Genomic DNA, 528,438 nt, shown 5'->3' on the forward strand with positions numbered 1-528,438 from the left:
CGTTAGCACAGCTGCCTGAAATGCCTTCTGAAATACATCTTGAAAACAGAAATAGGACAAGCAGAGCCAAAGACAAATTATTTCACATCCACTGAAATCTGAGTAGATTTCAGACTTTGAGTTCTACATAAGGTCCTTGATAACCTAAACAGTTCCAGCACAGAAAACTCCACTGTTACTAGCTGACAATGCAGACATAACTTCTTTTGCTCAGTGTTACAGCACACCTATGAACCATCAACCTTGCCAAACAATGCCTCTACCATTTGATTCTAAGGCACAGTGGAGTAACAAAAGGCTATTTAAATCCTCCCCAAAAAGCTAATTACTTTAATTCTCTTTTTGTTTTTTAAGCAGAAAAGGATTTATGACAGCATTTTGAACCCCAGCTTTAACAAAACAGAGAAAGTAAGCCTAGTTTTTTGCCTGAGATTGTTACTGTTACCAAAATATGGGCTTAGCAGAATAATGGCACCTAGAGCAGCTCCCAGTGGGTATTTCTGCCCAGTGACAGATGCGTGAGCGTGTAATGAAATGCCTAGCAAAGGAAGCCAATGGTGCAATGACTGACAATAAAAAATAATACGCAACATCAAGAGAATCATGCTCCACTAAATTATGTCGGAGGGTTGGTGCTGAAGCCATTTATGGAGCACCAGTGGAGCTGCCTCAGCGATGAGATTTAAGGGCCTGCCTCTCAATTGCTTTGCGGCCCCCAGAGCTGCTATTGCCAGCACAAGGCAAGCATGACACAAAGCTTGCATGGCATCTTTTCAGTTATACGAGATGATTAAAACTCTGACCCAAGAAGCCTGACACCACCTCACTCTTCTGACATGACTGTGCCAAATTAATCATTTATCCTGTCTCTGCTGGTTAACAGCAGAAAGAACAACAGCTTTGCTCTTGAATGCTCTCTGCCCACTTGGCATCAAAAGCTCAAACAAGCACAGAAATGTCAGATGATTATCCAGAGAAATTATGGCAAGGAGAGTGGAGAGTAAAATGTTGCTATTGTTTCTCATCTCAATTGGCAATAGAGAAGGAGAACTGAATAAAGTACTCAAAGAAGGAGGACAACAAGGCTGCCACTTTGAAAAACAGCAGAAAGCTCCAGCTGGTTGTCACTTTCACAGAGCTGCCTCAGCTGTTTGTGACACACAGCCTGCACTAGTGCCAAGCTGTCAGAAACACAGCATGAAATGGTCAGCCAGGATCATAACTGGGGTCCTTGAATGTACAAGGCAGTGACAGCTCTGTGGGTTGGCTGCGTGTGAACCTCACACAGATGTAAGGTTGGCTTCCCTGGTAAGGCCTGAACTGAGACCTTGAGTGGAGTGTCAAATATGAGCTTAACACTTCCTCTCTTGAGACTGCAGTCTAGTATGTCCAAGTACATACATCAAAGGAATTTCAAAAGGACTGGAAAGTTATTTAACCCACAACATAACCTACAGTGGAAAATTGACCTATATTATTCACAGACTACCTATCATCAGCAATTTTTTTGTGCTCTTATTTACATACATTCGCTTCTGTGTGCTCTGACTCTTACAAATTTGATGGTAATAAGATTCAACTATAGTTTTTATGTTTTACATGGATTTTTTTAAAAAAATATTTTACTGCAATTTTCACACTATTTTAAGAGTTGCAAGGGAAAGGAACAGAGGTTATACCAAATACATATTGGCTGAGGGCTTCTGCAAAGAAACTACCTACAAAATGATTAATCAATGACTCATTCCATAATGGAAAGATGTGATTTGCACCATTAAAGGAGTAGTTCATCATGGCCACGTTGGATATGTTCCTGCTCTGAATCAGCCACAGCAGGAGTTTTGTCAGGAATAATTACCCACGGGACTAGCCACAAAAATCAGACTCATTTCATGGAAGTCCCCAAAGGATAATCACCACTCTGAATTTTGTTGACTACTCATGCAGAATGAATCTAAATAAGAATTTCAGTGAGAAAAGGCTCTAAAACTTGGTTCAAAGCTGCGAAATTAACTTGTCTTTCAATCAGCTTCTTCTCATATTCAACAAAAGATGAAAAGAAATAATGAAAAATGTGAACCCTTACCATATGCCTATGGAACTCCTACAAGGAATTTAGGGTCTGTATAAAATCACAATACATTCAGAGAATTAAATATTTTCTTACTTATACAACAGAAAAATTTCTGGATAGGTAGTAGAAACTCAATTAGTAAACCAACATGACAGTGTAAAAAGTCCCTAGAAAGAAAGAAGGAAGTCAGAAGACAGCACATCAACTTTGAGCTTCAAACTGTGCTAAGGAGCAGCCAAGGCTGACACTTCTCCACCTGGCTGATATCTGCCTTCCCAGCAGGAGTTTGCACTGGGTTGTTTGCACAGCAGTGTCTTTATTTCAGCCACTCTGTGTGTTAGCCAAGAAAAAAACACTATGTGTGCTTATAGTTTGGGTGTGATCCTGTTTGCAAACAAGTAAAACTTGCCCAAACATGTACAGTCCATAGACTCCAGGTTCCAGTGACAATGAATATCATGCCTACTACTATTTTTTGCTCTCATGGATCCTACATACTGCAGAGCAGTCTGGCTGCTACCCAATTAAGCACTCACAAGGGTACCAAGCTTAAGCCAACGGCAATCTGCAAGGCGGATATTCGTATACTTACAGAAAATATGTGATTAATTTTTTGGAGGTAATGGTGACCAATGATTCATTTTTGTCTGCAGACTTGAATGCATGAGGCTTTTCATCAGTCTGACAAAACCTTCTAGCTTAGAAGGAAAACAAAATATGAGGAAATAAAATGCAAAGTCTTCCTGAAGAGTCACACACAACATGTACTTTTTCTTAAGTCATCTACCTGAATTCATAAAGTCATCTTTATGGTAATTTTTACTGAGCAACAAAACAAGAAAACCCTTTAGCCACACTCAGTTCTGTTGTCAGCCCTGGCTCATATCTCAGGTACTGTAGCAGTGCTCACTGCAGTACATAGAGAAATTCTAAGAATAACAGCTGACATCTGTCAGACTGTACTGCCTTTGTCACATAAGCCCAAACTGCTAACACTCAGGGAATTCAAAGTGTTCAGCAAATATTTTCTACAGAAAAATTACTGTAGAGTCAGGATTCAGAGTTACATGTCACACTATAAAATGGGCTATCTGCTCCATGTACTAGGAGAAAAACTGGAAGATATACATCAGAGGATGAACCTGCTTCCTCAGGAGATTGCACTGATCACCTGACAGGGTATCTGTTTCCATCAGCCAAGTCTCATTCGCTCATTATATTGATTCATTTGTCTGTCCTGAACCTTGTGCTGACCGAGCACCTACAATTTACCTCAAGTTTAATCCTTGGATTTAAAAAAAAAAAAAAAAAAAAAAAAAAAAGTGCCTATTTACAAATAACAGCTCCTGGATTTCTAATCTAGGAGTTTTAAAAGATTTTCTAAGTTTATGCAGAGCTAGGGCCATGCCATACTGATCTTCACTACTTTTATTAGCAGAGGAATTTATATTTTGTCCAGTCTTGCTTTCTGCAGCACCGGTATGCCTGTTGTGTATGCAGGCACCCATCTGTGCGCATACAGCTGGCAAAATATTTTCAGCTTAGAAACTCAAATTTTAATTCTAAATGTATATAAATTTAATTTTAAATGTATATATATTGCCCATCACAGATTTATAAATACAGTTCGAAAAAATTTTTCTATAGGAAATGAAATTATTTGAAAAAATTAAGAAAAAGGGAAAGAAATAAAGATGAATTATTAAATGGCCTGATTTGTGGAGGACATACTGTCTTCCTCTAAGTAGCATTAACAAATAGTAACAAACAATAAAGATCAGCTAATTGAGAGCCATAGCTTTGTTATTTTTTAGCTGCTAGAAGTCTTGTACTGAATGTAATGTAGTGAAATAAATCTACAGATTAAATGAATCACTAGCAAAGAAAACTTCATAAGAGCTGAAATATGAAAGCATATTTCGAAATTTCAGTGTTCTTCCATATATCTGGCCTTTGCCAATTCTAAACCATTTTCTATAACAGTAGACAGGGTTTCTGGTTCTAGTCTTTCACAAATCAAAACAATTTTTTGCCTTGTTGCTGATGATCTAATTACACAATAGAATAACTCCAGTGGAAACTACAGGTTGAGCTGGAATACTCAACCAGAGAATGGTATCTTAGGAATAACTAGCAATTGTAAACTTGGCAGCTTTTTTTTTTTCCTTTTCTTTTAGGATAGTTACACAGTCACAAGATCTGGCTCAGTTACTTATAACTTCCATGTTCTCACAGAGTTCCACGATATAGAAAGAGAAACACATTATCTCCTCTTCAGGCAGCTGTAAACAGAGCCCGCCAGACAAGTACAAATGGTTTACACTTGCATTCTTCATTAAGATTAATAGATTCAAAAGCCAGAGAAGAACAACCTTATCATGCACTCTGGTCTTCCACCTAACACTTGGACCTACCCTGAATTTATCATGGTGTCAAATTTAATCGCTGTGATTCCATCCTTTTTTTTAATTTCCAGTGACAGAATACAGCAAAAACGTATGTGAGTTGTTACAATGTTAATCGACTTCTCAGCTAAACATATTGTCTGAATTTTTCTTGTTTCTACTTCCATGTGCTGGATTTTACCATAGAGTAGGGTAACTGCTCTACCTCTGGCATTGTTATTTGTCTTTTATACCAGTATAATCACAAAATAAATGTTGTTGTTCATTCTGTTCACAAATCAGAAATAAATCACATTTTTAAAATATCTACAATGCCTTATTGTTTATACAGAGGTAAATTCTTTGAAAGCTGGTTTGATTTTTCAGAGAAAATCCATAAGAGCAGAATTCTATGAACACAATCCTTCCTCAGGGTTAGTTTGTACTTCATACTAGCAGGAGTTTGCAAAACAAACCCAAAAGACCTAATAACTTTCTGCTTGTCATGTAAGAGTTAATCAGAGCCACAGACTCTTTTCTCTATCAAGGTACTATGGGGGGAAGATTTGGTGCTTAAAAATACTCTATGGAATAAGAATTTTTACTATTATTCTTACTCATTTCAGTATTTCTTTGACAAAATAACAACATGCAAGTTAGTACACTAAAATGGTAAAACTGACTAATTTTAGAAAGTGAGCCAAAATGAATCAGCTCTTACATGTTCACTGTGCCTCATGCTTTTACCTCACACAGCTCAAGAAGCTGTTACTGCAGTGCCCAGGCATATCATGGCATCATTTCACACGTTTTCAGCAGAATGGAGCTGTTCTCCTAAGTTGCCATGGAAGCACCATATCTGGAAAAGTATAAACCTTGTTTGGGACTTACTTCATTTTCTATGGCAGTTACAGAACCTCATGGCCGGAGTGAAGTATCTTCTCACAAGTAGGGAGTTCATTCACACCATGAATTTCATGCTGCTCATTATTTGTCTGTAGAGAATTGGTCCAGGGCTCTAAGACAAATGCTTTGTGTTTAGAGCTCTGTGACTAAATTACTATACACTTAATAAAGCAAAACAATTTCCCTATTTGTAATATATTATAATAAATCCATGTTACAACTGTCCTTTGAAATTTAGAGAGAACACTATGTAATCATTGATGTGAGATGGCACAGTTACTTACAAAAATAGTTGGACAGAGTTGTCTAGAAGACATTTTGTCCCTTAAAAACCAATCAGTAAACTGAATAGCCCACTGCTATAACCATGGATTTTTTCACACTATATTCATATGTAGAGGAATAGATGCTCTCACAAATGCAGGATAATGATGGAAGGAGCAGGCGAAAGCAGCAGCTGAGCTGTGAAAGAGAGTTTTATTAAGAGGAACTTGAATGTCTGACTCTGCAATAATACAAACATGATTACTCTGAGGAAATTACTTTCCATAATAATATTTTCTCATTTTAAGATTATTGTACCTTGAAAGTCTCCTTTTCAAGGAGCCAAGCATAGTCAGTTTGGGGCTTTTCTTGCTTTGACTGTTCAGGGTAAAAGAGGAGCTATTAGAAGAACTAGAACCTACAATAATTCATCTTCCTTCATATTGACCTCAGCAACCATGGCAGAACTTCTTCTGATGAAGCTTTCTGGGCTCAGGTGTTTGCTGGGATGGAGGAGATGGGGCAGGGGATGAAGAGTGGAAGATCATGTTCTTCATTAATTTGGTAGAGCATAGATTAACACATCTAAAAGTTTTCAAAACCCTATTATTAATGAACACTTACATTTGCCTTTGGAAGAAATACTTTCTTGAGGGGTTCAGTGAATGAGGTGTGAACAGGACAAGGATTTCTACCTGGCTGTGAGAGGGGCTATTTGTCTGCCAGAGATAGTTAGATAGATCATTAGATAGATAGATAGATAGATAGATAGATAGATAGATAGATAGACAGATAATCTGCTAAGCATGGCTATAATAATTTAAGCATCAGCATATAGCCCCCAAATGACATTTTTCCTCAGTTGTAACTTTTGAATAATAAGGCAGGGAGAAGGCAACTGGAATACCAGACACAGAGCCTAATGAATGGGATCATAACTACACCAGAAGCAATATTTGTCTCCACATATCATATCTATAACTGTGATCTCTGCCGCTTTACCTGAAGTAACAGAATATAAACAAGTCAGCATTGTTCAATCATCAGGGCTGAGCTAGGCTATTAACATCAATGAAAAAATCTAAAACATTTTTAACATAGCCAGCCTTACCAGATTTGAGAATTTCTCTTTGAGGGAGTGAGAAGTCTTGAAGACATTTCAACTAAAGGAGGAAATACTTTTCATGGGGTCTTTTTGGTCTTTGTGGGGTTTTTGGGTTTGGTTTTTGGGAAGGCGGGGGGAGGGCAGGAGGGTTTTTTTCCATTTGTTTGTTTGATTTGGGGTTTGGCCTGCTCTGAATGCAATCTTACTATTACTGGAGGACTCTGCATAATATTTGAATTTTCCTCAATGCATCAGAAAAAATACTTGTCTGTAGCATTTATTACATTTCTCTCTGCAGTTTTTATTGCCTCAGGGTTGTACTCTTTTTTTTCAATGAGGTTCAGAAAACCTAAAAGGCAGGTCTGGGAAAAAAATATTCCAAACTTGAAAGTTGAAAAAGTTTTTTTCAATGCTTCTACTCTTTGTTACATGATTGAATTCTTCAAAATTCTTGTATAAAGTGTAGTCATGCTTTCATAGCAACTTGTGTAAATCAAAGTTGGCATGACAAAACTAATTACAAAGCTGGATTTACACATGTATAGTTCATCATATCAATTATTTACTAAAGGTCCTTATAACTGAAGCGCCTAGATTATAATTTCATAAAAGGTCCTCCTGTATGATACCAGAGGGAGCAAATATTTCAGAAAGATTTTAAGATATCTTGCCAGAAAAGTCAATGAACCTCTGCCCAAAAGAAAAAAATAGTCATTTCAGAGACATAACATGATAGAATTTTCAAATTTAAGGCATTACATTTTTATCTTCAGTGTAAAGATATACATCACATATCATAGAATGGTTTGGATTGGGTGGTATCTTAAAGGTCACTGAGCTCCAACTCTCCTGTATGGTATGTCTTGTCCTCTACTATGAACACACAGGGGTTTTTAATATTGTAAAACACAGATTTAAGGAGTCTGATTTTTACTTTTTCTTGAAATTTCTATGACTTGAAAAGAGACGTGCATCCAAAGCAAGCTACATTTTACACCGAGGACACCGAAACAGTAAATCAAACAGTAAAATTCTCTGAAGTCGCTCACAGAAATTTGCCTCCTCTTCAGAGAGCTCTAGTCTCAGCATCATAGCTGTCCAATAAGAAGAAACATTCACACTGAAAAAGCAGCATTAGCATACATATACAGGCATAGCCACAGAGAAAGCAAGCACATGTTGGGAGTATGTATAAAATGCTGTGTCTTAAGGAGGAAAACTACAAATATCTGAAAACAGAGGAAGTCTTTTTTTAAAACCTTTACAGTGACACATCAGTTTCCATCTAGTGGTATCTCCAGTCTTAATTACTTAATGCATTTGGTCTTCTCTCATGAATAGAAAACAGAACTCAGTCATTAGATTTACAAATACAGAAGGAACTCTTCTATTCACCTCAGCAACATCCACAAGCATGTCTGATATTGTACAGTGGTGCTCTGCAGCAACAAAAATTTTCAGTAGCCATAATTACGGCTAATCTTAATGTGATCCTTACTCCTTCACACTCTGGCTTCTGAAAGAGGTGACAAACTACAGCACTATCAACACACACTTTCGCCAGATTCTTCAGCCGATGACAAAATTATACAGTATTCATCACCTAGTCTATAAGGTACTGCAAGTGTGAGTGGTGTGCCTTCACATTCTGTTAAGATACTACTTAGTTACCAGTAAGCCATTTGTAATGCAAATACAAAGAGATCTGTGCTTTTGGAGAATATAACTCATCCACAGGCAAAAGTGCATCAGGAAAAAGGGAAACCATGTAAAATATATATTCCTCTTGAACTGTTTTGGTTTAGTTAAATTATTTTTATTGACAAAGAGTGCTTATAGCCACACATAAAATAATTTCTTTAGAGGGATTTGAGCTATAAAGGATTATGTTTATATAAGGCTTCCCTTTTTGCATTTAAAATGACCTCTAATTTACATAGTTACAAGCAACTACTCTAAGTCTCATTATTTTATAGGCCCTTCCTTTTACCTACATCACTTCTCATTATCACCTGCACTAGGCCAACCTATTAATAAAATTTCATCTGCAGCTGTGGTTTGCACAGGAGTAATATTTAAGTTAAGCCATTATGCCATTTGTCCTTATCAAGCTTTTAAACTGAAGTGAATACAAGTTCAATCCCTTCATGTTTTTCAAGTTTAGACCCAAGGCCAGATCACAACATTGAAGACAATCTCTTTGATTAAAAACTGTGCTTGCATAGGCTAGATATGAGGACACTAGAAATTTTTGAAGATCAGATTTTGATTTGATTCCAAACAACTTTTCCCCTCTAATTTTTTCATATCCCACTTCTCAAATATACTTAATTTCAAGAATCTGAGTTACAATGGAGGAGCTTCTGACAAATGAAGAATGTTGTAAATCATACAGCCATAATGAAAGGTAAAAGCTACATTAAAATTCACTGTGCTCCTCTGCAGGAATTTGTAGCAAAGATATGAGTAACATAAGTTCACATGTGTCTGCACTAAAGTGGTCTCTGCCATACACTCATCCATCAATCGAGGGAAACAGAGTGGTGATTAAATAATGCATATAAATTCCACAATTGCTCAGGACTGAAAATGGATACCAATGCAAATAAATCAGTTCAAAAATAAAGTCAAGAACTTCACAATTTCAAATCGTAATTTTGTCAGAATAACAGGACTATCTGTTCTGAAGTGAAAAAAAAATTAAATAAAAATTAACTGGACAATGATGAGTCTCCAGTAATGCATCTAAAATCAAAATACCTGACACAAGCAATAGGATTCACTTTAATACCACTTCAAGGTCTCATGAGAATAAATCTACTTTATTATTATAATACATGCAAGTGCCTAAGAGGTCTTTTACCCAGACACTGATTGAGCTTGACTTTGCTTATTTAGGAACGGCTCACTAATTCAGCTTCATGAAAATGAAGGAAAATAGGAGAAGACACATGGGGCAGTCCCAGCAGGAAAGCCATGTTGTACTCTTGATTTTATGAAATTTCAGTAATCCACAATTGTTTCATGTATTTTTCACCTTTTTATTCTGTTTTATTTTTCTTCTGCTCCATTTCATTCTCTTTTGTTTATCTTGCTTGCAGTTATAAAATAAAGGAAACAATTCTGCATGACAGGAACACAAATTGCGCAGGAGTTCGTCACACCCTTGGTGTAAAATCATTCCACAGATTTCAGAAACCTTAAAAGGTGAACATTGTTTACAGGGCAATAGGATCAAAACATGAAGATCAATAAGCAAAGTACAGTTTCAAGTGCAAATAATTCAAAATTTAAAAGCACAGCAGAGAGGTGAAAGTCAGAGACAGTATTGAAAGGTGTATAAAAATGCATGGCAATCAGACTAGTGAGCATGCTAGCTGTGTCCAGCAAGTCCTTCATACTGGGGAAGCCATTGAGCCTTTTTGTGAGTTTATGCCCTGAAGCGTGAACTTTGATTTCCCTGATATGATTTGGAAAAATAGTGCTGGTAATAGAAATTTGGCATTCTCCCAAATCCAATAGAAGTATTACTTTGATGATGGAAACATCTTCCAGATCAATATTATGCATTGTGTAAGTACTACAAAAAGACTGTGCTCTGTGAGATGGTGCATTGCTTACACATATATTCACAACTTTGAAATATACCCCTTGGATACATTTAACTTTTGGGTTGTGTTTTTTTGGGGGGTTTGGGTGGGATTTTTTTGGGGTTTTTGGGGGTTCTGTTTTGGTTTGGTTTTTTTGTTGTTTTTTTGGGGTTTGTTTGGGGGATTTTGGATGGTTTTTTGGGTGTTTTTTGGGTTTTTTGTTAAATCTTTTATCCTCTCACCTCCTGTGCCTTAAGTCAAAGTTTTACAAGACAATTTTTATTTCAAATTCTGGACATCTTTGAAGACTCATCCTTAAAGAATGCTCCTCTGATATATTTTTTCTCTTTTACTCACTGTAAATGCATAAAACCATATATATGTGTAGAGAAAAGGGAAGGTAATACTTCCCTTTGGTGCGTAATGCCTCCCAGATCTTGTCTCAATCCATGACAGCTTGGTTATATTTTCTCTCCCTTGTCCAGCTGCAGAGGTGAGGGACTGAATGGCTTTTGTGGGTTTCTGGCATCCAGCCAGCATCTACCCACCCCCAGTTCAAACACAGCAATTAATACAGCTTCATGCCCACCTTAGCATCTTTTTCACAGATCAAAAAGTGATGCTGCTGCCATCACCATTTAACAACACTGGCTATTATTAAACCAACAAAAAACAGCTAAGAGTAAATGTAGGGTACTTTTTGTCTTCAGTTTGCAGTTGCTAACAAAAATTATATTCAGGCTTTATATAATTTTGCATCCTTTTCCACCCAAAGATTACAGACTTCAGCTGATGTATCTCGAGACATGAAAATACAGGGCATGTATGAAATACAGAGTATACAAGGAATGCAGGGTGACAGTCCTGAAAACAATCACTTTCCCTTCCCAAGGTCATAGATAAACTGAGACTCTTCCCTGGAGTCTGTAAAAGCCTGCTAAAGGGTCCCTATTTGCCTTTGTCAGGCAGAACTGCATTAAGAAAATATGCAGCAGTAATTACCACATTCTGTGATTTCCATGCAAATTATATGTGGGGCTTCAAGTTGTAAGCTGAAAAAGGCTGATATTCTCTCCCATTTGTAACAGGAGTCATCCTCAGTAACCAAGGAGAAACCAGTCTCTCACAGGTTCTGTTTTTTTTGCCCTTTAAAGAGTAGGGCAAACCTTGCTCTTTTTCTCTCTTGCATCCTCCTTATTGTTCATAAAACATCACTTCTAGAAACTAAGAAACTAATTCCAACTGAGTATCAACATTTCTTACACATTTAGAGGAGACAAGTTGTATCTTCAGATCTTTTTATGCAATTCATCTTTCTTTAAGTTGTAAAACTGTGAAATATAGGCTAGTTTTCTAACATCTGAACCATGTAAACAAGACATTATTCCCACTCGCAGCAAAAATAATGTCTCTGTGTGCAAGAGAGGGGTTTTCAATAAAATGGATGATGGTTACGGGCTTGAATAAGTCAGGAGAAATGAACTACTAATGGCTTTATGCTAGATGTAATTTTTAAGCAGACAGCCATATCTTGAGGCAGTCTCTAGCACTTCTATTCCAATCTGTTCAATGTGTGTTCATCATCTGAAGGAATTGTTATAAGACTGTATAAATGTTCTACCCAAATTTACCCCAAAGCAAAGAAGTCCTTAAATTCTGACTGTCTGAGGCATTTAGAGGTAATATTGCTCTCATTCAGCACAACAGAAAGTCATCTCTGTCACCTGAGTGAATGGTACATACAACAAACCCCCATAAAAAATTAATGACAGGAGCTGTTTCTTCTACCATGGTTGGTGCTTTGATAGAGTTTCAGTTCATGTTTCTTTCTGCATTCACAAAGTCAGCTATAGTCCCTGGCTTGCCCTGCAGACAGCAGATGTATTGGACTTGGAATGCCTTTTCATCACCCTGAACACAAGCTGCAAATCCAGCACTTGCTTCTGACAGGCAGAGTGACCCTTCCTCACAAGCACAGTGAGGCTCATGGGTCCAGCTTATCACACAGGCTGAGGAAGTTCAACATATTCGGAAACAGCAACTGACACATTACAAGTGTTGGAGGAAATCTCACTGGAAGGTGTTAGTCTAATAAAATGTTACTGGAAATGTCCTTTGACTCAGAGATTTGCCAAACCTGACAATGAAAACAGTAAATGAAATAAGCAACATCTCCTCAGTTTTGCCCAATTCAAGCTCTCCATAGGGGAGAAGAGCAAATAGGAACCAAGCAAACCATTCCTATAGTATGTGAAAATAGAAACATTCCTGAAAAATTCTTTGTTGGTAATATTTAAGGACACATCACTTCTTACAGTTAGGAATCCTGTAAGCACTTTAATTTAAAAATTTAGAATAAAAACAGCCTCTGCTACATTTGACTGATGTATTCCTTTCATCTCAAAGTGTCTGATTTCAAGTATTTTTCTCTTACTTTAAAGGAAAAAATCTTCAAAACTCTGATTTCTGCCCTTTAGTGCAAAAAGAACCCAAATACTTTTTATTTCTTCCTCAGCTCTCCTCTCAGAGCACATGAATATGTATTAAGCACAATTTGGGCTTTGTGTCACCTGAGCAAAACATTTCTATCATATTTTAGTTTTAAAGCTGATTCACTAAGGCCACAGGTTTTGGAACTGAATGCCTACAGCTTGACATCTGCAGAACACGACCACGACATCTGAATAACTAGCAAGAGGCTCATACTGAATGCAGAGGAGTATAAAACAACTCTTAGAGCCAGCTCAGTTTCAGGTGCTTTGGCTGTCGTTAGATAACCAATCTATACACACTTTCAGAGGTAGTGAGAAATCAGAGAATCTCAGGCTCATGCCCTGCAGTTTTCTGAAATGGAATGAGGCGTCTTAAAGTATAATACATGCCCTCATTAAGGAAACAGTTTCAATATTTAAAGTATAAATAATAGGGACAACTAACTACACTGTGTCATGGTTTAACCCCAGCCTGCAGCCAAGCCCAATGCAGTCACTTGCTCACTCCCCCAGCAGCAGGATCCGGGTGAGAACAGAAGGGTAAAAGACAGAGAACACATGGATTGCACTAAAGACAGTTTAATCGGGAAAGCAAAAACTATGCACAAAAGCTAAGCAAAACAAGGGATTTAGTTCCCTGCTTCCCTTGGCTGGTGGGTGTTCAGCCATCACTCCAAACATCCACTCCTTCCTCCTTTTCCCACCACTTTATCTACTGAGTGTATTGCCATATGGGCTGGAATGTCTCTTTGGTCAGTTTCAGTCACCTGTTCTGGCTGTGTCTCCTCCCAGCCTCCCAAGCAGCCCCAACTTCCTCACCAGCATGGCCTTACAAAAACCAGAAAAGGCCTTGGGTCTGTGTAAGCCCTGCCTAGCAATAACAAAAATATCTCTGTATTATCAACCCTGTGTTCAGCACAAACCAAAAACACAGCCCCATACCAGCCACTGGTAAGAAAACCAGCTCCACTACAGCAGAAACCAGGGCACGCTACCAGTTCTGTATCCTAATTCATAGAAAGCTGCAGGATCATTTCAGAGGTAAATCTGGCGCAGCAGAAAGAGAGGAGGAGTCTTCCTTTATTAGCTGGTGTGCTTGGTTTTCTGCAAGTTTAGCCTTATGTCACCTAAACTGTGTCTGGTCTCACAATAATGCAGCTTCTCCCCAAACACCACGGGTGTCTATCCTATACAAGAACTCAATAATCTCTTTTGTCCCTTGAGCCATGCAAAAAAAATCTTCAGTTTATTCTCAGCTCCCCAGAGCTTTGATAGCAAGAGCATGAAAAGCCAACTCTTAGGAAGCCAAGCCAAAGATAAATCTAATATGATATCTAAACCAACAAATACAATATCCCAGACGGTTTACTTCTTTTACCTTTCTCTGTTTTCTAGACAGCTTCTTGTACCAGGAAGACATACACATCAAAAAGGGCAAAATAAAATATACAGGAAACTTCATACTGTAATATGACTGCCTGGACAGAGATAACCAGAAGAAATAAATGGTCAGGAGAATAGAATTCTACACTTTGAGATAACCTGTCAGGGTCAGGAGGTGGTACATTATCTCTGTTGTTCATACCTTATCTGACCTCTTAAAGAGGTAAGACAAATCAGATATTCATTTTCCCCTAAATGCAGGAGACACAGGAAGCTTCATAAATTTATCATTACAGAGAAAATAAAACATATCACATCTAAAAGATGAAGGTCAATCCTTCAGACCTGCCATTCTTCAGAAAATACCAGACCTTTCTTCATGTCAAAACATGAGCCTTTCGTGAGTCATTATATAGTAACACAGTTTCAGAAAAACCGAGAGGAGGTGGGTATCAGTCAGATGTGCATTGCTAGGAAAGGGAAACCGTGAAGTTTGGTAATTATGTCATGTTCTTATTTTCTGTTCTAGGAGTGAAATGGTGTTTTGAGGAATAAACTGAATTATTAAAAAGAGTATCTTGATTCAGCCTGCCAAAAAGACACTGTAATATTCATTTTTCATTAACAGGTTTCTTAATATACTATGTGATATATCCTAACAAAGGTGTTTATCAAATCAGCACCAATGTGGGGAATTTTAATAAGACAAGCCTTTACTCTCACACAGATTACACCCATTTATTATCTAGTACCTCAGCCAATTTTAGTCTCTTTTCCCAAAACAATCTGCCTCCAGCTACTATCCAAATTTGTTCTTGTAAAATTTTATCATGAATCTTGAAAAACTGTGAAAAATAAATGAAAAAATAGTTTGGTGCCATAAGGATTGATATTATGAGGACAAGAGAAAAAGGCATATTTGTAGCAAACAGAAAGTGTGTCTTTCCATCACAAAGTCTTGTTGTACATATCAGTATCTTTAAATGTATGCACAAGCTCAACAGCTTCGGTAGAACTTTATAAGCTCCTTACAGTTAATAATTGGACAAATATTTTTCAGAACACTGCTGATTTTAATCATATGTCCCAGTGTTTTACCAGAATTAGTTCCATGTTGGTAAAGATTAGACTAAATACTATTGGCTATGACTTTCCATTTTATTCAGTTCAAGCCATGGAAGGCAAAATATAAAAAGAAATTGTCTCTGTCTTTTCACCCATGATACACAGATAGTTCCAACAGCCACACTGAAGTGCAATATTAAGGACTGTGTGTTTTCAGCTATTAATAATTATCCTAGGTTGATGGCTTTATTTATTTATCCCTCATCAAAATCACTTTCTTTGCTATGCAAGATTCTTTCTCTGCCTTTCATGATGAAATGAAAGGCTATAAACAAATACATACATACATACATACATACATACATAAATTGAGTGAATACAATTAAATGGAATGGGATGACACAAGGTGCAGTGAAAAGGACCCAAATGTGCTGAAGTGATACTCACTGAAGTCTAAAAATCAATTAGAGAATTGAAACGAACAGGAGAGTAATTATCAGGAAATGTATTCTAGTGGCAGAATGGGGCTGGAGTTTCAGCTGATGGGTATTTCATGGAGTCTGTGTCTCTGGTTTGGATCAGGAAGGGCCTGGTCCTGGTGTCTCTTGGCAATATTAGGGTCTGCCAGAGTTGAGTGAACTCTATCCAAGATTTTTGGTCAGAGAAAGTGACATCCAAAAGATGACATTGCAGAGATAATCTGCACATACACCCACATATCTCTGTATTTATCTATGTCATTCGTTATCACTCCCCTTTGCAGAATCTTATTTTCTTTTCAAAGATTTTGCACTTGAAGTTAAGCAAATAAGTTCCCTTTTTTCCTTGCCTGATGGAACATCTGAAATAAGTTAATAGAATGATGCCTTTCTTGCACCTATGCATTTTGTGGCCACGAGGAGGGTATCAGAAAGTGAAAACTATTTGTTCTTTCAAGACAGTCCAATGTCCCTAGTAAACAGACAAACAAACAAACAAACAAACACCCACACCATTGTCTCAGAAATTTAAAAAAAAATCCCATGGTGTCAGAAATATGCTGGTGAAAGAATAATTTCCATGGCTGAAGCAAGAATTCAGCCTTCAGTAAATTCCCTGTAGCACCTAGAAAGTCTTTAGCAGTTATGGATATATATATGTATTTAAAAGTAGATTTGAGATCTACTCAGTAAGTTTTTTAATAAAACAACATTTTCATAGGAGTATTATTTAAACTTTTAACATTTCTAAAACAGAGATGAATGCTCTTCCTTAAATACTTACATTCTTAACAAAAAAAAAAATACTAGAAGGTAGGAAACAATCATTTTCTCTCTATATCTAAACATTTCTTTATTGCAGTTAATTACCATTAAGCCATTTACTGCTTTCCAGAAAAGTCTTTAAATCTTTTCCTATTGCAATCCATGCCAAAACCCTCCCTTGCTTGCAAGTGGTCCATGTGCAACTGGGCAGTTAGAAAAATTCAGGGATTTTTTGAGTCTGTGCAAAAACTGCTGATTCCTTTGCACTTAGCTGAGCTCAAACATCATTTTAACAGTCTGGACATAAGCATGAATATTGTGAATGTATGAGTGGAGGAAATAGGTACTTATTTATAAGCAGAATCATCAAAACATTCTTATTAAATAGGAATCAAGACCTTTGTGTTTCACAAACTTCTGAATAGCCAGAGTGGATGCCTAAAACAATATACTTACATAATAGAGTGAAAATTAGTCCTTTAGTGTCCTGACAATTAACAACTTGATATCATCTTAAAGATACAACAATTAACAATTGTTAATTGATAACCCTCTTAGATAAATAAATTATCAAGAATAATCAAAAAAGAAGTTAGATTTAGTTGGGGACAGATGGGATGAGAAAAGTCAGTGGTAGAATGAGAACATTTGAAGTACAAGGATTACACAGGCAGAAATAACAGGCTTCCTGACCTCTGTAAATATTGCAGAGATATTTCTTACACTGAGGAAAAAAAAGGACAAAATTTCATAGCCATTTGTGTCAGCCTACCACAGAAACTAAGGAAGGGAAGAAAAAGCTTTCTGTTTTCACAGCCCACGGTTAATTAGCATTTGATTTTGAACAAGTCTCGATGACCACATCACCTGAATTGCTAACAGATGAGTCAGATGTGATATACAACCACGTCCTTTTATTAATTTTTTATCTATTCTGAATTTCAAAACAAATAGTCACTTACCATTACTCAAAATTTGTCATTTACCCCCATTTGAGTAAAGTTCAAATTGAATTTCATTCTTAGGCTGCAATAAGATAATTACTTGGAACTTATGCTTGGAAAACTAATATTTAAACGACTTTCAGAATTTTTTGGTGACAATCAGTTTGTTGGATCTATGTCCACTGATGAGTTGTAGAGAATACGTCAGAGAGCATCGGTATGAAATTGATATTATGACCTTTATTGAAAAAATATATTCTCCTATCCAAGAGCCTCAGAAAAGCCAGACTGGCAGCATCCTCTCAGGATAATTTACCTCGTTATATTCAGTGACTGATGCATACAGATTCCCTTTTCTTCTTCCTCAGGACATGCATATTAGAGCAATATTAACAACCTAAGTATACTCTTAGTCCTACTGCTGTCAATTAAAATACCTCAATTTCCACAGAATCTCCATTAAAAATATTTTTCAATTCAGTATTTTGAAAAAATATATTTGCTTCTGAAATTAATGTGTGCAATTTCATCTCTAGAGCTTAAATAATGCTATTTTGAGTTGATCTGCTTCTAATGTCTCACAATTTGCATTACTATTAAACAGTCAGAAGCTTGCAATTCCTGTTTATGAGCATTAAAAAAAGATAAAGATTTCGATTGATGTTTTTAAAGTTCAGACTTATAGTAACAACAAAGTATGACTGGATATTTGTTCAACAGCCATGATGCTGAGAAAGATCCCTAACAAAGCAAGAAATTTGTTTGGAACAGAAAATTTCAAGGCAGCTACAGACAAGAAATACAGCATCTGAAAAGGTCACAGCTCTCACCCTGCCGGGAAGCACCAAAGAACTGCATTGAGAATAAAAGATTGAGGATCCCTCTGATGTCTACATTACTGCAGCCACACTTTTTTTCTGTCCCAGCCAGCAAGCACAATCAAAGAGGAAAAATGGCTATAGGCTGAGCACAAACCACCAGTGGCAGAAATTACTCCACATCAAAGACAATATAATTTTAAAATCAACAATAGAAGGCTCCTCTTTATCTACCCCATCAGCAACCAGCTGCCAGCTCCCTCTTTCCCCACACCCTACACAGGAATGCTTCAGGTGACCAGGAGATCTCTCTTTCTGTACTTTGCAACACTACCACATTACTTGAGTCTTTCATTTTAAAGGCAAATTAGCAGCACGTCAATCTGAGCATCTCAGACAAGTCAGAAGAGTCTGGTACAGCAGTCAGGAAAATGGAAGCAGAAATGGACTGACCTCAGGGAATAAGCACCTGTTAAAACGAGATGAGCTCATGGACAGCTTATGAGGGGAGGATGATAGGATTAGTAACCTTGCTCTGAACCTTGCTCTCTCAATAAGAACTATTTCTCTGATTTGACAGCCATCATATTTTGCCACTATATATTCAGCCATCATGTATAAAAGTAACAGCTTTTACTTTATAAATAGGGTTAGTTAGGTCAGGATTTTAAGGAATGTATGCAAATTTTTGCTTTCTTCTTCAACCTTTAGACACAGCAAGATAGTGGAGGCTGCAGCACTAAGGAGTAAAATTTTTCATTTGTAAAATACTGTCATTTGTCTTTGTCTATACACTCACAGTAATGTTTCCCCCAAATCCTATCACTATTTAATCTCTCCTGATGAATATGCTGATGCCATCTAAATTCTGGATGCTAACCTGTCTGTATCTCCATGCCCATTACCCACTAACACAAAAGCTCAAACTGGCTGAAGCTCACCAGTGATGCCCAGTTCTGCTCCGTGAACCTTTTTCCTGACTCCTGCTGACATAAGATAGTTGGCATGGGTAGATGTATGGCCACAGGACCTGGATGATGAAGTCCCCAGAAGCAGGAGGAGAACAGAAGGTGATAGTCCTGTGCATGTCAGGAGAGCTAGGTGCTTTAGATGGGAAGGGAACCTTTAATACACAAATGTGGTTGACCATGCTTTGAGATGTGAGGTAGGTGCCAGAGCTGATGGCAGAGGGACCAGCACAGGAATTAAGCAATGAGGTGTTGTGTGCTTAATTCCTATGTGGAAACACGATTCCTTCCAAATAGTGTAGAAAAGTAGTGTATGTTTCATTTTAGTTTATTTTCTAGTTGTCATATAGTTTGCTCCAGAGCTTGGCTTAAATTTCCAAGCCAATTCTGTCTTAGAATAAAAGAGCACTCCACCTGGGAATACTTTAATGTTTCTTATTGGACAAAACTGCATTTGCAATTAAATTCACATGAAATGCTGAGGAAGAAAGAATTTTAAACCTTGAAATATTGTATTTTTAGACATGTACAAACATGACACAGAAGAAGCAATTTAATTTTCAAAAATCGTATTTTCAGATTTTTTTCCTGTAAAAATATTCCAGCTAGTCTTACTGTTATGCCTGAAGAGTACTGTAGGTTTACTATACAGATTTATCACAGCATAACTAATACCATATTTTCACTTTCGTTTCTCACATGCCAACAGTAATTTTTGCATCCAGAGTTATACTTATCCCACAAAACTGTAGTGGCAGACATAGTGCCATGAGAGTCTACAAAGATTCCAGTTGTGAATTAAATTCAATTTCTTTTATGTTTTCTATAGTGAGTAGTAAACATTTCACTTTGTTTTTAATGAACTTAATTATTCAGAACTTTGTACCTCAAGTCTCAAAAAACCTACATAATATTAAAATCTGGTAGTTGGTAATCAGTCATAAAACTGGAATATATTACATTTTTAAAGTCTTTGATAAAATAACAGTTTATCATAGTTTTGATACTGAATCTTTCAAACTGGCATCCATCACATTGCTTTTTAACCTTCATTTGTATTTTTTCCCTACTGCTGAAGCTAAAACAAACAGACAAAACAGTCTCATCTGACAACAGAATTGCTCAGCCAAATTTATGTACCTGAGGTTAGTATGTAAGAGTATATTTATATTTATGCATACACACTCACAGATGTGTGAGTGCTTATATATGCAAAGGTAACTCCATCAGTAAGGAATGGCAGGGAAGCTATTTATCCATATATTAATTTTCTGTGTTTAAATCAGAACCACATATAAGAAATGAATCATTTACTGACTTAGTTTCATCCCTCTCCCTTGTGTTTCTCTAAATGAAATTTTCACAGGAACCAAATTTCTGAACTAAAGGAGAAAAATAAAAGGGAAGAGATGATGGCATCCATGCTTGTCCTCACAAAAAGGAGCTGAAGACAAGAAAAACTTGGAATTATTATTACCAGAAAAAATTCTGCACTGCCCCCCCTCCCCCATCTTTTACCACTGGACTTAATGAACCCACAGCATGAACTGGTTTAAAGAGGCTAAAACAGGACTCACACTTTTTGTTATTACATCTCTGCTTATAAAAACAATAAAGTAACAGACCAAATGACATTTAGTTCATCCAGAAAACCTTTGAGTCAGGATATATGACCTGTAGCTCTGCAAGCACTCAGAACAATTTCCTCAAAGTGAGACATTTAATCTACCATAATGGAGCTAAATATAAAAAATGGATTTGATGCAACAAATGGTCTACACGTACTTAATTTATCTGATGTATCTAATTTAGTGAGTTTTGTAAGCTAAGATGGGTCTAGGTGCTTGAAGGACTATTGCACAAAGTTTCTTCATCAGCCTGTTCCCTCAAATCATACACTGACACACCTTTATTTCAACTCCTCTGGGACAGGCTTTTTCATTAAAATTACTTTGTTCCAGAAAATTTTCTCTTTTTACACCTCTAGACCATAAACAAAACCATTTTAGAGCTCCCAGGCCAATAGATACAAAATTTCACTGGTATCAAGCCCTACACCTGCATGTCGAAGCTGAAAAGATGTAAAAAGTTGAAGAGCTTAAGCTAACAAGGGACAAAATTTCAGTAAGGGCAGGTGTTTCTGTGGGTTGTGAAAAATGTGTGAAGGTATTTTTTGTTTTTTGTTTTTTTTAATGTATAACTAAGTTGATTAGGCTGTAGTGTCTCAGTGTTGTTTAAAATTTACAGTCAGTTTTTAGTCTGATGTGTGCCTTCTTAGAGTTTTCTTTTTGAAAACATAGGCCATCTGTATATTAGTCACTGCACACTTATAAAAATAATTGCCCTAGAAGGTATTTTCACAAAACAATTTCATTACAAGCAGGAGAGTATGACCAAAATGGTAATTTCTATCACTTCAATGCCGTAAACCAATTTCAGACTCTTTCTGCTTTTCTGTAAACACCACTTCATTGTGTTGACTTTCTTTTGCAGTTTACATGTTGTGAAGAACCAATTGCATTTTTATTTATGCCTCAACATATGTCAGAATTCTGTGTTCTGACATGGGATGAAAAATGGCTACAGGGCTGTGCACGTGCTGGGAGCCTAAGCAGTACTAAATGTTTAGGAAGCATTTGGGAGAAAATCAAGGGAGGCTCTGTCCCTGACAGCCCCTCAGAGGAGAGAAAACCTCCATGGCTGAGCTGTCAATGACTTCCCCCTTGAAGGCAGGCAGACCCCTGGACACCTGGGAAAAATTTCCCAGGGAATTGGGCTGCAGGAGGAGCCTTAGCACTGAAAAGCAATGGATCTCCCACAAGTCCAGACCATACCCTTGTCGAGAAATGGTTCTCTGATACAATATTTGCTGCTCCTGAGCTTTATTTTTGTCCTAGAAATCTATCATGAGGAATCCTCCCCAACTCTCCTTACAGGGGAATGGGACACGTATTCCATCACAGAGGAGTAAAATGAAATTTTACAAATCAATTGCGTGTTTTGGGTTAGAAAACATAACTATCCTTTTGGCATACTGTTGTGGTTTAAAAACAAACCAAGTAAGAGGCTTTAAGTTAGAAATAAAATTTAATGAGAAGAAAAGGAAAATAAAATAGAATAAAATAAAATAAATACAAAAAGAAAAACCAGTGACAGAGTCAGAATACAACCTGATCAGGGTGATGGAAACAGTCCAGACGAGGTGGTCTTCTTGAAACAGAAATCTTGTAGAAAGGTCTGGTAGCTCCGGTCCTCTGGGAATCCAGTGGAAGAGGGCTGCTTCTACTGTTCCAAATCCCAGCTTATATTCAGGTGAGAATGCTTGGCTCTTCCCCATGGGCGGAGCATCTCACAATGGGATGATGAGTCATGGAAGAGAGCCTTAATGGCCCATTAAAGAGAGAGATAACGCCCGGAGGGAGTTATCTCTGAGTCATGCAAAAGGCATTGATGGGCCATTAACTGAAGATGGTGATAGAATACATCCTAAACTACAACCCAGGACAATCCACCCCTTATTCTATTACCATCTACAACATGCCTAAATCAATACATTTTTACAGATGAATGCATATATACATACAGAATGAAACCTTACACACTGCTCTCACTTAAAATTAAGTCTCCCTGTGGTACACAACGGGTTTCTCCATCTTTCTGCATTACCCACCAAGTGTAGTCAGGTCCTTGAGCAAAGACAATTCCATGGACGGGTCTGCCTTTGCCTGAAGTGGGATTAATCCAAACACTCTTTCCTAAAATGCCCTTCATGTGTACCACAGGTACTTTGTCTCCATCCACTGTGTGTAAGGGTTCAGACTGGGCAGGATCACCTCGATTGACAGACCCTCGGGTGTTAACTATCCATGTGGCTTTGGCTAAGTTTAGTTCCCAATTCTTGAAGGTTCCCCCACCAAGTGCCTTCAGGGCAGTCTTTAATAGTTCGTTGCACCGTTCAACTTTCCCGGTAGCTGGTGCATGATAAGGAATGTGGTATATCTATTCAATACCATGTTCTCTAGCCCAGGTGTTTATAAGGTTGTTCTTGAAATGGGTCCCATTGTCCGACTCAATTTTTTCAGGGGTGCCGTGTCTCCACAGGATTTGTTTTTCAAGGCCCAGGATGGTGTTCCGGGCAGTGGCATGAGGCACAGGGTGGGTTTCTAGCCATCCAGTGGTGACTTCCACCATGGTTAGCACGTACCGCTTTCCTTGGCGTGTTTGGGGAAGGGTGATATAGTCAATTTGCCATGCTTCCCCGTACCTGTACTTTAGCCATTGTCCACCATACCACAGAGGCTTCATTCGCTTGGCCTGTTTGATTGCGGCGCAGGTTTCACAGCTGTGGATGACCTGTGAGATGCTGTCCATAGTAAGGTCCACCCCTTGGTCACGGGCCTATCGATATGTTGCATCTCTTCCCTGATGACCAGAGGCATCATGGGCCCAACGAGCTAGGAATAATTCTCTCTTGTGCTGCCAATCTAGATCCACTTGTGATATTTTCACCTTGGCAGCTTTGTCTACCTGCTTGTTGTTGCGATGCTCCTCATTAGCTCGGCTTTTGGGTATATGCGCATCTACATGTCGAACCTTCACGGTCAGTCTCTCTACTCGGGCGGCGATGTCTTGCCAAATGTCAGCGGCCCAGATGGGTTTTCTTCTGCGCTGCCAATTGGCCTTTTTCCAGCGATTCAGCCATCCCCACAGAGCATTAGCTACCATCCATGAGTCAGTGTAGAGATAGAGCCTCGGCCACTTTTCTCGTTCAGCAATTTCCAAAGCTAGCTGGACAGCTTTAAGCTCTGCAACTTGACTCGATCCACCTTGTCTCTCGGTAGCTTGTGCAACTTGTCGTGTGGGGCTCCATGCTGCAGCTTTCCATTTCCGGTTAGCTCTTACAATTCGGCAGGAGCCATCAGTGAACAGAGCATATCGTCTTTCAGTCTCCGGTAGCTCATTATATGGTGGGGCTTCCTCAGCGCGTGTTACTTGCTTTTCTTCTTCTTCTTCTTCAGACGATAATCCAAAAGTTTCACCTTCTGGCCAGTTCGTTATAACTTCCAGAATCCCAGGGCGATTTGGGTTTCCAATGCGGGCGCGCTGTGTAATGAGGGCAATTCATTTGCTCCATGTGGTATCGGTGGCATGATGTGTGGAAGGAACCTTTCCCTTAAACATCCACCCCAGCACTGGCAGTCGGGGTGCCAAAAGCAGCTGTGTTTCAGTGCCAATCACTTCTGAGGCGGCTTGAACTCCTTCATAGGCAGCCAAGATCTTCTTCTCTGTGGGAGTGTAGTTGGCCTCGGAGCCTCTGTAACTTCTGCTCCAGAATCCCAATGGTCGGCTTCGAGTCTCCCCAGGCACTTTCTGCCAAAGGCTCCAAGACAAACCATTGTTTCCAGCTGCGGAGTAAAGCACATTCCTCACATCTGGTCCCGTCTTGACGGGGCCCAGGGCTACTGCATGAGCAATCTCTTGTTTGATCTGAACAAAAGCTTGTTGCTGTTCAGGCCCCCAGTGGAAATCATTCTTCTTGCGGGTCACCAAGTAGAGAGGGCTCACGATCTGACTGTACTCAGGAATGTGCATCCTCCAAAAGCCTATGGCACTTAGGAAAGCTTGTGTTTCCTTTTTGTTGGTAGGTGCGGACATGGCTGTGATCTTGTTGATTATCTCTGTGGGGATTTGGCGACGACCATCTTGCCATTTGACCCCCAAGAACTGGATTTCTTGAGCTGGTTCCTTAACCTTGCTTCTTTTAATGGCAAAACCAGCTTTCAGCAGAATTTGGATAATTTCTTCTCCTTTCTTGAAGACCTCCTCTGGTGTATTCCCCCATATGATGATGTCGTCAATGTACTGCAGATGCTCTGGAGCTTCACCTTTTTCCAGTGCAGCCTGGATCAGTCCATGGCAGATGGTGGGGCTGTGTTTCCACCCCTGTGGCAGTCGGTTCCAGGTGTACTGCACGCCCCTCCAGGTGAAGGCAAACTGAGGTCTGCACTCCGCTGCCAAAGGAATGGAGAAGAAGGCGTTGGCGATATCAATGGTTGCATACCACTTTGCTGCTTTGGACTTCAGCTCGTACTGAAGCTCTAACATGTCTGGCACAGCAGCGCTCAGTGGTGGCGTGACTTCATTCAGACCACGATAATCCACCGTCAGTCTCCATTCTCCACTGGACTTACGCACCGGCCAAATCGGGCTGTTGAAAGGTGAACGGGCTTTACTGACCACCCCTTGGCTTTCCAGTTTGCGGATCATCTCATGTATGGGGATCACAGAGTCTCTGTCTGTGCGGTATTGCCGACGGTGTACTGTTGCTGTGGCAATTGGTACTTCTTGTTCTTCTACTTTCAGCAGTCCCACAGCAGAGGGGTCATCTGAGAGACCAGGCAAGGTATTCAATTGTCTGATGCCTTCTTTCATCACTGCGGCTATCCCAAAAGCCCAACGATATCCTTTTGGATCTTTGAAATATCTATTCCTGAGATAGTCTATGCCGAGGATGCATGGGGCCTCTGGGCCAGTTGCGATGGGGTGTTTCTGCCACTCCTTCCCAGTTAAACTCACTTCGGCCTCTAATACAGTCAGTTCCTGGGACCCTCCTGTTACTCTTGTAATAGAAATGGATTCTGTTCCTACATACCTTGATGGCATCATGGTACATTGGGCCCCAGTGTCAACCAATGCTGTATATCTTTGTGGGTCAGATGTGCCAGGCCATCGGATCCACACAGTCCAGTAGATCCGATTGTCCCTTTCCTCTTCCTGGCTAGAGGCAGGGCCCCCCTATTCTTGGTTATCGCATACGTTGTTCTCCTCCTGTAAATGAGTTGCTGAGGTTCTTTCAAGAGGATCAGTCATATCATCATTCCTGTAATGTCTGGAGTTCTGTGCACGAGAGACCGGAGCAACACTGATTCTAGATGAGCTTTTTGTTGTAGGCATTTTTCTTTTCAGTTCACGTACCCGGGCTGCTAAGGAGGAGGTAGGTTTTCCATCCCACTTCTTCATATCTTCTCTATGCTCCTGAAGAAAAGACCAAAGGTTACCTCGGGGTGTGTATCCTCTCTCCCTGGCTGGGGGACGCCTGCTCCTAATCGCAGAGACTCTCGTCGGCTCTGGTGAAATATCGTAAATTTCTTCCTTAAGTTCTTTTTTCAGTTTCTGATGGCCTTCTTCAATTAAGTTCCTGACTTGCTCAGCCAGTCTTGTTTCCACAGATGAGACATGGGCACGAACTGGGGCGGTGACAGTGTCTTCGTAAATCTTTAGTTTATTAGCCAGGACACCCACCTTGTCCTTACCTTCTCTCCATTGCAGTGTTGCCAGGTAATGTGAGTACATTTCTGGTCCAAGCCGTGCAAATCTCAACCACATCCGTGATGTGCACTGGACATCATCTGGGCTCTTAGGAAATCTCTCATCTTCTGCAAAAATGATCTCCAGCACAGCCAATTCCCTTAGGCATCGGATACCTTGTTCTATTGTGTTCCATTTTCCTTGGTGCACTAGGAGGTCTTCTTTACAAAGGTATCTGTCTTTCACACTTGTTAGCAGTCGCTGCCAGAGGCTGAGAGTTTCTTGGGTTTTTCCAATTCCCTGGTCAATGACCACATCGCGGGACAGTGATCCCAGTTGCCTGGCCTCAGTTCCATCCAGAATGGTGTCATTGGCTGCAGCATCCCAGATGCGGAGCAGCCAGGTGAGGATGGACTCGTTGGTCTGACGGGTGAATTCCCTTCGCAGGTCCCGCAGCTCACCCAGAGATAGAGAGCGGGTGATGATCTCTGTCTCTGTCTCTTCAGCTGAGTGCGAAGGTCCTGCTCCATCCTCGTCAGTCGCTATGCGGACTGATTTGCTCCTTGATTTCTTCTTCTGAGTGGTGGCAACTGCTACTGGTTTAGGCTGTTCCGGTTCAGTGACGGTTTGTGTGGAGATGCTGACAGCACTTTTGGTTCCTTTTTCCTCTGTGAGAGTCTGTGTAGTCGTCGATGTTATTGCTTTGCTTCTTTTTACCTTTTCTACTTCTTTAAGAACATGCTCCAACACACCATGTAGTGTTTTGATTCTAAGCATGGTGCGGGCTGTACAGAGAAAACCAAGCAAGACTAACAAGAACATCATGCTGTCCTTGGCATTCAGAGGGTACTCAATATTTTCAAAAACTGCTGTGTCCTTCCTGAAAAGCTGGAAAAAATCATTCTTTACTCCTCCCCACAGGGGCTGGGTGAGATTGTTGAGGCTCCAGACGTAGCATCCTAGACTAGAACAAGAATACAAAACTGGGTATATATTCTGAATAATGTTCATTGCCTCAGATTTTATTAAGCAATTGACATAATAGACCAGTAAAGCAATTTTAGTACCATATCCTGGTCTATGCAGGAGCATTAATGCCGGCAGATAGTGCCCCACGTTTGGAAAAATATAGAGAGATAGGTATAAGACACATGTAAGCATGTTGGGCATCATAACAGACAGGTGTCCTCAATAAGATTGTAATTTCTGACTTTTCTTATTGCCTCTGCCCCACGTTGGGCGCCAAAAATATGTTGTGGTTTAAAAACAAACCAAGTAAGAGGCTTTAAGTCAGAAATAAAATTTAATGAGAAGAAAAGGAAAATAAAATAGAATAAAATAAAATAAATACAAAAAGAAAAACCAGTGACAGAGTCAGAATACAACCTGATCAGGGTGATGGAAACAGTCCAGACGAGGTGGTCTTCTTGAAACAGAAATCTTGTAGAAAGGTCTGGTAGCTCCGGTCCTCTGGGAATCCAGTGGAAGAGGGCTGCTTCTACTGTCCCAAATCCCAGCTTATATTCAGGTGAGAATGCTTGGCTCTTCCCCATGGGCGGAGCATCTCACAATGGGATGATGAGTCATGGAAGAGAGCCTTAATGGCCCATTAAAGAGAGAGATAACGCCCGGAGGGAGTTATCTCTGAGTCATGCAAAAGGCATTGATGGGCCATTAACTGAAGATGGTGATAGAATACATCCTAAACTACAACCCAGGACACATACAAACTGAGATTTTATAGCCTCAAAATTTATTCTGTTATCTAAAAACTACCTGAAACCAGTAGGCCTTTATTAAATATGACTTATTAAAATTTGTGTTTGATTGATTGATTGATTTAATACCCAAAGATCTGTGTAAGTCTTGCTACTGCTGAGCACAGCAGTATTTCTAAAATAAGTTATTTCTACAGCTAGGTCTGTAAATGGTTTAAGTAAGAGAAGTTACTCTTGGTTCTGTCCTCCTTGCAGGTCATCAGATATCCTTTCCAAAAGACTGGAGAGAGCCTTGAACCTGCCTGCAGAATAAATATCATAACGATTACCTACCTTGATTTTGCATTGCTCTGTCCCTGTTACCGCAGATTTCCATCTTACATCACTATCTGCTGCATTAGAAGAAGAGAGAAGGAATCTGTGACATTTCAGCCTAATGGTGAGATCTACCAGGAGAAATATTGGAGTTGAGATACTCCTGTCAAGTCAGATCTAAGAGAGGTGCTACATCAATGCCATGGATGGTGGAGCTGCCCAGATGCCAAGCAGTGGACCTTAAACATGGTGCTTAAGCCCCAGTGGGCATCAGCATTACATATTCTCTGCCTTTGACCATTGCTTTCCAGCTCTGGTAGACCACTCTCTCACATAATACAGCATTTTCTGTTCACAGCTTTCTTTGTAAAAACATGGCAGTCTGCTTCTTTCAGAACCATTAAACATGAAAGGGCTTTTAAAAGTTAGGTGCTGTGACAGAAGCCTTCTGCAATTAATTCATAGAATTCAAATCCTAAAAACTTTGTTCTTTGTCCTATTTTTGAGCACTACATCCTCAACATAAAGTTTAACAACCAGGATGTTTCAGCAACAGGAGATTACCAACATAATGACGCTTTGAACTAGTATTTGCATTTCTCTCAGAAGACCACAGAGGTGAAACCCTGCTCTCCTGAAAGTCAATAATAGTATTGTCATTTCATTACCTTGGGGACAGAGGCTCAACTGCAGCCTTAAGTGAAGAAAAGAAAACTCCATTAAAATGGTGACTCCAAAGACAAAGGGAAAAGGTTTGGATGGAACGAGAAAAAAGAAGGCATCTCTTGTTTCTAATATTAAACTCATCATTCTACTTACTAACTAGCAGATGTGGACATATAGACAGAATTGGAGCTCTGTGGAGTAAGGAGGGCCTAGGCAGAAACTTACCCATGGCACACATATTGACAAGTTGCTCCTCTGTATCTCAACAAAACTCTTCATAAAGAACATGGACAAAACTGTTTCACTTGTGAATAACAATCTAGGAACGTAAAAGTGGGAGACTACAGTACATATTCTAAGATAGGATTTAATTGCTAGTATGAACTGTAAAGTCTTTCTCCTTCTTAACATAAAAATGCAGAGAAGTTGGAACTAAATGATCTTTAAGGTCCCTTTGAATGCTAACCATTCTGTGATTCTATAATTTTATAACCTGGACTTGAGTTTCCTACTCTTTGAGTGCAAAACACTTCTTGAAGGACTTATGGAGTGCTCTTTCTTCAGTTAATCATTCCTCTTTACATAGCATCTGACCCCTGAAATTACATTGACATACCATTAACAGCACCATTAATATTGGTATCTTAACACAAAAATTAATCTTATGGTGTAGAATTAAAATAAAACTGCACTTCTCAGCATTAAATGTGTGAGCTAATGTAAAATTCAGTCTCATGCTGTGGGACAGCAATCATCATGTCATTAAGACTCAAATTGAGCAGCATTTGAGGCATCCAGGCTGCACTGGATCAAAAGTCTTAAATGTCACTGTTTTGTCAGTGATTTTCAAGACAGATGGTTGTTCACCTATGTATGTTAACGACTTCTACTAAAATCTGCTTTAATTAGATCATGATTAGGATATTTGCTCTGTAGGAAACTTACTAATATGTTTCAAAAACCAGTACATGAATTAACATCCAAAGGGCAGGAATGCTTCATAATTCTAATTCTTTGGTAATATGCATGCAAATTATTACAAGCATTGATTAGTACATAATTTACAATCTAGGAAATATACTGTGGTATTCCTAAAGTCCATCCAAATATCTTTTCTCTGAAAAATATTTAACTCGTAATTTGCAAACCGGGCTACTCAGATGATTTTTCCTATTTAAAAAAAAATAAAAAAAATTTCTTATTTTGAAAAAAATTGTTTTTAATTTCCTGGACTAATCTCTGATTTTAGGCTTCAGAAAAGGTCTGGAAACTCCTGGAAAAATCAATTCCTACCTTGGTTCCTTTCTTTATCCTCCTTTTTTCCCTCAATTCTATTCAATTACTAAATTTTTAAACAACTTCTGAAAATCATTATAGAAAAAAAAATTAAAAATCAGACAATTCCAATAAGCCACATCAATAACAAAAGAGGAAGATAAGTGTTCCACCCATGAAGGGCATTGTACTGTTTGTTCTGCAAAGTAATGGATTTTGGCAAGCTTTTGGACATTATAGAAGAAATAATAAATCTCTTGGGGTTGTTTTGTTGGTTTTTTTTTTTTTTTGGTGGGGTTTTTTGTTTGGTTTTTTTTGTGTGGGTTTTGTTGTTGTTGTTGTTTGGGTTTTTTGGTTTTTTTGGGTTTTTTGTTTTTTTGTTTTTTTGGGTTTTTTGCTACAGCTGCTCAATAAGTGATTCTTTTTTACACATATGATCCAGTTTTTTCTGAGTACATGAAAGCTAAGAACATTCAGAGAAGTCACTTACACAGGTTAATATTTCTGTCTTGTGTATTTCATGTAGTACATTGTGTTGTGACTTCAGTGAACATTTGTTTGTCATTCCTTATGTTTAGATGACAGGGACTGTGTATGTGATTGTGCCCAGCTTATATAAACCTGATTTTTAAAAGACAGAATTAAGGCAAATTCTTAACTTCTTTGGTGACTGTGCAACAATATATTAGTTACACATATTTTGAAGTATTCAGTATCTGAAAGCTGCTCTAGGTAAAATAAAGATCAAAGAAAACACTGACTTGAGGCTGCATTATCTGCTCTATGGAAAGCATGCAATTTTCTGGTGGCAACTAAACCAGTCACTTTTCAGGCATGAAAACACCAAATATAACTATTTTAAAAATAGTTTTTACATTCTTAGAAAACTTGGGAACTTTTCTTCATGAGGCAAATGCAAACACATAGTGATAGAACTGGAAAAGCAGTGTTTCAACACAGTCACATTCAACACATTGGATGTCTGGTTTATTCCTGAAGAATTCAGGTCATTTTAAGAGAGTAAAGACAAATTTGGGGAAAACAGTTCTCTTGGACACATGCAGAAGATTCGGGCAACAGCAAGCATCCTTGGCTTCCTCCCTTGATGACATATGAATTATTATTTTCAATAATTGAAAAAAACCTCTAATATTTTGATGAATAATAAAGAGAACACAAATGAGATTTCTATGCCTGCCTTTCGTTAGGCTGTTGTTTTGGTGGGAAAAGTTTCATTTGTAGAAAGTTTTGCCTTTGCAGTCATCCAAGAGAACTAAAAAGAATTATTCTTTCACTCTGAAATTGATACTGGACCACTGGTCCTTCACTGGTCTCCAAGATTATATTAAACAGATTAGATGAAATTATAAGATTTGTTGAAAAATAATGAAAATCTGCTCCAGGATAGAGATAGAACTAAACAGGCACAAATATTTCCCTGCTGGTGTAGGTAAACATGTATAAAGAGATGCTTGAGCTGACAGAGGTTAACAAAAAATAAGTGCAGAATCTTTATAGACAGGTGTCTCATCCTGGAGGGAAAGTAACAACCGAGTGGAAACATTAAGTACAGAGAAGCAGATTGCTGCTACAGGACACTGGGTCTATTTGTCATATTTACTGTGGGACTATCTGAAGCATGTCTACCTGAAGCCAACAGGCTGTCTTTTCATTCGTCATTCATACAATGATCCTTTGTCATAATGAAGACAAAAATTTCACATCTCTGTAGTATTTTTCAAATAGGGGAATCACAAATCACTTAAATTTCATACTACTTAAACACACTACATTTACAATTTTTTTCCAGCCACTGAAATAGGCTGGAAAAGTTTAGCACCATAAGGCTGCACTGGATCAAAAGTGCTTAAATTTCTTGTTGTGCCAAGAGAAAACTGAAATAGATGGAAAAGCCAGTTTAGTAATCCCTGGGTACAGATCTTTCTGCTTCCTCTCCTCTACAATACAGAAATTGAATTGTGAAATCTCTTAATTTTGCAAATAATTTCTGCAGTTCAGCAGTTCTGCAGTTCAAGCATCATATTTTTCTTGGAAAGTCTATTGTAAATATTCAGCCATGGTGGGGGTGTATGCATGGTAGCAGAAGATACAACATTCTGGCTATACCCATTGTATATATCTGAGACCTGTCTCCTAGAATTACTTAAAACAATATGAAGTAAATTTGTGGTGGTGGTCTTGTGCTTGAGAAGTTAGAATTCAGACCTTGAATCTTACATTTTCAGAATACCTAAAAGTATTACTTTTCTATTTTTTCTTCACATAATTTTAAAACTTGCTTTACATCTTGCACCTTTTTGACAAAATATGTTTGAAGCACAGAATTTTCCCAGTTTTTTTCTGACCTTTATTAATAGGATATATGTTTGCATTTCTTTTTTCAGTGTTGTTATTGTTCAAGTTGCATTTTCAATCTTTAAGTGGTTGGTTTTTTGGTTGTTTTTTGTTTGTTTGTTTGTTTTGATAAGTCAAAACTAATAAGGATTTCATTTTTTTCTTGCCATTATACCTACTTCTGCCCATGCTAAAACAGCAGCTAAAGGCAGGTAGCATCTGTTAACCTCTGCAAACCACCTAATTTCATCCTATTCCTGTATGATAGCTTACTGTTTTACCCTGAACAATAAGGGAAAATTTTCACAAATTACTACAAAATCCCTTTCAAATGGTTACTACCCACTTACAATTGTCATAGATTTTTTTTTTTTTGATTCTTTACCAGTCTTACAGTCATCAAAGGTCACATTGAACCTGGCTTCTGCTTTCACAGCACCTACTACAAAAGGTCACTGCATCTAAGACGAGATACGCATAGCTGCTAAACTGGGTTTTACCTATAGGGATTATAATACTCCAGGAAAAATACAGTCCAGTCTAGTTTTTACACAGTGTCGGAGCAAAATCATATGTTTTGTCTTTGATCAGTGACTACAGCAAGATCTTGATTAACAAAAGCCCAGCAAAAATAATCAGCTTCTAAACTCATCACAGATAAATGATAACAATATTTTGTTAAATTAAAGCAGGAACTTACAGTTCCAAACACACAGGGCCAAAATCACTCCTACATTAACTGTAATAAATTGTACAGAATTAGATTAAGAATGAGACAAATTAATTCAAACAAAAAAGGCAACTATTTCACTTGTTGTTGGATAAATGTATTTCTTACCTTTAACCTCACCTGGTACATCCAAGGGTTGGATTTCAGCATGCATTTTCTTTTTATCTTTGTGTGACAACATAATGTCACAGAAGAACCTTGTTCCCAGTAGTGGTTGCAGATAGTTCACTTTGGGGAATCCAGAAAACAAATTTCATGTCAGAAAAAGTGTTGTTCAAACCTGAGAGTGATTAAACAAACTTATCTTCAAGATCCCTTTTCTTGATGGAATTTTGCAAATAAGGACTTAGCAACATGAAGTCACTGAGAAAAATTAATCCAAGTTATCTAAAGGTGCTCCTTCTTAATGTTTTTTATATACCATACTAAAGATTAATTCAGGATAAAAAGGCCTTAATTGAATTTTAGTATTATTATTTTCAAAGCAAAATTATGTGACTAGCATTGGAACTATTTCTGTTTTGCTTTGGAGCATCTATACAGTCATTCAACGCTGCTTAACTAATCCATGTAGACAACTAATTAGGTTAATTTGCCAGGATTTTCTCATATAAACAGGCTGACAGATATGCACTGAGTAAATCCCTCCTCATATAAAATATCAGAGTTGAAATACAAGAGTGGAAATGCCTACACCATGTTTTCTGACAGGCAAAAAATCAAGTTTTGATGGTTGCAGTTCAGCATTGCTTGAAGGATGAGCAAGAGGTATTTTATAAAAGCCCGTTCTGTTAAACCAGACACCACATTCTCCAGCTCAGACCTGCTTCCTCACACCCTTCTGTCAGAAAAGAAGTGAGACATATTGAATAAGACTTATATTTCTAGCCAATTTCATTGGTAAAGAGGAGTTTGAACGGCTGAAGCCTACCTGGAAAGTAAATAACAGATTCCATGAAGAGACAGAGCAGAGAGAGTAAAGTAGAAAGAAAGCTTACACAGAGGGAGCTTAAAGAGAAAAAGATGACACACTGCTAGCAAAAAAAGGTCTGCAATAAATGGAACAAGGTTAAGAGAAAACATAACTGAGAGGTTAGTATTGAGGCTTAGGGATTAATTTCCTTCATGACAATTTGAAGACAGACTGAAGTAACAGCATGTTGATTTTATTTATGGGAAACAAATAGAGTACATTGCCAAATGTACTGTCTGCACATAACATAAAGAGAAGAGATATAGAAGAGGAATTAGAAGCCCAGCCTTCTATTTACCAGACCTGTCTTGTTGGAAGAATTCTAAGTTTGCATAGCAAAAATATGGGCCAATCTGAGCTGAATTGCTTAGCAAACAGGGACTCATAGCAAAATAAATCTTAAGGCCTAATTATCAAGTTTTGATCACCCCATTTGTGATAGCATGTGAGTAATTCAAATTATAGCTTCCTATTTATTGTACCAATGCTATTATTTAAAGAAGGAATAAACAAAAAAATTTTAGTAAGCTAAAATTTACAGCAAAGTATCTGCAAAAAAAAGGCCCTTAGTGTAATACAACTATTTATTAAAAAAAAAAAAAAAAAGGCAGCTGAATTCCCATACAGAGTGCTTCCCTTTGTGATTTCCTTTTGTCCCAGACTACAAGCAGTAGCTCCAATCATGCCTTTATCTCTACCATCCAAACAGAAATAACACAAGTTTCTAACACTAAGGTGATTAAGATGGCAATCTTATTGCACACATATACTGTCTAGCTAGTGAGGAATTTAAATGCTAGATTTAGGATCACTCTTCAAGCAACAGGCTGAGGGTCTTACAGCATGAGAAATAGGAACACACATTTTTCTCCCATTCAGGTTAATAACAATTATAAATATGAAACAGAAATCTGTATCCCGATTGCATCTATCCACATATCACCTTTTAATTCAGAAGGCCATGGGCCCAGTTGGAAATCAAATATAGTCCATAAGCTGATTAATGTACAACCACCAAGATGTCAATAGCATAATGACTTATAAGAACGATGATGGACCTCTGTGGCTCCGTCCAGTGTTTAAAGCCACTCCCAGGCCAAAATGAGTGCCTGAGTCAATTGCTTCTATGCTGATGTGTCCTTGGGACTGACTTCCTCTGCAAAGGGGCAATTCCAGGCACATTTAGTGCTTAGAGTAACCTCCAGAGCACAACTATTAGTAGTATGAATGGTGTGACACACAAGACAGATTCTAACCCTTGTATCCACCTTCTGGGCGCAATCTTCCTAGGAGGTTAAATGTCATAAATCCTATACATCAGTGCAGGCTTACTATCACAGGCTCCCTACCATGGACATTACTGGCACCAGCAGTTGCATCCTTATCAAGCAGAATGAAAGCATAACACTGCCCTGGGATTATACCACCAGATGATATAATTGCAACATGATAAACTTCTAGGGGTGGTTAAATTAAACCCGGCAAGCCTGAACACACAGTGGACCATTGTAAATCTTTACCAGCTTTCTCCCTTTGTCCAGGGAGGCAACCTGGGAAAATGATGGTCATTCTGCTGCTCAGAAGTCCATGATTTGTATTCTCACTTGCATGGGACTGCTCACAATTTGCTCCAACCCATGCAGTCCAAATGACCATACAGCATGCCATGGCTCTGAGTCCACCTCTGCAAAGGGTTTATTTCCATCATCTCGGTAATAGTCCAAGAGATAGTGAAGAAGCCTCTTTTCCTCATCCCAAAAGTTTGAAAGATGAAGAACTACAAAGGAAGTGAGTCATGAACTCGATAACAAGTGTTTCTCTCTTTCACTGTCCTACATTTTTCTAGGGATTAGATGGGAATGGTGATCAATGCTTTGATGACTGCATTGAAAATAATGTAAAGCGTACCTAGAGCAAAAGGATAGATGTTCTTTCTATGAATAATAAACATGCAATAAGCAAAACATGGTCACTAGAGACTGCAACTTTTTCTTTCTCTCCTAATTGCTGCCTGAAGAGCTAAAGTTTTAAAATTTTATTTCTCGGTCATTTAAATGTCAAGAAAAATTATGGAGAAAATAAAAGCCATAGGCAGTGTAATATCTAGAGAAATTACTGGTGGGTTTTGGAGGTTACAAAAATTCCATTCTGAAAAAATCCCTTCTGGTGAAGAAATTTCCTAAGTCAAATTCAACAGAATGGATCATGGTGAACTCTTATTCCAACAAATTCTCAGAAAATCTCATATTCCCCTAAAGGCAGGGAAAAAAAAAAAAAGGCAAGTCTTTGGAAAAGATCCACATCCCTCCCTCCTTACTCAATCATTGTCTAAAGGACTAGTTAAAACAAAACAGGAAGCATAGGATTGGGTCTGAATTTTTGAGAATAAACAGCCTGAATTAAAGTTGGGAGCACCCAAGAACTGATGTCTGGGTTGATTCTCAGGCAAGGAATTTGTAACAGTGTATCTCTTCTTCCTCCTCTGGGTTATGCTTGAGTTACCTTGGTCAAACTGGAGACTGAACCAATCTTACTGTGTTTTTAACTCCTTGATTAAGTAAAAAAAAAAAAAAAAAAAAAAAAAAAAAAAAAAAAGGTTAAAAATTCAGCCAGAGGCTTTATATGTTTCTGGCAATTGGCAAAAGGTATGTATACACCAAGGTGTATATCAGAAACAACACAAGATGCATCCTAGCTGAAAAGAGATCAAGTACTTTGTAAGTTAAATGAAACAAAACTGGGCATACATGAAGAGTGATTGTTCCTATTTCACTCTTGGTAGAACAACACAGTTGAGAGCTATATCAACACAGATATTTAAGTATCTGAAGTAAGGGGCATGAAGCCTAAGCCTGATGTTTATATGTACAAAACAGCTGTTCTTAATTCACAGCTGCTGAATCCTGGAGTTACTTATGTGCCTGCCAATAAATGACAGCAAAAAACTTAATGCCTACTTCTTCCTCACCAACAAAAGTCACCCCATCATTTTCCCAAGCTCTGTCTCTGGTCTCTGAACATCTCAAGTTAAACATTACTAAGCACAGCCTAAATGTCCTTAATGCATTTAGCTTCTAGAGAGTAACTAATCTGTAGAGGCTTTATGAGCTGCTTATACAGGACCCTGGAATTCATATCCTAAATGGAGGACTTCAAATCCCAGGCTTCAGGAGCCAGAAAACTTGAGCATATCACACAGATTTGGCACTATGTATCACATGAGACTCCTGTACAAACAAGCAAATGACACATCTGAAAAGTGAGGTGGTGAAATATCTGGTTCTCAGTTAGAGTCATGGGCTGGACAGCAGGTACTGGACTTGGCAACTAAAAACTGGTAGGAAATGGAAGCAAGGTTGTCTAGCCACTTTCATTGAAAATGCTGCTCACTTTTGCATGAAATCTCACTCTCCCCACATCACCTTTAAGAACTTTCCTAAATCCCAGTATATTCCACTGAGACATGCAGCCAAGAATACAACAGAAAATAGCAAAGGAGACAAAATAGTGTGAAACCTGCTACCAGATGAGCTTTTAATGCAAGGTGTAATACATTTAAAGCATAGAAAACTAGAGTTCCCAGATTCTTCCTTTTCTACTCTCATCTGTGGACTTTAACAATTAAGATAGGTTTTCCTTGCTCACAGCAAGATCTATGTGTAGCAGGGCTAAAGATTATTAAAATGGAGGATAATATATTTTAAGCTATTAGATCACATGTGCATCTATCATCTAGGTAAGATGAAAGCAAATAAATAAGATGTCAAGCACATAACTTTAAATGTCTGTGGAATCAGAGAAAAGGGAATGTTTAAAAGTAAAATGCAGAAATACAATCTTCAGAGCAGACACACAAACACAAATATGTATTTCATTAAATCTAGCCTTTTGGTATCTTCTAGGGAGAAGTCTTGTCTGGCTGTAACATTTTTCACAGACAGTAAGGGGTGTCTAAGAACAGGCAATGGAACAAATACAGGTTTTAGCTTTGTTTTTTCTAAAAGAAAACGACAATTTATAGGCAATAGCAAGTGGTGAAGGATGTCAGGCTTTGTTACTCTTTTCCATTTTTTTTTCTTAACAAGGTAACTTTGAGGAAAATTTGCAGTAAAATCAGAAGGCCCAACATAAATCACTTAAGGTCTTTAAAATTACATTGACTGGGAAGAATAAGAATGAAAAGGTACTAAAATTGCTTCTTATATTTTATCATCAATATGTACAAGGTTCTCAAGGCTCAATAACAAACCAGATGGTTGTAAAATGAAGCATTTTTCTGCCAGGCATTCCTCTACTCTTTAAGGCTAATTGGCACTATGCACAGAAGAATTATCAAACCTCAAATTAGCCACTTCTGATAGCACATCACATCTGTTTATCTGTCATTCTTGTGTTACACTGGCATTGTTGAATAATTTGTTTACAAATAGGAGAACAATCTGTGCTAAAAGTTTTGCAGATGAATAGGGACATCTGGAGAAGAGCAACATTGCATTGATTGTTTCAGAATAGCCCAGGCAGACTGAAAAACAAAAAACCTTTGCAGACCATTAGTCAACAAGATGGTATGTCTTCATAGCTCTGTTAGCTTGAGGTACAATTTAAACGTTGTTCCCGACTCCAAACAATGCTGCTTGGTTTCATTTACAACTGATAGTGTTTCCTGCACTATCAGTATATTTTTTCCCCTAGTTTCAGTCTCTACTATCAGATTAATTTTTGTGAACTTGCCTGCACAGTTCGCTTGGCTGGACAGAAAGCTAAGGGCCAGTAAGAGATAAGATGTTAGTAAGAAACATCGGACTTGAATGGAGGAAAACAAGCACCACCAGTGGGCCATCACTGCAGAGAGAAAAGAAACATTACTTTGTGGGCAGAGAAAGGAAATGAAGCAGTGATTTCAATGTACTCCATGCTTAATGCCTTTCACTTTAAGAATAATGTATTCTTTTGTCTTTGATAATTTCTTGTGCCATCTTAAACATTACAGCCCATCGCCTAAAGAAAGTGTATAGAATATCTTAGGATTTATCCTTTAGCCAGTATTTCCTTCAAATGGCACAGCTACTCCTTTGTGAAATTAGCAGCAACATAAACCTTTTGTTTTTTTCAATTCTCTGCTGGGCAGCTGGATATCATGGATATATCTTCATACTAATTTCAGCATTCAGTTATATCAGATCTAGAAAAATCTCCTACAATAAAGAGAACTAAGGTTCATTTCTCATTCAAAATCAGCTTGGAATTAAAATCAAGTTTCATAATCCTGTGGATGCATAAAAAAGAAAACATGTTTGCAAAGAGGTCTGGTATTACTTTTAAAAGGGCAAGTCCTCGCAAAAATTCAGCTTGTCTTTTTTTTTTTTAATATCTTCTAGTTACCTTGCAAGAACTAGATAAAATTTGACCAGCAGGTATTAGGTGGAAAGGAAGTATTTGATATTTATAAGATGCACCAGTGATGAAGGACAGTGTGGAAAATGAGCAAAATTATCATAAACCAAATCCCATAACATCTTAGATTATTTCCAAATCCCACTGTTTTAAGATACAAAATTATTACACACTATCATGTCTGAACCCTATTCTACCCAGATACATGCAAGATATGGCTACTGTGATTTTATATAACAGAAAATTTTGAGCTCTAATTCTTCTTGTGCTGACAGGAACAAAACTCCTGAGCATGCTACAATAATGTTGGAAGTCCCAAGACAGAAATTGAAAAGACAATTAAATACTCAGATTTAGTTATTCTGGGGATGTGATGCCACAAACCAGCAGAACAGAGGTGGTTAATGAGCAGGATCAGATACACTAATGAGAGTAAGAAAACAGTATATTAGTGGCCAGGAGTTTCACAAATGGTTCACACAATGAAATAAGTACAATATAAAAAGCTGCGTGTCAAAACAAAGGGAAAAAAAATTAAAATAAGTGAAAATTTCTATGTCTCTTGGACATATCCTTTACAATCAGAGGTACTGCTGACATAGGGGAGCTCTTGTCCATCAAAGATCCATTTGCCCTCCTCCCTCATTTGCAGCTATACCTATATCAAAGCTCATCCAATAGGTGCTAATACTTAGCACTGTGTGACCTAATCAGTATCTTCATTCCAAAGACATCACCTCAAATTGAGATTTATGTGCTAGGCACGTTTTAAACATCCAGAAAATCATTATCCTTGCATTGATGGATGCACAAAATACAGAAAGGGTAAAAAGACATGATGTGAGAAGAGAGGAGAATAGTATATAACTTACACTCATCAATCTGATCCACCAGAAGCAGCACAACTAAAACAGTTATGGAAAAGTACATTTGCCTAGAAAACAGAGGCATCTTGCAAATAAAATACAATAAATTTTCTAGTGGAAGAACATTGGGGTGAAATCCACACAGAGCACTGTAAAGATCAGAAAAAGAACTAAGTGAAAAGGTTAAGTTATGTGTAGGTAGAACATAGATTTATAGTCACAATGCATAGCTGTTAACATACATAAAAAAAGAGGAAAGATAACAATGGCAACAAGCAGAGGAATATGGAAAACTGCTTGTGTTTTCTTTCTGTTCTAGAGTTAGAGTTATTCTAGACTTATTGCTACAGTTACCATGAAGTCCACAAAACAAGCTCAAGAACAGACACCTACCTAAGAGATAGGCTGGACTGCAGGTCTGAAGAGATCTAGCTGAGGGAGTTCTGGAGACAGATCAATTCATCAGCAAGGAGAAAGCTGAACAAAGTCATCTCAAGGGACAAGATGACAAATGGACTGGAGGATGATTTCAGTGGAGGTGGAGACAGACAAGGGTTACCCTTTTAAGGCAGTCAAGCAGTCAGTCTGGTTTCGGTATGTTCTTTCTGGTGTCAGACACAAACACAAGCCGTGGTATCAACACTCACACATCCTTCTCTCCTTGCACAGCTACAGCACAGGTGTTTCTGCTTCACTGTCAGCTTTTGAGCACCACAGCAGCTCCCCTGACACAGACCCCATCTGGCGTAGCTGCGTCCTTGCCATGGACCCACGGCAACAAGTGTAAGCTTGGGGGAATGGGGCCAGTGCTGTCTGCCAGGTTTAAAGAAAGTAGGACCAACCTGAAGTGTGGATTTTTTTTTTTCCTGATTGCAATCTAACACCAAGTTGTTGCTTGTTTGAGACTTAGAAGTAAGGAAGATTCAGAAAATTTTTCCTTTATTCAGAAAAGGACTGCAAAATTACCATTAGTTGTCAAATAAAAACTATTTGACATCAATAGGAACAGAATAAGGTACTTCTTTGTTTGATCAGTACTACATTATACACTAGTAGCATAATTTCTTGTAAATTAAGCAAAGCAGTAAATAACAGCTCAATAAAAAGAATCACATCTGCTGAAAAAATCCTGCCGATAAGTTTATGCTTAATAGGCTGATGCCTTAAGCTTAAACAGTTTTCTTGATGCCTTGGTCAGCCTTTCCAAGGCATCAAGACAACTGTTTTATTTTCAGGAAAGTACGAAAGTACTGCTAATAAAAGGTTGTTATACACAGATAAAATTTTAGAGACATAAACCCCCCCACCGTTTGCTGTGAAACTAATGAGATTCACCTGTAGAGCAAATAATCCTACTGAGTACTCATTCTCCTCTCCAAGAAAATGCATATGACTTGAATTTCACACACAAAGACCTTACATTGTTAAATGAAAAATGTTAAAATACAAACAATGCTAAAATTGCCTATATTTCATATCCAAAATACTTCAACAAGATGGAAAACTCTCTGCTTTGGTAGGACATTATCTTGGTGCTAATTACCCAGAATGAAAATAGCAACACACCTAGTAATTATGAAATTTTCTTTAGCAAGAATGGCACAAAATGTGTCATGTTTGTTTGCAAAGAACAACTTATCAGTGTTTTGCCTTTAAAAAGATATTTTCCAGCTGTTTCAATGCTTTCCTATTTTGCCACATTATGTTGAGTAGACTTCTAAACAGAGAGCATTTCATTAGTTTCAAATAATTCTCAAATTTCTTGTAGTTGTTAAAAATAAAAGTTCGAAGCAAGAAAACTGAGACAACCCTTTCTTAAAACAACGAGTTTCCAGGAGAATTTTTCTTTACTAGACTAAGAAACAATACTTTTGTTGGCATTTCCCACAGGAAGTACATCATTCTAGTTAAATTTCGGTTCATTTTACTCCACAAGCTCTTCTCTTCGCCTTGTCTTTGTGTAAGCACACATTGAGTTCCTTTTTTACTCATGTTTAAATGTTGTTGCAAAACCACTGAAAGCTATGAGTGAAACAGACATCATGTAGTAAAAAGCAAACTAGGTTCCTGAAATGAGGCTACCTAAACCTACGAGGCAGGCTGATTCCAGTTTAATGGATGGGAGACCATGTATCCTTAAGACAGGGTCAAAACTCAGATGTTCAAGAGCTGTTTCAAACGCACCCTAACTTTTCCAAAAACTTCATCACGTCTTCTGCTTAAGGTTTTAAATTAGTATAACAGGTAGCATCAACCCCCTGGTCATCACGTTTTGTGCTTAGGCTTCACTGTGATGAAAGAACAAAGAAGTCCCCCATGACTACTCATTCTGACTTCAGTCTAAACCATGACCCTTTGTCAGACAGACCAAACTCTCAAGAACCAATCTCCAGTTCCACAACAAAAGCCAAGACAAGCATTCAGTATAGAGACTTGTATTATTGGGGCATAGACAGAGCTCCTGGGTTTGACTGACATACTTGGTCATATAATAGGCAGATTTAGATTTTGGCAAATAGAAACAGACACTCATGCAACAGAAAAAAGATGCTGCAGGTGTTTTCTAGAAACAAACCCACCACAGGTTTGGTAGTAAAATACAAAAGGATAATTCTTGCATCTCTTCTGTCACTTTATTGCCTAAAATTAGAAAAAAATCACTCTGCCAACCTGTGCCATAGTTTCTCAGGTACAGGCTGAAGACAATCAGTTTCTTAAATGTAGGAAAAATCTTGGAAGGTTCATATATAAGAATTTTATGAGCAGGAAGTTTGAGTAAAATCTGATCTCGATCCCAAAGAAGTACCACAAAGCTGCATACAAACTGAACCATAACTTCCACAGCCTGCACCTTTCTCATCTAATTGCTGCAAGCCAATGCAGCAGCAATGTCAGCAACTACTGCATATACAACCAAAGAGAGAAATAACATAAATCTCTTTGTTCCATTCAAGCAAAGATTGCTATTTAAAACTCAATGTCCACTCATATCTCCAAATTATATCCTTATCTTCTTGATAGTGGCTATAATCCTCACTGAAATTAAGCCAGGATTTGGGACACTAATAATCAATAATTAAGTAGCAAAGATAATTATAGAGCTAATGGGGAATTTACAGAGAGGAATCGTTACTTTATAAATTGATTTGCATTCTAATAGGAGGTTTTATAATGAGGCTTGTGTGGTTGTCACTAACAGGCACCTGGGACATGATCCATGACTCTCTGCCACCCTTAGATTTTAGACCATTACAAAGCAGAACACTTGTGGAGAAGGAAAAGGCAAATGGTTGTTTTTGCTAACAAGAGCAATTTCCAACCAAATGTCAATTTTAGCACCACCCCAAAAGTGACAGAAGAATGTAATGAAGCCAGTGAAGCAATGCTGCCTGTCTTCTGTTTTGCCAGTGTGAGTCATTCATTCACTATTATCCTGCGCTGCAGCTGCCCTGCCTAATGAGGCTAATGAACTGTCCACTGCATCTCTCTGGCATTACTGACATACAGAATTGAATAACACAGCACCACTTGGAAAAAGTAGATATAAAAATGTGTTGGAGCAAATGAATACGCGTGTCTGAAGGAGCAGAACAGGCGTCACACCCCTTGCTTTTCTCATTTGAACATTCTTTCTTGCATGTTTCAAAAAATTCCACTGGCAGTGTTTTTTAATTTCTCAAATTGCTATTGCAGATATTTTCTTTCTTCTCAAAGTTCCCACAGTACATCCACTACTAAAGTATCCACGTGTCTGTATAAATAAGTAAACATATATTCATCATGGATTTAATAACAGTAGTTATTAAATATTTACTTCAACTCAGCTTCTGCTGTACCGGAAGTTTCAATAGTTTCAGCGAATACTTTCACAGATGTCTAGTTCTGGGCTGGTAACTGCTGGAGGGCACTGTGATTTCCTGGAATGCAGAACAGAATCAAGACTAGTTATCATACTATCTTTCAGATTGATGATCATGTGAAATCAAAGTGACAAAAAGGTTTGGAATTAGTGTTATGGGCAACAGTCTTCTCACTGAGCTACAGTAAACTAGAAGACCATTCCACCAGCAGGGGAGAAGTTCTTGGACAAAACCTTAACTTTGTTAGACAAAACCTTATCTTTTCCACTTTGGCCTGCCTTGAAGTCTGGCACTACTGTCCTCTCCTCTACCCCAGTCACACTGAGAGCAGAAACACCAGCCTCGGCGAGACCTCAGCTCAGTACACAAGCAAGGACTCACAAGATAGCTCACTTTGTCTATCTGATTCCCAGTGAAAAAACACCACAGTAAGGTTAACTTTTGCAACAAATGAATTTTCAACATCAACAGATCAGAAATAAGGACAAATTTCCCCCGGGATCCACTGAAATGAGCACATCTGGTGTATAAAGCCAAGATGACATGCAGCATACACACACACTTCATATATAGAAAGAAGTACTTTGAATATATAACCAGTAAATTTAGCTAGATCTATCTCTGTTTAAGGGCAACAAATTACTCTGACACATGCAGACTAACTCAGCTTCTAGGAATAAAAAAGTGGGATTCATTTTGTCTTTGGTTAGTGCCAACCTTTGATATATTATCTCTGACCACAAAACTAGGTCTTTACTGGTGCATTTATATTTATAAAGTCACTGAAAGAGCATTTCTCTAAAGGGCACTGTGTCAAACTCTCATTTTAAATTATTTGTTGACCCATTTTTTCACAGGAGAAATCTGATACACTTTCATAGAAGAAAGAAAACAAAAACAAGATGGGGGAAACAAGCTCTTGGTTGAACAAAGAGGAGGATAAATAAATCTGACAGATGTTGATTAATATGATCTGACAAACATTCATTTTCTTGAGACTCTGAGTAAGTAACTATTATTATTGCAGGGAATTCAAACCATGCAAGGAGAATTTTATGACAGAGTAACATAACAAAAAATCACAGAAGACAATGAGCATTTTCTGAGCTCCTCTGTTATTGTGCTATTGACTCAAAATATACTATTACTTCACACATACAATAAGGTACCACAAATTATGATACTGTATTTTCTAGTGTGATAGTATGAGCAATTCATGGAGAGCTGTATGGTCTGAAGTGAATGCAAAACCACAATCAGAGAAAAACAGCCTTCTCCAGAGGATGGATCAGACAATCTGATAAAGCTCCATAGATGCAGTCTATGGAGACAACTTGGCTCTTACCACCTCAGCTAAGGACTAAAAGTTAAGCTATCTGTAATGCTACTTTCAACCTCAAATAATACAGAACTTCAGAAAAGAACAGTTCATTCCCAGGGATTGGATTCCTGATTTTTATGTGCAGCAGTATAATCCAATTCCAGAAAAATCTGAAATATCTGAGTTATTGCTCTGTTAGTACATTCTGGTCTTTAGCTTGCCACAGAGGTTGCTTTCGATTACCTCCAACCAAAATCAATGAATACCCAAATGAATGAGAACCCAAAATTTTAGGCACACTTCCATAAAATCAGCATCTTTCACCTGGTTATATCCATCTTTACATACAAAAAACAACTTTTAAATTTTAACTCTTATTTTTGTGATTCCTCATATTAATTTGTTTGCAATAATCACCCATCTTTCAAACCTGATATTCTCACAAAGAAATCTGTACAGAAATAAAAGTTCTTCACATTTCTCAACTCTTCTGACATTGACAGCAAGTATTTTTATTAACATGACATTTCCCCTAGGGGCAATCACCTCTTATGTTTCATGATACAAGTAATTAATGTTTTTATTCAACTTACCTGAGACTATGAATAGTATTTCAAGTGGGTTCCATGCTCATATCTGGTATCAGCCATATGGTAGGCAGGAATAATTACTGTTTATTAAGCCTACATTAAACTTTCAGAGAACAATTTTATGAGATGCCATAAGGTCATATACTTAAAGCAGTCATTAATCTTCTCTGGGCATCTTTAATCAAACAGTTCTGTCAGAATCATGAAAAGATGTTAGACCTACAAAAATGCCTAAATTATTATGAAGGATTTGTCTTTAAGAACCAATGTGCTACTGAATTATTTTCACGTGTGAAATTGCTCTGTTTCAAGCTCTGGAATCAGCTTCCCCTTAAAAATCTTGTAAACGGTTTCTGAATCTGTAGTGAAAACACCACATGAACACGAAGGAGGTTTTAGAATTACTGTGAAGTATTCACATCAAGAGCTCAGGAGCTTCTAACACAAAGAAAAATAAGAGCAATGAAATAAGTAACATCTAAAGTCAGCAGCCAAAGTCCATGGAAGAGATAGGTATAAATTGTCCAGTAAAATAGCCCTGAAACACTGAGTAGAATAATTTTAGGGGCTATTGGCATTGCTGTATGGTACTTGCAAAGAAAGTGGAGAATAGAACACTGCCCTAAAGGGTATTGATGGCACCTCTGTGGTCCTGAACAGAGCTACTGCAGACATGGACATCTGTGTCTTACAACAGAGTCTGGAGGGGGCAAGTGTGGCACTTGGCCACACACTTTATCCCACAGAGAGTACTGCCTTTCCTGAGGAGACTGCTGTGGTTGCCCCACTTCCACAGAATTCATCTGGTGTCACAAAACATCAGCTAAATATCAGTGCAGCTACATACACAAGAATTAATTCAAACGAAAACAAGGATGACAGGCATCCAAAACCAAAAAAGAAATTAGGTAAGTAAAAAACCTGACTTCCAAATGTCAGCTAAAATGTCTTTTCCTCTGGGCCCCCTAAGCACTTTAAGAGGAATTCAGGAGGGGACAATAACAGATGTCAGTGGAAAGATCAGATACTTGGAAGAGAAGTGAAATCAAAAGAGGTGAAGTATGGCTTCTATTCATAATATAATTCTTGAGAATACATTATCAGTCCCTTTGAGGAAATTCAGCTAATGTTAAGCGAAGCACCCTTTCTACACTAACAAAATTTCTAGGGCTCTAACATCTAGAAGTCATTATCAAAATGTCCTCCAAAGGAACCCTACAGAAAACAAGCAGGAGGAAAGGAAGAGAAAGCACCTAGGGGTAGTTGGGCCAGGTAAGGAAGGGAGTTGTTGGATTAGTGATGAATTCTGATATCCAAAGGTTTTTCAGATACCTTTAAAAGACTGACTACTTGCATAAAGAGAGAACATAAGCTAATGCTGTTTAACATAAGTTAATTTTGTTCTTTTATAAACTGAACCTAGAACATTTTCTTGCATCATTTCAGAAGACAGAGAAGTGAAAACTTACATGAGGCATTCTGTTGGAATTAGTGTTGGGAAACCTACAACAGTATTTTAATGGAAACTAGCTTAAATACTGTTACCAAACAGCTCAGCACCTCTTACAAGAGGAAAACAGCACAACAACGAGGACAAGAGTCACAAACCGGTTTGTATTTTGACTGATCATTTTGAATAGTTGGAAGTCACAGGTTCACAAATAACAAATACAATCTCACCTTAATCTAGAAAGAGTGGGGTTTGAAAACACACAAATGTGATACTGTTCAAGCAAGAATAGTCACATTTTCAGCATGATCCTTCTTTCAAAAGGATTTAACCAAACTCAGGCAGCATAAGGAAATCATAAGGCTCCCTTGATTCTCTGTGTATATTCTTACAGTGCATATGATTCTCCTGCTCATGCTTGAAAAAACATTTTTCAAAAAATTGTTGACATCTGAAGAAATCATCTTAGAGAAAGATGTAAAGATGTAAAGAATTCAGTATGCTTAATTTATCAAAACGAAATCGAATGATGACTCAATAGAAAATAAACACCTTTGTGGGCGTGAAAAATAGAGTATGAAATAGTGCTTTAGAAAAAAAAAGTTTAGATAGGTGAAGTACAGAAAAATCCTTTTTTGTTGTACTTGATAAAGTAACTTTATAAAAAAGGTTTTAATTTCTATAATTGAGGCTAATGAAACACTGATATAAATAAGGACAAGTTTGTTTCTGTACAATCTGTTACCTTAATACAAGAAAAGTAGGATATTTGAGAGATAGGTTCTCCTCAAATACAATTTGTTATGTGCAACTGTATGAAACATAAGTCTAATCTATACAGAAACTAGAACAAAATATCAAATTTACACTCTTTCTTACAAAAATTCATGAAAGATAGTTCAACATTTTCAGTCACTGTAATCTTACAAAATTCAGAAGCAACTCTTTCTCACAACCTGTGCTCCTTTAAAGTTGCCACTGGCCTCCTTGGCTGAAAATGGCTACAGAAGGTTCTGTTTGAACCAAAACAAGTAATTGCAAGAGCCAACTCATGTGAATGCATAAAAAAGTAAGAATGTGTAATGGTATCTAGAAATATTTCATAAGGACTGCATATGAAATGCAAAGCCTCAAATCTGAACATTACTATTTTCATGACCCATGATTTTTTTTAGGATTCTTTTAGGATTTTTAAAATTTTTTTCATATCCAGAAGTGGATCTCAGTTCCAAAACCCACCCCACATCAACATATCTGGATTTTTTCCAGGAGTATTAAATTAACAAGTCTTCATTGCTTTGATACAACATAACAATCAATATCTGTTAAACAAAGCATGGAAAGATACTAAGCAAAAAAAGTGAATCTCTGACTCATGTTTTTTTCACTGTTTTTTTTTTTGAGGCATGAAAGGAATCTTATGGAGGGAATTATATTTAATTTGTTCATATTTGAATCTTTAAGTGAAAATGTATTAATAACTACACACAGTTGACATTAACAGGAATACTATAGCCTACTCAAGTGAAAATATATTTTCATTGCAGCTGTAAGTGTGTGATAACTGCTGGAAGTAATAAAACATTTGGAATGGCACTGGATCATTATCTTTTATTGATACACATTACATGTCTGATACACAATACATTCATTTAAATGAATGCATGAGCATTTTATTCTAATTTCTTTGTTGGTAAACTTTGGTATTCAGAAAGAGTTTAGAGATTACTAAATAATATTTTAATATTTTAGAGAAATAATAAAATAGTAATAGAATAATAAATACAGTTTTGAGAAAATAAGCCTCACAAATTTTCAGGTGAAAAAGTTATAATTTTGTTTTTCCAAGAGACAGTTGAACAGCTTTGTGACTGGCAGAATCCTCAGGGGGAAAAGGTTAACCACAACCAAGCAAAAATATATGACACAGAATAAGCATTTGAAACAATGGTAAAAGATTGCAAAAAGAAAGCATTTGAAGCAGATTAACATACATTTGCTATTAAGTTTCAAGAAAAGTTAGGTAGTTCTGTATAGAAATCTTTTTTCATCTTTTGATAATCAAGAAATTATCACAAATTGAAAATCAGTAAACAGGAAAAATACCAGAATCTCTGCACAGCTTGTTGACAATTGGGAATTGGTTTCCAGCCAACAAACTGAGAGAAAGTAAATGTATCTACTTAGACAACAAAGTCATATAGTACAACTGTTTCTTACATATAAGGATCAACAGTTGTTTTTAAAATTATTTTCTTTATGAAACAATGGAGAAAAAAAACTAAAAGCTGTGTAACTGTGCCACATTCTGCTCCAGGGATCTAGGGTGTTCTTCATTTAATTTACCAGACTGATCTCCCTGAGTTGAAAAGCACTTTCACCTCAGAGTCCTCAAGAGGCTCTACCACAGACACCCCACCCTGGGGCACACCAGGGTCTCAGCCTGAACGGCAGCTCATGCTCAGCTGGGAACTCATCCTGGGAATCAGACCTTCCACAACTCAAATGAACCAGGCATAAATGAAGGGGGGAAATGACAACCTGATAACCTCACAATGATTATTTTTTTTTTTTAATACAATATCGTTTCTCTCTATCCTGAAGTAATAATCATATTATTAAAAGGACTGAGGTTACTTACAAATATCCAGCTTCAATTTTTATACACACAAACTATTTATTCTTTTATTGTTCTTATGAATCAGAGAGCTCAGGCTATTTAATACCATTCTATCTTATATTGTAATGTAAATAAGTTTCCAGTCATAACCATTCACCAGATTAACAGATTAATCTTTCAGTATCATTTCCAAAAATGAAGGTGTCTCCTCAAGCTGCTCATAAGGGCTAGAAGCCTATACAAAACTGTATAAGATGTGTGGAAGCCTTCTGTATTTTCAGTGGTTTTTTTCCCAGAACTCTTTTAACAGTGGGGCTGCATGGTTCAATTATTTCATTTTGGTTACAAAGCCTCCAGAGTTCCCAGTGGGTAAGTCCTGGTAATAATTGTGTTCTACCTGTGTCTGGAACAAGGCAGAGAAGCTGAGAAGATAATGTTTTATGTCTCTAATTCCCCACTGGCTGGTCTTTGCTGCATGCCTCGTGATTGCATACAGTCAAGCAGATAAAAGAGGCTTAGCATTTCTCAGCATGCAGGGCAGCTGCAATCCAGCCCATTAATTCCTTCAGCCACAACCAAGAATTCATGCTAGAATATGAACAGTGCTCAAGGATATATGTTCTCTCCACACAAACCTTCTGTTTCTAAAACTACGGCAACACAAACATTTTCTCATTGAATTCTAGACTTGTTTTTCCAAGACCTGTGTTGCAGAGTTTCTTAGAGAGGAGGACATGATTTGTATTTGGATTGAAGATTGAGCAATTCCAGACTGAGCCCTTTGGCCTGCAAGGCCTGTGGGCCCCTGGGGTGCAGTAAAAATTCACGTTAAGGTGTCCCACGGAATAGTGGGTTTCTAAATGTAGTATTGTAACATTGACAATTCAGTCACCTTAAGACTAAGATAAATAAGGCTTGTTTGCATTCTTTTTATGACCTGTCATGGTAAACTATACTGGGAATCTATATAACCCGCTGTCTGATAGAGAATAAACTGGAGAATGTCATGGTAGCCACGCTGGTTTGGAGGTGTCATTGCTCTCTGTTTGACTTCCTGTTATTCACAGTTATTCAGCTACAGACCTGTTTAGCTAGAGGTTGCTCCCTGTTCTGCTTAAAAAAACATTCTAAATCAGTCTAATAGAAACCCTGTATTTTAAATCATTTTCCGCAAGGAAAAACTTAAATTTCAGAAACCTTACTACTTTTTAAGTGAGCTTTCAGTTTTGAATGCCTTTCTATGTTTCTGTAGAGCACATCTAATTTTCTAAGTCATTAAATACATTTTCTAAGTAATTTCCTTTTCCCAGAAAGGGTTTTGATAATAATTAGTGATCATCTTTCTTCCATTGATTATGATTAGTTTGTGGATCTTATTTTACTGAATTCACCTACTTATTTCTGTGACCCAATGAATGCTTAGACATGTTTTCCCATAAAACCTGTTTTGACCAAAGGACTATCTTAAATGCAATTTGAAAAAAAAAAAAAAGAAAAAAAAAGGTACTTCTGTTTTTAAATTCTTTTCCATTCTCATCACCTTTGTGAATCACAGTGAACCTCTGGAGAAAAGAAACAAACAACTCTATATAAACTTTTAGGACAGATATTAAAGTACAAAAGTAGAGTGGTTGTACTATGTCTGTAATCTTGAATATAAAGAGGGCACTATATAATTTCACAATGTAATAACAGTGATAAAGTATCTAACAATATCTGTATGCATCAAAAAGACTTATTTTCCACTAAAAATGTTAATTTTTCTCTAATTAGTTTTTATGCCAGAATTTCCCTTTTCCAGTTGGATATGCCACACATTATTGCACAGCTAAGCATGCTTTCACTGCCCTGTATCCAACTCTGCCACACATGCATATCACAGTCAGAATATCTACCTCATCACATGTATTGGTTCTTCTGTGTTCCTCAGTTATCTCTGGGTACGTGACTGGAATATTATTAGTTTTGTCAAAACAATTTGTTCTGCTTGCTCCTGACTATTTGCTGTGCTGGTTTGTACAAAGTTTGTGAGTTGCTTCATTTATTTTTTCAGGATTGCCACTTCCTGTTTTTATGATTGTTTGAAGCCCTTCAGTGCTCCCATGCAACTGGACAGATTTGTATAATTTCTCTGTGCATGTCTTGTCCGCAGAAAAGCAGACAAGAACAGGTGACCTAGAAATATGGCACCCTAGATCCAGCTGCCTGAGCCAGAAGTCATCTTATCCCAGCATCTCCCTGTTCAGTTAATTCTGGTGCATCACTTTGATCCCCCTGGGTATACTCTTGCGAGTTTCTGGAGCACGTAACAATTTACATGTAGTCAAGAAACTTTACAAATCTCAGGTAATAAAAATAATACAAACCGTGGGAACGCAAATTAAGCCACAGCACGATACAATGAGGATGTAAAGGCAAAAGGAGATACCAGATAATGTGTGTAGGGCTCGGAGACATCTGAGGTTTTCCAGCCTCCAGTGGTAAGACCACAAGCAGAACAAATAAGTTTGTTTACTGTTTCTGGGTCAACTTGGTCAAAACAATGCCAGCCCAGTTGTTTCTACACAAAAATCATGGTTAAACTGCAAGCTGGAAGTTCGGGCTACAGTTTGTCAAGAGCTGCTCATATACTCAAGAAGTTAACTATAAAACAGGCTTGTACAGTAACTTCCTTTCACAGTTACAGATTCTTGCAGTTTACACTGCCCCAATTGACAAATTAAGCAGCAAACAACAAAAGGAATATTTAATGTGAATTGTTTCTCAGCAATTCTCCCAGGCATAACATTTTGAGCAGTATTATCCAGATTGCCCCTCAGAAGCTCATTTTAACCAGTCTTTTGTAACTCTGTTGGATTCCTATGGCAAGAAACTAATAGCCTGCATAAAAATGTCTAGGTGAAATATGCATATTAATTAATTTGATTTTTATTTTTTTAATCAAATAAGTCCAGATAAGAGGCTACTGCAACTCAGAATGCAAAACGATTCCTTATGAAAATATTATAAAATATAATACTATATTATGCTCCATGATGCATATAGAAGCAAAAAGTGTACAGATTATTGATTATATACTTTGGAGATTGCTATTAGCACTCAGTACTGGAAAGTCTTCAATTTACACTTGCATACTTTTTAGATGTTAAGGAACATTCATACAAACAAAGATTTGGAAAATATAAAAATAATTACTTCCAGTCTGCAACACTCCAGAGGGCCTCTAAAACCATTTGCAGAAGCAAAATTTAAACAAGAAATGGATTTCATGCATTGCCAAGGACTATCAGTTTTGCATATAATCACTTCCAAGTACTGCAAAGCATGTGATATTAACCTCCCAATATGGGGCAGAAGTCTGAGCAAAATAGAAAGAAAAATTGTCTCATTACAGTCAAGAATAATGAAAGCTAAATCAGGGAGAGACAAATTCTGAGATTATGGATGCATCTTTACATTCCTGTATTTAAAATATTATTAATTCTACACTTGTCCAAGCATAAAGAACCAGTGAAGAAAATTAATTCAGTGTCAGTATTTCTTGTCCGAAGCTCATTCCATTCTATCAGATTTACTTAAACAGAGTTTAAGTAAGTGGTCTTCCACATGTGCACAGATGTGCACAGAACACTATGAACCACTGCTGTTTTCTAGTGCTTCAGAGAATAGTAATTTTCCTTATCACTTGAATTGGCTTAAGATTGGGTACATAGATGATCAACAAGGATGAAAATATTTTTAAACAAGGAACTACATCGAGTTTTGGTGATTCTTATGAGTCCTTTCCAGCTTGAGATAATACATGATTAATATTCAAAATCAACAAATTGGTTTACTAATATCTTAGGGAAACATTGTAAAGCACTTTAAAACAGGTCAGTAGTTACATCAAAACTATCAAGGCACTTATTCTAATATAGATTGTAGGTACATAAAAAGTTCAGAATATTTTACTTAGTGCCTGAAATTTTATCTTGTTTGGACAGAGCCAAAAATCAATTGCCACTATATGGTCCAGAGGTTTTAATTTTTTTTCTATTTCCTAGTCAGTGAATTTGCCTTCCATTATGATGGGCCACACGATTAAAGGACATGCCTTGTTGTCAGCACGGAGCAGCTGTCTAATCAATTTAACTCCAATTTGTTCTCACAAGGAAGTGTCTGCAAGTGCGTGTGTGCAGCAGCTATCAGCAGATACAGCAGTGCCAGTCTGCTGCCAGAGGGCTGAGCCCATGACACAACCCAGAAAACACAGATGCTCAGCTGTCTCCCTTTCCCTGGCACTGAGGGAGGTGGGAAGGGACCCCTTCAGAACTGGATGCACTGAGCATAGTACGAGCACATTACCACAGGAGGGAACAGCAGCCTTGCTGGATGCCACTGTTTAAGCCAGATGTCATCCATCCTCCTCCCTACCCACTGCTCCGCACGACAGGCACAGCGTGGCTCACAGAAAAATGCTTCGTTGAGCCACACTGTGCCTGTTGTGCAGATAACACTGAGAACAACACTGCTTCAAAATTACTGCAATTTACTAATTTCAGAAGAAATACAACAACAGCGCATGACCCTTTACACTTCTCCCATTTATTCACTTGCAGTTACAGGACTTGAGGACTATCCCTTCTCTGATTCTCCCAGCATGGTTCTATTTCTTTGGTGCAATCAATTCACACAGTTTCATTCTATCCTCCTAGCACCACATAAAGAACAACTAACCAAAACCTTTTGATCTATTTCAGCTCTCAAATTCCATGGTCCAGAATTCTTTAGCCATCCTTTCAGCATTCCAATTCCATTCTTATTTAAAATATATCTAGAGAGAGAGGTATTTAGTCTATGTAACTGCAATTTCTACAAAGAAAGTCAGCAACTGCACCTTGCATGCAAACATGGAGCATTTAAACAATGGACCAACAGCAAGCACCTTCAGTTTTCTTTAATTGTGAGGTTTTCCCCCTTCCATTCCAAAAATTTCAATATGTTCTTTTCTTGAGAACTTTAGCTCAGATGTTCCCATTCAGCAGCAAATGAATAGGTTAGACCTTTGTAACTGCAGACTAGCTCATAGTCATGCTATTACAAAAGCAGGCTACTCCTATCAAGAATTGTCTCAACTCCTGACCTCCACTGACACAGCAGAAGGATGCTGTTTGGCTGATAGAGATCTTCAATAACTTAGAAGAGAAGGGTCTTCTCTACCTATATGAAAGAGTCTCTTCCTTTTGCCTAAAAATCCAGTTCACAATATCCAAACCAAAAAGATGATTGTAAAGTAAAATGGAAGGATAATGCATGGATACATATAAAATGTTATGCAGACAAAAACGGAAACCCTAATCCAGAAAAAACCTCTTAAACCCCCTAAAAAACATAGACACATATCTTTCTGCTTAAATATCTTGCAAATTTCCCATAAGAAATTATTTAAGGACTGTATAGTCTGAAATTCTATTTGTAACCCAGGTTTTATGGTTTGCTGTGACTTTAGAAAAGATGAAGAAAACTGAAAAAGAAGCAAATAATTATACAAATAAAAGGGGTTATGAATTAAAGGAGAGAGATTGCAGGAGGTGTATTTATGAGCATAAACATTAGATAGATTTAATCAAACAACATACCCACCCATGCCCCCTGTGATGATGTCTTATCATTTGACAAAGATTGTGTTGGACACCAGTTTTCTTTGCTTTGGTTAATGAATGAAGAAAACCCTAAAATATTCTAATTTAGAAAATATTATATCCTATTACTACTTCACAGGTGATTATTTAAGTAAACTGAATTATTCAGTGCCTCTGAAGATGGCAAGAATATTATCATAGTTACAGAAATAAACATTAACGCAATTCATATTAGTAAGAGCTCTGCAACAGTAGGAAGATAGTAAAAATTAAAATATTAAACCATTTAAATAGCATATTAGTGCTATTAGGATAAACCTTGTAGTCATACAGGGGCCAAGGAATTACAGAATCACTTTCTGCCTTTCTATTTTCTCGATTGTCTCAGTAAAAAAAAAACAAACACAGATAAGCTTCAAACTTTAAGGAATAGGAACGACATAAGAACAGATTATTGGAAGAAGGTGTAAAAATCATCAATTCTAAAGGGAGCAATAGATAAGGAGGTAACAACTTCCACAAATAAATCACACCTCAACTACTCTTCCATGTTACTTTGTATTTCTGTTGCCTTTCCTTTCTTCATTCCTTTGCTGAAATCAACTTGGTGTGCTGGGATCATCAGTTTTGGAGGTCTTCTCAATTCTTTTGTCATTCAGAGATAAACAGAAAAAAATTCTGTCTTTGCTATTTTTCAATAAGGTGTGGGAGATACTTTATTTCCCCCTGAAAATTACTGTTTTACCAACACAATCAGTAAATTCAACTAACAGTTGAAAAGAAAATCAGCATACACAAATGTATGGGTAAGTATAACCCTATCATAAATATAACATGAATAAACACCAAATTTTTCAATTTCTTGGATCTGAAACTGCAGTTTTCAAGTGACATATTATCACCCACTCCTTTAAATTGTGTTAGCATACAGAACACTTGTGTCAAGTTCGATTTCTTTTGATGCAGCTATTAAAGGTGTGAATTGTCTGTATTGGTTGACTGTTTTATAACACAAATATTCAAAGAAATTGCATTTGTCGCAGGAAGTTCAGCAATTTTCAGGAAAATCTAAGGATTTTTTTCAACTCTGTCTAAAATTAAAACAAATTCAATAATATTTAATTGTATACCACAGTGTGTATTATATAGTATATATTATATAGTGTGTGGACTTCCTGAATAATATTATCCTGTTAAAAGTTCACATTAGAGGGGGTCTTGTTGAATTATCTGTTAAGATAAAGGCTCTCCATGACAAATTTAACGCATCAAACAGGAAATGCTAAGGTTCAGGGACTCACAGAAAGCGTACAGCCACTGCAGAGTGGACTGCATAAACCAGGGTCTGTGAAAGCAAGTCCAAGTCCTTTTTCAGCACTCAACACTAATCTTGTGAACTCTCCTGACCAGTTCCTTGATGTAGGAATTTGCTTCTGTGAAAAGCTATAATTGATTTAATAAATGAAGATTTTTTCATACTTAAACTTTTTGCGTCACCATATAATCAGTAGATCTCATCATAAAAAACCCTCTAGTGTTTACGTGTGGCTTCACAAATATTTGTTAAACCGCATACTGGATTCAACAGGAAGGATGCCCCAGAAATTCATTGACTTGGAACTTGAGGTTAAAGAAAGGTGTCACATTTATTCTGGTATTTACCTACAAAGCCCATTTGAATTTGTTTTGAAGATAAAGGCATCTTCAACTATTCCTCAGAATCGTTAGCTGTATATTGTGCTACCAAATGTGCAAAACTAAATTAGCCTGTGTACCTAAGTGTGTCAAACAACTATTCATGTTGTACACCCAAAAAGAAACATGACCATAACCCCCCATTTCTAAATCTTAGACACAAATCCCAGAAAGGCTCAATAAAGGTGCTTTATCAAGTTGTTCCAAATAGGGAGGAAACAGCTGGATTGAACATTCCACTCTGGGTGGGAGTGGTTTAAAAACAGAATAAAAACTGCAGTTGCTGTACCTGTCCCTTGCACTGTCACCAGCCTGCCCCAACTCTGGCCTCGAATCTTGCGAAGTTTGAGAGAATTTTACCATAACCATGAACAGGATATGAAATTCAGCAAAATTCACAGAACTGAAAGCCTTGCTTCTAAGAATATAGCCTTAGCATTTTTAAGTGATTATTCCCTTAATTGTTCTAGGTTTGGGGTTTTTTTTAGTTATAACTGAAATAGTGCTATAGTAAATTTCTTTTACGACAAAACTGTGACCTGTAAAGAAATGAGGGAGAGCAACAGAACAGCAAGGAGTCCAGGAGAAAGATCAAAATCAGTACCAAAACTTTTCATTAAGAAAACAGTAGCTCAATCCTAGTTTGAAGTGGTTGAAATTAATTCAGGGATTGATAAAAAGGCACTATAACAGACTTCAAATGCTACCAAAATCAGCTTGTTTCCATTCTGAATGTCTCTTTTTATTTGTAAAGACTAGCATTACAATTGAAAAGGACTCAAAATGGAGTAATGTACACATCATTGGTGTTTCATGATGCAACTGATGGAGTCCCTGAATGGATATTGCTTCAGCTTTGCTTTTAAAAAATAATTTAACAAGAAAATCTTCAACTCCACTATCGATCACAGGTGGCAGAAATGAAAGAAAGAAAAAAAAAAGAAACCAAAATTTCTGTAAAATTTATAACATATATTCATATTGTTGGTTGATGACACTTGTTCCAGATGTACAATAAAGCCCACAACACTTTATTACTATGGATATAATTATTGTGAATGCTTTTTCATGTTGATCAACTTGTTTCTGAAGGTTGTTTTTTGATTGTTTTAAACTTGCATAATAAACATGCAATGAAACATTTCTTGTTAAAGTGGTTTTTTTGCAGTTGTCTTGTAGTCATACAAAGATTTCATAAAGTAGCAGTGTTGTATCAGAGCATTACCAAAATAAGAGCAAAAGCTAAAGAGGAAGGTAAATGTGAAATGAACTTGATGAGAATAACCTAATCTTGTCCTGAGACACTCCAGTCTTATTAAAAACAATGTGCACAATCAAATCCTTCCTCCCAAACCCACCAAAACCACAAAATAAATATTAAATTGGAAGGGAAGACACAAAGAAAAAAATATATATGTCATCATGCACTCATCTTCTGCATAGCTCAACCCACATATAGTAAGGCACTATTTCCCCACAACTTAGTGTCCACAACAATCTTTTATGGTGCTCTGTGAACTACATATAGTTCCTTCCAGGATGATGAAATAAACAGATCAAATGAGTGTTGCTACCATGTCACCCCATGTGTGATCTTTTAGACAAGGGTATCATCTGGCAGTTTCAAAAATAAGCTGTCTCAAGTCTCTACTTGTGTGTGCATGTTATGTATAGGGACATCTTTTGTCTGTGCAAGTGGTTGGTTTGGTTCCAAAGTTGCTGTAATTTTTCAATGTTCTTTACTCCAGTGTTCTCAAAGCAAATACATAAGAAAATAAAAGTGCAGTTGGATCATTAAAAACAGAGCTTTGGTGCTCCAAAATGCACACAGCTTTGGGGATTTAAGAAATCTTTTAGACATTCCCAAAAGAGCTGGGAAATACATGGACAGTTTAGTCCAGAAATCCTCATTTTTGCTTAGTTGAGCTGGTCTTCGTATTGTTTTCGGAAGCAATCACCAGCAGGGAAAAACTCCCAGCACCGTTCTTGATACATTTTCCATACATATGATTCCTGAAAGAAACACAGTTTAAATTATTTAACTTGATTTAATGAGAAATCATCAACCATTATATTTTTCTCTTTTATTTATATATCACTTTCACTTTTTTGATTCTGTGCCAGGTTGTTGAACATCAATCTACAAAATCATGTTAATAATTTTTATTAGTTTAGAACAGCTTTTACTTTTTTGTCACCTGGTCAAAAAGCACTATAGAAATGCAGGGAAGAGACCCAGGTAATTTAGTTCTTCTTGTAGGAAGGAAGAGCACTGTAAAGCTCAATTAATGGTGGCCACAAGAAAAATAGCAGGGTTAGCAGAATATTTTCTGTCAGAAATTTGACAGGATTTCTGCATCAGTCTTTTCAAAACACGTCTACAAAAAATACATAAACTAAAGGGACTTTTATAGTCAATATTTTCTGAGTCAGTAGTGTTTGGTATTTCTTCCTTTCTGATTATTTGTTTGGGTAGGGTTCTGTCTCGAGACATTCCAAAGAATAGTAAAGAATATGTCAGTTCATTTCTATTTTAATAACACCATTTAAATGCGGGTTTTATTATGCAAATTTCATGGCAGAAAGGGCAGATGTCACACCAGTTACAGAATCATAGAATTATTTAGGTTGGAAAAGACCTTTTAGATCATTGAATCCAACCATAAACTACTGCCAAGTCACCACTAAATCATGTTCCTAGAAGTTATGAGTATGAAGTACTCTCAGTTTTCAAACTATCATCTAACTGAATCGAAGTATCAAAATGAATAGTTAGTAGAAATTTGTCTTCAGTGAATACAGTAAGATGGACTGCCAAGAAAACAGAAAGTGCAAATAAAAAAGACTTTTAAAAATCTCAGTTAGCATGAAATTTTCAAATGACAAATGGATGCTCAAAAATAGCAAAGCAAACACATAAAATCGTACTGGACAAGGCTGAGTATTTATGCAAAGAAGGCGATTACAGCACACGTCAGAGTTCAGAAAGAGTTAGTTACATATAGCAAATCATCCTTCTGACCCAAGTCTACAGGGCTTTATATGTGATACTATTCAGTTCTTTTGGGTTTTGATCTGTAACACAGGAACATTTGCTAAGTCAGCTGAAAGACTATCACTAGGAAAGAAAAAGACTGTAAAATTGATGCATTTTCTTAGTGACTTTTAATATACTTAAAGGAAGTTGAAGAAGGCAGCATAACTTTGAAAGAACAGAGAAGAACAAAAAAGAAACCTCCAGAGAAGAGTTCCCATATTTTTCCTTTTAAATATATGCACGAATTCTTTCATTTGGACTTATTCAGGAATGTAGACATAGAAGATTATATGTACATATAATAATAATAATAAAAGACAAAGACTATAAAAAATCAAAAGGGAGAAATGAAGAGTGCTGCTTTCACAGAGTACTTCAATGTTCTGGTTTTTTGGTGGTTTTTTTTTGTTTTGGTTTGGGTTTTTTTTGTTTTGTATATAATATGCACTTATATTTTGTGGAAATAATAATTTAAAAATAAAAGGTTCAGACACTAAAAAAGGAAGGAATAGAAAATGCTACAGAATTAATACTCCCTAACATTAAGCAAACATAGTCTTAAGAATTGCATAGATGAATGAGAACTAAGTTCCATACCATACATGGGGCTATCCATTAGAAAAATCCTAGTTTTTCCAAGCCTGAATGATTTTTACTTTAGAATCAGCTGACATTAATAGAGTTGTTCAACCTACCTGTCCTGTATGCTCAGTTTCATCTTTGTTAATAAGATACATCAGAAAAAACCTACAAGCAAAGAAAGTTTTTATGAGTAGAGTGTTTGGAAACATTTGGCAACCCATGAAGAGATTGAAATTCTTCAGCATATACAGTGATAATGCTGTTCATGGACAAGTTCCAGATTTCTCTCTGGAAATGATAATATTCTGGGACAGATTAAACACTTTCCTGACACTGCTGACATTCACTGTTCAATGAGTAGTATACTAAAATGCATTATAATCAGTTTCACTTACTGTAGTTAGCAACTCAGCCCAAATGAAGATTTTCTAAACTTTCTAATCCAAAAATTAAAACAGACATTTTCATGCCCATGAAAACACACTTGGAAGCAGATAGAAAATTATCATTGGAAATTTATTTTTTTCTTCTTCCCACACTGCATAAAAAAAGCTGAAGATATCTAAGAGATTTCTGTTTTTGAAATTACATGTTGGGGATATTTTAGTAGTGTATACAAGATCAGCATGAGCAGAAAAGAACTTGTAATTTTAAAAAAACCAAAACATTAGTCTTGAGGGTTTGAGCTGACATTTCACAGTGTGATAACTTCAATATTTCCCTCATAAGAGACATTCTCTCCAAACATACGTAAAAGCATAAAATATGATGATGCACTAAAAGAAAAAACCCAATTCCTCAGGATGAGGCACTTTAAAGCAAGCACGTTATAGTATGCTATTTGTTCAGTATTTAATAATGGGAAAAAACCCTGTATGATAGTGCTTTCAATGTATTTTTTTTGCACAACCTGTTTTTCAGGTGGAGGGTTCTTATAGGCATGTTTGACTTGGCAGTCTCATTATCTTGTGTATACTCAGTGACAGTTTAAAAACACAAAGACACAGCCCCACTTCATACTGAGAGCACTAATATAAAATATACTCTGGCACTGGATTTTCATACGTGAGAGGAACAGTGGTTGTAGACCTGATACACTGGCTTTATTTAGTTTATTGGTCACTGGTGCTCTATTTGGATTTTCCAAAGTTGGACCTGATGCCCTTGGTTGATCCCTCCCATCTCTAGCTCCTCACTACAGTTCCCTTACTTCCCTTTGTCCTTGGTTCTCTTAGTCAGCCTCAGCATTTCACACAAAATATTTTGCCCAATGTAAGCTTTTTTGTCTTACTCCTGTGTTTGTTCTCTCTTTCCATCAATCTCCAGGCCAAGTCATACTTCTCCTCTGTACCTTACACACCTCATTCAATTTTACAATTTATGTGGTCTCTGCAGCCACATATCAAGTTCATTTCCACCTACAACCTCATACAAACTTCTTGTGCCATAACCAAGCTGGAAAGCAGCATATGAAACTTGTTAATTCCTTGCTGTCTCTGCCCCAGAATTATACATTCAGAAAGTGTAAGTGCACATCAAAGCCTAACAGTACTGACTATTAATTGCACAAGAGAGATAATCAGGTACCTGTGGAGGCTGCAGGACCATGAGTTAGTGAGGAGTGCATTTTTAGTATACTCACAAATAATTGGCCAAGTTGTGCTCCTGTAGTGTGTGTGTTTCAAAGCCATGAGGCACTGTATCAAAGTAGTCATTTCCTATTCCACAGATAAAGCACTTCGTCTAGAAGAGAGAATACAGAACAATTCAACACTACATGTAACACTTGCTCTGCTTTCAGAAAAGGTAAAAAAAGTAACATTTTTCTTGAAAATGGCAATGCATCATATATAGCATTTACTGAACAAAAAAGGCTTTTCTTTTAATGATTCAAACTGGATACCTGAGTAAAAACACTTGAATAGATGCTTAGCTACCATCAGAATAGCTTCTTACTCTTCAAAAAAATAAATCTTTCCCAGCTCTAAGTGAACAGGTATCAGGAGACAGAATAGTATACAATGGTCACAGATGACTTTTTTTAATGTTAAGCAGCACTTCCACATGGCAATATTTACCTCAATGTTTGTCCAGCTGAAACTGAATATGCTCCAAGGTCACATTACAAAGCACAGCTTTGTACACTTCTTACATGTATATTTCAACAACAGAATAGAAAACCACAAAGTACAAGATACTTTCACATATATATTAGCCAAAGAAAATTATATCTGAGATGAAATGTAACATGACAGTGTTAACATCCTGTGTTAGAAACTGCTAGTTTTAAGTTCCAAAAGACTTAAATAGTCAGACATGCAATTATAATTCCAATTGTATGCTATGACACCATGTACAGGACTGTATTTTCCTCTTAGCTTAAAAAACTACCCACTAGCTAAATTGCATTTTGACTGAAAACACGTACTCATGAAATCTGAAAATAGGTATGGTTCAGCAACTGAGTGTTCTTACCTCCATGTCTTCCTTAACTTGCTCTTGCTGATCTCTTAACTCACCAAAAGCATCAATAATTAAACCTAGAGTTTAAGTTAAAATGATAGTTAATGTTCAAGCACAGAATTGTGACAAAGAATATCTGGAAATCCAGGGATAACATAACTCTGATAAAGAATATTAAATGAGAATCTTCTGCAGAAATAATAGAAGCCAATATACATTGCAAAGACTACAAAACCATAAAGAAAAAAGAACAAGCCAAAGAAACACCAGAAACGTGGCTGGTAGTACTATTTTGAATTATAAAATGGCATAAGCAGACTTTATTTTATTCCCAGTGCTCTAATCTTGACTTAGTACATTAAGACGTATGTGGATTTACAGTGATTAAGGCCCTACTATAGAAAAAATAATACTGTACATTTGACAGAGTTGAGATATTTTAGTAGCATATGCAAGATCAACATGAGCAGAATAGAACTTGTAATTTAAAAGTTATTTAAAAGTTCTGTAGATGCAGAGAGGCCCAGAGCTCCATGCATACTCTCTCAAGATGACTGTCATGTAGTACAAGGTTCTGCTATTAGAGTTCCAACAAAGGCAAGGGATCATTTGAGGGAGATACAGAAAGAAGAAGAAAAAGAACCACAGGCCCTACAGCTCACATTATAAACTACTTATAACCTTCCTTTACTTACTCCAGTGTAAATAAAGATTACACACAATGACTATCTTTACTCTTGTACACAATGCTTGACAGTTAAGGACTTTATTCTTCAGCCACTCACAAAACAAAGAAATGAACCACATGAGATACGCCACTTCAGGGTATAAAAAATTCTGCACCCTCCCTAAGGCTCTTAAAAAAAACCCTGTTGCTTGAGTAAGAGTAATAAACAATTTACCACTCAGCTCGAAGTTGCCTTTTGAATTTTCTCGTAGTGAGAAAGCATCCTTACTGTTGTCAGAATTATCCTAAGTTAGCTGTCAGCTGACAGAAAGCAATGAGGTATTTATGACAGCAAGTGAACCCAGAAAAACTATTTATCAGTTTTTCCAAAACTGAGAATATACTTCTGTTAACTTGTGCAAACTTGAATAAAAAATGACCTTTTGGGCATTCTTGATGATATTTTAAAGGTATAGTATGGAAACCAACAGGGGTTTAAGTACTTCAGGCAAAAACAATAAACATAATTCATGTAAACATAATTGCAAAAAAATTCCAAAATATCCAGATTACAACAGCGAGAAATACTACCAGTCAAATAGTTTCACTGAAATTCCAAAGCTAACTAATGACAGCTAACTTTCCACTGGCATTAACCAGACTTTAGTAAAGCTGTTCAAGCACCTTTTTTACTCTTAGACATTGTTCAAATAGGGAGGCATTATACAAACAAGCAATTTTTACATAAAAAAAGATTTAACTTCTTAAAGCTGTTGTCCAATTTTCACACCACTATTACATATCTGAAGATCTGCCAGATAATCAAGAGAACTTAAGATGCTGGCTGGGGGAATACTGATAGTAGTACTGATTTTGTCCATGAAAGCTCATGTAGGATGGGTTACAATGAAAGACAATTTTAAGTTGTGCCACAAGATTTCTATAGGAGGCTTTTAGAAATGGCAGTGACAAGACAGAAACTGCAGTGACACCAGTATTCTTCCAGCAAAACATTTATTTTGTTTCTATTGATCCAGTTAGAGCCTATAGATTTTATAGAGACTCAGAAGAGCAGTGTACAAGAGTCAGTCGGGTGTGATTTTTCTATATAAATCCGTCCTTCATGATCTGCCCTGCTGTTCTGACTGAATCTTGCATTTGTGATTACCACAGCAGTAAGATCTTTGTACTGCTAAATAATATTTTCAGTCCCACTCTGGATTACAAATGCATACCTTGGATAATTGCAAGCAGGATGACAATCACAAAGAAGAAGAAAGTGATGTCAAAGATAATCCGATAGATTTCATATTCATCTCCTGCTGGATCTTCTATTTCATCACCAATGCCTCCTCCTGCACGTACTCCAACATACATATGAAACATGTAGCACTGGAAAAGACAAAAGAAAGGGATATAAGGGCTGTTTGCAGCTAAAAGCAAAAAATACCCAGAGTTACAAATTCAGTAATTGGTAGAACTGGTCTATGGTCTAGGAGCTATGATATGTCAAGCCATCTTTTTCTCTCCTTTGAGTTTATGCATATTTGTGATGGAGGGAAAATGCTGCTATGCAGCTGAAGCTGCAGTCTGTCATTATGTGGCAGCTCAATAAGGTCAAAAGTTCAACAACCTTCGGTGCTCAGCAGCACCCCATGATTCATGTAAAATCATTTCAGCACTGTAAAATCATTTCAGCACCGTAAATAGGAAATATCACCACCATAGCCATCTCCTTTTCCAATTTCCTAGCTCAAAAGTGAAAGATTTTCTCTGTTTTTAGTATTTCAAATTGAAATTTAAAAGTAAACAACCCTCCTCCCTAAGCCAAAATAAAACAAAAAAAACCACAACCAAGCAAAAATTCTGTGTGAATGCTTGTGCAGACAATGGGCTAATGATTGAAAATGTCTGAGAATAAGACTTTGAAACTATGATATGAAAAGTAGTATAATAAGTCTGTCAGTACAGTTGCCTGGGATGCTGAGAATAAAAAATTTCCAATTTTATCATGTTATAATTTAAGAGAAAATTATTGTATCACTCTCTAGAGGTCTAGAGTAGGGAATCTGATTTTTCTTTAAGGAGCTTTGCAAACTACAGGTCAAGAGTTCTCATCCTCTATCAAAAAATAGTGATGACAACAACCAACTCCTAAAACCTAACCATACAAAAAATCCATTCTTCTATTTCTATGCCATGGTCCCCAAAATCCCTTCCATAAGAAATTGATATAGTACCATACAATGCTGAGTGACCCCTGCCTGAGAAATCTAAGTTTCTAGAGATAGTTTATATATACTCCAAGATTGAAAGGTAATAATTAACTTAATGAGTGAATGTAGTGTTACTTATTGAAAAAGTTTGGGCTTTTTATTTCTAAAAAAAATAAATATGTATATTCATTCTCTTTTAAATCCCATTTCAAGTCTTAGTGTTTTAAAAAGAGACAACCCTGATTTCACAGCATATCACATGTTAATCTAACTCATTCCTGTACAATATTATAGCCTTGTGGTATGTGTATTTTCAGAGAATTACAGAGCAGGTCAGGTCAGGGTGACTTCATGAGGTCTCTACTCCAAGCAGGGCCCATTATAACCTCAGAAAAAAATTGGTTTAGGCTTTATCCAAGTCAGTTCATTACAACTTCCTAAGGATGGAAACTACAACAACCTCTCTGAGCAATGTGATCCATTGCTTGGCTTCCCTCAGTCAGAACACATTTTTCTGCTTTATGTCCACAGTCTCCTGCCATGCACTTCCTGTTTAGAGCATGGATTTGTCTTCCCAATACTATTTCTGCAGACACTGGCAGCTGCTCTTACACACCATCCCCCATAAGACTTTCTTTCCTTTAGGCCAAACAACCCCAGTTCCCTCTGCCTTTCTTCCCGCAGCAAGTGCTCCAGCACCTGACAATTCAACAGCCCTTCACTGATCCGTGTTCCAGTTTATCTGATTTTGTTGTGCTCAAACCAGAAAAAAATATAGACATACTACTCTGCTTCAACAGTTGGCTATTTATTTGGCTTTCAAATGTTGTAGAGTCCCTGGAAAAGATGCATATTGCATAGCATACTGAAATACATTTAACTGGTGTACATGATTGGTTTTGAAGAGATATCAAGGGAAACATTCTTTTTGGTTTAAGCTCTGCCTAGCACCCATAACTCCAAAGCCTGGCACTTCTGTAGTTAGTACAAAATAATTTAAGGCAGTTCTGAACACAGTAGTTACTGAATTGCCTATTAACGATAACAATGGCAATTCATGCTAAGGGAAACTGATGGATTTCAAAGCTCAAACAAAAGTTTAAATATTTGCATCACTTATGAAAATGCTTCCCTATAACTGACCCTCCTCCTGAATGACCTGTCAAATTTCAAGATTCAGGAGTGCTGCACTTTATGCAGCTCAGCTTCACAGCTTGTAGTTGTTTTGCATTTTTTGGACAATTATAGCAAAGTATAGTACCACATTTCTTCTATTCCTTTATAGATGAGTTTGTTGAGCATACACAAGATCTATTTGTTGAGGATGTCCATCATATTTATCCCTTTCCTTTCAACTGCAATCTTTCCTGCCTGCTGGCTAATGATATGACTGTACGAATACCAATTAACAAGAAGATCAGGAAAAAAACACCACAGCTTAAAAATAAAAAAAAAAAAAAAAAAAAAAAAAGGCAAATAAGACTCACTGTTAGCATATCATCACATTTCATGTCTGGCATATCACCATCTTCACTCTTGTTGTAGAACTTGCGGAAAAAATTAAATGCCACTACTGTGTACAAGTATACCACTACTGCCAGTAATCCCACTGTGAGGACAAGCTGGAAGACAAAATTACAGAATGGGTGTAACACCACTAAATATTGTAAATAATCTTTTCTTAAAAAAAAAAAAAAAAAGAAAAACAAAAAAGACAACTAACTATAAACTGTACATACTAGCAGCAGGAAAACTTTTAGGGTTTATATATTTTTGTAATACAGAGTAATATATCTGCATAGTCTCATGAAAAGATTATGCGTTTCATTTTATTTTGATCACAGACTATGTACCGGAAACAATTATAAAGACAAATCTTGTGCATAGATACACAGTGAAACAAATCCATTAGAATCATATACAATGCCCATAGTCAGATTAAAAATCTGAAAATTCACTACCTAATAGCAATATTACTATCACCAAGTATATAATTATTTGAAATACAGTTATCTACTAATTTTATAGAAAAGCAACTTTTCTACATGCATGAAATCACATGTTTAAAAAAACCTTGTTCCTAATATTTTAGTATCTTAGAAAAGCAGCAACAAGTACTCAACTGCTCAACTGCAGCATCTTTCAGATTTCACTCTGAGTTTAATGGGAAGCAGCTGAGAGGGAGCTTCAGTATCCTGTAAATTGCTATTTCACCTGTGTAGCTCTCAGCTCTAAAACGTTTCTTGTAAATAATGCCCCCTTAAGTCATAGGGAATTTGCTAAAGCTTCAGGACTGTTTTTAGAAGGGAGAATACTTTTCCTTTGGCTTACAAATCCCATTGTCTAGTTTCCTCATCAATTCAAGTTCTGGAGTTCATAATGAAAGAACATTTCTGTTGGCAAGCTGCAGAACACGTGACTCAAGTAATGAAGTGATCTTTCCTGTGTACTCCTTAAGTAAAAAAAGCTGAGAAGAGAGGACAGTTGATACCTGTTTGCCATTGTGGGTAACTGATGACAGGATAGTTCGTAAGGTCTTGAATCCCATGGCGATGTCCAGGAGATGAGCAGCAAAGAAAAAATTGTTGTAATGGCCAAGGACTGACATGGTCATGTACCATGCCAGATAAAGGAAAGACTAACAGAAAAAACAAAAACATTCAAAATAAAATTATGGCTTTCATCTTTAACTTAATTCAAAACAATAAGGAAAAGTAGAAATTTCTCAAATATGCTTTTCTTTAAATAGAAAACAGTTCTTTTTAAACAGAGAATTTCCTAGATATTGTTGAGAATTTTCTATTCATGCAACAATATGAAATCCTCAAATACAAAGTCAACAAGATACATTAGGCAAAATCAAGAAATTCAGAATTTTTGTATAAAAACTAATTTTGAAATTCTTAAAACCTTTTTTGTAAATGTCTCTACTGGAAAAATGTTTTTTCTAATTTAAATTACTTTTTAATAATTTCTAGATAATTACATTAAGACACTAATGATCAAAGTTAGTAAATGACAACTATAGGACTCTGCAAGCAACGAAATGAATTTAATAATTAATCTGAGCTACAAAAACTCCTATTGAAACATGTAAGTATTATTTAAGCAATCACAAATGTTAATTCCATCTGATCCTCTATCAATTAATTTTTATTTAACTTAAAAACCCGCTTTTATAAGAGAAATTATACTCCATTTCTTAAAAAAATACTAGTCCCAAACAAACACTGTTTAGAGATCATGTTGTCTCTAGACCTGAAGGCTTACTGTTTCCATTTTTCCTGAATACCTTCAGATTACACTTTCATTTTCCATCTGTCCTAGTTCCAAAATAATTTTCCCCAACTGTTTTTCTTACCGTAAATTAAGTAATTATGCAAACCATAATTGTAAGACTGAAAAATCATATGATGACTGACTTTTTAAACTGCATTTTAACATACTTGTTTATCTCTCCTTGTTTTTCTTTTCTTTTTAAGACTCCCTTTTTCAAATTATTGAAATAATTTGTGCCATTCTGTGACACATCTTACTACTGGTTTCAGTGATACAACTTTTGCACTTCCAGATACTTTAACTATATTGATCTGACTGTGCTCCAGGAATATTCAAGTCTTCATAATATTTATGAACAATAGGAAAAATAGTAATTATCGTTCATACAGTCAGTTTTGTAATTCTACAGAAGAGTGCTTTCTTATTGCTTCTAATGAAGCATATCAGAAAGAGAGAAGGAATTGACTGTGGTTCTATTAACTACTACCAATGTTAACTGTGAAAATAGTTTGACAATGTCTCCTTAGCTTTCAAGATTTACTTCTTGTAGTAAAATAAATGTAATCCAGAGTATTTCACACCTCTTGTTGAAGCACTTTGCATTCATACGTTCATATTTCAATTTAGAGCATGAATATATACATATATGTATATACTGAGAAACTTACATTATCAGTGAAAACAACTCCTAATTTCCACATCTGATACTTAACATCAATGGAATTTAGCCTGTAAAATATAAAAAATATATTGCATTTTATAGGAAAACACAAGTGGAAAACATGAAACACAATCTATAGGAAGTATATTGTCACATAACAGGAGACAACAGCTGATCAATTTCTCCAAAAGCTGAAACACATCAGAACCTTGTTCTAATTCACACTTTTACTAATGCTGATTGATTTCTGAAATGTTATCATGCATACAAACTGTCTTTAAGATCCTTGGAGAAAATAATATTTTCTTTTAAATGACTGAAATAGTTGGTCAAAAAAGGTAACCGAATTTGCACCCTAAAAAGCCAATTCTTTACCTTAGTTATTACAGCATACCTTGAGTGACACAACTGGATGACATTAAAGATAGACAAATTTAGATGAGGTGAATCTCAGAGCTTGTTCAGAAAATTGACCCATTTTTCTAAAGATATAAGGAAAATTATAAATGAAAATATGATCATGCCTACCAGTCAAAGAATTTTTATATAGGCACTTAGGAAAACCTTCTACTAATGTAACTGTTTTGTATTATAGAAAGAAACCAATCAGATAAAAACATTCTTTATTAATTGTCAACTAGGTAGGAAATACCCTTTTCATTGCACTGAGTCAAAATTTTGTGCTAAGCACTGAACATCAACAGGTGATACTTCATCGAGGATGGTGCCACGTGACCATTACAAAAAAGAAAGCATTGAACCACAACAAAACAATGAGTTATAGGTGCCTGTAAGCTTTCTGTGTGTCTTGAAGACAGAGCACAGAACAGATTATTATTCTGAGGCATCCTACACAAAAGCTCTGCAAGGATCCCACTAGGCTTAAGATTCCCAAGTAAATAATCAAAGGAAGAGGTACTTTACATCAGCATTGATAAGGGCAAAGGTTTGAAATTGAGATTCCTACATGGGCATCATTCCTTTCAATGGACCAGGCTGAGAATTTGGACATTAACAGTGACTATGCCTGCCTCTCAACCACAACAGCTGAAGCCCATAACCACCTGCAGTTATGCACTTCTACTTAAACAAACAGGCACATCCACACTTTTGTATATCCTGTAGTGCCATCATAGCAAGTATAAATCTTGAGACTTCAGGTGTAAAAACTACTGCAAGTAAAATTCCTTACTTTTTCACTAGCCATTATGGCATGAGATAGACTGTTGCTTGAGGAAAAACTCGACTAGTTTCCCAGGAACAATTTTGTTCTCTGAGATACTACATTTCTAAAAATACGGTTATCCACTCCAGAATCTTTTGAAAACCTAGACTATTGTTTCTCATGGCAAGGAAGAATAAGACTTTTTAAATTCTTCCACATTCTGAGGCCAACTGCATTCGTGGTTTGTACACTTCACATTTAGGATATGGTTTAACTTCTCACCAACCTATAAAAACTTCAGATCTTCCAGGAAAAAAATTATTAACAACTTTTCTATTCTCGAATGTGGAAGAATTCTTCTACCATGTGAGTATTTGACAGAAGCCCTGCTTATTTTCCAAATTAGCCCTATGTCACCACCTGCTGTAGATGCTTGAGCCTTATCAGCCTCTTCTATTGAATCTGATTAAACTAATTATCACAGAAACAAAAGCAGTTAGAAAGGTAAAGGAGCAGGGAAATAATACTAATGATGGCACCTCTGAAAATTAATTTTCATGTTTGTGTCTTCAATATTATTTTCTCAAATATACTACATCCATGATGCATCTAATTTAACACCATCCACCCTAAAGAAGAAACTAATTCAATTGAAAAACAGCACCACTGTCTCAATCTCAATGTGGAAAGTTTAATTGTCTTTACTGTCTAATCAACAGAAGAGCTCCAACTCCATCATGCTTCTAAGCTGGTTATAGTTAAATAATACTGCAACATATTTAAATAATTGTATTACTATTAAAGTATTTATACATTTAAACAAATACACTTTAAAAATATTCCAGGCTGCAACAATGAGCTGGATGGCTCTTCATGAGTCAGTAAAATGCAGATTTTTTTAATGCAGTATATCACTGAAACAGGCAGAAGCTTTTGAAGAAGCATGGCCGCTTGCAAGTAGAGTGCTTTAAACCCCTTTTAAAAAGACAGATGCAAACCAAAGGGTAAGAAAAGGTAGGAGGCTAGGGGTCAAAGAGGCCTGTTCACTTGTATTAAAGATGAAAATGCTACACAGTGCTTCTCTTCTGTGCTGTGAGGCACAAGTGTCTGGTCTGGCCTCAGCCTGCACCACTTCCTCCTGGCACAGGCAGAAGCACCAGAGCTGCAACCTGCACCAGGTCACACCATTCTCTATTTCCTTCCCAAAGTACTGCAGTAAGAGGTCAGTTCCAATGCTTTTCCCACCTCCCTCTTCACTGCATGGTAAATATATGTCAAATTTGGAATCTGGAATATGTGCAAGTTTTAGTAGCTTCATTAGCATTCATTTTTGACACTCTTAAAAAGTGGATAGATGTAACTTCCTGAAGAATATATATTTTTAATGCAACTGGTTCTGCAAATTTTTATAATGTTTTTTATTTTCCTGCAACATATTAATCTGTTATGAGTATGGAATGATTCTTCCAGGGAGAACATGAAAGATGGATGAGGTCATAAATTTAACTGTATATAACATGGAGGAGATATTAGAGATATTAAAAAGGCATCCTACAGACATGACTCTTAAACTAAATTTTTCATCAGGTTTCTCCAACTGCTTCATTCTGGTCTGTTTTTTCAAGTTTATTTGCAGAAACACTATTTAAATATTTTTCCCTCATATGATTATGAGCACACAGGGAAAGGAAAGTAGTTGTATTTTGTTTTAATACCAATAATAAAAGTAGTAGGTTTTTTTCCTAAACTCAAGCACGGGTACTATTATAATCTAGCAAACAGTGTGGAAGAAAGCATTCTGGAAAGTACTTCTGCCACAATATTAAATTTTGTGTAGTACTGAAATGCCACAGAGACCTTGAGCCTTTACACTGCACCTGATTGTTCAGACAGACTCCTGGTTTACTAATATCCATCTTTTATAAAGATGGATAAAAGAGCCATCCTTACAAAATCAGCTCTTGTTTCAATGCAATTCTAATCTGCCAGCAGTCTCACTGCCTACTTCTCATAATCCTTGTGCACCCATAGATAAAATGTTGCTTTTAGAGGGAACTTTAAATAAACCCTTACATCAGAATCTCTGTAGCATTAAAATTCCATCTGTTAAAATATGTTCTATCTAGTTGAATACCTTTTTTATAACACAGAACTAGAAAAAACATTTTTTGCAGGGCTTTATAAAAGCTGAGGATGCCTCTACAAAGGAGAATTTACTACTCTGGGTGTCTAGCAGCTTCTCTTTATTTCTGTCTCCCAAATGATAAATAAATGCATAGTTTAGAGAAAACAAATTATAAAAGGATGTGAAGATTATTCATCCAATTCCCAGATTTTAGCAGGCACTAGCACCTAAATTTATTCCATCATTTATCATCAGAACACACAGTGCCATTTTTGCCCATTCTTTCCAGCTGAGCTGAACTGAGAACTTAAAAAGGAGATTCCAGCCCAGTTGTAATGACACTGTGAAAAGAGTGGGAATGTGATGTACTCAAGCAGCTGTGCACTGAACTAAATCTTCATACTTAAAAAAACAGAGTAAGCCTGCATATACATTGTCTATAATTAAATAAATCTACTATATTATTCAACATAGGAATTTATTTCTAATGCAAATTCACATAAATGAGCAACAGATGTTTTGTCTGAATTACAAACCTTGAATGCTTGATTTTAATTTACAGACACTCCCCCCCCCCCCCAAAAAAGAAACAAATAAAAAACCCCAATCACAAACAAACTGTAGGCAAATGCTTACACAGCAGAAAAGGAGCTATCCTTCTTTGGTTTCTTCTTTTCTCGAGCATCACTAAAATCAAGAGCAGCTTTGTCCATTCCTAGTAATTCACTGATCCTGTCACGGCCATAGAACTCACCATATTTATCCATTACCTAAAGTTAAAAGGAATATTCAAAAATATTATCAGTGGGGTAGATCAGCAGTTATTTGGCTGGATCTGAAGACAAGAGGTTTAACATACAAGGAGCCTGAAAACAGTGCTTCATGACTACAGATAACATTGTGATCTCAGGATCTTGAACACACCAGACTTAGAGCAAAAAATTATTTTCAGTGATGTTAAACTAGCCCCTATCTCTTTCCAACAAAATTTAATATGTTTCATAAGTTATTTTGCCAGAAATAAACATTTAATTGTTTCATTCTGACTGAACACAGCTTCTTCCTAAATATTCTCTCTTCTCATTTTAAAAGGAATAGTCAAAAAATTACAAATTTTTCTATAAAAACATCATAACTCTGTGACTCCCGAAAGCGAAGAGGTATTTTGCCAGCTTTCTAATAGGAAACACTTTAAGTATTTAATAATATTTTTGCAGATTTTTAGAGAAGCTTTTTTTTGTAACAAGCCTGAACACAGTGCTTCATGATACAGATAATTTTGTAGACTGGAGAATAAAATACAAATATATATAAAAGATGACATTCATTGCAAAATAGTATATTTAAAGGCAGTTAAATCATACAGCACAGTTCCTCAGCCAAAGCTAAAGTACCAAATCTTCACACAACTTAAAACCATACTCCTTTCCTTTTGATTTGAGCCTTCATTGACCAACGACATTGATGGAAGCAATGTACTTTCTCAAGCACACTGTGAGAACTACTGCTTCCCCTACTGCTACAGACAGGTAGAAATCTGTGTACAACAACCTAAAACATGAAAAAAAAAAACATTTTCCACAGGGAAAAAAAACCCAAAAAACAAAACAAAACAAAACAAAAAAACCCACCACAATTCAAAGATTTTTTTTTTTTTTTTTTGGTCAGGCTTACCTAAGACTGTTACAAAGCAGAAGAGCTAAGAGTATTAAAAATGAGATTTTTCCAAAAGTATGATACAAGAGTGGCATTAAAGTGCGAAGGAGGGGTAAATCTGATCCAATTACATGCACACCCTCTTTTTCAGCTGTGACTAAATGCAGTAGAAAGATTATTTTTGCTGTAACCTATTGTACAAACATTAGACCTCTTAAGAGCAAGCTGAGAGAACATTTAAAATAGCATTTGTAAGAAATGAGCTTCTGCAATCCCTCCTTAGAAAGGACAATTTTTGAGAGAGAGGTCATTAGCCAATGAAATACAAGCTCACCTGCACACCCACAAAGGAGCCCAGAGACACAAAGCTTGGGGGAGAGTACAAAGAATGCCTTGCCCAGCAGGTCCCAGGGCCATCAGCCCATTGAAGACCCATTTCCTTGAGCCTAGGGGACTACAGTGGCACAGTGGCAGGCAAGACCTCAACTAGGGATTCACAGTGAATGGTTGCTCTGCCTAGTCCCTCCCAGGGTGGTCCCAGGAGAGCGTCAGACCAAATCTGAAACTCATCAAAATGGGTAAAATGAGTCACTGGTAAAAACTCTCCAGATCACCTGTCAGACTAAGAGGATTACTGCCAAGGGATGCATACACTAAGCATCCCATAAATGGGATGTTATCGGATGTTACAGGGAGAAAGCAAAGATGAAGAAAGGGATGGATTTAGTTGACTTGGGGAAGAAAAACCATGGGAAAATAGAGAGGTAAGGGACAAAAAAGGCCAGTGCATGTATATACCTTTCAGATAGTTATAGTTGCCAGATTATGCCCTGTGCCTAAGTATCTCAGTCTGTCCTGTCTTCTTATTAATTACTTTTTAACCTTCTGTTGGGTGAGGGACACCATTCTTTGCATATGGAGGAGAATACATAAATACAGACAATATATTTTACATAATTTGCTTTATATATTCAAGCGCACACAAAATTCTCCATTTAATTTCATGAATGTATTTGAATTCCTGTTTTATACAAAATCTGTATGTAGAAAGAGTTTGAAATATATTAAAAAATAGCTGTAAAAATGCGGTAAGGAATTCTGCATATTTTAAAATTATAGATATGAAAATCTACACTGAATCAAAGTTGTATTTCAAAGAAGTGTAGTCCACATTCCTCCAAAGATGAACAGAAATGTGCATTAGAATTTTATTTTAACCTCATAAATATTTTCAAAAATAATCCTTACCTTTCTTTTCACAAACTTGTCCCAATAGTTATTTGGAAAAGACCTGAAAAACACAGATAAACAAGATTATATTTTAGACAAATGCATGCCAGTTCTGTTTCTAAGAGTCTCCATGTGGTGGCTATCACCAGTTAGTCACTTGTGAACCCTCTGGAGCGAAAGTTGCCAAATGGTGTTCAGCCTACCCTGTAAGTGTGAGAAGCACAGCACAGCCAATGCCTGCAGACAGGGTTCTGGAGCAGCTATATCCCACACACAGTCCCACTAGGCAGAGAAACAGAACTTTAAATATGTGATGCAAAGCACAGATCGCTCTTGAACTGATAGCAATGCACAACCATCATCACTGTCCTTGCCAAAGGAAAAGTTCCCGTTTCTTTTTTCTTTTATGAAGAGAAATAATTTTAAGGCAAAGATTTGGGAATGCGTAAGATTAAGCAGTAATAGTAATAGTGATAGTAAACACTAACCTTGCAGGTGCCTGAAAAATTTGTATATCCTTCCTAGAAATTTATCCCTAATAACTGTTTATTTCAGACAATATGGATGATAAGAATGTAATTGTGGAAATAGAAGAACAATTACTTGCAGGGCTATAATGAAACAAAGTAAAAACTCACTGTGTGTTGATAACAAGTCTATCCCACTGTCCCTTAATATCATCTTCTGATGGCTGCTCAGTTATATACAGCCCATCAAATTCCAATTTCCTTGCCACTTCCTTTTCTCTCTTAAAAATAACCAGTGGAACCTGCAGTTGAGAAAGAAAATACAGGAATTGGGTAAAATGCACTGATATGTCTGCAAACTTTAAGAAAAGCTGGTTGTTTAGAAGAAATAAGTATCAAAACTGAAGAAACTAAAAATAGTACTTCAAAAAATTAAAAGACTTAACAATTCCCCAGAACACAGAAAAGGTATTGATGCACTAGGATCAGGTCATTCAGATAATTAAACTACACTGTACTAAACGGTTGTAAATAGATGGTCAAAACATCTGATGAGGGATCCTTCAATTTGAAACAGTTTTTCAGTGCTCTGAAAGGATTAGATATAGTCAAGTCAAAGAGAGCTAAAATATTTTTTTAATCCATAGAAATTCTAGTTCAAATATATATTTTGGGATGATATTTTTGGATTTAATTTTGATACCCAGAGATGTTAGAGGCTCCTTTTATTTGATAATAATTTTTGAGGCTTCACAGTGGGAAACCAAGTGTTTCACTGCAAGGAGAAAAGACTGTAAGGAACAACAAAAAAAGAATTGTCAGCAGCTGAGACACCTAGACAGGCATTACCTACAATTCTCTTTCATCAGCTGGATGACTTTAAAAGTACATTTCAAGAAGGCAGATGTAAATAGTGGTGAAAGTCGAGAGGATTTTTCTAAGAAACCAGATCTCTTAGAAAGAGATTTCTAAGAAATCTCTTCCCAAAAAGAAGTAAACTCTACTCCTTACTGGAACTATTTCGCAGGTCCCCAAAATGCACCCACCTTGCACTACCCACCTTGACTGTAATAGTAGTCAAGAGTGGACATGAGTATACTGAAATAGTAATAATGAAAATCAAGACTACACAAACAACATGGTGATTACATTAGATACAATAAAAAAGAGTTCCAACATCATTTTCAGATTGCTAAATGAGAAAAAATGTAATGGATTTCATGCTAAACAATATTTAGAAGCAAACTAATCACACACAGGCTTGTAGATCAGAAGATTTTTGACATAAAGATCTCCAAAATAGAGACTGAAATCATATTTGGACTGTATTTTGGTTTCGGAATTGGAAAGAATGCAAATAATTAAAAAAATATTGATAATAATGATTTTTCCTTCTAGTCAGAGAATAAATGTTTAAAAAGTAGCATAAAATTCATATCAGAAACAAACAAATATGAGGTGGGAGAAAAAAACATCTCAAAAACTAGAAACCTAAGCTTTCATGCTGCATGGCAACCAATGTTGTAGAGATACTTACAGTAGAGACGAAAATCAACACTAAAAGTAGTAATATGATTAACATATTAACATTGCACACAAATGCATACTGTGTCTTTTGGAACAGAATAAATTATTAGTCATTAAAAGAGGAAAAGAAAAATATTAAGGACCACATAAGACCTTAATAAAGATAGAAGGACAAATGAGCATCTGGGTCTTATCAAGGGTCCATTTAATTTAGCACTATCATGCACTTTGACTTACAGCTTTTACTTTGAAAGTATGTAAAAATGGGGGAAGTATATGTCAGATATACTTCTCCCAGCTCCAGAGATTTACAACATTTGGGTTTTTTAAACCACAATCAGCATTTTGCCAATGGAAATGGCATATTTAGCTTTCATATCTCTAACAGAGACCTTCTCCAAGATATTCCTTTACAAAATGCTTGGGCTTCTCCAAAACACTACCAGCAGAGCGTGTCTGTATGAACAGCAGGCATTTTATGGAGTCAAATAGGCAGCAGCAGTAGTCCAAAATGTTGCATTCTTTTCAAATGACCTAACTGATGGACCAGTACTGCAGCATCTAAAACTCTCACCCGCCTTGTGTGCATTTACACCTCATCTTCAATAGTCACAAGCAGCTTCTGAAGCAGGTTACTGCTGTCACTGTCTGCCTGACAGCAAATCAGACTCTGGCCTACAGCTTCCTGAACAGACACATCACCCAACCAACACTTTCTGTGTTCATTACACTAGCAAAACAGATTTCTTTACACAGCACCTCAAGCTGCTTAAGCAGGTTGACTTTGTTCTAATTATACTGCTAGACAGATAAAGAAGTTTAGATCTAGAAAAATAGAGGGTTTTTCTTTCTTACTTTCAAACAATAATACCCTATGATGCAGAAGAATGAGATGACTGTGTGTAGGATGGCCAAAATCCTCAGTGTAGGCTCCATGTAGCCACTGCTTTCTTCCAGGACATAATGCACTGCAATGACTCTTTCATCATCGCTTTCCAGGATGTTCAACTTGGTATTTTCACCATCAGATACCACAGGAAGTTCCTTTTCTTCTGTCACAGCAGATGTAGAGACCTGTTTAAAACACTTAATATTGCAGCTGTATTCCTTTGATAGGAGTTTTACAGTACCACAAGCTAAGTAACTGAGATGTAAAAATGATACCAAGAAAAATATAACTATAAAGAAACGTGAAACAAAGAATTTTTTTTGCACAAAAATGTCCACAAAGAATACCTTAGCAAGACCTTTTCGTCTTGTTACACCAGTCTGTGATGTGCTTTTTTTTTTTTTTCTCTCTCTTTTTTTCAGTGTCAATTCATGTTACCAAATTTGGTCCATGATGAATTTTATCACTTCAAATTCAAAAAAGGGCACAACCCTCTTAGAAGAGCTCCCTGAAACTATCATCACGGCTCTCTGCCAGAAAATTATTCAAGTCCAACAACTCTAGAGTTGCATTAATGATACTAAAAGTCTTGACAAAATCAGTAATATTCTAGGCAGCTTAAGATGATGTAACTCCTAGCTGTACATTACCCTTTCAGGAGATCATTATGGCACAAGAAAACATCTCAACTGACATGGATTAGTTTAAGTCACCTATGAAGGCTCAGCTTGGCTGGTTCACTGTAATGGTAAATGGAGCATCTAAGGCAAGGGTGTGTCTCTTAGCCTGTTGCCTTTGTCCCAGCACAGTGCTCTGTTAATAGCTCTTTGTGTACTGGAAATCTATTTTTACTTTATTTCAGCTGTCACCATGTTAGATTTCTGAACTTGTAGGATGAAGCAGGTATTTAACCTGCTAGTCATTACCTTAGCATATTGACTCCAAAATCCAGACATTTTCCAATGTGCCGCTTGAAAAGTAATATTTCGAGAAATTTACCTTATAGAAAAGAAGGATAAAGTTGATGGCAAAAGCAACAAATAACGCCAACATCCTCATGTTGTAAAAGTTCCGTGCAAAGTAATTCTGAAAAGAGAACAGAACATAAATATACTCTGCCTAATAAATATTCAGCCATCATTAGTAAGTTGCTGCTGAAAGGATTTTTTTGTTTTGTTTTTTTTTTTCTTATGGAACTTTTCAATAAAATTATAAATACTAAAAAAACCCAAACCAACAAATATTTTGAGTGATGTACAAGTTCTCTCCTACTCTACATGTGCAATAATGAAGAAAGGTCCTTTCATTTCACTCCATTCACAAAGGATGAAGGATTTCTAATTGCCTCTTACATCTTTTCCATTGTCCTCTCAGTACATTTGGAGACAGAGACATCTCATATAAGAGTAATGTAACAACAATATAGAAGTCCCTATCCTCCCTGTAGTTCAATATTCACACATACAGCAAATCGATACTTTTACCAAAAAATAACAACTCTGCATGTAAGTTTATCTTAAATATTTTCTATTTCAAAATCAACTGCATTTTTATTAGTTCAGCAGAAATTTATGTGTGACCTGAGTACCATGACTAGAAAGCTTTTCTGACATTCTGATGGTAGAACTGCAGAAATGTACCTTTTCCCTTTCTGACTACTCACAAACCTTTACAGCACACATTTTGAATGCTTTAACACTCCAACAGGAATTCTGCCATTTTTCAGCTGCAATCATAGATGACTATTAGTGAAATACAAAATGAGACAATTAGAAAAAAAATAAGCTAAATTCCCATTACTGCAACGTGACTAGCCTAAAAATGTATCTCAGTTCAAAAGCCAAATTTAAACACCTATTTTCTTAATATGATTTTGACTGCAGTTTTGTAGTTTTGCTATGTTCTCATGCTAGAAGTAGGCCATCCCTACACAACTACATACTATATACATAGCAAAGATGTATTTCTTTTTGATTTGTGTTTCACTCTAGCCTCATAGAATAGGAATGGAATATCCTAGCTAATAAAAGCATGTATTTTAAGCAGTTATGGTGCAAATGTTATCTGATATTTTACTGAGAGACTCTCAGATGAAGTTCTACATTTTCACCAAGTCTTATTTTCTACAGATTTTGAAAAGCTTGATAAATACTAACTTGTTATTTCACCAAAAAAAAAAATAAATCTTTGACATCTTTTTTTATCTGCTTCAGGTTAAGCATTGTATCTTAGTTGATTGTTTTTATAAGAGAGCTTGTAATTTCCCAAAGGTGTCTCTCAGGGAAGGATAAATTCTACTGTCTCCCTAAATACTGTAAAAATTCAGGAATTTTGCTCCCCGAAAAATGCATGGATGTTTTCCAGTGATGCACAAGCATCACTGAATGTCTAGGTTTGGGACAATAATTGCCTTTCTAAGAATTAATTTCGTGTATACTAAGTTTTTGTGTGTTTCTTTTCTCTAACATTCCCATTAAACCTTTGCTTCATGTGCTTTTTATGGACAATGGTGGATAGAAAAATGTGGTCCAACAGATTTGTCTTTACTTTACATTGTTAGAATATGAACACGTCTCTGCCAACAGCTAAACATGTGAGCTAGAGAACAGCTTACCAGAAGCTTCTGCTGGTATGCAATGATATTCTTCCAGAAAACTGATTCCTGAACTTCTGGTTCTCCGTATCTGTGTGTATGCATTTGCCTTAATTTCTGTTTCCCTTTGTCTTCTTTGGTTTTCTCTTCTTTTTCTCCATCTTCACCTCTTAGGATACAAATGAAGGTGAAACAATACGTCAAATTAATAAAACTGGTAATTAAAATCACACCCTGAAATAGGCTATTGCATCTCTTAATGAGGCTTAAGTAGCCATGACTCATGCAGTTCATGCACATGGCAAATATCCCTCTTCAGTCCAAAGTGCTGGCAGGGGTGACAGTCTGGTTAAGACTACACATGGACTTACTGGTTCAGCACCCTGAAGTGGGAGTGCCAGCTGGCAGAGACAGGTAATCAAAACTCTGCCAACCTTGCTATCAGAGGTTCTTCATAATCGTGCAGCTGATTCTTGCAGTGACAAAATGTCTGTAAGCTGACAGCTCTATGCCTGCATGAGTACCTATATGTACAAGTGCTCCCCTCCAATCTCATGCACTTAAACAATCTAGTTCCCACAAAGGTTGCAGAAATATTTAGTTCTTCTTGCATTTAAAAGTCAAACCTCAAGTTTTAAATTCTGCATTTCTGCCCACATGATGAAGTCATAAGTACCCACTCCAGGAGGAGATGAAGTGAGATTTGTCAGCATCTGGTGTGTGGGTATCACGGTGCTGTCTATTAGAGAAAGTCAGAGTTCATGGGCTGCCTTCTCCAAACACTAAATCTAAAGAACTGTGAATTGTCTTAGAAGTTAATTTGACCTGTCAGCATGACAGATGAAAAGATCACAGAAGTCCATTTGAAGTCAAACCAGACTGAGAGGCAGCTTCTAAATTACATTATTTATTTCTCTGTTCCTATCTACAAACAGAATGGTTGATGTCCAAGGCCAGCTCATCTTCCTTGAAGACATTTGATAAATTTTCACTTGAAAGTTTGCCACGTTAGGAGAAGCTTCAGGGCAGCTAATAGTGCCAGGCACTGTACTCCTGACAGAGAATATTGGTATTACTGTGACTCATGCAGTCAAGCAGAGCAATCAACAGTGGATGACCTTTAAAAGTCAGGAAGATGCTCCCTCACAAAGTTACAGTGGCCAAATTAGAAATTTGCCGCACTGATTAAGAAAAGTTTTTGTGACGGACAAGTGCTTGTCATCCCAGAAGAGCAGTAATTATTAGTTTCAGACTAAGGGACCTTAGAATTCTGACAGTGATAAATCAGCTACAGAAACTGTACACAAAAACGTACATGCATCAGGAACCATATAATACAGGGATGGAGATCCACAGTTTTTACTGATTAAAACCAAGCACTATATTTTGCTTTCCACTATTTTTATTCTGAGCTAATGGCATTAACATTAGATTTTTACATGTCTTAAAAGGGTTTAAATGATCATTGATCAAATCTCTTCATAAAAATATGAGAGTACTCTGTAATTCATTAAAACTGTACCAGAATGTTAAGGTTTTGCAAAATGCAAATAACTCAAAACATATCACAGCAAATGGGAGAGTGTAAAGCAGATTCAGTCTCTACCACTGATGGATAGCAGGTCTTTGGAACTCGGGTGCTCTTAGAAAGTTTTTGAGAATTTTTTTTCTAGCTTGAAGATTTGCCAAGAAAAAAAAAAAATAATCCATTAAGCACATTCTAAAAGAAATTAAATGGTAATTATAAAGGATGCATCTGGGAAGAGAGAAATGCATAGAATCAGAGTGGTGCCTACTGCATGCCATTTCCTTGCAAAGATGCACAGATGAAGAGGACTGTTAAAAAACACCCCAATCTAATTGGAATGTGAATGGACAGAAAATCAAAGGCAAAGAAGTACAAATGAACCTGAGATTTTTCAGTGAAACAAAACACTTTTTTTTTTTTTTTTTTTTTTTTTCCCCCCCCCTCAGGAGCGGGGTAAAAGCAGTACATACTCAGCTTTTTCAGGTTCTGATTTTGTTTCTTCTTTCTCTTCCTTTTCATCTTCTTTCACCTTCTCCTACAGAAAACCAGGATTAAAAACTGTGTGTAGACATTATTATACAGTGCAGAATTACATAAAAGAATATCCAGAATGCAGACTGTTAAAGGGGTTTTTGGTAAACAATGAAAAACCTGAAGAAAGATGATAATTCACTTTATATTAATGAAGAGAGGCAATTTAATACTGAATTAAAAGCAATCCAAAACACCATCTACTTCAAGAAGCATGTGGAAATTCAAGTTTGTGACATCAGAAAGAGTAAACACCAGTAATTACACATGGTTTTTAAAAAAAAAAAAAGTCAGAAAACCCAGAAAAACAAAGATGCAGGTTTTATTTCAAGAGTACATATAATATATGAAAGAGAGAAATATATATCAGAAGTAGAAGATACAATTACCTGGATTTTTTCCTGTACCTCAGGCATTGGGGCTAAGGAGGGAGTGCTCAGTAAATCGCTCAAACCAGCATTTGGATTGTGAGGGATCAATTTATACTGTCCACCTTCTCGTTTCAAATCCAAACCAAATATATCTGAGAGCAGATCACTCTCTTCTGTTAAAGTCTGCAGATCTGTTAAATCTTCTGCAGGCAAAGCAGCTTCTGTTGGTTTTCTCTCCCCTTCTTCTTCTTCCCCACGAACCTCATCCTGAGTGGGATCTGGCATATTAGCCAACAGTTCAGCCACCTTGATTTTCTTGGCTCCTTCTACTAGGCTTCCTCCAAGCAGCAAACTGCAAATGATGCGAAAAAAGCCCCGGACAACACTACAAGCAAAATGTAGTAAGCCCACCAAAATGCTCCAGTAGGAAGAAAACAAGGCCATGACCATATCCTTCATAGTCATTTTCTTCACTTTTTTCATTTGTTTCTTCAGACTCTTCATGCTGAGCATTTTCATAAGAGTCATTAAATTATACTTGAGAGCCACTAAAGCTGACTTCATGGTCACGAGAGAGAAGAAACCCATTCTAGGATCTTCTTCCTCAGGATTATCCTTCTCATTCTCCTCTTTATTAGCTGACCTTTCATTCAGATCTGACTCAGAGATCTGGGCAGCCAGTTGCATTTCAAAGATGGTATCCTCACAGAAGTTAACAAAAAGCTCCATCTTTTCTTTCTCCCCACCTTCATTGACGACATCAAATATAAACTGTCTCTTTGACTCTTTTACCTGAGGCTTTTCCCACTGAGTCCGACTTGACTCACTTATTTCAAAATAAACTCGTTCAATGCGCTTTGCACTGCCCATGATTTCTATACGTCCGAGGAAAGGCTGAAAGTAATTCAGCACACTCTCTGAGAGCTCAAGGAAAGTCTGCAAGCGCGTGTCATGGGGCATGTGTTCTGACAGGTTAGTCAGGAGAACAGCAACATTGAAACCAATGTCTTTTGCAGGCTCATGAAATCGTTTCACAAACTCCTCGTAGTCCAAAGTCTCATTCTCATCTGTTTCAGCACATGACAGCAGAAACTCAGTTTCAGACTGAGTGTAGTGCTTATGGCTTTCCATTGCCCTGTGAAAATCCCTCTTCGAAATTATCCCTTTGCCATCAGGGTCATATTCTTTGAATGCATCGGAGGAAGTCAAATCTTTCAATTTTAAGAACATATCAAAAAACTTCAGAATCATCTCCACATTATTTGAAGATTCCACAAGCATATCGACCATCTGCTTTCCAATAGTTCCATTTACAACATTACCTAGAGGTGATGACAGGGTATTAATGTCAGCAAATATTTTGCAAAGAAAAGCATATTATAATGAATAGTGAAGCAATCAAAGAGTAAGAATGATAAATTACTGGATAACACACTTACAGGACAAAGCCAGCTATGAAAACAGAAGTCTTTTATATTAACTCTACCCTAAGACTTGGAAAAAATATAAGTGACTATTTGCCATCATAGAATTAACAAGGCCAGTGGGGAGAGATCATACACTTAATACGGTACTAAAAGTGGTGTAGCATATTAAAAATTTCACTATAGCGCAGCTCAGACAGATCTAGTGCCAGTAGTTCACTATTTTCTAGATGAACAGCTGAGTAGGTTCTTTACAGAGCACAGTCTACAGTACTGTGAATTTACTTTTCTTCTCAGCAGCCTTCTATGAGCCTAAAGGAATCAATTTCAGGACCTTGAACATAGTCACTAGATGAATGAAGCCCATTCTTTATGGATAAGTTCACTAGCAAAATAAATGAAATATATTAAACCTGTTAATAAAATGACTATCAAATGTTTTTGTCCCCAGAGCTCAGGATTTCAACGTAAATAGTAAAAACTTTTTCATCTAACCTAAATCTAACCCAAAAGATAAGTCAAGTTCATGGGGGGAACCCCCCCAAAAAAACAAACCACCAACCCCCCCCAACCACCAAAACCAAACAAACAAATAAACAAACAAACAAACAAAAAACTTCTGCTAGCTTTGGATTTTATAAAGTTCTGGCATTCACAATTAATATAACTTATGCCAACTACCCTACCTAAATCTCCCATTCACTTTCAGACCTGAAATGTCTTCTCACAATTGAGACACAAAAATTAAAAGGGTAAAGAAATACAGAGCATTATCTCTCAAATTAAGAAAATTACCAAGGTAAAAACTCTGCTAGAAGAACTGCAAAAGAGATTTCACATTTTTATTACCTTCCAGCATAGACAGCAACATGACAACCATATCTTTCTGAAGATCCATTAATTCCTTCAATAGTTCAATTTGACTGGAATCCTAAATAACCAAGACAGTATATAAATATAAATTATATACTGATTTATCTGACATTTATTTATGTGTATGCATATTTCTCCTTGTAAAAAGCAGACTTAGACATTAAGAAGCTAGAAAAAATGGTAATACAGTGAAAATATATTTAATTGCCTAGCTCTTCACAGCATATTTACACCATTATCTGTTTAGAAAGAGTAATTTATTAAAGACAAAACTGAATGTGGTAAAAGATTTAAAGCAATAACTGGGTACGTCAAGGAGATAGATGATGCTTCTGTAATGTTTCCTGTCAGCTAAAATATTGTCACTTTTGGTGTAATCAAGTTTACAGCTTGGAAAATTGTAAAAACAGCAATAGCAGTAGAGCATAAAGCTCAAAGTATAACATGATTCAAAATGAGTAATCTCATTGTAAGCCATTGAACTTTTTGGAGGGAAAAAGAAAAGCTGAAATAAAATGTTAAAATATTGACTAATTAAAGTTCCATTAGTAAATCCTTAAACATACATTGCATCGATTTTTTAGGCACCTCTTATCTCATTGGGTTCACCGAGTTTACTATGTCATTTGCCTGGAGTCTATCTGGACAGAATTACTCAACTACTTAATTACTTCCTCAGCAAAACAGTGTTGCATCATGCCACTGATAACAAACACTGGAGCAGTGCTGGACTTCAGTGAGTGGTACAACCAACTCAAAGTACTTTATGGCTGTGGCAGGATGCTTTGCCCTGATAAAGCTTATCTGCTTGGCCTGGAACTTGGTCAGGAGACAAAGCAGTGCAGGCCATCTGTGGTGAGCTACTAGTCCCACTGAAGTCAGACTTGACAGATAAGCTGCTAAACTGTCCGAGAGGTCTATGACTGCCAGCCAACTTCTTTCCACTATAAAAATCCCAGGCCACTTTCATACAGTTAGATTGTTCCACAAACTTGAAGTATATTGTATTTCTATCCTGGATTTGGGACACCTCTCCACAGTTACTTCCCAAGGATTGAGAGAAAGAGGAGGAAATATTCCACAAAAAGGAATGTGCTAAGATTGATCAAAATCTACATGATGTTTCTTCTGCTAGCTTGCTTTAACAGAATTGCTTTCATAGAGTGTGCTTTGACATTTAGTGTTATAGTTGACCAGTGGTTTTTAGCTTTTGTACTGTGTAGTAAGTAATTCTGGTTAAGATCTGTCTGATCATTTTTATTAATAAGTAGCTCATCTTTTATAAATTTATCTGATCTTCCATCATTAAAATTTGCAGGACTGTGATTTAATCGCATCTCTGTAATTCCTTAAATTTAAACTGCTAACAAAATCTGAAGCTAAGGGTTTACTTTCATTTAAACCCCTTTCTATGAAGGAGTTTAAATACAAAAAGGAGTTATTTCTGTTCTTCAGATTCAAAGAGACGGCTTTTATAATAAACTTTGTCTAAAGCACCCACTCCTCCCTCAACAATGACAATTTGGATCTTGGATTAAAAACCACATAATTTGGAAATAACAAGATTTTTAATTGATTTGCCCTGTAAGATTTCATTACAAAACTTTTAACAACAAAAGTTATTTACAGCCTGAATGATCTTTGTTCATTTGAATTGAAACTGCACTTTCTTTTTCTGTCTTAGATTCTTAAGAAGTATTATTACCATTATCACATTGTTGCTTCCTGGTACAAGACAGATAATTGAAATGCAAAAAGAAAAACAATGCAAAACCAAAACAAAACAGTGATTTTATTTTGCTACTGTTAAAATCTTGTTTCAAATGTTCTCCAAAAGTGCTCTCGAAACTCATGGTTGATAACAAACCCGAAGTATTTAACTCAAGTATTTAGAGGCAGACCCCTTTTACAGACAAAAGCCATAAGGCAATTCCTTGTAACTCCACTTAGCCACGCCCAACACTTTTGAAAACTGGTATCTCAATAGAATCTGAAAATATTATTGATATATTCTTGTAATAAATATAAACAAACAAAAGAGCCAATATCTATTCTGGTATTTCCTGCTAGACCCCATAAAGAGTTTCCAAAAGCCCAAAGCTTGATCTTCAAGCAAGAGGAAGATGCCATCACTATTTAAAGAAGACTGTGTTTCTGTCATCCCACAGAACACCACAAATAAGTCCACACTCCTGCTGTGCATAACTGCTGGGCTCTATTTGAAGAGGCAGGATGAGATTGTTATTTTCTAGATTCAGTAATCAAAGATGCTGTGAAGCCACTCTGGGCACAGCTGAGACTATAAACTTGGCACTATTGTAAAAGCACATCTTGCCAGTAGCCACATCATATTTCATAATCAACATATATCTACCAAGTGTTTGTAATTACTTAAATACCTCTTTCCAGCTGGCTTTAGTGGAACAGGAAGGAAGCACAATAGCCTTCACTGTGGTCTACCCAAATACTGACTACTTAAAAATTCTTAAAATAACAAAGATGTTTCAAAACCAGAACAGTATCTACCGGCATTTTTAAATGCACTTCAGTAGAAATTCAATGCATTTCTCTTGAAAATCAGGTTTGACTCTGATGCCACTTGTGGGAAGACTTCTATTTAGCCATAAAGAATGAGAAGTGTACCTGCAGCCCAAACTCTACAAGTGTAAGCAAGCAGCCTACTTTCATCCATAAAGTTCCAAGGGCAGGGATAAAAAATATTCTGACCAAGACTACTTTCATTTATGCAAAGAATACTTACACAAAACCTTTGGAGTCAAATAATGAAAACTAAAAAACTCAAGAGGTTTCAGAGCTGTAGTTCTTAACAATAACTAACACTTTCATGAGCATATTATATTTTTCTCTAAAAACATGAAATTATGTAAAAAATTAGAATCAGTGCATTCAATTAAAATGTGTAATTATTTTGAAAATTTAGGAAGTTGAAAAATGCACTGCTTAAGGATAGAATTCCTTGCATCTAATTTTTACACTCTGTGTGTGCCAGTCCCCTTCCCTATTTCTACAGCTTATTAAATGAGTGCTCACATCCAAAAGAAATCCACCCATTATGAGCTCTGACCACTCTCCACTAAGAATGAAAAAGGTTTAGATGCAGACATGTGCTGAACTAGGGTTTAATAATGATGAATAGGGTTCAGTGCAGGAGCCATCAATGAACATGATCAGGTCCTGCATAAAAGGGAACAGCAGAAAACACTGTGAGAGAATTTTGTTACAAAAGACTGGAACTGAGAGTTCTTTCTGAATATCAGTGATATGCTTTGTTTGCAGTTTGATCTAATCTGTTTTTTACCTGTGGCTAGTGATCCAGTTACAGGCCTGCTATTCACACTCGCTCCAGTTTTGCAATTTATTCCCTCAATTTTGTTGTATTCCATCATCTCTGCTTTTATTTTTCCTACCAATTTTTGTTATTAATGACTCAAACATATTAACATTTGTTTCTCTTTTACAAAAATGCTAGTGACTGATGAAGGAAAAAGTAAAACAAAAAGATACCTGAGACAGCTTCATCTGCATGTGGGCAAACACATGAAGGAAACCAACCACAGCATCCCACAGCCTGCTGTGTGCCAGACTTTGCTGATTCCCAGTACATGGCCCCTATTGTTCAGGAAAAAAAAAAAGGAAAAAACCAGAAAAAATCACAACAACAAAGAAAATAAAACTAAAGTTTGTTTGCAAGAAATTCAACAAACACAGGAGGAAATGCACATAAGTGCATAATTTGGGGTTGTCCTTTAGAAATTGCTATGAAATATTAAACATATCTAGAATTATGTATTTAACAAGACCACTGACTGTAAAAAATGCCTACTACTCCTAATAACCACTCTGCCTGTTTTAGCCAAGTCTCAATATACTAATTCAGAACCCCCAAGTGTGTATCTGTTTGCAGCTTTAAACAATAAATGCTGAAGGGGTACAAATCTTCATGCTGTTTCTTCCTTACGTAGTTCTATAAATTAGGAAAAACTTTATGGGAGGTTAATGCAAAATTCACATAAGGGATTAGAGAATCAGTTTCCTGATTTTTTCCCCCCAGCATATTAAACAGTGCACAGAGATAAAAAATACTTAAAGAAAATTCTAACTTCTGAAAAACAGGAACACAAATGCAAATTTTAATACATTGATAACTCTGCAAAAGAGCCGTGAGAGATGCATATACATATATTTGAATATTTTTCTTCATACATATAGAAATGCAGTAAAATAATGGTGAAGAATAAATGTGTCTATACTATATTTCTATGTTATATCTAGCTGCTTTATATCTTCATGCCAAATGTATAATGAATTTTCTTTCAAGTTCCTAAGATTCTAATGAAATTGATTTACCTGGATATACTCTGTGAGAGTATTGAAAACTTGTTTTGCCACCTGGATGGCTTTGGAAAAATTTCGTTGTCCTTGTTCATCAATAACATCCTTCCCAGAATAATACCAATAGAAATCACTGATGGATTCCTAAACAAAAAATAGTTGTGACAAGCACAAAGAGGTTGTGTGGCCAAACTGGCTTTAACTGGATATTCATCAATATAAGAAAAACAGTATTAGACAGTTCTAGTTCTAAAAAATATTTAGTTTATAAAGGCTTTAAATTAACAACCCAGCAATTCTCAAGTACTACTTCAAGAACTGTAGTTTCATCTCAAGGGAATCAATAGAAAAACAAACACAAGGAAGGCAATAACTTAAATACTCCCACAGCAAACCTCAAAATAAAATAAATTAAAAATTTCACAAGTTGGTATCTGATCTTAGAAATACAACCACCTGCATTCTGAAAAGGAGTGCTCAGTAGTACTGCCATGCTGCATGCTGTTCATTAAACAATGTCTCTTTATACTGTGTGCTTGACACCTAGTCAATAGTGGGAACAAATATTGCTTTGTGTGCACGATTCCTCTCTCCATCTTCCCCAAAGGCGAGCTTATTAAATTTTCAACAAAGTAAGCAATGGAATGAAAATCATTGTATTGCCTCTACAACTTCTCCATAGACAGAAAGCAATGCTGATAGCAGCAGTGTAAACAATAAAAGAAAAAGAATTTTCAAAGAATTCCATCTCAGAGCAAATACATTAATAGCTAAAGGGAACTTAACTAGATAAATATTAAAAAAAAGGCAACATAATATATTATGTGCAGGGATTTTAAGAAAGAAGAGAAATATAGGTAAAAATTATGAACATTTATCACAGAATATGTTTATGAATCATTCACATGCTGCAACCTAGAAACAATTTTTTTTCATTGGATTCTACTGTCTTGTGACTATGAATTTTTTTTTTAATTAAAAGAATTTGGAAGATAATTAAAAATAGATGATTGAAAAGGTTTTTAATCTAGCCTACTGCAGTTTTTGGTTTTTTGGTTTGTTTTGTTTTGTTTGTTTTGTTTTTCCCTTTTTTTTTTGTTTTTTTTTTCTTTTTGCATTTTCTTCCCCTCTTTAGAAAGTGCACTCTTCTTATGCTTCATTCCACGCCAGAACATGAACATTCATCCACAGAGCAGCCAGTCCTCAGCCTAAATCAGAATACGGATGAAAAAGCAGCTGGCTGAAGCTGAACTTGAGCAATACAAAATGCTTCTCGCTCACAGGGTAGTTTCACACAGCACCTGGCTACCCGTGCTCCAGGGACACACCGAGCATGTCCCCACCTCCTGCCGCTCCCCTTGGTTAACAGCCTCCACCACACTTCCTGCCTGGGAAGGCTGGAACCACTCTGTCACATGGATGTTACCTCTGACTCTCCCAGTACAAAATAACCCTTCTTAAAGAACTGCAGCCACTACAGAATTTCAGACTTTCTCATCAGCTTGGGCTACAGGGATCAGAATAAGTGTGATGACAAATAAATGCGTTCCTATAATAAAACTTGTATATAAGTCGTATTTTCATCTACTTACTTAGTATATAAATTACTTACCTGAACTCTCAATAAGTAATCCACAGTAGAAATGATAATATTAACAGTTGTGTTGTTACCAGTTTGAGTTCTCAGGTAATTCTGAAAATCTAAAAATTCAAATAGAAGCTTAATATAAATTTATTTAAATTTCAAAACTACTTCTGAAAATTATTTCTGATTTACGATGATCTAGAAAAGTTTAGCTTAGAGGCATGGATTGGATTTTATTCTCTTTTTATTTTTTTTGTCAATAAAGAATTTTAAGAGTTTTAACATTTTATTGCAAAGATCACATCCCAGTGAACTTCTGAAGCCAGAACCTTGTTTATATATTTCACCTGTAAAACTTAACTTGGTCTTAATTTAATCTATTTATGACTAGAACTACATCAATATCAATGCACTTTTATACCTAGAATATATTTTGTTAAGTAAAATTAAATCAGATACTTATACAAATCCTGACGACTAAGTTAAAAATATGTCTAATGCCTAAAAAGGAAAAATTTCCTTTTTTTTCTCTTTTCATTCCCTAAGAATGACAGAGAGAACACAGGGAAATATACTTAATGATAAAAATACACTTAAATTATGCATTTTTAATGTATTTTTTATATTTAAAAGATATGTTGTTTCTTCAAGAAAGTTGTTGTGTACATTGAAATCTCACATACAATTCTAACCCACATTAGCGGGAAATAGTGTGCACCAGAAAGCAGACATGCCAAGGGACAATAAATACAACTTCTTCTTACATATTCCTCTGATCTTTCATGTCTAGAAGTTATAAACCACAAACATTTTGCTATGTAAATTTGACTTTCCTAGTAGGTCAAGATTCAAAACTCATAGTTTTGGAAATGATTATCTTATCTACAAATTTAGGGCTGTTAAAAAATACTGGCAACTTAATTCCACTTAAAGATTTTCCCTTCCTGTACAGTCTAGTAGTTATTCCACCTTTCATAGGATTTTATGAAGGCTGCCAAACCTTCAACAATTAGGAGCTTTTATCATCAGTACCGTCACCTTGATTTTGCTGACTGGCAGCCTGCCCACAAACCTGAATTGTGTCCTTCACAAAGCAACTGAAGGAAGCGGAAGAGGTCACAGGTGAACTCATCATCCTGCATCACCTTTTCTCCTGCAGAAAGGCCAGATGGAAGCAGGTTATCACTCTGCCAAGTAACACCCCACAGCCCCTGAAGAAAATCTCCAGAATTTATATTAATAAAGAGAGAAGGAGAGAGAAAATTTATAACCACCAGTCTATCTGAAGCACCTATGACTTGTGCTTGGCAGATAGTTATTTGGTTATAGAAAAAAACAAAATTACAAAACTTAACTTTTGATTTATAAATATGGCAGCATGAGCTTGGCAACATTTTACAAATAATCCCCAATCTGCATTCTTGTTTCACTTCACTGGGCATGGAGGCTGTGTCACATACAAAGGTTAGGGTTGGACCAACTTGGTCCCCGTTTATCACAAAAGAAGGTACTTAAAATACAGAATGAGATTTAATCAAAAGGCTATGAAAATCACTCCTCAAATAAACCATTTGATTTTAAAATATTCTAAAACAACCCATGAAATTTACAGCTGTGTGGACTCTCAAGCACCATTTAGACTGAAATATTTGAGGATTTAGTACCTGTCTGCTGCTGACACAAAGCAGACATGTCTCCTTTGACAAAAAAAACAATACATTTTTAATTAGTTAAGACCAAATGCCAAAATGCTTTACTGAATTAGGCCCTTCAGTTAATTTTTTTGATAAATAACTAATATCCAAATGAATAAAATTTCAAGCATTATTTTTTCCCACACAGGAAACAATATACTAAAAAGCCCTCAATCAAAACATCATTATTTCAAGTACATCAATACATAAAGTTAACTTTGTACAGGGACATGTGAAGTCGAGAAATAACCATTCACCCAGGAAAACAATCACAACTGAGGAAAATGTAGAACAGCTTATAAAATGACACACGAGGACAAAACTATAGGTGTTAAAGCAGTAAAGGCCACCTATCAAAAGTAAGAAAATTCCCATGTAGAACCTTGGGGAAGTGTTTTGACTACATATGCAAAGATGGAAGTCACAAAAACTTCTACTACTTATGAATATATATAATTTGAATATATAACAAGCAGTATCTGTGAACAAGAAAAGGAGGGAGATGAAAATTTAAGCAAACTGCAAAACAGTTTGAAAGAATTTTTCTTTGAGGGGATATAATTTAGGTTCTACAAAGAGAGAATCCTGAACAGAAGACCAGAAAAAAAATTAGATACCTTAGTTAAATCAATGATTGCTTCCATCCTGTTCTACTGGTATATAACTCAAATTATAATATTCACATTTACAGATTACTATATTATTATTATTAGATTATGACTGTTTGGGCTGAATTTGGCTATGATAAAGCTAACTTTCCTCATACTAGCTAGCTGAAATGTAAACAGTATTTATGTACAATTTGGAGTATAAATAGACATGATCAGAAGTTTAACTTTACATAAAGTCATGAGCAATTATAATTTCAAGATAATGGACTAATGAGTCCACAGACTGTGAATTTTAAGGTGAGGATCTTCAGTACACTAGGAATAGGAATCAAAAGTATTTTGAAAACTAATATGAATATCTTAAAGTACAAAATTTCACGCTTTTCTGTTGCCCTCAAGACAATGTTTAATGTTAAGAGTATATATCACTAAGGCATAGGCCAACATAATTTCTTGAACCATAGGGAATGATAAGATGCTTTTTCTCCTAATTCTAGATATGAACTTCAGCAGTCACAAAAATACCCAATTATTTCTCCAGAAATGAGTTAAATACTTTGAATGACTTTCCATGAAATTTTTCTCCACTGAAAATATAACTACGAGGCACATAGTTTTTCAGTCACAGGAGACTGAAAACCTTTTCAGTTAATTAAACAATGAAAAATAAAACATTGTTTCTGTCAATGCTAATAAAGGTATATATGCAATATATGCCCAAGAAGGCAAAAACAGAATGTGCCTGGGCTCTTAAAAGTATATTATTCAACATTACATGCAAGTTCAGTCCTTCACAAGAGTTTCATATGCTGCTGGTCAAATGCAATAATAGAGAAGATTTCTCAGGATGAGTTACTTTCTTCTTTTCAATCTAATTGAACTCCTGTCATGCTTAAAGTTTCATGTGGGCTCACATGCTCTGTTGAACAAGGTGCGAAAATAAGAATTACAAAAAGCCAAATATTGGATGAAGCCTGTATCACACATATAATGCTTGTAGCTTGACTGCTGAAATAGCAGTGATTTTATAAAATAACTCCTCAGGAAATTTGTTCGGAAAAATCAAGCCCATGAAAGGCCCAATCATCTTTTTCTTGTGTATTAAGGCACCACTGAATCATAGCCATTTGTAGGAATAAGATTACAGAATAAGTCACAGTTTAATATTTTTGACCACTATTCTCCTTGTTCTCTTAGGAATCAAGATTCCAGGACAAGAGGAAAACAAGCCACAAGTTAAGATGTTATACAGATCCTGGCCTTTAGTACAATTTCGGGATTTCAGGAATTTTTAATAAACAGATTTCATTCTTATTATTGGAAGGGCCTGGAGGGTCTTTTAATTAGCTCCACTGTAAATAATTCACAACTTGAACACAAGGTATTGTGTTCAAAAATTCTTCAAAATCTGAAGGTGTTTAGGTGCATCGTTGCATAAAAGCTGAAAGGTCTGTTCCTTTTAGAACTAATTTTACATATTTTACAATTAAGCAAAAAAAAAACCCCAACAAACTTATCTCAAACCATCTGGCCACACTAAGATTTACAATACCCTGGTTTTCAATTTTTACACCTGATCAAAATCAGACTAGAAGCAATGTTAGTATAGACAGGATTTTCCATTTTCAGATTGTACTTACTGACTATAAGTGATGCCTCACTGGCAACTACAGAATTGAAATGGAGACCCATTTCTTTCTATACAATTCAGAAGAGCAACCTTTGCTGCTGTGCACACAAATTCATGCCAGTTCACACAAACATTTGCAAAGAATGCACTTACAAACATACATGCTACATATAGTATGATTTAGGTTGTTATGAAAAAACATTCTTTAATTTCTGTTGGTATTAGATATATTCTAATACATGTTTAGATGTTAAAATGCTGCCATTGCTCATGCTGTATGTAAATGGTATGGCTGTACACACAAAGGCTTTAAGCCTGTAACTTTCGCAAAACTGGCAGTTTGTGATATACAGGAACAGAGGTATCATGTAGGAAACAAAAAATAAAATTCAATGAAAAATAAATGCATGGGGTTGTTTTCATTGAAAGTGCATGTATCAAAGTTCAGTGATTCCCTCTATCTTTCTTGACTTTATTTTTTAAATTTTCAGTGAAAAAGATCTTACTTCTATTGCTACTCAAAAACACAGGTTGGATAGTACACATTACAGAAATATAAAAATACTTTCAGCTTTCAAATGGGAATTTTTATGATGTCTGTGAATAAAGAGCAAGTCGGTCCCATTATAAAGTGAGTTGATTTATTTTTATCACAAGATCCAGACAGTATTGAGTTGGATTGTTAATGCTGCATGTCTTTGACTTCTCAACAGTCTAATTCAAGTAAGAAATGCACTTGGTTCCTCAGTGAGTGAAATTCCCTGAAGTTATTTAAGTTCTCTTTCAAATGAAAATACTGATTCAAGTGTGACTTTAAGTGTGAGTAGGTTGGTGAAGGCCAAAAGCTTATCTATTAATTCGACATTATTAATGGCAGAAAATAGCTCTAATGTAAACCTACAGTACAGCTTATTATCTGCCTACAGCTAGTTATGACCTCTGTCTCTCAGATTGGTAAAAGTCTCATTCTAAATCTGTATTTTATTAAAACAAGGCTTTTATGAACTTACAGAGAAATGAAAGGAAGACATGATAAAATATCAAAGAATTGAACATTAAAATAGAGCTTTCCTGAGCGAGGTAAAAAAGGTAAAATAATCTGAGTGTAAACTTAATATCTTAAGTTTTGTACTTCATATAAGTAAAACAAGTCTCTCCAAAAGAGAAAAACATTGCACTTTCAAGATTTTTGTGACTCACAGTGAAATGGCAAGGAGTATGAGTGTTAAATAAAAAACATTGCAAAATAGTAAGTATTTCTATATATCTTTGATTTTGACCCCCCCTTTTTGGAAAAGGAAACAGAACAATCAAAACAAAATACATACAGAAGAAACAACATTGAGTACGCCACAAAAACAAGTAAGAAACACATCTGCTAAAGAACCATCAATGTTGTTACCAGTGGGGGTTCCAGGGTTTGGAAAGGGAAGGTAGTACCAGTCAGAGGAATATCAGGACAAGGCACTTACGATGTGGACAGCACAAAGAAACAATGGGAATAGAGCAATAAATTTCACATCCATGTTGACTCAATACAGGGCTTTCTATCTATTGCTAAGATTGGCATGGGACCAGAAACAAGATCTGCACATGACAAAAAGCTGACTTTATTCCCATAAGTTTCAACAGTTTTTCTTTGACTTTGGGAATAATAGTTTCAGGCTTGTAGGTTGCAAAGTCAATGACAATTACTCATGAATGTGCTTCTGCAGCCAATTGAGATGAAATGATAAACAGGCCAAAATGCACATTTTACAACCCATCATTTCCTTGGGAATCAATAAAATTATCTCTGATTGAGGAGTAATTAATTACTGATAGACTAAGCAACTTTCTCAAAAAAACAAAACCAAAAACAACCTGGGAGAAAATCTTTCTCATCTTTAATACTTCCTTTGTAGTAATAACAGATGGTTACTCACAGAATTGCAGACATAAAAGGCCAGATATCCTATGAAATCTAGGATACTTTGAAACTGTTCACCACAGGAGCTTCCCCAGAGACACACTGGCTTGGCTTTCTTAATGCTATCAGTTATTAATATCAGTACCTGTACAGCTCTTATGTAAACTACTTTTCAATTAACTGAAAAAGGTGTGCTTCATAATATTAAAAAAATTACTGTTTGAAGGTAGCATATTATCAACAATAATGTAATTTTTAAGGGGCTAATTACAGCCACTTTTGGTTTTCTTTTGTCTTGAATTTTCAGTAGCTGGATATTAATATGTAGGAAAAGATGGTGTTAGCAAATATTATCCCTTTGTGCCAAGAAATCTTTGACACAGTGATTACTGTATCTTGACACTGCTACTGCTCAGAAACAGAGAAAACAAACAAAAAATTACCCTAATCGCTGTGTAGAATTTTGTTAAGCTGCCAAATAAGAAAATTCCCACTGAGAAAACAAATAAAACACCAGATCATCCTCCTCTCCAACATTTGGCTAATGAAAAGACATCTGCTGTGTTGGAGTTCATTGTTTCTGCTGACTGGTATACACATTTTGTATTTTAAATTCTCTTTTCACATGGTGACATGAACATCTCATGGCAGCTGGTCCTACAAAGCTTTTCCTCTACTTGAAGTACAGAAACTTTGAGGTATTGCAACCATAACACACCAAATAGCTTTCAGAATAAGGAAGAATCACCTGTAAACAGTATTGATTCATCTTAATTAGCAATGCACCACCTCTTTCTGGTATCAACTCCTGACCGCATTAGATAAACCCAGCCAGTGGTAAGTCCTCTCCTTACTATCCACCCTCAAATCCTCACTGGATCCACCACTGATTTCCTGGGCTTGCACAAATCAATGCAGCAATAAAGCCACATTCAATACACAACAAAAAGGCTACAGGAGGGCTAAAGCACAAGGCTTTGAATATGTGTATAATTTTGTTTTTCCTTTTAACATTCATCCATTGCAAATATTGGGCTTGCTAAAATGAAAACAAATAAAAAAGAACAGGAAAGGAAAATATAAAAAAGCTTGTTGCTCTTACATCTACTATGTCAGTCACTGTGCAAATCCTGATAAATAGAGGAAGACCAAAATGGGAAGGTTTGATGTGTAAACCAAGAATTTTAGAATGAACAACTATAATATTAACAGAAAAATCACACTAGTTTAGCAGTCTTACAGGAAAAAAAATCTAGTGACATTCAGGAACTGTACAGTGCTGACACAAAGCTAAGAGCAGGGAAAATAAGGAATAGGCAGTTGTTTTTAATAATTACCACGCTCATGGGTGATGACTGAGGAAGGGAGGACAGGACAATTAGTTCAAAGAAAAAGAAACAGGAAAAAAAGAAAAAAGGTGAGAATTTGTTTTAGCAAATACAAAATACAGTTAGTATTGGTTTTGCCAAAATTTGTTTTGTACTAAAAGAGAAACATCAAATGAACAGAAAACAGAAAAAAAAAATTCCTCAAATGAGGAAGGACAAAAATACTCTCAACATCAGTAGAGTCAATTATGCAGCATTTAAAGATTTATTTGTATTTGCATGCAAAATCAGTCATTTCTAGAAACAGAGGCAGAGGTCAAAAGAATAATAAGCCAATATCTTGAGAGTCCATTTCAGAATCCAACATTATGAATAAGTTTAGTCATGTAAGAGTAGAAATATTATCCAAAAGAACAAAGGGCTGTGCAGAATAGTCTTCAGTAAAACATGAGAGTAATGGCTAAAATTTATATGCCAGATAGCTGTACCAGTGCTCAATTGACAATCTTGTATCTGAATTTTATCCACATGGGTTCACTTTTTTTTTTTTACTCATATAAGTCTAGAAAGACTTAATCTACAATTTAAACTCTGAGAGCACTTTTGGAGAAGCAGAAATTTTTACTGGCCTTGAAGTCATTCAGACAAACATAATAGTTGATGAACAATTATTGTTTAAGCAGTTGAATATTAAAGAAATAGGCCGCATAAAAGACCTACGGGCACAAGGGACAATGAGATATGTAGTGCTGCTGGTATGAATTATGACCCCTAAAATGAAATAGGGATTATACAGTCAAGCTTTTTTACCTTGCTTTTAAGATAAAAAACATGTTAAAAGGTTAGGTCACTGTGGGATTTAAATACAAAAATGCACTGTAAAAAATACTGAAGGGAAGAAAATGTGCTTTGGTAGCTCTAATAAGCATGTAAGAACGAACTTAATGTATCCGGACAACCACAGTAAGGGAGTAGTAGAATTCGTTATCAAACAGAAGAAAGAAATTGACAGTGAGCTAACAACACCAGGGGTGGAAAGCCAAATTGGTTCAAAGTCAAAACTAGAGTGAAATTTTTGCAGTATTTTCCCAAAGACAAACAGAAGAAAAATATTTCAAAGAGAAAGCTTTCCCAGACCTTTTTCCACAGAGCAGATAGATTTCCCTCAACCTCTTATATTTAATTTATGGCTTGTAAGTAAGTGGTGTGGTTTTCAGTTTAAGAAATCAGGTGGGAACTTTTAATTTCATTTTATGCTGAAACTGGTTGGGGGCTTCTGAAATGTTTTACATGCATAAACACCACTGTTTGTAAATGGAATATGTTTTCAATTTTACATGTAATGTCTTCACTTCTTCAGAATGATGAGAAAGAATCCTCTGAGATCATTCTGAAACTCAACATGTGCTAATGATTTACTGTTGACAAGGACAGGCTTATGTATGTCAATTAAATACAAATCACTTTTAGGAAATCTGTTTTAGCTTCAGCCTCTAGATATATATTTACATGGTTCATTAAATCATAGACAATCCTGAGTTGGAAGACACCCACAAGTATCTTCAAATTCTAAATCCTGGCCCCATGTGGGACACCCCAAAATCCCATCATGTGCCTGAGAGCATTGTCCAAACACTGCTTGGGCTCTGTGAGGCTGGTGCTGTGACCAATTCCCTGAAGAGCCTGTTCAAGTGACCAGCTACCCTCTGGATGAAGAAACTGTTCCTTATACTTAACCTAAACCTCCCCTGGGTTCTTTCAAATTCAGCTTGCTACTGCAAAACTTAAAAAAGGTCATGGATAAATTTCTGTTGAATCAATAGTACCTGATCCCTCTTCAGTCACCATGCCAAGGCCTTCTGCTTTGTTCTGACGTTCAAAGGCATTTAGGTCAAGAACACTGCGGTGAGAAAAAGTACATTTATCTTGTGACTAATTAAATATATGCAATATTTAATTTCATGGAAGTTAAAAAGGATGCGTGATGTGATTGAAGTTTACAAGCATACTAGTATTAAAAAGATACATCTCAGTGATTTGATATATGTGTCTGTTATTAGATTACAAATCTCAGCTCAACAGCCTTAACCTGCTTTTGCCCTGAAAGTGACCACAGAATTCAGCTCTGTATGACTGACCAAAAAAATAGAATAGGGAAATGTATGCATTTATGATATACATACTAATTTTTAGGTGCTATAAAGAAGCTGAGTTATTGACTACTGTCATATTATAGCCCAGTCCATAGCAAGCAGCAAGGTCCATTAAGAAACTGCCATTACTAGTTCCACTTAGTGTTTCTCTCTCTCCACGTTCTGAAAATCTGAGGCTGCCAAAAGGGAATATGCATGCAACTAACCAGATTTATGGAACATATACCACACGTACTTCATTTGTCAACCTGCAAGGTTCTGCCTTTCAGGGCTCTGCATGTCATCTGGCCAGGGATAACTTTTGTTCATAAGGAAAACAGTTATAAAAGCCAGATGAACATAGAACTATGACAGCACCTCTGTTGGCAAGAAGCCTCAGTGGTTTCAAAATGAGACTTGGCCAGAGACAGCATTAAGAAAAAAGAATACATAACGTGATGCCCATGACATAACAAGACTGAATCACCTGATCCAGAGAGCCCCTTTCAGTCCTGTGTTTATTAATACATCATTTACTGACATGGCTTATTCTTAGAAATTACATATAAAACATTTAAACACATACACTTATATATGAAATCAATACAAATCATAAATAAGCACGAATGGAAAAAAAGTCACAGTATCATCTCAGTTTATTAAAATTTGTTATTTTAATATGAAAATAGATATTCCACTCCTTTTTCTGACTTCTAGGAAGTCCTATGAAAAATTCTAACAAAGCTGGGTTTCCCCAAAATCTTTATGATTGCTTAACATCGATCATTAATCTGAGCTCTGCAGGAGTACTGGACACCTCCAGAGTTAAGGATTCACCTCTGAGAAATATTCCTAACTCTGGAGTTTATTTCTGCCGTATCTCAGGTAGACTCGAATTCCGTAAATATTTTTGAAAAGAGCTTTCTTACAAAGGTAGATCTATATCACGAAGATTTTCATACCATGAGCATCACCCTGTCCTTTAACCCAAATCTAGCACATTACAGTCCCCAAGTACTGTCTGCAAGAACTAGGTACAGGATCATTCCAGAACTATAAAACCCATCAAATAAAATATAAATGCAAAATAATAAATTTTTCAAGTCAATACTTTCTTACCTACAGGACTGCATAAGACCAGCAAGGCTCTGAAAGAACCCCACATCTTTTTTATCCTTGAGGTAGTCAAGCATTTTCTGCAGCAAACACAAATAATTTATGCAGACAATTAATATTAATATTATGTGATAACCTAAGTAACTTAAGACAGTATGGATTCAATGCCATTAGTGATGATGGTGTTTGGAAATATCTGTAATATTTTCAAGAGCCTTGCAGAAAAAAATACAGGTATCAAAACCAAAAAGAACATTTAATACTCATATACTTTATGGAAAAGGTCATACATTTTGGTTACGCCTTCATAAAGCATGGAAAATAAAGATAGCAACTAAATTCAACACAGCCAGAAGAATTTAGTGTTTAATATAAATGCAATCTTGGTACTTCTAGGCTAAAAACCTGTGTTGACACTATAGTTTCAACACTAGACGGGGCTTTTCCTAACCTCAGTTTGGTTTAAATTATTTTAGCTGCAACAGCCTATTTGCAGTAATTTGAGCATATTTTAAAATTTCATTTAGCTTTTTTATAATGTGTAATAGCTATCTGAAAACAGATTACAATACCAAGAATTTATTAAGTGAACTGTGATTCTATAATTCAATGTGTTGTCGATTAAAGATATAGGATGATACTGATGCTCCCAGTTGTGAAGAAAACCCACAGTGCTAAAGGTCAATCTTAGCAGGAAAAGCCATAAGAATTCATGTTGTGAGTGAAGTAAAACTGTTTTTGCAAAAATAATAGGAAAAGTGGATTATAAGTAACCTCCAAAATGGAAAGCACATAAGCAGACAGCATTAGCAAAACATGTCACTGTAAATCCAGGCAGACCCAAGATTATAGAAAAAGAATACCTCAATCAACATTATACCAATCAAAGCAAAGAATTCCAGAGGAGAATGATGATAATGACTTTTCAAAACTACTACTGTTCCCCTCCCCCCACCCATACCATTCTTTCCATGCAAGACTGAAGAGTTGATCTTAGGACCCAAAGGAAAATTGGAAAGTTGAGCCTAACACCAGAAAAAAATGGTAGAAATGAGGCAACTGAAAAAAACAAGAATTCTAACTGTATTAATGATGCTTTTATAAGTATGTAATTTAGACTAGTAGCATTTCTATCAATGTAAAAAATACTGTTTCCTGCATTTTGATTCTTTAAGATTTTAACAGATGAGTTTTAAAAATAGGTTGTAGGATTACAAATTTCATGATTTTCCCAATTTAATATCATGACATCACAAAGAACTGGCAGTGGTTCAAGCAAATAATTTCTTCACTACTGTAGTCTTTCATGTGAATTCCTGGCAATGCCAGGTCATAAAGACAACATTACTTTGGTTGCATTCAGCTGCTTCAATTGGGACCTTAATTGTTCCCAGTTGTCTGTATTCTTTAAACTGTACTAAAATAATTTAGTAATGGCAGGTATAAACCCTTCTCAACACAGGAAACTTCAACTAGTACAGAGCACCAAACACTCCCTGTATCAGTCTCTTCACTTCAACAGGATTATTTTAACATATCAGACTTGTCCTCTGGATGCCAAATTATCTTATGATAGATTAGTTATTCAGGATTTTCTCTGCTTTCATCAGCAAGATTCTCCACTGCATAACCTAAGGACTTCTGAAATTGTGTATCATTCTTTTTGGTGAAGACTGGGGTCAGCAATTTTGCTATACTGGCTATAGGACAAGGGCAATCTTGCAAGAAAGCCCTCCTTCTCAAAGAATTCCTACAGAAGTAAATGCTTTAACATAAATTTCCCCCCTTACACCTGAAGTGTAAACCAAATCTCTATTAGCCTTGTAAACAAATAAGAAATACCCACCAAAAAAGGTATTTTTGTATGTGATTTTATTCTGCAAAAAAGAGTAAGAGGCTAAAGAGTATGTGACAGATAGTCACAGTTCATAATGTGCTACTGCAGTAATAATGACCATGGTATAAAGATCTATACTGGCTAAAATGAGTAGAAACTAGTACCTTACCTGTTGAACAGTAGAATTTCCTCCATTTAGGATGGCAATTCCTAGCTTTAGCGTAGCTGCAACCATTGGCCCCATCTCACCTTAAAAATATTTTAAAATATATTTTTGGATCACATATAAAATTAAGAATGTTTTATTAACTAATTTAACCATTCAATGGATTGCAAAACTGACCTATCTTTCCTTAATTTCTTCATGAGGGCCTACAGACATAGTGTAATGCATACGAAGTATACATTTCTTCAGAAAATGACAGTGACCCAAGCTTACTGTTAACTACAGTAAACAAAATTTGTAATCAGGAATTTTTAGAACATCACTACTGTGAAAACAAATCACAACAGAAAAAAATGAAAGCACAAATCCTTAGAACAAGATGGGTTTTAAGGGAAAAAAGCATAATTTAACCTTTAAAAATGTTTTATCTGAAAAGTGCACTAATAAAGCAGGTATTTGGAGAATGGGAAATAACAAAAGGACTTAAGTCCACACCTACTTCAAAACTGTACAGATTACAGAATTTGAAGGCCATTTTATCATTCAATGCTGCTAAAGTTATAAAGTACTTCACACATCTGCAAAATTAGCACTAGAAAAATTAATTATAACTACAAAAGAAACAATAGTCTCATGAAAATTACTTATACTTTTTTGGATTAGCTGTCAAAAATTTTGAAATTTTGAGTTCATTTTGATGGCAAACCTTAGAGCCAATATCTGCATGTTTTGCCCAATCATAAATAAAATAACTTCAAAGTTCATTAGATATAAGGTGTAAAATTTAATCTACACATCAAAACCCTACCTTTACTTGCACTGATTGTCTGCAGCACCATCTCAGCAGCACCTCGATCATGCAGTCTGGCTTGTTGATACAGAAGTTTTTGCTTTTCCATTTCTTTTTCCTGAATAAAAATTCCAGTCATTTAACATGAGATTTGAGTTACTATCAATCCTCCAAAGGTTCTTAGTTTTCTCAGTATATGGGCTCTATGGCAACATCATGAACCATTTTAATACATACGATGCTATTGAACATATAATTAACAGGTTCAAGTAATAATCTCCACTTGGTATTTTTCTTTAATATGCTTTTAGTAGTTTATCTGGAAAGAGTCATCTCAATTGTGAATCATTAGGTTAGTTCAAAGCCCATGTTCATTATATATATTGCTTGTATCAAACTTGTACTTTTGTGCTGTGTTTTTGTGCAACAGTTCATACTCTTAATATTCTTCTATAGTGTGACCATAACTTCATACTGCTCAGTATGTGGCTCTTGAGTTGCAAGTTGTTGCTGAATACCAGAGTAAAAGAAGCATCTCAGATTTTTTTTCAAAACATATCATATTACAATATAGATTGCCCCCCTACTAACAAAATATTTTATAGAATACACTGTGCTTTTATATTTTGTGTTCTCTAGCGGCAACAAACAATACTGCATGGCGTTGCTTGAGCAATGGTGAAGTTTTTTTTTTTGTAATTTAAACTACTACCGAAAACATAAAGAGCATAAAGAGCAAACATAAAGGCACAGTTAATTCCAGATGAGTTTCAACTTTCATCAGGTTAATTGAAGTTTGCTGGAGAATTGAGGATGACTAAGCAGTATAAGTTGCAAAATGGAAGTTGCATAGAGCCCTATGACAGTGATTCCATCAGATGGCGTGGTAAAAAGCTTACTAAAAAAGGAACATGACACAATCAGTTAGTATCATGTCCAAAAACACAACGCCCAAAACATGTATGACCTAAAAGCAGGAACAGCTGCAGCAGAAGTAGCCAGAATGACAGCTTTGCTGCCATAAACTTTCCATCCAAGTTACAGAAAAAATACATTGGAAGATGGAAGAGGTTTAAAAAATGAAGGCTTGCTAAATTGAGGGTATGAGTATTAAATTAAAAAAGAAGAGGTAAAAAAGAGAAATATGTTCAAATGAATGAAAAATAAACCTTTAACTCAAAAGCAAACCAACACAGACATTTATGCTGTTACCAGAGAGTTCTCGCCGAGGCTGGCAAATTTGTTTCTTAAATCTTTGATAATATCGTGCTGCGGAAACAAAATTCATCAGGGTTTTTTTTTTTCACACTATTAGCTCTCCTGTGGTTAAATTGTATCTTTCTTTTTGCTTTAAATTATGTGACAGATCTAGATGGAGGCACGAAAAGGAAAATAAAAATGGCAGCGTTGCTTTGTATTTAGCCATGCTAGGGTTTGAAAGATTTGCCTTCATGTTTAAACCTCTTCCTGGGAGTTCAACAAAAACAAAACAGAAACATACACGCACACGCACACACACACCACACACACAAACCACCAGAAAACCATGACATCACAGGTTCAGTGTAACTACAATAAAATATTTTCACTTGTTTCAGAAGCCACTGAAACTTGATAAGCCTTTCTTTCCTTAAAAACTATTTCCTATTTCTAGATACTTTTATAGTTCTAGACCCAACACCCTTTCATCTTTCCTTCATCGCAAAATTTACTATTCACAAGCCTAACCCAGCTACACTTCTTTCATTCTACAATATTTTTTTATAAGAATATCAAAGATTTATAAGAATGATCACAGGAGGTATCTGCATAATCTACAGACTAAATTCTTGCAATGGCAGTAAAGAAGAATGGTAGGAAGAGGCATTGCCTGTGGAAATCAAGATATTTAAGATACTAATAACAGGAGACCAAAAAAAGAAAACCAAAGACAAACAAACAAACCAATCCAGAAACAAAAATGCTACAAGCACTTCTTTTAAAAGCAACCATTCTTTGATTTCTTTGATGATAACCCATAAAGATCATGGTTCCTTCTTCAGCTTCACAATGCATCTTCACTGTTGCCTTCTCCATGCCAAGTCAATACATAGACATAAATATATATGTGATGGTAACACTTGCATGCAGTGAGCCATCCATTGCCTACAAAGCAGATTAAGTTAATAAGGTTACCACCATTTCTCTAAGATGTGCTTATTGTTTACAGTTACCTATGCTACCAGTTTCAGCTTTTTGCACTTTATCTGGTTGCTTGCCAGTTGCAAGAAAAGTACCAAAGCAATTAGCCAATGATTGGAGCTTTGTCATTCACCAAACCATCACAATAGCAAAAATACTTCACTAAATGAAACTAAAAAAATTGAACAGAATTTAAAAAAAAAAAAAAAAAAAAAAAAAAAAAAAAAAAAAAAACCAAAACCAAACCAACAAACAAAAAGCCACACACCCCAATTCCAACAAAACCAATCCTCAATGAAGAACAAATTTTATCTTGGATGTCTTCCACTCATATAGGAATAGTTGACCACATAAAAATGTACATACATGTGTTCTCATATTATAGACTTTTCCCAGCAACCTACCAAACCAAGGAAACTTTTGAAAGCAGAGATCAAATATTTTCTACTTCATTCTGGTTTTTGGGTTTTAAATCATTATAGGCAATCATATGCCAAAATAAACTGGGCAAAATCATAAGTTTTAGTTCAAATTTGTAGGAAATAAACTTGCTAAAACTAAAGAGAAGCTTCAACTAAGAAGTGTGTCACTGAAATTCTTAAATTTTCTTGTAATTCATATACAGAGACTGATTCTTGGATTCTCCCTTGGAGCTAGGACGTATAGAGAGCTAGATTTGCTGCCACCACTAAGCTCCAAAATACAGACTGCTGGCATAAGACCCTACTTTTACAGACTGTTCTTTTTTCTTTCTTTTTTCTTAATATAAATCATGAAATTAAGTTAAAGAGAATAAAAAAGATGTAAAGAATAGAAATTGGTTTCAACTCAGCTATTAGAAGATGAATTCTTCTCCTTTGAATTGTCTTCATATTTCATACGTTTCAAGACTTCTGCTTAGTTGAGAGAACAAATCTTATTAAGGGAGGTCTTACACTGGTAAAACACCTGTTCATTTCCATGTCAGGCATGCATTAGTATAAGCTACATAATTAAAATATCAAGTACTCATCCATAATACTTCTGTATCTTTTTATATATACATCTCTACATATAATTAAATCCTTTAAGTTCAATATATGCTGGTTTCTGCTCTATAAATAAAATAGAATTTGCTAAATCACTCCTTTTGGACTTCATAATTGAAGCATCACTGCTTGTTGCAAGGGGTTTGGATTCAAGGACCTCTAAAGGTCCTTTCCAACCCAAACTATTCTATGAATAAATAACACATTCTGTAGTGTAGAGAGAGAAACTATGTATTAGGTTCCGTACAATCTGTTCCATCCATACATGCAGGAAAAACTGAAGTAATGACTGGAATATTTACTTTCTTAGAATTGAAAAAATGAATATGGAGCCTGATCTTAATTCATATAATAAATTGTTGCTTATTGTAAATATGCAGTATACGTCCGTATACTGAAACTTGGTAGTTTATTCAGGATTTGTGACAGTAGGACATAAAGGCAACCATCTTCAAAGGGCTGGAGCCTTAAGAGGTTTCATCATTTTTACATAGAGAAACTTGAAAATTTTTGTCTGAGGTAAGTGACAGCACAACATATTATTTTGTAAAAAAAATTGTGAGTACAGAAGTCTATCAACAAAGTTTCTATCAGTACCAGGAATGGAAAGAATTGACACAGGAAGCTCTATTTCCCCCATTTCATTTCTTCTTGTGAAGAGTCAATTTAGATCAATGTAATACAAATGTGTTTAAAAATATGAGCTAAATTTTGACTCTATCTTGAGTTCCCATCCTACACGTACTTAGCATATGTTAGTATGTAGGAGTGACTCAAATGCAGAAAATTATTTGCATTCCGCTAGTGAAACAGTTTCATTTGAAAGAATTTTCTATTCGAATCAAAGGAGACAGTGACACTGAATTTAGAGAGAGTCAATTGAGCATCTGCTCAATATGACAAAAAGTTAACTTAGAGACACAGGGGAAGGGGCAAAAACAACTGTAATAAAGCAAATACTAGCATATAAATGCTGACAGGAATATACTAACACAGAGAAAACATTATTGTCACGTCCCTATTGTTCACACTATTAACCCAACATGGATTAATTGTACAAAAATGAGACTACACTGCATGAGATATGGGCAAGAAAAACGTCAATAAAATACACTCAGCATTTCCATCATATTCAAAGCTTGCCCAAATGTCTCTATTGCTCTGACTGTGAAAGGATTCAAGACTTCAAACACCACACATTTTTAAACCCTAGAGGAGCAGTAGACTTTTATCCCCACACAAATTGGGCAGTCACTCATTACGCATGCACACAGTAGGATAGAATAAAAGAACTGCCTTCAACATTGAAGTTCGATTGCCAGACAGAAACACACAAATGCACACACAAGCACACACGCAGCTGGCATATACAGTTTCACATCTGCACAACTGTTTAATGCCATGTATAAAGGAAGCAAAGGTTATTTCTTCTTGTGGGTTTTTTTCCCTTTTAAAATACTTCACAGTCAGCAAGAAAAAAATTTTTATGGAGCATACAAGACTTAGTGTATGGTAACCAGGTAAGCAGAGTGATAGATATGTAGTATTTGATTAGTTGAATTGTTGGAACTAAAAAAATATATATATATATATATATATATATACATACATTATTAGATTGCTTATTTCTCTTCTTTGGAGTTTTTTAATATGCACTTTGTGTTTGTAGTAATTACAAGACCTTTTAAATAACTTTTTTTGAGCACATTCATCTTCCAGGATAATGCCTTTATCACATGAAGGTGGAACAGACCTGTGCAAATTTTTGAAGGAGCAAGAGTAAAGTTGATCCTGAAATATATCCTCTCTCCCCACAGATGCATGAGAACCTCTTTCTTTTTTGATCTGAATTTTAATAGAAGGCTAGCAAACAAAATAACAAAATCACTTTGTTTTTTTCCATGGAGAAGGTTACAGTTGTTTCCCTACATTGCCACAGGAAATTAAATTTGAAGTTACTGACTGAAGTCTGACCATTAGCTAAATCTGTGCATTTCCAATCTCAAGCAAGTCATCTTTTCTTACTCTAGCTGTCATTAGCCACAGCATAAATAACTGTATTTAAACACCTTAAGAACCAAAAATTATCTACTCCACACACCATACCTTCTCCCAGACTACATTCTTTCAGCGCTACCACAAAGTGGCCTGAGTCAACAGTGGGAACTGAGATTCCTACCTGCATGAAGCAGGCAAGTAGTCTGCTGCATAGGCATGGGACACCTTTCAGAAACAATGGTGAGGCTTTCATGGTTAGACACAAAAGGCTGTGTAAGAAATTGAGGCAATAAAAATATTAACACTGAAGTTTCAGAGCTATTGCCTCTGTGTTCTTGGAGAAAATATGGAAGAACTAGGACTCATTTAAGGTAAGGGAGTAACCTAAGGAGTTTCTGTCAAATACTATAATGATGAAGGCTAAGGACTCAGCTCCAAAGGACCTGAATCAGACATGAATTATGACTGATACTCTCTCTGATAAATATTGGAAACCAAATTCTACCACTATATCACAATAAATGTGTGTCTGCTAAGATACAGAAGAGAAGTTCAACCAGTTTCCCTTAATAACCAAGTAAGTTGTTTTAATAACTCAAATGAAGTTCTAACTAAAAAGAAGATAACTGATGCACAAAAGGCATGAACAGCAAAACAACATGAACAAGCCAAACAGCACTCTGTTTTCCCCACAATGGTACCACAATTTTACATGGCATATTCTGCATAAATAATTCCTGAAATCCTTAAAGAGCTTGCACACAAAAAGGGTTTGGTAGAGATATCATGCTGCAACTGAAATGTTAAAAATGATATCAAGACCTTTTAGTTGAACTTATCCAAGATGTTGGGCCTGAAAAATCACAAAATTAGACCCAGACAAATACACACATATTTTTTGTTTTACCTTGCTGCGTTGTGATCCTGTCACCTTAAGGAAGGGCAAGGACAAGAAGCGAAATAGTAATAAGAAAAAGAAGTCCAAAATTTTTTTCTGCAGGTGACTGACCAAATACATACATAAAATTGTCTTTTGAACATATAAATACATTATTTAAACATAAGTTTCACAGCTACAGGAAAAACAACAAAGAGAAACAAATGAATAGGATCTTCTCTCAAGACAAAAAAAATTGAATGCTGAACAAAGAACTCATTATAATTTAGGTACGGAGCACTAAAAAATCCCTTATTAATAAATTTTTTCATACACTTCAATGACTTCCTATTAAACAATTTTCTCATCTATAAGCACGAGGCTTTTGATATCTAACAAGCATGTACAGGCTAACTGGTAAGAGCCTATAGGAATGAATATTCTTTGTCAATGGTAAGTCTTATAATGCATTCCCAAAGAAAAAAAAAATCAGAAAAACCCACTGAAATTTGGGTTCATACTGAGATATTTAGCAAGAAACAAAAAATTTATATATTGAGTACATTACTTGTAACTCAACTGGACTCCTGAGTGATTGAAAAGATTTTAGTATTGATATTCTTTCTTTATACAGTCAAATAGGGAATAGGTACTTAAATAATTCAGTGCTATATCACGCAACATCATGTAGAAAACATACAGAACATTCTACGTCTATAAACAATGGAGTAAAAGTAAACATGACCCAAACCACTCCTCAACAATCAGAACAGCGCAGATGGTTTTACAGCAAATTAATCAGTATATTTAGAATATTTTAAAGAAATAATAGAAGTGTTTACTTCTTGTTTCAGTTTTATCATAAGCATATGAAATGTAAGAATTAATTGATTTGAAAGACACACGAGACATCTTTTAATGTCGGAATCATAATATGCCAAAACACATTAAAATATTAAAAATATTAGAGAATTAATTCCTTCAGTGCCCCTCAGAAGAAACAAATTTCTTGCAAACTCCATTTTATTAATGGAAAAAGAGAGACAGATCCCAGAGCAAGCATGTGACAAGAATTCAACTCTTACACTTGTAATCAACTCATGTGTATATTCTTAAACAGTGATGATCATTAAAACCTCAAAATTAAACAGCAATAAATATAAAATTCCTATTTTCAACACAAGCAAAAATCTTAGCAGTACCAATGGACAGAAGTTCACATCTTACTAACAAGAACTAACATATATGTGAACATAAAACTACTGAATGAATTACTGGTACTGAATGTAAATGGCTACTGCAAAAAGTAGTATTACAGTATTTTAAATTCCAAACCAAAGGTAGGGCAGAACAACTTAAAAGATACAGTCTGTTATTATCTGACTTTTAGAATAAGTTACTGTCTGTAATACCTAACTAAAAAGTTAAAGTTAAATGAGACAAATATGTTAGATCCACTAAATTGTTCTCTATTTAATTTTACATTATGTAATACAGTGCACATTTTTGTTTCACTAATAATAATCTGGGGACTCATATCTGCCATATCCAGCTTGTGACATGCAGTTCACTGGCATAATAAGCTGCAGTAAGCCATGAACCAAAAAACATAAATGTCAGCTGGAAGCTATGAAATAATGTCTAACATGACAAGAAAAATAAAACAAGTATAATCTTACTTCAAAACTCTTCACTTCTTCTTCACCATCATCATCTTCTTCGTCATGGCAGCTCTGATAACATGTAGAAAGAAAACATTTGCTGATAACTTGCAATTTACTGATAAAACTTAACAAATTATTTCTGTTGATCTTCTTCACCAACTTAATTAAAACACAAAATAAGCATTAAGTATCAAAAAAGTTACCTTTGCCATAATGTCAGCATAAGCCATATACAGGAAATCTTCTTCCAGTTTGCTGGTTAATAGAGAGAAGAAAGGCAAAATGAGGAAGATTAGAGCCATTACAGTACAATTGAGGTGCCAAAATATTTTTAACATGTTAATTTTTTAAAAATAATTTCTATGCTCATAAATAATCATAAAACATTTTTGGAAAATGAAGACTTTATTAACTTATACAAACAGAAAGTTATCACCAGCTACAAACACAGTACTCAGAAAATTATAAACACCTTCCAGTAAAGTGAATATAGTTAATTTTTAATTATACTTAAAATGTATTTCATAAAATGTAACTGTCAATAGGGAACACGGACAGAAGACAAAGGAGTAGTGAACCCTGAACACAGCACCCATAACTGCAAAAAAGTCATGGTAAAAATCTCTTTACATACCACAAACTAAAGAGGTTTGAGTGTAACTCAAACTCACCATATGTTCATGCGCACGTTTTGGCCTAGCTTATGCAATCTCACTTGAAAAGAGACATATATGACTTCAAATACAGGAGTAATCTGAAAATCTGCATACACTCTGTAGTCTCTCACACCATCCCTACCATTTTTCAGTCAAGGCTGTTCGACTGAATAGAAGAATAAGTTGATGTAAAGGATCAACTCTTTTAAGGCTTTCATCTTCTTCTGGTGGTTCCTCTCCAGGTTTCTTTGGGGAAAAAAGAGATTTTAAAAGTATATTCAATTATCTATACTAATAAATGTTTTACTTTGTGCAATTTACTAAACATTAAATATTAACATACAAAATCTTGATTTGGACAACCAGAAGAAAGCAACCTCCAAGCAAAATATGAAAAGAATTAATTCTGACTGTTTATGCCCATGAAGACTTACAAAGATGATACCACTTGCAAAGCTTTGGATTTCCTCTCCACATAAAAACCCTCTTCCCTAAATTCTGAAAATAACTTAAATCTTTTACTCTGTTATCCAAAACTAGTGGTAAACAGATGCCATCATTATTATACTGTCTGCTGCTATGTTAACCAGCTTCATCAGATAAAAATGAGAATCCTGTTTCAAGTCTATGCTAGGTATAATGTTCACTGAGAAACTCTGAGAGACTTTGAGGGAGAAGAAATCCAAACCCGAAATATACCAACAGTTTTAGACATAAGGAGCTCTATCTACCAACAACAGAAATGTAGGCAGGATGTAGAATTCTAGGAGATGAAAAATCAATAATGTACAAAAAATATTGCAATAATATGCAATAACAAATATAAATGCATAAAGAGGGCTCTTTTTTCATGTGGTTATTTTTGCTTTCAGTAGGCAGCTCTATTTGGCTTTCTGTGAAAGAAGAATATAGTCCTAAATACTATAACGATGAGCAGTGTTTTGAAAAGCATCTATAAAACCTGTCCTCTGACTTCTTACCATTTGCCAAAAGACATTTCAGAAAGTAAGTTTTGCCTATCAGGTTATTAACAAAATTGCTTCATCCAGACACTTTTTTCTATGAAGAATCTGGTAGCTCAAAGAAAATTGGTTGCAGAAAACATGCCCACTCTTCCCCTTTGTTTTCATCTAGCACTATACGCCAAAATACAGATAAAAAGAATTCCATGCATTGATAAGACAGCACGAATAATACATTATTATATTGCCATATGTTTATCTGTTAAGCAATAAGGATGGGTTGGACCCTTCAGAGACACAAGGAAAATGGATTGTTGTCTATTAAGAAAAGATTTTGTATGCCAAACAGATTCCTGAGGGAAATGTTTATAGATGTCTATGAATACTAGTATTGCTATAGACTTGTGAAGTCCACCTTTCCACACAGCTGTGCCAAATATGACTGGTTGCAGCTGAGAATTCTGTTCAGTTCACATCTGTGCACAGTAGTTGTTCCATATGCCATTCTATGATGGCCATACAAGGTTCATTTCACATTTTTCAGTATGTGATAGTATTTACAGTATCAATAACAAGACCAGAACAACTATGGATGTCTTCCCCTGCTCTTTATTTCAATCTCATTTAGAATGCTGACCTTTCTCTTTAATTAACTGGCAGTATTCCGTACTTCATAATGTTATCAATCAGAATACCACCCTAATGCTATAAAAACTGATGAAACAAAAGGGCAGAAGTTGTGTTAATGTATTACTAGTTTACACAGATTTATTGAAATTAAATTGAGGATCAAATTCACCAGTGACTGAGTTAAGTAGAACTCATTATTAAGCACAGCATGAACATTAGAATCAATGAATTTTTGACATTTGTGGAAAATAATTATGCTTTATTTTCAGTCTTGAGACACTTGCCCTATATTTAAGTCTAAAACCAAAAGCTTTACCTGAATGTAACATAAGAGAGTAAAACAAATAGGTTGGGTAAGTTTTAGATGCCATTTATAAATACTGAAGACTTTAAAAATATTATTTTATATAATCTAATTGTATTATTATTATTATATAAAATCTAAATTTCTATTAAACATATTGTTCTTACAAATTACTAACATCTACCAACAAAACAAATTAATAATTATGTCAAATAAGCTTAAGTGTTCATATGACCTATTTATTTAAGCAGAAGCATTTTTACAATTAATAAAAAGTGTTGAATACCTTATGATGCTAACATCAAACATCAAAAATCTAGCTCTCTCAGAGGCTTGATTTGTTGAATCAGAATTAAGAATCAGGACAATTAAGCTCCTCAAAAAGAGTAAAAGTGTATACTTTTCTTCTTTAATTTCACAAGGAGTGGGAACAGGAGTATCACTTTTGTATAATAAACTTAAGGAGAGAAGATTCAAGGAGCAAAACTGCAAGTGTAAGTTCAGTTCTCTGCTTTTATGCGATGGAAATGCTCAATTCCCACATTCCAGAAAAAGCTCTTACCACCAGTCCATAAACGGCTGGGATCTGGTAAAGTCAGGAAGAAAGTAGCTTTGACTGTATTTGTTCCTTTAAATTATTTTTCCTTAGCAGAAATGAATGGTTAAGGTTCTCAGTATTGAGAAAGAACTCACCATGGCATAAAAGGTTGTAGTGTACTAACTACAGGGAGTTAAAGGACAGGAATTTTGCCTATGGTTTCTGGGTTTGATTAATTTTCCTATTTAATATCTGCACAGTCCAGAAACTTCAGACAACCCTTCGAGAATGCATCAGAGAGTCCAAGGCTCCTCCTTTCTCCCCTTCCAGATGAGTTCTGCTACCTTAGCCTAGGCTGTGCTTTCATCTTGACAGTTCAATAAACTTTTAATTCCTTGCTAAACTGGGGTATAGCTTCCCTAAGAGGAACCTTCACCAGCAACACCACCACATCTTTCATTATGCCCACAAAGCATTTTGAGTCAGCTCCACAAAGCTGAAACTCAAACTCTCACCCTTCTGAGAGTGAGTGAGTGCTCTAAGGCAGCACAATGTAATGTAAATTTATTTAAAAGACAGATGGAGTTTTGCGTGTTTTTTTGAATGAAAGGTGCAATACATCTCTCCCCAAGAGAGCAATGGAAACACACCCATATGTGTGAACAGTCTTTTAAAAGAAAGGTTTTTAAAATAAAGGATGATATAAAAGCCAGGCCAGTCTGTTTCTGTCTTCTCTGAGACAGTTTTTCACTCAAGCTACTGGCTGTCAAACTTAGCAAATATAATATATTATATGTAATATGTAATATGTAATATGTAATATATATATTATATAGAATAGGTTCATCATGGAGGTAAGGAGATAATGCTTCACGTCAGTGCAGCTAAATTATCATGATGCTGGGTTATTTCTTTACATGTTCACACACACCTGCACATACATGCACACATGCAAAGATCTATGTTGTTCCACTGCACACTCATGTTCCCAACTGCTAAAATATAATTATTTTTGAGACTGAACGTGCACTATTTAAAATACTTGCATAGTATTGGGATTCAGAAGGATACCAGTTTAAAAGTAAACATTTGTAGAAGTCTCTTGTTTTTTCACAATGCTTGTTCATACAATAAATTAATTCTGCATGCGTGCTGGCAAAAGTGAACTTCCACAGACTGTCTGTTTTGAGCTCATTGTTGCTGATTTCCCTTTCACTATTTTGATCCTAATTCTCAAAATTGTTTACAACTTGGGTAGCTGGCTTTAGGCATAAGCTTTAAGCAGTAAAAGCATATTATTACTTTTTTTCTAATAGAAATTTTACAGTTAGCTTCCCCTCCCTATTGCAGAGAGTAGGCTCTCCTTACAATAAATAGACTGATTTCAGACTATGCTCTGTTGGATATCCCAGGGACGGAATCAGTTTTTAATACTTGTTCTTGCCCAAGCTGTGAAAAACCTACCTTTCAGAGAGACAACTGCAAGGGATGAAGACCTCAGACTTAAGTGAAAATCACTGTAAGTATTTACAAGGCTAAAGACATGGCTCTAACACTTCACCACACGGAGAAATATTCATGTCCCTGATACAGGGATTCTTCTGTGAAGAAGCAGACTGACAGCTTCTAAGGAACTGATTGATCTAGATTCCTCTAGTTTCATATTCTAACCTTTTGACTCGAATGGCTTTAATGTGGATTATGTAGTCCTCAAATACACAAAGGTTAGCTGCAAAACAGAAGGGAATAGGCTGTTCCAGCTCTCCACAGGGCAGAAGATAAGAGACGGGAATGACAGCACATAATTTAGAAAAAAAAGCCTTATAAAAGGTTATTGAAGCCCTGAAGCAGACAGCCTGAGAGGATTTGGAATCTGCATCATGTGTAATTCTTAAAAAGCTGTCAGGGTGACTTGGTTATAGCTCATCTCTTTGGGTAGAGATAGCTTAAGTGATATCTTAGCTACCTCACAGATTTATAATTATTACTATACAAGAAGAATGTTAATCCATAATACATTCCTATGACCCTTTCACCCAGACGTACTGCTAAGTCTTCTATCAGTTTATCTTCAAAGTAGTGTTCTTCAGTTTCAATCCAAGATTTATCATAGCCTTGAAGAAAGAGATTGACGGCTCGGTGTCTAAAAAGGAAGATTGAAAACAAAAGCTGTAAACTTTTAAAAAGAAGATTTGGTCAATATGAATTTCATTTAGCTTGAATAACTGTCCAGTCATTAGAGTAATAATTTAAAAGGGAAGCAACATTTCTATGGTTAAACTTATCAAAGCACCCATTTAAAAAGAAAATTTACATTAAAATCTTTTATTTAAAACTGTGTCCCACTAGCTCGTAAAACTGATACTCAAACATGGTAATAATTATTTAGGAAGCGATAATAAATAAAAATTTAAATAAATTTAAATATAATAAACAAATAAAATAAATTTCCACATTGTTGAATTTTTATATAAAATATTTTTCTATTTTTGATAAAAATATTACAATAACAGCAACAGATAACTTTGGATTGTATTCTCAAATAATTGCATTTTTTTTAATGTTCAGGTTTAAACTTGAAATCAGAAATTGAAAACTATATTTTTTTTTGTTATTCTTGTCAGAAGATAAAAGAAGTAATTAATTCTAATAAAAGAAAGGAATATACAAACTATAGTAACAATCACTGGTTTTCTTTTTTTTTTCCTTTTAAGCTTGCCAAATAGCTCTGTATGAATGTTACTGCATTTGTGAAAGACAGAACAATCTTACCTTGGCAGATTATACAATGGTGCCATTCTAAAGCAGGCCACCACTGCTCTTTTCCTCTGTTTAGACAGCAGCTTATGCCACACTGCTTTTTTGGAACGCTGAGGATGCTCAACCTGTTACACAAAATACACACAGAAAAATAATGTGGCAATGTCTCTAGTGTCTGGAAACAGTAATAGGAGTAAAAATGTTAGTTAACAGATACATCAAGTAGAAAAGCAACAGAAGAAGAATCAATCAGAAAGTGTTCTAGACAGAGCTCAAGCATTCAACCTGATCACAAAATCAGAATTTAGAAAATAAACTTAAAGCAAAAATCTCCCTTTTCTGGTATGATATAGATACTCTTTTCTACTTCATTCTACTTTTTCTATCTTTTAGATAGAATACTATAATCAATAAGGCCATCTCTCAGGAAGCCTTAACTTCTAGTGCAAAGAATTTTCATTCATTCTCTTTTATATGTAACTCTTTACACATGTATAGGTAAATTGTACACCTTCACATTCCCTCAGATAATATTTTTGAAGAAATTTTCATGGATACAAATAATCTTTTATTTTTAATATTTCCCTTGATCAACTAAAATGGAAAAGAATTAACGTTAAAAAAGAGTGACAAGTACAAAGACTTAGGATTGAATCTTTTCTATGAAGGAGCACAGACAGAATGTACATAAAATACTTCAAAACACTTTAGCTACATTTCATAAAACTACAGCTCTGTGTTAAAATATATTCTCTTTCTGCATCTTGGCCCTACAGTAACATGACATGTAATAGGATGTGCTCCATCTTTATCTTTTATGCTTTCAGGGTTCTTTCTTCCAGCTTTTTTTCTTGTTTCCATACAAAGAAAGCTTCCACTGTAGTGCTGAAGAGCACCTGCACACTTCTGCACATAACCTGACTGGTTAACTGGGAACTATGATTGCAGGCTGTGCTACAGATCACTCCTTTCCCACAGCCTGTTTAGAGTTGCTGTGATTTATTTCATACATCTTCCATAAATATCGTATAATTTAACCTGTGAAACTATTGTAGAGTTAAGGGGGGGGCTGAACTTCAGGTAGGCTGTTTGTTCTTTTATAGAGGGTTTGTTTCTTTTACAAACAACTACACTCCTCTGTGTTTCAGCAGCATCAAAGAAGCCAGTGGAAGTTAGCTTTTCTACCCTGAAAGTCTTGGTAATTCTCCCTTGTAACAAAATCAAGCCTTATATGTAAAATATGTAGTGACAATTCTGATATTTATCTAGATTTATTAATCAATCCATGTTTGGTTATCCAGTTTAGTGAAACACAAAAAATATTAATAGTTAAACAATTAACAGACAAAAACACTGCTATTCTGTGAAATATATAATTATACTTCTACGATTAAATGGTAGCAATCTTAAGCAAGTGCCTTCTAAAAGATAAAATACAAAACAAGAATATTTTTATGAGAAAGGACAAAAAAAGCATTCACTGCAAGCATGTTAACAGTCAGGAGGAAAAAAAATAAATAAATAAAAGCAAGCCAGCACTAATAACTTAAAAGTCAGACAAATCCAAATGTGAAAGTTAAGTAATTAGTCATATCTTCACAAACAACAATAATAAATCCCTCTATACTTTCCCAAAAGAAATAGCCTCGGCCTACGCAAGCAGATTTCTGAAAACAGTAAAACAAAGAAGTTAGGTCTGCATGGAAAGAAAATACAAAGAATGAACTGATCATTGACAGTGTAATGCAGAAAGCAGTATGAAGTATGTATGTACAGAAGCAGTATTAAGAGTATGAATATATGAAGAAAAGAGTATTTGTATACAGAGAGTAAAGGATTACTCAAGACTATCATAAAAACAGATGCAGCGCTCATATATTTATTAATTTTTGACACCAGATTTCCCATTTTAGTATCAAAAGCTCCTGAGCACTTATCAACAGAAGATAAGTAAACCTCTGGAGCTAAATTTTTAAACAAACTTTAAAACAAGGTATAAGGTAGCCATAAAAAAAGCAGAAAACTTGTCAACAAGTCACTGTTTAAGTCTGATCAGGAATACTGATCTTAAGTGTTGATCTGGTACTACAATGGGAATCCATCCTATTCTGTAGTACTGCTGGATCACCTCAGTCAACTCTAAAAAAAACAGAGATGAAGAGAAAACCTTTCCATCCCCCTCCCATCATATTTCTAGCTTTTTTCTAGTCTTTCCTCAGAGCAACCCTTTCAAACCAGCACCCATTCTCCTCTCTCTCAAATTATGATTGACAAGGATTTACTTCCATATTCTATCATTTTTGCTTGCTCCACACACATTCAGCAACAGGTAAAAAATTAGTGCTGACTCTTCATTCTCTTCGACCAAACTGTGTGAAGCTGTTGAACTTACAGCAAACCCACATGTGGCAAACTGCATGAAGAAGAGTTGTGTGATGCAACTGACAGGACATAGCTCCTCACATCAACACACCTTCTGCAGAGTGTATATACAAGCACATTTACACATCTCTCTGGTTCCTACTGACTGAACCAGTGACCTCCTGACAGTGAGGAATCTTCCTGACATTGGATCTTAAAACTTTCTGAGTGAAACCAGCTATTCTAATGAGAATGCAAGAGAACCTTGAATTATTATTGAAATTTATATGAAGACGGTTTGTAGCCTATGGTGTGCAACCAGCAGTGTTCATCTCTGTCATTAGGAACACCCTCCAGGTTAATGTCCTGTTTGTTCACTAGATTTTAAAAGCTAAAAAAATAATAAAATTAAAGTGAAAAATAGATAATAATTCAAAAAGAAAAGTCACAAAAATATCTCATCAACCAGTCTTTGTACCCATAGAGGAGATTTTTTTAAACTTCATATTTTAAAGAATATGGGAACGACTCAAAATAAAATACAGAATCACTTAAGTAAAAGTTACTGTAGTTCAGGTCACATAGGAAGCTTATATATTAATGCAAAAATATTAAATAATACAATAGAGCTTTGTGCCACATTCTGAAGCAATTTAAAATTTCTGACAGATCTTTTTCAGAAAAAATTATTCCTCCAACCTGCTTCTGCTGTTTCTTGAACACAGCAAGGAATATATGAGCTTGCCAGATTAGCCAAACAAATTGTTGTTGGAGCTGCTGCAAATACACTGTGACAGTCATATGATACTGGACTACAAAACACAGGATTAGGTGTGTAAACAGTAGCCATCAAAAGAAAGAAAACAGAATATAACATTAAATACAGCAGGTGGAAGTAGAAATGAAAGGATGAATAGTTTTATTCAAATTGAGAGGCAATGAAATTGGTAAACGGTCTCTAACCTGTTCCAGGTGAAACAGCACATTAGCTATATCAAGGACTCTTTCCACAGTCTTCTCTGGATCTGAGGAATCTTCAGTCCTGTTTGGCAAATCTTTGTAAAGTGCCATCTGCCATCTAATGGCGGGATCCTCAAGCTGCGGGAGAAAGATTTCACACGTCAAGACAAGACATTCTCAACAGTTTAACTAGTAGAGAAACTGCTTCAAAGGTAAACTGAAACACTTTATATGGCTAACCTACACTTTTATATGTCTAACCCATACAGCATCTATTACACTGTGAGAACAAGACTAATTTGTGCAATGCTTTGCATTGCAAGAGCTTCTTAATAAGAGCCTCTATAAAACATGAAGTGTTTTGGGTTGGAAGGCACCATTAAGGCCATCTAGTTCCAACCCCTCTGCCATACACAAGGACACCTTCCACCAGACCAAATTTCTCAAAACCATGTCCAACTTGGCCTTGAATACCTCCAGAGATGATGCAGCCACAGTTTCTGTGGGCAGCCTGTCTCACAGAATTAAAAGACTAATAATCACACAAATAGCAAAAATCATTGGTCAACAAATAGCACTGGCATCAGCAATTAACATAATATTTGAGGTAAAGTAATAAATATGAGGTACACAGACATAACTTAGTACACTGTCTTTCCCATTATTAAATGAAACAACATTGAAAGTGTTGCTCCAGCTGGGATTACTTAGTTTTCAGTCCTAGAAATTAGCAGTATTGCTATTTAGGTCTATTTAATTTTTTTTTAATTGTTAGAAAATCCTAACTTTACTGATTATTAGTTAAAAAATTAAAAGTTAATTTGGAAAAATGAAATCAAGATGCATTTGCTTAACAGCCCACAAATTATAAAGAACTGTAAGAAGCGAAATGGTTTTTATCAAGTTTTTCTCTTTACATTTCTTTTTTTTTTTCTAGTTCATTAATCTGTAATTCTTTGTTATACAATTGGTGATTTCTTTCTTGGTTTGTTTTGTCTCCTCAGTCCTTCTGCTAATCAAGACTGATGCAACACATTTTGCAACCATTTACTGTGCCAATGACACTGATGACCTGTTTTCACTGTGGACTGTGATCATTCCTGATTATGCAGTTACTGTTGAAGACACACTGGCCTGGATGGCTAAAGAACTTGAGGGGCTAAACCTTACAGATTTCCATAGGCCTTAAACTCAGCACTTACTTGTCTAAACTTCTTTGTGGATCCAGATTTCAATTTGTGCCTAAGATGAGACAATAATGCTATTTCACTTCTACAAAGCTTATTATGATAGATGGTTTACTCAAGTTCCAGGAATGATTAAAAACTTACACAGTCGTTCATTAATAGCTTATTATAACCTAGAAAGACACATTTTGCAGGCATTTCTTCCACCTTTCGGCTTTTCCATTTCTTAACAACTGTCACATCCACAGTCTTTGTGTGAGCATCTGACTGGATCATCATGAATGGACAGTCCACAAAAGACTTTTTAATCACAGGTGGAGATGTCTTTTGATCTGAGGATTCCTCACATTCTATCAAGGTACAGCTTTTTTGAATAGGTAGTTTTCTAAGGGTATGAGTAGTTGGCATTTCAAGGTGTGAATTAGAATGGCTGGAAGAAGATTTTGGTGACTTGAGCTTCATCCATGTCAAAATGAATGCAAGTTTCGTCATCAATTTCTTGAAATAAAAGGCTTGGTACTGAGTAACAGCATGCAGGCATGCAAGGAAAGGAAAGACAGAAACAGGGTGAAGACAAATGTACAAATGTAGACAAAGGTAGACAAATGCATGAAATAGACGCCACAACATTAATAGCTAAACACTCAGAAGGATGATTCTTTAACTGTGCAATACTCCAAAAAGGAATCTAAATAAATTACATTTTAGCTCTTATGTAAATAACAGAATGTTAGGTGTCTGAGAGAAAAAGTGGTTAACAGACAGCATGATTTGAAGAAAGAATATTGCTATGGTTGTAAGAAAACCAGCCTTTCCAAAAGAAGTTTTCTCCTATACTTTGAAAAGAATATTTTTCCTATATTTTGAAAGCCACTTTACACAAATACCACTATAACTAAGTTACATATTGTTTCAGAGTAGAAAATAATAATTTAAATTTATAAGACCATTTGGCCTACATTCCCATTATATCTGATTCAATCAGACAACAAAAGGGTGGTCTATGCATTATCACATCATTTTTTGTAACAAGAAACATCTTGTTATTGTTCAAACATTATACTTGACGGTATAATGACTGAATCCTAACGACATCACAGAATTACGGAATAAACTGCATTTTAATTTGTACATAAGTACTGAATTTAACTTTAGACAATATACTTTAAGTAATTACTTACACACATTTAGTGTTAACTCTAGAACGTGTCACTGATAAATCATCGTTTTTTCTGCAGTTTACTTGTCACATACAGGTCTAAATCAAAGCTTTTAAAAGCTAATAAGGCAGTATCTAAACAGCTATAAAATAAAGCTAACTACGATAGCAGTTTAGTTTTTTTAATCTGCGTGGCTCTCTTTCAGATTTTCATTTTCCACTGGGAATTCATTTAAAAATAGGAAATTCTAAAGCCACTGATTAATAGTTTACAACTGGAAAATGCAACAATGTGGACTTTGGATTAGCTAAAATGACTTTCATCTTAATCATCAAGACACTGAAATTACATCAATCTAAGAAATTTAAAAGCACTTTTATTCTCATGTAGTATAAGCAGAGAAGACATACGTTACTTAACAACAGAAAACTTTTAATTTAAGCATAAGAAGTTTCTGAAGAGAAAGCACAGACCGAGGTATTAGGATGTATCGTGACTTTCAGGCAACAAAGCAGTAACAGACAGAAATTTCTTAACAGCAGAATGTATCATTGAAGAAACAAAACAGAAACTGAAGTAGTTAAAAAAGGAGGATAAGTGCTAAATAGCAACATGAAATCCCAGGCAAGACTTGTAACTGCATGGCTCACAAAATGACAATGTACACATATTGAAAACATCAAAACAGAAATATCTACCATTATCACTGACGCTATTGTTTATACACAAAATCACCTCAAGTTCAAAGGTTTTGTGTTCATGGCATTCACATTGTTTAAGTACTTGTTGTTCTTAAGATCTTCAGAAATGCTTTCTTCCTAGTACTTTTCCTGTGTGTTTTCTGAGTGTATAGCAGTATTTGCTATATAAGGATAAGTATTTCAAGGTTTTAGCATTTAACCAAATCTTTTGCTTTCAGAGTAAACTTTTCTACGTGCAAACCCTGTAATTTAAAGCTATTGGATTAAACACTTCTGCTGTTAACATGGCAGCGACATATAGAAAACATGATGGGAGAAAATTAATCTTCACCTATTATTCAGAAAAAACATCCCATGACCAGCTCATCAAAAAAAAAAAAAAATTATTGCCATGCACTGACAGCAGCGGAATCTAGACTTCTAAATGATTCTTTAAAAACTGTTCAGAAAAAAAAGCACCCGATTTTCAAGTCATATTTACTTTTTTGTACCTTTTAATAACCACAAAAAACACTAGTTTAGTTTTTTTCTTGATGTGAATAAAACACAAGGCGAGGGAGGAGGTAGAGGAAAATTCTAAGTAAAGCAGCATCCATAGGTCCAATCTCATGTTTCTTCAATAGAGGAGAAATATGTAGAATTTTTATTACACTTCCATATTCTGGCTTCTTTTTCTTTATTTGAAACATTAATAAAAGAGTTTATGCTGGTCATTTCAATACTTTCCCCATAAAGCTATTCACCTAGCACTAACTGGAATTCAGTAACAAAAATCTATACTTTTTCCCAAAATACCCTCTTTTCCCAGGGCTGAAAAGCAGGAACCAAACTGGAAAAACTGGACACTATTCACTTTACAGATTATGCCAAAATGGCGTCTTCCTTTCCATCTACACTTCAAGCTGATACTAAGTACCTTTGAGCATTTTGCAGACTTTATCTCAAATAATAGTAGATGGAGTTTAAACAGTGATAGAACTTCTTTCCGTCTCGAATTTTGTACTAATGGTGTGAATGGAGAGAGATTTGAAGGGCCATATGTTATTGTATATAAAGCATATATACATATATTAAATACCTAATATTTAACAGTTAACTTGAACAAGTTACTTGACAGAAGAGGATAAAGGACTACAAGTTATCCTAATTAACCAATGCAGATTGTCATTATACAGCACCGACAAATGAATTCAAAGGAAGAAAAATCAAATTTAAAAACTGCATATAGATTACCTTGCCCTGAAGGTGAAGATTACTGCGGATGACATCTCGTACTTCATCTTCAGTGTCTTTCTGCCAATAGATTACAAATCATATAAGTTAGGAATAGAAGGTAATTAGAAAATGTTATGATTAATTTAAATATAAACCTTGGGCTTCATGAGATGATGAACGAAACTGACAATGTGAAAGACTGAGAAAAAACTCAGAGACAAATCTTTTCTTACCCAAGCTCACAGGATCAAGTTCTGGATTGCATCATACATATCTGTTCACAGTAACACATAAAATGTAATCCTGAATTCAAATTCCTAATATAAAAAATACTGAAGGTTTGACTAAATAAAACCAATAACACGAACTCAGCCTTCTGTTATTTGAGTTCTGTTTGTTTTGCAGAGCTCTTTTATAGCAACCTTTATACCATTCAGTTTAGGAGTCCAATGGTCATATAACCCCCTAGAGGGTAGAAAGTATTCTAGCTTGAGAAAAGGAGTATATTCCAAACAAAAATCCAATTATTGCACTGTGAGTATATACCCAAAAGAAGCACTTTTAAAACAGACCATCCCTACAGAAATTCTTTCATTCACATGAGCGTGCTCAAGAGTAATTAGCTATATCAGGCAAAGAAGTTAAGAAACATTTAGTTCTTAATTTTATGACAGTCACAGAATCAACTAAATTGGAAAAGACTTTTGAGATCAAGTCCAACCCAATTCAAGCTTCATAAAATATAACAAACACTATTTTGCAATAAAAATTAGGAGAGAGAAAAAACTAGTTCAGCTACTAAATACTAACTTTATTCATTTATTCACTAATCATTCTGAAATAAATCTATACTGATCATCAGTATGTTCAAACTGAAGTGTTTCAAACCATGAGGAAAATATGTAGATATATATCATATTCACCCACTGTGTCCTTATAAAACAAAACTATAATACTGATTCTTTGTGTCATGCTGTAAGAATGAACACAGGGTGAAATGTTCAAAGAATTTAATAAGCAAATATTTCTACCTTTTAGAAGTGTAAAAAGAGAGCCTACCATGCTAAATCGATTTTTGGCCAGTGCAATCAGCTCTTGGTCTCCAGGAGCACAAATGTTTAGGCCTATTGGAAGCAATCTCTTCAGTGCTGCCACAATGAGAGAGGTCTGCATAGAATAGCGGTCACCCTTTCGCTTCATCTTCTTCCTTTCCTGGTCAGAAACTGCTGCCTGCAGAATAAAGTAAAGATTAAAAAGAAACCCAGTCCAATATTAAATTAAAGAATTGCACTAGCAACTTTGCTCTTGTCTCTGGTTTGACAATTTCTTTATTACCTTTACACATGTGACCTCATCCAGTGGAACTGGCATTTTCAGATTGCCTATATATTTGCAATGTGTTTCTCAAATGGCTGTGTTTTGCATCTCAATCCAGTGTTTTCAACAGCTTTCTTTACCAGAAAAAAATCCAAAATCAGAAGCAAACCCCCTCCACCCCCTCCCAAAAAAAAAAAAAAAAAAAAAAATTCTAACAATAAAAGGTGCTTTTCTGGAGTCCTTCTGACTCCTTTCCTTTGCAAAGAAAAAATAGGAAAAACTTTATGCTACCTTAGACATCTTAGATTTGGTGTCACTGATAAGGAAAGACATGTTGTTGATTTCATTTTGTACCACAAAGTTCTGTTCCTCCCTTTTGAAATTCTGGAAATATACAGAAGATCCCAGTTAGAAGCATTTATATGAGTGACCTATCTAAACATACCTTAAAAAAATACAAATTAATCCACAAGTTAAAATAAAGGCAGTAAAAATGAACAGATGATCTACAATGTCCTGGAATTTCAGCTTCATTTACAACGCATAACTCAGGTTGTGTATGCTTAGGGATTTTCCCCACACTAGAGAGAAGGAAAAGTTTCCCTAGCTGTGAAAAACACATGATAAAAATCTCACTGCTCCTCCAATTCAATATAAAAATATTGTCCAGGTTTTCCATTACTAGTAAATTATTCATTTTCTCCCCATTATAAATTTCCACTATATTCAGGTACATAAGAAAATATTTAAATAAAAGACTGAAATTATGAGTACACAGGTGATTTCATTATCCAGTATCTATCTACAGTATAATCACATTATGCAGTGTTGTTTATAGTAAAGCTTAATTAAAAAAAAAAAAAAAAAAAAAAAAAAAAAAAAAAAAAAAAAAAAAAGCTTAATAAAGTCAAATTCAGGCACAAGTACTGAAGTTACAAGACATCTTGCTCCCCAGACTTGAGAGAATTGAAGCTGTAGCAAATAAAGAAATTTAGTATAGATAATAGTCCATACAAAGATCTAATGTCTGAAAGAAATTAGACTTTTTTTGGGGTTTTAGTTCTTTGTGTTCCAGTATTCACTGAATCATGTTTTATTTAGGAATTATCAGTGCTTACTAGGTGCAATTACGAAAAAGCTATAGGGTTAAAATAATTGAAAAAAAAAAAACCAAAAAAAGAGTAAAGATACAGAATGTAATGAGGTTAATATATTAGAAAAATCCCTAAAAACAACAAACAAAGCAAACAAGAAACCAGTAACAGACAAACCAGACTCTGAAATAAAAATATATTTTATCAGTTTATTATGCTACAAAATACCCACCCAATTCCCCTATCTTCTTTGCCATTTCATAAGTGTCAGAAATGTGAGTCATTAATACCTTCCCACCTACAGTTTTGCTTCTATCATTTACAAACATAACCACTAAATAACTGATCTACCTATTAAAACATTTATCAAGAAATTACTTACATGAGATTTTGACCAGTAAATAAAGACCTCAGCCACCATGCGGAACAGCTCTTCTGCTTCAGGATTGGGCTCTTTAAGCCATTTTGCCCTAAAATTTGGTAAAAGGGTAAAAACGGGGATAATCCTCATTTTCTTTATGCTTTGAAATCACTTTTCAACAGTTTACAAGGATGAAAGTCAACAAAACCAATAATGTATGCTTTTAATCCTTTTTGGTAGCAGTGGCTTTTTGATGTCCTATTTCTAATCCCTTAAAATCCTTTAATATTAATCCTAATTATAATCCAATAGATCTGGACTGTAATTTTGGTTTGTTTTCTTCTCAAAAAGACCCCAGCTCCTCCTAAAAGTCAGAAAGCATTAGCTTGAGCAACTGTAAGATTGTCAGACTGAGTAAAAGCCACTTTAATTCAGCACTAGGCACATCAAGGGATAAGAGGTGGTATCAACAGAAAGGAAGGTTTTATGAGTTTCATTGACCTATTCCTCTCCACATACCTGTTATAGTCCACAAATCTAATCAACAAAGGGTAGAAGGCATAGAGGTCCCGTGCCAAAGTGGTGAACTCATCTAGGATGAGCAGTTCAGCCTCCGACATGTCACCTCTGCCTTCTGCTCTTAGATGTTCTTCATCCGATACAACCACTGCTGCCTTTTTCTTTAGTTTATCCATCAGTGGAAGGAAGTGTGTCTTTAAGAGCTGTGGCTTCGCTTTACTTATGATGGGCTGGGAAAACACTATTTAAGGCAATGAATATTATAATATATACCTGGCCACACAATATAACTAAAATCTTTTCCCGCTTTCTTAATATTACTTCTAGGCTACAGAGCCAAATCCTGCCCCCATTGAAATCAGCAGAAGTTTTGCCAAGAATTAAATGTGGTCAGGATTTCACCAATTCACTTTGTCTGAGGGCAGAAATTGCAACTTCACAGACTAAGTCTGCAAGATAACAAAACTTGAAACACCTCCTTACTGGTATTCCATCAGCATGGTATTTGTCTGCATAGTTTTATTGAGCAATGCAAAGTTGTTTGATGGTATGGATGGAAACATACATAGGTACACAGTGCACACACAAGTTTTTTCAGCTACTGGCTTGGGCTTTGAACCTTGTTTGAGTGAAGAGGAACTGGAAAGCATGCTCTGATTATTTGAAAACCCATGGAAACAGCTTGACTGTATTTCTTCAGCACACGAAGTCCTGTATGTAGACAGATGGGAGTGATGCAACTGATTCATTTCAGACTTGTTAGCACAAGTTTTTTGAAAATCTACTCATAAGGATAATTATGTAAATTAGCACTTCAATTGGGTCCATTGGTACCAAACCATTTGTTATACACTGATTAAATTACATAGAATTTTAGGCATTTGTCACCTATTCTTAGAATGCATTACATTACTAGCTCTCAAAACACTAGGAATTCTGAATGCTACCATGAATAAAATTACTACTACAGTAAATACTGAAAAGTGATAAGAAAGTGTAATTTAAAAATTGAATGCACACTACTGAAGGGATGTTTCCTCAGAGATTGTAACACTGAGAACTGAAGTGTTTCTAAATGAATTTCAAGTTGTTCACAAGATGAAGTCAAAGTAACTATAACTAAAATGACATGAGAAATTTGACATTTCATTGTAAAGGATATGTTAGACATACACCTTCAAACCCAGGTTTTAAGGATTCAGCACTCATACAGAATAGCAAGGAACTGCATAATGCCTGCAAATGAAAACTTGCTATATAATGAAAATGGAGCTAATTTACTGCAGTCCTTGAATTTAATATACTTCAAAAGGCATATATGTATATTCTCAGAAAAAATAAATAGTCTAATGTAGTTCTTATATTACTTGTGGAGAGATTAAAATATACTGTTTACACTGCCATTTCTTTAAGCTTAGTATTTCTGGTTCATCAAGATCTGTAGTGTTTAAAATTATAAAAATATGACTGTTCTTCTACTCCAACTTTAACAGGGTAAATACAGCAATTCAGAGTCTCTGTGTGTATATGTACATTCTGATGATACACACATGTTTGCTTGCTTATTAATTTGTTTTCGCATCTTACCTGCCAATCTCTTCATCCAGGCTCCTTCATCAATACCAAGGTTGTTATAGATGATTTTCAATATGTTACCCAACAGAGTGTTCATGTGCTCTGAGGTCAAGGCTGTGCAACACATTTCAGCCTTGTCAGGATTGTTCTCTGGCCCGTGCTCCCACCAGTGTGACATGTAACTGCACAGCATAGGCAGAATGACTTCCATGATATGTGGCATCTGCGTGTAACGAATACCGGATTCTGCCAGTTCCACTATTTCTTCCATTAGCTTCACCAAGGAAGGAATATTTGGGCAAACCTCTTCTACACTAGTTGGCAAATTGAGAACTATTGAAAAAAGAAAAAAAAAAAAAAAAAGAAAAAAGAAAAAATATCAATAAAATAGGTCATAAAAGAAAACATTTTTTTCATTGTATTTCTATTCAGTACAACTTCTATTTTCTGTTTACATTTCCAACCTTACGATCCAAAGGAAACATACAAAACACAAAAATAAAAAATGCATCCTTTCATGCTGGTGAGCAATAAACTGTTTATTTGAACAGATCTGTAATTAAAATTCCTATATTGAAGCTTCCAAATGTAAATATTGTGGAATGAATTCAGAGAAGTCAGATGCACTTTTCTATACACAAAATAAATCTTAAATTTTAATACTCCTTCCAGCTAAATTTTGCAGTTCAGGAAACAAATTGATACAATAAAATATCTCTCAACAACACATCAGCTGAGACCTGGAATTCTAATAGAACAAACAAATTGTCCTAACAAATTGCGCAGATTTGAGAAACTGATACTAGCAATGAACATGTGATAGTAAATGTTTATTTTTTAATTCATTTGAATTTTTAGCTGAATAATGGACACAAACAATGACATACAGAGGTACCTATAGAGCAAAAATCTAGCCTGCAACTTGTGAATATGAATGTCTCTACCAGCATTCCACAACTCCTTGAACTAAGGCCAGTCTTTTTTTGCAAAGCAGCATCTTCTCCTATTTAGAGCAAATATATTTTACACAGACATCACACACTCTCCTTAAAGATCATGCAATTTTGGAAAAGAAATTCAATTTTCTGTTAAAAATCATGACAATACAGTGAATTGTCCTTTATAAGGGGATCATATGCAATTAATACAGCAAAGTTATTTTCCTTCAGTTGCAAGTGTGTATATTTTAGGGATCCATGTATTGCCATGAAATTACAAGAAAATTCTACATTATAAAATGAATGCAAAACCACATGTCTTAAGGCAATCAGCATTTACAGTGAAATCATGGTTTCATAGTCATGATGTCAGTTTCTGGAAATACCTGCTCTATCTCTCGCATTCTTGGTATTGTAGATTGAGTAGATATTATGTTTGTTCAAATGAGTTTCCAAAAAAGCCACTGGAAAGGCCCCTGAGAAAGCAGCCAAGCACTCTCCTAGTGCTGATCGTTGCCTGTGAATTAACAAACACGATTAATGACACACATCTTCAATCACAGAGCCACAGAACAGGTAAGGTTGGAAGGGTCACTAGTGGAGTCACCTGGTAAGTACTGACTGACCACACCTTGGGGTTGTATTCTGAGATGAATGCATTTCAGAGAGAAGCCATGACATTATTTGGATCCTCAACACAAAACACGTAATAGAAATTGAAGTCGAGCAATACTCTGCTAATATGTGAATGATACGTAAAGACATAAAATGTCAAAGGTGGCCTACACACCTTACAGAAAATGAAAAACATGCAGGGAAACCAAAGTAATTGTAAAAATGCCTTCTATTCTATTACTTTCCTCTCAGCTTTACTGACTGTATAATCCCTACTATTAAGAAAAAGGTACTCGATAGAAAAAGAGACCAAAATCAACTGTCATTTTATGTAAGTGATATTCTGTTTTTCTGAGAAATAGTGACAATCCCTTTCATGCTTAGTCTAATAGGAAAGTCAAGCTCTTCAGCGAGTGGAAAATTGCTTCTAATGATCAAGAACTCCGAAATTTTATCATGAAGACATTGCTTTAATATTTTCAAATATATGACATTTATTTGACAATCAAAATTCATTGAGTGTCAAAATGTTTAAAAACCTGTTTCTAGGGAAAAGTAAATGATAGCCTGTCACTTCACTTGAGTTCTTCACAGGACAGTTAAACCTGTGAATTTCTAATTTTCAGTTCAAGTGATTACAGCAGAATTTAGAGAGGTGAGAAATCCCTAGCTGAGACCAAATCGCACATGTGACAGAAATCCAAGAGATTTTTATACCTGGAGAATCATGAACTTTCAGGTTAAAAGGAAAAAAAACAAACTCAAAACTGATCTCATTGTTTAAAAAGATTCATAAGGTTCATCCTCAGTTTATCTCGCTCTTGGAGATCTTATTCCTTCTAGATCGAACTCATTAAACTTGATTTTGTTAAATCTAACTTCATTCCCATTATTATTCATACCGTTTTCTCCTTCCTCCTTTTTTCCACCTTTTCATTAAGTCTTCGTAAGCAAAACATTCATCCATCACACACACCTGTGAAGAGCATCCTATGTGCTTTTTGATTGCAACGATGGTTGAAGACAATCATACACAAAAATTGTCACTCTCACTGATATACTTTGTCTTCAAAACAAATCCCACATCCTTTAATTGCCAAACAGCAAAATAAATTATTTTTATGTCCTTAATAAAATCAGTGAGGCCTCATTTTACACAGATTGGGGGGGGGGGGGGGGGGGGGGGGTGACTTAAATATTGGTCCCAATGATTTTTCATATTGTTGCCTATGATACCACCACCAGATAAGGAAGGGTATGTCATGGGGCCACTTTGGACTTATGCACAGGTTGATCTACTGGAGAATGTCACTTCCTAGACAGTGAACTTCCTAGATTACTGTTGCCAATATCTGAAATGAATTAATTCTGTTTAGCCTTCCTTCAGAACAGTGTTAAGCACTACAGTGCAACTACTCAGTTTTAGGAACTGAATTTTTCTAGGTATCTCTATTTTTTGACCAAACATGGCTCACGCAGACCAAATGTAACTTGGAGGGGGGTTAGCAAATACAGAGATGTATAAAACAGCAATTGCAATGTCTCATTTACCTGAGTAAGTGAGCTAGAAAATAAACAGTGTTGTAGAAGTGACAAAGTAAATTAAATTTAGGGTAATGAGAAAGAAATATGCATCACAATTAAACATTATAGAAGCAAGAATACAACAATTGCTGAAATGAATTACATAATTTTACAATATCTCAGTAAACCCTAAAATCAAGTGTTTTTTATTATAAAGTCAGATAGTTTTATTTGTAATTTTTTTAATTAAGAAAACAATTTTGACAAACATATAATGCAATATTTCAAGCATATTATAGTAAATGCACCTACATTCCTTTAACATCTGAGCACATCTGTATTTTCTCTCAAGATATCTTTCCAATAATATTCTCCTATATTAATTTCTGAACTGCAAATACATAATGCTAAATTGAAATGCAAATATTAAAAAGGAAGAACTATTTTCCTTCTTACCTCTCTACATAGATACTCTTGCTGGTTCCCAGAGCATATAAACTGTCCAGTATTCTGTAACAAGAGACCTGAACATCATCCACTAAAGAGAAGAAGAAAAGGATATTTACAAAGTTATTTTTCTTCGCAATACATTCTCAAAGAATTAAAATAATTTTTTTCAGACAATAATAGAATTTAAAATATTAAGCTAACAAAGGCAATCCACAGAAATCACCCACTGAATACAAAAAGTATTTGGACATCTGAGTGATACACTTTTTACTCAAAACTTCCATTTACTTAAATATCATGTTAATAGCTAAAACAGTAAACCTATTTCACTAGAGCACTAGTTTTATTAAATTAATGATGTACCAACTCTTTACACATGGCACCTTTACAAATAGAACACCAATGTGCAAAATAATGGCAATCCTGTTAAACAGATATTTAAGTATTTTAATCACAGTTTATCTTTTTTTTTAAATTTAGGCACTTACACCAGCTAATAGCATGTACTTAATTTACACTTTAAACTTACAAAGCATTAAAAAAAGATTCTTTAGTCCATATGAATACTTCACCAAAGGATGTTTTAAAATTATCAAGTAATTCAGTCATAAAACTGTGAGAATAATCTTAAAATCTATTTGAAAAATGTTTTTGTAATGCACTCTGCAGCAATAGGGTAACAACAGCATAAGTACCATCAAGAAGGACAACACTCTCATTCTTGCTACAGATATCTTTTATAGTCTCTCCTGCAGTGCTAATATCATCTCTCACCATGTAATGAATGAAATATTGTGAGTAAAACAGGGTAAGACATCATGGGCTGGGAGAGTCTACAAGATATTGCATCAATGACCCAGCCCTTTACTGTACTGTGATTTTAGATCGGGTCATCTTGGAGTTAAGTGTTTTTACATCGTAATAGTAACCTGAGGCAGACTTAGCCCATCTTGGTACAAAATCTACCCACGGAGTATATTTCATAACTAGTACTCTCAGGTACAAGCACCAGGTCAAGATGCTTGTACAAATAAGATAAATACTCTTAACAAAATTTAAAGAGAGGTTGTGTGTATGAAAAATGAGTCTTTCCACTATGCTCTAGACAAAACAGGCTCAATTAAAACAAATTATTATTTCTCAGTTCATGGATTCTAAATTGGGTGTTTTACACCAATGTGAATGTATGTAGAATAGCTGATTAAGAACACCAATTTAAGTGATAAAGAATACAAAGCTAAATATTAAGTTCCAAAACATGGAATACCAGAGACCAAAAATTATACAAGGCATGGACATGCTGATGCCTGAAAAAGTGGTTTAGGATGAACAGATTGCATTTTCTGGATACCATGACAGTCTATGGAATTTTACAGAAATAGTTTAATTTAAAAATATTGGATATTTGCATCTCATAACTTTCAAATCCATCAATACAATTCCAAATTTTTTAAGATTTCTTTTAAGACTACTTTAAATAATACTTTTAACAGATTCTAAAAAGATAAAAAATGTATCTCAGTATTCTTTTCCTCCAGGTTCTTCCTGGAGGAAGAATTTTAGGAATGGATTTTCCTAACTGAGTTATCTCTGCAGGGCAGGGCAGGATTTCCCCCTTTAGTTCCATCTGGACTGTGATATTTCTGTGAATTCCTAAAATATATAAAATTAAAGTTTTGTGTGCAGACTGCAGAGTCTGCAAAATTTTGGCTGCAATATTTTGGGCTTGGGAAAATAAAGGACCACCGAATCCACTACAATCAGAACCTTTATAGAAACCTGATACACAGGCTTTCATACATATTTCCTTCTCTGACGTCTGAATTCTTCAGGAGCTCCTTCACTTTTACCTTTTCCCTTGAATTTTCAGGATTTAATGACCCACTCAGTTTCCCCTCTAACTGAAATTGAGGTGCATGTATAATGGTGTAGCATAATTCTTGTAGTATAAGCTTATTTACAGACAGAGTAAAGACAAAGTAACTTACATAAAGTGAATTCCCACACATGAAGAAAGTCAGTAAATCCAATATAAAGTTATAAATAAAATTGATCCTTTTGATTTTGTAATCATGGAATCATCTGCTTCAATATTTATTTAGAGTCCACTAAAACCTGAAGTCTGTTTTTGGTTGATTGCTGCAAAGGTTTGAGTAAATCAATAAATTTTTTGTCGAAATGACATAGGATTTGTCCTTCTTTTATAGAATGGATGGCCTAGTAATGCTTACTTCATGACACTATGGATATTTTGATTGCATGGACCTTCTACATACATATATGATGATACCTACATATCAAATCTTCCCCAAACTGGTGCTGTCCAATATGCTCAAATAATGAAGATAGCACTGGCAGGAGAGCAACTGTAGTATAATTAATGATTTGTGTAACTCCTTTTGGCTGGTTTCTGCTGTGTGTAAACTGGCCTTGCTTAAGATTTTCCATTGTTTTCTCCAGATCCTCAGCAGCATTGTCCAAAAATGCTCTCAATGCCATCCTAACAGATTCCAGACCAGTTTTCATCACAGTCCTGTTCATAGCATGCAAAAAAAGAAGAAGAATATTCTGTTAGACAAGTGTGGAATAAAGCCTAGTCTAGGATTATATGAAATAGAGATCTGAAGAAAATTCTTTCATCTTTTAACCTTGTAAAATCTCCTCAGAGCAGAATAACTGACTGAAAATAAATTTCATAGGTATTCTGCAGAATAAGGATTACTTTATCTGTTTTCCCACTGAGTAAATAGTCCTTCAAAATTTATAAAGAGTCATTTGCCTTCAGAGAGGGAAAAAACCAAAAAGTACATAAGAAAAATAAGAATTACTACGTCTGTGATTTCTGACTCCAGAAAGAGAACAACTGTCTCAAGCTAGAACTCAGAAAATCTACCTAAATATAAGTCACATTTCTGTCTCCAGATCAACAGCATCAGAAGGGAATGAGTAAAAACAATCACATCAGTTAAAATCGAATCAAATCAATCATTCAATGCATTTATTATGTAACTATGACACCATAATCCATGATGTAAAGATATAATCCAGGAGAATTATTACCTCATATGATTTAACTAGAGCACTTACAAAGATCCTTTGTTTAAGGAAAGTATCCATTTAGGAATGCATGAAATAAATCAAGGTGATGTTCTTCTGTAAACTGGGTATCAGTCCAGTTCTTTTAGTCTGATTTTTTGTTTTAAAGAGTGAATATATACAGTTTCAAGAGCAATACCTTTAAACTTCCATGTTATCTTCATTAATTCCTTAATCTCCCTCTGGAGCTATTTTCACATCTCTACAAAGAGCTGAAATAGTAAGCTTCACTTGTATCTCTATTCTGTCTGTGTGACTGCATGGACTATGGATAATTTAGGACAAAAAAGCAAGACATTGCAAACTGAAGACATGCCATGTGAGAGCTGAGCAATATTAATGGCCATGATCGTGACTCCATCCTCTAGCAAATGGAATATAAAACTTGTCCATAAAAGCAACTGCAAAGATATGGAGAAAAAGAACTTTCTGCACATAATGCAGCCAATTGTTTTGAGACTGAATGCAAAGTGAAAAAAGTTACCTTAAAATTTCCATGGAGGCAGTTTGGGCTACCATATTTTGTTTAAAACTGCAAAGATCTAAAGATCAACTATTGGCAGAGATGGTTGACTTTACAGTAAATGAAAAGCAACACATTACCCTCCAATATATCAAGGTTGTCAAACATAAACCTCACAATAATACCTCAAGCAGCTCAATTTAGCATAAAAGTAACACTAAATTCTAGGCAAAGGGTTTGGTTTTTTTTTTTTCAAATTGGAACCTGAATTAATTTTGCAAAGAAGACACTCTATAGGACAGAGTTACCTGTGCTTTAACTCCTGATTATTTTTATTAAACGGTGTAAGGAAAATAAAAAAATATTTCCAACTTTGTGGTTTTGAGAAAGTCACATGAGGGAAACAACATAAACAGCCAGAAGTTTCTGGACACCACTGATCCATAATGAAGTTTAAAGTGTAACCTACAAATAGTGTCCTGTCAAATCCTAGTAACTGACTTGTTTTGCAACAGGAATTCTTTTCAGCACTGTAACTTTGTGAGTGTTGAAATTCTGTAGCCTTACACACAGTAACTGCACAGTACTTTCCTCAGTGATTTTCCTTTAGAAAATTACTTTAGAAAATATAATCAGTATTACCTTGCATCCAAGGTCTGTCCAAGGATGTGAAGACAGTTGACTATTGATGTTGCATCATTTCCTAGAGAGGGAGGAAAATTATCCACCAATTAAGCTGAGCATAGTGTACAGCTTATCGATATGCTGCTAACTGCACCTCTGGATTTAATGAAAGAATAAATGACACAGCAGAAGAGCAACTGAACTTCTACATAATTTCAAGTTAAAAAACATGCAGTTTTTTGTCTTAGCCTTGTTTACACAAATGCAGTAACTAGAGGCAGGAAAGCATCTCTCATAAAATAGCTGAGGCAGTAAAGATGGAAGCACCTAAATGTGGGGCTTAATTAGAGCTCCAGGGTATTGTCTGGCTTTTATCTGATTTCTCTAAGTTTTGCTTTAATTAATTCAAGTTTATCTGCTTATTTATCTTCCCTCTCTCAGTAACACAAAAGCTGTTAACTTTCCAAAGGTGCTATTGCAGGAAGAGAACACTTGTAAAAAAATGTAATAAAAAAGTTAATTCCCTGGTGTTCCCCATACTCTGCAGTCATTTATAGCTTAATTTGATCTACGTGAATAACAGTCTCTGACATAATATACATATTCTGCAATTATTTTTCCCATTTAGGTATGCAAAAAGAGGACTTACACACAACAAGCCTTCAATATATATGTACATCCCAAAATGCTGCCATGTACAAGCCCCTTACCTCTAAGATCAATTTTTAAGTCCAGAACAGATGTATTTTACACAAATTTCAACCACAACCTATATTTAAATTTACTTTTTTAAATGAAATTCTGCAAAAATAAAACTTTAAATTCTCTTGATTGAAAAAAAAAAAAGTAGAAACAAATTGAATGCTTAAGAAAGATTTCTGAAAATAATTCTATCTGCATACAATGATACAGTGTACTATATTTTCTCACTGGTTGGTGGTTATTTCTTAAAAATACATGCAAACATTCAAGTAAAATTAGTAATCGTTTCAGTGAACTAGAGATCTTAAAGGATAAATTGCAAGCAAGGTGTGGGAGGCCCATTGCACACTGAGAAAGTTGTTCTATGCTACCAAAATTAGGAAATACTGCTGTGGTGCTCATCCACAACAGATTAAACAAATCTGAACCACTGCTTCCATGGCTGCCTCAGCCAGGCAGCCTCGCCTTTTTTTCACCAGCACATGTGATCATGCAATGATACAGCAAGCAGATAAGAAAGCTGAAGTGTCCTAAAAAAATCCTAACAAAATTATTACCCCAAAAGATTAAGGGTTTTGTCAGATCAAACTTTTTTCCTTATTATTTAATGCTCTGGTGATAAGAACGCCTGTGCTGGTGACAACAGCGCAGGACTGTGCTAATGACAGCAGGTATGGAATGAAGTACTCAAAGTACACCAGGCTGTAGATTAGACCATCACAGAATCATGGGACGGCTTGGGTTGGAAGGAATCTTAAAGATCATCTAGGTCCAATCTCCTGTTGTGGGCAGGGGCACCTTCCACTAGACAAGGCTTGCTGAAAGCCCCATCCAACCGAGCCTGAACACTTCCAGGGATGGGGCAGTCACAAATTTTCAGCAACCTGCTCCGGAATATAAGGGCTTACTAGAAATTTCAACAGCATAAAAATTGAATCAAGCCACTTATACAAATTTGGGGTTTAAATTTGAGAAAATATAAATTAATATGCTCAATTCACGAAAATTATTCACTGAAATCTTCCAATTTCTGCCCAGTAATACTAATGAAAAACAATCAATACAGTCTTCCTGATATACAGCCAGAGCACTCAAAACATAAATTATTGTAGTCAAAATCTATTTTCACATTGTAAAGAAACAATGATTCCATGCTGAATTCCACAATCTCAATGAGACTCTCACGTACCAAATGTGACTATTTAAGTTCACTCTGTAAGACATGCATACATTAATTTCCCATTTTGACAAACTCCTTTATACATCTTAAACTACATGACTTGCACTAATGATTTTCATGAATGCAGCTGTATATTCAGAAGTACCATTCAAATTCACAGTAATATAAAATACCTATAAAGCAAAACTATATAGCATTGTGATATTTGTTATAGCAAACTCCACACCATCCATAAAAGTTATTATTGAGCAATGCTTGCTCAGAGAAGATGCCTTCAAAATGCACAAATAAGTTTCTAGGCCCCAGCTGTGCTCAGTTATGAGCATTTTTACCTCTTCCACACAGTCTTTGTCCTCACTGGAATAAGTGCAACTCTCTGAATCAGATTTTCTCACATCATGCAAATCATTTGCAAGTTAAGCCAAACTATAAGGTGACTTGGACTTGAGTTATTAAGCCCACAGAAAATAACCCAATCATGCTCTGTAGTCTCACGATGACCTTGCCACAATTCATGCCAAAACTACTGTGTTGGCATAAAGATTTTGTACTCTGCTAGTTACTGCAGTCTAGGAAAAGAGTTAAAAAGCAAACTGTAGCTATCACAAATAATCAGCTGATCCTATCTGACTTATCTCCTAGCACTTAAATCCAGCCAAACAGGAAATAAGCAAGCTGAGATGTGGAATAGAAAAGATGTTTTCTTTAGTACTGAAGAAAGTTATATTGACTTAGGTTTTTAATTTCAACCACTCATTTTAGAAAAAAAAATCTGAAAACCAAATGAACAAATAACAAAAAAGATTCTCAAAATGTTAATAGTATACCTGAGCTAGCTCATTCTTTGAAGAAACAACCTAGGGTATAAATCACAGCTTATGTGTAGGTTTGTGACATATTCCACTCTTCATAAAAAGCTGCAACAATGCCACACAGCTGCAGAAATAACTCCATTCCTCCTATGATCTTTTGGCTTTATAGGCAAATCTACTCAGCTCTACCCAAAATATTTAAAAGTGATTATGCAAAAAAAAAAAAAACTTTCAATCTTTCTTCTTAGTTTTATGATTTTCATTATGGTCTGTAAAATTTTTAAGCATCACACTGCTGCAGTGAGTTCCTTCCCTTCAAATTGAATGAAATATGCAGGAATTTAGTTAGATGCATGTTATCATAATCAAATTCTAATTCACTAGATAATTACCCAATTAGGTATGTTCATGGATGCTGAAGTTAGCACTGCATCCCTCATACAAGCCATGTATGGATAGGATGTACTATTCCTACACTCCTAGTACCACAGTGCAAGGAAAAATTGCAAAGAAAATGACTGTGCCAGACATGGCATATAATGTATACACTTGATAAGGACTTCAAATTTTCTTCAGTTCGGTGATTTTCACATAGCGTAAGATGAACACCAAGCACCTGCTGAGATCACATAATACCAGAAAGAGAGTACACATGCGTATGTGGAGTCAAGCATGTCTGGGAATATTCAAGAATTCCACAGAAGATAACTAAGCATTTGAGCCCACTTCTAATTTTCCTTCAAGACTTTCCAATAGAAATTTGCAGTTCTGATTGTCAAATGTTTTTCCCAAATGATTTAGAATAACATTACAAATTAGTAATTTTAATTTACTCATCAGAATTCTTTGATACAATAACGAAACACAAATATTAAAACTAAAAATACTCCGACCCACCCCAAACTGAAAACTACAAAAGCTTTTTATTCTGCCTAAAAAAGTCTTTGATCTACCAGTCTAAACAATTGGTGGTCTGTGAAGACCATGCATTTCAGCCATGCAGCATGCAACAAAGCAGCATTTAACACAATGCAAAAATGGCAAAGAAAACCAAGTGATGGCCATGCTAGTATTTGTCAAGGGTCTCCTTACCAAACAGTGAAATCCTATGCCTGACAAGAACTCCAAGTTTGCAGAACAGGCTGAAGACAAAAGAAAAATAAAAGAGAAGAGAAGGGAAAAAGGAATAAAATAAGGGAGGGAGGGGGGAAAAGAAAGAAAAAATAACAGCTGATATATGAGCAGGAAAAGCAACATGATGTCACGCAGAAAGAATCAATTGTCTGAGCAGAATGTGGGACAGAATACTAAAGAAAGAATTTTCAAGTGCATATCCTTAACAAACATGGTTAAATAAGCACATATTATAATTAAAAATAAAACCAAACAAAAAAACTAAAAGCAAAGCTAATTAATATAAAAGCGTTCTGTACAATAACCCACAAGGAAATAACCATCAAAGCTTTAAAAAGTAAAATGTGGTCATTGTGCTACACAAGATACCACTAACAATTTGAAAACGTAAGGTAAGGGAATCAGATTAACTCAGGAATGCGATAGTGTTTAACTAGTTCAATTAGGACCTTGTAAACTGGAACACAGCATGAATTCCTTTTGAAATAAGCTTTCTAAAATATCACCTCTTACATGAACTACTTCCTGTGCTGATGAACAGCACTCCAATGAGGAAAAAAAAAAGAGTGAAATTTCACGTTAATTCATAGAAGCAGGAGCAAACTGCCCTACCCAAATTGACCTCAGCTCCAGACTGAGGAGGAATTAGATCAATCTTCATTATCTGTTTTGGTGTGAGAATTTTCAATATGAACATCCATTTTGTTGTTATTATTTTATGCTGCAAACCCCTTCATCTGCTATAAATGACATGAACAATATCATGTCATTTTATTAAGCTACTTAATTAATAGGCACACTGGCTATTTATTAGCCTCTGATTTAAAAGCAAAATATATAATAAGCATGGCTGCACTGCCTGTGGAGGAGATCTGAACATGCTGTTCCATTGACAGACAAGAGCACGGTGTCAAATGGAAACATTTATGTCCAGAATCACAACAGCCAGGTTAATGTGGTATTGAATCCAGCTAATTAGCCAATGCACAGTGATCCACTCTAGCAACAGGAACTGCTCTGTTTTAGAAATGAGTCTGCTTGGTGTGTGTTCGGGGATCTTTGTTCAGTTTTTATTCCATGATGCAGACATATAATATATATTCTTTTATGAGGATCTTGGATCACTAAGTCCAACAGGAAAAGCTGTAGAGAAGCATGTTAGCATCATATAGAATTTGTGTCCATTCTGGAAAAGACATAAATAGCTCACCACTCTATCTTATGTTCTGACATACAAATGCCATACTCAACTGACTGTACCACTCAGTAGATGCAATGCTTTAACTAAGTGAGACTGAAACTATTATCTACAGTGCCTTTAGCGGAGGTGAAATAAATAACTCCAAATTTCCAATACCTAGATGGATGTTCAGAACCAATTTCCTACAACTAGCTCAAGAACTTGTAATGTGGTCTACTGGATGAGAAATTAAAAAAAAACCAATCCTGAAGAGGTTGGTTAAAAATACAACAGAATATAATGCTACAATTCAGGAAGAAGCCTGACCCATATTTTCAAGCATAATAGATCTAGATTTACTATATTTTCTGAATATGGAATAGGTGGTGCATATGCTAAGACTTTCACTACATTATCAATACCCAAAATATCAAAATATCAAAAAGCTATTCTATAGCTTAATGAATGTAAGTTTGGCTCCATAGGAGAAGGAAAGCAGCCAGGAATTGCCCTTAGCTTGGAACAAATTCTGTGTAGGAAGTGTACTCAATAAGATTAGCTATTATTCATCCAAGATTTCCCTGTATCTATTTTCTTCTCCTTTGCTGAAGCATCTGGATAGCACATAACCCAATCAAGCATGGCAGCTGCTCTATATATTTGGAAATCTCAAACATCTATAGAGAACATGTGCATAAATCCTGAATCTCTATGCAGCAGGTATGCTGATGTATCTGATACATTCCAGAAGTAGGGAGTTTATTGGCATGACTCAACAACTGTAAAAATACTGTTACCCAGGACATTACAGATAGCAAATTAGCAGTTCATAAGACTGGAAAATTATTTATAGGCATGCACTTTGAAAAAGTTTTTAAATCCCTTGAAGAATAGCATTCAGATAAACTGCCAGATCAGATTAGCCCATGAGATGACACAAAGTCAAGACAGCCATTACTGACTTGAGCTTAATAATGTGCTAGAAACTTCACTCAGTATTCACATAATCTTATAAGCCCCGCATACCTTCATGACCACCAACTGGCTGTCAGCCTCAAAGTACAGCAATACAATATTGCATGGTTCATGAACAAGAACAGCCAAGAAGGCAACCATCATACATGTCCACATTACAGGTACTCAAGAGGTCCTGTGTGAAGCTTGTATTACACCTTACTAAATGAGAAATGTGGGTTTCAACTAATCAGAACTCAAATTAGATGAAAGTATCTTAGAGAGATGGTCATAAAGAAAGAGTAACTTCAGGGAAAGAATCAAGGATTTCTGTGATAGCACTACTCATTACTATTTATAAAACTAAAGAGCAGAAAGAATGCACCTCCCTTATTTTTATGATGGACATTAATAATGATATTTATTGAAACTCAGCTACAAATAAGTTTGCCTTCTAAATTTAACATAAAATTTTGCAGGAATAATTATTTCAGTATATACTTATTTCTACCAGTGAAAACTGACACATAATTGCATAGCCTGTGCCACAGACTGTGCAAGTGTTTCGCTGCTGGATATAAGGATAAATTGAAGTTCCCTGCATGCTAAAATTATAACCTTTTAAACAGCATATAATAATAACTCTGTACTCTTCTCCATTTTATACAATGAATTTTCCTAATGGGAAAAGAAAGTTTAATTGTGTTTAAGTGAAAATGTTTAATTTATATGTACATAAAAATATCTCTGTGCCTCCCACTTCTCACTTTCCCACAATCAACAGCTACTTTTTAAAGACCAACACACATATGCATAGACATTAATATTACTTTAAGCTTTACCTTGTCACCATTTCTTTTTCTTTATTAGAAGCATGGCCTCCACTGCTGAGAGGCCTACTTGCTGAAGATAAGAAATACAGGCGATGATTTTTAAAATACTGATCAATCAAAGGGAGCACAACCTGAAATTATATCAGAAAGAGTGGTTATCTCAGGACCTTCTTTACTACGTTCTATTATACATGGTAAGCCACAACTTAAGACAGGAGATTTCAAACAGGTTTTCTGTCTTAATACTTCTATCTGTTTGGATTTTTTTCTTTAATAGCTATTCCTCTGAATTTATTTATTATTCAAGGCACTTAATATGTCATCAAGAAAGGCAGCAGAAAAAAAAATACACTATCTGGTACCTTTTATTACATACTGGGATTAACTGTGGTCTTCTTAGAAGTACAAGGTAAAAAGTATAAATTAATTTTATCTCAAAATTTAAGTTTTTTTCTTATACCACATAACCAAATATAACTATTGCTCCTTGTTCCTTTTATTATAGATTTAAAAAAATTCATCTAAAACTGTCAGCATTCTAACAGCATTTAGTTCTAGATTTTTCACATAAAACTCCCAAAACAACTTCACTTACTAAGGGCCTGTGCCACAGATGGTCTCTTGTTTACTTCCTGCAGCAATTATTACTCAGTGCCCACTACAGGTGTCAGCCAGGAAGAGATCAAAAATAAGCAGCCAAAAAGAAAATATGATATTGTTTCTTTTTTGGACCATGGCTCACAGGAGAGTGGAATGCTAGCTTCTCAGTCAATAAGCCTGGCAAATAATACCACATGGAAGTACTCTAAGGCATTGAAGTAACAACTTACTGCAAAGGATACTAGGATTAGAAAATGCTGCAAACAATTGCCTTGTCTTATTCACTAATGAATTCAAAAGGCATTTTGAACACACAAATATCATACAAGCCTTTTTGTGTGAAAAGCATCAGCAGATTTTCTTGGTTTATGATGTGTAAAATCATGACAGAAAAAGGAGAATTGTGTTGAGAGGAATTTCATGACTGTTAGGAGGAAGGGGAAGTACAAAGTCCTGCACTTGGGAAGGAATAGGTCCAGTTACCAGCGCACACTGAGGGCAAATCAGCTGAAAAGCAGTTTTTCAAAGAAGGACCAGGAGATCCTCAGTGAACAACAAACAGACAATGAGCCAAAATGCAATCCTATTGCAAAGGCAGCCAACAGCATCCTGGATTGAAGTAGACAGAGTGCCTGTCAGCTGGTCCAGGGACGGGGTTCTGGCTCTCTACTCAACTCTGGTGAGACCACATCTGAAGTGCTGTATCTGGTTCAGGGCCAGTACAAGAGAAACACTGACATACTGGAGAGAGGCCAGTGATGGGTCACAAAGATGATGAAGGAACCAGAGGATCTTCCAATGACAAGGGATTGAGGAAGCTGGGACCCTAACCTGGAGAAGAGAAGGCTCAGGAATGATCTCATCAGTGTGTGTAAATACCTGAAGGGAGGAGGTGAAGAAGATGAACCCAAGCTCTTTTCAACTGTGACAAGTCCACAGCCAGCTGGCACAAACTAAACATAATAGGTTCTCTCAGACCATATATAAAATGCAATAAAACACTTTTTTACTGTCCAGGTGACTGAGCACTGGCACAGATTTCCCACAGAGATTGTGGAGTCTCTACCCTTGTTGATACTCAGAAGATGTCTGGACATGGTTCTCTGACAGTGCTAAGCGAAAGGCCCTTCCAACCTCAGCCATTGTGTGACTCCGTGATGGAGACAACAGCATGGTTTTAAAACAAGAGAAACAACTACCATGACACTGACAGATACACAGCCGTGTTTATTCTAATAACTATTGCTCACATTAACCCGGCTGAAGATTGTAAAAGAGAAAAATCTTCAAAATTAGTACAAGCCAGAGAATAGAAAATGTAGGGAGCTTTTGAATAACATCATATGAGTAGCTGTATATCATGGAGCAGGAAATAAAAAGAATAAAAAATATAGTCCTGTAATCTTCCCACATCTATACTGCATCCCACATTGTTTTCAAGCTATTTTTATTACTGCTGTTTTCAATTAATAAATGAACGAATTTAACACAGAAAAACACCATTATAATAATGATGGTCACTAAAAAATATATTCTCACTTCTGTTAATCACTATGTTGACAAAGGAAAAGCAAAAATATACTGTACTTTTGCAAAAAACTTGATTTCTTGTTCATATGGGAATTGCTCTCCTTTGCCTCTGCTGCCACCATCTGCAGAGAAAAGAAAAATAAGTTCCCTGTCATATATCCAAATTAAAATCTACTCTGCATTTTTCTTAGGAAGTGCACACTATAAATAAATAATATTGGTCATCCTTAGAGGTAGATTTAGGGTACCTCAAACAGTATAGGCACTAGCTAATGTGACATTTTATGAATACCTCGTTAGAGGAAGAGTAACAGCAAATAAAATGTATAAAGAATAATTGTCAAAATCTTCACGAAAGTGTAGGCATTTCATAGTCCAAAGAGATATGGATGTTTTTGTGAGAGAAAAATCTGGTGCTATGTTTATCTTTTCTTGTTACAGATGACAATTTGAGTGAACTTAGATTCTAATAAAACACTTTTCTCCAGTTGTTCCGAGGAAAAACAGAATTAATGAATTTTCTTTCCTCATTTGTGAACTTGGTACTAAAGAACAAAATCAATGGTTAGATATACCCAACTAAAACTTCACTCTTCCCTTACTATAAAAAACAAAATCTCTTTCAAAATAAAACCTTGTACAGCTCCCAAACTATTTATCATTTATTTAATGTTTTCTTTCCATTAATCTATTGAGGGACTCAAATGGTATTTGTTCTAGCAACGTTTCTAGTGTTTCAGTATTTAATCATTTTAATTCTTGCAGTAATTCCAAATTTATGTAATTAAGAATAATGAAGCCATGGTAATCAAGAATTAGCATCACAAGTAGCCTGGTGAGTTATCATGACCAGATTTGCTACTGTAAGTAACCATGGCATATGATAACTTGTAAATTTGACAAATTTCCACATTAAAAACAGATTGGGTTTTAGATGAACATTGATTTATTCAATGTCCCTGATGTTCCTGTTACTGTCATTTACAGCATCTATGACTATGAGGCTCAGCAAACGTTATGTGCTACTGCAACTCCCATGGTCACAACAGAAGCAGCATCAGGCCAGATTTTTTGGCTTTTACTGCTCATGTAAGAAGCTGTCTTGTGTCACCAAACTTTTGTATTTTTTTATCTTCACCAAAAGATAAAGCACTGTTGACAAAATATCTGCTGGACATTTGTGAAAGAACATTCCCAATGTGGGAGTTTGCTGAAGAAGTTTCTCTACTCCTTTTTTGAGAGAAAATTTCAGAATGGTACAAACAAATTACTGGCTTCATTTGCTCTCTGAAAAAGGGATTACATGTGAATGGTAACTATTATTGCGCATATGTGAGAGATTATAATTTTGTGCATAAATGCAAGGGGAAAAGGGGAAAGGTAGCTTTCTTTTTCAAAGAATGAAGTCATAAATTTTAGCTAAAAATTTTTGATCTGATGAATGAATATGGGAAATTGGAATGAATGGCAGTTTCATAACTCCAAAACTAATGATCTTCAACAGGAAATTAAATAGAAAACTAGTTCAGAAATGTAGAAATCTTTAAACATTTTTTCTGGTTATTTTTGTAACATCAGACATCTTTGATAATAATTGTTTTAAAAAATGTGCAAGGGGTACTATACCAAACTCCAAAATGTACTGATGGGCTTCATCCACATATCTTATAAGCTGCTGAAGGAAACTGTAGGCAAAGCGTTTCTCAATAGAAGGCGTGTCTAATTCCAGGTCCTTAAGTCCTCTGTAAAAAGAAGCAAGGAAATTGTTACACGTGCAGAAGGAATCAAAGCAGTCTTACCTCTCCATGTAGTCTGACACCATTTTCTCTGGTAATGATCATGTGCTGATTAATATAAGATTTTTTGTGTTTGGTGTAAATTCTCACACTTACTTAGGTTTTGAGCAATTTGCTAGGACACAACTTGATTTCCCAATCAGAATGTTAGAAAAAAGAATTACACTCATCAATCAAAATAATCCACTATTATTGTAATTTCTTTCCATTACTTTTAAGGCATTACTACCTTACATTTCCCTACATGGACTGATTCTTTGGTGAGGAAGTTTGGAAGCTGAAAAAATACTTTGATTTAAACAATCAAACTAGAAGTAAATCTAATATCCATCACTATGACTTTTCCTGAAAAGTCTGCTTGCAATGGAAAAGTTTTCAATAGCTATGTGGTATTTGTGAAAAATCAGAGGAAAATCAAAACAAAGTCATGGAATTGCTTTTCCAGCATGTTCCATCCATCTTAGTTACTACTCTGATATAAAAAATACATCTTCTTTGCACAAGAATGAATCTCCAAAGCATGGATCATGGGATAACATTCTTAGCAAGGAGCTGGCATTGGCATAAGCCTTGTTTATGCAGGATCAGGATTTAATTGATGGCACATGAGAATGCTATTCTTACACAGCAAGGGAATCAGACATACTTCATCTTCCCCTGACTCATGCACCAAGTTATATTGGTACTCAGCTACGCTGCAAGTTTTAAAAGTATACCTACTGCACATACATGGAATAGAACTGCCTGTGTACTGCACATTTGTGCTTTAAATTAAAGCACACACCCAGAGACACAAATCTGGTAGACAAAAGATAAAGGAGACAACACCGGGAAAAAAAGGTCTCAAGTTTAGTAACTAAGGGACCATTAAGAAACTTCAGACACAACTTTGGAGAGGGCCACCTGAACTTTGGAACTCCTAAGAGGAAGGGACATGAGAATTTGGATTATTTGAGGCAGGTCAGTACACAAAGCAATGACAGATTGTACAGAGGGGGAAGAATCAAGGAAGAGCAAAGTGCAGAAGAGATGAAAACAGATTTCAAAATAGCTGGTCACATGTAAACTGTCATCAATTAACTGACTGAGCCCTGTATCTCTTCAGTAGAGTTTGTCCTATATTCTTATTAAACGCTTTTGTACTTGTATCTCTGTGTAATGTCACTCAGTACTTCATGTGCTGTCAGGAGTAGATGGCAGCTACCAGCAATGAGCTGGATACTGGGCCAGCAACTGGAGTCAGGCATGGAGTGTAGGTGGCCCCAGGTCTGTGACAAATGGGGCGAATGAAGGTCTCAAGAATCAGTAGCAGGAGATGCCACAGCTTTGGGGAACATCTCTACAGGCCCTACAGACCTTGATCCCAGAGTGGCAGCTTCAGCAGCGGGCTGGCATAAGTGCATTTGGTAGTAGCCACTGAAGTCACACAGTCAAGGGCATAAAGCAGTTTCTGCAACCCCAGCAACTGGAAGTCCCAGTTGTCTGCCACTGGGGTGGGAATACTGTGATATGCAGATAATGGATCCAGATAATGCAAAGGGGCAGTGCCAGTTAGATGCGTGAGGGCTTCTGCACCAGCAGCTGAAGTGCCACGTTTGGCAAGGGGCAAATGTTTCTATCTCCCTAAAGCCATTTTGCATGGGGGTGCAGAGACTCAAACGGTCACTGTCAAATAAAGACTGCAAAGAAATGTGAGCAAGGCATATATGGCAGAAAGTACAGTGGTGAGCAGACCAAATTAAAACATGAATCAGGCCCTTGTTTGTTTACACAAGGCAGTTGGCAAAGGTGCAGCAAGCACACAGAGTTTAACATCATGGAAAAGGCTGCATTTACCCAGCAGGGGAGGGTGCAGACGCAGCAAGGACTAGTTACTAGACCATGAGTGTGTCCAAGTTAATGGTTATTTTACCATCCTTCTTAGCCTTCCACTCCCTAAAAAACCCCCAAAAGCCACTTGTGTTTAAAAGGAGTAAAAAGGGTTGGTACTCCTGAATACAGCTGATCATTTTGACAGAATAAGGAAAGAAACCTTTGCTGTCTGACATCCTTCTTTGTACATCCTACCGCATTGACAGGAAGTAAACTCAATTATTCCAACTTACCTGAAAGATTTTACTAAAATTATTAGATTAACTGTGGGACTCTAGAAACAGGCTGGAATTCATACATGATAGAAAAGAATAGAAGCAAGCAGATTTTAGGTAGATGTGCAAGGCTAACTAATTCACAATGATTACTTAAGCTGATCTCAGTAACTGTTTCATTCACTTACTAATGTTCAAGTCATGTAAGACTCAGATATGCTTTTAGCCTTTTCTAGTGATTCTGATTTCCTAAGTCATGCTGATGAGGCAGAAAAGGCTCCAAGTCAATTAAAATTTTATCCATGCTACATTTAGGAGGTGAATACATCATATTAAAATGAATTATGCACGTTATTCTGCAGACTATTCACTACTATTACATTTACACTGATGATTGTTTTAAAATTTATTTTAAAACATCATTTTCCACTTTTAAAATATTTTAATACTACTGTAAATGAACTCAATTGAAATAAATGAATTGTAGGTTTTAGAAATAAAACTGTCTTATCTAACCAATTGCCTAGAAATCCCTTTAGAGAGGGACATGTACTTGAAGATGTGCATGAACCTGTAACTAAGACTTAATAATTCCATCACTTATAGAAAACTAGTAAGTTTGCTGACAGTTGGATGCATGGACACACACCAGAAAGAAAAAACTGCAAGATTGAGAGGGAAGGTAGAAGACATGCAGAGATTCTGAAGAACTCTGTTCATGCCTTCCAAAAACCCTGCTACTAATAACTCTACAATCCATTTCTCCTGTACGATGTTTTATATGAAGCAGCTCATCCTTATTCCCAGGTACTGAAACAAAAAAAAAAAAAGATCATAGAGTTCTGGTTTGATGAAAGAAACCTCAAAAAATAAGCAATAACAAAAACAAAACAACCCTGCCACAACCAACCAAAGGAAAAAAAAAAAAAATTCCACTGAGGACTATCAGAAACCTTCTGTGACTTAATACTGAACTGAGAATTACCTGGAGACAACATATCCATTAATCTGTAGAAATTTCAGAATATCCTGTGCTTTTTCTCTGTCCTTGGCTTTTTCTTTGGCTGTGAGTGTATCATAAGGAACAAGAAGGGGATGGTTGCCTCCTCCTACTAAGAAGCATCAAGAGAATTAAAAATTAAAGAGTTATCTGTTGACATACTAAATCCCAGTATGTAAAAATATTATCACAATAATACACAGCGCATTACAGAAAATTCTAGTCTGAAATATACTTGTCTGTTTCTTTACACAGACCTTAAAAAACACAGACAGAAACTTTAGATATGGGTACATCATTCTAATATATTTGCTACAAGTACCAGCTAAATATGCTGAACCTATTGCAAAAAAACTCTTAAGGAAGAAAAAATTGCTGAACTGTTACAAATGTATTACATGTTCAATTACAACTTCATTTAATAAAACTGAAAATATTTCAATAAATAATCCATAATTTCCTAAGGAAACCTACATATATGCAAATATATAAACATAGATGAAGTCTTGCTTTTAAACATTCTAATAAAAGTTTAGCAAGATATAAAAATATCTAAAAATATATTAAAGTGATACAGTTCTACTTTATAGTAATAAAGACATAAAATTATAACACATCACTCAAACATGGTTCACACTACTGTCAAGCAGGATCAAAAGAATGCTGCAAAACCAAAGGTAAACAGAATAGACTTCATTCTATTGCTTACTAAAATCTGATGCACTGATATCTACTGCATGTAGATATTTAATTTGGAAGGAAAATAACACTGCTATTGTAAATATAAATATCTGCAGAAAAAGCAACAGTCTTAGGAGTCCAACTTCTAAAATCACCATCGCATAACACAGCACAATAAATTCCTATGGCAATTGATCTGAAACCCCAGGAAACTGTAAGGACGATTAAAAGATCTGTGTCTGAAGAAAACACTAAAGAAAGTATCTAAATAATAATATTTTTTAAAAGGAACAAATTCACTATAGAAAATACTGGAGACATATCACTGATTTTTTTTATGATTTTATGATTTTTTTTTAAGCTGCATAATCTGAAATTTTCCATTAGTTCTGCCTGAATCCATTTAACTACACACAAAATGATAACCTAGTGGGCAAGTGGTACGGTGCCCACTGGATTTTTTTTGTTTCATCTGGATTTGTCTTAGAAAGCAGTTTTTAACACCTGCATGATTGGATTTTATTCTCTTATCACCAACATGATGCAATTGTACCACATGACAGCTGAAGACAGGCAAAATGCACATAAAGTCCACATTATTCTTTTGTTCTTCACACATGGGTTAAAAAAAAAAAAAAAAGGAGTACCATATGAATATTCTGGAGGAAAACCTTCACAATTTTTTAAGGCCAAGTTTTTCTTAGCTGAAAAATTCATGTACTTTTCACATACAAAAATTCTCCATCAGAAGCCTCTCCTTCAATCACTACATCCACCTCCAGCCTTCCCATACTGCACAGCACAACAAATACTATACAGTATTCTCATTGCAGTGCTTTCCATCGGCAAAATTCTGCTTTCAAAGCTGTAAAATGCAGTTGAAATATTGAAATATCTCAAATTTCTGTAGCCTATGACTTCCCAAACTTGGCTGATCCTGAGGCTACTTATCCTGATGAAGATTTTACAGAAAAGGAATAATATAAAAATTATATTAAGGGGAAATATAATGAAAGGCATGGCAATTTAAAGTGTTTATCAAAGGTACTTCCAGATAGAACTTTTTTTTTTTATAAAACCTTAACTGCTATACATTTTCTGGAATTTGGACCAACTTTGGTGCATAAAATATACAATTAGACACCTTCAGATAAGGTAAAACCCTAGCTTCAATCGTTTGCAACTGAGAACTTGTTTTCTCCATGTGCTAATATAGTGTTACCTGAAAAAAAAATCACCTTTAACATAAATAAGGAAATGCTTTTAACACAGAGGAAAAACAGTAAATTGCACAACAGATGAAGAAAAATCATTTGGGTAAGTAGAGATCATGAAGCACATGTAATTTTTATATGGAATCAAGTATCTGCTCTAGGTTTTTCCACTTGTCAATTCAACACACGATATTGTGCAGTACTTAGTAAACACTCTTTAGATCTACCTGCAATAAAAGAAGCAATACAAATTAAATCATAGTCCATTGGGTAATACTCTGAAAGATTAATGCTAGATGGAAAATGGATTAATGTGTCTTAAATTTATTTACAACCTTTGAGTTTTCTTCCCTTGATATATTTGAATTGCTAAACTACTTACGAACAGTTACACTTCATACTATTACAACTTCCAGGCACTAAAAATCACAGTCAAGGACAGTCAAGAAATAGTCATAGTCAAGAAATTCACTGTTTCTTCTTTGTAAATTTAAATTTGCTGTTCCTTTTTCTTCTTTTTAACATTTTCTGAAATGCATGAGCTAAGGTAGTCACAGATAACTTAAAATATTGTAAATACCTATGGTTAACATTACCTTTTGCTTCAAGCTCCAGCTTCTTTTTCTTTGCCCATATGTTATGGTAGTTTTCAGCCATCATCTCAGCCATAGCCTTAGGAAAATGGAGAGCTTAGTGATGTGGGTTGCAATTAATAACTCTCAGACAAGTTTCTGGTTGATAACAGGTTTTGTTCTCTGGGAAGTTTAATACAGCTACACTGTAATGGTTCACTTGAAATAAGTTTTTACTGAAAAAATACTATATAGAATTTGGGTAGAACCAGCATGGGTGTAAGATTCAGGAACCTGGTGCTGAAGTAAGAACTCATATACAGAAAACAAGAAAACAGAAAGAGAAGACTAGTCTGGAAATACTACTGGGGTTTCAGATGGAGGAGACTTCATTCTGAAAACAAGGCCAAAAAGAAACCTCTGAAGGCACCGTCAAAGAGAAGAGAGAACAGCAAGCCAGAGGACTGAATCAACATTGTTACTGCTGGCTGTGGTGTAATACAGGCGTATTATGTAGTGTGGCAGACTAATTATGAGCCCATGGATATAGCTTCTTCTCTGCAGATACTGTGCTCGTTTCTGTGACCACACTTTTACAGTCATCATTACAGTCATCAACCCCTTTAGAGCATAAATTAGTCTATATATTCTTCCTATAAAACAAACTCCTTCAGAACTAGAAGCTAGACCCTCAAACCAAGCAAAACAGACAAGCCCTCCAGTGTCTACCTAGAAGGAAGTATTTCAACATGAAACAACTTTTTAAACCCATCTCTACTGTTCTCCTGGTTGTACACTCTCTAATTTTATAGAGTCATGGAATTTACTATAGATTTCACTTTACATTTCTTACATGAACCTACAGAAATCTTCACATCTTCAGTAAGGATTTTGAGTAACGAGTATTTCCCAATTCCAATTTCATTATTTGTGAGAATACTCAAGAATTCAAAAACTTTTCAGCCATATCTTATCTGTCCACAGGACAATTTGTTTCATAAACTTTTTTCCAGTGAATAAATTATCATGCATTTCTGTTCTGTATGGTAGATGCATTCCATCATACACACTATGATCCTAGTACTTTGATAATCCCAATTAAGACCTCCAAAGGATGCACAGTAGATGCACCTAGCAAAGCAGAGTGCTACAAAGATGCTTTTAGAGCAAGACCTAGCTGCTCATGGAGCTAGGATATGACTTAAGACCAAGATGAGGATTATTTTGACGACTTACAGTTTAAGACATGGTCATGATTCTTGCTACCTAACCCTGAGCTCCAACTTGAAAGATACAAAATATCTTCTAAAATGTTCCAAATTGCACATAGCAATTTTTAAAACTCAGATCTCATTAATACCCAACGTATTTAGATATTTCCTCAATATTGGTATCAGGACAATTAATAGCTGAAATCGCATTTTAATTAAATTTGTTTAGTTTTTAAATAACAGGATCTGAAGCTGGTTTCAAAGAAGACCTCTCTTCATAGGGCAAATGAATCATAAAGCAAACAAGCTCTACTTAATAGCTAAGGGGTATAAAGGAAATACAAGTAATGACAAGAGAGAGAGGATACAGTATAAAAAATAAGCAAGGGACTAACAGAAGTTCCAGTGCCCTTTCTGTGTGACTTGTGACAGGATGGTTAATTTATCTGGGCCTGGTTTACCCCATCATAATACTGTGATGTGATGTTCATATCGTGAGTTGTTTCCTGAGCATTTAACAAAGTCTCCAAATCTTTCAACTATACTGAGTTTATACAAACATTAAATGTCATAACTGCAAGGAATCTTTGTCATCAATTTAAAATAAGAACATAATGATACAGGCAGTTATTCAATTATCAATTTTATGAACTATTTGGAATGATCAGCAATCTACTGATAGTTAATTGGCAGAAAATTATTTTAAAGCTAGTCAGAAATCTAAAACTGCTAGAATGATGAAAATGGAAACTGAAAGACTGCAAGGAGTGGAAATCCAATGTGAGAATTTGTTTAGAGGTACAGTAGAGTACATACTGCACAGATAGTCAACTAATTTACTACCACTGCTTGTTTGCACTATGGCAAAGCTCAGTATGGTCAAAGTCTGTAATTCAGGACTGGAGCTGTATTGGAGTCAGCTTTGAACACCATGTTGCCATCACTGGACTGGTGCAAACACTCATGCTGACTAATTTGAAGCTACTTATTTTATGCCTACATTACACTGCAATTATACTCACAGGAAATTAGTAGACTGTAAAACCGAGCACCATATTCCAGCAAACACCATGAAAAAATCCTGTCTAATGACAGGAACAGATTATGAACAAACATATTGGTCCAAATAACACCAACCTACAGACACATCTGTCAAACCCCTTCAGTCTCTATTCTCACAGTACTTAATGGTTTCTGATTCTTATTCTCTCCTTTTAGAGAAAAAAAAAGTGTTGAAAAAATGCTTTGGAAAAATGGTGGAGAAATTAATGGTAAACAGAAAAAAATTATGCTGCTCGCTCTTCTAAACAGGATTCTCTTCAAAATGACAAATGTTCATAAAGTGAACTGGGAAAATTAATCCAGGACTAAAGAAATTTTTGAAGGTTTTCAATGTGAACCATGTTTTTTAAGCAACAGAGGATCAGAGATCAATAAGGAAAAAGACGAAAAAGCCCCCACCAAACTCCAAGCATATCAAAATAGGTCATATTTGGTACCAAATGCTTTAAAATAAAGTAGCAAAATAGACTAAATTAAACTGTAAAACAAACCATAAGCATTTTAGGTGTTCCTGACTTACATGTAAGTCTCTGGAGAGGGTGACATTGCTCATGTCAATTGCTCGAGGAGTGTAACCATGGGCTGTATCTACAGAGATCTGAATGACAAATGTGCAAAACAGTGGAGTTACACAAGCATTTAATATGAAGAAGTTAACGCTAGCAAGATACTGAAAGTAATTAAGAAATTTAAAGAAAAAATCACTTGTATATCTCTAGACAGCAAAAGGATCTTTTGTGGCCCAGCTGAAAATATATCAGGGGTGGTAAACTTCACTGAGAGTTAGGCAAAGGACAACAGAGTTTGTTCCCAAAGACAGATGGTCATTAGACACAAATCCCTTTCATTTAAATACAAATTTCACTTGAACTCATTTAACATTTGAACTCATTGTGGATGAGGATGAAGCTATTATTTTATCTCTGCATTATCTAGAGATTCTTTTCTTAGCAGGCAAAATCCCACACCATCTAGTTTAAGGTGAATTCAGGCAAAAATTTAACTTTTAATTTAGCTTTTCTACACTCTATTAAATATTTCTATATTTAAGTCTAGAATCTATAAATAATTATCTTTTACCTTCTGTCCCTCCTCCCCACCCAGAAAATATCACTTTTTTTTATTCTTTCTTTTTACTGTCTAATTTTGTCAGAGGTTGGCTCATTAAAATGACACAAATGGTCAAACGAAGATAAAAAGTGACAGAGGTTGCCTGGATGAAAAACCACTGACACAAGAAGTGTGGCTAGAACGGGCTTTGACAGGCTTTCCTCTATGGATTGTGCAGTAACAGGTACCTCTTGCTTAAAAAAAAATCCCAGTATTCAGGCTTTTCTTCCTACGTGTGATATCATTTTCATATGCAGATATATGAGGATCTAGAGCCCTAAAAGTTCAAAGGCTTCCTTTCAAAAGGCATTTATTATTAATAGAGAATAACACAAAGATTTTAGGTAAGTGGCTCACTTGACTGGTTTGAGATATGCGATGCGTCCGATTATACAGTGCCATTGAATCTCCCTCACGTGTTCTTTCAATTCGCCATCCCCATGCCAGCATGGTTTTTAGTGATTCTTTGATTGGCCATCTGTAAATTTCTTTCTCCTAGAAGGATGTACATGCAATAATTAACTTGTTTATTATGTAGGTGTACAGAGCAAAAAGTAACTACTGGACTTTTTTCTGGTTGTACTGAAATGCAAAGAAATGTGCTGAATTCAACCATTATGGCTCAGGGTTATTAAAACAATGCAAATAAATAATTTAGATATTAAAAAGTTTATTTATCATTTCAGAGGCAGAGAGAAGAATTCTGTCCCTGCAAGAAGCTGATGATCTCAGGGATAACCATGTTAACAGCATTCTCAGACATGAAATCAAGGGTGGAGCAGAAATTATCAGGAGCAACACAGTGTTTTTTCAGCTACATTAAACAAAAAACCATAACCATAGAATCATAAACAAGCCTGTTTTGGAAGAGAACTCTGCACATCTTTTACTTCTACCTTTTGTTGAGGTCAGATAAGGTACCTAATTGGGCTATCAGGATTAGGTTATCTAGGTCTTGCTGCATCATGCCTTCAAGGTGCACATGATTTCACCAGCTCTTTGGGCAAGTTATTCCACTGTTTAAGCTGTCAAGATAAGAGGGATTTTCAGAAAGCATTTCTGCTAAAGAAGCTTATACCCATTGCCTCTTGTCTTGCCACTGTGCACGCCTGTGAAGGGAATACAGTCATCTTCTCTGTAAGTAATGCTTAGGAACCAGGAAACCAAGACTATATCTCCAGCAACTCTCTCTTCTTTAAAGCTGAACAAACCCAGTTCCTTCAGCACTGCTTCATTTATATCAAGTTCTCTAGATCTCTAATCATCTTCCTTCCTGCTGGAGACCAGAAAAAGCCTAAACCTTGGTCTTCACTAAGCAAAAATGTGTTCCTGTGTGACCTTACTGCAAAAATAGAGTGGTAATATTACATTTGGTTTCACCCTAAGTTATGCCATGTAGATTCAGCAATGTGAGAAAAAAGTTTGAGGGGCCTATTTATTATACACTAAAAGCCTTCTATATCTTCGCAGGATTTTGAGGAAGGCAACGACTACACATTAGTCAACATGGTGTAAATATTTTTTTCTTTAAATGATGAAAAGACAAGACAATATTTTCAGTGGTATTTCAGCAACACTGGATCAAGCATGAACAAATCCCTTACCTTTTCAGACAGTAACTTATACTGTTTCATTAATGGTTGCACTTTTGCAGATTCAGAAAATGTCTCACCATAGGTCCATCCATTGGCAAACTGAAAACAGCAATAAGAAGGATAAAATGGAGAAATGCAGAAAAGTATGAAAAATGCTTTTTATTGGTAGAGATTAACTGAATAATGCTTCTGCAGAACTGTTCTCTGAGAGTTTCCTTTCTACTATTTTCTCAACATTTTCTCAAACAACATTTATATTATATACAAAATAGAATATTATGTAGCAAGCATGCCATCTTTAAGCAAAGTAACAATTACCAAAGCAACCATACAATATGCTTTTCTTTCAAAAATTTTATAAAGCAGAATATTGTGCTGTAGTTGAGGAACTATTTTTTAACACTGGACAAACAAAATGCATAAAGAAATAAAAAGGCTGAAAAGCTTATTTGGTTAAAAAAAAAAAAAGGAAAATTCAGATCCATAAAACTGTTAAATAATTAGCAAGTACATTTACTCAAAAGTCAGCAATAAAAATGATGAAATGATTAAACACTATTTTGAAATACTCGTATGTACTTAGAGAGCTTTTCCCCAAATATATTCCAAGGAAATGGTATGTCTATGTATTACCTACATACCAACTTGGAGCATTTTGAAAAATAACAATTCAGAATAAAATACTTTAAATATTTAATTGATTCAAATAAAAATATTATTTTGCTTTAAGAAGAATGTAGATTTTACCTTTTCCATTGACCATTTGTCATGAGCATGTTCTGCATATTTGTTAATGAAATATTCTAATTTTTCAGGGATTGTAATGCTGAAAGTGAAAAGAGAATCAACATTATATCACACAGGCTAAAATTGATTGCTTTTCTTGTAATGAAACTTCAAAATAAATAATAAATAATGCACACACCCTTTCCTGTGCTCTTCTTCTCACAATTTGCTCCAAGGCCAAATTAAATCAAGAAAGATATCTGACTTATTTCATGGGTACTGAATGACAACTAAAGCTTTTGCAGGAATTTAACTTCTTTGAAATGTGTGCAGGGAAGAATCAATAATGAGATCAAACACTAGTGCTTTTGCCCCTTTTTTCTTAGTACTAAAGCCATAACTACAAGCCATAGTTTCAAAAATATGGTAGCAATTTATTGCACATGTCCATTATAAACTAAGTGTGTTAGCAGTCCTTTTTGAAACATCATTTATTTTATATATTTAAAAAAATGAAATATCATTTGTTTACTTCATCAGTGTTGATCACTGATGAAACAGTATCTTCCCTCCTAACACAAGGAATTTCAGTACGAGTAGTGTTAGGGTGCCATCTACTGTGAAATAGAAGTCTGAATTTTCAGTCCTAGGGTGGAAAAAGCAGAAATGCAAAACCAAATCATGTCAGAGTAACAGTTTGCAAGAGCCTCACACACACACAAAAGTCAGAAAACATTCATCCAGCACTGTCACAGGTTGTTTTTAACGTTTGAAAGACTGCATTTTGAGAGGGGATTCTATTAATACTATAATACTTCAAATAATTTCAGAAACACAATAAAATTAAAAGCACACTAACATCCTATTATCTATACCTTCATACAAATAGATCCAGTACTAATAAATAATGCAAAGGTGGATTTGCATGTTTGTTAAAAGAATGTAGGATAATTTGGAGGTTACAATGCTAGCAGCAGTTCTGTCTTTGTCTTGAAACATCACAGAACTGTTGACTCATACAGCAATGAAGTAATATAATTTCATTATTATTACACAACATTTTCTGAGTTTTTAAAATCTATTCCAGCTATATACAGTTTTTTCCTGAAAGGACAACAGATAAATGCCCAGTTAAATTTTAATATTCTTAAGAAATTCTGTTAAACCTTCACATATTTTACTATATCTTAGAAAAATGAATTTAAATGGTCACTGATGTCCTTTCTATGCTCCAGATTGGATTATGACTTTTGCTGCCATATTTAGATGTGCATACATGTATGTATAAGCATGTTGTATGGAAAGTGTCAATCTACAGACAGCAATCTGTGTGCTGAATGCTAATACAGGCAGAAAGCTCCCAGGGGCAAGTGAAGCAAATGTTTTACAATAGGAATTTTTTAGATATAGTGCATAGCCATACTTCTCTAAGACTATTCTAAACAAAGGGAAATGGCACACTTGCTGTAGTCAAAAATCAGGGCAAAATTTTCCATTCAGATACGTGCTTTGTCTGGCTAATATATTTAAAAAAGCAGAGCCTGACTGCCTAGAGAGAATGAAGATTATTCTGCCCAACTGTCATTATTCATAGTAAAAAAGATTATATGAAGGCACAATCAAACAATTTTTGGTAGGTACACTGTCATTCACACAAATTGGAATTAGTGTCTTGACCTATGTTAATAATGACAGGGATGATGTAGACTTGTCTACTGTTTCAGCTCCTAAGAGCATGCTGGTTTGTTTCCAGCAGACATGCAAAGACAATTGGATAGTTCTATTTCCTGGGTAAAAATGCATTAAAAATATTCTAAGTTGACCAAGAAATTAATGATGCAACTTGATTGTCATTGCTTTACTTGATTTAAAATAAATACATAAATAAAAATATTAAGATCTCAATTTTATCTATAAAGTAAGCATTCAGAAGAGAAGCTTTAAGTTCATATCACACCAAACAACAGACACTCCCCTCCTCTTTTACACATTCATGATCAAAAAAAACCCAGGTGCAACAAAGTAATTCCTTACTTTGAGGTATCAACAGGTTGAGGATTAAAGTTCCCATCTGAATCCATTGAAGACTGTTTTTCCATCATATTGACATAATTTGATTCCATATAATCTGGAGGTAAGGCCCCTGCAACTGCACTCAGACAAGGCAAAGCCAGTTTGAACAGTTCTTGTTCATACTTCTGTGGGAGACACCAGGGACAGAAAGTGAGCAGTGAATGGGAAGTTTCAACATCACTGGTGAAACTGATGCAGCTGTACATGAAACCAAGCAGCCAGAGAATGGCTTTCCTACTCAGTGTGAAACTGAATTTTTGTTCTGAAAATAAAGAAAATTGACTGTCCAGCCCAGAAAGCTAGATGCAAGTCTTAATCTTGCTGAAATAAATGGGAAAAATGTTGACTTCACAGGTAGCACTGTTAACAAAAAATTTTTCAGATGCCGGGAAGACAGCACAGCAGAGGAATACATAGAATACATACAGCATTCCTTAACACTTAGATTTGAAATTAAACTGATAAAAATTTAAGTAAGTTTGTTAAAAACAGTCACAGAATGAATAATAAATACATACCAAGACATATTATTAAACTTCTGTTTAACATAGAATTGATTCAAGGGTGCTGAAAGTACATCTACTAAACAGAGAAGTGTACAGATCTGTACAGATACATCTCAAGATTATTGCATTAGTGTTATCATTTTTTTTAATTAGGAGATAAAAATGTTATACCTACATTAAATTAGAAGCTGTAAGAGGAAGATTTAAAGTTGCTAAAGTCTGTGGGTTTTTTTCCTTAAAAGTGGATGATATAAGCTGAGTAAAAATTACAGATTAAAGAAAAAAGATTACACAATAAGGGTTTTACAGTACTAGATGGATACTAAAAGTATTTACCTTTTGAGATAAAGCATCAAAAATACCCCAGAACAATTTTCTAGATAAATGAAGTTCTTCTTCTGAGGCAGCACCGAAGTTACCCCATCCACTTGGCAAACAGTAATACTTCCAGCATCTTTCATAATGATTTGTCAGTAGCTGAAAGAGAAAATATTTTGAAAGCAAATAGAAATGTAACCACTGAAGTTCTTCCATTCTGGAATTCAAATATTACACAAAAGCTACCACAAACATTTCTACACTTTTATCAATAAGCCATGCTGTATATGTATGATTCAAATCACTGGTACATATACACCAGAATAAGCACTTTTTTCATCTTTGTTTCAATACCATTTTGCAAAGCATTTGGAAAATATTGCAAGTCCCTGTGTGTAGAGAGCTGAAACTATTTCCTTTTTTCCAGTCTAAACAAACTTCAAAATGGAAAAATGCTGACATTTGTAACACAAATGTCTATATGCGCATATATATAAAGACAGAAATATAAAAAAAAAAAAAAAAAAAAAAAAAAAAAAAAAAAAAAAAAAAAAAAAAAAGAAACCACGTCTGATATGTAGAAGTGAGGATTTTGATAGCAAAAAATATAATCTTGATACTGCACTGTTCTTTGCCACTTTCAACAGATCAGGAAAAAATTCCAAAACAATACATGGAATGTGTGTGTGTGTGTGTATATATATATATATTCATATTTAAATAATCTGTTAATATACATTCACTATTTGAATTGCTGGACGATTAAAGAAAATGCAGAAAAGAAATTAGATGCATATAAGTTGTAAAAAGACAGAAGTTTTATCATTTTATCTAACCATAGGAATCTCAGAAATATGTACTCTAAGAATCGAATATGTATTTGAAAATATTTTTTAAAACTATATTCAATTATGTGTCTCAATTCAATGGCCAGACAAGTTTGCTTTTGGACTACATGCAAATAGTAATATATGAAACTATGTTTTAAACCTAGTCAAGAGAGTAAAGGTAGGTTTAGTTGTAGAGAAATCCCTGATGAATATTCCCTTAAATATTATTTAAGAGGAAATAAAAACAAGGCAGTCCTATTCAAAAATGTCTGAACTATATGGAATACAGGAACAGCATCACAGATTTAAATTTTCATGCTGCTTAAAACCTGAGGCAATTTTTAACCAGCAAATGTATTCACAATAGATAGCACTGTATTCTGATTTGCCCTCATCAATTTCTCCTCTTTTCCCATTCCAAATTACATTTTCAGATGCCTGATGAACTTACAGCTTCCTCTTTACATTACTGTAACTGGCCTGCCAGCACAAGCCCGTAAGGAATGCACACTACAATATCCCAATACTTTCAAATCAAAACCACAGCAAGTACGTGTAGGAGTCCCTTGTTAAATCACTGGAAATCAGTTTACTGTCAATGAAACCTGTTAATAGTTATAGGTCCATATCCAGATAAAGAGTTCAATTTCCTCAGAAGCTCCTACTAGTCTTTTAGGTGTCAGTGGACAAAATCCTTTGCCCATGCTAACACCATGGTTCTCTTCACAGCTGTATTCTTCCAAAGCCTCACTAGCCAAAAGGATCCAATTATTATTTCCTTACTGTTCAGTTCAGCAAGGGGGGCTCACTGCATTCATGACCCTTGGTATTGTAAAATCTGTTCTTTTAGATGAACAGATGTCAAAGAGCTGGGTTTGTTTCTTCTCCACCCAAAAATAAATAAATAAATTAAAAAAAACCCAAAGCACTACAGCCACACAGGAAGTGCCAAGTACTGTTCAGTTTAACAACACATAAAATGCCAAAATGCATTAGAAGGGGCCCCTCAGGGCAGTATACTAAATTATCAACTGTTTTTCTCACACAGATATGCAAGAATGGCTGCTCCAGAATCTTTAGCTTGATGGAGGATTTCTGGGGGGGCATAACCAAATTATGAAGTCCTTGGCAGGATTTCAGCAGCAGGCCCTGGCTTTGAGATTAATGATCTAAATTCCTCTTCTTACATCAGAATTGTAGACGTGCTGCTGTGCTCTTCATGCATAAAAATATATTAAATAAGAAAATATTATGTATCTAATTCAAAGCTATGGCAGAAAAACATTAAAAAGGACTGCTGAAAAACAGTAGGGAAGGTGTGGAACCAAATGTTTATTAAAACTGATGATGATATGAGGAATCTTTGTGTCAGCTCCAAAAGGAAAAAAACCCCTCATTTTTCTTATGCATTAGGAATCAGAATAAAAAGATGCAGCTAAACTTTTAGGAGCTGAAAACAAAATGCAGCATTACTACTACACTTTATTATTTAACAGATTTCCAGGCACCAACAGCAGCAAAAGAGCCCTTTTTCCTAGAGCAAGGAAAACTAATGCAGAGGCAAAAAAAGCAAGGGTACATATCAACTGTAAATTGTTATGTTTTGTGCACTGGATTCTGCGCCCTGCCCCCAAGGTCTTTTCTATTGTGTTTTTACATGGCCTGAAACAAATAGGAAATAATTAAAGGAGAAGCAAACATTAGACCCAGACTTCAAAATTCCATAAGGATGTATGCAGATTAGACCAAATTTCTCCCAAAGCAACAATTCATCCTTAAAAACTATGGTCTTAGATTGCTGCAGAATAGAAATAACCTAACAAAGATTACAGAGAATCTTCTCCATGCAACTATTTTCTGTTGCATTTTGTTATAAAGAATGCTGTTGAATACTAATATTTACTTTTACCTTGAGAGGCATCTTTGCATGTTCATTTAACAGAGGCACATCGAATACTAATCTCCTCAGCAAATGCTGCATCATGGAAGGCCGCAACTGCCTAAAAGCAGACAAACAATTTCAAAAGGGTGTACCAGCACAGTTTCAGGTAAATAATTGATAAGTACATTAAAGCAACATATCAGGGCAATGCTGTCAAAATTCTTCAAATGCATAAAATAGTAAGATTTTACTTGTGGCGCTAGGGCACTAGGGGTCCAGAAGAAAGCAAACAAGTGTATACCAAAGAAATACGCTGAACAAACTGTAAATCAAATGCTTCAAAAGAAGCCAAGAAAACATCTGATCTACAGACAAAGAAAACCAGGGGAAAAAAACACCGAATTTTGATGTGTATAAGAATCACCATGCCCCTGAGAAAAGCATAAAATTTTTATTTCTTGTAATATATTTCAATGACTCTAAAAATATCTTGGAAACTAATGAAGACATAAGAGCACTCTCTCTTTAGATGTGCTAAACAGGACACAGCAGTGGGTATCAGCTGGAAGGACAGAAGAAATTTTTACAACGTAAATTTTATAATGGCATGGACATTAAATCTTTCCAGATAAATAATAAAATCTGGCCAATTTTATTGGTTCCTATCAAATACATATATATGTATTTGTTATATATACATATATATTATATATATATTACATATTATTATGTATATGTTATATTACATATATATTATGATATATATACATATATATATACATATATATTATATATGTATAATGGTCATATCAAATACCATTTAAATTATATATATTTAATTACACATTTTTTACAGTATTATAATATAAATGTCTGTTGTTTGTGAACACATTTCCACACTATGCAAAAAAAAAAAAAAAAAGTTATTGTGAAATACTAAAAAAAAATACCAAATCAAATCCTCTGGTGAACTGAAAGCCTAAATGTTAACTGTAATTAGAACTTGAATTCATATTTGCCTAGCCAGCTTCTCATAATTGAGCCTGCAGATTTACTGATAATTGGATAATAACTAATTGGTTTTGACCCTGCAGACACACAAATAAAATCTGTCCCAAAGCTGCTCACACATAACAACACTAATCATTGATTAGGATTTCAAATGGGACATACCATAAATCAATCTCTACACAGAATTAGATAAGTTACTGAATATCAACCACAAATCTGCACAGCTAAAATTATTTAAATGGCAATTCAGTGTATGTATAACTCCACAATTCCAGAGCTTTGTCTTTTTACATCCTCTTAGTTAGTCACCAAGGTTTTAATTTAAAAGATTTAGTGATGGCAAAATAATGGAGGGCTGAATGAATGAGAACTGAGGAATGACTGGTGATTAATAAAGCTGCAAATTGAATATAGTATCTTAAAAATTCAATCAATCTGATGGGGAAAAAAAATCTTAACTATGTTACTGGTGGCACAGTTCTGCATTCCTGCATTATGAATATCACAGATTATCACTTAACATTCCTCTACAGCTAGGAGTATTTCCTTACCCACAGATAGACAGCAAACACTCTTCAATAGCATCTCGCTGAGCTTTGGTAAGAGAGCATCCCTTTGAGAGTCTGTACACAGTGTGTAATAAGGAATCGATGAGGGATGCATGGTGCTCCGTGCCAGCAAATAGAGGAGCACATCTGGTCAAGAGAGGCAAGACTGCTGTGCAAAGGTATCGATTCAGAGCCAAAGCCATATCTGTAGCACTTAAAGCAGCCTATAAATTAAATGGGACAGAAATTAGACTTGTCTCATGAGTGTGATTACAAATGAAAAGAAATTGTTGGTTTTGTTCTGCAGTTATAAAGCGGGACATTTTCAAAACTTAGAAATGAGGATATGATACCTACTGGAGCTACATGCCTACCTTCTTCTGCTGCTTCTAAAGTCTCATAGATAGCTTTTGTTTTGTTTTTAATGAATGAAAACAAAAACTGCAAATGTAGCCATTCAAAAACAAAATCATCTTCAAAATTATAGTGAAGAATGTCATAGTTGCTAAACAGAACCCTCCAAAACCAGATGCTACAAGTCAGTATTTTTTTGCTGTAAACAAGGCCAAGTTCCATGTGGTTAAAAATCCTCACCTGATCTTTCTTAAATATCTGGCAGAAAAGGACCTGGGAGTATTTATTGGTCAACAGCTGAACAGGAACTTGTGCCCAAGTGGCCAAGAAGATTGATAACATCCTGGTTTGTATCAGCAATAGTGTGACCAGCAAGAGAGTACTCAGCACTGGTGAGGGGCTGCACCTCCAATCTCCAGTTTCGGGCCCCCCACTGTAAGAAGGACATTGAGGTGCTGGGATGCATCCAGAGAAGGGCAATGGAGCTGATGGGAAGGGGCCTGGAGTACAAGTCCTGTGAGGAGCAGCTGAGAGAGCTGCTGAGGGGGTGTTTAGCCTGGAGAAAAAGAGGTTCAGAGGAGACCTTGTCACTCTCTACAACTGCCTGAAAGGAGGCTGTAGCAACGTGTCAGTCTCTTCTCCCAAGTAATGAGACAGAACAGGAGGAAATGGCCACAAGTTTCACAAGGAGAGGTTTAGATTAAATATCAGGAAAAAATTCTTCAGAAGGGGTTGTCAAGCATTGGAACAGGCTGCCCAGGCAAGTAGTGGAATTATAATTTTGGAAGTGTTAAAAAAAAAAATCTAAATAGTGGATATGGCACTTGAGGATACAGTGGACATGGGGGTGGTGCCAGGTTGACAGATGGACTTCATAATCTTAGAGGTCTTAGAGATCTTAGAGGTCTTCTCTGACCTTAAAAATTGTATGATTCTATGATCATAAACACCTACCAGCATCATTATTTTCAGAAAAAAAGTTATCATAAAAGGTCCAATAGGAAAACCAAATTTAACATGTCAGCCCTCACAATAGCTCTCTAAATCTAACCTTTCTGGACCAAGACAGCTAAAAGAAATTAGATGAAAATAAGACTCACACACTATAAGAAAAAAAACCCCACCAACATTAAGGAGGAACTAAAATAGAAATGTAGTCATTTTCTAAATAACACTATAGGTGCACAGAAAATGCATAGAGATGAACACTTTCTGTCTCTCCCAGTCTCTTCCCAGCTGTTTCATTGGCAGCTTATCTGATTTTGATTCCATAGCACAAGCTCAGAAACCCTCCTGGGGAAGAGCACTGCAACTTTTATAGATAAGGGGATCAATGCAATTTCTTAAAAAGGGAGCATTTCACTGGATGATGCATCTTCAAGTATTATCAAAGCTCAGAAGAAACATGCAGTTTAGGCAGCATTTGAGAAAGGCAGAAGATGTGAAGACATAAAAAATGCTTTTTCAAGGGATGAAAAACGCTGTAGCATTCAATAATGTAAGAAGCAAAATACAAACACAAACAGACTGGAACCATTACCGTATCTAATGAGGCAGCAGCACGAAGGTCTGGCAGAAAGCCAACTTCAAGAAGGTGTAGAAGAAAATCCTGGTCCTCAATTCCATAGACCCTGTCAAGGAACAAAACCATGGCTGCCTTGTGATCTGGGCAAAACCCCGCAGACATGTCAGGTTCCACCACAGTACCATCTAAAAGGAAGAAATAAGACTTCAGTGACAAGGATTCTCCTTCATCAGCAGACTAGGCAGTCATGCTGCTACTTCTCAGAGCTTCTGAGTCTCTGTTAACACCTAGGCACATTTCCCACATTTTTGTTACACAAAGGAAACACATCTGCAGTTTAATGAAAAAGAATGCATAAGACAAATTCTACCCAGAGACCTCAAAGTCTCTGCATGCGTTTCTGTTCATGCTTTGTATATTAAAGGATTCTTGACAGTTGCTACTCTAAATGTTAAGTACCTAAAACATAATAATTAACCCACATAAACACCTAGTTCTCAGCAGAAGCAGATGGAAAGTAAAAATTTCAAGAATCCTGTAAATGCAGCATTGGTGAGAATACCTTCAATGTATGGCAAAGAATTAAGAATGTGCTAACCAGTCCTATCTATCTCAAAAGTTTCGAAATATCTGAAAGGAATTCATTGCAATGTTTTAAAATTTTGGTACTTTCATTTTGGAAAGTGAACAAGCCCTTCTATATCTATGAGCTGTAGTTTGCTACTGAGATCTCACCTATAGGTCTATCCCTATTTGGAACATAAATACATAATAGTAAAATAGACTGATTAATCTTTTTATGTCTTCTCCTGTAACCTATTGGAAAATCTTTTGCTGTGAGTGTCTAAACAATCCAGGCTTCATTTATAATGTTTTCTCTCCAGACACACAAAAAAGTAGAAGTAACCCTTTTCCCTTTTACATAGGTGCTAACATAGTTCCCACAATTGCAGTCAATTTTATATAGGCAGGAAAAACAAAGAAATGCATTTGCCTATGTATGTCACACCTATCTCTTCACCACAGTTGCTGAAGAACAACTCTGGTGTGTTAGTAAGATCTGCTAGAAACAATTGATAGGGTTAGAATAGCAAGAGCTAAGGATTATGTTATTGAGGAACGAGACTGCAGTATTTTAAAATAATTCTAAAACTAGAAAGCATGCACTTTAAAATTTCTTTTTAAAGTTGTAATAAATTTTAATAATTTAATTTAACAGGATTTATAGCAGTAATTTAGGGTATTTAGGATTTATATCAGTCAACAGAATTGTTGACTGCAGCATGCAGAAAGATATTTGAAACATGTATAAGATACATATGTCTTTTAATCCACATAATAAATAGTAGAATTTCTATAATATTTTTAAACACTTGAAGAAATATAAGTGTCAATATGTTAATAAATTACAAAGCATAAGAATAGGATGGGAGAAAAAAATGTAGAAAAATCTTACCTTTTGCTATGGTTGGCATGTGGAAAGCAATACTGATTACTCCCACCAAATCCTCAAGTGGAATCAAAGACCGTAGAATTGATCTGATTCTAATGGCTTCCCCTTTACCAGCATGGATTAGCTAATAAAAAGACAAATAAAAAGTTTAGCAATAACTTCTTTTTATCTTTTATACAAAAGAATAACTACTCCCAAAATTGCATTATAATTAATAATGTAAATTTCATGCAATCTTCATCGATTTGCTATAGTTTGGATGCAAATGTGCAAAGTCTAAAAATCTACATGTTTGCTTATTAAATAAAACTAAGTTCATTTTCAGAAAAGAAATTCAGTAAAGCTGGTGAACAAAGTCATAAAATGTAGCAGCATATGGTGGGCAAGGAGGAAAATAAAAGCAGATTTTCAGACTGAAAATCAGGGGGTTTGCCCTAGTCAAATAAGGTGTTTTCAAGTATCTCCGTTGTTTATTTTTGAAAAAAGGCAGCAAGACAGGGAGAAAACAAGACACTTATTTTTATTCAAATGAAGCAGGTATTCATACACTGACCTTATGAACTACATGTACCTCTCCTCTCTTAAGCTATCAATTCCTGCACAAATCTTATACTGATCTATATAATGTGTATTAATTAGGGCACATTTCAGGATGAAATGAGAAACTCTGTATAACTAAATTTCTGAAGAATCATAATATTTATTGAATCATAAACAACAAATATATTCAAATAGCTTCAATCTCTTACAAAAAAAGAGGCAAAGTTTTTATAGTGTTTCTAATCCTTTGTATCTAATGCCTGAAATAGTGACATCTTTCCTTTGAGAAGGTTTGTCAGTGTAACTAGATTTTGGTATATTGATGTGTATGTCAAAGTATAATGTTTATCCCTACATTTTAAAAGAATGTTCTAACATCCACACTTTCATACATAACTGTAAGAGTCTGTTTAAAACCAGAATATGAAGAATAAAACCTTAGTTTATAAAAAATACATAACTCTACACCATCCCAGCAAAGAGATATTTCAGGAATTTTATTGTTACAATGGACAGTCAAACAAAATAACCAAAGCCAAAACAAACAAAAGCAAGGGAATAATTATTTTTAAAAAAACAGCTTCTGAGTCTCTTTGTTCACTTGCCAATCAGCTGAACAATGCATTATGTCCACTAAATACTACGTATCCATACCACCGCTTTACTACCTGATAACATGATACTGAAAAAAAAATGAACAGCAAACCAAGGATCAGTAAAACAACTATGCCTTTACCTTCCAGTGTATGAAGATGTAAAACTTACATGCATTTCGGGGGCACAACGTCCTAAGAGATCAATCAAGGCAGCATAAAAGGTCATGATTGCATTTCCCATGTGAATAGTGTCATCTTCTTGTTCTTCTATTTCACTGTAATTAGTTAGATGTTAGACCAAATAAAAGATTTTTTTAAAAAAGTTTTTAACAACAGTAATAAATAAAGAAAATCTGCTCCTAAGTATAACAGCTTACAGCGAGTGGCATCTGTTAACAAATGGACTTAGATCAGACTAAGACAGAATGTATTTTGCCCCTAAAGGACTGCAGTAACATCTCCATTGCAACCACTGGTATCATTTATCTGTCTCATCTTGCATCAGTGGACTGGCTCTTAATGGAATGAAGAACAACAACCAGAATTCTAGAGATGCCTTAATGTTTAGAGAGAGAGTTACTTAAATTAATAGTGCAGAGGAAGCACTGTTTAGCAAAAGATAGATCTCCGACACAGAATCCAAGCAAAAATGAACTGATAATTCATGTGTTTAAACAAAGAAGTCATTTCACATCTAAGATTACAAAAAAAAAAAAAAAAAAATTATGTCAATGTAAGTAATTCTACTGCACCTACAGGGTTTTACTAGATCCATTACTTGGGGAAGGTCCATCTCTTGTTCGATCTTCTGATATTTGTATTGCCTCCTCCATGGCAGCAAGCAACCCATTACCTCCTTCTCCTCTTAGAGCAGGACCAAAACATTCAGGTCGGCGAATAAGCAGTCTGACTACAACATTAGCATTCTCCTCCACACTCTCTCCTACCACACAGAACAAATATCAACGTACAAGATTATATCAAAAAGAGTTCTGAAATAAAATCAGAAAGAGTACACAAAAGAGCAGAATGCATAGATACTTTTTACTATACAATAGTTTAAATATCACAACAGAGTTGTATAAACACATATACTCCTGTATTACCACAATGAAAAAAAACCAAAAAAACATGTTTTAATTCAAAATTAATTAAAGCCAAGGAGTTAACTATGTAGTAAAGGATGTTTAAAGCATCACTGAAACTACTGAATTTTAGTAAAGATTCAGTCAGGAGCAAGGGTTTATGATGGGACCAATATAATTGCTTGAGCAGTAAAACTGGACTACATAAATCTTCATAAAAAGATAGGGGTTTGGCTATGTATCTACCATGAATTTATCACAAAAATATTTAGGACTTTGTGCTCTAGTTCCAAAGGAGATGTGTGCACTACAAAAATAAAAGCTGGATCAAAAAAATAGGGCACAGGTTTACAGGACCCTAGATGTCCATTTCACAAGTCATGTAAGTTAATGTGTGTCTTGAATAATTCTAATTTTCTGCAGGTTCTTTTAATTCACAGTCACTTACCAAGTTGGCTTGTATTACTATTTAAAACTGCAAACTTTTTTGGGTATTGGAGGAAGTTATAAAATGTTTAGGCTTCTACTCTACCATTGCAAAAAACAGCAAAACGAAGAAAATCCAAGTATCGTTCTCCTTCAACTGGATTCCATCCAATGTCTGGGTAGCCTTTACAAATCAACAAAGGACAACTCTGCAACCCACATCCAGCCAAGTAGCGAACCACCTAAAAGCAAAATAAGATGAAAAAGACATTAATTCTGAAAAAGAAGAGAAGTGCAGCTTCAAAGGGAAGCACCCTCATACATTGTCAGGATATGGTATCCCCAATCTCTTATTCCTGGCAAAACTATATCATGCTTTGGGCAAATTAGATGAGCACACTCTTTCTTAGTTCACTTTTCCAGTCTTCTCCTACTCCTGCCATGAACTGCAAGACCTACTTATCCAAATTCCATTATTTCTCTCTCTAAAATTATACTTTGCTATCTGTTATTTCTCTTTCAACTCTGAGCACTACAAATTAGTCAATTTTGCAATATTCCCCAACCACACACCATCCATAATCAAAAAAACATATTTACTTTTATAAAGAATAAAAGGTCTACTCTTTTGTTTTGACTGCTCGTATTCAGTTGCCTTTTTTCTTCCTTTTTTTTTTTTGAAAACACAGCATTAATACTCCTTCTAATTCAGGACTACAGGCTCGGTAGTAGTTTTCAGTTGGCCTTTTCCTTTCTGAACTGAACAGCCTTTAGCCAGTTTGGACAGCTTCTTCTGGCTGAGCATTTATAAGAATGGTAAGACTGAAAACGTCCTTTTAAATACACATTTCTATTCCAAGAAAGAAACATCTGCACTTTTATTACTCCTGACAGGTGTTTCCCTATGAAGATTATATCTTCTCCAGAATTTGAGGCCTTCAAAAAGAAATTAGATATTGCAGTTCCTCTGTCTTTTCTAATGAAAGAGTTTTAAATAACTACCGTGAATTATTTAACCTGCTTTTTTTATCCACTACTGACAGAGTAACTATTATTCTATTCCTCCTTGCAGCAGAAATTTACACATACTACACAATTGTCACAGGTTCTCTTGAGTGTTTTATTCTTTAGTGTAATTAATCAAAATTTCTTCAACTTTTCTGAAACAGGTTTAAATTTTAGGGGAAAATATGACAGGTAGAGACAGATCTCTCTATGAAAATTTGTCATGTATTGTAACAAGCTGTCACAAAGCTCCTAGGAATCTCTATTGTCTTATGTCACCCCTGCATGCCACCATTCAAAAGAAAAACAGAGAAAGATTCTAGCAACGAATTTTTGTTGGATATAGACTCCACTACTGCAAAATTAAGTGCGGCCCTTGAAGCAATTCCTTTTGGCTACAACTATGTGTGTAATCACTGCAATCTCAGTTCTACTCCTCAGACCACCAGCAGAAAGAACAACCAACCAGATTCTCAGTCTTCCCCTGAAAAGTACCAGAAACTCCCATATAATCTTAGATTTGCTTACTCCAAGAAACTGGCATCTTCTCCACAGGGGAAAAAATGCTTGATGAAGAAGCTACCAACCTTCTCCAGATCAGGCTCCCTTAAGGCCAGAGCAAGTTCATTGTTATCCATTACAGATGCTGCGGCAACATCTAAAGGAGTTGACCCTCGCATAGAAGGAGAGGCTGTTAAAACAACATTTAGTTTAACACCAGTTTAATAGACCCCAACAAATTCATAGAAAACACATTATTTTTTTTAATAAGATGCAACATTTTGTCATTTGTTAGCACATGATTATAAATACATCATTTATAAGTCTCAGTTCATAATCATCAAGCACTTGCATGAAATTTGACACTGATATGAAATTATAGCACAATATGAATGGTCAAGCTAAGAACAGCTTGTCTTACACATTCCTCTTCTCATCGTATACTTTGTTTAAAGACCTCATTCTCATTTTCCCAACTGACTCAACTCTGTTTTGAGGAAAATGTGGTAATGATTTTATGTCTAATACACAGACATGCAACCAGATCCATCGAAATAGAAAATATCTTTATTTCTTAAAATATAAGATTTTAAGTTGCGTATTTCTCTTAAAAATGGTGGTAAATATAGCATTACAAAAATCTAAAGTTTTCATATTGACACTAAAAAGGTAATTGATTTGGGCTCATCCGCTTCAAAAAGACTTTGAGTTTACACTTCTGTTCTATGCCTTTACATTAATACATTTGTGATCATTTAAAAAATGATTTATGATGATTCCTAAATAATTATATTTTGTAAATTTCAAGTACTAAATTAAATAAGGATAAATGTATTTCCTCTACAATATTTCCAGCGAGAAAAGGAAAGCCAACATGTTAAAAAAGTTTCAAGGTTCATTTTTGGGCATCTAATCATCCATCTAATCAAGCAAATAAGTTCTGTGTTTCTCCCACTGCCACAGGTGTGTACTGACCCATACACAGAACAAAGTGTAGGGGTGCAAGCTTGAGCAGTTAGAGGTAACTTTATGAAACACTGGCAAAAGTCATCAATGATTCTCTTCGTAAAAACAGGAATATATTCTGTTCCTAAAAATTAGCAACTAACCACTGAGTCACTCTGACTGTTGAGGTATATGCAACAAAGTGTACTAAATTAGCTCAACTTAATGCTGCTGTCAGGGGAGTTGTTTAAAGTTAGCAATACTGTTAATGAAGATATTTTGCACCAGAAATAGGAGAAACTTCAATATATAGTGAGTAAACAGAGGGATGCAAAAAAATACAGGTGGTTTCATATAAAAATCATCAGGAAGTTTTAAATTTTATTTTAATACCTACCAAGGCCAACACTGCTGTTTTCCAATAAATAGCTAAGATGATCAAACATAGCTTTTTGATTCTGCCTGCTGATGCGGCAAAAATAACATAGAAAACGACAACAGTTTGCCACCATCTTTGGGAAAGTGATTTCCTAAGAAATAAATCAAAATAGACTTCAATTCAAACTCTAATACAGACATAAAACATGCAAAGGATCATTTATTTAAAGCCTTTTAACATACTATTATGTAGGTGTTGTACTCATTGCCCCTCAGGGAAATTAACTGCTTAGGTTTCTCACTGGAATTAACAGGACTTTCTCAGTTAATTATTAACACCTCAAGCTTCAAAGGTCAATGTATAAGCTTTAAAAACTAAAGCTGGGATCACCCACAGATTCTAGATTCTAACATGAAAGAAGGTGTATGCTCTGTTTCACAGAGTAATGCTGAATTGTTTTTTAATTAGTTAATAAAAAGGATTTCCCCTTTAAAACATAGAAAATGCTACAGTTTTTTCTTTAAAGCATCTAAAATTACAGTGCTAATAATACCTTCCTCTGGAATGGAAGGACAGATTCTTGTAAAAAAATTGTCAACTATTACATTAATGGAGATTAGTAAGAGGTTATGATCCCAGTGCTTCCAATGAAAGCTCAGTGCCTAACAGGAAAAAGCTTTGAACAGCTCTATCCTAAACTCACTGCCTTCTAACAGCAAATTGCTTTACCTTGGATTCTCCTCCACCAAGCACATTCACCATCACCTCCATGACAGTTTCATGCATGCCTAAAGCTCTCATGAGATTTGGATGTTGGTAAAATACTTTATTATTCATGATGTCTCTATAGGAAAACAAAATAAAAAATGTTATGGACCGGTAGTTCACCTGTTATGTTATTTGCAAAGCTGGTTTACTGTGCAATTCTTCACCACCTCCTGAAGTAAAAAATTACCTCAGCGACTTTTCCCATTGAGTTTCAATGTCTCCTGTCTATTTTTCTATGCACATTGTGGATGAACACGACCTTTGTTTTCCTATAATATAGTTAGTGCACTAATTACACCTCAATTATGTTGCAGTAGAAGACTTTAATTTTCATTAGAAATACCATTCAGATCTAAAACTATATTCTGACAAGACTATCATCAAAACTGCCACAGTATTTTAAATTTTAAATTCAATTATGCAATATTTTTTACACAAAATCATTTTTAGATTATTAAAATGCTGAGAATTTGCTATCTGGCATCAAAAGCAATAAAAAAATCCTAGGGGAAAGAGGTATGCAGATAACTTCTAAATGTCAAAACTAGAAGCTGCATAAATATTATTAATGAGTAATTGTTCAGCAGAACTCTTCTCTTCTACAGGTTTCATCAGAACAGATTTTCATATTTAAAATCAGACTTTAAGTTCATAATGTCAATATTTTATTTGACATGGTATATCCAATTAAAATGTCTAGTTTAAAGAGTAATTAAATTTCTAAAAACTATAATTAGTCTTGAAATCAAATACAACCCATAAATAACTGTGAAAGCAATTAGGTCATGGGAGAAAAGGATTAGCAGGTCACTAGAGAAAATACTGCTGGCAACTGTTCAAATTTCACTGTACATTTTAAACAGTCTTTTTTTCTTCTTCCTGACCTAAAATTCCTTCATTCAGTCAAGGAAAATTTACCCCTTTAAAAGATGAGACATGAAGAAGACTTTTTGACACTGAATTTTTGACTCCCAGTAACTTTTTTTCCCAAAACCTAAAACTGAACTTTGTATCAGTGATGATACCTGAAAAAGCTGTTTCATCTCCTTTCTGCACAAATGTTTCAGGCTTGGAAGACCTCAATGGTATCAATCTCCCAAGACATTCTAAACTCCTCTTTATCTGCAGCAGCATTTTTTTTACAGAAAGCAGTACAGAAAGTCAAAATGTCACCTCAAGGACTGGCCAGGAGCATTGCCCTACTTCACAAATTACATCCACTTTCAGGGTTCTGTTTAACTGTGAACTGAATTATAAAATGTCACGCTTATGGAAAAACATCTTAACAGCATTTCTCAGGAAACTGAGTTTTAAAGCAGCAATAAGTAACACTTCCATTTCTCAGCTGAAAGAAAGGGATATCACTCACAGAAGAAAAAAAAAAAGAAAAAAAAAAAAAAAAAAAAAAAAAGGGCATTTCCAAATAGGTGCTGGAGCTCAGGTTAGCCTACAAAATGTACAAATAGCACAGCTGGGTAACTTACAAGCTAAGCAAGACTTCATAAGAGACTACCAATAAAGGTGTTAGGAAGAGGTAGTGAGAACACTGGATTAACTTACACTAGACTTTAATGTATCATCAAAAACACTGTTAACATTAAATAGATTCAGAAAATCTTGGTTCTTAATGCACAGTAGAAAATGTTGAGGAAAAAATGCATAAGAACAAAACACAGAACATGACATGAATACCAAAACTAGTAACCACTCACTCATTTTAGACTTCATAAATTGGAGTGAAATGAAACATTTTCAATTTGTATAAAAAGGTAGATTTAGAAATGCCAGTACTTCGTGTCTCTTGACAGATGCCAGACCTGCCTTTTGCCAAAGCCTTACCATGAGTACGCCAAAGACTTCAACAATCATGAAACATTGAGCAGACCTGCTGGTAACCTAAGTAGGCATTGTTTGTAATGACAATACAAAATTATGTATAGACATTATTTGAATATTTGAGGTTTTCAATAAGCATTAAAAAAAATATTCTGTACAGAGAAAGTTTTTTTTCTGCTTGCATTCCTGATATCCTTTATATGAAGCTGTCTTTGGTTCTCATTGCTCTTGCTGACTGGAGATTTTCAATAGATCACAGCTGATGCTTGCTATCAAAAGACATGTCCTTGAGAAACATGAGAGAATAAAACCAACCAATCTCTTTCCTACTCGAGACGATCATGTTTGCTTTATTATTTCCTCCAATTGACCTCTTTATAACCATATGCTTCACTATTATTAATCATATAACTAAGAAGAATAACAGTGTGTTATTAACAGAATAACAGTGTCCTAGCTCAAACATACCATCTACATTTAGTACAATAAAAAGGATGGCATATGTACAGATATGGAGGCACAACTCCATTGGCTGACTGTTGCAGAAAATCATATGTGTCAAGAGCCAATAGTCAGTGCATTCATGAAAAATGGATAGTATTCTTGACAGGATTCTTCACTGCCATACTATTTAAAATATAGTAATAAGATTGGTTCTGATATCATAAAATATTACATACATATTTTCAACTTTTTTCAGAAGTCTTACAGATGTCAACTGCTTCTGCCATCACATGATACATATAATGCTGCAAAGGCTTTACCCTACTACTGAGGATACTACATAACTAAGAGCAGTGGCTGCATTTACACCCATATTCAGATTCAAACTTCATGTACAGCCCTAGCCATAACCACACAGCAAATAACCAAAAAAAAAAATAAAATCTGTAAATAAAGAGAAGTTACACTCCAGTTATTTACCCCAATCCACGAATCATAAGCTTCTCCTCTTCCTTCCCCATTCTGACACTAAGCAAGGAACGGATTTGGCCAAGGGACGCCAGCAGATTGATGGTGTCTTCCACAGACACGCTATTTATGGTGTAGGTCTTTGGCAGGGCCCGAACAAGGCCACCAATACCATCATATTGGCGATGCAGCAACACAAACATGGCCCTCACTAACTCTGGGTCCTCTATCACTGACTCCTGGGCCCAACGCACCATGGTGTCCGAAATTAACTGCTGGAGAGTAGCTGTGAAGAAAACAAATGAATCACAGAATTACCATTAATTCCTCATCTCCCTGCTGCTAGTCCCTCAGAACCTGCTATGCAACATGAATTAGAATGAATTCAATTCCTAAGAAGTATCTTTTTCTTGGTGTTTCTTCAGCATTCTATCAAAGAAAAATAAAACCAGAAGCAGAAATATCTTAAAAACAAATACCTGTACTAAAAATTAAAATGAAACAAAAAAAATTATGAAGACATACAGGATGCTCCTAAAGTCATCAGATTTATTTCTGTATATTGTTTTTAGTCTTTTTCTATGAATATAGCTCTGAAAGCTCTTTTGGCCTATTAAGAAGTAGGGCTGAAAAATTATACTGGTAGCATAGGTAAATGACATATTATGTATTTACATGTCTAAGGTCTGTATCTACTCAAAGTTTTATAATGTACACAACGAAATTATTTAATTCATTATTTTGCCAAAGGCCTTTCAAAAGAAATAAAGACACTAATATTAAATAAATGGCAAATCATTTGCATATTCCCATTCTGTAATGAAGCAAGAAACCTGTATCTGGTAATGTCACTAATAATCTTTGTAAGTTGGGATATATGTATGTTTGGGAAAGATATGTTGATATAGACAAGCTACGTAATTGCAGTTAAGGTAATTCTAAGTTAACTCAAAGTAACAAACAAAAAGAAAAGCACTAACAGAAAGATACTGAAGAAAAAGGCGTTTACAGAAAATATAATGTTTAACAAAGAAGAGAATTTGTGCTAATATGGGGAAAGGGTAAAAAATAGTCATAGTAATGTATTTCATTGTTACTGTCCAGGCCTTGTACTATAGGTGTTGCTATTGACACAGAGTACAGCATTTTTTAAGAATAAAACCACTTTTAAAATAAGGAAAAAGATGAAACGTGTCTGGGCTGATATTTAAGGATGACTGTAATAATTAATAAGAAGCGACACAATGCTAAGCTTTTTGGATGGGTTGGTTTGTTCTGGTTTGGGTATTTTTAATGAAGAGTCCCAGGAGTAGGCAATCACTTTGCTCCTGTTTGGATAACAGCAGTACTGCATTTCACCTACCTGTGGGCCTGTTTCTTTAATATAATAGTCTTTCTACTAATATGAGAAAGAGAGAATCAGATTTCATAAAGCTTTTATGCTTACTACAAGGAAAAAAAGGAAGAGATAAGATTCATCACCAGATTGTGCATGGGCCTAGCCTCTAATTATCACATAAAAAATAAGGACATTTGAAACCACCGTGTACCACCAAAAAAAGCGGAAAAAAAGATAAAAATAAAAGCAACACTGACAAAAAGATAAATAAAATTTAAATAGTCAGCCGGCACCAACTGCAGAACTAGTGATTCTTATCAAGATGAAAAGACAGAAAGTATCAGAAAAAATGACAAGTCAGCAGTTAGCAAATCTTGAATTTTAGTTGGTTGAGGAGGCTTCTGCTAATTACAGTCTAATTGCAGACTATTTCATATGGTAATCTTCATGCATATACTGATTTGAAGCTGCTGCAGCTGAGGAAGTTCTCATAAAGCAGAACCTGGCTGCAATAGCTACGTCTGCACTAATTCTATTAAAAGCAAGATACAATCCGGAAAATTTATGAACCAACAAAGGATATGGGGCAAAAGTGTCATTAGAAGAAATTTTCTTCTACATCCCACTGGGAAACAAATCTGCCTAATAAATCCATCTGTGCTTGTTCTGAGTTAAGCTGCAAACTTTAAGGTGCACAGATATTTCACTAAAAATACACCTTGTTTTGGCTGAAAATGTGTGAAGGAATTCCTGGTCTGCTTCTTTTCCCTTTTGTAATTAAGTTGCAATAAACTGATTTAATTTTGCTTACAGGATGTCTTATCATCCTCATCAACTGCCTTCTCAGCTTGTTTCTTCTTCAGATATGTAACTTTTTCCATAAGGTATAGGAGGCGACCCCTAATGGTTGAATCACTGTTGCCATCCAAGGTTCCATCTTCATCTAGTTCAATTCCTGAAATTAAAATAAACCACACAAAGTAGTGAAAGAATAAAACTAAGCAAGCTACAGACACCTTGTGTGTACAAATATAATGAAACTGAACTGTTGTTCTGCTCTGAGAGTTTTATATGGGACATGCTAAACCAGCATATGGAACAAATATAAAACAGGCATATGTGCCAAGCAGGAAAGCGCAGATAGACCTTAGCAATTTATCATATCAATTGTGTGATGCTATGCATCAAACATACAATAAATATATTTACCCCAGCATGTGTTTTTCCCCACTAACACTAATGCCTGTGTTTTGGACATACGTAGCTCAAAAGTGTAGATATAGTCCCTAGAGATACAGTGTGGTTGAAGTGATAGTAGTAGAGATTTTTAGGTAAAACATCCAAAAGAAGTACAACTTCGAGTGTTATAACAAATATACTTTGTGATGATCAATCAGAAGAAAGTAGCCACCCTCACAATACAGTGCTCTTTCATGAAATTACTATACGAAGTTATAAAAATGTAACAATTAATGTGAGGATTCACAGAACAGCTGTGTTTGGAATGAGCTTTTAGAGTCCAGCTTCCAGCTCAAAACAAGTACAACTAGGGCAAGTTGCCCAGGACCATGTCCGGTGAGATTTTGAGTATCTCCTAAGGCAAAGAGTCTTCACAACCTCTCTGAGCAACCAATTCTTGATCTCCATCCACCCTACAGTAACAAAGTAGAATTTCCTGATTTTCAATTTGTGTCGCTAGACATCTCTGAGGAAAGTCTGTCTTAGCCTTTTAAACTCCCTCTGCCCAACAGGTAGTTATATACATTGATACCAACCCCTTTGGGCTTCCTCTTCAAGTTAAAGAACCCCAGTCCTCTCATTCTCTCCTTGTACAAAAGATGGTCCAAGAATTCAACTATCTTTGTTAAATTATGTTATGACTCCTCCCTGGCCTCACTCCAGTATGGCCATGTCTCTCTTGTACTGAAGACCTCAGCTTTTGTGCAAAGATATTTTCTAATTTTGTCCCTAACCTGTCCTTGCTGCAGGACTTTTTCCTTCCCAAGTGCGTAACTTTATACTTCCCAACGCTGAACTTCATGGGGTTCCCATCAGCTCATTTCTCTTATTTTTAAAGCTATCAATTTTGATTCATGCATACATTGCAGAGGAATTCAAAATCTTGACCTGTACCTATTACTCACACTAAGTAAAAATGTCATTCAAACATTTTCTAGATTTTTTAGCTTCCAAAATAAGTTCTGAAGTTAAGGGGTTTGTGGAGAGTTCTTTAGCAGTCTTGAATTTTGTAGAATGTTTCTTCATGACATAACATCATTCTTCTCAATTTCTTGCATCTGGTTCCAGTTGTCTGGGTTTTTTGCATTAGATGCAATTCCATTTCTACCAAAAGATTTTTTTGTTATACTTTGTTGTAACAGTGTAATCGATGCTACACTAAGTAATGATCATCAGTAAATTCCTGTTACACACTAAATCATATTACAAAATTATTTGGATGGCGGTCTTCTCAACCAAACTAATTAAGACTAAAGACACTGAAATGTCTTATCACTTGGAACACAGAGATGGTCTGAAATTACTCAAATTAAATATCTCTTTTCCCACAATTACTCTACTCCCTGAGCTCTAGTTGTGCTTTTTTGACTTGAAAACTTTCAACACATTGTTTCTCAACCATTCCACAAAATGTGAACCCCTAAGTGGTGGCTGACTAAGCAAGCAAACATTAGACTTAGGACATGTAACAGTTTTACCTATATTGCAATATATACACTAATTAGTTCTGCTCTATGATAATGCACCCTCTGACCCACAAAATTCATTTCCTACTTGTAGATAATAAAAATTCTTATTTACCTCCACAAGAAAAAGGTAACAAAAAGAACTGTGTTAACTAATTGGAACAGAGAAGAATAATGGAAAAAAACTAAAGAAAAATAGAAAGAATCGAAATATAAAGCTTGCTTTCCTTTCCAATGTTTATCTAAATTCTTTGTTTCATCTGCACTTCCTGCTACCAAACACAAGAAGAACACTGAAAAGCTGGAATGCATCCAACAATAACCCATTGATACCTGGACTGCTTGTCCCATAAGGAGAGAAAGAAGGAACTTAGTTTGTCAGCCTGCAAAATAGATGCTTATGATGCAAAACATACAGCATTCCCTTCTAGTTTAGCCAGATAAGGATAAGAATATTTCTTTGGTTTTGACTACGAGCTAATTATCTTTATTTGATAATATTTATAATTTGTACAGTGTAACTTACAGACTATTCAGTTGACATTTCTTACATACAATTGCTTACAAAATTGCTTCTAAAGCTAATATAATTTAAAAAGTAAAAATGTTCAGTAACAAGACTAACCACAGTGTGTCATTAGGTCTTCATGGAAATCCAAGAGTTGATCCCGAATTTCTTCAGGGCAAGGACAATCATTTTTATCATCTTTAAAGTTCAGCAGCATGTTAATCTTAGAGAATACAAAGAAAAGACAAATTACACTGATCTCCAAAAGGAAAAACTTTCAAATCAAACAGAACTCTGCAACATAAAAAGCAAAGAGAGTGCAACAAGAAAACTGCCCATTGTAAGATGTACCTGCTCTTGAGGAGGGGATCTGAATTCTTTTGTTTTTCTAGCTGTCAGGGCAGCAGACATGTTCAAGGCCTGCATCACTTCATTGTACCGGAAGCGTTGATTCTCCTGAAGCTTAGCCACAAAGTCATCGGAAAATGCTACAATAGCTTCTATTCTGTGCCGTACTTGGCAGTCACACAGGTACTGGAGTAGGTGACACATCTGAGAAAACAGTATTTTAAGACATGAGTTGGCCAGCTAAGAAATATCTTCTGCATATTACACAAGTAAGGATGGATTTCCTACAGCAATAGACACTATCAAATAAAGTGTCTGCATCATTTAATGCTGTTATTAACTACACATAAAGCAATCTTATATCAGGAATATCTGGCATCTGCAAGAGGATTAATGTGCCTCGGCCATAAATAAAGCTACAAGACAATGGATTTACCCCTTTCTTCTAGGGAATTTCTTTTCTGTTTGGATCTATAAAAATGAGGAATCCACCATCAATAGCATTGAGCAAGTAATTCTTTTTAACGAAACCACAGTTGCTTGATCTATGGTAAGCAAGTTTATATCATCAGAAAGATACTAAATCTTCTAGTTTTCTCTAAGGAAATTACCTCTCTATGTAACTAAAAAAATTAATTTCAAAATACTTTATTCCTTGAAAGATAAATTACCACATGAAGAAAGCAAGAACAATCATTATCAAAACAGTATTTTTACCTGTAATTTAACAGGTTCTGGAAGTTTCATCTGAAGAAGTCCTTCCTTTGGCATTTGGTCCCCTCTGGTTTCTTCCTCTCCTTCTGATTTGAGCTCATCTGAACTGAACTCCTTCTCTGAGAAATCAATTTCATCTTCCTGGCTCATTGCTTCCTTGAAAACCCGTGGCTCAATCAACTGCAAGATGTGTTTCAGATCTTCATTGTGGAAGATTCCCATAATTAGGAGGGTATAAAAGAGCTTGATGAGAGGGACAAACAAAAATTCTGTAGAACCTCCAACTGGATCTCTGACATGGAGGCTTCCCTCTTGGACAGCTTCAGTCAGCATCTCTATGGTTTTGGCCTTCAAAATTTCCAGAGGGAATTCAGGACTGAACTGAAAGCACTCAGCACTAATGCTTACAAAACTCGGAGAGGAAAACTGCATTCTTGGCCTTAATGAAGTGCTAAGTCCTATACCGGGAAGGCCGTGTTTTTTGTTTTCATCAGGAAACAAAGTAATACTCTTGGTTTCATCTGTCATTGGAACTATAAATTCATTATTCATCATCAGCCTGGCAGTTGCATAGGTGTTGAGATGGATGTCAATGAGCAAGTCATAATACCCTGCACGCAATAATCCTGGCATGTATTTATTCTCAATAGCATAGAGGAGCTGGGATTCATCCACATGGCTACACAGAGCATGGGCCACTCGGTTATTGCCTAAAGCACAAACAGCTGAATACAATCGGAGGGTGTGGTAGTGAAATTTCAGCAATTCTTCTTGCTCTGTCAGCTCTAAAATATCAATTGTTCTGCAGAGAAGAAAAAAAACAACATAGTAAATCCCACATGCAAATTTTTTTTTTAAAGGATTTGAACTTCTCCCTATGGGTAACATTAGCACAGTATCAGTTCCAGGGATGGGTTTTTTCAGCTTTCATGTCAGAAACACTGTCAATGTAATAATCAAGACTAATAACAAAGTTTAATCTCAAATTTATTCCTGTCACTCCTAAAATCATTACTTAAGTATTTTCAGGGGGTAAAAAATCCAAATTATTTATTTAACACAGAATATTTTTTCATACTACAAAGTACATTTAAAGAGGGTGCAGTGTTGTTTTTGGTGACTTGGTTTTCAGTTTATGCACTGGCAAAATGCTCAGACATTTTGGTAACAAGGAAATCATGGAGTTACATTTCTTCAATTGTTTTAATTAAATTTAGGAAAATTAAAGCAATGGAATAATTAAAGTGGCCACAAATCTTGAAAAATCTCTATAAAACCAGCTTTTTGCTTATTTTACAGATTATTTTTAATAATTTACAAACAGTTTCTTTCATTTTCTTTGCAAATCTGCATACACTATTAACATGTTTGGAGAGAAACTGGGAGAGGCTGGAAACAGTAAAAGAAGCGAGATTTGAAAACCCTGGAAATCTGGATAATTTTTAATAATAGTTAAATCAAATCACACTGTCTATATTTACATGTGTTATAAATACAGAGAAGATCTTGTGTTTCTTATATAGACGCAGTACATGACTAGGTTCATAGTCCCAGCATAACTCTGATACAGTACAAAACAAACATCAACCTGTTTTCCTCAGGAATATGAAGGGCCATGAACTGCAAAGGATTCAGGCACTGTATCATCCAGCCTTGACGTTCACTGATCCGAGACACATCCACCTTCAAGAAGTGGTTTGGCACTCTGCTCCAAAGCACATGAGTCAGAAACTGGACATGGAGGCGTGGAGGACATTGAGAGACTGGGTTTTTGTGTTCACTTTTGAATAATCCAGCAGATAATGGCATTACATTCTAGAAAATTCCAATGGAAGAGACAATCAGTTTCCTCATCTTAACCAAACACAGTATTTCTCTCCCAGAAATATACTCAATATATAGTAAAGTAGAGCAAATGCAGAAAATCAGCATTTTCACTGGTATTTAAAACCAGTTAGGAACTGTTGGAAGACCAGCAGCAAGACAGCATTTTCTATACTTGTTTTTTAACAGCCAAATTTGAAATAAACTTGACTGCCACATGAGGTTACTTCCTTGGACTCCATTTTTCTTTTACCTCTTCTGATTTCTTGGACATCCAAATATCCAAAGTAAGGTAGAAAAAATTAGCTCAGTTTTCTTGTTTTCTATATGAATGTTCTTTAAAAATTATTTTAAAACTCTAACCAAATTCTTCAGATACACCAGTCATCCTTGCTCTGTTTATAAAATTAAGATATTTACTTTACCTACCCAAGTAATTTTGTTTCACCACGAAAGACAAGATTCAGAAAAGTCTGATCAGTTTCAGCTCTTCCTAGTCAATGTACTGTATTTTAAATTCAATAAGTACTTAAAACAGAGTTAAGAATAAAATTTACAACAGTGCAAACGCTTGGAGTCATAAAAATGTCCCAAATGCCAAGAATACATCACAGGAAATAAATAGCAAAAAATAAAATAAAAATAAAATAAAATAAAATAAAATTATTTTACGTGATATGTTAGTCCTACACCTGCACAAAACCAAGTATTATTTACCTTTATTCTTCCCAATTCAAACTGGAAAACATTGGGGCTTGTAGCTTGAGCAAATACAGCAGGAAACAACTTTGTACTTGGTTCAACCTAGATCAAACAAAGGGGAAAATTACTGCCATAACAGTGATGCTAACTTTTTCTTACAGTCTTGTACTGAAGCCTCTAATGATGCAGGCTAAGGATTCAATTTTCCCCCTTCCCACTGCAAGACATCATCAAAAAACACTCACTTGATAGTAGGTGCCTAGTTCCTTGCCATTAGCTGTGAAGGTCAGGAGGCCACTGGCAGCATCAACCAAGCAACCGATCTCCAGACCATTATTGTTACGTCCTTGTCCAGGGCTCAGGCTCTCTCCTGCGCACACCATATAGCAGTTGCTGCGTTTTATACTGAATGCCAAAAGATAAATTTATTTATGAATGGTGTGCAAAATTCCTGCAACAAACTAAGAGCAACCTTGCACGGCTGCAAACATACAGGGCCTTGTGGCCAAAAACAATGGATCACATCCTAACCACTGCCAAATTTCAATGAAACATGAACATCATAACTGAAAAAATATAAAAACTGAAGATAACAATGTATGAAAAATGTTCAAATCATTTGCAAAATACCAAAGATGAAACTGACATTCCAAGCCAGGGTTTTAAATCATTTGATGTTCAACATAACAAAAGCTTCTCATATGCATAATAAACTGAAGTGCTGAGACCAGCTCCTGTACTAATTTTGGCCTCACAAGTCAATATTTACAGGAGCATAATTTCAAACTATATAGAAAGCTGCACTATTTTACTTTTCAGTGCCTATTAATTGGACTAGATTATTAGTCCACTGTTTCTACACGAGCAAGAGCGGGTAACAATTAAATTAACACTTTTTCCTACTACTGCTGTTTTAATTATTTTTTCCACATCAATCCAATTACATTAAATGGACTGGATTTACATCTTATAAATTGCAAGTTGCTTCTATGGGCATAAAATATAGGTCTTTTTAAGCAAATTGTAACCAACCTCTCATGAACCTTCCCTTTTTCGTCTCCCAGTGTAACTGTGACGGTACGCACTCTGTCCAAGTCAAAGCTTGTGTCATACTGGTGAAAGTCTGATGTAATCCAGCCCACCCAGACATTAGCAGGCTCTTGGCCAGGAAATATTCTCACTGAATAATAGTACTGTTAATAAAAAAAATAATGTCAAATGTTATTGTTTGTTCCCCAGTGTAACAGTTTGATTCAAAATTAATTCGTTGCTCTAAATTTGAAAACGTGTAATCTCTTCAAAACTAGCATAGGCTTGTTCAAGTATAATTCACAAGCAAAGCAACAAAGACTATAAACACAAACCAAAATAAATCCAACAAAATATGCATTTTAAAACAAAAAATTGACAAGATTAAATATGCAGTTTATATGCTTGTATTGAAGGCTTCTGCATAATAGCATTGTAAACTATATTTCTACAGCAACTGTAATTTTTATACTACATATGATTCAGCTTCTAGTATCTAATATCTTTTAGAAAGAGAACACATTCAGAAGAGGAGTATTTGTTTTCCTTTGAACGCTGAGGGAGGAGTGCTTATGGAACTGATCTTGTCAGAGAAAGATCTACAAAATCTGCACAAAACTTCCACTGGGAATTACATGAAGTAAATGTTCTGAAGAATTAGTAGAGATGTTTTCAAATGGTCCTGAACACTGACCTACTAGTTTAATGTACCTCTTCCAATTTATTCCATTATTCTAAAACTGCTTAATCTTCCTCTTTTATGTCTGGCGTTTTCAACAGTAGTTTCAAAAATGCATTCAACTAGTTTATAGGTTTTCATTTGGAAACGGTTTTTCATAGTCTGACAATGAAATCAAAATAAAAGGGACAAAACAGTCTCAGCTTAAGCAGAAGTTCAGAACTACCACAGATATTTAAATTGAAAATTAAATTGTTTCTGAAACACTTATAGAAAGAAAAAACATACAAGTGTTTAAAAAAAAAACGGAAACCAGACAACTACAAAACCCCAAACAGCTAAAACATCAATCCTATATTACAATACCGTGGAAGTTTGCATCAAATAATCATAGTCATCCCTATCATCTGCTAGCACATCCTCAGTAAGCCGTGCAGAATGACTCGTACTATAATCTGGCTTTGTCCTCCTGAGCATAAATCTGCAATAAAAAAAAAGTAAAATTAAAATCTCTACTAAAAACTCAAACACAGATGCAAACTATTCAGAAAACAGAAAGAGATAAGCTAATTTATAAAAATACTTACATTAATTCTGACCTTAAACTGTAAATTCAAAAGTTACTTGACTGGTGTATCAGACATGAGTGGCATTTTGCTCTACTTTTAGAAGCAGAAGGGAAAGGAGTGAGAAAAGGTAGCAAGTTACTAACCTTTGTTTAAGACGTGAGGGCTTTTCTTGAACATAATCTTTATGGTTATTCAACTCTGGTTTTGTGGCATCTTTTTCTCTTTCTGTCCGGTCAGGAACTAGATGACCATGAGCAGTTTTCATTAGAACCTCAAAATCAGAATCAGCATCATAATCTTCCAAGTCATTTTTTGGGGCAAAAAGACCAGAGCCTGGTAACCCTCCTGCAGCTGATCTGGAGAACACCTCAGCACATTCAATGGGCATGCTTAATCGAAAAAACATGACGTCTGTTTTACTGTTCTGTGAGCCAAAGGACTTCTGTGTGACCTTGAGACAGGGGCAGCTGTCTATGGTGCCATCAATTCTCATCACCTACGAAACATAAAGATGTTGGTTTTTTTGAAGCTGATGCTTTTTCTGCCACATAAATATTCAATTCTATTTCTACAATAAGCATCCATAACTTGCAAAACTTGCAACAGCATGGTGTCAACACTCATTGCAATCATGTGCTGCCATTTTGAAGGGAAATAAATACTATGAGGAGGTGATGCTTTTGTTGCTCCATTGTTAAATTAAAAAAAAAAAAAAACTGTCACAAAAAATTATGCTTCTCACCACAACTCTTTGCAATGTAATTCCAACTCTGTCTAGAATAACACAGGGCAAGGAATTAAAACGATGCATGTACATATGAAAGAGCATAAAGTGTTTCTTAAATACTACACACCACCTGAAAAAGACTTATTACATAATTTAAGGAGGATTTCATGGCAAACTTACAAGGCATGAATTCAGTTCTATCAAGATGCAAAACTGATTGGGACATAAATGTTGACAAAAATGCTAATAAATATTTATTACAATCAAAACCAATCAGCTGTGGAAAAATCAAAAGGTGTGTGCATGAGAACACCTGGTATGTGTTATTTAAAAATGCCAAGTTTCTGGAAGTTTCTTACATAGCTCTCACTGCACAAGGAGTTTTAATGAGGAAATCTTGTATAATTTGTCTCTCAGAATGTCATGTTAAGACGCATCACAGGTTTTGCAGAAAGAAAAACTACCAATCAAACAATTACATTCTTTGCAACTCTACAGAATATAAGAAATTAGTGACAGGTGTTAAGGTTCATCAAGAAGTAGGTCAACATACCACATTAAAATCTTGTTTGGAACTCAAACATATTCAAGTCCCTAGAAACATTTCTCTATGATCACAAACCTCAATGTGTTCATGGTTTTGTGGCACTGGTAGAAACTGAGGAAGCCTTTTACTCAGCCAAATGGTGATGTCTCTGTTTGTATTAACAGCAAAGGGTTCATACCCTTCCTGTAAGCCACATATAGTGAAATATTTTAGAGTGCTGACATCTTTTCCAAAGTTCATTCTTCCCACTTGAGATGGGCCCAGGCTGCACACAGGTAGAAATCCTTAAAACAAGATGAAAGAACACGTGGGTTGTACATAAAGAACATCAGTGAACTGTTCTCTTCTGTAACTGAATTAAAAACCATTTGTGGAAAAAAAAATCATAAAAGCACAGATTATAAAGGTAAGCAATCATCAACAGCAGATCACATCTTGCCTATCACCAGGTAATGTTATCTTAAACATCATTCTGAAAAAAAAAAAAAGTCTTCTAATATTCATGGATATTTTTAGGCAACACTCAAGCTACTCCACAGAGTCTGATATCCAGCTTTTGGTTAATTTCTCTGTTGAACTGAGTATTGTCGATTTTATTTAAGTCTTACTACTTTTTGGTATTCCTTCTAAAATGTCATTATTCATCGTATTTTGAGAGAATCCTACTTAAAAGTAAGACAGTGTTTCTCTATGCAGCTGTAATAGTGGAAAAACCCCTACAAATATATACAAAGTGCATGTCATAGATTTTTTTTTTTGGTAATAAAATTAATTAATCTTAAAAATTCAGAAAACTCTGGCTCTGGAAAATGAGAACTGATAATATGACACCACAGCTTCATGAAACTTCAGGTATTTTGGTTTGGTATTGTGTTTTCTGTCTTACCTTTTGAATCAGCTTTACATTTGTATGCATCTTACTGTTTCACTAGCACATTGGCGACTTCTTTTAAAAAACTTTTTTTTTTCCTGATTCCCAAGAATGGGCAAGGGCACTTTCCCCATACGGCTGTTGTGTAGGCACATTCTTCTTTTTTTTTTTTTTTTTGTTTGTTTGTTTGTTTGTTTGTTTTGGTTTTTTCCCCTCAATTTTAGCTTTACAGTCTAAAAACCTAAGAAAACCTTCTATTTCTTCTATTTATTTTCATCACACTTTTCAATTTCCACAGCTAAAAACTACTTTGTAGATTGATTTGACCTAGTTATTAACAAAATGTTTTCTTTTTTTATCAACAAGAAACATGAAGCTCTGTTCAGTGATTCTGATTCATGTTAATATATGAGGTATTGAAAAATATAAAGACAAAATACAAAGTAGTTCCTTGCTTTTCTTTAGGCTTCCAGATTATAAAAAAAGAGCAGAATATCTAGCCATGATGTTTCTTCTTCAGAGAAAAAGCAAACTCCAGAGCACCATTTACAGGAATTACTGTTCACTAAATAAATGATCAGCCTTCAGTACACTATTTGAAGATTTTACTACATATACAAATAATACATAGTACAAATGCACATATGATTGTCATGTGCATTTGCATTAGATATGATAAATTTAATGACATAAAACTATTAGCCCTAAATTGAAGTCCAGATTTTTATCTTTACAGCTTGGCTCTTAAATCATAAGGCATCAACTCCTCAGATAACACAACTATAACAGACAACATGATATGTGTCAATTCTGCTAGTGCAAATTCAGTGATGGACAATAATGCAAGTGTTTTCCAGCACTAAACAGAACACAATTGTATTAAACAACATGTAACTAATGTGGTTAGCTATAGTAAGAAAAATCACAATCACATATAGAGAGATGTGCCATGATAAAGCCTAGCAGTTCTAGTAGGGAGAAGTAACTAGGCTCCCTGTTGAGTTAAAGGAGTCCCCAATATGTTGCAAAAGTTGCTAAGCAATGTCAAAATCAAAACTGTTTTCAATAACCTCACAATTCTCATCTCATCATCCAAAAATGATAATTCTTCTACCTATGTATTTTTCCTGTGGTTTCAAAAAAAAAAACCCAAACCTACCAGACAGATTTGATGTGAAGCAAGTATTTTAAATACACACACAAATAAAATGCAATAAAATGTAAAATAAGCATTTGCAAGATTCCCTGAAAGAAAACAAAGAAACACGGGAAAACCTCCTACACAGGTAAAGCTGTCATTGATTTTTTTACTCAATGTAGTGTATCTCGTCAACCTTGCCAATGGAGGCAATGTGAAATCAAGATGACAGTCCCTCTCACCAACACAGTTCTCATTGATAACAGAAGGTACTGTACATGTAGCTGATTCCTGCATGTAATTGTAACAGTACAGTAACTGTGGCTCTGCATAAATGGAATATCAGCACCAATCCCAGTTCCAACCATGAAAACCCTACTTCTGTCTCTGGTGAAATTCTGCATTGATTTACCAATTATTTAGTTGTCATTTAAGTGTTTTAGGGCTCTTCTACACATGGTAAAGACAGAGCATCTCATCATATGGGGGGTGTGCTCTTTCTACAGAATAAAAATGGATTTCAATAGCCATCTTTGTATGGGTATCCAGCCATTTTAGATATTATTATTCACAGATCCCATGTAATCCTTGCAATGCTAGAGGCTACATAAAAAGATTATTTCCCCCTAACGTGGTTCCAAATCTCCATATATATAACTGGGCTATGGAGCAAATTTTATTTTGCTGTATGAAATAGCAAAACAAGTAAAAAGACTTAAACATTACCACATGAAAAGCAACCCCCTAGCACTGTCCGTCATACATAGCAAAAGCACAGGACAGCAACACTCTTCATAATGTTCTCTATTTTCAAGAATACAACATGAACCTCCTGATTTAATCTATCAAACACTACAAACAGTTCCTGCTCACAGAGATCACAACTTGACAAAATAAAATTTTGGAGTGTACAAGTGTACCTGTTCATATCTACAGTTAAATTTATTGGCTACAAATGCATAATATGATGCAATTATGCTCATCAATTTTACTACCGAGATGATATCTCATAAATAAATTCAACTGCAGTAATTCCAAAAAGCTCCTCTTGTTGGTAGTACAACCTAACATGCAGCACAAGCTGTATTACTCAGCTGGCAGAGCACCATATCCCCTTTTTGTTGGTCTTAAGTAAATTAAATCTACAGAACTGATTTACTGTGAGGCTGTGTTAGAAATTCTAACTGCTTTCTAATGCGAAAGGTTCCTTTCTGCAGCAACACAACATGCGCATGATTCACTCCAGAAAGGTCTCAGTGCTGTTAAGCAAGACCAACAAAACCAAAGCCAGCAGAAAAAAAAAAAAAAAAAAAACACCACAGCTCAATTTTTTTTTTGGTTATTTCATGTGTAATAAATATGCATAATAATTTCAAACACAGCTTTTGAGTATTAAATCTGAGATCAATCAGCACATTCCTGTGAAAAAAGACTAGAATGTTATTTCAAAGGCCGAGCTCTTTCCTACAAAAAAAATACCACAGGAACTTAATGTGAATTATAAGGATATTATACAAAATCTGAGAGCTTTGACATAAAGTCTCTGACATGGCTACCAAAGACTTCAGGCTCCATGTCAAGCCAGGAACTCCTTTAGCAGAGAGATCTGGTTCAATTTTAACCTGCAGGTAGAAACAAGCACCACAAAAAGTATACCATTGTGATTTCATCAACTTGGAATAAATCCCGCCTCCCCTCAGAATTTAATGGGATTGGAGTTTCTTTCAGAATCCACTAATTCCTCAATGGGAATATACCAACTAATAACTGGAAAGCCATTAAAATGTAATGGCGCCAAAATGACTTTTTGCATATAACACTAAGTCAGTTCACATATTCCTTGCCCTCATCATGTTACCATTGCATCTAAGGAAATCTAAAGGCAGTAAAGTAAAAGGTACCAGTACAGAAAACTAATGGCAATTGTGTAATTTTAAATAAAATAAAAATATTTCTGATTCCTAATGTATGGCAGAGGAAGGGGAAAAAAGTCTCCCGAAGTACTCCTGAAAGTAAAATACTCTGAAATCCAGATGAAAATCAAGTCATTAAAATTCAGAGAGAACTAAGAAATATGAAATTTGTATTTCCCATGGGAATAAGGTAGGGATGAGTAACCCAACAGTATCATGTGGAGCTCTTATTGTTCAAAAACTTTATCTCTCAGCTACAGCTGTATTGTTTAACAGATGTATAATATTTATAGCAGAATATATATACACCTACAAGAAATGAAAACTTAAAGCTTTTTTTTTTTTTTTAAACATTACCATAGTTCAGAAGTTTTAGGCAGTTAACTTATTTAACATTATTTCTTACCCCTTTTCTGTTTCTATCTGCACATAGGTATATAATTAAATTGATAAACAAAAACACTTCTTTTGAACAGAATCAACCTGCCACCTGACAGACTCTCACAATCTTTGCCATCTCTAGCAATCTCATAATCTCATGTCTTCACAGAAAAGTAGCACCTGCTTGTGGATGCTGAAACCTGTACCAAGAACGCTACAAGCATAAAGATCAATACGCTGGTTCAGAAAGAAGCAGAATATTTTGGAGGATAGTTTTGTATCAGTTGACTGGATAAGGTGTCATTTCTCCTCCCAGTGCTAAAACAAAACCTTAAAGATGGTTTAAACTCGCTACCACAGTTTCTCACTAATTGGGCAGATGCTTGGTATTATTTCAGTACTTCATCTAGACAAAATCTGATGTCCTTGCCCCACATGGCAGGGGGCTGAACTAGGTCCTCTTAAAAGTTCCCTTCCAACTCAAACCATTCTATGATACATTCTATAATTCAATTAAATCATATGGTGATCTACTGCAGTGAGGATGAAATATTGAAATAATGAATCTGCTTCTTCAGACACAACCCTGAAAAATAGTTAAAGGGTCTCACAACAAAAGACAGCCACAAAGATCACTACAGAAAAAAGTCTTTCCTCATTTTCACACCCAGCAAATTTCCATTCCAAAAGGCTAATTCTAATCAAATAGTAAAAAGGACAAGGCAGGGGAGGCAGGTGCAGAGATGAGAACAGGAATATGAAAGACAAAACACATTAAAGTGAAGTCAGAGCAAAAACCGGGCAATAGCAAGTTAATAGCATGATCTAATAGAGTACTTACCATCAGCAACCTCAAAGTCCTTGAATGCAAGTTCTGAGCCTGAGTCATCAAGCAGGATTTCACCATTTAAGGTGAACATCATAGTGTGCTCATTCATGTCAACCATACATCCAACAACATCTCCTGCCAACCAAGAGCGGCCAAAATGCTCATTACCTTGATGCCATCGCTGTGCCTGAAAATAATTATAAGCATTTAAAAGAAAAATATCAACAATGCATGTGTTCTTGTCATCTTTAAGGGTAGAACTAATAATTAATTGCCTCAATTAAGATGGCATTAAAATGAACAACTCTCACAGAATATCATTCCAAAACTGTGTCTGTGAGTAAGTATCTTAAGCTGACTTTGAATACAGAAATCCAAGAGTTAAATTCCTGCAAGCACCCCTCACATGACCATTATAAAACATTGCTAAGAGAGCTGACATGGAAAATTGCTATTTCAACATTTTAGGAAGAATTAAGAGTATATTTTAGTTTTCTGCAGAAGTTCCATGGAAGACTTGTAATCACAATAATACGGTATCAATTACAATGTTTAATAGCTACTTCACAAACCCTTTTTAAACAATCGTTTTTATTTACTTTAGCAGCCCATAAATTCATTACTTGCAAACAATCTCTATTGTTTCTTTAAGTATAATTCTTAAAATATTTTGTGCAAAATAAATTAATCTTTCTCTCATATTAGATTTTGGAAGAATAGAACTGTCTGTGAATGAGACAAGCCCTGGGTTTCCGATAGATTCCAGAGTAGCTGAGGTAATGATTAATGATTCCTCTGACTGACTTCCAAGTCAAAGATTGCAAAGGCTTTCAATAGGGTCTTGGATTGGAGTTCAAAAAAATTAACATCTGTTAAGCATTATGATAACCAAGCACTGAAAAATAAGCATTTATAACTAGTAATAGGATTGGATTCCTATTCACGTATTTCATCAAAAATAGACTTTTATGCACTGTGATCATCCTAGAAGTTATACAAAACTAATGAACCTTTCTCAATACCTTGAAGGTCAATTTTTTTTTTCCAACCAAGGAAAGAACCCATTAAAATCATACACAGCAAAATAGTTTTGTGAATTGAGATCTAAATGTAGAACCCTAAGATTCAGAAGGCAGGTACATAGCTATTTCAATAAAAATTGAGGACTTAAATGAGTTATGTATGACACTTTACAAAGTCTTCTTTCAAGGCATCTTCTCATGCAACACAAGAGAGGGAAACAAATTCCCACAGTGTAAATAAAATACATCTTGAGAAGTTTGACTTGCTTGCTACATCAAGGAATGCTGTTGATTTCTGTTACAGATTTTAAAAGTAATAAGGGACATTAATCCCAATACCAGATACAATAAATAATTTAATAGTGAGTCATCAGCAGCCCTAATAAAAATTAAGGTTGGGATAGCAATTGCACCTGCCCTCATACTGAAATTGAAAATTTCCATGAGTCATTTGATTTATTCTGATGATATTCAATAATAGAAAGGTTTGTTTTCCTATATATTTCTAATACTAGATTTCAATCAGTCATTTTTTTCACTCAGAGTTAAATTTGAGCAAACCTTAGTGGTTCTATCATACTTCATTTAAGCTGTAAGGATTTCCCTGAAAATCTAGCTATACTCTTTGGAACTCTTACATTTCTACAAAAACTTTGTATCAAAGTGTGCCTCAAATGGTGTTAATAATCTTAACCATATTTATTCCCTAATGGCACTTCTTATAGAGAACAACCAATTAAAACTTTAAAGAAATTGCTCATAGCTAATTACAGCTCTGCCAGTATTATGAATTTGATTAAGCCACTTTGATTTTCAATTCTTTTTATATACTGTAGAAATAGGTGAATTTGTGAAAAAAACATTATAGAAATGCCAAAGCTTGCTAATTAATTTTTCAGGTGACACTGATTCTAGTTACTCTCCCTAGGGCCTCAAAGAAAAAGAAATAATTTCATGAAACATCAGTGAAAGCAGGGAAGGCAACTGAGGCAACGATACATGGAACAAGACACACAAAAGTTTTGCAGTCACTCATATTACTACAGATGAACACATACAAACCTTAAAGCCATCAAAAACAAAAGCTTCTTCATCTGAGCCAAGTTCCTGATCTGGCAGACAACCTGGCCTGGTCCAGCCAACCCTCATGTCTCCTGCAGTAACTGCCTCAAACTCAAAGTACCACTTCCCAGCCTTCACTGCATAAGTCTTTTCTGTGCGGAAGATCCTGAACTTTTCCATTATCCCACTGCACATGTCCAGTCTTGTTGCTGTAAGGGTTAAAATAATAAAAATAAGTATAAAAGGGGGAAGAAAAGTCAATGCAGAAAATACTATTTTCAACCACTCTTAAGAAACAGTGAAAGCAAAGGCAAAAAAGGTAAAGGAGTCCCTTTAAGCATAGAAATGAAAAGAAGAATATGCCTGCAGAACAGCTGTGTGGGGAAAGTGTCCTTGCCCATTCTGGGAATCAGTGGCTTAACAAAACAAAACCATAAGAACCACAACAACAACAAGAAAACATCACACACACAAAGAGAAAACTTAGAAATCTGAATGCCACTACAAATAGATGACTCAAGGATCACTCTGACTCTTTTTCTCAGATTAGCAGGGTGAAAGGTCAAGAGCACGGATTTTCCCACAAATTTTTAATGTATCAAATAAAGCCTGTGCAAAATTTGAAAAGTCTGCATTCCAGTCTAATCATCGCACTTCCTCTTCCCCCTGAGTTTGTTATAAGATTAAATTTGTCTGCACCTACAGACAATGTCTGCACCTGTTTGTTAGACAATGCTTAGAAGTTCTGCCGTTCTCTTCTGTTTTCTCACACATATCAAGGTCCACATTTTGAATATCACCTAGGAGAGCCTATAAGTTCACATACTTCAGAATTAACCATCACTTCTCATGCCACCATGCCTGACTTCAGTTAGTTGAGGTTCATTAAGTTTCCTCTAAGCAACACAACTCTCTGCCATGTAGTTCTTTATCAGTAAAATTTTCTCTTTGATAGTCTACACAATTAATGCCTCAAGAACACTTTTGAAGACCCTTAGTACCTCACCTGTAGGGATGAAACACCACAAAGCATGGTAATTGATAAAATATTTCTTTTTAGATTCTATGCAACAAAATGCTGTCTAGAGGCTAAGCAATCTCAAATACACAACTGCTGTGGAGAGACCAGTAAGTATTAATAACAAAACATAAAAACCAATACTAGAAAACTTTTTAAAATTAATGTTTAAATAAAAATTAATGATTGGAGATGCAGAACACCACTAGAGGGCTCTAAATCCCTTATTAACAGTATGAATTTTCGCTGATGAGAGGATCCCTGTGACATCTTTTATGCACCTCCAAAAGACGAGAAACTCACGAACTCCAAAATCTAAATCCCCAAAATGACTATAAAAACCTTTTGTGGAATAAAATTTCAGTCTTTGCTCAAGAAAGATCTATTTGTGGGACACTTTCAGAGTCAAGGATTGTACTTATGTCCTTTACATTTCATTAGTAACTCCATTCACAGAACTAGCTAAACACCCACTGTATTCTAAGGAAAAAGATGTGGTTTTCAACAGTTTGTTCCCCAGAAAAGGCCATGTGGTTCTCAGAACTTCAAATTAAAAAGGGGATTACTATTGTTCAGCAGGATGTGGAACAGACTGTGGAAAAGGAGTCTCTCCCCCTCTTGCCATTAGACAGCCCCTATATCTTGACAAGAGGCAAAGGCCTCTTGTACCAGCCAACCCAGCTTTTCAAAACCAACAAGTCATGCTCAGTCTTTCTTTGCAGCATCTCCTTCCCAACAGTGGGAGGGGAAAAAATTCCAGGATTATGCAGCAGGGTTATACTCTCCAATATTAGTAGATTTAATAGTGAGACCATGGCACTTTGCCACCAACACTCTCCATAACACTAAGGAACACCATTCTACCTATTCAGCAATCCAGCCTTGTTACACATTCTTGGTCTCAGCAATGCCTCATATTTAAGTGTAATTTGATAGCAGTATCTCATAAAGGCTGAGGATCAGAGTATGCATGTGCTTTGGAAAAAAAAAAAAATCAAATAGTAGGTTCCCTGTGTAGACTTTATATATGAGTTATGTCTTCTGCAGAAATACTTTACTGAAGGTCTATGGCCTAAATAGGTCAAAACTTAACAACCATTATCACTATGCAAAGAAAAAAAAATGAGGTTTAGACAAATTTCTCAAAATTTCCAAATTTTTCTGAGATGATAAAGATGCTAGTTTCAATTTTGATTATTCCTTATTTCCTTATCTCTAAGTGAACTTCTAAAATAAAGTTGATAGCGATTAGTTCTTTATATTTTATTTGTACATTATGTCTCCTGATATCATGTGCTATTTTAGTATTATAAATGTTGCAGTTATAGAGCTAAATGTTGTACTTCCTTTTAAAATTCTTTGTTAATAGTTCAGATTTCTTTTTTTTGTGTGTCTAGGATGCGTCAAACTGAAAATACTGCCCACAGTATCAATACAACATTCAACCAGGCAATTATGCAATTTCAAAGAAAACATTGTAAAAAGTGAATTAAAATTTCCTTATAGTCTAATTCTACTTCCAAGACGTGAGAAAGTCCAGGAAACTTAAAGACTCTAACAGACCATCTAATTATAGGCTTGCAGGTTGACAGCCACAGAAATTTGGTTTGCAGTCATTCATTTTAGAAAAGTTCTTCATGTAGCTTTAAGTGTTTAAATACAAGATTGTATATAAACTGTAGAATTTTTCATTATTTAAAGTTAAAATTTAGGGAATATAAAATTCACATCTGCTGAGTTCATGTATTATTTTTTTTTTTGTAAATACTCATTTGAGGTCACAGGACAGAGAAGGGAAACAAAAAGGAAAGGAAACAATAAGGAAAGAAAGGAATTAAGATCTAAGAGAACAGAAAATGGAGAAAAGCACCTACTAGATTTGAAAACACGGTTCAAAATATTTTATTGGACCAACAAATTCAGTAGCAGAGTGGAAAATTCTAACCTTTTTTTTTAAAAAAAAAAAAAAAAGACAAAATCAATTACCATGATCTTGATCAGGAGCTTCCAGGTTGTAACCATAGCCTAGAAGGGTGCGGACTGCTTCCCGAAGACTGTCTTTGTTGGACTTCTTGGTCCGATCATCCAAAAGAGCATATGGTACAAGGCGAGGATTTCGTCGATTTTTCACATCCTGCAAAAGCATGAAAAATCAGTTCAATTTCAGAAACTGTGTTTGTCTTACAGACAAGATTATTCTTCAATAGCAGCATAAAAATTACTGCTTATATCAACTGAAATCATGTAACTTCAAAAAGCACAAGGAATCAAAGAAATTGCAACAGTCTAGAAATTGCAAGACTGAATTCACTAAAACCAAGTGACACACACAAATAAACAAAGCTCTGTGTCTTACATCTGCTGTAAGTTTCTTTCAAATTTACTTAATAAAGTAACAATACAAACCACAGAAACATGGATAGATCCAAAGAGTATGGCAGAAAAGTCAAAAGAATTCTATTTCATACAGTGCTTATGGAGCAGCTACCATAGAAAGAAACTTGTTTCTAACTAAAGCTGAGACATTGCTGTACCACAAATACACTGGTGTTTGTTTAATTATTATAGAACTAAACAAGATAGATTAAATGCCCAAATAATAAATGTGATAAAAACAAAATAACAAAATATGACTAATAAAAAAAAAATAAATGCAGGCAACACTAATTAAAAAATTACAAAACAGATAATAAACCCATGCCTTATTATAACAAGTGCTTAAGATATGTATTTTTCAAAAATATAGGGGTTTGCAAGAATATGACTTATGTGCTCAATGTGTAGAGTTTTTGCAATAGATGATTAAACTAACCTCTCTCCAGATGAAATTAAAGTATAAAGTATTGGTAAGGTTTAATTTTGGCATTTTAGGTTTATTAAAAAACATAAATTAGGTTTTCCTCTACAGCAAAATTATCTTATTTGAAAGCAGTGTTTAAATGGATTATTTAAATAGCTAATCTAATTTTTAGTGACTAACCGAATTATTTTCTTGTCTATATTTTCTTCTCACATTCTGACAGAATTTGTTGGCAATGAGACAAACCATGTAAAGAATTCTCCATGTTTTTCCTAATATCTATATTTATAAAAAAATTACAGACTGGACATACAATATAAAAAATAGTTGTTGTTTGTTCTCTTTGGTACAAAATCAAAGATAATGAGAGGCTTTTATTGTTGGTCAGATTTACTAAGAAGTCCAAAACCAATGCCTATTATTCTAGAAAACAGTGTCTACAGTGAGAGTACCTTACTTCTTTTACAGCATTACAGTTCTAGTTTTAGGAACATATGTGGTTTCAATTCTGTCTTTGCAGGCAGAGAAGTAATGGCACATCAATTCTGAAAAAATACTTGCAGGTATCTTTTATTATTTTTTAAATGCTTAGATGCAAGGCTATCTCCCTCTTGTCTTGTCATAGTGAGCAGATATTGAAAGGTCAGTTATAAACCAGTGCTTGATGAAGTCTGGTCCTACAAGTTACTCCTCTAGGAGAAGAAATATTAAGGGTCAAGCATTACCTAATGCTAAAAGGGCTAACAAAAAGATAAAGGTAATGCATTGTTGGAGACAAAAACTACAAAACCAAATCAGCTGTAATTATATTCTGTGGAAAGGACAGTGGCAGGGCCAACACTAATACCATTTGAGGGATCTACTTTTCATATTTATTCCAAATTCTTAAGCTGACATCCTGCTTTGTCCAATTTTAATTTGGTAGATATGACAAAGGGCTGTGTCCTTCAAGCATATGCTGAAGTAAATGCTATGAGAAATTAATATTTAATATAAGAGTATTCACATTAACATCTAAGGTGATGACACACTATGAGTTTGATTATTTGTTATTGAAAGGATACAAAAAAGGGAAATAATTTCCTCTGAAGCACTCTATGTCCAAAAGTTATTGTGAAATACTGTCTTTAAAATATAGAAATTTGGGAAAATAAATATGTAACTTATTATTCATGATATAATGTTCAACTAATGCATTTGTAGTTGCCATAGGAACCATTAACACAAATTAACATACAGGCAATCAGCTGATAACTATGTATAAAAAGAAATATAGTATAAGTGCTTTTAAAACGGCTAAGCACAAAATCAGAAATGAGAGTAAGGAGAGGAAAAAATGGAATACAGAAATTTAATGTATTAAACCAACTTGATTTTACAGATTTTTTTTCCTTGAATCTAATTTAATTTAATATTGTGACCTTTTTCACCTATTCAAGACAGTGGCTACATCTTTAAATTTGAATGTGAGAAAAGATTTTTCTTTTAACGACCCTGTTCCTTTTTTTTTTTTTTTTTGCCCCTATTACACATCTATTTAAATTTTGAATGTGTTACTTATTTCTGAATTAAGCATTCTTATTGCTACATTCATCATAAGCTTTTGTACTAATGACCTTTTGCACCCCTCTGGTGTAGGTGTGGAGAATGATACTGCACAGTGATTGAGCTTTGTACATTCGCAATCAAGTCAACAAGAAAACTGATTAGCTAAGAGTGGTAATTTTTACTGAGTACATTTCCAAGTAGCACAGAGACCGAATTCCTCCTACTCAATACAGAGAAGTTATTGCAGACTGTTGAAATAAGTTTTAACATTCAGCATGAGTTTTTTAATTATTTTTGCCAGAATTTTCCAGATTTGACAGTCTAATTATTCATCAGAAGGCTGTTTTGTACAGAGTTTGTCTGGCAATACTTCTTAACAGGCAAATGGTTTGAGCTGGGTAGCACACATGATATTTATATAATTCTTTTGTTTTGAATTCAGAACCTATCATATCACAGAATAAAAAGGGGAAAAAACCCTATGTATTTTATTACACTGCTTTTTCTTCATTTCATGTAACAAACATTCATTAATAATTTAGAATTCAATTTACTTTAGTTAGGAAAACATTGCAACCATAAAAAGTTGGGATGCCTGGCAGAATGTGCCCTGGATACAAGTAATAATGTTAAATGTCAGTGATAGAGCACTGGAAAAGTCAGTATTGTTTTTCACAGCGCACATGACAAATGACAGACAAACAACTATTTGAATGGGCACACATACACTTCTTTGTAGGGTATGAAAAGATATTAATTAGGTAATAATTGGCCCAATTTAACTGCCTAATTTTTTTAACTACATATAGCTCTTAAAAGGAAGAGAAAAGAACTACAGAAAAAATACCTAATCACACACACTAAAAAACATCAACAAGCCTTGTAAAACTTCCATGACAGGTAAAGAACACCATTGCAAAGTAACTCAAAAGAAACACATATCAGATGTAAAGTAAAATTATTTTGTTCAATGAGTCCGTGACATCTCAATAACTGATCTCGTGGCACTAGACCTACAACTGGTCTTGGAACTTGCACAGACAGATCTCACGTAAAGAATGAAATGAGAAATGGCCATATCATCTACAGCAGCAGAGAAAACCATAGTCAAATTCTTAAAGCAGCCCTAAAAGAACCTATTAAGAGATGCAGTGTGTGTAATAAGATTGTGTGCTTCAGCAGGAATTCAGTAACAAAAAAACCAAGCACCACGTATCACGTAAACCTCTAAAAGACATCTGAAAATAATAATGTGGTTTTCAGAGCTATAAATGTCGTATTGCAAAGCTGTGCACTCCTGGATCTTCCCAAATCTCTGAGCACAGACCACTACAATAAAGGGAACAAAAGGTCACCAGAAACATATGTAAACAAGTGCTTATCAGAAAGAAAGATAGAAAAAGACTGGAAAGTTATGACACATAGTAGGAAGAGTACACGAAAAATATGGTAATAATTTATTGGGGATACACATTTTGTTATTTAAAGTCTTAGAGCTGTACAAATACATATTCTGTGTAGTACTGAAATGATTTTGTTCTCTTAAGCAAGGCTGTTAAACTACAAGCACAAAACAAATGTATTTCAGCACCCATCCAGTGAGACATATGTGCTGGTTTTTCCTTAGCTCCCTTTGCACCATTAGCAAACCCTCTTTCCACTGCTGAGAATTGATTCTGTCTGCTGTCATATCTCCATCGACACGCAAGATCTGCACCTCTCACTATCACAAAGATTTCTGAGCAATTGCCACAATAAATGCTATGGGGTAAGCCTGCCAGCAGTGCTGCCAGAAAACCAGTGAGCCCCCACGTGTGTGTGCAGCACCGACACTGTGAGCAGGACCGTTTACCTACACCACACCTTTCACGCCTCATGCTATCCTGAGGGCTAGCTTTTCCACACCTATCAGAGTTTAACATCTGCTCATGTTTAAGCAGAAACCATGATAATTAAAAATCCTCTTACAGGGAAAAAGGAAAAATACAGTTCTAAACTGGTTTTTACTAAAAGTATAATTTTCAAAGTCCAGAGCATTAGAACCAGAAAGCACAAAAAAAAGTCCTCACAAAGCTGTATTCTTAGCAACATTAATAATTCAAATGTACCCAACCAAAGAAGAGGTTGTATTCCTCACCTGGAACACTAGCAGCTGAGTTCTAACCTTGAAAGCATGTGTACCCTTAGTAATATGTGTACAGCTTCTGCCATCCTCACTGAGGACCACAGCCATATGGAATGCCTGGCAGAACGTGCCCTGACTATAAATGAAATGAGCTAATATATCCATATAAATCGTGTAAAATGTCAAAGTGAGGTAACATAAGTGGTTTTTACAAGGACAAGATGCTGGTTTTATATATAGTTAATGAAAAAATAAGCAACTTGATTTTTCCCACACATGCATATTTTATCCAGCCTGACTTTACAGAACAATGCCTCTCTTGCATTGCAGCCTTAGGCAGTCTGAGAAGACCAACTCGTGATAGATTAATGATGCCATAAACGTTCTATAAATCCGAAAAAAATAAGATCCTGACTTTAAAAAACCAAAATGTCTTGCATTTTTGGGCCAAAGAGAAGTAAGATTTCATACAATTGCTTGGCAATGCCAACAGACTATTCTAGGATAGAAACTTCAGAGCATCTTTTTTCAGATGCTTTTTAAGAGCAGAAGGAAAATTTTAGGTTTCCAATATTTATAAACAATTTTTAAAGCTGTGAGATTTTAATACTTTTTCTTTTTTCAATATAAATTGGGTTTCTGATTGTTAGCTTTTCTAGTGAGAACACAATGCAACATGAAGAAAAAGCAAGATACCCTTTAACTAAACTGTCTCTATACACGACAATGTATATAAGCTAAATGTGAATGAATCTTTGCCTGTCATCTCCACAATCAGTGGGGAGACCTAGAAGTCATGTATTCAGGAAGAGGGACAAGGCAAGTAAGTACTTTGAATTGTTTTCATTTACTTTCTGATTTCTAAGCTCAACTCTTTTCTCTTTTTTTGTCTTTTCCTCATTTGTATGGATGTTAGGATTCTCCTGTACACATAAAATCACAGTTTTATGAATGCTAAAAAATACCCTAAGTTCATGGGTAAACTTATATGAGTTCTGAATATTTTTCATTAGATTGTGAAGATTTAGTCACAAATACATGCTTTTATACTTCAATGTGATTTTCCCATTATCTTGTTATGAAAAATTCCTAAAAAGGAACCAAACAAAAGTTATGTATTAAAAATCATCTAATTATGACAGGGCTTAAATTCATAGGAGTAAAAAAAAAAAAAAAAAAAAAAAAAAAAAAGCCTTCTGTCATAGCAGAAACATGATTCTTGTAATTCACTTACCACTTACAGCAAGACTATATTGCTTCTTTGCCTGGATCTAACTCCTATATCTGTCCTTCTTCATTTACCATTTCCCCAGTTCCAAAACCACCAACTTTCACATAATCATGTTCTCCCTTAAAGAGACGCTGTCAAGTATTTTCATACTGATTTTTGTGCTTGTTTTTCCACTTACCCTTGCTACTCAATATGTTATTTTAAGCAGAAATACCTATTTTTCCCACCTGTTTTTGCTCCTTCTGCTTTCCCCCTTCATGGAGCAATAAGCAACTGTGAGTCTGTACCACCAAAAAAATTTGTTTGTGATCAGTGTCATCACAGCTGTCAGGACAGTTCTGGGAACAGGATTTATTATCTAACTTGTGCTCCCTCTCCTGGCTGGCTGGCTCTGCAGCAGCATAACAAAAATACTGTATAGAGTCACACATAAAATGCGGCTTGTTATATCTTGTTAAGAAAAAAGCCTGACAAGCAGTGATTGATTTAGAAGAAAGAAAATCTGGAAGTTGGAAGGCATTTTCCACAACAGTTTTTAAAGAAAGAAATAGTTTATACATTAGGCACTTGACAGTATTCCTTTAACTTTTTCATTTTATATAATCTCAAAATGATGAGGCTCTCATACTGAAAAGACCTACTAGATTATTTAATTCATCCTACAGCCACAGCATGATTGCTGTTCATAACATATTTCCCAGTGATTAGTTCATCTACTTTGAAACATCTGTAAGCTTCTTTCCCTTAGGAAACTATTTTACAGCTCTGCAAGATCTGTTTATAGTATTATACAGAACAATATCATGTCACTTTATTCCAATACTGTAACATATCACAGTAATATTACGAGACGGCAATATGCAGCCCATGAAATAAACCCACTGGAGTCAAGCAGATGCACGTAGCAGTGTGGAAAACAGCTAGAGCTAGCAGCTTGCTGTGATATATATGCCAGCTAAATGAGAGGCATCTTTGCATTGCACCTTGCTCTTCTGCTCTCTTCTTAAAGATTTTAATAAATAGCATTTGTTATCCATATATTCTAAGCACTCCTGAAAATCAACCGTTTGTCTTTTCTCCAGAAGAAAAAAAATATTTGAAAAGAGAAAGGATATGGAGTTAAGAGCAAATCAGCATCAATATCCCAAGCACAGCAGCTTCTGCAAGACATGCTATTCTTAAAAATGGGGAAAATCTAACTGTTTAACTATCCATGAGACTGTGGTAACTTTCTGCCAGGAGTAAGGGAGTAAAGCCTACTGTTCATCTTGTAAATCTGCTTCCTGAAGGTCATGAATATTTCTGAGCTCTTGTCCACATTTAACAATCGTACTCTGCTGAAAGCATAACTATGCCACTGTTCACTGCACCACTACACTGCATTCTCAACAACAGTGCACAACTCAGCACACAGAAGTCTTTAGCCAGTAAAAAAAAAATCTTGGATGTTTAAAGCATTGGCACTCAGCGCTGCAAAACCCCAATTAATTTGCCTTCCAACTCCAAATGCGATCAGTTTCATATGCATTTAAGCTCTTTAGTTTTAAATTCTCCAGACCCTTCTCTGCATGCCCCTAAGTGTCTTTCACTTGAGAAGGAAGAACAGTTAAATATTTATCATATATACCTAAGCCCAGTCAAGATTAGTAGCAAAAGCATTTGTCTAAGACTCTTTCAGAGCATAACCCAGTAGTCAAAATCAGAGCTTGATTCACGCCAACTACTTAAAAAATATCTGAAAACTTAACTAGGGGCTACTTTTCCCATAATGTTTCTATATAAAAACTTGTCCTCGGTCATCAGAATGGATGTAGATACCTAAATCCTAATTATGCCTAGTCAGAAATCTTTGAGGCTATGGAGTCAATCTTTTAAAACTCTTGAAAAATGGATAATGTATCACTCAGTAATTACAAGGCTAAGGGGTTTTAAACAAAACCTCTAATTGTCATGAGTTTTCTCACACCAGACTATAAATTTTAATAAGTGAGCAGAGATTTAATTTTCATGTTAAACTTTGTCATCCAGTGAGCAGGACATTTGTTAGGAAGGGAGCCTAGGGAAGGCCAAAGTTCTGAGAGTTTCCCTCATCAAAGTCTTTTAGGAGTCAATAGATAAAATACAGAGAGCTGTTAGGTGAGTAGATCAGAGTCCTCCTTTTTCCCCTCTGCTCTCTCCTGGTGAGGCTCAAAAATGTCTCCTCCAGGGCAACACTATTTTTGGTTCGACAGTTAGTTTAGTCTCTTTCCCTAAGCACAGCACTAAGAACATAAGACAGACTTCATGATACTTCTGAAGAATTTTAGGTTATATCCCACACTAGATTTGTCTGATGGATGTTTTTGGGGGTTTTGAGGTGCTTTTTTAAAACCCAAGTTGTGGCCTTGAGCAACTCCATTGCCTTTTGGGAACTATAATAAAACTAATGATTTATGACTATCACATCACAGCTCTTCAAATGCAAAACCTTCTATATCAACACACACACCAAAACATACATAAGGACTGTGCAAAATAAGAACATGGTAAAAATGTAAAGGAGAAACTTTTTGATTGCTACCCACTCTCATTACATCTTTTACATATCATTCCCAGACCAGTAACACTGGGAATGTCTTTGACATCACCATTTAACTGACTTTCATACTTAATACTTCACTAATTCAGAAAACATGCAAGTTAGCTGCAAATTCACTCTAATAAATATTGCAAAATTATTTGTGGGTTTTCAAGGATGCACTGATACAAAGGTAGATTAAATTGTCTAGATTAAATTGCCTTCAAGATCTAAGAAAATTTATTCGCTGCATGTGAGTCATAAGATTAAATTTTCCCAAAGCTAGTTAGAAATATAATTAGCTAGGAGATGTATTTGATTCCAGAAATTTCTTAACTTTATCTTAACAAATAAATTCTGTTGCAAAACTAAATTTAATTTTGGGCTATATCAAGTTTCTATCAAAGTTATAACTATTTTGCAACTTTCATTCATTCTAAAGCTCCCAATAGGCAAGGTCCTGTATTGAAAATGATTGGCTTCTGGAAAAATAAAAAATATGGGAGACATGGTATAAATTCTTGAGTGCATTCTTTAATATATCAGAAATATTTATTTTGAGAATACAGTTTTTCATTCTAGAAATGAATTGTGCACTGACTCCATAAACACAGGCTTGAAATAGTGAGTTCAGACCTAATTAACCCCCTCACCCTACCTGACAACAAAAAGTCCTCACTTCCAACACTTTTCATGATTCATATTCCATTAGAAACGTCAAAAGTACTTCAAAAGTCTACCTCTTACTTAAAGGTGAAATATAATGGAAAAATTTGATCCTGGGGAAAGCAGAGGAGTTGCATAAACACTGAATTATCTTCAGTGTTTTTCTAGTAAAGAATATCCACATATTCCAATCTGCAAACAGAAGAAGTGGCTCACTGTCTGTCTAGACCCAAATACAGAACACAGAGTTCCTAAATAGCTTACAAAGTAACACAATATGACAACTTCACAGTAAGGTGCTATAATGAACAATACTGAAATGCAGATATACAGCATATATTTTGTCACATCTCATCACCTGTAAGTGATGAGATGAAGTGCTTAACTTAGTATATAAAACCATAGATCATTTTACACAAAAGTTTTGCAAATAGAATGAATTTTGGTCCTGTAGAAGGACGAAATTTGACATATGTGGCACTGAAATGTATAACTCAAATTTTTGTCAAAAACAAAACCACTGTTTGTAGGAAGAAAAGGGTGTGTACCTACAAAACAGCTGTTACTCATTTTTGCAAAAATAACAATATTTTATGCTCAGCACAAAACCATGAAAACTCCTTTTCCCCAAGGGGTAAACTGTCCTAAAGTTTCACTGTGAAATGCTACCACACATTTATTAACACAAGTGAAAAGACCTTTCTGTATATAAAATTCACAACCAATCACAAAAAGAATAGAAAATGTTAAGGGAAAACTGAAAGAGAAGCTGTCTTAAAAAATACTAAATTAGGCTTATGGTATATCCAATTGACTGGTGTGGGGAGTTTTTTTAAAGAAACCAAAGAACCTGAGTTTTTCTTTTAATAATCCACCATTTATTCGTCTCTCCTCCCTTGTAACACATTGGGATAACTACCAAATAATATTCCTATTCACTGGAGCAGAAAACTAAAGGAGGACTGGAACTTTGAGACTGACTTAACTATTCTCAGTTAAACATGGTTTCTGCCAGAAATATAACATATTAGCAAATTTGCTACTAGAAGTTTACATTCTGATTTTCCCAGATAAACAAAGTTATTAAATTCCCAGAAATGTGATTCTGTGATTCCCCAAGTGAAAGTCAATATTTACATTTCCTAAAATACTGGATCGCATTCATTTCCTGCATGCAATTTTCTCACCCTGAGATCTAGATAGCATACAAGAACATACCACCAAGTTTTTTTAATACTGCTTATAAAAGAGTCTCTTACTGCTATTTAGCAGAATTGCTTTGAATTATGTATTTTTTGTTTTCTTTGACTGAGAAACTTGCATTTACTAGCTGTTTCTTCCTGACTGTGTTGTCACCATTATTTCCATTTAGATGTGAAATATCTCAGTGGATGAGTGCTGTTTTGAGTATTTGAAGTTAGCACTTACCTGCTGGATGCCATATGTCCAGCCTTGCCTTATACGGTCCCTCGCCCACACATTGTGAGCATTCTCTGCTAGTTTATCCACCATAGCTTCTTGAGAGGGGGTCAGTTTGATAAAACTCAGATCCATGGGTGCTGGCTTATATCCACTCAACAACTGATAGCTATTGAAAAAACACCAGAACTTGCAGTTACTTTTCAGCAAGAAAAAAATTTAAGAGAAACCACAAAAGTAAGAAATAACATCTGTGCAGTATACCTATATAAATATGATATCTGCTTTTGAACATAAAGAATAATAATGTAAATTTGATTAGTGATTTGGTTTTGATTCTGTTTCAAGCTAATTGCATCTTGATGAGATGAAGTAACTGGCAAAGAAAGCTACCCAAAATAGTCTGAACTAAAAATGTTTTTAAAGTATTTTAGTAATGCCACACATTGAAAATAGTAGGTTAAGACATTGTTTATCTAAATGCTTATATCAACAATATTATTGCTACCTCTGTGCAAATGACAGTACTTATTAAATTCTATCTACTTCCTACTGAAATGAGAAAATATATTCCTCCTGTTACATAAAAAGCTGCTAAGAGACAGAGCAGGTCAAATGGCTGACTCAAGACCAGTTGTGGAATCCACCTTAAAAGGTTGTCTTCATAGTAATTCATGCTTAAACTATCCTTCAAGTCATAGGAGCAAATGTTTAAAATTTAAGCATGACTTCAGAATGGAAAGGCAGTTTCCTCACTTTATTTAGCGTTCCTAGGAATGCTACTTTTATAAAGTCATTCCCTTCCAATTAATTATAGAAATCTACTTTACTTATGAGAAAACCTTCAATAGAGGAAGTAAAACACTAAACATCTTTTCCATCCTAAATGATTCTAGGATTCTATTTTTCCTCCAGCACACAAAGCACAATTTTGGTTGAAACAAAAGGAGTCTGTGAAAAACAAACAACAACATTCTCTCCTTGAAATTATACATGCTGGGGGTGTATAAAGAATGGCTAGTTTAAATAATTGCTCAATTATTTTCTAAACAATTTGGTAATTTTCTAGTATTTTCTTTATTTGTCCTGACAGAGAGAAACCCATAAAAGTAAACAGTATTTATTCCCATTTATATCCTAAAATATGCAAATAGGTTACCAATCTTAATTAATTCTCTTCTGTGACAACCATTTTAAAACATTTAAACAAATTATTTGTTGAAAACAATATTTTAAAACAAGCAGATATTTAAGAGGGATTACCATCTATAAATAAGAGGTTGAATCTTCCTTCATAATTACCACAGTAAAAAGAAAAAGGTTACGTTTGAAAATAGTAATTCAAGAACATCATTCCAAAATCAACCATCCACATAGTTCCCAATCTGCATGTTTCTATTACAGGAAGCCCCCACAGCAGTTCACTTCCCTCACAACTGCCTCTCATCAGGTACCTGTGAAGTCACTTCAGTGAGATGAGTAAAACCAGAATGTAATGGAAACAGTGAAACATATGAAATTAGCACACTTGTCAGGTTGGCAATTACTATGCTTTTTCCTGTCATGCTCCCCTGCACAAGCTTTTCATAATATAGCCACAATGTTTTCCTTTCCTTTCTGCTAGTTTTTTTCAATCCATTATATGTGATGTATCAAAATTCTGATTTTGTATGTATGGTATGACTTCAGGTTTCTAAAGTTATGACAGTTAATGACATTAAAAAAACTCAATATTACTGGTCGTCTTATATTAGAAAGTATAATTTCTTCAGACTTGAGATTTAGCTGCGGTTTTTCAAAAGCAGGAAATTTGATTCACTTGAACAATCTTGCAAATGCACACATATTTCTGCCTAGGAAATTCAGAATGAAAATACAGAAGGCCCTAGATATCTTTTCTTCTTTGAGAGATATACAGTTATTTTGGGATACCAAAACTGCAGAACAGTTTGGGGAGGAACTTAGATTAATACCCTGCTTTTATTCCCATTCATTCTGCCAAAGCCACCACATCAGTTTCACATTCTGAAACTAATATCAGTGGTATGCAAATCTGGGCAGTGTGGCAGATATCAAAGACTTGATGGTCCAGGTTCTTACAGCTACCTTATATTGAAGTATTACCTAGAAGCCTGCAGGAATCTTGCAGGAATGAGGCACAGGCTTTTGGCTCACAGAAGGAAGAAAGAAGACGTGCTTTAGATAAACGTGCTGGAGGTTATTACACTGGCCTCAGGGACTGCATGTAATACAAAGGTACGGGTCAGTTAAGGATTGCTGTGAATAATGGAGATATGTAATACCAGAGGAACAGATATTTCTGCACAGAGCACATTCCTGCAAAGAGCAGTGAGTTGCTACTGGTGGCAGGAACTCAGCAACCAGCACTTACCATTGTTCTGAGTCATAACCAAGAAAACTAAATTACTATCTTAAATTCAGGAATAATAGACAATGCAGAAAATTCCCTCCTAGTAAAACTGTGGCATTTACCTTTCTGACTTTTTACATTTACATAATCCTCCTTCATCCCATGGGCTCAAGTGCATGCTGGGCAGGAGGGCTGTCAGATAGGCACATGAAACTGAAGTCCCCAAATTCTTTATTCCCAAACTCTGTCTGTGCTAAGAAGCCAGGACAACTTGTCTGGGCCATGAGAGCTGGTTTCAGAGCTGTGGTAGTGGAGGCCACTATACCATAGCAGGCTAAGCCCAGTCCTACCAATGCTACTGCCAACAGATCACGTAGAAAAAAGTCAAGTGATTGTATCAGTTCGTGGCCATTTGAGAACTTTCAAAAGGGTCAACTTTAAATATCTGCAGCACAGTAAAATTTAAAAACTGGGAAATTTACTCTAAAAATTCTTTATAAAGTCTCTGTGATACACACAATATATAAAAAGAAACACATAACAATGAATGTCAGACATTACAACACAGCACAAACCAAAAGTCTGTCTACACATCAGGTGACAAGTCTCTTGAAGAAAAACTGTGAAACATGGTATGTGAAAGCTTCTGAAAATTCCTGAGAAATCATGCATGTACGTGCATGCCCAAGAAATAATAAAACCAGCAGTGTAAATATTGAATTTTTAAAATAGAATTAATTTCATTCCCATTGCCTAAGGAAAAAGACACTTTAAATTTCAACTTACTTTTTTGGAAGTTTCATTTTTTTCACTTTTTCTTCAGCACGTTCATCAGCAATTCCAACATGGCAGCCTAATGCCAGCAGGGTTCTAGGACACAGAAATCAGAGATTAATTGTTGACAATGTTTTGATATTTAGAGTTCCTATGGTTTATAGGCACACTATAATGCCTATAAATGGCACTATAATACAAATGAGAACTATAGAATTTATTACAATATCATATGGAAAGATCAACATCAGCCTTTTTGTGTATGTAATAAGCTTTCTGATAGTGTTAAGAAAATGCCACAAGATGTTCCAAAAAATGTAGTAAAAATATGAGTAAGGTACTTCAAAATGGAACTTCCATATAGTATATTTCATCTATGAGGTATCAGTTTGAGGATTGCCCTTGAAACATTATTTTTGCTTAATATACTTAATTATATCACTTGCATTATCACTCCTACTGCTTCATATCTACATCTTTATATGTTTTGTTACCTATATCACACCTATAAAAAAGGCATAAGATATCACTTATCCTTAGAATGTGTCTTCTTTCTGAGGAACCTATTATTCAGAGATTTCAGTCGGATCTGGATTTTTAGGACACACTACTGAAGAGAGAACTGACAGCAGTTAATGCATGATAAGGCCAAAACTGCCATTTTATTCAACCTGGACACTGTCTTGTACCTACCACAAGGCTTATACCACAGAGCCACTGAACCAGCCCATTGTGACCTTGCAAAATGTGGCCATTTCAGAAAACTAACAATATTTTTGTAAACTTAAACCAGGGTCAACATTACTAACTGGGTTTCTAATTACTTCAGACTTCTCTCTTTCCTTATAGCCACACTGTTCAACAGCATAAATTTTAAGTCTCATTTTTCTCCAGGATTTGATCTGTAGATTATTAATTATTTGTTCCTGCATTTATATTCAGTGTTGGCTTATAGTCTTTCTTTAGTCTAGGTGCATGAATGCAATATTGACACAGAAATTAACAGAAATCCTAGACAAAAGTCAGAGACTTAACTTAGGTGTCAGATGAGAACCTGAGGGTAATAACCGTATCTTTGACAGAAACTGATTACAGGAGAAATCACAAGTGTAAATACCTTGGATTCCATCCCAAATTTTCCTGAAGTGGAACAAAACTGTCAAACAAGGTTTTTATTTGTTCTTGCCACTAGCTAAAACTATATTTTCTAGTCTTCCTTTAACTATATTTACTGCTCTTGAATTGACTAGAGGGGAAAAAAAACCCACATAAATACTCTTCTAACATTATTTCTCTTGGCAGATGAATTGTCTACTTCAAGGAGGTTCTTACAGCATATTTTTAGTGCTAGCTACATGAAGTCCTACTGTTATGAACTGTGAACCCTGATTTAAAATTAGGCAGTAAAATCAGAAATGAGGAAACTAATATCCAGTGGCCCCTTTCCTGCAAAACACACTGCTAAGAATACTCCATGCAGCTGAATTTCAGTTGGCATAAATAGTACAAGATTTCTATGCAGCTATCACCAGTGTAAGTAGGAGAACATATCTAATAGTGAAATGCAGTACAGAGGAGCTAACCTCTGCTAACCCTAATTTCCTTGTAATGTAAGCCAGGAATTATCTCTACCCAAACAAAACAAATTCAAATAAGAGTGCCACAGGAGCATAAAATGACAGACTGTACTGGCAGAATCTGAAAGACCATTAAAGCACTTCAAATCTAAGCAAGAAAACTAAAAGTGGCTGAATGTAGCTCTCATCAGCACAACGATAGCTGTAATTATTACACAAGACTGAGTATATACACAAAAATGGGAAAGTCAGTCACAAAAAAATAAGCAAGAACAACCAAAAAATCTGCAAGACCAAACTATAAAACATATATATAAGCATGTGCAGAAACAGTATGAGCAAGCATATTTTAATCCCATGACATTTTCAGAGGCAACTCATTCCTGCATCTTGACATTTCCTACAGTATGTAATTTTTATAGCTCATAAAAGTATTCAGTCGTACTTAAAAATATACAAATGTCCCAGTATATAGAAAAGAAATGTTGTATCAGGTAACATGACTTAGCTCTTCCCTGGTTTCTAACTCTCTCATCTGGCAGCAAAACTGGCAACAAACCACGAAGGAAAATGCAATTAATTACAGTCAGTGTTATTCTCCATGTCCTGAAACTATTTCAAGTATGCAATTTGATGTAAATTGTAAAGAAAATTATTAGAAGTTTTAAAATAATATTTTCTTTCCCTCTTCCTCCTCGTCAAGGCTGACAGCTAGTAGACTAGACACATCAAGTAAAGAACTAGTCAAGATAAGTTACAATTCATCACCTATGGATCACCTAGAACTGAACCGTGCACAATTTTTTCCACATTTTCAAGTATATGCAAACAAACTAATCAAGATGCTCCTAGTCTCTACACAACAGATGTCTACGTGATAAATGCAACTCAATACTACAAAATTAGAACTTCATTTATCAGAAAACAAGGACTAATACAAGGAAGGAAGGAAGACATAGTTCAGTAAGCATACACATTTTGAAACACATAAAAGGACTGAATGCTTTATATTTTGGATATTATCCATTTAATGGAAAGACTCTTTCTTGAGCAAGCAATAAAACTAATAATAAAAAAGAGTAATCCAAAACTTGTATGTTTATAAAATAAAAACTTGTTTGTTTTTTTTTACAGAGTTGGACTAGAAAAGCATTGGATACTGAACCAGTAATCATGTAAGGACTCATTAAATTTGTTCAATACTTAGTGAAATGTTAGCAGCGTGCATTTAATTATGGGAGCACAGTTTTTCTGCTGCCTGACCATATTACATAGATTATTCTAGGAAAAGATCCAACTGTAGCGAAAGTTAATGACATCATCTTTTGTAGTTTCATAAAATAGAAAGGAAGAATGTATGCTGAATCCTTAGTACATTGCTCTGCTGGTGGGAAATGCTCAAAAACTTTCCTTCTAATTCTGATAACTAACCAAAAAAATTGAACCTATTTCCTTGCTTCCAGTTCAATTTCCTTCTGAGGGCTTTACCTCTAAATAATGGCAAAAATATCCCTCCAGAAACTGTTTAATCATAAATATGACCCAGGAACTGAGTTTTTTACTGAGTAATTTATTTACTTTGGCAATGGGAGATCAGTAAATAGCGCAGAGAAGCTGGCCTGAAAAGAAATCTGCAAGAAGTTCTAGAAGGAGTGTTCTACATAGCTTTGTACTATAAGGATGTAAAGTCCTTTTATTATGGAAATAAACACTACATTGCACTATCAGTTTACATGGCAAAGATTTTAATAATATAGAACAAATATTCACAGAAAAGTAATATCATGGGCAGTCATTCAACCATTGTAAACTCTCTACATAGTAAATAGTAACTATATTCTAACAAGAAAAAAAAAAGAAAGAATAGATTTCAAGTATGGGTGTCTGGAGAACCACATCTACCATCGAGCATTTATCAATTTGAGAAATGTTTTTACATGTTGGCTGCATGCAATGCTACATATGGGAGAAATTGCTAACACTAATAGATTTTTCAATTAAGTCACAGCTAAGTAAGAATTCACACCTCCTTGACTGACAAAGCTGAGGTGAGGGATTGTACCTTTGTAAACCAGAAAACTAGATTACTTAAAAAAAACCTGATTTTTTTTAGCATTCCAACTGGAGAGTTTCCATGACATTCTCACATCTAATGACTCATTCACGAAAGGAGGGAATGTCTACTATGTTTGTTCTGTGGCAATGTGCACAGATGACACAGAAACAAGATTATGAAGTAAAGTTCTTAATTTAGTTATGTGCAAAAAATAAGTATCTACTGAGTGTCAAAGTTTGTTTCATCAATAAAGAAAATTTAAAGAAATTAAATTTAATTTAATAAAAGCAAATAGGAAGCAAAAATTGTTTTTCACAGATTGGATCTACTTCTTTCCTCCTGGATGAAAACTGTCTGAATTGTCATTTCACAATCAGAAATACTACAATAATGCTAAAAAGACTATCAGTCATTTTCAGTGCCAAATACATAAATCATTAATGTATCTCACTCCCTCATTTGCATATTATTACCCTCACCTAGACATTAAATTTTAATTCATATGTCAATTTATCATTCTGGAAACTGCATCTCTTCACAAAACTCATTAACTATAAACTTCAGAAGTTCTAGCAACTTACTTCAGTGTTTCAAGTGACATTTGCAAGTTATAATTTCTTTCCTGTTCCGGCAGTTTCGAGAACTCCACTAAGCATGGGTGTTGTCTTTTGTTGTCGTCTCTAACCTGAGAAAACAGAAAAAAAAATAAGCTTAATGTGCCTTAAAAACCAAAATAAATTTAAAGACAGTTCAATCCACAAGGCACTTAAAGCTGATCCTGTTAGAATTACTCAAACTGGACAATACTTCGAAACAGAAAGTGTTCTGTATTCACAGAGCATGATCATGGTGTCCAAGCATTTGCAAATACATTTCAGATTCGCAAGTCTTAAGTGGAATAAATGCTAATTTGTACATGCTATTGTACAGATGTTCACAGGAAATATGCAAAGTTCAAGAACAGTGCTATCTATATTGTTTTAACATACAGCCATAAAGTACCATCTCATCTTCAGCCCCATGTTTCAAAAAGTCTACATCCAGTTTGTATAAATATATTAATACATACAGTACTGAAATCCTTACCTGATGAAAATAACAATGTAAAATAAATCTTCCCCATCTCTTAATTCTGAAAATGTTTGTTTCTAAGTTATTTCCAGTACCATAGAAGCAGAATGTGATGGTTAGGAAGCCACATATGAGTGAAACATGAATTGTACTTTTAGTGTAGTGGTAAGAAAGACATATAGGCTATAATTTACAAAATCCTACATTTTATAAAGTTACAAATTTGATCAAAAACATTTTTAACCTCCTCTCTTTCTACACAGTTTTAGTCTAAACCTGGCCATAACCAAGAAAGGCAACCTCAGAGGCTGTGAGAACCAAGCACTCTATACTCTCAACTTAGCAGCTTGTGCTAAAGTTCAGACAACAACATATCCAAAGGCTTGATAAAACACATTAGTTTGAAAATACTACCTAAAAGACCCCATTGCAACTGTTAACTTCTGCACAGTAACATTTTCGTGTCAATCTTTGATAGACAATAAGTTCACCATTTACATTAACCTTTAGTGCTGCAAAGTAATTAAAGAAGTTTTTTCAAAGAATTTATTGAAAAAAACCCTTGTTTTTTCAAAGAAGTTATTAAAAAATATATTGATTTTTGATATATCAGATAATTCTGCTAGAAAACAGAAAGTTAACAGTTGAAGAAGCCCAACTGTTATGATTTTTCAAAACTGAGATTTACACTACCACTTAATCTAGTTTATTTGATGTCATGAAAAAAGCACATTTCTCTATAACATTTCTGAATAACATAGTTTTTTGTATTTTTATCCAAGCACATAATTCTCAAATTGAAAAACAGTTATTTATGTTTTGGACTGAAAAATCCTTACAGTCTCCGGGAAGTATATGTCTTCATTTGATGGGATTAATGTTCTTTGGACAGACAATACAGGCAATTCAACTGTCAAACTACTTATAAAATTCAATAGAAGATAAAATGAGAAATATCTTTCAGTAGCACTGCAAATGTTTATTTACATATTCCTAAAATCTATGGTAATCTGTATTTTAAAAAATTGAGTATAGTCTCTGAGTTTAGATCTGTGTACAGCTAAGTCTTGATTGTCAGATATTTTCCTCAGAAATCCAAACTGATTTATTTCCTCTGGTGACACTATTTCTCTTTTACACCTACAATGTATAATAATTCTATTACATAGCTAACATATTTTGTGGGTTACCTTCCCATTTCCTGGGCTTTCTCTGAGCACAATATAAAAATCTACTGCCTTGCAAACACATTGTATCAGTGGCAGAATTCACGGCATTCATCAATTCTTAAATTTTGTGGCCGGTTTAAAATGCACAGTGACATTTGACAGAAACAGAGCAGATAGGCAGATGCATCTAATGATTTCAATAGTACACATATTCAATTTAAAATGAAGCAAATTAACAAAGTCCATATTTTTTCTACATTAGCTTGATATTTTACTTTGTTGAATGCATAGAATGCAGAAGTAATATGAAATGCAGTAGTGAGTATGTAATAGTGCAAGAGTTTGGTGATACTACATACAGAAGTGATGATCTAGATACGTAGGAGGAATATAAAGTAGATTTTTTTAAATAATCTGGAGGGTCATTTAAAGATTCTATTTATTAGTCTTTAAACTTTTGGACTTGCTGGAAAAACACCACTAGCTACTACACAGAATGCATCTTGCTCTGAAATAAAAAGACAAAATCAAATATTAGATTACTTGTGTGCTTCTAAACAAGCTAATTTCTGTGCCATGCCTTCCCCCACTACTCAGTAACTGCAGCGCATGAATTCTGATAACTAGAATAGGCAACAGTGGCTTAAATGCAGACGATATGAAACTGAGGGGAGCTGTTGACACCCTGGAGGGCAGGGAGGTCCTGCAGAGAGACCTCCACAGATTATAGGCCTGGGAAATCACCAACCATATGAAGTTCAACAACGGAAAGTACCGGATTCTGCACCTGGGATGGGGCAATCCTGGATGTACAGATAGACTGGGAAATGGGACACTGGAAAGCAGCTCCATGGAATGGGACCTGGGGGTCCTGGTCAGTGGCAAGCTGAAAATGAGCCAGCACTGCCCTGGCCAGGAGGGCCAGCCCTGTTCTGGGGGGCATCAGGCACAGCATCACCAGCCAGGCAAGGGAGGGGATTGTCCCTCTCTGCTCCGCACTGGAGCAGCCTCACCCCGAGTGCTGGGGGCAGTTCTGGGTGCCCAACACTGGGTAACAAAGACATTGAACTGTTAGAGAGTGTCCAAAGGAGGGCAGTGAGGATAGTGAAGGGCCTTGAGGGGAAGCCATGTGAGGAGCAGCTGAGGGCACTTGGTCTGTTCAGCCTGGAGGGTGCTGAGGGGATACCTCACTGCAGTTACGGCTTCCTCATTCAGGGAAGAGGAGGGGCAGGCACTGATCTTTGTGGTGGCCAGTGACAGGACCTGAGGGGATGGCCTGAAGTTGTGTCAGGAGATGTTTAGGTAGGATATTGGAAATAGGTTCATCACTCAGAGGGTGGTCAGGTACTGGAATAGGCTCCTCAGGGAAGTGGTCACAGCACCAAGCCTTACAGAGCTCAAGAAGGGTTTGGACAATACTCTTGGGCACAGGGTATGACTCTTGGGAAGGGTGCTGTGCAGGGTTAGGATTCTTGATGAATCTTTGTGGGTCCCTTCCAACTCAGCTTATTCTGTGAGTCTTTGAAACTTATCATTTGTGAGAAACCAGTATGATTAAGAAATAAACCTCCAGAAAATGATCAGCATATAATTTGTCATGATTCCAAAGTGAATACAATGCATTAAAGCAAGGTAATTTAAAAGATTTCATATCTATTTTCATTTTGAACATAACTAATTTTATCAGTGCTTAACTTAATACTTATCATGTATGGTTTAAATTGTGTTCAACTGTACAATTAGCCTCTCGATACAAAATGGTACACTAAGAGTTCCTGCAGATTGCCTCACAGCTGCTATGATTACACCACAATTAAAATGTTTTGACACATTAATTTAACTGAGGTTTTGCATTTAATTTGGTGGGAAAATTAACTACAACAAAATCTAGATATCTTCTTTGTTAAGCATATATTTTTAGGTACTGTTCTATGCTACACCAAATATGATACCTATGCCCAGTTACCTTAAATCTATAACCTGGACTCCTCAGAGGACCAAAATCTTTTGGTTACAAAAATAGAATATATACATGTTTTAACACTCATATCTAGTACCTACTCCATGTTTCTATATACTCTTCACAGCAATATTTCTTCATAAAACAGCATTTAGCATAAAAATAACAAGCCTGTATAATTTTTTACTGACTCACTTTAAAAAAAAAATTCACACTCCATTAAAAGTAGGAAAGAGAAGAAAAGAGTTGTGTAGAGCACCTAATACAGACATGAGACTGAAAAAGTGGAAAGAAGGAAAGCAAAATCAGATTTAATGGAATTTCCTACAGGCAATACTTATTTGGGACTTACATAATATGTCAGTATATGTAAAGAAAACCAAGAATAACTATTTTCTTTGACTTATTCCACCAGTCAGTTGTACATCTTGCTCCAAGAACAAATAGGAGGTGAAAAACTAACCATGTGCTTTCTGCGCTGACAGTTAGACTGAAAATTTCAGCACGAAATAGCTTTAACACCAGAATTTTTATTCAGAAATGCCCAAGCACTGTTGGTTTCCACATGATTTTGGTAGGAAGGTGTTTAAAACCTTACTAATTTGGGGGGAATGATGAAAAATGCAGTCCCATTAGTACATTGAAACCAATGTGCTGAATCATACTATGCAATTAACAGAGAATTAAGTTGGAAGGTACATACTGGTCCATACTGCCAGCCAAGTTCAATCTTATTCATGACCCAAAGTTCATGGATGTTCTCTGCTAATTTTTCTCTAATCCTTTCCAGGTGGGGGGGCAAAACAATCTAAAGAGAGAAAAGAGAGGAAGAGGCTATTACAAATAAGTTGCTTGACACACTGCCCAAACTTTCGTAACAGATAAACTTCATACAAACCAGATCTCTCAATAAAGCCCATGAGAAAACCAAGTTTGAGAAAAGATGTAAATTCAATCAAAATTCAAAATTCAAATAAAGGAAAATAGGCATGTAATATGTGTGTTTTAAAAAGGAAAATGTAATCTTTCCATTTCCCTACCTGGCTAGTATCTACAGGAACTGGAGTGAAAGCTGCTTGTGACAGAGAGACAGTGGGTCCCAGTAGGTCCCTTGTGTAGCTACGATCTTGTTTGTACTCTCGGCTGTGCTCCACTTTCAGCTTCTCTTTTGGTAGGACAGCTTCAAAGCATGGAGCATACCCAGGTGGAGGAAGGAACTTGAACTCTCCATGGCGACCTCCAAGCAAGAAACGAACCCTGTAAACATCAGAATTACTTTAGATAACAAAGAGACCTCTGGTGGAAAGCATAATCTAAGCCTAAAGAATATTAAATGCTATTTAAAAAAAGGAAAAAAAAAAAAGAGGAGGAGAAAATGTCAATGTTGCCGCTTCTTTTCATTGTTTACAGTTCAACTTTCTCTAACTGCTGATGGAGTTTATGATGTAAGAGGTCAAAAAAACACAGAAAAAGAAAAAAAATTCTTTTTTCTGGTTAATTTTACTGCACTGAAGGCATTTTAAATCACGAGATTAATAATCTCTGAGAGAGAATAATCAGTTTACTCAGCACACCTATAAAGTAAGCAGCAGGCCATTCAGTCTCCAAAGGCAGAGATTAAAAGCCAGAGTAATCAATCAAACACTTTAGAACTCTCTCCATTCAATCTCATTTGAGAAATGAACCTAAAACCCTGTAGTTCTTTCTTTTCTCTCATAAAACACTAAATCCTTAGGACACAAAACAAAAACCCCTGAACTTCCTTCCCTAAAAGTTTTATTTGTCATATTAATAGAAATACAGGGGGAAGGACTCTTTTATTAATGACAAAATGGTAAATACATCATGGCCTTTTATTACCGAAAAATTCAATCAGTGAGGTAATAATAGTGTAGCAATGACATAATACCAACATGATATAGCAATGACACAGCAATGACACAACACTGAAAAATCTTCCTCGAACACTGCCATCCAGAAAAAATAAAAAAAAACCCAAAAAACTAGCCTTAAACCACAATAATTTTGTATCTTTTCTGTTTACTGAGTATCTTAAAAGATTTTTGTTAATGCTGTAGTAGTACACACTTAAAAACTGCCTGTAGCACACAAATATCTGTCAATAGTTTCTCCAATAACAGAAATTAAGCATGCATGTTTGTAGTTTTGCTTTTTGTAGACTGCAGATCTATAATTTTACTACATTTTATCTCCTGTACTATCAAAAGCAAAGTCTAAAGCTCTGTGTGATAGGTCTTAGCTTCTGTGATATTCTTTGAATGATCCCTCAGAGAACATCACTCTGCCTCCAACAGAAATCAGTTTTTAGCCTTCACCTTTGCCAGTCCTGAAAAAGTTGGTCTCCCTGCTAGAACATCATGCAATCTTTTTTAATATGATAGTTTCAAACTGCTCAATACATGGAAGCAGATGTTTGGTGCCTCAAGTGCAACTTGAAATTTTATAGAAAACCAAAATACAGACTGATTTAGTATTAACGCATGCTGCAGAAAAGGAAGTGTATGACCACTGTTTCTAAAGGTAAGTGCAGATAATGTCCCTTTAAATAATAGTTACTACCTCATAACAGGTGAGTTAGGGAAAATATATTTTTAATACCAAAGGCCGATGCAAAATGCTGCCCTGGAGTGAATGTGTAGCAATGTGTCAGCAAAGAAATTATTAAGAAGCTGTTTCTAAGATACGTCTGCAAACCAGCAGAATACACTTGTGTGCTGAAAAACAACAGATGCACTGTGTCTTCAGGACTTCTTTGTAGTTCTCACTATCCAAGAACTGGAACTTTGCCAAAAAAGCAGATGTCAGAAAGCGAAATGAGAGCAGACAACCAGGGAAATATTCAGCATATTCATCTATACAGAAAATAAAAAAGCAGACTTGGGGGGAAAAAATGAAAAAAAAAAAAAAAAGAAAAGAAAAGAAAATAAAAAAACCACACCACCACCAAAAAACCAAAAGAACCCCAAACAAACAAACAACTCAGTGGGATGCTAACTTTATTCCTGCAGAGAAGCTGACAACTGGGAAGAAGAGGCCATCTATGTTGAAGTTTTCAAACATTCCTTGAACTGGCTGACCATTTATTCGGAAAGAGATGCTGGGGGCACTCAGGTCCAAACAGCAGCTAATAACATCATCAGTTCTTAACAGATGTTGGTTGGGAGAATTTACTGTTCGTGCTACACAACCTATAGAAGTAAGAGAGACACATTTAGTGAAACTTATGAAAACCACACTGGCTTTCACAGCAGCCTAAAAAGGAGAAAAACATCACTATAGAGCACAAACACATTAATACACAGATATCTAACCTATAACATCCATGACCTGATTTTAAGCTTACAATAGAGTGAATAGCAGCATACAGTCACACAGAGCTATTTCAATCATAAATAATAAAACTCAATTACATTTAATGTGAGAATAATTACTGATATCCATATAAACAGTCAAAACCAAGAAAACTATGTTTTATTCCCTACATTACAGAAGTGCAAACTGAAAATAGCCCTTAGTACCTAATATGAAACCTAGTATACTTTTCTAAAGAATGTTTCATTATTTAGAGAAAGAAAGCTATCTCACTTCGAATTGTTTGTAGAAAATTAAGTACTCCCTGTTAATGGCCACATCATGGTACTCGTCCAAACTTACATGAGATGATACTATTCAGTTGCAGAATTAAACAGCAAACAAACATTTTTCATTAATATACAAATATAACTGCATTTGGAAGGCATATATATTCAGTAATATATTTTTTTAATCAGTTATGAACTCTAAAGGATTATTCTATCTTACATCAAATTCCATTTATGCAAGCACACCTGCTTCCCAAGAGAAGCAAGCTACAGAATCCAAAAATAGAAAGTGATTTTGTCTGAAATTCACTGCCAGCTACAGTACAAAATTTTTGGAAAACCATGGAAGCTGTTTGAAAACATGTCTACACATGCTTTCCAAAAATAACTTATGCACTGTCTCCAAGAGATACTTCATGATGCATACTAAGAACAGAGTACTAACTTTTTAACTAAGGTGTCCAACTTTTGTAAACATGAAAGACTTAACTAGCACTCCAAGAAGAACCTGATGACATGCAGTTTTAACAGAGGCAAAATTAATAAAATCTCAGTAATTTTTTCTGAACAGTGAATTTTCATTCACATACATCTCCAACCCCTGAGGAAAAATAAAATACCAACACTCCAAAAACTCTATATATGAAAAATGACACTGTGATACTGCCAGATGAAAATATCCCAGCTGAGAGCATGAAATAAATCACAGAAAGGGACAATTACTTAATGGCAGAGATAACTAAACTCTGAAAGAGCTACCAATGAAGAATGGATATTTCATCCACCTAAAGAATACTACTTGAGATCAGATACCTTTTTAGACACTAAAGTTTAGGCAAATATAGGTTATGGAGATCAATGCAGGGCTGACTGCTAACAGAAATATGCATTGGTCATTGATGACAACACAGTGGATCAAATTATCTAAATGCCTTTTCTGGCCCTAGGTTTTAAGGATCTATGAGTTCCACTTCTACACAATAGGTTACTTCAGGACTGAAGAACCAAGTGTAAATTAGATGTGATTCTCATATAGGCTTTGTACAGAACAGAAACTTGGGGGCAGAAATTGCTGTTGCTATTCATTAATACAGTAATTGTTTCATGTTAAGGAGGTGATCCTTAAAATGCCATTGCAGAGACTTATCAAGATGCAGCCTGGGATGGTGGAAGCAAAGGCCATGATTTTCAATATGCAACAACTTAAAGTTCTTCCATGTTTGAGTATGTGTTACACAATAGTATCAGTGAAGAAAGACAAAAATCTTTTCAAATCTACCAGCTGCATCCACAACAGACAGAAAAATTTGCAGATACAAGTGTGGTCTGACTTTTTTTCTTTTTTGGCAGGATTACTGACTTGAGAACCACAAACAGCTGTTCTTTTTTTCTGTTGTTACATTTCTGACTGAAAAGTTTGCAGTGGGTAGAAAAATAATTTTGATTGTCAGTAATCTTTTGTTTCCTCTCTGAAAGTGACCTTAAGTACAAAAGCTATCTTGGTTAGCTCATTATTTTCTGGTTTTTCTGTAATAATACTTTCTTGCCAAACTTAGTCACGACACTTGTAATGATACTATTAATTATGCATCATTGCTCCAAAGTTATTCCCACTATACATGAGAGACTAAGTAGAAGCTTCTTTCCTAAGATGCCACTCCAGTTGATATGCTATTATTTATTAATAAAATTCATTGCTATTTTGATTGGAAAGTTCTTTTGAAATGTAAAACTGTATTCTTTTCCATATATCAAGCCACAATGCCTCAAAACTGCGAAAACTTTGGATGATGCAGCTGACTCACAAAATTATCTCTCTTGTCTGCTAAGGTGCTTTAGAAAACCTGCTCATATCTTTATAGTGGAAAGAACTGCCAATCCAATGAGCCTTTCCCAGTTTCCAGGCAGTTCTCTAGTTCACCACTGCCCAATAACCTCTCCAAAACCAAAAGAAAAACAAATTTTCTCAGCAAGGTGAAATCATAGTAATATATCCTTTCAAGAGGTTCAGGACTGTCCAACCATAGGACTATTCATTCTAAATGATATCTGGGAATCTTTTCACGAAAGTTAAAACTTGTGAAAAAGATTAAGAAAAAGAGAACAAGCTATCATTATTCTGATTTTGCTGAGCTAAGCCAATTTGAAGAGAGAATAAGGCATTTGTGGAATCAAGAGTAAATAAAAACACTTTAAATACTGAGTTCAGCCTTCTCTAACACTAGAATCTTCATGCATAAATTGCTGTTAACAAAGAGATCCAAAGTAAGCCAAGGACATTTTAAACCTGAGCAAATACATTACATGCAAGCTAGGAATGTGATTCTGCAAGTTTTGCAATAACCAGTCTTATTGTATGCAAATAAAACATTACTACGTTAAAATATCTTCTTTTAAATGTTTGGCAAAAACATATTTAAAAATCTTCTTCACCTCTAAAGTATCTCTGAATTTCTAAAGACCCTTAATAAAATACTGGCTTGAAAAATAAAACCAAAAATCAAAACTGAAGAGTCCTGCTACCTAAATCTCTCAGACTGTTCTTACACTACCACATAGGAATTTCAAATCCAGACAGCTTTCATACTTCGATTTTTGCAGCTTTGAAATTTTTAAATAAAATTTTCATAGTTACCATGAACACACAGTCCCCCTACCCATCCAACCCTCAAAATCCCAGGTTGAAATGTAAATTATTAGTCTACCTTTATTACTTCATATAAACCAATTTTTTTCAAAGCACAATGACAGTTTAAATCATATTCTGATATAGAGTACTGTTTCTGTATGTTCCAAGTGTCAGCTTAAATAACTTAATTCACTTTGCTGCTGTTGAAACCAAATTCACTGGGACTGCAAACACAACTATAGTTTTTAAACAAAACACACACACAACAACAACAACAACCACAAAATATCCAGCAGAATACCTGACCACAGATGCAGACCATCAAAGCCATAGGAATATAAGTCATCACCAACACCATTTCCTCCCCATTCTGCTCCTCCCCCTGGGTAGGGCGAGTAGCCTTCTGTTGAAGCCCAGCCCACTCGTAGATGAGTTGATTCTGCAGTCACAAAGGGCTCCAGATGGTCCACCATAAGTTCATAGTACCATTTTCTGTATTGGGCTGAGCCTTCACTAATCCCCAAGAAGATGTTGGGTCTCATGCTTAAACAGAAAGAATAAAAATAGTTATTAAAATCTTATCTCAAGGACAAGATGAACTGCTGCATACTTTTCACTGACTCAAATTTCAAGCTTGTTTTACACAATTAAAGTAACAGAAGTAATTTTACTTCATGGAATCACACAGATTATCAGGTTGGTAAAGACTACAAGAAGGAGGTGCAACCTCCCTTGACAAAGGCTCCGTCAGGACAAGATGGCCCAGCACATTGTCCTGCTGAATCTTTTAAGCATCCAACGTTGGGTAATCCACCATTTACCCAGCAAGATTATTCCAATGACTGATTTTTCTCATTATGAAAAATGTTTGCCTTTTCTCCAATCATAATCCCTCCCAGGAGACACTTGTACCCATTCCCCTTTGGCTTTTCCATGTGACTCCTGGCTGCACCTGTTCCTCTAACCAGAAAAAATGGAAAAATGGGGTAACTTCAGCTCCAATACTTTTCACTTGCACTCCCAAAGCTTTATAGTTATTCTTGACTCTATTCAGGTTTCAGCTTCCTGTGCCATTTATGCCCCCATGAGATGAGTAACAGTGGATAGCAATCTGTACTCTGGACAAGTTGAGGCACCCTCTAGGCAGCATCTCAGACTTCAGCTCCCAGAAGGCAGTATTTTTACTTATTTATTCATTCATTTATTCTGGTGAAAATGGTCTACATATTTTAAGTAAAAAAAATGTTTGCTTCAGTAACTGAAACAGTATCCTCACTCAGACGCCAATAGTAATTGGTTTATGTGTTTGAACAACTAGTAGATGTTAAATACTGCAAAAAAAAAAAATCACAACTATTCACCACTTACCAATGTAAGTGTAGTAAGTACACATTGCAGGTTTAATTTTACATAGCAAACTGCATTCTGTAACACTGATTATCCATTCATTTAAAAAGATACAAAAGTGAGAGTCATTCTATTTCAAAATTCTCTTGTACCTCTTCCTTCTTCGTTTCAAGTCCTGTATAACTCAATAATTTGCAGTAGTTGTAGAAATATCCTTAATATCAATGTGATGCTCCTATTGCTACTGGTTTTACAGTACTTCACAAGACTATTTTAGAGTTGTAGAGTTATATCTAAAGGTCATAACGAGAAAAAAAAGGAAAAAAAAAACCTATGCTTTTCTAACCTGATTTTGTGGATAATATTGAATATAGACTCTCATCCTCAAAAAAATCCGTCTCCAGACAGTCATTTCTCCGTCAACTTTGTACTAAGAAAGACATTCAATCTTGAATTAAAGCCCTAGAGCACAGAAGTATCCAAAATCAATACTAGCTATATTTCTTCAATGGTTGGTTACCCATATTGCAAAAAATCTTTTAAACTTCTAGACTGAGTCTATGTAGGCTTCATATTCCTCTACTAGATTGGATTATTACTTGTATAAATACTTTCTTTCTCCATTCAGGCCAACAAATCAACAAAAATGCAGCTCTAAGCTAGTCCCAGTGTGGTTTCTGGTAAAGGGAATGCAGGGGAAGAAAGAAGGGCTGGTATGGGTAATTAAATACAAGTCAGTGTAAAAGCAGACTTTACTGATCTGGTTGCTTATAAAATAGCAAGTTTTATCAGGTAAGACCAAAAAACTTTCCTTCTAAAAGCACACAGGTTGTCTTTTGCCAAATGTTTAAGTATAAACACTATTCACATTGCTCTAAGTCAAAAATTTAATGTCCTTAAAAACAAAATACGTTTGACAAAAAAATATCTTCCAGAAAATTCATATTATTTGTAAATTATTAGCAAGGTTACCAATTGAATTTCTTCTGCCTGAACACAAGAGCACCTTATTATGCTTTTGTCCAGACTTCACAATTTAATCAACCCAATCAGCCAAATTCTTCTTGTTCAAAAGAGGTTTGTGAATAGAGTTTTCCAGTTCCCTGAAAAAATACATTAAAAAGCAATACCTTAGAAAGTTCCAGTAATACCTTAGAAAGTTTTTTTTTTTCCAAATATTTTTGGATCAAGGTATACATGTGTCAGTTTAATGCTAAATTTCTTCAAGCTTACTGACTTTTGAAAAAAAAAAATCCTTATAACTGCAGGAATAAGAACCTTTTCATTCACAGCTTCCTAATACAAAGCAAAAATATGGAACAACTGTATTGCTCTTTCTGCCACCTTGTTTGGGAAAGACAAGTCTATGTTCCTTGTGTAAGATCCAAAGTCATCCCAGAAGCTCAATCATGAATTGCAGAATCACTGAGGCTGGAAAAGACCTCCATGATCATCAAGTCCAACCCTGTGATCAAATACCTCCATGAAAACTAAACCACAGAAGTGCCATGTCCTATAATTTCTTGAACAATTCCAGACATGATGGCTCCAACCACTTCCCTGGGCAGCCTGTTCCAATGTTTAATCACCCTTTCTTCCTGAAAATTCTTCCTGAAGAAAAAATTCTTCCTGATGTCCAATTCGAACCTCTCCTGATGCAATTTGAGGCTATGTCCTCTTGCCCTGTCACTGGTTGCCTGGCAGAAGAGGCCGACCACCAGCTGGCTACAGCCTCCTTTCAGGGAGGTGTAGAGAATGATAAGATCTCTCCTGAGCCTACTCTTCTCCAGAGTAAACAAACCAATTTCCTCAGATAATCTTCATAAGGCTTTTGCTCCAGACCCTTTATCAGCTCCAGTGCTGTTCCCTGGACATGCTCCAGCGCCTCAAGGTCCTCCTCGTAGTGAAAGGCCCAAAACTGAACACAGTATTCCAGGTGTGGCCTCAACAACGCCAAGTTGAGACAGTAAGTTCTCTCTTACATTAAGGGGGGCTACTTAAAGCTTAATCCTTTAGCTTTAAGTAGCCTCCCTATAATACACAGTGTGGGTCTTTTATGTTTTTCAGTATCTAATAAATCCTACGAACTCTGAATTATAAGTACTATTTCTGTGTTTCAATTTTCATTACCAATCAATGATTCAGACTTATAAAAATAAACAAGTTTGAGACAGAAGAAGATCCCAGAGATCTTCACACAAAACCACATTCTTTGGCCTTAACATCAATTAAAACTCTAGAAAAACATTTACCTAATAATGTTTTTAAATGATACTTTATCAATTTAAGATGATACTAGCTTCATCTTGTTATTAGTGTCTGCTTGAAGGTAGCTTCTAAAATGCTGCCAGAGGAAGGAAGGGTGAAGGCGCTAAATATTCTAGGTACTGGTGAAGGTGTTTGGCACTAAATTCTTAATTTTGACCAAAGGAGATTATGAAATTCTCACAAGATCATAAACATAAAGGCAATCACAGGACATCAAGTTGGCAATCCTTGAATACACAACTAGATCTAGATCATAATCTTTAGAAGAGACTACAGCTCTGCAGACTTAAAACAATTTAGGGAAGCTATAGCTTGTGACAGCTCTCTCTGACCCAAGTTTCAAATTTAATCACTACAGCAAAGGGAATTTAAAATCCTAGTAAGAATAAAATATCATAACAAAAGTTTTGGAAGTAAAAGAGATCTTCTGTAGTGACTATTTCTTTTGAGCACAAGTTGAGGTTTTTTGCATTGTTCATAGATAGAGATTTTTTTCTATTTCTTTATACCTGCTCACATGGTTGACAAGGCGTGTCTGTAAGAGCAGATCTCTTCCTGGCAGGAGATTATCACAGATTAGATGTTGATTAGACCGCACAGCTACTCCATGACAAACACAGAGAGAACACAAAACATCCAAAACCTGAAAAAAAATTATTTTAATCTTAAATAATTTCTCATTATTATGGTTAATTACTTCAGGCAATGTAATACTCTATACCTTGTTACTGGAAAACATGTAATGGTATATAATTCATCCGACACTGTGGTTTTATTTTTAGAACAATTCTGAAATTTTCCTAACATTAAAACATTCTTCCCACTTCCCTTGCAAATTGTTATGCATCAATGTTTTTGCCAAAAGAAGGTAATATTTCTCTTTGCTTCTTCAAACTGCTCATATATATTTCTCATTATCGAAACAGCATTAAAGTCTCTGAAATTAACTTGCACACAGAAGAATGAGCTTGCTTTGTCCATCTAAATATACTACTTTAGTCTTTACCTACCTTATGGTTTCTTCCATGCTTGTCCAAAAGACAGATGATTGATTTAATATGTCCTTCCTTAATAATGTTTAGAGCTTCTGGGCTTTCTACCAACACACAGTGTAAAACCTCTAGAATTCCTGCGGGGGAAAAAAATAATTATTTCACTGAAGTGCACATGAAGTCATAACTGTACATAATAGTTCATAATCTTTTGCTCATGAACATGAAATAGTTTCAAAAATCGTTGCATATGACAAACAAACTCAAGCAGCAGTCACTGCCATGAAGAATGATTAGCCTTAAAATGTTTCTCTTTAATGGGGAAATATAACAATCTCCCATGTGTACTGGACAAAATCAACACCCGCTTTGGGATCTTCTACCTTCAGGAAAGACATATATTGTACATGCAGTTCAGCATTATCAGTTCCTACAGTTGTGGCCACATTGCTACAGTTGTGGCCACAATGAGAAAAATCAAAGGGGCTGAAGGAAAGCTGAGAAGTAGCCTTAAATCTAGAGATGTGCCATTCCTATTAGGAATGTACAGCTCTCATCATGGTCTTCAGCCCTTTATTCAAGCCACATCCCCAAACACTCAGCTTAATCCTTGCAAAGCAAAATCCATAGCCTGAGTCTTCTGCTCTTTGCCACGCCCTCTTTCCATTCAAGGGAACTGCAGCACTGCAAACTCCCCTTGATGTGGGAAAAATAGTGGTTTTGTCGGATGGTTCTGTCTCAGTGAGAGTGCTCTGGCCTTTCTTTGATCCTAGTGAGGAAGAGAACATCAGCCAGTATGGATAACCTACAGCACCATCCCTTTATCCCCATACTATTTAATGTTTTTTTCCAGAGGTCTGAGGGACATAGACTGTCATCACTAATAAAAAGTAGGGATCACTCAAGGACTGAAATGTAGAAAATATGGAAGACATCAGATACAGTGATAACTTGATCCATCCAGTAAACAGGTTTCAAACAAAGTGTGTTGCTTAATATATTTGTAGACAAAATCGCGCATATGTAAACAGAAAATGCAGGTAGTTGGTGAGCTAGAGGTGAACTTCCAAAGTGATTCTCTAGTCCTGAAGGTCTAAGCACAAGAAGCCTTAATTATAAATAACATAGTAAACCTGAATTTGGCAGTGTTACAATAGATGTGCACTTCCATGATTCCACCATTCTGTGAATACTGACAGTAACAATATTGTTAAAAAGGATAGAAACCTAAGAGTCATGAAAGCCTGCTAAAAGAGCAGATGCTCTGTAGCAACACAGCAGTAGCACAGTCCACCCAGCCTGCCCACTAGACAGAGTCAGGGGTCACTGATCATGGTAAAAGCATCTAGGGAGGTTCAAAAAGTCTTACAAAAGGATTCTTAATCCAGAGGGGTCATCTAGAACAAGATCAACAACTTTGTGTGTCACAGGGATCTGGGAATGCACAAAAATCTTTACATTCAAAACATGGTAACTGGAGGTTTGCCATCTCTCATTGTAGCACTGAAACACACTTTATCACTATAAAGAGTAATCCAATACTAAATGACACCACAGAAGTGTGGCAACCATATCCTCGGAATTTCCTCTAGGTAGAGTCATAACCTTTTGTCTTAAAATAGTACACAGGGTTCATTTTTAGTCTTAACATTTTCAATAACAATAATAAAAATACTTTGAAGATGGAAACATTCAATATTAAATGCATTTTATCAATTAGATCCAGCCATCCCAGCACCTTCTTGAATTACTATAGCATCTGAATGCTAATTATCAAATATGTTTTGTCCCCTGTGTATGAGAAAAAAATCCCATATAAGTGTACTATGTCTGCTTGGACTAATTCACTTTTAGATTGTCTACATTAAAGACAACTAGCCTTGTTCCAATTCCATTGGAGTTTCTCAGCACAGTAAAGCAGTAAGCATTTGAATCTAATACAATTTAACAGAATGATGTGCAGAGTTCATGGTAAGGAGAGTGAAAATTTTTTTAATGACTAACAGATGAAAGGAAGCATTTCTTTTCAGGACCATATGTTGACTCCTCTAATGTCATACAGTGGAATATAAGGAAAAAATGCATACACTTTAAAAAAATCCACAAAACCTGGTATTATTTGGTTTCAAAAACCTTTACTTGGAAGATATTCATAATAAAGAAACTTCCCTGTCCAATCGTTCAGAAGCCACTGTATTCTGACACTAGTTGCTCTGGGTAGTGACCCTCCTGACATGCTGCAAGAACTCTGAATGTACTAATACTTGGCAACACTCATTTGTTCTGAGTTTTCTGCTAGGAACTAGGCTGTCAGTCTTGTACCATCTGAGCTTGAACCATGGACCCTTTAGAGCTACAGACCCCACACCTACACAGTCAGACTAGATTTCCTTCCAGTTTGACCCCAAATTTCTCATAGCAGAGTCTCAGATGTCCCAGCCCTTAAAATAATTTCATTGTGGTGCAACAAGTAACAGAATAACAACTCAAACTGGGTGCTACCAAGGACAGATGCCCAACACAGGAATCTGAGATTATCTCAGCTGCTTAGAGCATGGTAGTAATAACACCAAATCTGTGGATTCAATTCCTGTAGAGACCATTTACTTGAGTTGGACTCAGTGAACCTTTTTGGCACCTTTCAACTCAGAACAGTCTGAGAGCACCTGGGCTTTTATACATTTACCACCTAAGCATGTGGAACCTGGGGGTCTTTGACTACTGCCATGTCTCTGAGTGTCACCTCCTGGGCCACAGGTTCCTGGGATCTTTGCTATGCTAAGAGTCAGCATTTCAAGGCTTCTCATCTCACCCAGAGCTCAACCAGCAGCTCAACTGCAGACTGCAAGGAGACACTTCCTGCACTGAATGTATTCCTCAACACTAGAGTACTAACTTGTTGTATTCTATTTTTTTTAAGTATGTTTTAAAGACTTTTAAATTATAGTAGGGCTAGTTAATCCGGTCTGGAATATGTTTCAGAGTGAAAAACTAATCTAATCTTAATTTATGGATTGAAGAGACAGCTGAAGCATTTGCACTGCAGCTCCATGATATCTAATTTGTAATACTGTCTACTCTCAGACATATTTCTACTTGGACAGATAATAATTTTCCTTCTTTTGCTTCAGTGAAGCTTGGGAAATGAATCAATTTCTGATCTAATTTGTACAATCAATTCACAGTTGCTATTTATATATTTAATGCCTTCATTCTGTTTTCATAACACTTTTAGTTCCAGGAGAAGAAAAATGTGAAAACAGGATTTTTATACGTAATAGTTGGTAGCATCAAATCGTTACTGCAATGCATTCAAGAAAACACATGCAGGAGATGTGCTTACTGACACATCTGTAAACTGACAACTTTAACATTGAAGGTGAACTTAATTTTGATGTGAATAACAGAACATGGTATTTCCCATGAACACCAGAACATGTCTTCCCCATAAACACTTTACCTTAGGAAAACAAAACCTATTTCATGTGAATGTATGTATTCAAGTATTCATAGTTTAAAGGTTTGATATAAGCCAGTATTTCTCCCTATGAAGATCTACCACTGTAAATTAAAACAGTGAATATCCTCAGCCCAACAAGCCAAATAAAGCTTAAAATCTGGCAAGCAAGCATCCCACATAAAATCACAAAATTATATTTACATATTAAAAGCTAAACCTACTGTGCCGCTCAAGATAACTGAAGCACAGCCTAATTAGCATCTGTTATAACCAACTCCCTCAAAACCAGGAAAAGTCTTTATTATAAAATGAGTTTTGGAGGCAACATGGAAGTAATGTTACCAATACACATGGAGATGGAGTACGAGTGGCCCAATTCCCAGCAGAAAACTCAGAAAAAATGAGTATTACAAATATTAGTATGTTCAGAGTTCTTGCAGCATGTCAGGAGGTTCACTACCCAGAGCAACTAGTATCAGAATACTCTGCAGTTTACAGAATGCATCTCATACCTTACTATACTGTCATAAACAATTAAGTTTTTAATTTTCAAATCTTTTTGGTTTGAAATTAAAATTTAAAAATATATAAGTAATTTATAGAAACCATGTAACAGCAATTTTTGGAGTTGTCATAAGAAATTTCATCTTAAATCTCCAAAACTTGAGCAAAAGGTTTTGCATTATTTCTCAAAACCCTTACCCTGAGAGTTTCAGATGAAAAATTAGGTCTTTTAGGAAACAGTTTCACCATTAAGATCTTGTGATGTACATTGAAATTAAGCAGGTTGCAATCAAATGCCAGGCAAATGCATAATTGTGATATCATTCTCCTGAAATTAATGCTGTCACACTTAAGGTGGAGCACAGTGGAAAAATAATTTAACTTATGATTTTGAGATTTTTCAAATGCTTCTTTCAGTTTAAATTCAGTTACTCAAATGCTCTTTAGAGCAAGGAGAGTACAGCATCTACAGAGCAGGTTCCCCAAATAGTAATGTAAACCAACACGAGTTACATTCAGTTATGACATCTATTTAATTAGGATCACCAACTCTGGTACACCAGCTGTGCTGACAAGATGATCTGCAAACACCTAAGGAGACACTTGTGCTGTAAGCAGCCAACTGTCTGAGGCACCAGCTGAGAATTAAAGTAGGGACACAGGCAAAGGCTCCTATGTTTCTGTTGCCTCACCTCTTGAGCTGCTCAAGCATTCAGAGCATAAACATATCAGCCTAAAACAGATCAGGTCCATCCCAGGAGTAGGAAGTAATCCTGTAGTAAAACAGGTCCCCTGCCCTAAGGCCGTAGGTCTGCAACTAAAACTAAACAAAACTCTGCAAAAGTACTTCCATAAAACATTGCTGTCTGGAGAGGCTCACATGGGCAAATGCTTCAAAGCCTCTATACCAGTCTCAGCCTCAAGATTTACTGACTTTTAAACTCTCTCCTTGCCCCAAGAGCCGAAAAAGGGAAAAAAAAATCTTCAAGAGAAGCATCAGTGTGCAACTGCTCTTTACAAGCGCAATCAACCACTGCAGATCTTGTCAGTCAGCTACTGAATGCCATGTCAGTTTACCCTCAGCTCTGAGAGGGAGAACACTCCCGCCACTGACTTTTGACAGTATTTTCCCATGTTGCTGGTCTGTGGTGGTGCATGTTTTGGATTTTATTTTGCTTGTTCTGTTATATGAGTTATTTCCAGAAAGTTTAATGTAAAATGATTTGTTCTTTGTACTCCCCTCCTGTTCCTCTCCCTTGGTTCATCCCCAAGTTGTCTGTCAGATATTTGTTAAGTGTCAATCATTAGTTCCATAACCCTCTGCTCCTGTCAGTCACTCTGGGACCTCCCCTGCGTCCAGAAAATTCCAAGAGAGACATCGAGTGATTGGGCAGGATCAAGGGGGTCTCCTCCCATTTGGTTATGACTTGATGTTGCACCTGTATGTTATGTTAAGAGTCACTCCTTACTTTTCTGTTGTTGGTTTGTTACTGTACCCCATCCCTGAGATCTGCCCCCCTTTATAAGTTGCTCCCCTCACATTCTCAGGGTCTCTTCTGACACAGAGCCCTGGGGTGAGGATCCCCTTGATCCAATAAACTCTGTAGCCCTGTCTCCAAAGAGTCCCGCCTTTTATCTCCTGCCTTTGCCCCGTCCCTGCCCTTGGTCAGCCCAGAACCACCAGTGATGTCATGGTGCCAGGGCCGGCTAAGCTGGGACACACACAGGCAGCTGTGAAACTGGTCAGTTCACCTCAGGAACAGGTTTACGGCAAATAAACAAAACAGCCACGAATGTTTAACGGCAAAGCTGAGGGGAACACAAACACCTTGTTTACTATAGGACACATCTGTTCTCACAGCTGCTGCTGATCCATTGAATATAACCGAGGTAAGAAATTTATTAATGTATGCCAAACGGTGACCTGCACTGGAAGGCAATTCCTGGAACTACATGGAATACTCTGCAATTGCTGGGTATTTCTCATTTATTAATGCCTCTGTAAAAGGCTGTGCTATCCCTGTGACTTTTTTTTTTTTTAATGTTTACCACTCTAACATTAAACAAAGAACTTTTGCAATGGGGGACACACTTCCCTCCTGGCTTTAATATTTCAAAGACTCCTAAGCACACCATCAATCTGGCTGGCAGACGTATGATTGAGGAATGGAAAGTATGCGGAATGGAATTTCAGTTCCTGAGGACAACTCCTTAATCAATCATTATGTTCCTTCCAGTTCATGGAATAACACAGGACACTAAACTAAGAAGATGATGGGAATAAGATACAAATATGTAACTGGAGAGGTATGTAACACTGTTACTGTAACTTTATTTCTCACTGGTATGACTACAAATCTTCGTGCCCTTTGAACTTACTGTAGCATTATTACAAAAAAGAAGCCTTGAAAGACTCTCAAGAGGCCATCTTCCAAACAAATTGTAAAAAGTACTATATTTAAAGCAAAACAGTCTCAACTGCTACTGAAAAACATTTCTTGTTAACTTTAAATAGAAATTTACACCTCAGGACCAAAAGAGGTGATTCAAAAAGAAATGTATATGTGTTATATAGGTAAACACTGTTAGGCAGACCAAATTATATCCATTCCATATGACTTTTGTTATATTTAGTTTGATGAAAATCCTGAAAAACACGCAGACTTACAAAGAAAAGGGAAGATACCAAAATTACTTAGAAAACAACTTAATACAGCTTACACTGTTGAACATCTATTTTATCAGATGCTTTGTTTGTCTGAATTGAAAGATAACACTATATCCAATTGGTGTCAAGGAAAAAGCAGGACTACTAGAACTTAAAGTAGAAGTACAACTGAAACCAGTACGTAAAAAATGTTACATATATAAATCCCACTTATTAACATAATTTACTCTCTCATAATAAGAACTTCATCATAATTAAGCTGAAGTATATCACCAACTTTAGAAAACTTAGAACTGGTCAAATAAGGAAGTAAAAATACTAAAAAGCATACCAGAAGAGGCTTCCAGTCTTTCTAATCTGCTGATCAACCAATCAAGAGACCCAGAAAACTGAGCACAGTTTTTACGATTTCCTCGAATCAGAGCCGCTTTTAGAAAGAGAGAGAGAAAAAGAGAAATTAAATCACAGTTGTAAGTGCATTTCAAGTTAATTCCTGTATTCTCTTGTCAGAAAGATCTAGTAAGAGAGAATCTTAAACTTTAGTTATTGATGTTCTAGATTAAAATTTAAATAATATAAGTGATAATTACAATCAGCGTAAGAGACACCTTTGATATCGAATTGATCTTTAGGGAATTAGAATTTCTTTGGCTCTACAATTATCTCAATATTCCCTACAAAATGCTCTGCATGAAGAAGCCCGTACTCACACCACAGAAGTCAGCTGCTACTATAGAAACAAGATTCTGTAAAACAGTATTCTTGTGAAGACAGAAAACATTGCAAAAGCAGAGTGTGAAGCCAACAACATAGGTGGTGAATGCCAATTATTTTCTACTGTTACAATACATTTGTTCAAGAGTAATAAAAAGTAGAACAAGATAGGTATCTAGGAACTTGTTTGCTATACTTTTGACAAGGTTGTAGGCACGAAGTAACTGTTTTGAATCTATTTCACCCTCACGCTTTAAGCTGAAGATTGAAGTAGACTGAATAATCACTTGGTGGGTACAATTGAACTGAAATCTCCCTGAACACTGCAGGCACCCACAATTCTGCCCTGTCCTGGATTATGTGCATCTGCAGGTATGTGCACACACACAAGCTCTCAGAGAAGCATCTGCTCTACTCCAAGGACTCATACCCTAATAGCAAAACAAACAAACAAACCCCTTTTTCTTGCTGTATTATATATAAAAAAAAAAAAAAATGTACCCTGAAATCTTACACCTTTGATTAATCATGACCACAGTTATTTGAAAATATTTGGGAGTCATAAAAGGGGGGACACCTTGTTAAAACACACAGACTAGAACTAAGGAACACCTGTTTCTGATAGTAACTTGTTTTTATTTGTCATAGGCAAGCCACACCATCTCCCAGTGCTTCACGTAGAAACATAAAATGAAGGCAGTAACACTTCAGTGCTTAACACATCACTAAATTTAACTTCATTAGCGGTAATGGTACACATATGGTTTCATAAACGCTACTCTGCACAAGTTGGTGAAAGGTCACTATTCATTGGTTAAAGCTGTGCAATAAATGAGGCACACAGACACTTAGAACTGAAAACAAAAAACAACATCCTACAGTTGCTTTTCTTATTGCCTACTACTCTGAACAACAGTAGCATTCAGTTTTAAAGGAATAAAAACCATGATGTGGTCAGTCAGACATTAACATCACATCACTGCATACACTCCTGCACATTCTTCTGTAATGCAAAAGGATCTAGTACAAGTTCACAGAGAATGTATGTATTTACAAAAGAAAAAGGACAGATGCTTTAGTAGATATATGTTGATTCTTTCAAATTGAATGACAGTAGACTTAGACTGAATATAAGGAAGTATCTTTTTGCAATCAGGGTGGCTGGACTAGATGATCTTTAGAGGTCTCTTATGAGCCAAACCATTCTAAGATTATATGTGATAGTATTCAGTCTCAGCATCTGTAAATGCCTTCATTCTCATCACAGTGAGATACAACACAACATCAATGACATGACAAAGGACATGAATTCTGGCATCACAGTTTACTTTTATTTATGTGCAGACTCAAAAAACAAAGTACTGTTTGCTGAAGCGAGACTGAGCAAGCAATATCCATTTGTCATCCATGTAATTACTGTACAGATCCAGCATTATTCAGAACACAGCAAAATACAAATTCATCATAGCCAGATCAAAGCCAGACTTCCTAAGCATTAGCTGCCAGAGGATAATGCAGTTAGAGAAGTAACATCAGAGGGCAGGAGGGGCACAGAGACTGGGAAGTCAACGAAAGCTTTCATGTTGTTCTCATCAATACAAGTCCATGCAAGCAATACAGAACACACAGACTCTTCTTCAGAAGGATTTTTTTAGCCTTGCCAATTGGAAATCAAGCCACTACTTCCTCCAGTGTGCACTGTGCTTAATGTAACAAGAGATAAACTAAACTGTAACAAAAAAAATTCAACTCTACCCTATATCTATGAATAACTAAACCACAGCATTTTATACTCCATCAACTACCATCTACACCCCAAAAGGTTGTCATTTGATTTCATGGAGATGTTAACTCTCTGGACCTAGTGTGGATACTTCTAAATGTTTATAATTCCTGATATAACTTCTTCAATTGACTGTTAATACATCAAATAACTGCAAATGAAAAAATCTTGCTTAATTTGTATTCTAAGTTTCTACACAGTGGAAATACTTCTGCACTACAACAGTTATGTACTTCTTTATTCTTCACTATTTTGAGGTAAAACTACCCAAGTAATCCATAATATGTCTTACCTAGTAATTCATACAAAGAATTCAGAATAGATTTCCATGCTTCTCCAGCTTCCTTCCCAGCTACATCTGCAAAGTGAGCTGCACTGCTGTACACATTCAAGCGATCAATACATTCAAGTACAAGGTTGATCATACCCTAAAAAAATTAAAAAGCTTGTATTGTCAGAGGGAACAAAAAGTATTTTTAGACACAAACACAAAAGATTTTCAGAAATCAAAGAAAAAAAAAAAAAAACATGGAGGACAGGATATGCAAGACATGAGAATATATGTGTGAAGTAAAACAAGCAATCCCAACAGAAAATTTTCCTTGATGAAGGTAATAAACATCTGCCATTTAGGATGGTCAAATTAAAACAAAAATAAACAATATTAATTAAATTAACAATAAACAGTATTAATGACAATTTTAGGCAAGATTTTATTCTGGAGGACATTTAGGCATCTGATAAAGTATAGGCAACTATTATTATCAGAGAAATAACACATAATATTAAACAAAATGCTTAAAGAATGCTTAGTAAACCAAAATATCCTTCTACATCAAGAGATTATAACAGAAAAAACCGATTCACCCATAAGTAGAAAATTATGGGTAGAGTTCAAAGCACAAGGTCATTAAGGTAAAAAGAAGTAAGGCCATAAATGTATTTCTTCAAATATGCAGGAAAACAGCAGACTTAGAAGGACTATGAATGTAGCAAATACTTAGATTCCTATAGGATAAAAACTACAAGCATAATCCATATCAGACTAAACACTAGAGATATTGTGAAAGAATACTTGCAGACACTGTAGTGGAAAATCAGGAGTAAAATTGAGAGAAGTACCTCTTCTTGGAAGAGGTTCTGGCGATTCTTCAGTGCTCGGAGCCTGTTTTGTTTGTTTTCATGCTCCAAGTGTTCATCAGGGGGGTGAAAGTAGCCAATCAAGTCCTGAAGGCTCAGATTGACTGACTCGATAGGCAAATCAATGGTGGAAGACTTCACTTTCTTGCTGAGAGAATCAAGGCCCCTGCAAGAAGATGCATAGGCTCCTGAGAATTGAAAATTAATTTACTTTATCGTTCAAACTTTTTATTTATTTAAAAGCAGAGTTTGTTTAGATGCCAAAGCTCATTTTCTGACAGCAACTTGTCAAAGATTCTTCGTATCTGCCCATTCTCCATTTAACAACCGACCTGTTCCCAAATAAAGCCTGAAAGCATGAAAAATGCTATTTCTGGTAAATTTTTTTCAAATCCAAAAAACACATTTTAATATCCTATCTACATATGTAGCAGTTTCAGAGGCAGAGCAAAAGATGAAGAGAAGTTATTGCAAACTGGTACAAAGCATCATGAAACTGGAATGGACACAAGTTAAAGAGACGAGTCCTGCAGTGCTGACGAGGGTCCTGATTGCCCATGGAAGCTCCCAAACATATCTCTAATCTGTTCTTAAGCCCTTTTCAGTGTGGAAAGATGCAGCACTTCTACACACTCTGTCTCAGCACTTCATTAGCCTTTTTGTTTCCCTGATGCGCAATTCAAGCTTGGCCTTGCTGAAGTCTATGAACATTCTCTCTTAGAAGTGGAGGGCTGACTGTTCACATCCATGTTACACCTGTCCCTTGCTCAGCTGGAATTCCTTTGCAAATAATGCAAAGTTTCAAAAAGACAGCTACAAAAGTTATCTTTAAAATTTAATTTTATTGTGAGCATGTTATCCAAAGCCCAATTTTTCTGCTGGCTTTGTGAGGAGGAACTGGAGCATACACTTAAAAGAATAATTTTCATCCTCTTCACTTCAGCTTTTTCTTTTTGAGTCAACATCCTGCCAAAACTAAACTGATAAACACTGCCTTGGACTCCCTGTGTACTCCACAAAAATCTCCACTCTAATTTAGCAATACCTTGATTTGTGAAACCTTATCATTAAATTGCCTTTCTCTGTCTTTATCTTTTATGGCATTCTTAGAAGCTTCTATTAAGGTGGATTATTTACAAAGTGACCTGGGGCCTACATTTCCTTTGTATTTCAAATGTCATACTGTAGACAACTCTCCTGACGGGTGATTTTGTCCTGGTTTTTTAAGTACTTTGTTATATGCTCTTCAACAAACTGATATGTCGGTGTCTTTGTCTGTGCCCTTATTTAGAACATGGTTGCTTCAGATCACCATCTTTCACAGGTTTTTTTCTTGTGATAAATGATCTCTTATGGAATTCTTATCATTCCATACAGTCTTACTGCATATCATTCTTTTTCTAATGCAAGCTGCACTGATGAAAGGGCCTTTTATCAATTACTGAAATCGCAAGCATTTGAGAATTAGCATTTTATCGGCATTATTTAGGAATAGGAAGATAAATGCAAATTGCATACATCTGACAGGATTTCTGAATGGCTAGTTACTATAAAATACAACACATTTTTCATGTGTTCCAAAATATTAAAGAAACAAGTAGCATTAAAAAGGAAAAAAATACATGAAATGTAATGTGAGAGCAGAAAAAAGGTATCATTTTAAAGAAAATTTCTTGATACTACGAATTTCTTCAGTATATCTCTGGTTTTTACAGATCTGTAGTGATACAGTTATCTCACACTTCCAGGTTTTCCAAAGAAGATCACCTTTAAAAACTATACTTAGAAAAGAAAATGCTAATTTATGCAACACATGACTTAAAGAAAATTCTGGCAAGGAACTATCTCTTTTATGGTTTGTTTGCATTTTCAGTATGTTTATGCATTTAAATCAAGATTGAGAAATAAATTATAAAGTACCTGTCAAGGTGCTTATCTGCTGATAACAGAAAGAACTGAAAAAGTCCAGTTTGAGAAGCACTGATCTATTTTTTTATGAAAGATAAATTGTTCCCTTTTGTGTTAATGGCAACTTTGAATAAAACTGAAGAGGAAAAAAAAATGAAAAGTGATGAAAAGATCATTTTAAAAGCACACCTTATGAACCTGTTGAAAAGGAAGACTGTACTACGGATGACACGTGCTGTACGGGATTCTTCATTCTGAGATCTGGACAGTGTTAAACCATCATCCATGTGCCCTTCATGGTGCATTATTGCCTGACAACAAAAGCAAGAAGCAGTCACTGCAAAATGAGACATTAAATAAGTCTGAAAACTCACATAGGAAGGTAGCCTAGGAAATTATGAAGTCACATACAAAAATAGCGATTTTATTAAAAACAGATAATTCCATAGTTTAGCTTCTCATGTCCAAGGTCGCACCTGTACTGAGCCAGCAGGTCCAGTGCCATAATAATTTCAAAGCTACAGCTTCTGCAAGCAACATACTTTATTTTAAAAAAAATCTAAGGGGTTTTTGTTTACTCTTTGTTTTTATCAACATTAAAAGCACTTCCCCTATAGATCAGCAAATCCCTAAAGCAGAAAAGGTCATAACAGGTATTCTTTACTGGTCCTCATTTCTAATAGTGCTACTGGCCTTTTCTGACTATGCTTTGAGTAATTTCCAATAACTTACAGTTTTTCATGTCTAGTTATCATGGTTCTGATGGATTGGATGGCTCAATCCAATCCACATAAATATTTTAAACCTCTGCTCTAACTGTGTAGTTCTGGTATCTAAAATGGTCATGGAAAACACTAAAGTGTTAAAAGTTGCAAAAGAACCTTTTCTATACTTTATGATGCTAAGCTAGCATTCAACTTGTGAATATTCAATAAAGAAAGAAATCTCTTAGGACTCAAGACTTGAACATTCCAACCCAAAAGGTAACACACTTACTGTGTGGAAAAAAGTACTTTGATCTAAATACTTCCTCAATCCAAAACACATTGAAGAAAGGAATCTTAGCATATTCTATAGGTTGTTACTAGTATCTTAGTGTGAAATCAAATATATCCAGATTTATCAATATTTGTGAGATAATGTATACAGGTTAACAAATGGATTTTGTCAGGCCTTCAGTTTAAGAATTAAGTATACCACTTAACTTTTCAGTATTTGACCTAATAAAAAAAACTAATCTGGCAAGCATGCTTAAAATATTTTAAATCCAGAAATTAGCCATCTCACGTGGCTCTCTTCATTTCCCAACCCCAAGCCCCACATCCAGCCTATCAGACTGTGAGTGAATGAAATGTTTTTCTGTTTACAGTCTTACCTTTCGCTGCAGAGAACCCATCCTTACAGACTTTGCATCAGCAGACTGGTATGTGAGCCATAAGCCTGTATCTACATGTTGTATGAAGCATATTGAGTCCCCATACTTTATTTCAGGTGCTCCCATTCCATCCACCTCTTTTCTTGTCCCTATGTCCAATTTTTCCTGATGAAGAAAAAAATGTAGACCTGAACAATAACCAGCATGTTAATGTTTGCATAAACCAATAAATATTAGGAAATTTTCCAGAACAGGACCTAAACAATATTTGAAATCCTCCTTTAAAGATGTAACTAAAAAAATGGGAAAGCATAACTTTTAATTAAAGGCAAGGAGAAAACCCATCCATGCAAAAACCTAGCCTGTTAAACTTGAAAGGCTGTGTGTATTCATTTCACCTGCCCTGGAAAGAACTAGCATCCTAACTGACAATACATATCATTATTGCAATGTAAGAGCTTACAAAACAACCCCAGATACATTAACTCTCCTAGCTGAAACAGGCATTAACCTCCATGAGCCTTTTCTTGGGCACTTGGAGTTTTTATCCAGCCTGGAAAAGATAAGCTCCATCCAACAATCACTGAGAGATGGCCTTTAACCTGTCACTGCCCAGCAATGGGCTCAGTGCTTCCCGAAAAAAGCAATCCATTTCTGCATGGTTGGCTCACAAACTATTGGCAGCATGTCATTCCAGCTGGTGTCCTGTAGAAACAGAAGTTGTCTCAGGTGGGGAAATATAGTATCCCAAACAATACTAGAGTTTGTGGCTCTCATTTGAAGTGTTTCCCCAAATCCTTGTTCTCCCAAGCACAAACTACTTCTGAGCAGACTTGTGTGGACAAACAGCCCATGGATCCTGCCTCATGGCAGATCACCCATTTAATCTCTCCAAACACATACAGTTCAACCGACCAATACACCTGTGGCTGTACGTTCAGTATGCAATAAGACCTCCTTGACCAAGCACCTTGAACATTCTGGGCTTCTCCTGATCAGCAGGAGGTGACAAACATCTTCCTGCAGCTACTCCAAGTAAAGGTATAAACAGTGAGACAACTTTGTGTTCTACCTGTCTACAATCAGGAAAGACTAGAAGAATGATTACATCATACACATGTAGACAACTTCACAATGAAAGCTGAGAAAGTGGGGTTTTGTACATGAACAGACAACAATCTCTTACGTATTAAAGGTTTTTTAAAGTATTTTTTAAGTAAAGGAAAATGTCCTGTAACTAGATTTTCAGCCTACAATCATGAATGCTCTTTGAAGCATTTGAAAAAAAAAGTACAATAGTATGGAGGTGAAATCTTTATGATTCCTTTTCATAATATTAAATTTTCAGAAATAATGTATTCATCAATTCAGCTTGTTTTATGATTGTTTCTGGATGCAGATGTTAATTTCACTACCTAGTAAATGTCTTTCAGAACTTCTTAAGTGTTGAAATTCTTATTAAAATCTTGTCCATTGATACATGGTAGTAACTGGTTTATTAATACTCTGATGCCAATTAGAGTTGTTGTGTGTCTCTATTTCCTTATTAACCTATTCTTTTCCTCATATAATTTCTTGTATTCAAGTCTTTCAAAAGCTAGCACAAATAACCAGAATCTAGTAACAGCTGGAAATTCAAAAACTACTTCTAATATGACATTGAAAACAAATTATGGTATGGGAAAAGATAAATTAGACCTGATTTTAAGCTCCAGTTTTCTGAATTCTCTTCGTAACTAGAAGCTACTGTGAACATATTCTGTGCTCATATATTGTAAGATTTTCATTTTCAGGTCTCACAATTAATTTCTTAAACTGTAAACACAAGAATTCCCAAATTTTCTCTTAAGGCACTGTAAATAAGATGAGGGATTATTAATTTAAAGTATTTCGCATTCTTTGTTAAAAAATCTACTGGCTGTAACAGAAAGTGAAGGGGGTTGATATTGAAATCTTCATTCCAATTAGAATTAAATTTACTTGGCATAAAAATTGCAGTGCCAACAATTTTTCAAACAAAATCTCTGCTCTCACTGATGTAAGTACACTAACAGCTCTGCACGTAGGTTTAAATCCCAGACTGAAATCAATCCCATTAAAGAAAGTGATCTCTGTCCTGCAAAATAAATATAGTAGCCAGAAAAGCAGTTACAGCATCAAAGTTGAACTACATATAGGAGAGAAACAGAAGACTAGTGGATGGTGTGGAGGCAGCAGGCATTAGGCCAACCATTCAAGACATTGGCTTCAAGACATTGAGCTTTTTGTGGGAGTGAACAGGAACCACATTGTTTAAAAAGGGGAAAATTTGAATGGATGCTGACTTCTTATCAATATATAGCAGGTATTTGAGAAAGTACATATAATGAATCAATCTCATTATCTACAGTAAAATAGTTCATCAGAGAAAATAAGGATCTGAAAAATATCAGAAATCACTATGTCTCTAATTCATAATGGTGCATTAGCCCAGACAATGGTGCAAGTTTCCAGCCACACTCTTACCACATATGTAACCTATCATTACCAAACCATCTGCTAACTCTTTCTACAGCATTTTTACAAAGAAAATCTTCAGTTTTATTCATAATCTAGACACATTATCAGATGATCAACCTTGTCTAAATAAGGATCAAGAATTTTCGTTTATTACACTGGAACAAACAGCAACAAGTGGGCTTTGCAACAGTCTGTAAACCATCTCTGTAATGCAAAACAAGTGATGCATCAGAAATGAACAGGCTTAGTGAACAATAGGCCAGATTTTTCTCCAGAAGGCTGTTCTCTTTATAAACTCTCTTTATTCCACGCATACAAGAACACAAGCCAATCTTTTCATGTTTGTTGTGGGCTAAATGAACAAAATCTTTTAAAAATGGTTTCATTCTAATGCTGAAAAATTATTCTATGAAGCTTCACCTGAACCATTATTTCAGTCTGATGTTTCTGTTTAACTTCTTATAACATTCCAAAATGGACTGCCTTGATTAAGGCTTGTCCTTTCAACTTTACCTCTTGTAATCTGACCTAACCCACACTCTCTGTGGTACACTTGCACAACTGATATCATAACACCTCACCAACTGCAAGAAGCTAATTTATGGCTGCTTTTTAAAAAATGTTAATATAATTTCCATAAAATTTTAGAAGAAAAAAGAAGAAAGAAAAAGCTGAAGACATAATAATACAAGCCATAAAATTTTATTAAAATTTATCATTTCTGTCCACTGGAAAAGACTCCAGTCAGGAAAAGCAGACTTGGTACAGAAGGTACAAAATTTATAAATTTTTACCTTTATAAATTGGTAAAATTACCTTATTTCTGTGGAATAGTGATATTAAAAAAATGTTATTTATCAAAAAGAATCAATATTGAGCAAATGGAAGGGAAAAAATCCACAAAACTTGATCTCTACAATCAAAATTAAGAGAGCCATATGTTTAGGAAATAAACTGTAGACCTCTCTGGACATTCTGCACTGAATGAAGCAGAACTACTCAATGAAGAGAGAAAAAAAAGACAAAAGTAATTTTCTAAATTTCAGATTATTGAAAGGCTAATATATTTTGCATTTAATGCTTATTATTAACATAATACATGATAACCACAGAACAAAGGCTGATTACTAGAGAGAAAAATGAAGTGACTGTTAGCTCTTCAGAACACCCTTATCTTCTGAGTGCTATTTGTGATATTTTCAAGCTTTCACCAAAAAACAAAACAAACAAAGAAAAGAAAAAAACTCCAAAAAAACCCCACCCTTTCACTTTCTAGTTCTCTTCTGGGCAATGTTTTAAATGAAGTACTGGCAAGCTAATATGTTTAAGATGATGAGCCCTTGCAAATAATAAAGTATAAAAAAAACATTGGGCCTCTATATTTGCATGTAAATCTTCAGGTTTGCAGGTGATGCATTTTCAGCACTATCTGCAAACATGAAAGCTGCTTTTCATACAGAAATTGAAGATGTTATCTACTCACATGCTTAAAGGAACTGATCCTTTAACACTTTCTTCTCCCTTGTTTGTTTTTGTCTATTTAAATCTAACTTACTATTGTGCAACAACTGGGAGCTTCACAATTCTTCCCACTTTCATCTAGCTACTGCAAGAATTATGACTGTGGCAAAAAAAAAAAAAAATAAAGGGGCTGAAATTTCTATTAGAAAGAGCTATCTACTTGGAATATGAAGTGTGGGTTAGGTAATAATAGTCTATACTCAATAAAGAAGATTATGAGCTCCTTCTTATCCATGAATAATTTTTTGGGGTACTAAGTACATGCAACAACATAAGTGAAAGTTTGGATGGTTTGTTCAAACACACTCAGAGGAAAAGAGACTCTAAATCTGCATACCTTCTCTACAGAAGCCTTACTCCTGCAATTTGAAATCCTTATTTTAATACTCTTTCCCAGGGAGGGAGGCACCTCAAAAATTTTAATGCCTGTATATTAATAAAGTGAAGCATGACACTCATTCTAGAGCACATAGCACATGATTGCATCCAGATTTGATTCATCCTCAGCAAACCATCTGCCCCTCCTCTCCTATGGTATCTCTGTAATTCCCTCCAAGTAAGTAACTTGTTAAAATTGATGCTTATTTCCACAACATTTACATCAAATATGATCTTTGAGACTTCCAATTTCTTTGAAAATCCATATTTAAACAGCAGTAAGATTATATTTGTCATGTGCACGTTATCTTATATACCTTTGTTAAGGTTCTCACAATTCTTCAAGAATTGACTACTGTAACAAGTCTCTAGCTGCCTAAAAACCTTTTGAGCTCAGCACAGGATAGGTATGGCCACTAAAAACAAAATAAATGTTAACCCTTCATTTTAAGCATGGCAGAAAAAAACCATTTCAAAATATAAAACCTCAAAATAATTTTAAATGAGACTTCCAGATTCAGGCTGGATAAAAAGAATAAAAACAAGAAACTTCAAACACAACATTACCTAGTCTCCAAAATACACGTGCTTATGCTACATAGAAAATAGTGACAAACCATTTTATCCATATCAACAACAGACATTCTTTATTGCTAAAACTTCTTACCTTTGAGCATTTTTTGGACTAAATAAACCATGTAAGAGTAGAGCACACCACTCTCTTTGGAGCAATCCCTGCTGACAACCCATCCTGAAAATCAGTGAGTGAATTATTCTATGCCTCTAGCTTTCAAGTGCTGAAGTCTATACTAGCTGAAACAGGAAATCCCCAACATGGTTGCACTGCACTGTCCTAAAATATTTAAGCATTTCTATGATGTTTCTAATTTTTATCAAAAAAGATACATTGTTTGGGTCTTGAAACCATCACCTGAACTACAGTCTGTTATCAAGGTGCAAAAGTCTATATATCTGATTTTGGGTATCTTTTTTTATCTTCTCAAACAGGCAAATAATAGAAAAATATATATAAATTAAATGTTACAGAGAAGTTATTGGGTAATTATATTTGCTATTACTTTGTATTTTAGAAGACAGTTTTTTACAACAACAAAATTATAAGTGCTACAGGTGATAAGTATAGGAAATAAAGGATATTTAATAATTTATCATAGTATTATTCTTAACTGTTTATCCACTACAAAAGTACTGGTTTAAACTCGAAATGCTTATTGAAGCTGCCAAAATGAAAAGTCAAACTCTGGTAACTTCAGATCAGAGTACAGTAAAGTCTCTGCTGAGAGAAATCCTGAATTTCCAATTTAATTTCGGAAACTCACAATATTATAAATTTTGCCTATGTCAGACAACAGATATAAGAAGAAGCAGAGAAGTGAATCACAAAAAACAAATTAGAAATGTGTATACTACTCAAAAGTGGGCAAGAAGTACAAAAAAACTCCCAACCCAACCAATGAAACAACAAAAAAGCAACAAATTAACAAAGAATAAAAGAAACCCACAAACAGAAAGCCAGGTAGTAATACATAGAGAAAGTATGATAAAAGATTTTTTCCTAGTTATTCATTACACTACTCTTCAGAAGTTTTTTAAGCAGTGAAATGTAGAAGCCCCCAATAATTAATGCAATCACAACAAACAGAAATTATCTAATCTTGATTTCTAAAGAGATTGGAATTATCACTAGTAATATTAATGTTGCACTGGTTCCATACCTTAGAAGACCGAAAACAGAATGCTGTAGATTTTACATCTGCGTTCTCTTTGTCTGTAAGAAGGAGACTCTTGTCATCCAGGAGACTTAAATATTTTCCTGTTGTTATATGTCTTAGTCTGAATGGCTGTCCCCATCTAATGTGGCTGCCACTCCACCTAAGAGAGTCCATAAAAAATATATTTAAAAAAAGAATTTTTAACTACTGGCAATAATATTTGAAAGTAAAATATATTGCCAACTAGTTGCTAAAAAATATAAAATCACATGTTCGAGTATCAGCAAGAAAGTGGCTACTTTGTGGTTATCCCCCACAAAATCATTCTAATAAATAATCTTAAGGTCTTTCTTTGCACAAGCTGCCTTTGTTCAGACTGAATTTCTCTTGAGAGAAGGTACAGACCGCCCACAGAAAAGGAGGCTTATGCTGTACACAAAGAGTTTAGATCTGCCAGTTCCCTCTCCAACATTTCATCTACCAGCAGCTGCCATTCTTCACTCTCCCTGAGATCTTTTAGCAGTCAGCAGATTTTAAGCACAGTTTAAATGTTGTGCAAAAATAAAATGCATTAAAAAGATAGAAAACTTTCTGAAATAAATATGAAAACGTATTAAGCAAAAAATGGCCCAGATTCTTCATATTATATAAAAGGAAGAAAGGCAAAACTTATCTAAGCTCCCCAACATTTACTCAACTTAAAGTACAAGTCACAGGTTTCCAACTTCTTGCCCTAAACTGAAAATCCAGCCCTAATGTTCTTCCTGTTTAGTTCCTGAAGATAAACTTATGTAGGGGTTACTAAGGAATATGTACTTCACAAAGGCTTTTCAAATTGGAAAACTGTCACAACTAGGGTGTTTTTCCCAGGCTTCACAGAGTTTTCTTCAGTCTTATATCTGAAAAAGTTTGCACTTCAGATGTATGTGAATGCTGCATTTTGGAGAGGAAATCATGTATTTATTCTGTTTATGTATTACGTATATGTTTTTGTATATATCCACATGGAAGTCTGAAAATCCCTTAAGTTAGTACTTACATAGGTTTAAGTTAAAGTCATTTTCATTTTCCCTGACACACCTGATGTAGCAGGTTAAAGCACTTACCTATTTAACATCAGTACCCACTTGTTTAAACTTGTCTTTTCTTTCAAGTTGGCCATACTGGATGCAAAGCATGCAAAACCAATTTGGCAAACATTTTCCAAGTGCAGTCTTAAAAAAGCTTCTGTTTAGTACCAGAATTTGTTACACTTCAGTGATTAAACTTCTAAACCTTTTTAATTATTGGTTTTAAAGAGAAGAGAAGAACAAAAAGGTTTTCACCCTCAACTACTTTCTCTTGAAATACAGACTCTCTTCTCTTTAAGCTGAGGGAGCTTTGGGGTAGAAGGAAATATGGAAGCTTAGAAACACATTTATGTTTTTCTGTCTTCTGCACGGCAAAGTCCACATACTCCACAAAACGACATCTGAGTCTAGTGTTCTAACATAACTTCTGTTTCTCTAGTCAATAAAATGTCAGGTCATGAATCTCAGCTATTGTGTTGCCGAGTCTGGTAAAATACATCAGTTCTGCACCTTTTATATTACAGGTCATGCAGGGGAGCTGCCTTTTTTCTTGTCTGATTCAATTTTCTTTTGGCCCCATTTTGGCCCCAGTAGCTACAGACCATAAGTTTAAAAAAAAAAAAAAAAAAAAAAAATAGGTAGCGTAATTGAGCCATGCTTCCAGTTCATGCCTGCAGGATAGGAAAAGTAGCAATTTATGTGCACTCACAACAAAAGCCGATTGAGCAGGAAGTATCTTGTGAAGCCATTTCTGACTACCAAAATATTTTTTGCAATGTGAGAGCATGAACTCTGCCACCTTTTGGGAAAGAAAGCAATGCTGAGCAATAGTACTTCGTGTCCCATGGCAGAGCATCTCAAGGGCATCTGTCCATGTAAACTGCCCAGGCAATTTTTATGAAATTTTTTCCACTAACAAACAGAGTTGAGAAAATAATTGTTCCTTTAGAAACATGTAAAATTCACATAGCATTATATCTGCAGCCATTCTGGGAAGGACTACAGCTGACTGAGAACTTCAGGCATGCATACACAAAGCTATAAATTAAAGCATTTGCATGAATATTAATGGACTGCAATTCAACAGTGAATGTATATAGAAATTAGAATATCATACAGGAAAATAAAGTGAGGGCAGTGTAGGAGATGGTTATTCTTGGGATTTTATTTGGTTCTTTTCTTCCTAATAATAAAATCCTGGGGTTTAGAAATAAAGATCCCTTTGTAATAATTGCTTTGACACTTCTTACAATTTCTTTCAGTCATATATGTTCAAATGCTTACCCTTCAAAATTTTGTATACAATGCCTGTCAAAGTGATATATGATGGTCATAACAGAAACCTGTCATTTCTTGGATCCCCATGTTGCTCCAGTACTGCTTATTGGGGAAGTAAATGCCATGGGGAAACAAAAAGCCAGAGATCCTTCCACAATTTCATTGTTGTTGTCACTGTCTCAAGGTCCATTTTAGTCCAAAGGAAAAATCTCACTGCCCTATCACTGACATTTAATATCATTCTATTAATAAATGCCCACAGAGAAAACAGCATCATTGGAGTGTAACCTTTTCATAAGCTGCTCTGATTTAATCTCTAAAAAGCAATCATTTATTCCTCTCTAGAAACTTTATCACAAGCACATATCATAATATGATTTAAATGCAGCTTTAAACTGCAATTATCTTAACAAAAAAGGCACAATCCCTTACTATTATTCCAACACTTCCAATAATGCATAATGGAATTTTTTCTTTTAAATTTTTTATTTAAAGCCTATCAAATGGCTTAAACAAGCTGGAGGAGGAGTGTCACGCATGATTTTTATTTTAAGGAAACCGTTTCTGTTTTGTCATTTATGTGCTAAAAATGTAAACTCCAAATTCACTGACAGTTATAACAACTTTAAAAAACAATCAAAACACACAGTCTCTCTATAGGAACTTCTTTAATGCTTAATGAAAGTCATATGAAGCATTTTTTTAAGGATTATTTTAGTTTTATTTGTCCAGATTTATAATTATCATTTTTGATTTTACAGGATTGCTCTGTACAAAAAGTGTCCAGCCAAATGTCCTCCTTTTTCTGAGACAGATTTTACTTACGCAACTCTTAGAGTCTCTAGTCGCCAAAGGGAGCGAGCATGAATGGACACAGCCCCGCCTTCGTAATGGACAGTTCTGAAAACCAAGCAATGGCACAGAGTAAATGTTCAGCAGAATTCATCATCATGTGTGTTTGTTCATTTAACCACACCTCTCATTTTGAGATTTGTCAAAGCAATTATTGCATTTGTCAGACTCAGAGGTTATTAGGTTCAAAACCCAGTCTTGTCAAATAAACCTTCCAACTCATTTAAATTTTGTTTTAATTGTCCTCAGTATCCATAATTGTGACATTGATACTAACAAGGTGTATACAGCATTTCTTTAGACATTTTTCTTAGCATTTTAAGGATAAAGAATCCGGGGGAAAAAACATTGCCAATAACCTGATAATTACAACATTTCTAGATTCTAAAAAACCCGAGCACCAAATAATGATTAAGATTTGTTATCGTTTCATGTATCTCCCAGGAAAGGCAGTGTTTTCTCAGAGCTTAAACTATTAAAATAACTGCAACTTATTATGCTGAATCTTGAAGATCTTATTTAGCACTTTATTGTAATACCATAACACATAAGATATTACAACAACCACACTGACAGTCTTCACACATCTCAGGTGTTAACAGCTTCCTATTTACAAATTTTTATATGTAATGACCTCTCTAATTCCTGCATATAACCAGAACTCTATCTCTAGAAAAACATCAATTAAGCCTAAAAAAGAGATTTTTTTTCTCCATTATTCTACACACAGATAAGCGATCTATACTGGATGCACAAAACTATTAGGACCTATAGTCACCAAAAGCCCTGGACAAATAACCCTGTTTTGCTTCAAAGTAAACACTAGGGAAAGATAACATTGTCATTCTGAATTTAGGGAGCCATTTTTTGGCTTGTGTCCTGCCTGTGCCTGTTTTTCTGTCATATGACATGGACAGAGTTTAAAAGCCTAGGCCTTTCCTTTGGGGAAAATACATAAAAGAGTCACTTATGGAAAGGAGTGCTGTCACTAGGCTTATCAGATCAAGCATGTTAGGAAGACTACCAAACAATGGCCTAGTTTTATAGACACTGGAAGAGCTGATAGATTGAGTAAATCTTGTGAAGTTCCGTCAACACCAGGCACCGCCAAAAATAGCCAGCGATATTAATTAATTATAATTAGGGAATATTAATAACAAAATTGTAGGCATTCCCTATTCTTTGCTAAAACTAATTTTTGACAACTACAGTTTTGGAATCAAGTACATACTACTTAACAGGCTTTAGCTTTCGAAGTCCTCCTGTGGATATAATACAGAAGGACTGAATGTTTAGCACAGGGGAAAATCCAGCATTGAATAAAATAGTTCAAAACCAAAAAAAATAAAATATATTTCTTAGTACTGTTGAGCATACATGAAATTAAAAATGTCCTAAAATTCATCTTGCAATGCAGTAAAAAGTATTATGGAAATGAACATTCCCAGACATTGTGAAAGAATGAAGATGAATCATACAAGAGAAAAAAATTAGTCCAAACACAAAATAAATACATCTCACTACAATTACAGAATCAGGAACACTGAACACTCATGACCCAGGTATAAATAGAAACCTCAGCACATGTTCCACATCCAAGAAATTACAAGTGGATATAAATATGTACAATATTCACCCCTTGACTTTATATCCCTATTTTATCCAAGTATTATCTCAGCCATTTGCTGCAATGGTTTGTGATGCTAAGAGAAGCTGGAAGGTATTAGCAAGTCTCTCATTTCCCTCTCACTGAAGGAAATGACATTCAAAGGTAATCGTAGTTTTTATTGAAATTTACCTTTATTAGTACAGTAAAATGCAATTGCAAAACAACCTTGAACTCTGCTATTTCTTTGTTCAGATATTCTCTCCATGCTTCAGGTATTTGTCCAAAATCTTCTGCAGCTAACAAATCGAGACTGGATTTAAGTAGCAACATATCAGGAATAATAGATCAGATGTCACCCTGGTTGGTTGGCTGGCTGGGATTAGGAGGGTGTGGGTGGGGGTTGGTGGTTTTTTTTTTTCAAAGTTGAAGCATTCTGATTACATCCTGGCTTATTTCAGTATGAACCTCACTCACAAAATTGTATCTGGAGTCCTTGCACTTGCATAATATAAAATTAAATTTTATTCAGCAGTTTTCAAGTCATTAATTACATGAAAAATCAGGCTGAAGCAAAGATTTAAATTCATAATCATGTTCCATTCTTAAGTTGGTACCTTTTTGCTTTTCAGGGATTAAGCTCTTTCTCATCATAGAAACTCCAAAGTTGTTACCAGTTTTTCAGTTTGATTATTCTCTTGAAGTTAGTTTTGAAGTTAGTTTTGGATTACTCATAGCTGTTGGGTCAGTCTAACACTACAGATCTAAAAAACCTCCCATCTTAAACTTAAAAGGATGGCTTCTCATGGGTGAAGTAGTTTACTTTTATATGAATGTCCATCCATTATTTTCTTTCTCTCTTCCTTCAAAAGGGATCTATCAGTCTTAGAATGGTCACATAAGTTGAGAAAATGGGGAAGAGATAGAAGAAATCCTAAATAAAAACATATTACTAGTTTACTAGAGGAAATAAAAAGGATTATAGGGTTGTCTATTAGTTCTATATGAATGACCAGGCATGGTAGCAACAGAGGGAGTAAAGGCTAAAAGATGGTAATAGAACTTTAGAGACCAAAGTCTAAGAGGCAGAATCAGCCTCAGCAAAAGAGTAAGTTACAGCAATCTGGAGGGGTACTGAAAGAGAGCTGGTGACTGGAGGGCTAGAGATCAAGGATCCCTACAGGGAAGCAAAAGGAGAAGCCTGAAAACTGGAATAAAGGATGAAGTACAAGACTTTAAAAGAACAGGAAAGAAGATATATGCTACAAAAAAAAAAAAAACAAAAACAGTTAGCACAAAGCCTTAGAATAGCGTGTAAGCTCTGATAACAAGCTCTTGTGTTTTTAACCAGATACTGTCTTTGCTATAGAAAAGATTATAAAGAAAAGTTGAATAAAAGAATATTTTGCAAAAAAGATTTCTTCAATGAAGGGCAAGTCACTTTGCCTTTACCATAATAGCAAGCATGCTGAACATCGTTTCAGAGCAGATGAATAAGTTCATAACACACACCATCTCAAAAGTTTTTATGCTAAGGAATTTAAAGTTCATTTTTAGCTCTTTTCATAAAAAATAAATGTAGTAAACTGCTCTGAGATTGCTCAAACCAACTTCCTTAGTACTTGCTCTAATATATCATTATTTGATGGGATGCACCTCATTTCTTTTTATATACTTCTGATGACAATTCAGTGCTGAAAAGGAAGGATGATTCATAACATTTGAATCCTTCCAGAAGCTGACACTAGTAAATCATATCAGGTATGGTACTGCTAGGTCAAATGAAACATTACTTTCAATGACAGGAAGTAATGTACAAAAATTCTCTGACTATCTAAGAATTACTACAGATTTACATTGACAGGATGAAAAAAAAAAATAGTTGCAAAGTGCAAAAAAGATGCATAACACTTGCCAAATGGTAGAGAAAACCTCCAGATTACAAAACCTAATTATTATATTATGGGTAATTTAATTTAATAAGGAAAATTTAATTTAATAAGGAAAATACAAGCAACAGAAGAAGAAAGGACAAGAAGCTACAAGTGTTAATCTTCCTCAAAGCTTGGGATATCTTGTATCTTCAGAGCCATACGCATCATACTAATTTGTGCCATTTTTTTCTATTTTTCCAAGGCATTTTATCCACATATTCTACATTTCTAGATTAAGGATATTAACCACCTTTATTTAAAAATAAAATATCTATGAGCTATTCAGAACCTTCAAGACTTTTCAGTTAATCTTTATTATAAACCTTCATCTAGTTAATTAGTTGGTATAATGAAGTAATTTTTTGGCCTGACATACTACCGTAAGTTAAACTTAAAACACCATCCTTTTCCTGACTAATTCATTCATCTATTTAATTGCCTTTAATCCAAACAAATGCACACCGTGTTTGTCTCCGGGTTGTGTGCAGCACCAAGGACAGCGCCACGGACCCGGCGGGACGAGGTCCTGCTCTGCCCGGCTTCTCTCAAGCGCTCTCCTCCAGCTTTCCAAGAGGGGATGCAGAGGCAGAGAGTCAGCAAACGTCAAAAAGAAAGCTCTGAATATCTGAATCTATCATCCTGAATTATAATAATGAATTAATTACGCAGGTTTAAAATAGACTACCATGTGTCAACTCCCCTGGAGAACCATTATTGAATTTATATTCTTATTAAAGTATTGTTGAGCAGAGAGAGGGCAATCATTTCTCTGAAACTCACTGACTACAAATGGGAATTAAATGACGTTAAAATAAATTACATTAAATGGCATTGTTTCAATACTGCTGAAGTAGTCTTGGTTGACGAACCTGCAAATTCTAAGTTCCACAGCAAGAAAATAATGGAACAAATCTCAGTTGCTTGGAATGAATCAGGGCAACATAAAGAACAACAGTGTACCTGGATCACATACAAAATAATAAATACAAATAAGATGTCAAAGTTCAAGTGAAAGAAATTTTTTGACTCCTCTCAATGACAGACAAGGCTGGTTTTAGTTTGAAAAATCAGTCACTGAAGAGCTCTATATATGTTTTCAAAATAAATTTTAAAAGCACAGCCACCATTAGGCAAAGCTCAAGGGTTGTTTGGGGTGCAGGTGTAGGTTATTGACTTAGGCTGATTGAAACTTTAAACTTTCAGAGTTCACATTTCAGTCATAAATCATGCTCCACACATACAGATTCCATATTTGCTGAGGTACAACAGACCTCAGCTTGTAATGCCATGAGAAAACATATCAGAGAATGGCATGGAAAATAAAAAAGGAGTTGGAATTGGCAAAGTCATACCGATTTTGACCACCACTTCAAAAGCCTGTCCATGCCTAAGACTAACATTAGGTGTTCAATGTAATTTACAAAAGCCTTAACATATTATGTTTCACCCAAAGAAAATCTCAAAGGCAGGAACGGTAAAACTGGTTCTGAAATTAGGCCACATTTATCCATTCCCTCATGAAGGCCTATTCTGAATGGATGGTTTGAGAAATTGGAGTCTGCTCCAGCCCAAATGATACTTTGAAAAGCCAGGACTACTTTAATCTCTGTCACAGGTAATTGCTTTCCATAATGAAATATTTCTGAAGGGTCCAAACTGCACTGCAGTCATCACTTTAAAAACATGGCAAATCAAAATGCAATTTAGTTGCAGTGGGAGCACTCATAGTTCCTTTCTACACTGGGAGCTACAACTATCAGAGCCCTACTCCCAAGAAGTATTTAAGTTTTAAAAGAATATGAAATATTGTGGTATAATCAAAAGCAAGCCCCAGAACTCAATTAAAAAAATAAAACCCCACCATTTTTATTACATACTTCTAGTGCTATCTGCCATTAGCTTTTTTGGAGACTACTATGAAAAAAAAAAATCACAAAAACCTACCAACCAACCACCAAAAGAAACAAATTAAAAAAAAATAAAATAAAAATAAAAAAACACCAACAAAACCACAAAACATATCCCCCCAACAGAAGGAAGCAATCCAAATCTCTAGTCATGCTTGTATTAAAAACCATTTGACAATTCTATAGAACACTAAAAATAACATACACAATACAACAACATGAATAACGTAAAATAATTCCATTTAATTGAACTCCAAAAATACAAGGGGGGAGGAAACTGCTCACTGATTCAATTGTGATAAGCATATTATGAACATTTTAAGGTGTTTTTTTTTATGTGAACCAATGGAAAGCAACTTCACAGAAGCACTTCAATGTATACATGCTCTAGATATCAACTCTCATCATAATTAGAATAAATGTATTCATTCCTTTGATATTATAAATTCAAAAGTGAAGAGTCAATACTATAATTACCAAATAACAGGTTTAAAAAAACCTGAAAAGGGTCACAATTTTAACAGGAAAAGATGTCAAAGGAAAGTAAAGATCATTCTAAGGTACGAGTAATTCAAAGAGTGATTTAAATCTTCTGCTGCATAATCATACATAACCCTCCAACCAAAAAAAAACAACAACAAAAAAAGATTTAAAAACACATAGATCAAGGAAACCGTGGTGGCTTTGCCTCATTCCTGCTGGCAAATTGCTTATATGAGCTCCTATGATGGGATCTACATCACAAATTATGCAGACAGAGACTGAAGGAAAAGAAGTCAAGATAGATGGACATCAAAGTAACCATCATAAGAGCACCAAACTGATGAAACTAGGCCTTCTTTTGTCTGTCTATAAGTGTATCTATCTTTTAGTCTACCTGGAAATGCTTCCAGAACTTGACTTAAAGAGCTACTCTGCAAATTTAGGTCTAGCTTGCTAGAGATAACTAAAGCACTTCGAAGAATGTATTGTGAATGTATTTTAATTACTACGCAAACTTCATCTAGCAACTTGGCAGAGGATCTATTTGAAACTGCTTCCTAAGAAAAAGTTCAGTTTCTGACTGGACAGCAAAGTCCCTCTACCACAATACAATGATTCCACCCCACCTTCTAGGGACCACAGTAACACAATCTAAGGGCCACATGGAGGGACACACAAGCTCAACAATTAAACAAAGAAACACAGCACAGACTCAGAAAAAAAATGAGACGCAGAAAATTAATATTATAAGCTTTTTATATGACTCCTTCTGCCACTGTACTAGGCCTCTTCCAGTGTAGATCTGGATGACCTTGACTCAGAGGAATCTTTGTTAGGTACTGTAATCATGAAGACAAGTATCTGCACTGTCACTGCTTCATAGGTCTCCACTGTGCTAACTGAGAGCATAAACTCTCATATGTACAAGAGTATAAACATCTTGAAAATGCATGCTTTATTTTGAACTCCTGGTACTCTTTGAAACACTTTTACACTCAAAATTTATTCATCTGTACCAATGTTCCAAGAATAGAGTAAAACTACAGTTGTTTTTGGAAACTGCCTAGGAGGATACTTCATATCTAAACTATTTATTTATTCCCTGAAATAGATACCAGGTGACATAATAGAACAAAACTGTTATTTTAGGATTGTCTGATCTCTTATTTATTTGAAAAGGGATGAAGAGGAAGCCTCTGCAGAAAAATAAAAATGGGACAGAGGAGTTAGTGAGTCATGACAGGGACGGTGTTTTTCAGTGCTACTTTACACTGTCATTCTGCAGAGAAGACCTGCTCTTCAGCTGTATGCTGGAACAAAGCAAACCAAACAAAATCACAATAATCTATCACCAGCCTACTTCAAGAGGCAATGACAGGAAAACATGGAATTATCAAATATATCATGCCTTAGTATGCTTCATGTGCAAAAGTTACAGAATTGAAACTGAAATGAAAGACAAAGTAATTTGTCTGAAAATTTCCTACCTGACAAGATTACCCATATTTTTAAACATAATTCTACAAGATGTTGAATCACAACCATCAAAATTATGCATGCATACATACTGAAAACTGAAAGGAGCCACAAATTATTTTGAATAGGCAACAGTCCCAATTAGAAATAGAAGTATGGATGTTTTAAGCAATAACTAAATTTACTGATCATTCAAGAGGAGAAAACATGGGTCACAGAGTGATTATAACTACCTCCCTATAATTAAAAGTAATCACAGATTATATTCTAAGTTTATTAGTAAAAAGTACTTTAAAATGTTTCATAAAAATAGAAAAACTTCAGAAATGAGACTATGGAAAACGAACTTATTTTTATTTTGCTTGTTTATCAAAGAAAGTTCCTGAACAACAGTACATTTCAAAAGCTCATATCTGTTTTTATGAAGCACTTAGAAGCAAGGTTTCTCAGTATTGCTACAAGAAAAATTAAGGACATAGACATATGTGCTATTTATTGCCTACTGGCTCTGCTTCTTTTGGGGTTTTAGACAGATATGGGCAAGGCATAAAGAAATACAGACCTTTCTTTGCAGACACCACAGAAAAAAAATACAATTTTATTATTTGTTTCTAGGCACTGGTCTGCAGATTAAGAAATTGACCACATTCTTCCCATATTATAGAGCAGAAAGATGCATCATGTGAATGTACAATTAGAGCAAATCAAATTTTTCTTAATTTGCAACTTCACATTCCATTGTTTTGTTTTACCTATAATGTTGTTGGAAAGAGACAGATTTTTAGTATGTTATTAAGCACTGAAGTTCATTACTGAAGTGTCTGATCACCCCATAAATCTGAAGTTACATTGCAACTACATTTTCAAGAGGAATTTTGCAGCATCTAGACTGATGGAAGAGCAAACACTGTAGGATCCTATTTATTTATCACTTTAATTTTTTCCTCACTTTCAGCCTGAGGATAATAATAGCAGTGATCAAGCTGTAATGACTCTCACATGGTAACTAAAATTAAAACCCAAACTGATCACATTTTAAGTATCAGCATTATGAACCATCTTCTGCATTCAAAAACTATTCCCTTTTCTGAAATGACAAATATCCATGAAGTGTTGGTCACCAGCTGTCTAAGAAAACTCTGAGGTTTTCCTCTTTAACATTTAAATAGTCATTGAAGAATTTTGCTATGAGAGCTTCCAGAGTCTTTTCCTTGTTTTTTTGTTGGTTTTTTTTTTTTATTCTCATTTTTAAAGACATTTCTATCTGCAAACCAAGAAAACTAATTTTGATGAGTGAGTTAATGAATAGCACTTCCTTTGTCATGGAAATTAAGCTACCCAATATGCTGCATTAAATAAATTATTCTAAAATACCATTTAGCAACATTTAGCAACATTTAGCCTGAAGGTAGAAATAAATTATATGACACTGCTTTATCAAAAAGAAGCTCAGGATATATGTTATTAGAGCAAATAAAGAGGACAGATGCAATCTCTCCAGTGAGACATGTCACTCCACTGTGTCAGTCTCCTCACTATTTTTATTTTTTCATTAACAGAGAGAGACACATACCAGGTTCTCATCACTACTTCCATTCCAGGATTCCTTGAGTCAAGAAAATAACCATAAATTAAATTCTAAAATGCCAAGACAGGTAGACCTGAGATTAATACCAGATTAGTTACCTTGAACGATTGGGCACTATTCTTACATACCTTGTCCAAAGCAATTGTTTTGTAATTATAAAAAATACAGTGATGAAAAACCCAACAGATCTAATCCTATTTCTAATAAGTGCTTTTAAATCAGGAAAACTTACAGTAAAATATTTTTTAAATCACTATTCTTTTTACATCTGATAAGTGCAATTAGACTTGAATACAGAAAATAAAATACAAAAGGCTCATATCCAAAGTTTATCTCAACAATATTCATTCTTATGGATAATAAATCTCATCACAACATCTTTCAAACATCTCTACTATGACACTTAATTCAGCAATATTCATTACTATTTTTCTGTTATAAGCTGGAAACCCACCTTCTTTGTTCTTCTCCATGTTCACCCGAAGGGACTGTCAAACATTCATCCATGTGACCATGCAATAACCTCAGAACATCCCCTCCTATCAGGTATCCTTGAATAAAGGGAGAAAATCGAGTACGTTTTTCTAAACACAGCAACGTGTAAACTATAGTTCAAACTGTAATAAACACTATCAGGTTGATTTCATTTCTTTGTGTTTGACATTTTATATTACTTTAAAAAGAGATTCAGAAGAAGGGGAAGATATCTCATACCCTGGGGAGGCAGTTGAACACTGCCAAGTGAGGAAAGCTCTGAGTCAGCAGCTAGGGAAGGATGGATCAGCATAAAGAGAAGCCACAAGCAAGGGATCCTACATAGTTATCACAATTCAGAAGACCGAGCCAACCAAAATAAAGAACCAAGTACTCCTCTCCCAGATTACAAGAGAAAAAGTGGGAAACTCTTCCATCTTACCTACTCACTTTTCATTTCATTTAATTCCAGTTAATATACGAAAACAAAGAACTAACAAAGTTAGTTCATTATTTTTAAAGAACTTGTTGGAGTATTTGGAAGTTCTCTGTAAGAAAAACCTCTGAGAAGATTCATTCTGAGCTCTACTTGACAGAAAATTCAAAACCAATAATCATGATTTATTTGGACTCCAAAGGGAAATTCCTATATTGCAAATGCCTCCAATGAACATGCAGGTTCACAGCCAAACACTTGTCTTTACAGTATACAAGTGTGCGTGTTCACACACTAAGGCACAAACTATATACAAAGCATCACAATATTTGAAGTCCCAGGACTTGGCAGCCAGAAGCTGAAAATAAGGGCATAATTTGAATCAGTAAAGATGTTAATAAAATAGATCTTTCTTAATCAGTCTTTCTGCATTAGAGATGTGACATTAAAAAAACCCCGAATTTTGTTATCCTACAAATACTGTATTATAATCAGCAACTGAAGAATACTAAAACTTATTAGGTTTTAAGCACAATTCAATGGTATTTTTTCAGTCTGACAAGCAAATTTAAACACTTCTTTGTTTCCTAAATTCCCCTTCCTTTCTTGCTAAAAACAGTTAATATCAAATTCTATATTTGAGTGGGATGCCATAACCTAAATGCCTGGCTTTAGCGTTATAGCAACAAGATTTTTAAAAGTTATACCTGGAATTATATTTTGAAGCACTGTCTATACTAAGAAGTAATGCTGTGAAATAAGGCAGAAGTGTACAGGGAAATGGTGTTGGAAGACCCTTCAGTCACACTGCACACCTTTCATGAATTTATTTTGAAACTACATGAAATCATCTTCCTGAATAAATATCCGGAAATATTTAAGAATATATTTTTAATCATTTGAGATCAGTATAAAACTGATATTTGTGTGGCAAATTTTAGCACTGATTTTTTAAATTCTTGATTTTGGCGCAGCAGGGTATGCCCAGGTAACTGCTGCTACATACATTACTTTTTACTTGGACCTGTGTCAATATAATTTTATAATTTAGGCTTTGTTTTTAAAGTGACCCCCATCTACTTCATCATACAGAATTAGCAGAATTTCTTGATTAATCTATAAACCTCTGTTTTGATTTAAACAATAAATTGACTTCTGAATAAGCAAATTTTACAGAAATGCATATAAAAAGAAATTATTTTCTTTAAGCTACCTCCAGTATCCTAGTTCATCTTACCCATTCATCCATTTCATCTTATCCATTATTTTAACTTCAAAATAATTTCATTTAACTGAATAGTTTAACTCATTAATCTATTTTTAATGGCAATTTCTAATTAAGAGAGGGTATTGTAGTACAGCTATTCCTATACATCAATATTTTACTTATGAATATGACAAAGTATTTTACAGATACTAACAAAAGCAGGTTTATTTCCTTCTTCTTCCTTTTTGAGGTAATTTTCTCCTTGCTACTTTACTGCTTTGCTACTGTTTTACTGAGGACATAGAGATAAGGCCTTCCATACTCTGTGAGATTCACTCTCACTTCACCACAGGACTACCTTGATTACAGGAACAGTTGCCACTTTTTCAAGAATAAGGCCTTTGCTCTAATTCTTTCTGACACTAGCCAGCTGAACTTCTCCAGAAAACATGATTAGCTTAAAAAAGATAATGTCAGTACCTGAGGAAAGTGAAATTGGAAAAGTATAGCAACAAAGAGCAGGCACATACACAGATAAACACACAGCTACAAAAACTGTATTACATAATTTCCACATTATTTCCTGGGAGTATGAGTACACAATATGACACTATGTCATTGTGGATTTCTGCTTCTCAAAGGGACAGGCAGGTCTCAGTAGTGAGGTTCACCAGGCAGAGATGTGGCATAGCACAAATCTGGGTCTCAGCACATAAACCATACTGGGATTATTAGCAAGAATGACACACCAGTGCAGCCAGCAGTGGGAGGACAAGGAGAATGCAATTAATAGGAAGGAGCAAAAGGAAAAGGTCTCCTCTTCTCATTAAGAGAAAGGTTTTCTCCATAAAGCCCAGGACACTGCCAAGCAATGCACTAGCATTTATTAATAATGATTTGTACTATAAACCATGTCAGAGAATCTGTACAGAGTGATTCTCACATGTAAAAACAAAATTACTGTATAAAACGAGATGTTGAATATGCTAACTCTAAAATCTGAATTAGCGAACTGCAAGAACATTACATGACTGAGTTTTAAAATATGCCAGATAAAAAGAATTGATGTGAAAATTCAGTGTATTGCCTCTTTAAAAAACAGTATCAAAAAATCACACAAAATGAAATGACCTGCAGCTTTAACCTTCTTTAGATTCTATTACAACACCCACTCAAAACAGCTGCTCTGCAGGAAAGTAGAAACCTTTAGGCTTTACATTGTGACAGACCTTCCAGAAAAATGCTGTTCTTCTCTGTGAAACCAGTATGGCATAAATTCAGGGACCCTTGTCCTTTTGATGTTAGAAATTACATTAAAACTCCTTGCTAATTCCTAAATAAAATAAATAGTTCTTGAAAGCTGTTCTCTTTCTGTCTTTACCCTTCTCTTGTTTTTCTTTCTAACCATATGTTACCCATAAAACCATTTCCCATCTTCAGTCTTAGGATTTCACATCCTGCTTCCAAGCCTCTTGCACATTTTTACTCAGTCTCAGAAGCATGTAACCATGACTGCATACATCAGAATAATTTGAGATAATATTTTAAACCAGGACCAAAAGCCATTTCAGAAAGCATATTACAAATGTTATCATATCTTTAGCAAAATGAGATTTGAATGAGCTGTTCAGTATTCAGCAAAAATACATAGAAAACTATCAGTGTTACTTTCAGCATAACCCTCCACTTTCAGAACAGTTGTGTATTCATTTATTTATTGTATTCAATGTTTAAATAGGAGAAAACCACTCCCACACTTGGCATAATAATCTAATTTTTTAAGTATTTAATTTACCAGCCATCTTTCAATAATGAAAGTTGAGTCAATCTTACCTTGGGCAACTTCACTCCCTGAACTGATTGGTGCTACACTCCAGAGCGTCTGCTGGAAGGCTGCGTCAACATGTAAGCTACCATTGCCATAAGAGAGATGCTAGAACCAGGAAAGAGGGAGGCTTTTATTTGGGGTTAATTGAAGATCTCATTACAGCATACAATAATAGCACACCAATCATTCTTTTGTTTCTTTCAAACATTAGTTTTTCCCACTGACTGTATAAGAAAACAGAAAGTTTGACCTGGGTACTCCTCAAGGGACGTTAGAAATAAAGCTAGAATAGTAAACCATATTTGCCTCAAAAAACCATATAGGAACCGTACAGAAGAGTGTCAGCTGCTCAGCATCTTAGACTTAGTGAACACTCTGAGTAACGAATTGTTAAATGCTGCAGGGTTCTTTCACTTGTGTTCTTCTTCCTAAATACAATGGGAAATTCCATGAAGTTTGAATATTGGGATATCACCCTAATCTGTATTTCAAGTACAGCTCACCACTGAATATTTCTTGCAGGCCACTGGATTCCTAAAACTCCCATCAAATCAAAGAAATTACGTAAACAATCTACTGACTTTGTAAGTCACTTAATATACACTTGAACAAAGCTCTCAAGATCTGAGCAAAACTGAAACAACATTTCCTTGAAAGGCTCACTTCCTACCTATGCACTCCATGGATGCTCTTTGGTTGTGTTACTCCCTGCCTTCTGCCAGCATTGCAGATTCTTTGCCATAAGTGCAACAGGTGCTGTCTGTTCTCAGAATTCTGTGTGTGAGTTCCTGTTAGTTCAGTTACATTGCCTCAAAAATTCTTATCTCAAAGCATCTTTTATTAAATCCATACAAAATCCTGTGTCCCTCCCACATCATCAGCCACTTTCATGGGTAGATTGTCAATGCCAAACAACATAACCTTATGGAAGATTATGGAATCAAGCATTCTGTGAAAAAGCAGCTGTTATGAAGCATACTGTTTATCTTACCAGGTATTAATTTTTCAAGTGCAGTAATATTTAGACATTTTTATCAGAATTTTATTTTATACTAGTAGAAATTAACTGTGTTCATAGAGAAGTATTGGACTCTGTTTCCATATGTTGGGAGCAACATTAACAAATTCTGGGTAAACTAAATAACGACACAAAAGACAAAAACATCAATGGAAGTCAGAAAAGGGTAGATTCTCATGATGTGCAGAGTTCTGTCTTCCTGACTGCACATCTTCTCGGTGAACAAAAGTACAAGAAATAGCATATCAGCTCGTTTAGAAGGCTCTCATAACAGCTAATGACCTACAAAGGAAGAGTTCTCACAAAAGCCATGTTTACACTGCACCAGTGCCACGCAGCACATGTCAGGGAGAAGATAAATGAACAAACAAGTTCTTTACCTTTTATTCTTCATTTGCTCCAGTTATATAACTTATATAACATATATAACAATATATATGTTATATATATTCTTCATTTACTCCAGTTATATAACTTATATAACTGTCTGAATGGCAGACCATGATGGGAGATTAGAATCTGCAGCACAGCTCCAGTTCTATTTTGCCCTGTGGGCCTTAATTTTGTTAGGGTTCTTCTGAGATCACCACATAGATCCAGTTAGTGACAACAAGCAATTCAACCAAAGCAGGAGTATTACTTTTCAAGGAAAACACATGATAGACAGAAGACGAGGAAGAGAACTTCTCTGTCATCTAGATCTGCCATCAACAGAGCACTTCTTCTAACTGTGCGCTTTGCACATGTTAATCAACTTAACATGTAAATATCAATTGAATTAGTGTTACATTTTTATAGACAGGACACTGAACAAAAACACATTGTTGACATCTCTCTTCAGAATACTTGTAATTTTTATCCATTCATTGGATTCCAGTTCCAACTCTAATCTAGATGTCTCAAGGTGAGTCACCAGGGAATTAAAACCTTAAAAAATATAGCTCAAATGATACAACATATGACTTCCAAAGAAGAGTATATTCTGCAATTCCCTTCTTATCCTCACTTCCCTAGATTCCTTGCAGCATCCTTAAATTTAAAATTAACAGAAGAGGTTCTACCATTTACAATTCCATAAATTATGGTGTTCACTCCCTAGAATCATTCATATAAAATGGTAAAAGGAAGCTTTCTTTGACCACATAGAGAGAATACCCTGATAAGGGATATGCAAGAATTCAATTACATCAAATGTACTGAAAAAATCCCAAAAGATTTGAGATGCCAGTATTTATCCTGGCATTGCCTAAGTTTTTAGTGCTATACTTTTAACAATCCTAATGTTGTTTTAAAGCAATCTTCTCTCTGTCTATAATTTACTGGAATTTACCTGCTTGGCTTTGTACTTTCAGCACAATAAAGCTATCAGAATGAAACAAGTTCTGCACATGGACATGGATGCTGGATGTCCAGCACACGGACATGACACACTGGAGCTGAACAGCCTCCATACGTGTTACACAGATATTTGCCACCTGGCATATCAGTGCATCTGGAAAAAGTGAAAGGTTGCCATCACTGATGAGGACCACATGCATAACATATCTTTTGGGTATGTAGTAACATTTGGAAAGCAGAAATATGTTGGGTTAGGGAATCCTGCTGTCTCTTCTAGACAATGGGCAGATTGTCTCAAACAAATAATGTATTTTCTGCATTGGTCTAGGTTCCAGCAAAGAGCTAGATTTGTCTTCCCTACTGATAGACTGATAATCTTCTACATCAGCATTTACCTTGCAATAGGGTTTATATCACTTTTCAGATTTAAATCATGGTATTTTATGAATATGGGTTAACACTACAGTCCACAGGCAGTTTATCTCAAGGATAAACTCCAAGACTCATCTCTGAGAATACTGCAGGTTCCCCAACTGAATTTAATGACATACTGTAAATTCTATACTGCTCTGCAACAATATAACATCATCATAACTCTGTCTCCAGGTTTTCAAAAAGAACACAGTGTATTTAAGCTCACTGAAGAGCTTGAGAATCAGATGGCAATTTCCACAAGAACCCTTTAGTAGTGATTGCTGCAGCATAGCTGCATTTACAAGAGCTCTGAATAACTAGAGCTTTTAAATTTCAAAGTATGCATGAAAGTTTCTCTTCTCCAAAACATGCACGCGTGAAAAGACAAAAATATAAAGAAAGGAAAACTTTTGCTTCAGACTTCTTCTTGGCTAAAGTGTGCCAATATTGACAGTTTTTCTAGCAATATCTATTTTTATCTGCAGTTTGATAACTCTGCCTTCAATCTTAGGCCATTTGAAATAGCGATAGCTAAAAAAAATAAACATCATTTACTGGTAGATTTTGAAAACTATGTATAAAGCATTGCACTTTGCAGAATGTTTAAGTACTGTACAACTACAGCATCAACCACACTCCTTCAGATTTCTTAGTACCAGCTGGTGCAGAGATAGAGGAAGCTATTTCCTCTCCTGTACACAGAGATTCTGACAGCCCTTGAATCCTGACTTAAAATTACTACACTGATCCTGACAGAAAAGCAGTGTCAAACAATTTAGGCACCTATCCTCAATTGACCCAAGAACCTCTGAGATGTTCCAAGTCTTGAACAGACATCATTCCTACAACAGGTACAGAAGAATGTACTTCTATCTATAATAAAAGAAAACCAAAAAAGTAACAAAACAAAACAAACTATATTCCATTTTTTTCTTTTTTTCCCTTTTGTTAATCAGGAAGGAGAAAAGATTTTGCATCAAATCCCCAATGACTTAGCAAACTTCAGTAAAAATTCAAAGGTTAAACTAAATACATAATCCCTAGAAACAAAACAACTTGTTAACTTCCTACTTACAGCATGCCATTTCTATTGAAATTTATTACCTGAGTAATTTAAAAATTATTCTGTTCCAGAGAATTACATTGAAAATACAAAACAAAAACAAATATTTATTCCCAAGGAAGTGAGATATGGGACAGAACTAAAAGTAATAACTGCATCTGTGTGAAATTTTTATAGAATTAGGGGGTTGTGCTTGTGTTTTAGAGTTGTAATACATATAAATATATTCATTGAAACATCTATAAACACTTTGGAAAGTTTTAATAAAAATGGGTAAACTTTCACTCCTGAACAAAAACTAGTACCTAAATTTTGATCCAAAGTAGGTGAAGTCTAGGAATTTTCCAAAGGATATAAAGTACTCAAAAATCCTGGTTTCTTTACATATCTCCAGAGTGCTTAAATATTTCACCCTCAAACCCAAAAGCAAAGGGAATTTTTGCATTGATAATGACAGAAAACTGCAACAATGTTCTAGGCAATTCCAACTCTCACACAGGATAAATTTGCCATCAGTAAAGGGACAGTAGAAGCTAAAGCCCACAGATACTCAGAAATTTACCATTACAACCAAAACCATCTACTCTGCTACCGCATTGCTGAGCATAGGTAATTGCAGGTGCATGGCAGGAAAAGCATAAGGGATCCATGGAGAGTAGAAGGGGGTAGTTTGCATTCCCCCTCTTCATAATAGCTCTCCTTCTGCACCGTATCATGAAAAGCCTGAAGCACAGAAGCTACAATGCTTCTAAACTGCAATAATTTTGCATGACTATTCACAAGAGTTTCCAACAACAAAGTATTAATTTTACAGAAGCAAGCATCAAAAATTAGGAAATGTCAAAATAAGTACCCTGTGAAAAAATGGCTCCTAGTGAACATTACACTACAGCCTTCAATGGCATGATACTATTTTTTGCAAGTTCTGCCTCAAATATACAGGATAATACAGGAGCTCACTTTGTCAACAGCTGCTCAGTGCTTTGTTTTCCACTCAATCTTCAGTCTGCAGCTTCATGCTTTATTCAATATAGTCACTTTTTCAAAGTCTTGAAAAGAAAATTATTAATTTCCTCATAGGCTTTTCTCTTGCACCAATTACAGTATTTCACAAAACACAACAAATATTAATGATTCCATTTTCTCAAAACCCCAGACAAGTATTATTATAGCCCATTTTCCATTGGGCAAGTGAGATACAGAGATTAAACTAAGAAATTTTCATTAGTCCAGGATGGGCAGGTTGAGGTGACAGCATTATATGCAGTTTATTGGTCAATCCACATCCTACATTCACCCCAGCTGTAGGTATCAGGACTGAGCAACTCTAAGGTTTCAGCCTCTAATAAAAGGAGGAGATGCAAGAGACACAACTTCAATAAGAAATATTCCCAGTAAGGGATGTTGTGACCTCTTGAAAGTAAGCCCAGTATTCAAGATCATCTGGTCAGCAAATTCCAAAGCTGAGTCTGGTACAGAACCTAACTCTCACAGAAAATAATGAACCATCATACCCTCAATCCTCCAAATGCAATTCCCAGCTTGAAAATTCATCTTCAAAGTTGCTTCATACCACAGCTTCCCTGCTACACAGCCCTGACACATCCATTGAACTTTTATCATCTCTAAAATAGCATTCCATAAAAAGCTGGTGTGACTGTACACTCAGGAGATTTCCTAAAAATATACCCGTACCAAAACTTCTGCATTTTTGAATGCCTGTGGATTTTTTTAAATTTTAAGAAAATTATTTTTTGTTATCATTTATATGCAATTTTCCTAAACGAAAAAAAAATTTAAAATTCCACCATTACAGTTCTCTATCTGTGGTTCATGTGGGTAACTTGAAAACCATTTTTTAGACATTTTATTCTTATCCTACTATAAAAACAATGACAGGAATTGTCAGCAAACCACACTTGACTGCTATGCCTTATTACAATGGGTTTCCTGGACAGTCTAATTGCTCCATGCCTCTACCACAGTCTTTTCCTTTCCAAACCTTTACCCCAGAAGAAATTCTTACCTGTGAGGATGGTGAAACACTGGTACAGAAAGACTGGGGCTGCCCCATCCCTGGAAATGCTCAAGGCCAGGTTGGATGGAGCCCCATTCTAGTGGAAGGTGAACCTGCCCATGGCAGGGAGGTTGGAACAAGATGATCTTCCAAGCTCTTTCCAACCCATAGAATCTATGATTCTATGTCTCTCATTTAGCCAAATCAACTTCCTGACCTAATTACAGCCCCCACTATCACCCAGAATCAGGACCTTCTCCTGCCTCAAAAGGTTCTCCTTTGACCTACAAAGCCTAAGCAGGGTCTTTTAGCTTTTTTTCTTGCTCAAACTCTTCCTCACCGCATCAGCCAGCATTGGACTTCTTTCCAGAATCTCACAACTCCTAACTCTCAACACTTTTTTCATTTCTTTTTTCATTTCCTGGCTTCTTTCTGGATCTTTCTCCAGCAGTTTGGTTCTCCCCAGAAAGTTCACTCCGCTACAGGTCTCTCTTGCCATCCTTCATTTCCAGTTTCTCTCCACTGGTTCTTCTCTCAGTTCTTCCTGCCAAAACCACACAGTTTTTCTGTCCTAAACTTTGAACATAACTTTAACCAGTGGGTGGCTACTCTTCCCTTGTCACCAGCTTCTTGTCCCAGACAATTTGTTAGTCCCTGCCTGCCTTCAGTTAACATTTTTTTCAGCCACTCATCAAGTCCCACTCAGTTTCCCTCCTTCCCGATTCAGTCCCACTCCTGTCACTCATACATCACCTGCCTTTTGTTCCTTCTACTTTGTCACAGCTTCTTCCTCCACCCATCTTAAATGACAAGAGATCAGCAGCAGCACACACAACACTGAGTTCTCAGCTGTCAATACAGTGCCTGGCTTCATTCCTGCCTTGAGCAATCCATTTCAAGGAATACCTGCTCCCACAAGAGTTGGCATATATTTAATTATTCACTGTAGAGGGAGTTTAAACAGTTCATTAACACACAGGAGGTGCTAGCTTATGTAAAAGAGACACAAGAGGTCTAGCTTTTGTAAAACAGACAGTCATCAGACTTTTATCTACTCAAAGAAAATTTAAACACTCTTCTCTAGTCACGATCAAGCTTTATTGTTTCAGGAGAAAGTTTCTTTACTAATTTTAACCAGGGAGAGGCTTCTTGTCTTCTAATTTATTTTCTTGAGTTTTTTTGTTTGGTTGGTTGGTTTATTCTTTTCCTTGTTTGTTTGTTTTGGGTTTCATTTGGGGTTTTTTAAGTTACCAAGAAGTACACAATGACATCAATCTCCTTAATTATGTGGCTTTTTTTCCTTCGCTGTCTTTGACTCCATAAAATCTGATCTCTCAAGATGAAATAAAAAAATCTCAGATTGTTAAAAAAAAAAAAAAAAGGGAAAAAACCCAGAAATAGATGCTACTAATTCTAGTAAGTGATTCTTTACATCACAAGCACTTGATTATAAGGACTTGAAACTTGGAAGCAGGACTCCATAAGGCAGAGCAGCTTGACAACCTTAATTATTGGAAAGTCCTACCAGCCTCCACAATAACATTTCAAATCATTGTATAAAAACTCCATGGGAACTGCATTATGATCAGTGTAACAGAGCAGCTCAACACTACCTTGGTTCCACTAATTTCAGGTTTGTTTATGCAGATTATTCTTTACAAAAAACCTTTTTCATAATTTTTAAACAAAGAGAAACAATGCAAATGTGAATTTACACAGAAGTAAGTAAAGCCCAATACTGAGTTTCATACTTTTAAAAAAAATGTGAAATACTAGTGCACCAAGAAGTGATACAGATACTTAGAAGCTGTTCCAAGCTTATGATAATAAGAGAAATAAAACTAGGAGCTGAAAATAAGCAATGTATTTGATGTAAAAGAATAGAGAGGCAGTGCCTTTGCAATACTGAGGAACCTGTCCCCCTTTCCAGGAGTAATGGCATATATCAGCTCCACCTTTAGAATAGTTCAATCTATTTTGGATCTTATTACTTTGACAGGGCACTCTGCCTTCAGTTCCCAATTAGTTTCTTTTTAGTTTTCTGGTTAAAAAAAAAAAAAAAAAAAAAAAAAAAAAAAAAAAAAAACCAACTCATTTCAATCAAATAAATGCCAAGGGTTGTTCACAGATCTGCATAATGCAGCTGCAGGTCAGCACTGAAGTCAATGAGGAACTTAGTAACTACATATAAACCACAGTGTATATACAACTGTTGTATCATACTGGAATCTGTGCACTAGAGATTGAAAGCTAGGGGAGGGTTCCTTCTTGCCTGACTTCTTGGCCAGAATAACACTGACCTGATGGATAAAACTTTTCATTTTATTCCTCATTTATGCATTTTGTATTTCAACTTCATGTCTAATGATTTTTTTCTTAAATTATGTTTAAAAGCTATTTAGATACTTCATGAACTTGAAAGGAATTGCAACTAATTGAACTTCTAAGTTATTAAAAATTGGCTATATTGAAAGCAATTGGGTTATGTAGTCAACAAGAGGCATAGGCAAACCTCAGTGGTGAGGTAGATACTACCATGTACAAGTTGGGGAAACATGCTGGAAATAATACATCTGTTCTTTATCTTGAGGCTGTACTGCCTCAAGAAACGAAACATTATAACTCTAACTTGAACTTAAGTGGTAGCAATATTTATAGCAGAATATCTTTTTGCTCTATGCTAACAGGGTTCAGCAGAGCCAAGTTCCCTCTCTGAAGTATTTGGCAATAGTGCATCTCACACATTATATAATGCCACAAGGACTTATGTAAGTGCTTTTCCTCAGAAATGCTACACCAGATAATAAGGATCCAAAATCCTATTGTCTACGTAGATGAGAGTCAGAGCAAGTGAATGCCTTGCCCTGGGACATTGTTGTGAGTCAAAAGTCAAAATCCACCCCTCCGGACCTTTAGCTTATGATTTTAACACTAATCTTCCTATCAGTTCAGTACTTGTTTGGTGTAAGAAAAAAAGATAACTCACTGGGGAAAAAATAGAGCAAATTGTCCCAAAATATTTTATTTTGTGGAAAGAAAAGTGGTAGTACAGCAAAATCCTCATATTTTCCTAATACTTATGAGTGTTGCCAATCAAATTAGGTCTAAACAAAAATCTACTGATTACACTGAGATCATAAAGTGTCAAAGTCAATTTTAATTAATTAAAGCTAAAGCCACACAACTGGATAACCAACTCAAGAAGCTGACATAGTTCTTCTCTCCTCTTGCATTATACAAATGCAACAAAGAGCTGACTACATTTTGAAAAAGCCATGCCCTATGAATGAACTCAATTCATCTGTTATTTTTACACGCACATCTTTGCCCCAGGATGGTTAACCTATTTTTCTTCATTCAGAAAGAATTAGCAAATTGCTTAAAAACATAGAGCAATACTGCAATTTACAAAGGTGACATCCCAGTCCTATTTCTAACAGCAAAATTATATAGAACCTTTGATGGAGAAAATTAACATTTTACTAAGATGTTAATTGTAGAGTATGCAACATACATAAACCCAACCCTCAGCATCCTGATGAACTTTATTTTCTGTCAAGGAATCCATATGAGGAATTCCACTCCCTTAGAAAAAGCATTTCTCAACTGGATTCAATAGAGCTCATTTGGTCTCACTATCAGAGCAGATTCACAAAACTAACTTCATCTCTCCACAGTCCAAACTTCTGTAAAAGGTACCAGTTGCTATATTCTTTTAAGAGCTGTACAAAATAGCAGCTACAACATGATACTGCACACAACATGTAAACAATGAATTGTGAATATTTTCAAACTTATATCCTTTGAAGTTATTTTTGTAAACAGCCAAATGGATAAGGACAGAGAGATAGCTTTCATGAAAAATATTCATTTATTGATAACTCACTGATTATTTGTTATCAACTGTTTCAATTTTCCTAAAAGCTTCATTGCTTTATTGACAATACTAATATAATTACTGAATAGGCAGCAGAACCACAACTATTCTTATGATTGTGAAGCTACATAGTTTACCAGCTCTTAATCTAGTCTTGAAAAATATGTGTTAATAAAAATGTGTGAGTGCATGTTAGAGCAAAATTAATTTGCTGAATCCTTGCTCCATCTTACTGTGGAGCTGTACCAGAGCTGTATAACTGAAATAGGCTTAATAAGTATTTATTGCAATTGAGCTCTGAAACACTTTAAGATTTTACTAGTGTTATTTCTTTCTGCACTGAAAATATTATTTATTTTTAGTATATTGGTATTTTGCATGGAACAGGCAGTACATGCATTAACACCACTGTTAAGGAAAATCAGTTTCTGCCGACAGAATTGTGCCTCTCACTGTATAAAAGTACATGTGACAGCCTTGAGAAACAACAGCTGAGGCACAAACCTAAATAATAGGCAGAGCTGATCATTACTAATTAGAGGCCAGGACGTGCCTACACAGAGACACAATCTGTACCAAAATTCAACTTCAGCAACTCAATTCAGCAATTCAAAGAAATTTACCATCTTTGAATAAAACCTTTCCATTAATTAATTTCTCATAAATTCATCCCACAAGTTGTTTTTTCATTATGCCTAGTTAGAATTCTCATAAAAGTAATTATTTAAAATAATCTTAAAAAGCAAAGGTGATCAGAAAGTTCTCACAATATCTAATTACAAAAAACTCATTCAATGAGCTATTGAGCTTCTAATTAGAAGTTACTTAGTTATTTTATTCTAAAACTTATATTCTCATCTTTCTATGTGTTTCCAATAAGAGAGAGAATATTTTCAATTTTATAATTGACATCTTATTAAACTATTCATTTTTTTCTTAAACACTTTAAAAGACAGAAAAAAAAATCACAAAAAATTTAGAAGTTAATAATAGAGTATAAACTTTAATGTTATATGCACATCTCATAGACTCATAGAATACCCAGAAGTCCAACTTCCTGCTGCACAGCCCCTTCCCCAAGAGTCACAACCTGTGTCTAAGAGTATTGTCCAAACTCTGTCACGCTCAGTGCAGTGACTACTTCTCTGGGCAGCCTGTTCCAGTGCCCAACCACCCTCTGGATAAAGAACCCTTCTCTAATATCCCACATACACCTCCCCTGACTCAGCTTCAGGCCATCCCCTCAGGTCCTGTCACTGGTCACCACAGAGAAGAGATCAGTGCCTGCCCCTCCTCTTCCCTGAATGAGGAAGCTGTAACTGCAGTGAGGTCTCCCCTCAGCCCCCTCCAGCCTGCACAGACCAAGTGCCCTCAGCTGCTCCTCACTTGCCTTCCCCTCAAGGCCCTTCACCATCTCTATTGCCCTCCAAGATCTGAGACAGATTTTCGACAAATTCAAAACACTTTCTCATTAAAGAATCTTTCTTTTAAGTTGCTGGGCCAAAACACTTGAGCTGATTTTTCAGAAGCTTCCAGCAAATTTATTTTCTTTTTTTCACCTTCTTTTTGCCATAAAGAGTAGTTTAGGTGTTTGCAACACCAAGAATAAAAAAAGAAATTCATCTTAAAGTGCTGACCTGCTTCATTAGAGAACAAATGGGAGATCCTTTCATGAAGAAGAAAGTTCTGTAAACCAGCAGTAAGAAGCAGCTAGCACAATAATGTAAAATATTTCAATTATATTTATTCAGTGAGTATTTTTAATTATATTTAATTATGTGATGTCAGTAGTTCTATATATTACACCGTATATAGCCTCTATAAAATATGGAGATTTTAAGCCCACAAATACTATGTACCTACATCAGACATCCCAAAGTTTTGTACAAAGTTTTAATATATGTGATAGCATTGTTGACCTGTGAACACTCACATGGATTCTAAATCCCTCAATCATGCAATTTGGAAATTATTTCTTTTTTCTGTATTTGGTTATTTTCATCTAAGGAAATTTTTTAACTCCCACTCCACTGCTGGAATGAACAAAAACTAGATTAGCCACATATCAAAGTCACATTTTCCAGACTTTCATGGCGTTGTTCTGCAAAATATTATTAAAAAAAAACATTTTAAGCATCTTAAGTTTTACTTTTAGGAGGTGGAAATATAAGCTAGATTTTACAGAAAAACTTTCATTAACTCTTTTTTCTGTAGCAGAACCAATGTACAGATAATTTTATACAACTTACCAAGTATCTTTCTGAAGAGACACTGACTAAAATCAGATCATCTCCAACACGCACTTTTTCTCCTTCCGATCTCTGTTTGGAAGCCGGATGAATGGTCCACCAGCAAGCCTCACCTAATATCAATAACAGCAAAGAATGAAACAAAAAAGGCCCAATGTTACTGATGTTACTGTCACACTTGTTTCAGTCTTAAAAGTTCTGATCCAGTTATTACCGGGCTAAATCAAGTGTTCATGTGTTTTCCATAACTAGTATGCACCACCTTGTCAGAAACTCAGCTCTAAATAATACACATAAGCAAAAGACTAAGACCTCTGGAACAGTGATTCCAGACTTGAATAAGATGATGGCTCTCTGTGTTCTCTAGGCAACCTGCTCCAGCCTGCTTTTGTTAAAGAAATTCCCTGCCACCTTCATTACAGATTCTGGAAAAGACATTGAAGAATACTCTGCTGAGAATTTGGACAAAGAAATAGAGCAATCCATAACTAAGCGCAATCCATAACTGTGGAGGTGGGCGGAGCCCCGGCTGCTCTGCCCTGGAGGGAGCCAAGCTGAGGAGTCAAGGAAGAATTTCGCAACTTCACCCTGAGCCCCTAGGACAAAAAGGCAAACATCCTAGCCACAGCGACCTGTCTGGAGACCCACAAGCCCCCTCGGGATTTTATGTAAATCTGTTACAATTGATTGGTTCTGTACCCTTTTCCTCCCACCCTGGTGTCCCATAAAACCCCCTGGGTTTCCTCTGGTCGGCAGAGGTTCCTCGTCCCTGGATCCCTTTCGCTGGTACCCTTTCAATAAAGTACCACCTGCGGAAATTCCATACGAGACCTCTCTCTCTCTCACCACGGCCGGCTAAAAGAGGGGCTAACTCACAAGGGCAGGAGCTGAGAGCACTGAGCTGAAATCACTGAAAGCTGAAATCACTGAGCTGAAAAATCACTGCTCTGCCTGATGCTGAGAAGCCCCTCTGCCAGCTGAGGAGCGCCCTGACCCCCCAAGGAGCTGTTTCTAGCGAGACATCCTTTGGGGTGGCTGTGGCTCTCTGGGTCCCAAGCGGCGGACCCCATCCACCAGCTGGCATACATAACTAATGAAAATAAGCATTTCCATTCCATTTCCATACCATTTACTGTTAGTGCCTCTAATCCCCCAGAATATGTGTAAGTATTAAAGTCACAAATTCTGTTCCCATGATAAATCTTGTTTTCAGATAGGCTCCTTAAAGTAAAACCATGTTATTCAGAAAAGAACTCAGATTTTTGAACTGTTCAGTTGTTCAGCTATTACTCTTACTATTCCTATCTAAAGCAAAGCTTTATAAACCAAGCTAACTTAATCCAACAATGCATTTTTTAGATTTTATTTTCAGACTGACAGTATTCTTCATAATATAGCCTTTTAAACTAGTGGTTACCTGTTGTGTCCTCTTGCAACCCTACATCAAATGCCAGCTTATCCATTGACGATCGAGATGTAGAGAGACAGCACAGGTACTGCCAAAAGAAAAAAGCATACATTACTTGTTCTGCTCACTTCTACTAATATATAAAAAGCCATCTACCTACTAACACAGGATTAAATATTCTTAGATTACCTCCATTAGTTATTACCAAGAACATGTATGCTTGATAGGCTGAAATGCCCTCAAGGAGTCTTGTCAAAAATCTTTGTTCTAAAATAACCTCTCAGTCTACCCTGGCTATTTTTCACTGAGACAGGAATACTAAGACTGGAAATAAAGGAGTTAGTTGCATCAGATTCCAGCTCCATGAAGTCTCACCTTTAGGTAAGGAGTTTGGAACCTGTATCACTCATCAGGGAATTTCCAACTAAGACTTCTGTCCAACATGAAAGAAGGAATCTCCTTTTCAACTCAGTTTCTAACATATGCTCAGGTTGACAGCAAGGTGCCAGCTGTAGATTCAGTCACAGCTTATGCAGTATGGAAAATCCAAGGGGAAGGAAATGAAAATTCACCAACTCAGACTGACAAACAGGGGATTCAGCACTAGGGGAGCCAGACTTAGTTTTGGCACTTACCCAGATACAACCAGCTTGGTTTTGTATTTCCAAGCACCAGCCCTTCACAAAGGTTTCTAAAACCACAGTAAAATGCTTCTGATGTGAGTAAATCTCCAGATATCAGCAAATGGCAATATTCCAGGCACTTTCAAACATAACTTTCATGCAAAACAGAAATCACTGCTGCTCCCATCCCATGTAACATGGTTACATACCATGCCACTGTAGGAATGGCGCAGCAAGATTGCGTGCCCGTAGAGCAGGGTTCGATGTCCTCCACCTTGTGCAGACTGAAAGGCAAAGAGAAATTATATACTGGCATCTTTTAATAAAATGGAGCCTTTTGAGAAAGAAAGAAAGAAGGAAGAGAGAACACTGTGTACTTTGAGCCATCAATTACTTGGGAAAAAATATGTTCTAGAATCTCGAATCCTTCTTCCTTGTGTTGAAAGCAGGTAGCCTCCAAGAGCAGCTTTGATGGGTGTCATGCTACTCTCTACAAACTTACCCATTGTTAAGTGTCTTCATATACACTCATTTTCCCTAAAAATTATATCCTTTTCTAGACAGATGGGATGCAGAGGGAGATTTTTGAATATTCTCCTCATTATACCAGAGAGTAAGGTGGTCTTCAACCACATTGAAGACCATCAACCTGCAAATTGCTTTGTCCCACGTGGTTTTAATTCTGTCAGACAGAATTCTTTATCTGCTAGGACACGTAAATGTTCAAAGGCATCCAAACTAACTCAACATTATTTGGGGGTTCTGAAAACCCAGAAATCATCCCCAAGTAATTGTTCCTCTTGAGAAACACAGCATAAATCTTGAGCAAAAGAAAATTAAAGTGATAATATTCACTTCTGTTCCAAGGATCTACAACTATTTCCCCCCAATATTTTCACTACAGTTTCTATTTATCAATAATCAGTTTAACTACTCATGAAAGAATAAATAAATCTTATTAAGGCATAAACCAACCTTCAACTTCTTGTGAAGATTTATGTATTCCTTATGCTGAAATGCAGATAACTAGCACTGGACAGGAGCAGACTGTCTGACAAGACACTGTCAAGAGCATAAGTTCACAGTTTATGCTTATGGAGTTGTCATATTTCTCTGACAGAACAACTCATGTAACATTATGCACAGCACACTCTCCAAGAAGTGGTGGTGAGTAAATATTTCATGAGTCTATAAATATGACAACTCCATAAGCAGCATCATTCTTTCACATATGAATCTGATATTTAATTTTAAGGAAATAAATTTCTTATATATGGTATTTATATCCTTTCTTTTACCATAGAATATTGACCTTCTGTTTGACTGGAACATCAGATTCATTAAAAAATAAATTTTAAAAACCGTACTACGTTACATCTCTGGCAGCATTTCAGTTGTGAAGATCAATTTAACTGAATGGCTATAATGGCAACACACAATTATTTCCCTTCCATGTTTGTTTGTTGTCCTTCTTTATATTTTATGCCTTAGTGTTCATTGAACTTTGAATTACTTAGTCAAGGAAAATAACAAGAGGGACAGGTGGTGAAACACCAAGCACTTCAAAATTAATAATTTCAGCATTTTTAAGAAACTGCCAAGAGTTTCTGTTTTTTATTTTTATTGAGAAAAGAGCAGCTTGATGGACACAAGGTATATTTTCATGTCAACAAACTGCACAGCAGTCAAAATGCAGGGAGGCACATTGAAAAATCTCTTTGGAAGACTGAGTGACATGAATTTTTACTAAGAACTAGTCAAAGTCATGAAGTTTGTCACAGGCACAGTCTTGACAGTAAGATACGAACTTGAACTACCATTAGCACCACTTTTTCCAAAGGCACAAGGAAAGAAAAAGGCATTTGATAATGTCACACCCACTGTGCCAAAGATGAATACTGAATATCTGCTACTCATCACACTGGGGAAGAGAGAAAAATACTGCTGTGAACATATTGTCCTACCAGTATTTCAGATGTAAAGTTTACCAACAAGAGACATAGATACCCAACTAAGTCAGTAAGTCAAACAAAATTTCAATATTTCACCAGTAATTGTATCAAAAGTATTCTATTTTATCATCCGTAAATTCAGTATCTAACATAAAGACTTGATTGCCTGTGGCACAAAAGCTGAAAACAGCATAACCAACAAAATCACAGCAATATCAGCTTGCCCTTATTTTAGCCTTATTGATTTGTCTGTCTAGCACCTATTTTTTTTTAATTCTGACTTGTAGCTGAACAGGAGAAAGGTTGGTTCTAACAAAATTCAATCACTTTTGTGAAAAATGGAGGAGTGGGTTTTTAGATAATTTTTTTCCAAGAAGATTAAAGCAATTCTTTTTACTCAGTATTACTTTGTCCATTAGAAGAATGCAAGCAAGTCTCTGCTTGTTTCTTCAAAGCAAAAAATATTTTAAGCATTTTCTACTTAAAGGTTTCTGAGAGGCAATCATAATCAAACTGTTCTTTTGGAGACAAAATGAAAAGATTAAATAGAAAAATAAGAAAAGGATAGAAAACAAGGCTAGCTCAATTAAACTGCCTTCCACTTTGGAGCTTGTCTTCCAGGACACGTACATACCTGTAAGTTCATTTCCTATTTTAATGGCTCATTACATAACTACATACTCAGCATTTACCTTAATGTCAGAAACTACATAGCAAGTAGCTGTTAAACCATGATTGTCTACTGAAATAATCCTGGATTTTTAAAATTATCCATTTCCAGCAGAAAACTGTAAATTTTCCATATTAAAAAAAAAAAAAAATCATCAAAATTTAACAACTGGACTTCTGGGGCAAAGATGCCACATCCAAGATGAGATCTGACACTGAAGTTTTACCAAATTTCTTGTCATATTGCAATAATAACATTTCAGAAGACTCTGGAAGTAAGACTACTTGGAAGCCACAATGCTGACTAATTCAATCCATAATGCCCACAGATTTTTGCACAAATGTATGAATGGCATTATAATGCAAGGCAGTTGCTAACAACCACATTATTTATCATGAGTCTTATTTTCTTTATTTTTCTAATTTCCAATTTTCAGAGTAATTTCCAAGTTGAACAATACATTCCTCGAATAAAACCAGACAGAACAAAAATACATTTGTTTTCAGAGAATAACTTATCCATTGAAGTTCTACAGCTATGCTATTCAGGAGTATCAATTATATCAACACAAAACTCATCACATTTTATTTCCCAATAATGTGGGGTATAGAAAAATACTTAAAAGCCTTCAGAACTGGCAAACACTAAAGATAATTTGAGATTGAAAGCATATGGGACTGACAAATTCACATTCTTTGTGAAAACTTCATGTAAACTGCCCATCTCTAATCCAATATTTCTGCAGCTGGAATACAAGATTAAATTGGAGTCATCTCATTACCCAACAGTCATTTCTAAAGAAAAGGCAATTTAGAATAGAACAACAAGAATTAGAGCAGAAAAAATTAGCATTTAAAAAAATATAAACAGCTTTCAAGTTCAGTACACTGGAACACTAGGCAATGACAATAGATTATTAATATCTGAGCTGTTTAATTTGATGTAAGGAGTTATCATAAACCAAAATCAAGAAAAATAAGCTAAAATTGGGGAATATATTTTCCACATTTTCATAATAGAAAGAGGATTAAAATGCCAAAAAGCACTCAAAAACTACAACCTAAAAGCTGTGGAGTAAAATGTGCAAAGATAGAACAAAAAATTACGCATTTTACCATAAATACCAACCCGATATGGAGTAAGATATGTAATACCTGATTCAACCATCCCTCTGTATCAGTACTACTTTGCACATGCACGACTGTCACAGGCACAGACAGATAATCAATCAGACCAAAAGGCACAAACAACAGCACCTAAACTGCTGTGCCTATGGCCGCGCTGCTGCACTCCTGGAAACACACGAGAGGGTGCAGGAAATTATTCATGGTCACATGAATACATGTTTTAAAACCATTTGTGCTTCTGGGAACCTCATAATGAGACCTTTTAGAGGCTGGTGAATAACCTTGTGGCATCCATGATTTTGAGTCAGCCATTACCCTTCCATCCTTTTATACTGACAGCTTTATTTCTACTTGACAAAAATATCCCTTAGACCAATAAAGAACTCCGCTGCAAGAAAATGCTGATTGTTTTGCTGACTTTTCTTCACAACTCTATACAATCTTCAAATGCGTAAGAAAAGAGAAAAAGGTCTGAGCTTCAGGGAGGCACAAGAGAGAAGCATCTGAAAGCATTTAGAGGTATTTAAACAAGACAGTTATTTCAATTCTTTGCATTGAAAGAAAAAGCTTCTGTAATGTCATTATCCAGAAATTTAATGCTTAAGGAAGCCTGACAGCAAATGTATTTTGCACATGGTCATTCAAACGAGTGTAGTCACCCACAAAAGCAATTTGAAAATACTGAATGTGTCACACAGGAACTGATTCACATTCATACAAAATAACATAGTGAGTTTTTAAGAAGAATGTAATGGCTTTTCATGCTTTACTCCATGAGAGGTCCATATTAGTAGAATGGAATTGCTGGCATGTGCTATAGGGAAAATGACAGTACAAAAACTAAAATGCAAGGAAAAATAGCTTTGATAGACTTCAAAAAAAAAATTTAAAAAATCAAATTAAACAATAAACAACATCAGTAAATCCTTCAAAAATGCAGTCCATATAACTTAGAGTTATAGTATAGCATGACCTAATCACAATCAGCTTCTCAGCTTGCATTTCCCCTGTGCTCCACATCCAGCCCTAACAGTCCAGATGGAACTTATGACCAATCAATATTGCTTTTAATGGGTTTCTAAAAAAATATCACACAACTGCTTCCATTGCACTGAATATGGTAAAGTGGCTGTACAATAAATGAAGCAACATGCTCCTCATTTTTTTTCACAAGTGTTTTTTAAGGCGAAAAGTAAGACTTTTACTTTACTGTAAGACACCATTAGAAGTTTCAAATATGACTATCAGTGGTTGTTTCATATGCACATTGGAGTAAAATCCTTTAAAACACTGAATACTCACACTTCATTAAAATGGAACACATTGAAAATGGCTATCTTGAATTTAAATCAGATGCTGGAGACAACAGCCTGTTAAACATTCAACAGTGATACTTCCATACTTGCAAAAATGAATACAAAAGGCATCATGTTCTCCATCATAAGGATGTTCCAAGTTTCATGAAGCTCAGGAGTTTATACTGTTAGAAAACTACAAATTAAAAATACTTCTATTTCTAAATCTAGACACTTTGACTAAATGCCTAAGTAGAAGTATAGCATTAAATACAGAATAGCCTACAATTACCTGTTTTGAACCCTTTTAAATATAAATCTACCACCACTACAGAAATAAATCAAGCAGGCTATTGCACCCACCAGTGATGGAAATGTTGTGAATTATATTTACATAAAAAAGGAAACGTTCCTCCAGTAATGAAATCTTCTCCAAGTCCCTTCCTGGGGACCCACATTGCAGCTCTCATTTTTTTCATTTAAGAGAATTCATTACATTCTGAAATTCTGGGTTTGATCCATTGGAAAGAAATCAAATAGAAAACCTGGGTCTGATCACAAGTACTGGCATTAAGAAAAAACATCAACTACATTTATTCTGAGTAAAAGTATATTTAGGCCCTGGTGTTCCCAGTCTGAAACAACCTGTTTCAAGATCAGAGATGCAAGGCCACTGGCATCAATGCCTTTATCCATATGCTGAGGAAAGCTTTTAAACCAGCAGGCTAATATGAATACTTGTTCTGAACTAGTTACAAAAAAAAAAAAAAAAAAAAAAAGAATGCAGGAGAAATGTGCTTTGTTGATATAAAATCTTTACATCTTCCTCCATTTAAGCAAATTAAAGCTTTCTATTTAAGCAAGACAAAATGAAAATTATTGAAAGGATATGGAATAAATGCAAATCTTGAAAATTTTGAATTCTTATTTAGGAGAAGGAAAACCCCATGATGGCAGAATTAGTCATGAAGTGAAAGAAATCAGGAAAAGAATAAACGGACTTGGGCAGAATAGGAGGGGGAGGATGTCCCATGGTCAAAACCATCTCACCATGATTTTATACATAAATATTTGCACAATACTACAACCATTTCTGTAGAGGAGATGATTCTCAAATATTTCCATAGCAATGTAATATCTACTCACCTATTGATTTAATTAATGTGCAATTCCTTAAACTGTTGTAGACCAATGTTGAGGGAGGCCAGTATTTCTCTAAAATCAGCAATGATGCAGTCCTACAAGCTGCTGAGAACAGGAGGCCACTACAGGTAAGTGTTTAAAGAGACCTCTGGTGCCCCACAAGTATATACTATCTAAACATCTAAACTTTTTCACACTGAACACAATTTCAGGTGAGTAATGAGAGCTTCTCTCTGATACCAGGCAATAGCAAGCCAGAAAATACAGGAAGGCTTGTTCTCTTAATACCACTATGAGTAATTACATGAAAAGCTGGAAAAAAAAAAAATCTCTTGATATGGTGGGTTGACTTTGGCTAGATGCCAAGTGCCCCCCCAAGCTTCTCTATCACTACCTCATCTCAGCTGGATGGGAGAGAGAAAGTAAGATGGAAAACAAGGAGAGCTAAGGAAGTTTACTAAAGCAGAAGTCAGAGGTCACACATGCACACAAGTAAAGGAGAAAACCAAAATATTTTATTTGCTACTCTGCATCATCAGGAAATGCCTGGCCACTTCCCCAGAAGCAGGGCTTCAGCACACATCATGGTTCCTCCCAAAGGCAAATGCTGTAAATAAACAATACCTCCACTTTTTTCTTTTCGTAGCTTTTATGGATGAGCTGACATCATGTGGTATGGAACATTGCTTTGGTAAACTTGGGTCTAGTGTCCTAGGCGTGTCCTATCCTAAGATCTTTCCCACATCAGCCCACAGATGAGAGGTGGAATGATGGAGAGACAGTGCTGATGCTGTGCCAGTGCTGCTCAGCAATAGCAAAAACACTAGTGTGTTGTCAACACCAATGCAAAGCACAGCACTGTGAAGGCTGCTGTGGGGAAAACAAACTCCATCTCAGCCAGACCTAATACACTTGATGACAAAACACTCAGATTAATGTATCTTAAGGCAACTAAATAGCCAGTGGATAGGAAAAAGGCCCTTTTGGGCAGTAACTCACCCCACCTAAAATCTGAGCATTGTGCTTGTGGTTACACAGAGGGCTTAGGATATCCATGGCTCTAAGTCTGGCATTTCAGTTTTGTTAAATGAATGCCAAGCAGAGTCCAGAAAACTCAAGCAGTGGTGGAAACAGGCTGAATCACTGCAGAACTTGTGAAGTAACCCTGGAACAGAGCTGGAAGGCTTGCGATACAAGATAAGTCAGGAAAAACTAAACAACTGATGTTAGGAATACTAACACTGGGAAATTAAATCTTCAGCAACATCAGAAAACTTGAAAATGCTGCAAGCAGTAAATACTACAAAGTTACAGAGAATAAGCCAAGAGGTTTTACATCTTCTTCTTGCTCATGCAAGTATATATTTACTTTAAAATCTTGATACAAAACAAACAGAATTTCCTTTCCAAAGTTACAGCATCCAGCCCCAGAACCCTTGAACTCCTCCATTGAAGAAAACAAAAACGCTAGCCCTTCTGCAATTACTGTCCTCTTGGGTTGATATCTCCAGTGGTTGGCACCAAACAATTAGTATTTAATTGCTTAAATTTTAAAGACGCAAAGTAAATCAATTCACTGACATGAGGCATTGAGCTCATATTCCCTCACTCTGCTCCTATCACATAAGAGAAATACCAAAGGGTGAATTCAGTCTAAAACCCCTTCCTTTGTCTCACTGTAGCCTACACACCATATTACATTAGAACAAACAGGAACATGAATCCCTCAAAACATTATATATGCTATACATATTCATGTCTTTATACTTTGCTTTTAAATCACTACTGACTTCCTGTGAAATTCACTACCAAACAGCAAACGCTGCAAAAATGCAGCCATGGAGATCAGTATGTTTGATGACTTCTGGTACCTACTTCCAGATGATGATGGCCATTGTGACAAAAAAAAAAAAAAAAAAAAAAAAAAAAAAAAAAAAAAAAAAGTAAGAAAAAAAGGTTAAAAAAAGTAATAAAACAAACTTCTGTTATTAACTTGCTCAGCAGTTAACTCCTATTCTGTGCCAGGCCAAAAAAAAAAAAAAAAAAAAAAAGACTTCAGCTAAACTACATGTTTCCTAAAGATGGCTTGAATTAAAAGCTGCATCACAACGTGTAATTATGCTCTATATAAATATCACATAAAAATCTGAATTTGAATAAATCAGCTGGCTAAAAAAATCCATAAGCACATCTTATTCAGTTGGAACATAGCAATATTTTACTATCTACATTAAAAAGATTGGAATTATTAGTCATGATGATAAATATTTGTTCCAGCATCATGCTAAATTATCCCAATTTTGCTAATATTGACCTGTTGGAAGGCAGAATTAGAAACACTACAAAACTTCAAATATACTTCATCATTAATATTTCTGACACTACATTTATGTGATCACATTCCTAGCAATGGGAAACTTCACAACAATGAAAAACAGACACAGCAGTAAAAAATTAATCAAAAGTAAATAATATTGATTGTCTGTTTCCAGATATATGCAAAACAAGCATTTATATTTATGGCTGAGGCAATACTTCCATTAGAAATACCTACTTTTAAGCACTCCAAGTGTTTTGGAAAAGAAATTGCCCAGGAAGATAAAATTTATCAATTTCTCCTTCAGCCTAGTGAGGATTTCTCTTCCCCCATTCTTATCCTCCTTATCTGCATAGGACATAGAAGAAATAATAAAAATCTTCCTGGTTATTTTAGTGCTAAATAAGTGGAGGAGGGAGGCATTTTTCACAGGTTAAGGATCGTGACTAAGCTTTTTCTGTTGTTGTATGGTACAAGGAATGTGAATCATCCTTGTCATTTGAGAAAGAAACTCACAGATAAAGAATAAGACAGACAGCCAAGTGGGAAGAAAAGATGGATCAGCAGAGAAATCATGCTAAGAAAACTCCTCTGACATCACTAAACCCAGCCCTTAAAATAGAACTGCTTATCTAGCTGAGAATTGCTTACTTTTGGAGAGTGACAGTAAAGCAAGACCATATCACAGAAAAGTAAACTCTTAGGGGATGAAAATCAGCAAAGAAATCAGTTTAGAAACTGAATTGGGAATAAACTGATAATTAAAGTAGAAAATGGATAAGCAACACATTTTGAAGAAAACTGCAGCTAATTGTTTAATGTCAGTTATTCAAAATGCTTGGAGGTTTACCAAGTGCTTTGTCATAGTCTTAATGAGACAAAAAGAAAAAAGAAAAGACACAAAGCAGCCCCAAGAAACAGAGCTCCAGCAAATACCAGTGACAGCCTCATCCCAAAGGCTGCCCAACCACCCCACAGGTGATACACCAAACCATCAGAATAGCCTCCTCGTGGCAGAAGGTGTGTTGTGCCTGCTTTCCAAAATGTTCTACTGCAACTTCTGTTCTTCATTTATTGTCTCAAGATTTTGTATTTACCACATAATGCTACACTCTTACTGAAAGGATTAGTATGAAGTGAAAATTAGAGAACCCAGACAAAAGTCCTTTCTCCACAGCCTGCCTTTGATCCTCCATGATCATAACCCCAAAACAAAGTAGAGTCACTGTGGTTTCTAAATTCAGTTTCTTTTTAAATTCAGTATATTTTATGTTCAAGAAGGTGAGTTTGATGCTGATGTTAAAAATTAATAAATAGAATTAATGAAATTAAATTGTAGGAGTCCACATGAAGTATAATATCAAACGTTTACCTTCCTTACCTTCATCATAAATTTCTGTAGATCCATGAGAAGGGGGAAAAAAAGAGAAAATATGAAGTGAACATTTGCTTTCAGGTGCATAAAAATGGGATTTGTTTCCCCTGAAAAAGTGAGTGGAATACACTCACTAGAAACCACATTTAAAAGGAACATTTATCATTGCAATTAAAGTAATTATAGCTCGTGCTAGAAAGCAAAACAGTTACTCTGAACAAGGCTTTATCCTTTTGTTGTTGTTGTAATAGTTTTCTCAGATTTTTCTTCACTTGAAATAATATAGCACATGAAATACCTATTGTTTAAAGATTAAACACAGTACAGGTAAAACAGTAGCCATGCCTGATCATCTTAAACAACTCATTCTGATGAGTTTCTAACAAATGCAGTGTGAGTTGTTAAATCCTGCACTCAAAGTGCAGTGCTGAAGAGTACAGTACTATTACAGTAACATACAGTATGCAAATGCAAAATTTACATATTAGTAAGACTTCATGCACTGGCTTTAAAAAATCAAGTACCACAACATGGCTGGTGCTAGAAGATTATGGGAAATTTTAGGTTAATTTTCATGAAGGTTCCTCAAGAATAAAAGGAGAGTGATATGTTGCATGCAGTGATTGGCTTTTCTTGGTCAGAGATTTATGGCCACCTTTCCTCTTTTGACCTCATCATGTTTTGATATCACAAAGGTTGAAACTGAGGACTGAAGTTTGTCTCTATCCCAAATGAAAAGATATTCTAACTGAAGAGCTTCCAAGCAAGGCTGGCTGCTTTCATTTCATACGAGCTTTTTTAAAGAGAAGTATCTGTTCTCAAAGATGTACAAGATGTTCTAGCTAAAAGAAAAAAAAAAGGAACCTATAATCTAATCATCTTAAAATGTTCAAAGACTTCTCTCCTTCTCTTCTTTCAGGTCTATTTGGTTGTTATCAGGATAGCTTTGAAGTCATCTCTCCGAAATTTTGCTGCTTTTCCTGGGTGGCTCCAGAAACTAACCAGGAATCTTTGCTGAGCTTTCTAACAGTGTGTAAATCTATTACTACATGAATTATGTACATGATTAATTCAAATTAATCCTTTCCTATATTTGTCAATACAGACTTCCACTGGCCAACATGCTGCCATTTTATCAAGGACATTAGATCTATCAAAAAACCTCTGTCTCTTCCAGCTGTGATTCATATATGAAATTTTATTCTGAAAATTACATGACCCCATTTTTTTTCCATATTACAAGTACATTAAACAACAGCCCTGTAAAACCTTCTGGTTCTCTTCTTGATAATTTATTTAAATGATTGATTGTAATCTTTTAACTACCTTCAAATTAAAGTGAATAATTTATATCTTCCATTGATTATTAAAATGATACAGCAGCTTCTTGTGCTGGATTCTTTGAAAGACCAGATTTACCAATTCATTCTCTTCAGTTGATGTATTAACTGAACTGTAGCAAATGAGAAAGAAACAATTGTCATCTATTTGGATCATATCACGAGCTTTAGAGCTACTTTGGTTCCTTAATAATTTTTAAGATAATTTACACGTCATTCTTAGAGCTAGAATGTGCCATGAAAAGACCCCTCGAGAAAACCTGTAAGTCAGCAGTGGGTGAGGGAAGTTTGAACATCCATCCATCCATCCATCCATCCATCTAAAAAAAGACCATACTCTGAAATGCAATAGTTGCAAAAACGTTTCCATGGCAAATACTTTAACATATGTTATGCCCACAAATGCCAAGTGAATGCTCCTGTGAAAGTTCAGGTCAAACCTGAGAAGTTAGATATCATGACCTGTAATGGCCACAGCTGCAAGCAAATGGCCAGCAACAGAGGGTTCTGGACACTCCTGTCATACTGCTCTCCAAGAACATTTTCCAAGCTAAAGGAGAATGCTTACTTTGAAAAACATTAACTCTCAGCTTGGTAAAAAAAAAAAAAAAAAAAAAAAAAAGGAGAGAAAGAAGAAAAAAAAAAAAAAAGTAGAAATTATGTACTTCATATATGCAACAAGAAATTTCTTCAACTTATTCTGTGCAAGGGAAGAACTTCCTGCTCCTTAACACCTGCTGTCTGTGTCTCAGGACAATTGTGCACATGAGTTTCTGGACTAACATTAGCAATTCAGAATGCATATATGAAAATTAAACAGATAGAACACACATATAATTTCAAATTTCCTAGAAGTCATTCTACCTTCCTGTCCTGGTTTTGTCTGGAACAGAGTTAATTTTCTTCCTAGTGGCTGGCACAGTGCTGTGTTTTGAATTTAGGATGAGAACAGTGTCAGTAACACATATATTCCAGTTGTTGCTAAGTAGTGTTTAAACCAAGTCAAGGACTTTTCAGGTTCTTTTATCACCCTGCCAGGAAATAGGCTGGAGGGCACAAGAAACTGGGAGGAGACATAGACAGAACAGCCACTCCAAACTGGCCAAAGGGATATTCCACACCATACAGAGTCATGCTTTGTGTACAGACTGGGGAGAAAGCTGGCCTGGGGCTGCTGCTCAGGAACTGGCTGGGCATCAGTTGGTGAGTGGTGAGCAATTGCATTGTGCAGGACTCGCTTTGAATACTGTAATTCTTTTTTCATTACGATTATTATTATTTTGTTTTCTGTTCCATTGAGCTGTCTTTATCTCAACTCACAATTTTTACCCTTTCTTCTCTCAATTCTTGCCCTCATCCTATTGGTGGATGGGGAGGCAGTGACCTAGCAGTGTGGTGTTTAAGTGCCTGCAGATTAAAACCCCATCAATCCTTTCTGGAGCCAAAAATGGGGCACAAATAACAATAGATCTGACCAGAGCACACTGTAAAAATCATTTATAAGAATTCATTTTATTAGTCTCTGGTCACAATGTTGATTTATTTGCTCTCAGAGTCCATGGAAATGTAAAATCATAGAATGTTTTGGGTTGTAGGGGACCTTTAAAGATCATCTATGCCAGAACCTCACAATGGGCAGAGACATCTTCAACTAGGACAGGTTGCTCAGAGCTTCATCCAACCTCACCTTCAACGTTTCCAGGGATGGGGCATCCACCACCTCCTTTGGCAACCTGTTCCAGTGTCTCACCAGTCTCATCATAAAAAACTGCTTTTTTATCTAATATAGAATGAACCTTTTTCAGATTAAAAAACCACCACCCCCATCCTATCACAACAGGCCTTGATAAAAAGGCCATCTTTCTTACAGCTGTTGTACATGTTCTCAAAGTTGAATTATGTAACATCTTACTTGTGAAATATGTTCCCTCCTGTGCTGTTTATCACCTCTGGAGGCTGGATTAAGGCCATTATTTTGTTGTATTTTGTAACACTGCATTAGGATCAGTAAAATTGAGGGTCGTGAGACTAACCTGGAGTTTGTACTCAGCATTGCCACCACCTCTGTATTCCAGGAACCATCTGTGGGAAACTATTATTAATTACACCTTTTTTCTTTACTTCAAAGAGAGCCAGTTTATGAGGGAGGAACCTTCCTCCATCTTCCCCTTCTCCAGACTAATTAAAACAGTGCTTGAGAATTCTGAATATACTCAGGATGTTCAAACCAGCATGTTCCTATTGCTAGGGCTCCTGAACATGTTTCAGGTCTTGTTTATGGTTAAACAACTGTCTAAAAATACCACCCACAGATCTGTGCTGGGGCTGGATAGTGATGAGTGGCAGAGTGTGTGGGATAGAACAGACAAGTGCCTAGGACAGGGGTCACCTCCAACATTTTGAAATTACACTTCTGAACAAGTGCAAAAACCGGTAAAACATTTTGAAAAAGTGTTCTGTCATCCTGGCAGTTCCAGAAAGCAAAAAATCACATGTTTGGGCCTGACTCAGGCCTACTGAGCCCTGTTCAACATTATTCAGTACCCTCAAGAGGCAGAGGTTGTCTCTGGATCTGATGGCAAAATGACAGGCTCAGTGGCTACCCCAACCCTGGAACCAGCACTGCAGCTGAACCAAAATCCAACACATCAGTCTTCTCAGTACACGAAAAGAAATACTGCAAGAAAAAGTGAGGTCATTTAGTAAGGGATGAAAGAGCATCTTCTAAGAGGGAGCAGGAGGAAAAAGTGGACAAGGCAGACTACTCCAAAGCAGGGCCATCACAAGAACAGAAGGAGAAAGAAAGGCTGACACTGATAAGGGAGAAGAAAGAGCAAAAACTCACAAATGAGGCACCAACCACTGGATCTCTTTCCCTGACTGAACTGTAGATGTTTGAAACTATTCCAGTTGCTGTCTAGTGTCTAGGTAAGACCACTGTCACGTTGCTGCTCCTGTGTTGGGAAAATGGGAGCAGGAGCCCAGAAATAGAGGGTAAGGAAGCAAAACAGCTGGGACTCCTTTCTAGGCAATGAAGCAGTGACAAAGTGTTTGGAAAAGGGATAAAATTCCTTAGGTTCTGAAGGTGACTTCTGTCAGATGTGAAAGAAAGGTGTCCCTTCAAGAAAAGATACTATATGTCAGCTAGGCAAGCGGAGCATGTGGAGAAAAGTATCCAGTACCTGAGGAAATTAGCTATGCTGGAGCTGGATGAATTGGCTGGCCAACTCCAGCAACATGAATAAAATCTTTCTTCCTTCATCATCTCACCTGTGGAAAAACTGGTCCAGCAGCACAGAGATCGAACTCTCCACCTGTATGGACCAATATCTCAAGTATTAGGAATAAGCTTTGCTCAAAAGAGAGGACACAGTGAGTACACACCCCTCTGTGGTTTGACCTGAGTGACCACAGGGAGGAGATGAGCAACTAAGCTGGAAAATCTGCCTCACTCCTAGCAGCACAAACATGTGAGTTGCAAGGAAAAACAATCAAAAATGGAGTTCTTACAGGAAAATTGCTGGTCCAGTTTCCTGTGGGCAGTTCCCCAGAGCAAAAGGGGCTGATCAGGCTCTTGATTGATGGGATTTCTGATTGCTATTTACAAGAAGTGAGTAGTCAAAACTATTACTAGGACTACAGGGGCCTTGCCACAGAAAAATGGATGAAAGAGACAATTGGACTTTACCGGACTGTGTGGATCCAGTGGTCTGGCTCATCAGACTCACAGTAGTAAAATGCTCTAGTAGACACCAATGTACAGCTGTAATACCTTCAATTCCCATATTTCTGGAGTGGCAAGGGGATGCCAACAACTGACTGCACTGGAGGTTGAAGTGGAGGCTAGGAATGAGTGGCAAAAGCACTCCACTGGGTGAGGGGAGTAAGTAAGCAGTGCGTACAGTAAATCCTGTACAACTGGGAGCAATGAAAATTTGATGGCTAAATACATTGAAAATTCCACTTTCTCATTCACTTCCTAAAGAAATCAGCGTCCTTTAATTTTTAATGCTGTTTCTCTACTGTCCAGTTTTTTCAGAAGTTACCCTGAGAGGTAGGACTGGTAATTGAATGTAACCGACAACAGGATAATCATATTCCTCGGATTAAGTCCTGAGCTGCATATGCTATCTGACCTTTTGAGGACAAATACTCATGTGAGTGCTTAGCATCAAGCAAATAACCTCTTGGAGCAACTAAACTGAGCACTCAGCAGCTGGAATATCCAATTCGCTTGGAAAAGGACTTATAAAAGGAAAACTAATAAAAACCTTTGTAGAAAGGATTTGAGGAACGTAACACCCATCATTCTATTCATCTTCCTAATTATTTCTTCCTTCTCAAAATAAACCAAATTGACATTTAAAACCTACTAAAGGTTTATCTGACAACAGATATATATGCTTTTAATACAAATATTTACGGCTGCTTGAGGCCACTATATTCCTCAGATCCTAGGACAGCTTTCAGGCAGCTTATCACTTACAGTTCTAATATATCAAAATTTCACCTTAATTCTTGGGCTTTTTGGCTAGATCCAAAGAGAAAAATATTATTTCTATTTTATTTGGAATTCTTTAATATGAAAGTTGCCAAAACTCCTTTAATTTAGAGATCATCTCCTGACTACATCTTTTGTAAAGTTGTTAGAGCATTCCATTTGCTTACACAGAAATATTAGATCTTTACACTAACCTATCCAACAAGTATTGAAAACAAGTAAACTGAGATAGTTTGTTGTAACTCACAGAAATTACTATTGCTACATACAACACAGCTTGAAATTCTCAGATCTATAATAGGGACTGAAGGAGAAACACCAAAGAAACCCTAGCATACATTTGGAAATGCCACTATTTGATTGAGAAAAGTTTTAATCAATTCGCACACAGATTTCTTTTGAAATTAGAAAGCATACTTAGAAAATGTTTATACGAGTTTCTTTTGCTGATGTGAATTAGACATGGGCTGCAAATGGCATGTCGTAAAATATACAATACACTAAGGATGGAATTACAGATGTGGTTGAAACCATCACTGTAAGTGTGCAATTTCAGCAGCATTTCCATAGTCGTTCTATTTTGATACGACTGGTCATTTTAAGATCATACAGTATTATCTCACATTTTCCCTCAAGGTGTGTATTAGATCTGAATTCTCAATATATAAAACTGAATAAACACTGCTCATATTACACCCTACATTGAGCCACGTCTGCAGTCTATGTTACATCTAAAATTTGAAAGCAAATTCTTTATATTGGAGGATTAAATATTTGTGCACAAATAACATTTTCCCCCAGTAATAGGAAAAATCAATCTATATTTAAGCAAATTAACTAAATATACAGCAAGAAATTATAAGAAAAAATTGTCCATATATCATTCATTTAATGCTTGAAAATCATACTGATTATAAAGTACTGATGTACAATTAATTACTTTAATAGCACTGAAGACATGTTACTTGAATCATTTCCCATGCTGAAGCTTTGTTTTGCTACTCACTCCAACCCCTAGAACCACCCTAGGTTGTTTCCTCTAGTCAAATTGCATTTGTTGTATTCATCCAGTCCACACTATCAAAGCAAGAATTTATTCACTACTTCTCAGCTCAGAAGTCTCTGTAATGAAAGAAATTCTTTTGAAAAGTTTCTAAAGTGCATTTCCTTACTCTGCAAGTTTCTTTTCCCCAGAGATATTGAAAATTAGCTTTACCAGTGGCATAAAACTGAGCTAACACAGTATCCACATGAGGGAAAGAGAAAAAAAAATTACCATTACCCTCAGTGGAAGAGGTTTCTCTGTCTGAAAAATTGAAGACAATCCTACAATGTTATAATTAGCATAGCTTTGCCATCAGCCAGGGTAAACAGGAAAATTCTTGTACCTTGCATTCTGAGTTTAAGAAACAATGCACTTCATTTCCTTTCAGCTAAAAAGCACTTCAGAGTAATCCCTCTTGAAAACAATAATTTTGGATGCCTCTCAATGCCAAATTTTCAAAATAATTTACCAACTACATGTAGTCGAATGTGTAAAAAAGGCCGAATTATCACATCACCAGAGATACCCAAGAAAATTTATTATCCTTACACTGAAACCTGTTGCAGAGCTAAACAGTTGTCCTGAAAGTCAAGGCAGACACTCAGGTGATTTTATTAGTACATTAGCCCTGTTGTATGCAAGTATACAACACCTCCCTTGAGATCAAAAATTTGCAAGCACATTGCTAAGTCACAGAAACAGACCCTTCAAGATTATTTGCTTTATTTCATAAATACATTAAAAGAGAAAAAATGCCAGGGAGATTAAAGGGATTCCTTTTACTATGTGTCATTCAGTTTCATCTTACTTCATTACTGTCATTTTCTCTGTAAAGAAAGTACACACAGAGACTTCTAAATTTTGGTTCAAATTAAGTAAATCCCTTTGATCAAATACTGGGGGTTCCCCACCTTGGTAGTTTTACAAAAAGCAGAAAAGCCATTTTCAGATATGAAATGAGAACCAGGATGCCTTACTTCCACTAGGTTTTACATTGGGCAAGATGTCTAATTTGCTTGATTCTTGATCTGCTTGAAGCAGAGCTACAAGCCTCCACACTCACACCTGCTCAGAGACAAAACCATGAAGCCAAGAGTTCAACAAGTATCTTAAAGCCATTTAATTCATACCCAGCTTCAATTGCCAGCACAACCCTTCAGCAGAATAATGATTTTGGAACAAAACCACAAGAAGAATTATAGTGATTTGACAGAAGTACACAGGAACTGGAGTAATTTCTTCTAATATTTTTGTTAGTACACTTTACAGGCTAGAAAAGCTCAGAAGTGAATGACTTTAGCATCTCCTTTCAACAGCACGAAACTGCTTATAGCAAAGTTCAGCTACTAATTTACTCATTAATTTGACATTAAGCTTCTCTCTGGGCTTGGGCTTCAAGGTTTCCACAGACAGACACAACCAAGCACACATGCATTAACCTTGTGTGTTCTATACTGGAAAATGGCTTATCAAAAAAATACATGTGTTAGAGTGAGGTGTCTGCCTCAGTGACCATGCAGCTTTACAACAGCCAGCTTTCTGATACATTAATTCATTACACCTCCAGTCCACCACAATACCTCTGGTAATGCTCTGGAATTACACAACACCTCTGGTAATGCTCTGGAATTACAGAGGGAGTGAAAAGTTGGCCAGACTGGAGCTTCATCTGAGAGAGAATAATTTTATGTATGAAGTAAAGCCAGTATGCACTCCATCTTCATCAGAGAGGTTGCCTTGTTCCTAGAATCAGGCTATTAGGAAAAGTCTTTACCCAATGTAACTTGGAATGACACATTCACCTTTGCTCTCATGGGAACCAGTTATTTTTAAAATGGTTTAAGGACAAGTTTTGATGAAGCAGTCTTTCCAAAGCAAGATTTTGATGTCACTAAGTTCTGAATATATATATATATTAATTAATTAATTAAAGAAAAAGCAGATTTGATTTCTATTTATGCAAGTAGTACTACAACTTCCATGAACACATCATGAACACTTCAGTCAAAAAATAAAGCCACGTCAGTATCACCAATAAACTTCTGGCATGTTATATTTCATACATTGTGGAGTTATGAGGAGAGGTACCCGCATAGTACTGAACATGCTTGTTATTGCTGTTTTTCTTATTTACAGCAAAATTCTTCATAGGAGTAAAACAATAGAAACTAAAGATGTATAACCAAGCTTGCTCAATTGTAATTAAAAATTGGACAAAATTAAAAGATAACCTGACCATCAGTATGTCATAAAAACATTTAAAATCAATTGTATAGCAATTGATGGTTGTCATAAATACCAGATCCACAGAATGGATAATGCTGTCATACTGATACAATTAGCAAAATTAATACTTAACTATAGCTACTGTTTAATGAATATTATAAGCATCTACCTATATATATATGTGACAAGACACAGATATTTTTGAGTACAGTAGAAATGGTGTTGAAAAGCCTAAGCCACTATTTAAACAATGTACTTACCTACAGGAGTCTCAGGCAAGATCTAACTTGAATCACTACTTACTATAAAGATGTAATAATCACAGATTAAATTCTGTAATTTCTGGCTGAAATAAAATGAGACCAGTGCTATAGTTATGTTATTGGCCACGTTTCAGAGGATATCTGAGGTGGTCTGTGGTCATGTGCAGCTCATACTATGTATTAAGAAACCAAGGAGACCTATTATAGTCCAGGCTTTCAGAGAGGCCTCAATATTTTCAAGGTGAACAAACAATTCTACACACATTTTATGACTACTAACTCATACATAACACTGGTGTTAGAGATTACATTGAAGAAGAACATACATAAATATGTCCCACGGAGTGGAGTTATATCAGATGCCCAAACAAATATGTATGGTATACACAGACACATTAGGAAAGGCTTTAACAACACATTTAGCAGAGAATTGTGCTTTATTTGCTAAGATCTAGGAAATATTGGTTTTATTCTGTAGCAGTTGCTCTCCATCACTAAATATATTTTCTATGTTTGCAGCTAGACACAGCATCACACATTTTTTATCAGTATGAACTATCTTACTGTCATGCAGTTTAAGATTACAGTGTCTATACTGGAAAAGACAGGGTGGGTTACAAAATGGAGTTATAACGTTAGACAGCAGGGCTCAAAACTGAAAGGCAATAATACATTTATATTACATGATTCCGTAATTCTCTTCAAATGATTCTCTTCATAATTCTGATTCTCTTCAAATTTAAAGAGATAAAAGTCATTTTGGCAACATGAAATTTGGTAGGACAACTCAGGAGCGACCAGATGTTTTTGTGGTTTTTTTGAGCCGTGCAAGTTGAAGGGTCATGAACACACAGGGTACCAAAACAGACAGGTTAGACTCAGTGGCAACATGAAACATTTGGGATCAAGTGAATAAAAGACAGAATCACATACCCATTTTTCCACATCAACTAGCTGTAGAAAGAAAAAGCAAGAAATCAGTAAATCTCTTTCCTTAAATATAGCATATCAAAGTCTATTTTGAAGTTAACATTTCATATTTTCAGAAGCGTATCTAGTACGAAAGAAAATGTATTCTATTCTATAGCTTCTAGTAATGAAGATATTCTCCTGGCATCTTCTCTTTAAAATTTCAATATCTCACTTTCTATCTTTATTTTGTGGAAAGCACTTCAAATTCTAGACGTCAAAAATGCCCATCTAAAATCAGATAACAGGCAGAAAAGGAAGACTGATGCTGAGTTACTTCCACACTGCATTCAGTATCAACCAGTCAAAAATGCAGAACACAGGATCTTCCAAATGGTATCCCCATTTCCCCTTGAGTAAAACTCTGCCATTAATGAACATCATTCACTTGAAAAGGTTTATTGCTGCTATTCATGGACTGCCATTTTAAAGAATGCTTACAGTATTACAGTTAAAATTTAGGGGTACCTGTCAAACCCTGACCCTACAACCTACAGCATATGAGAATATCTAGCATAAGAACAGAGAACAGCATATAAAAATGGCATCCATTTCTTCTATGTGCAAAGTGAGAATAACTCCAAAAGCTTAAGGTTTTATATTAACAAAATTGTTTCAGGACTCAATAAGGAAACAGATTTTAAATTGCACTCTCTAAAAAGTCTTTGGACTATCTTATAGTCTCGGAAAGGATTGAGAATATCTACAACACATTTCAGCAACTAGAACAGTAAGTACACCACTACCTATTAAATACTTAGTTGGCACTAAGAGCAGTATGTCTAAAGCAGATAGGTCTCTGGACTTTGCACAGAAAACACTTCAGAATATCATGCCTTCAGTGGTTTTACTGCAGGCATATAACTGACCTTTTTTTAGCAGATGCCACATAAAAGTTTAATAATTTAAGATAGCTTAGTGTAAAGCAGGAGCATTTTTCAAAACCAGTAATATTGGGATATCAACTTGCTTGTGAAATTACTGTAATAAAAGGCAAAGTATTTAGTTCTCATCTGTTATAATAGCTCCATTTAAAGTAAACTTTCTCACTTTCAATATAAATTTCAATTAAAGAGCAGCTTTATGTTTTTGTTCAGTGCTCCTAGTGCACAAAATTCTGATATGCCTCTATTTATTTTTTAGCAATCTCTACTGTGACTTTTATCAACCACAGCTGCAGAAATGCCTCCTCAAAAACAGCTAAATGTTTTAAAACAGATACAAGGTAAGAAATTTTGTGGTAAGATGTTGGCAAGATATAAAAGTAAGCAATGATTTAAATCTAAATGAAATTACGTTGCCTAAAAAAAAAGGAGTAATAAATAGCCAAGTTAGATTTATGTACAAGTATTTCTTTTATTACCTTGCCTTTGATACACCTTTTGCTTTGTTTAAATTGTTTACATTCTGAAAACAGCACTGCAAGCAATTTGTCTGTGTGACAATGCTAGAAAGAGGTGATGCATGTTTTATTGCCTTACTCTGAGAAGAAATCATTATCCCAAAGTGTAAGTGAACAAGGCAGCCTCACCTGTTATCAGAGAACCCGCACAAAGCTCAACAGCAATTATCAGTTTTACAATTAATTGCCTTATAATTGCTGAATTGTCCATTTACTTTATTTTCATGGACACCAGTTAGCTTCATGATGCGTGTGGAATATCTTCCAAGTATTTATCCACTGCACATTCTGAATTCTGCATTCATGTTTAAATAGAATGTCTCTCAGGACAGCCACTTAAACAGTGCACGCACACTTGTCAAACCGGTCAGTTTGACACCTACATGGGGAAGACTATGAATTTATCCAAAGATATCTGATTCTGAAAGTGTGGTGCAGAACACAGCACAATAAATCTTCCATTTGTAATTAAAGCTGTATTTTATAGGCCCTCTGCTGTGAGCTTTGTCAGAGCCCTCTCAAGTCCTGCTGTGCTTCCTCCTGTGTTTCCTCTGTGGGAGAGTTCTTTGAGTGACTCAAGTCACAAGAAGACCTTTCTTCCTTACAGACCACTTTGTCACAAGTTCTAAAACTTGTTTATGCAACGTATGGAGATAGAATTTTATCTGCTTTTGGAACCTGTTCTGGAAGACTTATGATCTAGACATTTAGCATCCCATTTGGGGGAGGAAAAAAGGCATAAGCATGAGAGAATATTATATTTACTCATCTGGAAATTTGTAGGAATGCTGATTAGGTAAAGCTAAAAATAAATAAGATTACTCATATCCAAGAGTAATTGTCCTAATGCAGAGAAAATAAATGTAAAGCTCACATAAACAGAAATGAAAGAAATACCTTAGTCTAGCATGTATCTAAGATCTAAGCTATGATTCAGAAAACAGGCAAGCAAATGCTTCACAGCACATCTAAATACAGATTCTGTTTCACACTGACACCTCCACCTTCTGTCTGTCTTCAAGACTAGAAGCCAAAGGAACCCTTTCCCTTTCCCAGCACCTATCCAAATTCAGGAAACACTAAAATTCAAAGTTTCTGTTGGTATTGTTCATTGCATTGTTCATTTATCAATGGGAGGAGTGAAAAAAAATTTAAAACCTAACAAAACAACGAAAAATCCACATACACACCAGGAACTGAACAAACAGAGAAAACCACAAACAAGCAGACAAATTCTAACATTCTCTTCTATCGGACCACATTTTGTTACCTCTCTTTTTTGGAGTGTTTAATGTTCCTTGGACTTGCAATTATCTGTTTTTTACCATAAATTACTCAACTCAGGTTTTTCTGAGCTGTTCACCTGTTAGGAGGTGTATATCTTTCAACTGGTCTAGGAAGGTTTAAAGTTCAGGAAGGTTTGGGAACATGGTAGGCAGGGACTTGCAGTCACTTCTTGAGTTCCCTCTCACTGTGGCTTCTCACAGTAACTGCTTCATTTCGATCATACATTGTGTTAAGCACAGTCCAAAAGAACAGTACAACCATTTCTTTCATAAAGCACACGAATTTTTGCTTTGCTACAAAAAAAAAAAAATCCAGATCCCTGGAATTCAATAACTTTTCTTCAACCAGGTAATTTTTTTCCTAACCACTAAGTCACATTTTTTTTGAAAAATAAAATATTTAGATAGGTATATACTGATTTTTCTCTTTTTCTTTACCCAAAGCGTATCTGGATTTACAACATTTCCTCCAGCAGAGGATGCAGGATCCATATTAAACCATATACACCTCAAAGGCAGTGTGCTACTTAGAAATATTCTTCCCTCATGTCCCTGGCTACTCAAAGATTTTCTGAGAAAATTTTAAAAAAAGAACATGACCCTGTCTAACACTGGATATCAAAATTTAGTGAGTACATTGCCATATGACAATTCTGAGTACAGGAATTATTATCTTGCCATGAGAACATCAGAGTTCACAAAAGACTAAAGGATTTAATATGTCTGGAATTTATTTAGTTAGTGTGGACTACTTATACTACAATAATCATTTTACAGAAAGCTACTAATTTGAACTCAAAAGAATTAATTCACTACCTACTGCTAGCAAGTAACCATTCAACATAAATTCATGAGTAAAAATTATGACACTTGAAACTAGAGTAGTGGATACTAAAGTGTTACTTTAAGCTATGAAAACAACTTCCCATTCCTCATTCTGGCTTCTGTATTCTGGGTTTTTTCATCTTCTTAAGCAGCACACAAAAACACTATGGAATTTTATTGCACAATGTATAGGAGAATCTCAGCTGACTCTGGCTAATCACATTCTCTTCTCTCTGAGAACTGTCATGATCCACAGATGGGATTATGACTGAAATCTCAATGAAGAAATGTATAACATCCACTAGGAAGTGTTATATCTTGCCTTGCACTTAAACTCATTTTTCTGAATAAAACTCTTATTTTAAAAATTACTCTTTTGTTTTCTTCATTTCTCTGTTGCAGAAACTGCGAACATATAGCAAAATCTTTGTCTAAAACTGTAACAAAAATAAGCAAGGTGAGAATAAGTAGAATTGAACTACATTCCAAATTAAATTGTATTCTTTACTTCTATTACAGCACTTGATTAGCTTCATAGCCACCTTGACTTCCTGAATTTAATATTTAACAAGATAATTAATGATTCGCCTTCTCTTCCAGCCCACTGTAGACTTTTGTCTTCAAGAGCTGTGCTTTCATGTCTGTTTGGTTTAACTCCTCCTCTGCGTGCAACTTAGATCAGACAATGTTACTGAGAAGAAACAAACTTCTCTTCCCCCAGCACCATACTTTACTGTTCATCACCCCAGAAAGAAAACTTTGAGCACATCAGCACTCCAAGGGTCATGGTAAGACCAGAAAAAGACTTTCTGCTATCCACCTACAAAATAGGAAACTTGTCTAGGATAATAAAAATATTTACTTTCATGCCATACATCCTCATCCCAAACACAGTGCACACACTAAAGAGCCCATGTGCCAGGCCACAAGTATTTGTGTATCACAATTCCATGATTTGAAATAGATAATGACTTTATTCCTGTCCTTGCTTGACCCTGAGGATAAGCAGAGTGCAAAAACACTGTGCCTCCTAGTCTTGATCTTTTCCAGTACTTGCAGTTGATCAAAGCGCAGTTGATCAAAGCCAAGTCGTATTCTTTTTGTGCCTTATTTGACATGGCCTGCTAACAATCACTTCTGATGCTAGGTAAGGTAGGTGCATGGTTCTCTGTAAAAGCTCCATGCTTTCTTTCCCACTGTTTTACTTCCTGTTCCTATTCACAGTACGGCATCTCTAAAATAGCTGTGAGTAGTCAGTATTTTAAGTAGAATAATACTCTACACTCTCTCATCTTTTCATAAAGTTTTCCACTGTTAGCAAACGCACATGTCTATCTACATGATGCAAAAACCCACACTGCAATTAACACTGACATCCTCTTCCTCTCCTTCCTCTTCTTTCTGTCGCTTTCTTTCTTTGCAGTAAGAAGCACTTAGTTTACTCACACAAACTCAAAAGTTTGGGACAGCAGACCTTGCAGTAAGTACAAGCTAACATTGTTGGACATAGCAACTCTGTCCCTCTTAATAAAACGTCACCATCTGACAAAGGCTTATCCGAAGAATTTCCTAAGAAAATGACCGCATTTTGTTATTTCAGCCATTTATGCCTGGTACACGTAGGCAATCCTTAGACTAATGAAAAACCTCTAAGTTTAGAAATAAGAAGGTATAACTTGGCCTTTTTTCTCGAAAGTTTGATTTAAAAAACTTTCTGGTCAATACTAGGACATTAAAACAGCTCTGATTTATCGTATCAAGGAACCTCTGGTTCATTTCTGACTCTTCCTTCCCACACGTGGGGGTTCTTCTGGCAACCCTGAAAACATTTTCAGCCTGTCATATTCACAGCTGCTGTTAGCTTTCAAATAGGTTATTAACTAGACTACTGTAGTGAATCAGAGCGCTTAAATTGTCAAGAGTGCATTTAACTGCCAATCTTCATACTTTTTTTTAAGGAAGTACCTTGGTAACTTGGCTTATTCATTAACATACAGAACACTTATTAAAAGAAATGGGAGGTGTTACCTCTTTCCACTGGCATGAGAGATGAAATTACTTTCACCCTCCTCCCATGCTGAGAAAATGACAAAGCTGCCAGCTCTCTGTGTTATCTTGCTGCTTACTAATACCAAGTAATTAATGAATTCAGAGTTCCACAGTTGGAGATAGGTGATTTGAATATTCAAAAATCCACCAGCTACAGTTACATTCCTTCCCCAAAATGGCTCCATTTTCTCTTAGAAGCACAGGAAAGCTTTTCAGCTGTGTGAGAAAACACACATTTTCCCTATCCCTTAAACACAGAGAGATAATTACACATACAAGACACTTGCATGTGATGATTCCTTCATCTAGCCCCTCAGATCAGAGGATAAGGGCTTCACTTTAATCCCCAGCAAAGACTATCCCACACATGAAATTGGACAGCAGTTTGCTGGTCAGTGGCACAGAAAATAGATTTTAATAAAACAAGGCACCAGGAGGAGCGATTAATCAGCCATGACTGGATGATTAGATGGGAGTTAATAAGCTCATGATGCAATTTAGCTAGAATGTTGCCTAACTGATGGGTATCTTGCAGACAGCATTTTCCTGAAAAATGAAGTTGTCAACTGTTGAAGTAGAGGTTGTAAAATTAAATTTTTTTCATATTACAGAAACACTTCAGCTTTGAATTCACACACGTGTGCAACCAAATGCTTTCATTCTCCTAATAAGGCCTGACACAGATTTATGAGCACATAAGTCTGAAAAACTCCTAGCCTTAATTACAATGCTTTACCACAATATTACTGAGACTTTTAAACAAAAGATATTTGTTCCATGGCTATTTTCTCATGTTGTCCATGAGTTATTTCTGTATCCATTTCAGTGCTTCTCTAACTTAATTGGATTGCAAGGGGGGGAGGAGGGAAAGGGAGGGCAAAGCAAAGATTGTGATGTTTGGAAGAAAATACAGACATTCTAGAATGTTACTAGGGAAGGAAAGAAAAGACCGATATCAGTGTCAGTAAGCAGGCAGCACACTAGTCAATCAGTCCTGCCCCAAAGTTAAGATCTCCTTTTAGTAAAAGGAATGAAAAAAAAATGTATAGAAACCATCAGTCTCAAAAGATGTGCAAAAATATGCAGCAGATCTAAAAATAACACTTTAAATAAAGGAAATAAAAACAATCAAAAGAAATTAACAAAAAAAGAAAAACTTTATATCGATGCTAAAGAAATCTGGTTTTAATTGTTAATCAGGGCAAAAATCAGTGTCATGTTTATATTAGAAAGCTAATTAACTCAACAGTAGTCTATTTATTTGGTTACACCAAGCTGATGAACAAATGAAACTTTTAGCTTAGCACTTCCTCCCAGACTGAAGTCTTCATTTAAACATGAGTGAATGTTATGTGTTTGCATCTATCCTTTTCATAACCACTTTCACAAACCCATTTTCAAGAAGCTTTTTTCAAATTCATCTCCAGTACAGTTCGCTCATATTTGGTTCTCTGAATCTGACTTCTTGATTAGCCCAGTCTTGCTCTCAGTTTGAAGTGATCCAATAAGCCAAAAGAAAAACAAAAACTGATGGAAATGAAAAATCCACCTAGAATTAGGAAGCAAAAGAATGGGAAATTTCCCTTTATGAAATACAGTTAGACTATAAAAAGGAGATGGTTGTGAACCAAAATTTCTTAACTGCTTAAAATACAAGCAGAGTAAGCATGTAAGAAAGAATTTAGAAAATGCTTCCAACTCTACTATATTTCAACCAACAGCTATATTTGTAGCCCTAGAATCCTCAAGAGATTTTTCCATGTCAAGTTACATGAAAGCTCCTAAACACTATCCTATCCTATTCACAAAAGCTTACAGAGTAGCCTTGGCAAAAGACATTGAGAGTAAGATCCTAAGGTGAAAAAAAGAGAGAAAGAGTAAGATGAGAGAAAAATGCTTTAGCATGTAACAAAATAATTTTTGTACTTCACTGATAAACAATATCAAGCAAAATGATAAATTTTAACCATGAAGATCCAAAATCAGTTTATTTCATTATTCTCTTGCTTAAGCTTTTAAAGTCTTGCATCAAGGAATTGTTTTTCTTTACGTTTTTACATCAAACCAATTAAATCTTACTTCATCTATGAAAATGTTTAGAATTTCATTGGGAAAAGTTGGAAAAGTTACTGGAATTTCAGAAGAAATCTCAGTAGAAAGGTTTTGCATATGCTGTTTCTTCTCTCAGCCCATGCAATGGCATACATGAGTTGAGAAAGAACTCAGCAAACTGGGTGGGGTCAGACGTCTGAGCCACAAAAAGGCTGCGCAGTCTTAAAACTCAGCAAGTCTGTGTTTTTCCACCAAAGGTCTCTGTTCCCTAAAAAGGTTTTATTTTATACTTTGTAGCATCTTGGACTACTCAGAGAGTCACAAGAAGCACTGGAGTCTCATACTGCTTGCAGTAATACCAAGAAAGCATATAGAAAGAGAACTGTGGTCTTCTCAGCAGAGGAAAATGCTGGCTGCCTAATATATTCCTAATATGTTCCTTCCTTCCATCAAGCCATTTCTTTAGGACAAAGGTTTTGTATTTCCCTACATAATGTACAAGAAAAATAATGACATATGGCTGAGGAAAGATAATAAGAAACCCCACCTGAAATTTCTTGGAACAGCCAAAGGATTTAATCAGTTACTGACATTATGAAAATTTGGGCAAATGCACAAGTTCTTTTGAAGAAGCCAAGCTATACCCAGTAAATCACTAATATTCTGACAAACAAACACCCCCTGGAAATGGAATTTTACAGGAAGAACAAAATGCATGAATACCCAGATAACTAAAATAGTTTGTTGCCAAATGGCCTACATATACACTAGACTATGTCAACTTACCATATTAAATAACCACCACTAAGAAAAAACAGGATTTCCAAATTTGTCACTTTCCCTCTGCTATTTGTGTACCGTTATCTTCTGACTCATCCCAATATTTTTTAAAATAGAAACATCTTTCCAAAAAAGTGAGTGTTCTGCGTATTTGTCAACAGACTGTCAACTATCAAAGGCTGCTTCAGGAGTGGAAGCTGCTTGTACCACCATAATTACAAGCCCATTCCTCTCCATCAGCAGTATCTGCAGAAAAAAGCATTAACTACAAAAATCATATTCAACAATACAGGACTCCCCAAACTGAAGCAGATGCCAACGGCCAACATAATTAGAACACAGGTTTACTAGCAGAAGCCTGAATACCCTTTGTTCTTGTCAAGTTTCTTTCCTTGCTCTGCTTACTTAGAAGTACATTATTTACATAAAGAAAAATAAGGCTTAAGCTTTCACCCCTATCACATAAAAAAGGAAATCAATGCCTCATCTATTTGTACACAGAGGGAATAACTAGTATTTAAAAGACTAAAGGGCAATTAATTGCCAAACTAGCAAATACTAAAAAGACTGTAGCCTAGGCAGAAAGGGAAGAACACAGCAGAATGGGGGAACAATCTTCAGAGCTCAGCAACTATCATATTTGTCAAAAAAATATTTATAGATCAACATCAAAAACCTAACAATGTGGGGATAATGCCTCCCCTTCTCACTTACCGTGTTGACAGTATTGTAAAACACAGGTTTCAATGTTCACTTGAAAAATGAAGGACAGGTGCATACAAAGAGGTCAAGAAGAGTCATAGAGAGCATATTCCCTCTTTTTAAACCTCTTTTTACACATGTGTGTGTGTGTGTGTGTGTATACATGTATATTTATCAGGCATGTTTTTGAAGAAGAAGTCAATCCACATCACCTGCAGAAACACAGCAGGAACCTTAACTGCTGCTGAGATCCTGCAAACACTCCAAAATGGATCCTGCTGGCATGGGACCCACTCCCCACCACAAAGGCAGCTCAGCAGGCTGGCTGCACAAGCTGCTGTGGGCAGGGGCAGCTCCCTTCCGTGTCCCAGAGCCTGCAGTCCTGACTGAACCTTGAGGGAACAAGGCTCTGCTCACAAGAGTGACCACTCAAACACTAAATAACTAAAATTCACATTTAGGAAAAGCTGAGTGATCCTGACACACACTGAAGCAAGCTCATGGTGTATAGGTGGATGATCCTAGCACTGAAAAAGTTAGTGTTCCTGTGAAGAGCAGGGGTTTACTGCCCATTCGGGGGTTTCTCTGCTATGCTCAGGTCCCAGAGTCAGCTACAAATAAGGAACCTGGAGGCAAGGGAACCTCTGCCTACAGAGCTGCTCCCCATTCTAATCCTCTCTCTGCTTACCCAGCACCCCTGGTCTTAAACTCCTCCATTTCTTTCACTTTCCTTCCCTCCATCCCCACTCCAGAGTTCTTACCATCCTGCTAAGTAATTTTAAAAAGTAATTCTCAATGATAAGAGAGAATCAAAACCTAGGTATGTTTTAAACCTGAAATAGTGTAGCTCTCAAACTACAGTAGCGCTTAAATACAAGACCAATACACTCACCTGCTTGGAAGGCTCTTGTTTCATTATAATAATTGAAACAAACCATTTGATGACCATCCAGCAAAACATTACAAAACTAGAAACCTTCTTGGTGAGTCAATATTACCACAGCCACCAAGGAACAGCTGGGCATCAAAAGAAATAAATTCTCCACAGATGAATGGTTGCTCCAGAGAGAGGTGAAATAAACCTGCTCTCACTAAACCTAGCATTTTTGCTAAGATATCATAGATTTACTCAGTGTTGTAGCTACCATGGATTCAAAATTCCTATTGCCCTGGGGACATGCAATTACATACATACATGGAGATGAATCTTCATGCATAATGTCCCTATCCAGACCTGCTCAGCAACAGAGTTCATTGACAGCCACCAAGTCATGCATGTTTATCAGCAACTCTGACACACACACTACAGGGGCAATACAGAGATTAACCCACTCCCTCCAAACTCAATTCCTTCTTTTTTCCCGTTCAAGACAGGAATCCAGTCTGTTCAGCCCTGCTCAGTCTCACGACACCAGTTCTATCTCTTCTTTTAATGCTACCCTTGCTGGTGTTGTTCAAGTGTTACCCCTTTGGGGAGGACCATTCACATCTAAACTTAAACAATATGGAAGTCTATGATGCACATAGAGCATCATTAGAATCAAAAGCACCCCAAGGTGCTGAACCCTACAGGATAAGGAGAGTTAGGAACAAACATGCATTACAAAAATATTGACTGAATTTAAGGATTAAGGCTGTTTGTTGTTTCCGTTAATTACCACAGAAGGTATTGGTAACTCTTGGAGATTGAGCACACTGAGCACATTTCAAGAGGGAGAAGCTCATGTGTAACCTTCCAGCTCCAGCTGCTGAGATCCTACGGAGCTGTCTGATAGGAGACCAGTCTCTTGCTACACAGTACTGCAGACACACTTAACATTTTCCACACTGCCAGCCTCTGTAGCATTCCTGTGCATTTCCTTCATTGATCCATTTTACACCACTCACCAAAATATTCTTTAAATTTACTATTATAAGTCACTTAGTTGGAAAAAAAGTTTCTTTCTTTCTTTAAGTTTTGAACCAACCTAGCTAAATATTTTAGGAAGCTATCCCTATAAGAAGCTATTAGAATACAAATGAAGATATGAAGAATTTTCATATATATTATGAGACATTTATTAAGTATAAGTGTGTTTAAAAATATTGAATAATTATTACTTCTAATCTCAATATACTAGATAAAAGGAAAATTATGTTTTATTTAATTAAAGGTCTTGGGCTTTGCAAATAATTCATCTTACAGCTGTGCATGTTGCAGAAGAAGAGAATACAATGTCTGAGTAACACTTTATCCAGGCCATGCCTCAGCTGAAAGATAAATGTAGAATCACACTTTACACAATCAATAGCAGTAGAATTGTAGCAGTCAAGAATCATATATAATCATGAACAACTTAGTATCACAAAACATGTTTGACTAAGCTAAAGTATAAGGGTTTTGTTTTCTAAAAAAATCATGCTAACTTTTACAAAAAAAGATAACAAATTTAAGGAAAACAGAAAAATGTCACTGTTCTATCATGCAGCCTTTCACATGTCCATAACTTTTTCAGCATCATATCTACGTCATGCAACATGAAGATGGTCACTTCCTATCTTCTTGTGCAACTATTGTACTAAAAATTGATAAAAACATCCTTCTAGAGACAAAACAATTAAATGCTATCCATTTTATGATATTTACTACCATAAAGCTAACCTAAGAAATATTAATTCAATTTTTACAATACCCCAGATGACATATCAGTAGATTAAATGAATCTACTAAAATCAATGTAATACACAAAGCAGAGAGGGTAGCCTGAGATGCCTAGGATCCAATTTCTAACATTATTTTATGTGTAGCTTCTATCAGCTACAGTCATCACCCCATGCATAAATCAGTCTTGAGGTATGAAGACAAACAAAATCAGTAAAAAATGCAAGTAGCAATCTTCACTTAGCTTACTGATTCCAAGTGCTTATCTACACTGGCCTGGTTTAAAAACTCAGTGTGTCACTAGCTTTATCAAGACATCTGGTAGCATTAAGAAAATGAGTGGTTTAGGAGACTATTTCAGCTTTACATAGGATTGAACTGCAAAACTGAGATTCCCCCAAGATCCTAGAACAGCATCTGAATGTGAGGATTTGGTGGGGTTTATCTTTTCATCATTTTGCATAAATAGCCTTTAGTACATCAATTCCAAGTGCTGATTAAAAAAAAAAAAAAAAAAAAGGATTTGGTTCTGGAAGCAAATTTAACTGCACAATTTTCAATTTTGCTGTGCTTAAATTCTATTAAAAAAAACCAAAACCCAAGCTCTTCCAGGACCTAACTGAAAAACATCAGTATGTTGCCACACTTTATTTTAACAAGCTATAGCTTATAAGATGGAACAGGGGTAATACCTATAGAATTTACAGGTAAAAAGCATAAAAAACAACCAATCCCCTTCTTTTTTCATCCAAGGTAAAAAGCCACACAATATACCTTGAGTTCCTCATTCTAATCTCTCTTCCAGTATTTCTCAGCTGTCCTCATGGCAGCTCAATACATAAAACTGCCAGTTTCAGTAACTTCTACATTGCTTATATTCCATCAGCTACTTTTTGTCCAACTATTCTCAGTTTGTTATCTAGGACCACATGGAATGTGAACAAATACTTGTTTTAATCCTCATTCTTCCATTCTGCTTCAATGGCAGAATTGAATTTGCTACAGTTCTCCCTAAGTAACAGTGCCTGAGCACTCCAAGAACATCATTCCACAATCAGATTTTTCCTTCCACGACCAGTGTTCTTCTTCAGATGGGTTAGGAGAACACCCAAAAGTACCAGACAGAAAGAGATCTTGCTTCCAGTTCTGAACCTCCAGCTCTCTGGAAGACCAGCCCTCAGAAGATGACAGTGGCATGGACAGAGTTTCACATCTTCCTTATCAACCAGGAAGACAGGATAGAACTTCCAACCACAGCAAATCTTCATGGCATACAGTATTAGAATAACACAGTTGCTGGACAATAAATATTGGGGAAAGGCAGCAAACTGCACACTGAAGTGTTTGGTAGATAATATAGCAACTAAGATCAATTTGCAGGAATCTAAAAGGGACTTAACCCTACATTTCATTTTACCTAAAAGTAAACAAATTTCAAGCACACTAAGGCAACTGAAAGCCAATTTGTCCCCTTTATAATGAAGTCTAGAAAGACTAGAGCAATAGCAAAAAAAAAACCACTTCATGTCTTCTCAGAAAGAAAAAAAAAATAATAAAGTGTGATTTTCTGTGTAAGCACTTAAAATCATTTCAATATAAATTCTAGAAAGTCTTACACTCTCCTGATTTATTTTAGTTCCTAGTTTATTATGTCATTCAAAACAGAAATTGTAACTACTTATATATTCACCTCCTTGCTAGAGGGACATGCAAAGAAATCCTTACTTATTTCACTACCACACTTTTTCTAGTAAGCAATCAAAAAGCTGACACTTGAAGTGAAAGGACACAAAAGCAGCTGAGAGAAATCCACTGGGTTCCATTGAGAATAAGTGAGTTTGGTGCATCTGTCCTGCTGGAGTCATTAAAACACAATTCCAAAGGAAACACATTACACTCCAAGTGCAGATGATTTTACTAGCGAGCAGTTCATGTAGCATGAAGCCTAGCCATTAGCAAAGGAATTGAGGAATTGAATGCTCCAAATACTTCGCTGATAAAATTGGAAAAAGCAAAAACCAACAAAACAAAAAAAACCTACAGGAGTCTCATACTCCTATATATACACCTGAACAAAACCAGCCCATGCATACACTTTGTGTTGGCAGAACAAAGCATAGATCAAGAAACAGCAGCTCCAGAAGTTTCCACAAAAATAGATGACTCTTACTCTCCAACAATATGAGATTTTCCTGTGGATGGTACAACCATAGAATTGGAATGGTTTGGCGCTCACCAGTCTTCTGGTAGACCAGAGTGAAGAGAATATTTTACCACTGCTGACAGAAACTAATTAAAGCTGCTGTAAAAGACAATTTATTAATACAGTTCTCCATCACTCCCATGGGATAGTGCAGTTAAGAACAATTCTCTGGGATACAAGGTATCCCAGCCACACACAGATGTACACCACACCAGCATGTGACAGCAGGTCACACACAGCTTTATTTATATGTGCCATACATAAATACACACATATGCATGCAGTCTGTTCATCAGGTATGGCATGTAAAATATAACCCAGAATCTTCAAATTTCACTGGTATCATTTATTACAATTATCATGAACAACTATAAAAGACATAAGGTGGAAAAACTGTTGGATATATTTCAAAAAACGCAGGCAAAGCAAGTGTAACTCAGGGAATAATAAGCATTTATTTTTTTGTTCCAGCCAACATAGATGATAGATGATTTTGTGCTTGTCCACTTACAGGAAAACGTCCTTTAAATGCCAAGCTAATTTAATTTCCTGTACCTAGTCACTGTGCCCAAAACTGTTCTTTATCTCTTTGAAATAACAAAAGCATTAGAATAGAATGGAAGTTCAAATTAGCCCCTTTTTATATAAATACAGAGAGTAATGGAGTTTGGAATACTCAGATTCTCCCATTAGAAAAAAATAATTCATATTGAATCATATAAATATAGTTTGAAATATCGTTCAAATAAAAGTTAGGAGCAATGGGCTTTATAAAGGTTACCTTACTTTTAATTTTTAATTTGCACATCCTCTTGGCAAATTTTTATCTTAATACCTATTTTTCATGCAGGATGTTTGCTTGAGGATGATTTTAAAAGAAAAACCTTTCAGACAAAATCTAAATAATTTCTGAACCAACTGAGGCTAAGAACGTACCTGACATTCTTCCGTGTCAAATATGTCTGGATACTTTTTCTACTGTGCATACAGCAGGACAGAGGGAAATAATTTTCCTTGTCATAAAAGATGAGACTGGTAATAGCATACAATGTGCAGGTCTGTTGTTTAACTTTTATGAAAAAGTCATTTAAATCTCAGAACTGAAAGAAGCCACAAAGTTATTAATCCCTCCCTTGCACCTGAAACTTGGCAACTTCCTTCCCGTGTCCTTCTGAAAACAATTCTCAGTGAAAGAAAGCTGTGCAGAAGGTGCAATAGCACAAGAGCAGTTGATTATAATGTAAAACAGAAAACTTTGCCTTCTTTTCCTCTTACAGGTTACATAGCCCTTCCTCCTACCCAATATCCATCATATCTGGAAGAACTATCTAACGCTGTTTCTGATTTTGTTCATATTTTCCAGAAATCACAGAAGTTACTGAATTCAAGAGCACTAGTGGATAGATGGTCAGGCTTCATTTCCTAAGAAAATTAGGGAAAATTTCCAGGAACTGATTTGATTGTGGGATTTAATCATTTTCACAAGAAGCAAGTACTAGATGACAGAGGTCTTGAATCTAGGAAAGAAAGATGTTATTTAAAAACAATTAAAAGATTTTTAAAAAGGAAGACAACATCAAACAAACTACCCAAAAAAGACAATCAGAGGAAAGAGAATCAGAAGCAAAATACAGTTCCAACAGGTTGCAGTGACTATACCTAAATTACTCCAGAAGCTATGAGTTCGCCTTGTCAGGATCATTCCAACTAATGAGCTTTAATGAAATACAAGGCACTTGGGTCCAGAGAAGGTTCACTGGAAATAACAATCAGGCTAAGAATAGATGGTCTGAATGCTTTTAATGGTTTTAAATGCTTTATAAAAACATAAGGACTTCCATTTTCATCTTACATCTGCTTTTTCTAACAATAAAAAGTTACACTTAAAAACTGAGCCAAAATGATTATGAAGTAATACCAAGGCTTTAGGTCACCCATGTGTAGGACAGTGCACCTGTAATTCTGCTTGGCTAACACACCACAGCCCAGACTATGTGAGGACACTCCTCATTACATAATTATTTACTATTCCTTCTCCACAAGATTTCTCCCTTTTTCCTTATCTCTTTCTGGTTTGTTGGGTTTTGTTTCTTTCCTGTGGATGAACTGATGAAAGTGTCATATGGTTATAGCACTCCAGACCCCAGTAAAATTTAAAAAAAAAAAAATCTATTTAAAATGAAAAGTGCAAATAATGCTGCCTAAGCAAATCAACATGGCCGTGGTTTTATTTTTGAAACCAAAACCATTCAATCAAGCTATGAATGTCAGTGTATTAATAAACTGTCAGACCTAAGCACAGTATTTTACAGGGAGATAACGAAATCTCAGAGCACAAAATAACTACTCAGTACCTAGAAGAAACAGAGCATTACACACATTCTTTCTTCTGAAATTTCAGTCATTTCCCACTGTTGTCTTTGACACTAGCATTTATCTGGTTCAGGAGAGCCAAGTAGGCATACCCAGATAGATGGATCCCTGATCTCACAAAGTATGGAAATTCTTATTTTGGGACTTTGCACAAAAAAGGTATTTATTGCAGGGGTACTCTCGTACATTTAATGCATACTAATTGAGAAGCAGTAAGGGCACATAGTTATCCTTTCTTGTGCACAAGAAAGCTGCTTATTGTTCTGACTCAAGTCAATATGAGATTTTGTTCATATTACTCAACCATTAAATTACTGCCAACTTACCTGTTATATAACAATACCTATTATATAAACATAGCATTCAAGAGATTACACAACACAAAAGGCAAACCAGCTCAAGGAGACCACTTATAAGCACAGTATCTTCATGATTTCTAATGTAATGAACAGCAACTGAGGACTGAAAAGACCTCCATTTGCAGGATTCTTTCCACTAGAAAACTGAGGTCATGCTGAAACCAGTTCATAGAAACAACTCCTCAAAAAATTGTTGTACTTTCTTCTCCTAAATGAAATTGAATTCTGGGGTTTTTTTAATCAAAAGAATTTATGCTTGTCCAGGAAGATAACAGTGCTTCAGGAAAGACAAATTACCTTGTCTCTTACAACTTCTTTTAATGGTTACTTCAAACAAACATGAAGCTACATAAGTACCTGCCCTATGATATACAAATATAAATGGAAAGGCAAAATTTGTGTATTTTTCATGGAAACTACACACAGATACCAAGTGTCAGTTCTATTAATTTATTAGCAAGCACATATTCAGTCATTTTAGTATCATCATCATTCTTAACTTTCAGAGACTTATTAAAGAAAAATATTTAACAACAACATGACCTTGTGTTCATCTACAAACCATTTTTTCAAGACTGTTCTCTTCTAATATCAGTATATTAATATGCAAGAGACACAAGCAGATTCCTAATGCATTTCTACAGAAGCCATCAAAGTTTGCAGTAGAAATATATTTCTGATTTACTGAACACTATCTCTCTGTGTTGGTATAGCTGTAGCTCTGTATCTTCTGCTAGTATTGGCATTTAATAGGTGCTGAGAGGACAGGAAAGAGCCAAGAGCCACATAATGACCACATAATCAGAACTCCATTTTATCTTTCCTGTGCACATGTCAGAAGATCTTTGAGTACAGAGCTCTGTAGACCAGTGCAGCTGCCATCAGGATTATTTAGGCATGGGTGTAAGTGTCCAGAACTCTGACCTTCATGGTTATGCACAGAAAACATCACTAATTGTTTCCAGAAAATACCAGATTACCACCAAACATCATATGTCTCATCAGTCAGTGTGTCCTAAAAAAAAAAATCTTTTCCCACTCACATCTAGTGGAGAAAATAGTCCAGACCTAGTGCAAATATTCCACCTAAAATCACTACAAAGCTCTCTTAAGCCTGCCCTGTTCCCAGCAGAATATCTGAGCTCACATTTTCTAATAATTCTGCAGAGAGATTTATTCATGCTCCAATGTTCTCTGGGTGTGATCTCTGTATTAAAAGCAAATATATAAAAGCAAATACATGGCCCCAACACTCTGCTAAAGACAGTGCAACAGAAAAACTGCAAGCTGATGTTATGATTTAAAGAGAAGTTTTAATACTTCATATTTAAAAACTGAATGCTTTTTCATTCACTGCATTCTGCCCTTTATCATTACTTTATGACATGTTCCCCTATACTTCCCTTCAGTTCATGCTCCTGTTCACATCCATTGGGAATAACAAAGAAAACTGTTGCTCTAATTCACACATGAGGCCATACACAGTTACCACTGTACATCCTTGGGTTTGGACTGTGATTTTTGACATTATGCCAGTATGTGTCTGGTTCTTTGATTTTATTTTTTTCCCCTATGAACTTTGCTTGCTCTTGGTTTCAGTATCGCCCAAATAAAGGAAGAGGAGTTTAGAAGTACTTATCTGCTTATTCTGACACCACCTCTTCTCTCAGATATGCTTTTCATTCTCTTGGAACAAATTCTCACGGGCAGAACACTAGCAGAACTGACTACTCTATATTAGTTTGGTTTCTTGAGGCATCTCCATAAATATCAGAGGCATGCTTATCTCCTGTCAGGTTTCTTGAGTAATGGACTTAGGGTTAACACCTACTTCTCTTTTGACTCCTATGCCTACACTCTCCTCAAAAATCTACAGGATTTGAGCCAGAGCACAGTATTCAATGAACACTATAAGGTGTATACAAAACATTCAATTACAGCATAACAAATCAAATTAATTGCACTGCAGGGAACATTAATTACATTACTATGATTTATTTGTAAATAATTATTTGCTAGTCAAAAAATTAATGAATTCCTATTAGGAATAATAATAATGATAATTCTTATAGGATTTAATTCCTATAGCCTTCATTTTCCAGACTGCTATTTCTTGTCCACTGAGGCTCAAAATATTTTATCTTCAGCTGAAGATCTGTTACAGCTCAGGGCACACGCAACAGTTTCATTATTTCCAGACACAACCAGCCTACATCCAAGTCATTTTAAGACCTTTCGACAGTCTCACCCAATATAGTCAGGAATGCTCAGAAAGCTTACTTGTTCAGAAGAAATGATCAAGCTTTATATGACAAATTATGAGATTCTTGAATTAAAACAGCCTTGAAATCTATATTGACCCATAGCACTTTGAAATTTTACAATTCTGGCAAGCTTCATTGGACACTGGAATTGCTTATAATTTCCAAAAAACCCAGACCATTCCTGTAGCAAAGGAGGAAAATTCAACACAATCATGCTATAAGCATGTGACAGTCATGAAAACTGTGGAAAACCATATGAAAAAAGTACTATTTTACAAGAGGAAGAAGGGTAAATATTTAATAACTTACCCCTTCCGCCTTTTCTTCTGTGTTAGCCAGCATTTCCTGGAGGGCCCGTACTGACAGAGACTGCTCCAGCACAAAGGTGCAGATGGACAAATCAGGAGGAACATTCTAAGTAAAAAGAGAATCATGAGATCACATTAGTAACACATTTGCTAAGTAGGACTTTCCAGTGGCTCTCTTTTGCCTCACCATCCATGGTTCTGAAAGGTCTAATACATCTCTGAGGCTATGAAATCCAGCCACACACTGGGCTGCAAGTTGAGTTTTAGCCAGTAAAGGGAAACAACGCTCTGCTCAGCATGTGCAAGCTGATCCCTGGGGTATCAGGTCCCCCCTAAACAAAAAAAAAAAAAAAAAAAAAACTCTCAATAAAAGAAGAAACCAACAAATTTTATCAAGTTCAGCAGAGGATCACCACATATGTCAGGGCTAGTGCAACCCCTGTGCGTCTGCAGAGAGAAGGAGAGGGATCTTGTGATTCCCATCAAAAATCTAATGGTGATTACAGGGGAATGGAGGCAGACTCTTCTTGGATGTGCTCCTGGAAAGGAATAGGAGCAGCAAGACAAGTTGTACAAAGAAAACTGGGAGTGGAAAAGCTCCTAAGCAAAGCAATGATACGTCTGCTTGGACATTAGCACATGGAACATGCGTCCCAGCCATTATGCTCAGATTGTGAGGAAAACCAAATTCAGTCTTTAGGCTACTGGTAGTTAGCCAGACCTCATCCTTATCATGAGGGTCAAGATGAATTTTCACAACAGAAATACTGGACAACAAGGCAGCAGCTTCAAAGCCTTGCAGGGCACTGTACTTCACCACAGGCTGCTCTAACTAGGATAAAATTTAAGAGTCTTACAAAAATTATTATTTAACATGTCATGCTTGAAAAAAATAATTGAACTATTGAAAAGTTAATTTTCCAGACTATCATAAAAATTCATATAAAATTGAAAGAGGTTTGTAATAGCAATGTCTAAGTTACAAAGTAGCAAACTATAATTAGATTTTATGTGGGGATCTTTTCTTCTGTTAATAGAATTTGCAACTCCTACACACCTTTTCTTGCCTCCAGAAATTGTTTCATATTCCTTCTCTATTTTCATGTTAGTTGCATATTTTAGCTTAGGAATACTTATATTGACTGTTGGAATTCAGGTTTTTTACACCATGAATACTTTTGCTGCTAAAGCTGTAAAACTGCACACTTACTCAAACTGTGTACAAAGTGAAGAAGCAACTTCCAAGGCCAAATTGTAAAAGGTAGTTGCAAAATCATTTTTTTCCCCAAAAAAAGTTAGTTAACTCAGAATACCTCACACTCTTACTAGCTAATTATATTGCTGTTCACCACTACTAAATCCAGGTCTATTTAACACATGATAGCTCTTTTATTGTTTACCAGTACTTATATTTCAATGAAATTAATGTGAAATTGTAGTTTAAGTTTCAGCCAGATGAAAAAGATTTTAATAGCATCTTCTTTTGCATGAGTTTTGACTGACTTACGCAATGATACTTAGGCATGGAACATTTTTCAGTCAACTCCTTCCGAATCAGGTCTCTAATTATTTGTCAGTGTTCTTGTTACCATTTTGCTTTTTTAGCTAGTCAGACACTATGACTGTCCTTTTCATGCTACGACTAGGCCAACAAACAACCAATTAGATTGCCTTCAAAACATCCTTGTAATGTGAGTAGTATCATAAGCCCTTATGTTACAAAGCACTCAAAGATCTCAGGCTGCAAGGTGTTGCTTCTTCTCAGTTAACGTAAGGACAGTTTACCAGTCTAGAAAGCCTCACAGCCCAACAGTGCAGCTCACTCTCCATTCTGCCCAGTGAGGACTGACAAACAAGAGTAGGAACAAAAGAGAAAAAATGCTCCCTGCACTGTACTCAGAAATGAGCCAAAGCTACCTTTTCTGCATCTATAAACAAAGTCTCCTTAACAATATTCCCACTGTTATTACCTTTATTTAAAATAGCATTTTTGCTGGCAGAGCATGTCTCGCACATACCATTTTGAACATAGTATTTTTTTACTATTGAACCTACCCCACAGGTTATATATGTTCCAATATCAAAAATCATGCATGATTTCAAACATTGATCAAACCAACATAATCAGGGCATTTCTCCTTCATCCATTTCATTCTCCTTCATGTTCAAGACAGCCATGAGCACTTCTTTTTCTCCCTACTGAAACTGAGTTATGAAGTCCCAAATGAACATTTTTCAGCTATTCTCATTGCAGGTGAGTAAGGCACACTTTTTGCTGCTAGGGAGTAAAAAACGAGAAATGTCTGAGACCATTTTCCTTTAATTAAGTGAAAGTAGTATTGTGTTCTTACAGTCTAGTAAAATGTTAGAGACAGGGTTTTTTTAATGAGGCAAAAGGGAGAGGACATTATCCCACCTCATCTTTGTTGCATGAATGCTTGAGTACTTGGTGGCCCCCAGGGAGAAATGTTTTTCCCTTAAGAGCTGAGGAAAGATGCACCTACTAATGCTTGCAGTGAGCATGAGAATTAGACCTTCCTCTCTGGCAGCTCCTCACCCAGCTCTGCTCTACTGAAGATCCAACAGGCATGACTGCATCAATCCCAGCATGTACAACAACCAAAGCATGGAAAAACATGGGACAGATGCAGACCTGCCACTGTATTCAGCTCCGTTACAGCTCTGCTCATTCCTATACACTTTATTTCAGTGCTGACGCTTTTAACACTATGGATTTAATAGATGAGGCTTTGGGCCTCAGACACAGACTGAAGGTTCCTCTCTTGAATACCCCCCACCAAAGACAACAATTTCAAGTAATTTTAAAGTTCTCATTTAAGTATAACAAACATTATTCACAGTGTCTTTTCCATATATTCAAAGCATAAAATAAAAACGAAGAAAGAAAAACAGTCTTTGCCAGACCTCTGATTATCTACCCTATTGTCTCTCATATTACCTCACACACAGACAGAGGATGGCATATGAAAAATAAAGGTATTCTATGCCAGCCTAACATTCTCTACTGAGCGATATCTTCACACATAGTACATAGTAGATTTTAGTACCCAGCCTGGAGAACAACTGCATATCCTAGGAGCTGCAAGGAAAACCTGTAGCAATTACTTTTCAACATCAGGCTTTTTTTAGGAGAGGTGAAATGTGTCAGCAGGTATTTCAGTGACTGCTTTGCTAGACTACGAACACCCTATTAAATAATGAATAATTTAAAAGAAAATATTTTGCTACATGTCTAACAACTAAAGCACTTTTAATAAACACCAAAGCTACCAGGTTTAACTAGCAGTTAAATGGTAATAATAAATATCTATTTTGATAACAGAACACAAACTATAACTCTAAAACTGATCAGCTGAAAAGCAGAGGTCTCATCAGATATAAAAAACTATATTGGCAATTTTCAACCTTCTTTTCCAACAATTTTCATCATATTTATATTTGCTGAAGTGACTTTTTAAAACAAAGACATAGAAAATTAATTCATATTCCAAAGAGAGGGGTTGGTTTGTTTTGTGACAGAGTATACAATGTCCTTGGACAATACAGGGAATCTGTATCACTGTAGTTCATATGATCAGTGGAAAATTTTGATAAGCAATGGTAGTATTCAATACAATTTATTTTCAGTTCATTTCTGACACATCTGGAAAATCAATCATACTTTAATGGGTTTAAAGGCACTGACTTAGAATGCAAATAGTAGTAACTCCAGTTTATCTGAGTATTAATTAAAGCATTACTGATTTGGCTGCCAGTTTAGATTTGCCCTCTTGTCAATTTTTCTTTCTAGAAAATCTACTCAGTCATAATTAGAGCCTAATATGCAAGTAGTTCGATTTTTAAAAAGTTACTACACAAATAAATACAAATTGTATATTACATTTCAAAAGGAAATTCAGTACCTCTAGGATAAAAGCAATAAATTATTATTACCTTTTTATGTGGTTCCTTCTTCACGGCTTGCAATAGCCCAATCAGCAAAATTAGACAAGTTAAAATAAATTTAACGGTCATCTGGAATTTTTAAGGCATATCCATTAGTGAAGTAATTACTGGATTATTTAGAAAATTGGTGAACTCCTTGTTCTTCATGTCATTTTAAACTACATTTATTGTGTACACTAGTTTTCTGTAGTAATACTTGCATATTAAACTATGCTTTACTCCGTGGGAGGCAGATTTGCAAATTAGATAATCATACCCTTTATTAAAAAGGTGTTTTGAGTAAAGCTTTTGAAATATATTTAAAAATAACCCTAACTGTATTCCAGCCCACAGGTGAATCATGGGTACTGGATGTATTCATTATGCTCAATTTCATTTTCTAGAGAATTTCTATTTACACACTCCCATGAAAGCAAGAGGCTGAGATGCAAAACAGTGCTGTTGTCAATACTCTGACAATCACACAGTGCTAACAAGCCACTGTAATGTACAACCTGCTCATATAACGTTGCATATAATCTTGTGAATGTAAACTGAACTTCTGCCTCTCATAAATATTAGTACAAGACTGAAGGATAATAAACTGCATCAGCAAACAGAATCCTGTTTCTAAGAATAAGCAGCACCACCTCAGCTTTCCTTCTCTTCCTAGATATTTGCATGCTTCTTAGTTACTTTCCTAAGCTCACAGTTATTTTTGTTATTCTTCTAACCAAATTCGCAATTAATGGACTCACAGGTATTCAGTTTTTTACCGTATACCGAGTATTCAACCAGTAGTACCTAAATAACCACCTAATTAAGCAGCCTAATATCAAAAAATGAGATGTGGGTGTTTATAACTTTTTTTTAATGCTAGCACATTTACTAGATGCTTAACTTTGAGAATCAAAGTAGGAGGACTCAGAAAATTCATTTCAGTACAGAATTTTTAAGCAAAACATCTGGAGTCCTATTTGTGGGAGCAGCCTGAGAGAAACTGAACCCATCAGCTATTTTCAAGTTACATTTAAATTTGTACATCTCTATCTTTCTGGCAGCCCTTTCTATTTAAATGAGATTCTGTCTGGTGACAGTGATGAAACACACTCAATATTACCAAGAGAAAACGTCTGTTTCTAGGACTCTACACAGAAGGCCCAGCTTTCCCTGTTTTCCAGCTTGTCATCAAAACAATGGACCCAGTGTAGAAATATATGGGTCTGACAAGCCCCGTGAGCCAAACAGAATGAACCACATTAATCAAATCCCAAAGAAGAAAAGACAGAGAATGAATTATGAGCCTTACAGCTTCAGTTCTGCTGAGAGGAGTGTCAAGCAACACTGTCCTCTCCCTAGAACCCCTCCAGGATGAGTGTCAAGCTCCCATGTGTTTGCCATGAGCAGACTGTGAAGGTTGCCTGATGACCTCCAACACAAAGTTTGCCATCAGCTGCTTCTGATTATTTCAGTCTGAAACCATCACTTTCTGTATGAGGCTTTTATAGGACATTCCATCCCAAGGCGTTGTTTCCCTCAAAAGCAGAGAAATTCTCAGCATTCAAAACACTTTCTGTTACTATACCTAAAACTTTTAATGCTCTCATAGTTTTGGAAGAGCAGTTCAACAAGGGAGTGGCTTTTTGTCAGAAGTACACTTTTCACTTTTTCTAGGAAAACCTTCAAAAATCCAGGACATTCTACTTCCAAAATTCAAAATTCAAATCCAAAAAATTCAGCATGTTCTACTTCCTGATAAATGATATTTTCACATAGTGAAATGTTTCTCGGTAACATTTGAAAGCTCAAAAGAGTCCTTTTTTCACAAGAAAACTGTTTCAGGAGCTAAAACTTAGAAACTGACAGGAGGATAAAATCAGAACACGGTCTAGAATTTAAAAAAAAAAAAAAAAAAAAAAAAGAGAGAGAGAGAGAGAGAAATACAGGGAAAACCAGCTAGTGGTCGAACTGAGATCAGACAAAAATCTACTACTTAAGATGCTCTTACTTCCGTACAGTTACAGTACTGTCCTTTATGCTGAAAATAGTTTCAAAGTTTTATCTTACAATTTTTCAGTTTTTGCACTTTGGAAATAGCTTTGATCCTGAAATCTGTCAAAGGTCTTGAGGCCATTATTAACAGAGCAGACTATCTTAACCACTTGGAAACTGTAATTTCTGCTATGGTATTTACTTTCTGGATAGATTAAGGGCTGCATACATTCCATTTCTAAATGGATAACAGGCTTTTTCCTCTTATCCTCCATCTTCTCCCTGTAGTCTCCTTTCTAACCTAAGGACATAAGTCCCACATATCTACATTACCGAGAGCTAATTCTTTTTTATCTCCTTTTCGAAAATTTAAAACTCTTAGCAACAGATAAAGGCAATATTAGGTAAGGAGCCATACAACTACACTGCAACATTGATGGATAAACTTGGTCAGTCAGACTAACTCCCACCACAAAATTTGCTGCTATAGCCAGAAGCTTAGATGAACATTAATTAATAGTGTATCACCATAAAGCAGTGAAAACGTGTTAGATTTTAAGGTAATTAGGAAAATTTCATGCTGATTAATAAAATAAGAAAAGCTCGTAGGATCAACAGTGCTACAGAGGGTCTAGGCACACACCTAAATTAACAAAACATGGTTTGTTTATCTTCATATTGATTCTGAAAATTCTATCTTATTACACTAATCTTATGCGTATTATTCAAAACTTTAACGTTCCCTTTTATTCTTAGACTTTATGTTGTATTTGTAGCTACTGAGTAATGGAAAATCTAGGATATTATCAGCTGGGAGGAAGAAAAATCATCCTAATCCCTGACCAGATTTAATATAAACCATACACATTACAACAGTCATATTCCTATGCAGCAACTCTGTAACCTTTCAGGATCAAACAAATAGGGCAGACATGCACATGTTTTATGCCTGTAATAAGTGACATGGCCTGACCTGAGTCAGTGGAATTTCTTGCCTCTGCATAATAACCAATAGGCCATTATTGGCTGAGATTCTCTTACTGTTAAATTTATCCTGTATCTGAAATCTTCATAACAAAAATTTCACACATAAAAATAACATCCAAATAAACGTAAGTACTAATCCTTCCAGAACACTAACTCTTACGAGCAATTCATCTACGTTGCAGTAAGCATGAAATACTATGTCTAGGAAAGTGAAATCTGTTTATTTAGCTTACAAATTATCCAATAAAGGCATAACAGACATCAAATTTTAACTTTTAAGGATTTTGTTCCAAGTTTTCAACTATTATGTTTTTCACTGTATGTTATTAAAATCAATGGTCAATCTGTGTACCTAAGAAAATGATATACTGCTGAATGGTCACTGGGAGTTCATGTTCTGACTCACCCATGACTTGCCCTTAAATGAAGGAAAGGAGATGCATCATGAGCTCTCTCCTGGGCAGTTTAAAATCAGATTTTAAAAAAATACATTACCTTAAAAGATATATACATCCACCTCTGTAATGTAAAGCAAATCAATCAGAATCATATATTGAAAGATTTTTATTTTTTAAAAACTCCATATTTAATAATTAACTTCTTGTAGTTCAAGAGAAACTCTATCATATAATTTGGGTCAGGGACAAAAGGATTTAAAGAGTCCAAGTAAAAAGGATTGCCTGCCAGGAAGCTTTACAGGGTTTTAAGGACTTGCACTGACAAGACTCCACTGCTGATAAAAAGTGCAATAATACTTTCAGGCAAAAATATTTGTTTGGGGAAAAAAAAAAAAAAAAAAAAAAAAAGCTCACCATGTATACTTAGAAACTGTGGCTTATCTATCAGTGTCTAAGCATACAAAGCCCCTCCTTGCCTGGGCATGGCACTACATTTGAACATCCACTGCATGATATGAAAAATAAATACTTGTTTTAGCATACACCCCTATTAACTACAAAACCAAAAAAGAACAATTGCAAGAGTAACTGGTTCTTAGCATTCAAATGTTGTTCTTTCTTGGTCTAGGGTGCCCAAATATTGCTACTAAGCTGTTAAGATAAAACCAACTGCTGCTTTAAATAATTCTTGGTTTATCATTCAGTAACACACAGAACAAAAATCTTCCACAAATTACTGTCTAGACAGAAATACCCACATGCATTTCCCACCTGCCTCAGAAGTGAATTATGCAAGAGGCAATAAAGCAATAGGCTTAAAAATTTAGAGATGCCAAAGACAGTCTCAAGGACCTAAACAATCTGTGGACTGTTTTCCTGCTACCCTTAAATACATGTTTAGGGGGGAGTATCCTGAGGAGGGAGTATATATATCACCCCTACATAAGACTGTGGCATACATTTAGATCACTGACCAACCTGGAGTTTCCTCCTTTACCACAGATTCAAGATCTTCCTTTTCAAAACTTCACATTCTGACATCAGATAATAAGATAATAACTACAGACCTTTGCAGACACCTATTATGCACAAGCACATATCATTTTCTAGATGCTTCTAATTTTAATTTGCCAATACCTGAACTTTCAACTAAACAGGCAAAGATGCTTCACTCCCCTACTCAGGTGCCAGTCCATGCTGGGGTTTAAAATAACCTTTCAAATGTCTCGTACTGGTTTGTTTTCCAAAAAACAGGCCCAAAAAAATCCACATACTTGTAAGTTCTTCAAAATAACCAAAATTCATTTTAATTAATTCCTCTAAGGAAGTCTCCTTTTCTATAGACACAAAAAAATTCTAGTAAGAATTACGCACACAGTTATGTGCATTATCTCCGTGATAAATTAGCCAGAAACCCGCAAAACGAAAAGAAATTATTTTACCACTCTGAGCTAATGAAGACTTACATGGTCATTAATCTATAGGCATTTTCAAATGTATCAGCCCAAAGAGGCTTAATTCATTGTTAGTGTACTTCAGACCAAATCAAACATCAAATATGGCACTCAAAGCTTATTAAGCGTTATTCTTAAAACAGTTAATCAAACTAGGCATGTTTCTTATTTAAAAATAAGACCTTACTGCAATTTAACTTAATTTCTATGGGCCTTTTTATTTGCTAAATTCTCATTAGAAAGAGAATTTCTGTATTACTGGGCTTTCTAATTTATTGAATAGTGGGCACTCAAATGCTTTCTTAGAAAGTTGGATTATATTTCATATTGCATTGAGTAAAACAGTTGGTTGCTTTCTGGGACCTATGTCCAACCCTCTCATGCAAGTCCTGCACTAGCCCTGTTTTTTTTTCTCTCACAGTACTCAAAATGTCACAGCGTTTTAGAATTTTCCTTCATATAGAAATAGCTTGTCCTTGCTGTTTCTTTCCAAGATCAGTATATACCTTGCCTGTTTAAAATATCTTAAACTGTTAAAACTAATTCAACCTACATCATCTAAAGCCATTTGAACAACTGTTGATTTTGATTCACATTTCTGTCAATTATTGCCTTATCATCAGCTGTAAACATTGCACTGTGCAAATATAACTGGTCAATACTTGGAAAAACACCAAGAAAACCTGAAATTCATAACTCCCTGTTATCATTAAATGACACTTAGATGTGGGCTAGAAGTAGAGTTTGCAGTATTTTTAGGGGAAGAGTGTATCAGACGTTTGAAATCAGCAGGTTAACGTTGCTTTCTGTTCTTTTTTAATCGCATGTAAAAAGTCAGCGCCCATGGAAAAGCAACTTTTTTGTGGATGGTGTCAAGACAAGAAGACAAACACCTGGAAGATGAAATAAACTTCCCACTCCTAAATGCATTCTTTATATCCAGTAGGGAAGAAAAAGAGAACTTGGAAGGAGTTAAAGCTCAAAAACACCAATCAGCATTACGCACGTCCATCTCTATTATCCACAGGTATTCAAACAGCAAGCATTCAGCAATAATTAAAAAATAATTAAACACTCAGAAAAACAGCCTGAACTGTGATCTTGTGCATTTATGCATAATCTTTAAGAGCATAAAAACTTCTTTTACCATCTGACCTCTGGTTTTTTAATGCAAAATAAAGCATTTTTCTGTTGTTGAAACCAGAAAAAGTTATTCTTGTATTTGCATATGGTAACCCAACAGTCAATACTAGGAAAGTTACTAAAATAACTTCCATTTTGGTTTCAAACACAGGGTCACAAAGCATACATTTTCCAACTCGAAACTACTTCCACTTGGCCAACCTCCCTCATCCAATTCAGACTATTCATAAACTAACACTCTTAATTAAATGTTGAAAATACTCTTGTTATGATAGCATGTTACAGCATTCCCTCAGTTGCTACAAAAGCACAAATAATCTTCCTCCTTTTTCATGGGGAAGTAACCAGGACGTAAAGTCTAAAATCTTGAAAATCAAGACCCAAAAGGTCTAAGTTTCAAGAAGTCTTAAGAAATAAACATTTGATACTTTTTCCCATTTTGTTTCAGATATGATCAACATTAGATACCTCAAATAAACACAGATTCACTCATTAACAGGCCACATTTCTTTGCCCTAATTTCTGAGAGCCCATTAGGCTAGGATTATTCATAGGAGTCTGCTGAACCAGATTTAGCCTAACAGTTCTTAAAAATACTGAGTACGAAGTAATAATACCATGACTTGAAGTGCTAAGAAAGGGTAGGAAGTTAATTTGAAACTGCTGTTTTAGACAAACACTCATCTAAAAGGCTTAAAATAAGCATTTATACTTTTATGTGTTCTTAGCTTCAAACACAGATTTATGAATTTTTTTTTTCACGTTTTCAGATGTGCAACTACATATCAGTCTAATTAAAATTCAAATGACTGCCTTGTAACTACTCTGCATGTACTAATGAAGTACATTTCACTCTAAACCCTTCAGAGAAAATATTTAAAATGCTGAGCTCCAGGGGACTTGGCAGAACATGCCAACTGTGTAACCTTGTGATGTTCAGTTTCCCAGGGCAAGGCAGCAAGCCTGAAGCTTCTGGGATTGTGCTTGTACAGAAAAGCCAGCAGCTCTAACTTGCATCAATACGAATGTACCCAAAGAAGAACTCCAACCTCAAAATAATCTGGATTTCCTCTATATATCACTCATTTATCTTTCAAGGAGTTTCTTACTGTATTTTATTACAGTTAGCACAATTGCTGAAGACAAGTTAATCTGTTTGCAGTCCTTAACACATAATCCCAAGATTATTAAGGAGTCACAAGGCTTGTATGCTGACATACCCAACTACCAAAACCCATGAACTGTGCACGTGGATAAGGGCACTGCTTTGTGTGTTCAAAATGCAAATAGGCAAAACCAAAGTGCAATGATAGCAACTTTTCTTTTTACTAGGAACTGTACTAAAAATGCTAGGACTCAGAAAATAAATCACAGCAAACTGGCAGGTTTCTAGAAGCCTCTAGAACGTTATCAAACCCATTAGAGGACTGTACACCACATATCTGACTTTATTCTATCACAGTGTTACAGCCATATCTCAGACAAGATTTTTTAGCATAATATCTGTTTCTTTTTACATTTTAATATTTAAGTAATGAGACGCTTAAGCAGTTACTAGGATATATAAAGGAAAACTAATTTAATGGGATTTTTCACGTTTTCTTCCCTTGTTTCAGACCAGAAGTGTAATTGCTACAGCTGTTCTAAAAAAAAAAAAAAAAAAAAAAAAAAAAAAAAAGCAAATGAAAATAAAGAAACAAACACAAAAAAACGCCAACCAACCAACCTACACAAACAAGCAAGAAAAAACATCCAAAACAGCTACATATGTGGGTACATCATATGTAGGTTTGTAAACATTTAGGGGTTATTTGTTTGTTTGCTTTTAACATACATTTAAATTATTAAGGAAGTTGCAAACCATATATTTGACTGGAGAAATTACAACTCGTGTTTTGTTCATTAGATTTCATAAATTATATAACTCTGGGAAAAGTAACTTGCAAGGATGGCCTATGTCATTAACATTGTGAAATAATAATAAAATAATAAAAAATAATAAAGTAATATTGAAAATAATAAAAATAATACTGAAAATAATAAAAAACTGATCTTTTGAAATTTTTCTTGCATCAGTTGATAGCAGAGATGATGCATGCATAGATATCATATGTACTATTCCCTCATTCAGTGCCATCACTTAGAGTATTACCATCAACTAAACTGACCTACAAAATTAGTCTGATTCTATCTTTCAGCTTTTGTAACTTAGATGTTCAGGTTACATGTCATGAACTCTACCAGCATATTTAGGAATTCAGCAGTTTCCTTTGGAGGTTTTTTCCCAGGTGCTTTATAGATTACAGTGGTAAAACACATTTTGACAAGAAAATCCCAAGTATACAGTACATTTAAAGTCTTACAATAAAACTCCATGGGTTCTAAATAACTAGAATTAAGCATTCAGGGTTATCCCCAAAACCAGAGAACTGGTCTATAATAATGTCTTACTTTTAAAAAATATTAAGTGAGCATGACTTAAAAAGAAACTCTTTCCCATTCATGAATGTATAGCTTGAAGATAGGAAGAGCTTTAAATTCAAATTTCCTAGCAAATAATGCCTTATTAATATAAAACTCAATGTGTATCTCTGGAAAAACTAGATTTGATACAAAATATTTCCTTAAGATCAGAAATAATTCATTCCTGTGTGAATTTAAAACTTCAAATATCTCCTTCAACAAGAGATATAATGAAAACAGTAAGGTTTCACAGAATGGATCTATTATTATTACAATATTTAGCCTGTGGTGACTTGTTTGATATAACACATTTTGTTTCCTTTTTAAAAACTCCCTGAGTTGCAGGTGACAGTACAAACATGCTAAGCTGAATTGTTATGCCCAGTAACAATGACCACAATTTTCAGCTGATATAAAGCCATATCTCTGTGGCTGCTTTACAGCCATGAGGATCTGACAGTGTTATTCATAGCCCAAATGTATCACATTAATTTTAAATTATTCACTTTCCATCTCAAGAAATATTCATGTTGGTTTCTGAGACTAAGTGCAAGGATCACAATCAGGACTGATCAATATAACTACCAACCTGCATTTAGGCTCAAAATTCATACAATAGTTACAAGAAGAAAAAACTGAATTGGATATACATAAATAATAAAGATAATATTTCAAAATTTGTATGCCCAATGTTGCATAAAGCTACATACAATGTTGCAAAGCACACTGTTCTAATTTACAATACTCCTACAGAGCATTTTCCTGGGAAAGAATGACTCACTGAACAAAATCCTCTCTAATCTACACCTATGATGACCTTATCCACCTGTGTCTAATTTATATATGTCAAGTAGGCCAAGTAATGTGTAAGTATTCATAAATTCTCTTTATTTAAATTATTAAAATCAACAGTTTTAGCCAAAGTCTGGTAAATGGAGCCCTCTGAACATAAGATTACATAAGATTAAGTGCCATCTTTACCATTAAATGGGAATATTCATTTTGGCAACATGACACAAAAGCAATTCAAATGGGCCTGGCGGTGCAGCTTCAAAGCTCTGACCAAATTTTTGACTTATTTTAAAAGAATGAAGTGGAAACACTTATACAGAAATGAACCACAGCAATTTCATTAAAAAAAAAATCCAACCAACCACCTTGCTAAATGGCATATTCACAGAATGCGACTCAATGTAAATACAAGCAAACAACACTGATCTAGTTTCTCAGAGGGAATCAATTTTTAAAAAACTCACTATTTCATTGTGTCAGTACCTGCTCAAAAAGCATCTACTTTCATCCCTGTATTAATGGAAACCCAGTGATTTTTTATCTATTTGGATTTACACAATCAAAAACTGTACACAAGGCACAGTCAGAGAGCTCTCTCAGTTCTCAGCTGTCAGAGAGTTTCAGACTTGAGTTCTCTGGGGACAGAATATTTGTCTTGGCCACTGAGAATATGTTTGCTGTAAAAGACAAAAAAAGAAGGCAACCCTTGTCTTCAGATCTTACGCTCCAGAAGACAAACGGAGAAAAGGGTTTCTCTCCCAGAGGCAATCAGGGTACAAGAGTTCAGGCCAATGTCCCACCACTCAGACACCCTTCTCCAGACACATACAGAATTTGACTGCTGGCATGGAAACAGCTTGCATAAATACTGAAGGACCACACTTTCATGTAGCCTTGTCTGTGCCAGGTATAATTTACTTCAGTCCCCTTCTCCCATTCTCCTCTTCCTTTTAAGCACAGCCACCTGTCCAGCTCCTGCCAATTCATCTGACCAAAAAAAGGGCAAAGATAAAAATCCAATTATTTGTATTTGTCAGCACGAGAAGCAGTATGTCAGTCTTACCATCAGGCTTTATTTTCTACCCCTCTAAACAGTAGCCTCTAGGGGCCAACAAACAATGCAGCATCACTGACATACCCTGGATAATGGATTCAGAATTCCCAACCAATTGGCCTACACCAGACCAGCACTAAATCTGAAGAATCTTTCTGCTCTGACACAGAAGAGACTCTTCAAAAGCACAATGGAAAATAAGTTATCAAAGTCTTAGTTCCATGTGAAATATCTCCTTAACTTTACAAATAGAATTATTATCAGTTTCTGGACTCTGCTCTCAGAACTGTGACTTACATGTAAAAAGATGAAACCATAGGATCACACACTGCACTCCCTCCTTCAAGAAGTTGAAGGGGGATAAAAACCAAAAACCAACTTGGGAGGCCTTTTTAGACCTTCAAAAACCTTCATTATGTTATCCTCCCCTCTCTCAAATCCAAATTACAGAGACTTCAAGAGAGGAAAAACCCACACACACATAGTTTTTATCAGTACTTTTTAATGATGTAAGGTAGGTCCATACCTCGGGGCAGAATGAAATTAATATGTTTACTACCAGCCATAAAAACAGGAAAAAAACCAAACCCTTATGCCATTTAGAAAAGCAGCTTCCAGTGTTTTGCTGTGCAGCAGTTCACAAAGGATCAACATCACCTGTGACTGACCCAGAGCTGAGTATTTTTCATTCTGCACTATGGACAGGAATAGTTTTCAGAAGCTGTAAAATACAGCTCCACCTTATTTGCTTTTCAGGAATCCCTGCATTATTCAAGTTTAAAGAAAGATTACTTCACTAGCAGACAACATAATCTTTTAATGAATGGACTTCCTCATATTACCAATCTCTTTGTATATATAAAGCAACAACTAGCATTCAAATGTAAAAAATTAATCTTAATTTTAGTTTTAATAAAAGCGATGGTCTTCCACACAAGGAAAAAATTGAAAAGTACAGCAAACAATGATGAAACAAAATTACCGACAGATGATTTCCAAAAAGGAAGTTTACAGGTCTGCTAGTTTCGGCTGGAGTAGGGTAAATTTTCTTCCCAGTGCCTGGTACAGAGCTGTGCTTTAGATTTGTGCTGAACATAGGGTTGATGATATCGAGATGTTTTTGGTACTGCTGAACAGGGCTTGTGTTGCAGCAGCCCTCTTGTTAGAGGGTAGAAATGAGCCAAGACACAGACTTCTTGTTTTTCACACCATGAAAAGGTTTGTTCCTCTTTACAGCTCAACCATCTTGACTCCAACTATTCACTGACTCTGGCTGCAGCAAGCTCCTACTGTAGGTTTCCCCTGCAGCCTCTGACTGCTGGTTATTTCCTGCCAAACTCAGACTGCAGGTATTGGTCTGCAGACTCTGACTGCAGGCTTTTACCTGGCTAGAGTGTGACTGCAGGTTCCAACAACAGCCTCCTCTAACTGCAGACCTAGACTGACCTCACAGCAGGGATTGTCTCTCTCCAGGATCCTTCATCATCCTCATGTCCATGATTGTCCATGATGATTTCCTTCACCAGCTAAGCCACTCCCTTTTATCACACTTTTCTTTATTGAATAGGGCTGCGACTCCTCAGGGGTGAGGCTGAACTGGGTAATAAACACAAATCTTACTTATCAGGGACAAAGTCACCTGTATTCCCTTCTTCTATAGGCTTGCACAGCACCAAGGCCTTTTCTGCTTTTTCACTTTTTCCCTTCTGATTCTTTCTCTGATCCCAGTGGGGTAGTGAGCAAGCATCTGTGTGGGGCTTGGCTGCTGGCTGGGGTTAAACCGTAACAATGTGACTTTTTCCCTTTTTTTCTGACAGCCATCCCTTACTTCCTTCTTCTTACTCACAAAATAAAAGTTCACGCTATAGATCTGACAAAATTTCCTGAAGAAATAATTGCATGAGATAAAGAAAGAGAGCATTTTAAATTTTGTCTTCAGCACATCTTGGAGTTTTGTTTTTATTCCTGCTACAACTTTTTCCATGTTAAAAATTTTTGATGGTTTATAAATCTAATATTGTTATACATTTGACATTGCAACCTATTCCTAGAACAAGATCTGTTTTGAGACAGATTTTCTTTGAAATTGGAAGAAATTGAAATAGAAATATTTGTCTTGAGCTGCTACACCTCTACAGATGAGGTAATCATGCATTTATCTTGGGCAAGCCTGTGTATTTATATTCAGGACTGTCTCCTATAAATAAAATTACACATAATGTAGACGTGATGTCTTGCTTATCTGTTATCTTGCTCTTCAAGATATGGGGTCAATTTGAGCAATTTTCAGCCTTGCACTAAGTCAAGACCTTTCTTGGTCCTCAACTCCCTCCACCAGCAAGCAGGGTGAAGGTGACATGGAGTTGTGAGGAGACACAGCCAGGACAGCTGACTCCAACAAGCCCAAGGGATATTCCAGACCATATGACCTCATGCTCAGCATATAGAGTATTCAGAATGACAGCATTTGTCTTTGCAAGCCACCATGATGCACGATGAAGCCTTGCTTTCCCCAGGATGAACAGCTGCCTGTTCATGGGAACACGTGAATGAACTCCTTGCTTTACTTTGCCTTTACATGCATCTCTTGCCTTATCTCCCAGTGTTATTGCTGTACAGAGGTAAGTATTAATGGTCAGCAGTTAACAAATTATTCTATCAAGATTTATCTTCAATTTTGACCATTACTTAAGTAGTGAGAATTATTTAGTGATCCTAGGGCAGGAAAGTGGACATGAAAACGTTCTAATAAAACGTCAGCTACACCACGAGGACCCACATTCTGAAAGATATTAGAAAAAAGCACAGGATAGTAATAAGCATTCTCAAAAAAGCAAGTCCAGGACAATAGCAGAAATCTATTACTCATGTTTAGTCTGTTATTGGTGCTTGGGTTTGCATTCCATCCTTGATCCCTGCCTGTAAATCAGCTGCCACAGCACTGTTTGCGTTAAAGTGCATCACAATCCTACTCTAACTGGAAAACAGCCTCTAAAACATCCATAGAACTCTTTTAACAGGCTCAAGATCTCTGTTGGAACACGTTTCAAATTATCACATACCTCTTTGAATATTTCCTATGTTCCTCCTTACATAATGCAGTAGTAACATGTAGATACAGATAGGAGTAATAAGAACATTTTTATTTATTCTTATTAATAGTCAACTTTGCTTTAAGGATTTGATAATTTTATGGCTTGCTCAGTATTTATATCTACAAATGACTTCAGATGAGTTCATCCTAGCAACTGTCAGTCCTTAAAAATTAAAACACAGATGAGCTGGATGGGATTTCTTTTATTTGCCTTTTTTTAACCCCCAAGCTCACGACGAATGAGCAGAGTACAGATTATTACATAAAACAAGGAGAAAAAGCAGCTTTAGCAAACAAACACAAAACTGATATGAAACCTCCACTGTGTTCCTTAAAGGCAGGAATATTCAGGAGTTTTATATGGGGAGAGACTGCAGATTTAATATCCAAACTTACTGAATGATTACAAACTCATTGAATAGAACTTTCAGGCCCCACAGGCAACTAGCATGACAACCACTTCCATCCTAGCACATTTTTATTGTTAAAAAGGTTCATTTAAAACAGAGCAGCATGAATTACTTCATCAAGATCACTGCTATTATAATGAATCATTAATATCCTAGTGAAAAATTTATTATTATGAATAATACATTCAAAATGATGAGACAGAAAATGAAGCATTACTCTGTGAACTATCAGAGAAAATCAAAGTGATGTTATGAAAGCTGGCAAGATAACCATCATTTTTTGTTCTAAATCTTTCTAGATGTCTTTCCAGATGCTTTACCTAATTATATTTTCTTATAGAATATTTATATCTTAACTAAAGAGAAAACAAATATGTTAAACAATGTTCTTCCCTTTCTATGAATAAAATGTCCAAGTATATCCATTACTTTGTCCACAAAACCAGTTCTGCCCTCAGGAGGCCCATTTTGGTCTTCATAAGATTTATTTGAGCATATGTGATTGTGAAACAAAATCTCTTATTTGCAATAAACAGCAAAGTTATTTTTTCAAACTACTCTCTACTGCATATATACCAGAGTTAGAGGAGGCTTAGATAAAATGTGTTAGATGAGGTAATCTTGATACTTGCACTATGCTCAGATATGGAATCAGGTCTCAAAGTAATAATCATATCAATATAAAGGCCAAAGAATAAAAAATTAACACAAATATAATAACTGCTCTCTTTTCTGTGGAGTTAGAATCAGACCAATCAACTCATCTTTTGAGTTGCAGTGTGACTTACTACAACTGAGTTCGCACAAGCAAAATAACAAGCACGTTATTTGGGGTGGACTTCGGCAGCTAAACAGTTTAAAGTAAACCCAAAACAGAAAACACCACACTAGAGTCCAGCCAAAGGAAGAATTAAACTTTGAATGGGCATTAAATATTCCTTATATTATTGATGGATTTAATTTGTCCCTTCTCCTTGACAGATATGTGTAAATTACATCAAAGCAAGCAATGTTAAAACTATCTTAACATCGTGACATGAAATGACAATTAAAACCCTCAGAGGTACCTTAGAATTTGATGTGGATTCCAAAAAGCAAAGCCTGTTGCCAAATCCCTCTGCAGCAAGACACAGTTTCTGTTGTTCCTTGTGAACGGTTGCAGTGCACTGCAGAACCACTTCATCATCCTACCAAAAAAAAAAGGAAAAAGAGAACTAGGGTTATGTTTCTGATGCAACAAGACCTAAGGTAGCTTTTAAAAAAATCATTGTTAAACACACAAACTGTTGTCCCTGAACACAAGAAGACTCGAACCTCAGCATAGTTTTTATTTTGAATTTTAACTGTAGGCAAATCAATTGAAATAATTATCATAACTGCATATGTGCTTTTTCTGTCTGCCTGTCCTGATAATAAAAGTCAGATAAGGAGTTTTATTTTAACTACACAGAAAGCACATGGGAATTAGTATTTCTTTCATAGGTCATTCATACAATGCAAAGTAGAAAATCTTAAAATCAATGAACTGATGGGTACCATATACACTTGAATTTACTTGTTTGTGTATATACTGCACATATTCTAGTTAGTGCAACTTGCTTAGAAGGTTATAAAGCAATAAGTAAACATAAGAAAAAATATTTTTCCTATCTTCAGAGTAATTTTGTATATACAGTTCATAACTCAGTGTTTGAAGTAAGTTGAAAAGTATAGTCTTGTGTAAATAAAGGATTTTTCTTCCAAAAAGCTAGCGTCTACTCACTGCTGCTCCTTGTAAAAAGCTGTGGAGAGAACTACCCACGGTTTCTACCAGAAAGAGGTTTGGTGACTTGCTGAGACTTTAGTGAGCAAGGAAGAGTTTGTGACACAAGGTAATGAAAGAATGATGACTTAGCAGAGCACTGAAGCTTATCAGAGGAAGTATACACCTATCTTATACTGAGTTTAATAGACTTTTATGAACTTGCCAATTAAGTGTTCTGTGCTTATCCTAATGTGCAAGCATATAAAGAGAGGCATGAAATACTCAGAATTAAAAGGGAAATGAGTTATTGGGACAGCTGTCCCATAGCTTTGCTCAGTATTTCAGAGAAAGAAGGGTCTAGGAGGAACCAGTGATATCTTGCACACAGCAAAGCAAAATACCTTAATCGTTAATTAACTAAAATTTTACAAGACTAATTCTGTGTAGTAATAGGTAAAGATCTTATCAAGCTCCAGAAAACAGAGGCAGACTCTTATTTAAATCACTGTTCTTCTAAGTAACACAATCAGCAGCTGGAGAATTTCAGTAGAAATATGGTTCAAGTTAAAGAAAGAAAATTTTACTGCAATGAGTCTATTTTGTAACAAAGATTTTCTTTCCTAGAATAGAAAAAATAGCATCTCCCTATGCATTCTGCCAATTCATTTATGAGTTTCTGATAATAAATTTCAAATGAAAAATTATGAAAAGACCATATTTAACCCTGTAAATAAAATTAGATAAATAGAACAATAAAACTACAGGATGAAGCACGTAACTGGAATCAGAACATGCTAAGACTACAAAAATGCATGCATTAAAGCAGGAATGTTTACCAAAAAGGAGTTGTTCTCATAGGTGACTTGCAACAGAGGGACATTCAGAAAAGTTCATCAAGTTAAATAAACGCCTGAATTTAAATTGAACTGCATAATTTGAAGCCACCCATAAACATTCATCCTGAATTAAGCTAGTTTTCATTTGGTTCCATATCCTTCACTCAAATAATTAAACTAAACTAAATTAAAGTGCATCTCAATCTGAAAAGAACAGGAGCTTACATAGGGTTTAATTGGACACTCAAAAAAATTTAATTCCTGTTACCCTTTTTTAATTGTCCCCATATGGAAAAAGTAAGTGTAAGGTAAAGCAATTTTCCTTGTATACCAGCAACAGTGCCCATGCTGCAATTCACAATTGTAGAGGTGAAAAATTATAACTGCTTCTAGTCAGGCATCAAATCCAAAAAACTTAATACACACATATGTTACTGGTGAAGTTAACGGTGTAAAATCATAGCTAAGAAAGAAAAATCCCTGAAGGCCAATATCAAGGATTGAAAAGACCACAAATACAGGCCTAACAGTTTTGCTGTGTACTCTTTGTAAAAGTAACATCACTTATTAAAGCCCAGAGTATTTGGGGGGAGAGCAAGTGGTTGGTCGTGTTTATTTTTTCAAGCCCTAGATGACTATTACCTAATCTTAACTACACTTGATTCAAATAAAGTTTCTTTTCACATTAAAAATAGTGGTGTTAGATTGAAGCTATATAAATACATTCTGCTGCTTCTTTCTCTTCCTGAAGTAACTACCCCAGCAAAATGGAAATTTCAGTAACCCTGCCACCTTTGTGTTAGAGTTGTTTCCAAAAACAGTTGCTAAAGAAGATCCTAGCACCGTACCTTCACAGACAGAAGCAAACACAATAAGGCTACTTTCTACTGTAATGAGCCACCAGTTTTTTTCTGTACTGCCGCACTTTCTACCATTGTACGCTAGGTTTTTAGAGAACATCTGAACAGTGTTGTATATAGCCCATCCACAAAATTTATTCTATGCTGACAACAGCAAAAACATGTTAGTTTGGGGCAAATCCCTGACATGCTTAATTTTAGTTAAGGATCTAATATATCATACCCTTCCCTGCAAACCAATTAAGCTCAATTACCAAGCACACATGTATAATGCAGATGCTGACTTGGAGGATTAAGAACAGGAACACAAGCAACTACTAAATTTCCTGACACAAACTTACTCCATTCATTTTGCAAACATTCTCCCCTTCTTTCTCTGCACAGTGTACAGCATACATGGATTATTTTGTTACACACTTGGCAAACAAAAAAAGGTATTTTGCTAATAAATGCTTACAATTTCATGAAAATAAATCACCCTCACATACCCTTTCCCAAAGTTTATTTCCGGGCTGGCAGGACATGTTTATTAAAACAAACCGAATTTCAACTCTGATATACTTTCTTTGTTTTCTATGGAAATGGTCACAATAAATGCTCTCTCAATTCAGACTTCAGAGTCATGGTGTTGCAGAACTTATTTTTCTAGCCCAGGCAGTGTTGAAACAACTGGCACATAAGGTTAAGAAAAATATGATGCCGTTGTCAGATCATGTGAAAGACAATTATGGATAATGAGCATCACACACACAGAGTGCTAAGTTACTTTTCATTTCTGTGCCACATCATTACAGAATTATCTAATATAGGCTCCACATTACATTCAGTCTTCCAGCATTTACTAACTCTGTGTTCAGAAGATTCCTATAGATATTCAACTTGATTATGTTGCAGAAACCTATCAATACATTATTCCATTACATTTCTTTAAAGCAAACTGGTAAGTAGGTAAGCATCCCAGCAATGTTTTTCTAAACCTGTTTTCAAACCAGCAAATGATAAACAGTCCCAGTATCAAGAGAGCTAAAAATGCATAATTTCCTTATCTGAAGTCACACTACCAAAGAGACCTTCACTGAAGATCACTTTGCTCTTATGTGAAGAACACTAACGTATGCATCATACTAAATGTCTATGAAAAATACCTTTCAGATATTCTTACATCTTGAATTATGATATGTCTCAAACTGGTTTATTCTTTCATATTATCTTCTGGTATTAGATCATCATAACTTTTCCTGTCAGATTAGAACTGATCAATGTATTTATAGTTCAAACTGCAATAACAGTAGCCTTTAAAAGTTAAGCAAATACATCAATTGTCTTCATACATGACTGAAAATTCAGAGGCGTAGAGGCAATGCAAAGTTCCTGACAAGAATATAAGTGCCTTTTAAACATATCTGCAAATCTTATTTCACATCACAACAAACTAAACACAGACAAACTTTTGAGAGTCCAAGAAACCAACTTCAAGCGCAGGTGTTTAATGCTAAAACATAATCACTTGTACAAATTTTTTATCCACATGGAATATAAACTCTTGGACAAACAGCGTTTTAAGATGTGTAGAAGCCTGTTCATGTCTGTGCATACCTGCACTGACAACACGAAGTGCACAGGCAAAAGAAAAAACCTATTAACACAGTTACAGGTCTTCATAATAGATCAAGGTAACATGTTTTAATAACCAGTAGTGTGCCTCAATAATTTTCAATTTGATGACTTAGTATATACTTGATCTCATTAAAATGCAAATAAAAAACAGTATCTATATTCTGCAGTACCTACTGACAGTATTTGATTTAAAATTCATATTCAAAACAACCACAACAGATAAAGATTATACAAAATTTCTTAGTCTTGAAAAAGCTTCAATACAGTTTGGAAGAAAGGGCATTAGCACAAAGCCAAAAGCCCTGCAGTCTTTTCAACTGCCAGATATTTCTGCTACTCTTGTTTTGCTGATAAATCATCACTTTGGTAAACATCTGCCTGTTTCCTCCGCGGAAATTTGAAAATTTTACCATTTTCATCCCAATTCCCTATCACCATAGTAGCTTTCATTAATAAGTCCAGAGACACTGCTTCATCTCCTATTTTTCCAGGGTATGGATACACAGAAAGAGGTATCTAGAGAGCAAGGGAAAGTATGTGCCAAAATCCACACAAATTCTGTGCACATAGTTATCAAATGTACAAGGAAACGTCAGTCACAACAATGGAGCACAATCTCTGATGTATTACATTTACTGCATCTAAGAGTGAATCTAACTTGGGAAGCTGTCCATTTAGTTTAGATACTTCAATGGATGATTCTTCTAATCATTCTCATTCATTCTTTAGTTTACAATCTGAGCTGCTTCATAACAGTAACGAATTTCGAAGTGCAGCAATCTCCATCCCAAAAATGTGGATGGTAAGGAGCAAAAATTATTCTACCAAGCTACAATAACAGAGTATGCCTACAAGGCGACAGACCTGGTGCTCACATTGCCCAGCTGACTGATAACCTGAGTCAGAACTATTCTTCTCCCCAGGTTTGAAGACTGAAACACCATCTCTATGAAGACAGGATTTGAAATTTGAGCCTGTTCAGCCTGAAGAAGAGAAGGTCATGTGGAGACCTCAAAGCAACCTTCCAGTGTCTCTGGCCAAGGAAGTCAAAGAGGGACCCTTCATCAGGAGCTGCAATGATGGGACAAAGAGTAAAGGGTATAAACTGAAAGGGGGGAAATTTAGGTTAGATAGTAGGAAAAAATGTTTTACTGTCAGGGTGATAAGACACTGAAAAAGGCCTCAACCCTGGCAGGTTTAAAGCCAGGCTGGGTAAGGCCTTAAGCATCCTGGTCTAGTAGAAAGTGCAGCTGCACAGGGTTGAGGGGGTTGGAACTCTCTCTAAGGCTCCTTCCAACCCCTTGACATTCAATGATTCTATGAAATGAACTTGTAGAAGGCACTGTGCAGCTAAAGCTTCCATAACCAGCCATATACACTGCTTTAAGTTCATGATCAAGAACCATCTTGGAGTAACCCATTAATCCTGATAAAACCTTACATTTCAGCCAGTACACCAGTTCCCATATTTTAAAGATACCATGTCTTCCAGCATGAAGATATTCTGCTTTGTGTCATGTCAGATATCTGCACTGACTCAAACAGCACAAGCTTTTGATAAGAACACTACAGTATGAATTCTGATTTTTCAAGAAGTATTCTGAAAAATTCAGGTAGATGTTATCTATGTCACAAAGCTCTAATTATTTTTTAAACGTCCAGTTTGGAAAAGCAAGGACAGTTTTTGATTAAAAGCAGAATACAGCAGATTTTTAATAATATCTATTCATTAAAGGCTACATAATTCTTGTCTTGCAATCTTTATATTCACAGAAACTAAATAAATGACTGATTTAGCAGAGGATCCAGTGACTAATAAAACCCAACACTTCCCTTTAACAGCACCACAGCATTTTTCTACAGCTAAAAACTACACCTAAAACCAAAATATTGCCAGTAATAGCCATAAACTGGCAAAATGCACCTTAGAACTGCACTCTGAAAGACCAGATTAATGAGGGAAGAGCATGGGTTTGTTCTCAAGGTATATTATTAAAACAGCAAGTTCTCAAGCTCCTTAATAGCACTTACTTTCATTTGCAACAATTATTTGACTTCTCTATGAAATACATTCAATTCTCCTAAGATTACAGGAAATATACACTGCCCAGTCAAGAAGAAAGGTTAATTTCTTGTGCCAAGATCTGGGCATGTTATGTTCCAATATGAATGTTTTGACTACCTGCATTTTTTCAAAAACATCAGTTTCAAGTTACAACTGGACAAAAGCACATATGTACATATGCATACAAATGTATGTATATGTAGATATATTTTTGTCATATTGTTCACACATTTATGCATGCATATATTTCCTTGTAATGGTGTTACTGTGTCCTTTTAAACCCTGAAAATTGTTATCTCGCATGTGAAGTCAGTTCTGACTAATCCTTAACCTTCTCAATGTCAATTCTATTAAAGAACTACAAGTGTCTGGCAATTCCCACAGGTGGGCACATCTACAGTGCAACACCTCTTCAACATGCACATATCTGGGATTTTAGAGGGTGGAGTATTTGCTGTGGCATTTTCCTGGAAACCTGATACTTGGTGGTTTGTTTGGTTAGGGTTTTTTAAATATTCATCATGTTTGGTTTTATTTTTATTCTGCACATTGTAGTCCTTTAAACTTTTAATCCTTTCACATATTTCTACAACTTCTGAATTCATTCTTATCTGGTAATGGGTTAGTGGGGAGTCAAAAGATAAGAAAGATTGAATAATTTCTTTTTTTTCTCCATTCTCTGAGAATGCAAAATGTATTTTCCTAGAGTACATCATTCTCCTGTGTTACAAACTATCCCATTACTACCTCCAAGTGTTTTATTTTAACCATGCAAGAAAAGCACAGTATTAGAAAAGCAAGTCTTGCTACAATCCTCCGCAGGAAAACGTGAAGATAAATAAAGTAGCAATATACCACAAGTAATAAATGTATTTAGAAACACTGTATATGCTTCAGCCCAACCAAGGGGCTTAAACTCTTCACATCATGACCATAACATTAATATTTCCCTTCCATTTCATGACAAAAACAGGAAACCTTTTTCAAGTATTTTCCTTGATTTTAGATTTTATACTTTCTACTTTACTTCTTTACAGAGAATGCAACAAATTACATGAGTTATTACTAATTTAAATAATTTGCTGTGCTCTTCAAAATCTGATTATACATAATTACCTCCCTTAAAGATATAATGCTGACTCTGTGTTTCTACTGTGCCCTGACAATACCAATTCTGAAACTGTGTAGAGAACAGTGTCATATTTACAAAATTAAACATTCAAAGATTAAACTTGGTAAGTTACATTTGTACTTTCAAATTGCTACTGCTGCTTTATATGGCAAATTCTGCTATCAGTAGAATGTTTCCTCAACTTCCATATGCTATAAATCAGGATCTCACAACTATAATTTAACATCTCAATTTTTAATGGGTCCCTCAAATGCCACACAGGCAGAGTTCTGCTTCACTGCATCCGATTTACTGTTCAGCTGTGCAGCTGAACTGTGCAATGGGAATAGGTGTCACCCATACTTTAATCTATTTTGTAGATTTACAAATAGAAGTTTAGCCAGTACAAACTCCTTTCTGCCTAGGGAAACTATAGAATACCTCTTGACTTATAAACTTCACTTCGACCCTTTGCCTCGTTGAGATAAACACTAGATTATAGAGTAGAATGAAGGTTTGAAGGACCTGTGGGTCATCAAGCACAAGACTCGTAATTCAAGGCAACCATATGGTAACGGGACAATAGGGTCCACAAATCAATCCCCTAAGGTGAACCTAGACATCTGACCAGCCAAAAAAGAGAAAAATCAAAAATCAGATGCGACTTTTTTTATGATAGGCATCTGAGTAACACACAAAACACGCTTTAAGTCCTGACAGAAGCCCTACTACTACTAGTTGCCCCAGAGCATTTTTCTTTCTGTGTTTTAGAAAGTCAAAAGCTACAACAGAGAAGTAACAAGTTAAGATGGTGTTTTTCCTTCTCCAAGTCCCTGCAGACAACAAATGGAAGCCTTGATGAACAAGATTTATGAAACACCACATACATACAGAACTATGATCTGCAGAGATTAAATAGGTTTTCAACAGCTCTATAGAGGACAGCAACCAAACACTCAGAAAGTAGCATTACTTAACTGTTAATTCTATTCTTGACTGATCAGCCAATACCTTCAACAAAGTACCAAATTTTAAATACCACTTTAGGGCAATGACTCTAGAGCTTCTGACATCTGAACACAAAGATTGTGACCAAAGTAAGAAAAGGCCACCAATTTTGATTACTCTATCTGAGCTTGGACCACAGTTACACTATCTCCTTGGCTGCAGATCACCATTGCAATAGTAAAGTTCAGCCATTTTGACCCTTCATTTTGAATAAGGGAAGGACACAGAGCAAAAAGACCTACAGAAAATACCTGCAGATACCTACAGAAAAACAGGAAAGATCAAGGAAAACTGCTGGGATGCGGTCTGCTTAGATTATGTAAAATTTGGCAACAGTGGTATTTTTGTCACTTTTTGTCACTAAAACATGGAATAGGGGACAATTAATACTTTTCCTTATTGCATTAAGGAAATAAGTATTAAACAGCCAGAGAGATGTATTCTGAAAATAAAGCATTTTTACAGACCAGTTTAGAAGCTTCATCATTACAAGACTGCAGAAACTGCTCAAGAAAACTTCTTTCAGGATGATTCATGCATAGCTGAACTTGTCTGAGACTGAGAGGAAGTGACAAGACTTTTCTGGTCACAAAATTCTAAATGGTCTGAACACATTTAATCGCTCATGTTTTCATTTTATCCTGTAGGAGGAGTAATTTCCTAAGTATTCAACCTTATTCCAATGGAATTCTTCTTTGAGAAAGAAAACCCCAGGCAGAACAGATGGAATTCTGAAGGACCAGATTTGCTGGTAGTTCTCAATACAGAGTACAATGACCACATTACCTCCTCCTTCCCCAAAAAGTTCCACTTAGTCATCAAATAATTTAGAACATTACAGCAACGTCATGGCAATCTGCAGTACTAAAGATACACAACAGCGCGCCAAAATCAAAACAAGACAACAACAACCAAAAAAAAAAAAAAAAAAAAAAAAAAAAAAAAAAAAAAAGGAAGAAAATAACCCATGTTGAGTCACACAGATTCCTATTTCCTATTCTGCACTTGTTAGAAAATGAAATGTCTTCACTAGAGAAAAATGATACAAAGAGCCTGTCAGAAAGCAAAAACTAAAGACAAGGGAAAAAACTTGTTACACACCACATGGATAGTGTGATACTATAAAGCAAAGCAGAGTTTATCTAGGAGCTGTGCTTCAACACTGCAGAGTGTCTCAGACACAGTGCCCATTCCAGTCTGCGTTCCACAGCCACCCAAAGGAAATGAAGAGTGTGATCAGAAGGCAACGAACAAAGAGAATGCCCAGCTCCAGCACAACCAGGTAACAATGCACCTTCTGTGCTCTGAGAAGTGCTCCACAGAGAAACAAGCATAGCACTGCCTTTGGTCTGGCTGGGCATTGCTGTGGTATTGTAGGTGACTGTAACCTTCAGCTGCACATGCTAGCCACCTCCTCAAGCAAAGTACACACTGAAGCAGATGTATGATACACATATAATCCAAATGCTTCCTCTTACTCCTCTTTATTCCACCAAGTCATCATGAAACAGTGTCAAATTCGGTTTCTGCATTCATATGCATATGATAGCATGCTCTTGATTGACTTCTCCTAAAAATGTGTCTAATGATCGTATTTCCAAATTAGATGGTTCATTTCATTATTTCTCAGCAATTAGCTTCTGTGGTCCTACAATCTTAAAAAAATGCCAAGTTCAGCTGTCAGTATCTAATAATAAATTTGACTGCTACCATAGTTAGCAATGGCTAACTCTGCATCTGACACAGTTGACAGAGGAATGGTGGAAAATATCCGCAATGAAGTGTAGTTACTAAATTAAACAAAAACATCTGGTGGGCTAATTCCAGCTTCTTAACAGCTTCAGTATTTCAAAATTATCTCCGATGTAATTCCACCTATTATAGGAATTTGATAAGAATCTATTGCATTACACCATCACTCACTAGTTCCAGGCTATGCCTCTTCTGCACTCAAAGGTGTGATTACAGCATGGGAGATTTCTATGCTATATTTGATTTTGCTGGTGTGAATAACAGTAGCAGTAAAGAGAGAGGTGAGAGCATGCTAGAAAACGTGCCTACAAGATTCTGCAGGCAACACAAGATTATCTCTATTATCTGAGTCAGTTAGGAAGGTAGCAAACTGACTCTAACAAATAGCAAGGACTTAATAACCCCACAGCACTCTACAGCTAATAAACCCCAAGCTTGACCAGTATCTGAAAATAATCACTGAAACATTTTAGTTTTACAACACTTTTCTGAGAAATACCTCATTAATCTCAGCTGGAAAACAGAGGCACTTGTTAAAGCAAGTAATTTGTTCAAGGTCACAAAATACTGGGACTCAAATTGAACAAAAGACTTTTTCCTGCGTATTCCTATTAATGAGTTTCAGAACAGGCTATAGGAACACACCTCTCCCATGAACAAGGTCCTCTCACTCCAATTCAGACTGTGAAAACCTCCCCCCCACATCACCCTTTTCAAACAAGAATACAGGAGAAAAGGTTCATCAGCCCCCAGTCTTGGACCTTGTGAGCAGTCTCAGGCAGCTAAGCTTGTAATATGACCATCTGCTTGAGTCTGCACATTCCATCCTAGTTCACCTTCTCCTCCCTTCAGCTTTTTTCAGGAGTTTTTCTTGAATTGCTCCAATTCAGTGCTCTGACAAACTGGTATTATCCCAATCAATCATGTGACTTTCCCCTCCAATTCCCAAAAACTCACTGTTTATTTTTGGAGCAAGGGAAAAGATTCATTCCCATCTTCATCTGTTTCAGCCATGTAATCATCTGTCAATATTTCTCCCTGCTTTCATTCTGAAGCTGCTGTAATTTATGAGATTAACCCTTCACTTCACATATTTATCATAAAACACCTCCTTGTTTCCATGAGAAGTCTACCACCTTTCTGAATTCTTCTTAGACTAAATCCATTTTAAAAAATTCTCAGACTACTGTTCACAACATCCCCTCCGAGTATCTTGAATTTACAACTTATTCTTTCCTGTAGACCATTAATAAAACCATTAAGATAGGATGTGAAAAAGAGCTATTGCCAATATTCAATCTCTACTCGGCTTAAAATGCCACAAAAAGGCCATCACACAGCTGGAGCTGAACCATATTATGAAACCCAAAGCAACCATTACACTGAAAACCCAGTTCCTGGACATCTTCATTATATAATCAAGTGCAAAAGAGATTTTAATTTTTCATTAAAGATATTGGTTGTACCTTCATAAAAGGGACCAATATCCACTGCCTCCAAAGAGAGCTGCTCTTCAACTTTCATCTCTTCTTAACCTGTCCCAATGTACCTATTTCATATTGCACAAAATAAAAAATGCAGCAGTCTTAAAACATTACACTATAAACTATATATCTAAGAAACTATAATGCCTAGATACCAGGAAATAAATTGTAGAGACAGTGCAGCTGACAGGAAGAACACCAAATTGACAGAAGTGGCAGATGAATTTCACTCCCAGCTCTCCCACCAAACTTCTCATTTGTCAAGTTACTCCCCTGTGCTTAAGACCTTTTTCCCCAACATATTGGCTGTATTTGCTTAGCCTTTAAAAATATACTCAGAAGAAAAAGCCTCCATAAGTACAGTGATAGGAAAATATATACAATACAATAAAGCAGCTGGAAGTCTGCTTGGTGGCCTTACCTGCAGTGCCCTGGGAACAAGCAACAATGAATAGGTCAGATGCCTGGTTCCACAGCTGCCTATGGCCTGTAGCTGAGATGTTATTCCTCTGCTTAGCACAATTATCACCAGGTTTGAACAGTACTCATATTTTGCAAAATCATAATAGCAAAATCTTACTGCTTTTCTCATAAAGTAAAGAAGGTTAAAAGAGGCAGCAGGATAAATGGGGACTGATATATTGAAAGGGCAGTGATTAGTGATTTTGACTACACCCAGTGATTCAAGTTAGAGCTACATATAGCAGAAGAACACCAGATGCAAACCACCATCCTCCCCTGAATATGGAACTCTTTTCATGGATTTAGTTTTTAATTTATTATCCATCTATCCCTGAAAAAAATCCATGGCATCTGCCTCTGAATTTCCAGATATCTCACAGAAATTCTTCTTCTCAGGTGTACTTCTCTGTTATTCCCCCAGGACTTTAAAACTTCAGTTTCAAAAGCCTCCCTGATATTTCTTCTGCCTCGCTTCTAATGATGCACACACAACTGGCAACACCAAGCAGCAGGAAGAAAGGAGGAGACTTTTGTTGGCCTTTCCACACAACCAGGTATGTCACTACAAGAAAGACAAAATGCCAAACAGAGGGAGCCTGATCTTGATCACATTCAGGAATAAATCACTATATCTAGCATATTATAAATTGCATGTATATTATGTGACAAAAATAAACTTATTTCCATTTTACAGGGAGGATGTTTTGCCCGTAATACCAGCTGCCAGTCAAGGCAGCAGCACTGGGATAGCCAAGGATTTGAAATCTGCTAGGCAAGCTTGAGAGCATCCTTTTATTTATTGTCAGACATTTTCAGTAATGGAAATACCTAGTAATGGTACTTAGCTTTACAAGGAAAGTATTACCAGGAAAACATTCCTCCAGCCAGGAACCTCAGATCATATTGACATTCTTGTTAACTTTACTCCAATTCTGAATCACAGTAGTTAAGCTTTATTTATTTTACAACTTTAATCAAGTTGTATGACAAGCCACATCATTGTAGCTCTGTTTTTATTGAACTCTGTTTTTCCCTCTCTGTTTCAAGAAAGATGATCTGGACAACAATAACTGAGCATTTTATTTAACTTGCCAGCTCTACTTTTACCTCCCTTTTATGATAGAAGAAAACTTGAAAAAAATATTATTTTTTTAATTATGTTTCAAACCAATGTAATAGGATCCATAAAATCACCTTGATATGTCCTAGAAAAATGTAATTACTGGTAAAATTCTACATTTTATTTGAGACATCATGACAGACCATGACCATAGAGCCTACCTGGCAAGAACAGCCCCCAGAAGCAATCTATAAACTACTTATGTCTCATTTCTTCTGTATAGTGTAAAAAAAAAAAAAAAATCCCATGTGCATAAGGGCTGTGAAGAGACAGAAGACTTTCCTAATAGTAGTAGGAAAGATGCTTCATGGTCACAAACAAGATGTAACAGGCAAGGTGTGAAAATAATCCCAAAATATTTTGACAGGAGCCAAGTGCTCTAGCTGGCCTCGGGGCTTGCTGTTTCTGACACTAATAGGCTACTTCTTGGCAACTCCTGAAATGCTGTGAAATAGAGGATGGGGTGGGGAGGCAGCTCTGTGGCATCCTGAAATGATACATCTCCAGCATCATTGTCTTGAAAACTGAAACACCTGAACAGGTCGTAGCTGCAGCATTCCCTCCACAAACAGAACGCATTTTGTATTTTACAACACTGACAGGCAGAGTCTGCCAAAGGTCAGATTTCTGTGGCAGAATTTAGGTCCAGATCATCCAGAAGCCACCTAGCCATGGGTTTTAGGGAGCATAGGATATTGCTCTTTACCAAGTGCTGTAACTTGCTGCTATTCAATTAGTCCTGGAGAACACCATAGAATGCCTCCTCCAGAGAAGGATACACTGCATATTTTGTAACAACTGCACTGCCATCCCATTTCCATTTTTGGTTATAAACAGAAAAATAATTTAAATATAAAAAGACTGAAATATTCAGTGCAATAGTAGCATAGGATTGATAATTTTGCTTAAGAAATAAAAGCACCCTGAGACAGAAGACTTGGGTATTAAAGACTCTGCACAGGTATTAACAGAATAGTAAGCAGTTCCCCATGCATTCTGCGCTGATCCTGACATTTGAAATAGTGAAAAAAACTATGAGTTCCTAAAAGAATTTCTCATTACTCTAGTTTTTATGGCACTCAGTTATTTAATCATTTATCTAGAGTCCTTCACAGTCTTCCTGAGCTGAAAAATTCATGGAAAAGCTGAAAGATTGAACTAACACACTGCATACTGCTTACTTAGGAACATTAAGGAATTTTCAGGCACACAGGAAAACAGCTTTCTATCACCAGGTACTCGAGCCAGCAGGTAACTCATCACAGATTTTAATCAGCTGCAGTGACAGAAGGCTGCAGTGAACTGTGAGTCCCAAAAATATGTTATTAAGCAGGTGCAAAAATACCTTTCAGTCTTGTGTACACATTGCAATGTAACATTCAGAGACAGCTCGATTTTTAATTCCTGTTTATTCCCTTGAACAAACTCACCAGCCACATGAGCCAGTGAAATGGAAAATCACCAAGAATATTGAAACAGCAGGAGTATGTTTCAGCTACTTCAACTCTAACTTTCAAATGCTTCAAAACACAGAAGGACAAACTTAAACACTATAAATCACAAGTTTATATTTGTATATTCATGTTTTGGTCTTTCTTACATACATACACTTTACATGACATGGGATAAATGATACACCTCACTATGCTCCCAAAGAGGAGAAAGGGCAAAAAACCCAAACATCAACAAATTCTTGCCATGTCTTTTTATACAATGGAAATAATGTTTCTGTATTACATTTTTTAAAACCCTTACATTTTCCCAAACAAACAAACGTTAAAAGTAGATTTATAATGGCTGACAGGAAAAATTCTCAAATACTCAGCTTCAGCTTCCTTTGCAGTGGATGGCAGGAGATCAATTTTCCAGAAAGCGAGACACCTTGGGAAACTGTGGCTAAACCACCTCTGCAGGGTGGTTTATCTACTCCACTCCTTGGACTCTTTCAGTGATCAGCTTAGGCTGGGGTGATCAACCTTGAGGTGTCCCAGTTTAAGTCAGGTGAATCCCAGCCTAAGCCTTCTTACAGTAGCCTGTCCAGTAAGAGGCAACAGGAAAACTTTTGCCTTCTTCAGAAGAATCTTGTGTTTTCAGTGAAGAGGCAGTATGAAAACTAACTCACAAGAGCTACAGGCATCAAATGTCAAGAAATTTAGACAAATTTTGCAGAACTATTGAAATTACAGCTGTATCTTAAATAATAACAAATAGCACAGAGTAAACTTTCTTCACATTCTTTTACTGCCCAGTGCCTTAACAAAACCAAGTAAAGACCAAGCAAAGAATACCTAGCTTATTAATTTCGACCTTAAATCATATGAAATCTGTATATTCAAAAGAAGCTGTCAGTCATTTATTCCACCTCTACTCACAACCCCCAAGTCCCAGGTCATAGGATCAGTTTCTCCCAAGTTTCGATATTAACTTACAAAAAAGTGCAATGCAGCCTTCAGCCCTCAAACATCTAAGGGGTGGCCACAGCAAACATGATGGCAACATGAATAAATCCTGAGGCAACTCAGGATTTACAGACCTCAACTGGCACAAACGGTGATCCAGCCAACTCCCCCAACTCCCCAGTGCTCTGTCAGCTGCTCTAAAACATTCACATGAACCAGGAAAAGCAAATAAAAATTGTGTGAAGAAAGTATAAATTTTATAAGGCTTTGGTAGTCTAGCTTCCACACAACTGGTTGTCCCAGGATGAGGAGTGAAATTGCTGCAGTCAGGCTTCAGGCATCTATCTATGTCCAAGTTAGTGCCATTAGGAAAGAAACTAATGTCAAGGAAAAAAAATATTTAACTGAACAGCTCCTGTAAGTCCTGCTGTACTTTTCATGTTAGGTCAGCATTACCAGTTGTCCCCATGTCCAATTTTTATGGGCAGGCATAAGATAATAGAACTAAAGTACAGGTCAGCAATCACAAATTCTCACAGTAAGTAGCACAGTACAAAAGGATATTTAATAAAAGCTGGGAAACCTGAGGGATGACAGAGCACCCTGGTAGGATTACAGCCTATAGACCATGAACAGGATTTATGTATGCATACATACATACACACATGCACATCTATCATTAGCAAATCAGTATTACCGGCAGTTAAAATTTAAAATTCAAGATTTTTGCTTTGACTTGGCTTCCAGCTCCCAATAATTCATCTTAAGTAGTGATAAGACATAAAATTTTGTCCTTTCCCTACACGCTGTCATAAATTTTAAGAATATTAATGGCTAGGTAGGGATTTTCTTGACCCTTGTCTAACAGGCCATTGATCTCAATACTGCAGATGTAAAAAAGAAAAGAAAAGAAAAGAAAAAAAATCACTTCAGAAAGAAAGATATATATAGACAAGGGCAGATAACTTGAACCACAAACTTTGCTTACACAAAGGCAGTTTATTCTCTACTTCCATACTGACTTCTTTTTAGGTCCATCTTAAAGCCCACATTTACATTTGAACTAGAAAAATGGCAAAAATTAAAGGAAAGTGAAGCCTATTGAATGAAATTACACAGGCCTCTTTGTGCCTTACCACCTGAAAACACTACAGCATGCAGGAAGTTTTTTCAAGCAGTAGGTCACTAGCACAGCAGAGACAACCCTACAGAACAACCACTGACCTCAGTGCTCCAGAAGGGAAATGCTGCTATGGTTACCCAAGGAACTACAAGTTAATTGAAAAGATACTTTTCTGCTATGGACAACACAAATTCAGGAAATATGAAGCAAAATTTTGATATCACCATTACATTGTTTATTGCAGCTGATGACTCAAGCCTACACGTTTTGCATTTGAATTGTTCTAAAAGGGGCAATTTTTTAAGACCTGAAAGCCTGAAATCTGTCACACATACTTAACTAGGAAATTAAAGCTTACATTGATGTAGCAATAAGAATACTGAGGCAAAATCACAAGCCGCAAAAATAAAAAGTGCACAGACGCTCCAACTAAATTTTTGCTTTCACAAGAAATATATACATCAATAATATATCATTGTAAGACTGATCATATTTATCCCATGACACACTGAGAGGCTTTCTGGAAGGTGCTGCTTTTGATAGAAACACATTGCACTATATCATATTGCTAATGGTAGGCAGAGCCTAACAAAACCAGACTTAATCATTACTAAAATGCAGGATAACAAACTGAAAATAATCAAGGTGTGCCTTTACAAGACATACTCTATTTGAAAAAAAAAAAAAAAAAAAAAAAAAAAAAAGAGAGAGAGAGAGAGAAAGAGATAGATTACAGTAATATGTTTATTTTAGGTTTATTTTAGCACTTTAAAAATATCTTCTGGTGACAGCATCTGTTCCATTTATCCAGACAGGTCTACACATCTGCTCAGTTCCACTTCACAGCTTAAGAGGAGGAAAACAAAGGGAAAAAGAAACAAGTTTTTATTTTACTTGGTTGGATTTTGAAATTTTCCAGTTAAGCTAGGGTTGGTGGGAAGGATTGTCCTTCAACATTCACTTCCCTTGAATTCCGGCAATTAGATGCGCTGTCTAATTTTGTTATCAGAATGCAGCTTCTAATAACATTTACACAAATACAGAATGCTTTCAAAAATCCTGAAGTTTATACCTATGTGGTTTCACTACATGTAAAATATTTTGTTAAAAAAACCAAAAAAACACTATTTTTAGCCTTGATAGTACTCTTCTCCAAAACATATGATTCAATTCTCTTGGTCTTATCTCCAAAAACCAAAACCAACTCTTTTCAAGTCCCTCTTTCATGTTTCTTCCCCTTATATTCTCAAGTCATGAAACAACAGTCTACAGAGTTTTTAAGACAGAGAAAAATACCAGACCAGCAACATTTCCCAGAAACAGAGTTAAGTAACTGTATTGAATTAAAGATTTATTTGTAGCATGCTAATCAAAAATAAAACAGATCTTGCAAACCTACTCAGAAGTACAAAGGCAATAAGAATAAACGTTCATATAAAGCTAATACTAAGAAATAACACAAAAACTAGTGCTGAACACACTTGCCTAAAACAGATTGATCCTGTACAGGACTTGCCTTTGTTTTGTCCTCTGTTTATTTGATTGATACAGTTTTCTGACTGTCAAGAAAATGTTCACAACTATCAATTCAATTATCATTTCCAAACAAGAAACACCTGGATTGATTTCACTGTTATCAGATGTGTTGCTTTCTCAAAAATCAGGTATATGCTTGTGCATAAAAGGTGCCAAAATCTTGATTTCTCCAGCACAGTCACAGAAGGCAGAGCCTGACTCTAAGAGTCAGGCTTGGATCCCTCATTTGCTCCTCAGACATCCCAGCTGGTACTTTGTCCTGACTTTTTTCAGGATGATCTCTCTGCCACTACTCTTTTTTTCTTTGGTCTCCACCAGTTTCTCCAAGCTTGTGCTCCATTGCATCTGAATTACCAAACCACTCACTTCTCTTGCCTCAACAAATACATTCTTCAACTCCTAACTTGCTAAAATGAAAATATAAGTAGAGTTTCCTTAAACTTTTGCTTTGAGCCTTTGTAATCTTTTTCATCACCTTCTTGCTTTGCCTTATGCCAATTTGTATGTATAGCCCAATTCTGTTATTCATTATAGATGGTCAAGAAACGTAGTACCTGGTTAAAAAGAAAATTATTGGTGAGTGGTGCCTAAGAAGAACTGAATAGCAAATGACAAGAAAATCACTTTTACATTCAAGAAAACATCATGTAATTTCACACTTTACTGCCTTCATGTAGCTTTTAGGAAAACTCCATAGCGCTCAAAAAACTCTTGTAGCAGCTTTATGCATTACTGAAATTCTTAACATTTATTGGAAACATTTTGTATTAAAAAGCAAATATAAATGCCTAATTCCTATGTAAAAATAAGAGTCTATTTGCAAATAAAGCCCAAGCATTTTATTTACTGTTATTGCTGGTGGCTGCCTAAGAAGCTTTTACAGTTTAGAAAGTTTATATAATTTTCTAAGTGTGTTTAAGCAATCTCCCTGGCAAAGCCAGAAAACAAGCTACTTCTCCAAGAACAATTACACACAAGTTAGATGCCTTTTAGGGGAGGATTTAGATCCTTAAGAATCACAGCAGTTTTAAATAGATATTTGAACGTGAAAGTAAATATTTACATGAAAGAGGGTGGTTTGTGCTTATGTGAAATTCCTATTAAACCTCTAAGCAAACATGAAAAAAAACACATCCAAAGATGGAGGAAAAAACCTCCAGAACCCTGGACTTCTCATTTGCTGGGTTATTTGGCAGATCTTTCCACACAGACATCGTCCTCACCTTCATGCACACCAATTAGCAGCACGTATCCACAAGTGGGAGATGATTCCCAGTTATTAAAGATGCTGGGCCAATAAAAGAGCACTTGCTCTTGCAAATGAAGACCAGGCAAACCCCCAGGCATTTCTAAAGAACGCAGGAGGAAGCTACACCAGTGCAATGCCTGCAGCTCTAAGCTTCAGAGATGTCCTGCTCCAAATCCCCCTTTCACCTCAGACTGCTTCTCTCACCTCTTGAGGGCAGTGAGCATAGAAAACTACACAAGGAGGGAGGAAAAACACCTGCACAGCAAAGCACCAGCAACAGCAGAGCTTGGGAGGATCCTTGTGGCTTCCACAGCAAGTCTGAGACTTGACACCAGCCAATCAGATTGGCCAATGAAACTATATTCATTTTTTCCCTGTGTCATGAATGCAGTGTGGTACTGGAATCCCACTTAAATTTATGACTATGAAAGGTTTCTCAGAGAAAAAAAAAATAACCACAAATATTCCTGGAATGGGAGACTTGTAAGCTGACAAGAATAAAGAGTAGATTTATTTTGAATTTAACCAGTATTTACTTCTCCTTTCTTAAAAGAGGTTTGGAGGGGAAGAGGTTTTTGTGGGTTTGGATTGGGGGTTTTTTGCTGTATGGAGGTTAATTTGTTTTAAAGATAATTGTCTAAATATTACTCCTGGGTTCATATAATTTACTTAGACTCACATTTTCCCAATTTTAACAAGCTGATGTCCCCAGGATGATTAGCCTACTGTTCTGCAAAATTCCTGATCTGTAAACATTTGGGGTTAACTTTACACCATAACAGGACTCACTGTTTATTCTGAAAATAAGACAGCTTTAACTTACTACTGCTAAATCTCAGAGACAGAAGCCCCCAAAAGTTAAATCACAAGACCTTCTCTTGAGAAAGAATCACAAAACCAAAAATTTCTTCTTTGTAGGGAAGCAGTGTGTTGTTCTTTTCTTGACAGTAATTACAATATTGAGCTTGTTTTGCTTACTTTTACTCCTAGAGTTGCCTACAACAAATTTACAGAACTCCATGAAAGTGAATTAATTGTGAGTAACTTTTCCTGAAGGTTATTAAGAGAAACAGATATTAAAATCCTTGGTTTTGCAAACTGCACTTTTTTAAAAAATACCTGCCTTTTAGAAACCTAAACATAATTTTCTGTCTTGCCTATAAATATTATATATTTCTTGTCTGTAAAAATTATACATTTTAATGGAAATTGAAACATTTCATTCAGAAAGAAAAATCCTTTTAGCATAAACCATTTTGAGGCAAAAATGTCTTCACAGATATTTTAGATGAGCTGATACTACTATAGCTATAAAACTGACCTCCAGTTAAAAGAAAAAAAAAATCCCATCTGGTTTTCAAGAGATAGAGATGACTCATTTTTGTCTCACCACTGCTGCTACCTTTTGGCATATTCTCCTATACACATGTTAAATTTAGCAACTCTGATCTCCAGATAGAAAAAATAACTATGATTGCATTTAGATGTTCAGGTTTTGCCAAATTCTTTTATGCTTCAGTTTTTTAACTTGTAGAATGCAGCCATTCAGCAAAAGCATATATAATGAAGCATTTAATTCACAGCAACGAGCAAAGCAAGAACATCATTTTTACTACTGCTCTAGTCCAATGGCTGACTGACCTGCCAACAGATCTTCAAGATAGTGTTCCATTGTTTGGTTTTAAGAAAAAAAAAAAAAAAATCTTCAGGAGCTCTATTAACAATCTATTCCAGTCCTTGACAGGATGAATAGACAGAGGACAGAAGACAGACAAGCTGCTTAGTTCCACATCTCCATGCTTCTACTCACAGAGTTTAAATTCAAGATCCTCATCCCTCACCTTTCACACTGAACCAGGATGGGGGAACCCCTTCCTTGCTGAGGATCAGGTAGATCTCTCAAACAGCCTGAGTGGACTATGCACTACCACGTTTAGCATTATCAAACAGTTACTCAAAGACAGGTCTTTCTCCAGCATAGTGAGGACATTGCTATTCAGACTAGCATTGCTGGCAAGCACACAACTAAATGCCTCTGACAGATCTTGGAGAAACAACCACGCTGAATTCAAGGGGGTGCAATGGGCATCTCTACTCAGAGCTACAGAAAGGTGAAACCAAGTCAACTGCCTTAACCCTTATCTGTGTATCAAAAAAAAATTTAACTTAAATAAGGAGCATACCAGATGATCCTAATAGCAATGTGACCTGTATGTTGTGGCTGTATACAACAAAGAGCTACCTCCATTCATATTTAAATCTGTAAGTAAAACAATTGCCAGATTTCATACCATGAAAATTATTTAAATGTAAAACTGAGGGTGATGTCCTTTCTTATTTTATTTGCACTGAAAATCTGCTAAGGTCTCAGATTTCTTACAGTATTCAGTAACTTATTTGCTTTTATTCAGTGTCATTAAAATGAGAATATAAAGAAAAGCTGCATCAGTGGTGAGCTATGGTAAAAAAGAAAGCATTTTATTATACTAATTAAGTTGATGCTTTAATAAGACAGTTGAAATCTGAAGCAGTAAATAAATAATTAGCAAAAATGCTGGAATAGAGGAATAAGTGGGCTGAAAAAGATGCACAGAGTTTCAAGAAAATAAAAATATTATTGATTCATAAACACATGGCTCTCATAAGTTTGGCCCCTGAGAAACTGGCTTCCATCAGTGATAAATAATGTGGTAAACTATAATTAAATTACTTAAATCATTGCACAGGAACAAGATCCCCAGTATTCTGTGGAGTTTGAAAGCAAATGTCTGTACTTTAAGCTTATACATATATGGAGGTAATCATATGAATCAGCAGATATATATGTCATCCCTTTTCAAGTGTCTTTTTAGATAAATCAGGTCTTTACTAAAAGTGACTTTACTGTTAGGAAACCTTGTCCAAGAATCCCACATTGGGTGGGCAATGTGCAGGAATGCATTGGAGGGAAAAAGAAACTTAAAAAAACCAACACCACCAAAGAAAATACTTGAGCTGATACTAGCAAAAGCAACAGACTACCTTTCACTGCAGTAATCATTAGTAAATCAAAGGGAGGATATCATCCTCATGTATCACCTTCAAAGGTAGAAATGCTGCATTTTCAGAAGGGGCAGGAAGCCATGCAATCCCAGTGTCACTGCATGTAGGATTCAGGTGACTGGCAAGTCAGTTCTGTTAATAGACACTGGACTCTGTCCACAAAATGCTAATGGCCTTGCCCATCCACACCCTGACATTACTCCCAGCAGACAGCTGAACACTGCTTGCATCATTAGATGTACAGTGTTGAGCAGAAGGATGTCACCTCCAACTCCAAAAGCTGCACATCACTGGAGGTTGAAGGAATCTTCTGGCTAAGCACCACATGACTGCACTATTCACTACCAAACATCCCAACTTACACTTGCCTCAATCTTACTGCATTTATTTCAAACTCAAATCTCATTAATATCACTGGACTTCAGAAATGCAGCTTTGCAAATCCTCTCCTTTGAGCTGTGTTATAAACTTCTGCAAGCATTGAAGGACAAGTAAATATGACCTTTTTTTTTCTTTTTTTTTTTTCCTTTTTTTTTTTCTGTAATTGCTGGAAAACAACTGGATAAATTCAAAGCCAGGGAGACCATTCCACACTGAATGAAGGGTGGTGAGAGAGAAGTCCCAAAGTGTCACTTAAACTATTGACTTATCTTCCTCTCTCTTTTAATGAAATCCCTAGGTCACCCCAAAGACGCTCATTACAAAGAGCAGAAAGGCAAACCCTCATTTCCATCTCATCAATGTACACATGACTCTGCTACAGTGCATCAGAGACCAGCCTGGTGACAGTCATTCCTGCATCCAGCTTCATGGTAATATCTCCTTAATGGCAGGCCTCCTTTCTTCCTTACAAGACAAGAAGGCATTAAGAACACAGAGTAGTTTGGGAGACAGGAAATTGTATCTATTTAGTCTTATCTAAACCAGTCACTGGGGACAGCACATGATGGGTGTCTTCTGATAGCTGTCTTACAGGCCAGAAATAAAACAATCAAAGAAAAAACAAACAGAGATAATGTTCACATCTCAAAGCAAAGGCACTACAGCTGTCAACTACAGGCATGGCCTTATATTTTCTACAGAGATGCCAGTAAAATAACTCACACTGATCCTCAATTCTTCCAATACATGCAGAATGGGCTCTGGCAGTCAGGGCTGAGGCTTTGCCACAGCAAATCTTGCACAAATATGTCCAGTCTGTCCAGACCTGGCTCTGTGGGTAAACCAACTGTCTCATATCTTTTCTAGTACAAATATGAGTTGTATTACTGCAACAAATCATCCACAATAAGAGTAAGTAATTTTCCAATTCTCCTCATATACTGGTAGAATAACAGATGCCTTCTGCAAGTTAAAGGAACTAACATCCAGACATATTCCTCCACCCAACAACTCCTCTATCTACAATCACTTTTTTAGACAGAACCCAAAATGAACAGAAAAATAAAAGCAGTTCATCAGAGTTGTGGTACTTTCCTTGGACTTCCTTACATTTCAGACCGCCCTAGTTCAAAGGATCCCTTTTTATTTCAACCAAAGTCACACACAAGGTAAAAATGCTCTAAAGAAATCCACAAACTTCCCTTGTTGTTGCAATAACATGGGAAATGCAAGTCAGAGATTAATACACCACTTACTGATTAAGGAGCATACAAAGGAGAAAAATATTCTTCAAACCACAACAGCTGGAAACTTTAAGGGATGTGGCCACTATCCAGTATCTACAGGAATGTGTCACAAACATTGAAGGATGCTATAGACCCAAGTCCAATGAAGGATTCTACAAGATAACACCAAGAGGCTTTCCAAAAAAAAAAAAAAAAAAAAAAAAAAAAAAAAAAAAAAAAAAAAAGTGAAATTCTAATACCAAAATTTAGGGTGGCAGAACAAGAAAATGCACAAAAGAGAATATTTTTTGTGTTTTCTGTCTTCTTGTTGTTAAGCCCAGCCACAAAAAAAGGGGATATGCAGAATTAGGCATGTTATGGAAGACTTTCCAGCATGCTTTCTAACAGCTCCTAAGGCTCAGCATAATTAAAGATTATGGAGAAATAATTTATACATTCTTTGCAGAAAGCCACAAAAGCAGGAAATTATCTGAACAGTCTTTTGATAAATTTAGGTCTTGAAAGTTGCTGAAACTCAAGAAAAGGCTCACTGCTTTGGTAGGGTAAAAAAACTCACAATTTAATAAGATAAAATTTTAATTTTGAAAGGGCTTTTTTCCCCCCTTTTTTTTTAATCACCACCCTCTTGCAGCAAAAAAAAGAAAGAGATTAGAATAATGCCTGCAGGCTTTTAAGCATGGTTATAACTTTAAAGGTAAACTGTGTTCTCTATTCTGGAGCATGAACAATAATAGGTATGCTCTCATGAATGGCAAAGAAAATTACACTGGAACTAATATAAGCATGGTAAACCATTTCTTCTTCCATCCCTTCAATCATAGGAAAAAATCAGATCTCCTCCTCCTCGAAATTGAAGTGTTTTAGTCATTTTTGCAACTATGCAAATTTAACATTAGACTGTTAATACTCCACTGAAAAACAACAGGCAACCCTCAGAAATCAAAACAGTATTCATACACTAAAAAAAGTCAAAGAAAAATAACTTCTATTTAAACATAGAGAACAAGTATGGATTAAAACTGCAAGTATCGGAAAAATTACATATCTTATTATTAACATGACCTTTAAAACAAGAAAAAAAAACTGTGTTGGACTTGGAGAGGAAACAATTCTTGTTCTTCAGAAGACAGTACAAAACCCTCAGCTCTAAGTGGAAAATCCCTCAGATCCAGCAGTCCAATGTACAAGAAAATCATAATGAGTCACCTGGATGGAGGACAGATGAAATGTGGGAACTTCTCTTCTTTTGATTGAATTAGCAGATTCCTTAATTCAAAAACTGTTAGGAGACTGTCCATTCTCTTTGCAACAGAGTGAACTATCTGGGGAAATATGTAGACTACACTTGGATAACTGGACACAGTTAAAATGTATTAAACATAACTGTTCAGGTAAATGTCTGTTAAGCAACAAAATGAGCAATAATTAGGACACAAAAATAAATTTATTCCTTCCAATACACGTGTAACAGTCTGCAGGAGTTTGATACGCCAACCAAATGGCCCAGACAGCTGATTTATCTTCAGCAATCCATTAGATCATTCCAGAGAGTAACCTGCCTGTCATATATTGAGTCTTTTGAAAGGATACTGAGATAAAGAAGAGAAGCTACCTCCAAAGACCTAGATTCAAAGAAGGATTTAGCTTTCCAGTGTTTACATCACTTCAGATAAATGGGAAGTTAGTAAATATGTTTTGCTGAGACTGGGCTATGTCTAATCACAGATGAAAGCAGAAGAGGCCTGATGGGAAACCACAAATAAACAAATCAGTACACAAACAATACTAGAGTATGCACTTGGTCATATAGCCTCACAAGATCATGCCTCTGCTCTGCATGACTCTTTTCCCATTCACAATAAAGGGTTTCTGCCTCCCTTCTCTGAGGCAATTTGAGATAAAAGGAATAAATAAGCAACATAATTATGACAGTGTTGTTCTATGAACAGAGTTCATCAACACTTTAAGTGTTTTCTGCATGAGATTTCAGGCACAGCTTAGCAACAACAAATCTCATACTTAAGCTGGAAAAACCACTGTAATAAAATGCACTGATTCATAATGTAATTTCCAAGACACTAATAGTGGAAATAAAATTTTCATTCTTCAAGATCACCCAGTTGTAAGTCCTCTATATTAAGTATGATTTCCAACTAATAAACACACTAAACCAAAATTTGAAATGGTATCCTAAATACTGTGAAGCACAGTGAAGATAGTTGAAATACAGTTAGAACTCATATTTTTTTTAAAGGGAGTAATTAATTTAATTATTTATAGATTTGACTACAGAAAAACAACTCCTATAGTTTTAAATATTCCAAAGAGTGCAAGAACATTTTTCTAGGTGCATGAAGGAAAAAAAAGATCTATTTTTTCCTATTACAACCAATTTATATTTTTCTTTAGTCTCTTCAAGAGGTGATAACTATCTCATAAACATAATGAGTTAAAATGAAACTATACAGAAGATATATTTAAGTCCCTCACATCTTACCTAGTCAGACAAGTACAAATGTTCTAACACTAATATTACTACCATTTCTGAGTTTTAGATTTAATCCTAATGTATGCTCAGAATAAGTAGTACTACACTAATAATATAAAGTATTAGCTAAAATCTTAAAATTATTGACATGGAAAATAATCGTTCACTATTTCAATATCAAAACATACCAGCACATGGGAGGAATAAATAGAAGCAATTATGTGGGCTTAATAAAAAGAAAATACATTGAATTAGAACAAGTAATATTGGCATAGGTTAAAAGGTACTATTTGAATTCATCAAAGTTTCAAAATTTATTAAAAGAATAAGTTTTAAATATTCAAGAGTTCAGATTTATGACCAACTACCAGTATTATTCCAAACCTAGTCCACAAGTACAATCATAGAGCTACTTCATTTTACTTTGTATGAACACTTACGCAAAAAGAATTACATGAAAAGCATACTCAGAGCACAAGCATTTTCTACACAATGATCACTTTCATTTTCATTGTTCCAATTTACTGTCAAGCAAAAAAAGGAAGACTTGTTCATATGGATTCTTTGACAGAAACACTGATGACATTTTGAACTAAGAAGTGATACCTGTCCTATCTCTTGCATATTTTACATGAGAACCCGTCACAAAGAGGTCCACACATGAGATGGTTCAAAATGCTGCAGCAGCAGTGCAGCTGCTGCAGTAGCTAAAGCTGGACTGAGAGGCAGTGTTGCAGCATCCTCACGTACTGAGAGGGCTCTGCACTTGTGGGAATTTCCACAATAGGCAAAAGCCAGTGTTGGCAACAGAAGATTATGACAGATGGTTTGCAGAGTCCAAGGGGACTGACAAATAATTCATTCACCAGGTCTAAAGACTGAAGAACTGCTCAAAAAGTTAGATTAGTTATAATTGGGCATCAAGGAGAGGCGATCATGGTCACCATTCCCTTTGTTACTTTAGGAAGAAGGGGATTGTAGGAAGGGTATTTTGAAGGCTACATTCAGCCTCTTAGTTGGAAACTGAAGGCAAGGACCTCCACGGCAGCATTCACCAGAGTGTTTAAAAATCCTTGTTCAAGGCCCAATAAACAGCCTGCCTCAATGCAACCATGACATAAAGGGGATAAGGGGAGATATACAAAGAACTGGGGAAATCAGGATTAACCAGAAAAGCAATTCTGGCCTCCTGCAATGTCAGCTGACCAGCACCTGAAATAGCGAACAACAAAGTACAGGTAAAACTTGTGAGTGCTTGCACAACAGTATTAGAAGCCTAGAAATGTGTTAGATAGGGGACTTTAAAAAGGAGATTTTATCTGAGACACAAAAAACTCAATATGCAGATGCAGCGATTTTTGTATCTCCATATGCAGTGTGGACTAAAGTCAGCTCAGGACAAGATGCAAAAATACAATTTTTTGGATGCAATGACTGATTCCCAGAAGAATTAGTCTTATATCCCCAAAGAGAAACTCTTAAAGCTGTATTCAGAAGTGAGGAAAATTACTTGTATTCAGTTGTGATTGGAAAAAAAAACTTTTAAAAGTAATCACAACAAATATAAAAATAGCATAAAAAAAAGGACTATTCCAACAAATCCAGCATAATGATATCAATTTCAAGAAAGAACACAAATAGAAATGGTACAAGAAGACAAATCAAATGAACAAAACCCAAAAGGAGTGGTCAAAAAGAAGCATGTGAGAATGCAACCATGTGCAACCATGAGCTGTTCAAAAAAACAATGTACTACATGACCAGATAAAAAACTCCTTAACATTTCTAATAGAAAACAAAACAGATAGAGACTTTTTAGCTCAACAAGAAAGTAAAGGATTCAGTGAAAAAGCTAACAGTTTAAAAAATCTGGAAACTTCTGCAAACAGGGAGAGGAAAGCACACAAACCATTAAAGATCAATTGTATTGAAAATAAAGGAAAAAATGGAGAAAAATTCAAAGAAACCCTTGCAAAGTTTACAACAGACAAAGAAATACTCCCACCACTTTAGGGGCTATGGTTGGTTGGTTTTTGTTTTTTTGGTTTTTGGGGTGGTTTTTTTTTTTGTGGGGGGGAGGGTTTGGGGTTTTTGGGGTTTGTTTTTTTTTTTTTCCCCCCTAGGGTGGTTTTTGCTTCTGAAAACAGAGTCCATAACTAACTTCTGGAATTTCTCACAGGGTACTGCAGAGGTACATAAGGAACCTAGGAGAGAATAATCTCATGTACAAGTACAGGTTCAGGGCTGACCTGCTGGGAGCAGCTCTGATGACACAGACCTGAGAGTCCTGCAGAGCATGGACTGCACAACCACGAGCCAACTGCCCTTGATGCCAAGGTGTCAAGGGTATCCTGGGGTTCATTAAGAAGAGGGTGGCCAGCAGGCCAAAGGAGATGATCCTGCCCCTCTACTCGGCCCTAGTGACTCTCCATCTAGAGCACTGTGTCCAGTTCTTGGCTCTTCAGGTAGATGGAACTTGACTCAAAACAGCATTTTTTAACTTAGTATATTCCAAGGAACATGATAAAATAAAAACAGAAAAGTCTAATCAAGTCATAAAAATAGAAGACTGGAAGTGAAGAGGTCACAATTACTATGTTCTGAGTATAATAAGCCAGTCCCTGATATAAAGAGCTTCACTTTGTCATCTAGTTTTTGGAAATGCATCCAGAAATGTTCCTTTCTCCATTTCAGCTTTTTCTCTTTTTCTTTCTTTTTTGGGGGAGGGAGGAGAGGTGGGTAGATAACTAAATTAAGAGAAGAATCAGCTGTGTGTATTTTTCTACTCTAAGATAGCAGAAAAATTGTGGTAGATCACTGTCAACTCACAACTAAGTTAAAGAACAAAATAAGCAGCACCGAGAAGCATCATTAAAAAAAAAAGCAATACAAAAGCATTCTATACAACTCACAACTCAAATATTTGTTACTTAATATTAATTTTTCCATGAGTAAGCAATTGCTGCTAGTGTTTGCTATGCAGTTGTGGGAAACAAAAGGGTCCCCAAGGCAGCTTCTACATAGGAACATATTTGAAGCCTAAATAATCATTAGTAATAAAACTGATGACATTTGCTCCCTTGTGTTATAAATTATTTTCAAAGTGACCATTTCTCTTATCTTAGACAGGTGTCAGTGTTCCCGGACTTATAGGATATCTCCCAGAGAGCAAGTTCTAGTAAGAAGCACAAGGTAATGTCATAAAATTAACATTCAACTTATGAATGCAAAATCAGACAGCACAGCCAAATGAAACAGACTCCTTTACATGTTGCATTGCTTCAACATTAGCTTTGATCACACTGCACCTGAAAGATGACAGATGAAAAAAATTAGTCCCCCATCATAGTGTTTGGTCCTTCTCTGGATAGCCACGGCCACCTGTGAAAGGATTATAAAGATAAATATGCTTGTATGTCTCTGCTTTTCCTATGTGCATCTCTCCATCTTACCTGCCTCTAGAATCCATCTTGCTTATGCTTGGGACATAAACACATAGCAAGAGCTGGATTTTTGTCATGCATCTGTGCAGTGTGTAACACAATGGGGATCTGTATTGTGATAAATATCTCCAAGGGCTACCACTATGTAATTACCCAGGGTACAACTCAACTACACACACCAAAACTTCTTATAATACTAACAGTAATTGAAATGTCTCATCATATTGGAAAGACGACTTTTAGGACTAAATTACCACAGTCCTTTCTCACCCAAAAATGAGAAATAAAGATATTCAGTCTAGTTTTTCCTCTTTTGCCACCCTAACTATCCTTCCCCCTATGAACAAATTGGTGGAAAATCAGATAAATAATTCCATTCACTCTACTCCTCAAAACAAAACATGCAGTATAAACTTGCAGTGTAAGCTCACAGCATAAACTTGTCCTGCAGCTAGGAGGGAGCAAAATTAACTTGGCTGCCCCTTTTCCAGGACATGATAAAAGCTGTGTCTCAGTCCTGACCAAGCAACAAACAACTTCTTCAGCAGACAAGAAGCACAGCTGCCACCCATGCGGAAGCAACAGCTATCCTTAATCAGCTTGACACTCCTCTCATTCATTACTTTGACAAAGTAAGAGGACAAAATGGAATTTTTTCTATTTTACAAACACTGTGTCACATGAAAAGAGACTGAATGCCCATCAACTCTTCAAATACTACAGTTAGCTGAAACAGAAAATGCACATACAGAGAAGCGATGTCTTTCTGGCTAAGACACGGGACTAAATATTTTCTCCTTTCAGATTACAGTAAATATTCTAAGTTTCTTAACTCTAGGAGTAATAGCCCCTTATCTTTTGTAGCAGTGTCATCTTTTTAAATGTTTTGTGTATTTGCAAAGACAAGAGTGTTACCATGTATTAATGTACTGTGTTCTTATCCCCATAAGATGACACAACAGGGCCATCCATAACTTGCCAAAATCTCTGAAGTCAGGATTATATTTCAAATTTCTCAACTGAAGTATTAATCAACTTGGGCAACTAAGTTATATTAAAAAAGCACAGTGAGGTATACAAAGGATGTTATTAAACTCATCATTTTCCTTCATTCTGAAAATCTTTAGTTTGGGACTTTGTGACACAAAGCTAATATAGGTTCTTAATCACCCTGTACTAGGAATTACATTAAAGTAATGACACTTGATTGCAAATCTATTACTAAGTCTGTTAAGAATCATGTAAATCTGCTGGGTTTTGGTCACCAGTCAATGCTGGGTCTATCTGCAAATTCCATGAACAAAGACCATCCATAGCACCCTGCTTGGCTTGGACTAAGTGAGCCATGTTTTAACAGGTTCCACTGCTTGCATTGGTGGGTTTTATGCCTTTAACAAACTTTTTTCATGCTTCTATCAGAGGCTTTTTAACTTTTCACACAGCTTTCAATGAAAATTTACTGCAGAGACTACGGCCCTATATTTGTCCAAGTCCTGACGTTGATTGCCTACCTCACAGCAGAAGCACCCAGACCTGCCTCTTGGGTTTTATGAAGAGTCATAAACTCTTTCTCCTTATGAATTTGCAGAGAAGCACTGGTCAGGGCCACAGAAATCACTCACTTTTTGTCAGGCCAGAAATCATTGCCTCAATGGTACAGCTGAGCAGCAAAATCTTGTGTGGTAGTATTCAGCACGGGGCACCAAAAGACCTGCAGGAAGCACTGAAAGTCTATGACAAAGCCAACAATCCAATAAAATATTTTCAGAAATTATTTTTAGTGCCTAATCCATACTTTGTATCATGCAACATTAAAAAAAATAGGTCCTGTAATAGAGAAGTTTATAATATAGGAAAAACACTACAAGGGATTGCCTGGATCAGTGTTGCCTATATCACATCATATTATTTCCTTAAATTTCTTCCATCTCCAATGCACCTACTTTCTCTTACACAGGTCTGAAATGAGAAGCTAGTAGTTATGAAGGTTAGGAAATCTGATTTCCAAACTACATTTTATTTAATGTATATGTTCACATAAAAACATCTCAGTCAAGGTTCTATAATTCTGGTTTTTTCCCCTCTCTGATGTATAATTCCTCTCAGAACAATTAGATTTCCTTTCGGCCTTAAAACTCGCCACCACTAAGAAGCTGCTGCCTTCTTATTTACCTCTTAAAATAAGTTTTCCATCATACTTTCCTCTTTCTCTGCTTCATTTCACTTTCAGTTTCACAGAAGAGATTGAATTTTGCTAACAATTTGCACAACAGGATTAATATTTCTCTACTGGGAGATTAATACCCTGAATGGAGGACACAGAATATAGGATTTACAAGTTTAAAATTGCAAAATAAATCTGGTTTAAGTGCAAATTATCTTTGCTATTTCTATCATTTTAACATCAGGGAGAAATGAAATCCATGTCAATATTTAATATTATTATTCTACAATTAAAAAACTGCATTAATAGCTTTAACACCACAATTATCACCTCTCTCTCACTTGGCTGAATCTGTAATCAAGTTTGCAAACCCAAAGTAGGCGATCAGCAAGGTCAAAGACAAGACAATGCATCCACTGTTTTGAGGTATAAGCATCTAGCACAGCCTTTTCCCAACTCAAATCCCTGGATGTATTTACTGAGTAACTGCAAATGCTGCTTTTCCTCTGCTACAACCTGCAATCAAAAATGAGTTCTTTCAGCGCTCCTCACATATCAATAACATTACAATCTGTTGCAGTTTTCTTTTTTAGAAAATCAAAACCCCAAGAAACAAAATTTTTGCACACATTTCTCCATCACATTTTTCTCTTAATGCCTCTTAAAGGCTTTAAGCTGCCTCACTACTAGCTTGAACATTTTATAACACATAAAAAATCCAGACATTTAGATTCCATTTCTTCAGTTCTTTCCAATATCTCTGGGGAAAACCAACCTCTCCTCGACACTCTGATCAGTATATTTTTCAAAAAATGGTTTCCTGACATCATCTCAACTTATACTTAAGGTTATCTCATAGAACATGATACTAGTGTATGCACTTTCAAAGAAAATCAGATTTGGCTATATTATAGCAGCAAATTTTTCACCTTATCTAGCAAAAAACACTCTGTCTAGCCTGAAAGGCTCCATGGTTCATATTTTTGGCTCCCCACCTTGGTTTAGTATAATTACATGTATTCCAAGGCTATGTAAGAGACACCCATAATATACAAAAAAAATGTTGAGAGCATTATGTATAAATCTTGCCCATTCAATCTAAATGGAGCAGTGACTGCAAAACAGCATTTGCTTAATATTCCCCACAGTCCTTTTTTAAATGGTGATAGGCACAGATAATAGCAGCAGGTAGGACATATGTTATGGCTCTACAGAAACAAAACAAATCACTGAAGAAAAAATATGCCAGGTAAAAGGCAGATTCCAAACATCACATTACTTTCTAAGTATTATGATTCCACATAGTAACATTGACTTAATTAATGCACATAAAATATTTCAAAGATTATCTCAGAATATATAATATCATATATTGTATTATGGAAAAGCAAAATTTACATAAAATGCCAACAAACAGTACATTATTTGTCTTCTGTAGCTACAGACATGTCTAAGGCATAGGAAGTAAAACTCTATTAGACATCATAAGCTTGTTTGTCAGTTCAGAGGAGAGTGGGTGCAAAGCTTTCCTTCCACTAGACAATACAGGGAAAACTAATGCTGTCCGTGTTCTGCTTAGCAAAATTAAACTAAAAATAACTACTATATTTATTATATATTTATTTATTCATTATATTTAATTAGTACTTCTGATAGCAACCCTATCAGAGACATCTACGACTTCAAGCAGTCAAAAATCAACCAAATTATAATAAAGGGACGGGGGGGGGAAGAACGTCTCCTCCAACAAATCAGTAACAAGATAAGAAACAAAACAAAAGAACACCAACCACCGTGAAAATTATGGGGTTTCATTCATGCATATGGTTCCTCAGTGGAAGAGCTGTGGACCATGAAACAGAGAAAAAAATTCCATATACACTGCAGTATGCTCAGACAGACTTCTGTCAATGACAATAACTTCCTGAAGCCTTTCATAAACACTAAATTGACTTCAAATGCCAAACAGGTCAATGATCATGGAAATCCTATCTGCATCAACAACAGATTAGCTTTTAGGATGTAGCGAACAAAAAGGAATACTAAACAAGAAACATTAACTACCAACTCGAAACATTAATTACCAACTCTCACATTTCCTTTCCATAGTATCCAACATATATGTATTGCATAGAAAACACACATCTGTCCAATATTGTTTTTAACAACAAAACTGACAGACACCACTATTCAGCCCTGTTGAAGGGAAACCTGCAGAAAAGCAGTGCCAAGGAAAAAAGGAAGCTAATAGACAGAGATAATGAACACGCATCAAGTCAAATTCAGTATAATTCAAATAGTAAAAAAAAGCAAACGATGATGGATGGAAGTGCAAATAATTTTCACCATCCCAATCAAAAAAAAGTCTTTTTGATATTCACCCCAAATAGCAGAGTAGAGAATTGCGCTCACAATTTATATGCATGAATGAAAATGAATCTAAAACGAATGCTCTAATATTAAATAACTTGCAGAAATTTTCTAATTTGTCATCCATTTCAAAAAGAAAGTATAATTCTTAAAAGTGTTTTTACAGTTAAAGGCAATGCCATTATTTATAGCTACAAAGTGGGGAAAAAAGGTCAAATGTCCAAGTTCTGAGAAATGGCCAGATTTTAGTAGAAAATTATAAATACTCAGTAATCAATCTATAATCTTTTGCCAAGCACTGTAACCCTCTATTATTAATTTCTTACTCCTTACTTATTCTCTTACAGCCTTAATCAGATGTTCTAAGGACCACTGGAGAACTTCAGCCAGTACCTCTGGGAATCAGTTTATGTCTGTGCAGTAACTCCTTCCACTGAAGTGAAAGCTCATTAAAGGATATACTGCATATAAATTCCTCAGGTACATAATTGCTAAAATTGCCAGAAGTTTTGTATGCAAAACTGACAGGAAAGATCAGTGGTTCCACAGCATAAACTGCTGAAATGCAACTTCCGCAGTCAAAAAAACGTAAGTATCTTTCATAAAAGGCTATGACTGAATAGTCACTAACAAATTTTATAAAATTCTGATACTAATATGCATTACTGTGCATTTTAAACTCACTTTATGCTATCAAGTGTATATTTCAGTTCTTTGAGCTTATCACACTAGCACAGGAAGAAAGAGAATCAGAATTCTTTCCTCTTCAAGACAAAGGCAGACAGAAAATCTCTTTTTATATTACCAGTCTAGATCTTCAAAGCTAGATGACACAGCAACATTTGGTGAATACATTCCCACACTCAGCACAAAAATAGAAGTGAGGTACCTGATGTGAAAATAATGTGACCAAGAGTTTTATTGAATTCCAAGGATTCAATTTACACTTGTTTCATTATTGATAAAAGTTCAAAAAGCTTGGAATTGGAGTCCCTCCATATACTTACAAATAGATTGAGCTGTGGTAATATTTTATTGTCATATTTCTCCAGACTAACAGGGATAGAGATGTTTATCTGAAGTATATTCTACGCTGATTTTGACTGGGTTACACACAAGAGAACTGCAATTTTCAGCTGTTTGAGAAATTACTTTTGTGTAGCTAAAATATCAACCACACAATTATTCTAACGATTCACGGCTGACTTTCATGGGTTTAATATGAGAACTAGCTACTGTGCAATTAAATAGCCAAAACAAGATTAACAAACAATGAAATAATCATGTTGCAATCTAGTTAATTGCAGGCAGGAAGCAAATGCTGCAACATTTGAATTACCTGAGCGATTTTATACCCATGGGAGTAAATCCACACAGCCTGACAGGACCAGAGAATAACCAAACCACTCCCATAGCCATGCTCCAAGTTTTGAACCCTAAGTTCAATGGCAAAATAAAGTTTACTGCAATAATAGTATCAGAATAACTCTCATTTAATTCTTCAAGCATTGGTAGTATGACCGAGAATTAAGAGATATCAGAAACAGACCTATCTGTTAGAATAGGCATGAAAAACATGATTTCACATTAAATTGGGCCACTAAAACCAGCAACCCCATTCCTCCCCGAGCTTTATCTCCTCTTCATTCCATCCCTTGGCCCTCCTGCAGCTCTCCAGCCCTCTCCTCACCCCTATCCATGTTGCCCCCTGAAAAGCACAGCCACAGGACAGTGAACACCAGGGTGAAACAACCCAGTGACAGAAGGAAAACAAAGGCCACTATTAAGTGACCACTACTTTAATCATCTCTGCAACATGGATGCTTGAATCCTTGTTGCAACCCCTAGAAAGAGGCTGGAAGGAAGCACTTAGGGCTGCATAAAAATGCTGTCCACCAACTATTCCCCCTCCCAAGTCAAAAGATAACATTTTTCTGTCTTGTTTGTTTTCAGTGAGATAGAAGTCAGATTCATGGCACATGTTTACTCCAAGTTAGATCAAGAAAATTTTTCCAGAAGTACTGAGCACATGTGGGTTCAACCAATGTCAGTGGAAGCTGTAGACAGGTAGTTCTCTCTAAAACCTAAATAGACTCTGATAAAATATGCCTTTTTTGTTTCCTCATGCAATGGCAGCTTCAAATAAATTAATCCTAATGAAAGCTCGAAACAAAAAAATAAATAGCATGCTAAAAAGGTTTAACTATCTTGTTGTCTAATGAAACTTTCGGCACCATTAGACTTTTGCTAGCCTTTTGACAAAGCTCTGAATTTTTCCTGAAAGCAAATTACAATCTTATAAAACCATCTCATCTATACACATTTGCTTTGCTATTCATGCCCAATAATGACAATCACTGTAGAAAGCACCATAGAGCACAGCCTTTGGCTCCACTGGCCACACGATACTATTCAGGCAACTAGCCAACAGGGGTCCCCATCAGATGACCAAAAAGTGGCCATGTGAGATGTGACTCAACACTGTCACTATTCACTCAACCACCAGGCTTTCCAGTCCAAAAGAGGACACACTTTTTCGAGGTGAAATAATCTTTTGTCACCCCAAAATAACTACCATGGTACAATTAAACTTTCATCAAAATCTCTACACAAAACCTAAAGGTCACCTTCAGAGTATTGGCACAGGATTATCATTATCATGCTGACATATTTGTCCATTGTCTCTTTTCCTATTTTTTAAACTTAGACCCCTTTGGTGCAGGGACTATCTTCATTTTCTCTATATTTTTTAGTCCTGAAACATTATAGTCCTGGCTCCTAACAAGAACAGATTAAAAAAAGGCATAATAAAAGAAGTGGCAGGACAAGAGCACATACATGTCTTGCAGTAAAACCCTCTATAAAAGACAACTGAGGGTATAAAGTAAAAAAGAAATGAACACTGCCGCAAGAACTCTGAAAGATACCTCTCTTACCTGAATTTAATCAAAGGAGATGGAACACGTTTTGTAGACAACGATTATGTATGCTATCTGACCTATTTACAAGCAGCTCATCTTCTCATCAGAACAAGGAAAACATACCAGATAAGGTGAAATTTATTTGATTTTAAACACCTACATCAAGGTAGGATAAATTCCACCCAGCAAGACTGGCAAATTTCCAGAGAAATAAGAGCAACTTTTAGTAGGAAGACTACAAATTTTCATTTTAGCATCTAAATTCTCCCTAAAGAAGAGTACACTTGTAAAAATTTTTAAAAATTTGTTTTTCATTTGCAGCTTGCATTAGAAACAGAAATCCCTAAAGCTCCCTGGGACTTGGAGAACATAACACATGAAAAGAGAAAAATCTTAATAAAAATAGCTAAAAAAGGAATTAGCAGGCTAAGAAAAACCTTGATTCCTCATTAAAATGAGTAGTATCTGCAAAGTAAAATCTTTAATTCTTCTGCAGCCTGCATTCTCCAGTGCTGCCAAAACCTGTGCCCAAAACAGGGAAAAAACTTTATTACCTTTAGCTAAGATCATGATTAATGTTGATACATTATGTCATTGCTTATTTAAACAAAGGTACTTCAGGCAAACAATTTTCCTAACATCCCATGTGCTCAAGACTGAAGAAATTAATCAGCTGTAATTAAACCTGAATTACCATATTATCTGGTCCAAATATTAGAATAACAGTAACAGATACATTTATTAAAGCTTTTTCTACTCTCTAAAATAATCAAGCATTTGTGTAGATGGTTGATCTTCACCATCCCTTGCTTTTGGCCTCCTTTCTCCTGCAGAAACACAAGAGACCATCTATACAAAAGAACTAGGATAACAGTTTTATATATCCTTGATGGTAAAGAAAATTGGAATTATTCCACTATGTCTTTTCTGAGCAAGGTCAAAACATTTGAGAAACAGATTTGGAAACCAAGGACAACTAGCCCTTTACAGCAATTTGCATTAGTTTGACTGCAACACCTTCACAATAAAATTTTACTACCACAAAAAATTCATATTTCTGTTGGTTTTAAAAACATAAGACAGAACTTGAGCAGACATGAAATACAACATCTATTTGCTTGAGGTTCACCATTTCTGAAATTAATTGTAAAACTTCCTTAATCCAAGAATCATTTTGGTTTCAAAATACTTTGTTATCTAAGCTTCAGAGCAATTGATTGCCCCAATTTGTAGACAGCAATGCCACAGAAGATGAAACAAGAGGTCCTGATTATCACCAATTTTATAGTGTAAAGCTGATTTTGAAACTTGTCCTATAAGATGTCCCAGCCTTTGCAGAACATGAGCAAGTAAAATGAATTTTCTACTCCTCACGAACACAGACAAAAAACCAAAATCTTAGTTAACAAGTCTATACCCATTATTTTTAGCATTTATATACTACAGAAAGTGTGTTTCAGAAGTGTTCTGAGACACAGGAGTGACTATGGTGAGTCTCACTGGGACAGAATTAAAACTCCACAGTGCCCTATGCAGTGCTGTGGTCTGGACTTGTCTCTGAACTTGTGTGGGGATAAAAGAGCAGTGTTTTACCCAAGGCAGAGCAGTGCCTGCACAGTGTCTGTGCTCCTCATTCTGACACTGCAGTGGGCATATCAGGCACAGCCGACCAGCCAGGAGCACAGTCTCAACAGCTGCACTTACCTGACCAAAGGCATATTCCACCTCCGCCATAAAAAGGCATATTCCACCTCCGCCGAGGGATAACCTTTCTAAAGCAGCCATTGCCTGGAGACTCACCAGGCCTCAGTCTGCATCTGGGAGGTGGTGTGAAGGCTTTTGCATCACTGGGGCTAGAAAGGGCATCCAACCTCTTTTCTTTACTTTACACTCCTTCTAGTTTGACTCACAAGGTGTTTTTTTTCTTGTTTCCGCTTTTCCAATTCTCCTCCTTATCCCATTGAAGGTGAGGAGTGAGCAAGTGACTGGGCTGGTCCTGGATAGCAACAAAGCCACATAGTGAGATTTAGGGATCATGAAATTGTCTTTACACTGCAGGCACCTCTAGTTCTACTGCATCTGTACAAGGGTTTTCTAACTTCAGATTTACAATGCAGTAACATTCCATGCATCTTTACCCTACACTAAGAATCATATCCATGTAGGATCTGGCCACCCTTTACCATATGTTTCATTACTTTGCATAATGCATCCAAGCCATTTCCTCGAATGCAAGTGTGCTAATGGATGCTTATGAAAAGCACTTAACTTCAATACTAGTTATCAAAAGAAGAGTCCTTAAAACATTGCCAAATTGCTTTTTATATATCAGACACTGTCTGAATTTGAAATTCTGTTGTTACAGTACTTGTTTTGTATCCTTACATGAACTTCTTTCATTAACACTATACTGAAGTGGTGATACAAGCAGATAGTCTTACTACAATATCTGTTCTTCTGCATCTTTTTTTATAGTTCTCATCACTTTTTTAATACTAAAAAGCTAAATAATGTTTCCGGATGAAACCTTCCCAATCAGGAGAGTACAAAAACATACAGGCTCTGAATCATAAGCAGTCTCTTACTTATGTCTTTGTTAACTTTCATCTGCCATCACTCTACTAAATTTCTGGATTAACCCTTCTGGAGATCCACTTTTTTTTTTTTTTTAAATTCACCCTAATTACCTGAAATTTGAAATACATGGTTGTTAGTAAAGAATATAGAGCATCTTATTAGGTCTGCCTTCCAACAGTGTTTATGCATATTTACTTCATTCCAAGGGGAAGGGAAAAAAAAAAAAAAAAAGAAAATCAAGACAGCCATAATAAGATAATCTTCATACTTGAACATAATGTACTTTTCACAGATGATTCACATAATAGCAAAAGAAATACTATATGACAGCTAATCTATTTTTAATAAAGACTAGATTTTTTTTGCACAAGATAGAACCTTCTTGTGGAATAACCTTCACCAAAGGGTAAGTAAACACTGAATCCACTGCAGTCAATTTTAAACAACTCTTACTCACACAAAATGATATTATTAATTAAACATATTTCACGCAAACTGACACTATTAAATGTTTTTAACATGGGTTCTACTGACTTTAATTTGAAAAGCATTGTACCTAGACTACTTCTTACACTTTAGCCATTACATCCAGTAACAACACATTAGTGTTGTTAAGTGATGTGCAGTATAAATACCACTCATAAAAAGCCTGAGTGTTCCTTCAGAAAATTCTGGGTTAATAGGAGAAGGCAAAAAGCATTTATCAGCACAAAGAAGTAGCAAAAACTTGCTATATATCATGCAGGACCCAAAAATTGGCAGGGACACTCAGATCTCAGCTCTTCTCTCTCTGCACTGATACTCCCACCCTTCCAAGCTTGATTCACTCAAATCCACATTGCCATCACCTCTCCTACTCTGAATTTCACTTTCTCCACAACAAAGACATTGCTTTCAAGGAAGGATGAGAAAAGATTACAGCTGCCTCAATTTCATCCTTTCAGTTTCCTTATTATGAAGAATAATGTACTGCAACAGTTCAAAATCCCTCCTGAGAGTTTCTAATCTCATACGCAAAGAAATCAGATGACTCTCAAAAGAGCATACCACGCCTAAAAAAAAAAAAGGCAATAAAACAAAACAAACAAAAAAAACCACAAACATTAACCCTAAAAGCAATAAGCAATCACAGAAGCTCTTCAGATTAAATACAGATAAATAATGGAAGAATAGAGTTCATCCATGTGCAAAAGACTTCCATATAACTTTATTGTTCAAAGCTTTTTAAGTTAAATAGCACATATATTAAATGCTAGTAAGAACAATTTCACTGTAAATGTTTATGCATATTTGATATTCAAATATAAATTTATATGGGCTCAATTATCAGACTAGAAAAAAATAGTCAGATTAGAAACTATTTTCTGCTCAAAGATTAGAGACAATTCAGGATGGAGTTTACTCTGTTTTATATTCTGTGCTAACCTAAAGGTTAGACAACAAAATTACAATAAATCCTCCTGGTCATGTAGCCTGTGACACCCCAAAGTATGTTATGCTACCTTTTATGCTGTTATTTTTCACTGTGATGCTGTCATGCCCACAGGATACAGGCTAAGAAAGCAATAAATATCAGGAAAGAGAAAACAAAGAAAGAGGCAACTGAACAGAGAGGCTCAGCTAACAACTAAAAAATATATGCCCTGCAGCAGCAACCAAATATTTGTTTTGTTGCTAACTTTCTTTAAAAACTGAAAAATAAATCTGACTTCTTCACTGCATAATTTTGGATAATCTCTGGTTTTTTTCACATATTGCACTTTTGATCAAGTATTTTATAAAAATTTTTATCAATAGTTCTTCAGAAAGAAATACAGAGGCTGGGAGGGTAAAGATAAATATTGCAAAAAGTTTCACTTAACTGAACATAACCCTATATACTCCATCCACTAGCACATTAAACTAATAAAAGACATTAAGCAGAACACCAAATAGTCCAAACTACAGGTAACTAGCACAACTTTCTTCCTTTTACTAGCTATATTCTTGTTTATTTATTCAAGGAATGTACACCTAGATGCAACAATCTGTTAGCAATGAGAAATACTATCCAGGACCTCAAGCTCACTCACTGCTTCTGTATTCTGTTGATATCGCAACATGTATTAACAGATTCTGGATGACTAAACAGCTCCCTCCTTTTCGCCAATGCATACATCTACGAATGTGTTTAGATTCCACTGCTCCTTTCCATCTCCATTGTATTGTCTTGGCAATTTCACAAAAGCAGTACAACAGCTGAACTCACTTGTTTCTTATGAAGGAACAGCATATAATTCATCGTTTTGGCACCTGGAATTGTCATTAGGAGATAACAGACTGAAACTGGCAACAGAATTACAACTTACAAATATTAAAGTTAGAGAGATTTTTAAAGAGTGAAAAGTCTATCAAAATAGCCATCTCTGTTTATTATCTATGCTACATTTCTGGCCATACAGCAGAATGGAACTCTGCATGTCTGTCAGTTTAATACTAGCAAGCGTTTGCATAATTTTTTTACTAAAAGGATAGTCATGTGATAAGTTTCATTTCATAATAACATAAACCAACCTAAAAGTAAATTTTGCTAAGTTTTCTAATACGCTACAGTGATATACCCATCTGGGCATAATCAAGAAAAATGGTTGATAGACATAATAATACAAAACAAAACAAAAATTTTAAGTGCTACACAATTATTTACATGATACCCAAAACTTTCTAAATTTACATAAATTCTATTCATAATTTTCATGGTCTCTTATAAAGAAATACACAAAATTCAAACATAAGAAAATTAGACACATTCAAAGATAACCATAAAAAAATCCCACATGGAGTTCTGGAGCTACTCTTTCAAGATTTATTTGTTGAAAATGAAATAGAGTTCTGGAAGTCTATGGGTGCTACAGTTTTTACCACGGCCACAGCTTTTTTTTCTACAATATCACTTCTCTTTTTATTCCATTAAAGACACTACCATCAAGGCTTCTAAAACTCATGTTCTCTTAATACTTGTTGAGAAATTGAGTCTTTCAAATTCTTTTTTTTTTTTTTTTTTTTTTTTTAAACATAAAGAAGATGCCTTGCTAACAACAGGTTAAATATCCAAGGGTTCCTCTGGAGTTTTGAGCTTCTTCATGTTGCTGAGAATTACAGAAAAGGGCTGCTGATGTCTCCACACACTGTGGCAAACCCCAGGATCAAGGAATTCTAGTTGAAACAAGTTAGCATTTGTTAGAGGCATTCTAAATACTTGCATCCAGCTCCTGCTTTTATTACTTGTGTTCTGAACCTGTCTGCATCTTTTGAGAGAGCTAAAAGGGGAGAGCAGAAACACTTCTTTGGAGAAGAACAGAAGAGCTGAGTCAAAGCTTGCAGTCCAACCACTGCTCTCTGTTACCAGTCCTTATTCAGAAACTGAGAATCAGTTTTCCTAAGACTGCAGAACCAAAATACCTCTCTGCCATCACACCACCAAATTTTATTCGAATTGGGAACAATCCAGAAAAGGTCAAAATCTATCATTCTTAACATACCAACTTAGATTGTTTGCTAAGAATATGGGTACATCTGATCCAGCCACAGCCAGGAGCTATGCCAAAGCCTTGCTGGTGGCAATTCTAGGCAACTCCTCAGTAACAAAGTAAATGAACAGACAAACTAACTCCAGACCCAATGCTACCCCCATTTTAGTAGCTAGTTAGAGATTTGCATTATAATTCTTTATTATATAAATTAAATCAACTTCTTGGTAGAAAAATGAAGAAAACAATAGGAATTCAAAGTACATTCAAAACACAAGACCAAGAGAAATGGAGGATGCATTTCTTTCTGTTGCATGAAAAACTAAAATAACACTATAGCCACGCTACATGTGGTTTGCGACTGAACCCAGATTAAGGTTGCAAGGAGCTGAGGGAGGTAAGACACTTACAAAACAATAACATTTATTTTGTTACACAGAGAACACGGATGAAAAACTGTGTATTTAGTCACAGACCAAGAAGCTCTTTCATACATTGTCCATCTCTGTAACTTTATCTTGGCCTTATAACATTGCTCATTTCTGCTCCCTTTATTATTTGAGATGTGGCAGTGAAATGAAGCTCGGTTTATCAGAGCAAAGCTCCCTGAAGACTTAACAATGCAGACTGCATCATCCGCAGCCTATTATCACTGCAGCCGCTTGACACAAATACATTCAGATGCTGAACACTCACTGCAGGCTTTGGACACAGTCATATGTCCTCTAAAATGGAAAATCAAAAGAAAACAACACAAAACATGGGCTTTCCTTAGATGTTCATCTTCAGAATAATGGAAAGACAGACAGTTTCCAGTGATAAAAACATGCATATGCCTAATGAAAAAAGTTATAATGGAATACTGCTGAACAGAAAAATTATGTAGGTGCAGCCTTATTGCAATTAGATATAGTCATGAAAAGCATTTAAGAACTGCCCTCACTAGTTCTGCTGCTTATCTGCAGATTTGGACAAGAAAAGCAATTTGTAGGAATTAAACTGGGTACAAGCAGCCATTAAAAGCAATAATGCAATCAGTAACTTTGCATATGTAAAAAGCATTAAAAATATGTAGTTTTTCAGTGTATTTGCATTCAGATTACTGTTGTGTGGCATTTTTCCTCTGAAAAATTAAAAAATTTTCAGCAAACTTTACTAAACACTACAGATATCTCTTCCCAGATAGTAATTTTGCTTAGAAGTAGCTGACTTCTAAGCAAAAGAAATCATTTTGCTTAGAAGTCAGCTAAAAGATTCCCCATGAATCTTTAGACAACAGATTTTTATAACAAGAATTTTAAGTCTGCTGACTGTGAGGGGGAGGAATGAAAGAATGAGAGAATTATGTGATATCAATATAATTTTGTCACAGAATCAGATTCATATAATGCTAATATTCAGGACAGCCTAAACATACATTACAAACACATCTTTTATATAGGAACACTTTTGCCATTCGAATAAAGACCTTCAGTAAAGCAGTAGTGTTCAGTGACTTTATTTCTTTCTGACAGCCAAAAAGAACAAGATTCCATTTTAGAGGGGCTTGTCATCTAAATTTAGGTACCATTCTCAATTTATGTACAAACCAATAAAGAGATTATATACTATAATGCAGAACAAGAACACAACTAAAAATTTGCATGGTTACTTCTATTAGGTCTGCATAACTTACATGGCCCAATATTATTTTTTAATAATTTACTTCTAAAGACTTACAGCTTTTGGTAAATGGAGGAGCATAGCTTTAATCAAGAATGCTTAAAGAAAAGGAAGGAGTCATGCAGCGAATTCCAATAAAGTTTCCTGCAAACCTCTACAATGGCACTTATATGTATGAAGCTTGAACAGCAACACTGAAGTCCTTTGTGCATGAAGTCAAGCACAACAAAAATTTCTGCAGAATCAAGACGGTACCAGTCAAGGACACAGGAATGAAGTAACCAGAGGGTCATACAGCACAAAGTTTAAGGATCAGAGATAAGAATGATTGTTTGTTTTGCAGAAAAAATGCACTCCTTTTATCCCCATTACTGTACATAACTATAGTGAACTACACAGCTGCCATAAGGGTTGCAGCTTTCATGGGAAATACAAATCTACTCACATCATTGAAGCAATGCAATTACCTTAATGTAATTATCTACAGTAAGGAAATTATATAGAATTTTAAAATGCCATGAATTTCTCCTAATTTAGGAATAAATTATATTGCAATTAACACCTTACTATCGGCGTAACTGTACAACCCAGAAAGGCATTCACACAACACAGGAAAACTAAGGAGCATATAATTAATGACTATTTAATTTCCACAAAAAAATATGGTTTCTTTTTCAAGGCATTTATTCTTAAAATATGGAATGAAATAAAAAATTGGGAGAGAAAAACAGCACATGAAGCTGTATTAAAGTTTTGACTTAGTTGCTTGTACATAAAAAGAATGAAGTTAAATTTCAAATTTTTTGGCTTAAAAATACCATTTTTCTTATGAAATAAGGCTACAAGGTTACGTTTTATGACCAAGCATATTAAAATTACATTCCAATTTTAGAGTCTCATTCTAGGCAAGTAACACTAAAAAATCCCTACCACAAATTAAGAGGTAAGGCTAAAAATGGCCTGTTCCACTGAGGCTTAATATGTGCTCCTGAGAGATGCGTAAAAACAATTTTCAAGAGAAGCAAAGCTCCCCAGTTTTTCAGTGTGAAGCTTATATGGATTTTTGTGGTTTCATAGGTTTATGAAGGTTAAAGTCTTTACTAACTAAATTATAAAATTTTATAACATCATTTTAAGAAACATCTCTGAAATAAGAGAGAGACTGCCCTTGAATACTATAAACTTTACTGGACTACACTGCAATGAGTCAAAAAACTAAAAAAAAAGTATAGTCAATTATGTACAGTCATACTTATATGACATATATAGTGGCCATAGAGCTAGATTCAGGAAAACCATACTGAAAAAGCTGTCATCACAATAAATATATGGCATTTCAATTGGATGAAATCCTCATAAGAGGACAGAACAGTTAAGGGGTTCCAGAGTCTGCCAGATCAATATCCCAGGCTCAACTTGCAGCTGCTTTTGAGTGCACACTGCAACTGATGAGATGCTTTAATGTCAAGAAGGCTGTTGTAGAGTCAACTTCCCATCTGCTGCACACTGAGCAAAGCATTTGAGAATGTTGATGCTTTGAAAAGCTTTGGAAAAGAAAGTTTATTCAAGTCAACATGTTATTATCAGCAACCCAGGTAAAGGTGACAAGTAACATTCCTTCCCAGTAAGCAAAGTTTTAAAACCCAGCAAATATGAAATCAAATGTCCAACTCTTGGAATTTTTATTTCCTAACTGCTTTAGTTATCTGTTTATTTTTTATGTGATGAGAGCTGGAAAAGTATTTGCCAAGTGCTGGCTAACACAACAAATGCAATATTTTGAAAGGTAGCACTAAAATTATATACTAAAAATCCTATGCCTATTTTTCCAGTTAAAACTAAGAGCCAAAATAATGGTGAGGGAAACTCCCTTTGAGGATTTTCAGAGCACTTAGGATTATTTCTGGGTTATTACTTACACAGGTTGTGAAAGAAGACACACAAAGAAATTATTTTACTATTCGCTCCATTTATAACTTAACCTTGTTAATTGAGACAAAGGCCACCTTTTTTTTGGATGTCTCATCTTTCAAACTGAAATGGGACAGAGTCCTTAAAAACTCAAAACTTGTCATTTTCAGAGATCTCCAGAAGAGCTTAGCTCCTGTACATACATAGAAGAATGAAAAATTTTCATAAAAAAAACCTAAACTCACAATTCTAAAAATTATTAACCAACATAGTTTGAGTATTTTAGGAAGCATTTTTTGAAATATACCTGAAAAAAAGACCAATATGCATACATCAGCTGTACTCTGATGTAGCTATAACTGGCTAAGAACATAAGGTAAGGTGAACAAATACAACAAAAGAGAACAGTAACACCAAGCAGGGATTGTATACACAAAATCTCGTTTTCTCCGCAACTGTTTACTTTATTAGGGCTACTGTAAGACTTTGTATCTCCTCTCCACTTCAATGACCTTAGGTGCCAAATAAAATATTTGCACGCTGACGACAATTATTTTACATCATATAGTATTTTTCTGTCTACAGTTGTAGTTAACATTTATGTATGTTGTTTACTACAGCATAGCCAAATGCTGTAGAGAGACCAGGAATATCTTCTGCATACTTTACTAAAGCAACTTTTCATTGATGACTTGGCAAAAATAACCTATTTCCAATTATACTTTCACATAAATTTATTTTACACTTGAAAAAAATGACTGAAAAAACTTCTACTGCCTAAATTAGGCTGCACAACTGTAAGAAAAGCTGGGTTAAGAAATAAACTACCAATTGAATTATCTTAAGGAATCCATCAATCCTCATTTCAAAATATGTTGGACACTAATTTGACCATAAGGAAACGTTCTGGCACTACTGAAACTCATTAGCCAGAGTCTTGCCAATTAATATTCATATTTCTACATGACTAATTCTCACACACATGTACTCACTGTGTTGTACTTCCAACTTAAAAAAAAAAAAAAAAAAAAAAAAAAAAAAAAAAAAAAAAACACAACAACAACAAACTACACACACTAAACAAAAGCAGCCTGAATAAAGTCACTTCAGAGACAAGGTGCAGAGCACACAAAGTAACCACAGCACAGAGACATCTCATACACATGAGCTCAGCCAGTAAAAATTTCCAGGCTCAAGATTTGCCAGCTACTTATTAGAAAATCACAATACTCATAAGGTATTCCTCATTTGAATTGAGACTTCAAAAGACACAAAATTGATACAAGTGAAATGCATATTTGAGCACACCAGCCAGACCATCTATGCTTTGCTTTAATAACAATCTCTTTATGCATACAGATTTTATTTAAGCTACAAGTTTCTAAATTATTTTGCTCCAGAATTCATATTTAGTTCTAAAAATGTTTTTTAAAAGTACTGTCTCATCATCAATCTTTTGCAGTCCCCACTGTCTCATCAACACAACACTGGAACTACTGAAACTACTGCTGATAGAGTAGCAAAAGCCAGCTCAGAAAAATGCTTTTGGGGGGCTTTTTTAGCGACCACTAAAATCACAATGTGGACAAGGTTTTACTATGGTGCAAAAATAAAGGTCTCAATTCATTGCATCCTGTGATCAAGTTGTCACATGTTTCCTAAGAATTTTCAAAGGCTTCCTACATATTTACTTTCCAGAGGTTACCTGAAATACTGTCAAAGATGATATAGTTCAATAACTATGGATGCTGGCTCATAAATATCACTGCACTAAGCACAGCAGAGAAGCAAGTCAAGCCCTGAAGGGTGAAATCTGCATATCAGATGGAACAAACCTACAAATGGAGGTGAGGCGGACCAGAAAGAGAAATAGATCAAAGGGATGCATAAAAGAAAAGCAGTAGCATTGCATATCCACCCCCTCCAAAGCTTAAGGATAAAAACGCACAACCCTTTTCAAAGTATGAAAACACGTAACTTTCAGGTCAGGATTTTTCCCCTAAAACACAAATTTATCTTTTCTTTGGGGAAAAATGGGGTATAATAATAATAATAATAACACCACCAACAACAATATCATAAAATGGTTAGGGCTGGAAAGAAGCATCTACCATCTTAGTCATATCTACCACCTCTCTGAGCAATCTGTTCCAGTGCTTCATTCTCAAAATAAAAAATTTCTTCCTTCTTGCCTTAACAATAATAAACAATAATAAACAATCACCACACACAGAGCCTTTGCTATTACTTAAAAACTTTCCATTTGCTTTGGTACAGCGAAAGACACTTCCTACCCTCTCTGCCTAGAGGCATCCAGGGATGCTGGTTCCCAACTGCACTAACAACTGCGCCATTCCTTCACCAAACCTAATGAATTCCTGGACTTTCCAGGCCCCTTGCTCACCACTTTGCAAGTGAACATGCTGGGCTGGCAGCCATTCTGCTTTCTTGCATTTTTTGCCTTTTTCTGTCCATGGGGCTGCCAGATTTGACAGACCACCAGCCAGGCATGGTGTCACATGGGCTTGTTCTGCCAGCTGCCTGGCTTTACAGCAAAGGCACACAGATTCTCCGGGATTCGGTTTTCAGTCCCTCTGAATCCAGAAAGAGCTTAATTTTCAAGTCACAATGAAAGCTACAAACTTTCATCAATATTTCTTTTCCTTATGAAGGAAAATTTCCTACCCTGACCCTCTTGCCAAGATGCAAAGAAAATATTCTGACACTTTTCCTTTCCTACATGCTTCAAAGACACTGGAGAAGTATTTATATAAATACAGAAATAGTGCTCTAATCCTCAGGTTACAGGCATTTGCCACTGATAGTCACAGCTATCTGACAGTCTGCAGTGTGCCTGTGAGCATCATGTGAGCTCTGGCAAGATGCACCAGGTCTCTGCATCAAGCCAACATGACCCTATGCTAGGTGAAGAGCTATCTTGTGTTACGTCCCTGGCCACTGCAGTCAAAGTCTTGTTTTCTGGCTCCCCCAATTCTTCTCCTTCACTGTGTCTTGATTCTGTTTTTCTAGTGAAAAACAGTCTTTCTGTTTTGCTTTACTAGGTTAAAAAGTTGTCTATGTGTATTTCATTTAATGTCTCTTTCATTCTCTCATGTAACTTTTTCATTGTATTCTGGAAGAACTCCTCAGTAGAAGCTTAGATATTAAATAAAAGGTTAGAGAAACATGTTAGAACCTGCCCTAGATGACTGCCCCTTCAAAAAGAGACCGCTGATATCCATTATATTCACAGCAGTAAAAAGAACACTTCACCTCTTTCCTAAGAAACAGTGGTGAGAGCCACAGCATAAACGAGTTTAATATCCGGGGGCAGGGGGGTTGTAGGGTGAGGAAGGGAGGGAGGGTGGGAAACATCCATAAAAATAAATGAGAGCCTATCCCTCTCATTTGCCCTGAGGTTTTTCTGTGCAGGTTTTGGGGTGGTTGGGTGGTGGGATTTTGGTGGCAGCATGTGCTTCTTTTGCTTTGCAGCAGCTGCCTTTTTCACCCCCTCTAAAGCACTTTGACCTAATACTCATCTCTTTTCCCTGGCTTCCTCACAGTTAATCTAGAGGAGATTATAAAAGCAACAAGGATGTGCATCTTAATCCTTTTTTTTGACAATATTGGGGAAAGGAGCTTATAGATGAAGTTTTCTTAGTACAACAGAAAAGCAGTCTGCTCTGCAGCAGGTTTTAGGTGATTTCCTTGGAAAATGCTGAGCGCATCAGATCTCATCAGCTAAGAGTAAATCCCGTCCACCAAAATTTGAGCACTGCTGGCATGACAGAGCTGTTATAGCAGGGAAGATTAAGGATTCTGCAAATGGCACTCTTCCCCCTGAATCAACACAGACAATAATGCCCCAGAATAAATTTTCTGAGCTCTTAGCAGTGTCATGTTTTAATGAAAATTAGGAAGAAAGAGAGGTCCATCTACTATTGCTAAGCATCAGTTGTATCTTTACCCTTCATCAAAGAAGAGTAAACAACATTCAGGTAACACTTAAACTTTCCTTTCACGAATTCGTTAACTTATCACCACTGTCCTCTGTCATAACCCTTAAGTGCCAATTACATAACTGTACCCTGTTCAACAGATATTTTTACTGCTTTCTTTGGGTTTTGCACTCATATGGCTAGATAAACCTCTACTCACAGCTAACAGCTACACATCCTAAGGCAGCAGCAAACAAAATTCCATCACCTTTTAAGGACTACTAAATGGCATCCTTGTTAACTGGCTGAGAAGAGCTCTTTCAGCTATCAGCTGCATCCAGCATTCTGAGAGTCACTTCTTGTTTTGCTGTTTCCTGGAGTCTCTCCTAAAGGCTCGCTCTAATGTAACTCCTGAAGAGCAATACGGCAGAAGAATTGTTCTGGGAGGAAGAGTAAGAATCTCTACACTGTAAAAATGGAAAATCACCAGATTATATAAATCATTCACATTCTTATATAAGCTTAAGTAACCAGCTGTTAACACAAATGACTCGAAACCAGCACAAAAAAACCATGAAAAAATACTCCTATCTTCAAACTTGACAGTATATCTGTTTAAATAAGGTAATAATCTTAGATAACTACATCCTTAAAAACAGCTCACACACATAATCTTGACAATACAACTGTGTAGTCCACATACAATGCATCACATTACTCAGCTGATCTGTAAAAGAAGACACAACATAATGCTAACTCTTGATTTAACCTCATATAGTCAAAAGAGGTTTGTAGAGACCACCACTCTGTTTCTCTCTTTTCCTCTTCACTTTTGTGCCTTTAAAATGAGTTGAAAGCTGACAGCATTTTGTCAGTAATAAATTATCAGGACAAGGTAATTTATTTATGTGTGCCTGACAGACCAGCATAGTACTTTAATTAACGTATCAAATCATTTGCCAACAACTATCACTTCATTATTATTATTATTTCTTACAGGAAGATCACTCTTCATGAGTGCGAAACAAAACAGATCATGCACAGGAACCTCCAAAAATTAATTTATCAAATTCTAATAAAGGCACACAGGACCTTACACCTAACGGTAAAGGATTGAAAATCAACATTCTTTTTCAATAGGTCCCTTTCTGACATTTTTCATATATACAGATATGTGTACATATGCATTGTCATAACCTATGGGATTTCTTCAAGGACTTTACATCATCCATTAGGAGCCATGACACACTGTGCTGTTTTTCCAGCCCCATTCCCTGATAAGAAACAGATCTGCTATGAATCCTGCATTATATTTCCTTTATTCGAGCTCTCCACATTGGGTTAAGAGGGGAAAAATACAGCTGGGGAGCTCAAAGATAAGGAAAGGCCTAAATGGTGCTTATTTGTTCAGAAGCTGTCACTGTCTTACATGAAAGTTGGGTGTTTTTTGCCTAGAGATGCTAAGACAAAACAGGTAAGGCATTCAAGAACAGAGAGAAAAGAAAAGGCATCACCATACTACTTAATGCTGTGGATTTGGTTCGGACTGCATAGACCAGGCAGTCTGGTTTGTTTGGATTTTTTCCCCTGAAACAATAACTTATTGAAAGTAATCAATATATTATAACTGTAAGAGTCAGATATACATGGTCATTTTTATAGAGGTTTGTGAGTCCATGAGACAGCTGAGGATCAGCTGCTGCCCTGAGGAAACTTGTGTCATTTTGGGTCTGCACATGTCCATGTGAAGTTTCTGCTGCCCACAGTACAGCCAACTACACTCTCAATTAACTACAAATGCACAAGCACTGTGTCCATAGCAGAGCTACAATTTAAGAAGTGTAAAACACAGATTAAATAGAGATTTCCTAGAGAACACAAGATTACAGAAAGAACATCCTGCTTCCTCTACAGATCTTACAGCAAACAGCTTCTCATTAGAAGGTCTGCATAATAAACAAATCAACTATGCAACTATGCCCCTACTAAATGAGGGAGTGCAATCAAGACATGAATCATAGAATGGTTTGTATTTCTTGCATTCTTCCATATCTCCTTACTCTTGCCACTGTTGGAGGCAATGCCAGAGCAAAGTCACGACTCATCAATTTGGAAGAGTCTGTGCTAGCTTAAGTTCTTCAGCTTGAGAAAGTTCACTTTGCATGTTGGCACACCAGTGAGGCATTTGTCACCAACTGAAAAGTATGGCTCATAGTCATCTAAGAACAATCGTTTCCTCAGTAGTCTGGAATAAAAATGAAACAAATAGGACTCTTACACAAAAGTTGTCTACAGGATGATAAGCAAATGATTCTCTCCAGTAAAATAACAATAATCTTTTTGATTCTTTCCAGTAAAATAACAATCTGAGCCTTTGTTTCCATCCATGCTTCTATCATCACAGACATCATCTGAGAATATCAACCAACCTACTAAGGTCTGCTTTTACCTTAGCTCTCTTTTGCCCTTCATCTCTGTGTCCAGCAGCAGCATGAAGTCCTACTCCTCTGAGAATCAGAAATCATCTTCTAATTTCAGGCTAAGCTTATTCAGGGTCAACTTACTCCCTTTGGTTTTAGTGCCAACATTATCTTTAAGATTAACTAATTTTTATTCCTCGATGATATTTATATCCTCAACATTTTTAAAGGCCACAATCTGAGTTGCATTGTCCTAGGCTAATAAGGCAAGCTCTCCCTAATCAATCTCCCCTTTGTTATAACCAGCCCATAGTCAAATTTCACAGTTCTTGAACAAAAGGGGCAAGAACTGCAGTTAAAATTACAGAATAGCTCTCACCAGTGACTTAATACAGTACTATGAATATTATTTTCTACTGGAAATACTTTTTGTGACATATCCTATATTTGCATTTCCCTTCCTCATAACTACATTCCATTACTGGTTCGTACTGAGTCCCATAAATTAGTCGATTTAACATGCCTTGTGCTGGCTTTGCAAAAAAATAAAACATCCAGTCTGAAATATTTCTTCTGTGTCTACACTGCATGTGCAAGTGTGTGAATGTAGTTCTAGATTTATTCTTGTTATTTTTATCATAACTAAGAAAAGAGATTAAATTTTCTCTGCATATGCAGAACAGTATATTTCCCCACTTCCATAAGTTATTCTATTTTCTCCAGCTATGAAACTTTCAACCATGCAACACATTTACACTCTGGTCTGGAATTAAAAGAAAATAATTGGCGCTATCATCTTGAATACACTAATAAATTGAGTATTACTTAAAACACAGTTCAGAAATTGCCTGATCAACTAGCAAGGAGTAACTTCAAGATTAAGAGTTTAAAACAAAACCATTTGGAGAGCATCTAATGAAAGAAATACAGAAATGAGAGAAATACAGACTTCTAGTCTACAAATAAAGTAATTCTGCATGACCAGCAAACCTTCTGCTTTCTCCCATAGCTCACCAGCAACACTGCTTCCAGTAACTTTCCTCCAGAAGAAAAGCCCTCAGCTGTCTAGCAGAATGTATTCTCCTTTAGGAGAACTCCCCTCCAGTTTTGGGTGAATAAGAACACCCTTTAGCCCTTTGGGATACAAGGGTAGACCCAGGAAAGCTACTTTACATCCAAACATTTAGCTAGCCTGCCAAATACATGGTGCTACAAACTTATCCTATCTTGCATGTTCCATGCAACTCAATCAGCATTTTGCCAATAGTTCATGAATGCCAACAACATTGCTTGACCTCACAATGTTTTAAAGCAGTTGAAAAATTTAACAGGCTATCAAAGGCCAACCATGTGCATGCCAAGACAAAGCTCCGTGGGTGCCAGAGCCCAGGAGCAGTGGGAGCTGCCCATGAGGGGTGTGCTTCTAGGTCTGGTAGCCAAGGCTGATCCCACCTCCCCAGAGTCAGTCCAAAGCCAGGCTGGGATGTGGGCCACCAGTGAGCATGGCTCAGCATGGCCAGTGGCTGGGCAGAGCAGGGCTGTGGACAGCTGGAGACTGACCCTGCTGCTGTGGGGGCTGACATGGGGTCCCAGCACATGGACAGGCTGGGAGGGGAGCCCTGAGGGGCTGTGCACAGACACCAATGTCTGAGAGTGCCTGCAGGGTCCTTACAGTATAGACAGACAAATGAATGGATTTATGGTGGGACATTTTCATTAAACTAAACTCTTCTGATCTTATCTTCATAAGGCAGAAGAACTCTTGTTTCTGCAGTGTTGCTTTCTCTCTAATTTAGTTTCTCTTTCCCATCCACATGGTTCCTGCACAACACTGGCTGTGGAATCACTAAAGGATCATTCACTCTCTTAGTCTGGAGTTTCTTTATCCTTTTCATCCATTTCTTCACAGGAAAGAAAGTCCTTCCACCTTATTGTCTTTCTACCATGTTGTAATCCTTGTCCTCTAAAGCCTTCCAAGAGGCTGGCTGCTTCTTTCTCACAAAGTTTTGCTGCCTTCTTAGAGAATTTAGGACATACCTCACTAGGTACCATAAAAGCAGCAGCATAAGCACTGTCACAGGCATGACCTGTTTGCTACAGCATTCACTGCATTTACAGTAGTTTTGTGCTGAGGGCTTTAATTCAAGCTCCATTTGATTACTGAATGCAAATGTTGCCAAGGGGATACTTCTCCCATTATATTTTAAAGGGACTAATCCCAGGCTCTCTCTTCTTCAAGGAGTAATTTCATAATCCTCAAATGACCTCACAGCTTTACAGCTTTGCCTGACACAGTTTTTTCAAGTGCAATGGGACAATGCACTGAGCCTGTCTTCTCCTAATATTCCATAGTGAACTCAAGCAAGTTCTGTCAGGACGATACAGCAATTCTGATAGCAACTCTTACAAAGATCTTCGAGTAGTTGCATCATTATAGTCTGAGGGAAGAAAGACCTTAGTGAGTCACATGCTCAATGACTAAGGCATAAACTTCTTATTCTAATGTTTTAATATGAGCACCCTAATGGTGACAAACTATAAATTACAGCACAGATGCTAGATAAGTGTATTTCTGTTAAAGTTTTCTAACACATGTATAAAAGGTATGTTATGAAGAATGTTAGAATTTTTCAAACATATAGAGGCCATGAATGCTAAATTTCCTATTGCTCACTCTTGGGAACAAAGGGAGTAAAGACACAATGTATTCTGATTAGATTGTATTACAGAGAATTTTTAATACAAAGACCCTTCTTTGAAGGATCTTGGACACAATCCACTAAGCCTCCAGAGGTAGGCTCTGTACAAATCAATCTGATCTCATATTCAAATATTCTTTCCCATTTAGCTGTACTGACTTTCTGAGCATCAAGATTGTGGCTAAAGCTGAGCAAAGACTAAGAACTCCAAACTAAGAACTTCACATTCATCTGCACATCGGCATCACGCTCTTGATTTTAGCAGAGTTCCTGAATACTGCAATTAAAGAGAAGCTGGGGTTTTCTAACAAGGGTAGAGAGTTACTGGAAGTATTCTTAAGGGAGATAATCCTGAACTAGGCTGGCAAGGAGCCTTGCCTCTCCCAGCAGGAATGCAGCAAGATGAAAGATGCTGACAGAACTTGCCAACATAGCTGCAAGGAGAGACATCAATTAATTTAGTCCTGTTTCAAAGAGGGAAGCAAGGGAGCTATGTCATCATCTAGTCGTTCTGTTTGAAATGAAAAACCCAGGTAGTTTTGAAAGAAAAAAAAAATTTAAGTGGTCCAAAGAACACAAATCTGATCAATCTCTGAGTCTGATTCTCTTATCAGCTTTAGAATATTTGGGTCACAGAAGAGCTCTCCCTGCTCAAGAGAACATTGCCTGTAGTATAATAGCACCAAGCAATTAAAGTCACCACTGAATGCAAGTTTTAACCACAAGACATGTTAAAAAAGGAGAGTGAATACAACGATTCCTCCACCACATTAGGATACTTCAGACAACAAAGTTTAGGAAATTTAAGGAAATATACCACACATTCATGTGGCAGATACACACAAATATACCATAAACTGTGCAGAATATCAAACTATTTAACTGAACAAATAACTTTAACTAATAAGTATAAACATCTCTATCAAGATTTCTCATTCCAGAAATACCACATATCTTACTCAAGTAGACGATTCTGCCTTTTTCAAAAGCAACACTGCTTCTTGGACATTCTTAGGCTTCAGAGACCTAGTGTATAATGAATGTCAGAGTAAAATGCTGTTTTCAAGTTACAGTGTTCTTCCTTATATCTCACAAGTCAACATGGAGGAAAGAGAAACAGCTAGTTTCATGTTTAATTATTACAAGAGAGGAGATTCTGTTTTGGGACTTTCATTTTCACTAGAAATCTTTGACTGAAGTCAGCTGAATGCAAATTCAACATGTCTGAGCGTGATAAAGAAGGACAAGGCCCTCTGGCAAATGAAATTGCTTTAATAAAGACTCTAGTCTAGTAACAGATGCAATTATTAATAATACAATCATACACTTCCACCAGCAAGGTTTTTAGGCAATACAAAGTTTTTACACTAAACAAAGACAGAGAAAATAATTCTAAAACCCACCCCAAACAAACCAATTTGCAGAAAACTTTGAATAACAGTAGAATAATTCACATGAACACAAGCTACATAGAATAAGCCTTCATAGAAACAGATAAAAGAAGAAATAATTTAAACCTCTATATACCCACAGAATGAGAGAACACATTTACTGTCATGACTGCTTTTCCATTTCAAAATGCCTGCTAGGACTGAGTAGCTTTTGACAAAATGGGTCTTTAAATGGGTTGCCCAGAGAGGTGTTGGAGTCACCATTCTTGCAGATGTTCAAGGAAAGACAGGGCATGGCATATCAGTCATTTCCAAATCTCAGAGGTCATTTCCAAATTAACAGATTCTGTGAAAAAGCTTCACAAAATTCCACCATTCCAATGGCTTAGCATCTCCCAGAGCTGCACAAAGTCCATGCAGTTCCCTGTTACCACTAATTGTAGCTATTCTGCCCTTGGTTTCATACAGGCTCCACTTCCCATTTCTGCTGCCGGTCTGGCCAGAAAACACAACAGTTCCAGGGGATCATGCTGACACAACCTTCAACTAAATCATACCATTAAGTTCAATCTATACTTTTCTAATTAAAGAGAAATACAGTCTATCAGGAGCCTTATAAAGCAGTGAATGGCTGCTGCACTGCAGCTGAGAGCAGGCTATCCACCTTGCATTTACCAAAGCCAAGGTATGTAATATTTCCTAGCCAAATCACGTAGCCCAGTGCTTCAGACAATGTTACCTCATGATCATGTATAAATGGAATAAATCAATGAGATTCTGAAATCAAAATCAAACCTATCAGTTTAAAATTAGTCAATAAAAATGAAGGAACTCTTCTTAATCTCTATACCTCTTCCCAGTTTCTAACTAAAATTACTGTAATCAAGGTCTGAATCACTGACTATGTCTGGAAAACAAAGCAACTCATTCTTGTTTGTATTTTAGTGATACATTCCTCATATAAAACTTAGTGATCTTAATGTATGTATCTTAGTGATAAAACTCTTGTATCACTAAGAGATAATTTATGACTTAGAGTAAAATTGTGAATACTTTAATACTGCTTTCAGACTCACTGTAACAGGAATGATGGTCTTGAAAAACAAATAAAATAAATCCCACCAACACATTCAGCAAGATACTTAAAACCATTAGAACCTTTCCTGGTATTTCTCATGGCTCATCATTAGTTATTCTGAATCCAAACACCCCTGTTATCTTGACCAAAGTTCAGTTCAGCACTCAGATGGTGTTCCTCTAGAAAATGAGATAAACTGTAGCATGTCTGCTAGTTGTGAGCCTGGAAATTCTCTAGAACCACTTGCTATTTTTAAACACATTCTTTAGATGGAACATACTGGCATGTTGTCATTTTTTCCTGAATGAAAGGCAGTATCCAACACATTCTGACTGTCATGAACTCATCTGAATCGTTTCTTTGTGACAAAGCCATCATGAAATATAACACATATACTGCTAGGTTGTACATAACTCTTGGTGAAAATGACTGAACAAATCCAATACAGTGTATACCTGGGAGAAAAACTAATGAGAACTTGAACAGTGAGCTCCTGAAGAGATTCAAAAACAAACAGAATTTGTTCTTGCCTACAGCTTCTTCATAGGTATTTAGGTAATTGAGTGATTCATAATCCATTATCTCCTACAGTATGAATACTCAGGCTGCAGACCTGGCCAATTTGAAGAAGAGTAATTACACTGTAGATTAAACCTAAAGAACTCATGGAAAAACAAACATTAAAAAAAGAACTGCACGAGCTTTTGCAGAGCTCTGTACAGTAAGTACATTAACACAGGCCAATTGGCCCAACAGGAACTCTGGTGGCTGCTGCAGTCCAATAGCTGGTACGAATCATCACAGGCCCAGATTCAGACCACACTTGACAGAGAGCACTCAGTACTTGGCCACAGCATCTGGTATTATGCCTAACAGCTCTTCTTTAATCCACGCTGCCAACTGATGTCCTCTCAGAGTTCAGCTTTCTCAGCTTTAATTCATCTCACCCTCGTGTGCATGCCAGTCTCATCCAACACTCAGCAATTTTACTGACTGATCTAGCTGCACCACAGTGTCATCAGGGCTGCATTCCATCAGCTTCCCAAACTTCTCACCAGCACGAGGCATACACACACTAGGAGTGCATAGTACAAACATGTAAAGATTGACAGATTTCCAGTACTACTCCTCACCTATGATAACCAGAACAGAAAGGTAGTAGTGAGGTACTGGATTTGAGATACTGAACTTGCATTTCACTGGGATTTGCAGCCCTACATACTGTCAGAGCTCTGTTTAAAGGAAAACACCTGAAGACACAGTCTTTGCCTCTCTCAAAAGCTATCTTCTAATTTTGGACTCCCTTGAAATAGTTTACTATAACCAAAGAAGAAACAAAAATTTGAACATTTCAAAATGAGATGCTACCTTTTTCCCCGAGATGGAAAATGCCATCTCATGGTGCCTGTCCCTATCTTTGAGTCACAAATATTACTAGGAAAATATCAGTCTCAGATTACAAGCCTGGCTGATTTAAATATTTTAATCACTACTTAACTTACTCACATAAAATCCTGCATTCTGTTTCAAGATTACCTGCCCATAATTTAACTTGCTCGGTGATAAGGTTCTTTCTTATCATTCCCTAGAAATGATAAGATTATTTTACTTCTCAAAAGCAGTGTTGCATGAAGACATTTAGTGTTGTCTTGTCTCTGACTACTATTGTCTTTATTGAAACCTGATATAGAGAAAGGGAATGAATTCTGCAAATAATCTATAAATAATTTTATGATGGGATTTGAGAAAACAAAGTATTGCTGGAAGGATATCATGCCCAGATAGTGACTTCTTATTATTTTGACCTAAGGCTGGATGAAGTAATGCATCACTGAAAATATAACTGCATACACAGTAGTTTTCTAGGCTTTTAGTGACTTCAGGAGCTAATAGAATCTAACTGGTTTTATCTCTGTAATGCCATTTGAACAGATGCAAACTGCAAGAAACAAAAATTTGCAGAACCAGTCAGTTAATAGCTTTATTTCTATTAAGAAAGAGTATAGCTCTCATTAACCTGCCTTTTTTTTTTTGTTCTGAAAGAAATGAGAAGTGTAATTTGGATGTAATCACACAGGAATCATTTCAGCACTTCTCATCTCTTTTTTTATCCCTATTGTACAACAGTCATTAAGGGTGTAAATGCATTAACATTTACCTTTTTCAAATCAGCAAGTGCTCTCGCAAAACAGAGAGCAGTCTTTTCATAGAATAATGTAGAATCATTCTTATTATTACATCTATTCAAGAAGTGTACCCTGGCTTCAAGCATATACCTTAACTCTACTGGGCCTTGAGTAAGATTCTAAGAAGGTTTTCTGAATCAAGAACCAAGTGTCATAAGGAAAGCATCCACTAAAAAAAAAATTCCTCCCCAATATATTTCATTGACAGAAATATCACAACATCTTCTGTAGATCCTGGTCTACTCAATTTGCAAATCAAAAATCATATCCTTGATTAAGAAGAAAGAAACTTTCCAATAATTTATTTTTATTGGACAGATCCACATGTAAAGAGTGCTGTTTAAGTTAATTGTTCATAACGTTCACTGCTGTCTCTGCTACGCCCTCTCCTCTCTATCAGACAAGAATGTTGGACAGAATAAATCACTGCAAATCCCAGAAAGGACAACTAACTCCTAACTGCCATCAGGGATTTCTCTAGATTCACACTGCAGAGTGAGTTCTGCAGTCTGTTCCATCAAATATTCAGCAAAGCAAAGCTTCCAAAGGCCTTACCCTGCAGCTCTTCCATTTATTTCTTTTTTCCTCCTCATGGGTATCTGCCTTTCAAAGCCCTCCCAGTCCAGGGGTTTTTTGCTACATCTTCTTGTTGGACATTTAGAAAAAATTCACCTGTGGCCAAATTGTCTCACTTCTTTTAATGCTCAATGCCAGCAAAATTGCAGAAAAATAAAGCAATTCTATTGCATACTGAGTTCTGTACCTCAGTTTTGTGAAAGCACTACTGGAACTTCAATGGCAAGTGAAGATTTAATAAAAGAATAATAGAGTTATTTATCTGATTTTTAAATACAGTTTAAGCAAGAGGCTGAATATATGACATAAGAAAATGCTAGAAGAGCTCTTCTTAATACCTTGAGTACTGGAATTAATTATTTCTGGTAATCATGTCACTCCACAATTATCTTGACACAAGCCTGCAATAAAATCCTCGTATGAACAGATGCTCACATGAGAACATCATGTGTTTATACCTACTGGGAGGGTTCATCAATACAAAGATATTCCTATATTAGTTTGTGTATTCACTCTATAATGCTATTTTAGAGGTAATTTTCAAAATGTTATTGACAGTATTGGAAATGTATTTAGACAATAGGAAAAACCTTTTCTGAAGGCCCCTAAGAAGAGATGATGTAAAGTCTTCATGTCCCATGCTAAGGTCAAAAGAAACTGTATAGATGTACTGTATCTCATCATTAATTACATTTTTCTTATTAAATAAGTATTTCACAAGAACATACAAAATAATGTTTCTATTCAATTAATTGTAGAGACATGGCAGATCATAGAATGATTGACATTAATTCTAGGCTTCCATTCCCATTTTTTCAAGTCTTTTCATGCTCCTGCTATTTATTTTCCAGTGGCACACAATTTTTGACTAACAAACTCCAAAAACTAATAAGACACAATGGGTGAGAAAATTTTTTAAATAAGTAAATTACTAGATTCAAGAATGACTTTTACTTCATTATGATAATAAATATTTTAACGCTTCCCCAAAATAGCAGTATCATCTAAGAAATTCTGGTATTTTGACATTTTGCAGATTTAAAAGCAGTACCTACACTTGGCTCCACCTTCCCAGTGATTTTATGAACAAGTGAAGTTTTGCTCATTTCTGCCAATAAGATGCCGATATGAAGTCCTCATTTGGACACTGATTTTATTCCATCTTGCTGTGCAAATTTGGAAGTTATGTGGGAGAACTTGGGATGAAAACTTAATGTCCTCCAAGTGAAGCAGAATGCAGGCAAGTAACATACCAGAATATAATGGCTGCATCAATTTCACTCTCAGCACCCACTGTGATATACATCTGTGCTTCTGCTGTCAATGCACATTTATTATATACTATATATTTCCTCCACAGTACTGAAAGCAGCAGCATTTCTCTTCCTCCCTACCCTTTTCTAAAATAGAGGAAATCAATACAACCAAATAAAGAAGTTAATCAGGTTTTGTAAGGAATATTATCCTTCAGAATTTTCACCAGTGACCAATTCCATTTGTATGCCACAAGGCCTAGAAAATGAATTATGGAAAGGAAAAGGTATCATATGGTAATTACCAGTGAACAGAGTCCTGACAAAATCATGTATCAGAGATAAAATGGATACATGATAGGATGGCTGGAGGAAAACCTACTAATGTTTCTACATCAAACCCAAAATGATTTTAGGTAAAATCATTTCAAAGGGCCACAGATAGCACTTATATCAGCTTTCTCACTCTGTAATAAACTTTGTAAATTTTCATTTTGGCAAAATATTTATCCCTAAGGAAAAAAGTAATTCTTTCTACTGTGAAAATCTCAGAATCATTTTTTAAAAGCAACAGACACTGAACATCCAGTTTATTGTTTGAAATTTGCAACCATTTTTGGATGCAGTGCTAAAGAATACTAAGCAAGTGCTTTGTTTAGAATTAAATATCTTGAAAAACAAAAAGTCCAAATCTAATTTATTTTGTTGAAATCAGTATCCAGGAAACACAAAAGAACAGTAATAAGCATAAGTCTCTCTTATTGTCCTAGTAGTATATTCTCTACTCAACCATTCTAAAGCTGACCATATAATATTGTCTAAAAAAAACCATACTAAAGTAACTATTTCCTATGTTCCTGAAAAAATTCCAGTCAGGATGGTATCTGAACTAATATTAATCCTAACCATCTTAGATATAAGACAGAATTCAAATTCTAGCTTAATGAAATAAAACACACAATTACCTACTTGTTTTTTACTTCAGCAGCTCAGGAATCAAGTGAAGCAAAAACCATCTGAAAACTGAGTCCAGAAAAACAACACCAGCTTGTTTAAGTGCCTAGTCTCACAAGAAGCCCCACAGATCTTTTTTCACTGCTAACAACAGCAGCAGCTTCTCTCCTTCAGTCCTCTCCTGCAGCCTCGGTACCAGCTGAGCTCAAACCCATGACAGAAATAGGTAGTAAATAAAGGGACTTACTACTCTTAACAGGAGGATGACTTAGTGTCTAGCAGCCGACAGTGCTAAAGAACAGATAAAGAGTTTAGAATCTAGTTCTCTCCATAAAACCCTTCACAGAAAGGAAGCTTTGCTTTTACATTTCCTTCACGGTTGACCAGAAAAAAGAAACCCAACACAAAAACACCATCTAAAAACTGAAACAGCAATTTATTCAAATGCTACTTAATTTAGAGAGGTTTTTTTCCCATTATTTATTGGGCAAACAAGCCTACCACAGCTGTCCATCTAATAAATCATTTGACTACTCTTAGTTGTAGCTTACTCTGTGGTAAAATAAGTTTCTCTAGTTCTGCTTTATTGTTATATCTGCCTCGCTTTCAGTATCTTTAATCCATTTAATTCTGTCTAAAATGTGAATTGCATGCTCTAAAGATCAATATCTAGGCTTTTTTTCCCCATTGCTTTAAGTGAATCACCTAGCACAAAGGGGGCCCACTCTTTCAGTGAGGTTCCCAGTAGTTACCATATTAGAGAGAATAATTTTCACTACATTCCAGATGGCAAGTATCCCAACGACAGCCAGAGTCCTTTTAACCAGCACACTAGGGTGAATGTAATGATTCTCTTGGGAAGCATTTCCTGTAAAATGTTGAGAAGTTGGCAGATGGGACAGAAGATTTTAAGACTAACTTTTCTATATGAGTCAATTTGGACAAATTAGAGATGCTATGAGAACAAGCTCTCTGGAGGCAGAGAATTTTTGAAGACCTCTTCCAAGAGACAGTCAAAGTAGCCAGGAGCTTGGGAAAAAAAAAAAAAAAAAAAAAAAAAAAAAAAAAAAAAAAAAAAAATTTGAATCCCTAGGTCTCCTTGTTTGCATTGGGATTTTTTTTCCTCACCTGGTACTTCTTTGGGGTAAACAGAACAACTGTTTTTAACTTTGAGAGTTTTATCTTAAACACCTAAAAAAAAGACCTAAGCTAACAGTATAAAAAGAATGCCCTAAAACTAATGGTTTAACCTATCAATCTCTCATTGAGCATAAATGTTGCTACAATACACAACAATACTTGCCTAAGCTAAAACATCTGGAATAGAAAATAGAGAAACTGTTCTCAAAAACACCTATTTCTCAGGCAGTCATCTAAAAAAAATACACCATGAAACAAAGAGGTAAAGTCTTTGATTCCATCCCACTTACTCAGCTTCCCCTTACACAAACCTGGTCCACATCTTCCAGAAGACGAAGACTTTTAGAAGAGACAATGCAGAGGGGCCCAACCAAAAGGCTTGAAGAGTTCACCTAATGTTTCTATTTTTTCCACATCTAAAATCTCACTTGGCACATATTACAGATTTTAATCCATCTCTAAAGGTCTGTTGCTCCATAAATCAGGACATATACAACTCATACGTCCTTTAGTTTTTAATCCAAATCTATGTTAGAAATAAAATTGTTTATTTTATTTATGTTAGTGATGCTAGACAGCAACAAAATGCTTCAAAATATTCATTTTATTCACCCATTGTACCATTTCTTCAAAAACATTAGAGCAAAATCTGTCTTTGAAAATGGCAGGGGGTTACATATTAATTTGCAGCAAGTGTTTAACTTGCTTACTTAGTAGAAAACCCAGCACAATTAAAAAATGCGAACAAGTTTGTTTTCTCTGATGCAGTACAGGTATAACCTATTGGAACTTTCACTTTCTGTGAGGGCTATAAGCCTAACTGCTGGATCCATGCCTGGTAATACTAGAAAATAATGGACAACTGAATCCACGGTTTTCTAGTACCAGGAATGGGAAATACGTGGCACACTTTCATATACCAGATGTAAGAAAGTGTAGCTACTTGCACAAAAAGAGATACAAATCTTGAATCTCTGTTGTCTTGCACCCTGTAATATGTAATTTACACTTGTGCTAAATAAGAAGAAACACTTACACTGCGCTCATTCTATGCTTCCTTTCTGCTGTGCTAATGCCTCCAGCAAGGTGAAAGGGAATGAAAGAAATTTTAACGAGTCTATCTTACAATGCCAAATGTACACAGACATGCAATTCTTGTAAATATTTTATTTCTCAGAGTTAAATCAGGCTTCTGTACATTTTGTTCTTGTCATTGGGGGACTCAACACTGGAAAATCCAGTCTCAGAACAGAGTATATTCCAACATCACACCCCACAATAATGCCTGGAACCAAGGCAAAGTCAGCCCAGGGCTTGGAAAGTAATCTTGGTGTTCTTGGTTTAATATTTGTTGACGGGAGGAGAAAAAACACCATCCTCATTTATGTCAGCACCTGACCTGGACAAACCATAATACAACTGCACTGAAAACAAAGACCTGAAGGCAGGAGCCTGGTTTCAATCCAGCCTGGGTGGGACAACACACCAAGTATATCCTTTGCTGAAACACACTGCAAAGAATGCTAGAAAGCACTGGCTTGTCACTTATGCAAACAGAGGCCCTTCCCAATGAAGAGACACGTCTTTGTCTCCCCAGAGAGAGGAAGCACATGACACAGGACATCAGAGATTAGCGTAGAAGAGCAGCCTTAGTACAACTGTTGACAACATGGGCACCAAAGGAGAAATAACTTCAGGCACAGTGAAGGCTCAGCATCATGAGATACAACAAAGGGATGCTCTGATAACATCAGCCATTTTAAGTAAAATTGGAAGTAGCTTATGAATATACTATTGGTTTTAAGACATAAGAGTCTAATAATTTCTCTGCTTCAATCTCTTTTGGAGGGTTTCACAAAATTTAAATCACTGCATTATTGATCCTGTCTATGACTACAGAATGCTGTCGGCACTTTGATCTCAAGCCATACCATGCACCCTGATCACAAGAGAAAATGAAAGAAATTGAAAAATTAACAATAAACCAAGCACAGTACAAGTACAAAGATAACCATGGCAAATAGTAAAGTTTTTGCCTTTACATTACTGTGATTTCAACCTACTTCTCCAGCCCTATCCTAGCTTAATTCACTTATAAAAACTTGAAGACAATATTGATGTGCATATTTTGAATCTCAACAATTTGACATGTGCATATGCACGCACCTAATTTTAAGTCAGTCCATGATGGCAAATTGCAAATGTACCCAGTCCCCACACACACATTTTTTCCCAACTGACACAAGCACTCATGCACATCTGGGAGCTTCACATTTAGGTGAACTATGTGAGATCACCATTATGTAAGCAACAGCAGCAAACAAACCTCCAACGTCAATGGATTTATTAAATCATTCATGTAACAAAAGTCCCAAGGTTTAACAAGTCTAAATATACAGTGCAAGACCATCTCTCATAAGCTCATTCACTTTCTACCTGTGCACCTAAAAATTGAAAACTGAACTAGTTTCCAGCCTTCCTGTGCTTCCCTCTGTTAACAGGCTCTGCTGTGGCACATTCTGCATGTCACCACTACATTGCCTTCAGGCTTGCTTGTGATATTACAAATCAAAATCAATACCACAGGCTTTAACAGCAGCTGATTGATTGCTGCAGAGATCTGTAGGACAAATAACTAAATAAAATCTATTTAATCATGCAACTAAAAAATCCTTTTTTTACTATGCTACATAACCCAAACTCTGTTGGCACATTCTGACACTTGCAAAAATACTGTTGCACCCTATTCTTGAAAGATGACATTAATTTTTCCAAGATAAAAAGTACATAATGCATTTCTTCTGAAAAACATAGATGACAATTTACTTATTCCAGATAAACAGAAAATGTAAACAACCTAAGAGATGTAAACCAGGAAAGAAAAGAAGCCCAACATTATCCCATTTACTTCTCAGTAATTACATATCTAAAAAAAAATTAAAATAATACATCTGTGATCCTTATTTGAGAAAAAAATACAGCAATTAAATGAGAAATTCATTGTATTTTGTGAGGAAACGGAAAAGTTAAGATAAACCATTAGTGAATTATAGAAAAAAACCTGAAAAGTTAGTTGGCACACTAAAGAAATTACAGGGGAAAAAAAAGCCCCATTCCATGATTTATTACTGGATCAAAACTAGAGATTGCTCTAAAGGACAAATTACCTCTACTACAAAATCTTGAGGTAGAAAAAAATGCACTGAAAGCAGCTGAGATACACATACAATAAAAGACATGTGAAATGATTGTGTCAATTTGAATATAATTTATGGTGAAGCCACTGCATGGGAAAAACAGCTCCACACAGAAATAAAACTAAACCTGAGAAAGGTACAAATGAGGCTGTTGTCATATCTCACAGAAAGACTGCATGCATCTATACCACTGTAGGTTTATAAATGCCTTCTAAATTTATCTTTTGGTAATTAGACATCACTAGAGGACAAATTAGGGGTAAGAAGTCATAGATAAAGAAAGCATGATTTTTAACTGTGAGGGTAAATAGCCACAGGAATATATTGTCAAAGTAAATTACTAATTCAGAACAAATATTGTCTCCTTAGGGGTTTGGCCTTTACTTTCAAAGAGATGTGACTTAGCTGTTCCCCAGTGGACTTAAGAGTAGTCACTGAATATTCAACCTTAGACACGTAAGATTAGCTATCACAGAAGGGTGGAATCACTGGGCAAAACTTTGACTTCTGAAAAGTTGGGAAATGAGACCAAAGAGCAGCTCTGCAAGCCCCAACAATCACAGCTAAACCTATGAGGTGTCTCAATTTAAAGATGCCATGGCACTCCCACAAAGAATGAAAAATAAGCTCAAGAGACAATACAGGGACTTTAGGGAGTGCAGACATGGCAAACTATGCCTGCCATAACCACTTCTAGACAGAGCATACACATTCAGGACTTGACTTTAAAAATGGTAGCTGCAGCTGCCAGTAAAAATCAGTGAGAGCCTTCAGTGTCAGGCAGTTCTGAGACACTGTCATCTCAAAGAAGATAACACAGCAAAAACCTCAGTGCAAAACTGTTTCTGTCCAAGGTACAAAACACAAGTCTCACGGGCTTCTGGTTGAGCAATCCAGGGATTCTTAGTTCAGCTCAGAGCAGCATGTCAAAATCTGCCAGAGCTTTCATATTGTCTTAGTATGCTGTGATTTAGGAATGGTTCTCCCCAATTCTGTGCCCCCACCAAAACTCTTCAAGCCACACTGCCTTTGTCATGCACCCCCACCATCCCTTCCCTCTCACCCCTGCGGTGGAATGGAAAGAAGAATTGGGGCACATAAAGCAAATTTTACAGGTTAAGACAACAACAATTTACTGGACATAGTAATGAGATAAGGAAACAAACAGCAACGGCAAAAATGCTGATGACAGAGGGTACGAGAAAGAAACAATCCACAGAGAAACCCCCTGAAAATAGACAAATACCAGATTATTCATCTCCCTCCACCACACTTACATGACTAGACTAGAAACCTTTCCTCCACCCCTGGCAATGATGTGAAGTGGTACAGAACCTCCAGGTCCTAGCCACGCCCTCTCCTGGCTACTGCAAAAGTTAGCCCTGTCCTGGCCAGAACCAGGACATAGTACAAAGAAAACTGAGCTGTACTGAACAGCCCAAGCCAAATCAAACCAAAAAAGAGATAATTAAAGACTAAGTTTTTACAGAATAGCAACTGACCTCCATTCATTAATGGAGCACTTCCCATGAGTTCAACAGAGGCAACAGAATACTTCGTGGCTTCTTTGAGCAGAAAAAAGAAGGAAAATAAAAAAGAAAAAAAGGTTTTGTCCTTACACAAGGAGGACTGCAAGGGAACACAGGGAGGTGTTTCCACAAAACAAACCAGTGGGTAACTGCACTAGCAGCAGCCAAGAAGCAATAAAGCCAGAAGAGGATTTCTAGGGAAACAGTGACTGTATTTGTTACAAGCCATTTCTGTTTGTTCACCCTAACACATGAACTACATTATTTACTTTACAAACAAGCTATGGGAATGGTTTCACATGGGAAATTGTATTTTTTCTTTATTATTAAAAGCTACTTCCTCGTAATCACCCCTGCTCAGTAGTCACTTTGTCCCTGATCAAATGACACAGCTCATTGTTTTCCACAGAAAAAGCAGCAGTTTAGTGCTGAATTCATGCCTATCCTCCTGAAAACTTGCCAAACCTAAATACTGCAGACGCCATTTGGGAATGAAGTATTTATTTCATATCAGCAGTTATTGTTTAAGTGAAGCAATAATGTAAATGCACCACTCTCCCTATTAGCCTAAGGATGTGAGAAGTCTGTCTACTGGGGAGGAGGGGAGTACTTATGGTCCCTCAGGGACATATGCCTCCCATCTACAAAAATACACAGCTCACTGATTTAAAAAAAAAAAAAAAAAAAAAAAAACCCACACCCACAACAACAACCAACACCAACAAAACAAAAACAACACCACAACCTTGGGGACCTCTCATGTTTTTCTGTTTCGAAAAAAGAAGTTTGGTTTTAAAAACCAAAGCTGAAATGACAACACCACCCTCAAGGTCAAAGTTGAAGACTTTTCTGCACTTTTATCTTAATAGTTAAGAATAATATGCACTTTTTCTTGCCTCCAAATTACAATGAAATATGTTTTTTCCAGTAAATACTGGTTTTGAAAATGGAATGGAGGTGCTCTGAAGAATCTTAATCTTAAATCTTATATAAGAAAAAGGAACCTATTATCAAATTTTAAAAACGTGGCTTTCTTAAAATCCTAACTAAATGGAAACCTAAAAGTCAACAATTTTTCTGCCTGAAATTAACAGTATTTATAGCCAACCACGTATTTTTCAAATTTCATCCCTCAGGATCTCCAAGCACTAGGGGCCATCACTGAAAGGTAAGAATTAGTGACCTCCATTCCAGAACTTCAGAGGCCCAGAGATGCTCACCACTGGGCTACCATCCTCCTACTTACAGCCGCTTTCATCTGCGATACACAGCTAACACCACAAGCAGCTGGTTTTTTTCTCTCTTCCCTAAAACTTTACTGTGGGACTTTCAAAGCATGTCTGCTGCCTGGATGGAAAAGGAGCAATAGAAGGCACAACATCATTTTCTTTGCTCCCTGAGGACATTCTCTTCATCTCACTGCCTTTCTAACCTCACAGTGGAAGCTTCAAGAGCCTTCATTTGAATATTTGACTAGGAGGAAGTTCTCATCACAATTAAATTTAAGCACATGGAACAGCAGTAATTATTAATGTTTGGTTCTAATAGAATTCTTATTTCTTACCATTGTTAAATTCAAGACAGCAGCCTACTTTGAATATTAATCAATTCCACTATCTTTCAGAGTTCCTTCTGAAGAAAAAATCTACTTTATTGTAAAGAGTAAGGTGAACTGTAAAAATCAAATTAAAAATACCTATACTACTGTTTAGATTTTGCTTGGTTGCTTTTTTAAACAAACTGCAGCTATTGGAATGATAAAAAATTCTTTTTCACCTCTAAGATTCACTATGAGCATTGGCAGCAGCTAATACTTTTCAGCACTCAAAGACAAGATGCGATTGCTAAGCATCATTACTGTAAAACTATACAGGATGTAATAAAAGACTATACTTTGCCTTTTTACCTTAACAAATAAGCATTCACACTGTGAGTTTGTCCTCCACCCCGACTAAGGATGAGCATTTAGCTGCAGCGTATTACAGATTGCCTGTCCCCTCACAGCACTGCATAATCCACCGCCTGTTCCCTATTTGCTCTGCCCACCTACACATGCATGAAGGTCACAATTTGAATCCCATCTCATCCTGCCAATCCTCACAATACAGGTATGCTGGGGGGATAATAAGGTCTCTTTTCCTGCACTGCAAAACAGGCAGCCTGTGCAACCATGGAAGATCACACCTTGTTCCTCCCTCTGGCCACAGTGCTGCCCACGACTATCTGACAGCAGCTGCTGCTGACTTCTTAGACTGTTGTGCCAAAAAGAGCTCCACCACAACTTCAGGTTTCTTAAGCTCCAACTCGATCACATACCTCTCAAATGATGACACCAGCAACATGTCGAAAGGGCAAATGAGAGGGTCAGCAATTAGAGCCCCAAGAAAACCTGGTGCTTAGTCCATACTATTTCACTTGAGGCACTCTGATCCTCACCCTGCTACAGCAGACTGGATTTCTCTGCCCAACCAGCACCAGGCATCCTGGCCCCCTCTGTGCACTCCCAGAAATGCTTCTGTGGGCTTTCCAACACCAAGCCCAGGCACACAAAGCCCAATTCAGGATGCAGAGACAAAACTGTGCAGCACCACATCCACGAGGAAAATATTTCAGCACAGCAATGAAAACACAATAAGCAAGTAGCAACGGTCTTCCTTCAGGGGTTAAGTCACAAACACGTTTGACGATATTTCTGATTCCCCAAACACCTTTCCCAATGGCAACAAATGAAAACAAACAGGCTGCTGCTGCTGCTACAGAGGGCCAGAAAGCCCCCAGAACACAGGCTATACACAGATGCAACTGTTAGGACCCATGACTAAAAAAAGTCAGAAAATCTGGAATTGCAAATCCTTCCACAAGCGTACAAATTAAGAACTACAAAAAAGGAAAAATAGATGGGGACTGAGAGATTATAGAAGAAACACAAAGAACCCCTCTTACTGCTAAAAGAAACCCCACCATTTTTTAAACAGTTGTTTCTGTTTCAAGACTGAACAACAGATTTAAAAAGTACTGAACCTTTTGTATAAGCCTATCAAAAAAAAATTGCAATAGCTGCAAACGCATGTAGTACTATATTCAGTTACGATTCACTGTCCCTTCTAGTATCAGAAACAGGGATTATCAATCAAAAATTGCACAGAGGCTTCAAAACAAACAAAAAGCAATGCTTCCCCACTTAACATTCACTGCAATTTGTTACCAAATTCAGTGTCACCAAGCCTGAGACTAACTTACCCAAGACACAAATTGCTACAGGCTGACAGCACACAAAAGAAACAGGGAAGTATATTCTTGTCCTCTTTCCTTTCTGTTACTCACCACTACTAGAGATAAAATACTGAAGTAAATGTACCCCTTGACCTTCAATTAGTCCTTCAGTTATTTTTATGCTGTTATGTAATCTGTAGTAAACGCATAAATACAGCACACAAAAGCACTGCCATGAAGGATAAAAGCAGTCTAGCCTATTTCTCTGGGAGCACTGATGAAGTGTATAAAAGATACACAGATTTTTGAAATGCAATATGTTAGCAAGAGTTAAGAGTTTAAGAATAGCCTTTCCTTTCAGATAGTGACGTCTATTTTGGACTGGAATTTGCATTTCCTGAGTAAGGTAAACTTCTGTCATTAAATCACAAATTTAAAGTGCAGTCTTGCATAATTTTCTTTTAATTATTCCTTTTAAGGCATCATTTTTGTATTTTAAGACTACAGAAGGGATCTTTAAAAAAAAAGATTAAAAAAACCCCACAAAAATATAAACCAGTGAGTAATTGAATACAGTTCTTATTACTATTTTTAAAGTGTCTTTCCATCACCTGACGTGAACTAAATACTTTGGCAATTTTATGTAAGGCATTTTAACTGTGAGTCATCTGCAACTATGCTCTTGCATACAAAATAAGCTGAAAACAGTTGGTACTGCGTGCTGAGTGACATCCCTGTTTTGCTTAAATCTTCAGACTCCATCTTCATATGGCATTTCTGTTCATTTTAGAAACAATGTATTACACATTGCACATCTTTGCTTGTGTTTGCCTTTTTTATTCTCTAGTACAGATTTGCATTCCAATTTCAGGTGAGTCATTAAATCCAGTTAAAATGCCAGCCTTGCTTCTCACTGGGACTTCATGGCAACAGTAAAATCATCTTTTGTTCTTCTTACAACCTAGTAATATCTTGAGAAGACATCTGTGTAGTAACTTGACTAGGACAATAAAGACAGAAGATCTGGCTAGAAGAGCATCCTTGAACTGTACTGAAACAAAACGTGAAAATCTTGAGCTATGCAAAGCTTATTAAAGGTAGTTTTCACAAATTAAATAAATCCATCACGTTAAACCATTCAACGTTTTTCTTACTCAAGTCTTGTTTTACTACAAATTCACTGCTTTACCAGAACACAAAACCCAAAACCTGTAAGGTCTTACAATTCATTGTTCTGTCACTGTTTTGCTGGTAGCAAGAAATCACAATCCTTGACAAAAAAATTAAAAAAAAAAACAAAATCAAACTGATTTATCAATGATTTCACAGAACAGACAGAATAACCAGAATGTAGGAATTATTTACCCTCATTTTAAATATTTAATCCAGAATTTTCTACAATAATGATAATATACTGTAGTCCAGGGAGGTACACCAATAGCTAATTGCAAATCAGGATTTTAGAGTCCGAATTAAGAGTATAATTTATGCTAGAATTGGGACATTTCTTTCTCATTATTTATGTTTTCAGGACTAAGGATGGTCATCCTACATCCAAGAACCAATTGCAGTGTGCTTTGACTTCTCATCCAGAAGGTATCTTGTATGGACGTAACAGAGCAGCAAGGAAATAACATTTTAAATAAGCCAACTTTTAAGTACTATTAAAAGCCACACGGATGACCTACAACATTGGTACAACACAGGATGAAAAAACAATTCTATGTACATGGAACCCAATACATTCTGTAGGTGCACAGAAAAAACAAACATAAGAGTTAAAATTTACCCCCAAAGCCATCTCCTTGAAAACATTATCTGAGAATTCCTATATTTATTCAATTTTAATTACAATTTCTTTTTAGGCACTTTAGGAAATTCCAATGTTTTTAATCAGAGCAGACCAAAAAAAAAAAAAAGAAAACCCACCTTGCTAGTCTATCTTCTTTCTAATGGATACATGAAATCAAAAGACATAACTTATTGCATGCACATTCATAAAGACTATACCGATGCTGAAGTTCCTTTCAGGTTTTACAGTACATGGATGGGGCAGACAGACCTTATCCATTAACAGTTGAAACTCTGGACAGTTCAATGAAAAAATTTATAACAAAACATTCTTATCTAATATTATTTTATGTGAGGATGTGTATGCTCCTGTACCACCCTGTACAGGAGGGCTCAACATTTTCAGGTCTCTAGGATGCATATTTTACAGTTATTATTTGGCTTTGCAGTTTTTCAGAATAACTGCTATGTCCCCTCTTTCAGTTTTTTTCCTTTAAGAATATCTTCTCAAGAAAAATTCTTCCCAGCCCTTTTAGTCTGATAAGCCACCAACACAAGAATCTCAATGTGTTCTACTTTAAATTAAATATTATCATTAAAGACCAGGCACTATTTCAAACCAATCAGGCAACCATAATTTAGAGCTTTCAATTCAATAACTGCAATGTACCTTTTTTCCAACTATGCTATTATTAGCAATATTACACATTTGGTAGTAAGACATCTTCATGTTTCTGATAACAACACCACTGAATAAGTTACAAATAAATTCACCTTTTTTTGTTCAGTCTTCTGTCCATGAGGCCTTGAATCTATGCACTGACTTCCAGAATCCTCCCACATAATGTCTGTATTGTACATCCTCATCTTCAAAGACATAGCCCTTTAATTCTCCACATTCAAATTCACCATGAATCCAGAGAAGACTGGAATGAACTCCAAGACATTCTGTGTGTTCCTGGGCACACTACTTCATTTCCCTGCCCCGTGGTCTCATCTCAGAGTTCCTCTGCTCTTTGAGGCAGGAATTGTGACACAGTGCACATTTGTACAGTAGCAAGGATAGTGGTATCCTTGCCTGAGCTGAGCCCTCAAGGCACTACAAAATACAATCAATAACAGTAATTAATTTTGTCCCTTGTTTCCTCTTTTATCAAACTGCTGTGGTCTTTCCTCTGATAACTGAATATACCTCATAGCTCCTCGTGTTTTCTCTCACTAACAAAGATATCCATTGTTCCCCTCTCCTCAGACGTATCTGGACCAAATTCTTTAAGAAAAACACAGTAATCATTTCTCTTTGTTCAAATTCTGTCCCAAAATTCATTTCCTCCACATATACTTTCATTACTAAATTAAGGCTATTTCAAACTTACAGGTCAAAAAACTGAGAGACAAATATAAGAAGTGTTTCAGAATAAAAATACCAATCTGACATGGAAATTTTTTTTTTCCATACGTATATATTATCTCTTATCAAACTAACAAATGAAAAGAAGTACAGATCTGTATCCAGGGCAGATCTTCCACTACAGACTGGGACTTCTAACAACGGTTTAAATTATTTCAAAATTACTATTGACATTAAACACAGGAAAATGCTCAGAAAAAAAATAAACATTCATGTACTTTCATCCATACTCACAGACACCCACACAAGCAGTCAAGAGTCCAACAAAGCCAGAGCTCTTTTGGCAAGACAAACCTCAGATCAAAATTAGTGTTTTGTGCCAGCACCAGTCATCAACAAGTTCTTTGTATCAGTCTCTTAAATACTGAGTAGCTATTGCTAGACAGAAAATCCAAGTCTTTTCTATGTGACTATCTCTAACATGACTATTTAAGAGTAGCAGAGACATGAATGTGGAGAAATCACAAGCAACTTATGCCATTTTAGTGACTTCCAAGACCACACTTTGAGCAAAACCAAGTCAAATTTGGGTTAAACCACAAGCAGGTCATCTGCACTAGCAAATCACATCACTACCACTTGGTTGCTGTCACCAAGGCAGCTCCACACAAGAAACAGTAAAACATCGAGATGTTTCAATGTTTTAGTACATGTCTTAGTATCATGTCTAGCACTGAAACAGTGCCAAACACACCCAGATTTGTTGCAGCTTGTCTGATAGTTTAGGAATCGCATCCTTCCAGGAAACATTGACAAAAAAATTGCTTTGGTTTAGAACCCAAAACATGAAACTTCGCTGCTTCAGGTTAAAAGTCAGATCATGACAACTCATGAGCTGGACTCAGACCATTCAAGCAGTGGAGGAAAACCCAGCTTTGCTAATGCAAAGTGATGCAATATATCTGTGCAACTGAAGATTCCAAATATTTCTCTGCAAAACACTCTTCAACATTTATTTCTCACAAAGCAAAGCTGACAAACACTTTAAAATTTATATCTTCTTATTTAGATATCTGCAGAAATAATTCTGCTTGTTCAGTGTGGCCATCAAATTAATTGTGCCTTTTAATTCCTCGGATAGTGATGAAATATTTCAGATACATATTTTCCATATTCTGAATGTTCTTTCCTGTAATCTTTTTCTTCTCCTAACAAACTCTCTTCTGAGGTTACATATATAGCAGTTGGGTACTGTTCTTAAAAAAATGTAGGTAGCTTCCTAGTGACAAATACTCACTTTTTTATTGCTTTCTAGTGTTTCTGGAAAATAAAGAGGAGCCACATGTCAAGAGGTCTTGTAATTCTCTCCAATGTCTGGAGTTGGAACAGGGTAGATATGGAATGATAACTGGAATTCTGACCCTGTAAGAGTACTCTAATCACTGACAATTTAAATTCTGAACGTGAATGACTTTTCTTAATGAAGTTCTTCTAAAAGGGTATTTCCATTCATTATGAAAAAGGCTCATAGTCATGTTATACAGCTCAGTACAGGATGTCATAGACAGTTCATGAAGTCTTGCTTAGACCCAATACAGGTTCTAGAACTGTTGATGAGTCCTGAGATGAGACAGGCTGAACTCCAGAAATAACTTTTTTATTTACCCCTCTCTAGGTATATTAGCCTGGAATAAAGTAGCCCAAGACACTATGAACTGCATCTGTGGAGAGCTGAAAACCAAAATGGGTCAGATGATCTTGAGAGGTCCCTTTCAACCCCAGTGATTCTGTAAAAAAATCAAAAAAATGTCAAGTGTCGCATCACTAATAATTTTGACTATTCAGCCTGCATTAATCACCAAGACAACCCAAATTCAATTCAAACACCTGCTTAGTGCCTAGGAACAGCCAAAAATCAACAGGAAAACAATGATAGCTATAATTAATTTGGACTTGATAGTTTTGATCAATCAATCTCCAGACAATTCACAGGGAGTGGAACGTGACTTCGTCTTTATATTATAGATGGAAATCTGGGTATGAATTCCTACACTGATATACATTCTACCAAATCCAGTTTTAGCAGCAGAGGTAGAAGATATTATGATTATATGTCTTAGTTCAGCTGAGGTTTTCAATACCTAAAGAGGGTTCTGAGGATTGTTTTATTTTGCAACAACACTGTACTTAAGCTGCTTCTTCAGAGAATGAACTTGCAAAAATCAGAAGCCACACTGCCTTAGCCAATGTGCTGTCAGTTAGACCACACACTCTTTCTAGTTATAAAAATACATTTTGTCATTGGATCCTCAATCTTCACTCAAAACCACCAATACTCATAGAGATGCTTTTTACAGAAATTCTTAGCCAAGTATTAGGAGAGAGTGGCAAGAGTTAATTGACGACTAAATTTCAAAATATATTTTTAAAAGATCTCAAATTCATTATGCAACAAGTAACCTGAATTCATAATACTAGTTCCACAGGTGATCTTTACAACCTCTAACTAAACGAAGTGGCACTTAATTTCTGTTTCCTGGACTTCACTATCTTTCAAGCCGTCCAATCAGACTTCCCTCCCCGATCCAAAGAAAAAGCTAAACTCGAGAGAAAAATGAATGCCACAATATTTTTTGCTTAAAAATCAATCCATATTTAATTTAAATAGTTATGAGCAGTCATAAATCATCACATTGCTCATTATTTAGTTGTCTTTCAAATAAAAAAACAAACAAACAAAAAACCTTTTCATTCTTTATCTTGCAACCTCCAAAACTAAAAAATTGCTTGATTCACTCCTCTGTTTAACCCAGTTTGCCAGCAAAACCAAACCAACTAATGCACTGAAATATACCAGAAAAACGCAACAAGATTTCCAATGCCTGAAGTCTGCAGACTTTAAAAAAAAAAATAATAATAATAATAATCCCACCACAGTTGTCAGGAAGCTCAGTGGTTTAACAGCTCCCTGAAGCAACCTTAATAACACAGCCTGCTGTTAAAACAAATAAACAAAAAGAACTCAAAAACCCCAATGAACAACAAAGCCACAATCTACAAGTAGTACTTCTGCATAAGTCTTAAGTTTAAAACAATATTGGAGAGAAGACCTACACACTGCACTGCAAGCTGTACCACAGTTTCACAGATGTCATGTTGACTAAAAAGGTGGGAATGATACCTCTCTCAGCTAATCTCTAATAACACTATGTTTGTCTCCTGGATCATCTCCAAATCTCCTAACAGCACCTTTTGTCACCATCCAAAGTCAGTTATTGAGCACCACATTGTGCTGAATCCATTACAATATTTTGAATGGACATCTCTCTGACTTTCAAAAGCTCATGATGGATTCTGTGTTAACCTCAGCTAGAAACATAGCTCTCTAAAATTACTGATATTCTGCAGCATTGGCCTCATCACAATGCTCTGGCATTTGGATGCTCTTTGCCTCTACTACTTGCTAAAAACTATTTCAGCATGCAGCATGTAAAAATCCAGTCCTTGGCACAAATGATGAATCTGAAAATACAACAGGCAAACGACAGCTAAGAGCAGTAGCTACCATCCCTAGATCAGATATTAAAAGAACACTATTGACGTAACCAAAGTTATACAAGCAAAACCTAGTGAATTCTAACACTGCTCACTCGCTCATTTGAATTCTCTTACACATCAAGAGGGAAAAAAATCCTTGGCCACCAGGAGTTGTGAACTCAGGATCTTCTGTTAGAGTTTGAAGTAAAAGGTTCATGTTTACAGCTGTACCTGACAAAACTGGTTCCATAGACCAGAGGGTTTGATGGTAGGAGTGCAATCCATTCCTGACGAGCTTTCTCTTTCTGCTGAGAAGTTTGAAGCTACTGCAATTAAAAGCAAATGGGGGATAAATTCCTCCTGGAAGTCAGGAACAAATCCACGTAGTCCAATTCTGATCTGCTTGCCATCCTGCAGGATTGAGTAGTGATGGAAATCTCTTCTGCAACATCTCCCTCTCATCATAAGGTGTGGAAAAAATAGGTATTTTAGGCTACCTTTCACAGCTGTAGTATCCGAGTCCACCCAAATCCTTTTTTATTCTCTGATGCAAACTTTAAAACAGCTCTCAGAAAAACATGTCCAGTCTTTAAAAAGGTAGCCATTTATGATTTTATAATGCTGTAGCTCCTTACTGGGAAACATAAATTACAGACTAGAACTTGCTTTCCACCCCAAGGAGAAAAAAACCCAAGAAACTGTATTTGTTAAATTATAAGACTACTATGAGTTTAAGAGACGATGTTCTTATCTCTTTAGGGTATAAAGCCTTTATTATGAATATATATTACACTTTAAATAAATGCTAAATTTAAATCAAGAAATATATTAACCTTTGCTTCAGCAAGAGTTGGGTTAGGAGAAGAAAAGAATGTAGGTCAGTTTTAAAAGAGAGCAAGAGGTTGTTCATACATACTTCAAATTTTTCTCAAGATCATCCTCTTCAAGACAAAATGCTACCATTTTGGGCTCATCACTCCAGCTCTTCACAATTAAAGAGATACATGTTTTGGAAAGAAATGTTTCAATTCCAGGCATGGGTTAAGTTTACACATAAAGATTCCAAAAACCCCATACACTAATCAAAAAGCATCAAGAAAATCAGAAGAGAAAACAAGACACATATTCATACAAGTATCACCGTTTTCTTAATTCCGAGAAAATTAACTCTAGTGTTTAAGGAGAAAAAAACACCAAAAAACTGCTATACAGCATTTCAAGCAAACACAGTCATGAGACCATGCCATAGCTTGTAGTAATTAATTTCCAATAGAAGTTTCTAAACAAGACAGCTGGAAACAGTAGAATAAATCATATGCAAGGGTTCATGGAAGGTGTGGTTATGTGAACAGAAAATCCAGTAAATATGAAGATACTTACAGACTATTTCAGCAGGAAATAAGCTGGAAAAGGTCTGTTACCAGATACTGCCATGCAAACCATGTATAATCAAGAAAACAGGCTGAAGTTATTTCCACTTAAGCCTCCCAGTTTTACTGGAAGACAAGAGCTCAAGTGCTGGACTAGGTAGATTAGACAAACGTGAGCAGAACGCAAATTCTTATGCCTATATATTTTGTCATTATATATTCTGCTCCAGTCCAAGTGCAAGGTAAATTACTCCAATGAACTCAGAAAACTAGGAGATACATTTTAATGTTTACTTGATCTCCACAATTAACTTGAAAGTGCACATAATTTTAACTATTTCACCATTGCCAAAGTCAACACATGAGGCTGAAAAGGCAAAGTTGCACAGCAAGAGCTCAGTTCCACCAAGTGCTGATATTTTTTAAATGGACTTTTCTTAGGCTTGCAGACACCAAATAAAAATCACAAGTGCACTGTTGATTTTTCAGAAACATCATTTGTGACAAGATAATTTCTTACTTTGATGTATAATTGATACTTTCTTCAGTAACTAAACAAAAGTAATTGCAACAGTAAATGCTTTAAGCCAAACAAATCTCACAACCTTGTAATACAGACCAAGTAAAACATACATTTTTTAAAAAAATTTTAATAAAAATATGACACTGAAAGAATAAAAAAAATACATGCAAAATGCTTTTTTACTATTTATCTAGTACCTAAAAAGCAGTATTCCCCCACAGCATAGATAACTTCCTGAGAAAATTAAACAATATTCGTAATCTCAAATCCAAATTAGAGCTGACTTTGGGTTCTGTGGTGGACATAATAAAATTTATGCTGAACACAGCAAAAGCATACTGTTAACAGAAAAACACACAAATGCAACTCTGCAAGAATATTTAGCTTCTTAACAAAGACATCAAGGAGATTTGTAGAAAAAGAAAAATCTTTCTTCTCAGATTAGAGGAGCATACGAGGGATTATTACCTTCACTGAATTGGACAAGATGATATATCTGAGCAGCAAAGTTGGAATAATTTACCATTAGATGTAAATATTTTGACAGACAGTTAGCAACACGCACATAATTTTAAACTAATTGTGCAAAAGCCAGGTCACACACTTCTGGCGCCTAAGCAAGATAAATATTTTAAATAAATAAAATATTATAAACATTATAAATAAACGAATAGTGCAAAAATGGCAGACAAGGACATGAATTCAACACATGTAGGCCATTACAAACAACAGTACACAACACAGGCACATGATTCAGCACTGGTTAAAATCTAGAGGAGGTTTGACATTAACAGCAAGAACAGAACCAGACTTATATAAACATAGGTGGCCATATAGTGACCTCACAGTCATGGACCAACAAATCATCTCGTGGAATGTTTAACAGATGAAGAGTAGATTATTCTGCTAAGCGATATACTAAAATCAATCAATTTACATTTGATTTGCAGTATCAATTAAGCAATAGGTAAGAGAGCCAGGTTTTTATTTGAAGCAGTCTTTGTAATACAGGATTTGCTTTTAGGCTTCTGGCCAAAAAATGTATTTGTGCCATAAGTATTTTCTTCTAGACTTTTGTTAACGGAACAACCTTTAACAACCTGCTATACCAATCTGCCTGTTTTATGTATTTCTTTCATTTAAAAGATTTATTCCTTAGGCAAAGAAAATGAGATCCAGCTAGAAATTTTGAAAGGAACATAATTATTTTCTTCAGCTGATTACTGTGTTTAAAGGTGTACAGTAAGGTTACAAACCTATTTCAGTCGCAGAACTCCTTGTTTCTCTGCCCCTCCCAATATAACAAATTACTAGGGTATAAGCACTAATAGCAAACCGTAACTTTTGAGTAACAACTTACTACAAGAAAGTGCGCTTCCCAAGCTCTAGATGTGGTTCCAATTGTCAAACTGTAATTCTGTAACAGACATAAACCATCATAAAAAAAACCTCACTCATCAACAGAAGTTACAGACGTACATAAAGACGAAATTTTGTTAGCACTGATAATCCTGCACAGTTTACCACAAGTTAACCTCATTCCGTCATTGAATGTGTGTTCTGAGCCATGTTAGTTTATTTTGTTAGTAAATCGAAAAGTGCAGCCAGGCCTTCTTGTGTAAACAGAAGTGCAAATGCCATGCATAAGAAACAAATGTCCCCCTTCAGATTTGTAAGGTTGAACACTTCTTATCCACCATATTAATTGGATTACTTCACAAGATTACAGCCTCAGAAAACTGATACAGTAACTCTCACCTAGAGGTGTTCCTAGCATCAGTAGAACATATCTTTGTGCAGAGGGACAGAGTAAACAATACTTTAAGTCAGGCACGGGATGTTTGCAATGAGCTGACTTACCAAGTCTGAGGGACAGCCCCCCAAAACAAACTGGTTTTGAAGGGAAAAATATTGTCACTGATGTTCTTTTATCTTTACAGCTTGTCAAGAGAAAAATAAACTGTAGAACAGAAAACAGAATTTTAAAAGGGTGTAAAATAGAAAGTATCTAATTCCACTTCAGTAACAGATTTCTAGTATAAGGAAGGAAGAAATTCAGCTGCAATTGAAGCTGACATACAAATTATGAAATAGAATCCAATTGGAAATTTCAAAAGAAAAAACAGCAATACATCACTTCTGACACAATCAGAATAAAGCAATGCTTGTAACATTTTCAACAGAATATGTTAATGTTGCAGTTTTATATACCTTTGAACCACATCCATTTTATTTTCAGTAGATTAAAAGAGGCATGAGAATTTTGAGATCAGGAGAGAGAAAAAAACCATACATGCTTTCAGTTTCTTCAAATCAATAAACAAGTGTAAACATCTCACTATGTTAAAATGCAGGTATACAGTTTTCTCCTGAATTGAGCAACACATTTCACCTAGTAAATGATCCTTCCATTCACCTTCAGCAACATGAAAATCCAATTTTCACTAGCTAATTACTCATTTTTCAACCTCTCATTCAAGGAAAATTAAAGTGTTTCTTCTTGTATCTAAACTTAAATTACACTTTCTATGCAAAAGCAGGGGTTTTGTTGGTTGTTTTGGGTTTTGGCAGCCCTCTTGTTAGAGGGCACACTGGACAGAGCCGAGCCGAGCCACAGACTTCTTTTTTATCACATCATGAAAAGGGTCCTGGTTTATTTCTCTTTACAGCTCAGCCATCCTGACTCCAACTATTCACTGACTCTGGCTGCAGCAAGCTCCTACTGTAGCTTTCCCCTGCAGCCTCTGACTGCTGGTTATTTCCTGCCAAACTCAGACTGCAGGTACTGGTCTGCAGGCTTTTACCCGGCTAGACTGTGACTGCAGGTTCCAACAGCCTGCTCTAACTGAGACCCAGACTAACCTCACAGCAGTGATTGTCTCTCCCCAGGATCCTTCTTCTTCATGATCCTTCCCTCATGAGCTAACCCACTCCCTTTTATCACACTTATCCTTATTGGATATAATTGTGACTCATCAGGAGTGAGGCTGCATTGAGTAATCAACACAGCTCTTACTTATCAGGGGGAGGTCACCTGTATTCCCTTCTCCTACATAAGACAGAAATAAATTTCAAATTTAAGAGACTTCTAAAAAAAATTCTATCAATTTGAGTATTTGAATTAATCCTTAAATTCATAACTTCAGACAACAGCCAGTCCTACCAGAAGATTAAATTGAAGATGTGCCACACTTAAAATCAGGAAGAGCCATCAAACTCAATACTGGAAGAGAAGGCTCCCACTGGCTCTGACAAGACCAAGGAAAAGTGACAGAGATTAAACAAAAATTTGGACTCAGATCTTGAAACTCTAAAGACAAGCAAGTTAAAATGAACCAGAAGATGGGGTACAGAACAAACACAGTACTCTCCTTGTAAAAGACACTGCTAATAGACTCCAGAAATGGACTTGGGGGCATAACATTGCAATATTCTGAAACTATCCTGAAAATGCAACGTATTTCTACGGTATTTCAGGAATCTTCTCACATCAAAAAAAACTTTACAGGATATTTCTACAAGAATCCTGGTCAAATCAAAACGAAGAGCGGGTCTCCATTGATTCTTTTTCCATTGCCGTACCACTAGCAAAAGTAGTAACTCTTTAAATGCATAATTCATTACATGAGACACATGAGAAGTGACTGAAAAATAAATAATATGACTGACATACTTGATCAGACAGTCAGACCATCATGTAAAGACCTACTGAAAAACAGCTTGGGGTAGTTCTAACTAACTATGAATCATTAATTCACAAGCTCACCCTGCTGAAATTCGGTCAACGATGATGGCATTTGAGTTTCCTGTATTAACCTGTGCAGCTATCATCCTCCTGCAATTACTAAATACTAGACTAGTGGTGTTTCTTTTGCTCACAAGCTTTTCTGAAGGATCCACTACATAGTTCCAAGACTCAAATAAACTAGGCACACTGCTGATGTAGGCAGCTGAGCCCAGCAGAGCAGGGTGGAGCTGGCATGGCAGAAAGTCAAACCCCAGCAGACTCAGCATGGCATGGGATAAACTTTTGCTTTCTGTGGTAGCTGGGGAAGAGCAAAAGAAAACAAAAACCACATGTATTTAATACAAGCTTTTAAAAGAAGATTAATCCAACTCTTAAGAAATGAAGAGCTATTAAATTACCTGTAACACAAGAAGAAAGAAAGAAATGGTGATGGAGAGAACCTTACTGAGTATATCCCTGCATCACAAATTGTGAAGTTTTTCATTTTCCTCTTGTAGGGAAAAGGGAATATGCATTCCATCTCCCTGGTACTTGCTATAAAGACTGCAAACACACATAACTATCTATGCATTAGCATTGCAAAATCCACTTCATAAATGGGCAGAAAATAGACAAAAATATCAAGTCATGTGGGTGACACTTATTTTCTGGCAAATCCACAATGTTGGGAGCACACAGAATTCTTGTGACTGTAGCAGGGCTATGGATTCTTATCTATCTGTACAGGTATTTAGGTTGCTTCTGTCACCATTGAAACCAAAAGCTTTTACAAAGATAGGTTAAGGATGAAGACCACATGTCTGCAGAGAGAGATTTAATGATCTGGCTTGTGCTTAGCGTGTTAGTTCTAACTAAATTTTTCCATTTTACAGCTAGGAAATAAACACACAGTAAGTGATGTTCAAATGTTTATCAGCATGGCTACATTGCTGATGTACAATGAGGATCGGTTACCAGTGAATGGATTCTATGATCCAGAAGTTTACTGAGCCTTACTGCAGGTCTATTTAATTGCCTGGGCTTAATCTGAAAACTCTTCAAATTCCCTCCACCTAAATTCATATACAAGGAGTTCTGCTTGCCCATCACAGGAATGAAGATGTGAAGATACACCACAGGAAATGATCTGGCATTTTCAGCAAAGGAAGATACATTCCTCTTTCTCATTTTCCTTTTTCTGAAGCCAAAGAATGCATCCCACACAAATCCCAGGTACTTGTTTTTTCCAGCTTTGCCTGATTTAAAAGGAAGAAATATAGCTGTAAGAGACAGCCATTTCTGGCTTGATTCTATTAATACAACTCCACATTCTGGCAATCCCCAGGAAAACTCAGAGACAGCCAATGCAAATTTTGTGTTGCTTCCTTTCATCATTCTTTTCAAAGAAGGATTTAAGCAGAGATATACTTCAAATTCAGTGCACTCACAGTTTTCACAGTAGAATTCCAGAGAGGTTTTCAGAGAGGGAGAGAGATAGGACATGCCAGTGTTTGGCATTTGGTTCTGCCAGCTAATATCCTTCAGATATTATTTCCCACAGCCAAGTAAAAGACAACCAGGTAATACAAGTCTGTTGTTATGCAGCATTATCACTCAAATCCTCTGGGAAGCCATCTCACAAAATGCAATGATCTTGTCAATCCATCTCAGTGACAAAAAAAACTTGTCCTGCACTAAAATGTCATCTACCTTAAAAATTAACTGATCCATGCATGGTGCAGAACGATACGTTGCTGATTTTTGCCCAAGTTCCTCTGGGAAGTCTACTGAATTACTAGGAAACCTGATATACTTCACTTTTCTTCAAGCACATGACAATTATAAGGTAGTCATTCATGACTATGATAAACAATCAAGTATGCCACAACACTGAAGGACTGACATCATCTTTTTATTTAAAATTGTATGTAGTTGTAGTGTGAATGCTCTTATGAACATATCAATATTACTTTAAATTTCTTACAGCATTACATTTACAGAGAAATTGCAGCTGTCACATAAGTTAACACAGATCATGTTATGACACCTTACCTATCATATCTTTCCCTTTTGTAACAGAAGGCATCTGGATGACAGTTTGTTTTTATTAAGCAATTCTGAGAAACTAAGAAAAGCTTCTACTAAGTTACATGCCTCAAAAACATTTGTTCCAACCAATAGTAGCTGAGTAACACCACTGGGCTCAAGGAGCAGCAATACATTTGAGGACTTTAAACCCTTCACCTCACAAGCTGCATCATGGTTATTATGTTAAAAAAATTTTAAGTTATTAAAAAACTATTATGAATCCATAACTAGCTAATGAATCTCACACTTAATAACAAGGGACTACAGTATAAAATTATACTGCAGTAAAAACACATGGGAGCTCCTGCTAGTCTTTGTCAGGAAACTGGGGTGACCTCTCATGCTGGTGCAAGCAGTGCCCTTAAGCTGCTCTATTTCTTACAAGGAGAACAAAGAAATACCACAGCTGTGCCTCTGATGGTCACAGGATATTGCAGTAAGTTCCATATTGCTGTGATTGTCTATAAAAAGGCTTAAACTGTTATCAAAAGTAGTTCCTTTATGCCTTTTCTCAGTTACTGAGATGCATCGGGCAGACTCAATGGCCCTCAATTTCCAGAGTGGTACAGACAACAGCCAGACATGGCTTAAGTCTGAAAAACATAGTATAGGTCTTTAGCAGAATACAGACTGGAGACAGAAAATGATGCCAGGCTATCCTTGCTTTGCTGCAAGGAGAAATTCCAGCGTATAACTGCATCAAACAACCACAGTAAGAAGTTAAAATTCGTTCAGTCACTCTGGTAAAATGTGGTCACTTTACAGTTCAAAGGTTATTTATTTATGTATTATTACCAAACTAAACAAATTTATCTCACAAAAATTTTATTCGGAAGTATAGGAATATATACACTTCTTAACTTTCCTTCTGTCGTCCACACAAAGCTTCATTTCAGTCAGATCAGGAAATTTAAACAAAAGCCTAGGTGTAATTCAGGAAACAGAACCAAAACTAATGCAGATTGTCAACATGAACCATTGTCAACCTGAAGAAATCAGAGGAAAAAGAAGAAAAATATTTGTCTTTTCAGTTTAATTCACAAACTTCCTGGGGTGAGTCAACTTTCAGTATTTCTCCACACAGTTTCCAATATTTTACCTTGATTCAGAGAAATAGTTCAACAAGTCCATAGCCCTGCTAAAAACAGACTGGTTTATTTTCTTGAATTAGAATCATCCCGAGCACTTTCCATACAGCCACGTAAGAGGAAAAACCACCTTTAAAATATGTCTGTAATAATATAGCACATAAATAGAGAAGTGCAAGTCAGACATAGTTCTCAAGCCCATTCTAAATCTTGGGTCAGAAATTAAGTGGTATTCCCTCTTTACAGTCTGTCCTTACATTTTAAGTTTGTACAATGGATTTTCCTCAGGTCTTCACGATTCCAAATAGCAGGATACATCAAAACATCTTCAGACTGACAGGAAATGCAGCTTTGTCTCTCAGAATATCAGTCAGCCAATATCAGTCACAGGGCTATCAAGAAACTTCCCTGGCGGACCAACTATTAGCTCCCCATCTGCCTTCTCACACATCAGATACACACAACTTCCAGATGCAGAACATGGGACAAGATAGTACACACTCTGGACAAGTAGTTTATCCACTAATATAATCTTAAAGGTGGTATAAAATGTTGGGCGAACAATTTTGGAATCAAAAAATTATACATAAAAGGTTCACATGTGATCCCAAAAAAGAAATGGACCGCATGTCCTTGCTAAAACCCTTTCCCTACAAACAAGCCATCCAGCTCAATTCCAAAATAGAATTTGAGATCATATTCAGTATCTGTACTGCAGTGCAGTGCCTTAGAGAGCAAGGTACGAATGCTGCAATCTCAGCCACGCCATCCCTCACATGAGCTGTTCAACAGTGATCTCTTGTGCCAGTCCCTGGTGTATCTTCAGAAGTCACATACTGACATGTACAAGAAACACTTTCTAAAATAAACAAAGAATATCCAAAGTGGGTTTTGGCATTCCTTCATTCTACAATTGCTTCTAATATCCAAGATTGCTTTTGAGCATTTTCTTCAGTGCATTCTGGCAATCCTGTGTTTGATGACTGCAGTTACCAGAATCTCACATATTCTGATAAATCCCTTTAAAAGATAAGCAGTACATGAAAAGCATGGAAGGATTTAAAAAAAAAAAAAAAAAGAAAAAGAAAAAAAAAAAACTCTTTTTTTCTTTTCTGTTTCACTGAGAGATTTACATAATTCTTCTAGTGTTTAGTTACTCATTTTAACAATAATCTTCAGATCTTGTTTCTTCTGGTTACCTTTGTGTTCTCTAATTCCACAGAATCTTCATGTAGGGTGGCATGCAAGCATGTGACTTTTAGTCAGATTTCAAGTGGCACTCATTGGCTAAATGTTGCCATAATGAGGACTGTCTGGAACTGAAAAGACTGACATTACAGAATTGCTATCCTAGAAATGTGAACACACAATATTCTTCATTTCAAACTTCTCTGCCATAAACTTCATTCTTTTATTACGCAAGTAAAAAATCCCAGCACTGAGTGAATAAAATCTTTTGCATGTCAAACATGAATCCTAAATAATGTTTAAATTTGTTTCAAACTGCTCTTCCAGTGTTGCAAAGGACACTTACACTTTCCCCTGGCAGTCACACTCAGAACTCTTAAATCCACGTAGAAAATAAGGCAGCACAGAATACGTTCACACAAGCAAGAGATTCTGTTTCACTGCCGGCTAATTAATTTTTTTTTCTAAAGGCCTTAGAAGAGAGTGCACCATGGAACATTAGCACCCAAACTTTAAAAACAAACAAACAAAAAGAGATGACTCCATCAGTCCTGGGAAACATGTGCTGCTCACGCTGATTATGCCTCTGATTCCTGACAGGCATGGTAGTCATCACTGTCTCAGAAGACAGTGAAAAAAACCATAACCCTGACAGCCCTACTTCACTGTGCCCTGTTAGTGTCTCCTACCATAAACAGCTAAAAGCAGACCTGCCTCTAATTTAAGAAACTCCACAACTCCAGAAAACCATACACACTGCATCAGGAACATCACAAGATCAAACAGCTAAATTACACATTTCTCATCACTTTTAGGTACATATTGCTCCTGAAAATCAGGACACCTTTCAAAAATATAAGGGACAAATACAGGCAATATTTTTTTAAGCCTTTCAATTGGTTTTAATCCTCTTGCCAGCTTGTCAGCCCATTTCTTGCAAAGGCCTTCCCTTATGGGTGTTCTGTGTCACAAAAAACAGTCCTTGCACCTCCATTTTAAGGAAGGAACCTATGCATTTAAGGGAAAATATTTTCTGTTTCCTCCTGTAACTTGGAATTATTTTCACTCTTGTCAAATTACACATCCTAATAAAAATAAAATAAAAACAAACAAATAAAAACCAGGTAATTTCCACATAAACTATGAATGTTTTAGATTCTTGACTGTAAAGACTAAACATTGAAGTATATTTTGCACATACCCTTGATCTTCCTAGTATTAAAAAATAAAACAACTCCTCTACAGGGAAGATGTCCTCCCTGGACACACAACTAATAAACACACTGCAGGATACTTGTTCCCCTTCACACAGCATGTTTATTCCCTGGGAGAAGTCAGAAGAATGCATGTCCAAGCCTAAAAAAGGCCACACATAACACAAGGTCATCTCCACATGGAGCACTCCGCAAACCAATGAGGGAGATCCCTGTTTCCAGAGAAGCAAATAATTCACAGGACTACAGAAGAGTTGCTTGAGGATAACTGAACAGCACGGAGCTGAGCTCCAGTCTGTCCAAAGCAGTCCCAAACAGAGCAAACTCTGATGCTTCCAGAAATACAGGGCATTAATAGGTTGTGTTCACGTCTCAGAGTGACATATCAAATTCAAATTATTCCCAAAAGAAACAGAAATTCATCCTAGCAGCAGAATTTGCAGGAGGTAATGCTTATTGCCTCTTTACCAAAACAAAACCAAATCAGAAAATAAAAAAAAAAATAAAAGAGCAACAAGTAAAGGGAATCATTACACATACAGGAATGTGCGAAGAAGAGATAAAAATCGGAATTTCCAATCAACATGTGGTAAAAATACAAATTCAGTTTAGTGTTTAGTAGCTTAATGCAAATACAGGGCATTTTTAATTGGGTAAAATCTCATGTGAAATTTTAAACATCAAAAAAAAGAGAGTGTTTACATTCCAGAGTAAACTCTAAAGATTTTAGGAAGTTTATGATGTCCTACCAAAGAAGAAAATATGAAGATCACTGTTTACATGTAGTAGGCCTACAGATGTCATCTTGAAAGTATTCAAAGCACAAAATGCTTTTTGCTTGCATACAGTGTTCTTTGAAAAGCTCTCATTTATCTGCAAAACATTTATGAATGCATCTGTCCCTAATGAGTATTTTAAAAAAAAATAACTAAAAAGAAAAACTGCAATAATTACCAGAGTAGTATCAGATTTCCAGTGCTTTCTACCAGTGACATTCAGAAAGTTACACACATGTAACAGCTTTAGAGACCACTAATAGAGAAGTGGAAGACTAAATCACAAAACACATCTGAAAGCACTGACTTTTTCAAGTAATGCTCATGACTCGGACAAAGTGGAGGGAAGAGTAAAAAATCACTGTTTACTACAGATTATAGACTCAAAATTTCACATGAAATGGCTTTCTCCAGCCTTTTAGATTAAACTACACAAGTGTCCCCAAATCTCAGTTTACCATATTCAAGGTCATTTTACCACTGGTGCAACATTCTAAACATTTTTAAGTATTATCTAAGACTAGGTTTGCCAAATCTGTACTGAGGCTGACACACATTATCAGGAGTGCTGTTTTATGTAACATGCTGCTGCTGTCAGGTGCTGGAGTTTAACATGACTGTAGATGCGCTGAGATCTATTAGCATGCTCAATGCTTCTCCTTCCCTATTAAGCATTCAGATAACATGAACTAAGCTTAACACTCAAGGCTGCCATTGTACAAGTCTCCCAAAAATCTTTACCAGTGAGAAATACTAAAAAAAAGGACTCTCATAAATTGAGATGACAAATTAGCTTTCACAGAAGCATTTTTCTGTTTTGTCTTTAGGTGTTAGGCAGCACTACAAGTCACATAATGCTGACAAGAAAAAAAGTTGCCAATCTTCATGCCAATGTTGCGTAACAGCTGTATTTTCTGTAAAAGCAGATTTTCCAAGAATCCTCAAACAAACAAGCCAAAAAAATTATATTAAGGTGTACATCTACTATTGTGTGGTTTCTGATAGAAATAGAAGACAACTGGGATCCAGGATTCTTAATGCTGCAAACAGCATACGAATATGTTTCATATACACTATGTTGCTTTCTTTCCAACCCCCTTTAGATGTATTTTCTTACAAGCCACTGAACGTGAACGTTTTCTAAATCAGACTGTACTAAATAAAAGAGAAGTTCAGCTTTAGCCTACAGTCTCAGTGTTTCCAGCTCTACTTCACAAATGCCTCAGCAATTTTTCCTCAAACTGTGGCACGGTTTGTATACACCACCATTCTGGAGCAGATGCCTGTCTGCAAAACTTGCTAGGATTATACATATAAGCGGCACTTGGGAGGTGGCCGAGAAGATAAATAAAAGCATCGCCTGAAGAAACATAATCCAGATAAGCCTTAGATGCAGCAGCCCCGATGTATTAATTAAAGGGAAGGAAGAAGCGCTCTAGCGCCTTAACATGCTCTGGACCGAAGTAACGAAAGGATGCGCACGCCAGAAAAAGCCGTAGTAGTCTGTGCCCAGCGAAGAGAACGCCTGCAAGTTAGTGGGAACCTCCGTGGGGAGGGGACAGGGTGAGAGAGGTGCGTGTTTTTTTTGTTGTTTTTTTTTTTTTTTCCCCTCAAGCCGATTTTTGCGAAGGGAGTGTGATTGCAGCTTTGGCGCTGGGGACGGCTGCTCTGTTAGTATCTGCAGTAGGCGCACACATCGCGGCCGGGAAGGCAGAGGAGAGAAGAGGAGAGGAGCGGTGCTGCTGGGGAGGCGCCGCTCGCCCCCGCCCGCCTGCCCGCCCCTCACTCACCCCGCCCGGGGGAGCGCGGCCGCCCGCCCCTCCCGCTCATCCCGGCACGGCCAGCAGAGCGGGGGCCGCCTGTCCCCCCCCGGCCGGGGCCACACGCTGCCAGGCGGCGAGGGACCGGGCTCCGGAGCCCGCTCCGAGCTGCCCCCGCCCGGCTCCCACCCCGGCCGGTCCGGGCGTCGCCCCCGCAGCCCCCGGCCCGCCCCGGCGCCCCGCCACAGCGCGGAGGTGAGGGAGGCAAGCGCGGCGCTTACAGTTCGCAGGAACTGGATCTCGTCCTCGCCCTCGCCCCCCTCGGCCATGGCTCCCCCTCGTCTCTCCTTCTGCCGGGCGCTGCTCCCGGTGCCCGGGCGGGCGGCGGCGGTCGCTCCCCGCGGGGCGGCGGCAGGAGGTTCGCGGCCGCGCCGCTCCGGGCCGGGGCAAGTGCGAGGGCGGCGGAGCCGGCGGCCCCAGCCCGGCCCTGGCTGCCGGCGGGGTGCGGGTGCCCGTGCGCCTGCAGCAGGTTGACAGCGCTGCCCGGCTGCCTGTGCCTGCCGCGGGGAGGGGGATGCGATTAACCGGGGGAGGAGGGGAGGCGGAGCTCCCGGCCCCCCCGCCGCTGCAGGTGATCCGCAGCCCGCTCCCTCCGCACTCCAAACGCGCCGCCCAGCGCCCCTTGCCGGAGCTCCGCGGAGAGGCGGCTGCCGCCCGGCTCGGGGCTCGGCTCGGGGCTCGGCTCGGGGCTCGGCTCGCCGCTGCCCGCCCCGCCGGCCCCGGGCGTTCACCTGGCCCGGCCCGGGGCTGCCCCGCTCCGCCGGGAGTCACCGCAAGGCCGGCGGCGCCGAGCCTGCCTGGGCACGGCTGTCCCGCAGGAGTTAGGCGTGATGTGCCGCATTGAGAGAGACCTCGGGAGAGGGAGAATTAAACGGCTCTGCGCCAGTTATTTTGTCAGCCGACTCTACTGTCGGGGAGAAGAGCTGGATGGTGCAACATGGCTTCACCGGGTGTTGTACTTGAACCATCGTGTGAGTGAGCTTAACCTGGGGTGAATGTAAGGTTTTAAAATACCATTTCATTGAAGGACAGCCACTACGCGTTTTCCATAGGGTGAAGCCAAGGGTTGCCACGGAATAGCTCATCTTTCGTGAGCATTCAAGCAGATCGAACCTTTACAAGGACACCTGTATCCATCGGGGCGGATGCTTGGCCTCCAGAAAGAAGTCTGGCAAGCCAGAGAGCCACCAGACTCCTAACAGCAACAGCACTCTGAAACAAGTGTATGGCAGAGAGCCTCTGTTAATGCAATGCAATGGTCATGAGGGGAGGAAAACAGGGTATCTCAGAAAGAGTAAAATTAACAATGGATCACTGACAGAGTGAAATGTATGCAAGATGTATAACTGCAGAAGGTTTCTGAAGGACCAAAACTGTTAAACATAATGAAATCACAATTATTTTGGTAAATAGACTGTGTGGCTGGCAGAGCAAAATATGTGGAAAGTGTATCTAAAAAAGCTACACCCATAATCTGTAACTTTATGCTGTTCAAGGACATCATGAAAAAGTGCGGCACGGTGTGATTTTATCATTGCTTCCAGCAGTGGAAAACCTGTTCATCTGACAGATTGAAAACTGCAAGAGCAGTCATGACCCATAAGACCTCTAGAGCAAGTAATGTACGAATGTTTAATACAGAGCTTTAAAAGATGAACGCCAAATTAATGACAGCTTAAGCATTTCCTCTATAATTTCCTGGTCTCACTTACTACTGACTTCAAGTGACTTTTACCTCTCAAGCTTACTTCTGACTGAAAATATGAAAAGAATGATAAAATAAAGATATTTTTTCACATTGTTCATTCATAGTGCATTCAAACCTCTTAAGTATGTCCTCTCCAAAATATTTAGACTGAAAGATATTTATTGAAATAGACCCCAATGATGAAGAAAAATCCTGAATTTGGACAAGTTTTAAAAATTAGGTTTTATGAAAAGGCACAGAACAAATATATTTTATCATACTATCCTATCACTTTCTCCAACTCAGCACACAAGGCAGTTCCAGCACAACTATTTGTGAATGTATTTCATATGGTCGTAAATCTCAGTTCACCTGGTCCAAGGTCTGGATCATAGAACATCCAGGGTACTTTGAAGATGAGCATCAGATTAGATGCCTTTTTTGTCTGCTGCATTTAAAGCAAGGACATTGTAGAGAAAGGAAAGAAAAAAAAATTATAAATAGTTCACTATAACATCAGTGCCTGAAACATTTTGTACAGTTTTCAGCACATTATGACATCATGGAAGTCGTTCCAAGAACTGTGGAACTGATCATATCTGGTTTTATAGATTTGGAGCTCATAATTAGACTCCTTGGTGTTTACAAAAACGAAAACTCCATCTGAAGCTTCTCCATGCTAGGGCAGTAATATTTCTCTGACACACAGCTTTGTTGATGTCTAATATGAGTGAAATGTATGCAGGAGTTGTTCAGACACCAAAGAGTGTTATCTTCTATCTTCTTTACCTGTGTATCTGTTCCAATGAAATGGCTAGGAGCATGTGTGATACTATTAGCCTTCTGTTAAATTGTTGGGATTTTCCACTTAGTTCCAAAGATATTATGTAGTAACAGAGACACATGGACCACATCTGGCCACATTAATTTGCTTAGGAAGAAAAGTTTAAAATAGTAAAGATTCTTCCAGAAACTTTCTGAACAGGGTCATAAAGGCCTAATGTAGATGGAAGCTTCTTGTTAAATTATTCATCAAAGACAAATATTCATATGTGCAGTACACATAAAATATTATACGTACACATGTGCAAAATACATATCAGGTATAGTTCCAGAATTTTAGCTGATGTGAGGTTTTAACCAGCAGTTATTGTTAACTGCACTGAATAATTAAAAGCAGCTGACTGGTTAAAACAAATGGAAATAACATGGTAGTTTCTATCATAACAGGAAGTAACGTAAAGTTCACAGAATTATTTCTTAGATGAACTAGAGGGAAAAGCAAAAGAATAAACATCCTCCATGGCTGATATTTACAGGTGGAATTCAGAAGAATTGCCTATTTTGTGGGACTGTGGAAGAACAGGGCTCCCTGCTCCAGGACTGCCAGCACCAAGGTTCAAGATGCCAGCCAACCCCACAGCAATTCACTTTCTGTTCCCCACTGTTATTTGATCATTTTCAATCTCTATTACATCTCATCATACCCACTGTTTTCCACAAGTCTGAAGATTTTTATCAATGACAACTCTGCTTTTCGTAGGAAAAAATTCAGAAAAAAAGTGTTTCTACCTTTGCCAAAATAATCCTGTCATGGTTTGTGAATTTAAAGGTTCTAACACAGCCTCTTAAGCTTAACAAAAAGTTTTCACTAGAAAATTGGCATTCCCTTCCAGCTCTAGTTTATGTTTTGTTAGCCATCTAGTTGTCTTTATGACATGCCTGTAGTATGTCTACTACTTTTTCACCCGATCGAGAAGCTGCCTTTCAAATTTTTGGTCCAGTTCTCCCACCTAATACGACCTGCTACTTACTGTAGACCTTTTATGGTCCTGTTCTTGTTATGTTCTTCTCAAAATCTCACTTGAAATCTGCCTATGTCCGTGCCCATTTCTAATTGTCACTACTACAGATACTTAATGCATTTTGCCTTTGCACAGCAAGGGCTTCTTGCTCCTGCAAGCCTAGATTATCAAGGCAGCAGTGCTGTGAGGATCCATAATATGCCCTTAACAATTTTCACAGAAAAACCCAAGGTTCTTTGTGTGATGCAGAGGCAGTACAGCAGCACCAGCATGACAGCGCTTCAGAGGTATCACAGCAGGATGCTGAACTGAACATAAACTGGCACTATTATAAGGATTTTAGCATTTTCCTTTCATAAAATTTAATCACTTAAATTAAATATTAGAAAAAGATTCATAGGTAATTTTGTGTGCACACACTCAAAGTAACAATCTATGCAAAACAAACAATGCTTGCTGTTTATAATAACAACAAGTACTGTGAACACTCAGTATTCAGTAACATAAAGGGAACTCCCAGGTGCTTCTTTGTTTTTTTATAGCACGACATACTACCACACTATTTTTTCTTCTTGGAAGCACAAAATAAGACAATGCCAACAGGAATTAAATGGGGCAGATACTATCCTTTCTTCCTGATGCTGCTCTTTCTTACAGCATGTCAGACTTTTCAGCCAAATATCAATCCTGCAAACATGTTATTCTAAATGCCATAAAACTAGAAAGATTGCACCTCCTATCACATGTCATAAATCACCCTCTGGCCAATGAAATTGAGTCAATGTAAAATCTATGCCGGTTTAGGTCCTAAATGTGACTTGGAAAGAATAAAATTAGTAGACCAAATTCTGCACAGAATTTACAAGATTTTATTGCAGATTAGCGGAGTTTAAGTGAGAATAATTATGTCTAAAACCATGTAGTTATATGCTTGCCATGATCACCCTGGAGTTCAGTAATATACTGCATTTTCTTCAATTACTGTTTATCCTGGAACACTGAAAGACAGTATAAGTGTCAATTACATGTCTGTCATTAGATACATGTTTTGTACTCTATATATAGCCTGTATGCAAGAATTTACACAGGGATACAGTGTTATAATAAAATTTAGGCAGCCAAGTTTTCCTTTTATAAAAAACTTTTGTTCTTCAGGCTCATGTCTAAATGCAGTCTAGAACACAGCTGTGCCAAAGTCTGGAATTTACACTTCTCACCAAAGAACAAGAAACCATCGCTGTCTGAAAGCATTCTTCCTGGCAAAGCTCAAAGCTTTTTAATTTCTCTTTTCATTATTTGATGGGGGGGTTGGGAGGGATTATTAACACTTAGTAGGAGCTATGGATCTTGTGGCATATATTTTGGGGGAAAATAGTTTGCTTGTGTTTTTATGTTCCTGCATCCTTTGAGTTTTTATTGCTCTTTGTAATCTTTTTCTAATATACAGTCTGATAAATTCACTAGAAGCTGTGGGGAGGCACAAACCCAGAAGAAACGGTTTTTTGAAGATGGTGGGGGTTTCCCCTTTGGTCATTTTGGAGGGCAATAACATACCATATTTCTAAATAATGTTACTTTAAATTAAAAGAGCATATTAAATAGCATCCTTAAAATAGAATTTCCCGGCTTTCTCAGTCTTGTAACAGGTTATGTCATTATGTAACTATTTACATGTACTATATGACTATAATGTGTGTGTATATATATATATGTATATTAATCTCACACTTTTATGGATAAATGGAGATGCTTCTGGTGCCTGCTTCAGCTTGCATTCTTGCAGCTGAAATACCATCAGTTTTAGCCAGTGAAATGGAATCAATAGGAAGGTAATTCTAATTTTGTTAATAACTTATGTTAACCATATGTCAGTCTCAAAAATCAATGCTTTTGCAAATAGTTGAAGAAAATCAACTTTTCAAGGTTTTTCAAAATCTTTTAAAGTAAGATCCTAGGTGCTCCATGTTCCTGATTTATTCTGAATAAGTTAATATCTGAGGACCTAAATACCTCCCTGGAACAAAGACAGGGAAAGCCTTCCTTCTTATTAAATATTCAGAAATACATTGTATAATTTTTCAGTAAACTTATAAAACCAGAAAATTTTCCTCCCCTGTTCCTACCATGACAATCTTTGCTGTGAAATTTAGTTCTGTGATATTTAACAACTCTGTTTTTAAAGCAACAGGCAGTTTTCTGGGAGAGATTTTAGTAGCCATAGTGCTACTCTGAAACTTGAGTAATATGTGAATAATTGTTAAGACATTTGTTTACAAAAAAAACCAAAAACAAACAACACAAACAAACATACAAAAAAAAAAAAAAAACCCAAAGACCACCAACCTCAAACTTATGTGAGAAGGCATTATATCTTATATTTTTTCTGAAGAGATAAAGAATATTTTTTCCTTGTCTGCTGAGCCAACCAATTGTAGGTGAGGGAAGGATGAAGGCAGACAGCACAAACATATGTAACATCAAGAAATTTCTGCTAGGATGTTATACAGGTGTTAATCAGACACTAGCCACCAAACGTCAAAGTTTTTGGCAGGTTCTGGAGAAGCAACTAATTATTTTGTCTTTAGAGACAATAAAAAGAATATTCTTCCATGGGAAAATATTTACATTACTTAAAAATGCTTATAAATTACTGATTAAAGAATTTGATAATCGATGCAAAACTCAGTCAGATTGACCACTCTCCAACTGAATATCCTTTCACCTGCCAGCAGGTGAAATGTATTTTTCTCATAAATATTATATGAGGTGATGATGTGGTAGCCTGGAGAAGCTGCCAGAATAAAAGTGGGGGAAAAGAAGACTAAGAAAGAGAAAGGGAAGATTTTCAAGGTCTTCCAATCATAAATATTGAACCTGTGTACCACAACATCTTTACAGTAATATCTTAATTTTTATCTTCTGTCTGCCTTCCTAGTACACTTCTTCAAGTGTATCATAACATACAGCTCAAGATTTGATTATTCACACAAGACACAAAATCATCCAGCACTTACAACTAAAACTTAAGCTGGTCATTATACAAACATGTTATTTGAGTTGTGATTATGACAACACAAATGCAGGACTACAATTGTTATTAGGCAAACTATTCACTGTGAACAAATTATTAGAATCATAGAATATGCTGAGTTGGAAGGATCATCCAACTCCTGGCCCTGCACAGAACACCCCAGGAGTCACACCATGTGCTTGAGAGTTTTCTCCAAACAGTGCTTGAATTCTGTCAGGCTGGTGCTGTGACCACTTCTCTGGGAAGCCTGTTCCAGTGCTCAACCACTGGTGAAGAACCATTAAGTGAAGAACTTTATTTAGCTTTTTTTGAGTCAAAAATTGTGTGCTAAGTCATTCACTAATATATTTGTTTTTTAGCATTGCTAACAAAATATATGGCCATAGTTTTCTAAAGTATACCCTTGGGTTTTGCCTTAGAATACTTCCGACAGCTTCTGTGATGTCTGTGGTGTCATGTAGGTGACAAGAGGATTATTTCTGCTGTCTCACTGGTGACAGAGTCAGAGGGACAAGCATTACATACCGTACGTAAGCACAAATAACCGTGTGCACATGCCACTGCAGATAACTGAGGAAAAAAATAGATGTTCCCCACATACCCCTCCGAGAAATCTGTAACAACATTACTGTTTCTCAGCATTATTTCACAGGCCAGCATAAACACAGTTTTCACAGTTAATTATTAATTGCTTTAATATAGGATAATTACACAGGTTAAATAATTTTTCTTTATCGTCACTATGAGTTTATTCCAGCCTTCCTTTAAGTTATTCTAATGTGCTCTACATGAGCTATTCTGCCTAGAAAGGCATGCATGAGCTATAATTTCCTTTTGACATTAAAAGCCACAAATCTAAAGATCATTGCACTATTGCAGAGGAAAAAACGTTTGGCTCTTAACTCAAAATTAGTCTCTGTAGCCATTAAGAAGTGAAAGCTCCATGGAGGTAACAAAACCAAAACCACTGAGATTACATTCCTGTCACAACAAGCACTTAACTGTTGTAGATAAGGTATCTGGGAAATTATATATAGTAAATAACCAGCATTCAGTTGTCTGTTTCACTAATATGAAAAAAATAGTCCTTAACACAATTTTAAAGCAGAAACAAATATATTAATTTATTGAAAAACAATAGTTATTATAAAGGAGTAGCAGAATTCCTGAATTGGAGTCTTGTATCACACTCCAGAATAAATTAAGACATTAACAGTACTTACGGCGTTCTTGCTGGAGCAAAGAACTTATATTTGCTATGGTTCAGTTATTTCTGTAATTAAAAAGAAAATTATTTTCTGAAGCTCTGTGAGGAGACTATCTTACATAAATATTTAGTCAAGGTTCCCAGTATCACATCCCATAGCACTAGTGAAATTTCTTACCTCTAGAAACTGGAAACACCATCTGCTTGTGACTATTCACTGAACAAAATAAGGACATATGCTGAAATGCATCTAAATCCAAATTTATAGAGTATAATGTGCTGAATTCTGAAAAGGAAGGATTTGGGGGTTTGTGCTGTTTATTTTAAAGACAGATACAGTTTGCTATGCTGAACTGGACCTAAAATCTGTGAGAGATATTTTCTAGTCAGCTTCTGTGGCAAGCAAAGTACTGATGCAAATGGGAGAACTGTCTAGTTCTCCCCTCATTTTCAGTCACAAATTTTGGACCTTGGTTGAATATCTGTTTCATAATCTTTTGTACAGTTGACTTTTTAATGATGTTTCAAATTATGTACAAAATTCTAATTTAATCTTGCTTAAAACCCAATGACTCTTATTGGATCCAGATATCATCACAATACAGAAATCATTGACTGTTTCAAAATATTTTCTACTTCTTGATTGCATCATTTTGTACCATCTCTAAAATCTTAGATGTGACTACTCAATATTTGTAGAAGTGCTCATGTAATTTTCAGGAATGCTAGTTCCTTCCAGACCTTATTTTTCCTATTCAGTTCTCCCTCCCAGTTTGTGGATTCTGCTGTACTTCTTGTAGCTCAGACTGATTCCATGAGGAAAGTTCCATTACATTTCCCAGAACATAGCATTTTAAAAAAATAACTCTGTCATCTCTGTCAGTTGCATGGGCATCTCACCAAGTGACCAGTGAAAACGAGCTGAACCGTTTCCTTTTTGCATCATCTCAAATTCTCAACTAAGGTGCTTCTGCTCTCCTGACAACAGAGAGTAATTTTGTAGTCACTGAAAGAGAAAGACACTATTAGGTAATATATCAGGTACTTCCCATCTTTATTATTGATTTTCTCCCTTTGATCTTAATAGTATATAATATTAATCAATATTATAATATCAATCATAGTACGGTAGTATCTTTCTTTTCACACCTTTTAGTGCACAGCTCTTTTTCAATAAACACTGGGCAGCCTGTTGTTTATATGACACTTATGATACAGCAAAATAATCACCTAGAATCTGTATCCATGAAGTCACGATTGAGAAATGGTGTTAGTGAGTCACGCTGAGCAGTATGATTTTACTTCATTAAAAGCAAGAAAATCACACTTACTCCACTTAGATGATCCACTTTAGATCATCTTCTCTTTGAGGTTACTGAGGTCATTTCAATAGCTTTGGAGATTTTATAACTCTAGTTCAGTTGGGCTAACCTCCTGGTAATCACAGTGTGAAAAGGGCAGCTCAGGGCCGGATGATTGGGTCTGAGTAAAGCGAGTGCTCTCACACCACGAGATGACTGAAGCATCATCCAGTTCCAACATTTCTAACAGGCCAGCATATTCCTCAGCAAGGAAGGGAAACTGCACCGCAGTGTCACCCACCCAGAAATTAGAGAAATACATAAATGTACAGATATTTATAAACCATATATAAGTAAATCTCCACGTGTCATTTCAAGGCAGGCACAGTTTCAGTTGAAAAACGCAGCTGTACATTAAAGCAGAACCCCCAGGCTTCTCTGCATATCATAAATGGGGATTTTAATTGTCCCATTAACATTTTCTCTTTTAGCAATATATCATGATTTCCAGCGTTAATAGCAGCACTGCAGCTCAGGTTTCTCTGACAATTCTGCCTAATCTGCTTATTAAATGTTTTTCACAGGCTTGGTTCCATGCTTGCCTCTTGGCATATATAGTCACCAGCAAAAAAGTGGGTGTAAAGCTCTCCCACAACAGACTGATAACATTTTGCACACACATTATCCAGATGTATATCATTATGAAGCAGCAGAGAATAAGGATTTTATGTTTTGGAACAATACTGGTAGATTTTGAGCTAATTGTTACAGGAAACTATTAGAAGGAGCTCATAAACAATTAACAATGGGACACTCAAGTTTCTGCTGATTTAGCAGAAGGCAACAATTTGCTGGTGATTCACTGCTTATCTCCCAACAGAAACACATAATTTGCTAATCCATTTCAGTCCCTGCCTAGTGATCCTAAAGGATAATGTTAACATTCTTCACCTGTCTTAGCACACAGAATAGGTATAATGAGACTTCACATATATACACAGGTAGGACTGTAGGTATACCCATCAGCATTAAGTGAGGGTGGAGATCTCAGTGGAAATAGAGAGCACCAACTGCAACATCCACTTTCAATTAGACTTTAAGAGTGACAGAACTAAGACTGCTTTCCTTCTGTTGCAGAAATGTGCTTTTATTACTGGTCAAGAAGACAGGCTTCCGTTTAGGCCATGTAGCAGACCTTCCCTACTGACAGCTGAACTTATTTTAATTAAATCCAAGCAAGACCATAAGGGAGGGGACTGTCTTAATATATTTTGCCCAAATCAAGTAATACTACCTTTAGGATCAGTATTTTCTGCAGTGATATTGCTACTGCTTACAGTTCCTCCACCCCAGCTCGTATGATCAGTAGTTGGTTGTTGGGTTCTTCAGCTGTATTTTGATGTCATTAGCTACAGGGGAAAGAACTGTGACTTTTGCATGCAGTGGCCCTTGCACTTTGGATCTGCTCTCAGCGTTCATAAATATAATTTTTCACAGACAAGATAAAGCATTCAAATGAAACTTTAGTACTGGCTAAGAACAAAGGAGAGCATTTAATGAGTCTTGATGTAAACTTTGATCATTCAAATAGTCACACTGGTAGTTCCTCTTCCATTAAGTGTGATTCCTCACGGTCCTTTCAATGTTATTTTTGCAAGATATCATGGTTCTGTTTCAATTGCAGATTCCCACAGTCCCTGAAGTTTATTATCCTTCACTACTGGTAAAAGAAAGAAACAGCCATGACGCTGTTGTACGCTACAGTGACATGGACTCCATCTTCAGAAGGCTGAAAATGACTCTTTATTTTTGGGATGTGTCTCCCTTATATACTTTTTTACGCAGACCAACTTGATTGGTGGCAAGAAGACAAACCTCTTCAATCACATTGTTCAGACCAGATGGACAATAAGAAGAAGTCCTTCCTAAGGAAGGAAAAGAATGTAAACATAGGTACAGTTACAAAAACACTTCTTTTGTTTACAGAAAATTCTCTAGGAAAAGAATTTCAGAAAACCAAAACATCTCAGGCACGAACCAGAGCTACACAGCCTAGGAATTAAATGTATACTAGATTTCAAGGAGGTAGTTATTTGTAGTGATATTTCCATTCATTTATTTTCCTTTGTGGTGCTTTCATAACCACCCCTTCTGAGCTCTGCCCATTCAAAGTGCAAGTGCAGCTAAAAAATACTATTTAGCCTACTTGAACTGGCACAGAAAGCAGCTTTATCAACAGAGTTGAGTTTATTTCTTTCATTGAATATGGCAACATACACAGCTTTAATTTTTGCCAAACTAAATGTAAAATCCCTCAAATTTATGTAGTATACTTATGCCCCTTGCTCCAAATAGTGAAGAGCAAAGTCTTAGATCATACTTTCTGTCTGCTGCATTTAAAAAATAAATGTTAGAGCAGATTCCTGCATGTGGAAGATATCTTGGTCTCTGATTAAGGCTGGGAGAAAATTACTCTAAGCACATTTGACTTATGTGCTTATGTCTAAGATTATGTAACTTTTTTCATATCAAATAAAATTGTTCTTGCTAGTCAGAGGTACAAAGTAAGTTTTATGAAGAAACCAGGGTAGGACAACCAGATGTCCAAGTGATTTGGTCATTTCCGAAATACCCCATGTGTTTTTTTCTGTCAAATGATCAGAGAAGTACATTAGGTTTGACAGAAAAGGAGGGAGAAAAGTCTTTATTTAAATATGACTGTCTAGAATATCTGGATCTTAAGAGTATGAAACCATCCACTTGGTTTCACAGTGAAAAGTGAAATGCTTTGAGTCTTCTTAACTAGGAAAGAAAAAACCCAGAATAAAACACATTAAGCAGAACAGTAAAGGATTTTCCATTGACTTTCCCTACGGCCTTTGGGTTTTTATAAGGGAAAAATTTACTGGGTATGAAAGAGAGCACCAAAGTTACAGTTAGTTGAAATCAGGACTACTAAATCAGTACTACTTCCTTGTAGCAAACCAGACCCACACAGCAAAGGGGAGCAAAGCATTGGAATTAGAAAGGAAAAATAACTTCTATTTCAACTCACTTGCACTTGGAAAAAGACAGACCCGGCACATGGTCTTATCAGCCACTCCAAAACCTGGCAAACTCCAAGCAGCAGCATCTGATGACTACAATGCTGCTTTTAGCTGCCCTTTTAGTCATGGGTTCATAGCAGAGAAAGGAGAAGTGCCACAGCCCTAATCAGCTAAGTCACACCTCCTAGGAAAACACCCACACACAAAGGTCAGAAAAAGGCCTCTAAGAAGAGGGCAGAAAAGAAAATGAGATAGGAGGTGATGGTGAAACCCAACTGTTGTACATTGTATAGATTTCGTTTGGTGTCATGGATGTAGCTTCACTCAGGGGAATGATAACACCCTTTAGTCTCTCCTTAGTGGAGGTGGGCAGAAGATCTGCCAGGATTAGGTGACAACTGTACATCAGCTTCATCTGTCCCTTCCCTTCATTTCAATATTTGTAGGTCCAAAGAAGCAATGGCAGGGGAAGATGGCGGGTTTACTTACAATATTTAATTATTTTAGAAAGATCAGTCACTGTTGTATTTTGGTTTGTTTTTCACACAATGGAGTATTTTACATATTCTGCTCCCTATTATTAAAAATAAGAAAAAAATCTTAATCAGACATAGCAAAAGGAAAAAGATCATTGGAATTGTACTAAAGGAAACATTTCAGCACAAGGTGGGATAACCATGTCATTTCCTTAAACTCTGCAACACTCAGTAATTGCATTTTTCAAAATACAAAAAAAGCCTATTTTTCTCAGTTTTCTTAGATTATCATGTTTGCCCTTGAGCATACAAAAGTCACTAAAGTCCAATTGGATTTGCCTTTGATTTGTTCTTGATCTCTCAGAATCTTGACATGATAAAGACCAGATCTAGAGATAATAAAGATTTTTCAGCCATCCCAGTATTATTGCCAGTTGCAGCTTAGTATTTTGCTGAGATTTATTTGTATCTATCAGTTTTTTCAGGATATTACTTCATGTCACAGAAACTTTATTGCAAATTTTAAAAACTAGTTATCAATCCAAAATTATCTTTATTAATTTTTTGCTATTAATTCTTTTTAGTATGCTGAAAAAATCCTATTAAGCATACATAATTTAAGCTGTTATGACTAAGGGTTCTGCAGAATGCATATTAGAATTTTGTTTCCATACACAGGGCCTTTTCCTATAACTCTTGTTCTTCTGGGTGGCTTTGTTATGATGAGACTGCAAAAATGAGATTTTTTAATGTGAAAAATCAAAAGATTTGTGAACAAGTTTTTGACTCGTATGCAACTGAAAGTATACAAGGATTAATTCATGTGCAGAAACAATGGCCAAGCAACTGAACATGTGTCAAGAATAGACAAGTTATTTGATTTTAAATATATATATATATATAAATACATGAGTCCTATCTTTTTGATCAGAATATGAATCACACAAACGACATACTCATGAAAAAGCCATCTTTCTACATTTAGTGGAATACATCCAATGTAGATTTCTCAGGGAGGCTGTGCTCCCATCTGTGGTGACATTGGCAGCAAGAAAAATCTCTTCATAAGCTTGCTACCCGTTTTTTAAAGTGAAACAGAAGTCACTCCATGAGGGGGAAAAGGCAGTGCGACAGCCACAAGCAGGCATGGGGCAGCAGGTTACATTTGTGGGATGAAGGGCTGGGTTCTGTGGGGAAATGAAGCAACAGGGCCTGCCCTGGGTCACTTGGAACCACACTGACCAGGAGCATCACACCTGCCAGGTCTGTGTTTCCTGGTGTGCTCAGCATGGCAGCGAGAAGTTCCTCCACAGGGTGCCTTCACAGAGGTCCTTTCCCCAGAGAAACCTGCAGTGACAAGGAAAGCAGTTCTGGCCCTGGATATTCAGTACACCTGGGAGTCGTTTTTGCATGCCATCCCAAACATACAATGCTTGGAGTGCAAAATTTTGTTACAGCTGATTTAACTACACATTCAGTATAAGCTGGAAGTACGCAGATACACAGGACTGTTACAGAGCCATCCCCACTGAAGACAGCTCCTGGCATAAGGGAAACACCTGGTACAGAAGCATCCAAGAGAACACTGTTGCATAAGCATATTTAATCCCATTATAACAAACAAGACTTTCATCATAAGATGAGAATTTCAGGCCTTGCACTGTCATGGGAGGAAGGGCAAGAGACCCAAGAAGATATCAGCAATGCGTTACGGATCAAAGATCAACTAATACAGGTGATACAATTATGTATTAACCAGGCCAGGAGGTAGTTCCTTGCCCCAGGAACTGTAATGATTTTTCTTAGCATGTGCATCAAGAAAGCAATAGTAGAGCCTGGTGCTAAGAGTAGTTTTTGAAGCAAAAGGTATTTCACAGCAGGAAAGTGTGAAATCGTGCCTCATTTGACCGTGGAGCTGTACACCACATGCCAGAGGAGGAGCAGTAGGGCCAGAGAGACACCAAAACAGTGGGAGAGATAAAAGACGGTTTGATAATTTCAAAGGGTGAGGAAATCACAGAAGCTTAGATCTGAACACATATTTTGCTTGCAGGATGAGTTTCATTGTACAGATGGTTACTATTTCATCTCAAAGTAAAGGCCATTACACTCTATGTGCTGGCTTCTGCTCAACAAATACATTCTCTTTCTTTCCTACCCCCATGAATTTCCCATTTTTCTTTAATATGAATTTTAAGACATTGGAGCTTACATAGTCCCAGCCACAGATCCAGAAGTTACAGCTGAAATGTAGGTCCAAGCTGTTCTCTGGTCCTCCTTCACCCAGGGAGATCTCTGGTTAAGTACAGAGCTATAAAATTTCCTCTAAGTGACCAGAAGGCTTGTATATTTGTGTGCCTCCTGACTGATAATCTTCTCCAGACACTCACTCATACATGTATTTAGAGATGGCAGTAGACATAAAACTGAAAAGCTGAAATCTAAAAGTCTGCTATGCAACAGACAGAATGTTTCCTTATTGGTCTGGTGTTTTCTTTCCCTTCCAGTGTTACATAAAACAACCTTATAGGTTTGATTCCATTTAGTTGTCAGCTATAGTGGATATTTTTAGTATAAAAATTTCAACACTATCTTGAAACAGTGTTAAGCTAAGGACAGCAAGTGACATGGACAAGGGTAACTTGACCCTATTTTTCTAAACGATAGAGATATTGAAACAGTTAATCTCTCATGCTGTAGCTGTTTTCAAACTAAAACTGCCAAAAGGAAAGGAATGCAGTAAACATCTTTGAGTATACAAATACTGTAGAGAAGACGGCAGATGACAAGTTTCTTGAAAGATTTTAAGAAATGCAGATATGGAAAATTATCATCTTCTAAATTATCTCCTTATCTGTGATTTGGATACTCTTACTTCTGTGTTTGCCTCAAGTAGCATTTGCCCTCTTCTCATATTCACATGCAATTTGCTAATTTCACATGAAATCTGGTATTTCATGTTGAGCCTATACCAGAAAGACACTGAAAAGAATCACAATAAATACACTAATGCTATCTAGACCTCTGGCAAGCTTTACAAAGATGCTGGAACCCAGACAGGTACATCCTGTGTAACAGTGATGCCTGCACAAACAGTTGAATTTCTGATAAAATTGAAGCAATGTGAAAAAAACCTCCAACCTTAGTTCTATGCTGCCCTTCACAGTCATCTGAGCCAAAGCATCACCCTGAGAACAAGCTGCGGGAGATAAGGAGATCATTTCTTTTTAAGAGCTCCCCACAATTAGGTGAATGACAACAGTTTTTATTTGTAGCCTGAGAATGGGTGAAGACTGACATAATCTCTAAGGAGAGGTATTCTTTTCTTTTGCTTTAATGGAAGAAAATTTAGTCCTGTTAAAAGAAACCTTTTAATGCAAAGCAGACTTACTTCCTTCAGTAATATTATTCAGTATTTAAATAATCAGTTCAACAAGAACACAAAGACCTAATTTCAGAACTGGATATGGGGTGGATATGCAATTAACAGCCCAAAGGGAATTACAGTCTGAGCCTATTTAAATGACTGTTGTGATTAAGATGTTTGACTGTCCTGTTTCTTTCCTATTTGGACTTATTAATAGCCCCATATCTCAGTGATTCTATCCAGGTAAAAGGACTATCAAAGTGTTCCTTTCCTTTTTCGAAAGGTACTTTTTAGTGTTGTCACTCTGAAGCTTCATATCACCATGTAAAATTTTTGCTTACATATCTTTAGTATTTTTATACCAATTGCTGTTTCAGATTGCCTGTTTTGTTCTCCCACTCGATTCATTATCCAAGGTTTAATTCTACCTGCAAAAGTGATTGATTTTTAGCTTTTATCACCTTCAGTTTTGTTTCTGAATTGTCAGTGGTACACATATATATATCACCACATGCTAAAAACCTGATAGTTATACTTCATTTATAATAAGAATTGCATCTAGTTAAACAAGTATTTTTGGTGACTTGTTTCAAAATTATTCTAGATATCATTTTGATTAGAAATAGTAACTTGTCACATACTGAAGCAAGAACCATGTTTGTCTGAAGTTGAGAAGGTGTCTGGCTATATATCTAACTTACATATTAAATCTTTCCAGTTAGCCTTCAGAGTAATTTTCCTAAACTTTAAGGGCTATATGAAAAGAGGATTGCCAAGCTTCCCAGGCAGAATACTCAGCACTTTTAGCCTATCATGTTTTGACATCTACAAGATATTTTTTGCTAATAACTGGCCAAAGTGAGGGCTGTGTTTGATTTACTGCTAGCCAGTTTGAATATATAGTACTGTAAGAGACAGGCTTAACAGTGAAGATACCTAGTCTTCGAAATTTGTTAAAGACAACACAATTATGGCCATGCACTCACCAAGACAGAACCTTATTTGTTTGGATTTTATGCCCTGTCTTTGACATTCCAATTACTTATGAATAATTGCATAGTGAGAAGCCCCTGAAAATCTAAATTGTTAAGGAAAAATCTCATTACTTTAGTTCTCAAAAGCTAACGTTAGCATATTAAGTTTTGCCTCCTAGTAAACTTAAATGAAGCCTCCTTATAACTCTATGAATCTAAGAGTTTCTCCTCATGTATTTATAGAAATTATTCAGACATCTTAGAGTGACTGTGAACAGATTCTGATGACTGAGAAAGCTAGCAAGAAATGCCTGTAGTGTTTTCCCTGATCTTGCCTTTCTAACAGAATACAACTCAGCAAGAATATATTAAAGAATGGAATTGCAAAATTTGGGAGAGGAAAACTATAGCCAGAGCTTTTCCCCTGTGTCATTGTCTGCATGTACATGAGAAGAATCATACTATCTGTACATAATAGGTATTTCTGAAACAAAATCAAGCACCAGCTAAAGACAGATATTTTAATCCTACGGCGTACATGGCTTTCTAAGAAAGATGCAATTTAAATCGAAGGTAAAGGTATTATGCAGAATTAACTGATAAGGTCCTCTAATCTTCTTGTGTAAAAGAGATTAGAGTAACTGATGATTTTAATAGTTTCTTCTGAGCTTAAAAACCATGAAAGCCTTGCTTTGTTTTTTTTTTTCTTTTTTTTCCCCAAAGTTGATCATCAAGAGTGCAGTGCCTCTTGACATTTTTGGACAAGGCCCAAGATAATACAAATATTGCACAGATTATCAAAACTTAGAACATTCCCTAAAACTTTTGAGAAAAAGGAAATGTTGAAAAACTAGCCACACAGAAAGTTTAGGGTAAGAGGATATGTGTATTGACAAGATTTTTCAAGCACGGCATTTGTCTGTTCTTACTGCACTTGCTGTTTTTCTAACTCTTAAGTGTGTCCAATAGGCTGGCAATGCTCATGTAAACTTGTTTTGCAGCAGCTCAGTTTTTATCTGGTCTTTGCAGCTTAGGGGGCTGGGAATGCTTCTCTATTTACTTCTCTACTACAAAACCACAGAGCCTCTTCCAGCACACAGAAACTATTAGAGTGATGAATTATCCATTCCCTCTCCTCCCAGATGTAACCAGCTCAGTTACTCGTACAACTAAATATTTGTTGTCATCTCACATTTGTAAGTATTCTACCGTGGCCAAAGTAGGAAATCAGCAACACATAAATCAAAAGTTTTATTTTTCCATTCCATGTGCCATAGTCTGCTAGAAGATCCAAAACAGACTGAAGTAGCTGTAAAGAAACACAGACCTCACAGCTGTGTGTACAAGAGAGCAAATGTAGTCTTTTACCAGACCAGTTAACATTGTGTAGACCTGTTATAACAATTATTTGCTTAGAGCTTTTAGTGGCTTGTTTTTATTGTGCTGAATGGAAGAGCAGTTCAGCTGCTGTTCTGAATCTATCTCCAAATAAGTATTTTTCTTTCCATAGCCCACACAGGGAACCAAGAACAGCTACATTCCTAAACTGGGTGCCCATAGGCAATGTGACTGCCCTGTGCTCAGCACAGCACACACTGCCATCCACAGCCAAGGCAGCTTTTTGCCATTTGAAGCAGACAGCAAAGCACTCTCTCCCAGCCGGCTTCTCTCATGCACTGGCAGAGTTTAATTCAGCAAAAACCTGTGCAAACCACGTGGATCTGCCAGAAAGTGCTCTATGGCTTTTGAGACATTTTTATGGCTTACATGACCACCTGGGAGCCCAAGGAAACTTCATCTCTCATGATAATACAAGGTCCAGGTGCTGCAATGGGGTTAGGGACCATCAAAGCAAAGGGCCCGCACTTACCTATTTTTCCTAACACACACAGTTCCAGGAGAATGGAGAATGTCTGGGATAATGTCACTGTACTGTAAAACCACTTTTCTCCCAGCTCTCAGCTCTGCCAAGATGATGATGGGAAGCTTTAGGCTGGAGAGAAAGAGCCCAGACCAGACAGCAGCATGAAGAAGGTGAAAGTACAGGAAAAGGGATAATAGGATTTAGGACCAAGGACTAATGTTTTACAAGGGATCTGTTTTGCTGGGCTGCACTTTCAGCAGTAGACCTATGAGCAGTTGTAGAGTTCAACACTAGGCTCTGTCTATATTCCAATTTCAGCCCCACAGTCCTCCCCTGATTCATTTCTGTGGTGAGGAAATTCCTAAAATGGAGATAGCCCATCCTTCAGGCAGCCTCTGGAGGAGGGTAGGATGATGAGGTGTAGGGCATGGGGATCAGTCTGGATACAGCCCCTCTATCTCTCTTCCCCTGAGCCTGCCTTCAGCCTGTCCTCCTCACTATCCCCTAAGTGTCTCTGTGTATGAGAGGAGGGAACCCTGCTCTTTGCATGACCCATGGAGTAAGGACAGAAACCCACTGAGAATCATCCTTCCAGCCCTCAAAAGTATCCAGAAGAGCAAGCAGATGCTGCCTGGGAAGAGATTCCCCTAGCAGTAGCCCACATATTCTCCACTGTCCAGGAAAATTTAAGCCCAAGATGGCCCTTCCTATCCATTTAATTTCTGTCTCCCCCTCTAAGAATTTCCTTCCTTCCCACACAGTAAGTAATGATGGACTCTATCTGCCATATGCCAAAAGGACACTTTTTTTTTTTTTTAATGAACAAATTTAAATGTTAATGACCTGGACTTGCATGAGAGATTTAATTATTTTGCCCTTTTATTTGGGTGCCATTTGTGCCTTTATCCATGTGCTGCTGTTGGGGAGAGGGTCAGGGAAGTGGTGTGAAATGACTGGCTTTCTACTATGCTCCAAAGTACAGTCTAGGGTTCCTTCCAATGGTTTCTAGGAAGTTATTCAGCATCTCAAACTCTTGTGGTTTGTCTCCATGCTTAGGAGTTTTGGATTGCCCTTTGCTAAGTGAGCAGAGAGATATTTTGGGGTAGTAGTCCTTTAGTCTGGCCAAAAATAAGTACAATTAAGATAAAATAAGGAAAAAAAGGGGCAAGTTTTTGCCTAAAATTAGGTGTTCATAAACCCACCACAATGTACCATCCCAGTTACAAGATTCAGATTTTGACCATATTATGTCACTTCCCTGTAGCGCAACAGAGATTTCATTAGGTGACTCTTGCAGAGTAATTGCAGATAAAAAGACTGATATCTTTCAGTAAATTGGTTATGATACAAAATCCTTAGTATGTCAGGACTTGGTGATTTGTTTATCAGGTAGTTATCGGACTGTTAAAAAATAATGGTCTGTCTTTTATTTCCTGTTTGATCTACAGGCTCCTGCCAGCCTAGTTCTGCAAGATGGAGAGGAGGCAGATTCCTCCTTGACACAGCCTGGGAGACAAAACCCTGACTGCAGCCATAGTTGCACCAGGAAAGCAGCACTGGTCTTGGCAAGGTTTCTTTGTGCCATACAGAGCATTTTTCTTACACGGGTGTGCAAAGCAGAGCCCTCCACAGCTGGTGTTTGCTAACTCACAAAAACATGACACAGCTATTTAAGACAAGGGTTACAAAGTCACGTGCTGAATTGTAGCTGTCCCCATTGAAATATGGCTGCTGCTAACATTTTGGCTCTTGTGAAAATCACTGTGCTCCTGCACTCTCCCATGACCACATTTGGGCAGTACTTCATTATAGATCTTATCAAGAAGTCTTTCTTCCCACAAGAAAAGATTTTGCATAACTGTCAAGACTTTTGCGTCTACATTTACTCCTTCAAATACTTCAGAGATTCTGAATGCTTTCGTTTTCAGTGCTTAGAATAAGTGCAATGCAACAAAGTTTTTACAGTCAAAAATATTTATTTGCACAGTATTTCTTGCTGTTATAATTTATAGCCCTGCATGGGTTTTTTTACTATGCTTTTTAATTCATAGTAAAGCCATAACATGCAACCTGTCCTGGTCAGTGGTTCAATATGAATAAACAAACTTGAGCAATAAGAATCTAAGTCAGTTACCCTTTTAGTCAAAGAAAAGTGCATATCTAAACTGTGAACTTTTCAGACTGATCTAATTACCACACTTTTAAAGGACGCACCTCAGAATAGTTTAAACACCACCAGCAAGCCAGGAACATGAACACTGGCAGGGTAAGCTAGGTGTCCTTTCAGTAGCATTACACCTTGCAGTTTAAAACATGATGGCTTCTTTTGCCCTTTCTAACATTTCTAACCTTAATTGCTGTGACGTCAGGGCTGCCATTTAGTAGAAAACTCGAGCTATGCATTAACATGTATTTAAGATAACACTCACTCCTACAAAATACAAGTCGTCCTCACACCCTGCCCACCTTTGTCTTTGCATCTCTCTTGGACATTCACAATAAGCAGCTGGATAATGAAACAAGACAGTGTTATTTGGGTGCTTTGGCTTCCCAGGCAGCGTGGGGAGAGGATGCAGCCACTAAGGTGGCTGAGGCACCTTCCTGCAAGCGCTGAAGCCAGCAGGGATGAGTGCGGAGGCTGGGGACGGGGCCAGGCAATGACAGCACCAGTTCCCAGGCACGAACACCACCAGTAGTCACTGGCAGACTTCCATTTCGAGCAGCCCACTGTGCATTAGTGCAGTCTAAATAGGCATTTGGCAAGCCTCACATCACCTCATACGAGAGCATCTCACTCCTTAATGCCACCATTAATTCTGCACTAAGCGCATCCCTTTTCAAGGAGGAAACAATAAAAAAGGCAGAATTCTTGAGGCAACAGTGAAGAGAAGCCTCAGGAGTTGTGATTCCAGAGGACAGACCTCATTGACAACTCCAATGCTTTCTACAGGATTACTACAATGCAGTGGAAATCAGAAAAAATGGGAGTAAAAGTGGTTGAAAAAGAATATAAATCTGAACACAGTCTAATCCAACTCAGTACCATGTTAGGTATTAGAAGTAAATCAAGTAATCTTGAAACTCCTAGCAATTTGTCTTCACTACTCAAGAATAAAACTTCAGGCCAGTCTTTCACAGAATTCCATTATAAGTCATGGTGTTGCAGGAGACATGTATATGCCCAGTTTTTAGAAAGAGAAAATATAAGTGATTTTAAACTGTGTGCAAAGAACCTACTAAACTACTATGGTAATGACGTGCATGGGAATTAAAATATGCAGTCTCAAACCCAGAAGATTTGGAAACAAACAAACTCAAATTGCATTCCTCTGAAGTAACTACTAAAATAATATAAAGGGGTATAGGTAACACCATTCAAAGGATATCTCTGAAAGCGTGTTCAAAAGGTGCTTCTCTTCACAATTTGTCTATGGATATCTCAAAACTTTTACTTCTGGTCAGCTAGGAAGAAGTTCAAACTGACTTTATCTGACTTCCACATGCACAGTACATGCATTTATTTTTTTGCTTACTCTCTGATCTGCTGATGCCCAGCAGCTTCTCAAGCATGTACCTGATAACACAGTGCTTTCCTATAAATTTGTAATACTTATTACAACATCAAGAATTATGAAAGAAAAAAAACACAGATGCTGTCAGCACAAGGCAAATCTATTTGGTTGATGGATGATAAGAATTCCTCAGTAAGAACCTCGATTAAGGGTTTATATTGTTCTTCCCATGTGAACAGCAGCTCTTGGTAATTATCCATTCCTATATGACACTTGGATCCTTTACATAATCAAAAGTTGTAAGACTAAGTTCCCACTCCAGTAGAAAAATGAATCGCTCCACTTTACATTTCTGTGGCAGAAGAGGCTGGTATTCTCCATTTCACATGCAACAAAGAACACAATTGCCCACAAAGCATGTGCAGAACTGTGCTTAGCTTTACTCAAAAGGCATATTGTATAAAAGCTGTAAACACTCAAGCTGAATATAGAATGTTCACTCTTTCTAAACACTATTCATGCTGATCCACACAAGCATTGATGATTAACTACACTGTGCTCCTCCAGTTCTCCTTTATGGAGCATAAGGCTGTGCTTGTAGGATGGTACACACCTGCTAGATACATATTTATGGAACAAAATCCAATCTTTGCATTCACTGGCCTTACCTCATCTGCTTACATATATACTGTCCAGTTATCTCTCTGAAAGAATTTATGCTTATTTAATGCTTATACGTAATTTTTTCCAGTAAAAGCTTATTTCTTAAAACTATTGTGCTTATGAAAATATAACAAGCTCAGCAATGTTTTTTGTCTAATAATCTAACATCCAGTGCTCATGCATTCTAAAATTAAAAACGTTATGTAGCAGATTTCAGATTTTAGGGTCAGTAAGAATTTTGCTGGCTAATAAAGCACAACCTTGAGTACAGTATTCATAGCTCCTACAGAGTAACTGGGTAACTATATTCAGGAATATTTCATTTTACTGGGAAAAGGCAGAATGGTTCCTCTCTACCAACAGAATATATTGTAAAGTCAGGCCAATTGTATTCTAAAATGGATCAGGTTTATAATATAAATTGGAGTTTAGCCAATCCTTGAGTTTTGATAGAAGGATCAAAAGATTACAGGGACTATATTATCTACAGTTTTTCATTAAGGAGTCATATCCATTGGTTTTAAAAAAAAAAAAAAACATCTTGGGGCTCAAATTTGAACACAAATTACAGACTGCTAAGTCATATCTCAAGTGCTCTATTGCATGGTTACCCAGCTGTCAATTCTGCAATCCTATAAGCAGTGGTATCTTCCACACTGTGCTGCACTAGTTGCTTCTACAGGCAATACTTTCATGCACTGTTGCGGCTACTCTGTGGCAACAGCTGGTCAAGAATCCCAAGAATTGAGAATAAAATTCACATGAACTGCTAGAAGAAAGCAATCTGCTTTGTGTGCTGACAATTTTCCACAATAGCTTCATAGTAAATCAAGGGGTGACATATGGGAACTGGATTTCACTGATCCCTAGCCATCAGACATCATTCTGATGAGTCTACATCATTCTCCAAGTGCACACTTGGCTCTTCTCCCTGCATACATTTGGGCATAGGCCATGCTGAAGCTGAGTGCACCAGAAAGTTGATGCATCCTGCAGCCTACACTCAGCTCATCTCCCCTTGCAGCAGTGTTGCAGAGCAAATGCTGACCAGTTTGCACTCACCAGGCTGAAACAAAGTTTTGTTGTTTGTGGGTTCTTTTGTTTGTTTGGGTTTTTTTAATTGGCTGAAAATAGAAGTGCTGAGGTGTAAAACCAGGCTGACTCCTGTTCTTACCTCTGCCATCAGAGTGGTACCAAAGAATGTTGATCAATATAGTATTGGTGTTTTATATAGGTGAACACTGGGTTGTCATTACCAGGAGCCATCTAGGAATGATTTATCTGAAATATTCCCTTGCGAAGACAACTATTACAATTCCATGTATATTACCTAAGTGCAGGTGAAGAGTGTATCAGTTAATGGAAATACTAACTGGACTCAAATACCAAGACTAGTCTGGAGACTAGCATTTAAATTTATAGTTTTTGCTGTTGGGTTCTTTGTATTTGTTTTTGCTGGTTTGAGGTTTTTAATCCAAGACTCACGACTACTTAAATATGTAGAAGTAGAGGCCCTCTACTTCTAATAAAAGTGCCAAAAGTAAAAGAAAAAAACTCTCCTAACAATTGCAATCTTCAAAAAATTAATTAAAAACATATCAGAACTCTCCACCATATTGTCCAGAACTGAACCCAGAAAGTGACTACTGGGGCTATGAAAGATGGAAATGTATCTCCCTGGCACAAATCCAGTAACAGATTACATTTCTTAATCCAAAACATTTCCCTATTTACACGGCTGTTTCCAGGGGCTGACAAAGCAGAATATGACTAGAGAACCAGTCAGCTGTACTCGGTAGAATTAGCAGATGACCAAAACAAGTGTATTTAAATATAGTGCCTAGAAGTTCAATACAGTTTTGGAAAAAAAATCACTTTTGATAATGTGGGATTTCCAGCCCTTGAACAGTAATCTCTGCAGGTTCCTGCTATCCTTCAGTCATACCTGTCACAGCATCAAGCCTGAGAGTTCAAGAAGTGTCTGGACAATGCTCTCAGGCATATGGTGTGATTCTTGGGGTGTCCTGCACACGGTCAGGAGCTGGACTCAAAGATCCTGATGGGTCCCTTCCAACTCACTATATTCTATGATTAAATAATGGCTTTTTCCTAATACTCATCAATAGATATACTCCCTACAGCAAGGGAAAATATCTTCCACCACAGATACTAAAAAGCTTGTAACACTTGTGACATAAATATATCAAGTGCTTCAGTTTCTGCTTCAGAGGATATAGCCATGCAGCCACACCCCCAAAATGTCTTATGGAAAATTTATTTCAGAGACAAAACCAAAACCACTCATATTTCTTCTTAAGCTAATTTAGGGCTTTTCAGTCAAATTAATGCAAAGAAAATATATTTAACTTTAGCAGCAGTCTCATGTTTAATTTCCTTAAATCCTGTAATTGTTATCAGCTTTGTAATAAATAAAGTGGTTCTTACCTGGGAAAGAGACAGCAGCACAGTTCAAGCATTTATTTTTTCTAAGCAATCAGCAAATACACTGTTACAAGCTTTGGAATATCAGGACTCCTGTAAAAGAGAGATCCCTGTAACTCAACTGCACAGAGATAAACATTTACATCGCTCACACGCTTACTTGATCTGCCTAATATTCCAACACCCTCAACTCCTCAGTCAGTTCTGTGGGCAGTTGCCTGAGGAAGATTCCCAGCAACGATAAATCTGAGTGCAAAGCATGGACTCTCTGCAAATGGTGGCGTTTCCTACAGAAGATCCAAAACCAGTTAAGTATAACATCCAAGATACTTGGCAAATACACATGACTGAAACAGCATTGTAATGGCCTAGAAGCCAAGTCAAAACTCCAGTAGCAAGACTGGAAGCAGCAGCAGTAGAAATATGATGCATTTTTAAAAAAAAAGTTCCACAGAAGTACAGAGCTAATAAAAGTACCATAAGGAAATTAAAAACTCTCTCAGTTTACTTATAATCAAGGCATATTTTACTGACAGATCAAGAAGCCACATGATAAGATGTCTTATATAACATTAAGAATTTCACATCATTACAGGCTTCATCTGAGCTACAAAAGCAAGAGATTTTGTATGCTTCATGCTGACAGTTCTGGAGAGAAACTGCAATAAAATTCTCAAATTTATTCAGATTGATCAGCAATAACCATACTGCAGCAGTTGCCTTGCCATTGCTCAGCACTTTGTGTGCACGAACAGCATGAAAGATGTGACAGTACCGTGATTTTCCTGATATGTGTAGAATTACACAACATGAAATATATTTAAGGAGGAAGTTTAACTAAAAGGCAGCTCTTCTTTAAAGAACAGCCAAGTGAAACTCCAACAGTATATAGAAAGTCAGCACAATGTATATTCACAACTGTCAAAGGCTGTGAAGCTCAAACCCTCATTAAACAGAATTTGTTTAAAAATCACAAGAGGCTTGAAAACACAGAAATATTTTTGGAGCATTTGCCAATCTTTATCTGCTGGACCAAGGCACTCTAACACCTTCCATCACTCAGAGAAGAGCATCGATGCCCACGTTGCTGGTTCTGTTCGGCAATCTCCCTCAAGCATCCCTGAGATGGATAGTTACCATTAATCACACTGGACTGGAAAGTTCATCTATTCCTGACTTGCTAGGGTAGCACTTTCTCTCAGGTAAGTACTTCAGAACGAGAGTAAAAATTACTTTCATAGTCCCAGCCATCCATTTCAATGAAGCTGAGCACTGAAGGAGGTTTAACAGCACATCCTGTTAGTCCTCAAGTATTTTCAACACGATTCAAACACCGAATGTTCTTTCCAGATTACATTAGGACTGAGCAAACTGATGTTTTGGAGAGGTAGCAATTTCTCCAGACACTTTAATAGCAGCTGGATCAGCACCAGAAAACCTGCTAAGAGGTGTTCTAGCTGACTTTGGCTCTCAAGCAATGAATACAACAGCAGTAAGATAATGCTGATCAAGAACTGAGAATAAAACAGTACCACAAAAAGTCCTTTCACTGATATTCACTCCCTCCTCCAGCATACTTGTAGCTTAGAGGAAATGCAGGCTATTTGGTTCTTTTCACTAAATAATAAAAAAGGTATCAGTACCAGGGACTTTTTGAGGGAAAACAAGTACCTTATGGTTCAAGAACTTGAATCATTTATCTGCAGTGTGGTACTTTAAACTCTTCTGGAAAAATAATCCTGCAAACGCACATAAAAATCTTCAACAAAACCCATGTGAAACCCTTCTTGTGGAATAACCAGGAATCCAGATGAAGTGGCAGGTTCCAGTTGTGGGAGACAGTGAGACACCAAGAGACAAAGCATGCAATATAGTGCCTAATGAAATACTGCTGATCCAATACCTGAAAGTCCAAAATCTTCATGTACCGCTAGCTGACTGCTGATTCCTGTCTTACAGCATATTCAGCTAATGCTAATCATTAAGAGACAAGATGATGTTTGGTAAGTACCCTGCACACTCCTACATCATGTTACGTTTTCAATGTTTTGTTTTAGTAATCCTCACCAAATGTGTATATCTGGTATTACAACAACTGAATCAAAACTTTTATTCCTTTAGCTGCCCTGAGAGGTGAGGAACAACATTTGCAAGAAAGTAAAAGCAGTAAAGCCAAGTGCTTACATTTATTTCCTAAATAAAGCACAAAGAAGGTCATGCTTTCATAAGTAGCAAATCCCTGACCACATGAGTAAAGTCGTTAGGTCAAGCACTGATAGTAAAATCTGATCTAATGGGCCTTAGAGAAACAATGTGTTTATTTGCTCTGCATTAGTATTCTGAAGAAAGCCATCTGATGCTGTAGTACACCACGACACAAAGACTCCAACTTCGGAAGGCTGAAAAAGTGATTTCGTTATTTTTGGGAAGTGTCTCCCCTTTTATACTATTCTACACAGACCAATTTGATTGGTGACAAGAAGAGAAAACTCTTCAATCGAACTGGTCAGGCCAGAGGGACATCAAGAAGAAGTCCCTCCTAGGGAAAATATGTAAACATGTCTCTTGTTTACAGAAAATTCCTTGGGAAAGGAATTTCAGAAAACCAAACATCTCAGGCACGAACCAGGGCTACAGCCATCTATTCTGTTATGGAGAAATTAAACAAGGCCAAAACAGTACTAGCAGATAATTACAGTGAAGCCATCCATTACAAATGACCGATTACGCAGAGAGGGCCCCGTGCAGAGCTTAGCAGATCTCACAAGTAGCAGCTTCCTGAAATAAAAGCAGCTGAGTACAGATGAACTTGAGGCAGCAGCTGAAAACATGCCCTGACCAGGCAGGCAGGGGCACACGTTGTACTGATGCACCTGCAAAGAACACTCTGCCAAATAAGTCCTTTGGCCATACAGGGCAGCGTTTTATCTCCCTCACTGCTGTCCCACCACCACCCGCATCCACAGAGATACAAACGCATTCGTTCTCACAAGGTCACAGCAGGAACAGAAGGACAGAAGGAGTCCACCAACCACAGAGAACTGACACCTTTTTTAGACCTCATATTTGCACTCCACTTCTGAACCTCAACCTAATTTCCAACTGATGGCCAGAGGAAAAGGAATAAAGTTGTCCACTTCCTGGGAAGAAGCTATTTGGCAAGAACCTTGATGAAATTCAACAAAACCTGGAAACAATATGTATTTTTAGTTAAAAGAACAAACATGTGGCTTTCACAGGCCATTAGAGAACTCTCAGTCACACCTCCACACCTGTATTGTGAAGCCAGAGAAGGGGAAACAAGTACAGACCAAGTATATAAAGAAGTAAAATAAGAACAGAACATCCCCTAAAAGTTGCACCTTCATAGAGAGGAAGAATTGATCTTTTCAACACCTTGAGTACGGAAAAAAAAATCCATTACACCTACACACCCAGAGCTATTTTATCTGCTAGACTGAAGGAATTCTTGGGTCAAAATTGCACTGACACCTACATACGTGCAGATACAGAGCTGATGCAGTTTTAACTTTGGAAAAAGCTGCCTCGTTTATTTTAATTTCTCACAATATTTTTCCAGAGTCAGGGAATGCAATTGTCACTGAAAATCCTTTCATAAACATTCATGTAAGTAATGAATCCAATAACTTCAAATGGGGGGAAGGGTGTCATGACATGGGCTACCCTTTTCTTTTCAACAGCTTCCTACTTAACCTACTAACTTGTAGAACAAGTTCACAACATAATAATTATTTCCTCCTCCTTCTCCCACTTCTAAACGTGCAAATACAACTCATCAATCCTAAGTATGCATTAGATTTATGAAAGATCCTTAAAAGTTATTCTCAAATTGCATTTCCTATATTTTGATGTATACATAAGGGAAACATTTATATTTTCACTTACTGCAATTACTAATATTGTGACTATTTGGGTTTTAAGAGACTTATGTTTGCTGTAACTCTTGGTCTTTCAGCTCTTCCCTGAAGAACTGCCTGTTCCTCTGCAATTAAGTTGCCCTCTGTGAATCCCACACTACTCTAGCTTTGTTACATGTAGTACATACATAGAAATTTCTGCAGGTAGTGCATCTAACTTTCCAGTCTCCTAAATCACTTTCATCAGCTATTTCTAGAAAGCAGTGCTAAAGCCTTTTAAATCAAATTATTAGTGTTTTGTAACCTGAGTGTGTACTCAAGATAAATTTTGCTTCATAAAATATTTAAGTCATCATCAACCTAAAGAATTTTAAAAGCATTTGTTGTAACAGCAAGACACAGATAAATTCTTTACTTCTTAGTAGTTCATACAATTAAAATACTTCAATTGAAAATTACATTCATTTTATTTAGTTTTACTTAAGCTCATTATTAATTCTGGGCTTAAAACAGCACACGGACAAAGGACGCAATTAATACACATTTTGGTTTTGCTATCTAGATGAAAACCACAATGTAACTAAAGACAGAGTTCAACCACAGGGAATAGTTAAACATGTTGTGTGGCCTTCTCCTTAGTTTTTAGGAATGACTGACACACACAGTATAAGGCTCCTATAGGCAGAGCTATGAGCACCATTTATTAATGTTGTCCAATGCTTGCCAGGTGAAAAATCTTCTCTTTCTGGAACAGTAACTTATTCAGATATAAAATAAACTTTTAAAAAAGACTCCTACAGTTTCAGTTTGGCAGAACCTACAGAGAACCCTGACATGCAGCTGAGGAGGACTGCTGGGGGTAAAAGAGGAAGAGGAGGCCAATTTGACAGGGAGATGGGATAGGAAAAACCATAGGAAAGACTACACTCCCCCCACATACTTCATGCTCTTTCTGTAGGAATGGCATAAACCACCCACACTGGCCTGGGATCACTTCCCTTTGCCTCATGAGGAGCTGTAGGCACAGGTCACGCTGGTGCCTGAAGGCAGTGAGGAAGGAAAGGAAGCCTTTCATCCTGCAGCCGTCACGGCAGCTTCAGGCCAGCAAGGATGATTACTAGCTTGCTTTTGCCATCCTGGCTGAAGCTCAATCACAAACCCAAAACACCAAGTTTGGTAATCTCAGCTGAGGAGGTCTCCTTTGCACAGCAGCTATTTATATCAGGCATGTGGCATGGTCAAAAACTCGCAATATTCAGCCATGGTGGTATTATTAGAACAAACATGGGGGCGAACTCCACTGGTTTTTCAGTTCTGCCTTTAGCTGGACAATTTACAAATGCTGTGTGAAAGCAGGGTGGATATGTTTGCATTTTGTTCACTTCATTTGAAAACTGGCACCTACAGAAGCCTGACAATCAAATTGAAAGAACTTTGTAACAGGGCTGAACAAGCTTTGCCGTGACAAAGCCACGATAAACTGAGGGCACAGGAATCCATTTCTCCAGTGACTGAAAACATGTGCTACTGTTTCTGTAAGGAAACCACCCTCTTTAAGTAATTAATGAAGTTATTTCTTCTCTTGTTCTTCATTTTAATCCACTTTTTCAAGGCACACTCAGGTAAACCAGACAAAGATTTAAAAAGGGAAATTAATGAAACCCAGTCACATTTACTAGTAAACAAATCCTTTTAGAAAAGGCAAAGCCCTCAAAGGCCTTTCTCTATTCCCCTAATTTTCTGGACATGTCTTGTGTTTTAAGAAGCAGAAATTACCTGAAAGGGTTTAACTTTCACTTTGTTAAACAAGAAAGCAGAAGATTCATAAAAAATGCAGGGAAAAAAAAAAAAAAAAAAAAAAAAAAAAAAAAAAAAAAAAAAAAAAAAAAAGAGAGAGAGAGAATTTCAGGGTTTTTTTTTTTTAAAAATTACCTGACCTTGATAGTACTCTCATGACAAAATAAACTGCACTAGATTCTTCCCAGGAGTAACAGCAGCACTGAAACAGACCTAGTAATGAAGGAGCAGGTTTAAGGGTAGTATTCCCTCCTGGCAGTCATAAAATATACGTGCCTCAAAACTTAATCTCCAGGCTGTTGGCCTGACTTACAAGAAAAAAATCATTATCCAAAGTAAAATACTCACAAAAGTAAACCAGAGTTGCTTACAAAGCATTCTAAACTTTCCATCATCTCTTACATCTAGAACCTTTGTTAGCAGCATTTCGAAAAGCACTGCAAAAAATATTTTATGCATTTTAAACCTGATAGTCTTTCAAGTAAAATAGCCTTACCTGGTACAATTATGAGACTCCTTTGCTTCACAATTTACATTAGTTCTGGAGACAAGAATGAAAATTTGTCTTACCTAAAACGTCAACTGACAATTTAAAATAACAAAGCTTTAAAGGAATTGTCCTTGATAAAAACATTTGCATCATAACAAGAAGTAATTATTCCAAACAGATTCTCCCAATGACAAGTTTTGCAGGCAAACATGAAGATTTTCTCAAGTGTGATGCCATGTGTGAAGGGCTAAAGCAACTGCACATCATGTGAAACTCTCTGCTCGCACACCAGGTAACACCAGCACTGTTAGAGAGCGGGGACCTCCTGCTGCCAGCTGTACTCACTGAACTGGCTGCTACTGATTTCAGGAAAATAAATCAATAAATAAACCAAGCTGAGCAAGTCAAACTTTGACCCCATTCAGATTTTCAGACTAATAAGGGACTCTGCTTCCAAATCTAAGAATATGGAAGAGTGCCAGAGAGGAGAGATTCCAAGCATTAGATTGATCAGCAGAAGTGGAATTACCAAAAAACAAAGCAGAGAGGATTTCAATTTTCATATGCTATATATTTCAGGAACAAATCATCTTTTATATTAAGAACATTTTACTGTATTTTTGGCAGAAGAATGAGTGTTCTACTGAGAAACCATTCCCACTACAAAAATCAGCTGCTCAGCTAGGACATGTCACAAGTCCCTTGACATGGAGGGAGGCAGGGGGAGGTGAGATCCATTTAGAAATTAATTTTGTAAGTCATTAAAGGATGAGCCTTTAAAAGATTCAGTTAAGAACACACTTACGCAACTACTTTAAAAACCCCATAGCAGCTTCTATAATTTCAGGTTCGTGGTACAAGCACATATTAATTTTGACATTATCTGTTCACATTATTGCACACATTTTATTGTTGCCATTTAAAGGATTCTAATAGAATAACATCATCTTTATTAAACTGTTGGTACAAGACGATTGTTTTAGCATTAAGTCACATGAAGACATTACAAAAATTACACAGCTATTAATAGATTGCAAAAAACTGTTAATATAACATCTTCCTTACAACATTGGTCTTTTGTTTACAATTAGGAGACAAAAAAAATGAGGGTGTTCTGTCATAATATTTTACTAAGTTAGCATTTAAATAATACTTGAGGCACTTTTCAGAAATTATCGAAACCTATGAACAATTAGCACACTCCATTCAATCTGAATATCTACAATATTAACTGTTACATATGACACTACTATTTGCTTTTAAAATTAAGTTTCCTAGAAGGTTAAAAAGTTTGTAAAAGTCAGCTCCAAGTTTTCTGGCTGTCTATAGTAGCAAATATGCTGCTCTCATAATTTTCATGCTATATGAAAATGATTGTTTATGTATGAATTAAACTTCACAATATTAACTGTAAGGTAGGAAGTGCCAGTAGCCTTTCTACAGAATAGATTGTGACTTGCTGAAAGGAAGAGGAAGGAAGCACAAAGCAGACAACTCCATGGGCTCTGTCATTCCATTTTACAATACAGAACTCTGATGCTACTTCAGAAGATTGTGTTATTCTGATAGTTCTACCACTGAGAACAATCTGTGTTCCCAAGCACAAGACTAAACACTGAGCAGGTGATTTTTAAAAAGATCTGTTGTACTTCAGTTGTTCTTGATCACTCAATGTAAGACATTTTGTGATTTTGCAGAAAAATCATATTATATTTCTGTCCCTGGACTTGCCAAAATACACTAAAATAACAGAAGCCAAATTCTGTTCTGTGCATATCCACAGCCATGGGAGAGAAATTCTTGCCCCTGATTTCAAAATCTTCCAGAGAACAGGAAAGCTTTGTCGTTTCACCATCTCACCCTACACCTAGCTTCTCTGCTTGAGTCCTTGTGAAAAAATAAAAATACATAAAAGTATGCTGCTGTGACTGAGAAATGAAATACATTCATGGTCCCAAGCCAAAGGCAGGAGGCAGATTTTATTTGAAATATTAAGTTCATTGATTAAAAATTTAAGACAATCAGACAAAGCTGTTGGAGTGGATGGAAAAAGCTGTTTCCAGTAGGAAGAATTTTCTTGTTCCTTTTGGCAAATAGACCATGAAAAAAGGACATTCACCCACAAATATCAAAGTTGTTCAGTATCATATCCCAAAATAGGCTCCAGCCACTTCTCCACCTCTGACACAGACAAATTTTTTCTCAGTGCATAATCTTCAACCTGCAAAGTGACCAAAAAATGCAATGAAGATTTTGAAACTCCAGCTTTATATGTTAACAAAATTTTTGAGACATCTGCTCAGAAGATTATGACATGGTTAGTTACCTGATCTTTACATATCTTGCCCACAGCAAAATATTTGGAATTGGGACTGGAAAAGTAGAGACCAGAAACTGCAGAAGCAGGTATCATTGCTAGTGATTCCGTTAGACTAATTCCTGGAAAAGAGAATGAGGATTTTCTTATTCTTTGAATTAAGAATAAGCACAAATTCAGATAATTTTTTTTATGTTGGGCAGCTTCAAACAAACTCAAAAAAGCCAAGCAGCTTTCAAATGAGCTACAACCAAATCCTTTTTCCACTTGCTAACCATTAAGAAAACCTCAGAGCTTGAAACATACTGCAGACTTTCATTACAATTACTGCAGAGTGACTATGGTTTGAACAAAAAAATTTGGACATTTTGGCAAGTGAGGTTTTGAAGCACAGAAAGGTATTTTTGGAATTGTGGAAGGATCAGTGATACCTCTGACATGCAAAATATCAGAGGAAAACAAATGGAATTAATCCTTTTTTAAGAATTGTCATCTCAAGGTTCCTGTGGACCAAGAAATACTCTGCTGAATTGGCTTTTTTCCTGTTTCTATCTGGACTGTCTTCTTACAATCATAAGGATGCCAGAAATTTTTTCTGTGCAGCAAAACCCTGTTTGCATGCATCTCCTAATTAGGGACACAACTCCTCCACCAAAAGCACTGGCAGTGTTTTGCAAATTCTTCCTTGAATGAGGCAAAATAAAAATGGGAATAAAAAGGGGAAGACAGCAATTCCCATAAGCACTTCAGTTCAGTATTTTATGTAGTTCTGCAACATCCAATTTGTTTTTTGGTTGGAATTTTGATTTCACATAAAAAGCAGCTAAAGAACCTTAGTAAAGCAGTTACCTGTTGTTTCCTCAATGTTTGCAAGTTTCCACATGGTGAGTTTTTCTGTATGGTCAGGCTGGCTGGGATACCCAGGGGCAGGGCGAATTCCCTCATATTTAATTTTGCGTAGGCCAGACAGATCCAGCTGCTCACTACTACTGTAAGCCCAGAATTCCCTTCGAACTCTTTCATGAAGCTCCTCAGCAAATGCCTTGGATAGAATGAAAAGATTTTTTTTTACTTTGTACAGACTGATGCAATGATTAAGATGAACATTTATAGATGCTTTCTCACATTCCCATTTTCATTTATAAGAGAGCTCTTAACATAGGTGAGACATTTGAAAGAATTAAAATTCACATGAAACACTTATTTTGCTAATTCAAGTATTTTAGTTACTTCACTTATTGGTAGAGAGTGTTGTTTTTTTTTTTATTGTCCTGCTTTAAAGAGGTGAAGACATGGACAAGTAACCCAAAAAGACAAAATTCATTAACCTATGGTAGCGACACTTCATTGTAGCATGGAGGTTATTGGGTCTTGACTATCTGGGTGTCTCACCCAGGTCTAGCTATGGAGGACCACATCATTGTTGCCTCCATGTTGGGATCAGATACAAGCATGTGCTGCTGCTCCTTTTAGCAGAGGACCTTTCCTTTAGCTCAAAGTGGGCAACAGCTTTTCTGAACTGCTCCTGCAGCTTACGTGATTTTACTACCAACAGTTGCCCTTCAGTAAGAATTCCCATTTCAGTAAATATCTTCAGATAATAGTAATAACAACAACAATACCAATAATAATTTCTGAAACCCTGCTATAGATTGAAATCCCCAGCTAGAGCTAACCCCCATTTTCATTGTAACAGAGTGTCTCTAAGTTTGCTGAGAGTTGCAAGGAAACGCATGATAAAACCTCATACCTCTGCCAAGCGATCACCGAGAGCCTTCACCATTATGATGTTGTATTCATCATCCTGTTTCCTAAATTCATCGCATAAATCATCTACACCAAAGCAGGCCACAGCAAACACGCCTAAGTAGTCACAAATACCAGAATCCAGTGGTGCTATGAAGTCAGAGAGGCAGTAATACGGATCTGTGCAGGCAGAATCCTTTTCAGCCTAAAGTAATGAAACCAGTGCAATAAATCAGAACATTTTAAAAGACATCATTAGTGTACTATTAAGGTAAAGACCAGCACTTTTAAGACTAAAGGGCTTAGGGCATTTCTGACAAACACCTAACTAGTCTTTGAGCCGTGGTAGTTTCCCTATAGTTAAATTAGAAGAAAACCACCTCTCTTACTCTGAGGGTGTTTGGACAACTGAAGAACAAAACACCAAAGAAGAGAGATGCAGCACTGAACACACATTTTGCTTCTATTTACAGCTACTAAGATTTAACAGCTTATACAGCAAAAAAATTATTACAAAGTAAGGAATACTCTTGTGCCAACAACTGGGTAAGAGGAGGAATATTTCACCTCTACCTCTATCAGATTCCACATTTGCCAACAAAACTGATGGCTGACATGCAAACTGAAGAATTCTTCAGCAACTCCCACTGAAGAATGGTTATGATTTTATAAATACTCCTAGTTTCTTATGCTACAAATTGTGTGCTCAGTAATCCAGAAAAAACAGCACCCAAGATGCAGACTTTTTACTAATCACACACAAACAAAATGTATCACAAGCAAAATGTATGATACACCTATCACGAAATGTACGTATCTACTGGAAAGTTGAATCCTAAGCCAAGTTCAAGTGGGTTTATGCAAAGGGAAGTGGCCCAATGGAAAAGGACCTGGAGGTGCTGGTCAATACCCAGCTGAACACAAACCAGCAGGGTGCCCAGGTGGCCAAGAAGGCCAATGACACCCTGGCCTGCATCAGAAACTGTGCAGCCAGCAGGACCACGAAAGTGATTCTTTCCCTATACCTGCCACCAGTGAGGCTGCATTTGAATACTGTGTTCAGTTTTGGGATCCCCAGCTGAGGAAGAACACTGAGGTGCTGGAGTAGGTCCAGAGAAGGGCAATGAAGCTGGTAATGGTTCTGGAGCACTCATCCTATGAGAAGTGGCTGAGGGAACTGGGGAAAATGAGGCTCAGGGGAGCCCTCACTGCTCTCTACAGCTACCTGAACAGAGGCTGTAGCCAGGTGGGGGCTGGTCTCTTCTCCCAGGCAACAACTGACAGAACAAGACAACACAGTCTTAAGATGTGCTAAGGGAGGTTTAGGTTGGACATTTGGAGGAATTTCCTCAGAGAAAGTGTGATTAGATTCTGGAATAGACTGCCCAAGGAGGTGGTGGAGTCACTATCCCCAAAGGTATTTGAGGAAGAACTAGATATGACACTCAGTGCCATGGTCTAGTTGACATGGGGTTGTTCAATTTCAGAGGTCTTTTCCAACCTAACTGATTCTGTGAAATAGGGAATTATACTGCTCATTGGATCCTTTTTCAAAATGGAAGAAAGGTAACAGAAAGAGGTGCCTGAGCACCCAAAAAGAAGCTTTAAATCTTATCAGTATATTCATTGTGGAAGCATGATTGCTGTTTAAGAGGTGGCACAGTTCTTGTAAATCTACCCAACTCAAAGAGAGAGGAAAGTTATGGCCATCACTTAGCTGACGATTCATTTTTTTTATCCTATGACAATATTTTAGCAATGCATTTCATTCATTCCCTACTGCATGTTATGAGCAAATAAAATACTCCTATCCCTGAAAAACAAAGAAAAATTGTCTATTAACCTATAAAGTTACAAAAAGTATCATAAAACTAAAGAAATATCCTTTTTCCCCACAGGTGAAATTTATGGTAATTTTAAGGGATATTTGCAATTATTAGAGCTACAGAAAAATATTACATGCATCTCTAACTTTTAGATTTATATCACATCCTTAATTAGTGTCAATGTCATGCAGAGAACTCTGTGTACTGAAAGGAACATTTTATATAAGAAACAGAAGACAATTATTCTCTTCTACTTTGCTCTGCTGAAAACTCTCCTGAGTTACCATGCACATGAGGCTGGAAGAGATGCAGCTAAAATACACAGAGTCCAGAAGAACGGCATGCACAGAGTTTCATGACCTTAACCTTTGAAAGTAGCCTGAATAATTTGGATATACAAAGCAAAAAACGCTAAGGAAAATAACAGTATTCCAGTAATAAAAAGCATTACAAGAACAACATCAAATCATGTATTTTCCTTGGGAAAATCCTGGGGAAAAAAAAACCAGGATAAGAAATAGTAGTAAAGCTGAATTTACATGGGACATCAACATTTTTAACTAAGCCATAAGTCTCTGAAACATCCGTGCCTGTGTGCTTGTTGAGATCATTTTATATAAACATCTGCCACAGACTGTCAAGATTCACTAGATCCATCTCAGGGAACTGCAACAGGAAAACTTAAGAGCCAGGTATTTCTTAGTACACTTCTGCAATATTGGCACACAACTGTGCTCACAAAGTATTGTACTCCAGAAATGTGGGTAATTAAAATTTTTTTCTGCCCACATTTGATGACTCTGAATATGTGAACTATGACAAAGCCAAATCAGAGGATAGGGAAAAAGGAGAGGCAGTATATCTTGCAAGTTCAATCTACCAAATTAAATGCAAATCTAAGTATGATTCTTGTCATCAAAATTAGCTGCCAACTAATTCTAAATGGCCCCTTCATATAGTGAATTTTACCAAAAAATTAAGGCTATCAGAAACATTTATCTCCATTGAGCTTTATTTTCCAAGTTTTTAAATCCTAACTGGGTTTAAACATAAACACATTCAAGCAGAATTTTTCATCTGCAGTAGAATTCAGGGATATTAGAGAACTAAGGTTCATTAAGTTCTAACTTAGCAACACAAGATTCATGTGATTAATTTATGCAATGCACTGCTTTAGGACATCTTAAAATTGAAACAGATAATGCACACCATATCTGAATATGTCAAACCTACAAAGCATTCTGTACAATTATTACAATGCAGAATACTAGAAATACTACAATACAAATACCTGGCTCACCACTAACAGGATCTTGTAATTACTGAAAGAAATTACAAGACAATGGCTGCAGAGAGATTACAACAACCATTTTATACAGATTTTATTAGGGCACTTCTATTACATTCCGGAAATTCAGGGGGAAAAAAAGTCACTTAATAAACGCGCTGTCACTCTACCTGTTGCCTCAATCCATAAAATTTTGCTATTGGTTCTGAAGATCCCACTGCCTCTTCTACAGCATACAAATGGATATCGTCTTGAACACTTCGAGCTGGCCAGAACCCAACCACACCTCTGGCCTGTAATTTCTTTTCATTAATCAATGTTTCCAGTAGATCTTGAGCATCGTTATAAACTTTCTTTGCTTCTTCACCTATTAAAAACAACAGAAAAAAAGAAATTGCCTTAGAAGAGGCATGTTTTCATAACTGGCTAAATAGGTTTAAGAATTGTTTGAAGATTGATTGATTTTCCACATAATAGTCCAATGATTGCAATGATCTGTCAGCTACAGCAGACAGGAAGATTGCAGTGTGATCATAGGGCTGTAACAACATATATGTTAGGGGAAAAAACCCAAACAAAGCCCAAGATGTTTCAGCCAGCACCTAGTAGAGGCAGAGAACACAGAATAAAACAAGCAAGAGACCCGGTGTGTGCACCTACATTACCACAGTGCAGCAGACTTAGAACATTGCTTTCAGTGTCACACTTGCAATTTAATCACCTATTTCAAAGCCTGCTGAATAGCTTCAAAAGGAGCTTGCCATCTTCACCCTCAACAGGAACACAGATACATTAAGTGCTGTGCTGCCATTTTTTCTTATTTAAATATCTCCCTGTGCTTTAGAAGGTGAATGCTAAATGACTGTTTTTCCACACTTATTTTTCAGCCTCACATGGCAACAGTTGGTTCACTAACAATAAAAACCAGTAATTTGTTGCTTTGAAGAAATTATGTCACTGACATTTTTGCATGTATTTGTACTATTCCTATGTATTTCAAAACATCTGCAATCTTACTGCAGCACATTGGGCCTGTTAGGATTACTTATATGAAGTAGATTCAATTTCAATACCCACCTACAGTTTTATCATTAAAGATCTTAGGGAAACTCCTGTTGGGATACTTTCCCCTAAGTTGCCAGACGTCAAAGAAGGGCTTCCAGTCAATGTACTCAACCAGCCTCCTAAGGTCGTAATCTTCAAAGACTTTTGTACCAATGAATTTTGGTTTAACTGTAGGAATCAGAAGTACAATCCGACATGATGAAAAGAATTTACAATTGCTTTAATATTTGCAGTATAACTGATCTTCAGCAGCCTCCCACCCTGCAAATGACCTCTTCCAAATTGTCCTAAAATTCTCAGTCATATTTTCCCAAGTCATACCATACTCCACAGTGACAGTATAACAAAAAAAGCCTAAAAGACATACAAAATTGAAATAGAAAAATTAGGGCCTTTTGTTCTCCCAAGTAAATCAATAGTTTTTAGCTGTTAGACTTTGAAACTTATTCAGTTGGTCAGAATATTGGCCAAGACACAAGACCAGAAAAACTTACACAGTTTATCAATCCCTAACACACTTCATGGGCATGTACCTTTCATATTTACCAATTCCTTTCTATACACAGACATGTAATAGGACACTGCAGAGTATTTCTGTAAATTTTTGTGTAATTTCCAAGAACTTTTGCAGCCACCACACACGTTTAGATGTACACACACAAGTGAAAAGGCAACATGGATCTATCCATGAATGTACACACACAAGTGAAAAGGCAACATGTGTAAAGCTTCACAATTGTTTTGTCGGTTCAATACTTTGTAACACATTAAAGTAAGTTATTGAAAATTAGCATCTTGTTGAGTCTTGTAAATGAAATGACAGAAAGCAGTGTTAATGTCACTGCAGGATGCATCTTGAATGCTGTTTATACTTCTAGTATAATTTTAAAAAAACAAAACAGTACAAAAACTGATGGGGGAAGAATAGGAAAAAAAGTAAGGAGGAATTTGATAAAAATGCCATTTTACAGCATGTGTTCCCTAAATATTGTACAGTAAGGTGTGCAATACAATGAGCCAGGCAGACACTACTTTCAAAAGCCATCATTAGTGTTTTCTTTGATTATATGTTGTGATGGGTAGCTCACTGTTTTGAGATTTTTTCAGTTTTCTTTATTAAATATCGATTTATTTTTTAAATGAGCTGTAAAAAAGCAGAAACAGAATGTTCAAATTAATGCAAAAAAAAAAAAAGTCTCTATTGAGACAGATACTTTACAGGTAATTTACTTAAGTTGTTACACTGCTATATTCTGAAGTTTAAAGCATCATTTAATTAAAAATATATCTACAATAAACACACAAAATAAAATAAAGGTACAGCAACTACAAACAACAACATATAGCTGACCTGGTATATGGCCTGATAACCAATTATTATGGAAACCTTTTCTTCTAGCTTGCTGTAGAGATAAGTATCTTCTTTCCTACATAAACATAAAGGCTGATTTCAGAACATCATCTTTCAAACACAAACTGTAACTGTGGACTTCGTAGTAGTTGTACTCAAAGTACTCTACAGGATAAATCTAACAGCAGATAAACTCAGATAATTTCAACAACTCCCAGTTCCCAAGTGTAATGTAAGATTACATCACAAGCAGATCATGATTTTCGCCTGTACAATTCTAATGAAGTTGGTCCACAAGATTTCTAGTTCCTCTCAACTACACCAGAATTTCCTTTATTATTTCAAAATACACTCAAATACAGGCAGAGAGAGATTCTCCTACTGTCCTGACCACCCACCTAAACAAGACCAAGACGTTAGGAAAGCACAGTGGCTTAAAATTCTCAATAGAGTGTGGTTCAGTACCAGCAAAAGCTACCAGTACCATTTCACTACCCCAGCTGAAGTTCCACATATCCTGCTATAGCTCCAGGAGAGCACTGGTCTCCTGTAGGCTGATTAAGATGACATGACTGCCAGCTCCATGGAGGTCCTAGACACCACTGATTAGCCATTGAGGACAATCAAGAATTTGCCAAGCAAAATCATGCAGAAGGCCTTATAGGCTTGAAAATTTGATTTCATAAGCACTTCTGGAAGTTTTCAATCCATCTTACTGCAAGTTTTAAATCAAAGCAAATATATCTGAAGGTTTTCATAAGGACCCAAACAGCGAGAGTAACAAGTTATTCATAACAGCTGAACAGCAAGTGCCAACCACTTCAAACAAGAAAATAATCAATTACATTTGTACCTTGAGAGACTCATAGTGTTCTTGTCTAATTTCTTCATATTCCTCTAATATTTCTTCAAAGAAATCATCCTTTATACTGTCGTCCAAGAGCTGGGAGCACTGAAAAGAACAGGAAGGAAAAAGCTCTAAGTACATAGAGTAACACACTATGGTAAGGACAGAGTAGGAATTTCAGACTAGGCAATCTAAGTCTTACCAATAATCTGCAACCTACATTCAAACTAGCAATGTTTAGACTACAATTATTACTGACATCTCTGCCCTATTACACAGGTAACACTAGCGAGCCAAGTCTAGCTCTGGAAAGACTTGAGAAGAAAATATCACAAAACTTCAGAGACTGAATATTCACAGAAGCAACACACAGCTTTGCCTATTCTTTACCACCACATATTTGCCAGCTAAAACCACCCATTTCTCTGAAAGAGAATCCATCCCAAAAACTCCAGCCACACATTTCTCAGTACAAATGTTGCTATCTAACTAACCAGAAATATAACCAAATTAGCCAGAATAGCAGTTCACATATAACTCCATCAGTCTCCACTACAAAACTACAGTCAAGGAGTCAGTGAATGTCACCTCACTAGAGTAATGCACATTTAAATAAAAGTGCCCAGTGACAATACCTGTCACAAGCCAGCTGAGAACCACGTGGCAGCACAAAACAGCTGAAGCAAGTGTAATTTAGAAACTTGTCTCTGATGTGCCCCTTTTAATTTTGTGCCACCACATTAAGCCTTAGAGGAAAGGATGAAAATGACAACAGAAAAACTGGGCATGTATGTCTGCATGGATAAGAAACTATAATTTAGAACTTACAACCACAACACTCTTGGATGCATCCAGGACATGAACTACAGGTGCACTATATCGTGGGGCAATTTTAACAGCTGTGTGTGTTCTTCAATGAAAAAGAAAAAGAGTGAGCATTTCACAACTAAAACAAAAGAACAACAAAACCAAAAAAACCCCAAGCAACCCACCAACAAAAAAAAAAAAAGGAGACAAATCCCCAGTGAAATAAATCCTGACTTAATGCATAGACCAGAACTTCAAAAGAAGAAATTAATTCATCCACCTGCTATCCATGAATCATTAAACACAGATTTTAGTAACAGGTATATAAACAATTTTCTTCAAAAAGTATCAGAACACTTCATAAATAATGTGCCAACTCACATTTCCTCAGTCTTATCAGCTGAATAAAAATCAGCAACTCGTTAGTTTTGAGTCTCAGAAATCAGCAAGAATATTCCAAACTAAGCCTACCAAGAAATAACAATTTCTTTAATCCTTTTTGCTCATCTTACATTTTTTCCTCCTACATGCTAATTTTTGGGTCTGTGAATTAGCATTAACCTAATTCAGTGATGATTATTCCATTTCTCAAAATCAGAGGCACAAGTAATTTATAAGCCGAAAAAATTAATTCTACCAGTGGTCAATTAATATTACATTGCAACTTGAAGATGCAGTGAATTTTGCACTTCAACTACAGGTGCAGTGAGGACAGATCCTTCTCTTCACAGTCTGTCAAATTATGAGACTACTTGCTGAAGCTACAAAATATGGACTCTAAAAGGTCTGCTGCAATACGTGCTGCTCTGATAAAGAAAGCAACACTGCTAACATAACAGTTTCTAGTGATGCAAGAATGAGCTCTGCTCAGAATCCTACCAAAGCTCTGCAAGCAAGTGTAGGAACAAAGACCTTATAGGCCTTATAATTTGCTTTCTTATATGCTAAGATCAAACAACATTTCTAAAATTGAACTTAAATCAGAGCCCAGGAAGCAATCTTTCCTAACAAAGGTAAGATCGCCCTTTTCTTCAGCTTCTGTCAAATGTTCAAAGCACATGGACATGGAGGATTACTCATGACTGTGCAACACAACTGTGTAAACAACTACCCAGCATCCCCTGAATTTACTTCTAGGAGATGCATTTTTTATCTTGGCAGCTCTATTTTTTACAAAGGTATCTCTTCTCTTTTGATAGGAACGGACAAAGGAAACAAAAGAAGACATGGTCCTAAAATGGCACTGCACCAACCACTACATGCTAACTTTTTTCTTTTTTGAAGTAAATTTTACGGCAATGAGAATCTCACCATTATTTCTCAGCACCTGAATTTACCAAAGTACCATAAGAATGCAAAACACATCATTACTGTAAGCTATGAAGAAACTCTATTGTGTGGATTCTGGAGACTGAATCCAGCCTCTCTCTCTCTCAAACTAACTTCACGATACACTCTTTCAAGTACTCATGATCTCCTTATTCCAAACAACAATGCCTATTTATTACAGTGAAAAAATGCAGATGGTTCTTCATTAGCAAACTCTGACATATACACAATCTTTAAGAATGCACATGGGAGGTTAGATTTAAGACTAGGAAAGTAACGTTAAATATACATTAAAAATCCAATCTTACATAAAGGGTACCTTTACTGGACATATATTTTATAGACATTGCATTGTCTCTGGGTGTATGTACGAGTATATATTTATAAATAGTTCACATGAATAAAATCAAGTTTTGTACTCAAAAGCATATGCATATTCTTTAGTAATTTCCATATTCAAAGATAAAACTAATGCTGCTTCCCTGTTAGCTACACTCTTCTCTGTGAATAAATTCTGCAGAATTGTTTGATGCTGTTTATTTGACATCAATTAGTAGGCCACAATGCCCTGGGTGAAAACACTGAGAAGATGTGAAAAGGCTCTCCTAAGACCTCCACTTAGAATAAAGGCTTGACTCCCTATGATTTTGTTTCTTTTTTTAATAAGAAAATACCCTCCACATTTGTTCTCAATATCAAAGCAATAGGAAGAAGCTCTAATGGAAAAGGAGAAAAGGAATACACTGAACCTTGCATTATACACTCAGAAACAATAAAGGCAGGTAGTGATCCTACTCTCCACTGTCTGTCAAATTATAAGATGATTTACTAAAGCCAGAAGTACAGAATACAGTATGTGTTGCTCTAATAAAGAAAGCAACACTGCTCACAACTATTAGTTACACAAAAAATGACCTCTACAGTCTTCTGAGCTTTCACCTCCTCAAGTATATCGTACACAAACCAGCCAGCAAAGTGTAACCCCGGCTATTATACATGCCCAGAACACATCTGCGGCAATGCTAATACTAGGTGTCACTGAGCTGTCAACATGGTCTTCAGGAAATCACAGCAGCTGTATTATTTCATTTGAACAGATCTGAGAGAACAAGATTTTAACAGCTCAGTCTATCAAAATCAACACAGTAAGTACTTCAAGGCAAGCAGAGGAGCTTTATCCCCTACCAGCCTGCTTGAGCAGCACTGGAGGCTCAACACAGTCATCACCACATTGAACAGTGAGCCAGGAAAATATAGTAACTTCCTTAAAGATAATAGCTCCCTGATGTCAACATGGCCATTTCTAGTCTCAAAATCCTGCATTTTTAGAACGTTTGGTTAATCAAAATAGATCATTCAACCCCTCAGAAGAACAGAACTCTATTTGCATATGTGTGAGAACTTTTAGGGAAAACACAGTATTTCCACATATAATATACGCTTGCAAAAATTAAACATTTAGGATGTCCATTATTTGTTATGGACTAACTACATTTTACCTCAATAATCTAGGATTTCTGAAACAAGAAATAACAGTCAATTTTAGGATGAATACATATCAGAATGCTTGTTGCAGAAAACAGAGAGAAAGAAGGAAAGAAATTACTATAAATTTTCTTTTTCACTAGTTAACACTGTTTGTTTGTAAGCTGCCCATCTTCCCAACTGAGATATCTTACTTAGAAGTAGTTGCTCCTCCAATGAGCAAAGGAATCTTTATTGCCAATCTCTCCATTTCCTTGGCGACAAAAATCATCTCATCCAAAGATGGGGTGATGAGACCAGACAGGCCAATTATATCTATTGCAAATTTACAAACACACATGCACAAAACTTTTAGCCAATCCATTCTAGAAAGACACAGGAATTAGTACAGGAAAGTTTATTTCATACATCAGATAGCTTCATGCATCAGAATGAAAATTATGAGATAAAATGCAGGGTAGTCTAGAAGGGAGGTTTGACCCAATTAGATACCGAAAGCTTTCCAAGAATGGCAGGGATTCCAAACCCCCAGTTTAAGAGATTTCTCAGTCTTCACAGTTGCTGAACACCCACTGTTCTAGTTTCAGCAATAAATAAACAGCACAGGAAAAAAGCTCCAAGTCTCAGAAGTTTAGCACTGAGGAGGGAAATAAGACAAAATAATTCTAAGTTCTGCCCCTAGAAACAGCAAGTGCTTTCAAACTTCTCCACCTGTGTTTCACAAAATTCATCTTCTCCTAGATGCAGCAGACTGTTCTAAAGCAACTGCAAAAAACAGTTGTTTCAGAAATTACATTATTTATTAGAACAATTCATTCCTGATTTCACACTCACTGATCTGGCAGGCAGAATGCCAAGTTCTTTTACTGATTCAAGACCCAACAAGAAGTACCTTGGACCTTTTCAAGGCTCCATTTATCCATCTGTAAAACAAACACATCTGTACAACATCTCTCTTGGAGTTACCCTTTTGATAGAGGGTTTCAGTTCCTCAGGCTAAGTTTTACAGGAATGCCAAATGCTAAATAATTAATATGGTTAAAGTAGAAGTTCTAATTTCTCTGAAGATAATCTGATCAAATCATAGACAGTATAGGAATGCAGTAAGCAGCAATAAAAAAACGTGATTTAAAAATCAAACAATTCAGAAGTACTAATGAAGTCTCTCTATACCTGCTTTGTTCTCAACAGCAGCTCTTAATATCTTATCACATGGAGTCATGACTCCTAAATCAATCACTCTGTGGAAAGAAAGGAGATGACACAAAATCCTTTAAATAACAAAACAAAGTTCTGCTACAGGGCAAATACATCCCGCTTGCTGTAAATAACTGACCTATAAATTGAAGTTAAGACTGAGATTTTTGTTTGTTTCTCTTAAGACCACTTTTTGGAATTTTTATACAGGACATACCACTGGGTCTGGTAAAATTTTCAGTAAGAGTGGCATAATAGTTAAGAAAATTCAAGTGTAAGAGGGGCTTTTTTTAAAGTAATTTTTTGTGGTTGTACTAAGTCTGGTTGAGATGAGTTAATTTTCTTCAAGGCAACCAGTACAGTGCTGTGTTTCAGATCTGTGGCCAAAACAATACTGCAAATTACAGTTTAACTATTAATGAGCAATGCTTTCACAGAATCAAGGCCTTTTCTGTTTCTTACTCTAGCCCCCTAAGGAAAAGATTGTGACTAGAAACAACTAGGCAGATGATCCAAACTAACCAGAGAAATATTCCACGGCACATGAAGTCAAGCTCAGCAATAAAAAGGGAGAGTAAGGGGTTTAAAAGGGGTTTGCCATATTTTGGCTCAAGAACTAGCTAGGCACCACTCTGTCCACTTGTTTTTTCTTTCTTTCTGTCTTCTTCCACTTCTCCTTCAGTTACTAAACACTTTTCTCCACCCATCATTTTTCTGGCTTTCTTTCTCCACCCAAATTTTTTCTTGCTTTCTTTCTTTCCTCTTTTTCTGTCTCACTGAGGTTGGCTGGGTGGAAGAGAGTAAATGGCTGTGTGGTGCTGAGGCACCTACCAGGCTACCCACAGCAGTAACATTTCTGAAGGTATCAGGATAATATAAAAATGTTTTGTATTATCTACAATCCTATTATCAGGAATATAAGATGATCCACATCAAGCTTGTTCGCCTTATTAAAGCACACATTTTATGAAACAGAACACAGAACTTCTCTTGTTAATATTTTATTCCTATTAACCCTAGCAATTGCTGAGGTTTTTATTTTTTCAAGTAAACTGCCCCAGCCTGCTGGTTTCATTCAGCCTCACTCATACTCATGGTGACAGAGAACACTATGGCTTCCTTTCAGTAAGTCTAAATAAAGCTCAAGAAAGCCTGAATCCAATTAACAGAATTTCAAGAGGAAATTAAAAGGAATATATTGCATATATACAGCACTGCTACTGACTTCAACACCCTGTGTTTTAAAATAAAGGGATAATTTTGGCTCTTTTTAGAGCAAATGACAACCCAAAGTCAAAACTAAAGGAATTAATAGTAAGACAGAGTTCCAAAACCAATTCAGCTTTGCACAATGTCTGACAGACCTCGAAAAGAACACTGATGGAAACATGACCATTCATTCCAACACTGTTGCCAACCCTTCTGCATGTACGCAGGCCACAAAAGACCTGACTTTTCTTGCAGTTCCAACTTTTGAAGTTCAGAACGAGAATGAGAATCTCATCTCTTATTTAAGAAAGCATACCTCAGCAAGTTTTTAAAACTTCATAGTTAACAAACAACATGAAAAACACACTACAAGATTCATTTGAATCTTACAAGACTATTCTTTCCAACACAACCTACTTATAGTATTGCCCACTGCAATTGTCATATCTGATTTCTTCAGACATTATAAAAACATCACAGTTATTATACTTAACTGATATAAAACAAATACAAAAATTGTAATTCTCATCCATATTCCAACTGATGTTAAACTTTAAACTGCAGCATCATCCCAGAAGTCAACTTGTTAGGAAAAACAGTATTCAAGGAGGACACAATATTCCCTCTTGCCTCCGCATTTAGGAATAGCTGCTATGATCTGTGTTTCCTATCACAACCTGGGGAACAGAGGACAATTCCCAAGAAATGCCCAGCTTTGTTATCACCACAGCTGCAGCTACAGAGAGGTACGAATTACTGACCCTTCCCTAGCTGTGTTCCCAGTCACTAAGGTCTCTTTACCTGAAGTTGTTGCAGCCTAGAACAACCCCCACAATGTTCTTGCCGATATCATGTACGTCTCCCTTCACCGTTGCCAGTATTATTGTACCCTGGTAAGGATCCTGGAAGTTGAAGAAGTAGCAAGAGTTAAATTACTCAGAAGCCTTGGTATGTTTGAACACATCCTTCAACAGTATAATCCTAATCCATGACCCAGCCTTCTATTACAGTACAAGTAACTGCAAACCATAGAACAAATAATACAGTAAGTATTAAAAACCATCTTAAAGATCCAGGTAATAGAAACTTGCACATGAATTATTCTTACAAAATGCATGGAAGTTATTCAAAAATCTGTTTTTTAAAAAACAAAATAGCAGATAAGACCATTTCAGATCTGGATAGCTTTTTTTGCAGTACAATAACTCCTGAGGTACTTCTGCTCCAACTCTACACCTTGCCAATAAAGAGATTAAATATTTAGAACAAAAGGGTATGAATACTTATAATTACATGTCCGTTTGTGCATCAAGATCAATCTTTTGATGCAATGCTGGGAAAGAACAGGTTATCAGCAAACTTAGAAGGGATATTAGAGGAACCAGCAAAAGCAGAAGAGGTTTATTTTTACGCACACAAATATCAAGGGAGTTTTCAGTGCAGTGATCAGGCTACTTCAGACTACCCAAGCTGAACAGACTGAAGAAGGATCAGCTTGAAGAAAGGAAGCTGTTCTGTCACAAGCAGGTCCTAGGCTAGATGGCATTCAGCATGACAAAGGGTGCTGCCAGTAGCACAACAGTGGAACTTCCCACAGCAGTTCTCCACCAGGACACAGGACTTGGCAATACCTCTTTAGTTGTATAATCACTGCTGTCATTTGGAACAGCTCCAGGCTATAACAGTAGTATGTCTCAGTTGCTGCAGCATCAGATGCCAGTGAGCAACTACATAAACTGCACAGAATTTAAATCAAGTGGAAACCTGAGCATATTCTATGTGAAACTATGAAATATTTTTCCAGACAGTATCTCATCTCCTTCGCACATGGCAGAACTGGATGACCGAATCATTTTATGAAGCATGTTATATTTCTGGACATATACAGTAGCTTTCTATTTCATGAAGCTACATTGCTTTTGCAGTTGCAATATCATGGGTTAAAAAATCTTCATATATTACCAAGAGTAATAGTGAGTGAGATGTTCTGTATTTAGTATTTCCTGTGTTTCTAACACATTTGTTGAATAAAATCCCTGGATCCCCACCAATGTTGCTGTTTACTAAAATCTAGTATCTCCCAGTGATTCTGTTTTACAGAAGGACAGAGAATAGAGAAAGCAAAATGGAGATCTGTAAGTCAGCCATCTCACTACATCAACAGAAGATTATGCAGCTGAAAATATACTGCTGGAATGCAAGAGAAAAATGGGGAAAGAAATTAAACAAGGACCAGGAGAAGAACAAAACATGCTGCCCCACATTAGGTAACATACGTAATCATACCTAATAATTACTGATGATTTAATTAGTGACTGATTTAAAAAAAAAAAAAAAAGAAAAGGATTTGCACATAAGAAGAAAAATCTTTGCTGGGTAGCAAGCAACGTGGGCAACAGCACATACCACTTGAAATAAACCCTATTTAAGGCACACTTATTTCAATTGTCTTAAGCAAGGAGGTCCTCAAGTTCTGGGCATGCATCCAAAGGCCTTCTTTTTTTTCATCTTTGACAGAGATCCACAGCCACAGCTATTTATCCTCAAATGTAACTAGCAACGCTTTGCATTTCCTGGCAGTCTGTGACTAAAACTGTCCTAGAGGGTACAGTGGCCTGGGTAATATCAGACAGATCAGTTTCCAGTCTACAAATCACTTTCCTTCAAGCCAACGTCCTTTGGGAATAGATGCAGCCCTTTTATCTCTTTCATTGATTCTCTATCAGTGGCATGTCTTTTTAAGAGGAAGGAACTACATCCCTTGCCCAGCAGAAAGTAGAGAAAGCAGGATGACAGAAGTCCTGCCTTTTCCCTCCTGCTCTCCTCAGCCACACAGAACATCTCACTCACACTGTTAGAGAGTGTTTGCTGTCTTTTTTAGAACCTCTCAAATTCCACTTCACCTCTTTTTAGCCAGAGAATTAAGTGCCAGAGGGTTCACAGAAGACCCACTGCCTATGGAATCAATGGGGTAGTGATTTTTAACAACTTCAAACAGCATCATAACAAAACAGAGGGTGCCAAATACCAGCACTGTCATCTGAATTAAAAGAGACAACCATGAGCTGGAGAGAGATGACAAAGTGAAATGTGATTTGTGACAGCCAGAGAACAGATTCACTTGAGATACAGAAGACACCTTCACATCCAGAGGGAGCATGGGAGAAGAGACAAGGGATTCTCTTTCTTTCATTAAGATACGCATGGCTTTTTCTTTCCAAATTATTTGCTGTATTTGGTACATTTATGCTGGAAAATCACACAACAGATGCACAGCAAATACATTGTAAGAAGATTTCTTACAATGGAAAGATTTAGGAACCATTAAACATTTTAAAGGAGAATTAGAGAGTTCACCAAGGGCAGAAGTATTAGAAGCAAGTAGCAAAATCTGCCATAAAGTTAGAATAAATAACACCAGAATTAAATACCTGTAAAAACACAAGAAATTAGTAACATCGGCATAAAGGGCCTACAAAGGCACATTGGCATCATTCAGAAAACTTTGTGAGCTTAGACACACACCAAGCAGAGTTCCACAAAATCTGCACTTTATGAATTCCAAACCTACTTCAAATTATGCCGAGATTGCCAGTTTCCATATGACTGCATCAACTCCCCAGCATAATAAATGTAAATAGCAACAATTAATTCCTGTATTTGTCATAGCATTCTATGAAAGAACTACAGCACAAAGGACTGTATCTTGCCTCTTCTTCTGTGCTGCCTTGCTTGGCTCTCCTTTCCTCTCTCTCTTTTTCCATATAGGGAATAAGGTGGCCAACTGCTTTCTTCATAACTCGAGCAGACTTTATCACCTGCACAGATAAAGGTGGGGGCAGAATAATCAGTAAAGACAAAGTACAGGAAGAACCTCAGTTTTCTTTTAGCTTCTCATTCAGGCCATAAATGAAACTTCATTTGCAACCCCAGGTGCCAGTTTTCAGATCATTCTGTGGCAGCATGCTGCTGGCCTTACTGGGCTAAGGCTTTAGACACAACACTTTCTTCCACAGTGCAGGCTTCCAGACCACTCACAACAGAACCAAAAGCTACAGACAGGTGCAGACTTGGAAGGTGCTAAACACAGCAAATTTTATTTGGGCTTTTTTTCTCTCTTGCACTTTTTCATGGGCTAAAACTTAAAACTGCATTTCAAATAAAGCAAAAACACTCAGGAAGAACAGAAACAAACATAACCATACACTAAGAAAGTCAAGTTCCAAAGTAGACTAAGAAAATGGCTGTTTCTCAGCAGTACTGGAATTTTTACAATTCCCGTGCTGTATCTGAAAAAACAGCCAGTATAGAGTGTTTTGGCTACATTGTACGATGCTAGTTTTTGTAAAGTAGGAAAATATATGACATTTTCTCTTTACCTGAGGCAGAAACATCTTTCCAGCACCAAAGAGATCACCAACAATTTTCATACCATTCATCAAAGGCCCTTCAATTACATTTAGAGGTCTAGGATATTTTTCCTGATTTAATCTCGCTTCTTCTGTATCTGCAGTGACATACTTCTCAATGCCCTGAGGGAAAAAAAAAAAAAAAAGAAGCTTTTATCTTGCTAGAAATACAACTTTTATTTAGTTGCCTTCTCCCAAGAAAAACCCCACAATGAAAATACAGATACTGTAGATAGGAACAGCCTTTAAAAATACCTCAAATGTCTATTAAATATAGGCCTTCTTAGGAATCAAAACACCACAGCTCTCAGGCAGATAAAGTTATTCACAGCAAGTCTCCAATATTAACAGATTTGTTAATTTTTCTTAACTATGTCATCGGAAAAACCCACTCAAAGGTTGCTTCCACAGTGCAACTGCCACTCAGTGCAGTACTACTAAAGGATCATAAAAAGCCCTAGGAAGTAAAACAAGTATGTTCCAAAGTAAAAGCAGTATGTTTCTACCAATACCAGTGGAATAAAATATTAAGGGTCAAAGACTTCAACTTCTGAAGCTTAAAGACACACCTCTACAGTTTTCTCTGTTACTGAAGTTTAATAGATTAGTTGCATTTATTATTCACTGTTAATTAACAGCTTGTGAAAAAATGGTAGCTGAAGAACTTTTAAAACCAAATATGTCCCTTAAGGTCTGAGCTGAGATCACATCTCTGAGTGCTGATGGGTAGGACAGTTTTCTGCACAGATTCACCTTTATGAGAGCATATTCCAGCCTTTCCTCCACAGAGCCTTTACGCCACTCATCAGACTGTACAACTTTTTTTCCTCCTTGAGCATGATTCTGAAAAGAAAAGACATCCATAGGAGCTCGCAAGCATAAGAAGTACAAGTATGGACTTCACTTTCAGAAAAACAATAATATTTCAGAGTACTGACTCATAAAATACTTTTAGACTATTCAAAAGGTTTATATACATGCAAATCATGTTGCAAACACGTGTGATGTAATACAGGCACCCAGGGAGTCTAAATCCCAAAAGGTACATACCTCAATGAAAACGTAAACAAAATAATTTTTTAAAAAAAGAGAGAGCAGTTTGACAATTTTCATGTTTGTAAAAATGATGACATGACTAATCCTAAGGGATTTCCTTCTGGGAACATATTTTAAATTGATTCCTGGCCCACATATTACATTTAATTTTTAAATTCTAATTAATTTGGCACTAATTCAGTTTCTGCTGGAATAGGTTATGTTATTCAGCATCACAGACGTGTTTTCAATCAGTCAGCCTACAAAACTACTGTTTGTCACATACACAGATTGCCCTAAACTACCACATATCCTCTTTGTCTTACACTCATATTCCCCTTGGCTATGATCACAGAGGCCAAAAGAGTGTCATAGTGCAAGAAAGTTCACAAGCACCCACCCCAGGAAGGCTTGTGGAAGAGCACCTTCTCCATTAATTCAGCCAACACACTTCAGCCAAGTGATTTCTTCTCCTTACTCATTTATTAGACATAATCTGACATCTCTCAGGCCGTATGAACTTCCTGTACATTTGAGTGCTCATCAGCAAGTTTTTAAAGATAAAGCCATGGAAACAAGACCTCATTCACAGGAACAGAAAACAGAACAAGCTTTTATTCATGTTTATAGAAATATTAGCTAACTTCACAGCTTCTTGTTGCCTAATCTTATTCCCCTCATATGTCTAGATTGTAAAAGGGAATAAAAGAAGAATAAAATGGTGCCTGGAGACAATGTAGAGTTATATTAATTCTTAGTTAGATCAAAAATCTGACTGGACATGTCCCTGAACAACCTGATCTTGCCTGGCCCCTGATTTGAGTAGGGGGCTTGTAGTAGATGATCTCCAAAAGTCACTATCCACCTCAGGAATCACCTTATGTGATTCACTGAAATAATACCAAGTGCTCTTCAATCTCTGGCCAGAAAGTTTAACAAGGGAACCACTCCAGCCTAAAAATGACCATGACACTGTAAAGTGGACATGCAAGAACAACAGTGTTTGAGAATGTCTGCAATTATGTACATCATGGAAAATGGCTTTTAATCTCAAACTTCAAATGAAGACTGATTCTCTAAATCTGCAAGGATTAAGTTCCCCCTTTTTGCCTCAGTAAAACTACCACCATAAATAAACGCAGACTTTCCAACAATGGCTTCCCAAACTTATAGACATAGGAATCATCATCCACTTTCATTTCTGCTTTTAAGGCTCCATTTAAATTCACATTCAGCCTTCAGCCACACTGAGCAGAAATACTGCTCAAGTAACCCCTTTCTAACTCTCCCTTTATTTTTCTTTCTCTTTATGCAATCTTGAACACCCCAATGGTGCAGCTCAGCTTAAACAGACAAGATCACTCCCAGCTGAACTGACACCAAGAACATAATCTAAAATAGCCTAAGCACAAGAGATAGTGAGCCTTCATGTACCAGTTTTTAGCATGTTGCCACTGTTACTACAAAGCATGCACTACCACAGGGTAAACTACAAACCAAGTGAAGCTCTGCAAAGAAATGCTGCCCTAGGAGCTACAAAACAGGCAAATCTTGTGCACTTGAAGCTGAGAGCCACCTAACCCAGGGGGATTTTTGCATTATCTTCCATTCAGAACAGAATTTCACCAGTTACCTTACAGACAATGTGTAATCTTTGTCCTTTATCACCACCATCACTAAAACATCTCAAAAACACTACACAGCTGATCCTCAATCTTGACACATTACATGAACTGGAAGTCTATGGCACAGCCACAAATCATAAGCAACTATTTCACCTTTTTTTATATACTCCAAGGAAGAGAGATTTACTATTTGTCTCCCACAGTGCATTTGTCAATTAAGTTCCAGCACGAAGACTGGCTTGCTTAGGAGTTGGCCTTTTTTTATGGTTTTAGTTTGTTTTTGTTGGTTTGTGAGGATTTTCTTCGGGGGAAAGTTTGTTTGGGATTTTTGTTTCTTATTTTTTGAGAGGTTGTTTTTCTTCTTTAGAGGATGCCTATGCAGCTTGGTGTCCTGAAGTATATGAAGAACTCTGGCATGGGCTCTTCCACAGCATGAAACTGGAGAGGTTTGATCTATCATAGATTACTCATTTTATTCTGTGTTAATAACTTGCAGTATCATTAGTAAATTCTTACACCCATAGTTACACTGATACGTGCAGTTTATAGGGTGTTTTACCCACCCCCTGCAGGGAGGGGGTGAGGCTCAGGTGCTAAGCTAACTACTGTTCAAAGCTAAAAACTGGAAGTTACCTGAGCATAATGTAAAAGTTTCTCGGTCGCATCAGGATCTTTGTTCCAGATTAGATTCTCACACAGCTGCAGCAATTCCTTGTGGATATCATCATACACAGGCAGATTCCCAGCATTCACAATTCCCATGTCCATGCCATACTGGAAAAAACCATACAGAATCCCCCAGACAAGGCTGTCAGACACAGCACTGCACATCTGCCAAGTGCAAACAGATGGAAGCCAAAAGTACATCATACCTTAATTGCGTGGTAAAGGAACACTCCATGCATTGCTTCTCGAATGGCATCCATCCCTCGAAAGGAAAAGGACAGATTGGAAAGACCTCCACTTATCCTGGCTCCTGGCAGTGTTTCCTATAGGAATTGCACATAGATTTTTAGAAAAGTGCTTTCCAAAAAGGAAATCTAAGTAAAGCGTTCACTTCATGAAACAGCTGGCCCCTGAGCTCAGTGCATTGGCTATGCACCCTTTCTCTTTTCCTCATTCCAGATCCTTCTAGTTACTCAAATTCATAAAAATAAATTCAAATCTGCAGGAAAATTTACAAGTAAAGGAAAGATCCAGCAGCTACTGTGGTTTCCACTGTCACAGGTGCTATTCTGAACACATCAGTCCTCCCACTGCAGCACTCCATATTTTCGCCATGCAAACCTACTTTTGGCTCTTCCTGTCCCCACTTCTCGGGAAACAGGAGCAGCCAGTCTGCCTGCTTGCATGTCTCAGGAGCAGATGATTTCAAGGGTGCAGCCCCACTTCCCCTGTGGAGACAAAGCAGCCTGTGGGGTGTTCAGCCCCAGACTGCTACTGACAGAGCATCTCCACATCTATCCAGGCACCTTGCAAAACACAACGGTGCAGTTTCCGTGGCTGTATGCAGGTGATGTTCTTCACTGCTCCACTTTTTTACACATATTTTGCTTACATAAAAAGTCACGTTGGTGAACTAATCCCTTCCACAGAAAAAGGAATTTTACTAAAAAAAAGCACTTTCTGCACACCTTCAAAGAGGTCCTTTTAACTTGCACATAAATGTGATCATTACCTCATTCAATTAAGGTAGTATATTTACAGTACAGAGAAGGCACTGAAATATATTTGTAGAACTACCTGAATTTGTTCTACTGGAAATACGGCAATATTGGGGAATGTTTGGACTTTAGAAGAGTAGTCCTCCTCACTAGGCTAAAATGTGTAACATTTTACAGCAGAGTTTTGTTGTTGTTTGAAGAGAGAATGGAGTGTTTTTCTGCTTTATGAGGGCTTAGGATTTTAAATAATCTCAGCAATATACTTCAAGTTAAAATAACCTTACAACTCACTTTTATCGTTTTAGTAGCATTGATAAAATTTATAGCATAAAGGTTATGTTCTTCCATTCCAGTTCCTATGGTCAAAATATTAGGGTCGAATATTATATCGTTTGGATTGAAGTGCACTTTTTCCACCAGGAGATGATAAGCTCTGGAACAGACTGCAATCTTGGTTTCTGTTTCTGTTGCCTAGTGAAGAAAAAGAGTTTTGACATGAAACTTACAGACCACACAAAAAATAAACTCTCTGAAAATCATTTACAGCTCCAATGACTCAAGACTGAGAATGTGAACATCACAAATATTAGAAAAGGATTATATATAATATTGTATTTAAAATTCACCACCCTATACCTGAAGTTTTCACTCTGCTTATAAAAAGCAATCTCACTATCCAATGTTTCATTGTCCTATGCAAAGTTTAATACGTCGGTTTTGACATAACTAAATTAATTCATAAAGATTTCACTCTCATGAGAAACAGTTTCTGAACTAAAAATATGTTTTATGAATGAAGAGTCCAGCATGTCTGAATAGCAAGAGTTGCCCTTGAACTAACAGAGCTCCACTTAGATCAGTACATGGATACTTCAAGCATTTGAGCAGCATAAGAAATGCTCACAATTCAGGGTAAAAACTACTGCTAAGGTTACATAGAACTTCTCTAAATCAACTGTGTGTCACTGAAACAAAACAACTGTGTCTTGAAAAAGATGAAGAAAGCCTTACAATTCAGACAAAAAACACTTCTCCCTTAAAGTGGCACTCACCTGCCCCACTTCATCAAAAGCCATAACAACCACAGCTGCTCCATATAATTTAATTTTCCTCGCTTTCTCCAGAAAGTCTCCCTCACCTTCCTTTAGACTGATGCTGTTTACAATGCATTTCCCTTGGCAACATTTCAAACCTGCTTCAATCACTGAAAAATTTGAGGAGTCTATGCATAATGGCACCTGTAAAAAATTGAAAAGTAAGCCAGGAGAACATACAGAATGTAGGAATTACAGTTCTATGTGCTATTTGCCCATTTGGACAAATAAAAATGGGCACATAAAAATGCACACAACAGTAATCAGCACTTACAAATAAAAGTTTCCACAAGATATTCAGAGATTCACTTTGCTTTAAATGCAAAATTAAGAGCAAAATTATTTTAAGAGCTTCCATGGCAGCTCCATCACATATGATACAGAGATCTATACTTCTCTCTGTAATACTTTGTGTTTCTGATTTAGATATTCATTTTTAGAGAAAGCACATTGCAGAACTATCTTTTAAAGCTATTCTATATCCATAGCAACTCTTAAGTTTTGTGGAAAGCAGTACCATTATGCACTGCCAACATATACATTATGGCTCCTAACTGCTCCAGAACGAACCTGCATTCAGCTTTTCTAGCCAGTGAAAAGGACTGGCAGATATTTATGTGAAACAGACAGAAAAGCCTGTTTCATCCAAAGGCCTTCCCTATTACAGTATCCCTTCCTCTCAGGGGAAGACTAAATCTGCCTAAGCAGGTAAAGTGGTTATTAAATGAAACTGTATCTACATCTTCTGCATGCAAATGGCAAGTCAGTAACGTGTTCTTTATTGCAACTCAATTACAACCTTTGCAATATCAGGTTCCGAAGAAATCAAGTTACAAAATCTGGTCATTGCAGCGGGGCCATCCAACATCCCATCATCCATATTTATGTCAAGAATCTGGGCCCCCATCTCAACTTGCAATTTGGCTACACTCAGGGCTTCCTAAAGAAGAAAGTCAAAAACCAAAACAACATTGAGAAGAAAAAGATCCTAGTTATTCTCAAGATAACATTTTACTTCTCCAAACCAAGCATGCAGTCAAAAATTAAAAAATTTGTAAGACAGCCTATAAGAAAATAAGGAAATGGTCTGTGATGTACAACAATACAAACCAGTTGCTACTATGGAACAATCTATAATTAATCTGTTTACAGAACATGACATCAGAGACCTGATGTGCTGGTAGCATCACTGACTGTAAGGAGTTGGTCATATGCTTAACTGAATAATTTAAGATTTGCATGGTAGCAAGGACTTGTGACTGCACAAAATTACAGGAAAATACAGTCTCTGTGATGGTATGAAATAAGGGCCTTGCATCACAAGCTCTGGTGCTTTATAAGACAGGACACTTAATTTTTAGAGGCTGTTCAACATTTTTGCCCACTGCAGAACAATCACAAGTGCTAAGAATGAAAAGCTTTTCCCCCAGCCTACATAAATATCTGAACACCCATGCCTGTTCACTTTCACTTTTCTCTCATTCTACAGAGTCCCTAAGAACCTGTGTTTAGAGGTCTCTCCATTTAATAGGCCTAACCTGCTTCGTGACTTCTACGAGCCTAAGAGTCAGGCTTCCAAAAATACATACTAAGGATTTCATTTTGATTTGAAGTAACATCAGAGTATCAGAGCAGAGTCTCAGCTCTCAAGAAAAGTCACCCTACTATTTGTTTCAATGTTACAGTATCAATTCACACTAGTAAAGAATGAGTCTTCCAGCCTCTTCATTTCTGCTCTGCAGTAGTTTCATGAAAAGAATTACCTTCTAAGCATCTTTTTCTGTACCAACGCTCATGGAGCATGTTGGAGTCAGAGATCAATGTAGGTAGCATTTAGATGTCATCATAATGCTGAGCAGAATTGGGGAAGTGAAGAAGGGGAGAGAGAGCCAGAGCTGCACAGTGACATAATCTATCCCAAGTCAGATGTACCTCGTATCTTGAAAGAGAGGATTACACCCACCTTCTTTCCCCTCTTCTCTGCAAATCAACCCCTAGATGCAGCACAGACCAGGAAATTTGCTAAACCTTTACCAGCTGTATAACTAAATTAAAAATTAAAAACTTTCCTGTGACACTTGTCCAAAAAAAAAAAAAAAAAAAAAAAAAAAAAAAGAAGTCCTTGTAAAGCCCTTCTCATAAAGTTATTAGTAGCTGGCAAGCAGAGAAACAAAGAACAGTGAAAAAAAAATCCTTCACATTTTCTTACTCTTGTAACTGGTGTAGAATAGTGCTTTGTACCAGCAAAACAAACAATAATAGTGTAATGGAGCAATGGAAAATCATAGCATCAGCTATAAAGATTATTGTTCATATGAGATTATTGTTAATATGTATACTTCGTAGTTGCCCTCCATGATGAGTTTAGCAAACTTCCGTGATCCTGCAACATTGCAGCGTTCACCAATATTAACGAAGTTGGTGTGTGGCCCAATCCTGAATGGCTCCAGACCTTAAAAAGATATTTTTGAACATATTTGTTAAAACAGAAAAGAAAAAATTGCATAAGAAAGACAAAATTTCTCTTCTGAACTGTAAAATATAGGTCTCTCTCTCTCCCTACAAATAGTGATTTCTCAGCACATCAGTGCTCTAATGAGTAACTAGCAGTGCAATGCAATGAACCAATTACCAACACATACACCAAATCTTTCTATTCTTCCTCAATGACAATCAATAATTTACCTGACCCACAAAAAATAACAACCAACTTTTCCAGTACAGAAGTTAAGCTATGATTCTTTGGACATCTCTGTGTATGTTCTCTCAACTTTCAACTGTGTTACCTCATGCATGACACCCTAAGAATTGACTGACAACAATGGTAGTTCATAAACACATACCTATTTCAGAGAAACAAGGCCAGTTGTACTCTTGGGTAGCAGGCAATGCAGAGGCAAACAAACTCTACAGCAGAACCAAATAAGCTAAGGCATAACATCACAAGCCAGCCATGATATATTTTATTTATGCTAAACTGATTTGACCTAAGGTTAAAATGTCAGACTGAAAAGATGGTACTGTTTTACTCAGATACATGGCTTAAAGGCTTAAAAGAAGGCCCAAAGTGTGGAACATACAGATCTAGACTTTGTTTATAGAAAACATGTTCTAGACCTGGATGTATTGCTGGAACACAGTCACAGTACAACTGAATCCGCATCTGAGTGAGACAGGGCAGCCCTTTCACAGCTGGTGTACATCACCATCTCATCCCAGCTCTGCCAATAACTGTAGCCAAATTACCCGGTCTCTCTGTTGTAAAGTGAAGACAAAGATACTCATTCACCTTTACAACACATCTACAGAGTAAATACGCTGGCGTGATTGTATTATAAAAGATGGCAACAAAAATGTTCTACTACTTCTTTAGCCAAAACAGTAAGACCTAGGTCTGGTTACACATTCATAAGCTTGCAGGATGCAGGTAGAACCAGACATTCAGAGTGTTGTTCTGATCAGCAGAAAACAGCCAATAAATTTATAAAGGAAACTTGGATTAGCTATGAAACTTGAACCGGGACACACTTTACCTGACAGCAGCATGTATCCTTGAGAGAGAGAAGGTGGAACACGAGGCTTACAGAATTTCACAGCTTCCGCAATTTTTCTGGATTTTACAGAAATAAGAAAGTAAAGTTTTCAACTAGAATTAAATTACTCCAGACAAGACTCAAACGGAATATACTAGACATATAGCTACATTTCCAATTTAGCCCTGTAGAGACAACGCTAATTAGATAGTTTCACTCTGTGAGGCCAAAGGCAAAAACATACTCCCAGAAGATCCTAACATAGCTATTGAAAGGAAATGTACAAGGCTGAAGGTTTTTCAAAAACAGAATGAGATACAATGGGACACTTGAAGGATTTCAGAATCAGTCCTCAACCACACTGACTCTTAACCATAATTCATGACTTGCTGAGCTGAGCAACTGCTAATGACTGAAAAACCAAAACAAATCAACCCAAAAAGACACACAAAACCCCAAGCTAACAAAACAAACAAACAAACAAAAACCCAAACCCAAAGACGCAAAAAACAAACCCAAAATGAAGCAGACAAAAAAACCCAACAATCACTCCCACAAAAAACAAACCAACCAACAAAACAAAACATACCCCAAGGGACCAACATTGTTCTGTACTGAGACACATTTCTCCGATGCCAGAATGACTCATGCTGTTCACACTCACTTTCTCTTCACTCTAGTCAGGACTGACACACGCTGTCCTCTACATGTTTACATGTCACCCCTTCCCAGTTTATATGAGCATAAAAATTAATCACAATGGCCCTTTCTTTTTTGAGTTCAAGTGAAAAAAGAAGGCTTTCCCACTGACCTACTTGCAGTCAGAAAGACATCAAATGCTCCTTCTGACTAGCCAGGACCAGCACCAGCTGTACAGCATTCACAGAACTTCTATTTAGGAATTTCCCTAACAAACATACACACACCCCTTCCTTGCATCTACCATCAAGGGAAACCGTAAGTTTCACCTTGTGGCTAAGACTGCAAAAAACAGAAACAAGATAAAGCACAATAAAGCAGAGAATGGGAAGTCTGTTCTGTCCATCAATAAAGAGGGAGAAGTAATTCCAGAACAATTTTAGATGACAAAACCAAAGAGGTCTAATCCTTGCTTGAACCATGCCTCTAATCATTCTTCATGACAGGCACAGGTATAAAAGCCACATTGTTACCACTTCATATATTGCTGCATTCAAGTGATCCATCTTTTCAGGAAGCTCCAAGACAAGCCATGGAATATTGTGCCACAGAAGCAGCATTTAAATATACTTGGCAGTCCCCCAGAGCTGTAGCACATGAAGTACCTGATATGTGCTGGTGTGGTACCACAGCAACCTCCAACTATGTTGACCAAACCATCCAAAGCAAAATTCTGTAAGAGGAAGGAACATTTTGTTCAAAGTTACTAAAGCTACATTACTTATTTATTTTTCTCTACAAGTGAAGCAATTCAAGGAGCTCACAAGAAAAACAGTAAATTAAGAAAACAACTAGCACTATATTGTCTCTTTAGGATTTGTTTTGAGATTGGATTCCCAAGGCTAACCAGCAATTTCAACAGGTAATTTCAAGAAACTACATTTGAAACTGGCCTATTTTATACCGTATTCTTGCTGACACACTGCAGCTTCAGACACACAGTTCTGTCTTGCACAGATCCAGTGGCATGGGGAAGGACACCCTGCACTGGAACACCCCCAACATCATCAGTTTCTGTACACACAACTCTGCAAAATTGTGCCAAGTTCATAACCACCACTCAGCTTTTTGAACAATTACGAAATATAACAGTAAGAACACAGGAGTGCAATGAGTAACATGTACAGATCAAGCGGCAGGAACCCTTAGCTTAATACATAAAAGTAATTAAGGCTTTCAGTTTCCTAAGTAGTTTTCCTAGTGTGATACTTCAAATCACTATCAGTCAGCAAATTGTCTATAAACAATCCAAATGACATATATAGCCATCTGAAGGCAAAAAAAATCCAACCCAAATATTGTAACAAGTGTGCACAGGATACAAGCAGAGTTCTTGTCTACTAGTACATCAGATATGACATAATCAGAAGAAGTATTTTGTACCTTTATATGTTCGGCAGTCACTTCTGGAGTTTCATCATAACCACCAAAAGTATTGGGAAGACCTTAAAACAATATTTTTTTAGTATTACAATTTGTTTCAAGTCCAAAAGAACAGAAGTAAAATCCATAAAAGGCCCATTTAAAGCCATTGTATGAGAACTAAAGCGCCTCATCACCCTTGCAATCACTACTCAGCAGATTATTAATAATGCAAGAAAGCATTCTGGATTCACTGTCACAGAACTAGCAACAGTTACTTTCAGCAGTTTAAAATATTCTTACTCTCTCTTTAATAGTAAAAGCAATCATGTTTTCAAGCTACTTCAACTCTATTATTGCTAAGGAGATGGAAGAGGTTAGCTACATTTCATGTGCCTGTAAGCATAGGAACATGTGCACCAACACACCTGCATTGGGGTAACAGATGATGTAGGCGGTTGTACATTTTCCAATTGTTTCAATGAATGGACGCATTTCAACTGCCCCTAAAGCACAATTTAAGCCAATACTGGAAAATAAATTTTCAAAAATTATGTTGAAGTAAAAACACCTTTTACAAACAGAACAGATGAATGTTAGTGCTGGCAACTGCTCCCGCAATCATCTAGAACAAAACCAACCTGATCTTCAATTTCTTTAATCATCACCAATACAGCATGACTGTGCAAAAGGAGAACCCTCGAGTGGAAGAAAAGCACGAGAGGAAAGGGGGCTGGACTGAATTGAACTGGGAACAATAAATCAAGATTTCATTTCAAAATCCAGGAGGAAAGTGGCAGCATTTTGACAGCAACTGCAGCAACACGACGGCTCTGTATTTTCTAGGTAAGAGAGAGAAGAAGTGGAATGAGAATGGCAGATTGGAAAGGAGTCTTGTGCTACAGGAAAAGGTACAAAAAGAGACTGAAAAGGCAAGACCTGCTTCAAGCTGCTAACTCATCATTTTCTTTACAAATTATACTCAAATTATGTCAACTATGGAAAAGAGCAAGTGCCTCCCCTCATGGCAGCACTAAGCTTGGGCAACTGAATCTGCCACATCTTACTAACCAAGACAGCACTACAGCAGAAGAATTTTTACATTAATAAGTTTCTAAACAATTTTACCAGTGTATGGGAAACAATCATTTTCTTTCATTCAATGACATAAATTGAATAAATAAATGAGACTTGCATTCAAAATATCTCCATTTGTATTAAATACAGAAAATTCTCTTGTAGATAGTATGTAATATCTTTTACATGTTTCCTGAAATTTATTTCAAAGTGTGAAATTCACTTCCCCCACACTCAAGATTTTCAAAGCAAGGCAAGCCAAGAACAGTTAGCAAGACTGCTCTTATCAAATGCAGAGAAATGCAGTGCATTTCCTAGCCTTAAGTAATTCAATTTACAAGCTTCCAGCTCATACGCCCCACACTCCAAACTCCCTGAATTACTACCCATTACAGGGGTTGCTGACAAGTACATTCATGAACATTACTTCTCTCAGAACTGTAGCACAGACATGCATTTTTATTCAGAGACAAAAAGTGGCTTCTGTGGCCACTATAATCTCCTCACAGCACTCAACATCATGCAAGAAAACATTTGAGACAAGCAAACTCTTAAACATGCCTTAAAAGCCAGCAGCCTTGAGGCAGATAGCTGATATTCTGTCACTGCTACCCTAGTACAACCACCACACACCCATTTTAATCACCTCCCTCTCTTGCTCATTTCTCCACCACAGTCATAGATAAACTCCTGTGAAAGATAAGGCTGCAGAGCACCCCTGAGACCAGAACAAAATCCACATTATGGCCCAAAACTCAGTGTCTGTCTTCTCAATGCTGCCACAATAGATTCTCAATGCTGCCACAATAGAAACAATCATAGGATCTGAAACAACACATCTGAGCATCTTTCATGGCAAGCAGCTTGACACATATCTTTCAGCACTTACTAGATACAGTTCATGAATTTCTCAGCTACCACCTCCATCACCCTGACACAAAGCACACATTTTTAAGAGTGGGCTCCAAACCAAACTGAATTAAGGATGACACATCACCCTAATCAGGGCTTACACAACCTAAACAGAAACACATGAATACATATAACACAGTTCCTAGGACACTACTATTAATCAGCATTTTCTCAACCCTAAAGTCACTCTGCACCAATTTGGCCACAGAAACAACATTAAATGCAATCTGTTCCAACCACTAAAACCCTTCTGCTACTGTGCTGTACAGTAGCCTTTTCACAAATGAGAAACAGGCCCTAAACATTGAGACCCATAAGACAGCTTTTATGAAATATGCTTTAATAAATTCTTGATTTCTGCTCCAGTGCCCTGCTCTTTCAAAAGAGTTAGAGCAAAATTATCTGAGACAGACTCATGCCAAATATGGATCACGAGGCCGTGATGCTGAGAGAAGAAGTCAACTACCACCCTGTTCCAAGAAGCTCCATATGTTACTTCTGGAACACCGTCTGGTCTGGGAAAGTGGAGCCTCAAGGGCAAGTCAGGAAAACTGTGAATGCAGTCTTCTGCTTCTGCATCACTGAGATGACAGATTGCGTGGTTTAGCTAAAATTTTGTTGTAAAAACAAACAATGGCTCATCATAATGTGCATGGTGTGCACTACTAACAGTGAACTAAATGCTTTCAGTTAGAATACTCTAAGAAAAAAACCATCTATTTCTGGTCTATGCTTTTGTGTGAAGAGAACCAACCTGGGAGTGAAAAAGGCAGAGGGAAGAAAAGACAAGAAGGAGGTAGAACAAGGTAAAGAAATACAGAAGAACAGAAAACCAGGGGAAGGTATTCAAATGAACATGCAAAACCTTGTACAATGACCAAGTCTGACATATCCATTTGCACAGATTTTAACCTCATATTTATTTGTACTTTTCTGCCTGGATAGAAAAGAATTAAAGTAAATGGAGGCATCAGGAGCTCTCAAAACAACAATGCATGTCCTTGAGAAAAACACTCAGGGCACATTTTTCCAAGAGTTCAGTAAAAAGAACACTACAATAGTATCTTATGCTTTGTTCTTTCAAGACACCCAAGCTGGCACTGCTTCCCTCTAAGAAAGAGATACAAGTTCTGCCTGTACCAGGGATTGGCTTCTTGCACAGCCCAAGACAGTAGGAGATGGCAAACTACAGTTTCAAATTTTGACCTAATTGTAATTTCAGTGTAAACACAAAGCCCCAGATTATTTAAAGCAATGTATTCAAAATTCAGGCCTTCCTTAGAAACATAATTTCTGTTTGAGGGAGTGACAGAAAAACACGTTAGCAATGCTCATGATTACATATGACCACGGTTTTACAGCCTCCAGTTAGCTGCAAGCAAGAGTTAAAATAGAAAAGAGTATCAATTTACAAATAATTAACTAAGAGAATGAAGGATACATTTCCTTACCAAAGTGGCTTACTGTGGGAAACACTAATGACAAATGCCTCTCCTGTCTGGCCAGAGAGGGTACGCCCACTCCTATCCACAATAGTTCCAGAAACCTAAATATCAATTGAACACAGAGAAAGGAGAATTAAATGCACAACAAAATGGAAAATTAAAATGGATGACCTACTATAACTCAAAGTAGAGTTATATATACTCAAACCTGTGCTCAACTTAAAGTGATGAGGCACAACACAAAACAGAAAAATTAAACCACTTTTACCACATAAATGTTTAAATATTTTTCTAGGAGAAAGAAAAGTGGTCAAAGGATTTTGTCTTTCCCTCTCTCCTCCCTCCCAAGGAGGGAAAAAAGGAAAGGAAAGGGAAAGGGAAAGGGAAAAGGAAAGGGAAAGGAGAAATCTACTCTGAACCACCCAGCTTCCCAGCTAGCATGAGTATCATGGTGTCATTCTGGTGACAGCCTCTGAACCAATTTGCAGGGGATTTTTGTTCAGGCAGCTGTCAGCAGCCACCTTCTCCTCACCTCCCCATTTAAGTTATTTCAGGTCTTACAGCTGTTATTAAGTTGTTTGGTGGTGGTTGGTGGAAAGGTGGGAGAGGTGGTGGAGAACTTAAAAACAAGTTACTCCTTTCCCCACAAGGGAACCTCGAATGTTGCAACTTAGTAGTGGAAGTACAAGTTTTAACCTGTATAATCACACTTCTTGAGCAGTACACAGAAAGAGATGTGCAAATAATAAATAATGTCTCGACACCAACTAACAACTATGAAGTTGAGAATCTGGGAGGCAACCGAATGAGCCAGGGAAAGGCTCCTCAGATGTCCTGGCTCTGGCCAGGATAAAGGCAATTCTTGCAGTAGCCGGGAGGGGGCATGGCTAGGACAACAGAGGCTATACCACATCATTGCCAGGCGTGGGAGAAGGGAGACTCTCCAGGAATAAGGGGCTCCTTCCAGTGGGACAGAGCAGTGGGGTAACACCAGCTCGGAGGCAGAGGTAGCAGTTGGGAGATGCCAGTCCCAAGCCAGAGGGAGCAGTCAGGGTGGAGTGGCTGCAGTCAGGTTGAGCTCCATGGTGAGCATTTTTGAGTCACCTGCTCTTTTATACACTTTTGTTATTAAGATTGTTGCTGTTACTCTTCCTTTTCTTATTGCTGTTTCCAGCAAACTGTTCTCAACCCCTGATCTTTGTCTTTTGTGCTTCTAATTCTCATCTCCTTCCTGCCATAGGAAAAGGGAGAGGGGAAGAAAGTGGGGGAGCAAGAAAGAGGCACATGGTTTGGAGAATCTCAGTGAGGGCACTGATTTGCAGAGTAGCATTCCTGCACCGCAGCACCAGGTCTAAAAGGTGTTTTTTTCCAGAATATGGAATGGGTTTAGAAGACTTCATGCAAATCTACTATTTATGCCAAAGCATGCTTTAATATTGATACCACTTCCCACCTTCAAAGTACTCAGTCAAGGAATGCCATCAGTGGAATCTTAGACAGTGTGCTACAGGTTGTAACTTCTCAACATAACTGAATTGAAAAGCGAACAAAGAATGAGGAACCAGGCTCAAGGATGACTCTATCCAGGGCAATGAAGACAAAAAGTCAACTCAGAAAACTCCCCGTGTTTACTGACCAAGTACAAAGTCGTGAACACAGAAGTTCTAGACAATGACAACTCCAAACCAGTCTTTACTGGTTCTAGAAGCTAAACTAAGTAACAAATGAGACTTTTATGAATGCGATTTCCAAGCTCACCAGCAATGAAACAAAACATCAGAAACTACAGAGAGAGGCAGGGAACACCACCAGGCTATGACACAATCCCTGATGTCTGCACTTCGAATGCTGTATTCTATTGTCATTCCATTTTGACTTGAGGAAGTGGAAAACAAAAATGGGACAGTAATGAATGAACCAAATGGAACAGCTAAATAGGACTCTTCTGAAAAAGAGGCTGAAAAAGTGATGACTAAAAGAGGCTTTCACAAAGGACTACAAATGCCATGACTATGCAGCAGAGGGAACACAGAACAGCTGTTCATTATCACTTGCAAGAGAGAAATGGCAAGACACAACAGAAGTTATCAGGCGGACTGCCCAGAAGTAAGCAAACTTTCAAACCAGCACATTCATAAGCTGTGAAAGTTACAGTTTTGAAGATGTCTAGGTCCCACATAGGTTTGAAGACAGATGCAAGGAGGGAGTAAAGACATTCAACAAAAGCCTACAGATACCAACTGTAAATCAGAAAGCCTGGACTGCAAACTATATAAAACTGGAAGAATACATAGAACTTTCAAAACAATCTTATCCTTCTCCTGTATTTCTTCCAATGCATTCATGACTGGAAACTATCAGAAAAAGACACATCAGAGAAAGAATATGGAGAGTAAGATAGATTTTTCTGATTTCAAATGGCCACCCATTCTACTTGAAAATATGTCAGAATTTGCTTAATTTCATCCTTAGAGCACTGGTTCCTATTGCCCTCAAGACAGCAAGCCTGAAAAAAACCCCATCATTAGACCTTTTCTTGTGGAAATATACAGAATGAATACATGCTGAAAAAAGTCATTCCTTAGTCTATGGCTTGATCTGCTGAACAGAGCTATCCAATTTGATTTCCCAAAACTGTAAGAGGTTTTACTTTCACAATCACATGAGGAAAAGTACATTTCCAATAAACTCATTTCCTTCATTTCAAAGCACTTTAATCAACTGCCATCTCAACTAGCTCACAAATGAAGCTTAAGGATATGTAAAATATTGAAATATACTTACAAATATGGGTCGTGAAGCATACTCTTCCTCAAACAACATCTGGAGTGCAAAAAGAGCTGCCTACAGAAGAATATGTTGGAAAACATTAATGATGTTTTGAGAGTTCTTCAGATTGTTCATTTCTTTTTGTTTCTATGGGTTTGGTGCCCTTTTTTATTCATTTATTCTATGGCTGTTTACACAACTTTCTAGCTCATATTGCCTGCCAGAACTTACTACAGTCAGGAAGTTTTACCCTCACCCCAATATCTTCCAGGTGTTCCAAAACACATTTTGGTAACAAGCAGAAAGGAAGTATCAGATGGAAACTAAAGGAGACCAAGACTACTGTAAAAGCCAAATCATGCCAGCAAGTACTTCTCCCTCCTACCTGCAGCCAAATCCCCACCCCAAATATGGTTGAATGTACTCTTCCCAGTACACATTCACTGGCCTTGAGTCTGTTTAGACATGTGGTTTCTAAAGGGTTCCAACCACCACAGATTTTTACAGTAAGAACTGCAAGTGACTCCTTTGAGAGTCCTGAAAATGCCCTCTCTCCTTAGGGTAAGAAAGTTGCCTGTGAACATGCCCTTAGCATTATGTTAAGCTTACAGACTCCTAGCCAAACCTCCATAATGACTGGTCAGATCTGCAAAGGGCAAGTGATGTCACTGCACACGCTATTCAGCCTGTGGCAAAAGCCTAAAGAAACATGCTGTACATATCCAGCCAGACTCTTCACATAAACGGCAAGACATTTTTAAGTACTCTAACAATTACACCCTCTGCACTGAGCAGTTATTAGATAAAAGGAGGTGTTAAAATCCCATGAAATGTGGCATATTTCAACATTTTATTCCTTCAATTTTACCCTTCTAATCTTCTATTCCAAATTATTCTTTCTTAAAACTGATGGCAGATTTCCCCTCTAGAAAACACCTTTTAATAGAACTGCCTTACAAGCCTTCCCATGCCTGAAACCAGATTCACTGAACATTCCCTCTCCAGTGGGCATCACAGCTACCCTTTGAACAGACATGCTTACAGTGAAAAATACAATCAGAAGCATTTGGAGATATTGAGCAATACAGTGGAGCTTCTGGGAATAAGAGGACAGCTGGCACAGACAGCCAGAAAGATACAAATGGCACATATTAAGAGACACCTTCTGGAAAAGGCTGATTAAAAACCATCTCCTCACATTCTACTCACTTGCTATCAACTGAAGAGTCTTTTCATGTTTTTAGTAAACAGCAGCTGATAGCTCAAAGAATATTATCTTGAGTTTCCTCAGGTAGTACACCAAATACTTACGTTAATGTGGTGGGTTTTTTCCCTCTAGAAGTCTCACCTTAGCATTGGCAGTATCAAATATGGTTTCCACCAGTAAGATGTCAACTCCTCCATCCAAAAGTCCTTTGGCTTGCTCTGTATAGGCTTCAACCAGTTCATCGAAAGCTGTAAAACAGGAATGATGTTAACTTTATCTGGTGAAGTCTTTCAAGACCACTGCCTAAACCAAATAACCTGATGGTTATAAATACTTACTTATGTTCCTGTAATCTGGTCTCTCCACCGATGGTGACACAGAGAGTGTCCTGTTTGTTGGACCCATGGCTCCAGCAACATATCTCCTAATTCCTAGACCAAGACACAGGAGGGGAAAAAAACCCTAAACTATTTGTCTCTGGCTTTACAGTGACAGTCAATGTAAAGTACCTCCAAGGACACCAAGACATGCATATCATTCAAGGATGGAGAACTATAAAACAGTAACCTCTTGTCTCAAATCTAGAGTTCAGCCAGTGCAGGATCACTCAGCACAGGTGACTTTTTTATTTCAATCCAGCAGGATGTTCGGTGTATACTCACAGGACAAAAGAACATTTCTAAAAAGGTCAGCTGTTCCAGTTAATTTTTCTTCTAAGAATCATTTGTCTCTAACACAAGAAACTTCATTCAATGATCCTAAATACACAGCACAGAACTGTCCTGGCATTTTTCACTACACAACCATATTTGAATATTCTGGCATGTATCATAAAACTTCCACTTTTAAAAAGCATATTCCAAATCTTATTTTTTTTATTACACACTATGGATCATCAGTAAGGTGCTATCAGCAGCAGCACTGCTAGCCTGAAATACAGTTTGGTTGTGGAATACAAGCAGCAATGAGTCTTTGAAAGACAGCACTGTCTACAGCAGAGTAACGGAGCTCTAACCCCGCACACAGAATGCCTGGAAGGCACCTGTAGAAATGAAATGAAAATACTTAGATGATTTCATTAGTTACCAAGTAAAGCTGAACCACTAGACAAACACTGGGATTAACTGGTAATCCACATTTACCTACAATCTGCTATCCTAATTCTGGAGTACACAGACTTGTGCCATACAAACATAAGGAACTTCTAACAGTCCCTGCTGAATTTATTTTCCCTAAAACACATCTGAAGATGTGTATCCCCTGCAGCATGAACCAGACAGGCACAGGACAGCTGTGCTGAAAAACACCTTAAGGACTAAATCCTTCAAACATACTGAAATTATTGTGCTATATATAGAGATACGAAATTGCTGTTACTGCGCCTAACTCGCAAACATGCACAGCATCGTTTTATGTCTCCATAATGTAAACCATCAAGCTATCCTCTAGTAAGCAACATTTCAAAGACTGCAACTTGTCAAAACCACAAACAAGTAAAAAGTTAAAATAATACTAACCTGTCTGAGCAGTTACAGTGTCTGCTGCTTTTCTGGCCACCTGTGCAGAAACTCTGTTTAATCGATATGCCTGGAACAATTACAGAAAATTACTGAGAAGTCTTTAGTTCAGGCCAGAGTAACTCATCCTCAAAGAAACACAACACTTGCATCCAGCAGCTCACTCTACATTCCCAAGGTTCCCCAAGTCACAAAAGTATGTATCAGCACTATTACCAGGCTTCAAAAGGAACAGTTACAAAAGGAAAGAATACACCTCAGCCACAGTGTTACACGGCAGGTTCATCCCAGGCATGCCTCAGCCTACAGCTGCTAATCATAAAATTCCATTCTTTAGGTAATAAATCCTGATGAGATCAAGCTGAAGGACACGACTTTGATGACACAATTAGCCTACTCTTAAGTTCACTTTTTATTCAAGTAGTGTATTTCCAAGTGTTTATTTTCACATATTTCCCCCAAATTCTCAAAACAATACATAACAAATAATAGGCACAATAAATGCAAACTAGAAAGGACTTCTACATACACCAGCACAAACAACATATATGCAATATCCAGGAAAAAAGCAGTTCCATTGTGGCATTTGGTAAGTTGGAAGGACTGAAGCACAGCATCCCTGTTCACAGAACTGAGTAATCCTGTGAATGCTCACACAAAATTTAGGGCTAATTATTATTGCCTGTACCTCTGCCAACAAGAAGCATATTATGTCTGTGACACAGCAAGTGCAATTGTCCACAGCAGCAGAAAGGATCTATGATCCCATCACATGGCTCAAGAGGCAGTATGCAGCCAATAAGCACAACACCAATGAATCCTAGGACAAAGGTAATCTTGATTGCTAGGACATGATTAATATTTTAATGTGTAAATAGTTTAGCATTCTTACCAAATGCTCAAGGCCGTAGTCAGCCTGGGCAACTCGGGTGCTGCTGAAAGTGTTGGTTTCAATGATGTCAGCACCCGACAGCAAGTATTCCTGCAAGATATGAAAGAAAAAAAGCCTGAGGTATGGAATGCAAGTAACCAAACTACTTTGTCTCATCCAGTTGACAAAACATCACTAATCATTTCCCAATTCTAAAGGCCTTATTCAGAAGCACAGGGTCAAAGCAATAGAAGGGTTCCATGTAACCAATTTTCAGAATTTCAGCGTCAGCCACACTTTCTATTAACAAGTGACATATAGAGTCACCTCTGCCACTGGAGCACATTCCAGATTTCTGCACAGGGATATGGTCAGACACAGTCCAATCACCACCAGCAAGCAACAGCTGCTGTGGGCAGTCTCAGAAAAGCCCAAATTAAACACCAATAGAAAAGAAACGAAAATTTAAATGTTGTGAAGGGATTTGTACACCACAAGAGCAAACTGGGACAGAATACAAGCTTAGGAGAATTATGTTTTGTGAAGATCTCATTTAAAATTTAACTAATGACCGAGATTCACAAAACATTTAAGGCTTCTGCCCAAATTTGGCTGTCTAATACCCACTGAAGTAAACTGAAATCAATGCAAACTTACCCATTTTTGCAGATTCTAGACTGCATTTGTACAACCTCTATCAGCTGCCTGTCTCCCTAACTCATCTTTTTGATCCCTTTGAACCCTGGCATGATCATAATCAAGAAAATTAAAACACTTGAAGTGCTAGTTAATTAAAAATACTGATGCCACCATTGAAGGTTTTCCTACAAGAAGCAGATGAACTCATTGAGTTCAACAGTGCAAATAAAGTCTTGATCCAAATGACAGCTGAAAATAAATGTTTTAAAACATGCTTTGCTGCAAACAAATATGCTTTCCCTCAACTCCTCCTGAGAACATATGAAAAAAATCTACAAATAGATTTATGAAAATATACAAGCTCTTTCACATCAACCAATAACACATTAATTTTATGAAAATTATCTAAACATGTTAAATGTATAAAAGCCCTCAAATTTTACTGTCTACCACCACAGAAGAGAATAACAAAGTAGGAAGTTAATTTTTGCCTTTGAAAATACATCACATCTCTTACCTTTGAATCTGACTTTGCCAGCCAAGGTACAGCTATAACATGCATTTTTAGGCTACTGATATCTGTGAGAGCTAACTCACTGGGTCATTAACAACAACAACAACAACAATAAAAAAAAATAAACAAAAAAAAAAAAAAAAAAAAAAACCCACAAAAAAAAAAATAAAAAAAAAAAAACAACAAAACAAACCAACAACAACAACAAAAAAACACATCCAAAATATTTCTTTGTAGAAATATTTTCATCTATTATTTCAAGTTCCTTCTGTCCAGTTCTCAGAAGAAATAACCCCTGGTAGCTGTAAAATATGAAGTCATCCATTGCTCAGAAAGCTTCTGACCCAATAGTTGCTGCAAGCATGGGGACCACAAAAGACAGTTCTTTTTTTACAATCTTCCTAAAGCATCTATAATTGGCCATTGCAGAGACAACAGCAGGTTACTTGGTTTGAGTCAATACATATATTCTCAAGTCACATCACTATTGCTCTGCTAAACCTGCCAAATTCAACTGTTAAAGCAGCTTACCCTATTAAAACCACAAGCTATTATAAATTCCAAGGTTCATGAGCACTGTTGCTCAGTTGAATTTAATTTACAAATACTTCCCTTCTGAAATTTTCATAGGTCAAAGATTCACTCCTTCCAGCTCATCATTCTTAAAATCCAAAATATGGCAGCTAAAACTTAATTAGAAATATAGATTAAAGCTTTTAGCTTTAAAGCTAAATATGATTATCATCAATGAAATATAGATTTTGTCGATAAATAATTGGAAAAGCCCAGAACAGATGTGAGGCTTCACCTGAATAACAAATAATTGCAATGCTATTCAAGCATTCCAATTATTACAGTAAGACCTAGGGATACCTGCAGCTCAATAAATACAAGACTTAGGAAGTTGTTTTTTAAAGTCTAATTAAAGACAGGAGACAATGAAATCTGTTTGCAAATTCCTAATCATCAGCAGATTAGCCTGTTTTATTCTCTGGGCCACACTTTAATATTCTAGGGAAAAAAACAAGACTGTGGAAGCACATATACTCATTAGGAAGCTCATATATTCATTAACTACAGAGGCCTGCTTCAGGCTGCCACATTTAATGGCCCTTTAATACACAATTATAGAAACACATCTAGAATTCAGATATGTCCTACTTAGATGCATTTCAAGTGCTAGCTGAGAATAAAAAGAGGAAATAAAAATGAAATAAAACAGAATCTACAATTAATAGAAATACATCAGGGACATAAGTCAAAAAAGGATTTAAAAATAGGACTGCCTGGGTGACATCAGGAACCAAGACAAAAATGCTGTGCTCACACAACCAGAACAGTCAAATCTGCTCATTATTTTTCACATGGTTATCTAGCAGTCTCTTCCCTATCCCCAAAAGACAGTGGAGAGCCAGCAGCCTGTGGTATGGAAAAGAGGAGTGCAGAAGCCAACTTCTCCCTCTTTCTCTTGTCAAGAGACAGAAACCAGACCCACCTACCTTGTGTATGTCACAGATTATATCAGGCTGAGTTATACTGAGAAGGTCATTATTGCCTTTCAAAGGCCTGGAATGATCTTTAAATTCCTGCCCTCGGAAATCCTCTTCCGTCAGTGCATGTTGCTGAATCATGGTCCCCATGCCCCCATCCAAAACCATGATCCGCTCCTGCAGAATAGATTCAATTTCACCTTCCACACTTTTCTGGGGACCTGCTGGAAAAAGATAAACCAAGTATTTAAGTAGTTCTGAAGTTCCCTATCTATACACATGGCCAACCGGAGCTCTTCCCATTCAAGAAACAGAGTAAAGTAACTAATCCTCTGCTGATATCAGACAGTAATTGATTTACTTCACCCTCAGTTCCAATTATCTGATGTAAGGTAACAGCTGCCTCTACCTAAATACAATTAGGCTAAACTGGTCCTTTACCTAAGGACAGTCACCTACACGGTCAACCATAGAAAAAAATAACAGAAGTTCACAAGGGCATACATGAAAATCTCTACATAAACTAGTTTCCAAAACTGAAAAGTGTGAGAATTTCCACCCCAGCAATGTCTGAACAGCAATGCAGAGCTGCCTCTTGGCACCAGACACCACACTATTAGTGGTACACAAGTGCAAAACAGAAATGAGCAAACTTCATTAAAAACAAACAAATACCCACATCTACTCTAACTGCCTATATTGTAATGATAAAGAGAAATAAACTGAGCAAACAAACCAAATTTTTCAACTGAGTCCTAAAATTCCTAAAGATTACAGTAGTAAATGACAACTCGACAAACACCAAGATATGCCAACAGATAACAGCCAGGCTTTACTTTCTTTTGCACAAAAGTAACAAAATATTCTTTTCCTCTGCAACAATGCCAGAGGAAAATAGATCAGGCAAATCACATGGTTAATTATAAGATATTTAGCAGGATAAATCTAATCATGACTGAAACAAAATACTGTAGACATTTCAGCACTTTCACTAGAAATGAAAATGCAGTACTGCTTCAAGATGCCAAACGCAGCCCATCTCTAACATTAAGCAAAAAGCTTAATCTGAGGCATTAAAAATCAAACAAACAAAAAGCCCCTCACAAACTAAAAAACCCCACAAAACCTCGATAAAACCTCCAAGACCACAGCAAAAGTAATTCTTCTTTTCCCCTTTAAAACATACACAGAATCATTTCAGAATGCAAACAGACATACAGAATTACAGAGTGGGTCAAGTTGGAAGGGAGCACAGGGGGACATCTGGTCCAACCACCCTACTCAGGTAAGGTCATACTAGAGCACATGTTACAGGATGGAGACCAGGCAGTTCTTAAATATTTCCAGTGAGGGAGACTCCACAACCTCTCTGGACAATCTGTTCCAGTGCCTGGTCACCCTCACAGTAAAGAAGTTCTTCCTCATATTCAGATGGAACTTCCTGTGCATCAGTTTCTGCCCATTGCCTCTCCTCCTCCTGGTTGGCACCATTGAGAAATGCCTCAATCCATCCTGGCACCCTCCCTTTAGATACTCACAGGCATTGATAAGATTGTACATGTAGCAAAATAATCAAACAACCTCTTTACCAAAAATCCAAACTACAAAAGTAGGACCTCACTGATGATTGACAAACATGAATGATGGGCTATTCTTCATCCGTTTCCTTCATTCAGCTTCATCTTACTCTTAAAGACTTGTTTTGTGTTTAGATTATGAACTATCATCAAAGACCTTATAAAAAAATGAGTGATTTTCAAGGGACAAAAATATCCTGATGTCTCATTACAACATAACTTACTACTACACACAAATGGTACTTAAAAATCACTGGCAACTACTAACTGATATGACATCTTTCCTTCTGCATTTGTGCAATGCATATTCTGTTTAGGCATCAGTATTGTTAAAAAGCAATGTGCTGGAGAGAAGCTGAGGCCATGAGGAAAGCATTGCTGGGTTACACTTATACCAACACTCTGGAAAAACAAAAGCTCTAAATCAGAAGCAGTCTCAGCATGAAGTCAAAGAAAATGTGCTCTCTAAAAAGTATGAAGTATTTGAAGGCAGATTAAAATACCAAAAAGTAAGCCACCCTTGCTTCAAGCTGAAAGTTTTAACACCACATAGGCAGGCTCAGCAGGTTCTTACGTAAGAGCTTAAATCTACTCATGTTAAACCATCAAATTATTCATGAAAATAAAATCAATCCTTGAGCTATGGCTTTTAGAAGCAAGACACAAAAAACTGTATCTGAAAGTAGGTCCGCAGTGCAGAGTCCCAATGGAGTGTAACTCCTGTGCTTCCAAGAGCCACAGAGCCAGTGAGGCACACAGGCACTGAAGCTCACCGGTGCTTCAAGGAGCCTCCTAAGCCAACTCCCTGTCCCTGAGAGCTCAGCCCAGACAGCTGAATAGCCCAGACTGGGCTATCAGAGTCCTCCCAGAACCAGTCCTGCTTTCTACAGGCTTTAACCTATGTGCTTCCCAACTATCTCCTCATCCACACCAGGAAGCCAAGATTTACCCTTTGGTGTAATCCTGCACCTCACCTGGTCCATTCTGATTTCTCTACTGCTAGCCTCAGTGAAGCAATGAGCAGTCTACGATTTTCTGCTCACAGGCGCACAGATCCCTGCCTCATTGCTGCAGGAGCCTTACTCTGAAGTTTTCAAAGTTTGTGCTTCTTCAGCAGCATCTCACATAGCTGCAGAAATAGGGTGCGAATCATGAGGGCGGCCATCAGAGGTATGCAGATTCTGTTTTACATAGGGATGCAACAGCTCCAAGCCCACCAAAACCCAATTCACCTGTCCTTGCAATGGATAATTTCTGACTCTTCTTCCAACAGGAGCATGCACTGCTTGAAGTCATGCCCTGGCATATTAATGGTGCAATTTCAGGTTGAAAACAAAGACTGCAGACAGGTCCAAAGACACTTCAGAAATCAAAGAAGACTGATTCAAAAAGCCATGCTAGAATGTGCTGAACTCTGCCCTGGGAACAAAAGCAGGGAGGAAGCTGGGAGTTGGTTCTACCAACAAGTACCATCATCTTAACTCAGCATTCAGCTCATGCAATTCCCCTCTCCAGCACAAACAGGTTGCAGAATATTTCAGAATAAGAAAAAAAGATGTTTGGACAAATTCTTAAGCAGAGAAAAATCAGGTCATCCTTTTCTTTTTTCTTGCTTTTGCTTATGAACCCTGCTCCTACCTCTGCTCAGCCAAGAGCTGATGAAAATTTTGTTTAATGAAGGTCACTGCTGAGCTTTGAGAAATGGATATCCTTTTCCATTCAGAAGTGCCCAGGAAAACAAACTGCATCTATAGCTATAACAGAAACAGTAGCAAACCAGCAGTGGTAACAGGACCCAGGACCTAATACCTTGATTTTACACTCTACTGAAACTTAAAACATAGAGCTCATTATCACAGAGTGTTGTGGGGCTGGAGCTAGGTTAGAAGACCATAGCAAATGAACAAAAATAACAGCACTTGCCTAAAAGTCAATGGGATACAGAGTGGAAAACAAAAAATCCTAACACCCTGCTTCACTTCCCCAAGGTAAACATTGTCTTGAAATCATATGAACAAGGGAATTAATTGTCTACAAGAGAAATTATCTGAGTTACAAGAACTTTTACTCCTTGTAGGGTAGGCTGTTCACCCCTACAGTCATTCACTAACAATTATAAATTTCTACTGACTGTAAGCTTTCATTCTTCGCCATGGAAGCAACTACACAGTCAGGGAATAAGGAAAGGTAATGTTCCTTCATCTCCTTATCCCAATTGAATCACGTACAGGCCATATGTGCAAAATTGAAGGGATGTGTGTTTTCCACAAGAAACAGGACTTCAAAGGTTGCAATTTGCTCTAAACCAAACTTTTGTGATTCCTGCAATGATTCTCAAAAGATAGTGGTTTTTATTATTGATGAACTTCAACTACGAATTTATTTTTAGTGTAAAATAATCTGGTATACAAGCACTTGGAAGGGAATAAAGGATTACAAGTTGTTTCCAAAGCTTTTATAAAGGAGCAACCCAACTGTGACAGTATTAAAGTATTTTCATCACGTTCATGTGCCAGAACACAAGCAGAGGAACTACTCAGAGCGAGAGAGGCACTTACAGGACCCGCTGTCTCCTAGGCTGACCAGCCCCTCTCTTGACTGGAAACAGGGCCTCTCTGTATTTGCACATCCGAATTCAATAAACCAGCATTCCTTCCCAACAGCTCCAAGCACAAGTCTCCCCATCATTCAAAGAATTACTGTGCAGCATGCAGAATTTACAGTATTAGTACCGAGACAGGATGCTCTTGCTATCCGCCTGCCACAGATAGCTCATGATAACCTCAGCATTATTTGCAGCTCAATTAATTAAATTGTCCTCAACTGGATGGCTTCTGGCAATAGTAAGAGCTTAACGAACTGTAGCTACAGATGTTACACAGGTCCTCTGCAACAGCAGGCAGCAGAACCCTGTTGCTACATTATTTGTTACCCAAAGTGAAAAGTATTGGATCTTACTACTTCACCTTGGGCACCTATGTGCACCTAGCTAATATTTCCATGTCAGCATCTGTCTTAAGAACCATTCCGTTCTTACGTAACAGACAGCCAAGATACTTATGTACCCAATGCATTTACAAAGTTAGCTTGAGAGGCACCACAAGTCACTGAATTTTCAAAAGAGCAGCACCTGTTAGCTGTGCCCACTGTCTCTACCTAAACATGCAAATCCCAGGTTTAGAAAGTTCCCTGTGTTATAACCACAACTCTTCATCTCCTGACATTAAACTGTTCACAATAGATATTCATTATAGGCAGGACTCACAGGGAAACAGACCTGCATGGCCCCACTTTGTGGGATGCCCTGCCTCTCAAAGGCTAGGGAGAAACGTTGTGCTCAGCTTCTCCATAACCCACTCCTGAACCCATGTCCTTTGCCTCACTGCCAGAGGGACACACCACCACCTACTGCCTCCTGCCTGCTCACTGGGGCTCCACAAATACCCTCGGTCACACAATTTTTGCTTCTATCTATGCAAAACTTCTCTCCCTCTGACACCACTTCTCAAGCTGCTGCCACAACACTTTCACACTTCCCATTTCAGCCAAACCCATTCGGTTCTGCAGCAGGGCAGTCGCCAGCCCACGGCTTGATGCCAAATGGCACGGCAGAAAGGGCAGGGGAGGGGAGGACAGGGCAGGTCAGCATCTTCTTTGCCAGAGGAACCTGGAGAAACTTCAGGCCACAGGAGCTGGCTATGGAGCCGGTGCCGAGCAGGGCCGCAGGTTCGTTCTGACGTGCCGAGGGATGCGAGCCCGAGCTGAGGCACAGGCTGAGCACCAGGCACTCCCTCACGTGTATCAGAAAGGGAAGTGCTTGGGATCTCTGCTGGCGGCAGCGCCACAGAAAGCGGCCACTGACACACCAGTCCATTTTAAACCACCAACTAGGAGCTGTCATTTTACTTATCCTCCCCATCCAACGACTTCTGTTTAACCCGTGAAATGGCACTTTCGACTCAGCGCCCCGAGGAGCTGGAGCACACCCCGCCCATCCCACTGAGCCCCGGTTTTTACTCTGCCCGCATAACTGTGTCGCCGGACGGGCCGGTGCGGCTACCCTGGAGGTCCCTCCCGACCTCTCCCGGCAGGATGCAGCCGCTCCAAGGGGCCGGCGCCAAAAAGCGCGCCCACTCCCACACTCACACACTCCCGACACGCCACACGCGGCTTCCGCAAGAAAGTTACAGGCGGTGCGTGAGTGACGCCCCCGCCCGCACCGAGCCGCGGGCAGCACCGGGAATGGGAATGGAGGGCGCGGCCGCCCCCCCACAGCCCGCCCGCCCCCCCCCCCGCCCCGGTCCCCCCGCGGCCGTTACCCGGCGGCCCCGTGGGCGCCATCGCTGCCGAGACGTCACCGCCCGCGGGCCGCGCGCTGCCCGTGACGCGCCGGCCCCGCCCCGCGCGGGCAGGAAACGCGCGCGGCCCTCGGCCTGAGGGGAGCGGCGCCGTGTGTCCCTGCAGCGGGACAGACTGACGGACACACAGACACACAGAGCCACACAGGGCCAGGCCACAGCTCCGCCTTCGAGCCAACTCGCCTGACGTTAAATGCCCCGCGGGGAGGGGTGATTCTGGAGCCAGGCAGAGCTCAATAAAATTGTCTCCCATCAATTCCCGGGGCGGCGATGTGGTGTAGGGGGATGATTCCTTCAAACTCAAACGACACACGTGCTGCAACTAGACACAGATGTAGTGTTGAGAGGAGGCCTGTAAATAAGCCTTAAGGAAGCTGAAAGTAAGACTTGGCAGTGATGTACAGATGCACGTTACTGTCATGTAAACCTGGACGCAAGATGTTACTAAATGAATCAAATTTCCGTCACAGTTTGCTTGAAAGTTGAACAAAACAAATAAAATGTGACATATTCTGACACAAGAGTTTCACTTCTGGTGGCACATCCCTTCAACTCATGAGGGCTCACCTTTTAAAAGAACGAAATATTGGCAGAGCAGCCCTGCAATCGCCACGCTGTGTAAAGGATGTGCTGCCAAGAGCTGGGGTGTCTCAAAGGTCCTCTCATTTCATGTTAATAATTCAAGTGCCAATAATAAACTTGGGGAGCATTGTCATTTAAACTGGCTCTATGGTTCAAAATACAGAAAGAAGGAAACCTGTAAAGTGGGTTATCCACCAGCCCTTCCTCTTTGACCTGCTTGTTGCAGTAAGTAAGGAAAGCAAATGCTGAAGGTGAGGATGCAAGGGACCACTGGTTCTGTGTTAGCAGGAACAAACTGAGGTGGCTTCCCTCCTTTAGGTGCCTTGGCTTCAGCCATGTGCGGCAACATAAAGCCTTCTATCAGCTCAGAGTATGGGTTGTTCCTTAATAATGGCTTCTGCATTTTCCTTGGAAAGTCTTTAAGAGACTCAAAATGAGTTAAAATCCACTAGTGTAGGCAATTCCTGGAAGCTAAATATTCAGTCTTCGATTTTCTTTTGAGACACAGAAACTGTGGAGGAAAGTTCCTACATCACACTGGACTCAACTCTTTTGAGGAAAAGTAGGAAAAGTAGGAAAAGTAGGAACTTTCATATTCAGCTGTCACTTTGGTCACTGGTGAATCAAATGTATATATATAAAAAAACCCTAGCCTTATGATTAAATAACATATGTATCTCATTTGTTTTCAGAAGAAATGCAGGCAGCCCACAAATAAACCAGTAGTCCAACTCCAGTTGCAAAGGCTCTGCTCCAGTTCTGAATGCCAGAAGACGTTGTTGGAGAGCAAACCTTACCTGTCAGCAAACCATTGCAGTGGTCAGCCTGAGCTCCTAGTGCAAAAATGCGTCCCAAAATTCCAGTGTGAGATGTGATTGTCGGGAAACCCATACTCTTTAAAAACCTAACAACAGACGTGGAATACACTAAACAAAAGCAGAAGTTAGATATTCCTAATGAGTGCCTAATTTGATCCCTAACGCACACAGTTTGCATATATTACAGAGATGGGAACTGCTTGTTGTGAGATTTTAGGTGCATTTCCCTCCTTGACTTTTCAACAGCTTCCAACCTTCTTGTCATGTCACATAACACTATGAAAATTTCCTCTGGCAGCAATGCAGGTTAAAAAGCTCAGTGTCCTCACAGTTGCTTCGTGGCAACAGATCTTTGTACCACAGCTCAGCACGTCCTTGCGTGTGCTGATGCAGTTGTTTGTGTAACTGCTGCAAAGTAGGTCAGTGGGGCAAAAAAGAAAAAAAAAGCTTCTGATTTGAAGGTGTTTTTGAAAAGGATCATTTCACATATCCCAGTTCCTTTGCAGTTTTGCAATTAAATTAAGCCAGTTTGACCGTGTGATGCTGTGAAAGGTCTGTCCCAAATTCCACTCTGTGCCATCCTTCTGTTTCCATCCTTGTGAGGGTGTTAGCCCTTGAACACAGTTCTTCTGAAAAAGTCAGTTATCAGTGGTAACACATCTCTGATCCAATTCATCTGCAGCAAAATGGTCTCCAGGGCTGATGTGGGAACAGTAGCAGGAAGAGAGGGCAGCAAGCCTCAGACTCTGTCCAATCTGCTTGAGAAACTGGAGTTGTACAAACAAATGAAGGAGCACAACTGGAGCAAGACACACTTCAGAGGGTCAAGGGAAGAGGAATGAGTGGATGAGTGGTAAAGGCAGCATTGATCCAACAAAGAAGTAACAACACAAAACTTCAGCCTCAATGTGTTTTGCCATGTTAGAGAATCTCAGGTCCCTTTTCTTGGTTTAGTTTCACTGCCAACAGTATTGCACAGTGCTGGGAGTCCTGATGCATGTCCTATCCCAAGGCAATTACCAATATTTCTGAACTGTTTCTTTGAGATGCTCTAACACATGGTGTGTTTGGAGGAAACATTACAGGGTTTGCAGTGAACATGCCTTTAAGCTTGAAAAGTGCTTTTTTTTTTTTTTTTTTTTTTTTTTTTTCTTATGGGGCATTGTTCTTATTTTGCTAAATTAGCCTGTCAAAATACTGAACAACTTAGAGTTGCAGAGCAGTGAGTAAAGCAGGGGAGAACACAAAGGTGGCATCATTCCTGTGTGTGAGAAACCTGACCTTAGCACTGTTGGGAATTAGCCCTATTTAAACATCAGGTGCAGATATGAAGTCACATCGACATCGTGCTCTTGGCACTCTCTTCTGTGAAGTTACCGCTTGTGCTGTTTTGCTGCAGCTGGGTTCTTGCCCTATTTTGGATAACTAAGAGCAGTACTTGTTTCTTATTTTCAGAATTTTCTCTTTTCTCTGAGCTTAAGAATTACTATTTATTTTTAATAGTTTTGTAGACTGACAACTTAGAAGGTGATATTTTTGTGTTCCAAATACAAATTATCTGTTCTGTTTAAGTCAAATTATGATCTTAACATTTTTCTTCCAGGATCAAAATATTACCTGAAGGCAAAAGAAAGCTTAGTGCTTCAAGATCAGTTCTAAGCATACTCCAAATGTCAGAACAGCCTATTAAATATGTGCAGTTCAAGGAAATACCAACAAGTTCATTCTACATATTTACCATAGATTTTGGACTTCACTATTTAAAAAAAAAGTCTTCACAACAGTGAAATCAAACACACTAAAGTGAACTGAATATAACCCTTTGCATCACTTTAGAGAATCTTTGTTTATGAAAGAGTGTCTCAATGCTTAGAAGGACTAAAATGCAGGCATGAAAGAACTGGAAATTTAATATGTGTAGTCTTATAGCTTATTCATACTAATGGCAAACTGTGTCAGCAGCTTTCAACTAGTTACAGGTTTGTGCCTGTAAATACATTTATTTCATTAAGAAATTTTGCAGCATTTTTAAAACCCTTAAGTATGTACTTTTCAGGCATCCACATGAAAACCACAGAAGAGAGGCTGCTGTTGTTCTCAGGGCCATACCAGTCAATAGACAAGCTCAGAGACACAGACTCCAGGAGCTGAAGGGAACTGTCAGAGCACAAGCCCTAGCATACTCTTGCTGCCTGTGCACTCCAAATGGGATTACATTTCTCCTGACAAGCACATCAGTTTGTGTTCGACACAGCTTGTGATCTACGAACATGTGGCAACTGAGGAGGATTATAGGAAAGGTTTGAGCAGCTTTGAATGGTGGACAATGAGACGACAAACCAAGTAGCCCAACCATCTGCATCCTGGTAGTGCAAGCACAGCACGAGGCAGAGAAAAGGGACATGTGCCAGTCATGTGATGTGTGAGTGAGACTGGAGAGCTTTTCCACCCTGTTGGTTACTGATACCTGTCAGGTCTTACTCTTTGGCAATTTTTCAAGACAGAAGTGAAAACTTTCTTTTGTTAGCCTGTGGTCTACAATAATTCCCTTTGAGTTTTTCTTTTCCTTTGACCTTTCTTTTTTTGTCTTGTCAAACTAAAGGACTTCACTTTGGGCCTCAACACTTGTTAAGCCTAAAATGTATTAAGCAATTTAAGATCTGCTGACAAGTCCTCAGAAGTCTCTATTAGCATTGCTACTTCCTGTTAGCATTTTCCATGTGTATTTTCCAGGATCAGGAAAGCAGTCATTGTACCACCCTTCATGTAGTAGAGTCACTCTGAATGACTTGAGCTTGGGGGTAACATAAGAGAGCTGCAAGAGAAAGTAGATCCAAGTCTCCCCATATATTCTGGCACATGAAAATACTGTGCATTGCCCTTCCCTTCTCTCCTATTTGCTCTCCCACATGCAGATAGAACAGGTACATTGGGAAAAGCCTCCAGAAGGTATGAAGAGGGTAGAGGCTGGGGTGTAGGTTAATCACACTTAAGTGTCCCATCCCCTCTTTACTATGTAGAGCAAAATTCACTGCAAGCACATGGATTTTGATGCCAGCAGGTGCTCATGGATTTATCTGTGGTATATATCTTAAATTTTTATGTGGTACACAAAGAGCTTTCCATATAGAGCTGATGACTGGAGAGCATACTATCATTCCTGTCTATTGAAAGGTCTAATAAGTACTTCAGGAGTAGCAGGTAAAGCTAAAGATATTAAATAAAAACAAAGGGAAGAACACTCTATTGCCTTAGTACAAATCAAGAATAACTGCATTCTGATCAAGCAGAAATAAAGTGTCTCCCTTTAAAATCCAGTTCAAGGGAGCCTTGAAATCATTAAACTAGATTTGAGTCAACATCTCCAGTCAAAAACATTTAAGCTCTAAGGGACAGTTGTTAAGAGCGGGAAAAGGGCAGTAGCAGACAGAGGCTGGTGTCTGAGTTAGAAGGGAAAGTGATCTGCCAAGAGACAGTAATTCTGGCAGGGAGGGAGGTACCTCCTCAGAAAAGGCGAAGTAATGACCACTGCTAAAGGCAATCCTGTCTGCAGAGCAGCACTTCTGTTAAAGGCCATCACTACAAGAAGGGGGAATGACCCTGACCAGGATGTTGCCTTATGGAGCTGTTCCAAAAGGCAGAATGTAGATTTCACTATAGCTGTTCCAGTTGCCTCTTGCAAATAAGGCCAGCCAGGCCATCTGGGTTAATGGTCTGGCTTGAAGAAACAATGAGTGTTTCAGAAAATCTCCTTAAGCTCTCAGAAGAGCAGGAGTGTTGGAGCAATCAGGAGGGATCATAACAGAATGGTTCCAGTTTTCCCTGCTGAAAGAAAATGGAAAAGTTACCTATTAACTTTCCATGGATGGAAGGTGTTTGCACAACCATAATCAAAATATTTAGTTCGTAGTGCTCTTGGGATGAGTCTTCTTAAGTTTAGGCGGCTGATGGAAATGTATTGTTTGTTAAGAAGAATGAAAAATGTTTAAAAATGTGTTGTCTTTTTTTATATAAAGTTTACTTTTTTTTTTCATTTTTTTTTTCTTTTTTTTTTTTTTCCCACAAGCATCATTTCCACTTCTAACAAGTACATATGCCATTATATTAAAATGAAAAACAGGGAAAAAATTAAGTATCATTCAATGGCTGAAGAATGTAGTAATACTTGTACATTTTTATTTACATATTAAAATACTGACATTTCAGCCCCTCAAGCCCTTCAGATAATGAGACAGATATTATTTCTAAGTGCCAAAAGTGTTTGCTGGACAGTTATGGTTGTTTGTCAGCTTACTGTGGCAAATCCAGCCTTGTCAGCTTCCGTTAGCAAATAACAAAGGTAAAAGTTAGAGCTGCCATGAAGTGTGGTCCCTAGATGCTGCACAAATAACAGCAAGACCACCCAATGTAAGATTCTGTGCCTGGTTGGTTTAATTGCAGCAGCAATAGACAAGACATCAGGGATGTCATACATGTTCATCACTGTCACCTGGGCACCCCCCAAATACTACTGGGTGTCTGATTTTCATTTAAATAGGTTTGCTAAAGAATTTGTCAAAACTCTTACTGGGGTTTGTTTCCTGAGAAGTAACATTTCCTCCCTCTTGAGCTGCCTGCATTTTGCAAACATCCTTCAGAGAGCTGGCATCATGTCCATATTAGTTCTGGTGGGTTACCAGAAGATAAAGAGATAACCAGAGCAACCAAAAAGACTTTGGGAAACAGTTTGGAAAACATAAAGGAATGAAAAGTAAATATTTTTTTCAAGCATATCCAATAGGCTAGTTGAGGGTTTAGAGATGCAGTAGGTCCTACTGAAGGGAGTACAGGAGGAGCTCTGAAAACAGATATATTACTTTGGCAGAAAAACAGACTACATTTTTGGCTTCATTGTGCAGAGTTCTACAAGTTTGTGATCCTCAAATTACTGTCAGCTTGGAGACTCGTTTGGTCACACATGACCACTTGCCATCTCCTTTTAGACTTTTCCATTATTCCTCCTGTTCATAATGCTCGGAGCCAGGATAGAGTCTGAACAAGATGTTTGATACAGCCATTCTTTGCTTTTCTGTGGTGCCGTTTTTTTAATTATAATACTCGCTGTACCTGTATTGACAGTTCCATTCAAATCAAGGCCGGACTTGCTGGCAACTTGTGCAAACATTTCTTTCAGTCTTATCAGCAGACCAGCTAAAACCTGAAACAGTTCCATGTCTGAGCCAAAAGAGCTGTTCTATAACCTGGGCTTCTGCCACAAGTATCCCTTATGCAGCTGGAAAGCTCCAGCTCAGGAGAGCACACAGGATAACCACTCCTCCCAAGGACAGCACTCAAGGTCATTTTTCACTCAAAGCATTAACAGGAATCCTGAAAGGAAGAAAGTTTCCATGTGTTGGGGCCAAATAAAACAGCCAGGTTTTGAACCTAAACAGCCAGGTGCAAGCAGATGAGGGATGGATGGGTGCTGAAATAGCCTCGAGGCATTTATTGTCTCACCCCATTCATCCAATGTATTTGATTTCCAAGTAATTAAAGCAATATGCTGATAAACAAATTTGTGAAAAGAAGTATGAAAAATGCTAATGAAATTTCCCAAAACCTAGCAAATTAGCAAAGGAATTTCTTTTGGAGATTAGAATATGAAATCCCAGTCAAGCTCATATATGGAAAAGATTTGGCTTACTGGTTAATATAGCTGCCTTAATTAATGAGGGAAATGAATGGCACTCCTAGTACTGGCTGAAGGTTTGTTGTCTGCACATAAATGTTCTTTTGTTGGGAATAATAAAGGACTTTCAGTGAAAGGTGGGTGGCTGGATCCCTAATTCCACAGTTACACAATCACTTTAAGGTAATGTAAATACAGGCTGCTGCTCCAGGGGATAATCTACAGTTTTAAGCACTCAAGATGTGCATTCCCAGCCAGTATGGTAACCAGACCAGGGAACTGTTCTATTTATAAATTAATGGGATCATGGAAAAAGCAGAGATAGGCTTGTCCTTTGTGGTGGCAGCCCACACCTTGGGTTAAAATTAGAAAGGAATTGCACATTTTAAAAAGAAACTAATGTGAAATAAAATCCAGCTTAGAACAGTCAGTTTTCCTATATAAAAAAATTTGATCTAAACCAAGTAGAATCTTACCAGAACATGCTAACAACTGTCCATACTCCAGGCTTCATGCTGCTGAAGTGGCTCCCCAAATAAAACACCCTCTGAACATGAGTAGAAGGTACACTTATGCACAAGCAAATAAATGCACAGGTTGTTAACCATGAAATTTGGGGAAGAGTGGCACATGAATAGGTATTATTTTCTCCTTAAATATTACTGGAACTATTTGTAGAAGCCCACCAAAAATATTGATACCATTACAGTGATGAAAGCATGCTCCAAAGTGCCTGTTGATTTACTAGTGATTATCAAACAATTACTTCTGTACAGAATTAGTCTCAACCAGAAGCTATTTCAGTTAAGAAAGGAAAACAGCTTACCATCTAAATCCAGCTGTTAACAGGAACTATTTTCCTCCTTCAGTGAAACCACTTGTGTCTGGGATAACCTTTACAGACACCATGAACAACCTAAATCAAAGAACATGATTTCCTCCAAGAATTCAGAAACTGAACAACAGAATGTTCTGATGAAAATACAAGGAGTGGCTCTGAACCAAGCCTTTTGTGATCAGTGGATAAAGAAAACAGTGATGGAAACTGTGCACAAAGAAGGCAGGTGTGAAGGTAGCATAGAGCTGACAGCAGATTTCTACATGGATCAGCATCTTTTAAAAAAATCAGTGTCTGAAAATTATTACTATAAAATCAAAATTATCTTGGCAGGAATGTTTTCAAAGAACTGTTGTATTTATGTAAAGCCACAGAAGACTTCTATATTACAGTCATTAAAGCAACTTAAAACCTTACTGACTTCTGTGAATTGTATTTTATTCTACAACCTTCATTCACATGTTCATCAAAATAATGCTGTACTGAACCTTGATTTGGCCCCTGTGATTGACACATTCATTACCCTCAACTCAGCTACTGTACTTTTTTTAATAGTAAAACTAGTTTACTGCCAGAATTACATGGACAGGAAATGTTGCTGCATTGATTCCCAGTGTGAAAAGTGATCCTGCAGAAATAGACAAATGCCACCTACTAAAAACTGAGCCTTAGAGAAAAAGAAAATATCTCTGTAAAACTCACAGCCCCTGAACATGATCACAGAATATTTTAAAGGACCTCGAGGATGACCCTCTTTAGGGTAAAATAACACAGTTGACTTATACTGATCCTGGGAGAAACGATTTTATGATACATCTTCATTTAACATGAAAGACGTATTACATGAAAGTAATAAGTATGGTACAACATTTTTAGGCAAGTGTGAATAGATAATTAATCCCTGCAGTTCTCAGCTACTAGTTCTGTTCATTCTACTTCAGAAATTAGAAACCTGCTATAAGATCGGAAAATTACTTTGCAAAAGCTTTTTCTCTTGATGATAACATTATCTCTCACATGCTTTGATCAACAGAACACAGCTAAAGGAGGAGCTTAGAAGTCGCATATTATCAAAAACAGGAATAATGTCACAATTTAAAAATTAGTGGATAGAGAACATGAACAACACCTGACAGAGGTGTCAGATACAAACTGTCTTTGTGCCAATTTTTTTTTTTTTTTTGGATAATCTTGCCTGTAGCACTGACGTTTTGTTTTTGTGCCACATTCAGAAGCTCAAAGTTTTATTCTTCTAGTTGCATTAAACTGTGACAATGAGAGATATACAGATTTATTTTTAATAAGATTCAACCTGACCAGTAGCCATTTAGCTGTAAATGGCTTTGCTTTAAGGCAGATCTTCCTGACTTAGCTTGTACAGGCAGGCACTGTCATCTCACACAGAAGGAGATGGCACTTGTCATTATCAGCAGTGGCAGTAGCAGCTTCTGGCTGTGTACAAGGCTGCATACAGGAGTGCTCCTACGTGCACTGTAGGAGATGAGATCCTAGCCCTAGCAAGTCCTTTGCTGGCCTTTGTACACAAGGGAGAAGGAAGAGGCATTTGGTCATTGTCTGTCTTCTGAGAGATTGTTTGAAATTGCTCTCAATCCACCCACCTTAAACTGCAGGGTGCCTGCTATAGGATTGAAATCACACACAGATTTTTAATGCTTGCCATCCATAAATTTCCAAACAATGGTCAGTGAAAGCATACTTAATATCTGCTTTTTTGCACATGAGGAAAAAGTGACATACAGAAAAGTTAAGGCAAATGTCCTCTAGAGCAGGAGTGCCTGAGTCCCGCTGAAAGCAATCTAAG

At 36.4% G+C, this 528,438-nt stretch overlaps 2 protein-coding genes across 8 annotated transcripts; both read right to left on the reverse strand.

Moving 5' to 3' along the window:
* Positions 1–58,714: 58,714 nt before the first annotated feature.
* RYR2 (ryanodine receptor 2) lies at positions 58,715–437,372 on the reverse strand. Of its 3 annotated transcripts, XM_066315678.1 has the most exons (104): positions 437,127–437,372; positions 343,845–343,964; positions 325,047–325,151; positions 305,766–305,786; positions 285,788–285,862; positions 284,965–285,043; positions 283,548–283,660; positions 271,577–271,676; positions 268,081–268,177; positions 258,606–258,680; positions 255,436–255,592; positions 249,302–249,466; positions 248,116–248,237; positions 246,001–246,184; positions 245,171–245,306; positions 242,713–242,808; positions 235,768–235,886; positions 235,267–235,400; positions 231,444–231,685; positions 227,928–228,120; positions 225,952–226,168; positions 225,615–225,719; positions 221,293–221,396; positions 217,091–217,174; positions 213,943–214,102; positions 203,574–203,721; positions 200,570–200,778; positions 198,498–198,672; positions 193,429–193,637; positions 192,223–192,575; positions 191,877–191,991; positions 190,835–190,995; positions 190,048–190,207; positions 189,818–189,904; positions 188,865–189,091; positions 187,280–188,078; positions 186,566–186,766; positions 186,332–186,437; positions 183,813–183,956; positions 181,675–181,948; positions 178,876–178,990; positions 178,165–178,297; positions 176,909–177,012; positions 175,423–175,558; positions 174,562–174,748; positions 173,975–174,080; positions 172,673–172,793; positions 171,232–171,401; positions 169,341–169,561; positions 167,806–167,896; positions 165,085–165,225; positions 164,204–164,367; positions 162,191–162,269; positions 161,453–161,542; positions 160,206–160,343; positions 159,259–159,336; positions 156,490–156,565; positions 153,984–154,110; positions 150,742–150,857; positions 149,173–149,237; positions 146,995–147,116; positions 143,977–144,026; positions 140,209–140,269; positions 138,302–138,540; positions 136,014–136,095; positions 133,805–133,935; positions 132,493–132,813; positions 130,906–131,146; positions 130,408–130,495; positions 129,223–129,315; positions 128,674–128,844; positions 127,633–127,692; positions 123,355–123,489; positions 120,043–120,155; positions 119,317–119,413; positions 114,979–115,082; positions 114,384–114,435; positions 114,196–114,249; positions 112,547–112,570; positions 106,451–106,550; positions 105,646–105,725; positions 103,643–103,719; positions 102,218–102,291; positions 94,292–94,372; positions 93,247–93,335; positions 91,650–91,778; positions 90,807–90,911; positions 87,258–87,339; positions 85,003–86,306; positions 84,553–84,617; positions 82,576–82,723; positions 80,961–81,047; positions 79,928–80,146; positions 77,717–77,847; positions 77,097–77,139; positions 74,829–74,962; positions 70,910–70,970; positions 69,454–69,600; positions 68,450–68,584; positions 65,982–66,138; positions 64,092–64,156; positions 63,259–63,359; positions 61,730–61,781; positions 58,715–60,010 (listed from the first exon to the last, which is right to left on the reverse strand). In XM_066315678.1, exons 1-104 carry the CDS (start codon positions 437,172–437,174, stop codon positions 59,915–59,917), a joined length of 14,877 nt encoding a protein of 4,958 aa, XP_066171775.1. In that variant the 5' UTR covers positions 437,175–437,372; the 3' UTR covers positions 58,715–59,914. The 3 variants fall into 3 exon arrangements, with proteins under 3 accessions (XP_066171775.1, XP_066171777.1, XP_066171776.1); XM_066315680.1 differs by lacking the exon at positions 112,547–112,570 and having other exon boundaries at positions 153,984–154,107; XM_066315679.1 differs by lacking the exon at positions 112,547–112,570.
* Positions 437,373–469,379: 32,007 nt separating this feature from the next.
* MTR (5-methyltetrahydrofolate-homocysteine methyltransferase) lies at positions 469,380–518,717 on the reverse strand. Of its 5 annotated transcripts, none has more exons than XM_066315683.1 (33): positions 518,672–518,717; positions 512,785–512,996; positions 510,154–510,243; positions 509,262–509,331; positions 508,083–508,175; positions 507,886–507,992; positions 506,553–506,612; positions 503,775–503,869; positions 500,763–500,863; positions 500,356–500,417; positions 499,578–499,645; positions 498,274–498,350; positions 497,080–497,192; positions 495,540–495,680; positions 494,699–494,884; positions 493,938–494,117; positions 492,855–492,971; positions 492,616–492,756; positions 490,076–490,165; positions 489,293–489,445; positions 488,624–488,731; positions 485,715–485,815; positions 483,681–483,748; positions 482,702–482,822; positions 479,715–479,796; positions 478,893–478,991; positions 478,040–478,115; positions 476,701–476,856; positions 475,794–475,990; positions 472,514–472,714; positions 471,613–471,805; positions 470,773–470,885; positions 469,380–470,667 (listed from the first exon to the last, which is right to left on the reverse strand). In XM_066315683.1, the coding sequence occupies exons 1-33, from the start codon at positions 518,691–518,693 to the stop codon at positions 470,575–470,577; spliced, it is 3,786 nt and encodes a 1,261-aa protein (XP_066171780.1). In that variant the 5' UTR covers positions 518,694–518,717; the 3' UTR covers positions 469,380–470,574. The 5 variants fall into 5 exon arrangements, with proteins under 5 accessions (XP_066171780.1, XP_066171778.1, XP_066171781.1 ...); XM_066315681.1 differs by having other exon boundaries at positions 512,785–512,999; positions 518,672–518,713; XM_066315684.1 differs by lacking the exons at positions 500,763–500,863; positions 509,262–509,331; positions 510,154–510,243; positions 512,785–512,996; positions 518,672–518,717 and having other exon boundaries at positions 508,083–508,159.
* Between the last annotated feature and the right edge of the window lie 9,721 nt (positions 518,718–528,438).

This window comes from Sylvia atricapilla, chromosome 3 (genome assembly GCF_009819655.1).
Source record: "Sylvia atricapilla isolate bSylAtr1 chromosome 3, bSylAtr1.pri, whole genome shotgun sequence".
NCBI classification, from domain to species: Eukaryota; Metazoa; Chordata; class Aves; order Passeriformes; family Sylviidae; genus Sylvia; species Sylvia atricapilla.

What these genes read in the sequence shown, in the direction of transcription:
- RYR2 (XM_066315678.1), bottom strand. Translation starts at nt 437,174, where the DNA reads ATGGCCGAGGGGGGCGAGGGCGAGGACGAGATCCAGTTCCTGCGAACT. An exon ending in GTTGTGCCCCCGAAATGCAT is followed by an intron (nt 172,794 to 173,974) that starts GTAAGTTTTACA and finishes TCTTTTTATTAG; the next exon opens with CTAATCCATGCTGGTAAAGG. An exon ending in TTACCCACAATGGCAAACAG is followed by an intron (nt 68,585 to 69,453) that starts GTATCAACTGTC and finishes TTTGTCTTCCAG; the next exon opens with CTTGTCCTCACAGTGGGATT.
- MTR (XM_066315681.1), bottom strand. Translation starts at nt 518,693, where the DNA reads ATGGCGCCCACGGGGCCGCCGG. An exon ending in CGGAACCTGATATTGCAAAG is followed by an intron (nt 494,885 to 495,539) that starts GTTGTAATTGAG and finishes AATTTTTTACAG; the next exon opens with GTGCCATTATGCATAGACTC. An exon ending in TGCTGTTGAGAACAAAGCAG is followed by an intron (nt 482,823 to 483,680) that starts GTATAGAGAGAC and finishes AATTTGCAATAG; the next exon opens with ATATAATTGGCCTGTCTGGT.